The sequence below is a fragment of the Pleurodeles waltl genome, chromosome 11, assembly GCF_031143425.1.
Source record: "Pleurodeles waltl isolate 20211129_DDA chromosome 11, aPleWal1.hap1.20221129, whole genome shotgun sequence".
Lineage (NCBI taxonomy): Eukaryota > Metazoa > Chordata > Amphibia > Caudata > Salamandridae > Pleurodeles > Pleurodeles waltl.
The window spans coordinates 527,642,212-528,120,357 of record NC_090450.1 but is presented as its reverse complement, the minus strand read 5'-3'; the positions used below and the strand labels follow the sequence as shown (position 1 = coordinate 528,120,357).

Genomic DNA, 478,146 nt, shown 5'->3' with positions numbered 1-478,146 from the left:
TAAAACCATCCTCGCCCTCAGAATTGTCCATTTTACACTTTACCTCCTTATGAGGGAAGTGCCCTTTTTCCCCCGGAGCTGAGTTCTGACTGATGGCGATTTGACTGATGTCCTGAAGACGAAGACTGAACCTGTGTGCTGACCTAAACTTTGGAGGGTAATTATGACAATGCAATTGTGATTTGTCTGTTTGCTTTTCCTTTCTAGGTACCAACTGCTTACTTTTGATAGAGACCATAGTTAGATGTTTTCCAAATTGGTGTTCTAAATTGTTTTGCATGAAGCCCAACATGCTAATGCTAATCAGTGGTTAGGACAGGTGTTCACTAAACTGACGCAAATAGACAAACGACCGAATCTATGCTTTGTTGAACTGACGCGTTATTGACACTCTGCTAAATTGATCTATGTTCACGCCGTGTTATGTTCTGATGTTTGTGATTCTCGCTTTAATGAAATCTTACCAAAGTTGCCATATTGTAACTATGTTATTATGTTTCTTGGGGCCAGATGTAGCAAAGGTTTTTCCCCTTTCTGTGTCTATGGGAAAAAGTGTTCGTACATATGGCACTAAGTTTTGAGATTGGATCACCTGCTATTAGATTTGTAAGCAATAGGGAATAAAACTCATAAAATTCCACTAAACCAGTGTGGTTATTCATGGCTGAAAGGTCATGGTAGCGTTTTGAATTGATTAATGACTTTGAAATGCATTGTTGTGGTAAATATTAATGACATTATTGATGTATTGATTAACATATTGATTAGCTATCTCATCCTAAGGTGTCTCTCGACTGGGTCAAAAGATTCATTGGCCTAAAACGAGTCCTGATGTGTAATAAAGTATCATAGAGGGACGCGTTATCAGTTCGTATCTGTCCACTGCTCGCATTCGGGGAACTACCTTTTTAGGTCGAGAGCGCAAGCGCTCTGGCCTGTTGTAATCTATCTGTGGGCTTTTAACCACACCCATCGCACACCCATCACTATCACTCATTCATGGGACCGCCTGTCAAAAATCCTTCATCATTGGTAAATGCTTTTTGTTTGTCCCTCCTTGGTGCAGTTTTGTTACCGCCTTGGCCATTGACCCTGTTACATGGATAATATCATGCAAGCGAACTTCTTTTTCCTTTTGTATCTTCCCTTCGCACTCACGGCGACCATGTCGCTTTGAATGGGCTAGCTAATGTCACTGTTTTACTTTTCATTTTCAACTTATGTGGCAAGACAAGTCCAGTTAGGAATTAAAAAATTTCTAGCTATCGCATCAAGAATTTTAGATTCTATTAAGGACACGGAGGCGAGGATTATGCTTCTCTTCACTTTACTGACAAACACAGCAGCCAATAAAAGTATAACAAATTCAAAAACTACAAGTCCCATGTCCCTGCTGTGTTTGTCAGTAAAGTGAAGAGAAGCATAATTGAGATTTTCCTAGCCTTGGTGTCTGAAAGGCTAGATTTTATTAAAGACACGGAGGCGAGTATTATGCAGTCTTTTCTTGCTTTAATTCTCAATAGCAGCCAAGTAAAAGGACTACAGTACCCAGAAAAAACACAAACTACAACGATGACATCATAGTTGAACAGCCAATCAGATATCGTGCAGCAATACTAATATCTTAACTGCGAGCAACAAGTCCTCTTTTCTTGATGCAAAACTAAAGAGGAGAAGTAATAAACAAAACAGCATAGAAAATAGAAACCAAAGTTACAATGTCCATGCAACAATCTCGAAAATGGCGATAGCGGAGCGCAGTCTGGGAAGAATGGACGTTGAAGGGCGAAACTAAAGACGGTAGGAGTTGTTCGCTTGAATCATGACGAGCCAACGCTGGAAGAGGGAGTTGGCACTGAAAGAAAGATACAGGGCGGGTTAAACAGTGGTGGGATAATACTCGCCTCCTTGTCTTTAATAAAATCTAGCCTTTCAGACACCAAGGCTAGGAAAATCTCAATTTTATTACAAGACCGGAGGCTCATATTATGCATGTTTAAAGCATAGCAATGACAGAGTCTGAAACATGAGAAATCGGCTTACAATAAAAAGTTCTAAACGTACTTTCATTCGACCAATCTGCAGACTTGAGAATATCCTGTAAAGAGGATCCTGCCCAAAAGGTGCGAGAGGCCATAGCTCCTCTAGCCGAATGGGCACCGAAAGAACCTATATCAATGCCAGCTAGGGACATGACCCATTTAACCCAACGAGCTAGAGTAGGGGAAGAAACAGGGTTATGAGGTTTCTGAAAGAAAATAAGTAATTGGGAGGCAGAGGATGATCTCAAATCTGCAGTACGAGTCACATAACTTTTCAAACAATTTCCAACACATAGTTTGGGTTGGGAGGGAAAAAATGGATAATTAACACAAGCTAAATTAGTTTTAGTACGTCTCTTGACCTGGAAAGAAACACCAAGGGGGGAAAAGAAAAAGGAAGTAACATCTAATGCCTTAACATCTGAGACACGCTTGATAGAGACTAGACATAAAAGCATGGTTAACTTGGCCGACAACTGTTTGAGAGAGAGCAAATCATTATCGGGCCAAGAGGTGAGAAATCGCAATACCAGATTAACGTCCCACATGACATTATATTTAGGAGACGGTGGAAAAACGTATCTTACTCCCTTCAATAATTGGCAGACGAGAGGATGTTCGCCAATTGGCCTGCCATCGACTCTTTGATGTTCAGCAGAGATGGCAGATCTGTAAATGTTAATAGTGCGATAGGCCTTACCTTGAGAAGCTAAAGAAGCTAAGAAATTTATAACTAAGACTACATTAGCTGAAAAGGGATCTGAATTCCTGTCCAAACACCAGCTGCTCCAAAGGGCCCATGCGGACTTGTAGGCTCTGGAGGTCCCAGGGGCCCTGGCCTGTTGGATGAGTTTAGCAGCTTCTTCCGAAATTCCTGGGGTTCTCCAGGACGACCCGAAATCATCCAGGCTATGAGGGATAAGGAGCTGTTGAGAACTAACTGATGTTGTTGGCCTTGGGGATTCAAAAGGAGGTTGGGAAAGTGAGGAAGCCAGACGGGTCGATCGATTGCCAGCTCCAATAGAGTTGGATACCACAGCTGTGTCTGCCAGAAAGGAGTTACAAGTACCAGAGTGGATAACTGTCTGCGTGCTTGGCCAATCGCTGGAATCGTGAAGATGTCTGGAATACCAATCCGCTACCGTATTCAGCTTGCCCGGCAGAAACACTGCCTTGACCGAGATCCGACGAGGAAGACAATATTCCCAAAGGTGTTTCGCCAACGTGGAGAGAATCTTGGATTTGGTACCGCCTAGGTGGTTGATATACCTGACGGCGGACAAATTGTCCATCCTGAGGAGGATGGTGCAACTTACTCTGTTTTTTGCAAAAGTGCGGATGGCAAAGGAACCTGCAAGCATCTCTAAACTGTTGATGTGCAAGAAGGACTCCTTCAGAGACCATGCGCCCCCAGTCGAGAACTGACCACATCTTGCGCCCCAACCTGTCCGACTTGCATCGGATTCTAATACAAGATCTGGGGCGGCAGAGAAGATAGTTCTGCCGTTCCAGGCATCTAGGTGTGTCAGCCACCATAGAAGTTCTTCCTTGGATTCGGCGTCTAGGACCAAGGGATTCGAATAAGCGAGGCCTTTGTGAAGATGACGGATTTTGAGCCGCTGAAGGGCGCGATAATGTAAAGGACCTGGGAAGATGGCTTGAATAGAGGAAGCCAAAAGCCCCACTAGACGAGCCAGAGTCCTGAGGGAGATGTGAGGGAGGGATAGGGATTGACGAATCTCTTTCTTGATTAAGGATACTTTGTGTTGAGGAAGCTGAAGTACCGACAGAGTAGTGTCTATTAGAAAACCGAGAAACTCTAACTTTTGAGTCGGAATTAGGACCGACTTCTGAAAATTGACAAGAAAGCCTAGGCTGAGAAGAAGGTTCTGACAAAGTTGAAGATGGTCTAGAAGAAGACGTTTGTCTTGTGCCATCAACAAAAAATCGTCTAGATAAAGGATTAGACGAACCCCGTGAGAGCGGAGAAAGGCCGCGACGGGTTTGAGAATTTTGGTGAAACACCAAGGAGCAGAAGAAAGCCCGAAGGGAAGAACTCTGAATTGATAAAAGGAGTCTAGCCACTGGAATTGAAGGAATTTTCGATGTGAGTGATGAATTGGCACTGTGAGGTAGGCATCCTGAAGATCTAACCTGACCAGCCAATCGTGCTGAAGCAGAATGTCTCTGAGATGGAGAATAGTTTCCATCTTGAAGTGTCGATAAACGATGAAGTTGTTGAAAGCCTTTAGGTTCAACACCAAACGAAATATCTGATTTTTCTTTCGGACAAGGAAGATGGTGCTGAGGAAACCCGAAGGGTCGAAAGGGACGGGTTCTATCGCGCGTTTGTAAAGGAGAGAGTGGATTTCGAGGCGCAGAAGCTCGGTCTGATCCTGGGAAAAAACTAGAGGAAGAGGAACACGGGATTGAATTGGGGTTTGATAAAACTCTAACAGGTATCCTTGAATGGATTGAATTACCCAGGGATCTGAGGTGAGAGAAAACCATGAATTTAGAAACAGAGCCAATCTGCCTCCTACTGGAGGAAGGCCAGAACTGGAAACACTTACCGGAGGTTTGGTCTCCCCTGTTGGCGTAACCTCTGTTGCGGTAACCTCTTGATCGACGGGGATAGAATCTTGGTTTGTATCCCGTGTAGGTCTCAAGCTGGGATTGCTGACTGTAGGAGTCTCTGTTGGCGTATTGGCCTCTGATGGAGCGGCCGGCAAAGCGACTCCTACCTTTGCCGGCCCTGGCAAAAACCCGAGATGAAAAAATCTTTTTCATAGAAAGTTGGGCCTTGTCCAGGGAGGCGAAGGTGGACACATATTTCCCCAGATCTTTGATGAAAGAATCCCCAAATAATTGGCCTTGAGCCGACGGGCCTTCATCCTTGGAGGCCAAAGAGGCCAGCTTAGGATCAATCTTCAACAGGAGACTTTTCCTCCTTTCAATAGATAGCTGAGTATTGGCATTACCCAGCATGCAGATAGCGCGTTGCACCCAGTTCGAAAGAACTTCAGGATCTACAGGACTGTTGTCCATTTTAGCCTCTTCCGCCAAGTCGAAAATTCTGGTGAAAGGACCCACCAAATCTAGGAGCTTGTCCTGACAACCTGACCAAGCTCTATCAACACCCTTCTTGGGATCTTTGCCAAATTTGGTGAAAAACATCAGCATGTTGGGATCGATGACCGGGGTAGAAGTGATGTTATTCGGTAGCGAGGGGCGAGGACACTCAGACTTAAGCTTATTGCGAGTAGCTTTGTCGAGGGGATGGCGTAAAAAGAAAGAAACATAGTCAGCCACATGATCAGACGGGTACCACTACTTCGAATTCGGATGAACCATAAAGGAAGGGTCGAATAAGGGCTCGCCAGCATGGTCAACTAATATATGAGACACAGGGTGAACGTCACCACCGTCACTTGGAGAAATTTTACGCCTTTTCTCCAGAGGCCCACACAAAAATGGATCTGCAGATCCGTCCATATCATCGGTATGACTAGAATCATCATCGTCATCATCAGTGTCTCTCAAATGTGTAACATGAACTGGAGAAGGAGGGGGACCCGATTTATATACCTCTCGGGTGGAAGGACCAGACGAAACGCCTTTGGACGGCACCGGGAGGGTGGCCGCACGTTTCTTGCCTTTGTTAACAGGCACCTTGCAAGAAGTCATAATTTTGGAAAAGGAGGCTTCTAAATTTTTTGTTACCTCTGACATGGAAACAGCCACTGCCTGCTGCACAGAGTCCTTAATAAAGGATTTTAAATTTTCTTGAAAGACTTGAGAATCTTCCTCCTCAGTCATATTGACAGCAAAGTCAGAAAGGAATACTTAAAATAGGTATAAAAAATAATAAACCTGAAAACTAGAGGAAAACTGGAGAAACAGGGATTAAATGTGGAGAGAAAAGGAGGGAGTGGCTAAAGGGGCAGGAACCAGGAAATAGGGGCGGAGACTCCAATGAAGGCAAAGCCGGAGAGGAGACGGAAGCGTTCGAGCGTCCAAATTGCCGAAAACAGGGTGCTGAGACCGGCCGGGAGGCAAACGAGCGAAAATGCGCTCGAAATGCCGGTCGCAACGCGGGCCCTGTCAAGAAGGTATGGAGGAATGAAAGGAATGTCGCGCAAGTCTACAACGGGCGAAAAACGACCGTTGAAAGACGCGCTGCATGGAAAACAACAGACGCGCGTTTAAGCATAGGCACAAGACGCGCGTTTAAGCAGAGACATGTTGCCATTACAAATAGGTCAAAAACAGGCATTTGGTATAAGCGTAATATGAGGAAAAAATAATGGAGGTACTTATCTTGACTGCGAGCAGCAAGAAAAGAGGACTTGTTGCTCGCAGTTAAGATATTAGTATTGCTGCACGATATCTGATTGGCTATTCAACTATGATGTCATCGTTGTAGTTTGTGTTTTTTCTGGGTACTGTAGTCCTTTAACTTGGCTGCTATTGAGAATTAAAGCAAGAAAAGACTGCATAATATGAGCCTCCGGTCTTGTAATAAAATCTGAAGCCTTATGTGGCAAGACAAGTCCAGTTAGGAATTTACAACGCTAATAGCTCTAACTTGAGCAAACACGAGGCCCACTGCATTGCAAATACGTGTTTCTTTTTCTTTCATCACTTAATTGTGTATGTATTTGTTTTCGTACTCTATGGCTCGAGTACTGCTTTTCACCCCTCAAGTAATATCCCTCTGTCACCACTCAAACTGTGCTGCTCCCTTCTTCCGATTTGTCCGTTGCTTTCCCTGCCCCTACCGGTGCGTTTTTAAAAAACGAAAACTTTGAGAGGGTCCTGAAGCTGCTTGTTTATTGTTGCACCACTCCAGTTACACAATTAACTTTTGTGAACACTGGAATTAATTTGTTTGTAACAAGACTGGATGCAGCTATCTGTGCATGGCAAATAAAAAAAACGGTGGCGGCTTAATCATTTATGTACTCGTATACATCATTGTATCCGAACATATGCTCTAAAATGCACCACGGGACCTTATGTTTCTCACGCAGTCCCTTGCTCTGGGAATCGCAATTACTAATTTAGTATACCTGCTCATTAAGTAGCATTTGGATTGTTTACAGCCCGGTGCCTTTAACTAGTTGGTGTACTTTTCACACCATTCTTGTGCTTTTGCTCTCTTGTGCCACTCGATCTAACCTTCTACTTGGTTCCGAACTCTAAGGAAGAATATTTCTCTTCAAGGACTTCTAAACGGAGCCGTCAGACTGGTGATGAATGGAATTTGCATATGATGCACTGCATAACTACCAAACCCCGCCCTCTAAGTGGCGTCTACAGTAGCTATGCGGACGGTGTGCTTGATCGCATGTGGGAAAGTCTATTTACAAAATGAGCCAATCAGGAAGCAAAGAAAATTCCCTATCCGACCTGTACTATGTATCGACAGTATTACTGGTTGAGAAAAGTGCTCATCAAAGAGCTCCCTGCCCAGGTAACACAGGTGCGCTCTTCTGAGGTGAGAGCTCGCAGCACTGCAAGGGACCTTGACGAGGACACCGAGAGCACCAGCACCTCACGGCCAGACATTTATAGAAACAGCCCCGTGCGGCAAGTTGCACTATCCAGATTTCAATCCGCTCATAAGAAAACCTAGGAAGAGCTGAGCTCACGACCCGGAGAAACGTCATTGAGAGCTCGAAGTGTCGTACATGGACACCGACAGAGGACTGGAGCGCACTGACAAAGCCTTCTACATGCAAGTGAGTGTGGGCGCCATCTTGGAATGGTTCTGATTCCCGTTCATCTGAACTGGAACCACCTGGCATGTAAGCCACAGCCAATTGTTAATGTTGAAAAAATATTAGGCGTCGTCAGAGTTTGGCTAACCGTTGATGTACATTTCAGAATTGTTGCGATGGACTTCAGTTCTATGCCGAATCGGTTTTCATACGAAGTCGAAGAGCCCCCCCCCCCCACCCAGTTCCAGTGTATCCATCTGCTAATTTACTCAATACCTTCATATCTGCTAAGTTTTCAATTTTGTTATGAATTTCATTTTCATTTCTGCATTGTGATAATGTTTGACATTTCAATATCTTATGTGTGACACTTTATAATGTGTTTAGTAAAGCAGCTGTGTTTGTGGCGTCTTTCCTAACCCTGGAGTGTACACATAAACAAGGCCACACAGGAGCTATGTTCAAACGTTGCTTTTATTCCTCAGTATACACTAACTTTATGTGCATTGCATCATACATTCTGTTAACCACACCTTAACACCTCCCATCCATTTAGTATTTCCTGTTCAGAGTCTGCCCATGACACAGCTGACAAGATTTCCAGGCCCATGCTTGATGCATCTTCTCCTGGATAGGGTTTTTTCCTTTGAATTCTGTGACTTGTGTCATGTTTTTTTCTAATGGAATAAATAAAACTACTAGCCCCAGAATTCAAAGGAAAAACCTGGCCTGGAGCAGGACATCACAAATGGACCTGGGAAACTTGCCAGGGCTGCCCAAAAACACGAGGGCTCTAATGTGCATACCTTCAAGATGCTACATCACCTGCCTTTATTAAATGAAAAGTGGTAAACTTCACCAAAATCACATTTCCTTGATTAATCGGAGAGGTGCTCTCACTTGTCTGCCAGCTCGGGTGGTTTGAGGTGATTGTGGTTCATAGGCCCAGGCTCTTGATCCGGACTGGGTGGCAAGGTTGTTTCCCGTACAATTTCAGTACTCAACAAGTGTCTCAGTAGGTGTTTGAAATGTGAAGTCTCGCAAATGATGGATTTTCCAAGATGATGTGGTGTCACCATATGTTCTTTGTAAGACACAAGCTCTGAAGGATCAGCATCGAAAGGAGTGTCCATTTTCCATCTACATTTCTGCTTATCCAATACCCAGTCTCCTTTGTCAAAAACTGTCTCTTGGGAATGGCGATGCTGATCTGTATATGTTTTCATTTTTTTGCTTTCGAGCTGTCTTTCAAATCTTGTCAGTATTCACTGATTGAGGTAGTTTCATCCTGATAGCTCTCACAAATAGCAAGGTGTCTGGACTCTCACCATCTGTGGAGTGAGGAGTCGATCAATAGGCCTGGAGGGCCTGACACATGGCTTGGTTCAAATCAGTTTCCTCCATGGACACTCGTTGAATGACTTTCTTGAGAGTGCCCATGAATTGTTTGCCTACAACATTGGCTTGCGGCCAAAGAGGAATACTCTTTTAGTGTTTGACGTTGGGACGAACAAGGAATTCTTTAACCCGTTCTGTGCTAAAGGCAGAATGGTTCCATCCTCCAAGATGGTGGGCATGTGTGAGGACAGAAAAGTTCCCTCCTCTGCACACGACCTGGAAATCCCTCTGCTGTTAACAGCAGAGGGATTTCCTTTTTCTATTTTTTAGCCTCAGGAGCAGGGGAACAGCTTCCCCTGCCGCCCAAGGCATTTCTTTGTTTTCAATGTAATGGTAATAGGTGCGCTGACGTCATTACAGTGAACGTGAAATGAGTCAGTCGGCCATTTCACTTTCACTGCTTTGGTGCTCGCACGGCTGTCTCAATCCACGAGCACCAAATCACACGGGAGAGGTATAGTTGGAAAGGGGAGAACATCCTCTTTCCAATGGTATCTTTCCCAAGAGGATCCCTGCATGGGGATTGCAAGTGCTGCAGCGCAACACGGAATCCTAACTATTATTTATACTGAATCGTGGATTCTGTGCCTGAGGTCAGTGGATCTAAGCAACATAGGTTTGAGGGGATGTCATCATTGTGAAATGTAAGCATCAACAATAATCGTCATAATCAAAGATATTAAACCTCAAACAATAACCACACCAGTTTACTAAGAAGAAATATAAAATGTATTTCCCTAGATTAACAACGCTAATGTTACAAAAATAACTCTCAAACACAAATGGTAAGCATATAGAATTAATAGTAGTTGATTAGAACGTCTTATCTATCTAAGTTTAATCAAAACAACCAGACAAATAATCTCCAAAAGAATTACACTTATCAGAACTGGTAATAATGTCAAAGTATACATTAGTACAACACTCAAAAGATGTCAGTATAAATCATGAGCATTCCAAATTAACACCCCCACTAACCATGAATTAGCATTAACATGTTGGGCTTCGTGTAAAAAGAATTTAGAAACACAAATGTAGGAAAATCTCTTTAACTTGGGTTATTATAAAAAAAATATTATTAATATGCAGCAATCAAATTATTAGATGCAGCTGGTACCTGGAAAGCAAAAGAGACACATGTAACATGACAGTGACATACATTACCAAATTTATTGCAACAAGTAGTCTACTTCACCAAGGGGACACCATCAGATATGTCTTCAGAAGAATCGGGCCTAACAACAGATAAACCCACACTGCTAATATGACTCAAACTATCAACAGGAACACTGGAATCTAACAACTTCAATCTCTCCCGCTAAAATCTGCAATCTGCCTCAAGAAGAATCCTACTCAAGTTGGTATACTAATCTTTAAAAAGCGTATGATTGATCAGTTCATGGGGTGGTTACGTGTCAGCCAATAGAAGTTTTATTTGATAAGCTAAAATACGACAACATTACATTAACTAAAATATTTTCTCAACAGTAACTTTTCCTCTTCCGTCTCGTCTGTAGCTCCATTGTTCCATCTCATCTAAACTTCTCTTCTCGGGAAGAAAGTTTTTCACTTGTAACATTCACTTCTCTCCTTGAGGAACGATCTACTTTTTAGTAACATTCTCAAACAGTAGAACATTCAACTTATGCAGTACTCAGGTAAAACACGGTCTTGTAAGACATAATGCAGCAACCCACTAGGGGTAGCTGTGGACACATCTATCAAAGCATCGAATACACTTTTATGTAAGTACTAAATTATGGAAAATAACAGCAACATTTAGTTAGAATTTTGCTCAGTTAGGAACAGAAATGAACTGTGGCGGTCATTTTCAAAAGTCACCCATTTTACACGTTAATTAATTATACATTTAGTATACCAAAATCATTAATAAACATGTTAGAAAATTCACACTCTCACAATCCCTCCTCTAATGACTATTTATGTCTTCACATCAATCTATAATAAATGTATTTATTATCATACATTTTTCAAAATGTGGTCTCATTTATTTTCGCATTATTTCTCTTTCTCCTTTTATTTTCTCTATAGAATTTAGTAATTTGTACATCGAATCTCCTTCTATTCTTTTCCAGTTTTCTTCTTTTTAAACATTTTATCATTTTATATGTTCCCCAAATTCCAATTAGACAAAATACAATTACTGACACCCATTTTGCCATTGTCAAAATAATAACTCTTTCCACGTTACTAAACCAATTTCCCACAGCTTTAATTCCCTTGCAAGCTTTTTCCCAAACTGCAGTTTCTGTTAGTTCTTTTCAATCTTCTTTGTTAATTGTTACATGTTTAATCAATTCTTTAACTTTTCCTGAATTAATGGGGTGTAATGAACAACAATGATTTGAACCAAGTAGTATACAAACTCCGCCCTCTTTTGCTAAAAGAATGTCTAACGCAAGGCGGTCCTGAAGTGTCATAGTTCTTGTAGCAGCCAATTCTGTGTGTAGAAGAATAATAGCTCCAGAATATCTTGTCAACATGTTATCCACTATTGTAGACAACTTCTGTATTTTGATTGAATTCAAGACTACTTCCACTGAAGGAATTATAGCCCCTAAAATGTCTCCCACAATGCTAGAAATTGATTCTCGCTTGGGTCTCGTTTGAAATTTCATTGTTTCAGGAATCTTACTCAAGTTTTCCAACTGATAGATTTTCGGAAAGACTATTCCCAAGTAAAATGACCCGTACCATCCTCTAGGAAGACGGTAATATGCATTTCTCCCACAAACATAATAAATTCCAGGTACTGGTGGGTCCTGTCCATTCATCATAAAATCCCACTTGCTCCTGAACATAAAAACGTGCCTACACTCTCTCTTTCCTACAAACACTCTATCATTCTTACTCCAAGGTCTGTATATACGAAGCCTTCCCACATGTTCAGCATCTATTGTTAGCTTTCCTTGTTTAGTAATATTAGTATAAGCACAATCAACTCCAAGTTTTCTACTTATTATTCCCTTATCTATCTTTACCTTTATTTCTCTTCTTCTATCTTCTGTTTTATCTAAAAATTTATTTTCTACAGGAGTTAGTAAACATGTCAAATTATTCCGTTGAGCGAATGCAGTGCCAAAGGTTAAAGTAGGCTCAAATAAATCTCTCATAGTAACTATGTTATTATCTTTGGCTATTCTATTCAAATAATCTATGACAGGTACAAATGAAAATACCATGTTGTAATTTGAATAGAAATACTGGTCATAGTCTTGATTATAGAAACGTGTTCATAAAAGACTACAACTTATAGTATAAGTTACAGGCAAGCTATAGTAAGTAGTTCCTTCATCCACCTAAGTCGGAATCTGTGTACATACATAACAATCTTTCGCATCCATCACCTCAACATACTCATGCAATAAGCGATAGAAAGCTTTAGAAGAAAGCTCTTTCTCTTCATGTAACTATTTAACATATATTCTAAACTTATCTCTTGTTAGTGATGTATCAGTTATATCTAAAGAACTATCAATCTTTCAAAAATTCAATCACTCTGGACAGTCTCCTTGTAAATTTCAGTATTGCAGCTTGTCAAATCCAGTTATTCATTTGTCAATTCCAGTAAGTATTAATGTCTCTTAAGCACGACTTTCATATAATTTTCCAATATCTTTTCCCAAAGTCTTTTTCTCGCAATCTTCACGTGCCAAAGTAAAACCTTCAATGTCTCTGTCAAAACAATAGCTCAAAAATTCTTCTTGCCAGTCATTCGTATTTGAATATGCCCATTCTGGCCCTACATATCGCTTGCTTGCAACTGTTTTTCTTTTCGGTCTTCTGCTACTTTCACCTTCTTCTCCACTAGTATTTTCTCCTTCATGCAATTCCTTTTCCTCTTGAATTGATGGAACTACATTAATCCTTCCACTCATTGAGCTTTTCTCTGGCCAATTGTCTCCTTTCAATGTCTTCTTCATCTACACTTTTCTCAAGATTGAGTCTTCACTTGCCTTTGAACCTTTTTCTTCTGACATTCCCGCAACTGGTTCAGGAAGAGTATATTTTCACTTAGGCGGAACTACCCTCAATTCCTTTCCTAAAGGGGTCAGTCCTTTGTTCAGTTGGGTATGTGAAACCACTTGCTTCTGAGGACACCCTCTTCTCTGTCGATTCTTTTTGATCACTCTCATTTGAGGACACCCTCCTCAGGTCAGAATCAGTCTTTTCACTTTGTTCACGGACTGACTCTTCTACTCCTTTTACAGATTGTTCAACTTCTTCTGTATTTTGTTCTTTTTCGTCTGTTATAGGAGTAGGCACATTTCATTCATTTTCAATGATCAGTTCACTTTCTTTCCCTTTGCTCCAAATGTTGTCAACTGTTGGTAATCTCAACAGTTATTCTTCCCTTTCTGTTGGATCACGCACTTTTCTTGTGTGGCTTGCATGCACCCAGTTCGGTAAACCAGCACACTTTACAGCTGTCGTTGTAGTGAGCACTATTTGATAAGGACCCTTCCACCGTGGTTCCAGGCAAGACTTTCTCACATGCTTCAGTATGAGCACTCAGTCACCAGCTCTCAAGCTGTGGCCTTGACCTTGCATTTGTTGTACTGTTGTTGCTTTCACCTGATGAGAAAAAGACCAAACCACATCAGCTAGGCTTTTGCAAGAATCTAGCACCATATCATCTGTAATATTCACAAGTGCATTTGCAGCTATTGCTGGCACTCTCATTGCTCTCCCCATCAAAATCTTGTGTGGAGACAACCCAGTTTTCTTATCAGGAGTGCTTCTCATTGACATTAGCACTAGTGGCAAAGCATCTGGCCATTTTAAATTTGTCGACGCACAGACTTTTGCCAATCGTGATTTTAATGTTCCATTCTTTTGCTCTACGGGTCCTGAAGCTTCTGGGAGATAACTACAATGTAGTCTCTGCTGAATGTTTAATGCTCAAACAAACAATTTTATCACTTCATTATTGAAGTGGGCTACCCTATCTGTTTCTATAGAAACCGGGAAACCAAAACGTGGAATTAGTTCTTGCAAAAGTAACTTAGCCACTGTCAGACTGTAATTTCTCCTTGTTGGATATGTCTCAATCCAGTGACTGAAAATGCACACAATTACCAACACGTATTACAAACCAGCACACACAGGCATCTTAATAAAGTCCATTTGCATTCTACTGAATGGACCTCCTTCCATACCTATATGTCCCATGTTGACAATTTTTCCTTTGCCGACATTCATCTGCTGACAAATTACACACCTATGGCAAACCAGTTCAGCCACTTGCTTGAATTTTGGATTGTACCAAAATTCTTTAAAACTTCTGATCATCACATCTCTCCCTATGTGTGTCTGACCATGATAGTATCTAGCCATTTGTGTCAATAAACTGTTTGGTAAGACTACTTTTCCCTCTACTGTCATCCGAATTTCGTCTTCTCTTTGAATGCAACAATGTTTTATCCAATCCCTAATCTCTTCTTCTGGAACATTGTTCCTTATAGCCTTTAACTCCTCTAATGTCTCAACAATCTGCATTGTAAAATGTGCGCACACCTCATAATTTTCAGACATTAAGTCCCAATTTCATTTGAATGAAATTCCATTCAGAGCACAACATTTTGCAACCTGGTCTGCATAAGCATTTCCCAGTGTTACATAATCTTGTCCTCTCTGGTGTGCACTGCATTTAACAACGGCAATTTTCTCTGGTTTCTGTACAGCTTGTAACAAATCATATATTCTTTCTCCATTTCTCACAGGTGAACCTGATGAAGTTAGGAACCCCTTCCGTGACCAAATGTGCCCAAAATCGTGTACAATACCAAATCCATACTGACTATCAGTGTAGATTGTTAATATCATCTGGTCTGACAATAAGCATGCGCTAGTAAGAGCCACCAAGTCTGCAACTTGTGCAGAAATTACTCCTTTAAGCCACGAAACTTCTAGTATGCCAGTAACTGTACAAACTGCATATCCTGCTTTTAAGGCACCCTTGTTGTCTCTTAAGCAAGAACCACCGGCAAAGAGAATTTGATCATTGTCTTCCAAAGAAGTGTCTTTAATGTCATCTCTTGGTGTGGTACATAGTTCTGTCACCTCCAAACAATCATGTTCAATGTCATCTATTTTATTTGGTAACATTGTTGCCGGGTTAAGCACTGTGCACCTTTTGATCGTTACATTTGGTGCTCCAAGAATCACTGTCTCATATTGTGTAAATCTTGCATTTGTCAGGTATTGCGTTTTTGACCTGGTCAATAGAATTTCTATTGAATGAGGTACCATCACCCATTACAATGTTTTCACTTTGAGTTATACTCTGCTCAACTGCTTCAACTGCTCGTAAGCATCCTGGTAAGGCTGCTGCAACATTATCCAAAGTAGCTGAAAAATATGCTACCGGACGATTGACACCACCATGTGTTTGTGTCAAGACAGACAAAGAACATCCATCTCTCTCATGACAAAACAACAAGAAAGGTTTTGTGTAATCAGGCATACCCAAAGCTGAAGCTTGACACAAACTCTCTCTCAGTTCAGTAAATGCTCTCATGCATTCCTCATCCATCATTATGGAATCTGAAACATCCTTATGTGTCAATCTTTGCAGTGGTTTAGAAATAGCTGAAAGATTTGGAATCCACTGACGACAATATCCTACCATTCCCAGAAACATCCTCAACTCTTTCTGCAAACGCTGTATTTTAATTTTCATTATTGTCGCTACTCTTTCTCTGGAAATTCTCCTTGATCCTTTCTTGATCAAATATCCCAAATATTTCACCTCTTGCTGACAATACTGCAACTTAGTAGGAGATACTTTATGACCATTGTCTCCCAAAAAGTTCAACAATGCAATTGTATCCTCTGCAACCTTCGTCTTTTGATGCAATCAACAAATCATCAATTTACTGCACTAATGTTGATTGGTAAGGCATCACCAATGACTCAGGTTCTTTTTCAAAATCTGATTGAAAATTGATGATGATTCTGAAAACCCTTGAGGAATTCTACACCAGCAATATACTCTGGTCAAGAACTTGAAACAAAAGAGATATCTACTATCCTCATGTAGAGGTACTGAAAAGAAAGTTTGGCACAAATCAATTACTGTGAACCATTCTGCATCACATGGAATCTGAAACATTATCACTGCTGGATTTAGCACAACTGGACAACATTTCACCACAATGTCATTTTATTTTCCTCAAATCCTGGACAAGACAAATTTTCCCATTCGGCTTTTTCAAACCCACTATTGGTGAATTACATGGACTGCTCATCACTTATTTCAAAACTCCCTGTGCCAAAAAATCCCTTCAACTACCTCATTTGTCATTGGATATTGTGCAGTCTGTGTAAACACTACATTCTCTTTCACTGTTATTTTGACTCCTTCAACTCCTTTAATCAAACCAATGTCTTTTCCTGATAAGCCCCAAACTTTTGACTTAACTCTTTCCTGTAAATCGATCGGCAGATCTTCCTTTTCAAGAACTGGAAAGAAATTAATTAAGTCTACCGAATTGTTATCCTCATTTGCCTGCTCATTTTCATCTGTCTGGTCATTGAGATTTATCAAAGCAAATTCTCGTGACACCATCCTTCTTTCGACATCAACTGACAAATCTTCTTCCCCATCACTGTTTGTCTCAATTTAAATCCCTTTCGTTGAACACAAAATTGAACAATTAATTTTGCACAGCAAGTCTCTTCCTAATAATGACACTAGACTAGAATCACAAACAACAAAGCTATGGTAATCTCTAAAATGTCCAATTTTCACAAGAACTGGTTCCGTAAGAGTAATAACCAAATGTTTATTTGCACCTCCGACTATTTGCACTGTCTTTCCTGAAATCGGTATATCTGGAACTTCCACAGTTCTTACTGTCGAGCGTGTTGCTCCTGCATCAACCAGAAAATTAACCTCATGACCATGTACTTCACCTTTCACATAAGGACCTCTTTGATCCACTTCTAATGATGCAGCCATCATACACTCCTCCTCATCTGAACTATCCAACGGCCATTCAGCTTTTATTTCATCCTCACTGTGTAAAGGAAACTGTTCAGCTGTTCTTACATTTTTGTTCTGACTCTGATTTGTGACCACTTGCGAAAGCATTACCTATTGTTGATCCATAGGGCTATGTATCATTTGAACCTGTCTTGGCATGTGCATTTGCTGTACAGGCACCATCTGCACCTGTGGCTGCATTTGTTGCACTTGTACCTGATGTACCTGATGTTGTGCATTCTGTACCTGTTGTATTGGCTGTACAGGCTGAAAACCTTGCATATTATTCACATTGTTCTGGAAATTTTGGTTTTGCCCCCCCATCCTATGTCCTCTCATGCTCTGGTATGAATTGACACGATTTGCCTGCTGTATAATTCCTCCTTGATTTTACATCAGGCACTGCCTCTTCCAATGTCCAATTACTCTGCAAATATGACAAGGTAGCACCTTTCGCCTTTGCTGCTCATCCTGCATCACCACCAAACTCAAATTCACATTTTTATAAACCATCAGAAGCATCATTCCACCTCTACCTCGACCTTGACTCGGAAACAAACCATTTCCCTGTGGCAGCTGTTGAAAATTTCCCTGTAATCCTGTCTGTGCAGCCTTGATCTGCATCACCATCGCTTCCTCTTTCAGTTTTTTCTGCTTCATCTCAATTTCATCACTATAGTATTTGGCATATTGCAACACCTCATCAATCGGCTTAGCTTGCCAGCAAATTAAATGATTCTTAATCATCCGATTTATTTCTGGTTTTAATCCTTCATCAAACCTGAACACCAAATGATTCATGTTCTATTTCTCAATTGTTTCCACACCATTGAATTGTTTGAACGCTTTCAACAACCTTTCATAATATGCATGAACCAATTCCTTTCCTTCCTGTGATGTTCTATCTATGCGTTGCCAATCCACTTTTGTCTGCGAAACTCTCGTTTTCAGAAACTCAATGACCTTATAGTAATATTTCATTACTTCAGGAGATGGCACAACTGTTTTCAAATCTCTTTGCTGTTCGCTTGTTGGCCAATCAGCACTCCTTTTGCATTCAATCCACAAATCTGCTGGAACAATAATATCGAAAAGTGTATTCATAGACACTTTGCAAGTTTCAGAAACCTGTCTGTTTGCTGATACCACTCCATTGGCTTCTCTCTCAATCTCATGTAATCATTTGTAAAACTTAAAATATCACTCCTATTCCAGGGTACATGTCCAAAATTATCTCCTGGTGTTTTTCTCATTGACAGAATTTTCACTGACTCTACTGCCTGTATCATCTTTATTTGGTTTTTCTCTTTTCTTGACCCATCTGCCTTCCCATTTATCTAATGCTGTCCAAACTTGTACTTTCATAAGTAATTCTCTAAGATGTGTGCTCATCCCTGCTGTGAGAAAACAGGGCTGATTGCAGAGGCCCCCTAACTTTTTGCCCCCATTTTCCACTTTTTGCTGGTGTTTTCCTGACTCTGATGGTGCCCTGGGTACTGCTAACCAGTCCCAGGGCCTGTGCTCTGTGTAAAATCAATATGCAAATTAGGGTAATTATAATTGGCGAAGTTAACCTACCTATAAGTCCCTAGTATATGGAAGGCATGTAGGTTTAGGGACCACAGCATAGGTACACTGATGAGGTGGCCAGTGTCATTTTAAAGGCAGGCTTGCCTTGCTGGCTGCTTTTAAATTAAAGTTCTATGCAAATTCAACTTTGGAATTAAAAGTCGTTCCAAAGTCATAAACTACCTTATTTTTACATATACGTCACCCCTAAGGTGTGCCCTATGTGCCCCTAGGGCTGGGTGCCATGTAACTATAAGCAGGGACCTTATAACAGTAGTTTTATAAGCCCTGGTGAGGTAAAACCAGCCACATTTGTTTTTCCCTCATTGTAGTGAATGGCCTTCATAGGATAGAATGGGGAGACTTTATTTTAATTTTTAAATTCCCTTTAAGTAATGGATACCAAGAGTTTGGTATCAAATTCATTGTTATAATAAATCCCACAACTTCTAGTTGTGGGATTTAATATAACTTGTCCAGGTAAAGAGTTTTAAACTTTACCTGAAAAGTTGCCAATTTCAGCATTGCATTGTTTTTGCTGCTGTGCCCTGATTGGCCAGCCTCTGGCAGCCTGGCCAGGCTGCCTGATGAGGTGTGAAGTGGCCTGGCTTCACACAAAGAGATGTGCCTGTGGGAGGGAGTTTCCCCTCAGCAGATGGTGAGGCAGGAAGGGGGAGGGCTGCCAAACTGGTTGTCAAAGGCAGAGCAGGACATTTGGAGCACCCCAGCAACACCCCCACATTCTGCAACCCCAGACAACTAGGTGTTCCTTGATTAGATTAGGAGAGGGCAGTAGAGGGGTGTGTTTATGATTTTTAGTCACATCAGTGGGTGGGCTCAGCCAGATGTAACCTCCAAAAATCAGATTCAGCCATGATGGATTTTTGAAGAATGTTGCCTCCTGGGATTGATTTTTGCCACACTTCCCAGGAAATGGTCATCACAGGGGGAAGGACCCTGCACCTGATTGGAGAATCAGGACCCCCCTGTTTTTCACCCAGGAGCAAGGATAAAACTGGCAGACCTGCACCACACCTCAGTTCCCTACCAGCTCCCATTCAGATTCCAACAAGGAAGAACTACAGGAGAAGAAGGACTGCCCTGCTGGACCCCTGGCCTGCGCCTGGACACTGCACTCTTGAGGACTGCCAGCTGCACACTTGGGCTTCTCCACTAAAAGGACTTTACCTGTCTTCTACTGCTTCAAGGAGGGACTCCCTGTTTGCTACAGTTACAAATGAGCTGCCCAGAGTCCCCTGCATCAAGTCCTGCAAGCAGAGCCCAGCTGACCAGCATCCAGTGGCCATTTGAGGATTCTGACTAGGTGCATTCTGGGAATTGTAGTCCCAACTCCCAAGGAGCAACTCAGAGCTTCTGGAACCTTGGATCAAGTTGTGGACACTTCAAGGACACAAAAAGGACCTCTGGAAGAAGATCGAGAAGTTTGGAGCAACTCCATAAATTGAAGTGGTGCATTGTGGGAGTTGTAGTCCCAGACCCCAAGAGGCAACCCAGAGCCTCTGAACCCTTGGCTGGTGCTGTGGACCACTTTCCTGAATCAAACACTTCTGAAAGTAAGTGTGACAGTGTTACCTTGTGGGTGGCCTGAACTCTGGACTTTGTTCCTTCCAGTGTGACCTTTTTTAACCCTTTGAGTGCTAGTTGCTTCTATGCGCTAGAAAGCTTTGATTCTCTAAAAATTCATATCTCCGGTTCCCCTTATCTGATTTTATTGGTTTTGGTGTCATTTTAAAGATAAAAATATAATCTACTTTTATAAATTGATTTTGGCTTTTTAAACTGTTTCCTGTGTTTTATTTAATTACTGTTTTGTGATATTTGAATGCTTTACACTCTGTCTCCTAAGTTAAGCCTTGACGCTCGTTGCCAAGCTACCAAGGGTTGAGCTGGGTTTAATTTACTGAGACTTAACTGGACCTAAGTGGAGGTTAGTGGCCTATTGCTAAGTGTAGGTACCTACCTGCACCTTCCAATAACCCATTTTCCAGCACCTGCAGATCTCGTGTATAAAATCGTCCTCCTCCATGTTTAGTCTGTAACTTGTTTTCATTTTTGACAAATCAATGTCATTATCGTCTGCTACTTCTTTTAACTGTTGGTAAATTCTCTCTGCTCCTCTAGTAATTATTTTACATTGATATCTCAATTGAGCTTCAGTATAGGACTCATGTCTGTTCACACCCATGGTCCCTTCCAAGAGTTCATTCTCACTGTTTATTGTTTCTTCCTCTCCATCTTTTTTGTCTTGGGTTTTTGAATTATTTAAATCTTCCAACCATTTTGTTATTTCTTGTGCAGACAAACCTTTCAAAGCAACTCCATTAGCTTGTGCATCTAAATCTCGCTCTTGTCCTGAACTCACGCATTGTTGTGGAACCATTACACTCAGTCCTTGACTATTATAGAATATAGTCCCAGAATTCTCAACAGGAGACAAATCTATTAAAGAATTAGTCTAATTCAAGCTTCGTCCTTGTCTAGGAATTGATTGTTCCAAAACTCCATTCTGAATATTAATCAATGAACTCACTGCACTATTGTCTACACATGCATATAATGGAATTACCGGACCCATTGTAATAGGAACAGTAATTACATCTGGATTAGCTAAAGATCCAACCCTCTGCATCTGTCCTACACCCATGCTCTGCATTTGTGGAATCTGTATTTGAACAGGCTCTCTTATGTTCATTCCTTGCTGACCATGAGACAACACTAAATTAGTAGTCGTCCTTACAATCTGCGCCTCAGCTGTATTTTAGGAATGTTTATTTTGAACTGCTGTCTGTTCTTCAATGAATCATTGAACCTACTCTGCATCTGAACCCGTTTATTTTTCAGGATACCCCTTGGTATTTCTGATGTGGATGGGGCAGTAGGAATTCTATTACTAATTCCACTCCCATTTGATCCGTTATCACTTCTTTGATTCGCATTTGGTGGAGGATAAGTCTCTAAAATCTCAGAAACTATCTCATATTCGCCCATCTCATCGTCATCATTAAACAAGACTCACCTCAAGTCCTTAAATGTTTGTTCTTTAGTCTCTGATGAACCCTTTTTCTTCCATCTTTTGTTTAATCCTCTTCCTCCTTTGTTCTTGCAGGAAATAATCTAATTCCCTGTAATGTTCCTACTCTCCACCTTTTCTGCTCTTTATCCCATCTAGCTTCCGCCAACGTCTTTTCCACTCTTCTCATTTTCTTTTCAAATTTGAATGCCTGTTGCTGTCTTGTTATCAGCTCCCAAATCGCTAAAGCTTCGTATTTTGCTGGCCTCGTGGAGGTTTTAAACTGTACATTTTATACCTCAAATGATCCAAAATTCCTAAATTGAACATTCCATTTTCTGGAAAAGCCAAACAACCTTCTTTTCATGTAATTTTGACCCAATGTTTCAACAAAAGACATGCTCCTGCTCCCTTTTCGTCAGATACAGTATATGATGGAGTATTCTCTGGTGGACAGACCTCTCCTTCGAGTGCCGGAATATAATTAACATCTCTCTGTGCGCTTCTCATAGCCTTGAAAAACAACATTTTCGACTGAAATTTATTTAAACCTAATGTCCACAACAAAAATTATTTGCAAACTTAAATACAGTAAGCAAATACAAATATTAAATTGAATGAAAAAAAGAACAACCAATCAAGAAGTGACTACGATCCCACACTTCTTTTCGACCCTCTCACCTTCCAATCGTGTTACTCTATTGTCAGACTGATTGACGAATCTGCGCGCAACTCTTCTCACTAGTTAACCAATCCCAGCGCATGGCACCACTTACGTCACACTAACACATACACACCTCCTCAGCTCGCTCGCTGAGACACTGACAAAGCCTATCGTACCGATTCCTTTCACAACCCACACATAAATCAATGCAATATTAATTTGCAAGCTAACATAAACCAAAAGAAAAATAAGAAAACAAATTCGCTCATTTACTACAGGTAGGGTAATACAATCGCTTCAGAACCTTCCAAAGTAACCTTCAGCTTTCGCCTACTCTTTTTCACAGTTCCCACAATCGTGAGTAAAATTCGACCTGCGAACTTCACTTCTTAACTGATCCTTGGACTATCGTCCTAGTGCACTTAGTACTCACCAAGTCTTCAGTATAATTCCAATAACACCATTTATCTTGCAAACTTGACTTACCAATCACGCCGGATCGGTCTATTAAATGAACGAATTACAACATATACCAAGTGTCTCACTACACCTGTCAATATACTCCGGAGTCCCAGACCTCTCTCCTTAGGTCTGTCATCAACAACCATGTGGATAATGTTTCCTGCATTAAGTGCCAACCTCAAATGAAGAACGCCGCTTCCTTACTCTCATGCCTATAGAAGTACGCCCACGCCATCTAAAATCTACTTGAGTATTTCCACTCCTCTAAACTCATACTCACCTCCAATCAACTGCAAATTAGCTCAAGCTATGCAAGCGCAAATAACTTCTCTCAATTCAACCAAACACCGCTAGGAATATACCCTTAAACCTAGAGGGTCTCCAAGAACTTGGGAAAGTCACTTAAGGCAACTAGCAACTCATCTTGTTAAATCCCTATAACATTTTAGAAAAAGAAAATCCAACAAATTTTATTTTCACAAAGAGAACCTTACATTAACCACATTATGACATCATCAAACTATGACGTAACCGTAACCTGCTACCAAAAACTGCTGCAGCGCCACAGAATCCTAGCTATTATTTATACTTTATCTGCGCTGAGGTCACTGGATCGAAGCGACATTGGTTTGAGGGGATGTCATCAATGTGAAATGTAAGCATCAACAATAATTGGCACAATCAAAGATGTTAAACCTCAAACAATAACCACACCAGTTTATTAAGAAGAAATATAAAATTTATTTCCCTAGATTAACAACGCTAATGGTACAAAAATAACTCTCAAACACAAATGGTAAGCAAATAGAATTAATAGTAGTTGATTACATCATCTTATATATCTAAGTTTAATCAAAACAACCAGGCAAATAATCTCTAAAAGAATTACACGTATTAATAATACCAGAACTGGTAATATTGGCAAAGTATACATTAGTACAGCACTCAAAAGATGTCAGTATAAATCATGAGCATTCCAAGTTAATACCCTCACTAACCACAAATTAGCATTAACATATTGGGCTTCATGTAAAAAGAATTTAGAAACACAAATTTAGGAAAATCTCATTAACTCAGGTTATTATAAAAAAATATGAATATGCAGGAATCAAATTATTAGATGCAGCTGGTACCTGGAAAGCAAAAGAGACAAATGTAACATTACAATGACATACATTACCAAATTGAGAGCAACAAGCAGTCTACTTTAGCAAGTGGACTCCATCAGATATGTCTTCAGAAGAATCGGGCTTAACAACAGCTAAACCCACACTGCTAATATGACTCAAACTATCAACAGGAACACTGGAATCTAATGACTTCAATCTCTCCCGTTAAAATCTGCAATCTGCAATCTGCCTAAAGAAGAATCCTACTCATGTTGTTATACTAACCTTTAAAAAGCTTATGATTGGTCAGTTCATGGGATGGTTACGTGTCAGCCAATAGAAGTTTTAATTGATAAGCTAAAATAATACAACGACATTACATTAACTAAAATATTTTCTCAACAGTAACGTTTCCTCTTCCGTCTCGTCTGTAGCTCCATTGTTCCATCTCATCTAAACTTCTCTTCTCAGGAAGAAACGTTTTCACTTGTAACATTCACTTCCATCCTCAAGGAAGAAACCACGTATTAGTAACATTCTCAAACAATAGAACATTCAACTTATGCAATACTCAGTTAAAACATGGCCTTGTAAGACATAATGCAGCAACGAACTAGGGGTAGCTGTGGAGACATCTATTAAAGCATTGAATACACTTTGTTTTGTAAGTATTGAATTATGGAAAATAACCACAACATTTAGTTTGAATTTTGTTCAGTTAGGAACAAAAATGAACTGTGGCGATCATTTTCAAAAGTCAACCTTTTTACACTTTAATTCATTACACATTTAGTATACCAAAATCACTAATAAACATGTTAGAAAATTCACACTCTCACATAAGCAGGGATCCATCCTGGTAGCCTAAGACAAAAGCTGCGGTCCATAATAGGAAACACATTTTAGCCATTTACTGCTCATCAGGGGGCAAATTGGCCTTATTTTTTAGGTTAATCTGCCCCACTGGGTGGGGGGGGGGGGCAGAATGCCACTAGACACCAGAGACTTTCAAAAATATATGTTGGGGAGCGGCCCCTTAGGCGGGGGGGGGCAGATAACCACTAGACACCAGGGATTACACTTACTTTTTTTATTTGTAGGATTGGGGGCTAGCCAGAGTGGGCATGGCCATGCCCACCCCAAAAAAAGGGAGTCAGTCTTTCTGCTCCTCTGGTGGGGCAGATGGGGCAATTACCCCATCTACCTCCCCCCTGGGGGTGGCTGAAAGCCCACTAGACAAAGGGATTACACTTTCTTTTTTTATTTGTAAGGGTGAGGACTGCCCAGCATGGGCATGCCATGCCACCCGCCAAAAAAAGTGGAGCAGTCTTTCTGGGGTGATTTGCAAATCACCCCATCCTGGTTTCCTCTAGGTGTCTAGTTATCAAAAATGTACAGGTTTGCTAGGTTTCCCTAGGTGCTGGCTAAGCCAGGCCCAAACATCACAGCTACCCACTTTACAAAAAATGGATCAGTTTTGCCTGGAAAATTTTGATGTATCTATGTTGCGTTTTGGGCCTTTCCTGTCATGGATGCGAGGCCTACCCACACAAGTGAGGTACCATTTTTATCAGAAGATGTAGGAGAATGCTGGGTGGAAGGAAGTTTGTGACTCTCTGTAGATTCCAAAACTTTCCATCATAAAAAATGTGAGGATATGTATTTTGAAATCAAAGTTTGAGGTTTGCAAGGGATTCTGGGTAACACAACGTGGTGAGAGCCGTGCAAGTAACCCCATCCTGGATTCTACTAGGTGTCTAGTTTTCAAAAATGTACAAGTTTGCTAGTTTTCCATGTGTGCCAACTGATCTAGGGCCCAAAAACCACAGCTACCCACTTTGTAAAAAACAGGTCAGTTTTGCTTGGAAAAATATTATGTGTCCGTGTTGCGTTTTGGGCGGCTTCCTGTAGCGTTTACTACGTCTACCCACACAAGTGAGGTACCATTTTTAATGGGAGAGTTAAGAAAATGTTGAGGTGAAGGAAGTGTATAGCTCGGTGCAGATTCTAAAAGTATCCATCACAGAAATGTGAGAAAATGTTTGTTTTTTATTTTTAGTCAAAGTTTGAGGTTCGCATGGGATTCTCGGTAAAACAACCAGGTGGGATCCACGCAAGTCGTTCCAACCTGGATTCCCCTAGGAGTCTAGTTTTTAAAAATTTACAAGTTTGCTAGGTTTTCCTAGATGTTAGCTGAGTTAGGGCTAAAACCACAGCTACCCAGTTTGCAAAAAACATGTCAGTTTTCCGTGGAAAAATGTGATGTAGCCATATTGTATTTTGGTCTGTTTCCTGTTGCAGGCACTAGACCTGGCTACACAAGTGAGGTACCATTTGTATTGAGAGGCTAGAGGTAACACAGAATAGTACAACAGGTATTTTTTTTGGGAACAATCTTTATTGGTTTTATTGTTTTATAATCTTATATTTGTGAGACAGACGTATATCTCTTTTATAAAACCAACAGGTAGCATAGGCTTATCAAGTCAAATAATAAACATCCGGGCATATATTTACAATCCCTTGGCCCCCAGTGTTACACGATGATCAGTTAAACATTGCAGATGTGATACAGTTATTTAGAGTTTGTCTATCTCTGTTAGTCATATGTATCATAGTAAATTCCCCCCTCCTCATTAAGTAGACATCTTCCCTATATCACGCCTTCTCAGATGACTGCTAACTCATCCTGTAAATTTTTTAACTTTTGGAATTCAGCATCGTCGGCCAGGGGCCGGGTCTTTCTCCTCCAGGATTGTGTGCTAATCAGTTCTTTAATCATGTTCATGGCTTTGTCTGCATTGGTTGCAGTAGCGATTTCTTCCACCGATAGAGCCTGTGGTGTGCTGAAGTTCACAATAAAGTTGAGGCATGCCTCAGCTGTGTTGGATGTCAAACTGTGACTATGCAGCAGCACTTGTGAAAAATACTCTGCTGCCTTCCCTGGTTTGTGTACAATTTCGTAGTCATATTCTTGAAGTCCTAACCCCCATCTCTATGTGAAAGGGCATCTTAGCATTCGGGATCCCAAAAATTGCAGCAACGCCTGGTGATCCGTGATAAGGGTCAATTGTTTTCCATACAGGAGTTCATGAAAGTGTTTGCATACCCACAGCCAGACTCTCCTTCTCTGGCTGAGAGTAAGCATGTTCTGTGTCAGACAGGCTTCTACTTGCATAAGCCACAATGTGTCTTGGATCATTTGGATGACCACTGTGTTGAGCAACGATTGCCTCTAGCCCTACTGTGCTCGTATCAACCATTATTTCAGTATGTAACCTGGGGTCAAAATAGGCCATTTCCTTTGCATTATTAATTGCATGTTTACGGTCTTTGACACTCTGGATGCATTCTGGAGGCCACTGGAATAGTATATTTTGCTTTTTCGAGTCTCTCAATGGGGCACTCACTGTAGCAAAGTTGCGGATGTATCTTGAGCAATAACTGGCCATGCCTACACAGGATCCCTGCATGTTGGTATCTTGAGCGAGCAAGTGGACGATAGTGCTTGCATCTTGTCTGGATCTGGAGTCATTCCCCCATCAGAAAATATGTGCCCAAAAATGTGTTTGGTCTTGTGAAACTCACACTTTGCAGCATTCAGAGTGAGACATGCATCAGTGAGTGGCTGTCACACTTGGGTCAGAGCATTATCATGTTCTTTTTGTGTTCGCCCAAAAACCAGTATATCAACTCTGTAATTGAAAGCATGCGTAACAGGCTGAATTACTTGGCAAATAACATCCTGAAATATTTCAGCAGCCAAATATGACCCAAAACTCAGTCTCTTATACTTGAACAAACCAACATGCGGTGAAAAAGTAGTAATATACCTGCAGTTCTTCTCCAGCTCAAGTTGATAGTACCCTTTATTCAAGTCAAGGCGGGAAAACACTTTGGCCCCAGTTCAATTGCATGATCATGTCTACTACGTTCTTGAACAGGATGTCTCTCTCTTTTAATGGCTTTGTTTGCCTGGTGCATATCAATGCAAATGCGCACCGTTCTGCTACTGTCCTTGTTTGGTACTACTACTATGGGTGAAACCCATGGTGTGGGGCCTGTGGAGCGATCAATGATCTCATGTTTTACGAGGGCTCCAACTCTTTCTCTACAGACTTGTGTAGGAAAGCATCTCTGCGGTGTCGCTGAGCAACATGGCTAATGTCTTCGTTGATATGAAGCTGTACTTTCATTTTCTTCAGTTTTCCCATGCCATGGAACAACAACGGGAATTGGCTTGTAATTTTTGACTGGACACAGAGATTGTAGTTGAGGTATATCAGTCACATGCAAGGAGCCGTGGAAAAGCTGAGTAAACAAGCACTCAACGAAGTTCCTTGTAGAAAGCAAATGGTGGTTTGGCACCGGGGTCTTTTTATACTGCATTGTCACTAAGAACGACCCTTGGCTTTGTAGTGGTTCAGAAGCAGCCCAAGTATATTTGTGCCTGATGGAGTGACATAAGGCACAGGGGATGGGCTGTTAAACTTTTCTAGTGGCATGATGTTAATCAACGCACTATTGTCTATGATGAAGGTTATTGGATGATCATTCACCTTCAGCTTTATTTTGGGATAGTGCCCAAATGACGTTTGGCATTCTGTTTGGCATTCTGTTTGGTAAACTTTCTTTAAATGACGATTTGTTTACAGGTAGCTAACCCCACTTGTGCACGCCATCTTTTGGGGAATATCATCAGTGCACATTCATTCTTTTCACTGGTTCTTGATAGTGACATTGTAGAACCTTCGTACGATGAGCTCGATGACAATTGATCTTACCTGGTTTTTATTTGCATACTTGATGTTTCTTTTCATTTTTATGGGGCTGGTGGAAATGCTTCTTGAACTTTCTTGCAGCCATTTTCTCTTGCTATCGTGACACATTCGATTTTTCTTTGGCCCAGTACACAGTTATGAAGTTATTCTCTCTTCATCAACCTTTGCAAACCTGTCCCATGGCGGGATATTTACCTTCATGTGGAAATGAAACTCCAAATCGGAAGCATAGTTTTGTTTTCTTTGACAACGTCGATCTGCATGTGTCCTGCCTGTGCCTGCTTTTCACAGTCAACACCAATTCATGGTGTGCCGTTCCTGCTTCCATGTCAGCAACTTGTCGATCCACTTATTCTTCTGCTCTCTCAGACATCAGCATTTTTTCTAGACTGTGTGTTTCTCTTAGCATGCACAAGTCCAAAAGGCAGCCATCAATGATTCTGAGGCGCATGGCTTCTTCATCAGTAGAGTAGCAGAACTTGCAATGTTTAATAAGTGCATTGAGTCTTTCAACAAACTCATCCATTGTTTCACCAACCTTTTGACTAGCTTGGTTGAAGATATACCTTTCATAGTCAGTGTTCGGCATTGGATTGAACTTGGCCTCTAAGGCTTCTTTTACCTTTACCATAAGTCGGTGAGATTTTCTTGAGCACTTCTTTCACTCCATCACCTGCAAGGTTTTTTAAATACTTGTCATCTTTTTCCTCTAGTGCATCTATGATGTTGTCAATTGTTTCAGTACACATGGCCCACCTGGCACCAAAGTTTTGCTTCTTAGAAGTGTTGAAAGGCAGTGGTGGCTTCAGGAACACAGCCGCATTATATTTTGCGCTCCCTTCTGTCCCCATGAGAGCACTTGCTGTTCAGACAGCGTTCGCTGTGCAAAGCGGCACTGACAACTTTTGCAAGCAGAGATCGCTGGGTGCTTCAATTGCTCTTGATGGTGAGTACATTTTCTATCTTTTATACCTTGCTGATACAACTGTTATTTCTTGCTTCGTCTGAATAATTGTTCTGTATTTAATGCATGTCGCAACGTCTCTAGCAAATACTTCTTCAGCAGTTTTGGCTGGGTTTTTTAAATGTGCTCCTTTGCAGGACCTTTTATTCCTTCCATTACTATGTATGGACTGGAGCAGAGCTTTGACTCCACATGTGCCAGTCGCAGACCACTCTCTATATCAATTTTGAGCACATGTGGTACGCACGAGCAGTTTGCTGTACCGTTGCAAATTTTCAGGGAGAGCAGTCTTGCCTTCTGGGCGCCCGATTCCCTACTCGTTGCCAGTTGTAGCATCTTCCCTAGCCCTGCAGCATACACATGAATGCCACACAGGAGCTGGGTTCAAATGGTACTTTATTCCTCAGCATACACTAATGTACTGTTCATTACATCATACATTCTATTAACCACACCTTAACACCTTCTATCTTTTGCTCAGTTCCTGTTCAGAGTCTGCCTAGAACCATGAGGGCTCTAGTGTGCATACCTTCAAGATGCTACAGGGTTTATGTGATAAGGTTAATTTCAGGAAGGAGTCCTTTTTTCCAACATAACCTCCTAGAGAGGGCCTTAAAACAGCTGCAGCACTCACTCTCCCAACTTTGTTCTTCTAACATTATAGCCCCAAAACATGTGGTGTCATAAAAAAACATAGACATAATTTGTGAAAAGACCTCCAAGCACACCTGTCCTTACTTCTCCCATTTTACAGATTCCTCTTCGACACTGCCTTTGCACAGGGCTTGTGACACATGTCTATTCTGTTTTTCCAGAGACCTTGACACATTCATCATTATTGCTTTGCCAACACTTGACAAGCTTATTATGCCAATGACACATGGGCCCTCATTCTGACCCTGGCGGTCGGTGATAAAGCGGCGGCCAAACCGCCAACAGGCCGGCGGTCCAAAATATGCAATTCTGACCCTGGCGGGAACCGCCAACACAGCCCGCCGCATTAACACTCCGACCGCCACGGCGGAACAAACAAACAGCGCGGCGGTCCCCGCCAACAGCCAGGCGGCAGACAATGTACCGCCCACCCTATCACGACCCACCAATCCGCCACCTTTTCCGGGGCGGGAGCACCGCCGATAAAAACACGGCGGAAACAGAGTACGAACGGGAAAACGCTCATCTCCACATACTCCACGCGAGATTCCGGCAGTATGGAACCCGAGTTGCAGGTCATCCCCGCACTCCTATACCTGCTCCTGTACCAGGAGCACGCCCGGCGGCGCGGAAGACATCGGTGAGTACTGCACCTACGACACAGGGGAGGGAAAAGATTACCGGCACACACCCACCCATCCACACCCACTACAACACACACATCAATGCATTCCCACAGATCACTGTCACAACCCACAAACCCCCCCTCCTAAATAATGCAAAGACCAAAAGAAGAGATCTTAAACGGGCAGATATATTGAAAAATGGACAGCAGTAATCCCAATAAATAAATAAACTATGTACAAAATATATACATCTACTAAATGTAGTCCAACCACTGTCCGTGGACCACAGGGGTCCTGAGCAAAGGGGCAAGGCCCAGTCCCACGACAAGAACTCAACGGAGAGAACACTGCAGGGGCATCAGAAAGAAAAAAGGACAGGCACCTCAGGGGGAAGGGAAGGGGGGGCACCTCAGCCACTTGAGTACACGACGCCAGATCCTCGAGGGGACTCCATGACCACTGGCCCATCCTGGGGAGAGCAAAGCCACAGTCCAAACAGTCCATACAGTGGGTGGCCTGCCCACTGGGCCATCCTGGGGAGAGCAAAGCCACAGTCCATACAGTCCATACAGTGGGTGGCCTGCCCACTGGGCCATCCTGGGGAGAGCAAAGCCACAGTCCATACAGTCCATACAGTGGGTGGCCTGCCCACTGGGCCATCCTGGGGAGAGCAAAGCCACAGTCCATACAGTCCATACAGTGGGTGGCCTGCCCACTGGGCCATCCTGGGGAGAGCAAAGCCACAGTCCATACAGTCCATACAGTGGGTGGCCTGCCCACTGGGCCATCCTGGGGAGAGCAAAGCCACAGTCAAAACAGTCCATAACAGACTCCACTGCCACTGGAGGAGGCATGTTGGCCAGAGGACATCCTGCAGCCCTGCCCGAGACAGATCCTGTCCTGCCACGTCTGCCAAAGGGCCAGCGGTTCCTGCCTGGAAGGGACCAGTTCAGCGGTCCTTGCCTTGAAGGGCCCAGTTCAGCGGTTCTTGAGACGGCGGTCCCCAGCGGAGCGGTGCTGGAGACGGCGGGGCCCAGTTCAGCGGTTCTTGCCTTGAAGGGCCCAGTTCAGCGGTCCTTGCCTTGAAGGGCCCAGTTCAGCGGTCCTTGCCTTGAAGGGCCCAGTTCAGCGGTCCTTGCCTTGAAGGGCCCAGTTCAGCGGTTCTTGAGACGGCGGTCCCCAGCGGAGCGGTGCTGGAGACGGCGGGGCCCAGTTCAGCGGTTCTTGCCTTGAAGGGCCCAGTTCAGCGGTTCTTGCCTTGAAGGGCCCAGTTCAGCGGTCCTTGCCTTGAAGGGCCCAGTTCAGCGGTCCTTGCCTTGAAGGGCCCAGTTCAGCAGTCCTTGCCTTGAAGGGCCCAGTTCAGCGGTTCTTGAGACGGCGGTCCCCAGCGGAGCGGTGCTGGAGACGGCGGGGCCCAGTTCTTCGGGTCTTGCCTTGAAGGGCCCAGTTCAGCGGTTCTTGCCTTGAAGGGCCCAGTTCAGCGGTCCTTGCCTTGAAGGGCCCAGTTCAGCGGTTCTTGAGACGGCGGTCCCCAGCGGAGCGGTGCTGGAGACGGCGGGGCCCAGTTCAGCGGTCCTTGCCTTGAAGGGCCCAGTTCAGCGGTTCTTGAGACGGCGGTCCCCAGCGGAGCGGTGCTGGAGACGGCGGGGCCCAGTTCAGCGGTTCTTGCCTTGAAGGGCCCAGTTCAGCGGTCCTTGCCTTGAAGGGCCCAGTTCAGCGGTCCTTGCCTTGAAGGGCCCAGTTCAGCGGTCCTTGCCTTGAAGGGCCCAGTTCAGCGGTTCTTGAGACGGCGGTCCCCAGCAGAGCGGTGCTGGAGACGGCGGACATTCAATGGCCAACTGCTCATTGCCTGGTGGTGCCCTCCTGGGCAGCGGGGATGGTGCTCCTTCAGTGCCCACCTGGGCTGTGGGTGGTGGGGCCCTCCTGGCCAGCTGGGCTGGGTCCTCCCTGGGCAGCGGCTATGGGGGTGGTGGGCTATCCCGGGGCAGCTGTGCCGGTTTCTCCCGGGTCAGCGGCTATGGGGGTTGCGGGCTCCTCCTGGGCAGCTGTGACGGGTCCTCCATGGGCAGCAGGCCTGCTGCCTGACTTCTCCGCCTTGCTGCCCTTGCCCTCCTTAGTCGGGAGTCTGTGGCCCTTTCCTCCCTTTGGAGCTGTGGCTGTTGACGGTGGCTGGCTAGTGTCCTGGGGGGATATAGAATCCGGGCTCCGGCGGCGGCCCTTCCGCCTTCTGCTCCTCTTCCCAGGGGGTGGGCTGGCTGTCCCCTTGCTGCTGGGCGAAGATCCAGACCTGCGGGCTGGTGGGATCCAATACCCCTGCACCCTTGTCAAGGAGGCTGCAGGGCTGGTGGTGGCTGAGGTGCTCTTCTTACCCCGACGAGAAGGAGGGGGGGGCTCAGGGTCAGGAAAGAAGGTAGCAGTAGAGAGATAGATTTTCTTGGGACAATGGATAGTGGTAGGTACAGTGGGTATGGGAGTGGAGGGAGAGGATGTGGTTGTAGGCGAGACAAGTTTGCTGTCTTTGGGTGCAGGTGCAGGAGCGGGAGGCTGTCGTGAGGTGGATGGCTGATGGGTTGGGTGGGTGGCTGCGTTTGTGTGGTGTGGAAGAGGGGGTGACAGACACAGTGGGAGAGGACACAGGGGACGTGTAAATGGCAGTGGGGGTGGTGACTGCACGTGTGCGGACTGTACTGGAGGGTGTGCTGGTGATGGAAACACTGGCTGATGGTGAGGTGAATGAAGGTGTGAGTGTAGACGTCACAGGGAGGGAGGAGGGAGACGAGGAGGTGGGGGTCACAGAGGTGGTAGTGACTGTTGGCATGTCTGCATCGGAATGTTGCTTGTGTGAATGTCTGCGTGATCTGTGGTGCTTATGTTTGGATGAGCTGCTCTTGGGTGTTGAGGTGTGTGCAGGCTGGTCTGATGGTGTGGGTGGGACAGGCAGAGGAACAGGAGACTGGGAGGAGGGAGTTAGTAGAGGGAGGCAGGAGACCGGGACAATGGCTGCCGTCAGTGCTGAGGCCAGAGCCTGGAACGATCGCTGATGGGCAGCCTGACCCGAATGAATGCCCTCCAGGTACGCATTGCTGCGATGAATCTCCCTCTCCACCCCCTGGATGGCATTCAAAAGGGTAGTCTGCCCAACAATGAGCGTTCGGAGGAGGTCAATGACCTCCTCACTGAGGGCAGCGGGGGTAACAGGGGCAGGGCCTGAGGTGCCTGGGGCGAAGGAGATGCCCGGCTTCCTGGCAGAGCGGGCACGGGGCGAACGCTGAGGGGCCGCTGGGAGGGCGGAGATGGTACGCTGGGTGGCGGCTGTACCTGTAATGGCGGGGGGCACGGATGGTGCCACCCCCGCAAGGGAGCTCCCTTCCGAGGACGTGTCCGTGTCGCTGCAGGGTCCAGTCGTCCCCGTTGTGGAGCTCCCCTCGCCCTCCGTCTCACTGGTCCAGTCAGACTCTGTGGCATGGCCCTCCTGGGCCATGTGAGATGCAGCTCCCTCCTGCCCCGATGCCACTTCTCCTCCGCCTGATGATGCTGATGCACACAAGCACAGAAAGAGAAACAAAAAGGGGGGGGGGGAGAGAGAAATAAAGCGATTTTGAGTACATGGATCACCGGTACAGTTAGCGGACATGACAGACACAGATGCCCCCTGCACTAAGTTGCGCACTTGGGGTCCGCTACGCATTCCGTGGAACATGCCCTACACGCCTAGAGTTGACAACTGCACCCATGGATGACACGGCCCAGGGATGGCTGTACTGACACACTACTGAGGGTGGTGGCTGGGGACACAGGGGCTTACGGGGGTGCCCAGCCTACAGATATCGCCCTGGCCTAGGGGGACCCCCAGCCCTCCTCCCCCACCCAGACACCTCCACTGCGCGACAACAGAGTAGATAATGCTTGTACTCACCCCCTTGTGTCTGCTGTGCTGCCCTCACGCGCCCATCCAAATCAGGGTAGGCCACCGCCAGGATCCGGAACATCAGGGGGGTCAGTTGACGGCAGGCACCCCGCCTACGTTGGGAGGCCATCCCCAGCAGAGACTCGGCGGTCTTCTTGGTCCCGCGGCGGATGTCCTCCCACCTCTTGCCGCAGTGGGTGCCCCGTCGATGGTGGACCCCCAGGGTCCGGACTTCCTTGGCGATGGCACGCCAAATCCCGATCTTCTCATGGGCGCGGACCTATGTGACACGTACAGGGAGGGAGAAATACCACGTTCAAGTTTGTCTGCATTTTCGTTGCCAGTGGCCCAACGCCCCCCATCCCCGCCAGGCCCCCCGCCAGGCCCAACATGCCCCCCATCCCCGCCAGGCCCCCCGCCAGGCCCAACATGCCCCCCATCCCCGCCAGGCCCCCAAGCCAGCCAGTGGCCCCAAATCCATATTGAATTAAACTCACTTGTTGGTCTGGAGGACCGTAGAGTAGCGCATACTGGGGGAGGACCCCATCCACAAGTTTCTCCAACTCTTCTCCAGTGAAGGCAGGGGCCCTTTCCCCAGGCGCAGCAGCCATTGTCCCTTCCAGACCGAGGTCACAGCAACACTTGCAGTATAGGTCCTCTCCTGTGAAAGTTCAAGTCGCAAGTGAATAAGTAGATAGAAAATGGCGGTCACGTCCGCGGCGGTGCGTACCGCGGCGGTGCGTACCGCCACCGCCGGCGCCCTTCGCCATTGGCTCCTGAAACCCATAGGCTTCAATGTTAACCAATGCGGCTTCGCGCCGCGGTCTTCGACCGCGACCGCCGCAGTGTGCCACGCCAGCGCATTGACCTCACATCCCATTGTCACACTTCACAGGTCAGGCAGCCGCCATTTCGAGGGTCCACATGGCTCAATTTCAACTGCGTCACACAGGCCTAGGCCTTGCATAGCCACTCAGACACGCCATTCACTGCATAGAGAATCGTTTACTGTGCAAGCTGTGAGTACGTACCTGTGGGTTGCTTGACTGTGTGCTCCATGTTGTCCTTCCTAGGCACCGTCCGCTGGGTTTGGCGAGGAGACGGATGAATCCTCCCGTGTACAGGCCGCTGGTGGACCTGTCGACAATGGAAGCACGCCACATTATCCTGACCTACCGGCTTGACCGTGCCACTATACAAGAACTGTGTGCCCAGCTGGAGCCCGACCTGATGTCCCCCATCCGCCAACCCACAGGGATTCCCCCTCTGGTGCAGGTCCTGTCAGTACTCCATTTCTTGGCAAGTGGGTCATTTCAGACAACAGTGGGAATTGCTTCTGGGATGTCTCAGCCCATGTTTTCGAAGGTGTTATCCAGAGTGTTGTCTGCCCTGATGAAATACGTGAGGAGCTACATCATTTTCCCTGAGGTGGGCGAATTGGCTACAGTGAAGGGTGATTTCTACGCCCTTGGACATATTCCCAACGTCATTGGTGCCATTGATGGGACCCATGTGGCTTTGGTTCCCCCAAGAGACAGGGAGCAGGTGTACAGGAACAGAAAAAGTTACCATTCCATGAACATCCAGGTGGTGTGTTTGGCTGACCAGTACATCTTGCATGTAAATGCCAAATTCCCAGGGTCAGTGCATGACGCCTACATCCTAAGGAATAGCAGCATCCCTTACGTGATGGAACAGCTAGAGAGACACCGTGTATGGGTATTGGGGGACTCTGGGTACCCCAACCTGTCGTGGCTACTGACCCCAGTAAGGAATCCCCGGACCAGGGCAGAGGAACGGTACAATGAGGCCCATGGGCGTACTAGGAGGGTGATCGAACGCACCTTCGGCCTCCTAAAGGCCAGGTTTCGGTGCCTGCATATGACAGGTGGATCCCTAATGTACTCACCTAAGAAGGTGTGTCACATCATCGTGGCCTGCTGCATGCTTCACAACCTGGCTTTGCGCCGCCAGGTGCCTTTCCTGCAGGAGGATGGTCGAGACGGTGGTGTTGTGGCAGCTGTGGAACCTGTGGAGAGTGACGAGGAGGAAGACGACGGGGCTGAAACAGACAACAGGGACAGAATCATTGAACAGTACTTCCAATAGGACACAGGTAACAATTCAAACATAATTTAGTAAATGTGAACTACTCTCCTGCATCTCTGCTGCCTGTCTATTTGCCCCAGTGTATGATGACTGAGTTGTGGCTTTTCCCTCCCTATTTCAGATCTGGGGTCCCCACTACGAGTCCTGTGCTTCGTTTCCCCATGGACTACAGCTTTGTGGCAGCTGTTTGTTGACTTCACTATGTACAAGGACATATTTGCACTGTCATGTCAATTACATTATTTTGAAATCACAGCCAGACTCCAGATAGTTTTGTGCAAAATAGGTGTTTATTTCAGTGCTCAAAATGGGATGGGTGGTTTCAAGTGGGTGGGGGCTATGGTGAAGGAATGTCCATGGCAGAGTCCAGAGTAACAGTCACACAGGTGCATTGTCCATAGGCCTGTGGAGAGATGGAGCATGGGCAGTTCAAGGATGGACAGGGTGACAATGTGGGACAGTGGGATGACATCAGGTGGTATCCTTTGCTGGCGGGGGTCTTGACATCCTACTCTGTCTTCTTGCGAGATCTCAGGGCCCTCTTGCGGGGTGGTTCTTCTCCTGCAGGAGGTGGGGGTCTGGTGGGCTGCTGTTGTGCGGGGGCCTCCTGTCCACTAGCGCCGGCGGAGGTGGTTGGCTGTTCTTGGTCCAGGCTAGTGGCAGGGGCCCTTTGTTGTTGTTGAGTGTCCGTCCTGGTGTTGATGAGGTCCTGCAGCAGCCCTACCATGGTAACCAGGGTGGAGGTGAGGGCTCTGATGTCCTCCCTGTACCCCCGATAGTGTTCCTCCTGCAGTACCTGGATCTCCTGGAACCGGGCCAGTACCGTCGCCATCGTCTCCTGGGAGCGGTTGTATGCTCCCATGATGGTGGTGAGGGCCTCGTGGAGAGTGGGTTCCCTGGGCCCGTCCCCCCCCCTGTCGCACAGCTGCCCTCCGAGTTGCCCTGTTTCCCTGGGCCTCTGCCCCCTGGCCGGTGTGCCCACTACCACTGCCCCCAGGTTGTTGTTGGGGTGGTGGGTTATCCTGGGTGCCCTGTAGTGGTAGACACACCGCAGATTGACGCGCCCTGGAGACAGAGGCATGGGCCCGCTGGGTGGGAGCTGTGCTGGTGTTCCCAGAGGGGTTTGGGTCTGTAGTGGCCTGTGCCTGTGTGAGGGGAACCGACTGTCCAGAGGTCCCTGATGGTCCGGGCTGGTCATCAGTGTCCAGGTCGACAGAGCTGCTGTCATCGCTGACGGCCTCTTGGGTGGGGGGTGTGGAGAATTCTGGGCCCTCCGTGGCGGTGTGTTGACGGTCGGGTCCTGCAGGGGTATAGAGGTATGGTTATAGTTTCAATGTGTGGCATATGGGTGTATCTGTGGGTTCCCGTGTCCCCAAGTGCTGGCATTCGGGTGTGGGTGCTTTGGTGAGGGTGGCTTGTGGGGGGGATGTGTATATGCATTGGGCATGCTTTGGTGATGGGTGTCCATGCTTAGTGGACGCATGCAGGCCTAGGTTTTGGGATGTGTGGGTTGTGATGGTGAGACATTGGCAGGGAATAGGTGTGCTGGGGGTGGGGGTGAGGATGGTGGTGGGGGTGAGGATGGTGGTGGGGGTGAGGGTGGGGGTGAGGGTGGGGGTGGGGGTGAGGGTGGGGTTCGAGGATGGGGGTGAGGGTTGGGGTATGATTTGGCATGCAGGTGGGGGGGAAGCAGTATTGAAGCTTCAACTTACCAGAATCCATTCCTCCGGCGACTCCTGCGAGGCCGTCAGGATGCAGGATGTTCAAGACTTCCTCCTCCCATGTTGTAAATTGTGGGGGTTGAGGTGGGGGTCCTCCGCCAGTCTTCTGCACGGCGATGTTGTGCCTGGATACCATGGAACGCACCTTCCCCCGTAGGTCGTTCCATCGCTTCCTGATGTCTTCCCGATTTCTGGGGTGCTGTCCCACAGCGTTGACCCTGTCGACAATCCTCTGCCATAGCTCTGTCCTCCGGGCAATGCTGGTGTATTGGACCTGTGTGCCGAAGAGCTGGGGCTCTACCCGAACGATTTCCTCCACCATGACCCTGAGTTCTTCGTCTGAGAAGCGGGGGTGTCTTTGGGGTGCCATGGAGTGGTGTGTATGATGTGTGGGGTGGAGTATGTGTAGTTAAGTGTGTTGAGTGTGGTGGTGTGTGTTGTTTTGTGTGTGGATATTGTGTGGGTGATGGTGTAGTGTGTCTCTGTGTGATGGTATTCTGTGATCGCTGATGTGTCTCTCAGTGCTTCTTTCTGAATTTTTGGTCGTAGGGGTTTGTGGGTGATGTGGGTGTGTGTTTTATATTGTATTGTGTGTGTGGGAGTGGTGTGTGTATGTGTATCAGGTGTGTGGAATTCAAATCGTCCAATGTGGCTGAGTTTTGTTCGTTTGTGTGTATTCTGACCGCGGCGGTGTGTACCGCCAATGGAAAACCGCGTTTGAAAGACCGCCGCGTGGATTCGTGGGTCGTAATGGCATGGGCGTATTTCTGTTGGCGTGACGGTGGAGGTTTGGTCACCTCCACTTTTCCGCCGACCGCTGGTCTGGCGGTCTGTTGTGGCTGTCGGATTTTCGGAGGTTTGGCTGCTGCGGGTCAGAATGACTGTGGCGGGTTACCGCGACCGCGGCGGAATTATGGAGGATTTCTGACCGGCGGTAGGCGCCTTTTACCGCCGAGGTCAGAATGACCACCATGGTGTTTTGTACTGTAGACCATCCACACAGAGGTGTCTGTCACACTATCTAAGTATACCATTTTCAAAGACCCAAAACATACTTCTTCAGATAAACAAACTACCCACATACCTCTACCCATACGTATCCCATTCACACATATCTTCTGTCCTCCCTCTGTCCAACACACATTGCATGCCGTCCCTCCATTGGCTGACAAAATTTTATTATTCCTATTCTGTTCCATTTTTTCCATTAAGTGTACCGATCATGAAGTGTAGGAAAAATTGGAATTAGAGTGCTTGGTGATAACTTTCAAAGTACGAAGTGAGTCCTAATGGAGTAAATTGAAAATTCTTAGACTCTAATCATACCTGTGAAAGATTTACACACATGTACTGGTAATTATATCTGCAGCCACCGCCTATTTTATTAACTGAGGTACTTGCAAAATTCAGCATTGGCTGTGCAAGCCTACCCACTCTCACGACAGGTATGTACTTGTGAAAAACGCATGACAGGGCTGCCTTATAAGATTTGTATCTTGCATGATTCTGTGGCACAGCACTGTCTGGCAGGCTCCAGAGGAGAAGAGCCTCAGAGGAAAGGCAACTGAGCTCCAACATATATTAGAGGGACTGCAGTGTCCTATACACTTTGAAGACCTGCTGCCTCCAGCAGCCCTTTGTGGATTAACTCAATGATGGACTAAGCTTTCTTATGCTCAAAGACAATCTGTGCTTCAGATGCAGTGGCTTAACAACAGCTATGAAATAAAACTCTGGGTTTCTGAGTTAGAGAGTGCAAAATTGGAGTCAGTAAAGAATGCCTAAGTTTGTGTCCAGATGTCAAAAGGTAAATGTGGGCCAAGATTCTGGATATTAAATGTTTTGACTTTCTATGGCAGTGTGCAGTAGATAGATGGTTAAAGGATCTTCACATTCCTCAGACACACAAGTAGTGCAGCCTCCTTGCTTGTTTTCTTCCAGCACCATCAGAATTTGGATGTCGTGGCTGAGCCCCTGTGGCACAATCTCCAGTGAGGTTCTTGAGCTATCTGGTCACTTTGGCTTTGTCTGGTTCATCTGCTGCCTCAATTAAGTCCTCAAATGCTTCAATCCATTTGACCCACCGTGCCGCAGTGTTGTGTTATTTGGCTGTGTTGAATAGGGGTGGTCGCTTTAGGAAAGCAGCGGCGTCGATCTGGTCCTTCTGTGTATGGATATGGTTATTGGGGACACTTTGTATGTTTTGTGCCCTTCACAAAGATCAGAAGGATGTGAGAATGCACTGGGAATGATTTATTCACTCTATAAAGAGGGCCACTGCAGTCAGAAGGCTGTCCTAACATAGAAGAACTACTGGGAGGCCTTCCCAGTCCTGGGCTGACAGGCATCGTGGACGCATCCGGAGCTGCAGGCACAGTATCCTTGCCCTCGCGCGGCAGTGTGAGTGCAGTAAGGAGCTGCAGTACAGGTCTTGCAGAGGCGCATGCCAGTTACTGCGCAGTACCAGTTGGTAAGCTCTTGACCTGGTCCTTCTTCTTCTTGTCACCAGCTGTTGTGGTGGGGGAACTAAAGGAAGAGAAGACGCAGAGTGGGATGCAGCTGCTTTTATTTATCTCCGTAGGGTGGCATTTCCTTTAACTTCTCCGGTGGTTGTCCTAAAAAACCCTCCCCTTCTAGGTATCCTGGGGTCATCGTTTTGCCACCCTGTCCTAAAACCGACTCTGCACCTGCCGATATATTTACAAAAAAAACCAATATCACCTAAAGCTGGTATTTTTGGCCGTTATCGGTGCATACTTTGAACAGCAAACATAGATAGAAACCACTTATAAGCGTATTTAAAGTTAAGTTGCATAAATAACCCATGATTGATAATTAAAGTAAACAAAGACAGAAGAGTCATGTTGCAAATAAATACATACGATTATGTTTGCATTACTGTTTAATATCATGTACAGGCCTTTGTCGACTCCTAAAACAACAACAAATGGCCAGTATTTTTCTCTTGAAAAGGTGGCAACCCTACACACAAGGAGCATGGAACAGAAATCCATGATAACCTTACATTTCCTTGACCATGGCGACCATCTGCTCTTCCTAGGCACTGGGCAGCATATTTGGGATTGAATACAACAGAGTACGAACTCATCCTTCTCATCCTTGGTAACAATACACTGTCCTTCTCTGGGACTTGAGATTGTTGTGAGAGACACTGAGATGAGCTCTGAATTGCTTGATGTTGGAAAGTGGATTATTGGTAAAGACAGGTAAGTACCTACACTTAGCAATACGCCATTTATCCCCACTTGGTCCAGTTTGGTCTCAATAAATTAATCCCAGATCAACTATTGGTAGCTTGGCAACGAGCAGTTAGGTTTAACTTAGGAGACAGGCATGTAAAGCATTTAAAAATTACAAAACAGTACATAAGTAACACACAAAATACAATAAAAATCCCACACCAATTTATAAAAACAGATTATATTTGTTATCTTTAAAATGATACTAAAACAACAAACATCCAATAAAGGGAAGTGGATATATGAATTTTTAAAGATATAGGCCCTCATTACAACCCTGGCGGTTGGTGATAAAGCGGCAGTAATACCACCAAAAAGGCCGGCGGTAACAAAAATTGAATTATAACCACGGCAGAAACCGCTCCTACAGACAGCCACTTTAACACACTGACCACTATGGCGGAATCAACAAGCACCACAGCGGTAACCACCAACAGCCTGGCAGAAGACAATGTACCGCCCACTCTATTATGACCGGCCTATCTGCCACCTTTTCCGGGGCGCGGTACCAATGACATCAAAAGCATGGCGGAAACAGAACGCAGAAGTCAAAGAACTCGCTTGTGGAGACTCTGGGAACAACCACGACGCCATGTAGCCCGAGCTGCATATATTCCCCATGCTCGCCTACCTTCTGCTGCATTATTAACATCAACGCCGGCGAAGACAATGACGGTGAGTACTGCCGTCTAGCACACAAGGGAGGGGGGAGGAAAAAGAGAGGGACACACACACACACGGAACTCACAATTCCACCCCCAACTCCATACACACAACCAGATGAAATAACATTACATATTCACCCTGTACCTCTCAGGAATAATGCAGGGACAAAATGATTTGAAGAAAGTTAGTGTAATACGATAAAATACTATGAATAAGTGCATCAAAATACAAACATATATACATATTTACAAATGTAGGGACACTGTCCAGTCCTCAATGTCCATGGGCCAGAAAGCCACAACACACAGACCAAGGCCCCACCTCACTCCTGCAACAACACAGAGAAAACACTGCAGGGGCATCAGGTTGAAAATACACAGGCACCTCAGGGGGATGGGGAATGAGGGGGGCACCTCTGCCGGAAGATGGTACAACACCACTGGCCCTGGAGGGGGCAACATGCCCATTACTCTGTCATGTGGAGTGCAAGGCCACAGTCTCTCAAGTGGGTGGTTTGCCCACTGCTTGGTCCTGGGGAGTGCAAGGCCACAGTCTCTCAAGTGGGTGGTTTGCCCACTGCTTGGTCCTGGGGAGTGCAAGGCCACAGTCTCTCAAGTGGGTGGTTTGCCTACTGCTTTGTCGTGGTGAGTGTAAGGCCACAGTCTCTCAAGTGGGTGGTTGTATTGCTACATGCACTACGTGCATGTAGCAGCACTACATGCAAAGTAAACAGTGGTGCAGGGTGTGGACCATTGGCCTCTGCTTCCATTGGCCTTCGCTTCCATTTTGGTTCACGACTCCATTTTGTCGAGTCTGGTTCTGTGCGTAAGGCACTGTTCTGTGTTTTTCCACAAGCTTCGGCAAGCTACAGGGTGGGGTGTTTTTCTGCTCAACTTTGCTCCATCTGCCTGATACGAAGGGCGCTATTTACATTCCACGAGCTATCAGTTAGAACAACAGGGGGATGCGCCTGTACTCAAGGAGGAATGCAAACTTCACCTTGGAACCCTCTCCTGGGAACTTGGCCCGTTCTGAGGAGACGTCTCAAAGGGTGAACAAGGTACCGCCGATTGCACAATTTGTAAAGGAGGGGGTCTTTTTCTAGAAAAGACTCCTGGGCGTTAGTAAATACTATAAAGGTCAGGAGCCTAGGTGGGCTGGTTTAGGAACTCTCTTCTGGGTTGGACGCAACGCCAGGAGGACTGATTGTCCCGAAAAGAGGCTCCCTGTGCCAGCTGATTTGGGTTCCCCGGCTTTGTGTACGGCGGAGGGATGCAGACGCTCTTTTCGGTGAAGCTTTTCAATTTATTAAGTATATTGTGTGTGCGTGCGTAATATGCACTTATTCTTGCAGTCATTTTCATGCTATTGAGCATTGAAGTATATTGTGTATGCGTGTATTATATGCACTGACTCTTGCAGTTATTCACAGAGTGCTTATATTCTCACCATTATTCCCATGTTATTCTCTTGATATATATATGTATATATATATATTAGTGTGGTTAGCTTTGCCATATGAGAACTTGCCCCTTAAATAAACTTGATTATTTTACTCACTAAGGTGTCTGAGAGTGCTTGCTTTACATTGTGCCTTAAAATATCCTGAAGTGCATAGTTTTGATATTCTGAAGAGTAAACCAACACAAATTGGCGTAGTCGTTTGCAGGATTCAAAAAAAAAAAAGGGAAAATGCTTAATAAGATCAAAGCAAACTCAAAAGCAAGTTCTCATGTAGCAAATCCAGATATAGAAATACCGGGGTGGGAAATGGCCCTGTATAAACTTTTAGCTCAGGAATGGTCACGTTGTGCTGGTTTGTGTGAAAATTGGAATGCGTGTATGTTAAATGCAGAACCTGAAGATGTTCTTACATGTTTACAAAAAGTTTCAATTGACAAGGGAAGGGAGATTTGTGCGTTGGGCAGGCGAGGCTGGATCTTGCTTTCTGCGTACCGAAAGTTGTATGAAAAATGTTTACAGTTACAAAAAGACCACGGGCAGCTGGAGAAGGAGTTAGTAGAAGCCCGAAATTCCTCTACCATGCTAGCTTGTCAAAATAAATTATTAAGTGATAAGCTTGAAATGTACCAACTGGTTGCAGAGAGAACGGACGTTCGCGTCGCTAAATATAAACACAAGAAACGAAGAGGGAAAGTTAATAAAAAGAAGGTGCATTTAGCTATCTCTCAGGCAGGATTAGCCTTTGACCCTGAATTTTGGGATGGAAACATCTGGGATACATCTGATTTTTCAGATGAGTCCGGGGGTGATAACTGTCAAGATGTTAGTCAGGGAAAGACAGAGCGCAGGAATGTTGTCCGTGCGCAGCCCATATATCGGCGAAAGTTACAGCATAGCCCAGCTAATCCTGGAAGGCTGATGTTGGATGCCCTGGAGGATTATACACAGCAAGAACTAAGTGATGTGATAGACAGATTTCGACAGAGGTCTGGGGAAACATTGCTTACGTGGATGGTGCGTGTGCATGATATGGGAGGCCAGGGGGTCCAACTGGATCACGGCGACGCCCCGAGGCTTTGTATGTTAAGTACAGACCCGGTTATCCAAAATGAGTTTAGAACTTATCCAGGGAATGGTCCCATGACCAATTTGTTGCAGTTAGCTGCGCAAGGGTGTGCTCAGAAGTATCCGACAGAGTCAGACTGGCCGCCTAATGATAAACCATGGTATACTTTGAGAGATGCAGTACAGAGATTGAAGGAAGAAGGGATCAAAACAGCTATCTTTATGGGTAATGCCCATGATTTGATGAATGGAATTTTAAGTGTGTCTGTGCGAAACCGGTTGATTAGGGCCGCTCCTCCTGCATATAAGCATGTCATCATGACTTTGTTAATTAATCAGACGGGTAACCCATTGTCTCAGGTGGTAGAAGCGGTGCGTGAGTTAAGTGACTTAGGAGAATGGGCTAAGCCAGAGAGGAATTCACGGTCTGAGAATCGTACTGATAACAACAGGGTGACAAGGCGAGACATGTTTCAGGCCTTGCTGCGAGATGGGGTGACCAGGGATGAAATTGATGGGATAAGCACCAAGGACATGTGGGAAATGTACCGCAAACGCGGTTCGGATAAAAAGGAGGGGAGCAGGAAAGGGAACAAGAAGGATAACAAAGTGGTGAACCAGAGAAAGGCAGGAGGGGAGGAGCGTGAGGGTGAAAAGGGAGAGGGAGGGAGAGAGCCCCACGGTAGAGAGAGATCCCCAGATGATGGAGATTGGGAGGAAGAGCACCGAAGCTCAGAGGGAACCCGGAACAAGGAGAGAGACCGGGAACTGACAGGTTCTGGGAAAACTCGAGGAAGAGAGTGGGAGAGGGAGCTGGTAAGCTCAGAGAGGTTGCAAAACAGAGACAGGGAGGAGGAGTTCCCTGAGAATTACCGCAAACTGTATCCAGATCTGACTTGGGCAGACTCTGATGTGCGCAGAGTGAAAATAGATTAGGAAACAGGTCAAACTCCGGTGCAGGGATGGGCTCGCAAAGATAACAGACCTCATGTCAAAGTAGAAATTTATTGGAAACGTGGAAATGTTCAAAAAGTTCGAGCCCTCGTTGACACCGGCCTCTTTGATTCATGGCAACCCAAGAAAATTCAGGGGACAGTACTTCACCATTACGGGATTGGGCGGAAAAGAAACTCCGGCAGTGCAGATAGTGGTTCCCATGAAAATAGGGGCACTTCCAAAGAGAGAATACACTGTCTTGATTGTGCCCATTCCCGAGTACATTATTGGAATTGACATTTTGAAAGGGATGACCCTACATTTGGAAGATGGATGTTATCAATTTGTTTCCAGAAGATTTATATCAATAGCCGCCGCAAGGGTGGGGCTGTTGAAGATTCCTCCGGTAACACTTCCCCAAGCTACTAAGGTGATTCAAATGAAACAGTACAGAATACCGGGAGGACATGAGGAGATTAGCCAGACTATACATGATTTACTGGAGGCCGGGGTAATAGTTCCCATCACCACTGCGTGGAATAATGCCCTCTGGCCTGTTCGTAAAAGTGATAACAGTTGGAGGATTTGCATTGATTATCGCCAATTGAATAAACATACACCTCCTCTGACTGCAGCGGTCCCAGACACCATTACCTTGATTGAGAACATACAGAAACACAGTGGGACTTGGTATGCCACCATTGACATTGCCAATGCTTTCTTTACGATACCAATAGCTACTGAGAGCCAGCCTCAGCTGGCATTCCAGTGGGCGGGGCGTCAGTACACCTTCTGTAGATTGCCCATGGGGTATTTACATAGCCCCACTATCTGCCACCGGCTGGTGGCAGAGCATCTGGATGAAGTACCAGTGGTTCCTGGAGTGCAAATTTCTCACTATATAGATGACGTGATGATGCAGGGAGAGACACAAGAACAGGTGCAGATTCAGCTAGACAGGGTGGTGGAACATTTGCAGAATAAAGGGTGGGAGATTAACCCTGAGAAAGTGCAGGGACCGTCTCAGAGCGTGACATTTTTGGGCATTCAGTGGAATCAGGGACACAGAGAAGTGTTGCCAAAAGTGAAACAAAAGATTAAGGAATTTGCAGTGCCGCGAAATCGGAAGGAAGCCCAGAGTTTTATTGGACTATTCGGGTATTGGAGACCGCATATACCCCATTTGTCTCAGATTTTGGCCCCATTGTACAAAGTTGCACGAAAGAAGAATGCGTTTGAATGGGGAGAGCAGGAGCAGCGCGCGTTTGAATTCGCGAAAGACGCCATTCAGCATGCTTTGGATTTGTGGCCGATTCGAGAGGGAGACATTGAGTTGAATGTGACAGTCCAGGGGCAGTATGCTAATTGGAGTTTATGGCAAAAACAAGGAAGAAAGAGGGTGCCCCTGGGATTTTGGACCAAGAAGTTACCCGAGGCAGGAGAGCGATATACTCCCTTTGAGAAGCAGCTGCTGGCCTGCTATTGGGCCCTGGTTGATACTGAGCAAATTACACTGGGACACAATGTGATTTTAAGGCCTGAAATTCCCATCATGCAGTGGGTGATGAGTTCCCCTAAAACTCATAGAATTGGGCATGCGCAGGAAGCCAGCATTATAAAATGGAAATGGTATGTCCAGGACAGGGCACGAGCGGGTCCAAAAGGAACTGCCGTTTTGCATGAGCAGGTAGCGCAGGCTCCAGTGGAGAATTCCGAAATGTTGCATGATGTACCTTCAGTGTGTGAATCCCCAGTAGGGTGGGGCCAGCCGTTCGCAGACTTGTCTGCAGATGACAAAAAACATGTGTGGTTCACAGATGGCTCAGCTCAAATTGGAGAAAAGAGACAAAAACTTAACTGCTGCACAACGCACGTTGTGCCACTCACGGAATGACCTGACTTGTTTGAATGTAAATAATTCGATGTTTTGCCAGCATGTGGTGCCTGATGCCAGCCACATTCAAAATGTTAAGTTGCCTAAAGGTTGGCTCTTTTCTTGTGGTAACCTTTCTTTTACTTATATTCCAGCCAATCTAACTGGAGGGCCTTGTGCCTGGTCACGCTTAGGCTTTCTCATGTTTCCTATGGATACTGCTCTACACCCTCGCTATACTAGAGACACTATTCAATTACCTACGGACTGTGATTCTGACATTTCATTGCTTTCCAAAACAGAATATGTTAGTTTAGCTGGTTCTATCGTAGGGGTGCCAGGACTTGCAGTATATAATACCAGAGTTATTAATAAACTTGCATGTTTAGTAGTCAAGAATATTAACTATACATCAGCTGCCTTAGCTGAGCTGTTATTAGATGTACAGGGAATTAGAAGAGCTGCTTTGCAGAATCGCACTGCTATTGATTATTTACTGCTTAAACACAACCATGGCTGCAGTGATTTTGAAGGGTTGTGTTGCTTCAATTTATCCGACCACTCCATATCAATCAACTCCCATACAGAAGCCCTGCATAAGTTAGTGAAGGGGGTGCAGCAGGATGTTGACAAGGGATGGTGGGATTGGGCTTTTGGATGGCTGCCTAATTTAGGCCAACTGCGTTATATCTTTGGTGTAATCATTATCATAACAGTTATTTTAATTTCGTTATGTTGTTGTATTCAGTGTGTGCCTAACCTTCTATCTCAGTGTCGCCCAAGAGCATTGCCATTTCAGCTTATAGGATATACTTAGTTGTAAGTTGGCCAAATGGTCCAAGGGTGGAAATGTATACATGCACTACGTGCATGTAGCAGCACTATGTGCAAAGTAAACAGTGGTGCAGGGTGTGGACCATTGGCCTCTGCTTCCATTGGCCTTCGCTTCCATTTTGGTTCACGACTCCATTTTGTCGAGTCTGGTTCTGTGCGTAAGGCACTGTTCTGTGTTTTTCCACAAACTTCGGCAAGCTACAGGGTGGGGTGTTTTTCTGCTCAACTTTGCTCCATCTGCCTGATACGAAGGGCGCTATTTACATTCCACGAGCTATCAGTTAGAACAACAGGGGGATGCGCCTGTACTCAAGGAGGAATGCAAACTTCACCTTGGAGCCCTCTCCTGGGAACTTGGCCCGTTCTGAGGAGACGTCTCGAAGGGTGAACAAGGTACCGCCGATTGCACAATTTGTAAAGGAGGGGGTCTTTTTCTAGAAAAGACTCCTAGGCGTTAGTAAATACTATAAAGGTCAGGAGCCTAGGTGGGCTGGTTTAGGAACTCTCTTCTGGGTTGGACGCAACGCCAGGAGGACTGATTGTCCCGAAAAGAGGCTCCCTGTGCCAGCTGATTTGGGTTCCCCGGCTTTGTGTACGGCGGAGGGATGCAGACGCTCTTTTCGGTGAAGCTTTTCAATTTATTAAGTATATTGTGTGTGCGTGCGTAATATGCACTTATTCTTGCAGTCATTTTCATGCTATTGAGCATTGAAGTATATTGTGTGTGCGTGTATTATATGCACTGACTCTTGCAGTTATTCACAGAGTGCTTATATTCTCACCATTATTCTCATGTTATTCTCTTGATATATATATGTATATGTATATATATATATATTAGTGTGGTTAGCTTTGCCATATGAGAACTTGCCCCTTAAATAAACTTGATTATTTTACTCACTAAGGTGTCTGAGAGTGCTTGCTTTACATTGTGCCTTAAAATATCCTGAAGTGCATAGTTTTGATATTCTGAAGGGTAAAGCAACACAGTGGTTTGCCCCCTGCTTGGTCCTGGGGAGTGTAAGGCCACAGTCTCTCAAGTGGATGGCTTCTCCACTGGTTCTGGAGGGGGCATTGTGCCCAGTGTGCTTCATCCTGGGAAGGATAGGGTGAGTGGATGGCGTCTTCCACTGGTTCTGGAGGGGGCATTGTGCCCAGTGTGCCCCATCCTGGGAAGGATGGGGTGAGTGGATGGCTTCTTCCACTGGTTCTGGAGGGGGCATTGTGCCCAGTGTGCTCCATCCTTTGGAGGATGGGGTGAGTGGATGGCTTCTTCCACTGGTTCTGGAGGGGGCATTGTGCCCAGTAGGCTTCATCCTGTGATGCAGATCTTGGGGAGTGCAAGGTCACAGTCTCTCACCTGGGTGTCAGATCCACAGGATTTGCAGGGCTCAGGCCGCACAACAGCCCATGGATGCAGGACTACACACTGCCTGCCGGCAGTGACAGCTGCTCAGTGGTGGCAGTGGCGGTGCTGCCAGTGGTGGGGGAAGGCTGCAGCCCTTCTCCCGCAGCCTTGGACGGCTGCCCACTGGGGCTACTGCTGCTGGCAGTGGTGGTGGTGGCGGTGCAGGTGGCGGTGCTGGTGACGGTGCTGCCAGTGGTGGGGGGAGGCTCCAGCCCTTCCTTTGCAGCCTTGGACGGCTGAACCACCATGGTTGGTGGTGGGGGCTCCAAATGAGTCCCAGCACCATGCTTCCTGTCCTTCCTGCCTGCTGGTGCAGGCCCCTTGCCCTTCCTGTCAGCAGCCGGGGTTTGCCCTTTCCCCTTCCCTGTAGCATCTGGGGGTGCCTCCCTGCCTTTCACTGTAGCAGCTGAAGGTAACCTCCTTGCCCTTCCCCTTCCCCTTCGTAGCTGGGGGTGCCTCCTAGCCCTTCCCTGTAGCAGCTGGGGGTGCCTCCTTGCCCTTCTTAGATGCAGCTGGTGGTGCCTCCTTGCCCTTCCTTGAAGCATCTAGTGCAGGCACCCTTTCAGTGTGGCTGCCTGGTGTCCGGGGTCCTCTCCCACCTGCAGTAGCTGTCGACAGTACTGTGGCCGTGGACTGGGAGGATGAGGTGCATGCCTGGGTTCTGACCACCGTGGCCCGACGTGAAGGACGGGGGGGGGGGGGGGGAAGTGGTAGGGAAGAGGTCAACAGTGCAGAGGAAAAGCTTCTTTGGGACATTGGGGCGGGAAGAGGGTGAAAGTTTGGGAGTGGAGGAAGCGGAAGTGGCAGTAGGCGGTGTCAGTCTGCTGATTCTGGGTGCAGGTGCATTGCCTGGATGCTTTTGTGAGGTGGATGCCTGTTGGGTGTCTGAGTGCTTGCGTTTGGGTACTTTGGGAGGAGGGGGCACAGACACAGTGGGAGAGGACACAGGAGACGTGTGCATGGATGTGGGGACGGTGACTGCCAGTGAGGGGCGTGTAGTGATAGGCTTGATGTTGGTAGTGGATGAGGATGTAGTGCATGCAGGTTTGAGTGTAGACACTACTGGGAGGAAGGTAGAGGAGGAGGGGGACACAGTGGAAGCAGTGGATGTTGGTATGTCTGCATCTGGAATGTTGTTTGTGTGAGTGCCTGTGGGATGATGTGTGGTGCTTGTATTTGCCTGGACCACTCCTGTGTGTTGTCCTGTGTGCATGGTGGTCTGCCTGTGTGCTTGGGATAGGTTGGGGTTGAGGGGAATGGGATTGGGTGGAGGAAGTTGGAGGGGGGAGGCTAGAAACAGGGACAATGGCTGCCATTATGGAGGAGGCCAGAGCCTGGATTGATCTCTGTTGGGCCGCCATGCCAGAGTGAATGCCCTCCAGGAATGCAAATGGGCGTCCAGCCCCCGGATGGCATTCACAATGGTTGACTCCCAACAGAGATTGATCGCAGGAGGTCAATAGCCTCCTCACTCAGGGCAGCAGGGCTAACTGGGGCAGGGCTAACTGGGGCAGGGCCTGAGGTGCCTGAGACGAATCATTCTGTCGCAACTTGACTACGGCAATAGTCTATTTCTCGGCTCCCCCAAATATGTGATCAACAAATTGCAGGTGGCTCAAATGCAGCAGCGGGTCTTCTGCTTGGCATTCCAAGGCATAGTTCAGCCAACATGAGCACTGTCTGCACTCCACTGGCTTCCGGTGGAACAGCGGTTGCATTTCAAGACTCTTTGTATCATTCATAGAGCATTACATAACAGAGGACCCCATCTGTTGAAATCTATGGCAACGTTTTACAAACACGCCAGAGCTCTCAGATTGGCATTGACTGCCTTAGCCGTAATTCCCATCATCAAGAAAGTCAGAGGGGGGGGGTCTATGATGGAATATCGGGGAGCCAAACTATGGAATTCCCTCCCTCTAAATATTTGACTAATTAGTCATGAACTGAACTTTCGGAAAGCAATTAAAACATGGCTTTTAAAAGTCTAGTTTCCCTTCCCTGGTTCCTGTTGTTCTTTAGCGCTGCGAGGCCTCCGGGAGGTTTGGTGCTTTATAAGTTCATATAACATAACATAACACCCTCCTGGGTGAGCGGGCATGGGAAACACGCTGAGGGGCTGCTGGGAGGGTGATGCTGGTATGGGGGGGTGGGGCCTGTACCTTTAGTTGGAGTGGGCACTGAGGTGTCCACCACCAGGGAGCTTCCATTAGAGGAGGTATCACTGTCAGAACTGTCCCCTCCAGTCTCCGCAGTGGTGCTCTCCTCGCCCTCCGTCCCACTGGTGCCCTCAGGTGGATTCAGCCTCCTGGGCCCTGTGGGATGCAGCTCTCCCTGTCGCCGGTGCCTCTGCTCCTCTGCCAGATTATGCTAATGCACATAAGGACAGGGTGACAAAACAAAAAGGGGGGGAGAGACAAAGGATACACTTTGTCAATGGCAGCAACAACACCACCGTTGGTGTACACGACACACACACACACACACACACACACACACAGGGAACAGCCCTACGCACTAGGCAGTGCACTAACAGTTACAATGTTAGTCACCAGCCCATGGACAGAGATACCTAATGCCAATTGCAACATACCTGAGACCCACAGACCACTGCCCAGTGGTGGATGCCTACTAGCTTGGTTGGAGGAAGTTTACATCAGACCCTCCCCAACATGGGACCTACCCTGCAATGTCTGGCCTGGCCTAGGGGCACCCACAGACCCACATCCCCGACCCGGATGCCACCCACCACGGGCAAGTAGTATATTGGGGAACTGTACTCACCCCCTTTTGGCTGCTGTGATGTCCCCAAGCACCCATCCAGCTCCGGATAGGCCTCCGCCAGTATGCGGGCCATCAGGGGGTCAGGGTTCGACGGGCACCCCTTCCTCGTTGGGAGGCCATCCCCAGCTAAGACTCCGCTGTCTTCTGTGCCCAGTGTCTCAGGTCCTCCCACCGCTTGCAACAGTGGGTGCTCCGCTTGCCGTAGACCCCCAGGGTCCGCATGTCCTTGGCGATGGCATGCCATATACCTTTTTTCTGATGGGCACTGACCTGCAGAGAAATACACATAGGAAAAGGTATCCGTCAGACCGTCCTGCCTGTTACACTCATGGCCCACCATAGCCCTTGCATCCCCTTACGCACAGACATTGCCCACCATACATGCAGCACAGTGCCCAGGGCCCTTCCACCAACCTCCCCCCCCCCCTACATGAGGCCCTCACACACCACTCCATCAATTCATGCCTCATGCATCGTGGTCACAGTGTACTCACCTGTTGGTCTGGAGGCCCATACAGCATTCGGTACTGTGGTGGGACCCCATCCACCAGTCTCTCCAACTCCGCCACGGTGAAGGCAGGGGCCCTTTCCCCAGTGACACGAGCCATGGTCAGTTCCAGACACAGGTCACAGCAGCACTTGCAGTATAGGGCCTTTCCTGTTGAAGGTCAGGTAGCAAGTGAGTGAACAGATAGAAAATGGCGGTCGCGTCCGCGGCAGTGCGTACTGTCACCACCAACATACATCACCATTGGCCACTGTAACCCATAGGGCCCAGTGGTAACCAATGACTAATTGCAGGGCGGTTCTCGACCGCCTCCTGCAACGGCGCACAACGTCAGCGGAATTACCTCATTTCCACATGTCCCTCCTAAAAGGACAGGCGGACACCATTTCAGGGGGGGGCAGGCCGTGGCACCTAACTGCGTCACAGTATAATGTTGGATAGGCCCAAATGGTGCTTATGTGTACTGTTACAGTGACAACATGCAATGAAGTGTAGTGTTTGGAAATATGGTATCCTGACCAGCTGCTCACTGTTTTGCCCCCTAGATTGCAACCGCTGCGGATGAATAGGAGATGGAGACATCCCCTGTGTACAGGCCCCTGGTGGACTTGGCAACAATGGAGGACAGGCACATTACCCTCACCTATAGACTTTATAGTGCCACAATCACAGGGCTGTGTGCCCAATTGGAGCCAGACCTGATATCTGCTATCCGTCAGCCCACCGGGATCCCCCCTCTTGTGCTCCATTTCCTGCCAACTTGCTCCTTCCAAGAGACAGTGGGCTTGGCAGCAGGAATGTCACAGCCAAAGTTCGCAATAGTGCTGACCAGAGTGTTCTCTGCCCTGATTAAACACATGCGCAGCTACATCATTTTCCCACAGTGAAAGCTGATTTCTATGCAATGGGACATATCCCCAACATAATTGGGGCTATTGATGGTACACATATTGCATTTGTCCCCCCCTTCAGAAATGAACAGGTGTTGAGAAATCGAAAGACCTTTCACTCGATGAATATGCAGATAGTGTGCCTGGCGGATCAGTACATCTCCCATGTCAATGCAAAGTATCCTGGGTCTGTGAATGATGCCTTTATCCTGAGGAAGAGCAGCATCCCATATGTTATGGCTCAACTCCAGAGGCACCCCGTGTGGCTAATAGGTGAGCCCTGGTTCCCACCCAGTGGATGTTGGTGTATGGGTATGGTGTGGGCCCTAAGGGTTAGTGTGTGTCTAACAGTTGTCCCTCGATATTTGTAGGTGACTCTGGTTACCCCAACCTCTCATGGCTACTGACCCTTGTGTGGAATCCCAGGACTAGGGCAGAGGAACGTTACAATGAGGCACATGGACAAACAAGAAGAATCATAGAGAGGACCTTCGGCCTCCTGAAGGCCAGGTTTTGTTGCCTCCATCTAACAGGTGGATCCCTGTACTGCTCACCTAAGAAGGTGTGCCAGATCATCGTGGCATGCTGTATGTTGCACAACCTTGCCTTACGTTGCCAGGTGCCTTTTCTGCAGGAGGATGAGGCTGGAGATGTGTGTGTGGCAGCAGTGGACCCTGTGGCTAGTGAAGATGAGGAGGCAGAGGATAAGGATGAGGACAACAGAAGGGCAATAATTCAACAATACTTCCAATGACACAGGTAAGAGAGTGTAACGTAACTTTTAATTGACAGTTTTGTGTTTGACATTGTCACTGGCAGGCTGATTTTCCCACTTCTATGGCCACTCACTGTACCCTTTGGCATCTCTATTTGCAGATATTTGTGTGGAGGATCGTGGACAGGGTCAACGCCGTGGGACAGCACCCAAGAACCAGGGATGACATTAGGAAGAGGTGGAACAGCCTACGTGGAAGGTGCGTTCCGTGGTATCAAGACACCAGATTGCTGTATAGAGGACAGGCGGTGGACCCCACTTCCTCCCCCACAACTAACAACATGGGAGGAGCAAGTCTTTGCGATCATGCATCCTGAAGACCTGTTTTGCTTTCACTAATGACCAAGCTGACAAACATATCTGGAATGCACTTCTTAATTTAAAGAAGACATTTATTATTACTTCACCACGAGGTTCCTGAGAAAGGAGATTAGTAGGTTGGAGGCACATGTTTAAAAATAGTCACAGCAATGAAAGGAAAATATATCAAAGTGATTCTCAACTACAATGTACATGGCAAATATATGTGATTATTCTTTGCTTTGCAGTTATGGTATAATATAAAGTCAAAATTCATCACCGTAGGGTCTGTCACTGTTCTTTATCTTTCTCATGCCAGCAAGTTATTGACCCCTGTTCAACTGCGAGAAAGAGTTTTCCACCCTCCTGGGATGTCAGGCATTTGACGTCCAATCCTGACTGAAGTCTCGAAAAATTCCCCTCGCTGCTGCCCAGGGACACCTTTTATAGTTTCAATAATCGTCGGGAGAAGCCTTCTGAAATGCCCTTCCCTCTGATGTGAATTATTAAAAAATGCTGGCTTGTTTAGGTAAACCGTGACAGGAACGTGTCGAAAGCTGCCAATCGTTTCGAGACATGCCTTTCAAGGTCAATACTGTTTTCTGTACTAAAGAAAAACACAAAATATGCACTTCCTTATCATGCAATCGTGTTCGGTAAGAGAAAATATGAAAAACACAAGCTTAGTTTACCATGTTGAAAGACACAGCTCATCCGCAATGTCTCACCTGCAATGTCTAACGCCACAATAAAGCCAATAGGCAGCTGAACTGAATACAAAATGTAATCTGCAACTAGTGAACATTGAACAACTAATATGCACAGTGGTGAAACACAAAGTCACTGGTCAAACATACTTATTTTCACTACATCTCCACCATCTGACCAATGACTTTTGTTTACTTTTCTCTTATTTCAAAGAAAAGCAAATCAAGTTTGCATTGTATACAGCAACCTAATGGAAAGATAAAAGCAATCAATGTCAAGCAATGGAAGTGGATTAACGTATTGATCTTATAAACCTTCAAGTCAGACACACCTACAATGAAAAGACTGAAGCTTATATATATTCTAATTGGGATAATAACTGATTGAATGGTGTCTCTAAAATAGCAAGTTGATATAGAATTAGATGGAAACATCATGAGTTCTAATCATGTAAAGGTACACGGTCCACCTAAAAGGTTTGCTGGAATGTAAGTGAAAGTCCGGTTTCCACACGAAAAACAGCCAGCTAACTGGCAATTTTGCTTAATGAGACTGACAGCAGTCATAAAATAATAAGCCATGAGTTAATTCCAGTGGAAGAATGTAATCAAACAAGTTGACAGAAAATCCATGGTACTCTGTATTGATCCCATGCAAAACTTGAACCAGAGTCTCAATTTGCACAAAATGGATCCATAGGTTTTGTACTTTAAGAGCAGCAGGAACGTTACACAAAGGTTATCTATCAGATTCAGGTTGGGGGTGCGGTCCCTCCCCCGACCCCACACACAAACGCCAGAAGGGTGCCCAACCACAGCACACTCCTGGTCAGTGGCGAGTCGTAGTAGGATCTGCAAAAGAAACAAGTATGACTTTTTTCGTGCAATTAACATTTGTCATCAGAAATGTGCTCTCCTTTTTCCTTTCCTTGTTTTATAATCAGCAGGACGTTATTGGGGCCCTTTGCTATAATTCCTGCAGGTTCTGGAGGGCCATTAAGGGGTTCAACCCACACCTTAGCACTGAAGTTTTTATCTGCTGCACCACAGCTTCCCTTTCCTTTCACTGTCAGAAGGGCTGGGACAGACTCCTTCCTTACCAAACCTCCATTCACTGCACTTATGACAAGTCGGGCAATTCTGTCTCTAATCTGTATGAATAAGTCTACTTCTCCACTATTTATCAGAATAACTTTGATTTCTCCTTGGTAATCTGCATCAATCATTCCCACTAAAACCTGAATAACTTTAAGGGCCAACACAGATCTGGAAGCAATCAATTCAAAATGCTCTGTGGGAATCTGTATTCCAACACCTGTTTCACACAATGCTATGTCTAGGGGTTTCAGTCTGTAAACTTGTGAAGCATGTAAGTCCAGACCTGCAGATGCAGGTGTGGCTCTGTAAGGAGCTAACGCTCCAGGTTTTATTTCCCAGTATGTGATGGTATTGGTGGCCACATGTGGTTGTATTTGCAAAGCTGGGGTTAACATTCGCCTCAAAGGTGTTTCAGCATTTGTTAATGGTCTATTGTTCAGAATCTGGAGGGCTTCATTTAAATGCTCTCTCCAGTTTTTCAAATTTCAATAGATAATTTTCGCAATTGAGCTTTCAGTAAACCATTCATTCTGTCAGTCATTCCTGAGGCCGGTGGATAATAAGCAATATGATATACCCACTCAATATTGTGCTGAGAAAGTAGTCCTGTACCAAATTGCCTTTTAAGTGTGACCTATTGTCGCTTTGGATCTGGAGTGGTACTCCATAGTATAACATTAACAAGTCCAGAGGTCTGATAGTATTGTGCAGAGTAGCACATTTGCAAGGGACAGCAATCAAGTATCCAGAATAAGTGTCCACTAAGGTACAGGTGTATTGGCACCCGCTGCTAATCAGTAGTGGCCCAATGTGATCAATTTGCCATATCTGTCCTGGTAACTTTCCTCTTCCCAATTAACCTTTGACCGTTTGTGGGACAAATCTCTGTTGTGTGTGCTGAGAAATAGGACATTGCAAAATCACAGTTGTTATCAAATCTAGGGGAATATGCATCTCTTTAACCTCTGCCCACCTGTGAGTGGCTTTTTTCTCCCATGTGTCCACATTTCTAGTCCACTTAGTCATCCCCACCAAGTCAGAATTCTGGGTTGACACTTCTGCCTTTGCACTTTTGTCTTTAACATCGGCAAGGGAATTGAACCAGCGTTCTAATGAGTCAATGGGACAATGAGCATCTATGACTTTACTCTGTTCTAACATTTTCCAAATTTCCTGCCACAACTCTTTGCTCCTCACCCCCTTTGAATGAATGAACCAGTTATGTGCAAGCCATGTGTAAAGCCAACTGGCTAATCCATTGGCAGTAAACCAAGAATCAGTGTAAAAATGACACGTCTCAGGCAGCTCTTGCTTTAAAGTCTCACGCAGTGTACAACTCTGCATATTTGCTACTTTTTCCTTCTCCTGTGGTAGACAACAACTTTTGAGTAACTGTATTGTATAACACTGCTTTCCAATGTCTTTTAGTACCTGCGTATTTCAATGAATCATTAGTAAAACAAACCATGTTTTCTATCCTCAGGGGACAAGAATTCAAGTGGTGCACTCAATTTTACTGGTGAATGTTTTACCTGTGGTACCTCCTACACTCTCTCCTCATCCTGTGCAGGGGCTTGTGAACCCGTTCATGTAGGGCTGCAGTGCCTGTCGGTCCTACTCGAGCCCTGTTTTGTATGTACCAGATCCGATGTATTATACTAGCCTGTTGTGCATGTCCTATACTGTGAGATTTAGATGAACCCATCACCCAATGCATGATTGATATTTCAGGTTTCAGAATTACATTATAATCTAGTGTCATTTGCTCAGTATTCACTAGAGCCCAATAACAAGTCAAAAGCTGTTTTTCAAAAGGAGTATAGTGCTCCACAAAGTCAGATAGTTTTCTAATCCAAAGCCCCAGGGGTGCCATTGTCCTCCCCTGTTTCTTCCACATACTCCAGTTTGCATATTGCCCTTGAACATTTACATGTAACTCAGTGTTTCCCTCTTGCATTGCGCACAAATCTGAAGTCTGTTGAATTGTTTCATTTGCCAAATCAAAAGCACACAGCTGCTCCTCACTCCATTCAAAATCATGTTTTTTCCTAGTTACTTTGTACCAAAGCGTTAAGATTTTACTCAGATGAGGGCTCTACTGTTTCCAAAAATCAAACAATTTCATGAAACTCTGTGTCTCTTGCTTAGTGCAAATAGTAGCAAACTCCAAAATCTTTTGTTTTACTTGTAACAACATCTGTCTATGTTCTGGATTCCACTGAATTCTCAGAAACTGCACATTTTGTGACAGTACCTCTGTGTTGTCTGAATGAATTTTACACATCGTACTCTGCAAAAGTGGTCTGAATATACCGGTAACATTGTCAACTTCTTGCTCAGTGTAATCTTTTAAAGAATGCACTTCAACTCCAGCCAAAAACTGTGGGCTGCTCTGCGCACGGAGAGCCACGCTCTGCTCATTAGGCTCACACTGAAACCACCTTTTTTAACCTCCTCATTACTGGAATGTGAAAAGTCAGATTCTCCTGTAACAACTTTGTAAATTGCGGTTTTATCTTGCAATAATTTGTTCTGGCTAATTTGCTCATGTAAATTCTTATTTTCATGTTCTGTTTACATCTCTCATGTATTTTTCTGTAAACTGACAAAAGTATCTAAACCCTTCTGTCAAGAACACAACGGACATAATTTCTTTCAAAAAGCACCTTTTCTAAATATGAAAACACTTTTGTTTTATCCAAGCACTCATCCCAAAACTTAGAAAGCCCTGATAAACAAGAAAACAAGTTTGTCACAACACCATTATGCAGTTTAACTTCACATGCATTTTCAAACATGGTTTGCAGTGCTTCCTTTAATTCTCTAAACAACAAAAACAAAAATTTACACTTTTAAATCGTGCACTTCCCAATTCCCTCTCAGACTGCCAACTGCGTCAAAATGTGTTGCTTTCACTAATGACCAAGCTGACAAAAATCTCTGGAATGCAGTTCTTAGTTTAAAGAAGACATTTATTATTACTTCACCACAAGGTTCCTGAGAAAGGAGATTAGTAGGTTGGAGGCACACGTTTAAAAATAGTCACAGCAATGAAAGGAAAATATATCAAAGTGATTCTCAAATGAAATGTACCCGGCAAATATATGTGATTATATTATAGCATAACTGCAAAGCAAAGAATAAAGTCAAAAGTGATCACCGTAGGGCCTGTGACTGCTCTTCATCTTTCTCATGCCAGCAAGTTGATGACCCCTGTTCAACTGCGAGAAAGAGTTTTCCAACCTCACGGGATGTCGGGTATTTGACGTCCAATCCTGACTGAAGTCTCGGGAAATTCCCGTTGCTGCTGCCCAGGGACACCTTTTATAGGTTAAATAATCATGGGAAAAAGCCTTCTGAAAGGCACTTCCCTCTCATATGTGAATTATTCAAAAATGCTTGCTTGTTTAAGTAAACCTTGACAGGAATGTGTCGAAAGCTGGCCATTGTTTTGCAACACACCTTTCAAGGTCAAAACTGTTTTCTGCACTACAAAAAACACAAAATATGCGCTTCCTTATCATGATATCGTGTTCTGTAAGAAAAAATACGAAAAACACAAGCTTAGTTTACCATGTGGAAAAATACAGTTCATCCGCAATGTCTCAACTGCAGTGTCTAACGCCACAATAAAGACAATAGGCAGCTAAACTGAATACAAAATGTAATCTGCAACTGGTGAACATTGAACAACTAATATGTACAGTGGTGAAACAAACATACTTATTTTCACTACAGGGCCTCGCAGGAGTAGCAGGAGGACTGGACTCTGGCAAGGTAAATCTTTACTATTATATCCCCACCCCACCCTACCTGCATGCCATCACAAACTCCTACCCCTACCCTCACCCCCATCACTACACCAACTCACATATACCCTCATATCACAAACTACCCATCCCAATACCAAGCCCTGCATGCAACACCAATGCATGAACACCCATCACCACAGCATGGCCAGTAGAGAGACTCACACAGCCCACAAAATCACCACAAACGCAAGGGCAAGCCGACAGGGAAATCACAATCAGAGATGGAAACACACCCATTCACAATATGGTCCACGCAGATACATTAACAATGCATTTGCATCCCAACAGGACCCCTACTCAATGTCACCAGAGAGGAGGTGCCAGCTACATCCAGTCCCCCCCAAAGAGGCCCACGCTGACGACAGCAGCTCTGCACGCCTGGATCAGTACGACCAACCTGGCCCATCATGGGCCTCTGGACAGTCGGTTCTCCTGCCACAGTCCCAACCCACCACAGAGCCTCCCCCCTCAGGAAACACCAGCACAGCACCCATCCAGCGGGCCCATGCCACTATCCCCAGGAAACTTCAATCAGCAGTGTGTCCACCACTACACAGACCCCAGGCAACCCCACAAACACAGGACGATCAGGGACCAGGGGTCAGTGGCAGTGGGCACACGGTTCAGGGGACAGAGGCACAGGACAACAGGGAAGCTGGGAGGACTGCTGTGCGACAGGGGGAAGACAGGCCCAGGGAACCCACTCTCCACGAGGCACTCTCCAGCATCCTGGGAGCATACCACCATTCCCAGGAGACCATGGGCCAGATACTGGCCAAGTTGCAGGATACCCAGCGGCTGCAGGAGGGACAGTACCTGGGGATCAGGGATGACCTTACAAAAATCAACACCATCCTGGTCACTATTGCAGAGGTACTGGCTGACATGGGCAAGACTATGAGGGAGGCAGTGGCACAAAAAAGGGCGTCTGACACTAGCCAAACCGAGGAACAGCCTTCCACTTCTGCCGGCGCTAGTGGACAGGAGGCCCTGCCACAGGACCAACAGGCCACCAGCACAGCACCCCCTGCAGACGGAGAACCACCCCGCAAACGGTCCCTGTGATCCAGGCAAAAGACAGAGAACATTGTCAAGACCCCTCCCAGGAAATAAGACTCTCCTGAATGTCACCCTTGTGTCCCACTCTGTTACCCTATCCACCTTGAACTTCCATTGCTCCTCTTCCTATGCCCCCTTGGACAATGCACCTGTGATACCAACAGACTGGACTCTACCATGGACTTTCCTCCACCATCACCCCATCCCCTTGCACATGCCCCTATACTTATTAGCACCTAAATAAACACCCGTGAAGCAAATAACAATCTGGAGTCAGTCTAATGATTCACAAATGTATTAGTACAACATTATCAAAGTATTGCAACGTATATGTACAGTGAAATATACTACAGGATGACCTTTGGTGGGCAGCAGTACATAAAGCAGGAGCCAGAATAGGGCACAGTGATCTGAAAATAGAGAATCCAAAGGGAACAGTCAGTGGCCATAGACTTAGGGTAAGAGGCTGCTTTGTACAATGTCCAACAGATTACTGAAATGTTCAGTGGAGTTACAGTCTCTTACCTGTGTGTCACTAGAAATACTGCTGTATTATGTTTGTTCTGTTGTCCACATCTTCTTCCTCTGCCTCCTCTTCGTCACTGTCCACAGGCTCCACCGATGCCACAAAACCATCTCCAGGCACATCCTCCTGCAGAAAAGGCACCTGGCGTCTCAAAGCCAGGTTGTGCAACATACAGCATGCCACGATCATCTGGCACACCTTCTTGGGTGAGTAGTACAGGGATCCACCTGCCAGATGGAGGCACCGGAACCTGACCTTCAGGAGGCCGAAGGTCCTTTCTATAATCCTCCTTGTACGCCCATGTGCCTCATTGTAACGTTCCTCTGCACTTGTCCTGGGATTACTCACTGGAGTCAGTAGCCATGAGAGGTTGGGGTAACCTGAGTCACCTGCAAATATTCGAGGGATACCTTTTAGACACACAGTAACCCTTAGGGACAACCCCATACCCATACACCAACATATACTGGGTGGGGACCTTGTGCTCACCTATTAGCCACACCCGGTGCCTCTGGAGTTGGCCAATCACATATGGGATGCTGCTATTCCTGAATACCAAGGCATCATGCACAGAGCCAGGATATTTGGCATTCACATGGGAGATGTACTGGTCCACCAAACACACCATCTGCACATTCATCGAGTGATAGCTTTTTCTATTCCTGTAAACCTGTTCATTTCTCCAGGGGGGGAACAAATGCTACATGTGTACCATCAATGGCACCAATGATGTTGGGGATATGTCCCAGGGCATAAAAGTCAGCCTTCACTGTGGCCAAATCCTCCACCTGGGGGGAACACGATGTAGCTGCGCATGTGTTTCAGCAGAGCAGACAACACTCTGGTTAACACGTTTGAGAACATTGGTTGAGACATCCCTGATGCCATGGCACTGTTGTTTGGAAGGAACCACTTACCAGAAAATGGAGCACTGACAGGACCTGCACTAGAGGGGGGAGCTGACATCAGGTCTGGCTCCAATTGGGCACACAGTTCTTGGATTGTGGCATGATCAAGTCTGTGTGTGATGATTATGTGTCTGTCCTCCATTGTCGCAAGGTCCACCAGGGGTCTGTCCACCGGAGGTTGCCGCCATCTCATATGCTACCTCAGCGGTTGAAGCCTATGGAAGAGAACGGTGAGCAGAGGGTCATATTTCCACATCTATTGCACTAAATTTGATTTATTTACTTTCACAGAAGCAGTATGTGAACTCGAGAGTCAGTTGATGTGCCAATGTCTTATGTGACGCAGTTAGGTGCCATGGCCTGTGCCCCCCTGAAATGGCGACTGCCTGACCTGTGATGAGGGACAGGTGGAAATGAGGTAATTGCGCTGGCGTTGTGTGGTGTCGCGGTAGGCGGTCGATGACCGCATCGCAACTTCACATTGGTTAACATTAGGCCCTATGGGTTCCAGGAGCCAATGGCGATGTACGCCGGCAGTGACGGTACGCACCGCCATTTTATATCTATTCGCTCACTTGCTACTTGACCTTCAACAGGAGTGGACCTACACTGCAAGTGCTGCTGTGACCTGTGTCTGGAAGCGACAATGGCTCATGTGTCTGGGGAAAGGGCACCCACCTTCACTGCAAAGGAGTTGGAGAAACTGGTGGATGGGGTCCTACCCCAGTACACGTTACTCTACGGTCCTCCAGTCAAACAGGTGCGTACACTGTGAGCAAGATGCGTGGGCCATGAATGTTTGGAGTGCTGTGGATGTAAGCCACATGTTGGGGGGTGCTGAGGCGTCCTGGCCAGAGCGCAGCATGTAAGGTGGTCAGTGTATGTGCGTCAGGGCATGGATGGGAACTGGTGGGCAATGAGTATGAATGTCCGGACGGGTGAGTAATATCCTTTTCTGCTGTCTTTTACCTCCAGGTCAGCGCCCACCAGAATAAGGGTATTTGGCGTGCCATCGCCAAGGAGGTGCGGACCCTGGGGGTCTTTCGTAGCCGGAACACCCACTGCCGCAAGAGATGGGAGGACCTGTGCTGCTGGTCAAAGAAGATGGCGGAAGCCCAGCTGGGGCTGGCCTCCCAACGCGGAAGGGGTGCCTGTCGCACCATGACCCCCCTGATGTTCCGCATCCTGGCGGTGGCCTACCTGGAGTTGGACGGGCGCCTGAGTACAGATTTTGAAAGCTGACTTTGTGTGCGTTAGGGTGTACCTGGGTTGGGGATGTGGGCTGTGGGTGCCTCTAGGCCAGGGCGGTCATGGTAGGGTAGGTCCCTTGTTGGGCAGGCTCCCAAGCACTCCTACCCAAATGGTGTAAGTGTCCATCTACCACTGGGCAGGGTCCTGTGGGTATCTGGTGTGCAGATGCTGGTGTTAGGCATTGTACCCCGTGGGCTGGTGACTGTCTCAGTAAATGGTTGGCCATGGCCTAGTGCATAGGGCTGATCCCTGTGTGTAGTGTAGGCCAACGGTGGTGTTGTTGCTGGCATTGACCATGTGTATCCTCTGTCTCTTCCCCTTCCTTTTTGTTTTGTCATCCTGTCCTTGTGTGCATTAGCATCATCTAGCGGAGGAGCAGAGGCACCACCGAGGGTGAAGGCCCCAGTGGGACGGAGGGTGAGGGGAGCACCACAATGGGGGCAGGAGGGGAAACCACAGACAGCGACTCCTCCTCCGATGGAAGCTCCCTGGTGGTGGCGGACACCTCTGTGCCCACCCCAACAACAGGTACAGCCGCCACCCCCTACCAGCTCCACCCTCCCAGCAGACCCTCAGTGTGTTTCCCGTGCCCGCTCACCCAGGAGGGTGGGCATCTCCTTCGCCCCAGGCACCTCAGGCCCTGCCCCAGTCAGCCCTGCTGCCCTCAGTGAGGAGGCTATTGACCTCCTGAGATCCCTCACTGTTGGGCAGTCAACCATTCTGAATGCCATCCAGGGTGTTGAGAGGCATTTGCAACAAACAAATGCATACCTGGAGGGCATTCACTCTGGCGTGGCGGCCCAACAGAGAGCATTTCAGGCTCTGGCCTCAGCACTGATGGCAGCCCTTGTCCCTGTGTCCTGCCTCCCCCCTCCAACTTCCTCTACCCAGACACAATCCCCTCAACCTCAGCCTATCCCAAGCACACCTTCAGACCAGCATTCACCCAAATTAACACACAAAAGTGGCTCAGGCAAACATAAGCCCCACACTTCATCTCACAGGTACACAAGCACCATGCCCATACAAACACACCAACATCCACTGTCTCCACTGTGTCCCCCTCCTCCCTGTCTTCCACCTCCCTCCCAGTTGCGTCTCCACTCACACCTCCATGCACTACATCCTCATCCACTACCTCCATCACCAGCACGCCTATCACAACACACCCCTCACGAGCAGTCACCATCCCCACAACCATGCACACGTCCCCTGTGTCCTCTCCCAGTGTGTCTGTGACCCCTCCTCCCAAAGTACACAAACGCAAGCACCCACCCACCCAAAAGTCATCCACTTCACAACAGCATCCAGCCCATGCAACTTCACCCAAACTCAGCAGACAGACACCTCCTACAACCACTCCCTCTTCGTCCACTCACAAACGTTCTCCATCTTTCCATCCCAGTGTGTCTAAAACACTGTTCCTGGCTAACACTGACCTCTTCCCTACCCCTCCCCCTTCGTCCTTCCCCTCTGGCAAGGGTGTCCAGATCCCAGGCCAGCCCCTCAGCCACCAAGTCAGCGGACTCTGTGGTACCTGCAACTCCCAGAAAGTTCAAAGGGGGCACCCGTCAGGGCAGCCAGTGTGCCACCGACCCCGGCAAAGGACCAACCCACTCCTCCTCCAAAACCCCAGCTGCCACTGCCAAGGTCCCAGCAGCATCTGCCAAGGTGAGGAAGAGGCAGAAAAGCCAATGCAAGGCACTTCAGGCCTTGGAGGCTCCAGATGAGGGTCTGGTGCCCACCATCATAACCGACAGCCCCCCCACCTGTACCGCAGCAAGCACTGCCACTAGCACCGCCGCAAGCATCACCACCTGCCCCGCCGCTGTCACAACAACTGTCAGCAGCAGCAGCATCCCCAGTGGGCAGCCGTCCGAGGCTGCAGGAGACGGACTGGAGCCTCCCACCAACTCTGGAAGCACCCCCACCAGCACAGGCACTACCAGCAATTTGCAGCCTTAGTCGCTGCAGGATGGAGTTTGGCCCTGCCTCCATGGAGTATAAAGCAACCTGTTCCCTGCCAATCTCATTCCTCAGACACCCAGGTGGTGGGATGTGAACTGCATCACTGGGCACAAAGCCCCCTCCAGAACCAGTGGAGATATGCATCCACTCACTCAATCCTTGGCAGGATGAAGCACACTGGGCACAAAGCCCCCTCCAGAACCAGTGGAGATATGTATCTACACACCCAGTCCTTGGCAGGATGAAACAGACTGGGCACAAAGCCCCCTCCAGAACCAGTGGAGATATGCATTCACTCACCCAGTCCTTGGCAGGATGAAGCACAATGGGCACAAAGCCCCCTCCAGAACCAGTGGAGATATGCTTCCACTCACCCAATCCTTGGCAGGATGAAGCAGACTGAGCACAAAGCCCCCTCCAAAACCAGTGGAAGAAGGTGTCCACTTGAAAGACTGTGGCCTTTCACTCCCCAGGACCAAGCAGTGGTCAAACCACCCACTTTAGAGACTGTGGCCATGCACTCCCCAGGACCAAGTAGTGGGCAAACCACCCACTTGAGAGACTGTGGTTTTGCACTCCCCAGGACCAAGCAGTGGTCTAACCACCCACTTGAGAGACTGTGGCCTTGCACTCCCCAGGACCAAGCAGTGGGCAAACCACCCACTTGAGAGACTGTGGCTTTGCACTCCCCAGGACCAAGCAGTGGGCATGGAGCCCCCTCGAGGAGCAGTGGCGTTGTACCATCTTCCACCCAAGGTGCTCCCCCATCCCCCTGAGGTGCCTGTGAGTTTACGACCTGATGCCCCTGCAGTGTTCTCTCCGTATTGAGGCAGGAGTCAAGTGTGGGCTTGGCCCATGATTTTTGGCCCAGTGTGCCACGGACATTTGCAATGGACAGTGTATGGCCTTCTGTACATATTGTGAATATTTGTATATACTGCTTTTCTATATTCGTTTATTATATCTGCATATTTCAAAATATCACTGATTTCAGTGTTGTGGGTGAGGGTGGGGGTGTTGCGTGTTGCATGTGTGTGTCACTCTCTTTTTCCTCCCCCCCGTGTGCTAGGTGCAGTACTCACCGTGGTCGTCGCTGCCGCCTTTGATATTCATCGTGTATGAGGGGGGTGACCAGCATCGGCAGGACCTGCAGCTCGGGCTCCATGGCGTCCTGGTCCTTCATTGCTTGTCGAGAGGTGAGTGGTTTCCCTTCCCAAGACTGTTTCCGCTGTGCTTTTGATGTCGATGGTGCCGCCCCGGAAAAGCTGGCGGATTGGCGGGTTGTGATAGGGTGAGCGGTACATTGTCATCCGCCTGTCTGGTGGCGGTGACCGCTGTGGTGTTTGTTGCTACCGCCATGGCGGTTGGTGTGTTAAAGTGGCTGCATGTTTTGGCTGTTTCCGCCGTGGTCGTGATCCCTTTTTTTTCACTGCCGGCCTTTTGGCGGTATTACCGCCACTTTAACACCGACCGCCAGGGTTGTAATGAGGGCCTTAGTCTTTTTCTTGAATATTTTCTTCACTGGGACAAAGTCACAAGTTGGATCCGACCTCCCTGAAGCCCTCTTCAGATACGCGTTGCAGGAGACCTCAGTGAAGAATTCTACGTTCAGACTTAGCCAATTTTTTGGTGACGGAAATCTTCGTCTGGTACGAACTTGAAATTGAAGCCAAGGCCCAGGAGTCCTCTTCAGATATACTGCATGGGAATCCTCTGTCAACTTTTTACATCTCAACTTAGAAAGCTGGAGCTTTTTCTCTCCGATGTTGGACAACCCTCCACAGCAAGCCGATTTCAAGTCAACGTCACTGGATTGCCTTTCCACAAGCTCCTGGTGGATTCCTGAAGTCTGGGGCTCCAAAGCTTTTCGGCGGGACACATCTGCAAGTCAGGCCGGGTCGCAGTGGATTTAAGCCAGCTTGACTCACAGCATTGGGTCTGTCCACTTATGGCACTTTTTTCCAAAGTTTCATCAAACTTCTCCAAGCTTCTGGATCTTCTTCCAGAAGGTCTGTGACGGTCTTTGAAGGTCCATTAGTAGTTCACAACTCACCCCAAGGTTCCAGAAGCTCTGGGTTGCTTTTTGAGGGTTAGGACTCCAACGCCTAGAATGCAGCTGGTTCGAATCCAAAAGTGACCACTGGTCGCTGGCAGCTGGTCAGTTTCTTCAGGGCTTGATGCAGGGGACTCTGGTCAGGTATTGTCTACCTGTAGCAAGCAGGGAGTCCCTTCTTGAAGCAGTTGAAGACAGGCAAAGCCCTTTTAGTGGTGAAGCCCAAGTGTGCAGCTGGTGCAGTCCTTCAGAGTGCAGTGTCCAGGTGCAAGTCAGGGGTCCAGCAGGGCAATCCTTCTTCTTCTTTGTCTTGTTCCTTGTAGGGATCTGAAGTGGGATACAGCTCTGTTAGTTTTATCCTTGCCTTTGGGGGTGGGAAGCGAGGGAGGGGGTGCTCTGTCCAACCACGTGCAGGCCACCACCCTCTTGAGTGATAACTTCCTAGAAAGTGTTTCAAAAATCCACCCCAGGGAGCAACCTTCTCCAAAAATCCAGGATGGCAGAAATTCAGTCTCAGAGGTTAGGTATTGCTGAGCCTACCCACTGGCGTGGCTAGGTTTTCCATGGCAATCCCCTTTCTAGCCCTCTCCGAATCTAATCAGGGTGCACCTGGCTGTCTGAGTTTGCAGCAGATGGGGAAGGTCCACTTGCTGGCCCAAATGTCCTTCCCTCCTTTGAGGTACAGTTTGGCTGCTCTCCCCCAATCCTGTTTCACCATCTGCTGAGACAGTTCTCCTCCCCCTGGCACTTCCTTCGTTTTCAGCCCAGGCCACTTCACACCTCATCAAGGCAGCCTGGCCAGGCTGTCAGAGGCCGGCCAATGAGAGAAGGACACTACAGATCTGAAACTGGTAACTTTTAGAAAATGTTATAAAACTCTTTCTAGGCGCAAGTTATATTAGATTCAACAGTGGCAAATTGTTGGATTTATTATAACTTTTAATTTGGTACTAAACATGACATATCCTTTCTATGGAAAATAAGACTTTATTATTTTAAAACAAAGTCTCCCTATGTTATCCCATGGAGCCCATTCAGCACAATGGGGGAAAGCAAATGTAGCTATTTTCCCTCACCAGGGCTTATAAACCATTGTTTTAAAGTCCCTGCTTATAGTTGCACTGTACCCAATCCTGGGGGCACCTAGGGAACATCTTAGCGGTGACTTATGTGTACAAATAAGGTAGGTTGAGACTTTGGAAGTACTTTTAATTCCAAAGTTGAATTTGAGGTTAACTTAAACTTACAAGCAGCCAGCAAGGCAAGCCTGCCTTTGAAATGACACTGGCCACCTCAGAAGTGCAGCTATGGGTGCACTACCTATGCTGGGGTCCCTAAACCTACATGCCTTACCATATACTAGGGGCGGATAGGTAGGTTGATACAGCCAATTATAATAAGCCTAATTTGCATAATCTATTTTACACAGAGCACTGACCCCGGGACTGGTTTGCAGTACCCAGGGCACAGTCAAGAGTCAGTAACCACCAGTATCTGTCCAAAACGTTTGTGGGTGACCAGGGCAAAAAGGAGGACTTTCCTACACTTGACGTAACACTTATGTGCGGTAACTGGGGGACAAGTGTGGGAATGCATAACTCTAACCCACAATGAGTGTGATTTCTAGTACAGATGGGACAGAGATAGGCACATCCATAAAAGAATAAAACATTGTATAAATATTTAGTTTGCCTTTTACCTGAAGTTAACTGAATATAAAATATAATAACAAACACCTTAAATGAAACTTAAACACATGTTAAAGTAATCACTGAAAATGCTTTGTTCTGGTGTGAAAGCTCAGATGGTTAATGTCATTTATTTAGATGTATTTATATATATTCCTCCAGATACTCAAACAGACATATGGTTTGAATCCTAGTTGATGCCTTCAGGAATAGTGACATGTATTTATAGTGCTATGAGATTGCAGCCTGTGATTGAATTTTAAAAAGTTAAAATTTGTTTTCTGTCTATTTTTAAAAATATTGTGCCCAGTTTATGTTGTAGAATGTATACCTTTACAACAGTAACAAGGACATTCAAAAGGTATTGGGACAATGGACTAAACTGTCTGAACTGTCCCTCAGTTAGTAGTTATTTGATTACCTTGTGGTGGACTGAGATGCCTTGTGTACCTGAGCAAAATCTTTGAAGCCTCCCACCCCAACTGCACGCATGAATCCTGAATTTACTGGAACCTGCCCCGGAGAAACCACATATAAAAACAAGATGGAAAACTGCCTTTAATAAGCCTTTTTCTCACACAAAACTGTTCATGTCGGTGAAAGCTTAATATTGCAGAAATGTGGCTTTGATACTGCCTGACAAATATGGCATCCACCCTCCTCTTGCTAATTCAAATATAAGTCCATAAAAATGTCAGAATCCAAAGATTAAAAACTTTGACCGACATAATCCTCTACATTTATCTGGGTCTAGCTAATGTGTCTGTCCTATTTGAGGCCCCAGTTCTGCATACAGCTGCATGGTCGGTGCTGCACCATGAGCATTTTCTTGTTTAGTGGAATCCTGGGAAGGCAACATATACAGCTTCCAGTGGACGCCTTTCACACACAAGAATTGGTGACACCAATAGGTCTTGCCAGAGCAAAATGCAAGAGCTATTGGCTTTCCCCAATGTGTTTTAGCCACGTTGCACACCAGCATGGCTACAGTTCAGCATGGTTAAAAATTAGAGGAAAGTGGCATGGAGTGTCTTAGCGTCGAATGGCGAAGAGTGGAGTAGAGTGGATTGGCAGAGAGTGTTGTGACATAGTGTGGAGTTGCACAGAGTGGCATACACTGGAGTGGCATGGAGTAGAGTGGAATGGTGTAGAGTGCATTGGCGTAGAGTGTTGCAAAGTATAGTGGCCTGCAGTGCGGTGGCATAGAATATAGTGGCATTGAATTCAGCAGCGTTCAATGCAACGTTGTAGAATGCAGTGGCATCGATTAGAGTGGCGCATAGTGGAGTGACACAGAGTGGGGCAGAGTAGAATGCAGTGGTGTACAGGGCAGTTGCGTAGAATGCAATGGTGCAAAGTAGAGTGACGTAGAGTAGTGCAGAGGGCAGTGGCTCAGTGTTGAGTGATGCAGAGGGCAGTGACTCAGAGCAGAGTCAAGTGGCGTAGAGTGCAGTGGTGTACAGTACAAAGTAGAGTTGAGTGGCATAGAGGGCAGTGGCGTAGAGTGATGCAGAGTAGAGTAGAATAGAGTGGTGCAGAGTGTGCCATAGAGTGCAGTGGTATAGAGTGCAGGGGTGTAGAGTGGAGTAATGCAGAGTAGAGTGTGAAAGAGTTCAGTGGCAGAGAGTGCAGTGCTGCAGAGTAGAGTTCAGTGCTGCAGAGTGGAGTAGAATTGTGTAGAGAGTAGTGATGTAGAGTACAGTGGTGTACAGTGCAATGACATAGCGTGCAGTGATTAGGAGTAGAATGGCATACAGTGCAGTGTGGCCTAGACTGGAGTGGTGTAGCATGCAGTGGTGAGGAGTTCAGTGGTGTAGAGTGGGGAAGAGTGTATTAACATAGAGTACATGGTAGAATAGAGAGGTAAAGCGTAAAGTGGCATGGAGTGGTGTATAGTGGAGTGGTGCAGAGTAGAGTGCAAAGGCGTGGAGTGGTGTAGAGTGGAGTGGCGTAGAGTGGAGTATTCATGGAGTAGTAACACACTGCCATTACAGACAACTCATTTTCAATTGAAATGACCAATACATTTTCACAGACATACAGTTTTACAAATAAAACTATACAGTGCACAGACAAAAATGTGTGGAAATTGCATCACCTAGTGTAATGTTTTGATCATATTAAAGCATTTGTTTCAGGCTCACTTCAGAAATAACAAACAATGTGCTTCATTTGTGTTCCTAATTTTGATATATTCTAAAATACGTACACAGTTCATTTAAACAGTTGTTGTGCACTAGAAGAAAACTCTTTCTAACCCAAGTATTCAGAAAGATTTTCACATAAATCCTCTCACTTTGAAGTCTGAGAAAGAAAAGTAAACAATCACCCTTGGAAGACAGTGCCTGAAATAAGACCTCAGTCCTTGAACGCACAGCAAACGTGGCGAGATAAGAACAAGATTTAAGGCCTCTTTACAGAAGGGAAGCTCTGGGAAGGATACTGTAAGGAAGGTTTGAGCAAGGGAGGTACGAACTCAAGCATGGCATCCTAAAACAAATAAAGCCAGCAAATGGAAAGCAATAAAATATGAGTTAAAAACCGCAAAGCCAATAGCAAGCAACAGGCAGAATACATTCCTAGGTCTGCTTTCTGAATGTCCCCAAGATGTCTTTAGCAAACAAGGCAGCTGAGCTTTCTGGCAGACTGTGACCTAAAAACAGGCCCTTTTTATCACCGCTGTGCAGGTAGTGGTGGCATGTCAGTGGTCGATTGTCAGCCCAGCGACCTGCCAGCAGACATGATTAGACTTTTTCTCATCTTTTTTACACTGATTTGTGATTTTGAATTGTGATGCAAATAAAAATGCATTTTTTTCCTATATGATAATGTGTGCCTTGCGTTCCCTTTTGTGAAGTGGCAAAAATCATACTTCTTGAATGAATGGCCACAGCTTTGGAGCTGAAATTCTGGTCAGTAGTCAGGCACAGGTGGGCACTGGTCCTGAAATTCAGGCAGCCTCACAAGTCCTTAACTTAGTTTGTTGTGGACGTAACCCATAGAGGGTCAAATGCGGTTCCCCTGCTCTGCACCACCTCCTTTCCCGCAAATCATGGTGGATGTGGCAAATACAATGCTGATTACTGTAGCGCTGATGGAGGAAATAGCCGCCCGTCACAGAGAACATTTGAGTGCAGCGTGTTTCAGCTAGTGAAGTCTGTAGACTGTCGGCCGAGACTGGAAAGTGTAGCATAGCGCCATACTGAATAATGCTCCTTAGAACTCTTGGGAAGCTTTTAGGTGAAGCAGACTGGCTATTTGTGTAGAGAAAGCACCTGTAGATACACTTTCCCTTGATAATAACTGATTGCAGGTGTGTGTGTGCACATTTACTTAGTACCTGGAGTTTAAAATAAAGTAGCCTGTAGACATTGATTGCTGCAAGTCAAGGCCCCCTACAAACACAATTGACTCTAAGGTAGATGAAATATGCCTGCAAAATTGCTCAGAGGAGGGGCTAGTCCTAACAAAGCCATTTTTTGTGGAAACATCCGTGCCTTATGGAGGTAGCTCAAAGAACGTTTCAAAAGATAGGGTGGGAGCTGCCATAGTAATTTGAAAGCGGAAAAAATTGAAGTACCCCCTGAGTCCATTCCAGTGAAGGACGTAGAGCGAGTGGCTGGTTATCCCACCCACCAGCCTCAAAGAGTGCTTTCCCCTTAGGGGATAAGGGGGAACAATGGCTGGGTCGCCTAAGTTGATGGATAAGGCAGAAAACTGAAGGCCAGCGATCATGGTGACAACTAAGATTCATACGATGGCACAGCTCTTTCCCTTTTTCTTTAGCCAAGCGAACACGATCAGCAGTACAGGGAAAGCTGCAGACGCAGTATCCTCCCTAGCATATGATAGGTCTGAACATATCCTGTCTGAAGATCTCATGGTTCTGAAGGACAACAACTTTGAGGGCAGAAGCAATCCCACCAATCTCAGCAATGCAACCGCCCCCTCAATAACGCTTGTAGCTAGGCATTATCCAGAGAAGCATCAAAACTTAAGTACTGAAGATGGGACAACCAAGAGCGAGACCTCGCCGGCCTTACAACTGATCCTTCAGGAAATACTTTGGTGGATTAAAGAGATTCAGAAAACTCGGGAGGAAACCACTGATCATTTATTCAGCCTTGAGAAGAAGATATCTCAGGTGCTGGAGAGAATGGAGTAAATGAACAACGTATTTCGACCTCCGAGGACTTACTCGAACAGATGTCAGGGGTACTGGCACAAATGAAAAAGTAACTGATGATCCTCCAGACCTGGCTAGAAGACCTTGAAAACCACTCTCCTAGGTCTAACTTAAGGATCACAGGAATACCAGAAAATAAGGAGGACGCAACAAGGGCCATTAACTATGTGAATGAAATGATTCGTAAATTTGTCCTGCCAGATATTTCCCAGGACCTGACCATTGTGCGTGCGCGTCAAGTCCTGATTCAAAGTATCCCGGTACTTTATTAATGAACTTTGCTGACTTCTGTGTCAAAGAGAGCATTCTGAGTAAGGCTATTTGACAGAAACGTTTGATATTGACAAATACATTTTCAATCAAAATATTCTCAGACATGACAATAGATACAGCATGCAGACGTAAGGATTTTAAAACAATTATTCATTTTTTTTAGCAAATAGGTGCACAGGCAACTATTATACAACTGGCAAAGCTGAAAAAATACACAAGGGTCATTTCCATGTGTTCGCATAAGAAGCTAAGAGATTCTTCAAGGCGTCGTCACACGGCCAAGGAAACTGTGATTAGGTCATTTAATTGGAAGGAGCATTGAGGAGAAGGGGGTGTACAGGCAGGCCGGGGTGGTGGGGAGGCCCGGCACAATTCCATAGTGCCTAATAGTGGGATGACGGGGAAGCTCTTGGGGCACAGCAAGGGGTTGGGGGGGCTTCCAGCAGCTGGGCAGGAGGGAGAAGGGTTCTGGGAGGCTGGTGGAAGGTAATTGCAGAGATAAAAACAGGAGAGTTTACAATGGAAAAGCTTTGTATCAAAATACTCTGAATAGTATGGTACACACTGTTTGAGATATAGAGCCCCATTACGAGTTTGGTGGTCTTACGACCGCCAAACTCGTAGTTGCTGCTTTCCTGGCGGTCTGACCACAAGATTACAACCATGGCAGTTGGACCTCCAGGGGACCACCACCAGGATCACGAATCCCGACGGGGTGGCGGCGGTCAAAGTCGTAGTCAACCCTGGCGGTGCCCATGATAGCACCACTGTGAGTCTACTTTCCACCAGCCTTTCCATGGCATTTTAACTGCCATGGATAGGCTGGCGGAAAGCCAGTGCTCAGGACCACAGCCCCCCGCTAGCATCCTCGGAATGCGCGCTGTTTGCTCTGGAGACAGTGCGAATTCCAATGGGTGCTGTTGTGTGACGGCATTTGCCTCTGCTCCCTTAAGGGAGCAGAGGCCAATGCAGTGGCACTGTTTCCGCCAGGCTGGCCAGCAGAAACTTCGGAATGCAATGTGTAAGCTGATTAGCCCAATGGAAACGTTGTAATGCGACAGGGGTGAGGCCCCCAGTATGACGGCGGTCTCATCCTTGCGGCTTTGACGGTCCACGTGTTGGACCGCCAAAGTCGTAATGAGGCCCATAATTTGTTATGTATACAGACACTTTAGTAATATCACATTATGGCACATCACTTCAGGCTGTTGGTGCAAAGGTAATACTTAACAAAGATAACATATGCAGGGCATTATCAAGCATGTTAATCACTTTTGATACTTTGATCTTATTAATACTGTATGACTTATTAGCTTAAGCAATACTTATGCATTTAGATATTTTACTACTTTGACACCTAACACTTTAGGCCCTTTGGAAAACAAGATTGTTTTTGTATATTGGGCTCATCGATGTTTGGGGATTGAAAAACAAATTAGCATACATCAGTCATCGAACCAGTCCATCTGTATTATCAGGAAGCTCATCCTGGTCTTTGTAAGATTAAAATGTAAGCAGTGCTGGAAAGTAAAAACTGTGTAAATTAGACGAAGATGAAGGGGAGACGGGTCACAGAACTGAAGATCGTCTCATTTAATGCTAATGGGCTGGAAAATAAATGAAAAGCGAGAGCAATAGAAGATTGAATCAAAACTTACTCTCCTGACATTGTTTATGATACAAGAGACCCATTTTAAGGACGGTATGAATCAGCAGACTTGTATGTTTAAAACTGGGCTGGGTATGAATGCAGTTCGAAAGCCAAGTCTGCTCACCGGTAAGTACCAATATATATACCTAAGAATGTAAAGTGTGAAATTAGCACTTCCCACACTGATAAGGATGGTAGGTGGGCCTGGGTCAATGTTTAAATAAACAAGGCCAGTGTAACTCTGGCAACTATCTGTGCCCCCATAGCAGATGAACCGGCCCACTTATTTTTTAGTCGGTAATGACCATCCTAAGAAAGTTAATCCTCGGATGAGATTTTAATTTCTTACAGAATCCCAGGTTATATAATCCCCCCTTAGGTACCAGAAAAAAAAAATAAGCCCAGAACAGCTAAAGTGATATCTGAATATATGCGGGTATTGAATCTTATGGATCCATGGAAGTATGGCAGTCATGTTCAACATAGGTATATGTGTATTTTGGGAAAGGTGCAAGTCTGTCGCTAGATTAGATTATTTTTTAACTACATCAGATTTATCTATGAATAAATATTGTCATATTCCGAATGTTTTTTCAGACCACTCTTTAGTGAAATGATGGTGTTAGGTACTGGAAAAGATAGCTTCGCTCATAGATGGTCATTTAATTGATTAAAACTTGAGGATGAACTTTAGGTCCAAGAGATTAAGATAGCAATTGAGAGCTATTTTGAAGCAAATAATAGTAGTGCCAGTATAGAAATGGTGGGGGACACTTTTAAAGCTTCGATTTGTACAATAATAACCTTGAGAAATGTGGTAGAAAGGAGGGGGTTGATTAAAAAGAGAGCAAGCCTAGAAAAGAATCTGCAGCAGGCTGCCGAGGAGTTCATACAAAATAAGATGGGGGAATCTAGACATAAGTTAGGGAAAGCCAGACAGCGGATGCAAGAATACTATCACGAAATAGGTTATATTTCAAATAATGCCTATTTGCAGAAATCATATGAGGAAAGCGAGTATGCCGGCCCGTTCTTAGCCTGGGAAGCTCGGGATAGTCTAGCCCAAAACACTATTACCTCTTTATATGACAAAGCTACAGGAACACAAACTTTCGATCCCTCAGAGATACACGCCATGTTTAGGCGGCATTTTGACCGTATTTACAACTCGGAGCAAGGGGTAACTATAGAACATATCTGCTTCTTTATCGACGGGATCTCCATCCCCAAACTGAAGCGGAGCCAGGCCCTTGACCTGACTGCTTCGTCCATGTTAAGAGAGGTTGACGAGGTGATTAAATCTATGGCTAATGGTAAAACATGCAACAAAGAAATCATCCCAGTAAAGTTTTACAAAAAAGTTTGTTTTTAAGCCTGCCGATAAAACAACTTAGCACCAACATTCTAGAAGGCAGCAATATCCAACAATTGTTTTGAAATGCAATTGTTGTTAGTTTTCTCAAGAAGGATGAGAACATAGAAAACATTAATTCTTACAGACCCATCAGCCTCCTAAACTCCAAATATAAAATGATTATGAAATTATTTGTGAAGAGATTGAATCAGATAATCTTGGATTTGGTACATAGGGATCAATGCAGGTTTATTCTGGTAGGCAACTCTATCCCAACACAAATATTTTGATTGAGGCTCTGGATTTGTTTAATCAGCAGCGAATCCCTGCCCATGTCCTTCTTCTACATACCAAAAAGGCTTTTGATCTAGTTTGTTGGGAAAGCCTCTCCTGTGTTAGGTGGATTTAGTTTTCCAATAAAATGTATACAGGTAATTCAAAAAATGTTTCGGGGGATGTCTGCTCGCCTAATAATAAATTCCACCGACAGGTACATGCAAGGTAAAGAGGGGGACAAGATAGGGGTGTCCCCTTTCTCCAATTTTATTTGCTTTATTTATAGAACCCCTTGCCATTTTTATATAAGGTCAGACCATGGTAGAGAACCACCTGTTGGAGGGATGTCTAAAATAAAACTATATGCAGATGATATTGAGCTATTTTTTTAAATCGGCCATAGATATTCAGAAACGTATATTTGAGGTTTTTCATCAATTCCAACTGGTGGGTGGTTGTTTTATTTTATGGAGGATGCTGACAGACAGTGGCGGCTGGCAGCTCTAGGAGGGACGGGGGCGGGTGGGAAGCACACACACACTCATTCTTTCACACGCATCCACGCACGCACATCCATTAACAACACTCATAACATTCAAGCATGCGCGCACGCACGCACCAAACATTCATTTTAAAAGATCACACACACTCATTCTTTCTCACACACACGCACATCCATTAACAACACTCATAACATTCAAACATGCACGCACGCACCAGACATTCATTTTAAAAGATCACACACACACTCATTCTTTCACACACACGCACACACATCCAGTAACAACACTCATAACATTCAAACCTGCACGCACGCACCAAACATTCCTTTTAAAAGATCACACACACACGTACCGTCAGCCTCGGAGGTCTTAGGAGAGTTGGGACTGCTGCCTTCCCTCCTTGGCTGACCTTAAGTCAGCAAATGAAGGAAGGCAGCAGTCCCAGCCTCGTCACAGAGTGGGATGGGGTCAGTGAGACTGCTCACCCCACCCCAATCTGTGACGAAGTGTTACTGATTGACACTCTCCCTGGGTGCTTCAGGGTTTAAACCTGAAGCGCCCAGGTCAAAGTCCATGGGTGACGCTTTCCTCGTCACCCAGGGGAGGGCCTCGAGGCACCTTTGCTGAGCCGACGAGGTCACGCCCATAGGAGCTGTGACCTCCTCAGCCCAGCAAAGTTCAGCACAGGCAGCCAGGAGTCTGCGCAAATCGTGCATGTCTGCTCCTGGCTGCCTTAGCTAAGCATGAAGAGTGACTGTCAGGCTGACCTTTGTTCAGCCTGACAGACACTCTTCATGAGGGGAAAAAGGTGGGGGGACGTGGCCCCTCCGCCCTAAAGGACGGGCTGCGCCTGCTGACAGACTTTTTCCATTAAAATGAGCCCTTAATCAAGAAGATAAAAATACTGTTCTCTAAATGGACAGTTCTTCCTATTTCAATAATAAACAGAGTGGCGCTGACACGCAATCCGATTTTACCACTTTTTAATTTTGTATTCACTGTTTTATCTTGCACTTTACAAATGAAATTCTTCAGAGAAATAGAGGGGATGTTTTTAACTTTTATTTGGGCGAATAAAGTGCTAAGACTAGCTATAAACATTCTCTATAAGCCAGTTTTCGAGGGGGGCTTGAGACTACCAAATTTGAAGGAATACTATTTTGCCTGCTTCGCACATTTCTCATATCGATTTTATTTCATGGTGTTGAGAGGCATACAGATTTTTTTTCTTAGGGTTCATTTGTCAGGCTTGTAGGATCTTAGATTTCTTACATTTACCGAAATCTCCTAAAAAAATCGATATACAAATCTTTGCAATGGTGGTTGAGAAGAAAAGAGCAATTTTTCAAAATTTATGGCATTCCCATGGCCAATGGTGCAACCAAATGAGCCGATATATCAACAGGATTCCTTCCTCTTTTAGACAAAAAAATGGTCCGGAGATGGGAAGTTAATGTGTATTACGCTATTGGGGATTTTTTAAACATTGAGCAGTGAAGAAAGTAGGTTGATGTAGAAGCAGGCATAAGCTATGCGAAAATGCTGATACAATGGTCCTATATACAAATTGCACACTTTATAAAGCAATTAGACCTCACCTCTATTAGGTATGCCTGGGTCTAATATCGGATTTGAGTCAGATTTCAGGACCGAGGCCTGCGAAGTACTGGAAGGCCAAATTGGCAAATTACTTACAGTCTGAGGTTTTCAATAAAACACAACTGAGATGGCAGCCAAGGGGGAGTTTACATATAGAGAAAGAGTCATAGGACAGGATAAATACGTATAATTTTTCCGTGGTAAAATGGCAAATTTTCGTTGCATGCAATTTCATGCCAAGCGGCTGATTTATAAAACACCCGCCCTGTTACACAAAATGAACCCCCACATATCACCAAATTGTTTCAGGTGTCAGAAGGAGGCCATTGAGAGTTTGACCCACGTAATTTGGCTGTGCCATATGTTAACAACATTCTGGAACTCCATTCAGAAGTGTTGTAGGGTCACGCTGAAGATAGATTTTCCTAAAGATCCAATTCTGGCTCTAATTTGATTCTCTCCCAGTGTGAAGGCTGGATCGGATCATAGGAAAAAATTCCTTATGAACACGTTAGTAGTGAGACCCATCATCTTACTCGATTGGAAAACCAAGCTAATACCCACATTTGAACAGTGGTGTGCCAAAATGTTAAAAGTGAAGAGTTTTGAACGAATTTATGCACTGAGTTCCGGTTCATATAAGAAATTCTCGGTGCTGTGGAAAGGTATAGAGTAATCCATTGATTGGTTGGATGTCTTATGTATAGAAATTATTTGCTATGGGATTGTACCCTTATTATACATGTTTTAGTTCTTATTTTTACCTGTACACCAGAGGGAAATTAATGTCGATAACGTGGTATGATGCAATATCTAGCGGAATGCTTTGATGGAGGAATGTTTTTTAAAAATGTGCTAATACATCATGTGATACACTTTGTTCTATCCGTGGTCGTTGCTGTTTCTCTTTTTCCATGTTTTTGTGCACCATTGTAATAAACTCTTCCAATAAAAAACAAAGAGTCCTTAACTTAGATTTTTTTAACCCCTGGGTCCGCTCATGCACTGCAGCAGGACAATACACACTGCACATTGATTACTATGGTGGAGTTTACATATCACCAGTATTAAGGAAGAAGCATAAAAATGAAACAAGAGAAAAAAGAGTATATGAGGGACTGATGTGAAGAGAAGAAGGAACAGAACAAAAAAATTGACAGAGGAGCGAAGTAAAAACAATGCAATGACAAGCAATTACAGAAAAATGGGAAAGAGGTGGAAAAGGAACTGCAGGGACAGAACTCAGTGTTGTAATATTTTATTGTATACATTTCTAAACATAATTTGCAGTGTAAGTTATAACACCAAAGTTTAAATTATAAGACATGTTAAAACATCTATAAATGAGTTAATCCTCAATTGTTAGAATTAGTTGAAACAAGAGCATATAACTGTAAACCTTTATACTTAGGTGTAGAATTCCAAATGCGATGCTCCTTGTGAGTCACAAAGATAGCCAAAAAAATAATATATCGATATTATTTTGTATTTCTTAAGAGAATGTAAACCGCACTTGAACATTTCATAAAAAAGCCTATAGATTCATACGAAATATCCTGAAAACAGTATAGGATGGCTTCCTTCCCGATGTAATGTTTGTTTCTCTGAACAGAGGGTGCAGGTATCTCTTGCATAAATCAAGCGGATCAGTGCATAGACAATTTACGTTTTCGATCAATTCTTCAGACGTTTTCAGTAGACAGCAGCTTTTCTGCTTTTTTACCATGTTTTGCCAGGCACACTCGATTAGTAAAATATGAATATACTGTAGCCTCAATGTTAGATATTCTTGTTCAGTCCTAGCCTATATTCTGGACTCAGTAAGAACTGTTGAATAGAGGGGACATGTGAAGGGCCAAGAAGAGAAAGAAAATGACACATAACACCATGTTCGAGGGGTGAATAGAGACAGCGAATGCAGATAAGTCAGCTATGAAATCATGGAGTAAAAGGATAAAAATAAAAAGAAATAAGCAAAAAATAAAAAAACAAGGTGATAAGACATAAAGAGGAATTGCCTTCAAAATGGGAGAAGGGCAAAAAGAGATAAGGGGGAAAGGAAACCGAAAAACAGGCTATGCATGTTACAGGAAATAATAGCAGGGAGATATTACAGGGGACCGGTGTGCCACTTTATTTATGGGACTCCAATGTGTATTGTAATATGGTATCCTGGCACGTTTATTCGGTTGGTACTGTACTCTGGCCTTATGACCAGCTTGTCAGGAAACTGGACTGCTGCAGTAGACACAGATAAAATCTTAATTTTCTTTAGTTCTAAACATAAATGAATACTTCAGCTTAGGTAAAGTCTAACCAGAGACTATTTTGTAATTTTGGAATTTCTTCTTAACCCATTATGCCTTAGTTATGGTGATGCCTAACCGACCCAATAAATTGCTTGATATTTATTCTAAATGTAAATACGTAGCCCTGGTCGTGTTTAACTGGAGCCTATATGTTTGTAATTTGTTATTTCTTCGTATGGAAATAACTTCGGTCATGGTGATGTTTAACCAGGGCTCATTTGTTTATGGCTCCTTCCTTATTCTAAAGGAAAAAAATATCTTCCCTGGTGCTCTCTATCCCACAATTGATTAGTTGTATATTTATTTTAAATGTAAATTCATCACTTATGGTAACTTTTAAGGACAGGTTTGTTTGTTATTGGTTTTGTATTCTAAGTGCAAATATGCCGGTCTAGGTGGTGCCTGACTAGAATAGATGGGTTTCATATTGGTTATTTATTCTGAAGACAACAATTTTATTCCTGGGGATAGTGACTTATTGGGCTAGTTTATTTCAGGGTAGCGACTATTCACTCGGCCACTAGGTAAATAGTGAATTTACTCTTCTGTTCACTAGACTGCTAGCTAATTAGTAGAAATTATTTCCTATATGACTAGCGGCCTTGAAAATAGTAGATATTCTGCACTGTGTGACTGGCGGCTGTGGAAGTAACAGAAAAACTTCTCTATTTACCTGGCTGCTGTCTACGCAGCTGTCTAAACACCTTCAATTTAATTTTATTATACCTTATGCAAATTTTAACAGGTACTTACACCAGGTAGAACTGCAAGTAAGGAGTGAAAAACGTTTACATACATCTCCTTATGAAAGTTAGGATCCTGCTGTATTATTTCATTCACAAAAAGTGGTCGCAAATTCTGCACATATGTTTGGCCAATGGAGTAGTATTTTGCAAACCGACATATGTACCATTTGGTTGGTTGACAAAACACTGAAACACAGAGCGACCTGCCTAATTTAATATTCATTAGGCAGTGGCCAATTTGCGACCTACTGTGATTGGCTGCAATCACAGAGATGGTGGCCTGCAAGGGACAGCTCTCCATGATCTCTATGACTGCGTTCCAAAATGGAAAATACTTTTTTTCATAGCAGCTTGTGTTACTTAGAGGAACCAACTCTGGTTTAACTGGTTCTGTGCCGGGGACGTAACGGTTATGTCCTGGGGCACAGTGCTCCTATGCCAAGGACGTAATCATTACGTCCTCCCACAGGAGCATGGGGGGAGCGCTAGTGCTCCCCAGTGAGCCTCTCCCCCACCCTTCCCAGGGTAGGGATGGAAGGGGAATAGTTTCCCCTTCCACCCCCCCGATTTCCCCCTGTAACGTCTGATGGCGTCAGCCCGCGATCGTGTGCTGACCTCATCAGAGGTCATCTCCCATCTCGCTGAAAGAATGGCTTCCAGCGCGACTGAGGAGAAACATAGTTTCTCCTCTGTACCGGGGCAGGGGAGGTCAGGGAGGCATGAAAAGGGAAGCAAAGGCTTTTCCTTCCCCTTCTCATGCCACTAGACACCAGGGATTTCTTTTTTGGTTACTGCTATAAGCGGAGCGACCCCTTAGGCAAGGGTCGCTTCCCAGGAGGCAGTTTTTAAATTAGGCCTTTTCTGCACCCCCACCCCCCACAGGGGGGGCAGAAACCATTAGGCATCAGGGATTTTTTAATTTTTTTTATTTCTTTTATAAGGGGAGTGACCCCTTAGGCAAGGGTTTCTCCCCAGGGGGCAATTTTATTATTACAACCCTTCTGCCCTCCCGGGAGCAGATAGACCTATGTTAATTAGGCCGATCTGCCTCCAGGGGGGCAGAAGCAACTAGACACCAGGGATTTTTTTTTTTTTTTAATTGGCATAAGGGGATTTTTTTTAATTGGCAAGGGTGGCTTCCCAAGGTGTGGGGGCATTTTTTCTAAGGCCATTTCTGCCCTTCCAGGGGCAGATCGGCCTACATTAATTAGGGGGGCAGAAGCCATTAGACACCAGGGATTTTTTTTAATTACGTTTATAAGGGGAGCGACACCTCAGGCAAGGGTCGATCCCCAGGGGGCAGTTTTATTATTAGGCCTTTTCTACCCCCCCTCCAGGAGCAGATCGGGCCATAATAATTAGGCCAGAGACACTGTGGATTTTTGTTTTGCGCCAGTTTCACGCAAGGGGAGCGACCCCTTAGGCAAGGGTGGGTCCCTGAATGGCAAATTTATTTTAGGCCCTTTCTGCCCCCCTTGGGGGCAGATTGGCCTATTTTCGTGAGGTCTATCTGCCCCCCCCAAGAGGGGCAGAAAGCCCACCAGAGACTAGGGAAGATTTTATTTTAAAAACAGAGGGTGGGGGTATGGCCGTACCCTCACCCCAAATAAATGGGGACAAAGTTGTTCTGCCCACCAGCGGGCGATGGGGCAGCTACCTCCGAGACCGGGGGGGGGGGTCAGAAAGCCTAATAGATGCCACGGAAGAAAAAAAAGTAGTGGGTGGTGGCTACCAAGCAGTATGGGCGTAGTTATGCCCCCACCCCAGCTGAAGGGGGTAACGGTCTTTTATCTCCCCGACGTACACTAAAACATCTTATCCCACAGCAAGCAAGAGGATATTTGATTATTTGGGGGTTTGATTTTACATTTGAGCCATGAGAGCTTGTCTAACTCTCAAAATCGTCCCACTTGGAATGGTGAGGGCTGCACTTTTCGGACTTTGGGATGCTGCCATGTAGAAAAATCTACGGGACCTAGACACATCTGAAAACTAAACATCTGGGTGAGTCCTGGCTTCACATGCACCCGCAACATTTTCTTGCCCACAATGCCTTGCAAACCTCCAAGTTTGCTTGAAATCACACATTGTTCCTACATTTTTGTGATGGAGCCTTGTGGAATCTGCAGGAATCCACAAAATTCCTATCACCCAGCATTTTCTCAACTATACCGATAAAAAATTCTGCCCCACTTGTCAGCCTAAAATTGTTTTTTCCAAACTGCCCGTTTGGACCCGCTTTGGTTCCCCCTCATTTTCAACCCTTGTTTGGCTCTTCCCTGTCACAAGAACTTGGCCCACCTACACAAGTGAGGTATCATTTTTATCGGGAGACCGAGGGGAACGTTGGATGGTAGGAAATGTTTGCTGGTGTGGTGATCCCACACAGAAATGTGGGAAAAAGTGATTTTTGTAGCTAAATGTGGGTTTGCTGAGGATTCTAGGTAAGAAAACACTGGGGGATCCACACAAGTCCCACCTCCCTGGACTCCCTCAGGTGTCTAGTTTTCAGAAATGTCTTGGTTTGATAGGTTCCCCTAGATGGCTGCTGAGCCCAGGACCAAAAACTCAGGTGCCCCCGGCAAAAACAGGTAGATTTGTATTTTATAATTTTGATGTGTCCACGTAGTATTTTGGGGCATTTCCTGTCGTGGGCACTTGGCTTACCCACACAAGTGAGGTACCATTTTTATCGGGACACCTGCAGGAATGCTAGGTGGAAGAACATTTGCGGCTCCTCTCAGATTTCAGAACATTCCATCACCGAAATGTGAGGAAAAGTGTTTTGTTTTGGCAAATTTTGAGCTTTGCAAAGGATTCTGGGTAACAGAACCTGGTGAGAGCCCAACAAGTCACCCCATCCTGGATTCCCCTAGGTTTCCAGGTTTCAAAAGTGCCCAGGTTTGCTAGGTTTCACTGGGTGCCAGCTGAACTAGAGGCCAAAATCCATAGCTAGGCACTTTGCAAAAAACTGGTCTGTTTTCTGTGGGAAAATGTGATGTGCCCATGTTGTGTTTTGGGGCATTTCCTGTCGCGGGCACTAGGCCTACCCACACGAGTGAGGCACCATTTTTATCAAGATACTTAGGGGCATGCTGAGTGGAAGGAAATTTGTTGCTCCTCTCAGATTCCGGAACTTTCCATCACCAAAATATGAGGAAAAAGTGTTTTTTTGGCCAAATTGTGAGGTTTGCAAATGATTCTGGGTAGCAGAACCTGATGAGAGCCTCACATGTCACCCCATTCTGAATTCCCCTAGGTGTCTAGTTTTCATAAATGTATAGGTTTGCTAGGTTTGCCTAGGTGTCAGCTGAGCTAAAGGTCAAAATCCACAGCTAGGCACTTTCTAAAAAAAAAATCAGATTTAAATGTAGAAATGTGATGTGTCCATGTTGCGTTTCCTGTCGGGGGCACTAGGTCTACCCACGCAAGGGAGGTACCATTTTTATTGGGAGACTTGGGGGAACACAGAAGAGAAGAACAAGTGTTATTGCCCCTTGTCTTTCTCTAGATTTTTTTCCTTCCAAATGTAAGACAGTGTGTAAAAAAAGACGTCTATTTGAGAAATGCCCTGTAATTCACATGCTAGTATGGGGACCCCGTAATTCAGAGATGTGCAAATAAACAATGCTTCTCAACACCTTATCTTGTGCTCATTTTGGAAATACAAAGGTTTCCTTGATACCCATTTTAGACTCTTTATATTTTACCAAATGAATTGTTGTATACCGGATATACAAAGAAAATCCATTGCAAGGTGCTGCTCCTTTATTGGCTCTGGGTACCTAGAGTTCTTGATGAATCTACAAGCCCTATATATTCTCACAACCAGAAGAGTCCAGGAGATGTAGAGGTATATTGCTTTTGAAAATCCGACATTGCAGGAAAAAGTTACAGAGTAAAACGTGGAGAAACATGGCTACTTTTTTTCACCTCAGTTGTAATATTTTTTTATTTCAGCTGTTATTTTCTGTGGGAAAACCTTGTAGGATCTACACAAATGACCCCTTGCTGAATTTTGTCTACTTTCAGAAATGTTTAGCTGTCCGGGATCCAGCATTGGTTTCCAGTCACAGCTCGCACTTAACAGAAGGGGCGGGCGGCCCACGCACACAGGGGGTTGGGGGGATGGTTAAATAAAATAAAAAATAATAATAAAAAACAATACTTACCTCCTCCGCCGTGCGCCGCTCCATCCGCTCTGCTCTGTCTCCTCATGGCTGCAGGCACAGGCTCTCAGTCTGCCCTGCTGCCAATCCTGACGCTGTTCAAAGCAGTGTGAGGATTGGTTGGTAGTGCCCAGCCAGGGCTCTCCCAGGCAGACTGGGAGCCTGTGCAGGCTCTCTCCAGCCCCTTCTTAACTTCAGTGAGCGCTCAGACTTTCATGGGAATTGGGCCCTCTCCATTATCAGGGAGCTGTGATCTCCTTGTTCCCCGACTTCACCCTGGCGGTCCAGGAAGCCAGACATAAATTCTTGGACGTTGAGAACGTTGTTTGCAAGTTGGGTCTTCGCTACCATATACTCTATCCAGTCATGTTATGAGTGAATGTAAATAGCAGACCCCACTTCTTTGACAACCCAGCGGATGTCTTGGCATTCTGTAAAAAGCATAACAAGAATTCCACCCCGCTAGGAAGGTAACTACGTACGCACACCTCCAGACACTTCAGTTACTACCAGCATGGCCGTATTTCCCTTAGAGTGAGTCTGCTATCTGGGGTGCGCTGTGCCAGCTTATGGTCCTGCTCCCTTATGCTGCTTTGCTGACTTTACTGAAATTTGAGTCTCGCTCACTCACATTTTGCCTATGACATAGCCACTGTTGCTCATACTGTTTTTCAACCTGTTTCAACTGATTGATAGTGCTCTTAAAGGCCTTCATATATGGTATTATGCATGAGCTTTCTTGCTTGATGCTAGAACACTTAATGTTGCACTTGTCTTGATCTCAGCCATTGTGTATTGACAACCTGTATCACATTATTGCACTCTTTCCTCCCTCCAGATTGGGAGGACACAAACATTGTATGGAAGGAAGAACATCAATAAATAAAGTTTAAAAACAAAAAAAGAATTGGAAAGGGAATGGGTGAAACCCTTTAATGAACTCTCATGTTTGCAGTTCGGAAGAGATTGCAAAAGTGCTTTTACTAGTCAAAATGATTCTCAAACCCATAAATAGGGTTTCGTACACAGTGATAAGCACTTTTGTAGTAACAAACCCTGTGGTTTTGCGACACACATGCTTTAGAGCATGGGTACTCACAAACTTTTTCTCGGGGGCCAAAATTGCAGTATGGTTTGCGGCCAAGGGCCGCACTGAAGTGACAGCGGGGGGCGGGGCTTAGAGGGGCTAGATTTAGCAATTAGTGATATCTGGCGCGGATAGACTGCTTGCTCCTGTCACCCTGATGGACTGACGGCTCGAACATCGAAACCCCCTGCAGTTCCGCGCGCACCAAACTCATCCCTCCCTTTGGGAACATCAATTATTCCCCTCTGATCCTCCATGCTAAGCAAAATAAACGCTACAGCCAAGTGGGCGCTTTGCTCATTTCAAGACTCAGTGCGTTTGTTGTGCGTCTCGCGAGCTGCCAAGGTAGGTCCGTGGGGCCTCTGGCGGCCCGCGGGCCGTACTTTGAGTAACGTCGCTTTAGAGCAAAAACTGACTTAGATGCAGGCACTAGCTAATAAGTCTAAAGGTCAGAAATGGTTGAATATTTCAAAGTTATTTTGACAGACATGCCACAGAATGCCACTCTATTACACTATTAGTGAAGACATTGCAACATGGGAGGTACTATATGGAGCAGTCTCATGCTTCATAAATGTTCCTTCTCCTTACCTGCAGAAGTAAGTAATGATAAAGATAATTACAATCTTTGCAAGACTAGTTAAAGCTGTTTAATCTTCTAATGTTATGTGCTCACACCTACTCACAAAGCCATGGGAATGTACTAGGGCCAGATATAGGATTGCATAAAGGCTTTTTCTGTAGCAAATCAGTGCATTCTGTAATTATTAATCTTGGTTTAGTTCAGTTAAACAAATCAGACAAAAATGCTGAAAACAAGGATTCTTAAAAGCAAAAACCATAACTGGAAGTGATGTACTCTAGTGACATATCACCATCTAATATTTAGTGTGGTCTTCTCAAAATAGAAACAATTGCATAAGGTCCCTTATAAATTGACAAACACGGCATAATTGAGAGTCTTAATTCCAATCCCATTACAGAAGGAAGAAAAACTATAGGTGCTTAATTTGAGCAGGTGATTTCTAGTTTGGGCATCAGCACTTATTTTTTAGGGCTGACACTTATTTTTCTGCCTCAAGCATTTACTGTGAGCAAAAGAGACCTATGGGATAAAAGGAGGAAGAGAAAAGCGAAAAAGCGCACAAAAGGAGAAAGCTGCAAGAGTAAGATGAAGAGGCAGGGAGTGGCTGTAAATGGATTGAAAAGGCCTGAGATGATTTAGGATTATGCTGCCTCAATATTTTCTGTGCTTGCTTAATTGCAGCAGCCTCATGTTTCACAGAGGAGCTTTGGGGACTGGCACATTTTTATTTACAAATTAAGCACTGCCTGACTTAGAGTTTCGAGGCTGGACTTAACTCCTTCAGGATGGCAGAGGACAATACCTTCGTCATCCTGGGGAACTGCTGCCTGCCAAATTCAGATGTCTTTTGGCCCTGTGAACATTGCTCTACATTAACAGGAACTGCCGTCATGGCGGCTCCTATCTATGCATGAAACGTGTGAAGAACAGTACCGTCAGACATGATGGCCAGCCAGCAAACTTTTAAAAAATGTTATGTCTTACAAAAACAAACTCTCACATGGGAGTTTGTTTTTGAAGGACAGAAAGAACTAATGGTCCCACATGCTGGGAGTTTTCTCCCAGGGTGATCGGGTCATTATTTCTTTTCCTGTCCTTACAGCCAGGTTTTACTCTAAGGAGGGTAGACAGTACAAAGTCGTTCCTTCAGTGGCCTCAGGCCAGCAGGGGAAGAATTTTGTGAAGGAGCCACAAGAAAAGGAATGTGACTTTTATAAATTGAACTGAATGTCATTGGAATATGAATGCATTTTCCCAATAAATCAGAAAACATATAGGCATCAAAGACAGAGAAAAAAACAAACTCAGAGATTTTTATTTATTGACTTTATTAAAAACTATTGTAAGAAATAAGACACTGAATAAACAGAGGAATTGTGTTATTTCCATTGTTGTGACCTACAGATCGATCAGTTCAGAATTCCACTTTAAAACTCAATTTCTAGACGGGGGGTATGCACCCACTCAAGGTTTTAGAACTGATTTACAGTGATTCTCTTTCAGATATAATTGCCTGGCTGTAGTTCAGGCACCAACCTTGTGCTAGGTGATGACTCTCACAACAGTAACAATAGTTCTGGCTCCAAGAAGAAATATCCAAAATAAGGACACAGTGAAGCATGAGATCTCAGCACCCAGCTGTCGTCCGCCTTCCCGAAAAGTCATCGGGCACAATCAAAAGGGTATCCCTGCTTAGAAACTTTGACACCTTTAACAAGAGAAACCTATGACTTACCCCTTACTCCTGGCAATTATCCTATGTGGTCATTCAGTAAGAACTCATCCACAGCCCTTGCTAAAAAAGGCCTGACAGAATTTCTTTGGGTATCACTTTTCTCTAGTCTCCCTCACTTCAGTTCTGGGTCTCCACTTTCCATGTGCAATTATTATACATCCACTGTGTAGTAAAGCTATATCTAGTCTCCATCATGTCATGCAAAAGGCATCCCACTGGTCCACACAGTTAGACTCTCATCACACAAGGAATCGTTCTATTGCACAGTTGCGGCATACCCATCACACATACATGTCAATGGAATGTCAGCGCAAAGTTCTGGTGATGATGAAGGATCCCTTTTTGGACCGTCTGAGATCATCTATCTGGAGCCTCCCTTAGCCCCTACTTCTACTCATCAGAGCCTTCCTATGATCCTGAGCCCCCCTTTGCTGATTGCCATAGTCCTTTGACTCCTTTGTTAGCCATTAACCATGTTTCCTGCATTCAGCCATCTGAGTTTCTTAAAGCCTTTCTGTTGTCCTTCACAGACCACACTCATTTTCATCCATTCCTCATTAAACTTATCAAGTTTCAGTCCCTGTGCCCTCAGATCCATCAACAGACTACTGTGTGACCTACTGTGTGACCTTCAAACAGTGTCTTCTATGACCCAGAGTGTAACAGTTCTGGCTTATTATTCACTTTGCATGCTCTGATTTTTCTGCATATATTTACGAGTTGTAACGGTGGGTGGAGGAGGTGGTTGGCAGCATAATAATCATGAATAAGAACCATTTACAAAAGGACTGGCATAGACTGGCATTGACATACAAAGGTGTCCTCCTGATCCCAGTCTTCTTCATTTTCTTCCTGGCCCTTCTGTGCCTTTAGGTCCTCCTCATAATCCTGTTTCTTGGATGGTTTGGCCCTTCTGATTCTCACTAGTCCTGGTCTAACTAGTTCTGGTCACCCTGGTGCTAGTTTTCTGAATCTAGTGTTCCTGGTTGTAGTCCTCCCTGGCCTTGGTTTTCCTGCCTCATCTTTTTATTAGCCGTTCCTTGGCCTCCTGATCCTGGTAATCTGATCCTGCTGGTCTGCTGGGTCCCTATCCACCTAGCAGCATTGTCCTGGTTCTTCTAGGGCTGGCACGCCTAGTCTTGCTGGTTTGGGTCACCCTGATTCTCATTTCCCTGGTACTTGTGTTCCACCTAAAACTGTGTTCCCTGCTCCTCCTTATTAGGCTTTCTAAGGATGGGCATGGTGATTTTGGTCCTGGTCTGTTCCCATTGGCCCTTGTGGCTCTAGTTGTACTGGTTCCCTTAACCCTCACCGGCCTGGTCCTAATACCACAGTTGCTAGTACTCCTGCTCCAGTGGAACTTCAAGTCCTGGTACATTTTATTCTCATCTCTCTGGTCCTCCTTTTAGTACACCTAATACTATCCCATCTGGTCCCTGGCAGTAATGGACCTAGTCCATCTACTCCTCACCTGAGTAGTTCTCCAGGTCCTCCTCCAACATGTCATGATACTCTTGGCCCTGCTCCTCCCACTCATTGTCATCTTGGACTAACCTGACTCTATCCTAATCTTCCTTGTTCAAGTCACCCCGTTCTTAGCCGCCCTGCTTAGTTTCTACATCCAACACACACACACAACACGGTTGGCCTGAACTTGTGGCTTTGAGCCGGTCCTGTTCTATTTATTAGATTTTTGTTGTTTAATGTCATTTTAGTTATTAAAATTTACTCTATTTTTCCAAAATGGTTTGGGATTTATTTTTGTGTTTGAGTACTGCATATATGCTTTACACACTGCCTCTAAGTTAAGCCGAACTGTTTTTGTGCCAAGCTGCCATGCAGTTAAGCACACGTTTATTTAGTGCCTTTTGTGGTTAAGCCTGACTATGGCTAGACACTAGGCACTGTCTATTTTTTGAGTGAGACTCTCACAATACTCAACTAATGACCCAATTTCTACTGCAACGCATTTGGAAACATTTCAAATGCTTGCTGTTACAATGTACTCATTCCATATGAAACTCTTTTATCACATTCTGACTAATATCAAACTCTGCCTCAACATAGACCTGTAAATGTATGCAGCTAGGTACATCCCTAGCTAGTGGACTACAGGCTGGGTGGAAGATTATCTAAAATGAATATGAGAATGTCTTATGAATGACGTAAAGAAGCATGATCCAATGGAATTTTAGTTTACTTTTAAGTAATGGGTACATTTGAAATGTAATTGTCTTACAAGTAGGTCTCCACCTAGACAAACCTTATAAATAAAGCAACAGATACTTTAAATTTCATTTCATACACTCTGCTACAGGTACTTTTTACAGTTTAAAAAAATCTAAGTGGGAGTATGCTGATAACAGTAGATTAAAGGTTATTGACAAGTAGGAGTATTTTGATCGTTCAGAGTCATCTTGATCCTTTATAAGAAAATGCTAATGCAGCCTGAAATTTATTTTGACTTTTTCCTTTACCTACAACACGTATTTCCACTTTCCTGTCCTATCATGCTTTTTCCTTCACAAAAACATGGTGGAGTGTGGTTGGGCAAGTGATAGAGAAGCAGGAGTTGAAAAACACCACCTCTTGATGCTGCAGAGCACCCATGGGAAATACTTAGCACTGGTCTCCTGAGATGGATGCACACAATGTGTCACAGGACTTTCCGTTTGCAGTGAATAAACTGCAGTAGGAAGCACGCTTCTGCCCACGGCTGTGTAACATGGGAATTCATACTGATTTAAAGCCCTGGAACTGAGAAAACAAATGTGTCGGTGTGGCGCCATGGATGTTGATTCACCAGGGGTCATTAAAATAACTTTGCACATCCGTTGATTCCCGATGACATCATAAGGCTGAGCCTTTGTCCCAGCCTTATACCTTCATCAGCCTCCTTTTTTGGTTGCAGCCTGCTAAAGATATTTTGGCAACATTCAGAAAATTGACATAGGAAAACATTCTATCTGTTGCGTACCATTGGCTTTGTAGTTTTTTGGCGCACATGTTCTGGCTTTGTATTTGCTGACTTTATTTGCTTTAGGTTGTCCAGCTTGAATTTGTCTCTCCTGTTGCCTAAACCTTGTTCACTGTATTTTTCCACAAACTTGCTTTCTGTGAACAGGCCTTTAAATCTTGTTCTTATTTTTTCACATTTTCCGTGAATTCAGAGACAGAGGTCCAATGTCAAAATGTGTCTTCCGAGGGAGCTTGCTGTTTACTTTGCTTTGCTGACATTAAAGTGAGATCATTTATGGGAAAGAGGGTTGCAGATTACTCTCCATTAATCCCGCTTGTGCTTATCCTATGCTTTATTTATAAGGCTGTTTCATAACCCTTAAACAGCACAGATTTGTATTTGAACTAGATAGGTAAGTGGGTTACTGCTTTTAACACAGAGATCCTTTTGTTGCTTGCAGTTACTAAATTGTAATCCTTCTAATATAGCGGAGTACTCTATGAAGGACGTGTGACTCCTACACCTTGCAACCCCCACTGTTTTATGCAACAAACATCTTGTACATAGATTTACGTACTTAAATGAGTTATTGTCAATGTATAATATGTGTGTTATGTAAAGCACTCTGACACCCTGCACTGGGATGAGTAGAACTATAAAAGACATAAAATAGTGGTATTTACCTTGTTATTTGTACAGATCCTGGCACAGACCAACACATCTGGCATTCTTTATTTTAATGCAAACTTTATTGCATTTTGATATTAATAAATAAGTTCACATGTCGGAATGAGCAAACTATTGCATTGTACATACATATCATGACAAAATGAACTACCATTCTGTTGAGTATGTAACATACATGAACAAAGTGTTGGTGGAATACAATTCTGACATATTTGAGATTGTCAAGAAGATATCCATTCTAAATTCCAACCCCATTGAAACCATCCAATCCCTCCCCACCCCTCACCCTCCCAAAACTGGACAGGATCACTTAAAGACATTATATGCATATGTGAAATCGGTGGATATAGCTAGCTATGTAATAGTACAAATAAAGTGCGCTTTGAGCGCGTTGTGTCCCAGGGACTAGAATAGAGTACATCATGAGCAATGTCATATAAGGAGAATGTGTTGAGGAGGACACCAGGGCTGTGCAGGGAACAGCACTATGCTGGGTAGGGGGGGAATAGGAGCAGTAGACCAGTTGAGGGACCAGGCTCATTACACAGGACCCACGACAGAGAAACTCACTCGTCGGCCTCCCTCTGTGTATTAAATGATTCAACCAGTGCATCCCATTCCATTGCATTGCGTCTTTTTCGCAAGCCTCAGTACAGTTCCCTATGCAGGGCCCCATTCTCGGCTAGACTCCGTTGCACCACCTCTCTGCCACTGGACAACAAAGGGATCCTTTGGATATTTCCAGTGCCTTGTTAAGAGTTGCTTTGCCAGCAGTAGAGTTAAATTTGCAAATCCGCCCCTACTCTAGAACTCTTGGGTCTAGGGTATAACCCCAAGACACACTGTTCCATCGTTTGCCAGTGATCTGGTCGGGTCAGGTCTGATAGCACCATCCTAATACCTGACCAGTAAGCGGGTAGCGAGGGGCAAGCCCACATGTAAGAGGTCTACATCTGGGATGTGGCACCAAGGGCAGGCGGGAGAGACCGCAGGGAACATCGAGTGGAGTTTGTGTGGTGTGAGGGTAGCCCTATGTAAAATTGAAAACTGGATAAACTTGAAATACGAATTGTGAGAGATTTTTGGGGGGCATTCAAGGAGGAAAGCCCAGTCCTTATCCTGTAGTTCCTGTGCATGCCCCCCCCCCTCCCACGTAGCCCCCAGGGAAGCTAGGGAGACAGACAGATAAGTGCATAGTCCTCGGTACAGCCAGCGGTTTAAGTGCCTGCCATGTCCCATAGTGTGTATTGATTGTGTAGCTCAAGGGTATCTGGTTCGGTGCAATCTGGCACCCGGTGCTGGCAGATATGGGGAGACCATGCAAGGCACACTACCTCTCGGGGGGTATAAGGTATCCGAGAGGCAGTGTGGCGCAGGGCTGCCCTCCAATAAGTGACGGCCGGATGCAGTAAGAGAGAACCAGAAGCGGGTGAAACAGAACCCAGACAGATCAATTTGTGTAGTGGTCCCTGATCGATCATTGTAGTACATACTATTTCTATGAGGTTATGTCCAGGCAGCCAGTACGTAAGCCATTGCAGCTCTCCGGCCAGGCAGTAGGCCCTAAAGTCCGGGGAGCCCATGCCTCCATTATAAGGTGGGAATTGTATTTTAGCCAGGCAACCCTATGTCAACCATTACCCCAAGCCAGATGCATCAATAACGTATTTAACATTTTAAAGACCTGGGCCTATACGAGGATTGGTAGGTTCACAAAATAGTACAGCAATCGAGGCAGTATGAACATCTTTGCAAGGGCCAAATGACCTTCCACTGATAAGGGCAGCATGATCCAGAAATCAATTTGTGATTTGAAGGATACAATCGTTTTCATAAGATTTCCCTCCATTAAATCTTGTGTCTCCCAGTATACCTTAATGCCCAGGTAAAGGAACATCTGTGGTGCCACCGGTGTACCTGTATTCTGTATGGTAAGAAGGGCTCTTCGTCTGTGTTCTCAAGCGAGGAGGCACTCAATTTGTCGATATTGTTGCAGAGGCCAGATAAACCCCTGAAAGTGGACAATAGCTGGGAGGCTCCATCTAACCCCTTGAGGAGATCTTTAATGTATATGGTCATATTGTTAGCATACAATGATATTGAGTGTATCGTGCAGTCTGGAGAGTGGACATCCTTTTCTAGTGCTGCGCAGCACTGGATAGGGCGAAGAGATATATTATCCCGTTCTAGCCGTCACAGTGGGGGACGAATATAAGAGTTTTACCCAGCTTATATAACGCACATCTGACATTCGTACAGTGCATGCATTTCTCTCATAAACAGGGACTGAAAAAAGTCAAAAGCATGCCTCTCTTAAGCACCCATGAAGAGATAACAAGCAGTGAGCCTTTGTTTTCCCTCCTTTCCATTTGCATCTAAGTGTGAGCCTCCAGACCACTCACAGCCAGGATCATATTGGAACAAAAGGCCCTTAACCTCGACCATTATCTTTGGCCCAAATTGAGGTGAAAATACATTTTAAAAGCCCCCACTCCACCTGCATTTTGCTGCTTAGAATGAAAGCAGACAGCTGTGCAGGAGCTGCTAAAATTACACCAGGACAAGTTCAGCATATGCAAGAAGGCAAATTTGTTCTTCACAAACATCACCCATCACTGATCTTATAAGCACCTTAAACCTCCTCTTTCTTCCTTATCCTTTGAACATGCACTTCCAGGAGGTTTTTTTTGCAAATTCAAGTGCAGGGACACCAAGACAATAAGAAGTCATGGAAACATTAAATCTAGGCTAATGCTTCAGTTTACATTTTAATGAGACAAAAGTAATACAATTACTTTACTTGCACTAGGAGATGCAACACACAGCCTACACCAGAATATACATTTGGACCCTAGTTCTATGTTAAAATACTAAGTACGGCTACTGCTTACTAACACCACATCTTATTGCTCTGCTTTGGGGCACACACACCAACACTCCTCTCTTTATCGGTAATTTTTAAGTACACTTAAAAATTACCAGACCGGGTATTACACTTGAGCAGCAGGTACAATGTCACCATGCCCAACACAAACAAACGCAATAAACAAACCACAACTCAATTTAAACAATCTACATATTCCTTTTCTGCCCCTAGTCTCACCTCACCGATCCCCGCTCCCCGCTCCCCCATGCTTTTAAAAAGTCCTATCTTCCTTTCAGGCAGCAAGTCTGCTGGCTCCCGGACAGTAGTGTAACTCCTTTGTGCTTTTATGCACAAATGTGCAAGCTGTAACATTAACCTTCCTGTTTCTTGTAAACAAACATACACCACGATTAAAAATCAGTGCACTTACAGGCCCGTCTCACTTATTGAATCGCATAAGCAACACAAACAGGGCTCTTGCTTGATATTACTTTTCCACCCCTAGCCCATACAACATTACTTAGGGTGCCTTAATGCAAATACTTGTTGTACATACAATACCACCTTATGCCAAAATTAAGAACAATAATAATTTGTTGTTCCGCAGTCAAATACAGCTGCATTTTTAATTAAATCACTACAACTCAGGACACACTACCTTTTGCCACAGAGCACTTTTTCATTAAAATAGATTTGACCTACTTGCGTTATCACCTGTAACCTAATGTGTTCTTTCAAAACCACAACACATCCTCATCAGTACTATTTCATAATACTTCAGTTGTCATCTCTTTATCCCGTCCTTACCTTTTGCACACAACATATTGAAAACAAATTCTGGTTCTGTTGGAATTTTTTTCTTACAGGACATAATGATATAATTTCCTTTATATCCATGCCACTGTACCTTACGCCACTGCTCTCAATGCCTCTTTACTTTAAGCCACTGCACTTCTAGCTACTCTACTTTAAACCACTGCACTCTACAAAACTCTACTCTGCAAAACTGCAGTCTCTGCCATTTAACTCTGCCAGTCTACTCTGCTCCACTCTCCTCTGTTCCACTGCACTCTATACCACTCAACCACTCTACTCTGTGCCACTCAATGCCACTGCACTGTAGACCACTTTAATCTACTGTGCACCACTGTACTCTATGCCACTGTACTCTACAACTCTGTACTCTACTCTGCACCAAATGTACCCTATGCCAATACACTCTACTTTACTGTTCACCTCTGGACTCTACCCCACTCCAGTCTAGGCCACTCCACTCTGCACCACTCAATTCTATGACAGTGCACTCTACACTACTATTCTATGCCACTCCACTCTACCCTGCACCACTCCACTTTACTCTGCAGCACTCCATGCTACCCTGCAGCACTTCACTGTACTCCACTTTATTCTGATGTAAAACAATCTACACCACTGCACTCTACTCTACGCCAGCCTACTCTAAACCATTGCACTCTACACAGTGTACTCTACATTACTCAAAACCAATGCACTTCACGCCACTGCATTCTATGTCACTACACTCTATTCTGCAACAGTTTACGCCAGTGCATGCTATGCCACTGCATACATACCATTTTACACTATTGCACTCTGTCACTGCACTCTACAGCACTCTATTCTACTTTGTATCACTGTACTGTATCACACTGCTATCAATAACTCTCTACTCTGCAACACTCTATGCCACAATAGTCTACACCAGTGCACTCTGCGTCAATGTACTGTACACTACAGCACTCTAAGACACTCTACTCTGTAAGACTGCACTCGTTGCCATTGAACTCTATGCTACTCTGCAGCACTTCACTCTATGCCACTACACACTACTCTGCATCTCTGTCAATGCAGTCTACTCCATTACACTCTAATCCACTGTAATTTACTCTGCACCACTGAACTACATGCTACTGCACTCTACACGACTCTCCGCATTTGCACTCCACGCAACTCTACACCTCTGCACTCCATCGTGCACCACTCCACTTTATCCTGCACCACTTCACTCTACTCTGAAACAATTTACTGTATGCCACTGTACTCTGCGCCACTACACTATACACCACTCAACTCCATCCTGTGCCACTCCACCCTGCGCCACTCCATTCTATGCCATTCCACTCTTTGCCAATGCAATCTACTCTGCGCCACTCCGCTCTACATCACTACTCTATGCCACTTCACTCTATGCCAATGCACTCTGTTCAAATCTACTCTGCACCATTGTATCTTACTCCACTTTATTCTAGGCTACTTTACTCCACTCTACAACGCTCCACTCTGACTCTTTACTCCAATAAACTCTAATCAGGGGTGTGGAATTTAATAAAATATCTACTTATCCATGGGGCAGGTTGCTTCATAAATCTACTTGTCCTGTAAAACAATTTACTTGTCCCTTTGGTACCATATAGTGCGGCGACAAGTTATGGCACTAATCTCATTATATAAGAACTCTAATAAAAGCCTCTCTGATTATGCCAGGGCTAATACTGTAGAGGGGCTTAAATATAGCAATTTCCTTTCCCTGCTTTGTATTGTGGTGCTGTAAATTGGGTTGGGCCTACTTGTCCCAAGGACAAAATAACCATGAAAACATTTTGTCTTTGACCCCAAACAATATGCCCTGGGCATCGGGCTATAGGAATCCCACACCCCTGCTAGTACACTCTGTGATACTCCTCTCCACTCTAAGCCACTCCACTCTACTCCACTCTATGACACTACTCCACCCTACAACACTCTACTCCATACTACACCACTATGCCATTCCACTCTACTACACTACTCCACTCAGTGCCACTCCACTCTGACACTGTACACCACTCTACTCTACTCTGTGCAACATCCAACTCTCAACATTCAACTCTGCTCTATACCACTCAACAACATTCAATGCCACTCCACTCTGACACTCTACTCCACTCAACTATACACCACTCTACTTCACATCTTTGCCCTTCCACCCTAATCCCCCATGACAATCTACAACACTATGCCACTCCACTTCATGGTATGACACTCCACTCTACTCTACACCACTCCACGCCTCTCTACGCCACTTCATAACACCTTGCTGTACTCCATGACACTTTACTTTATGCCACTCCACTCTCCTTTGTGCCACTTTCAGCTATGTTGAACATCTGCCAAGCTGGTGTAAAATATGGCTAAATCATATTGGCAAAGCCAAAATAGCTTTTGCATAAGCAAGACATATTGGCTTTCCCGATGCTTGTTGCATCTAAGTATCTGAAGAAACTACAATGAGTGGAAGCTACAGAAAGTAAACTGACTCTGAGATCCTGGTTATTTATGTTTCTGCCACTGCCTTCATGAGTCTTGAGAGTGCGAGTTGAAAGGACAGTGGAAGAGGTAGTAGAGGGCAAACCAGGGATCACAGACGTTGCCACTAGTTAACAGTCATTGAAGGCCATGTCAGGAGTTTTCAGAGACATGTTTTACAGTTTAATTTGAATGAGTGTTCTAGTCTTACCGGTAAGCTTCATTACTTCAAGCCTAAGCCTTCCTTGGTCTTTTCCTTAACTAGGACTCTTCACCCCAGGGACAGGTAACTCCTTGCACCCTCTTCCTCAGGCCCTTGGTATGACAATTGCAAACATTTATCGTGCAAACTCTTTTCTCTTTTTTAACTTCAGCCAGAATGATTTAAACAGACATGATGTCCCTTCTACCTCCTATAGTATAAAGTGAAAGATTAAAGTGGGAGGACAAAGTAAGAATGGCATGGATTTTGCAGACAGTCAGTCTGTCACAAAAGGGACACAAGTCTGGGCTGGATATGTCTTCTTACAATTTATGGAACTTTTAATCTGCTCTGGGTGTTTACTTGTTGATGTTGATGTGGAGTTTCTCTCACTACATGTGCCACTAGTTTGGTAGCATAGTGTTCTCACCTGCTGAATGGAGCTGTATAAATCAATTGGTATGACAGTGTTACTCTAGATGAGTGCGGCATTTGTTCAACCACTGCTACCTTTCCTTTTTTGTGATAATTAATGTGTTTATTGTCTGCACCCTTTTCTTGATACTTTGTTTGAATATGGCTGTATTTCATTATGACAGAAACAAATGTTTGGAAGATTTACTTAGGGACCAAAGTATTACCTGTACTAAAACAGATCTAAGTGACAGGAGTGACGGTTTTAGCCAGAAATCTGTCAAACTTGAGAGACTTAAAAAACAGGAACTTTCACGTTGGTGGATGCCACCCTTCTCTACAAATACTTTGAAATAAAACAATACCCAGAGGGCTGAGAATTATTATCTTCCCCACCTTTGATGATCTTGGGGGAGATCTGTTACTAGAGTGGGAACAACCTTTGATACAATCATCTTGCAGTATGATGTCAATCTTAATCAGATATCTGGAAAATAGAATCTATCTTATTGGAGATTTCAAAACTTGAAGAAGAAATTGGCAATATGAACTTAGTTGCAGCAACTCAAAAAAACTATAAGATACTGGAGGGGGCGTTAACCAAACACCAACTGTAGTTTAAAAACAAGAAATCCTGTAAATTGACAAGAGACACAAATGATTAAAAAGTTTGGTAGAGTATTCACCTTTGCACACAGGTTTGACAATACACAGCTCAACCAGACCGTGCCCAAGCCCAACGTGAGCAATTGTTCCAGCTTGATCTCTAATAGCAGACTGACGTTTCTAACATAAGGAGTGATCAGTATGAGGGCCCCTGTATTAGCTCCCATACTCTGGAGACGCTCAATCTATCCACCTCCTCTAATTTTTTTAATGAGGTGGAATGATATTGAAAGGGCTCTTGGTCCAATTGCAACAAACTGTTCCCACAGGAAAACAAGATGGGTAAGGGGAGAAACAAGCCTTCCAAGAAAAGGAATGACCACCAGATCTGGAGCCAGATTCATGAGGAACTAATTGAACCCATTATGACCTTGTCCTGTGCTACCCAAACTCACATTAATAAAGACTTTTCCTCTACTGGCATTAATGTGGTTAATTTGCCAGATTACTGCTTGAGTCCTGCACAATACAGGTTTTTGTCTAAAGGACTTGGTTTCTGCCCCAGCTCAAAACCTAACTTCACGCAGATGCACATAGACTTGTTTAAGTTTAGACGCAAACTGAAACTTAAGAAATACTTTTCTACCAAACATCAGTATTACATATTTTACTCTGCAGTAGACACAGGTTCCTGTCATAAGACCATTAAGGACATCGAGGACCTTCAGATGTTGCCATCACTTGACACTACAGATTCTGCTTCTCCTTCTCTGACATTTTGTCTGACCTGGACATTTCCCCTAATCTGAGCTTGGACAGTGGTTTTAGGCCCAAATCATCCATCTTACCACCAGAACATGTTGACAACGTTATGGAGACTTTCTACAAACTGGTTACCGATGACTTGCATTCATGGAAGGATTCCACTAAGCCCTCACCAGATGATCACTTGATAACCTTACAGTGGAGGAAAGACTGCATTCAAACAGCTCTCTGAAGTACCTGACATTGTAATCAAGGAGTCAAACAAAGGGGACAATATAGTCATTATGAACAGATGGGAGTACATAGTGGAAATTGACAGAAACTTTCTGATACATCTCCTTAGTTGAAATTGGCTGGTAATCCCCTGAAAGACATTACATGCTTGCTAGAGGAGAATGTTAAGGGGTGGAGGGACTTGTGCCTCATCACAGACTTGGAGTTCAGATACACGTTCAATCTCTTACCTAGAGCCCCTTGTATATATGTTTTACCCAAAATCCACAAATTTCCCTAGGTAGACCTATAATCTTGGGCATTGACTCAGCTACAGAATGAATGTCTGAATACATCAACATCTTTCTACAACCTTATGTATGTAACCTTCCCTCCTATGTTTGGGACATTTCTGACATTCTCACCCAACTTATGGATTTTATATAGACGGATGACTGCCTTTTTGTAACATTAGATGTCGTTTCTTGATACACCTCCATTCCACAGATGATGGGTTTACAAGCAGTACATTACTTTCTTTCGTCCAGGATGCTACTTTATTGAAACACACTATTATGTTGAAGGATTTCTTTGGTTTTGAACAAAAATGTTTTCATGCACAATGGCAGCTGGTTCCGTCAATGCCAAGGTGTGGCTATGGGATCAAAATGTTCTCCCTCTGTTGCCACTTTAATGGGATGGAGAGAAAAAATGTTTGTTTTTGCCAGTTGTCCACCGGAACTCATTAGGCAAGTTGTTTCCTAAGGGCGATACATAGACGATATACTCATGATCTGGTCAGGCAGCACTGAATTTCTTTCTGACTTTATGCTCTTCCTTAACAACAACCCCTACAACATCTTTTTCACACATCACTCACTCAAGAGGGGTATTACATACTTAGATGTCACATTGTATTGTGAGGGTACTAATATTATGTCCACATTGTACAGAAAACCCACTGCTTGCAACCCTATTCTTCATGGCAGTAGTTCACATCCTGGGTCTTAGATACACTCCATTCCTTGTGGTGAAATTATTAGAGTGAGACGCAACTGTGGTGAGGAATCCACTTTTAACACAGAACTAGAACATTCGTAAAGTAGATTCTTACACAAGGCTACCAGTCATAGTAGGTGCCAAAACCAAATGCAGGATCAGGAATGTGAAACAACAGTCTTTACTCAAGAACAAGTCTAAACTACTAGAGGGGGCTCCCAGACTGGCACTTATTACACTTTATCACAGCCTGACCCATGTGTTCTGTAAGATCCTTTTTTGACACTTGTATGTCCTGAATCTAGACACATCTTTGAAAAACTATTCACGAACAAACCTTGTATTATGTTCAATAGGGGTAAGATGCAATGCAATTTCCTATGTCTGAGTTTCTTGACACCGTTAAAAAGACCGCAAACCTTGGGTTTTTTAAAGTGCGAGCATTGTAACATTTGTCCGTTTGCTTTGGCCAAACTGAAATGCTTTTAGTATAAAACTTCAACTAAACATAATATTAATGCCTTCATTAACTGTAACTCCAGGTTTGTGGTTTACTATATTTTTTGTATATGTAAACGGGTTTATGTAGGGAGTAAAATAAGAGTGTTGAGAGAAAGAATTCAGGAGCACATTTGTGCCATCAGGTACAGTAATGAAAATTATCTCCTGGCATCGCATTTCAGTGCTTAACATCAAACCTGTGACTTGCTTAAATTGAAATTCCACGCCATTGGCATGGCATCGGGGAATCCAAGAGGAGGTACCAGAATATGGGCACTCCACAGGCTCGAAACCTACAGGATCACTAGGCTGAGGGCTGTAGATCGAGGACTGAACATAGATCGCAAATTGCATATGTTTCTGTATAGCCCATAAACTTATTGTCAATGTTTTGGCATGACCTTCTCATTCTGTTTATGTATGCACTAACATTTATGACATTGCTTGTTTGTATTTTGCTTTGATGTGTCATTGTACACATTTCATGTTTTTAAATTGACGTTTCATTTTCACTATACACGACGTGCGCTGCATATATATATATATATATATATATTCTGAGCAGCTCTGGTGTACACATCTCTTGGTACTCTTAACCTTTAATTCTTGTCTTGATATACTATACCAACCACAAGTGGGGTTCTTCACTATTTTCTCTCTGATGATCATCTACCCTATTCCGCTCTCACACTCATAATGGGGTTGCCCGGTCGTAACAGGCACTAATGGGAGACTTTTGTTTTGTATTTTATGTTCACTTGTGGGGTACCGTTTTCATGTATGTTTGGTGTTTTACAAAAAACATGACTACATTAGTCCTCATGTTCGACATCACCAAATACTAGACTTCTCAACCAAACATTGCCACCAAGTCCGACATTTCAATAGCATTAGACCTCTGTATATGTTTTTTTTGTTTTTGATATTATGCCATGTTAGTGTCACCTTTCACTAGATACCGTCTTGTAGGACTAGTTCTACCACTACTGTTGTTGATATATTATATTGGAGCGGTTGATGAGTTCAAGATGGCACACTTTGTTGTTGACATCGATTAGTCCACCCTTTCATTTCCATGGTGCTAGTATTTAATGCCTACTGTTGCGGCATGTTGAACGGCGTTATTATTGGCATTCACCTAGGGGTGGCAGCAGGTAGAACATTTTATGGCTCCTGATGATTTTCTTCAGATATACTATGTGATTATACCCAATGTTTACTTGCTTTACATATGTTCTAACAGAAATTGTGGAAACTTATCATGGCTCTCCCCCCACGTGCTTCAGTTTGAATTCACTTTCCTGATACTGTCATGTATGATTCTATGATGGAAGCAAGAATGCCTAGAGCACGCATGCCAGAACAACGAAGTTTTAAGAACGACCACGTCATTACCACGGGTGCCTTTACCACACATGCCTTTACAATAAATTCTGTTGAAAAAGCATGTATGGCAAAGGAAGATGCAAGGTAAATTACACCCCTGCCCTTGGCCCTAACTCCCCAACCCTGACCTTAAAACTACCCCTCCCCACCCTGGGCCCTAAACCCCCCCCCAGCCTTGAACCCTAAAACGGATCCCACTCTGCCCCTGAAACTACCCCGACTCCCCTCCTAACGCCTTAGATCTTGCCCCCTACTTCCAACTACCCAGACCCCAGCCTTCCCCCACCCTGAGCCCTAAAACTGTCTACAGCCCTGCATAGTGTCCCTTCCCCCAGCCCTGAACCCTAAAACCCTTCCACAACCTTTACAACTACCCCAGCCCAGAGCCCTAAAACCCTGCCCCATCCCTCACAACTACCCCGATCCCTCTGCCCTGAGCCCTAAAACCCTCTCCCTACCCCTAATAACTAAACTACTCGGAGCCCCACCCACCCTGAGCCCTAAAAAAAAAGATCCCAAACCTCCTACCCCCTAAAAACCAAACTTCCCTGACCCCCCCACCGCCCTGACCCCTAAAACAACTACCCCACCACCCCGCCCCTATAAACTAAACTTCCCAATCACCCTCCACCCACCATGAGTCCTAAAACCTTCCCTCTAATAGGTAAACTACCCCAACCCCCCACCCACCCTAAGCCCATAAAAAAAATACTATCAGCACCCCACCCCTAAAAACTAAACTACCCCCAACCCGCCCTGAGCCCTAAAGAAAACTACCCTGACACCCCTACCCCTTAAAACTAAACCACCCTGACACCCCCTCACCTACCCTGAGCCCTAAAACCTCCCCCCAATTAGTAAACTACCCCGACCCCCACTCACCCTAAGCCCTAAATCCTCACCCACCACAAAAAAACTACCCACCAACCCTGTCCCAACCTCACTTACCTCACAGCGTCCTCTCCCGATCTTCCCTCCTCTTCTCCTCCCTTCTCCTTCCCTTCCTTAAACCTTCCACACCCCTAAAAAATAAACAACCCGCCCCCCACCCTAAGCCCTAAAAAAATACCCAAACCCTCACCCATAAAAATACATAAAATAGACCAACCCTCCCACCCACCCCAATCCCTTAATTCACCCCACCCCTAAAAACTACCCCCAAACCTGCCCATGCCCCACTTTACCTCACCCAGTCCTCTCCTGATCCACTCTGCCTTTTTCTGTGCCTTAAGCATGCATATGCGTAGTTCAGCACATGCATGGTTAAGGCACAGAAAAAGGCAGTCGTTGTTCCGGCAAGTGTGGTTATGCTTGCATGGGAAATGTCTGCGTTGTTCACACCGTGCTGTTTAGGACGTTTCCCCTCGTGTATAAATAACAGGTTCGCTATGCAACATTTTTTCTCACTGGGCTTTTGTCCCGCCCAAAGCACAATTATGAGCACAACAAAGTGAACAGTTTATACATGTTGTTTACCCTTGTCCTGTTCCTGACTGTCTCAATTTAGATTTGACTAGGTTGCAGAAGCCTGTACCTTGGCTTCTCTTTCCATTAAACAGGTACACTATGGGACACATTTTCTCACCGGTTTCTTGTCCCACCTAACTCAGTTTTGAGCACAACTTAGCGAGTAGTTTCAATATATTACTTACCCTCGTCCTGTTTTTGACTGTCTCTTTTTAGATGTGACATATTTGCAGAAGCATGTACCTTGGCCCTGCTCTTTCCATTAAATATATTACGGATCTGCCAAGTCTCCATATGTTTTTTTGATTGCAACTATATTGGATGCCTTCTGGCATCAGTTATTTCGGTATTCTTATGTTTAGTAATAATTCTTTGTTTCCTCCTATTCTCTTTATCACGTCGGGTGTTTTGATTGTTGAATGATTTGGTCTGACACATTTGCTTATTCTATTTTTCTATTATTGCATTTTGTATTGGGTTACATCTTCTGGGTCCCTTATATTACTCTTAGGGCCAGATGTAGCAAAGGGTTTTTCCCATTCTGTGTCAATGGCAAAATGTGTTCGTACATATGGCCCTCAGCACCGAGCACTTACTTCAACACATTGTTCTGAACATTTCAGGCAATTGCATACCACTGGCACGGTTTTTGTGCTTGGTTTAAGTATATACAGTAAAGTATCTGGAATACTTTTTGTGCCCTTACATGATATGTAATGTTGTATGTTTTCAGCCTTCACAAAAAGTCGTCAAAGACAAAACATGTCTCGGCTGCCTGCTCCTAAATGGAATAAGGATCACATTCTTGCTACCGCATTTTCATCTGCACTGGACTTCCTGAATGTCTTTTTACACTTTATGGAACTTGGATCGGCTCTGGGTGTTTACTTGTTGAAGGTTGCCAGTAGGTATCAGCACATTGCCCCCCCCCCCCCTCTATCTATCTTTTTAGAGTTCTCAGTACTAAGATTTATAAAATTCAGTGGCCCTCCGGTATTTACTTATAGCCGGTTGTTCCCACTGGTGTACTGTGCCTGCATTTTAGTAGCAATCATTTATGAACAAAAGTGCATGGAAGTGGGCTGACTTCTAGTCCATGTCTTAGTTGTACTCTAGGGTCATGACAAATTCCATGTGAATCCATTAACCCTCCAATCTAGTCTAGGACCCCCCAGAAACACACCTCATGCATCTCTCATTGAAGAACACTCACAAATTGGCTGTGTGTTATATTCAGAAAAGTTTATCTACAGTACCTGTTGGCAGCAGGGCAGAATCTAAGGAAGAGAGAAAGGAGGGAAGAAAAAGAACCTGCAAGAATGAAATCAAGATAAATGAAATGTAGGGTATTGGAGTAAAAACTAGTCAGCCTTGTTATGTGTTGGCGGTCTCCTAAGAAAACTTTGGGCCCCAGTGCTTTTTATTAGTATTATGTATGCATGCATGTACATTTGTGTGCGTATATGTATGTTTCTATGTATAAAAAAGTTGCTGCTGTCTACTTCGGACTGTGCTGCCCTACGGGGATGCCGGGTACCGTACCCCGCCTAAAAATCTCAGATTCCAATCTCTCTGATGAAGAGGAGAGGCACACGTACTCAGGAGAATCAAAATTTGTGTTTATTGTCAACAACGCCAACTTTTGCAACACGTTTCGCCCATTACGTTCTTGCTCAAACATACACATTATTCCAACACCACTTCCTTAAAACAAAGTGAATTAAATCAAAATAGGACAGGAAAAATGAATCACATCCAGGGCACCATCTTTAAAAGGTGAAAATATTTCAGAAATGTCTCAAAGATTTAAAAATTAAAGGAAACATGCAATGTCTCTAACTAAAGTACATAATGAAATTGTTACTAAGGTAAACCTGAATTAGCCGAGGGCCCCTGCATTTAGAGAGGCATCCCAAATTAGAACACTCTAAACTAAGTTAACATGAAAACCGCATAACTGAGTACTGTGCATTCCATTAACCAAAAAATAGCAGTCAGTAACTTGAAAGCTGACTAGGAAAAGTTACCTAATAATGAAAATATCTCAATGAACCGTCCAATCAGAGATGTATATTGCACAGGAAATACAGTACCCTTGATGGTATTAAACCCAAGTGGGTCAAAATTCCGAAAAACAATCGGACATGAAGGTTAATGCCTTGACACATCAACCCCAAGTGGGCAAACCCTACTTTGCCAAATATTTACTTTTGCTATAACTCATGGTGGAAAGTAACATTAGGCTACAAGTTATAGTTTCTTAACATGAGCATAATTGTAAGTATACCTATAACTGCAGAATTTCTACGGTTTTGTGTGGCAAAACCTGAACCTAACTATAACGTCCCTGTAACCTTTGTTTTTTTCAGTGATATATATATAAAACTAAGGTTAAATTTACTTTATAATTAGGTGTTGTAATTATATTAAATTATATTAATTATACTTACACTTTAAAACCAAAAAACACTGTAATTAACAGTGTTTGAGCTAACTATAACTTTTGCCCCCGTGCCCACCTTATGACCTCACATATTACATCACTCATGACATGTTAAATTATATAATTGATGACATCAAAGATTACATCTCAAATGACATAATCAATGCATCACTGATCACATAATTTGCAAACGGAAACAGTATAGTACTGGAGACAAGTCACTCAGTATGGCAGAAGTTGTAGGGTGCACATATTAGCTGCCAGTGAAGCTTGAAGTGCAAGCAGTCCTTCAGTAAAGCAAGATAAAGACTGAGTGTAACGAGCAGGAGTTGCAGTCATACATTTCCAATAGGTTCTGCCTTAACTCAAAGGCCTGTTACAAACAATATGTGAGAAAAACTAAAGCTTCTCCTTCAAAAACCTAATTCTCCTCTAGACATCTGTGTACACGCTGACATGAAAGAGGGGTCATGTAGCACTATAGTCAACTTTATGTAAATTTGAGATTTGTAAATTATTGGTAACTATTTCCAGATGTTAACTGAAAATATGAGACATACATTGTTGTATAATGTATGACCTACAGGCAGTTTACATTGCAATATGATTGCAGGCATTCTTAAAATAGTGTGCACGTATCTGCTCATTTCAGGAATACTTGTAAGATATTTTTACGCAATATGAAAAGTTGTCCGTAGAACTTGGTATTGGATGCCTTATAATTGGTTAATGTACAGAAGTGAATTTTTGCATTAAAATTCAGCCAGATGAGGTATTTGACAGACAAAGCCCATTAAGGTCAATAATAACCAAACTCTATTTTTGAGCGATAGTCAAGGTTTATTAGGTTGCTGATGTCATTCATGTCCACAAAGCAATTACATTTCTTACACATCTCAATACTAGTAAGTGGGTGGGAGATTTCTCAGATATGCCTCGTGGTCTGTTTTTTCTGCTAGTTGCAAAAAGATGCACCCAAACGTTCTACAGATGGTATGGAATCTTGGTCCTACATGCACCTTTCTGAATATTTTTTAGTCTGAAAAGCTTATAACAAACTGTTGTTTCTTGGCTTATGTCGTCAGTGATCTGATCCATGATACCATCAATGGTGTCATCTGAGATGGCATCTGTAATGTCATCAACTATGCAATCTAGGTTGATGAGTAATATAGTATGTGAGGTCATATATAGGGCACATCAGGGGGCAAACTATAACTCTAAGAATTTCAGTTTTAAAAAAAAGTTTAACATGGTATACTTTTTAACTGACATTTTCACCTAACTAAAATGTCACTTTAGCTTTTAGATTTTTCAGTAAATTTGTAGGATTTTTTAAACATGAGCTAAAATCGTATTACCTTAGCTAACTATACTGTCACTTTAATCTTAGTTTTTAAAAATGAAATTTTAGGGTTTTTTTAACTTAAAGTTAGATATTATTACCATACCTAACAAATTTAAACTTTGTTTTTTTAGTGAGTTCTATTTTTTAATGTTATTCAGCCAACTTACTCACAGAACAAACATTTTGAAAATGCAGCTGAGGCGGTTGGACACAAGACTCGTCTTGCGACTAAGCCTTACGTCCACCTCCCACAGGCAATCAACCCACTGCCACGCATGGCCAAAGCTGTGCGTGGTTCGCCGCAAGACCTGTTCTGTGTCCAGGACCTGTACCAGCCCCCAACCCCTCCTAACGCGGGGGCTGCGGGGCCTTTGTGTCGCCCCTGGAATTCAAATGTATACCCTTCGATTCATACTTGTGTTCGAAGCTAAGATGTAAAGGACCATGCGTAATTAAAAGAGTTTTCTCCTGTAACCGAATTGAGACTACTAATGAAAGGTGCTGCTCTATTCATGAAAGCAGCGATGCTGTAAATTATTAACTCTATAAAGCTCAATGCCTATACAATGCCAATTGCTTCTGTCACTAACCACGAAATGTCGATTATTAATTTCTGTGACGCCGCTGCCCTCTATTGGGAGAAAGCGGTATTTATATTTCTAAAAAGGACTTGCAGCACAACCCCTTCCAACGCGATGGCAAATATTGGTGCGGCATAACGTAGACGGAAACATTACTTTCGAGAAGACACCAGGCCCTATTCCAGGAATTTTCATCTGGATGGTCCCAGGATCAATTCAGGAGGGCCAAGGTGGGCCCAATTTTTGTACATTATGGAGGTGGCCTACAATCCCTAGATTTACATACGATGTTTGAATGTAGACAGTTATTTGACAGTAAAAACAGACGTCTATATCAGCCTCATCCCTTATCATTTCCATCAGGCCAGGCTTCAACACAAGCAGCTGTATTCCAAATAGATTGTCATAGTAGTTCAAGGTTAAGGTTACGCTACCCAAGCCTTGACATTTTACTCTAGGAAGATTGGACACCTACTTATTGCAATTTACCCAACACCTATTTCTGTGCAAGCTGTGAACTTCTGAAAAAAAGCAGGATTGCTAACAGCTAAGAGCAGTTTTCATCACGGACAAGTATAAACCGGTAATAGCAAAGAGGTAACCTTATGGGGCCATACTACACAGAGTGCCCTGGGTACATAATGGGCCGCAGATGCTTGTGCAGCTCCTTCTGTAATAATGATAGCTCTGGCACACATGCACAGAGCTATATTTAGAAGGCATTCTCTCATTTGCATGAAGCATGACCCCAAGCAAATAAGAGAATCACTTTTCCTCTGAGCCTGCCTTATACCGTAGATGCAGGCACAGAGGCAAACAGGCACTCAATATGGGAAACAAAAACAATCATCTAGACAAACAGAATACTCCAGCCATGGTTGGGTTTTTCACCAGTCTGAACTGAATGATCCATGAAGTGCATTTGCTTTTCTTGGATTATGTCTTGTCATGTCATGTTATATTGATGTGTAAAGTGCACTCCCACCCAGGAGGGTATCCTGGGATAGAGCAGGTCTGAGATTAGCCAAGCTTAGGTCCTAATGTGGTTACTCAAAAAAGCCAGGTCTTCAGCTTCTTGTGGAGTTTAAGAAGCGAGGAGGAGGCTAGAAAAGGCAGACCATTTCACACTTTAGGCACAATGTAGGAGAAGGATTAACAGCCAGATCTGGTTTTCCATATGTGTGGAATACGTGCAAATAGGAGTCTTACTCAGCTGAACTGCCTGGAAAGTTTGTGAAAACAGATGGTATTGTTGAGGTGTTCAGGGTCAGAGTGCCTTCAAAGTTTGGTTGAGGTGTTTGTAATGTGCTTATTTGTGTATGGGTAGCCCCTGGAGCTCCTTGAGGTGAGATGTTTAAGTGTTGTGGGAGGTTGAGAGTGATTTGTCTGCCGAGTTCTGGATGTTCTGCAGCCTCCTGATGAGATGCTTGTTGATCCCAGCATAGAGGGTGTTGTAGTGTAGATTGCTGGTGGCATCAATTGCAGGTATTGCCTGGGAGCCATTTGAAAATCTTCCTCTGCATCATCAGTATGTGGAAGCTTACGGCAATGATGGTGTTGACTTTGGCTGTGATGTCAATGGCAATCTGAAGGTTTTTGGCATGGGTTATTCATTTCTGCCGAAAGTCTAGAAAATTAGTGTTAATGCCAATGTGTGTATATCATGCCACACTGCATAACCCGTAGCAGCCCTTTATTGAACTGAATTTGGATCAGTCCCATTGTGAGTAAATGTGGTTATACAAGGAGTATCACTATATTCGGGGCCACTGAATTTATATGGTAGAGGAGGACCAAGTTATTGGCAGAGCTGACTAAAGTGTGTGTCAAGAAAAGGCAAATTGTGTGGTATAATGCAGCAACATTTTGTGATAGTATTACTTCATTATTTTGTCATTTTTGTACACTTCTTAATACTGTCTTGGCCTAGGTTGCATCACATTGGCACAAGTTTAATACACAAGTATAGCAATAAACAAATGAAAGGTGACCAGTCAACCTATGCAAACAGTCTTCAACGGCGCTGCAACATGCTGTGCAGCCTTTTTTAGTAACGTTTGACACCTTTGAACCAGAAACATTTTTCTAAAATCTGAAGATGAATCAGCTGGTGATAGATTATGGGGCAAATATGTCAAATCCATAATTCTGCAGAAAACCACACCACCATAGAATTGCATAATTCCAGTGGCCATGACTATCAACTGGGAATGTGCAGTGTACTGTAACAAAATATCACAAGATGAACTGCTCACATTTGTAACTCTGCCATACTAGTGAGAATAAATTCAGCCCAACACAATATCTTACATGCAATAACACGTTATTTACTTTACCACAGCATCTGGCCGAAAGCAGATGCTTAGCGCCTGCTTCACAAAGGTAAACCTGCACTTTTGTGTAAGTTTACTTTTTTTGTATTCATACACGACAAGTTTAAGTTTATTAATAGTAATTTTATGACTGCGAGGACTCTTCACTTATGGCGGAGACTCCACTTATAAAAAGATACGGCTGTCCTATCTTTTTATGCACAGAGCTCCCCACCTGACTGCAGCATCTCCAGAGTTGTAAAATGATGTTAGTAAAAATGAACTTGTAGTTTGTGAATACAAAAAAATAGTATACTAACTCAAAAGATTGTTTCCCTTTGTGAATCAGGACCTTACTCTGTTAGTTACTGTAATTGCACATTAATTTTAGCCATTTAGTGGCTGATTTGTACAGAGTGAAACTATAAATCCTGGATAAATTGCAGCTTGCCCGTTTAAATTGTTTGATTTTAGGCAAATGTTTGATTTCATCAAAACTAATTTTTCTTCATATTTGCACATGAAAGCACGTTCAAATACATTGAATCAGAAATCAAACTATACAAAAACTTATTGTGTTTGATTTAATAGACTAATGTTGCTCTATAGTATTCTAGGCCACATACAGGGTCCACGTGACAACTGTCTTGCCTCTTGATTCATTAATGACATTGTCACCAGTGTGAGGACTGGAGCAGGAATTGACTTTAAGTTCATATTTAAAAACTATCATTTTTAATAAGTACTTCTCAATGCAGCATTATAACGTGACATATTCATATCAAAGCTTCTGCATGTTAAAGAAATACATTATTTTGAATTTTGAAGAGGCTTTATCATATTTTATGGGATATTTTTTGTATGATTTATATAGCAAACATTTTCAGGGCTCAGGTAATGCATTGGCTTTAAGAGCCAAACCAGACCCTTGATTTAAGAACCACGCCAGACCCTTAGCTCAACTCTGGCTTGGCTCTCCCTGTTAATTTATTGGCTAGTCCACCTCTACACCCAGCACACACCGCCAAATTGTGGTTTTCCTCAGCCAGGAGCTAGGATTCCTACCCGAACATTTTTTTCGCGAACATGGCCAGTATTTTAATGTCTCAGTCAGTTTGAAAATAGGGAAAATCAACTAAAATCTTTATTTTCTCTCCTTATCAGTACATACTTAAAATACTAATGATACAAACAATGCACTTTAAAATAGATTCTTGAAGTTTCTCAATGGCCCCTGGCTGATAATAAAAGTGTTGACATGGAGAAAGCACTTAACAGGTGTCTTCTTCACGGCTTCTTCTGCACGGCTTCTTCTGTAGTGACCGGGTGGGCCTATGGTCATGTTTGGGTGGGCCATGCCCACCCAGCCCTCCTGCTAGAACCGGGACTGGAAGACTCAGATCTCAGAGTGTCGAAGCAGGGGCATAGGAAACACTGAATTTCTGGAAGGTGGGAGGACACTAACAGCCTTGAGAAAAGCTGAGACAGGTTCCTGGCTTGGCTCTAAGTGCCAAAGCACGAGCCAAGCCCTCTAAACATGTAAATCAGACAAATGTAATTAAAACATATTATAAAGACTTAAAAATGTAAAATAGATACTTTTCATGTACCGTTAAACATTGTTCAGTGTCTCAGTTAAGTGCACACAATTATGTCACTGAATTAAAAGACTTTTATTGAAAGTAATATTTTTAGTTCTGGGCTAGAGACCACTTTCACCAGCCTCCTGTAATAGAAACAATTTAAAAATACAAACATAAAATACCTGGAGGGGCTGTGGATGATCCTTCTTCAATCATTGGTCTGTTCATATGTCATTTAAATTTTGCCCCCGCCTACCACAGCATACATGGACAGCAGGGTCAACCCACTTCAACCATTGGTTTGCCTCACTGTGTGTGGCAGCATTTTGGCCTTTTACTGAGTGTCCTGTGTGTGTCAGTGCACCTGACAAGAGTCAGTGACGTCTCCCTACATCACCCTTTGTGAAGCTGTGAGGATGATGTGCTGCAGAATAGGCAGTTGGGCCAGAGTTGCGACACTGCCGTCGTTGCGCCTGGAAAATTCTGACAGCTAAGGAGCAATCTAGTTTTAGGGGTCCTGAAGCGCAATTAACCTTTGTGCGAAATCCCCTTACACGATTGTAAGCAAGTAGGCCGTATTGTAATAGTGAAATATATCTGTGCGCTGCATACCAATGCTGAAGCAGATGTCTTAAGTAGAAATTATGAATGAGTGTTTACCTATTTTTAATAATGACTTATGTGGAAAAATAAATAATGTAGAAAAATAATGTGCACGTTTTGAAATTGTGACCTCGATGAATGACCTACAGTGTTCACAAAATGTACTAGATAATTATTAATACTTATGAAATATTGAAAATGTATTAGATTAATGTAGTAATATGACATATCAAGTGTTATGAAGTATATTTTAGCTTATTAATTGTAGGCCTTAACTTAGCGAGTGTCTTGGCCTAGGTTTGCCAGGCCTCATGCAGAAGCTGTATTTTTTAGCATTTAGTGAAAAATGCTGACAGAGTGAACTAACTGTGAAATGCTTGTTAAAACGCTTAGCAGAAGCTTTCCATGAGAATCGACTAACAGAGACAGTGTCCTTAAGATATATCGTTATGTGTGTAATGCGTGCTAGAGGTTCTTTCCCAGGACGCGAACAATGAAGACACTGACTGGAGAGGAAGATGTAACAAATTCGATACCTCACAAGCCGGATGATGAGAACATCGTAAAGCAGACCAGTCAACGACGTGTGTAGTGTGACATATTAGAATTCATAGATTTGGTATAGAACTCTCACTGGACAGAGTAACAACATACGATTAATTGACCAATTGGAAATTAGGGGATAGTTTGGATGACTTTGATATAACAACGTGACAGTGATGCGATATTTGGGAGAAGAAGAGATTCGAAATTCTATCATTGGGCTCATACTCTCTGACTGAGAGCCTGATGTTTTGCTGATCGATTGATGACCTGAGGCCGAAGACTGATTCTGCTTGCTGACCCATACTGTGGATAGGTAGACATGACAATGTGAATGAACTGCATTTTTATGCCTTTTCTTTCTAGGTACCAACTGCGCTGTCTTAATGGTTTTCCTTAGCTAGATGTTATCTAAATTTGTGTTCTAAAATTGTTATTGAAAAGTTTATGAGACACTTGGTTATATGTTGTAATCTGTCTGGTTTAATAGGTTGACCGGACATGGTCAACGGGTCAGTGTGTGAGTAAAGTGGGCTAGAGGAAATTTCAACTGAGATTTGGCGAGTCCCATTTGCACCAGGGACAGACACATTGATCAGTTGAGAGTAAAATTTGCAGGTCGAATTTTACTTGTGAATCAGGGAGACCGAGAAAGAGGAATAGCTGCATGAGCGAAAGGGCCATCAGTGAAAATCCATACGGTTTCTGAAGCAATTGTGTTGCCTTTCCTGTAGCAAACCAGCAGGTTTGTTTTTGGTTATTGTTTTTTGATTAGTGCTTGCAATATTTTTTGCATTAGTATTGTGTGAATTGAAGCTTTGGAGGACGAGCTGCAAGACTTTGTCAGCCGCAGAACGTGTGAGTGTGACATCATTGGAGCCGCGCTGGGATAGATTGGTTAATAAGAAGGGTTGCGCACGGATTGACAGCCGTCTGACAGGAATCTTGGGAGTAAAAGTCATTTCCTGATTTGATTTTGAATAAACAAAAGTAGAAAAGATTACGTTTTTCAAGGCATTGAAAAGTGCTCTAAGGGGAGATACTTACATTAGAGCTAGTGTAGGAGAGCCTACCCTGTCGGAAAATACACCGGCTTACATTGTAATAGAGGAGAGAGGTGTTGCGTCATGCCTTTGGTTAAAACAGTGGTGCAAGTTGACAGAGAAAAATGGAAGCTTAGCGTTTCCTGCGAATGGGACGTTCAATTTGAGAATTTTGGAGCAATTGCGGATGGCGCTATATGAGTCGAAGCCCATTCTGAGGCCAGCACAGTTTGAGGTATTAGCAGTTTGGGAGCTGGTAGCTAGGCAGCAACAGCAAATGAAATTCGAGAGGAGAGTAAAAAAGGTAGAGAAGTCTTTAGTGGAAGCAAGATGGGATTGGGAACAGAAGAACTGGAGATCAGTGACATTGCAGGATGTTAAGTTGTTTCCAGCAATCATGCAGGAAGGTGAGACGGAAGGAAAAAAAAAGCAAGTAGAAGGACTAATAACAGTAAGGAAGCAAGAAAGTCTTCCATAGTAGAGGAGGAATCAGATGCTGAAGATCTTGTTACATAAATACTGAGAGATTGACCACCACTGTATACTGTGCATGAAAGTGGTCCGAGTACCGGTGCTGATCCAACAGCCCCAGCACAGGCAGTGTGTCAGTGTGTGACAGTGAATCCGGTACAGGTTAATACTAGCCGGATACAGGGTGTGGCCCAAGGTAGTCCGAATGTGTTGACTACTCCAGTAGTTCAAGCACAGATGCATCCGTCACCCATACAGATAATTTATCCTGATGTGCCTATTTCAGAGACAACTTCAAACTTATTGGTGCCCACGGACCAAGTGGTTCCAAGACCACTGTTGGTGGAAACTGAGCCGACTCCAATTTTGTTTCCCCAGGTAGAGCCGCAGGGGATGCCGAGATTTTCTCCAATGACAGGGACACAGTCAGACTTGATTCCGGTAATGAATCAGAGTATGGGAGTCACTCTCCCACAGTGTACAGGTGCCAGAGCAGCCCCAGATGCAATATCATTGCCAATTACTGTTGGTCCAGCGGTACCATTATTTGTGCAGTTGAAACCAATTATAAATGAACAAGGAACACTGCTTCAGAGTCTAATGAGGAGGGGGCCAGATGAACAAGTGCAGGTAGTCTCATCTGTGGGTCAGACCTTTGATGGGACGAGCTCTTTGTTAGATCTAAGTCCACTCATTGCACTTCCAGATGCTGTGAATGGACCTAGTGCAAGTCACAGCTTGAAGCTATTGACACCGCAGACACCGAATACAGGTACAGGTACCACTGATTCAAGCGAGCAGCATTACGTTAGAAGGACTGATGGCTCAGCAGTTTACTGAATGGTTAGATAAGCTGAATACCCCACAGAATACTTCCAAGGGAGAAGAGCAGATCAATTGTGTCAGATTGAGCATGGAAGCAGGTGAAATAGTTGAGGGAACAATGGGGATGAATTGATTAGAGTCCTACACAGAGGCAAAGTTGAGGTAATTATGCCCGAGAATCACAAGAGATGTGGGCAAGGCAAATCAGAGATTGGCAGAGAAGCATGGCATAGAAATCGAGAAAACAAAGCATTTGAAGAGAAGTTACAAATTAGATTTTGAGGCAAAGGATTTCAAACACATGTGGTCAGCCGGATGGAAGGCACACCTTAAAGAATTACTGCATAGTGCTCAGGTTTGGGGAGCATTAGAGAAGTGGGAAGGCAGATGAATGAAGAAAAGAGACAAAAGGATAAGAGATTCTCTAGAGGTGACCGAAACTGTACAACAGGACAAGGATCCAGAATTTTTTTTACCAATGAGAGAAATTCCAGTGGGAAATTTTGTTCACGTTCCCTGGAGTAGAAGTGACATTTTGTCTTTTACGAATGAGTACCCAAAACTGAGAGAGAAGCCAGTAGAGTGGTATCAGCAGACAGACAGATTTGTGAAGCTCGCAAAGTGTTTGTGGAAAGACTTGAACACCTTACAGGAGATAGTGGTTCCAGCTGACTTGTGGGTTGAGTGCAAGAGAGCTGTAGATTGGCCAACAAGTGAACCAGAGAGAGATAAAAGTACAGGTACACCATATCCTGAGGTAATGAAATATTACTATAAGGTGATCGAGTTTCTGAAGACGAGGATTTCTCCCAAGAATATTGATTGGCAAAGGATTGATAGGACAGTGCAGGAGATGAAGGAATCAATACATGCATACTATGAGAGATTGTTGAAGGCATTCAAGGAATACAGTGGTAAAGAAGTAATCGAGCCGAAAGACATGCTGTATTTTGTGTTCAGATTTGTGGAAGGATTGAGACCTGAGATAGGTCAGATGATTAAGAGCCATTTGATTTGCTGGCAAGTGAAGCAGATTGATGAGGTGTTGCAGAATGCGAAATACTGTAGTGACGAGATTGAATTGAAGCAGAAAAAGTTAAGAGAAGACGATGGTGATGCAGATCAAGGCAGCTCAAACAAGAGTGCAAGGAAATGTTGTGCAGCAGATGCCACAGCAGCAGGGAAATGTCATGTTTCAGCCTCAGATGAGAGGTAGGGGTTTTGGAGGCAATATGAATCGTGGTCCAGATTTGAATACTGTTGTGGTTCAGAATGATATACAGGGAATGAAGAAACTATTGCCGTGTCCCATTTGCGGAGCCATGGGACACTGGAAGCGGGAGTGTCCGATGATGGTACAAGAGGGTGTTGTTCAGCAAGGTAACAGCGTCAATACATTTCAAAATGTGAGAGGACCAAGATTAAGGGGTCCAAATCGAAATTTTCAGAATAATGTGAACCTTTTGCAAAATGTTCAGTCCAAATGCCCCCTCCACTAGTATCACAGTTGCAACCTATGCAGCAGAAGGTTCCCATGGTACCAAGACAGCAAATGCATTCACCTCAAGCCCCGATGAGCAGCAATAGATGATGCTTTCTCAACAGGTCAGAGACAAGACAGAAGTAGTAATGCAGTTCACCAGTTCCTGCTACACAGTGAGAATGAAATACATGGTGAATGGATGTTCCGCTGAAAAGCCATGGGTGCTTGCGACTTCTCTAGAGGTAGATCAGAGAGGACCTTATGTGAGGGGAAAGGTAATGGGTCACAGAGTCTCATTTCTGGTGGACACAGGAGCTACATGCTCTAAAGTGAGAAGAACACTAGCCCCCCTCAAAAAACACATCGCCACCCGCAACATCAAAAACGCCCCATGGTTCACCCCTGAACTCCAAGACCCCAAGCGCAAATGCCGCCAAGCTGAAAAAATATGGCGACTAGAACCTTCCACAACCAACTTCTCCACCCTCGCACCCATCACCAACTCATACGCACCGCCAAAAGAGATCACTACAAGACACGCCTTGACAACAACTCTCAAAACAGCAAGGAACTCTTCACCATCATCAATGAACTTGCCAAACCCAAAGCCAGCAACATAGACCCCACACACACACACAGCCCCTATGTGGCGCCCTTTCCAACCACTTCCTCCACAAAATCTTGGACATCCACAACAGCTTCATACCACACCCACCCACCACACATACACCTCAGTCACCCAACCCAACCCCCACTCTCCACCCTCCCCCCACACTCTCCACCCTCCCCCCACACTCTCCACATGGACCCCCACCACATACGAAGAAACCGAAAAAAGCATGAACTCCATCCACTCCGGTTCCTCCTCCGACCCCTGCCCACACCGCATCTACAACAAAGCTAGCCCAACCATCGCCCCCATACTCTACAACATAATCAACTCCTCTTTTGACTCTGCCACCTACCCAGACCCCTGGAAGCACGCAGAAATCACCGCTCTCCTAAAAAACAAAAAACAAGACGACCCGGAGATCCCCTCCAACTACCGCCCCATCTCCCTCCTCCCTTTCCCCACCAGGGTCGCAGAGAAATCAGTCAACGCCTGCCTATCCCACTTCCTCGAAGCAAACAACACTCTTGACCCCTCACAATCCGGGTTCCGCAAAAACCACAGCACGGAAACTGCCCTCATCGCATGTACTGACGACATCAGGACCAAAGTCGACAAAGGCGAGACCATCGCACTCATCCTCCTGGACCTCTCTGCAGCCTTTGACACCACACACGCCTCCACATCATAGGAATTCGCCACAAAGCCTTAGAATGGCTCACCTCCTTCCTCACCGACTGGACCCAGAGAGTCCGCCTTCCACCCTTCCACTCCAACACTACCAAGATCACCTGCGGAGTCCCCCAAGGGTCCTCCCTCAGCCCCACACTCTTCAACATCTACATGATCCCCCTAGCCATCATCCTCCGAGCACCTGGAATCGCTATCCCCTCCTGTGCAGATGACACCCAACTCATCCTCTCCCTCACCCGCAACCCCACCACCCCCAAAACCAACCTACACGCCGCTCTCCTCAACACCGCCAACTGGATGACCACTAACCACCTCAAGCTCACCTCAAACAAAACCGAGATCATCATCTTCGTCCCCAACAAAACCACATGGGACTACTCCTGGTGGCCCACCGCCCTATGCCCCGCACCCACAAACCACGCACGCAACCTCAGCATCATCCTTGACCCCTCCCTCTCCATGACACAGCAAATCAATGCTCTAACCTCCTCCTGCTTCCACACTCTCTGCACTCTAAAAAAATCTTTCAAATGGATTCCCCCAGAAACCAGGAAGACAGTCACCCACACACTCATCAGCAGCAGACTGGACTACGGTAACGCCCTCTATGCCGGCACCATACTCAAACTCAAACGCAAACTCCAGAGAATCCAGAACACAGCCGCACGCCTCGTCCTTGGCCTCCCCCGCCACGAACGAATCTCACCATACCTCAAATCCCTTCACTGGCCCCCCCATAGAAAAGAGAATCACATTCAAGATCCTCATCCACGCATACAAATCCCTCCACAGCACCGGCCCAACCTACCTCAACGAAAGAGTTAACTTCCACACGCAACTTCCGATCAGCCGACCTAGCCACAGTCCCCCGCATCCAACGCACCACCACAGGAGGTAGGTCTTTCTCCTACCTCGCCCCCAAAACCTGGAACTCTCTCCTCACCGACCTTCGCAAAATAAAAGACCTCCTGGTCTTCAGAAAGATCCTCAAGACATGGTTGTTCGATCAGTGACCCTGCCTGCCCTCCCCTCCATTTCCCCCCTTCCCAGCGCCTTGAGACCCTCACGGGTGAGTAATGCGCTCTACAATTTTTTTTTGATTGATTGATTGAAGTGCAGAAGTTGCGTATTTGCCCCTTTCAGGTCGAACAGTTCAGGTTGTGAGAGTTGCGAATACGTTTCTGACAAATCTGATCACAGACCCAGTGAAAGCTGAGATTGGCAATTTCCAAGCACTGCATACGTTTGTAGTCTGTGATTCAAGTCTAGTATCCCTACTGGGAAGGACAAGGTGTCTGATCACTTGTTCAAACGATGGAATTGAGATCTTGACGAATAGTGATGATGAGGAAGACCCAGCCCGAGAGACAGAGGGTGAAACTACAAATGAGGAATACCCTTTGATTGAGTTTTTCCCAATGTTCACAGTGAGAGAGCTTCATTCTGATTTGCAGGGAACAGTGCAAGAAAATGATTTGACCAGGAAAGAAGTGGGTTTGATCAAGGGAGTGGAGCCAACTAATGTTACCTAGAAGCAGAATGCAGTGTTTCTGCAGCTTCCACAGTATAACATGCCACAAGATGTCCTGATGAAATTCACAGATAATGGGATTGAAGAAGCCATGTGGGAAGGTTTGAATCGTTCAGGATTTGAGAAAAATAAATGACATTGTGGTCAAATGTTGTCTCGTAGTGCCCAACCCAGCTGTAATAATTTTCCAGATTCCATGCGATGCAGAGTGGTTCACAGTGGTCGATTAGTCACAGGCGTTCATTTCTGTGCCTCTTCATGAGGATAGTCAGTTTGTCTTCAGTTTCAAATTCCTGGATCAAGTCTACTGCTGCTGTAGACTTTCTCAAGGGTACACGGAATCACCTTCCTTGTTTAACCAGATCTTGTAAAAGAATTTGTAGTCATTAAAGTTACCTTTTGAATCGACTCTGGTGCAGTATATTGATGACTTATTGATTGCATCCAAGACAAGGGACGAGTGTAAGTATGACTCGATTGCCCTGCTGAATCATTTGGGAAAGTATGGTCATAAAGTGTCACCACTGAAATTGAGGTGCTGTCAGAAGGTAGTGAAGTATTTGGGTTACCAAATTGAGAAAGCGTTGAGAAAAATATCCAGATGAAGGATCACAATGATACTGCAGATAAGTCCCCCAACCTCGCAGAGAGACGTCAGGATGTTCCTGGGGATGGTGGGCTACTGTCGTCAATGGATTCCCAATTTTTCCAAAATTTCAAAGCCATTGCAGAAGTTGACCCATAAGGATGTCACAGATCCCATAGTGTTGGATCAGGATGAGATGAAAGCGTTCACTGAGTTGAGAGAGAGTGTGTGCAGAGCTCCAGCGTTGGGTATGCCTGACTACACAAAGCCTTTTGCATTGTTTTGTCATGAGCGTGATGCATGTTCATTGTCTGTCTTGACTCAGGTCCATGGAGGTGCTCATCGCCCAGTAGCATATTTTTCAGCTACTTTGGACACAGTTGCAGCAGCCTTACCAGGTTGTTTGCGTGCAGTTGCCACAGTTGGTCATAGTCTTTCACAGTGTGAAGGCGTGGTGATGGGATATCCCCTGATTGTAATGGTCCCTCACTCAAGTGAAATCTTACTGACCAGGACGAAAACTCAATACTTGACGGGTGCTAGACTGACTAGGTATGAGACGAGTATTTTGGGTGCCCCAAATGTGACACTGAAAAGATTTACAGTGCTGAACCCGGCAACTTTACTTCCAAGTGACCCTACTGAAATTGAGAAAGAGGAAGATGTTGAACATGATTGCCTCAAAGTAACTGAGTTGTGCAGAAAACCGAGATCTGACATTAGAGAAACCCGATTGGAAAAAAATGACCAAATTGTTTTCGTTGATGGTTCTTGTCTGAGAGACAGTACAGGAACATTGAGAGCAGGATGTGCTGTATGCACAGTTACAGGTACCTTAGAAGCTTCCTGGCTTCGGGGAGTGTATTCTGCCCAGGTAGCAGAGTTGGTCACTCTTACTAGGGCGTGCCATGTTTCTGCTCGATTGAGAGTCACCATCTACACAGATAGTCAACACGGATTCGGAAGAGTTCATGATTTTGGTAAATTGTGGTCGCAGAGAGGTTTTCTGACCTCTACTGGATCACCAGTGAGAAATGGTGAGAGAATAAAGGAGTTGTTATATGCAATTCAACTACCTGAAGAAATTGCCGTGGTGAATGCAGTGCACATCTAAAGTCACAGGACTACGTGTCCTTGGGAAATGGATATGCGGATCAAGTCACAAGGTTTTGTGCATTGAACTGTATATCGTTCAAGGACAAGTGGCAATTGTTACCTGAAGAAGACACAACATGTACAAACTTTGCATTAAAACTAGTTGACCCTTTAGAAGAGTTAAAATCGTTACAGAGTAATGTTGACAAGGAGGAGAAATGTTCATGGAGCTAAATGAAATGTGTTCAAAGACAGGATGAGTTGTGGGTTTCCGAAGAGGCTCAGTTGGTTTTACAAAATAGCCTGTTGTCTCAGATGGCGAGGTACTATCATGGTCAGGCCCACATTGGGAGGGATGCCATGGTTTGTCTGTTTAAAGTTGACTGGTTTAACCCCAAGTTTAGACAAGCAGCTGAAGCAGTTTGCCATTGGTGTGTCATTTGTCAGCAATGAAATGCTGGGAATGGGACAGTGGTTAATTTGAGCCACATTGGAAGAGCAGGAGGTCCATTCAGCAGAATGCAATTGGATTTCATTGAGATTCCTGTGTGTGGAAGTTGAGATACGTGTTGGTGATTGTGTGCATCTTTAGTCATTGGATTGAAGCGTACCCTACAAGGAGAAATGATAGCCTCACAGTAGCGAAACTTCTGCTTAGGGAACTGATACTGCGCTTCGGATTTCCGATCTCTGTAGAATCAGATAGGGGAACACACTTCAGTAATGAGGTGATTAAACTATTGTTTGCAGCATTGAACATCGAGCAAAAGTTGCATTGTAGTTACCGCCCTGAAGCATCAGGACTAGTGGAGCAGATGAATGGTACCTTGAAGTCAAGAATTGCAAAAGTGTGTGCAGCTACAAGTCTGAAATGGCCTTTGGTGTTGATGTCAATGAGAAACACACCTGACAGGAAGACAGGATTGTCACCCCATGAGATCCTCATGGGCAGAGCAATGAGGTTGCCAGCAGTTCCAGCAAATGCACTAGTGAACATTTCAGATGATGTGGTGTTGGAGTACTGCAAGGGTCTGGCTGATGTGGTCCGCTCTTTCTCTTAGCAGGTGGAGGCCACCACACTGCCACTGATCCATGATCCAGGGCACACCCTGAGAGCTGGTGACTGGGTTGTTGTCTGGAGGCATGTGTACAATACGTGTTTGGAGCCTCGTTGGAAGGGACCTTATCAAGTGATCCTAATGACTAAAACAGCTGTGAAGTGTGCTGGGATCCCTCACTGGATTCACGCGAGTCACACAAAGAAAGTGGCATATCCACTGGATCCTGAAGAAGCGTTGTTGAGGGTATCAACAACTGTGCAAAAAATTACAGCACCGGAACAGGAGCAAAGAAGAACAGAAACTGAACCTGAGCTTGTTGAGGACGGTTCCATCACTCCTGTGAGAGACGAGGGTGGAGATCTCTAGGAGGGTGCCGCAGAACCTATCTCAATTGAACCAGCAGGAGAGTCTAGTACCGAGGGGGTTCTCCCAGAAGCAGAGGATTCCGTGAGACAAACAGAGCAATTGCCAGATCCAGAAGGAGAGGGAATTGAGTTGGATCAAAGTCATGCGACTCCTCCTGAACCAGTTACAGGTCCGTCAAGAGAAAAAACCACAGAAAAAGATAAGGACTCAAGTTCAGTCCTGAAGAGAATATCGACAGAGGGTACACTATAAGGAGATAAGTGGCCAAATTTGCAAGTGGAGAAAAGGAAAGAGGTGATAGAAGAAGAAGTAGATGCTACGAGAAAGGAAAGTTGAATGGTGACCGAAAGTTGAAGAGAAAGAGAATAGCAAGTCAAAGATATGCAGGCCCTTAATGGGCGTATGCAACTACAAATGAATGGCAGCAAGAGTTTCTGTCTTTTTGTTTTGATAGGGAAGTTCCAAGTCAATATTTTGAGGTGACATGAAGAAGATCAATGAACGGAACTGTTGGAACAATCTGAGAAATATTTTTTAGAAAGAGACTGTTGAAAGTAACCGGAAAATACATTGATAACCTGATCTGACTGTTGAAACCTGATTTGACAAGCTGCTAACTGATTTTGACAAGGAAGTAGGGTTCCTGGAAGTGAAATTGAACTGCGGAAAGAATTGTCTTTAATTGATTTTTGCTGCTAGTTTCCTGAGTTACTTCTGCTTTCTGATTCTTTACAGATCATGGCTGACATAGATAAGCAAATTAGGGATGCTAGGTGCTGTAAATATATGAGCATTAGTTTGGCAATTATGTGTGGTATATTGTTTATAGTATTGATTGTGGGTATGCCTGTTCTTGATGCGAAAGGAGCCAACCATACTTCTGCTTTTGAGCCCAATACACAACCGCTTTAGAGAGATTAAGTTAGATGAGAAATATTAGCATGAATCTACTAATGATCAAGGAGAACTTTCTTATAACGTGTTCTATCACTTATTGAGTGAGTATGTTGAGACGATGGATGCAAAGGATTGTCTTGTGTGTACGCAGATTCCTTCATCAGTCGAGGAAGGAGTCACTGATCATAGTCTTCCATTAACATAGGGGATAAGTTGTAGTCTGTTACTAACAAGGTTCTATAACCAAGAGTATATTCAGTATTTCTACTCTAACCATGACCTTGTGTTTTTGTTTGTTCCTATTAGGTTTTTGAGTAGAGTAGCTAAGGATAATGACTTAGTATTAGTTAGAGGATTCTTTGAACCTACACTAATGTTTGGCACAGCATATGCGCATAGAAATAACCTCACATGCTTGCTTACACCTTTAGAAAAGAGCTTCTTAGATCATACTGATGACAGGAGAAAGATGCTGAAGGAGAAATTAGAAAAAGGCTTAGGGAAAAGGACTTACAAGAATGATTATGCTTACACTGCAATAAAAACGCAAGGGAAATTAGCTTTAGATGCATTACACGTAGGAAAGCTTTGTATATATAGGCCAAAATCGGGCACTGACACTTTATTTGTGGGTATGAGTTAATGTTGGCATGTGTTTTTGTTTCAGAGTAAATGGACAATTTATGTTGAATGGGCAGGACCCTGCAATTCCAGGGATACATTATATTTGCAGACTTAATGCTTATTATCGTCTTCCAAGAGGATCGTATGGGACATGTTATTTGGGGATAGTTCTCCCAAAGATTTACCAGAAGGAGGATTTGAAAACATTTCCGAAAATGATAGAATTACATCATAAGAGACATAGGAGGGAGTCCTCTTCTGCAATAGTGGGAGATATATTTGATGCAGTGATTCCTTCAGTGGGAGTTATCCTGATTTCGATCAAGATTCGAAAGTTGTCCACTATAGTGGATAACTTGCTGAATTTTTTTTTAGGGGCAATTCTCCTGATAGATACTGAATTGGCTGCGGATAGAGCTATGACTCTTCAAAATCATCTTGCTTTAGACAGTCTCTTAGCGAAGGATGGTGGAGTCTGTAAAATGATCAACTCTAGGCATTGCTGTTCTTACATACCTAACAATAGTAAAGAGATAAAAGACTTATGTATTAATCTGACTAACGCAAGTAGTGATTTGAAGGAGTTGAAGGAACCAGGTGTTTGGGAAAAGGTTGGTGAGGGGTTTGCTTCAATGGGAAAATGGCTTAGTAGCATTTGGAATGGGGTGCTATTGAAAATTATACAGGAAATATTAATTGTTATAGGTTGTCTATTAGGAATCTGGGGATTGTGCAAATTATGCAAAATAATTAAATTGAAGAGGTCTAAAAAAAATCAGTGGAGGGAAGAAAAGAAAAGGGAAATAATTTATAGGGAAAATTAGAGGAAAAGGCAAAATGTCGAAGAAATAGAATTGTAAACATTTGTTGGTGGTAAATTGGTGTGATGACATATTTAGTCATCAGAGGAGGGATTTCTGAAGCAGATGTCTTAAGTATAAATTATTAATGAATGTTTACGTATTATTAATAATGACTTATGTAGAAAAATGAATAATGTAGAAAAATTATGTGCACGTTTGAAATTGTGACCTCGAAGAATGGCCACCAGTGTTCACGAAATGTACTAGATAATTATTAATTCTTATGAAATATTGAAAATGTATTAGATTAATGTAGTAATATGACATATCAAGGGTTATGAAGTATGTTTTAGCTTATTAGGCCTTAACTTAGCGAGTGTCTTGGCCTAGTTTTGGCAGGCCTCATGCAGAAGCTATATTTTATAGCGTTTAATGAAAAAAGGGTGACCGAGTGAACTAACTGTGAAATGCTTATTGGCTTGTTAAATGCTAAAAAGCTTAGCAGATGCTTTCCATGAGAATTGACTAACAGGAGACAGTGTCCTTAGGATGTAACGTTATGTATGTAATGTGTACTAGAGGTTCTTTCCCAGGACGTGAACAATGAGACACTGAGACACTGACTGGAGAGGAAGATGCAACAAATTCAATACCTGATGAGCCGGATGATGGGAACATCATAAAGCAGACCAATCAACGATGTGTGAAGTGTGAAATATTAGAATTTATGTATTTGGTACAGAACTCTCACTGGACAGAGTAATAACGTGCGATTAATTAACCAATTGGAAATTATGGGATAGTTTGGGTGACTTTGGTATAACAACGTGACAGAGGAGACCAGACTCAGAGTAGACCTTATTCTGATTTGTGATGCGATATTTGGGAGAAGAAGAGATTTGAGATTCTGTCACTGGACTCATACTCTGTGAATGAGAGCCTGATGTTTTGCTGATCGATTGATGACCTGAGGATGAAGACTGATTCTGCTTCCTGACCCATACTGGGGATAGGTAGATATGACAATGTGACTGAACTGCACTTTTATGCCTTTTCTTTCTAAGTACCAACTGCACTGTCTTAATAGTTTTCCTTAGCTAGATGTTATCTAAATTTGTGTTCTAAATTTGTTTTTGCATGAAGCCCCACATGCTGATGCTAATTTGGGTTAGTTGAGGCTATTCACATGATGACTGACAATTTGCAGGGACAAATGGTTGACAAACTATTTTGCTGAACTCTATGGATCTTGCAGTATTATTGAAATTGGTTTTACTGATGATTTGTGCTGATGCTTTAGAATGCATTTTGATTCAAGCTTTGATTAGATCATGTATCTTGCATCTTTGTGGTTAACAAGTATTAATTCATTTTGTTGATTGATTATGAGATTAACCTACATGACTTTAACATTGTTAAAAATAGGGAAATAAACTTACTAAACTTTTACTAAAAGTGTGGTTATTCATGGCTGAAAAGTCATGGTGTGTGAAATTTACTGACTTCGTTGATTATTGATTTGACTAATGATTATTGATTATTGTGTATTGATTATTGTTTCTGTTCTGGAGCTATGGTAAGAACATCCTGAACGATTCAAAAGGTTCATCGACCTATACGCGTCCCCATGTAAGTTTACTTATTAAGGTCTGACGCGCCAACTCTAACAAAATGCTTGTAATATTCTTTATAGAGTTTTTAATAAAAGCCAGCACCTTAAGTGACCACTTTCTGCAACACGATTATAAAGTTGTTATCGTTCGCTACTTATGGCAATAGTTGACTAAAAACACTTTAGTGATATATAGCACTTAAGGCACTAGTTTTAAAAGAAACCCGTTAGTGGCATACCCTTGGTAACTAAAATACTGTCATTCTTACAGAAATGTTTGTAGACGTTAGCCGACTGTGTGGCACCCTATTACATTACAAGTAAATAGCACAGAGAAGACTACAGATGCACGCCGAACAGGCAATATGCCTGGGGTTGGACATCTGGTTGTTGGTTTACAGAATTTGACAGCTTTAATGGTGACTGAATATTTAAGTCCCAGTGTTGTGTTTTAGGTCGAGCACAGCAGCACGAAAGTGCTGCTTTTCCGACTTGTTGGTATCTATGTGGCTTTTAACCACACCCCCACCTCCCGCCATCACTTTCACTCATTCATGGACTTGACTTTCAAAAGTCCTTTGATGACATTGGTAAATGCTTTATTTTTGTCCTGCCTTCTATTATTGCCTTGGGGACCGACCCTCTTCCATGGATAATTGAATGTTTGCCAATATATTTGACTGCCAGCAAACTTCTTTTTCCTTTTGTGTCTCTCCTTCGTGCTTGTGGCAGCTGTGGCACTTTGAATTGACTTTCCTATATCAACTGTTTTATTTTTCATTTTCAATTTATGTGACAAGAAAGTCCAGTTAGGAATTTACAACGGTAATAGCTCTAAGTCGGGCAAACACTAGACCCATTGCATTGGAAATGCTTGTCTAAAATTGGGAAAATGTAAGTCTAGTACAGCAGGAGAATTCATGCTGCTTTCTGTTTACACTGCCTGTAGCTATGGCAGCACCACTTCCTATTGCACTTGAGCCCCTTTTCTCATTAATGAATGCACTTTGCATGTCCCCTACAAGCTCCTGTTGTTTTAAGCTCTTATTGGTCCAGGAGGAAAGGAACAGTAACTCTTCTCACAGAAGTGTTAAAAAAAGACTGCTCATTTAAACAACGTCTGGAGCCAGTGGAAGGGAGCTGATTTTTTGCAGAGCTTTTCTTGTAATTACCTGCTCTTCTGTCTTGGGTGAATAGCAGGGGCGGCTCCTCCATAAGAGTGGAGGAGCGTCGTCCCCCCACCAGCAGCGGCAAACCTTTTCCCAAAACACGATCATAAACTGTGTTTATGATCGTGTTTTGGGAAAAGAGGTGGGCCATGGGGGTGACGTGCACTGAGGGGGAGTGCACAGCACTCCTCCTCAGAGCGCTTGTGTGTTTGTTCGGCCGTCTCGGGCTGGGCAAACACACATGCGCACAGGGCTCTCCCCAGTCCAGCAACCGTGTTTCTGGACTGCAGAGAGCCTGCACAGGCTCCCAGACTGCCTGGGAGTGCCCTGTCTGGGCGCTCCCAGCCAATCCTGACGCTGCTTTGAGCAGTGTCAGGATTGGCCGCATGGCAGGCTGGGAGCCTGTGCCTGCAGCTATGAGGAGATGGAGCAGAGCAGATGGAGCGGGTCACGGCAGAGAAGGTAAGTGTTTTGTTTTTTTCTTCAGTTAAGTGCAAGCCGCAACTGGTGAATAGCTGACCCAACCATCAGAGTTAAAGCCTTTTGCACAGTGCTTAATTTGAGCCAGTGGTTTCTGGTGTGGGGCACCAGCATTTATTTTTGAGGGCTGGTATTTATTCTTCTGACTCAAGCATTTCCTGCGAGCTTTTGACACATATGGGAAAGACGGAGCGAAAGAAAAACAAAAAACCATCACAAGGGGAGAAAACAGAAAGCTGCAACAGTGAGCTTAAGGGGCAGGGAGTGGCTGTAAATGAATTAACGAGGCCCAACATGGCTTTGGGATTACGCTGCCTCAGTATTCCATGCTCGCACCTTTAATTGCAGCAGCCGCGAGTTTCAGTCAGGAGGGCTTTGGACCCTGGCGCGTTTCTATTTACAAATTAAGCACTGCCTTTGCATCATTAACTATTTTGTATTCACCTTATCCCACTGAGTTATCTTAGCTATTCATTAATATTAAGAAAAAAGATAATTTCCTGCCTTTTCTTATTCTATTGGCCCACACGGCTTGACAAAGAGAATGAGTTGGAGAGTCTCAATACCTCAATAACCACAATTAAATAATTAACAAACAAATAGGTCTTGCAGCTCCAACAGAGTTGCCTCCTCTAGTTAGAGCACTTCAAGGAGACATATGATGTGCAGCATTGCTTCAGAGAAATATGTTTGTTTACAACAGTTTACATTCAGTTGCCACTTAAATATCTGATTCCACCCCCTCCACCACTCCAAAGTTTGGTGGGAGGGGTGAATCTCTCCAGTCTCCCATATTTCCTACGCAACAGTGAAAGTGTGAAGAATTCATGAAGGCTTGAGCAGTGACCTGAAGGAAAAGAAATTAAACAGGGCTCTAAGCGCCCTGTTTCTTGTTTGCAGTTTATCCCGTTCCACTCACTCAGCTGCAAATAGGGTGGTGTTAGGGATAAGATAAAGACCTTGTAATAGTATGTGCATACTCTCTCTACTGCTACTCCCGGCACTTTGATGAATCAACATCAGTAGTAAAGGCACACTTTTTGAACTGACAAGGTTAGGATGGCCAGTTAGTTCTATGTCACAGGGACGTCAATTTTTCCATTCTTGGACTTTGTTTTTCAATATCCGTGGATTCTGGGAATTGTACTTTTGGTTAATTGTAATTGAGCCAATTGATCCTACTCACCTGATAGCAATGATATGTAAAGCAAAGTCCAGGAATGGCAAAGCGATATCCCTGTGACATGGAGCCATCTGGTTACCTTACACAGGGTGAGTGTATGAATATGCCACATTTATGGTATTGTTCTCAGACCAGGGTTGGTCGGCAAATGCTTTTTCTCTCTTGTAGAATAGAGCTATGTATCCAGGACAATGACCACAGCAGGCATGAGAATTGTTTGTGGTGTCACTTTGTGAAGGAAAGTGAGGTGGATGGCATGTGAAAGTTGTCTAATTACACAGTCTCATATGTGAGAAGCTTGGTTACGAAGGCCATCTATTAATAGAATGGTATTTGTTCTCTGGGTCAAGGTCCCTGAACCAGCTCCTCCCTTGCTGCCTGTTCTCCAGGTCTCCCGAATCTGGTGCTTGCATCCAGCTGCTGCCCACTGCTACTTCAGCCTGTAATTGTTAACTTATGTTATTCTGTATAGCCATTTAACTGCCAATTCTTAGTTATTTTGTTTAGCCCTGTTACTGTAAATTTTTCACCTGCTTTGTTAATTTCATTGTCTGTTGTCTGTTAATTTTGTCACTTGCTTTATTAAATTCATTGTCCTCATTGCACTCTGTTTGTTTTTGTTTCTACTGATCCTCATCTCTTTTGTTGATATTTGAGCCGTCCCACCTCACCACTCATTTGTTTTCCTGCCTGTTCCCACCACCCAGCACCCCTCCAAGGACCTACTTAACAGAAGCTGAAGCGCAGCCCCACAGCAGGTGTTCCACTGGCGCACCAAAGGCAAGCCCGTCTGTGCTCATCCACGACTGGACAGCGCCCAGCACCAGGAACCCCCGCCCTGCTGCCACATGCAGCTGCATCTCTGTCAAACTCTGGGACCTAAGCCCAAGAATCCCCAACAACAGCTCCTGCTGCTGCTGCACCTCCCCTCAGTCAGAAGTAGGACCTTTCACCTGCTGTCACTGTTTTTTCTCCTGCAACACAGGGACACTCGTCCACACAGCTACCATCACAACTGGCTCGGAACTGCTTCACTGCCTCCTGCTGAACGCACACTCACTCTGCAAGCATGCCTCTGGCAATTGGGACACCATCACCTCCCTCACGCCTGACATCATCTTCCTCGCTGAGACCTGGCTCGATAATGCTTCTGTTCCCGATATCACTGGTGCAACTCCAGATGGCTTCCAGATAGCACACCAGGACTGCACCAACAAACATGTAGGCAGAATCACCATCATCCACAAAGAAACCATCCACTCCACCACCACTGCAGACGACACCACCTTGATCATGGAACATCTTAACTTCCAACTCCAAACCGACAGCAAAACCACCATCAGAGGCACCCTTGCATACAGACTTCCAGGACCACGCCCCAGTTTCTGCAATGCCATCCCCAACTTCATTGCCCCACTCGCCTTTGACTCCGAACAATACGTCTTCCTCAGACACCTCAATTTTCACCTTAACGACCTCAACAACACCGACACAACCACCTCCTTGAAAACATGAACAACATCAGCCTTCACCCAACTAGTTCTCAACCCCACATACAATGCAAGACACGCTTGACCTCATCTTCACGGCCAGCAACAGAGTCAAGTACATTCAAGTCACCAAGCGCACCTGGACATACCACGCCATCATCTACTTCATCAGCACAAGCCCTTACACTGCAGCTAGAACAGAGTGTCAGAGAGCCAGTGGAACGATGCCTTCAACACCTCCCCCCTGACACCGCAACCAACTTAGAACAGATGGTCAAGAACTTCACCGCCTGGAACACTGAGTGTTCCGACAGGGGAAACAGTCATTACTACGCGTCTGTTTCCCAGCTGGCCTTTACCACGCATGTGTTACCACACATGCGTCATTACAACAAATAGCCTTTTCCACGCATACCAGTACAACAATGGTAAGTAAGCATGGTAAGGGCTACGCATTGTAATGATTGGGAAGGCTATCGGCGTTGTTAGAGGAAACTGAAAGATAATTTTGTTTCCTCCGAACGAGCTTTAGGAGTAAGATAAGGGGGGATTGGCTCCAGGTGTGGGGGGTACTGGTTTAGGGAGGGAGTGGTGGGTTAGGTTTTAGGGCAGGGGTAAGAGTAAGGTAAGGAGAATTGGGTCTGAGGGTGGGAGGTACTGTTTTAGGGAGGGGGTGGGGGTTAGGTTTTAGGGCAGGGTGTTTTTGGACTTGGGGGTATTGCGCCTGGGTGGAGTACTGATTTAGGGCAGGGCGGTTTTCAGGTTAAGTGCAGAGGGGGGTTGGGGGGGACTGTTTTATGAAGGGGGCAGGGGGTGGGGATTAGGTTTTAGGGCAGGGGTAGATTTTCGGGATTAGGGCTGTTTTAGGGAGGGTTGGTGGTTTTGGGGCTTGGGGGAGTATAGGGCCCGGGGGGGACCTTTACCACGCATATGCCTTTAAAACACATGCTTTTACAACATATTTTGTTGTAAAGGCACGCGTGGTAAGGCATATGCATAGTACTGGCATTCTCGTTGTAGTGCACTTGTCGTAATGACGTGTGTTGCAACGGAATATGTGGTTCTGACAAACAACACGCCGACAGAGTCACCAAACTCGAGATCCACCAAACAGGCCAGCTGGTACACCATGGAACTGAGAACCTCAAGATGCAACTGCAAGCAGTTAGAAAGGAAATGGCGCACCACCAAGGATCCCTCAGAATGAGCCACCTTCAGGGCAACCCTCAATCAGAACCACCAGCTCCTGAAAGAGATGAAAAATAGCGTCATCAACAGAAAATGTGAAAAAGCCATCAACCGCCAACACATGGAGCACCTGGATAACAACAACCTACTAGACGTCTACCAATTTGGATTCCACTTCAGCCACACTACCAAAACCGCTCTCATCGCTGCCACAGTTGACATCAGAGCCCTCCTTGACCAGGGAGAATCGACAGCCATAATGCTCCTCGACTTCTCATCAGTGTTTGACACCGTATCCCACCACACCATTATCAAGAGGCTTCATCACATTGGAATTAAAGGAGACGCCCTCAGATTGGTTCCTTCCTCACTGGAAGAACCGAAAAAATCTGCCTACCACTGTTCACCTCGGAACCCAAGAACGTCTCTCAAGGCTCATCCCTCAACCCCCCATTATTCAACACCTACATGACCCTCTTAGCGAACATCATCAGAACCCATGGACTAAACATGAAACCCTAAGCGCATGACACCTAGCTCATCCTCTTGCTATCAAAAGACCCCTTCACCACAAGGACCAACTTCTGAAAGTGTATGACGAACATTGCCTAATGGATGAAGAGCAACTGCCTAAAACTCAAAATAGGTAAAATGGACGCGCTAATCATCGAGAACAACACCTCCCCATGGAACAACTCCTTGTGGCCCTCCAAACTAAGACCCCCACCCACTCCAACAGACCATGCCTGCAACCTTGGCATCATCCTGGACAGTAGGCTCTCCATGAAAAGCCAGGTCAATGCAGTCTCTTCCGCCTGCTTCATCACTCTTTGCATGCTGCAGAAAATCTTCAAATGGCTCCCTGTAGACACCAAACAAACCGTCACTAAAGCCTTAGTCACTAGCCTACTGGATTACGGCAAGGCACTCTAGGTAGGAATCCCACTCATCTTCTGAAAAGACTGCAGACCATACAAAACTCGGCAGCCAGACCCATCCTCTACCTCCCCAAACAGACCCATATCCCTCCTCACCTTAAGAAGCTCCACTGACTACCCATTCAGAAAAGATGCCAAATCTGGCTGCTGGCCCACACCTTCAGAACCTTTCACAATCATGAACCGGCATACATCAACCACTAGATAAACCTCAACAAACCCTCCAGACACCTCCTCTCTGCCTCCCTCACACACACTTCCCGCATCTGCCGAAGCACCAGGATGCTCCTTCTCCTACCTCACGGCTAAGTCCTGGAACAATCTTTCCCCTTCACCTCTGGACCTCATCCTCACTCCTGGAATTTAGGAAGGGACTCAAAACCTGACTGTTCAACTGATTCCACCTGAAGCAGCAAGATCTTTTGCGCCGAGGGAGTCCTTGCCCTATAAATCCCTATTGATTGGTTGATTGAAGATGCATCCATTACATGTGAGCACAACCTTTTCAGTCCAATTATTTTTTAGTTGAACATTTTTGAAAGACCTTATGTAAAATTATTTTGAAAAGAGAAGAGACAGTATAAACATACCTGCAATATTACATTTGATTTGCTTTTCATATGGCCTTGTCACCAAATCAAGACACAGCAAAAACATAAAACATTCCCGAAATGCCTTACAACCATCAGTAGGTGCACAGGATTGTCTGAAAGATATTTTCTGTTCATTACTTCTTTTATGGCATAATGTATTAAGTGTGTCAGTGACATCCGGGCTTGCTAGACAACTAAAAATGTCTTTAGCCACACCAAAAATGAAATTAAAATTCCCTACTTCAATTTGAAGCTAATTCTTCCTTAAATAAATATAAACAAGCATTTGTATTGGGGGTGGGGATGCGGGACAGAGAGCGAGAGACTCAGACACTAACAATTTTACACCTACCAACATTTCCCTCCTCTACTAGCTTTATTCTAGGAAGGAAGGTATTGTTGTTTGGCAACCACTCCTGTTATTGTATAGTTAGAAATACTATGACTGCAATGAGGAATCCTAACACCGTGGAGGACTGCACGTGTGCTTAAGCCTCTATCTGATTGTGGCTGCCTTCTCATTGTCTGGGATGATTCTGGTAGCATTAATCATCTAATAAAAGTTGCTGGTGTTACCTACTGGATTGTTTCTCAAAAGGGCTGAACATTTTTAGCTCTTGGCAGGGAGGAGATCTCTGTGTTTGCTTAGCTTGATTGTTTTTTTTGGCAGTTACATACACAGTTATTTTCTAAAAAGGCTTTTATTAAAAAAATAAACAAAAAGTACCACACCCGACTTCCGATAAGTGTTTACCATTGCTGGTAAACTTCCCTAAACACCATAAAAATGTGCATGACTTTACTTAATTGAAACTTTTCCCCCTTAGTAATTGCCTCAGTGGTACTTTCAGATAGCAACTTAGCCTTACTAGACTACCTGTCGTGTAGCATAAGGTCTTGTTTCTCTGACCACATTTAGGGCCAGATGTACAAAGCATTTTTAAAGTCGCGAACAGCGAATCGGGCGGTTTGCGACTTGAAAAATGCTATTTGGGATGTACAGACCGATTTTTGCGATTCGGCAATCTATTTTCCGAATCGCGAAAAGGGTTTGCGAGTCAAAATTAGGAAAGGGGGTTTCTAGTTTCAAACTGGTGCTAACCCATTCGCAAACGGGAAGGGGTCCCCATGGGACCCCTTCCCCTTTGTGAATGGCAGCGAAAATATTTTTTCACAGCAGGCAGTGGTCCCACGGACACCTGTCTGCTCTGAAAAAGACAACTTTTCATTTTCTTCCTTTAAGGAAAACGGGCTGCGTTTCAAAACAAAATAAAAACTGCTTTACTTAAAAGCAGTCACAGACATGGTGATCGGCTGTCTCCAGTAGGCCACCATCCCTGTGAAGGCGGCCATTCCCAATGGGGTCGCAAATTGCAACCTACCACATGAATATTCATGAGGTAGGTCATTTGTGACCCCATTGGGAATCGCAAACAGTGTCATTGACACTGCTGTACATCAGGTTTTGCGACTCGCAATTTGTGAGTCGCAAAACCTGAGTTTTGTACATGTGGCCCTTAATCTTTTATCAAATAGTGGTTGATGTGATTAATTAAAAACAAAAAACATAGTAACGTTTTGCTAGACGCCCACAGCCTGATGCTGGGGTTGTAGAATACAAGGATTGCCTTATCTTGATTCCCCCTCATGCCTCTTTTTCCTACCACTAATGTTTAATTTGAGCCCATGGTTGCTGGTGGAGCTCACCAGCACTCATTTTTGGGGATCAGCACATAGTTTTCCTCTTCAAACTTTGACTGGGACGAAGAGAAAGAAACACAGGGAACGGAGGAAACGTCGCCACGGGAGAAAGCAGGAACCTGCAAAAGTGAGATAAATGGGCAAAGAGTGCCTGATAGTGGATGGAAGAGCAATTAGGCCAATTCAAGACTATGCAGCCTTGCTATTAGGTGCACCAACATTTAAAAGCACTGTGTGTCGATGGATTTAAGCCTTGATGCACAGTTTTTGTTATGGATCCGGGTGCAAACGACCTTTTATATGATCACATACTCAATATGACTTGGCGAATCATGATTTTGTATGCTTGGCCAAATTGTTTGAAGGGGCTTGAACTATATTAATTAGGCCTGAAGAAGTTCACTTGAATAAACTGTGGTGTCTGTATGAGTTTTGAACTGGAGCTAAATAAACAAGATTGGTTCACCATATCAAGACTTTGTTGTTCTGTAAATTAGATTTGATGAACTTAATGGATTTTGGACTTTGAATTGAGTGCTCCCCGATTGGTTTCTTTAGGAATACCAACCTGTGACGCACAGATGTGAGAAAGATCCTGGCAACCGTGAACTATCTCAATAACATTGCACTAAAGCAAAGTGGGCTCCTGTGTTGACAGTTCATTTGAGTGCACGAGGCAGGATTTGAACTTGAGATCGTGGATTTCCCCCAAATTCCGAATTGCGATATCAAAACACAACTCTGAATGTCCATCTTCACTGATTCTTCACAATGGAACCAGCTTCCGGAAGATGTCTACATGCAGCTTTTTGCTCAATCCTGTACTTTGTGCTATCTCTCAGAATCACGGCAGTCAACAAACCTAAGATAGCTTTTTACCAGATCTCTCTACTAGAGAAAGTGAAACCAATTCTTTGAAAAAGTGACTTCAGAACAGCAATTCAAGCCCTCATTCATTTGCATCTGCATCGCATCAGTTCTCTGTGGCGCACCCTCCCAGACTCCTCACTGGTCCTGTTTTAAGGCCATGCTACATGCAGCGGTATGCTTCAACAAGAGCCTGTAGAAATGTAACCACATCGCTCCCACTTCATAACTCTCTAGTCGCTGGCCATGTCAGCCCACATCATTTTCAAAAACAGCTGCATCATCTACAAAGCCATCAAATCCGGCACCCCCCTACCTCTCCAACAAACTTTTCTTCTCCATTGGCTCTGGCAGTGCTTACTTTGTAAATTAAAACGTGCCGGTGCCCAAAGCCCTCCTGTAAAACACGTGGCTGCTACATTTAAATGTGTGAGCACGAAATACTTAGGCAGCGCAATCCTGAACCTATCTCGGGCCTCTTCAATCCATTTACAGCCACACCCTGCCCCTTCAGCTCACTCTAGCAGCTATCTCCCTTTGTGACGCTTTTTCATTTTTCTCTTCCTCCGTCTTTCCCATATGTGTCTTTTGCTCTCAACAAATGCTTGAGACAGAAGACTAAGCGCCGACCCTCAAAAATAAGTGGCGGTGCTCAGCACCGGAAACAATCAGCACAAATTAAGCACTCGGCTCTGGACATGCCTCCAACTAGGACTGCATCAAAACAGAGACAAAGAAGTGCAGAACATTGAAAACTAGGTAACAGGGGATCAGGAACAGCACCCTGTATGCACCAGGGCTGCATCAACCCTGTTCCAATTTAGGATATAGACACTGGTCTGAAAAAAGACTACATCATGCATCATTGAGTCTACTTTCGCTCTTAGAAATCAGCTACTCCACCAATTACATGTTGTCTCTGTCTTTGCCTTGGGGCCTGTACAGAGCTCCATTGCCTTTTAAATAGGTTTTCGCTTTATAAATATAATGTATGTACAAATATACCCAGCTAAGAGTAAGTTATCAACACTCAATTGCAATATTGCATTTAAAGTAGGCATACTAAGAACTGTAAAACTAAATGTATTACTTTGTAAAACTTTAAACATTTTGAGTATTCTGATTTCAAAATTCAGAAGCCAGCCTTCACTGACCAGAGGCCCAGCATTGCCACCCATAGTAAAAAGGAGATTGTGTAGCTGAAAAATGTAACTCTATATCCATGCAATTAAATCACAAAACACAATACCAAAGTGCAATGTTTCGATGCATTTCTAACTAGCAATTGTGACGTGGATGATCCATATCCTTGTGGGTTTATTATGCTTATTTAACAATAGTTATCTTGAGGCACCTGGGATTAAAACGATCGAAGCAAGTACATTGCACAGTTGACTAAATCAAACCAGCAGTGCTCCGCCCACCTAATTTATTGACCCTATCTGCTCTAGAGATTGGAAGCCATTTTATATTGATGGCAGATAGACCTTATCTGAAATGTTGTCTACTGACATAGAAAATTGATACAACATGTACATGCTTTTTGATTCAAATTATCTCTAGGTTTTCTGTGTAAAGAATTTAATTAATTTATTTTGTGTTGGTAACTGGAAGAGATGTTTGAAATCGACTGCAGTAATGCACAACCCTGAAATGCTTTCTGCAACTAAATAATAAGCTATGTACATCCCGAAATATAACACATATTGTGCTTTTTCGGAAAAGGGTACTTTGGTGATCAAATCCTTATATTACCGGGTAATTATTTATTTTTTGTTCCTGTCAGGAAGAGTCTTTTATAATTTCGGCGACCTGGTTTCTTAAGTTATGCCTTCAGTGCCTACCCTATTATGGAGCCATTTTTTGGAATCAAAGAGTAAACATTTTCAAATATATATTATCAGGCAGACTAATGGAATTTCTCCAGGTCTAAGCTAAAGACGTAAGTTGAAATTCAAGCAACTGGTTATTCTTTGTTTAGAAGTGTTTACTACCATTGCACACCATTTCTAAACCATTCTTTAGCAAATGTCGTAGGTCTCCTCTACTATAACCCCTTCGCTGCCAGGCCTTTTCCCCCTCCTGTGCCCAGCCTTTTTTTGGCTATTTGGGGCAGTTCGCACTTAGGCCCTCATAACTTTTTGTTCACATAAGCTACCCACGCCAAATTTGCGTCCTTTTTTTCCAACATCCTAGAGATTCTAGAGGTACCCCGTCTTTGTAGGTTACCCAGAAGGCGGACAAGAAATTAGCCAAAATACAGTGAAAATTTCGTTTTTTTCAAAAAAATGGGAAAAAGGGGCTGCAGAAGAAGGCTTGTGTTTTTTTCCCTGAAAACGGCATTAACAAAGGGTTTGCGGTGCTAAAATCACCAGCTTCCTAGCTTTCAGGAACAGGCAGACTTGAATCAGAAAACCTAATTTTCAACACAATTTTGGCATTTTACTGGGACATATCCCATTTTTACAATTTCTTGTGCTTTCAGCCTCCTTCCAGTTAGTTACCACAATCGGTGAGAAACCAATGCTGGATCCCAGACAGCTAAACATTACTGAAAAGTAGACATAATTCAGAATTCAGCAAGGGGTCATTTGTGTACATCCTATAAGTGTTTCCTACAGAAAATAACAGCTGAAATAAAAAAATATTGAAATTGAGGTGAAAAAAACAGCCATTTTTCTCCACGTTTTACTCTGTAACTTTTTCCTGCGATGTCAGATTTTTTAAAGCAATATACCGTTATGTCAGCTGGACTCTTCTGGTTGTGGGGATATATAGGGCTTGTAGGTCATCAAGAACTCTAGGTACCCAGAGCCAATAAATGAGCTGCACCTTGCAATGGGTTTTTATTCTACACCGGGTATACAGCAATTCATTTGCTGAAATATAAAATGTGAAAAATAGGTATCAAGAAAACCTTTGTATTTCCAAAATGGCCACAAGATAAGGTGTTGAGAAGCAGTGGTTATTTGCACATCTCTGAATTCCGGGGTGCCCATGTTAGCATGTGAATTACAGGGCATTTCTCAAATAGACGTCTTTTTTACACACTGCCTTACATTTGGAAGGAAAACATGTAGAGAAAGACAAGGGGCAATAACACTTGGTTTGTTATTCTGTGTTCCCCCAAGTCTCCCGATAAAAATGGTACATCCCTTGTGTGGGTAGGCCTAGCGCCCACGAAAGGAAATGGCTCAAAACACAACGTGGACACCTCACATTTTTCACAGAAAACAGAGGTGTTTTTTGCAAAGTGCCTACCTGTGGATTTTGGCCTCTAGCTCAGCCGGCACCTAGGGAAACCTAGCAAACCAGCGCATTTTTTAAAACTAGACACCTAGGGGAATCCAAGATGGGGTGACTTGTGGGGCTCTGACCAGGTTCTGTTACCCAGAATCCTTTGCAAACCTCAAACTGTGGCTAAAAAACACGTTTTCCTCACATTTCGGTGACAGAAAGTTCTGGAATCTGAGAGGAGCCACAAATTTCCTTCCACCCAGCGTTCCCCCAAGTCTCCTGATAAAAATGATACCTCACTTGTGTGGTTAGGCCTAGCACCCGCGACAGGAAATGCCCCAAAACACATTGTGGACACATCCCATTTTTTGACAGAAAACAGAGGTGTTTTTTACAAAGTGCCTACCTGTGGATTTTGGCCTCTAGCTCAGCCGGCCCCAGGGGGGTCAGAAAAGGCCTAAAATAAACATGCCTAGTAGTTTCTGCCCGACCCAAAATACGCAGATCTGCCCCCAAGGGGGGTAGAAATGGTCTAAATACAATTTTCCCCCCAGGGGAGCGACCCTTGCCTAATGGGTCGCACCCCATCTCTAAAAAAACAAACAAGCTAAAAATAACACAAAACAAATTTGCCCTGGTGCCTAGAGGTTTCTGCCCCCCCTTGGGGCAGATCGGCTTAATAACAATAGGCTGATCTGCACCCACGGGGGCAGAAATGGCCTAAAATAAATTTGCCACCCCAGCTCCCCGGGGAGTGACCCTTGCCTACGGGGTCGCTCCTCTTGCGTGACGTTGGTGAAAAAAAAAAGATCCCCCGTGCCTAGTGGTTGGGGCAGATTGACCTAAAATCGGCCGATCTGCCCCCAAAGGGGGCAGAAATGGCCTAAATATAATTTTCCCCCTATGGGAGCGACTCTTGCCTAAGGGGTCGCTCCCCACCTCAAAAAAAAAAAAAAAAAAAAAAAAATTAAAAAAAAAAAGAAATGCTCCCTTGTGCCTAGAGGTTTCTGCCTAATTAGGGGGGGAGAAAAGGCCTTTAAAAAAAAAATCCCCCACCCCCCCCTCCCCGGGAACAACCCTTGCCCAAGGGGTCGCTCCCTCATGCCAATTTCATTTAAAAAAATAAAATCCCTGGTGTCTAGTGGGCGTTTGACAGACGGTTTGCTTGCATTCCGGCTGCCAAAACGCTGAGAGAGACTTCAAAGGGAAGGAAATAACTTTCCTTCCCTTTGAAGTCTCCCTGCCTCCTCCACGTGATCGGAAGAGAAATGCTTTTGAATTTCTCTTCCAATCGCTTGCCCTCTGTGACAATCAGCGCGCGATCACGTGCTGACATCACAGGGAGGGTGGGGGGGGGGGGGGGGCAGAAATGGCCTAAATATAATTTTCCCCCTATGGGAGCGACTCTTGCCTAAGGGGTCGCTCCCCACCTCAAAAGAAAAAAAAAAAAAAAAATGCTCCCTGGTGCCTAGAGGTTTCTGCCTAATTAGGGGGGGCAGAAAAGGCTTTTAAAAAAAAAATGCCCCCCGCCCGCCCGGGAACAACCCTTGCCCAAGGGGTCGCTCCCTCATGCCAATTTCATTAAAAAAAATAAAATCCCTGGTGTCTAGTGGGCGTTTGACAGACGGTTTGCTTGCATTCCGGCTGCCAAAACGCTGAGAGAGACTTCAAAGGGAAGGAAATAACTTTCCTTCCCTTTGAAGTCTCCCTGCCTCCTCCACGTGATCGGAAGAGAAATGCTTTTGAATTTCTCTTCCAATCGCTTGCCCTTTGTGACAATCAGCGCGCGATCACGCGCTGACATCACAGGGAGGGTGGGGGGGGGTCGGGGGTGGAAGGGGAAGGGCTTCCCCTTCCATCCCTGCCTTGGGGGGGTGGGGGGAACCCCTAGCGCTCCCTCTCGGCTCTGCCCAGGACGTAATGGTTAACCATTACGTCCGCGGCACAGAAAGGGTTAAGGAAGCCCCTCCGTGGAAGAGTGCTATTTCAGTGCAGCTTCATTCTTCCAAGTAACGCTGGCCCACACTCCACATTTGATGGCAAGTGGACTTGTAGTATTAAAATTACTTTTGTCTGTTACAAGGGCTTTGATATTGTTCTAAACCAAACACCATACTTGCGAGATATCCATTCCATTTTTACTGATAGTTCGACAGTGTTGCACTGCAAGTAAAGCACTAAAATCTGTACTTAGTACTGTACAATTGAAGTGATATCAAGTGATATTTCATCCGATATTAATCTAGTATTTGTACCAATTTAGTAAAAATAACTTTCTCTGTGTTCTGATAGCAATATATTTTGACAGTCATCTTGTATCTGCTATTTTTTAACTGTGTCGCCATCACTAGACTTTTCATATCCCACTTTCATCATTTTGTAGCTCCACGTCAGAGGCATTATACAACAGTGCTTTCTGGGCCCAACCGATGGATTAATTAATGGCTTCTATCACAGTATAGCACCAGATATGAATTTGATAGGACACTCTTTGCATAGCCAAGAAGTGAGCCCACTGTACTGACTTGTTATGGTGGAAGCTCAACACAATTCTCCCTTTTAACTCTTTGCTTCAACTGCCTATTAATATAAAACAAACTTAAATTGCATAACCAAATGTGCTCTGTGACATAATGGTCACAAAGTTGTACTGTTGCTATCCACTTTTTGTGTTCGTATGTGCTAAGGGGAAGGAGATTTTGAATGGGGTTTCCATGATAGATCTCAAACACTGGATCTATGGAAATTTCTACTGTAGCACGGTTTTCCTTTTCCAATCAGTTTAACATTGTCAACAACCAGCTCAAATAATTCCTTTTCCTTTATTAATTAAATAGTGGACTGCTTATGTTGATATGCAAGAAGGCCATCATGTAAATATTGGTGCATTGCTTATGAAATGTTCCTGCCTTTTAAACCATGATATGCTGGTAAACTTGTCTCCAATTTTTCATCATTGTTTGCTGTATGCCAAACAAACTGTACAAAATGGACGTTTCGAATTTCAGAGCTATGTAACCATTTAAGTCTACATCGATCTATTTCAAAATTAAATAAATAAATATCAAATGTCCAATATAATGCCAGTATTTGGATAATTTATTTGGGTGATGATGCATGACTGGAAGTAAGTTCATCAAATGTTGTTGGGATGTTATGTAATTTATCTGGATTATATATCCTGTCTGTCCTCCACACATTAGCTTCCTGAATCTGGTGCATTCATCAACAGACATGACGGTCTTTTTGGCAGACTGTTTTATGCTACATCATGTGAATTGCCATCATTCATTATTTTGACATAATGTATTCTCTTGCTTTCTCTCTCTGTCTGATGAATCCGCCAATTATCAGGACAATAAAAGCCTTCCCAATGAAGAAGCAGAAAGAAAATGTCTTTATTGCTGAGAGCATGTTCATGGAGTTCAAGTGTATAATTGGTAGAATTAGGGAGAAACCCAGGCAGATCAAAGAGTTTGTACACATAACATAGCCTTTTCTTTCTTTACCTGAAACAGTTTTGCTAATTATGGAAATTAATATAATTCTTGATTTTCAAACTTGTTTTTGTACCCTATGTGATTGTGCAGTATGCTGCTGTACTGATCTTAATTGCTGCTTGCTGATTAGATAGCCCTTTTGAAAGATGAGGTCAAGTTTGCTGATGAAATGACAGTTGGAGCAAGGCTGAGATGCTGAGAAGATAGAGATTCGGCCGTGGTTTGTCGAGAACCTCACACAGTGCTGAAGTGTGGGAACTCTCCTCTCCGCCCAAGGATCCCACCCCAGAAATATTTACTTTGAAGTTTTCTGGGCCCCTCGCTTGAAAACATGAGCAGGGACTACACCCACACCCCCCACTGGCAAAGCAGTGTTCGAGGTAGATTTTAACATAATTATGTGTGAATAACCTACAGAATCCCATTTAGGCAATGAAAGTACCGGAACACTGACCAGCTTTAAGACCAAGGTGAATTGGATAGGACAGTATGAAAGCCAAGAATGAATTTGCTTCTGACCTTAACCACATTCAATCAGTGTTTATTAAAAATTCTAAAGGAGGTGTGATTAGAATCAGAAATTGGCCCTGATCTTGGAATTTTATAGTCCGGGCATTGGATAATTTTGTTGTTCTAAATTTTAAAAATGATATGATGCCATTTCAAAAAAAGCAGGTCCAGTAAAGGAAATATTGACTGAATTGAAAAAAACTCCAGCTCTGTTGCATAGTTGTGGAATATTTGAACGCAAACTTCCTTCTAACGGACTGTGATTTTACTCACCAGACTGATTATTACATTATGAGCATGCCCGCCTACTGAGGGGTAGACATTGTTGGGAAAATCTTCTGTGTAGGGCATGGATGGAAAAACATTTAGTATTGATTATACATGGACATATTTAGAAGGAACAATTTGGAGCCTGATCAAAACAAAAACAGTCTGATGTATAACCTTAAATAAAGTTGTAAATTTGCCTGTTGCATAGGCTGTCATTATCCTTATGAGGCTACTGTGTTTGGGCAGCAGAATCACCTGAATTGTGGGGAACTGAGTCCAATCCCACACCATGTGACAAATGTCGGCCTAATTCGGTTTTCCGCCTAACTAGCAGCGCCTCATCTCTGCCTAAGAACAGGGATGATTGTGGCATCCGGGCGCATGACAAAAATGACTCCTCACGGAAATTGTGGTCTATCAGATCGCCTCCTTTTCTCTTAGTTACATTAGTCTCATACATGCAAAGACAAACAGTCAGAGAATGGTTCAATAAGGTTTATTGAATTAGCTGCATCTTGGATAAAATGGCATGAATTACAATAACTAGGATGATAAAACACGTTAGAAGCAAAATGGTGACGAGAAGAGTGAAATACAGGAAAAGTCCCACCATACTGTCACCAGGAGTAATATATGTGGTTCCCTCCTAAATTATGTTAGAGCAGAGCGTGATAAGACCTAATCTGCCCTTCAAGTTTCCCCCTTGGGAAGACATCACCCCCCATACCTGAGCAAGGAAGCCTGTTGTCTAGAAAGACACCATCCCCATGTAGGCCAGGGATCCGGTAATCTAAGCATGCAGCTGTAGCGAAGGCAATCAGTATGCGGTCGTGGTCATCTGGCTGGAATCTCCCTCTAACATCTATGGGACAGAGAAGTGTTTTTACAATAAAACAGCTGGTGTTCTGTGAAAGTGTCCCCTTGTAAGGACGTGCATGTTTCTCTGAATACTGGAGACACAGCCTACCACTTTGTCAGCAATTCTATCTGGCTGCAGCCTTGAGGAAAGCAAGAAGTGAAAAGAATGTTTTGCTAGAAACGCAATGGTTTCCTAGGCAAAAGAACAACTAGATAAAGAAAATAAAACAGCACCACAAATGTGGCCTATGCTAGAATAATAAAATTAAACTGAATAAAACTTAATTGGGCAAAAGTGCACAGGTGGCAAGCCTAGTTGCTAAAATAACATGTCTAAAAAACAATACTAAAAATAGCTATACAACATGCCAAATAACAAGTTTTCTATATTTTTTTATGTATTCATATTTAGTAAATAAATGCATGGAGTGCTTACACCTAGTTATGGTTGTTGGTTCAATGATATTTATTCAGACTTCATGCATAGGACGGAAGTCTTCCCACAGGGTTATCACCAAGGTATGGTAGAAGTATTACAGATAGAATTAGTAAATATATGGGTTATCTGTAATTTGCTTAATTCAGGTGTGGGTGAATGGACTATTTCACAGACTGCTTATCCTCTCTAATAATTAAAGAGCCATATTCCTATATACCCTCTTGTACACATTCCATTGGTAGTACGGGCTCGAAACTCGGCTTATCAATGGTATTTGAAATGTTGGCTTATATATGGTATTTGAAATGTAGCCAGGTATTGCCCGTCTTTCCTCTACTTCACACCGTAATTAAGACATTATAAATCTATCAAAGATTTCTCCTTCTTCTGGGGTGATGCCTCCTGCTCATTTTGACACACTTGAATCCAATATTTCCACCTTTGGTGCACCTTAAATTCATTCTGACAGTTCCTGTAAAATTTCACATTCAAACAGAAACTGATCGGACATTTGTTCCTTAAGAAATGCCAGGTCACCCTTTCCTTTTGCCTTAACATTTACATGTGATGTTTTTTGTTCCTCTGTTATTCAGCTATGTGCTGCCTGGGGGAGTCCTGAAACACCCCACTTTAATGGCTACTTGGGGTGGGTTCTTTATGGGCCTCTTCTTTTTGCAACTCTGAAGGCAAAAGCTCATAATTAACACTATAAAAAAGAAAGAAAAATGGGGTAATAGAAAAGGGAAAGAATGATGCAAGGATGAAAGCAAGGAAATTTGAAAGTAAGGAAGGTTGAAAGCAAGGTAGGATGGGTAATAGTAAGGATGGATGCATGAGTAGATGGATGGGTGAGTGAAAGGATGGGTGAATGGTTAGATGGATGGATGGATGGGTGAATGGTTAGATGGATGGATGGGTGGGTAAATGGAAAACTGAGTGGATGGATGGAAGCATGCATAAATAATGTATGTATGTATGGATAGATGGATGGGACGCAAATCGAAGGAAAAAAATTGAATGATGAATGAGAGAATCAGTGGATGACAGTATGTAAAGGTGAAATGGTGGATATCAGCAGGTGGATAGAAGGGTGAAAGCATGATTGGATAGATGCTTGGATGGAAAGACAAGAAATCTCCATCAGCTCTTTGGTTCAGAGTATTTTCATTTTCTGGATACTTTCTTGCTGCTACTTCTACTGTTTTCTCTGTCTTTTTTCAAGCTCTTTTTTATCTCGTAATGTTGCAACCAGCCCTTTCTTCGCTTTGAGTCCAAATGAACAAAAGCATTTGTACCATTTTGCCGTGAGAAGCTCTTCAATTCTACCATCAGGCTATTTTCAGCTGCATTATGTCTTGTTTACTCTTCTCTTCTTTCTGGTAACTTTATACTGCTTTCTCTCCTTCAACACTATGGATGTTACTTTCACATCCATTGTGCTCACAACCAGGCGCTACAGATGTGGAGGCCAAGTCCAGGTCCCAAGGGCAGGGAATCTCATTTCCCAGAACACCAATTTGGTTTAGTGGTATCTCTCCTTATGAATCCTGAAGTGGTCCTGGTTTGCCCCATGCAAATTGTTGGTTCAAATTTAAGTGGAAACTGCACTCGAGTGGATGGACCTTTGTCTCAAATTGAGGCTTAACATCAACAAATCAGCAATGCATCAATACCAGTGAAGCACAGTTTGTCCCACAGGGACAACAGAGAGAAATAGATTTGCAAAACAATGAAGGTTTATTAGCAGGACTCAAGTTGTTCAAATTAGACACAAATCAATAATCACCTAATAAAAGTGTTGTTGGATATGATCCAAAGTGAGTCAAAATAGCAACTACAAAGGCAATCTATTTAAAGATTGTCAAACTCAAGTCGAATAAGATTTGGTTTCCATTGAAGAAAAAATCCCTAATGCTACACTGAAGATTTAAATGAGGTTGGGAAAGTTAAACAGCAGGTGTTGGCAAGTAAACCCTTTAAAGGCAGAATCAAATGAAGATTCTATCAGGCAAAGAAAGAATACATTTGTTTGATACTAACTTTATGGACAGGGGTAAAGCAAGATATGTTATATCAAGAGGAGAAAGGGGCATCTGCTCTCAATCAAGCAAATCTGAAATATAACTAGCTCAACAGTGCACAATTGAAACATTATGTTTCTCAGCAAAATATAACACTCCACACAATTCCCATGAAACTGGGACCAAACAAGACTGCACGTTCTCCAATAAGGTATCTTCACCCATCTTCTCAGCTGTCACACGAAGGGAGCTTACAGCTGCAGGTTTTTCTGAGCTATCTGGCAAAGGATGATACATTGTGGTTAGCTTGTCCCCAGCACAGGTGTGCAGGATTCATTATTCAACTTTCAGTGAAATTCACAAGGGTAAACAAACATATGCAACAATTTACTTGATTTAATGTTCTGCGTCTCAGCTCCTGGAATGAGAGAAAGAGTGAGAGAATCACAACTAAAATGCACATTTTCAATCTTAGTGTGAGTTGTTAAAATGAGGCCTGCATTTACTATGGCTAACCTAACTAGAACACATTCTAACTACGATAAACTATAACGTGAAAATCACACTTTGAATATATTTATATAATGCGCAGATTAGTATTTACATCAGGCAACTTGAAAATAGTTACACAGCATCACCAATTCCTGCTTGGGGATCGCAAAGACAAAAGGGATTCATTTTGGGTGGGTGCCCTCCCTGGCAACGGGCTAGTGCTTTCTCCCTGAGCACAAGTCTTTCTGACCACTCCCCCTAATACCCACCCTTCCCCAGAGGGTGGGAGTTTTTTCCTAAAAGAAAGAAAGAAAAAGAAAGAGGAAAGTGTGGCTCACCTGGGTATTGGACCAAGCCCCTAACCCAAAAGTGGACAGTACATTGTTTCTTCCCTCACTGGGAGGCAGATTGGGGTGTTTCCCCACAGTCTGCTCCTCAGGGGAGGAAGGTAGAAAGCCCATTAGACACCAGGGAAAATATTTATTTTAAAAAAGTGGTATGGACAGCCCGCCCTGACACAGGGCCTTGTATCCAACCCAAAAGAGGACAATACATTATTCCTGCTTTGATACCCCAATCTGCCCGGGGGGGGGGAGGGAACTAGACAGACTACTAAACACTATACACAATGTGATTTTACATAGCGCCTTGCCCCATCCTAGAGGGGTAATAGTGTCTATTTGTCCCCATTCCCCCCACCTGCCTGCTGACTTTGGATTATTAGGCTTTAAAATGCCTCATCTAGGCAGGCATCCTAGAAAGACCGTTTGAATGTTACTGCGCTTATGTATAGTCCGACACCTATGAGAAGCCATTTGTTTATCAGAAGAGTGAAAATATTGCATGTTACAATTCAAATAAAGAACCATATATTATAGCCCTGAAGAAGCTGTATTAACACTGCTTCTGAAACATGTGTTACTTGTATCCTGTGAAAGATAGATATACTTTTGAAGTATAACAACCTTGGAGTGTAAAATCAAGGCTAAACAAGGTATTTCCAATTGCTGAATGAATAATATTGTGTCAATGTGAAATGTCTCGGTACATAAATTGTAGGAAAACAAAGGTGTACCGGTGCTTATCTGTATGATGATTGTTTTTATTATATTTGCAGATATTTTGTGTATTAAATGATATGATAACATGTACAAATATAACAGATATTTAATAGATACTTCTATATGTGCTAGTAGGTGCTCTCCACACCATTCTGTATACATATATAATAGATTTGTCCTAATTGGGGATGTTGCCCCTAATCTTCCCCTGGGTGAGGAAGGTAGGTGGTATAATGGCCATTAGACACTAGGGATTTTACATTTGGGCAAAAGAAGGTGGTGTGGATATCCCACCTTGGCTTTGGGCCATACCTTAATGCCAAAACAGGCAAACCAGTGTTTCTGTGCTTCCCCAGAGGGCAGAGAGGGTGGTTTCCCCACTTTTCCCCACAAGGGGTGCAAAAAGCCCACTTAATGCCATGATTTTTTTTATAAGATAATGGTGTGGGGTCTGCCCCTCCTGACATGAAGCCCCGCCTTCACCCCTAAAGCTTCAACAATCTTTCTGCTCACCTGTGGGCTTAAGTATTCCCATCCAAATGGCAAGTGAGAGGAAATTTCAGGACCGGCAGAGTGGGTCTAAATCCCAATATCTTCCTACTTACCATGCTGAATTACTGTACACTCTTTGTGCTTGGGTCAGCTGCCACCCGGAGGAACCTACCAAAGCCAGACATTTCAGAAAAGTAGACATTTTAGGAGAGTCCACAGTGGTACACTTCGCATAGAACCCACAATGTTTTCTTACCTACAATGCCTTGTAAACGTCAAGCATTGCCTACAGTCTCACATTACTTTGTACTTCTATGACATAAACTTCCATAATCTGCAAGGAACCACAGTATTTCTACCACCCAACATCCCTCCAACACAAAAGTCCCCAAAACACAATGTGGAGATATCAGCAATATGGGTAGGTAAGGCAATTGGTCCTGGGTTCCTCTGCCACTTAGGGAAACCTGCCAAACCCAGAAATTACTTGAAATTAGACACAAGGGAAAGTCCAGGGTGGTGTGCCTCTCTTAGATCCCATGACGTTTTCTAACCAAAATGCCCTGCAAACCTCAAACATTGGCTATATGCATTTTCCTTGCATTTTTGTGGTGTAAACTTCCATAATCTTTGCGATCCATACAATTCCTACCAACCACTGTTCCCCCACTTGTTCGATAAATACTTTACCCCACTTGTGTGATAGGGCTTAGTGCCCATGCCAGGAATAGATTAATCCTACCATTCAGCATTTCCTCATCTATTCTGATATAAACGCTACACCCCTTGTGTGGCAGGACCTCATTCCCACAAGAGGAATAGATCTAACCATGGTACCATTTTTACGTCACAGAAATGCAAGGAAAATGCATGACTTTTGGGACCGTTTGGGGTTTTCCGGGCATTGTGGGTTAGAAAATATTGTGGTATCCAAGTGAGACACACCACCATGGATTCCACCTGGTGTCTAGTTTTCAGAAATGTCTGATTTTGGTTTTCCTAGGTGGCTGCGGAGCCTGGGCCCAATTATTGCAGCTACCCCTATTACTAATGTCTCAAGATTGCGTTTTGGGGCCTTTTGTGTTGTGGGAGCTAGGCTCACCGATGCAAGTGGGTTACTGTTTTAATCAGGGAAAGTGTGGGAACACTTGATAGTAGGATAGTTGTGGATCCCTGCAGATTCTGGAACTTTCCGTCAGAAATGTGAGGAAAATAAGTGTTTTTTAGCCAAAGTTTATATTTAGCAAGGGCTTCTGCAAACAAAAGCCTTGTGATATCTACACAGGTCACACAACCCTGAACTCCCTCGTGCGTCTAGTTTTAAGGCATATCCATGTTTATTAGGCTTCCTTGGGGGCAGCTGAGTTAGGACCCAATGTCTATTACTGCCAAATTGAGGATCAGTTTTGAGTTGAAGAATTGGGCCCTGTAGGAAGATGGTCTGGTTTGAGATGAGCACCTATGGTGTTATCACCTTATACCAGGTCCAGTTATCTCCTATTACTAAAGTGTAGGCAATGTCTAGGAAGCCAGGGATCTCCAGAGGTAGCTGTGGATGAGCAGCCAAGACTTATCTAGGAGACGTGCAAAGCATATGCAATACCACTACAGTCACACAGCACTTACACACATGAAAGAACCACACAGTGTTACAAAAATAAAGGTACTTTATTATGGTAACACAAATACTAAAATACTGTATAGGCAATACTCTTCTAACAGGTGAGTAAACACACTAATATATACACATTAGCAATCAGGAAATAGTATAGAAAGAAATAGGCATTTCTAAAAGCAATAGCAAACAGTGGGGCTGGGGGGGGCAAACCATATACTAAAAAAGTGAAATGTGAAAGGCAGTCCCCCACCCAAGGAAGTTGAATCAGTAGAAGGGAGCTGGAGGAACTAGGAGCCCCAAGATGTGAGCACCAGGGTGCCCCCCAGTGACCGGGAGAAAAAATGTAAGTACCTGGTTTTCCCTAAACCAACAGGAGGGCTTTGGGAAAGGACTGTGCAAGACCCAGGCAAACTTGGAAGAAACCAAAGGTGGATCCTGACAGAAGAGGACCTGCAAAGAAAGGGGACCAAGTCCAGTCTCTGATGGAGTGTCCGTCTGTGGCAGGAACCACTAGGACCAGGTCGATGGTGGATGAAGTCAGCAGTGCCGCATAGGAGCAGAGGAGGAGTTCCAGAAGTGATTCAAGTGATGTCCCACGTCGGAGGTCGTGATGTAGTCAGTCAGTGGTGCTGGAAAACCACCAAGAAGCCTTGGCAAATGCAAGAGTCGGAAAAGGCAAGACTGAAGGGGACCAGCAAGGTCCAGGGTACTCGACCCAAGGAGGGGAGTCTGGGATGACCCTCAGCGGCAGGGAGAGTCACAAGAACAGGAGGCGGTACCCACAGGCAGCAGGCACAGGAGTCTCAGTGAGTCCCACACAGCACACCTGAAGAGGAGTCCCATGTAGCTGGAGCAGCAGGCAGGAGATTTCTCAGTTCCCTCCAGGGGAATTTACAAATCCTGGGTGCCTTTAGAATCCCCAGGATGTTGTAAAAAATGCATTGATACCTTTTATGGCTAAAAAGTTATGGAAGTTTAAATGCAAACTAACCCTAACATCCAAAAGAGCTTGGCATCGGGAGAGAAGCCCTAGCACTCAAGAGGTTAAATTGATTCAATAATTTGATTTGAATATGCACTGTGGTGTGATCTCTAGAATATGCCCACCATACCAGCTTCATATGTTATGTAAGGATAAAGTTATTTTGTAACGCATTCTTAACTCCAAAACATCAAGGCGCTGACAGGAGGTAAACCCTTATGTCATCACATATCGGACATTACCTATTGGGGATGAGACACATTTTTGCCCCTTTCTGAAATGGAAGTGTGTGAAGATCTAGCTGCAGATGTTACAGCAGAAAATGCTTTGGCTGCTGCAATTAGGGCGAGGCTCCTCCTCCAGCTCTCGAAGATTCCAGTAAACGAGCAACCATGAGACCCTTCTGTAGTGGACAGAGTGGGGGGAGGGGTGTATCTTTTGCCCGTGGCAGCCCAGGACCAGAAAGAGTGTATGTGCAGGGGAATCTTTCTTTACTGAAGAAACAAGATTTTGAAATAAAATGATTTTATTTTTAGGGAGCAGTGTAAGGTGATTAGTGTTTATTTTTAGGGTCGAGCCTGCAAGTACTTGTGCATGCGTCTCATATGCAAGACTCTTGTGTTTAGTACAGGGCTTGGAGCCCTCCTGTCACTCACTATTTGTTAGTTTGTGTGGCACTCTTCTTTAGAGCCTCGTAATTCGTCAAGGCACACCTGGCATCACTTCCCTTTCTCTGTGTGGAGCAGGGATCAAGCACTAATTGGTGCAACTTAATTAGTGCACGTCCGGTGCTCCCGATGTGATTGAGGTACGGTTTGTTGTTTTTAACTTAGAGTGCCCCACAAACAGAAGGCTTGTGACTGGCCAAAACGTGCTCAGCAGACACAAAATTGCAAAGTTTTATTTTTTAAAGCTAAATTTATTTTATTTTGCCAAGTCATCTTTCCTCAGTCTCTTCTCATGTTTTCTTTTGTTTTTGCTCCTGGGTGCTGTTGTCAAAAGATGACAATTAACTTGTTTCAACTGTTACCGCTTGATCATGGGTGACAGGAGAGCAGCGGAAGCATGCGTCTGTTCAAAGGTCATGTGTGCACCATCTGAGCTCTCGGTCTCTGAACATGCATTGTGTTAGGTGCTGGCGGAGAGATTTTATGGCCCAGAAAGCAGACGGTCCTGTCAGTGTTAAGAAATAGGCCAGGCCGGATGGGCTGTGCTAGGACCCGGAGCAGAGTCTGCTGCATGGCAGTTCAGTGGTGCTAGGACAAGTCACTATTTTATTAACGCTAACTCTGTGCATTGTATCTGCACTTTGAAGGTGTGTTGTGCATGTTTTTTGTGCCAGGAGGTTGTCTGCATCTTTAGTGGTAGTTATGCTATTTATAGATTGCGCCACTGTTGATGCTCTATTTTCGTACTGTTTGTATTGTGCTCAAGCATTCCAGAAAATCTGCCAACAATCATAGACACCAGGGACACTTTGAAGCTACATTGACAATATTATTTGCCCCACTGATTTACATCATCACATTTGCTATTTTGGGGAAAATAAAAATAAAAGTTAACTAACTTAAAGGCTTAGCTGAAAAAAGAGGATGGGGTTAAGAACACTAATGAGACTGTATATGTAAATCTTATACATTTGTTTTGGTGTCACAAACAACATGAGCACTGGTTTGTAATTATATCACATCTACTCTAATAATGTCACAATGTGGTACATAAATAAACCGACAGCAAGGAAGCAACTAATAGCTATTGGTTTTATGTGTTATGTGCGTGAAAGCTTCTTTGTTATCATAGTAACACAGTAACCCGCAACACCTTGAAATCTCCTGAGCACAGCCCTCTCGATACACACTAGTAGTTGATTTAATTGAAAATATTTTTTTCTGAGCTGCACTTTGACATAAATGCTTGAAGATTTAGGCCATCGAACAGTCCAACACCCATTATCTGAGCTATGTTTCCACTTTCAGCCCTGTCTCTGGGCTTGACGCTTAAACTGTGAGGATTATTGGCTATTCTCTGCTGGAAAAATGCCTTCAACATTATTAGCCGAGCTTCCAATTTGCACCAGGAAGAGGACGGTGCATGGTGTATGTGACGTTTCTACGGTCTCCCTGTCTTCCGAAAGACAGAAGATCTTACCGTTAGAGGTGGGTGAGCCCTTTAAATCACAAGCCTGGCTCAAGCCACATCTCGGGTTCCTCACAGACTCTCTAGCCCAACATGATCCCAACCCTGCCCTCCACCTGCGTCAGAAAACCCAAACACCGAGGCATTGTCTTTTGGCATCTTTTACCGATAGACAATGCATCAGTGTTGGTTTTTTCAAAGTTGTAACAGCTTGTTAGTTTTCAGAAGCAGCGAAAGTCAGCATTGTGTTACAACTTTAACAACCCCAACACAACTGCTGTGCCTTTTAGCTCCTCTGTGTAAAGGGTAGGGGACCAGTGTTAGTATTTTTAGGTTGAGCGTGCAAGTGCTGTCTGACCTGTTGTTATCTATCTGTGGGCTTTTAACTATGCCCATCACTTTCACTCGTTTGTAGGCTTGCCTTTCCAAAATCCTGTGATGTCATTAGTAAATGCTTTATGTTTGTCCCCCCTTGGGGTGGTAACAGCCATGGACCTCAAAGTGCTCACAGCACCAACAGCGCAAACCCCATCAGTGGTATTTAAGTGCTGGGCACATTGTTCACACTGTTACCTAATTAGAGTCATTTCTTTTGGTTTTCCCCTTTGCGCTCCATAACTTTCCCAAAAATACTTATAATTGATAAAAGCTTTACTAAAAACACAGAAATACGCAAAAGCGTCTCTCCCAGCAAAGCGAGAGAGCAGATACTACAATCTTCACTGCACTCAGGAAAAAACGACCCATAATGCTTTGCAAGCATTCTTTTTCACAACATTTGTGGCCATAACTTAGCCTGTGGTGGTCCTAGGAAAAAAGGGCCACCACCAAAAACACTCTTTCTGTTTAAGTCATCCCTGGGCCCCACACTAGGTTAGTGTGGAACCCCAAAATGTTAACCCCTCCCACCTTTCAGCCCTTTTTTTCCTAAGCTCTCTTAAAGCAGGAACTTTTGTTTTACAGCTAGAAGTATTTTGTGTTTTAAGGGGCTTAGTATTGCAGTAGATTTGCTAGACCTGAATGTAATGCTCTACATCCTCTAGGGGCTAAATATGTGGTTGTACTTCATTACTTTCTGTCATTCTGTTTTCATGTGGTCATGCTCTTGGGGGGGGGCTAACTATACTGTTACGTGACCATGTTTCTTACAAATTATATTTTTATTGTGGTGTTCTCTAGGGGCTGTTCTGAAAATTACAGTCAACATACTACAATAGTCATTGCACTTGGTTTTCCCATAATACTTTGCAGGGCATTCCTTTAGAAAACATTTTTGTGAATAACTCAGCTTGTAGTGGTTCTAGGACAATGGGGCGACCTTCAAAACGTTCACCACAACCTGCTCTTTCAGTCTAGATCATCCCTGGGTTCCCACACAAGGTTACACTGCATTATTTTTGGTCATTTGTTTCATGTAGTTATGACTTCCTGGTGATAACTATATGGTTACATGACCATGTTTCTTACAAATGCTATTTTTATTGTGGTTTCCTCTAGGGGTTGTTCTGAGCATTACAGTCTAATGCCAAAAGTATATTTCTAATAAAAGTTTTTATTTGGTTTATATGATAATTGTATATGTTCTATTAAACTCTCCTTATTGCAAGTATGTCCAATATTCAGGCCAATTTAATATCCTTATTACACTATGACTGTTTAAATATTCTTGATATATTTGGGTGACCCTTCTAGTTTATTTATCTTGTTACCCATCTGTGGCTGTCTTGTGTCTTTTTTGGGAATTGTGTAAGCCAGCCAGCAACTCTGGTGGGGTGGTGAAAGTGGTATTCAATTGGAATTCGCTTGGCAGATTTAAGTTAGGATGCTAAATGTCAACATTTTCATTTTTGGCTGCAGATAGAGGAAGAAGGTAAATGGAAGTGCTTTAGTTGTATGCAGGGCCGCTGGAATTATGTGGCAGGAAAAGACCACATTATGAGACAGGGTTGACCAATTTGTGTGGCAAGAAAAGTCCAGTTATTAATGTAATCTCTAATTTAAGCAAATGCAAGAACTTTGCATTATAAATGGTTGTTATATACTGGCATTGCTCACAGTGGTGTTGGTGATTGTCTTAGATTTTGTTGCTTCATTTATATTATACAAAAATCTAATTAGAATGTTTTTTAAAAGTGCGCATGTGTCCTTGAAAAAGAGAAAAAGAGAAAAGAGAGAATTTCTGGCTCTTTGTCCCGAGGCACTGCAGCCATTTAAAGTGAATGAAGCATGATTGTTGCACACAGAAATCCTTCACTGGGTTAGTGAAATGCGCTACAGCAGAGGTCTTCAAACTGGGGGGTGGGCGGTGGGAAGACTCCGGGTTCCACCACATGGTGATTACCTGCAGCCCGTGTTTAGTATCGGTTGGAGGTGGTCTGCCTGTGTATAAGAAAGGTCACTGGAATTATGCAGCAGAGTTTACTAAATTAAGCAGCAAGAAAATCAAATCACATGGTGTGAAGTAGCACATTGTGTGATAGATACTTTAATAGTTTGTTGTTTTTACACTTTAACATTATCTGAGCAAAGATTTCACTCTTATTGGTACCAGTAGAATATCAAAACACAGCAAGCAACTGAATTGCTACCACTCAACCTTTGGACAGGACTGTCACCTGTCCCTGTGATTTTAGTAACTTCTAATCTGTTGGAGCTAGAATTTTATTTTTGTTAAAATCTGCAAATTATGCAGCATATGATGCCATATGTGGCAAATCCATAATTACACGAAAAAACGGCTGAGTCGCAGAATCACATTATTCTAGTGACTCTGTGTATCACATTGATGGTCTGGCCGTTTGTGATTACTATTTGTGTGAGTGATCACAAGTTGTTCACACTAGTATCTCTAGATAGTCAGAGCCACTCGAATTATGAAACGAAATTTGAGCAAAGTTTGTGGCAGAGTTGATTAAATCATGTGGCACAAAAAAGAAATGTATGTGGTATAATGTGGTAGTATATTTTGTCACTTGAACAGACATTAATGTTGTCTGTGCAAAAGTTCCACTTCTACACTGACAATACAGCATTCAACAACTAAATGCTGAACAATTAACCTTTGTAAACGGAGACATAGGTATCAATAGTGCAGCAGGTGCAGTGGCACTGCGGCTCAGGCTCTGAAGAGACTAACAACAATTATAGCAGTATTTTACTACAGAACTGAAGATGGCCCTCTTTCCTTGCTTCGGGGCTTCCACTTCTCTGCACCACTTGGAGCATTTTGTTTTAGTGACTTTAAATCCCTTTCAGGTTGAATGAACTACGTTTTTCTTTCTTCAAATCTGCAAATTATGCATCAAATCGTGTAATATGTGGCGAATAGAGCAACTCTATAATTATGCAGAGAGCACCGCAGGCGCAGATCACATCCTTCCAGTGGCAGAGGGAATAGTAGTTGTACCTTAGAAGCTCTCTGTATCCATTCCAGGGTCCGGGTGACTGGGCTCGCAGGGCGTATAATGACAAAATAAAGCACCACGAAGGTGGCAGGTGAATGCTTAACGGAATGTGATGGTGTTTTACTTAATGGAGTGGTGGTAACCTTCCATGAGCCCACATGGTTCCCGGACAGGTTGGTTCATAGATTACAGAGATAGAGTAACACGAATAGCCGTTGTGGAGAAATATCTATGACAACCAAATAACCGTAACTCCAAGGGAAATTTGGATTTGCTGATTATTTCAATCGTAAAATAATATTTTGCGATAATTATTGAGTGCATGTAACCATGCCTACATGTGTTTATTTAAAAATAAAGGTTGTTCCCTGGCTAGTGACGCATCGAGACATGCTAAAGTGGCACTGACGCAGTGACGGCTGCAACTTTTTATTAAATTGTGCACCATCTCTTTTTTAGTAGACTGGTTCACCTCCCAAGTTTCACCTAAATATCGTAAAGTTGTAGTTACTATTGGTAATTTCTAGGTCTACCTTTTACTGCGACTGCTAATGGTGAAATAAAAGTCAGGCCGAAAAGCACCTGTGTACCGTCTCTTTTAGCCTAAGGTGTGGAACATGAACCCAAGTGACTGCCTCACCCATGAACATGGTTTACAGGGAGTTACAGAGTCTGTTATTCAGGAACGAAAATCAGAAAAGGGTGAATCGAGAAGGGACAGGCAACATGTCATTGTAGCTAGGCTTAATGCTAGCTTGGGGCAGCATTTCCGAACTGACCAGTTTATAACCGAATGCAGGGAGCAAAAAAGGGATTATTTGTACAGTATCACAGAATGATTGTATCAGAGATGACCCTAAACACATGACGTCGAGCCTGGCATATGTAGCTAGAGAGAACACTGGCCTTCTGTGACCCCTCCCCGCCCTCTGGCACCTCACTAGTAGGCCTGGTGTGGATCAACTGTTCCACAAGCCACATATGGCAGTCTGGAGCACTGATACCAGAAGGAAGGAACACTAAACTAAAACAATCCTGAAATTAACGATTTGAAAATTGTTTCTTGGTACATTGCTTTATCTCAGTGCTAGAAGTGGTCAAAGAACGCAGACAGCGGTTTTTGATGATGTGCGGTCCTCTGGTGACTACAGAAATTCTCAGATTAGAGTATTGAAATTGTAGGAATTTGAAGACAAAATGGAGCATAGGAGGAACACGCGTGAGAGTGTTGCAAATAATTAGCTTGGATAAGTTCTGAGAATAATAATGAGGGTTGAAAATCATTTGTTAATTCTCTTTGGTTAGAAAAGCAATAATTATTCCGCAGGTAGGAATGGAAAAGTGAAGTGTTTCGACAAAAGCTAACACCTGTTACCTGCTAAGCGCCACTTTGTGAAACGTTAACACAATAAAGAGAAATAAATTACCCAATAATGAATGTCACGATCACAGGCTTAGAATTTATGAGACTAGCTCAGTATTAAGCATTCGTTAAAAGGCATCACCTCACCAGAATACCTATCGGCCTTTTCAGTCGCTCTCGTGCATGCTTGTAATTTATCAGCTTCACAAATTTTCCTTCCTCTTCTTGTGTTTGTCCCTCCCCTGGTGAATAGGTGCATTACTGTGTCCATCCACTGCTCCCTATTTCAGGCACTATTTCTTTTTTTTTTTTTAAGCACTCTAGTGGAGTGCCTGTGTTTTTCAGATGTCTCCCTTGTGTACTTCCCCCCGTCCATGCTCCACTCCCATTCCCCTCCTGCCCACCCTCTGTTGTTTATGTGCTTCCTCAAGACTCTCCCACCTACTGTCCCTTGTCCATGTGCTTCTGTCCCCTCCTGTCCATCAGCCATTGCCCGTATGCTTGCACCAGACTCTTCCCAATCACCCTTTTTTATCTGTGTGTTTGCCCCACTCACCATCCGCTGTCCATTGTGTTGCCCCAGCCCTTCCTACTCACCCTTCATTGTCTATGTGCTTCCCATTCCCTGTCACTTATCCTTTACCCCCACGTCCTTGTCTCTCACCTCCCTCCCTCTGTGTTGCCTCGTTTTTGTTTGGGGAGTGGGTGAGGGGATAGGATACGGAGAAAGGTGACAGGCAAGAGGGGATGGGGGAGCACATGGCCAAAAATAATTGAAAGAAAAAAAGTATGACGAGGCAAGTGGGTCATGGCACTATTTTTATAAAATTATTTTTAGCTGTGCTGAACTACAACATGATTACAAATCATTGCCAAAGTCAGCAATGACCACTCTGTACACAGTGACAAAACAGTTTGGCAGAACCAATGGGTCTCAAAGGCAAGATTTACTGGCTTTGCCAATTTCTTTTTTTTTTTTTAAGTTACAGGGAGACAAAGTTATTTGACCAGAATCACAGGATGTTGAGCCGAGGCGAGAATTTCAACCTGGTTACCCAGTTCCAGGGTTGGCAACTCTAACCGCTAGGACATATGCTAAGCCGCTTGCTTGTTGGGAAGGGCTCACTTTGGCATGCAGGTCTTCTTTCGCCTGGTTCTCTCACCTTTCACTTCATGAGTTCAAAGTGTTCGAAGCCTGTTCTTCACTATCTTCCCTTCACATATTTCTGCCTGAAACAGGGACGCAGTGGCCTCTAGAGAAATCCATCAGTGCCTGAAGGGCTGGTCTGGCAGGTCCCTGTGTGGGCTGGTTTTTGGCTGTTTCAGCCTGTCTAATGGTGGGCCGGCTTTAAGCGTTTATTTCCTTGATATTACCAAAAACATTGCCTGCAGCAAGCACAAACGCACGCACTCTCCCCTAATTTGCAAAACAAATATACATCTTGTCTTTACAAGTTCAAAATTGCCAGATTTCCAAACGTGGGCCACTTTTTTTTTTAGCTATCTTATTCGCTAATGGGAGCCACTTTTAGTTTGGTGCCTGGGTCTATTTACTGTCATAGTCTGTCCCTGAGCTGAATCTAGCAGAGGTCTACCCCAGACCATCTCTTCTAGCCTCACACACTGCTAGGGTTATCATAGTGCACATTTTAGAGGTGACCACCAACTCTTCATAGTGGCTTAGGCCTCAACCTTGTTATTTGTACCCCCATCTAGAGGTGGGCAGGGCTATCAAGGAATTACAGAGCTGGAAGACAGTCCATCTCATGCCCTGCTCTCCTGAGCCTCAAGTGACTACTCCAATCTTGCCTCCCTTTTACGGTCCCTTTCTTATCATCTTCCCTTGACCCTAGAAGACTGTTAACTTCTATCTCCAGACTCCGCTCACATATCAGCCTGTACATCAGATTGTGTCTACTGCCAAACCTCGCCAAAGTCACCTTTCTGTAGTGTTTGCCATAAGGGGTGCTTTGTGAAGGGAGGATTCCCGTCTTTGCTTCCAGCAGATAGTCGTGAGTTGTCAGAAAGGCTTTGTAGAAATAACTGATAACTAACCACACTCTGCCAAGGGGGAGCGACCCCACATTTATGTAACTGCCATGGGGGAGCATGTCTCACATTTCTGTAATGCCCCTCTTCCTCATTAGTTTATGTTTCTTCTGCCTCATGTTATGGTCGATATTTGGCCATGTACGTTAAGTTAATTTATTTGTGTTAGTTGATTTCTTTAGCATGGACACGGCTTTTGCGTGTCTCAATTTACTTCACATTTCTTTAACTTGACGTAAAATGGTTGTGTTGCTGCACATGGATGTGATAGTTGAATGCACAGCTTTTTCAACATCTTTACTGTATTGTTCTTTTGTATAGTGCCTATAGGGCAGAGGACCTCGCATCATGGTTCTAAAGATGGATCCCCACCATGTAGCAAAATGCATGGACCTAGACCTTCAGGCATGCTAGAATGTGGAATCACCTCAAAGCGGGGAATGGTGCAGAGAAGGAAGTCTTAGAGGGGTAATGGAATAGTCACTGGCACCCATAATTCACCTTTGGAAAAGGTGCCAGCTTCGCGTGAGATGATGCAGCCACATGAGTGAATTACCTACCGTAAGGAAGGTGGTCAAAGACTGGGAAAAGGAAGACACTTGAAGCAGACAAGCACCCACCTTATGGGGACCTTAATACATAGATAAACTGCTCCTCTAGCGCCTTTGCTGTTATCAAAACATTTAGACCTCGATAATGAGGGCTGTGTTAAATTGCTGCGCTGGTACAACCCCTATTTGCATCCGTGCAAACCCCTATTTGTATTTTACAAGTGGCTCGTGGTTTTCCAAACCTTAAGCCAGTAAGTATCGGTAAGCCACCCATGTTTATATTTACCAGGGTAAAAAGCTCCGAAAATACTAGGGCAATTGGTTTTTGTGCAGTAAGCACCAAAATCTGTATGTTATTTCTCATTATTGTGAGAAACTTTGGATTTATTTCAAGCATCCAGTCAAAAATGATCCTTATGGTATTGTTATTGATGAGGTGCGATAAACAGTACCTCAATAATGGGCACATCTAATCAAGGCCTGAACGTGTTTGATATTAGCCATCATCCAGAGCACCCTTAGTTCAGACCACAGAGGCCACATCACACTGACAAGACCAAAATAGAACAAAAACACCCCTGTGATGGATTGTTGAATAATTTTCAGCACCATTGAGATGGGTCAGGGTAACGTTATTTCACAGCACTCTGACACTTTCAGTAGCCTGATATTTAAAGTGGAGTTTATTATTTGTAGTATGTGCCGAGAGAGGGTTTTCTTTGGTTCACAGAGATACCTGCAAAAATATGCTTCCTATAGATTTGGGTTGCCCAGAAAGTCAAAATACACACTACAGTTTCAGGATATCCATTTGAGATGCATTTAGATACAATGAATCTAAATGGTAATTATTTACATAGCCAGTGATTATCTTGAAAATGTGACCGGGATCTGGCTGTCAGGCACCACTGTTAGACAATCCTGTTATAGACTAACATTATTTTAAACACTCTCAGAGAGTCCACCATTTGAAAGAATGACCAAACTCGCAGCCTGTGCATGTGCCTCTGTACTGGGGTACAATCTGCGACAGTGTGGAATTGGGGAGTCTAGATGGAAATAGGAGAGGAATCTCTACAACTATTTAAAAAAAAAATGAAAAAAATTGGTAAAGCCAATAAGTCGGCCTGTCTGCCAACATATTAGATCTGACAAAGTTTGTTTTATTTTGTCATAGGTTTTGCAAACAGTTATTGTTAGGGGAGTTGCCAGGCCCTCACCAGGATAAAACAAAAAAATAGGCTAAAAGGAAAAGTATTTTTTCGTCTCTAAAAGCACACATTGCCAAAGAAGTCCATTACACTGAAGGGAACTACTTTGTGTGTGAATGTGCTCTTTGGAAAAAAAACAGAATGCCACCATTCACAGTGAAGTTATCCATTGACTGAGGTGGTATGACACACTGCCTAATGCGGCATGCTGCAGTCGGTGGAGCTAAAATAGGACGGACCCAACAACAGACCAGTGGATGAAACACGCTTACTTGCTGAAAGCCTACACAGGTATATTATTATATATATGCTTTTAGTCAAATCAAAAGGTATTGGCTAACGTCAGATCTAAGAAAAAGTAGAGACAAAACACATCTGAAATAGCAATGTTGGTAGATGGAGCTGCATGCAGATCCAATCTACTTGCACGTCAGATGGCTTTATCTGTTGTTCCTGTGCTGGTATTATGTGACGGCGCACCACGCCTGTGGCAGAGGTTGGCCAGCAGGGCAAAGTTCTTTCCTGGTGTGAATTAGTATGCACAGCTCTTTGTTCTGAGTCACTCCCGGTTTCTCTGCTCAGGCGCTGACTTCGGCGTGGATGCGATTAGGAAATTCAGTGCTAGATTTACACGAGAGCGCCACTTGTGCAGCCCACTTTATATGATCAACCTAGTCAGGTATGGCAAGTCTCCTACATTGTGTACTTTTACAGATTTTAAAAAGCCTTCTTTTGTCTTGTCAGTGGCTAGTTAGCACAAAGTTCACTGTTTTACTTTAAGTTTTAGCTGCTGGGTGGATAGGCAGAGACTCTTTGGGTGTATGCTTATTGGATTGAAGCTGGTAACCATGGTCAGACGCCTGAAAACAGCATGTGACAAGGAGTAGGGCTAGTAGTAGGGGAAAGGGGTAACTGAACATTTTTCATTTGTTCCCAGAATTGCATTATTTTCCTGTCCTACCCTCCCCCGGAATGGGTCTGTTTTTTATGCCAATCTCTACAATCTCTGCCCTGACAAGATGGAATTAAAAACATGATGGGTGAATGTTGAGAAATCAGCATTTGGTTCGAGTGATGAATATTGCTTGCAAAAGGTGACAGGTGTTTTCTCCCACGAAACGGCACTGGGGAGATTTGGCCACTGTTCGTGGTATCCTATACATTCACCAGTTTTTGCCAGTTGAGCCGGACATACATGACAAACTCTTGTCACATTTTGGGAATTTTCACCAAATAACTACGATCTCCAATGGTCCCATTCATTTCTGTTGCAGAAAACTGTATAAAAATGTAAGCCCCTGTGTGTACCTCAGAGAAGAGTTGTTAGGTAGCGACTCAGATTCAAGCCAGATTTGCAGGATTACTTCTGCCTATGTGTATACATTCCTTTTAGTTTCATTGTAGGTGAGTGTCCTGAAAATGTGGCATGGATCTGGCCCTCCTGAACCTACATTGTACACCCATGTATAGTGCTTTGCCCTAGGTGTAGCAGCTGTCTATCATTGGCTGGTGGTGCAGTGTTGTATGGGTACGCAAGAGTTGACATAACTATTGTGAAGCCATTCAGTAAATAAAAGTGGCACAATCAAGGCTCTCACCATGTGCTGCTGTGACAAGATGGTCTCAGCGTCAGCGTTCATTTTTCATTGACATGGTTTTATTTTTGTTCAGGTTTGTGTCCAGGCCACGTTAGCTATCTGCCAGATGTCATGTAAACACTCCATACCACATGACATACGGAGAGGGGCTTTGGTTCAGCGCCCCTGCAGCCACCTGCTTCTGTTTTGTGGGCTTGAGTTTTCCAGCCTCATTGAAGCCTGTCGTCCTTCTGAGGTAGATTCAGCATGCACCCATTTAATAGGGGTCGTTGAAATGTTGAGTATTTGATAAAACACAGTGCACTTTTAAAAATGAAGGAATGCTTCTCGTCAAAGCTGGTGCCCCATCCCAGGCATATCCTAAAAGTTTTGGTTGCTAGTCAATTTATGAGCAATGTTCTTATTCACACTTTACAAAAAAGGAGCAGTTGAACTGAGTCGGCCTTGCCAGTATTGTGCATTTTTGGTCTTTGCATACTTCAATAACCCTCACACACCTCATCAGCATGTCTCATGGTGACCAAACCACTAGCAGCAGTCTCTGTGCTCTGCCCTCCGAATGCCCCAGGAGCCTAATGCAAATTGGAGCACTCGACGACTTCGTGAGATGTTTGAAGCCCTATACATAATATAAACGTACCACCCAGGAAAGAGCTTTAGGCTTCACAAAGGGTACAGTACTATACTATACAATTGAGTTCCATGCCCATTCCTGATTTTCAGGATAGTCCCTGGCTTTGTAAATTAATCCTGGTTTAGATTGCTTTTATGCGCACGAATCCAGCGTTGATATTCTGAAAATCTGTCCTGGATCCGGCTCTAGTGGACGAAGGTTCGCCACCTCCTATTTTTATGCTAGAGGGCACACATCTTGATTTAAGTTTCCCTTCATCAGCATTCAAGTTACTATGTAACTGCTGCCTGCAAATGGGTCAGACCTTTAAACAGCCCTGATAGCATACACAGCCATTAAACCATGCTACCTAGAATAGAACTGGAAAATGCTGATCACTGGGTTAGAAGAGATAAATCCTTCGCTTTCAAAGTGCAGTGCAATGAATCGTGTGTGGTAGGTATAGAATTGTGAATTTCACCACCCTACGACAGGATTCGGGTGACTACACTGTGTATAAGTTAGAAATAATAATCTCAGAAAGTGCACCAACCCAATAATACCTTAATAGTTAGGTATTCATGACATTTTAGTAGACTGTTTCACAAGCAAGCCAAACATTTAAGCTTATGCTTTTCGGGATAACCTGGTATGTGTCTGTGGGGTTTTGTGAGGAAAATAATTTGTTAGCCGATCAAAAAAATCATTTTCATTTACTCCCCTATACTTATGATATCGCTGCCTATCCTCATATCCACATTTAATCTTGTTCTGCTTTATCCTTCATTTGCCCGTATTAATGCCCTTCTATGTATTTCTATTTCCATCTTTTATTGTTGTCATTGATAATGTACTTGCATCCTCTTGGAGTAGGAATGTTCTGTTTTGGCCTATGACGTCTGGATCCACGGTACACTTTCAGGAGAACGTCTGACAACATTCATAAACCTCGTTATATTCAGTTTATGTAAATGTATTGCGTGTGAATATGTACATATGTGTGTTTGTACAGCGCAAAAATATCTATAAAGCAGTAGGAAAGGGGATAATATGGTAAGGGTAAAGCAAGTTCAACTTCATGTATGGTCAGTGTGCCCTATGGCCGTTAACTTGCGGACTACATGTGCTTTAAAAAGATCAGCATTCAGTTCCTTCTGCAGATTGAGAAAGGAAGGAGCCTATCCGATCTTGTCAGGATTTAGATTCTGAATGCACAGCACAAGAAGGCTTCCCATCTAGTCTTCTTGCACTTGGCAGGCAAAGTGTGTCCCTTGAGTATTACATAGTTCACTATAGATCCCGATCACGCTCGCCACTTACTTTGGTGAGTTGAAGTTCTCTTTCTTGAAAGCGGCACATAGGATGCTTAAGGTGAAGCTGGTAGACAGAGAGAAAGAATTAAGTTTGTTGAGCATTAAGGTGTTCCAGCAGTATCTCAGTACCTTAATAAGTCATTCCCCTGTGTAGGAAACTTTCGTTTGGGGAGTCAGGACTTGGGTGAGGAGATTGTTGCCACCGTCCAGGTGAAAAGAACTAGCTAGTCTTCGGATGGGTGTTCTGAAGTTCGGTTCAGGGACACATGCCTTGAGTTGAGGGATAGCTGGGCCCTACTGTTTGTACATTTTTTGCAGTACCTGTCTTAATATTCAACATCTTGTTGATGTGGAAGCCAAGTGACTTAAATCTGCCTGATAGGTGAGTGGTGAAACCATTGAGGTTTAATGCTGAGAGCGGTTATTGAACATGTGCTTGTTACTGTCTGTACTCACTGCAAACCCTGCCATCAAAGGTGGTACTCCAAGTATGCCTTCAATTCCCCAGCTCCAGTGGTGGAAGGGCAGACCTCCTTTTGGTTTTTGCCCTCTACAGCGGAATCCTAAAGTGGACCTCGGTATTGTTATTGTATTGATGGAGGTTGATGTTCTTGTATGCAAGGATTGTTCCTAAGAGTTCAAGTTAGAGGTTGAAGATCACTGAAAATGAGACCTGGTTGCAGACCACGTGGACCAGCATTAAACAGGTCTGTCTCGGAGTTAGTTAATTAAATTTCTATCCCACTTCATTCATTTGACATTTTGTAGTTTTATTCTGTTCCCTCCTCCAGGTTCTTTTCATTGTCTCTTGTTTTAGGATTACTCTTGCTCTGCAACTCTTTCAAATAACTCATATCATATCGCTTTGTATCTCCTAAAAATAAACAGTAAATATTTAGAGATCACTGTCACACGTTTCTTTATTGTAGCATAGGAAAGGCAGGCAATATTTTGTTGGTCTGCTACAGGGTGGGTCGGTTTTGCTTCCATAGAGAGGTATTGCTGCAAGGTACTGAGGCAGATTGCGGTAGTAAACTGCAATGCTTGGTCCATCTATTCAAAATATGAGTGTGGGTGGAACCTTTTTATACTCGCTCACTCCATATCATGGTGCATTTAGTACTTGATTTTGAGGTCTGCTTTTGATATCCTGCCCAGCACTGCTAACTCATGGCTGATCTTGCGAGAAATATCATATACAGCCAAACAGATAGATTTGCTGTCTAAATTTTGGGCATGTTCTTTATGGAACATCTTTTAAAACATAAGCTAAATGGTCTAAATGTTTGCTGTCTTAGCATTTTCCTTGTAAGATATGTATAACCTTTTGGATACCTTTGTTTTTCGATGCATACTGATGTGAGATATTCGCAACCTGCATAGGGATAGCTCTATTGTCATAAACCAGAGTTTGTAGAATCTATGTAATCTAAGCGGTAGATTTGCTACTTGCTCCTGGAGCTTGTAGGAGCTTTGTAACCCGAAGGATAGTTCGGTTTTCATAGGCTCGATCGTACTGGATTAGTGCAACCAGAGGGATAGTTTTGCTCTGACAACTGACTGCAAGATTTATGAAACCTGGAGGATATTTCTGATGCCAAAGACCACAGCCTGTACAATTTTCATTGCTCTGAAATTACTGCTGTCCGATACGGAGTCTAAGAGATCTGTAACTAGAGTGATCAGTCTCTCAGGTTATTAACCCAAAGCCCCTGCAACAGTTACCCACAATGTACTCTTGACAGATCACATGTGATGGTAGTATTTGGGAGTGCCCCTGCAATGACTTGGCAGTATGGTTATCTTTAATTTGCACCCCGGTGCCCCTCTTTTTGCACTTCTTTCAGAGCAGTGACAGATGCTGATTTGTTACATTGAACTAATTACGCATTTCCAACAAGCACATATTGGCATGGTGATACGTCATGATGCCGGCCTGTCGTTGTTAAATATGTGTGAGAGTCGCCAGTCAATAGTTATTAAAATATACCAAAGCAACCTAGTGGGCAGTTCCCAACAAATTATCCCACATTTTACAGAGTCATCATTTTAGAGTCAAGAGAACTCCGTAGACAGGCTTCACTCACACACAGTACAGCACCAATGCCATATGGCGAAGCAAGACCTCAAGCCGCACAACACACTGATCACACGTACCCTCTCTCAGATACAACAGAGCATGCTAGACCGTGAACTACACATGAGCCCTTTTGTACCCAAGGCAGCATGGGAATCATATATTTGGAGTCAGGGTGTTTCCTAACAACAGAGCCTACACAACCAGTGGAGCAATCAGCTACCACTGAACAAATCAATAAATTAACTGAACGGATGAATAAATTATGATTTGTATATTGCACAAGTATTCAAAAAGGTGTTCTGCCACTGAAAGCTAACTATCCCCACTCATTAGAGGTTCGTTTGTAATACTAAACAGCCAAGTTTTACGCACCTTGCAGAAGGCAAGGTAATATTGCTGACATTGGAGATATTAACTTCTTGTATGTATGTATGTGTTATTTCTACAGCATGAACCTATCCAAAAGACAGCATAGCCAAATGACAGCACAGCAATGCACAGTGTCAGACTCTGTTCAGAAAAACCCCACAGCAGAGTGAGGCTAGTGGGCCACCGCTGTGGTGGTTGGGGTTGTTTGCTTCTGAGGTATGTCCTGCTGTGGCTCTGCAAACTGGTCCAAATAAACTCTTTCTGCACTTGACTCTGAGTTGAGTTCAAGGAGTCCCAGGTTCCCCGGGGAGGTACGCTTCCAGAAGAGGGGGGTCAAGAGCTCAAGAATCAAGCAACATACACTAAATATATTGTCCAGCTCAGTGCTTTTTAGTTAAAAAGAAACTGATTCAACCTCACAGCATAAGGAAACACCACACATTTAAATAAAGATTCATTTAGAGGGTTCTGATCTCCTCTATGATACCCAGTAACGATCTGTACCCTTCTGGTGCCCTCTCTAGGACCTCTAAAGTAGATGGTCCCCAGTGTGTTATTTGGCCATCTGCATTGATCAAGCACAGATGCAGATTGCTTTGTATTCTGGGCAACACAAAAGGATGATGGACAGAGGGCTGAAACTTAACACTCACCCCCCAGTCACAGATCTGGATTCATTCATCGTTCTTTTTCTCACCATGCCTCCCCAGTTTGGACCCAGCCATATGCAAATCAGGCTTGGCCCTGTCCCCCATGGGAACAATCCAGCCCGAACTGCCAGGCCAGGACCTCCCTGCTCTGAAAACAAGCATGCTGGGTCCGCTTTCAGGGTATCACCCTTCATCATCCAGGCTAGCTTGAATCCAGTGGGACACTGAGCACGGGACCCACGTCTGGGCATACCCTTTCCACTTGGGGCAATTGTAGCAACACAAAAGGATGATGGACGGAGTGCTGACATTTTTCAAACACTCACCCCCAGTCACAGATCTGGGTTTAATTCACTGTTCGTTTGCTCATCATGCCACACCAATGTGGACCCAGCCATATGCAAATCAGTCTTGACCCTGTTTCCCATGGGAACAGTCCAGTCCGAACTGCTAGGCTAGGTCCTCCCTGGACCGGAAACAAGCATCCTGGGACTGGTTTCAGGGTATCACCTTTCATCCACCAGGCTAGCTTGAATCCAGTGGCACAGTGGGCACCGTTAATGCATAGACAAGTTCAGTGGCTTTCACCGAGGAGTTCACAGGAGTGAAAAACCCTTAATAAGTTCTCTGCACTTTGTCTTTCATTATTTTTAAAGTTAGGTTCAGATTTGCCTGCTCAGTGGACCTGCATCTCTGGTGGCACACGTGGGTGCACTTGGCATAGCAGTTCCTGTAAGAGAAACTTCTGTGGTGCGAAGTTGGGGCAGTAAGCCTCACTCGGGTCACAGATCTTTGGTGGAGATCAGTGTAGCTGGCCTGCAGGTTGGTTCATGTCTTCAGCAGATGGAGCCGCATAGGTTGGTTTTAGACGGGCAGTCAGTCACGGCAATTGCAGCCTTTGAGCTTGGTCTTTATTAGGTCATCGTCTTGGTGTGTTGCAGCCTCATAGCCTTATTTGGGCTTCTGCATCTATGATTATGACTGTTCTTCTTGGGGCTGCTTCAACATCAGGAAGCAGCAGCACTAGTTCTTCAGACACACTGCTCCGGGAGACCAGGAGGTCTCATATAGCTCTGGTCACTAGTGGCTTCACTTACACAGGCACTCAGATTCCCTTGGGTGTTGCTCATGCCAGGTAAATGTTGGTAATCTCCTCCTGGGTAGTCTCTCCTTTTGCAAGGCCAGGCACCTACCTTCACTCTTTTAGCAGTCAGGCAGACTTCTAAGCACTTAGGCAGACCATCAGCTCCTCTAGCGTGAAATGGAGACTTCAAGTGATGGTATCTTACCTCTGGAAGGCTGACTGTCATGCAGACACCAGTCATGGTCACACAACTGCCCTTTGAGTGCTCTGTGGATCCCTCCCTTCCTTGATAAAAAATAACTTGGAACTGAAGCAAAGTGGGATGGTTTGGTGCTCACATTTATACTCATTTTCCAGAGGGGGGATGTGGAACCAGTGTCTAAGGCTTTGGAACCAGTTTGGATTGGTTCACTTTTTAAATGTAATTTTCTGGCTGTCTCTTAGACAGAGCCTTTGTGCAAAGTGATGTCTCTCATAGCAAGCAGGAATGATGCTGGATCTGAGCAGGAGTATCAAAATCAAGGCGAACAATGAAGTGTGTGATCTCTGCACATGGTTGTCATCCGACTTCACAAGGCAGTAATCAGCAACACAAAAGGGCAGGTCCTGCTTAGAACCTTCCTCTCCTTCAACAACAGAAACTGCAGTCCCACGCCGCACCACTACCATCTACCAAATGGCTGTGTTCAGGAAGAACTAATCTGCTGGCTGTAGCCAGTAAGGTTCGATTTGAATTTCTAAGGGTACCCTGTCTCCATCCTCCCTTACTTTTGTGTCTGGGAATCCATCCTCCATTCACAATATTCAGCCAGTACACCAGCACAATTTAAGGAAGTTGTATTCACATTCCATATTGTGCCTTGCTAAACCACAGATTTTCCAAAATGGATCACACTTCTCTCTGTACTTAGACGCTCACCACACTTGGAATCCTACTTTTACGTATGTTCTATACATACACTGCACATAAAAGCATACACACATGATCAGCGCAAAGGTCTCACGGTTGCACTTGAGCTAAATCTTAAACGAGTGGGGTCAGAACCTTTCTGACAAAAAAAGATCTAGTTGTAATTAATGATTCACAAAATGTGGTATGCTGCCACCAACGCTTGATGTGATTAACCCATGGCACAGATAGGAGTCCTGTGCCAGCTTTGAGGGCACTTTTAGCTCACCCCTCCAGGACATGGAACTTTTTCTCGGCCTCATATTACCATGGACAGGCCTAGACCTCTTTACATGCACTAGATTAGCATGGTAACAGAGCCAAACAAAGTCTGGATGCCAGTTTCACATACTATTGGACACTATTCACATATTATTGGACAAGCAGTACATGCCCATTTATCATACAGGGGAGATACCCATCCCAACATCCCATCCCAGCATCGCCTCCAGTCATGAAGGTGATTGGAGGAGACGCTGGTTTTTTAGCCTAGAGGTGAACTGTTATTTGGTCATGAGGTATTGTTCTTTAGAGGTCAGTCTTCATGTCTTTCCTAAATTGGAGCAGGATTGGGTCAGTTCTGATGCAAGAAGGTATGCATTTCCAGACCCTGGGTTCGTAAATGGTGGAAGGACTGTTGTTTTTTTCAATCCTTCATCTCCTGATGGTGGTTGGGTGCAGGTGTGCCCAGAGCCCCCCTCCGCACCAGAGTTGCTGAGCTTCTTAGTCAGATAGGTGGAGTGCCAGTAAATATGGCCTTGTAGTTGATGTAACTGTTTTTTGCAAGTGGAGCAGGCAAGCAAGTGGAGCCAGTAAAGTTCCATCATGGTGATAGTGATATGGTTATATTTCGTTCAGTAGTTAAGACATACATTGACATGCAGGATATCCTGAAAGGGGGCTCAATATGTAATCTGCAAGGCTGCAGAGCAGAGTGTTGTCATCATCCAGGTACAAAAGTATGTTTGGATGGCTCTTCTGAAGTCACTTTTTGAAAGGAAGGATTTCAATTTTATTAGAGAGAGCTGGTACCAAGACACCTTGGTTTTCTGATGATGTGCTTGTTGAAGGTGCATTTAATGTCCAGCGTAAAATGGGGTGACTTTCTATTGGTTGAAATATGGGATTAAAATTCATCCAGGTTCATGTTTTTAGGCCAGGGTTGAATTCATTGTTGCTTGTTGTTCTTGGTGAATAGGGGGAATGCTGTCCTGACGACATTGTCATTCAGGTACATGCTGGACATTCCTGTTTAGATAAGATGTTACAGGCACGAATGCCTGTAGCAGAGGAAACTTTCAAGGAGAGTTGTCTCTTCAGTGTATTGGAAGTGTTAGTGCTGTTACCAGTGATTGGAATCTCAAGGTGGTCCATTGAAGAGATTGAAGAAGGCAGAGAACCAGCTGGAACCCTGGTGGACTCTGCATGAGGTAGATAGCCCGTGGAATCTGGAGGTGCCCATGTGAAAAACCTGGTGACAGATGGACATGTAGGAGAACTGAAACGTGTGGGTCATTTGGTAGCCTCCTTACTAACCAGTAAAGTGTTTGTTGAATTGGCAAACGTCAGGAAACTGCGGGTCTTTGCAAAAAGTGGCATTGCATGATTTTGGATCCCACCTTCAAGCACAGTGTATGACTATTTTAAGAGTTCCTTCTTGATTTTAAAACTTACATTACCTGACACTGACCTTTATGTAATTCGGTGTAATATGAACTGTGTATGGTGTTCACTGTATGAAGGTCAAACAGCAGTTTGTAACCCTGTAGCCTGATGGAAAACACTGGTCTCCATGGCCCAGCTATTTGTTCACAGCGCCATTCATTGATAATAGAGCTCAGGAATTATGACGTTAGTTCTCAAATGTGTTATCTCTGCATACTTTTCAAGAAACTCTGAGTAAAGGATTTTTCATTCTTGTTGGATGAATTATTGAAAAACGATTTGCTACAGAAAGGCGGGAGCGCCCTCCTCTACAGATAAGATCTGTATTCTGAAGTTGTAAGATACCTTATCCAGTCCAATAATGTATAAGCTGACTCAAGCAGCGGCAGGATTTCTTTGAGATGAAACTGAATCACCTCTGACAGATACGGCATGGGCAGAGTTCACTTGCTAGAGTGTTTTACTACCTGGATACAGCAGTCTTCCATTAACTGTCTCCAAAGGAATATCCTTCATTTGCAGTAGACCATCGGTTCCAGCGGTAACCTTTTGACTTCTGGGGAAGTCAAATGCATTGTAGGAACCACTAGGGCAGCGATTCTAAACCTGGGTCAGCGGATCCATGGGGATCAGTGACAGCTGCTTTGATAACTTATGTATGTAGTTAATGTATACTTGTTTCTGTAGTGTTGGTATTTTTTGAGGTGGGGGTCCCTGGTGTCCAGTAGTTATTCACTGGGGACCCCAGAAGTGAAAAGTTTAAGAACCGCTGCTCCAGGGGTCCGGCCACAATTCTCAGGCATTTTAGCCCCACTTCAGAGTTATTTTCTCAGGACCACTCACAAGAGTACTGCTGCTTTACAATATAATTTCTTCTTTATTTTACACTGTTATGTTCTAGATAGATATAGACGGACAGGCTGTGAAAATGCTAGGGTCTCACACTTGTTGTAGATGAGATATCTTCTTTATTATTAGTAAAAGGTTCAAGTATCAAGACCTCATCCATTCTGAGGTCTGACTACTCCCACTTGGCAGCTCCAATACATTGTTATTCTGGAGTGGTCAGCCCACTGGCATTCCATACTATGCATTACAACATACCACACACCTCCCCCAGAATGCAAATCAAACAGGTTCAATCCTACCTATTTTGCACACCAAATATTACCATGCAATACATGCTAAAATACACATTACCAAGTGATACAAATACACACAAATAATATTTACACAAAGTAAAATTTACACAGTCATCGAAAAAGGCTGGTTTCTTACCCATACATAAGCTTTTCCTTTTGATGGTTTGCATTTTACCACTATCACCAAATTCCTCTGTGACCTTCTCTGACTCATTCCTGTTATTGATAACAAGCTCCTCGCATAAAGCTCTCTTCCAAACAGCAACCCTGTTCAAGTTCCAAATGTGATGGTCTTCTGTTTTTACTGCATTTTCAAATACCTTGATAGCCTTTATCGGTTGACTGAATTTATCCATCAAACCACCTCTCCTTGGATTTTTTATCTTCACCCAATCCCCAACCTCGACTTTTGTGTTTTTCACAGCCATCCGCTCATCAAAACATTCCTAGCTTTGAATCAGTACATTCTTATTCTGAAGTGGTCAGCACAATACCGTTTCATACTATCTATTACAACATACCACTCAGCCCCTTAAAGAATGGATGTGTGCATGCATTCTACTCTCTTGCTATGTTGGGAAAAGCCAGAGAATAAAGACTTAGGGGGTTATTCTAACTTTGGAGGAGGTGTTAATCCGTCCCAAAAGTGACGGTAAAGTGACGGATATACCACCAGCCGTATTATGAGTCCATTATATCCTATGGAACTCGTAATACGGCTGGTGGTATATCCGTCACTTTACCGTCACTTTTGGGACGGATTAACACTCCTCCAAAGTTAGAATAACCCCCTTAGTCATGTACGCCACTAGATGTCAGTTAGACGCAGCCAACAATGTCATCTTCTACTCAACATCTACATTCTAACTTATGTCCTGTTAGGTGTTCACTAGACTGTAGATCCTCAAAATTCTGCAACAAAGAAGCAGCTTTGATGAAATGACCAATGGTGGTATTACCTTCTTTACATCCATGAGTGACTGTATGCCAAAAAGAAGTCTTAGCTCTGCTCTTGGATGCCTTTATAAGATCTTTTCAAACAGCATCATCCCAATTTTGCTTACTTGCATCGATAGTGCACCTATAATGCGATCTAGCAGCTCTTATCAAAGATGGAATACACCATTTGAGTGCTAGGTTAAGGTAAAAACTTAGCTTTACATCAATTACTAGAATACCATGTTTTTTTTCTTTTTTGCATTTTTGCTTTGCATTGATGGTTCTTGGCTCGTATTTGAGTAATCCTTTAATATGGGCAAACAGAAAATGGTAACAATTGGGACTTCCCACCAATGATGATTGGTAAAAGGAGCCAGTGTTAAATAAAATGCATTATTTATTTGTGTTTGTGTTTCCTCACTAGTTAATATGCTTGGCCACCTAATGAACCTTTGGTTGGTCCCAGTTTGTGTTTCGGCAGAGATCGTGCTGCAGGAGAAGAAAAGAGACATTAAATTGCAATACATAAAAAGGAGCAATAGAGAGTGATCGCCATCAATTCTATGCATCACTGTGAAGTCGATCATTGTTTCCAACAGGAAATTGTAATTCCTGCTTTTATATTTCTGCCTAAAAAAAGCTAGACGATCTTGCAAGATCAGATTTTGATCGCCTATTGCAGCCACAACGACTATGATTAACTGGGCAAGTTGTACAACAACTGATGTTCTGAGAACACACAAGGCCTAATCTGGGCCTCTAACTTAGATTTCACCTTCTTTAACTATAAGCATAGAATATAGCAGTTCAAAGGTCACATTTAAGTCTCCACAAATCAAAAGAGGGTGCTTCACGTTCAGTGTAGACAAACGCAAGTCTAACACAGCAAAGATTAGTGACTCCTTATAATGTCTAATCACTCAATTATAAACTGGATCTTTATTAAACGCTATTCCATTTGCTCCTGTTAAACCTAATCCCAGAATAGATGGGGAGTCAATCGGCAAGGTTTTGATGAAACAATTGAATGTTATTTTTACCCACACAACTAATCTACTTGATCCTAATGAAGTAGGTTTTAAACTAAAGCCTATAGACTGCATCAGTTAACTAATTTTCTAGGAACTTTAAAACAGGAAAGGTGTCAACTAAATAAAACCTCTCCAGATCATCCAGCTTATGTCATGTCGCACCTGTTCAATATTTTCCAGACGTAAATGATAGGGGCTGCACATCATCCATGTCCTTGCAAAAACAGCTATGGTCCGGGTGGATTGGTCCAATTGTATAGCCACCCTTTCCCTGTGGGACGCCCAAGGCCTCCAGGCCCATCTCTGTCGACATCAGATAGGGTGCCATTTAGGCTCAGGAAGAGGGGTTGGCAATAAGGGTCAGGTAATATTAAAGTTAAAACAGAAGGGCTTAATCTTGATAAATTGGTTGATCTTCCATGGACTGAGCGTAGCTCTTGTACGTTAGAGGGCAACCACCCCGGTGAAGGAAACCTAGACAAAGGGACTGATTGTCTCTGGGCTGAGCATAGCTCCTTAAAATTATAGATGAGTCATCTTGGTAAAGGCAAGGGGGAAAATGACTCGACTTAACCTGGATCTTAAGGAATTTGTGGGGATGGTGCACGAGCCAAGGCACAGGAGTCCATCCTCAAAGTTTGATTTTCTACGGGTAAGCTTTATTATTATATAATATGTTACCCATTCCCTTGACAAACGTTGAACTCCTATTATATCTATACGAACAATTCAATTCAGTTCAATTCACTTGGTTTTATACCGCTCCTAGCTACCCAACCAGGCCTGTCAGCGCTAGCTGCAACAACAGCTTCAGAATACCCGCATAAACCTTTTGGCTAAAACCCATGCTTCAGAAAAGGTGGATTTTGAGAAGTTTTCTAAAGCACACTCCTAACTGCTGACTTCTGAGGGAGGCAGGAAGGGTGTTCCAAAGCTTGGAAATAAGATCATCAAAGGAGGGGCCACCAATTCTCACTCTTTTGATCTTGGGCACCGACAGGAGCGATTGGCTGCTTGATCGAAGAGGCCTCCCTAGGACAGCAGGCAAGTAGGTTACAGGTGATGAGTGGGCCTGTTCCATGGATGGCCCGTTGCACAGAGCCTTGAAATGAATTCTTTTTTTGAACCGGAAGCCAATGAAGGGCTATCATGGCTGGTTTGGCTGATTGGTGTGTAGGTATGTTGTCAAAGGCTCTGGCTGTGGCATTTAGACCACTTGGAGTATTTTTATCACTTAGTGTGGACTTGAAAGTAGAGGGAGTAACCATAGTCTAGAAGTGAGTTAATTAGACCCTGTACCACTATCCTCCAAGTGGATTATGGCAACATATATAAGAACCTTCTGAGGGATCTCAAGGTGCCAAAATCGGATCCTAAAGATTTTCTGGCCTGTATTTCCATCATACATTTGTCATCTCTCCAGAAACCCAGACTTATCATTGCTTGGGCAGGCTCAGGTAATTCTCTTAGTTTTTTCTGGGCATGGCAGTTCCAGTCATCAAGACCTGTTATTCCCAACACATGTTCCACCGTTTTGTCATCCTTGAGTTTCAGACTGCTTGCAGACACCCAGTCTGTGACAAGGGATAAGCAATTTTGTTGGCACCTAATCAAGTAGATTACTTTACTTTTCAGAGAATCATTGTCCTCCCTTGTATGAGGACTCAATTTTGGGACATTAACCATGTAAACTATCAACCCCCCTTCCATTATGATCTCTCGCCACAGAATCTCTGGTCATATCAGAAACAAGTAAAATCGCTGATTAGCCTCCCCTTGGGGCCCTGAGTCTGCTCTGTTTCCAGCTTGGGCTGCACACAGAAATACACACATGGGGCCCAGCACTACTGAGTTAGAAGAATGCAGCTGACAGTTGCCTAAACCAACGAAGGGATTAGAAGGGGGAAGATTAAAACTGCTCTAATTTGCAATCTTTTGACCAAGAATTGAAATGTATTTGATTTGATAACCATAAAAACTTCTTGGGGCCTCAAAGCCCAGTTCTTGCACTAGCTCTTTAATTCCTCTATATCCCACAGTAAAGCATCAGTTTAGGGCACAATGGGGAAGAAGGCTCCTCCATCTGCTGGGCAGGGTCTTGTGTTTTGAAGTTTATTCAGGCTTGTCTAAAGTTACTGTCAAAAGGGGGTGCAAACCAATTGGAACAAATAGCAGTAGGTTTTCTGTGTGTATGTGAAGGAGGTGCACTACAAGATACAACAGAGTTCCCCTCAAGTGTAGCAGCATTAGTTGCTGTTTTGTTTTTTAGGGTCGAGCCTGCAAGTGCATGTGCTTGCGCATGCATCTCCATGTGATACACTGTAGTGTTAAGTAAAGGGCTTGGAGCCCACCTGTCGCTCACCATTTGTTGGTTTGTGTGGCACTCTTCTTTACAGCCTCTTAACTCGTCAAGGCATTTCTGGCATCATTTTCGTACCTCGTTGTGGAGCAGGAATCAAGCACTAATTATTTTCAACTTACTTAGTGGCCGTCTGCTGCTCCCGACAAGGTACTATTGTGTTCTAACTTCCAGTACTCCGCGAACATTCGGCTTGTGACTGGCAAAAACGTGCCAAGCAGGACAACCAAAGTTGCAAAGTTTTATTTTTAAAATTTAACTTTATTTTATTTTGTTAAGTGATCTTTTCTCAGTTTCCACTCATGCTTTTTTGTTTTTGCTCGTTTTTTTTACTAGTGATCTGAGAGCCTTTTCCCATCCGAAGTGGATAATTTGTCATTGGAGGCTTATCAGGGTTCAAAGTATTGCTATCACTACTAAACAGAGTCTCTACCTCATGAACCAAGTCAACAATCTCGTTTACATTTTTTTTTGCATGCCCTTGGAGTGTTGGGTACTTGGTTCGCTCTCAGTAATGGCTCGAACACTTTACATTTAGCCTGTTATATAGCCATTTATTTATCAATCGTGAAAAACAGTGCCCAGGTCCCAGCGGTAAAACAAACATATGTGCAGCATGACTTTCCCTTTGTTACTCTTGCCATGACCCTTGCTATCCCTGATCAGTAGAAACAAAAAGTAAACGAGGCTCTATGACCTAGTCACCACCCCTTGCCTTCACTGAGCTCCTCAGAAGTAAGTAAACAGCTATGGAGGAACTAAGAGTAAGTAAAGGATTTAAGCTTCGAAAAGTATGTACAGTTTCTACCCCTGGCAATGGAAATATAAGATTTCACATTGCTTCACATACTTATGTTTTTAAATCATTACCCCTAAAAGTCTGGAAACAAGCCTGTCTTTCCTTACCCTCTATTTTGCTTACACTACCTTCTTCTGAGCTATGAAAGTTTCATTTGTTAGTAGCAATTCACCTGCTGCCTTTGAGCTCCATTTCGCCTACAACCTAGATAGGTCTTCTTTAAAGAGAGGGTGGTAAGGGAGAGCTGGCATTAGTGATATTCTACTCAGTGGTACTCTATTGTCCATAACTGAAGTACCCACAAAAACCCCTGAACGTTTCTGTGATTTAGGTGGAGTACTCAAGGGGAAGGATGTTGCACTATTGCAATTTCTCGAGGACTATATAATTAATCAGGATCATTGGAGGGTAGGTAAGCACGAAAGATGCAGGTTTTGAATAAGTTATAATGGTGGTAGTTGAGCTGACAAAAGTGGCGAGCATCATTTCACTGTTGAAATATGCCAAACACACATTGTATTGTATTGTAATCGTATTTAAATAGCGCTTACTATGCGCACTTAGGAGCACTCTCCCCTCCTCCCCACTCTCATTGCCCAGCCTCTCCCTGCACTGCTGGCTGGGCCAGAAACAGAAAATAAAACGATCTATTGTTTTATTTGTCTGTTTGTGGTACAGCCAGTGGGGTGACCCCGTCCCTGGTAGTATGCAGTTTACACAGAGAACTCAGCAGGCAAGCTGACCCTGAGAGCTGTCCAGCTGCAAATACAGTCTGTTACATGCAGGGTGCACACACATTTCTGCAGCAGGCACATTGATCTCCTTTTTTATGTTATATGACTTTGAGCATGTGACTTCCTGGCTACATATCTAGTACGGTAGAAAGTGAAACTGCAGGATAGGATCTTTGTACCAGGTTCATTAACCTTGTGCGCTATCTTAATATATCTGTTATCTGAGACGTTACATCATGAACTCTACAGAAGATGCAGCAATCGAGTGAGCTGTTCTAGAGATGCTGGAGCTCCTGACCTTCAAACTGTGTAAAGAGTTCTATGCATCTGATCTAGGATATTGGAACAAAACATAGCTATTTTATATAGTTTATTAAAATACACAAAACACTGCAACTTTCTGCACGGCTGGAAAGCGTCTTCATACCACTTTATTTTGCAGTTAGTCATATTCTTACTTGTTTACACAGGTGCAGGAGAAAAACTTTGCAGAGCAAATTTGTAGTGAATTACCTTGAATTAACGAACAGCTTTATTGTTACCCAGATCGTGTCTGCGATTTTGATTCATAAAGGGAACGACTGGATGGATCTGACTGAGAGTTCCAAAGGATGGGAGGCCGTGGGCAAATAAAGGAAAAGCCACATGGGAAACCCCATACAAGACAATATTCAAGGCCCAAATCATGAAGGTTTATTTAAATTTTTAGAACCATTACAGAAAGAAAAAAGATTAGTAAGTCAGGGAATTGAATAATTCATAATAGACAAATCGATGGCATAAGGTCAATTTCCAGAAATATTTAAAGTAAAGAGTGAAATTACAACCTGTCATGGAGACTTCTTAGTGAAAATACGTAACAAGCTCTGGCCTACATCCCAAAAACAGCACATTTTGAGAAACATGCCTTTGCATGGTGTGAAGTTGCAACATTGGCTTCATTCATAAAGATACATTGATTGGTCCCAATCAACATAGCAAAATAGGCCACCCAGAATTAAGAAACAGTCACCCTCTTTTACTTACTTACAAAAGGAAACGACATTACACTACTAAACAGTGAACTACTAAATACTGAATAAGAGCACAGTTGAAACAGCAGGCAGCATCAGCCTTGAACATTTGCAACATTACATGCAGGCTGCATTCGAAGCACGTTAGTTGATAGCGTTCAAATAATCAACACAGTGGAACAGATCCCATTTTTGTCTACTTTATTTATTATTAAATTAGCTTTAAGTTCGCCTTGTATTAACTGAAACATATAAAACATTCAACTTTATTTATAAATGTGCTCAGTCAATCTCTATGTTGACTTAAGAAGGATGAAAGGGTAATTTTAGCTATTCATAAGTCAAATGTGAGTTCCTGAAGGTTATGCTTTGGTCTGCATCAGGAACTTTGACAAATTGCGTTATCTGTCTAATGAAGGGAGCATGTACTATTTTAATTCATTTAGCTAATTTACTTTTAAGAGTTCTGTAAGGGGATCAGCGCTAGGATACCAGTACGCAATCTCAGGGTAAACATACTTTGGGAGAGCTCTGTGGAGGTTTCAATATGTGGATAATGTGCATGGCACCAGAACACTCCTTTAGATACCAGCTGCACTTTTCAAATCACATTCATTCTTCATTTATGGTCCTTATCGGAGAAGAGGTGGGTATCAGAGCTTGGTATATATCTCAGTACTTACATGTTGGTGCAGGCTAGCGGTGCACTCTGAAAGACCTGTAGAGTAATAGCAATGCATGGTGTATATCAGTGTAGAGAAGCATTGTGAGAGCTCTCTGCTTGTAGCATAACATAACATGTATTTGTAAAGCACACGCTCACCCAGAAGAATATCTTGGCACTGAATAACAGATGTTTATTGTTATGCAACTCAATAGAACTCATTGTTTTGACCTCAGAGGCATAAAAGGCAGAGTGGACTCCCGGGGTTTGAACCTGTGACCATGAGGTCAAGCACAGGCCCCTACAGTGGAATCATTAATCCACTAAGCCACCTGAGTATTAAGATATGTATGCATGCCACTGGGGTGGAGAGATGTACACTGTGAGAGTCCTGTAGGTTTTGTGATAGTGCATGGTCCAGTTCAGGAGAGAGGTGTATTGTGAGAGCTCTGTAAATGTCACAAAACGGAGAGATCCTTGCATACTACAGGGAAGAATAGAGATAAATTATGAAAGCTCCAAATATATTAGTTTGACAAAAGTAAATGGTGCTGATCAGGGTAGAGGTTCATTGAGAGATCTGTGGCTAAGCTAGAATAGCTCACAAATGGGGCAGGTCAGACAAGCTTAGAGAAGATCCCATTGTTGAGATAGCTTTGCTAGGGGCAGATCAGAACAGAAGTGCATTGTGGGATTTTGGTGCATGTCTCAGTACTAGGCTAGCTGGCATTAGGGCAAGTTGAATTATAATTTCATCATGCTATATGCATATCTCAGTACTAAGATAGCTTTTCATGGGGCAGGTCAAAATAGAAGTGCATTGTAAGCAGCTGGTGAATGTCTCAGGATACTTTTGCTATGGCAAGGTCTGGATATAAGTATAATATGAGGTGTATTTTGACTCTGACTCCCTAGCATTAAAAGAGCTGCATTGGCTACCTATTAAGTCGAGAATTCTTTTAATATAGCATGTTTGCCTCACAGGCCTGTTACAAGACGAGCCCAGCTATTCTTTTGGACACATTGAAAATCTCGACTTTTAAAAACTCTGAGAGTATATTTAGAGCAGAATGGTGGTGGATCCTTCTCATTTCTAGCCTGAATATTGTGGAATGAGCTTGAACACATGGTTATTTGTTTGGAAATATTAACTATTACATTAACCAGTTAGCAGCAGGACATCCTTATAGGATAGGAGCTGTGCTCCAGAAATATGTAGAGATACTGTCCGAGCTGCTGACTTTGGAACTGGGGAACGCGATTCGAGTCTTGGCATCAGCTCAAAAGCCTGTGATTCTGAGCAAATCACTTCATCTCCCTGTCCCTAAAAAATGAATATGACCTTGTGTAATATACCTGGTGCGCATGTGAAGCACTCCAGTAATTTTGGGTTGAGTTTGCGCTGTATAAAATTACAAAAAACTCCATCACCATAATCATCATATGAGAGTTCAGTAGACATCTTAGTGCTAGGAAATAGCTTTGCACTTGACGGGTCAGACACTTTCAAGGCTCACCCTATGTCGTTGCCATTTTTTTAAAGCCTGCTGTAGTTTCACATGCAGACTTCCACATCATGCCATATTCAGCAGTTTGTAAAAGCAATCTTATAACCCTTTCATCAAATTGTCTATCTGATGTCTCCCAGCTTTCCAATTCCTGTCTTCCACTTCAACTTTTAACCATCACACCTGCTTCTGGAGGCGATTCCATCCTGACACAAACACAAGATTCTGCGTTCCAAGTGACAAATAAATGGAAAGCATCTTTGTTTTAAATTAAATGAAAGTGAAAGCTGGGTCCCTGTAATGCACTTCCCTTGTACATGCTCATAGCAAACAAGTTTCCTATGTTAATGTGTTACTGGCTTCTGCAGTCTAGTTTTTTTAGGTCGAGCGTAAGCTTATGACCTCTTCTATTTTAGTATACTTCTGTGGGCTTAAGGCCATTTCATTTGTTTGTTTCAGTGTCATTTACAATCCTTTCTCATAAGTGGTCAGTTATGCCTCTTTGTCCCTCCTTTTTCTCTTTTGGAGCAGGGACTAACTACTGTATAATTACGCTTTGTCGTGTTTATCTGTTCTTTGAAGGGCTTTTATTTTTTTGCCTTTCTGCTTGTGTTCAGAGAAGCTTCCCTTTTCATTTGCAGAGCATTCTTGCTCTCAACTTATATTTGCTGCAACGCTGTTTCTATAAACAGGGCTGTATTTCAGGCTGTTATCTTGGTCACATTTGCTAAGCATTTAAAGACCAAGATCATACACCAAACGCCCTCATCACTGCTCGCCCCTCCTAAAATATGAAACTCATAATATATTTCCAAAAGTGGAAGTGCCAGAAGATGGTCCTTTCCTGGTGTTTTACCAAGTCCCATGCACTGTGTAGCCCGCATAATGTCCTCTACTTCTAATGAAGTATTATGTTCATCTCTTTATTCTGCCGCTACTATGGGCACTTGTGCTTCATCCAATAGCCACTCACTCCCGCCATCGATATGTGTTTGTTGTGCATATAGAATACTATAAAATGATGTGAACCTATTGTTTATCACTTCTTGAGCTGTGAACAGTTGCCCTGCCTTGACCCCTTGCTCATGTTGTTGATCAGTATATACTCTATGATAGTGTGCCCCTAGCCTTCCCATTGCATCCTCCAAGTCGTCTAGTTTTCACACTTTGGCATTCTGGTCTCCATCACTAAGTGCTGTTTGTGCAGTTCCATAACTTCCTTCTTCAACTTATTGACACTCTCCATTAGTGTTCCCCAAAGTAGGTCTCATGCATGCTTATTGTTGCCTTAAATGCTTCCCAGAGTACCCCTGCTAAAGATACTGCTTTTTATTTGTAGTAAAATACTGTAAATGATTCTCTTAAGCTCTCCTCTGCAGTGCTTGGCGAGCCTTGCATTATACTCACCATTGGGGAATTGCTATATTCGAAATACCACATAACCACTTAATGGGCTTTGAGGCATTGTCTGAAATAGCACGGTATAGATCAGCGATACTCAAAGTATAGAATGGGCCTGCCTACGGCCCTCCTGACCTTTACATGCAGCTCCTTGGGCTGCTGTTTATTTGACTTAGCAGCGACATTCAGAGAGTTGTTAAACTGGCAATTGTTTATTTACACATTAACTGAAGTAAAAGAAGCAAAGAAGGTGTCCTGCACCACTTCGCTTTAGCAACACCTTAATTTCAAAGATATTGTACAACAAACATAAACAAATATTATTAAGTCCCTTCCAAATTCAAAAAAGTGTATTTCATTAACTTGCGGAAGAGTTTCATTTTAGTGCAGCAGATTATATCACTCCATTGGAAGTTATGTTTTTTAAAGTGATAGTTCTAAAACAAGAACTTGGAAACATTCATGCCTTCACCACTCTGATAACAATGCCTTTAGTGAGCCAAAAGCCAAGTCAGTTTTCATGTGCATCCTCTATGTGGCCTATGTTATTATTATAAATGTAACACCATTACAGTTTAATAAATCAAACACAAGATGCTTTGTTCAAAAACTAGAGTAGATACAACATGGAGGGGAATAAAAAGAAAATCCTCTTGTGTCCCCATGTTGTGCTCTCCAAATCTCAATATGACTCAGATTATCCATTACAGTGCACTGTGATAGAGGATCAATCCTAGGATTCTATTAGTTGCCCTAGAGTTGCTCTGATATTGTTTAACAAACAATTAAAATCCAACATTCACACATTTCAGATTCTCCTAAAAAAAAGCTGGGGAAATATTTGTTAGAGGCATACATATTGGGTAAGTGTTGACTATAGAGGCTCCTCACCACCCCGCATATCTAACATTTACATTCTTAAATGTGTTCGCAACTTTGAAAGTAATGGAAAGGGGCACCATTATGCCTGTAAGTGAAGTGCGAAATTCTGCATGTCAAAGTGTTTCTCCCGGTCTGACCTGGAGTATTTCATGTTCCACTGCAGTCAAATGAGTTTCTTGCCGCATTACTATTTGGTTTCTATTTCTTTTCAGACAAGATCATATTCTCTTCTTTTTAATGAATCTGTTTATTCTTTAACATTCCATTTTACAACTACCCTCAAATTATGATATTGTGTTGATTGGCAGAGCTCTCTGATGTTTTACTATTTAGTCCCTCGGGTGCCGTGGACAAGCTGGTCCCGCCCTTGGCCACGGTTTTCGTGTGCTGAGGACGGGACCAGCTCGTCCTGCACCCGGCCAGGCCTACCACCCACCTCCCATGGGCAGGGAAGGAAGGGGAATCGCTGTCCCCCCCCACCCTCCTCCCCCACTGACCTCTGATAACATCAGTGTGCGATCAGGCGCTGACCTCATCAGAGGCGGCCCCCATTGCGCTGGAAGATCAACTTCCAGTGTGATCGGAAGAGAAATGCAAAGTAAATTTATTTTAGACCATTTCTGCCGCCCTTGGGGGCAAATCTGCCTATTTCTATTAGGCCGATCTGCCCCATGGGGGGCAGAAACCACTTAGGCACCAGGGGTTGGTGTGTGTTTGGGGGGCATCCCCTTGGGCAGGGGTCGCTTCCCATGGGGGCACATTAATGTTGTTAGTTTCTGTCCCCCTTGGGGGCAGATCGGCTTATTTTCGTAAGGCCCATCTGCCCCCAAGGCGGGCAGAAAGCCCAGCAGAGACGAGGGAAGATGTTTTTTCAAAAAAAGAAGGTGGCAGTATGGCCATACCACCACCCCAAATAAATGGGGGCAAAGTTGTTCTACCTACCAGTGGGCTGTTGGAGTAGTTACCCCCGATCCACTCCCTGGGGAGGCAGAAAGCCTACTAGATGCCAGGGAATTAAAAAAAAAAAAATAGTGGGGTGGTGGCTACCAACCAGCATGGGCATGATTATGCTCTGACCCCCACTAAAGGGGGTAACAGTCTTTCAGCACTCCCCTGTAGGAAAGTACCATCTTGCCTGGCATGTTACCCCCATTTTTCACTGTATATATGTTGTTTTAGTTGTATGTGTCAATGGGACCCTGGTATCCAGGGCCCCAGTGCTCATAAGTGTGCCTGAATGTGTTACCTGTGTAGTGACTAACTGTCTCACTGAGGCTCTGCTAATCAGAACCTCAGTGGTTATGCTCTCTCATTTCTTTCAAATTGTCACTAACAGGCTAGTAACCAATTTTACCAATTTACATTGGCTTACTGGAACACCCTTATAATTCCCTAGTATATGGTACTGAGGTACCCAGGGTATTGGGGTTCCAGGAGATCCCTATGGGCTGCAGCATTTCTTTTGCCACCCATAGGGAGCTCTGACAATTCTTACACAGGCCTGCCACTGCAGCCTGAGTAAAATAACGTCCACGTTATTTCACAGCCATTTTACACTGCACTTAAGTAACTTATAAGTCACCTATATGTCTAACCTTTACCTGGTAAAGGTTAGGTGCAAAGTTACTTAGTGTGAGGGCACCCTGGCACTAGCCAAGGTGCCCCCACATTGTTCAGGGCAAATTCCCCGGACTTTGTGAGTGCGGGGACACCATTACACGCGTGCACTACATATAGGTCACTACCTATATGTAGCTTCACAATGGTAACTCCGAATATGGCCATGTAACATGTCTATGATCATGGAATTGCACCCTCTATGCCATCCTGGCATAGTTGGCACAATCCCATGATCCCAGTGGTCTGTAGCACAGACCCTGGTACTGCCAAACTGCCTTTCCTGGGGTTTCACTGCAGCTGCTGCTGCTGCCAACCCCTCAGACAGGTTCCTGCCCTCCGGGGGTCAAGCCAGGCTTGTCCCAGGATGGCAGAACAAAGGACTTCCTCTGAGAGAGGGTGTTACACCCTCTCCCTTTGGAAAATGGTGTGAAGGCAGGGGAGGAGTAGCCTCCCCCAGCCTCTGGAAATGCTTTCATGGGCACATTTGGTGCCCATTTCTGCATAAGCCAGTCTACACCAGTTCAGGGACCCCTTAGCCCTGCTCTGGCGCGAAACTGGACAAAGGAAAGGGGAGTGACCACTCCCCTGACCTGCACCTCCCCTGGGAGGTGTCCAAAGCTCCTCCAGTGTGCTCCAGACCTCTGCCATCTTGGAAACAGAGGTGCTGCTGGCACACTGGACTGCTCTGAGTGGCCAGTGCCACCAGGTGACGTCAGAGACTCCTTCTGATAGGCTCCTTCTGGTGTTGCTAGCCTATCCTCTCTCCTAGGTAGCCAAACCCTCTTTTCTGGCTATTTAGGGTCTCTGTCTCTGGGGAAACTTTAGATAACGAATGCAAGAGCTCATCCGAGTTCCTCTGCATCTCTCTCTTCACCTTCTGCCAAGGAATCGACTGCTGACCGCGCTGGAAGCCTGCAAAACTGCAACATAGTAGCAAAGACGACTACTGCAACTCTGTAACGCTGATCCTGCCGCCTTCTCGACTGTTTTCCTGGTGGTGCATGCTGTGGGGGTAGTCTGCCTCCTCTCTGCACTAGAAGCTCCGAAGAAATCTCCCGTGGGTCGACGGAATCTTCCCCCTGCAACCGCAGGCACCAAAAAGCTACATTACCGGTCCCTTGGGTCTCCTCTCAGCACGACGAGCGAGGTCCCTCGAATCCAGCAACTGTGTCCAAGTGACCCCCACAGTCCAGTGACTCTTCAGTCCAAGTTTGGTGGAGGTAAGTCCTTGCCTCCCCACGCCAGACTGCATTGCTGGGAACCGCGACTTTTGCAGCTACTCCGGCTCCTGTGCACTTCCGGCGGAAATCCTTTGTGCACAGCCAAGCCTGGGTCCACGGCACTCTAGCCTGCATTGCACAACTTTCTAAGTTGGTCTCCGGCGACGTGGGACTCCTTTGTGCAACTTCGGGTGAGCACCGTTTCACGCATCCTCGTAGTGCCTGTTTCTGGCACTTCTCCGGGTGCTACCTGCTGCTGAGAGGGCTCTTTGTCTTGCTCGACGTCCCCTCTGTCTCCTGACGCAATTTGCGACATCCTGGTCCCTCCTGGGCCACAGCAGCATCCAAAAACACTAACCGCACGATTTGCAGCTAGCAAGGCTTGTTGGCGGTCTTTCGGCGGGAAAACACTTCTGCACAACTCTCCACGGCGTGAGGGATCCGTCCTCCAAAGGGGAAGTCTCTAGCCCTTGTCGTTCCTGCAGAAACCTAAGCTTCTTCTGTCCAGTAGAAGCTTCTTTGCACCCACAGCTGGCATTTCCTGGGCATCTGCCCATCTGCGACTTGCTTGTGACTTTTGGACTTGGTTCCCTTGTTCCACAGGTACCCTCGACTGGAAATCCATTGTTGTTGCATTGCTGGTTTGTGTCTTTCCTGCAGTATTCCCCTATCACGACTTCTTTGTCCTTTGGGGAACTTTAGTGCACTTTGCACTCACTTTTCAGGGTCTTGGGGTGGGCTATTTTTCTAACCCTCACTATTTTCTAATAGTCCCAGCGACCCTCTACAAGGTCACATAGGTTTGGGGTCCATTCGTGGTTCGCATTCCACTTTTGGAGTATATGGTTTGTGTTGCCCCTATCCTTATGTGTCCCCATTGCATCCTATTGTAACTATACATTGTTTGCACTGTTTTCTAAGACTATACTGCATATTTTTGGTATTGTGTACATATATCTTGTGTATATTTCCTATCCTCTCACTGAGGGTACACTCTGAGATACTTTGGCATATTGTCATAAAAATAAAGTACCTTTATTTTTAGTATAACTGTGTATTGTGTTTTCTTATGATATTGTGCAAGTGACACTAGTGGTACTGTAGGAGCTTCACTCGTCTCCTAGTTCAGCCTAAGCTGCTCTGCTAAGCTACCATTATCTATCAGCCTATGCTGCTAGACACCCTATACACTAATAAGGGATAACTGGGCCTGGTGCAAGGTGCAAGTACCCCTTGGTACTCACTACAAGCAAGTCCAGCCTCCTACATTGGTGGCAGCGGTGGGATAAGTGCTTTGAGACTACTTACCACTCTTGTCATTGTACTTTTCATAAGAGAAAAATATACAAAACAAGTTCAGTGTGTGTACACATAGCTAAAAATATGCAGTATAGTCTTAGAAAACAGTGCAAACAATGTATAGTTACAATAGGATGCAATGGGGACACATAGGGATAGGGGCAACACAAACCATATACTCCAAAAGTGGAATGCGAACCACGAATGGACCCCAAACCTATGTGACCTTGTAGAGGGTCTCTGGGACTATTAGAAAATAGTGAGGGTTAGAAAAATAGCCCACCCCAAGACCCTGAAAAGTGAGTGCAAAGTGCACTAAAGTTCCCCAAAGGACAAAGAAGTCGTGATAGGGGAATACTGCATCCCCCTGCACATTGAAAGATCTTATCCCAATGGCAAGCAAGAGGACATTTGATTATTTTGGGTGTTGGTTTTACATTTGGGCCATGAGAGATTGTCTAACTCTCAAAATCGCCCCACTTGGAATGGTGAGGGCTGCACTTTTTGGACTTTGGGATACAAAAGGGTAGAAAAATCTACCAGACCTAGAAACATCTGAAAACTAAACATCTGAGTGAGTCCAGGGTGGTGTGCTTCACATGCACCCTGCACCATTTTCCTATCCTCAATGCCCTGCAAATCTCCAGCTTTGCTTGAAATCACACATTTTCACCACATTTTTGTGATGGAACCTTCCGGTATCTGTAGGACTCCACAAAATTCCTACTACCCAGCATTGTCGCATCTATACGGATACAAATTCTGCCCCACTTGTCAGCCTAAAAATGTTTTTTTTCAAACTGCCCTTTTGGACCCGCTATGCTTCCCCCTCAATTTGACATGTTTTTGGGTCTTCCCTGTCACAGGAACTTGGCCCACCTACACATGTGAGGTATCATTTTTATCAGGAGATTGTGAGGAACGTTGGGTCATAAATTTTTTTTGCAGATGCGGTGATCCCACACAGAAATGTGGGAAAAATGTGATTGTTTAGCTAAATGTGAGGTTTGTTGAGGATTCTGGGTAAAAAAACACTGGGGGATCCACGCACGTCACACCTCCCTGGATTCCCTCAGGTGTCTGTTTTTTTAGAAATGTCTAGGTTTGGTAGGTTTCCCTAGATGGTTGCTGAGCCCAGGACCAAAAACGCAGGTGTCCCCCCACCTCCAAAAATGGGTAGTTTTGTATTTGGTAATTTTGATTTATATATGTAGTGTTTTGGGGCATTTCCCATCTCGCGCACTAAGCCTAACCACACAAGTGAGGTACATTTTTTATCGGGAGATGTGGGGGAATGCTTAGTAGATGGAAGTTTGTGGCCCCCACCCCTCAGATTCCAGAACTTTGCAGCACCGAAAAGTGAGGAAAAAGTGTGGATTTTGTTTTGCCAAATTTTAAGGTTTGCTAAGGATTCTGGGTAACAGAACCTGGTGAGAGCACCACAAGTTACCCCATCCAGGGTTTCCCTAGGTGTCTAGTTTTCAGAAATGTCCAGGTTTGCTAGGTTTTCTTAGGTGCTGGATGAGCTAGAGGCCAAAATCCACAGTTAGGCACTTTGCAAAAATCAGGTAAATTTTCTTTGGGAAAATGTGATGTCTCCATGTTGTGCCTTGGGGCATTTCCTGTCACAGACACTAGGCCTACCTAAGTGAGGTACCATTTTTATTGGGAGACTAGGGGAAATGCTGGGTGGAAGGAAATTTGTAGCTCGTCTCAGATTCCAGAGCTTGCTATCACTGAAATGTGAGGAAAAAGTGTTTTTTGTTTGTCAGATTTTGAGGTTTGCAAAGGATTCTAGGTAACAGAACCTGGTGAGAGCCCCACAAGCCCCCCATTCTGAATTCCCCTAGGTGTCTAGTTTAAAAAAATGCACAGGTTTAGTAGGTTTCCCTAGGTGCCGGCTGAGCTAGAGGCCAAAATCTAGGGCTAGGCACTTTCCAAAAAAAACGTCAGATTTCAATGTAAAAACTTTATGTGTCCATGTTGCGTTTGCTGTCGTGGGCATTAGGCCTACCCACACAAATGAGGTACCATTTTTATCAGGGGACTTGGGGGAACACAGAATAGAAGAACAAGTGTTATTCCCCCTTATCTTTCTCTACATTTTTTCCTTCCAAATGTAAGACAGTGTGTAAAAAAGACGTCTATTTGAGAAATGCCCTGTAATTCACATGCTAGTATAGGGACCGCAAAATGCAGAGATCTGAAAATAACCACTGCTTCTCAACACCTTATCTTGTGCCCATTTTTTAAATACAAAGATTTCCTTGATACCTATTTTTCACTCTTTATAGTTCACCAAATGAGTTGCTGTATACCCGGTATACAATGAAAACCCATTGCAAGGTGCAGCTCCTTTATTGGCTCTGGGTACCTAGGGTCCTTGATGAACCTACAAGCCCTATGTATCCCTGCAGCCAGAAGAGTCCAGCTGGCGTAACGGTATATTGCTTTCAAAAAAAGTTATAGAAGAAAACGTGGACAGAAATGGCTCTTTTTTCACCTCAATTTCAATATTTGTTTTTATTTTAGCTGTCACTTTCTGTAGGAAACCCTTGAAGGATCTAAAAAATTACCCCTTTCCAAATTTGGAATGTTGTCTACTTTTCAGCAATGATTAGATGTCAGGGATACAACATTGGTTTCACACCCATTTCTGTCACTAACTGAAAGGAGGCTGCAAGCCCAAATTTTTTGTAAAAATGGGGTATGTCCCAGTAAAATGCCATAATTGTGTTGAAAATTGTGTTTTTCTGATTCAAGTCTGAAAGCTGGGAAGATGGTGATTTTAGCACTGCAAACCATTTGTTGATGCCATTTTCAGGGAAAAAAACACAAGCTTTCTTCTGTAGCCCTTTTTCCATCTGGGTACTTCTAGAATCCCTAGGGTGTTAAAAAAAGACACAAATTTGGCATGAGTAGCTTATGTGGACAAAAGGTTATGAGGGTCTAAGAGAGAACTACCCCAAGTACCCAAAAACAGGCCTGGCACCTGAGAGGGGAAAGGCCTGGCAGCGAAGGGGTTAATATGTATGGCTTCCTGTTACATTCTATTGCCCAACAAACCCCTACCTCCTTTTAAGCCCACCACATCTTTGCCCTAACAAAAGGTACAAAGGGGTCCTGTTTCCTTCTCCATATTAATACATCTATTTTGTACTTCCCACAGGTTGATGATTTCCATCATTACTCAGCATGTCCCAGGTTCTCAAAGTAGATCATTACACTCTTCAGTTTTTAAAAAAAGTGTCTCTTCCTTCTAATGTCTCTACGAAGTCATGCAGGTGGTAGCAATGCATATGGTATATTCAGTTGTTGTGGTGTTTGCTTTGCTTATCAAATGTTTTCTTCTCTTTTGTGTGTCCATGCTAAAGATGGGATAAATCAATATCTGATAGCCGTTGTACTCAATGTCCTGTGGTTGCGCTGCTGAGGGAATACAGATTTTGTCTCATTACCTTTCCACTCACATTATCACAATCTTGGACAGCATTCTTCTGGTGTGGGTACACCCTGGTGTTCTGTGTGCTGTATCTACGTGTATCTTATCTATGCAGCTAAGATTCTGCAACAGCTCAAGTAGGAGTTTCTATAGGTACAGTTCAATGGAATGTGTTTCAAGGCAGACCCAGTTTTTGTACATTATTCCTTCCTGTCCTATCTTCTAGATCTGCTAGCACCTCTTTGTGGATTTTCACCACCGTTTTCAGCTCAGCAATCTGTGTGCCTACCTGCATCTTCTTGGAATGCAGATATTCTGGGTTCTGCTTCTGTGTTATGATCCCTACTTTTGTCTAAGCCCTGATGCAACAGTGTTACATTTATCGCCATGCTATCTGTTTTCTCTGTAATTGCCTTAATTGGCTCATGTATGTACTAGAAGATGAGGTATTGGTTTGTGTCTCTTCCTATACTGAATAGCATATGCTATTTGTCTGCACCAATTCTTGCCAGGCCATCTTCTATCAAATGCTTGCCAAATGTTGAGTGCCCTTTGCTTCTTAGCTGCATCAGGTATGCTTACTGTGATAGTGTTGATTCTGCCTCCATATCTTTACTGACTGGAGGCTCTCCTTTTGACAAGGTAACATCCATAAGCTCCCACCTCAATCCATCAGCTCGCCTAGTGTTCCTCAGTGTGTGTCCTCTACTGTTTTGGGGCCACAGAACTCTGCCACTTGTATTGTATTGTCTCTAATAATAATGCAGGCAGGAGACGAGATTAGCAGCACCTCTAATGACTCACCACTGTCTGTTTCTTACAACCTTGTGTCCACTGTCCTACCATTTGCCACCTTCTTCAAATGTCACTTTCTGTGATTTGTCTGTCTGATCAAGAGGTAGCCCCCTGCCCGACTCCGAGCCACTGAGGTTGAGAAAGCCTCCTCAGCTCCTCTGATTGTGTGCTACATAGCCATAATGTCTTAAATTTGATGTTTTTGCAATCGCCTTCGTGACAGCATCCCTCTTTCAAAAACTGTTGGTGTGCCGAGCTCTGAATTTGTGCCCTCCCACAAATACATTTAAATCACACAAAGACACCACTTCTTTTAGCTCCCACCAGGCCCCAACTGTCTCTCTGTGCACTGCCAGGAGAATGCGAGGTGGGAGAGGAAACAATCTGTTTGTCATCAGCGTTACTTTGCTTCTGGCGTTGGGCCTCTCTACCGCTATGCTGAATGTCTGTCTAAACCGCCCGGTAGATACTCCTTGATTGTCCTGCTGGCCTCCAGCAGTGGTTCCTGTCTCTGAAGACCACTCCCAGGTCTCCCTGCAAGCAATGGCACACCTGCCACATACCTCTCCAGCCTCCTCTACAAATGAGTTCCCCTGTAGTGCAGACCTCATAAGCCACCAAGCTCAGCTTCTTATGCCGGTGAATTTTTTGCTTCTTCTTTGTCTCTGACAGTTCTGTTCTAGGTACAAGGTTTCCGCATTGTTGGGAGGTTTCCGCATAGCTGAACCCTCCCAACAATGCCAGGTCACAATGGCTGCTTGCATAGTCATGTCACCTTTCCTATTTACTTGGATGTGTTGCATCCGTTTAGTGGAATTGCCATGTTCAAGTATGTTTAATCATGTAGGATATGGCCCTGTCTATTTGCTCTGCCAGCTGTGATGTTTGCTACTTCACATGACTATGTTTTGCAGTAGTTTGTATATTTTTAAAAATAGCTCCAAACAGTCTGCTTTTAGGACATGGGGAGCTGTTACTGAAAAGCACTTTCAAGGTTCTAGCCACGTGCTTAAGGCCATAGTGATCTGGGTTCATCAACTTGTTAATCCTGTTCCCCTGAACAAAACGGACTTGTAATAAAACTGCTTAATTATTGCTGTGCTTAAATGTGATTCAGCACTGCCCAATATGCACATATTCATGGCTCAATATAGATAATGCATAAATGGCCAGCCCCGTACCTAGTTTGCTATGGTAGCTATGGATCCAACTACGTATCAAATCAAAAGGACAACCCTTTTCTACCCTGTGATGAAGATCATGAACTGATTATAGATGTTTATGGCCATGCGATACAATTCTGATCTGATGTGCATTCATCAGCAAATTATGACGAGGTGGAGAAGGATGGTATATTGTTTAGAAAAAATATTCAATTGTGATTGAAACCTGTATTTTGTTTTAAGTACAAAATGGTCCTGCAAATTTCCCCTGGGTATTCATTATAAGCATAAAAATGTTGTAAATCTACCCATCAATGGGTCTTTCTTACCAAACGACCATCCTTTTAAATAAGAAAAATTCAGCTGTGGAGCTAACAAATTCAGTGACTGTTAAATAAGATTTCTGCCAAGTAGATGTCATGTGACCAATTGGAGTATAACCTCTGGCCTGAGAAGTAGAAGCAACTGCATCTTGATCACTCTTAATTTCACCATACTCCTAGGTTTAACTGCTGACCTGTTTCCAGCATGGCTGGATACACAACTTAACTAACGGAAATTCTCTTGAATGTATCAAACCCATCATTGGGTTAGTGTGTCGTTTCCTGTATTTGTTTGTAGGAAAGAGGATGGAGGTCTCCTGAAGTACCCAGGCTTGCCACAAAACAACTATACATCATGTATTATTTTGTGACTTGGCACCCCTTCTCCAACGTCTTTAGGAAAGCAGTTGCTTAACTTTTATACTGATGTGCAGAGACTGTTAATCTAGTAGATAAAGTGCAGTGAGACACTACACCATAGCATGATACCAACATGGCACACCTTTAGTGCTTAATTTGAGTCAGTGATAGCGGGAAGCTGCCTGCAATCATTTTTGGGGACTGGCACTCATTTTAGCTCACCAGAATCAAATATGAGAGTTAGAAGTATCAGGTTATCACTCAACTTCCCAACCAACAATCTTTTAATATCAACAGGAGTGTAACCTCTTGTCCCGGTATTCACCAAGGAGTCCCTCTAGTTTCTTTTGAGAGACCCTCACCAGCTATTTTCTACCAGAAGTATATGAATAGTTTGGTGTACTCATAACTAATAGCATCATCAGGTGGTGTACTTCTTCCAACCAAGGGAGGAGTTTCCACATAAGTCCAGGAGACTATTAAGGATCCATGAACAAAAGTGCATTGAAAGTGAGAAAGTGATCCAAATGTCTCTCAAGATTGTAGCTGAATGATCTGTGTAGGAAGTTGGCTCTGTATGTACTATTTCAAAGTAAGAAATAGCATGCACAGAGTCCAAAGGTTCCCCTTAGAGGTAAGATAGTGGCAAAAAGAGATAATTCTAATGCTCTATTTTGTGGTAGTGTGTTCGAGCAGTAGGCTTATCAGAGGGTAGTGTTAAGCATTTGTTGTACACACACAGGCAATAAATGAGGAACACACACTCAAAGACAATTCCAGGCCAATAGGTTTTTATATAGAAAATTATATTTTCTTAGTTTATTTTAAGAACCACAGGTTCAAGATTTACAATCAATACTTCAAATGAAAGGTACTTCACTTAGGTATCATAGGAACTTTGAATCCGCAAAATAGCATGTACAGTTTTGGCAAAAATGGCAATAAGCTATTTTAAAAGTAGACAGTGCAAATTTCAACAGTTCCTGGGGGAGGTAAGTATTTGTTAGTTTTGCAGGTAAGTAAACCACCTACAGGGTTCAAAGTTGGGTCCAAGGTAGCCCACCGTTGGGGGTTCAGGGCAACCCCAAAGTTACCACATCAGCAGCTCAGGGCCGGTCAGGTGCAGAGGTCAAAGTGGTGCCCAAAACGCATAGGCTTCTATGGAGAAGGGGGTGCCCTGGTTCCAGTCTGCCAGCAGGTAAGTACCCGTGACTTCGGAGGGCAGACCAGGGGGGTTTTGTAGGGCACCAGGGGGGACACAAGTCAGCACAGAAAGTACACCCTCAGCGGCACAGGGGCGGCCGGGTGCAGTGTGCAAACAGGTGTCGGGTTTGCAATAGGTTTCAATGGGAGTCCCAGGGGTCTCTTCAGCGAAGCAGGCAGGCAAGGGGGGGCTCCTCGGGGTAGCCATCACCTGGGCAAGGGAGAGGGCCACCTGGGGGTCGCATCTGCACTGGAGGTCGGATCCTTCAGGTCCTGGGGGCTGCGGGTGCAGTGTCTTTACTAGGCGTCGGGTTCTTGGAAGCAGGCAGTAGTGGTCAGGGGGAGCCTCTGGACTCCCACTGCAGGCGTCGCTGGGGGGGCTCAGGAGGGTCAACTCTGGCTACTCACAGGGTCGCAGTCGCCGGGGAGAGTAGTGTTGTTTCTCTGCAGGTCGAGCCGGGGGCGTCGGGGGCCGAGTGGAAAGTCTCACGCTTCCGGTGGGAAACGTGCAGTCCTTTAAAAGTTGTTTCTTTGTTGCAAAGTTGTATCTTCTTTGGAGCAGAGCCGCTGTCCTCAGGAGTTCTTGGTCTTTTTAGATGCAGGGTAGTCCTCTGAGGCTTCAGAGGTCACCGGACCCTGGGGTACGCGTCGCTGTTGCATTTGTTCGTGAAGTGGGGAGAGAGGCTGGTAGGGCTGGGGCCAAAACAGTTGGTGTCTCCATCTTCTCTGCAGGGCTTTCAGGTCAGCAGTCCTTCTTTGTCTTCAGGTTGCAGGAATCTATCTTGCTAGGTTCTGGGAGCCCCTAAATACTCAATTTAGGGGTGTGTTTAGGTCTGGGGGGTAAGTAGCCAATGGCTACTAGCCCTGAGGGTGGCTACACCCTCTTTGTGCCTCCTCCCTGAGGGGAGGGGGGCACATCCCTAATCCTATTGGGGGAATACTCCATCTGCAAGATGGAGGATTTCTAAAAGTCAGAGTCACCTCAGCTCAGGACACCTTAGGGGTTGTCCTGACTGGCCAGTGACTCCTCCTTGTTTTTCTCATTATCTCCTCTGGCCTTGCCACCAAAACTGGGGCCGTGGCCGGAGGGGGCAGGCATCTCCACTAGCTGGAGTGCCCTATGGCGCTGTAACAAAGGGGGGGAGCATTTGAGGCTCACCGCCAGGTGTTACAGTTCCTGCAGGGGGAGGTGAGAAGCACCTCGACCCAGTACAGGCTTTGTTACTAGCCACAGAGTGACAAAGGCACTCTCCCCATGTGGCCAGCAATATGTCTGGTGTGTGGCAGGCTGGAAAAACTAGTCAGCCCACACTGGAAGTCGGGTATGTTTTCAGGGGGCATCTCTAAGATGCCCTCTGGGGTGTATTTCACAATAAAATGTACACTGGCATCAGTGTGCATTTATTGTGCTGAGAAGTTTGATACCAAACTTCCCAGTTTTCAGTGTAGCCATTATGGTGCTGTGGAGTTCGTGTATGACAGACTCCCATACCATATACTCTTATGGCTACCCTGCACTTACAGTGTCTAAGGTTTTGCTTAGACACTGTAGGGGCATAGTGCTCATGCACCTATGCCCTCACCTGTGGTATAGTGCACCCTGCCTTAGGGCTGTAAGGCCTGCTAGAGGGGTGACTTATCTATGCCATAGGCAGTGTGAGGTTGGCATGGCACCCTGAGGAGAGTGCCATGTCGACTTGGTCATTTTCTCCCCACCAGCACACACAAGCTGGCAAGCAGTGTGTCTGTGCTGAGTGAGGGGTCCCCAGGATGGCATAAGACATGCTGCAGCCCTTAGAGACCTTCCCTGGCATCAGAACCCTTGGTACCAGGGGTACCAGTTACAAGGGACTTACCTGGATGCCAGGGTGTGCCAATTGTGGAAACAAAGGTACAGGTTTAGGGAAAGAACACTGGTGCTGGGGCCTGGTTAGCAGGCCTCAGCACACTTTCAAATCATAACTTGGCATCAGCAAAGGCAGAAAGTCTGGGGGTAACCATGCCAAGGAGGCATTTCCTTACAATCTGTTACTGAGCTACAATCCAACTTTACTATGGCTGGGATATCTAAAAACAAATATAATGTGTCTACCTTGTCATAGAAGCTGCTGCGCGAGTGAATTCACAGCCGCTAACACAATGATGTAAAATATCAAGCGATGTGACTCTGTAAAAAACAGAAGGAGTAGGTGATTCTCTTAATAAAGAGCAGTTGGGTACCACATGTATGGAGCTTGCAAAGTCATTGCACTAGATTGAGAAGTCCAGGAAGTTAAAACCCATATCTGGGCATTTGTTCCTGAAGAAAGCCAATGACCCTTTTGGGCAAGAGTGGGCAGAAACCTTGTCGACCTGACCTGATATGTCTAAAGGACACGTAATCTGTTCCTTTCACATTATATTTGTTTTTAAATAGTTGGCGAGGGTCTCCCCAAAAAACTAGGAGGACTCCTTGGTGAATACTGGGACAAGTGGTTACACTCATGTTGATTTAAAAAAACATATTTTTTCTCAACAGACTTTATTCCAAAGCAAGAGAGACAAAAACACAAAAAGTAGAAAGAAGGAGGAAAAGAAAGACAGAAAAGCTGTGCCAAAGGGAGAAAGCAGTGATGGAAAGAACATGCATGAGGGAAATAAAGAGGCCAGGTGTGTCTGGTAGTGGATTAAAGAGGCAGGAGGTGGAATCAAGACTACACAACCTTGGTATTCGGCACAATTTCCTTCAATAGCCCCTGCTGTCAAGCCAAACCTTAGACCCGGGGACTTACTCTTTTACAAAGAAAGCACTGCACTCATGGCTGAATTAGCTGTTGCCCAGTGTGTATAGCTAGGGAGACAAACTTGCCTCAGCCGCGCCCAATGCACTCTTTTATCAGTCTTTCACAATGTGGACTGTTCATTTTCACTTTTACTGGGAGTCGAGAAGTGAGATCTGAACAGCATTGCCCTTTTATTACAGAGATGATCTGGCTTCCTGGACCTTTTCATTTTGGTCAGCTGTCTTTGTGGTGTCTTTCTGATTATTATTGACCTCTTAAAGTTTTAAATGATTCATTTGTAGAGTTTCTTTAGTGCCACTTGCACACAATGACATCCACGAGTGCACAGAATAAAAGAAGATAACAGAATGATTATCATTAGTATTTGCAATATAACTTGTTTGAGTTTAATTAATGTATATACAGCATAGACGTCTGCCAAGTATGCTCCCCCAACACAACATGCTTGTTTTTTTGTCATGGGGAGAAATGCAATGGCCTGTGTTTGGCACGCCCCAACATCTGTAACATGATTACATGAGTTGAGAATTGCTATGACGCGTTCATGTAGAGTGTAGTTTTGAAACTCTAAACCTCCTGCCCTTTAAATTTGCTGAAAAAGAGGGTCTGGCGAATGACTTTAGAATTCGATTAGTGTTCTAAACCTGCTATTCCTTTTGTTGAAATCTGTTGTAGATTACAGACTGGATTGGGAGTGGGAATCAATGGTGTCCTTTGACACATGAAACAAAAATAAATGATATGCATAAAAGATGTCCCAAATCTTGCAATAAAATTGATAATGGTGGTTACCTTACTTTTTACATTAAAACTAATTAGCCAAATGAGTCCATATTTTGCATGGTTTGCCCCAAAATATATCAATGTCGTTACCTATTGTATATTTGTAATGCACTCACTACAGTAAAGAGAACAATTTTAGTGTGTAAGATTCGTGAAAGAGGACGAAAGGAGAGAAGAGAGAGGTGGGCAGACAGGCATGGCAATCTTTCCATTGAGTGAAATAGTGAGCAGAGTTTAGTTATCGGGGTGGATGGTGATAAACTACACTGCAACGATGAAGAAAACAATTGTTGGTACTTGTTGGGGATTTGACTCTGTTTTCTCAGGAGTAGCCACATAGAAAGTAGTAAAATATTAATGCAGTATAGAAAGTGAGATAATTTTCATTCTACCCACAGATGACAATTTTTGGGTACTCGAGCCTGATGATGTAGCCGAGGACTTCTATGTTACAGTAACATTTATTTAACTTTTACCAATTCAGTATGGATGTATGTCTGGAAGATATTGAAGTTGGTGAGATCTCACGACTCACTGGAATGTAGAGAGTACATACTTTATTCAGATAAGGGCAGAGTCATCACTGTATCTGCTGAAAGGGATTCCATTCAGGGGCTTGTGGTCTACAGTTCTCCATTATGTGCCCTTGGAACCAAAGCCACAACCTGAAAGTACTGTAATTGCCATTCAAACGAGGTGAACTTTCGTTTGAGTCCACTGGGGAAGAGATGTGCTATTTTTCACAAGTTCATTTGTCGGCCACATTGTGAAGGATCTTTTAGGTAATAATGACATCAGCTCCCCACCTACTGCCACTTCTGCTGACACCAATCCAGGGGTGTAATGCAGGCCCCTGCAACCTCTACCGTGCAGGTGGGGGCAACCGATTCGGGGCCCCAACTCTTTAAGAGGGGCCCCATTCAGCCCATGGCTAATGAATATCTGTGAGGTCTGGGAAGCTCTGGGGTCTGTCATCACAATCTGCGGTGGGGAGAGGGGGGGGCTGCTATCATTTTGCATTACACCACTGCACCAACCAGTTGCCCGGATCCGTGCCTGGACCAAGAGTTTATCTTCTTCCATAAATAAGAACATCTCCATATATTTTGAACATTTGTAATACTTAGTTTTCCACATTTTGTGAACGATATACAACGTTTTCGCTACAGAAGACTTTTGTCCTGCTTTGAATATATTGTTGAGAATTCTGTATATTTTTAATGCTGTGCTTCACAAAAGATGTTGTGTCGTGTGTTATTGCTGATTTATCTACAACTATTACTACCCTCCTACATGTTTAGTACCTGGGAAAAACTGATTTATACACTGTTATACTGAGTTTCCAGATTGCATATTGTGACCTCCCTATGACAATTATAATTGCTTTAGTCGTTTTTGTTTGGAATATGTTTCCATGTTTAAACACGTATTTTTAATGTTTAGATAAATTAATAGGATAATGTCTTCGCGTACCTTGTAAGTGATTTCTCCCTCCCTAGCACAGAAGTTTAAATGCCTAGGCCACTGTGTATGTTTTGTGTGCCCTATGTACTGGCTTGCACAGCCCAACTTGAATCCACTGGTGAGGTTTGGAGGGGGACTTTTTTTTATTTTTTTACTTTGTACCCATGCTCCTTCATAGCTTGTGCTTTGGAGACTTGCCGATGTACCACTGACACAGTATTCTGTCTTTTGGTACCATACTAAGGACCCGCTTATTTTAAATTTTGCTTCCTTTATTATTATTTTTTATTATTCGTTCTTCCACCATACCAATCCTGCATGTATGTGTTGTTTCAACATATTTTGACAGAGCACCTTTTGAACTACTTGAATGGCTGAGATTAATAAAAGATTGAATTTGTCTGGCATGATTTATCGTGCATCCACTCTTGGCTGATAGCATTTCTCTGGTGGAAACCTTGCTGCTTGAGCCATTCACCAAGGGTGAGCTGTGTATTGCCGACAGAAAATACTTTTCTCAATAAGAAACAGATGATTTTGGCCTAGTGTAAGTTGAAACACAGCTCACAAGGAGAGTCCAACCTTTCTTGCTCATAACACAACAATATAGTTTCCTACAATAAAAGCTACACAAGTAAACAACTTCTATTAAGGGGGGGATTGTTGGAATCAGTTGATTTCAGATACCATCAGACACCACGTTTCTTCCAAGTTAAACAAATATCTGTCAATCATTTATAATGCCCACTCCCAGAACCATTAGGTGTGGTGTCCAGGAAAACGGGAACAGGGTACAGAAGGGAGAAGTAATAGTGCTTAGCTAACTATTTACAATCTGGCACATCTGAAGCACTGTGCATTTTGTACTACACCATTCCATTAAAAAAAAAAAACACACACACACTGTTTTCATTTATTTTCTGTATACTACTGTTGGACTTGGTCCTTTTTGTAGGGTTATCCCCAAACCTTTTGCCTTCTCCCTCCTATTTTGTCTGACCTGTTGTTTTTGAATTTGGGACTCTGGGCAATTTACCACTGCTCACTAGTGCTAAAGTGCATATGCTCTCTGTCTAAAATGCATTGGTGACTGGTTTCTCCATGACTGGCATATTTGATTTGCTACCAAGTCCATAATGCAGTGTACAGTGTGTGCCCAGAGCCTGTAAATCATTTGTTACTAGTTGGCCAGCATCACTGATTGTGCCACCCAGATGAGTAACTCTGCAAACGTGTCTTAGGCCTGCCATTGCTGTGCCTCTGTGTGCAATTTTAAACTGCCATGTCGTCCTGGTAAGTGCACCCACTTGCCAGGCCCAAACTTTCCCTTTTATTACCTGTATGTTACCCCTAAGCTAGGCCCTAGGTAGCCCCATGGACAGGCTATGGGGTATTTAAAAGGTAGGACATGTGCTGATGTGTTTTACATGTCCTTATGGTGAAATACTGCTAATTTTGGTTTTCACTGTTTCAACGCCTATCTCCCTCCTATGGGTAACACAGGGATTACCTCGAGATATCTTTTAAGTATAATTTTCCATTGGGCGCAGACAGGGATAAGGACTTTTGGGTATCTGAACTCACAATTTAAAAATACATCTTTTGGTGAAGTTGATTTCTGAATTATAAGTTTGAAAATGCCACTTTTAGAAAATGGGCATTACCTTGCTTAACCATTCTGTGCCTCTGCATGTCTGCTGAATGCATGTCTGGGTCAGGATGACAGTTGAACAGTTTGTGCATTCACTCTAGACAGTCACACAGAGGGTGCTGAGGTGGGCTCTGTATATCCTGTGGCTCTTGGGTCTTCCTAAGCTAGAGTGGTGGGAGGAGCTGACACTTGCACTTGCATAGGGTTGTGTCTGTCTTTACACAAAGCAGTCTGCAATCCCCTGGAGTGTGTCTGGGGTCAGGGGATGGGAAAGGCAGGGTTTTGTGCAGTACAAAGACTTGTCTTAAGTGTTTGCCTACTTCAAAGACAGAAATGGGTATAAGTACTGGACCTCTGACACAACATATTTAGAACACTTCTGGACTGAAGACATCGTGCCAGGAAGAAGAGCTGAATACTGTAGGAGGGACTACAACTCTGCCTTTGCTTTGCTGTGCTAGCCTGCTGCTTGCTTATTCTGTCCTGTGAGTGAAAGACTGGATTTAGCTTTCTACATCCTGCTTTCCTAGGTTTCCTAAGGGCTTGAAGTGAGTTTGCCTCCTGTTAAGAAGTCTCAGGTCCATCAAAGGTGTCATCTGCCAACACCTGGGCTCTCTTGCTGAGAATCCTGACTTGCCACGTGGCGCCAAATCCAGTTCCTGGTCCCTTGGAAGTGAGCTCTAGTGCAACCAAGAAGGAACTAAGCACATCAACTCCAGAGCGACCTCCGAACCGTCGCTGATATCCGACTCTGTGTCGCAGCCTGCACTGGAGCCGTGATCCCCTCTGAGTTCAGTGACCGTGACCTGCAACACTGGCCCGATGCTGCAGCAGCTCTTGCAAAGTCCAGCCACAGCGTGAATCCCGATTGCTGTGTCACCGACATCCATATCAGCTGACTCCTACACCGCTGGAGCACCTGCTGGCCCGTGGTGTGATGACACTGCAAAGTTGAAACCTCTCATCTTGACCTCTTGGATTAATTGACCCTGCCTTGTTGTAAAGAACCGACACCTCTCTACTGATACTGGCTCATCCCCCCTGCAACAGTAGGGAACCAACACCTCACCTCCCCTGCATAGCAGTAAGGAACCAACGCCTCATCTCTCTGGTAGCAGTGAGGAACCGACGCCACACTGGCTCCAGCGACGCCTCACCTCCCCAACTCCATGCAACATCTTTGTTTTCTCATCATTTTCCAAGGTACTGTATTCGGGGTCCATGTGTCTCAGTGACCAGCCCGAACTCCCTCGTGAGGGGCGTCAGACTGTTGGAAACAACTCGGTCAAGATGCCATGATAGTCCCAGTTGGAGCTATTGTGATTCTAAGCACTATAGTAGGATTTAATCTTTGAAAACTTGTATCTTTACTTGTGTATGTTGGATTTTTGTTGTTTTGATCTTGTTTTACTCAGATAAATATTGGTTATTTTTCTAAACTGATGTGTAGTACTTTTGTGGTGTTTTCACTGTGTTACTGTGTATCTGTGTGTGTACACAAATACTTTACACATTGCCTCTTAGATAAGTCTGGCTGATCGTGCCAAGCTACCAGAGGGTGAGCAGGGGTTATCTTAACTGTGTGGCTCCCATACCATGACTACAGTGAGGATCCCTACTTGGACAGGGTGCAAACCACTGCCAACAAGAGGCCTCATTTCTAACAACTACTAACCAATTTGCGTGACCTTTTCAATTGTTCTACAGCTCTAAAATCATATGTCGAGGCTCACACAGACTGACAGGAGCGCTGGGACTTCAAGCGATCTGCAAAGGTTAAAGCGAGGATTATTTCTGTACTTTTACAAACCGAAGTCTATCACACAGTTTTCCTCCCTGTGCTTCAATAGAGAAACCGGAAAATGCCCCCGTCCTCTTATTTTTTGATTTGTGCAGCAGGGCATGAATAGAAATACTAAACAAATGATGGCAACTATTCTAACCACACTCTTAGGTCACTACATTTTGCTTGTAGAGATATATAGGCTCTGCTGCTTTTATTTATCATCCATAGCGGCAAAAGTCCAGTTCATAAAGAACTGTGCAAGACTTGCAAATTCAGATTCAGAAGTGGGTTCTTTAGGAACATTTGAAGATGCCACCCAGCAGTGCGCCTTCGCGGGTACTAACTGCGCATTTGGGTATCTGCACAAAAAGGGGCTGACCATGGTCAGTATCTACCCCAGTTGCACATCTTATTCATTACCTATCTGATGCCAATGCATAGCCCTCACAGCTCAGGTTTACATTTTTACTCTCCGGGTAGGTACCATTGTGACCACGTAGAGGTCACTCCTGACCCCGGATGCTGTGCAGCCCCATCTTAGAGCTGCACCTGTTTCTATCATGAAAGCTGTTTCACTCTGGCATATTACACAGCTATTGCCAGGGCCACTGCAATTATATGGCAATGAAGGACCAAATTGTGTGGCATGGTTGACTAAATTATTTGACGAGAGAATGCCAAATAATGTGGAGTAATGCAGCACGTTCTGTGGCTGTACTATTTAATTATTTGGCATTTTAACACACATCAGTACAGACTGGTCAAATGATCTACATCATCAGTACCCGTTTAACACCTGAATGTAGCAATCAGCCAGTGCTTAATTTGTAAATAAAAAGATGCCGGTGCCCAAAGCCCTCCTCTTTCACACACGGCTGCTGCAATTAAATGTGCGAACACAGAATACTGAGGCGGCGTAATCCTGAAGCCACCTCGGGCCTCCTCAATCCATTTAAAGCCACTCCCTGCCCCTTCAGCTCACTCTTGCAGCTTTCTACGTTCTCCCTTTGAGACGCTTTTTAGTTTTTTCCTTCTTCCGTCTTTCCCATATGTGTCTTTTGCTCGCAGTAAACGCTTGAGGCAGAAGAATAAGCCCCGGCCCTCATAAATAAGTGCTGGGGCTGAAGCACAAATTAAGCACTGCAATCAGCAAATGAACGATGATCAGTTAAACTTTGCAAATACAGTGCCTATTTGACACTTTCAGGTTAAATTTTGATCCATTTGCACACATGCATTATTGTAGAAATCTACAACTAATGCTCTAGATGATGGATTATGTGGTAAACTTGGTAAAATTCTCATGATTCATGTAGAATTTCAGTGTGTCAACTGCTATTTTTGGCCGGCTTTCCCCTAATGTGGAGTGCTGTGTTGGGTTTTGCAAACTTCCGAAAAGAAAAGCCTACATAGATAATGTAGTCTGCTTTCAGGGTCTCGGTACTCCTGTTTACGTCTAACTCCCATAGTGCATGTCTGCCTGTTTGTCCTCTTCCTCCCCGGCCGGTGTTATAGAAAGATCGCTTTATGCATCAAACATGGCATTGTCACTACAGGAAGGGGAGCACTCAAATAACAAACTGCAGTTTTGCTTAGGTCTGCCTGTGTTTGCCAATTGTATGACTTCAACTAGAGCAAAAGTAAATATTAACTTGAAATCCAGAAGACGGAAAACAAGTTAGGTGGAATAGGACTGTAATGCTAGACAGAATAAACAGGAAAGTAAATTAAACTTCCACAATCAATTGGTTCTTTTGATATGAGCTTAGAGAATTAAATTAGATGTGGGTACAAACTTTGCAATGTAAATAGTGTTTGTGATCCTATAATAAAGAGTAAAGGTGATCCTAAAGTTACGGTGCTGGACACCCTAGTTATTTCCTTTCTTTACCTTCAATTAGCCTGCAAAGTTTATTTAGCATCTTTGTAATGTTATTGCTGAGTGAGTAAACAGCAGCCCAGAGCCTCATGTACATGTCAGGAGAGCCGCAGTTTGAATATCCCAGGTCTAGTGCCTTACACGGCTTAAGCTACGCTTTTTCCTAACCTGTCACAATGACAGCAAATACATCCGCAATATGCCCTGACTTTATCTCTTTGCAACTAAATGTGATTTCATTGTGACACTCCTTCGTTCTATACTTATGAATTGTTTTAGTTCTTATTGTATTATATAGTACTCCGATGCCATGCAATTGATACTTGTTGCAACTATTGTATGCTTTTGTTGTACTTTATTCCTGCAAATGTTCTAGACCCGGATAACGCAGGCGTGGACCTTCCTCATTACCGGTGTGTGCTGCCACAGATAAGTGCGCACTCATTGACTTTGTAAAACTCCACCCTGATTGTACAGTCCTGTGAAACTTGCTTCGGATGGAGTTTGTGTTTTACAAGACAATACATAATTAAACAAGCATTGGTGAAGCCAATGGGTGTTGCTTCAGTTTCCAGACTTTAAGCTTTCACAATGGCTTGTTTTATTTTGTCATTGTTTTTGAAAAACCTCTGTTTGCTAGGAGAGGCAGCCAGGTTCTCACCAATATGAAAAAAGTAACTAAAAGCAAAAATATTTTTGGTCTCAAAAACACTCATTACCTTGAGTAGTCCCTGGCAATTAGGAGAACTAAGTTGTGTTTGGATTTGTTCTTTGTGTGACTAGCAAAGTGCTGTCACTTGCAGTGAAGTTAGTCAGTGGCGGAAGTGGGCTAAACCCACTGCCCTATGTTGTACGCTGTACCGGGTAGAATTAAATATGAATATGGATGACAGAACAGATCAATGGATGAAAAGGACTGGCTGAAAGCCCAATGAGTAAGCAAAATATGTATGTATCATTTAAGTAACATTAAAAGGATTAAGTTAATGCCAGACCTAGATATAAAAAGTAAAAATCAGTTAAGTGCTTTAGCTCATGTTCCCCACTGAGCAGTAGTACATTTAAACTGGTAAAGCTATTTGTAGTGTTGTTTTGTTCAGGCAAAGCCTGGCCAATACTTGATCACTTATGCTTGAAATTGGGAACCGTTTTTAACCTGCCCATGTTTTTTTAAAATTGCGTTCAGATGTAGGAGGTGGTAACTGGCAATATACCATCTAAAATTCGTCCAGGACAGTGGTGTACAAGTTATATATAGCAATCTGTATGAACCTCCCAAACTCGATTAACTAGATCAGGCCTCCGCCCTCTTCTCTTATGTTTCCTCAACATGACAGTGAGACATCCTTATGTGACTTGTGGCTGACATTATATGACTGTCAAAGGCATTGTGTTTTATTCACGTTTAATATTAGGATCTATCTTTATGCATAGAATTGAGGTACTTTGGCTGTATCTAATCATTTTTTTGCATATCCCTTAGCAGCCTAGTGGCCATATATAGGTGAAAGGACAGAGATTTAGTAGAGCGACTTTATTGAGTCCAACAAAGCTGAGGTGACTAGCAGTGGCACAAATATGTTCATTTGGAAGGAGTTCATTCCTTGCAATACCGGGTTCAATGGTGTCATTGACCACCACCAAATTCCCGGTCCATTCTCTGGAATACTGTAATGCTTTTGTGTTTTTTACATCCCCTACTTATTTACCGGTTCTTAATAATTTTTTGTGCTGTCCTTATTGCTTTTGACACCATTTTTGGCAAATCTAACATGACAATTAAACACCTGCTCAACTCACCTTGCTTTACGTGTCATGCTATGAATGCAATAGTTTCCTTCTCCCATTCCATCATTGGGTTCAATGTATTCCTTAGTAATGTTCTTCAACTCCAGTTGCTCATTTATTATTGATTCTAGTCCTATACATAGGCGCAGAGCCGAGGTCCTACCCTACAGAAAGTCATAGCCTGTTTTGCATTACTGCTGACTGAGTCAAAATACACACACTGAAAAGAGTAAAAAAGAATCTCTGGAATGCACTTCTTAGTCTAAAGACATTTATTAAATTACTCTGCAAGGCTCATGAAGGAAGGTCAGTACAACCGAAAGTGCACCTTTAAAATGTGCGCAACAATAAAGTGAGAACATGTACAAAGAATCTTCGATGTATAAACAGCAAATATATACATGCACAGATACAATACCCATATTTATATGTATAATCATACACAATGCAAAGCAAATAATTAGTAAAAATTCATCATCATAGGGCCCAGCTGCTTCTTTATCTTTCTCTCAGTAGCTTCAAGTCGTAGATTCCGAGATCGGCTGCGGAAAAGAAAGAGAGATCTGCCCTCATGGGGTGTCAGGCATTCGATGTCAAAATCCTGGCCGAAGTCCCTGAATCTCCCACTGTCTATCCTGGGTCTCCTATATACCTTAAACAAGCCAGAGAGGAGAGTTCTAGAAAACCTCCACCGCTCCCTGTTATTCAAAGCTACTTCAGGTCAGCCTTGAAAGAAACACATTGGAAATGGCCAGTTTCCCAAGGTGTCCCTTCCAAAACGAAACCGTTCCCTGCCGTACCATAAACATCATCCTAGTATATCCTTCTCTTGCTGACTGACTGACTCCTCCATGTTATGTCCTAGTCCTTGGTGAGAAAGAACATGCAGACACGCAGAATAAAAACATGAACGAGAAAACACGTTGCATGACATGTTTTGTACGGAACAATACTTGCACCTTTAACGTGGCGGTGAAGCTAAGGCCAAGCTGAATATAAAGCTAAATACAAAATGGAGTCTGTAACTTATGACCGCTCATGTGACAGTGGACAGCTAAGCTAAGTGCAAAGTGGTGCGACACGGAGTCAGTGGTCAAAACACAAATATCACTACATGGCCATGCAGCCGCGTCCTTTCTCTGCCCACTTTGGAATGACACACACTATCCTCAGCTGGCACACAGAGTGCTGCACCACGCACCCTCCTCTCACTTCCAGCCAGCCAATGAAGGTGAGTCCCGGTGTAGTGACGGTAGTGCCTCAGGAGATGCTGTGACATCAGCCCTCACCTAGCATAAGGAGGAATGCGCATTTTCTGAAGTCACTTTCTAACATCAGTTGTGCTCTGGCGTCACAAGCAAACTGGTGTTCGGTAAGTAATAGGATGTGCAACATTCAACCAGCTTTGTAATCTAGTCGGCTAGCAAACGTCTCCATCTAAGCCGCTCCCTTAACACCTGTCCGCCCCCCCCCCCCTTTGTAACAGCTGTTCAGTGTTGATGGATTACTGCAGCCACCTGCTCCTGTGCCACGCTTGTTCTGCTTTGTCTTTTTTTCCATCTTCTCCTCCCCCTCTTTTATCCTTTTGTGTTGTATTGCAGTTGAGCTGTGGTGCTTAAGTTATTGGCATTCCAGACAAGAGGAGTGCTGCATAACAATCTCAAACAAACACCCAATAAGGTGGCAAGTGTTTAGTGTAAACCTTATCCTCCTGTGTCTGCTTCTTAGTACAAGGGCATGACTTTCTTCTTTCATTGCACAGTTTCATAACAGTGAAAAGAGAGTCTAGGGCGTGTATACTCCTGATCTTTCTGCTTCGTCTCTCCCAGTACATTTTGTGTGATAAAAGCAGCTAAACAAGATGTACATAGTATACATATATAGGGTATAAAATATATAGTGTATGTATACAGTATTTCATAGGCTGAGGTATACTGTTTATAAACAATTTTGAGTGTGGGAAGAGGCCAGACTTCATGTGTATTTGTTAAAAAAAATATTTAACCAACACCCGGATGCAAGTGCAAGTTAAGTGAGTGGTGCAAGTAAAATCACATGGTATTAAGAAAGTTCTTTATGTCATTGTAACATGTTATTTGTGAGGCAGTAAACAGTGTTTTTCTCATGACAGATTTGCAGTACAAAAAAAACTTTTCAGTGTAGTAATGAATGTGCGAAATTGTGTTTGTTGGTATAACTGCTTGAAATCATGTGCTATAGACATGTTTTTGCCAAAGCGGTGAAAATAAATGTGCCCCAGTGACCCATGTTATTTGGAGCAACTGTACTAATAAATGCACATTCACACATTTATTACTACAATGCAAAGGCCAATTTTGAGTTTATTACTGCAATACTGTAAAATTGACATGAGAAAAAAGCTTTTTACTGCCTCACAGATTGCATGTAACAATTACTTTCCACACATAAACAGTTCTCCAATATCATTCTTATGTGGTTTTACCTTGCAGCGCAATTTTAACTCTTTGCATTCTGTTTTTTTAAAACAAATACACATGAAAAATGCATTGACATAAACCATATATGCAGATGTACTGATTTAATTATGTTTACGGGTTTTATGGTATTTATTTTTTAACATTTACGTCTGTATTTATCCATATTTATTTTTTGGCCATTTGATTGGTATTTATACATATTTGGCCATCTGATTGGTATTTATACATATTTATTTTGCCTTTCAAGAATAAATGGAGTCCTAAAATGGTATATTTCCACATTTAACTGATAAACATGCACTCATACTTTGCTGTGTGTCGTATTTTGCCAAATTAAGCAGCCAAATATAGCAAAAGACTACACCCCCAGGTAAACATCAACATTATAATACAAATATATGTTAACATATGCCTGTAGGTAAATCTCAACTTCCCGTGCTGTCTATCTGCTCAGTTGTTGTCATGGAAATCACGAAAGACAGCATAGAGAGTCACCCACAAGAAGCACCAAATAACAGCATTACTTAATCCTCAAGGCCTTAAAAAACACAAAGGGCCTTATTTAGAGTTTTCTGGCCGCCAGAGATCCACCAAATATTGTCTCATATCCCCTGAGCAGTATTTGGAATGCCATTGATATCAATGCACACCTTAAACAGTGGACAGGATGTCCACCTATTTTTGGGAGATGCCCCAGGTTTGCCTAACTCTAAACAAGGCCCAAAATGCCTTCTGGCCAATGAATGATGATGGCCTTGTAGTGAATCCTAGTTTGTTTTAACAGGATAACAGGAGTTAGCTTAGCCGTAGGCTTGTAAACTCGTGCCCCCGTCACCCAGTGACTTTTAACCTACTTAGCTTGCTCTGTCTTAGCCCATTTAATTATTTATTTCCTTTAAAATGGCGGCCATGTTTATAGTTAGGCCACTTGTTATGGGTTCTATTATTGGTGTCACTGCGCCAAGGCGTCAAGATCAAGCACGAAAGACAAACATACAGTAGGCATTCACACTTAGGGATTTTCCCTCTCTATACTTTCGAGGGATTGTTGATATTAATTGCCGTCCCAAGCATGCCTGTTATCTATTGTTATGAATAACACTTATGTCAGGGGACCTTGTAGATCTGTATAAATACAACACACTTTTAGACAGATAATCAGAGGGATTCCGACCAGAGGGCATCGCCACCATCGCTGATACCGATGCTGCAGTCATCTTGACGCTGACCCAGTCTTCGTGTCCCTGCGGAGTCTGAGATAGAGACCTCATTCCAAGGTAACGAGGGTTGGGGGCTCCTTTCATGGACACGGCTTTGGCAGATTAGGTTTAACGAACCCAGCTCTCCTTTTTTTAGGTAGGAGACTGTTTCTGCAGACCCCCCTGCAACCGTGAGTAGCCAATGAGGCAAAACCCAATGCCCTAGGACACCTCTGTTCTCCTCTTCTGGGTCAGGGCAGACGGGTGCAAAGGGTGTCCCCATGTGTCCCCACCTCGTAAGACCTGAGCCCAATTGTTGGTTGGGTCAGACTGGACCCCCAGTCCATGCCTGCAGAGTGTTTCTGTGGGCCCCCCTGTAGCAGCAAGGAACTCCAGTCCTAGACCCAACGTCTGATGACACCCCGCACCTGCAGCCTACAACCCGAGAAGAAGTGGACCGACGGTGTCTCCACATGCCTGAGGACCTCAAAAGTCGAGCCCTCCTGTGGGTTCCCCTGTACTGGCCTTCTGGTCCATCCCTGCAGCGACTTTGTAACTGGACTGATCCCCATAGCCTTGAATGGGACACCCGACACCGTAAAACACCTCCGCACCCGGATGCACCAGAGCTGCTTGCGGTGGCCTGTTTTTGTGGCCTCGGACCATGCCCCAAAACCCTCTTAAGTCCAGGACATTGGTCCCGTAAGTCAGACTTCACCTGGATTGCCAAATTTGTTTTCCTCCATTGGAATGCATTGCAGCTTCCTGAAAATGCACTGCGTCGACTTTTGAAAACTATAAAAATTCATAACTCAAAATGTACTCACCTGATTCCAAACATCTTGGTACCTAAATTTGTATAAAAGTACATGTTATTTTTGTAAATTGGTGTTGGATTTCTTTACTGAGTGTGTGTCTCGGTTACTGTGTGTGCCATACATGCTTAGCACTACTCTCTGATATGGACTACACTACCCAAAAAGAGAGCATTTGGGATGTCATTTTGACCTCTGAGATACCTCTGGGAATCGCTTTTACTGCGACCACTATATAAAGAGCCAGCTTCCTACAATCACTTTATGTGTATTGTATGTTCATCCTTGAAGGCTGCTGTAATTCTTTGCAATGAATCACATGATAGTGAGCAAATGGTTTAACACTCTTTCTGGTGAAATGACAGCATTGTATTTTTACTGTTAATGCTATAAAGTTCTGCATTGTGGCATGCCACTGAAATAAATCACATAAAACGCAACATTTAAGTCATTTTAGAGTTTTTTAAAGAACGAAACGGCCAAGATCGTCTTTACTTAAGCAAAAAAAACATTAAAATAATTATCCAACATGCAAGCCCCCACCAAAGAAAAGTATACAAGCAGGCAACCTTTCACAGATGTTCAAGATCAGACAGTTTTATTGATGATGCGGGCGTTGATTAGTCTTTTGTCTTTCCAGTGTTTCCTTTATGAGACCCAGTAGGTGTTTTACTGGAGGCAGCGTTTGTAATGTTCTGGAAAGCAGGTGAAAAGCAGTTGTGAGCAGGGTGTTTCTGTTTTGAAGGCTTAGTCACTGTTTCAACAGAGGGCAGAGCTCTGCTTTATCCACAATAGAATTATTTATAGCAAAATACTCACTCTGCATAAGTGCTCCAGAGTGGGTAGTTACTGAAACGCGTTTTTTGCTTCTCATGCCTCGATGCACTTTAGCTGTTTATTACGACCTCTTTGCACCACAGACGATTGACAGCCTGTTCTTTGATTGTCCGCAGATTTGAAGGCGTGGAAGACCTACCCTCCTGTGCGGCGTGAAGATGGAAAACAACACTACAACGATATCCCGGGAGGAGCTGGAGGAGCTGAGAGAAGCTTTTAACAAGATAGGTGAGTCCATAGGTGCCTGCAACAGCTGTCCCTGTGTCTTTAAGATGCCCCCTGTTCCTTTCACCTTATCTGGTTGTCTTGGACATCAGTTGGTGCAAACCAATGAGATGCAATTTCTCCTGAAAAGGAAGGAGTAAAGTAAAATTAACCTTCTGATCCTGATTCTTGAAGTTGTTGTCCTTGCCAGTACCCATTTCATGTGTGAGGCAACAGCTTATTTTGTTTTATCCGCTCATGAGTGGTACACATTCTCTCCCAGATTCAAAACACTAAAGACATTTGTGTATACTGCATCCTTTAAGCCATTATAAGGGCTGATTCTTTAAAAAGGAATGAGATAGTCTGCAAATTTAAACACACACTTCCGATTCTTCAAGGTATACCCATGTTTTGAGATTTTCAAAAAACACAGGCTGCAATCTAATATCTACAGAAATTGTTGCTCTCAAGACATTCTCTTGCTGCCCCACGCCTCCAGCCCCCAGTAGTACCTCTGCAGGTTGTTGATAGGCCATGTCCAAGGATAGGCAGATGTATGTTGTGCATTCTCTTTCTTCGTGCATCTCCAGAGCCCAGTTGAGTCTTCACGCTGAAAACATGTTTCTGTGTGGTAAAATCCTTTCCCTGTCACCCACTGGATATCTGTAGATGTTTGGTGAAATTTTCCTCCATGAATGGCCATTTACTACGAATTACTATAACAGTTTTACAAGGCTCTTTACTGTGACAAATCGTATTGTGAATCTTTGTTTATCACCACAACATTCTGACTTTGCAGCTGTTCCCAACATTTCCAGTCCCCCAGTGCAACTCATATTGTCCCATACCTTTCCTGAATGTACACTTACAGAAAATCCTGCCCACCTGAAATACACAGCACATTCATGCATTCCATCTGTGGCTGCAATTAGCCACAGACCCTGGTTCCATGAATTTGGGTCTGCCATTTGCACTTAGAAAATAGTTAGGTACACAAACACCAGGCCCCATATTCACAGTGCACGCCAAATATTCTCCCAGAAAATAACATAACCCAAACAAGACTTACAATCCCGTTCCTTTAGTTTGTAAACCCCCTACCAGTCGGTTAAGTATTGCCCAGAAGAGGTGCTCAATTTGCCGAACTTGACAGTTGTTGGAGTGTGTCTATCAAAACAATAGCAATATGAAAAACTTGCAATATATTGTGATGAAGCTGCATAGAAAATGTGTGAACAGAGAAAATAATACACACATTTGAAATGTGCCCACGGGGAGTGGCTAACAGTCTAAATTGGGGTGTGGGTGTGTGAACCTGGGACCCAGGTTATATAGGTCTATCCAGCAAGATAAACAGGCCATATTGTAATCTCAACAAGTCCTATATAGGTTAAATATTTACAGAACTCCTCACTATGTAATGAAGCGGTTTTTTGTGTGTGTCCAAGTTTCCATATGATGCTTAATATTGGGAGCTTGTCTGTATCTAAGTTATCCCCTTAGTTGTGATCTAGTGAAGTAAGGCACATCAAATGTAAGAGATTTCTGTTTGATCAAGTTGTTTCCTATAGTAGGGGCTCCAGGATTAGAACTCTTGTCTCCTGCTGACAGTAACATTTGAAGTTTGGTAATACAACTTCTTCTGTAACATGGAGATTATGGTATATATTGCACAAGAATAGAAATGTAATTGGTTAGTTCTGATTTAAATTTCACGCAAATCGGATTAATTCACTGGTGAAGTCGTTTCTTGGTTCTTCTAACATATGTTTGTCACTTAACGATAGTGCCCATTTTATTGACCTCAAAGTTGAGCAGACCCTCGAGGATTCAAACGTATGTCTGCAGAGTGAATTACATGCGCCTAAAGTGGATACTTTTGTCCACAGAGCCACCAGACAGGTAAAACTTGGAGGTAAGGTAGTGAGAATTCCATCTGGGTGGAGTGCAGAGTTGTAACCGGTCTCTCTGCAGGCACAGGGGAGCAGTTATAGAAGAATGCAAGTGGATACTAGGTAGAGGCTGGAGTTCAAAGTACAAACTATATTAAAATGTACGTCCAATCAGCTGTTCTTATCAGCTGTAAATTCTTTTTATCATTAGAATATAAGGTATGACGTTCAATTTTTACAACTCTACAGATCTCACAATAGATCGAACTTGACGACTTACAGTAGGTGCTGTATAGGGTGCCTGGGTGCTGTATAGTAGTGTAAGTTCATACAGAACCCTTCTGGCCCTTACTAATACTAATATATTATAACACTCTGCGATTGTGCAGCCAATTGTAGTGTAGTCAGGCCGCATAATACTTTCTCTCTACTGCTTAGTCCAGTTACACTTGTATAAGAGAGAACTGCTGCAGGTCATATCTATCAACCAGAACTGTAGCCTTCCATAGTAACAAACCACACACCATCAACTGAACAGGCACAGCAGTACTGAGCAGCTTTGCCATATACAGCTGTGTACTGGAATACTCTAATTTAGTCAGCCACTACAGGTCCAACTAACTACATACTCTGACAGCTTCTTGACACCTCACATTGACAGTCATCCATGGGATGATCTCCAGACCATTGCTTCTTCTTACCCATGCCTGCTAAGAATTATATACATAAATACGAATCTCAAAATGGATAAATATGAATGCTAACCTTTTAAGTTGATAGTGATGATAGGTGTGATGATTTGGGTGTACCATATGAAATGGCAAGGGGGCCTTTTCATGCAGTACACTTGCAAATACTGTCTTGGGGAAAGTCACGTACGTTTACTTAACTTTAAGCTCAACACTGGGTAGCTGTGGCTGCAAGCAATAAGGCTTAGCAAAGGAACAATGTGTAAAGCATTTATGAGATCCAAACAATGAAATAAGAAAGTAACAACACACAAAAGAAAGAAGACACCAATTTATAAAAATATAATGTAATTTTATGAATTTTTAGGTACTTTGATGAACAAAATCCAACGGACGAGTCTGGAGTTTCAGATTTATGAAGATATTATTGCTTCTAAATGCAATCACAAACAAGCATTGGTTAACAAAAACTTTGGAAAGTTTTGAAAAGTTTGAAATAGTTAATTTGATTACTCTGGCCCGGGTAGGGTGACCAGTTCCGTCAGGACAGAGGTCTAGGGGGCAGAGTGGACAGTTTGGACAGTTACCTGGCCGCCAGTTTTTTTGAAGCAAAGTTCAAACTTTATGGGACAACCACTGTAGACGACAATAGAGTGGTCCTGATGCTGAGGGATGCAGGCAAAAGATGCTCAAATGATGCTCTGATTGTGGTGCAGTCGACAGGAGTACCTTTGTGGGTGCTGCTTGGTCCACGGGTTAAGTGGGACAAACTTGGTCACAGAGATCGGGATGCCTTGAAGTCCTCTGTGTTGCAGTAGCAGGCCAGCTGATGCTGGACTTCTGGTCAGTCTGCACTGAGGTTGGGCCGAAAACCTTAGGTGGGGGCTAGTGTCTCCTAGGTGTGACAAATCCAGACTTGAATAGTACTCCCAAGTCAGGCAGACACAGGTGCAACATTTGGCTATCTCGGATGTGTCCTCTTTTGTGCATAGAGACTAGTAGTGGTGACTTGGTGGTTTGGGCAACTTCAGCTTTTATGTCAATGGAGTGGGTTCCAAGAGATCAGCCAGCTGATCCTTGGAGTCACTGCTGTTTTTGGGTGTCAGGAATCAACTTTTCCCCGAGCAGGAGCCATAGACACAGCCCAAACTTTGATAGCCCAAAGTGCAGCAGATACAGTCCTTGCAAGCGTGCTGCCTCTCTTTGTGTGGTTTCAAGGGCAGCTGGGAAGTTCTCCTTTGGTCCTCTCTCCGATTTCACTGTGATCTGAGGGTCAGAGTGCCAGGGTTGCCATATTTATCCCAGGAGGGGACCTTACGGTCACTAGCCAATAGACTAATGGATCTCCTCCTTCATAGTAATGAAGTTCCTGTAATGTGTGGTATCTGGCTATCCCAGAGTGCCACATTCTTGCCCCCTTTAAGATGGCACGACCCTTGCTTGGTCAAGAGGAGCTTGGTTGCCCACCCTAGAGTTGCGGCTACCAGAGGGCTACATTCTCACGGGAGAACTGGTTTGGGATTGAGTTTTCACTCCTTGAACCTGTCTCCAGTTTTTGTGCGGGAACAAAAGGCATCCTGATCCAGGGTGTTGGCTCCACTTCTCTCAAAAAGGCAGCTTCACCTTTGAAGCTCACTTTTTGGGCTAACACCATGAGCAGACTTCCTGGGGAGGAGGTGGCAACTTTCTCCATGGCAACATTCTTGGTTCCTGTGCTGAGGAATCATTCACACATCTCCCTAGGCAGTTACAATCCTCTCTGTGTGCCAGGGCCTTTGCTAGGTCGCTGGGCTAGCTTGAGCACAGAGTGGCAGCTTAATAGAAGTTGCTTATCTTTAATGGTGGTTTTTGATTCAACCTGGGCATCAGGTCATGTTAAATGCCATGATTAATTTGATACTTTACATTGTTGTGTAGCCATTTTAGTTATAGCTTCATACACGTTATTTTAACATACTAGGCTTGCCGCTGGGCACTTTAACCTAGATATATTTTATTCGGCTTCATTTTATTATTGTTACAGGAGCCACATTTATGGTCTTGTTTTATTTTCTCTCTATCTAGCTGTTTTTGCCTAGGCCAGCACTCTGTTCTCTAACAAGACATTCTTGCTCACTCTGTGCTTCTTCCAAGGCTGCAGTAAGATAGGTTGCTGGTGAATGTGGTATAAAGTTTTCTTTCTGACATTCATAGAAAACACACATCCTTACGTAGGGACATTTTCTCAGATCATCAGCTGTTTTATTATAAAAACACTTCCCTGTCCCTTATATGTTAGAGGGAAATTCCAGCCAGAGAACCAAAACTGTATGCTGATTGCTGAATGCTTCGCTACAACTGCCTATGCAGACATCACGCTTTTGCTCAGGTATGAGGGATGATGTCTTACCAGGGGAACCTGAAGGGCAAAATTAGTGCTTAAAACACTGTGCTCCAGAATTGCCTAGGTATGAGTTAGTCTATTGATTCTAGTGACAACATGATAGCGTTATTTCTATGCTTTACTTTCCTTGTCACCATTTTAATCTTGTCATGCTGTGTCATCCTGGTTATTGCAGCCCATGATTTGCTATCTAAGATGCAGTTGCTTCATTAAAGCATTATTGAAACATATACTGCCTCTGTTTGTCATTGTGTATGTGAGACTAATGTAACCGAGAGAAATGGATGAGACCTGAGTGACCACAGTTTCCCTGAGAAATCAATTATGTCATGCGCTCGGCTGCCTCATCATCCTGCCCTTGGGTGGAGATGAGGCACTGCTAGTTAGCCAGAGCAAAACCCAGATTGAAGCAACAGGTGTCACCTGTAGTGGGTCAGACTCAGTCTCCCACACCGCAGGCGATTATGCAGCTCGAAATCCAGTAGTCTCATTAGAATAATGAGAGCCTATGCGACAACATGACCCAGTTTGGTAGTCCCATTGATGAGTTAGCCGGGTTGGAATGGCAGCCGGTTATCCTGTGTTAGCCAATGGGGTTACTAACTTTATCTACAGCAAAACCACAATCTGGAAATGTTGCTGTTAAGACATAACACAAATATGTCTTACCTAACAAAATACAGCTCCCTGAGAGAGGGCTTTATACAGCTTCCTTTGGGAAGATTACATATAGTGTTAAGCCATAAGGTGGGTTTGCCATTGGAGTGAATGGCAAAGTTGAGTTGGCAGCGAAACCACTATCCTTTCAGTCTGCAGTGGCAGGCGGGGTGCCATTTTGTAACTTGTCACACACAGGGTGGCACAAACAGTACTGCAGCCCTGAGTGGACATTTTGCCTTACATGCCCTGGCTACACTGGGTACCATATGCTAGGGACATATAGGTAAGTCATTCCTTGTCAATGGGTGTATCCAATTCAACAGGCAATTTGTATAGGGTTAGAACACGTGCATTGAGTTCTGGGTAGCAGGTCTCAGTGCACTTTTAGCGTTAAAAAAAACCAAGTAGCATCAGTCCAAAAATATTGGGTAAACATGCAAAAAAGAGGCATTTCTTTACAATAAGCAGTATTCTAAAGGGAACAGCAGAGCCGCTCAGTGCTGCCAGTTTACCAAAAATAAAAAATGGCCATTTAAGCTCTGCCTCCAGTAACATGATAACTGCACCTCAGTCATCCTCACTTATGATCAGGAAACACTTCCAACATGGGATCAAATCAAAGATACCTACCTTCCAGTCACTCACCCTGGATGGTGTTGCATGACACCCATGTAAGCAGGAGCTTCAATGCCTCACATAGGGTTAATAAGAACTACGTAAGTGTTATTCTACAGTACAATACAAGCTAGGGAAAAGTTGACATTGTAAAGGCTTATGAACCTACCTGTGAGAAATCCTTTCAAAGATGAGACCTATTATGGATGACACAGTTCTCATGATACACTCTCAGCAATCTGTACACCACATACTAGCTGTTACAGGGGCCTACAAGTGACTTGATGCAAGATCACCCTTTTTCACAATGGATATTTTTCAGCTCAGGGTCTTTAACCGATAATGAGTATGATATGTAGGTAGATATTTTGGCAAAGCAAATAGATCCAATGTTCCTGTTTCACCTAAGTTGTTTCTTTAGTTGAAGTCTGTTATTCATGCACAAGTTAGTTAATACAGGACAGAAGTCTGGCATAAAACATTAGTTTGAAAGCACAAAATGATGTACCGCACTCATAGATTGGGGCCCAATCAAACGTCTGTTCCTTTGAGGCCAACTGCCTCTCACCAAAAAACTAAAAACGCCGTTAATCTGAAAGCTTCAATTGTGTCATGAGTTTTAGATTCTCACAAAAATGAATATCTTTTCTGTTTTTATTTATTTTTTTGATTTGTTAAGCAAAGATTGACTCCAGTTTCTTTCTACCTCCACTTACCCAAACATGTGGTCTGCTGGTAAGATGATCCAAGTCATGAAATGAGGCTTTTTTATCAGCTCTACCTCTGCACTGGATTCCAAAGTTCCTCAGTTGATTTGTGCTTCTTTGTGCTGTCTCATTTTCTCCCAGCAGAATAATACACTTTTTGTTTCCTATAACTGGACAGCGTTCTTACCGTAAAGAATCTGCTAACAATACCAAATAATTAATTTATTTTCAATTTACTTTCTTTTAATATGCTTTTATGCCATGCAAAATGGAAGCTAATTTGAAGCTTGACTAGGACTACTCATGTCAGCTGAACAACTTATTAATTCTAAATTCACCACCACATTGCCCAGTGTCGGTGGTACTTTTGAAAAGTATTTTGCTTTGTAAATTAGAACAGAAGTGTTCACAGAGGCTGGTAACCTTGGGTAAAGCCAGTTACTTTGACAGGGGGAGATTCTAGCCAGAGAACCACAAAAGTATGCTGATTGCTGAATGCTTCGCTACAACTGCCTATGCAGACATCAAACCTTTGCTCAGGTATGAGGGATGATGTCTCCCAGGGGAACCTGAAGGGCGAATTAGAGCTTAAAACACTTTGCTCTAGTATAGCCTAGATAGGAATTAGTCTATTGATCCTAGTGACAAGATGGTAGCGTTATTTCTATGCTTTACTCTCCTTGTCACCATTTTAATCTTGTCATGCTGTATTGTCCTGGTTATTGCAGCCCATGCTTTGCTATCTAAGATGCAGTTGCTTCATTAAAGCATTATTGAAACATATACTGCCTCTGTTTGTCATTGTGTATGTGAGACTAATGTGACCGAGAGAAACGGATGAGACCTGAGTGACCACGGTTTCCCTGAGAAATCAATTATGTCATGCGCTCTGCTGCCCAATCATCCTGCCCTTGCGTGGAGATGAAGCACTGCTAGTTAGCCGGAGCAAAACCCAGATTGGAGCAACGGGTGTCACCTGTAGTGGGTCAGGCTCAGTCTGCCACTCGAAATCCAGTAGTCTCATTAGAATAATGAGAGCCTAGGCGACATGGCGCCGCCAACGTTTGGCCAGGCTCTAATTTTTGGGTCCTCCTGAGTATCTCTGTCTCACTATATACAAAGAGACCTCAGTACTATATACGTAGACGTCCATGGTATTGAGGATTTCCTCCTCAGCTAAGTAGGAAACACCTATCTGATGCTGGAGGTTGTTTAAGCTTGAACTCTAAAAGGAAAATCCCCATTTGGCGTTCCTTCTCTGAACAAATTTAGCATCTACTATGGCAAATCCACTACAGGTAGCAATTACAGTCAGTATGCGACAACCCCTTACTGCACATTTATTGGCAAATGGCCTAATGGCCCAGGATGTTTTATTCACATTTGTGGTGGACGCACATGCAGCTTATAGAACAGAACTCTTTTACTCTTGGGTCACATTTCCAGCAGTTGAGCACAAACACATTTCATCACTATACACTTGCAAACGTACCTGGACAATACAGAGCATATGCATATTTAGAAATACCTTTATCTTATCAAGAACATAATAATTGGCTTGATGGCGCCCTACCCCCCACAATATTACCAGTTAGGTTAGGTCCTCTAAGTAATGATGGCCCTAGCTGGCCTTTATTGGCCACTTATACACCTCACCCTGCAGTAGAGAACGTAGCAGTAGCTGAAGTCCATCGCTTATATACTGAGTTGATGGCAATATATAGATGATTAGTACAGTTTGTAATGCAAACATTGAATACAAACCCAGCATGTGCTGCTCCAGCGCAACCACATGCAGTAACGCCAGGTATTAATTCTGCAACTGTACATTCGATTATGGGTAAAGTACACGCCAAACAAGAAGAAATTCCGTTTTGGTTAGCTCAAAAAATAAACGCGCTGGAAGCAGTATCTCCCCATACGGGACCTCAGGATAAACATAGAATTCTAACGATTTGCTTGCCATTTGGGATGGTGCCCACAGTAGACAACTGTAATACATGGGGCACGGTCTTTGGCGTGCTCTTCACTACCGCACATGTTACACTGACACTTGCAAGCTTACCGGAAGTGTTGAAACAAATTCGAGATGAATACAGGGCTGCCCCGGCCCTAGATTTGGGGATGCAATTAATGGGCAGTTTTGCCACAGTATCCTCAATTATATTAAGTAAACTTAAACGGGAAGTTGTCGCACTAGCGGTGCGCATGCAGCTCCGGGATGTTCCTCAAGAGGATCAAGAAAGTGAGCTACTGAAGATTATCCCTGAGACCTATTCTAGTATTGATTGAAGTAGTCTAGTGGCCAGACCAACTAAATCACAATTTCAGGGCAAATCTAATAAAGACTTTTCCAAGTAAGCTCCTGAGGGTAACAAGAAACGCTGGGATAAAAAACAACAAACACCTAAAAAAGAAAGGGGAGAATCTCCGCGTACGGAGAACCCACAGAATAGATATAATCTCCAAAATAGAGATAATCTAAAAATGCCTGATAGATATCAATATACTGATACACGCCAATCTCGTTCCTTTCAGGACTTATCGGAAAAACGCAGTGAGAGAGGTGGGCAATCAGAGCGAAGAAGAGTATGTGAAACCGAGACAGGAATCACAACGCTCAACAGAGGTTTCTGTTAAAAAGAAAGAGAAACCTCCTCAACAAAAACCCCAATTTCAAAAGAAAAAAGTGGCAGCAGTTGCAGTTCGACATGCGGCTCAAGAAGAGGGTCCTCTTGAAGAACAGGAAGTGGGCACTAGTGCTGCTAGACAGCGCAGCAGAGGTCACAATAGTTCGCCGGAGTCTTCTAGAGCATCTGGAGGTGAAACCAACTGATGACTTTCTACAAGTAGAAACTGCGGACATGCGTGTCTCCACACCTGATAGGGTGTATAAAGTAACGCTGCAGTTAGAAGGAGACATTGAACGCACAATCAACGCCATCTTTTGGGATCGTTTTGTAAATATATATGATGTTTTGTTAGCCGAACAAGATTGGCCACCTGAATTTGCCCGTACTTGCCCATATGGGGAAGATGTTATTAAACGTTCTTTCTCGCCCCTTGTTCCGGAGGAACTCGCTGAATCCTACGCTATTGATTGGGCATTGGCGCAGGCACTTGCGTTATACCGCAACCATGTAGGATGGGATAAAGAATCCCCCTACCATGTAATTCCTATAAAAAATCAACCCCAACCTCAGTATCCAATAAAACATCATGCTAAAGCACCCGTGAGAGAAATTCTCACACAACTAAACTATCAGGGCGTAATTGGACCCTGCATCTCCCCAATGAATGATCCTTTATTCCCAGTTGCTAAACCAGACCATTCATACAGAACAGTCTTAGACTACAGACACTTAAACAGTCATACATGCACATATGCTATACAAAACTCACATAACACAGCACTGATCAATAACATAGTGCACAAAAAACAACACTGGATATTTCCAATGGTTTCTTCTGCCAGAATATAGCGCCTGAGAGTAGAGACTTGTTAGAAATTTGGTCTTTTGTTGGCAGTCAGGTTACCCCCTGTCCAACCAAGGACCCTCACTCTAGTCAGGGTAAAAGAGAATCACCCTCAGCTAACCCCTGCTTACCCCCTTCGTAGCTTGGCACGTGCAGTAGGCTTAACTTCAGAGTGCTAGGTGTAAAGTATTTGTACCAACACACACAGTAACGTAATGAAAACACTACAAAATGACACAACACAGGTTTAGAAAAATAGAGAATATTTATCTAAACAAGACCAAAACAACAAAAATCCACAATACACAAGTCAAGTTATCACTAAAAATGCAAAAAGATTCTTCATTTATTTTAAACACACGCTAACGCTGTTAGCGTGAAAATGTATCTTGGGTGCGTCAAAAATAACCCTGCACGGGTGAGTGTGCGTCAAAAAGGGCTTGCGTCGCGTAGATTTCACTCATGAGCGAGACCTTGCGTCATTTCTCTTTTCGTCGGGGCGGCGTGCATTTTCTTCTCTCCACAGGAGAGCGATGCATCGATCCGATCAGCACTCTCAGGTCCAGGCAGGACTTGCGTTGTTTTCACACGCCCAGCCGTGTTTGCGTCGGAAATCCAGCCACACGGTGATCCGAAAACCATGCAGTGCGGGTTGAGATCTCACCAGCCTCCATCAGCGATGCTGTGCATTGCTTCTCCAGCCCTGGGCGTCGATCTTCGGGTCACGTTGCAGGCGAGCATCGTGTGCCGAGTTTCAGCTGCGAAGCTGCGAAGCTGGCGGCGCATCGATTTTTCAGCCGCAGATCGGAGTTGCGCCGATCTTTTCCCTGCATGGCGTTCTGTGCGTGGATTTTTCACTCTTGGGCTGCCAGCTTCTCCTTTCATGGTCCCAGGAACTGAATGGGCACCGCTTGGCAGAGTAGGAGTCTCTCCAGAGACTCCAGGTGCAGGCAGAGAGAAGTCTTTGCTGTCCCTGAGACTTCAAATAACAGGAGGCAAGCTCTAAATCAAGCCCTTGGAGAGCTTCACAAGAAGGAAGGCAACACAAAGTCCAGTCTTTGTCCTCTAGCACAGGCAGAAGCAGCAACTGCAGGATAGCTCCACAAAGCAGTCACAGGCAGGGCAGCTCTTCTTCCTCAGCTTTTCAGCTCTTCTCCCGGCAGAGGTTCCTCTTGGTTTCCAGAAGTGTTCTAAAGTCTGTGCTTTTGGGTGCCCTTCTTATACCCATTTTGCCCTTTGAAGTAGGCTTCCTTCAAAGGAAAGTCTCCCTTGATTGTGAAATCCTGCCTTGCCCAGGCCTCAGACACACACCAGGGGGTTGGAGACTGTATTGTGTGAGAGCCGGCACAGCCCTTTTAGGTGTGAGTGACCACTCCTCCCCTCCCTCCTAGCACAGATGGCTCATCAGGAAATGCAGACTACACCCCAGCTCCCTTTGCGTCACTGTCTAGTGAGAGGTGCAACCAGCCCACCTGTCAAACTGACACAGACAGGAAATCCACAAACAGGCAGAGTCACAGAAATGGTTTAAGCAAGACAATGCCTACTTTCTAAAAGTGGCATTTTCAAACACACAGTCCTAAAACCAACTTTACTAAAATATGTATTTTTAAATTATGAGCTCAGAGACCCCAAACTCCACGTCTATCTGCTCCCAAAGGAAATCTACACTTTAATCATATTTATAGGTAGCCCCCATGTTAACCTATGAGAGGGACAGGCCTTGCAACAGAGAAAAACGAATTTAGCAATATTTCACTGTCAGGACATATAAAACACATTACTATATGTCCTACCTTACCAAACACTGCACCCTGCCCTTGGAGCTTCCTAGGGCCTACTATAGGGGTGTCGTACATGTAAGAAAAGGGAATGGTTAGGCCTGGCAAGTGGGTACACTTGCCAAGTCGAATTTACAAGTAAAACTGCACACAGACACTTCAGTGGCAGGTCTGAGACATGATTACAGAGCTACTTATGTGGGTGGCACAACCAGTGCTGCAGGCCCACTAGTTGCATTTGATGTACAGGCCCTGGGTACCTCTAGTGCACTATACTAAGGATTTACTAGTAAATCCAATATGTCAATCATGGATAAGCCAATTACATATACATTTTGTATAGGAGCACTTGCAATTTAGCATTGGGTAGCAGTGGTAAAGTGCTCAGAGTAACAAAAACAGCAAAAACAGCGTCCAGCACACATCAACAACCTGGGAAACAGAGGCAAAAAGTTAAGGGAGACCACGCCAAGGATGAAAAGTCTAACAAGACTTAACAAGTTTCAGCACACTAGTCTCCCAGGAAACATTCTGTAGTTTACCCCAGGGGTACAAGAACAGTCCAGGACTGTTTGCAGCTCGTGTGACCGCAATTTTGCATGACATTGACCCTGAAGCATTGTCCTATGTAGATGATATCTATCTCACAGGTGATTAACTACTACAACATTTAAGACGGGAAGCCCGCATTGTTGTGGGATTTGCTGAATTTGGCTACAAATTCAACTTTAAAAAAAACAAAAATAGCCTTCCTCAGCATCCTCTTTCTGGGATATGAGCTACTGAGTGAAGGAAAGAGCCTAGTGCCACAATTCTTAGAAAAATGCGCACAATTACAACCTCCAAATACGATTTAAAAACTCCAGTCTCTATTGGGTTTCCTAAATTTTGGCAGAACTTACATTCTAGATTATGCGACACGCATAAAACCTTTATATGACTTAATACGTCCTAACTTTTCAAGTACATTTTGGACAGTCAAACACACACGGGACAACAAAACACACTTGGTCATCAGAGTAATTGCTGGTGCCATTGGTTTTACCTATGTAACTTTTAATAAGGGTGAAACTGTCCCAATTGCATACAAATCACATTTGTACTCAGCAGCAGAACAACGCTTTGCTCCCACTGAGAATATTCTTATTGCTGTTCAGATGGCTGTCATTAAAGAAAGACCTCTAGCCCAGGGCAAACGCATTATAGTCATTTCTCCAATCCCAGCTCTTAAGGCTGTCAGAAAAGGCAGTAGTGGCGGTCATTCTGACCTCGGCGGTAAAAGGCTCTTACCGCCGGTCAGAAGACCGCCATTATACTGCCGCGGCCGCGGTAAACCGCCACGGTCATTCTGACCCACAACTGCCAAACCGCCCCAAAAAAAAACGACATCCACGGAAGGCCGCCTCATCAGCGTCAGCGATAAACTGGAGATGACCAAACCTCCACCGTCACGCCAACACAAACACGCCCATGCCATTAATACCCACGAATCCACGCGGCGGTCTTTCAACCGCGGTATTCCATTGGCGGTACACACCGCCGCGCTCAAAATACACACACCCATACAAAACACAGCCACATTGGACAATTCCAAATACACACACCTGATACACATACACACAACACTCCCACACACCCATCACCATATAAAACACACACCCACATCACCCACAAACCCCCACAAATCGAAATTCAGAGACAAGGCGCAATACACACAGAGAGAGAGCACAGGGAACGCAAACCACAACACACACAGGAACCCAACATCATCACCCACACCACATCTACGCACACATCACCACACACCACCACTCACATCACCACAAACACCACCCCACACCTCATCCACACCACCCCATGGCACCCCAAAGACACCCCAGGTTCTCGGACCAAGAACTCAGGTAAATGGTGGAGGAAATAATTACGGTAGAGCCCCAGCTCTTCGGCACACAGGTGCAGCACACCACAATAGCCAGGAAGGCGGAGCTATGGCAAAGGATCGTCGACAGGGTCAACGCTGTGGGACAGCATCCCAAAAATCAGGAAGACATCCGAAAGCGCTGGAACGACCTACGGGGGAAGGTGCGGTCGATGGTGTCAAGACACAACATCGCTGTGCAGAAGACTGGCGGCGGACCCCCACCCACTCCACCCGAATTCACAGCATGGGAGCAAGAGGTCTTGAACATCCTGATGGCCTCGCTGGAGTAGCCGGAGGAATGGACTCTGGTAAGTCTAATCTCAACTACTTCACCCCCCCCCAACCACCAGCATGCCAACCCACACCCCCACCCTCACCCCCAACCCCCCAGCACACATCCATTCTGCCAATGTCTCACCAGCACAACCCACCCAACACCAATTCCTGAATGCCAACACAAACCATGGACACCCATCACCTAAGCATGACCACTGCACATACCCATCCCCCCCCCACAAACCACCCTCACAACTCCTCCCACAAGGGAATGCCAGCACTGGGGGACAAGGGCACCCACAAATCGCACGCCATGGCACACACAGAAGCAATAACCATACTCTTTTACCCCTGCAGGGCACGAACGCCAACACACCGGCCAGGAGGGTCCAGATTTGTCCATCCCACCCCCAGAACAGGCCTCCAGTGATGACAGCAGCTCTGTCGACCTAGAACCTGATGACCAGCCCGGACCATCGGGGACCTCTGGACAGTCGGTTCCCCACACACAGACACAGGCCACAGCAGACCCAACCCCCTCTGGGAATACCAGCACAGCTCCCACCCAGCGGGCCCATGCCTCTGTCTCCAGGACGCGTCAATCAGCGGTGTGTCCGCCACTACAGGGCACCCAGGCTGACCCACCACCCCAACAACAACAGGGACCTGGGGGCAGTGGTAGTGGGCACACCGTCCAGGGGACAGAGGCCCGGGGAAACAGGGGAACTGGGAGGGCTGCTGTGCGACAGGGGGGGGACAGGCCCAGGGAACCCACTCTCCAAGAGGCCCTCACCACCATCATGGGAGCATACCACCACTCCCAGGAGACGATGGCGACGGTACTGGCCAGGTTCCAGGAGATCCAGGCACAGCAGGAGGAACGGTACCTGGGGTTCAGAGACGAACTCAGGAACATCGGTTCCGCAATGGGGACCATCGTTCTGGCCCTCAACCAGATAGTTACCACGTTGCAGGACCATGTGGCTCCCCAAAGGGCCCCTGTCACTAGCCAGGACCACGAACAGCCTACCACCTCCGCCGGCGCTAGTGGACAGGAGGCCCCCACACAACGACAGGCCACCAGAACCCCACCTCCTGCTGAAGATCAACCACCCTGCAAGCGGAACCTGAGATCACACAAGAAGACAGAGTAGGATGCCAAGACCCCGCCAGCATAAGATACCCCCTGATGTCATCCCACTGTCCCACATTGTTACCCTGTCAAACCTTAAACAGCCCCTGCTCCATCCTTCCACAGGCATATGGACAATGCACCTGTGAGACTGAGAACTCGACTCTGCCATGGACATGACTCCACCCCCACCCATCACCATTTTACTATCATGGACCTATATGTAGCACTTAAAATAAATCACCAATTGCGCTTCAAAAATCAGGAGTCTGCTTGTATTCTTAACAAATGTATTCCACATAACAGTGCAATAATGTTCAGTTACATTGTGATGACAACATACCAATGTCAATAAGCATTAGTCCATGGGCAAACAAAGCAGAAGTCACGCAGTGGGTCATACAGCTCTGAAAAGGGAAGGGAAAGTCAAAAATCAGTTAAAAGTAACTGGGGGGAAACACAGAAAGTAGAGATGCAGGAGGCCAGAAGTAAATGTAAAATGGCGTGGGTGATTCTTACCTGCGTGCTACTGAAAATACTGTTGTATAACTGTGTCCCTGTTGTCCGTGTCGTCCCCGTCGTCTTCCTCCTCTTCACTCTCCACAGGCTCCACAGCTGCTACAACACCACCATCTGGACCATCCTCCTGCAGGAAAGGCACCAGGCGTCGCAATGCAAGATTGTGAAGCATACAGCAGGCCACGATGATATGACACACCTTCTTTGGTGAGTACATTAGGGATCCACCTGTCATATGCAGGCACCTAAACCTGGCCTTCAGGACCCCGAAGGTCCGTTCTATAATCCTCCTAGTTCGCCCATGGGCCTCATTTTACCGTTCCTCTGCCCTGGTCCGGGGATTCCTCACTGGGGTCAATAGCCAAGGCAGGTTGGGGTAACCAGAGTCACCTATTAGCCACACACGGTGTCTCTGTAGCTGTTCCATCACATAAGGGATGCTGCTATTTCGCATGACATACGCGTCATGCACTGACCCAGGGAACTTGGCATTTACATGGGAGATGTACTGGTCAGCCAAACAGACCACCTGGACATTCATCGAATGGTAATTTTTTCTATTTCTGTACACCTGCTCATTGTCTTTTGGGGGTACTAAAGCCACATGGGTCCCATCAATGGCACCAATGATGTTGGGGATATGTCCAAGGGCATAGAAATCACCCTTCACAGTGGCCAAATCACCATCCTCAGGGAAAACAATGTAGCTCCGCATGTATTTCATCAGGGCAGACAACACTCTGGACAAAACCTTAGAAAACATAGGCTGAGACATCCCTGATGACATGGACACTGTTGTCTGAAAAGACCCACTTGCCAAAAAATGGAGTACTGACAGAACCTGCACCAGAGGGGGAATTCCTGTGGGTTGGCGGATGGGGGACATCAGGTCTGGCTCCAGCTGGGCACACAGTTCATGTATAGTGGCTCGGTCAAGTCGGTATCGAAGAATAATATGTTGTTCTTCCATTGTCGACAGGTCCACCAGCGGTCGGTACACGGGAGGATTCATCCTTCTCCTTGCAAGTCCCAGCGGACGGTGCCTAGGAAGGACAACATGGAGTACAGAGTCAAGCAACCCACAGGTACGTTCACCCAGCTTGCACAGTACACGAATCGCTATGCATTGAAAGGCTTGTATGAGTGGCAATGCAAGGCCTAGGCCTGTGTGACGCAGTAGAAATTAAGCCATGTGGGCCCTTGTAATGGCGGCTGCCTGACCTGAGAAGTGTGACAGTGGGATGTGAGGTCAACGCGCTGGCGTGGCACAACGTGGCGGTAGGCGGTCGAAGACCGCAGTGCGAAGGCGCATTGGTTAACATTGAACCCTATGGGTTTCAGTAGCCAATGACGATGTGCGCCGGCGGTCGCAGTACGCACCGCCGCGGCACGCACCGCCGTGGGCGTGACCGCCATTTTCTATCTGCTTAATCATTCGAGACCTGATCATCCACAGGAGAGGACCTATACTGCAAGTGCTGCTGTGACCTCGGTCTGGAAGAGACAATGGCTGCTGCGACTGGGGAAAGGGCCCCTGCCTTCACTTCAGAAGAGTTGGAGAAACTTGTGGATGGGGTCCTGCCCCAGTATGCGCTACTCTACGGTCCTCCAGACCAACAGGTAAGTACACTGGGTGCACGTTGAATGGGCTATGCCTGGGTTGTGTATGGTGGATGTAAGATGGTGGGGTGGGGAGCGAATGAGGAGTGCAAGGCACGACAGATGAGAGCATGTGCCACATGGCAAGGTTGGGGAGGGGGGGGGCAATCACATCTAACATGCAGAAAAATGATGAAATTTCCTTTCCCACCCTGTACATGTCAAATAGGTCAGCGCCCATCAGAAAGTCGACATTTGGCGTGCCATCGCCAAGGAAGTCCGGGCCCTGGGGGTCCACAATAGACGGGGCACCCACTGCCGAAAGAGGTGGGAGGACATCCGCCGCGGGACCAGGAAGACCGCCGAGTCACTGCTGGGGATGGCCTCCCAACGTAGGAGGGGTGCCAGTCGTACCTTGACCCCCCTGATGTCCCGGATCCTGGCGGTGGCCTACCCCGATTTGGATGGGCGCGTGAGGACATCACAGCAGACACAAGGGGGTGAGTACCAGCACATTCTGCTATCTTTACGCGCAGTGGAGGTGTCTGGGTGGGGGAGGAGGGCTGTGGGTGACATTAGACCAGGGCGCTTTCTGTAGTGTAGTCCCCTCCTTTAGGCATGGCCCTGTGCCCCCGCCCCCCACCTCTGTAGGGTGCCAAGTACAGCAATCCATGGTCCAGCATCACCCATGTGTGCATTTGTTGTCCATAGACCTGTAGGCCTAGTCACAAGTACTGAGTAGTGTACCCCGATTGCGCGGCGTAGTGCTGGAGGCTCCTGTGTCTGTCCTCTCCGACAACGGTGTTGACAATGCATGCACTCAACCTGTCTTTATTTCTCCCCCCACCCTTTTTCTTTATCTTCTTGTGCATGTGTGCATTAGCATCATCAGGCGGAGGAGAATTGGCATCGGAGCACGAGGGAGCTGCAACTCACAAGGCCCCGGTGGGCCATGCTACAGACACCGAGGTCACCAGTGATACGGAGGGCGAGGGGAGCTCCACAACGGGGACCCGTGGTGACACCAGCGACACCTACACGTCCTCGGAAGGGAGCTCCCTAGCGGTGGCGGCAACATCCGTGCCCCCCGCCTCAACAGGTACAGCCGCCACCCAGCGCACCAGCTCCGCCCTCCCAGCAGCCCCTCAGCCTTCGCTCCGTGCCCGCTCGCCCAAGAAGGCGGGCATCTCCTTCGCCCCAGGCACCTCAGGCCCAGCCCCAGTTACCCCTGCTGCCCTCAGTGAGGAGGTCATTGACCTCCTACAGACCATCATTGTTGGGCAGTCTACCCTTTTGAATGCCATCCAGGGGATAGAGAGGGAGGTGCATCGGAGCAATGCATACCTGGAGGGCATTCATTCGCGTCAGGCTGCCCATCAACGATCGTTCAATGCTCTGGCCTCAGCACTGACGGCAGCCATTGTCCCTGTTTCCAGCCTCCCTCTTCTAACTGCCTCCACCGTCTCCCAGTCTCCTGTTCCTCAGCCTATCCCATCCACACCATCAGACCAGCCTGCACACACCTCAACACCCAAGGGCAGCTCATCCAGACATAAGCACCACAGATCCCACAAGCATTCACCCAAGCAACATCCAGATGCAGACATGGCAACAGTCACTACCACCTCTGTGTCCCCCTCCTCCTCGTCTCCCTCCTCCCTCCCTGTGACGTCTCCACTCACACCTGCATGCACACCACCATCAGCCAGTACTTCCATCACCACCACACCCTCCAGTACAGTCCGCACACGTGCACTCACCACCCCCACTGCCATTTACACGTCCCCTGTGTCCTCTCCCACTGTGTCTGTCACCCCCTCTTCCAAAACACACAAACGCAGGCAGCCACCCACACAACAGCCAACCACCTCATGACAGCCTACGTCACAAGCACCTGCACCCAAAGACAGCACACCTGACTCTCCTACAACCACATCCTCTTCCTCCACTCCCATACCCACTGCACCTACCCTTCCCATTGCTCCTAAAAAACTTTTCCTCTCCAAAGTTGACCTCATTGCACCACCTGACCCACCCCCTCCATCTGGTAAGAGTCCGAAGAGCACCTCAACCACCACCAGCCCTGCATCAAGTCTGACCATTGTGCACGGGTTTTGGAGTCCACCCTTTCCCAGCACAGATACATCAGCAAGCAGCAAGGGGACAGCCAGCCCCCCCCCTGGAAAGAGAACCCGTAAAACCAAGGGCCGCCGCGAGAAGGCTGACACGGCTGCCCCCAAGGAGCAAAGTCGTGGCCCGTCACCTGCCACAACATCAAGGGGAGGCAAGGGCCAGAGAGCCTCATCGAAGGAGGGCAAGGGCAGCAGGGCGGAGAAGTCAGCCAGCAGGGGCGCGGACCAGGAGGGCCCCACAAGCCCCATCCCGGGTGTGACGGAGGACACCCACGGGCCCAGGACTCTGTCACAGGAGGGTCCAGCAACTGCACGGTCGGAGGGCGACTAAGCAGGGAGTCCTGGCCAGGTCTGGCTCCCTTGATAGACAAGACAGGCACCGCTGAACAGGGCCCCGCCGTGAAGAACGGCACCGCTGAACAGGGCCCCGCCGTGAAGAAAGGCACCGCTGAACAGGGCCCTCCGTGAAGAAAGGCACCGCTGAACAGGGCCCCGCCGTGAAGAAAGGCACCGCTGAACAGGGCCCCGCCGTGAAGAAAGGCACCGCTGAACAGGGCCCCGCCGTCTCAGGCACCGCTCCGCTGGGCCCTTCCTGTCAAGCACCGCTCCGCTGGGCCCTTCCTGTCAAGCACCGCTCCGCTGGGCCCTTCCTGTCAAGCACCGCTCCGCTGGGCCCCGCCGTCTCAAGCACCGCTCCGCTGGGCCCCGCCGTCTCAAGCACCGCTCCGCTGGGCCCCGCCGTCTCAAGCACCGCTCCGCTGGGCCCTTCCTGTCAAGCACCGCTCCGCTGGGCCCCGCCGTCTCAAGCACCGCTCCGCTGGGCCCTTCCTGTCAAGCACCGCTCCGCTGGGCCCTTCCTGTCAAGCACCGCTCCGCTGGGCCCTTCCTGTCAAGCACCGCTCCGCTGGGCCCTGACGTCTCAAGCACTGCTCCGCTGGGCCCTTCCTGTCAAGCACCGCTCCGCTGGGCCCTTCCTGTCAAGCACCGCTCCGCTGGGCCCTTCCTCTCAAGCACCGCTCCGCTGGGCCCTTCCTGTCAAGCTCCGCTGGCCCATTGACAGGGCCGGTTCTGTGTCGAGCTAGTGTTCACGCTGCACTCTGGGCACCCTGCCTCCTCCATGACCAGTGGAGTCTGTAATCCACCTGATGGACTGTGGGTTTGCACTCCCCAGGATGGCACAGTGGGCAAACCACCCACTGTGGAGACTTGTGAGACTGTGGCTTTGCACTCCCCAGGATGGTACAGTGGGCAAACCACCCACTGTAGAGACTTGAGAGACTGTGGCTTTGCACTCCCCAGGATGGCACAGTGGGCAACCCACCCACTTTAGAGACTTGAGAGACTGTGGCTTTGCACTCCCCAGGATGGCACAGTGGGCAACCCACCCACTGTAGAGACTTGAGAGACTGTGGCTTTGCACTCCCCAGGATGGCACAGTGGGCATGGTGGCCCCTTCGTGGTTCTGGCGTCGTGGACTCATGTGGCTGAGGTGCCCCCCTTCCCTTCCCCCTGAGGTGCCTGTAGTTTTGTCATCTGATGCCCCAGCAGTGTTCTCTCCAACGGACTCAGGTCTCCTGTGTGGGCTTTGCCCATGTGTTTGGTAGACATTGGCCCACGGACTGTGGATATTTGACACACTGAGCAGGACGTATTGACTATGTACATAGCTTTCGCACTGTTCATTATTTTTGCTTTGATATTTCATATCGATAATTTTCCATGACTTCAATGAACCTAATTTATACATAAATTTAAATTAACATTTTTATTATGTCTTTGCATTTTTCAGGGGGGTTTGGGGGGTGTCACTCAGTTGTTGCTCTGCATTGGTATGTTGATAGTTGGGGGGGTGGGCGTATGTGTGTGCCCGTAACCTTTCGTCCTCCCCCCTCCCCTGTGTCGTAGGTGCAGTACTCACCGTTGTCTTCTGCGCCGGAGTTCGTACTCGTGGTAGATGAGCAGGTAGACAATAGCTGGTAGGATGTTTAATTTGGGTTCCATGCTGTCCTCCGTCCTCGTGGAGTGTGTATAGGTGAGCGTTTTCCCGTTCGTAGTCTGTTTCCGCCGTGTTTTTATCGGCGGGGCTCCCGCCCCGGAAAAGGTGGCGGATTGGTGAGTTGTGATACTGTGGGCGGTACATTGTCTGCCGCCTGCCTGTTGGCGGTTACCGCCGCGCTGTTTGTCTGTCCCGCCGTGGCGGTCGGAGTGTTAAAGTGGCGGGCTGTGTTGGCGGTTCCCGCCAGGGTCAGAATTCCATTTTTTTGACCGCCTGCCTGTTGGCGGGTTGGCCGCCGCTTTATCACCGACCGCCAGGGTTGGAATCACCCCCAGTGTTCCTAACGCTAAAGCATTACATCCACGTTGGATACAATTGGCCACATCTTTGTCAGCCTCTGAGGTAGACTACATTTTTGACCTAAAATTAAAAACTCAAGAATTTTTGCAATATGAACTAGAATACCCAGTTCCTGCAAATACACTGCCTATTGATCAATATCAAAGAGTCATGTACACCAACGGCTCTGCACAACCTGCAATTGGCACAAAGTATCAATATTCCACTGCTTGCGCAGTCGTAAATGACTATGTGGAGAGTAATACATTTTGTCCCCAACATACATACACGCAAACCGTTGGGGATTGCACAACTAGCAGAGCTAAAAGCTCTGGTGATGGCACTGGAACATACGGACCCTGCACAGCCAACGCTGATTGTTTGTGATTCATAATATTGTGTCCAGTCCTTCAATGAATACTTGCATTACTGGCACCAAAATGGGTTCAGAGATTCTAAAGGCAACACCATTAAACACAAACTTCTGTCGGGGAAAGTAGCGGATCTGAAGGAAATACTACCAAATGTCCATGTTGTACGTACACTTGGACACCAAAGCGTTGGAATACACATTGCTGGAAATACACTGGCAGATGAAGCAGCAAAGTTAGCAGTTGCTACGGACACTGTTGCTGCAGTAACCCACTCAGGAGCGAAACCAGAAGAAGATATATGGGCTGCAGTGAAAGTTACGGCTGATGGTACGCCCTATCCAAAAGCATTTCCTGCTACATATTCTATTGAATGAGAGGCTGACTAAACGCTGAAGTTAAGATACCAGGCGTAGAGGTTAGAGAAATTCCTAGTAAAGATATAAGACCAGAATTGATTAAAGCAGCGCATGAGGGGGCAGCATCTGCCCTTGCTGGTGTGGCGGCCACAATATCATTGTTACAAGCCCATTTTTGGTGGCCAGGCCTATACAAGGAAGCCAAGCAGTATGTCCTTTGTTGTGATATCTGCCAACAAATTAAAGTTTCCACTGCTAGATGCCCACTGCAGACACCCCTCCTAATTTCCAACAAACCTTTACAATGTGTGTACTTGGACCATTGCGGTCCCCTAACACCAGACAGTACATACAAATACATTTTAGTCGCTGTTGATTCCTGCTCCTTGATTCCTGTTCCATATTTCTATGGGTGTGGCCATAACGCTCGGCTGACGCTCAGACTGTTATTAAAGATTTGCGAGCCTTTATCGGTACATATGCAGTTGCGGCTTCTGCTCGGACCAGGGTCCTGCTTTCGCCTCAAGGGCATTCAGGGATGCCATGGCTTGGTTGGGGGTCCAACTCCAGTACTCGTCTCCATTTCATCCCGAGGGAAATAGTGTCATGGAGTGATTAAACCGTGATTTAAAGCAACCCTTAACAGCCAGAGTCTTAGGTACGGGTCACCTGTATGGAGTCCAGAAAGCACTTAACAATCTGTCTTGAAGGTCCCTGGTGGGTCGTACTTCTTATGAGTGCCTTTTCGGAACTCAAATGTATGTTCCAGATCTTGATGGTCCTGGCGTGGAGGCGGCAGAAGCACCTTTTGACATAAATGAACATGTCACTGTCTTACAGGAATTGCAACAGTTCCATGACGACAGCGCTTCTGCCAGTGCTGCCTGCACCGGAATTAAGGATGTACCTGTAACGCTTACAGGCTGGATTCCTAAAGTTGGGGATCTAGTAAGTGAAAAGGTTGGTGTGAAAAAGGAATTTGGTCTTTCTTATCGTGCATCAGTCCCAGTCTTGGGAATACACAGTACCAGAACTGTCATTCTACCACCGTTGGCAGGTGCCAAAGAAAATTGTTTTGTCTCCATCGACAATGTCAAACTACATGTGGCCGATCCTGCACAGCCGACCAAAAGGAACAGCCAGTAGTTCCCGAATCCCTCTCACTACTGGTCAAGAAGTTCCTGTACAAATTGTGAGCAGCAACACTGACACCTCTCCGAACTTGGGGAGGGTGGAAAATGATCTTGCATTAGTTCCACTGACATCAAATAATACAGAAATAATTGATCGATTTGATACAACTTCAACATAAACGGATGGTGCCATTTATTCAGTGCCACCGCTGGAAACACCAACTCCACGACAAATACGGCTCCAGTTTTTGCACGAACTGCTTCTGGATACTTTGCCTACATCAACAATGACGTTTCAGACTCATTCGCCTCTTCGACACCTGAACTGTCAAAAACATGTAAGCTGATAAATTGGCTTAAAGTAACTTACTTTGTTTTTCCATGGAACTATCTGTGGCTTTCTTTGACTGTACTAGCTTTCCTGCTTTGGATTGGATTTGTCATTGCCTTCTTTTTGTTAATATATGGTCATTTTCTTCCTGAAAAGTCAACAGTTGAACTGGTGGATGAGGTCCTAAAACCACATTTTTCTTCCCACAAGGCCCCCAGAGACTTGTCCTTTGTGAACATTTCAGTCATACCACTTCCTGATGAGATTGTTTGGGATAAAGTAACATTCGATATATACAGCCCTACAGAGGTCATTCAAATACCAGATGTGTTTAAACTTTCAATGAACGATACTGTATAATAGTACCAGGAGTTGTTTCTGATGATTGGGATGTGAAAACAGTTAATTCTATGATGACTGAATTGCAGTATTATACTGTATTTGAAAACGAAGATGTTTATCAATCTAAGGAGAATTATGGTGATATGTTTTGCTATAATTATTATGGGCATCATTTCATCCACAGAGCAAGTAGCCCAAAGACTGTTTTAATTACATGCAATGGGAACATTGTCCAACTCCCCCACAAGGGAGTTCTAAAACATATTCTGAAAAGTTTACATATTTTTCTGGACATGATGTTAAAAATGCTGAGTCATATTATTTTAAATTGCTACCTACAGAAAACATACACATATTATTGACATGCAAAATGTATTTATTTGGATTCCTTTGTTTCCCGGTTGACGATAGAAAGCTATGAATATTGGCTGAAGTCGATTGACTTAAAAAGTGTGTGGGGAACTAGACATTGGCAAATATGGGGAAAGGAAGCTTTATTTAGAGCATGCCTGATACCTGTTCAAATGATATGTTTAAATGAAACTGCACAACAAACAAGTTGTTTTGGCTTAGCAAAGATTAAGGAATTGAACACGCCCAGTATACCTGCCCCTGCTACATTTTATAAATGGCAAAAATATATTAATGCAACTGAAGACCAGCTCGATGATTGGGTCCAGAATGGCACATTTAATGTTTCACTGTCACGTTTTGGCGGGTGGTTATTGTGGCCAATAGATACCATTGGGTGTCATAAACGTTTTCTAAACTCCACTCGGGGTTTTAGAACTAGTAGGCTGGACCCTCGGTACTTATCGTCCAAACATGCGGGTATAATAACAACATATAGTGTAGGGAAACTATGCCATAAATGGTTAAAGAGTTCTTCACTAGACGGTGTTAGAGAACACTTCAGTCTCCTGTCTAATAACACCGACCTACATGACTTTCTGTTAGGCCCCAGAAAACAATGCAGAAAGCGCTTCTTATATGAAGTATATAATGAAATTTGGAAACTTTCCCAACAAGAAGCTGCTGCCCGGTTAAGGCAAATAGATCAAGAAAACTTACAGAAGGCATTAGCTGTTGTAGATAATGTGATTAATACCCTGTTAGACCGGATATACACCTAGAATAACATCGCCTCTTCTGCAATAGACATCATACAAACAGATATGTCTTCATTACACCATGGATAGAGTCAGCTAAGGTCCATTATGCAGTTGGGTTGAACACTTCAAACACTGAAGGCAGGTCGCGTTCCCTGGCAACACGTCAGCACAAGGGACATATTTTCTACATTTAATTTAACGCGACAACAACAACTAATGGCTAAGAAAGAAGCAACTTATGTCATGGTAAACATCGAAAAATTAGAAAAGTTGCCTTTTATTGTGGCTGAAATACCATCTGCTGAGTGGTTAATACACAGGGTCATTAATCTGCCTAATTCCACACTTCAATTCACCTCCTGTGTAAAACACATTCCGGTAGGCAGATATGAAAGGCTGGGAGATAGTTATATCCAGGAGGTGTGGGAGCTACCCTTCTCGTCCAAATGTCTCAGTGGCATGAAAGAAGTCTCTCTTAGCGGTAGTGATTGCAAGACTTCTGTCAGCCATTCGTTGGTTTGTAAACAGCTGTCCTTCCATGGGGCGTGTATCGCGTCTGCTGCAAAATTAGCCTGTTATTTGAAGGGAGTTCCAGTCCCCTTGATTAGACCTACATTCCAGGTGCTTTCTAACTGTAGCTATGTCCTCCTCAATGGGAAGACTGTTGTGGGATGCGAGCCGGAATAGTTTATGTTGTTTGGGTCTCTAAGATTGTTACATGCTGCGGGAACGTACTTTTTCCTCCCGCTAGAATAAAAGAGGTAGCGGACATTTGGCCTCATATTGCTACTTCTAATGTGAATTTTGACAAGTTGAGCGGACTCAAGGCTTTATTGTTTCACAAACATGTGGCTCTCACATCTGCATGCGAGACCTACGCACTTAAGGTGGCAAGGTCGTCAGCAGAGATACAGTCCCTTCTAAGTACAAACTTTCCGAGACACTTGGTGAACTCATGGGATGAATATTTAATGCGTCTAGTACTACTGGAATTGCAAATTTCTTCAAGGCTGTTGGTTCTGGTTTTATTCACACCTTCTCCTCCATATTCGGCTTAATACCATCAGCCATCCACTCAATTTTCTCCAGCATTGTTGGGGGTTTTACAATAACTTTGGCTATAATTGTTGGCGTTTTGCTGTTGATAATTTTTGATGCGCAATGGCTGTCCCGCCGCAACAAGGAGAAATGAAAGCACTCCCATCAGCGCAGCTGTGTCGTGAACGCATGATGCAGTATTTTGGAGCAACACTCTTGGAGCAATTGGAGTGTGACTGGTCTCTGTCATTCAGACCGGTTTTATATTGTATGCATCCTGTGTTTCGGTGCTGCTGGTGCCTTTTCGAACATGCACTGGAACTTTGTCTTTCTACGCAGCGCTTGCTTTCATTGGATGCTGATCTGCTGATGTTCTTGCTGAGGACTCATTACCAGACTTGCGCATTGAGGGCGCATTTGCTAAGGGAAGCTGCTTATGAGTTGCCCTTCCTGGAGGATGCGGCTCTTAACTCGTTATTGGGCACATTACGGAGTTCCGCTTTGGCTGATGCTCAGGCTATGGAACACAAATGCTCCTTGGCCCTTCTTGACGATGCCTTTCCAACTTCAACACCTGCCGAAGTGGAAGATTTCCTGTCCTCCATTGTCCTGGAACAGATTGGAAACTCTAAAAATAACTCTGAATTCCGTCCCCTTTTATGCCACATGTTAACATTTTAAATTGTCCTTTTTATATTCTCATGTGTCCTTTCAACTTGTCTTTATTGACCTTTGTTACATATACATCTTACGTTGAGTTTTAGTGGCTTTTTATATGTATTTAGCCTTTGAACCACCTTCAACCAACAAGGGGAGGGTTTCTGTAGCTATTTTAGTTATAGCTTCATACACATTATTTTAAAATACTAGGCTTGCCGCTGTGTACTTTAACCTAGATATATTTTATTTGGCTTCAATTTATTATTGTTACAGGAGCCACTTTTACGGTCTTGTTTTATTTTCTCTCTATCTAGCTATTTTTGCCTAGGCCAGCACTCTGTTCTCAAACAAGACATTCTTGCTCACTCTGTGCTTCTTCCAAGGCTGCAGTAAGATAGGTTGCTGATGAACGTGGTATAAAGTTTTGTCTCTGACATTCATAGAAAACACACATCCTTACATACGGACATTTTCTCAGAACATCAGCTGTTTTATTATAAAAACACTTCCCTGTCCCTTATATGTTAGAGGGAAATTCCAGCCAGAGAACCACAACTGTATGCTGATTGCTGAATGCTTCGCTACAACTGCCTATGCAGACATCACGCTTTTGCTCAGGTATGAGGGATGATGTCTTACCAGGGGAACCTGAAGGGCAAAATTAGTGCTTAAAACACTGTGCTCCAGAATTGCCTAGGTATGAGTTAGTCTATTGATTCTAGTGACAACATGATAGCGTTATTTCTATGCTTTACTTTCCTTGTCACCATTTTAATCTTGTCATGCTGTATCATCCTGGTTATTGCAGCCCATGATTTGCTATCTAAGATGCAGTTGCTTCATTAAAGCATTATTGAAACATATACTGCCTCTGTTTGTCATTGTGTATGTGAGACTAATGTAACCGAGAGAAATGGATGAGACCTGAGTGACCACAGTTTCCCTGAGAAATCAATTATGTCATGCGCTCGGCTGCCTCATCATCCTGCCCTTGGGTGGAGATGAGGCACTGCTAGTTAGCCAGAGCAAAACCCAGATTGAAGCAACAGGTGTCACCTGTAGTGGGTCAGACTCAGTCTCCCACACCGCAGGCGATTATGCAGCTCGAAATCCAGTAGTCTCATTAGAATAATGAGAGCCTACGCGACAACATGACCCAGTTTGGTAGTCCCATTGATGAGTTAGCCGGGTTGGAATGGCAGCCGGTTATCCTGTGTTAGCCAATGGGGTTACTAACTTTATCTACAGCAAAACCACAATCTGGAAATGTTGCTGTTAAGACATAACACAAATATGTCTTACCTAACAAAATACAGCTCCCTGAGAGAGGGCTTTATACAGCTTCCTTTGGGAAGATTACATATAGTGTTAAGCCATAAGGTGGGTTTGCCATTGGAGTGAATGGCAAAGTTGAGTTGGCAGCGAAACCACTATCCTTTCAGTCTGCAGTGGCAGGCGTGGGGCCATTTTGTAACTTGTCACACACAGGGTGGCACAAACAGTACTGCAGCCCTGAGTGGACATTTTGCCTTACATGCCCTGGCTACACTGGGTACCATATGCTAGGGACATATAGGTAAGTAATTCCTTGTCAATGGGTGTATCCAATTCAACATGCAATTTGTATAGGGTTAGAACACGTGCATTGAGTTCTGGGTAGCAGGTCTCAGTGCACTTTTAGCGTTAAAAAAAACCAAGTAGCATCAGTCCAAAAATATTGGGTAAACATGCAAAAAAGAGGCATTTCTTTACAATAAGCAGTATTCTAAAGGGAACAGCAGAGCTGCTCAGTGCTGCCAGTTTACCAAAAATAAAAAATGGCCATTTAAGCTCTGCCTCCAGTAACATGATAACTGCACCTCAGTCATCCTCACTTATGATCAGGAAACACTTCCAACATGGGATCAAATCAAAGATACCTACCTTCCAGTCACTCACCCTGGATGGTGTTGCATGACACCCATGTAAGCAGGAGCTTCAATGCCTCACATAGGGTTAATAAGAACTACGTAAGTGTTATTCTACAGTACAATACAAGCTAGGGAAAAGTTGACATTGTAAAGGCTTATGAACCTACCTGTGAAAAATCCTTTCAAAGATGAGACCTGTTATGGATGACACAGTTCTCATGATACACTCTCAGCAATCTGTACACCACATACTAGCTGTTACAGGGGCCTACAAGTGACTTGATGCAAGATCACCCTTTTTCACAATGGATATTTTTCAGCTTAGGGTCTTTAACCGATAATGAGTATGATATGTAGGTAGATATTTTGGCAAAGCAAATAGATCCAATGTTCCTGTTTCACCTAAGTGAATCTGTTGTTTCTTTAGTTGAAGTCTGTTATTCATGCACAAGTTAGTTAATACAGGACAGAAGTCTGGCATAAAACATTAGTTTGAAAGCACAAAATGATGTACCGCACTCATAGATTGGGGCCCAATCAAACGTCTGTTCCTTTGAGGCCAACTGCCTCTCACCAAAAAACTAAAAACGCAGTTAATCTGAAAGCTTCAATTGTGTCATGAGTTTTAGATTCTCACAAAAATGAATATCTTTTCTGTTTTTATTTATTTTTTTGATTTGTTAAGCAAAGATTGACTCCAGTTTCTTTCTACCTCCACTTACCCAAACATGTGGTTTGCTGGTAAGATGATCCAAGTCATGAAATGAGGCTTTTTTATCAGCTCTACCTCTGCACTGGATTCCAAAGTTCCTCAGTTGATTTGTGCTTCTTTGTGCTGTCTCATTTTCTCCCAGCAGAATAATACACTTTTTGTTTCCTATAACTGGACAGCGTTCTTACCGTAAAGAATCTGCTAACAATACCAAATAATTAATTTATTTTCAATTTACTTTCTTTTAATATGCTTTTATGCCATGCAAAATGGAAGCTAATTTGAAGCTTGACTAGGACTACTCATGTCAGCTGAACAACTTATTAATTCTAAATTCACCACCACATTGCCCAGTGTCGGTGGTACTTTTGAAAAGTATTTTGCTTTGTAAATTAGAATAGAAGTGTTCACAGAGGCTGGTAACCTTGGGTAAAGCCAGTTACTTTGACAGGGTCATGTAATTTGTTTGTGGAAATGTTGAAGGCTTTCTGTATGTGAATGTGCAATGTTCTGTGCCCAGATGACGTTGGGGAGGGTATTAAATTCTGGAGAGTGTTTGGACTTTGAATGTTTTCAGGCTAGTGATCAAATGACCAGCAACAGGCCCAATGCAGGTACAGTGTATACCCCAAAGGCTCTCAATTTGCCCGGCACACAGCAAGGTTCCTACTGGTCTTGGGGATTTGGAACTGTCCTTGGAGTAATCATCTTCTCTAAACTGCTTCCTACAAAAGGAGAAAAAACAGACAAGACTTCAGGCAATATTATTCTCCTCTCCCCAGGGATAAAGTTGTGGGGTTGGCTGTTCAATCCATGTTATGGATTTGCAGTTCAAGAGCGAGACTGAGCCCTTAGAGCAGGTTAATCTTCTCCTCTTAGGAATTATGTAAGTCTTCACGGTCCAAGTCTGCTGTGAGAACAAAAGGCTCAATGTATGCACTATACAAGTATAGTTTTCTAGACTTAAATAGAATAAAGGTAGACTGTTCCTGACTAGAGACACTTCAACCTACAGTAACAGCATGTGGGCTCCACTATATCTAGTGATATTTGCCTTTTGGTCAGTAGATTTAAGAGAAACATCTACAGATTCAACTTGGAGGCAAATCTAGAGCTTGTCGCAGAGCTCCTTGTCTGCTTTCACACCTTCTGATCATCAAAGGTGTTCTTGTGGGTAGTCCACTGATGGGGGGGTTGGTTCTGCCAGTTTTGGGGTGCTACTGATGCAACAAAGGATATTATCAACTGCTACTCAATGTAAATGCCTCTGTTGGAACACAGCTAATTTGTGAAAAGTTCCATTCTGCCTTTTCAGGTGTGACATCACAGGCAAGACCCAAGTCACATGGCTACATGCTGTAAAGGGCTTGTCAGCAGATTTTATAGTCCATACAAAAGAAAATATGCCAGAATGTTGGGTCAGGACATGTATAGCATGTTAATTCGTTTTTAGGCATATTACACAAACCTTGTAATTTTAGATTAAAAAAGCTGCTAACGAAAAAAGCTAGGAATTAAAAGCTTTAATTTCACCACAAAGTTTCTCATTTATTCTTCGATTTATGTGCATCCAAAGACGTTATGTCCACAGTTATGCACCTGCCTCATGTCACCAGTGTGCTGTGCCCAAGAAAAAGGGTTTTTTATTTTGCTCAGAAGCACAAGGGGCTGATCCTGTATACTGGACTCAGACTGTAGTGGAGTTGCACATCAGCACATGGAAAAGGCAGAAATGTTAGGGGATTACTGTTGCGCAACTGAGTTCTATCTAGTGTCAACATTGTGAGGATTGTGGTGTATTAACTGATAGGGTTGTGCAACCTTACCATGTAATACACTCAAAAAACTGTCTTGAGCCCAGTCAAGCTCATTTGTAAAACCTTTAGCTAAACTATGGGTAGCTGTGGCTTCAAGCAGCACTGCTTAAACAATGGAACTAGTTAAAAATCTTTAGAAGCACCAAACAAGGACCTAAGAAAGTCACAGAACAGGAAAGAAAGCTGATAACAATTTATAAAAGTAGACCATGTTTTCATTAATTTTTAGACATCAAGGTGACATACTCTACAGGAGAGTTCTGAAGATACAGGGAGAAGGTAAGGGGGGCCAAAAAGGAGCATTTGAACAGTTACCTGGTCACTAAAGCAGTCTGTGGTCCAGTTACACACTTTACATCAAAACCACCTTAGACTTCAATGAAGTGCCCCTTTTCTGGGAATGCAGGTTGCTGAGAATGCTGAAACATACGCTCGGTACAATGTGGTTGATGGGGGTGTCCTTGCATATATTCCTCAGTGGGGCGACTTTGGCCACAGGGGTCAGTGTCCCTGTAAATCCAGTGTGAGCCAGTAGAAAGCCAGTTGCGTCTGGGCTACTGAACACCGCACACATTGAGTCCAGCGGTATCCCTTGGTGAAGGCTTGTGTCTGTCTTTGGCAACCAATCTGGACTTAGACAACACTCCCCAGTTCAGCAGACACAAGTGCAACTTTTGACTGTCGAAATTCGGTCTCTTGTGTTGCCGATTGTCGCTCTATGGTGTTTCGAAGATTTTTCAAAACTGTGATAAACTCTATTGCAAAACGTACTTACCTGATCACATTGATGCGGGTGCCTAAATATATATAAAGATACCTGTTATTTTTATAAATTGGTGTGGATCCCCTTATTGAGTCGTGTGTATCATTTATTGACTGTGTACCTGTAGTAAATGTGTAACACTTCTCTCTGATATTCCTAAGGCTGCCCCCTAAAAGAGCACCTTGTAACTTCTAGAGCAAACCCTTGTTCACTAGTAATGGAACTCATGCACTGTTTGCAGGGTATACCTTTTTTAATATACTGTATAAAGAGCCAGCTTCCTACACTAGGTAGTGATTTAACAGTGCAATATGCCCTTGTAATCCCTAACCCAGAACAAACATCACACAGAACCTCCCATTCCATCTATTGTCCAGCTCACAAACTCCACCCGTAATCGCTCCCATAAACATGTTCTATTCCCTGGCCCATTGTGATGTCCCTCTTTTATATTCAGTTTTTCCCAGAACCCCTCATTTAACTGCAAAAGACCTGCCCTTTGGTTGCACATGTATAGCCCCAGTTGGTCAACTCTCAAAAGCCTGCCTTGTGCTGCTCAGAAATTGTCTTCAGGAACCTGTGTTTCTATCAATTCACAATATTCTAATAAGGAAATGGATAGAGGATGATCTTCTACAGGGACATTTAAGGTCTAGATTACTTCATGAAATGTCAGGATTGGCCAAGAAAGTACTGCTCTATCTACCATCGCTTTGTTGTTTTGCAGAAATCCTACTGTAGATTTAACAAAGAATCAAAACACACCTGTGATTTTACAATTTCAGACATCGACAACAGTGGATACGTCAGCGATTATGAACTGCAAGATCTGTTCAAAGAAGCAAACCTTCCATTACCTGGTTATAAAGTCAGAGAAATTGTGGAAAAAATTCTAGTGGTTGCAGATAGTAACAAAGATAACAAAATCAACTTTGAAGAATTTGTATCGGTAAGTAGTTTCAGAAGTATTTCTTTTTTCTGGGATGGCCATTTTCTTGACAAAATAAAAATCAGATTTCATAATAGTTAATTTTTATATTTTTCATGATGATAAGAATTGTTCTGTGTTAAGGGGTGCTTAGCTGAAATTCTCACATGCTCACTATTTTTGTGGTCCTTTTAAAAGTAATGCTGAGTGAAACAAATTTGTATTATTGTTTTAACTGAACCTCGCTGAAAATGATCTCACTAAGGCCTTAATTACGAGTAGCCCATATAATTTCCCAGATTTCCTTTACACCTGGTGTTACTTATACAGAGTTATTAATTGTTGAGTTATCAGTAACACTTGGGCTTTGGAAAATCTAGGTCAATATGAGTTGGACCTTGAAAGTCCCCTTAGAAGTTAAGAATTATCAGGGAATCTACAAGTCCGGATTTGAATCCCCCAGTGATATCTCATTTTAACAAAGGGATTTCTTCTGGTTTCAGTAGCTTAAATCTGTGAGTGAAAATAAAGAGATCTGCGGGAACACTGCATATCCCCTAATTCCGATAGGACTTGTAACTGTTGTTACCAGTCCCATTGGAGTTTAGGGACCACTAAGACTGAGTGCCTAAGTATGATAAAAAGACAAGGCTCCTCTTCCTGTGCAGCTTTTCAGGCACACATCAGGAAACACAGCAACAACATTTGTTGCCAGATTCTGTGCTTTATAAGTGATTTTTTGCTCAGTGTGTATGTGCTATCCTGGATTCTCAAAATACTGCCTTCAGAGGCAACACTGGCCACATATCTTTTCTGAAATATGTAGTGTAACTATCCTCACTAACATTCTTAATAAAATCTCTATAAATGGTGCCCAATGCTGATAAGTTGGTTGGCACACATTATTATTATCATTTGTTGCAACCTCTAGCCTTTGACCATCCCACCCGCTTAATAACATTTGTGACAGGCTTTGCTGGTGTCTAGCCATAGGGAGAAATAGGTCATATTTTTAGCTCACATTTGCCAAGTTGGTGGTGCCCAGTATTTTGAAGAGAGGACTGGACTGGCCTGAAAACCGAATAGCAGATAAAACGTTTTTTTTACAGACCCTCCTAGGGCACTGGTCATTAAATGGTGTTGCATTAACCTAGTGAATCTAATACAAAGACAAATCAGTGCAATTAATATTCTTAATAGGTAAGTTGAGGGAATAGAAATTGTATATTTATGGTTTTCTCCAATAATAAGTTATGCATTTGGACCTGATGGTCTATATATTGTTGTTTGTATAATAGATCTTGATCTTTGGGCTACAGTTCTACACCCATATTATGATTCAATTGCACATTCAGTACATATCCCTGAAAGCTTGAAGGATCCAAGAGCTTACAAAAGGAAACATAAATGACCTAATGGTCTATAGATTGATCATTTTAATAGATATTTAAATTAAAAAATTCTAAGCTTCTATTGGGGTGGTGGAGGATGTGGTGGTGGTCGGTCAGCTGATTCCTTAGCAACAGGCAGACATTTGTGTAGTTCAAACAAAGTTATAGCATATACTTGCTTTTAATTATATGTGTGTGTGTGACAAATCTGCCTTTTCTAAATGGCACCCCATACTCTGTCTTTTGCTGATCCTATATTTTTGCTGGCTTTAAAATTATGTGCACTTTAATCCTGCTAACCACTGGCAAAGTGCCTGTGCTCCCCTTCAAACATAGTTGAATTGGCATACTCTTAATTGGTGTATTTAACTTACCTTGATATGCCAAGTATATGGTACAAGGGGTATCAAGGGGTATCCAGAGCCTGGAAGGTAAATGTCACTATTGGACTGCAGCACCTGTTGTGCCACCAGCTACAGTGGTAGTGCAGACATGGCTTCATACCTAACCTGTGCAGTCTCACTGTAGCAGTGTAAAAACTGCAATTCGACCTATCAAAACAAAGCTTTTTGACAGGTCAACACCACCCTTTTAAATATTAATATCACCCCTTTGCAGGCCTTGTACTCCACAAGTCAGAGTGCATGGTATTTAAAAGTAGGACATATAGAAATGTAATGTTAACATGTCTTTACAGTGAATAACACCCTAAAGCAATGTTTTACTGGGGCAGGCCTAGCTGTCCCATGTAGAAAACCTAATACTGTATCTCAGGAACATGACTAGCCGGAAAAATAAGCAAACTACTATTTTTAATAGGTATTAAAATTCCAATTCAATCAAAGAAAGAAAAGTAACTCTTAAAAAGTTCCCTTCCCCCCTGCCTCAAGTTCTTGGAGGCTTATTTGCATTTGCTCTCAAACATCCTTCATCTAGGTTTTAGCATTTGAGTAAGTGTGAAAAGCCTACCAGGAGCAAACAGTAGGCTGGCCTAAATGGACAGAGATAACTCCTCTGAACCTCCTAGACTATGCAACGTGGTGGCTGTGAGCATGTTTTTGACATTATGGTATTAACCTCTACATGAATGCCAAAACCTGCTTGACAGATCTGCTGGGTTTACATGCAGCACTTTGGGAGGAACATGAAAGCAAGGGGAATAGGATACCAAAACAATTGTTGTATAACCACTGATTGCTGGAAAATCCTATTTTTGTTCTACTAGACTTTTGTCTTTGGGTTTTACATATAATGCTGGGGGCACACTTGAAAGGAAGGGAAGCAGGATGTCAAAATAATTCTTGTCTATCTAGTGTCTGGTTGTTGGCAAATCCTACCTTTATTCTACCAGACATCTGTCTCTGGGTTTATTGTGGTTACAGTAGCTTCCCCAAACTGGATTTTTGTGTTAGTTGTGGAAAGACACTAGGATAACCATATTACACTTCCACTTTGTGCTTCTTGGAACAATTTCTACTGAAACATTAAAAAAATTCATATTTCTGATTGTCTCTTTTGAATTTTAGTCATTTTGGTATTGTTTTGTTTATTAGTATTTACTCTGTTTTCTAATTCAGTTTGACATTTGTATTGTTTTTCTATATTACTGTTTTGGTGCTACATAAATACTTTGCACATTGCCCTAAATGTAACCTGTCTGCTTTGTGCCATATTACCACAGACTTGCACTCAGATTAGTGATTATTCCTTGAGGTTGGAAGACATACACACCAAATAATAATCCAATTTCTTATAGTATGTAAAATAATATCCACTTGCACTCAGTTTATTGTGGATACTAAATATGCCTTCAGTAAAGTAGACTGGAATTTGTTGTGGCCCAATTTGGCCAAAATGGGCACACTTACAGTGTTATCAATCCTTATTGCTCTGTGTTCTCAAGCTTATTCTTATTTGACCTTCTTGGATCATTGAAAGGTGCTAATGTCTATCTTCAAAAAAATAAAATGCCACAGTGCTGCATGCAGATGACATTGTAGCCTCGTATTGCACCCTGCTGGGGTTACATAGGAAGTTAGATGCATGAAGTATATACTGTAGGAAAAATAATGTAATTATTAATATTGTGAGAACAGGGGTGGTGCACCTCGAGAGAGTAAAATGCAATTTTAGTTTGTTTTGATAAAACACTACATTGCCAAATGTGGCTTCCCATAACTATGTAGATGGTCTTGTTCACTGAAAACCCATATTTTAAATACCGTCACTACTTTGTATTATAAAGGCTTTGATTGTGATTCTATGAGGCCAATGTTCAAAGCCTGTTGGGCCAAGATTGTTCAGATTGTTACTTTTGGTCTCTCCGCATTAAAAATAGAGAAACCCCTTAACATTGAATTTAAAAGGATGGAGGGGAGTTTGGCAGGATCTAACATGCTCCATTTATTGGTGTTGAGCCCCTATTTCTTGATACGGGCTTTGCTATAAAAAAAAAATCTAAATTATCAATTTTGGGTATCAAGTTTTTAGCCTTCCTTACTTGGAAGAATGCTAAATATGTGGCAGCTGGGTATTTAAAAGATGCATGTGTGAGAAAGAAGCAGTATTAAAAAAATGTGAGGTATAATTTTTGTACCCTATTTGAGAAATATGAACTTCCCATTGATTGTTGTGCAGTTGTTAGAGATTAAGGCCTCATTACAAGTGCGGCGGTCCAAGGACTGGCACACTTGCGTTGACGGTTGGACCGCTGCACTCTGGGTGGTCCGACCGCCCAATTATAACTTAGGCAGGCAAACCTCCATGAAAAGGCTGGCAGAAAGCCAGTGCTGGTGGCCACGGGGAAGCCCCTTAAGGGAGTCAAGACCAATATCCTAGCACTGTTCCTGCCGGTCAGCCCGGCGGTAACGCGTGTTACAACATTGAAATACGCACGGGGGACGTGGTGGTGTCCTACCCGGGGCTTTAGCACCTCATCTTTTGGTATTTTAGCTTGGGCTTTTGCTTGCGGTTGGGACCGCTGTACAAGGTTCCATTTTATTTTTATGTAACTGCTGGCATAGAGAGCTGAATAATCTACTGTGCTTATTGTTATATCCTGCTGCCTTACTTGAAAGGAATATAAACTTGAAGCCTCTGTTAAAAAAAAAAGGTTGACATCTAGAGGTTAGTAGGGGGTGTGATTATTTGATCTCTTTAAGTAGTGAATATGTTCCAATTGAAATTTTGTGGATGTTTGTACGACTTGATGAAACTAATAAATGCAATCTTCTGCTACTGTGAAAAACCAGTTTAATTTGTACATTATCGTCTTCTCCATTTTATTTTATTTTATAAATCTGTTTAATATACAACAACACAGTGCAATTTAAATTATTACAATACAAATTAGATATTTTTATAAAGATTTGAAGTTGATGTTATTGTTTTATTAAAATTATCCACAAATGAAAACAGCGCCTTTGTGACGAGAATGACTAAACCCTCACATTAAATTAGACATCATCTGGTCTTGCTTCAGAGACTGATTAATATACTGTTTATGTAGAGAAGCACAGTTTTTGATTTAATAAAGTATTTATTAAATATATCTAAAAAGGAACACAAGTTGTAAATCTTGATGAATTCCAAGATGACAGCTATGAACCTTAGCAGTGGACAGCAAGAGATCCATCTAGGCTATTCCCTGACCCCTCTAACAATCTGCGTGCCTGTGGTTGCATTAAGGACCACAGAACCTCTGAATACCTATATCGCAGTATACTGAAAAGAAAGATTCCACCCAAGAAGGACCCCAATTTAATGTATAGCAAGAGCTCACAGTAGTTTATAGAATGCACAAACTACTTTTTCATAATGTTCTGAACATATCTTTCATTTCAAATTTAATTGTTGTTTATTTACAAACCATTTAAACTGCCCTTCATCATTATGTATCTTAGTTATAATCAAAATGTAGAGAAATACCAAAACAGAACAAGAGATAAATGTTAATAAAATATGAAATAAAATGAAAACAAGCATGACTAAAATCTAGTAGGTAGAAACCACTTTAAAGTCAGTATAGATGACATCTCATGTTGACTGTAAATAACAAAAATACAGCAACCCCGTTATGAAACATCTCTCACCTTGCCGCTGAGTTTTAGACAGCAGTTGAGGAATAGAAAAACTGCTACAGGGTTGGCTGTGGACTAGAAATAACTCATGGCACATCTGCCTGACGTAAGGGCATTACAGCCAACCAAGTCTTAATGAGCCAGTCTGTTATGAGAGAGAAAAGAATGAACTGTAGGACCATCTCACCATTACAAGAGATCATGCGCTACCCTCCTAAGTGAACTTGAGGAATCCAGTGTGAATGCCCAGATGTGAGTTCTGTGCTCGCTATGCCACCGAATTCAGGCTAGCCTGGCTGATGAGAGGTGATTTCCCAAAACTGGTCTCAGGATGCTTATTTTCGGTCCAGGGAGGACCTGGCCTGGCAGTTCGGACTGGACTTTTCCCATGAGGAGCGGGGTCAAGACTGATTTTCATATGGCTGGGGTCCAAACTTTAATGGCGTGGTAAGCAAAAAAATAATGGATTTAGGCCCTGATCTGTGAATGGAGGTGAATGTTTGACATTGTTCAGCATTCAGTTCATCGTCTTTCCTTTTTGCAATTGATTGTAATATGGCATGTTTGAGCTGTGTTGGACATTGTGCTTGATGTTCTGCCTGGTGTCCACTTTTGGTATGTGACACAGATATTTTCTTAGGAAGTCATTACGACTTTGGTGCTCGGAATAAACAAACTATCAAAGCCATGGGTAGGAGGCTGCCATCATACCCACGGCCTCCCGCCAGTCATATTATGATGTTTCCACCGGGCTGACTGGAGGAAACATCGTATTACGACGTTTCCGTGGTCAGACCGGTGGAAATAGTGTCATGGCATAGGCCTCGGCTACCTTTAGGGAGCCTAGGCCAGTGCCGTGGCACAACAGAATCCTCGGAATGCATAGCAGACAGTGAGCATTCCGAGCGTGTTGGCAGAGGGGCCCCTGCACTGCCCATGCCATGGGCAGTGTAGGGGTCAGATGGTGGCCCCAGCACTGCCTTTCCGCCAGCCTTTTCATGGTGGGGACCCTTTCATGAAAAGGCTGGTGTAAAGAGGACTCATGATCAGCATGGCGGTGCTGAACTCAGCACCGCTGTGGCTGACAATGACTCCGACCGCCTCCACCCCGTTGAGATCCATGATCTTGGAGGTGGGGGCTGTCTGACCACCAGGGTCATAATCTGGTGGTCGGACTACCAGGAGTGCGGTGGTCCAACTGCTGCCGTGGGTTTGGCTCTCCTCAGACCGCCAAACTCATAATGAGGGCTTTAGTAATTAGTGCTGTTGATGAGCATGACTTATGTAGTTACAGGTGTTTCTTCTAATGTGCTTTACATTTTTGTTGTTGTCTCACAGTGGCTTATGGAGTAAGTAACTACTCAATACTCTACTTATTCCACTGCACCCACAACTTGTGATGCCGTCATGGTGCCCAGACTGCATCAATCTCAATTTCAGACCTTGGTATGGGGGATACCAAACTAACTGCTTGTTTTTCCCATTTCAATGTGTAGAAGATGAGAATGTTGTCTACTTACCCCGAGGATATAGGCCAAGATTTTCCTATTGCAAATCATATGGGCACAATTACTGCACTGGTCTCCATTGGGGTCCACTCGAATAAAGATTTGCACTTGACTTCGAATGAACCTCTCAAAGGCGTATCTGTACAGTGATGGATGTTTGAGGACTGCTCTGTTTAAGTTGTTATAAAGCTTTGTGTTATGCTATTTTGTGTTTCTCTGTGGCATATTTTGGTGGCTAAGGCTATTGGAAGTCAATAAGAAGCCAGAAATATGGTTTGTGTGTACTGTTGTGGTTGTTGTGGGATACCTGCATGATAATACATGTGTCACACATTGCAGATTGAATGATCTGTTGAAAATTAATTTCACTCCCAATAAACTATTGTATGACCTGAAGATCAGGCTTTGAAAGACATGTTCATCGAGGTGTTACATGCTCTTTCTTGACTAATGGCATTGAGGATTCTGGCTGTTCATCCTAAGCATTAGATCATCAAACATGATTGGTTGTGCTGAGTTTACCAATTTCCCTTCGTGCCCTTCTTCATTGCTCAAGTTCTGGATTATTCAAATTCCTAGGACCTACACCAGGTGCCACCATTCGGAGTCCATGATATACGAAAGAACAAAGGGCCTGATTTAGATCTTGGTGAACAGGTCACTCTGTTACAACAATGACGGATTTCCAGTCCACCAAAATATGAATCCCATTATATCCTATGGGATTTATATTTCCGTGGATGGGATATCCATCACCGTTGTGATGGAGTAACTCGTCCGCCAAGCTCTAAACCAGGCACATAGTAACTAAGTAGTGCTGGGTGAAATTACCAGGCAAATTCCAGTTAAGTGATATTTGCCTGTTTTTCACTAGCAAAGCAAAATTAGGGTTGCCCCATGTGTAAAGAAAAATAATTAAAACCAAATCCCAAAATAGTTACTTTTATAAGCGCTACTGGGGGTTGGGCAACATATTTACCTCACTGGTAATTTCATTAAGGAAATGACAATGTCTAGGCCCATGATAATACACTTAAAAGCAATTTTCCTGCCATGGCCTTGTGGTACTTTAGCAGTCAGGCACCACACACAGGCTGCCCTGCAAATATTATTAATGTTTACATTACATTTCCTAGTCCTGAGTAGTTTTGGACTGCACATTTATACCTTGTTCCTTGCATTCCTCACTACTAGGCATTTATCATGCACTCTGTCTTTTTTTTTAATCCAGGATATGTGGATGTAAAACTAGCAGAAATGGGAAAACTTGGCAGACGTTTGCATCCCCTTACTGTCGATTATGGATTAAAACAAAACAAATCCCTACTCCATTCCTAAATTATTCCAACATTGGGATCCTAACCTCTGAGTCTATGATGACCAATATTCCTGTCACACTTAGCATGGACAGGGTAGTGTTGTGGGCTTTTGCTTAACATAATACAATGAGGGAGTTAGACTCTTGGCTCACAGAAATTATTCTGAAAACCTAGATCATATATATAATATATATATAATTATTTTTTTTCACTGTAAAGACCAAAGGTTACAGGGATGTTCTAGTTGGATTCACGTTTTATCCACACAGAACAGAAATTCAGCAGTTATACTTATAGTTATACTTATGTTAAGAAACTATAACACACGGCCTAAAATTACTGAACGGCATCAGTTATAGTTTCTTCAAGTAAGTATAACTATAACTGCTGAATTTCTATGGTTCTGTGTGGGTAAAATGTGAGCCTAACTATAACGTCGCTGTAACCTTTGTTTTTTTTTTAGTGAATTTCTATTTATTTTTTTACGTACAGTAATATATAAATACAGTATGTTAATACGACCACTGCCTTTGGCCGTGTGCAGCAGAAGTTACGGCCAACTTCCCTGCATAAACATAACCCCACGCTGCGCACAGCCTTTGGCTGGGGGTATGGTGTGTGAGGCTTTTTGTTCATTTGGCTTTGGATTCTCAAGGACCCGCAGATCCGTGAAGGATCCGCATCCCTAAATATCAATATTTCTTTTCCCTTTAATAACTTCAAAACTATTGAACAAATGTTCACCAAATTACAAAAAGCACACTTTCTGGACCAAGATCTATTTTTCTGCCAAATTTGGTGTTATTCCTTTAGCAGTTTGTGCTGTAGTTGTGTCTAAAATCCCTATGGGAAATTGCATAGGGAAACTGGTTTTGGGTCCCCCCCTTTTATATCGGCCCCCACTTGACAAATCACCCCGAAACTTTCCACACAGTGGCTAAACAGAGTGACATACTAGTTTTGAAAGTTTTGTGAAGATTCATCAAACTGCACCAAAGTTATAAGCAAAACAAACAATTATTTTCTTAAGGAAACTAGGTCCTATCTCTACCTACTGGCTATTGTCAGTAGGTTTATATATATATATATATATATATATCCGAGGTACAGAATCTCTGGTCCCTGGTGAGGTGAGCAAGATGCATCTCTAGCTCCAAGGTTCACCCTGCATGAGCAGTGGAGAGGGTGGAACACAAAGCTTGGTTAATCACTTTAAAGCGTTGGAAGGGCCTACTCCTTAACAACCATAAACACCACTTGAACTGTCGTTGCAACGTGCACGCAAGAAAGGTTTGATAATCTGATTAGCAAAGAATGCATAGCATGGAATTTACACAGACCTTTGCTCTTGAAGTGTACTATTGAAGCAGTATTACTGTATTAAAAAAACTCTCCTCACGAAGTCCGCATTAGCATGCAGTAAAATTATCCTGAGAAGATACGAGCAGTAATATACTCATAAAAACACACAGGGAAAATAAGGCTGTACCTAGAAAGCTTGGTCCATGTATCGCAGAAGGATTGACTGAGTGGTTGCAGGATTTGATGAAGTAACTTGAAGCAGCATGACAAAAATACATTTAGAAAGGCTCTCCCCATTTTTTTTTTAATGATCACAGGTAAACCAATATTATCTATGGTTTATAAATGGTCATTCATAGTGTAACCTTTCTTTAGACTGCACTTTTGACTGTTAGAGGGAAGCTCCGATAAAAGATTGGATCAGGGACAACTTAAGGATTTTTGGAGCCCTAGGCCAAACATATTTTGGGGGCCCTGTTCAGAACAACTTTGAATTTATGATGCAATTTCAGCTCTTTCCTGCCCTCTTTGTCAAGGTCACTGACTGTGCACAGGGCGTCCAAATTTACATCTACTATTCAGGGATAGGAACATGGTCTTATAATATTGAAACCAGGTCCGGACTGGCAGTACTGTGCAATGGGCGTTTCCCCGGGCAGCCGGAAGGGTGGGGACTTGTTTCGTTACTGTAGGCTGATTGTGCAGCAGTGTTGAAAAATCGGACTCCAGTAACAAAATCAGTAGCCCTCCACAATTTCCAGTTTCCAGGGGGTGTTTCATCTTAGTGTGACATCAGTGACAGTGCCAGCTTTAATGCAGTGAGGGTCCGAGTCAGGCGCTGCAGTCTCTTTAATTTCCACGACATGGAAATAAGATAGAAAACAGCATTCTTGGGCTTACCTGACTAGGTGAGGTGATGTGCTGTGCCGTGCTCCTTTATGTGCCCATTTCAAACCGGCATTTAAATGTTTAAAACGAGATAATATTTATTCTAGAATTCACATGTTTGTCTTTAGCACCTCTGCTGTTGGGAGATCTCAGATCACAGCACTATAATGAAGGGGCCTGCGGAGAGAGAGACTCGCTCTAGTCTCTCCGTGGGTACGTTCGGGAGAGGGGGAAGTGACGACGCGGTGACAGGATTGGAGACAGGTAGGTGGGGGTGGGACTAGGGGTGGGAAGATAAAAGGGGTGCGGGGGGGAAGGACCAGCCTCTTTCCGTGCCGCATATCACGCGGTTCAGAGTTTGGCCACCCACCCACCCGGCAATAAGCAAAATGAGTAGGTGAAGAGCAACGAGGTATGGACATAACGAGGGAATGTTGGTAGGAGTTATGAGCGTCAGTTAGGGCAGGTTTGTGATGAAGGGTGAGGCAGTAGATGGGGGAGGGTGGAGAGTCAGATGCGGGCTTGGCCACCCTTCCAGGGGAAAAAACAAGCAGGTGAAGGATCAGAGTGTGGGGTACCCACGAAGCAAATAGGGCATGAAAGGAAAAGGGGAGTGTGTAGGGGACTGGAAGTGAAAAATGCGTGTTTGAGTGAAAGGATGAGCGAGGAAATGTTAAAGGGTGGTCTTTATTAACGTAAGGTTTTACGCTGAAAAGTTAAGGTTATGCTTTATTGTTAAAATCCTGTCCTAAATAAATTACCTTTTACACTGAATGGTTGTGTCACTGAATTATGTCCCGAAATCTATATCCACTGTGGATGACAGCCTTTGAAAACTAGTAGGTCTGAAATAACCCATCAGTGTACCCCAACCTCTACTTCCCTGTTTAATCATGTGAGTACAGATGATCTGGGAATTACATCGGCTTTAGGCGCGTTGAACCTACCGCTATATAAACAGAGCCGTTATCATATTGGAAACATTTTTCTATTGCAGAGGCATGCACAGTGGACCTGTTCACACACAATGTACTATTGCACAAAAACACAATACAATTATACTGCTATTTTTTAATCAGTCTACTTATTGCTATTTTTAATATTTCTGAGGCATAAGGCATTTCCTACAGCACAAAACTTATGACTAGACCTGAGGTGACCAGCAGCCAGGCCCTGACAAATAGTGATGGATCAGAGACTAAAAGACACCTGTGTCTTTAAAAGTGGCAGCTTACAATGTCCTGCAGACTTACTGAGTGCACAAGGAGCAATAAATGATACTGCCTTACCAGTCATCAGTACCTTTCTCAGTGCCATGACAGAAGCATATGGTGTAGCGGTCGACCCTTTGATGAAAACAAACATTTCAAGCCACCCTTTCAGTGGCCTGGCTCGATTGTTACACACCATATGCACCACTGGTCTGTCTTATTTTTTGAGCTCTCTGTTATCAAGTCTTGGTCGGTCTTTTTTGTGTTCTCTGCAAGAGTTTGTGTGGGTATGACTTGGTATCATGGTGCACTGTAAGGTCCTCATTTACTATGCTTTGAAAGTTAATGCATTTGAATATATAAAGAGAAATGTGTTTTCAAGTGCATCATTTTTGCCTTTGTTTTCCAAATTTTCTTGGGGTGGAGACCCCATTCCCTCACACTAAACCCATTTTGAAGTGGTCAGACTCACTCAGGGCTGCTTTGGGTTTCCAGTCTAGCCCTGACTGTACGCAGCAGTTAACTAATATTCTTGCTAATATTAATCTGTGACGCCCACCAGTTTTTCACATGTGAGGGCCTCGGTTTTAAACAAAAAATCTTTTTTATGGATGTTGCCTGACCTAAAAACATAACATTTCTCTGAAAAAGGCCCGTAATAAACTCTCCGACATCACCCGCATTAAAATTTAATTAAGTTCATCAGGGCAAGCTTCTCTGTAGAACAGAGCTTGCTCTGTGAAGAGGGCCCCTGAAAGGCCTTTGCCTAGAGCCCATTTTGCCCATGGCTTAAAACGTCTCTGGATTGGGGATGTCTAATTGCATCTGAACTGTAATTAGAATGTTGACTGACCTCGACTGTGCTGTTTATGAAGGAAACACAAATGAGAGCAAACATATTTTTTATGGCGACTGCAGCCATGAAAAAAAACAAAAGAAAAAAAACGATGGCATTCTGTCTATAATGTGTCTATACGATAACCATTTTAGTGTGCTATGATACAGTTTACTTTTGAAATGTAAAATGGCCCCTTATACAATGCAAGCACTCAGTCAGAGGTACACCATGGCTACAGCATGCAGTGTGAAAGAGAAATACTCCTGTTGTGCCGATCATTCTATGTATATGCTAAAGAATTAGTAACATTAGTTCTTCTAGATGGTTGTGTAATCGTGCAAGACATAAAAAGAAAGGAAAAACATATCATCTAAGCATTATACAGTATGGATGTAGTATAATTTTGAAAAAATACTTTTGCATGTCATTTAATTAGAGCAGTATGGGTGGTTCCTGTAGGAGGCTGGCCTGGTTTGTAGTGGGTACCAAGGGGTACTTACACTCTGCACCAGGTCCAGTTATCCCTTATTAGTGTAGAAGAGGTGTTCTAGCAGCTTAGGCTGATAGAAAAGGGTAGCTTAGCAGAGCAGCTTAGGCTGAACTAGGAGACATGCAAAGCTCCCACTATACCACTGGTGTCATATGCACAATGTCATAAGAAAACACAATACACAGATATACTAAAAAATAAAGGTAGTTTATTTTTATGACAATATGCCAAAAGTATCTCAGTGAGTACCCTCGGTATGAGGATAGCAAATATACACAAGATATATGTACACAATACCAAAAATATGCAGTAATAGCAAATGGAAGTAATGCAAGCAATGTACAGTCACAATAGATTGCAATGAGAGCACATAGGTATAGGGGCAACACAAACCATATACTCCAAAAGTGGAATGCGAACCACGAATGGACCCCAAACCTATGTGAGCTTGTAGAGGGTCGCTGGGACTGTAAAAAAAACAGTGAGGGTTAGAAAAATAGCCCACCCCAAGACCCTGAAAAGTAGGTGTAAGGTGCACCTATGTTCCCCAGAGAGCACAGAAGTCGTGATAGGGGAATTCTGCAAGGAAGACCAACACCAGCAATGCAACAACAATGGATTTCCGGACGAGAGTACCTGTGGAACAAGGGGACCAAGTCCAAGAGTCGCGACAAAGTCGAGATTGGGCAGATGCCCAGGAAATGCCAGCTGAGGGTGCAAAGAAGCTGCCACTGGATGGTAGAAGCTGTGGATTCTGCAAGAACAAAGAGGACTAGGAACTTCCCCTTTGGAGGGTGGATGGCCCACGTCGTGAAGAAGCTTGCAGAGGTGTTCCCACACAGAAAGACCGCAAACACGCCTTGCTAGCTGCAAGGGTCGCAGTTAGGGTTTTTGGATGCTGCTGTGGCCCAGGAGGGACCAGGATGTCGCCAATTGCGTGAGGAGACAGAGGGGGCGCCCAGCAAGATAGGGAGCCCTCACAAAAGCAGGCAGCACCCGCAGAAGTGCTGGAACAGGCACTACGAAGAAGAGTGAACTGGACCTCACCCGAAGTCACAAAAGGAGATCCCACGACGCCGGAGGACAACTCAGGAGGTTGTGCACTGCAGGTTAGAGTGTCGGGGACCCAGGCTTGGCTGTGCACAAAGGAAATCCTGGAAGAGTGCACAGGAGCCAGAGCAGCTGCAAATCACGCGGTACCCAGCAATGCAGTCTAGCGTGGGGAGGCAAGGACTTACCTCCACCAAACTTGGACTGAAGAGTCACTGGACTGTGGGAGTCACTTGGACAGAGTTGCTGAGTTCCAGGGACCACGCTCGTCGTGCCGAGAGGGGGCCCAGAGGACCGGTGATGCAATTCTTTTGGTGCCTGCGGTTGCAGGGGGAGGATTCCGCGTCCCACAGGAGATTTCTTCGGAGCTTCTAGTGCAGAGAGGAGGCAGGCTACCCCCACAGCATGCACCACCAGGAAAACAGTCGAGAAGGCGGCAGGATCAGCGATACAAGATTGCAGTAGTCGTCTTTGCTACTTTGTTGCGGTTTTGCAGGCTTCCTGAGCAGTCAGCGGTCGATTCTATGGCAGAAGGTGAAGAGAGAGATGCAGAGGAACTCTGATGAGCTCTTGCATTCGTTATCTAAAGAATTCCCCAAAGCAGAGACCCTAAATAGCCAGAAAAGGAGGTTTGGCTACCAAGGAAGGAGGATAGGCTAGCAACACAGGTAAGAGCCTATCAGAAGGAGTCTCTGACGTCACCTGCTGGCACTGGCCACTCAGAGCAGTCCAGTGTGTCAGCAGCACCTCTGTTTCCAAGATGGCAGAGGTCTGGAGCACACTGGAGGAGCTCTGGGCACCTCCACTGGGAGGTGCAGGTCAGGGGAGTGGTCACTCCCCTTTCCTTTGTCCAGTTTCGCGCCAGAGCAGGGCTGGGGGATCCCTGAACCGGTGTAGACTGGCTTATGCAGAGATGGGCACCATCTGTGCCCATCAAAGCATTTCCAGAGGCTGGGGGAGGCTACTCCTCCCCAGCCCTGACACCTTTTTCCAAAGGGAGAGGGTGTTACACCCTCTCTCTGAGGAAGTCCTTTGTTCTGCCTTCCTGGGCCAAGCCTGGCTGGACCCCAGGAGGGCAGAAACCTGTCTGAGGGGTTGGCAGCAGCTGCAGTGAAACCCCGGGAAAGGCAGGTTGGCAGTACCCGGGTCTGTGCTAGAGACTCGGGGGATCATAGAATTGTCTCCACAATGCCAGAATGGCATTGGGGTGACAATTCCATGATCTTAGACATGTTACATGGCCATGTTCGGAGTTACCATTGTGACGCTATACATAGGTAGTGACCTATGTATAGTGCACACGTGTAATGGTGTCCCCGCACTCACAAAGTCTGGGGAATTTGCCCTGAACAATGTGGGGGCACCTTGGCTAGTGCCTGGGTGCCCACACACTAAGTAACTTAGCACCCAACCTTTACCAGGTAAAGGTTAGACATATAGGTGACTTATAAGTTACTTAAGTGCAGTGGTAAATGGCTGTGAAATAACGTGGACGTTATTTCACTCAGGCTGCAGTGGCAGGCCTGTGTAAGAATTGTCAGAGCTCCCTAAGGGTGGCAAAAGAAATGCTGCAGCCCATAGGGATCTCCTGGAACCCCAATACCCTGGGTTCCTCAGTACCATATACTAGGGAATTATAAGGGTGTTCCAGTATGCCAATGTGAATTGGTGAAATTGGTCACTAGCCTGTTAGTGACAATTTGGAAAACAAAGAGAGAGCATAACCACTGAGGTTCTGGTTAGCAGAGCCTCAGTGAGACAGTTAGTCATCACGCAGGGAACACATACAGGGCACACTTATGAGCACTGGGGCCCTGGCTGGCAGTGTCCCAATGACACATACAACTAAAACAACATATATACAGTGAAATATGGGGGTAACATGCCAGGAAGATGGTACTTTCTTACAGTTCCTAACAGTCAGGTGTACTAGAAATAGGTATAGAAACCTTTAACTTTAAATACACACCCAGGCCTCGGAAAAGTATAAAAATGTTACTAGACCTGCAGGTTGAGTAATTTGACTAATCTACTTGACCTAACTGTAATGTACTTGAGCGGTCAACAGGTCTCAAATTGTGATCCTAGGCAATTGGTTTACAGAGTCACCTTTTTCTTCATTTTCATATACAAGTGCAACTTCAAATATGTGAGCTCTGTATTTTTGCTGCACAAAAAACGTTTTTGCTTGATTAAATCGACAAAATGTTTGCTCCATGTAGAGGAAGAATCTAGCCTACATATAGGGGACGAATGATCCATGACTTGCCTCTTAGTTTACTAATAGCATTTCCATCAAGGAAGGAGTGTGTCTCAGTTTATGTTTAAACACTCACTTTTAACAAATATATTACTAAAGTATGATGTGGTAGTATATTGTCTTTTACAGACAATACATTTCCAAGAAATGCCCAACAGCCTTCCCACTAACTTGTAGCTTTACTAATAAAACTATATAGAGTATTAACAATAATCTGTGCAAATAAGTAAGGAGTTCTGATTTGTTTTTGTCCTTTAAATATGTTTTTCAACACACATACGTACAAAAATGGGCTTTCACAACTATTTAAATATATTTTGAAATGTGTGTACAGTTGACCTAACAAACAACATTTAAATAACTCTTTTTACAGCAGGTCAGAGAAGTTCACCTTACAAAATCCTGGAACTCTGCAGTGAGACGGGAAATTAATTGCAATTTCGCCCTCTGTCTCCTAACACAGAGCAAATGTAACAACATAAAATTTAAAGGGGGCTTTTTTGCTCCTTTACTTTCTGACTGAACAGAAGACCTGTTCATTGTCATCTTGCAGGAAGAGGCGAGGAGGACCTATAATTAGCTGGACCTGATAAAAAATGATTCACCAAGGCCTGACATCACAGGAAAATGCGATTCTTCTTTCAGCAGAGGAAAGGTACTTTGGACATTTAATTACTGTAACCTGAAGAAACAGTTTAAACACACAAAGATGACAAATAAATATAAAAGAAAAATAATGAAAGAAACAAAGCATTGCCTTACCAGAATGTGTACTCAAATGCACCTTTTTAGCGTGGATGTGCACGTGCTCAGGCAAGCTGCCATCAGTCATTGCAGTACTACACGAGGCTGTGGGCTAAACCACTGCCCGATGCTGTATGCTGTGGTGGGCAGAATCAAAATATGTATGACAGTTAAACCAGTAAATGGAGAGCAGTGACTAAAATACATTGTATTTATTAACTTTATTTGATTAAATGTGACAGGTGAGGTAGCTAAAGTGCACTACCCGACCAAGACACCCTGAGACATTAGTTGACATTTTAACATATTGCCAACTGTTTTTCTTTTTACAGAACAGATGCTGGCTGTTGACCGGACTTTTCTGTCAATACTGCCCACCCTACCTGGGCAGGATGCAGGCTGGGACACTGAGACCCCCAAAATGCAGGGACTTGTGGAGGACATAGGTGGGCATGCTGGGTGTGAAAAATAGCTTGTGACACGTTCCTCCATGTGGCATTCTATTTAGGTGTGCACTCGTCTTATCCTGGTCTGTTTAAGTGGTTTATGTGGCAAATACAGTGAAGGGTTTCCCCATCTTGTGCACAAACTAAGTGGTAGAGCAGCACCAACCACACTTTACCCTCTCCCTGCTTGATGGGGAATGGGATGCTGTAGACCAGAGAGCCTTGGGGATGGCTCTCAGGAAAGAAAGGTCTCTGACATAAATGTATGAATGGTTTCACCAACTCTGCCTCAACTCAGTATAGCACACTCCAGACTTATGCACTAGGACATGTTGCAAGCACAGCACAGTAGTGGTTCAGTGGGTGGGGGAACTGTTGACTTAGATCTTAGAGAGTTTGTGATCCAACGACTAATAGGTTGGAAAAGGTTCCAGTCGCATTCTAGCAGTCCCTTATTTGTTATATTTTCCCACTTTCATGACCATGATGAGACTATGAACATCAATTATTAATGGTTCTCTCAGAGAGGTGAGGTATTCAAGACTAGACTATGGCAACTCCAAGTATTTAGTACTACCAAAATGCCCTAGTCAGATGTATGTTTCATCTAGAAAAATATTGACTCCATTTCTACCTACCTCTTCCAGTTACATTGGCTTACGGTTCAGAAACAAATCTTTTACACAATATGGTGAATTAATTTATCAATCAATCCAAGCTGACTTATTTTGCTAAAGCAATCAAGAAATGTGTCTACTAGAAATGTAAGATCGAGCAAAGAGCGAATTTCATAATCTCTTCCTCAAAATGCACCGAATGGGGTGTCCGTGTATTCAGAGTTCAAGAAGCTGCTCTCAGAAACAAGAACCCCCTTGACATACACAACATCCCACAGCTTCTAAAATTCAAGGACCTACAACCCTAGCTTCCTTACTAATTCTTCCCATCTGGGTCCAAGTGCTGACTTTGCACAGAGACTCATTCGGAATGATAGCTGCACTATACCAAAATCCATAAATAAATATGTTTTCTCCTCCATGTCATTTCTTCATTCTTACGTACATTCATTCTTATGTAGAAAATTGGCAATAGAAGCCTTTGAGACCAAGCATAGGTTATGACTCTGACTAAACTGAGCTGTTTTGTGTTTTCTTCTCCATTCCATTTTCCTTTCCCCGCCTTCTCAATATGTCCTCCTTCTATTCTATTTCCCTCTTTGACTTTTGCCTATTGTTTTTAGTCTTTTGAAGCATACACTTAATGTTTTCACAAAACATTTCATGTAAGGCTTATTTGCTATGTCTCTTTTGCATCACGTTTCATGAAAGATAATGAGGATCTGAATGTGTTGTTTTTATCTCTGTTCCTTCTTTTCCTTCTGTCTTTCATCTTGATTAGTTCATGTTAGATGTAACCCAAGCCGCTAACAATTGAAGGGAATTATACTTCCTCTGTGATTTTCTCGGATCACATTTCATGTGACACATGCAACTTTTCATATTACCTATGCATTGTCTGCATCTCCATGCTGTTGTACATGTTCAAGAGTTTTGATGCCCAAAGATGAGTGCCAGTGGGTCCCACCTAAAATGACGGCTCAAATTAAGCACTGAGGAAACCGTTAAGAGAGGCCTGGCTTTTTTTTTACACTTTCAGTTGGGAGGATTACAGTGAGTTGCAGAAACCTCACTCCCCATTGTGCCTCTGTTGCTCCAGATTGAAGACTGCCCTGCTGTGAGGAGCTTCACTCTACACAAAAGCTTTGTCTGGATAACAGTCCGGAATTGACACTTGAAAGGACACACTTTTAGAGAGAGCGCAACTGGGGGAGCCTGAACTACTCCTCCCAGTATCCTTAGCGCCTGGAGGTTCTTCCTGCACTGTCTGCCTCCCTGATGGCGCTTTTTAGCGCTATCAACTCCCACAGTGAGGGATGCAGTTTTGAAGAGAGTGGGACTGGGGGAGTCTGAACTACACCTCCTAGCATCCTCTGTGCCTGGAGGCTCTTCCTGCACTGTCTGCTCGCACTGCTGGCCCTTATAAGCGCGATCAGCTCCTGCAGCGAGGGACACACTTTTGGAGAGAGCGGGATCGGGTGAACCTGAACTACACCTCCCAGCATCCCTAGCGCCTGGAGGTTCTTCCTGCACTGTCTGGCCCTCTCTGATGGCGCTTTTTAGCACGATAAACTCCTGCAGCGCAGGACACACGCGGGCAAAAACCGAGCCAAGAGCGAGCCCATCTGCACGTCTGCGGCCGATCGGGCTGGGCTGTGCCTGCTCTCATGGTCCGGGTGTTAGTTCTGGGGTTTTTATTTTGTTTCTTATCCTTAGTAAGCGGCAAAGCATTCTTGGGTAAAAACTACAGTTGTGAATGTGGTAGCAGTTCAGACTGAGGGTCCTGATGGTGTTGGGGACCACTAACTCCGTTTTTTCTTTGGGTGTACAGCCCTCTGGGCATGCTTCTACTCAGCAGAGCGAAGTTTATCACCTTCAGCTCCCTCCACTATGGTTCACTCACCTGCTGCTAAGCCGAAGAGCAGGAGAGTGGCTGAAGTTTCATCTAGTCTGGGGTTGGTTAATACCAGCAACACTCCCTCTACTGATTCACCATGGGCCAAATGCCCTGAAAGATCTGACCGCTTCCTTGAAAGAGCTTCTTATGCCAATTTGGGATAAACTGGACAAGCAGGAGACTGAAATGAGGAAAATTCTTGCCTTTTGTCATACCCAGCAGGAAGCTGCTACTGTGGTACCTCCATGTTCTTCCTCTGAAACTTCCGTAATTACTTTGCCATATGGAACAATTTTGCCAGTCCCGTCAGCTCCTCAGCTAGCTAGGGATCTGAGTCCATCTAATACACCTATTTTTACTTTGTCTGTTACTCTAGCAAACAGGGAAGCAAGTCCTAGTGCACCAACCCTGACATCTAGTAGGATGTGTTTGAATAGGGCAACAGTACTCCATCTCCCCCCAGAGCCAACACCCCTCATTGTAGTTTTGAAATTTTTTCCCGTCCGAATGCAACGCCAGAAAGAGTCTTACGACCAATGAAGTAACAAGGTTGTTAATTGGCTTGCTAGGGATTCTGTTTTGTATACTTATGATTTCTACTCAAATGCTATTATAAATGTGCAGTGGGTTGGTCCGCAGCAAAAAAAGGAAGGGGGGACTGTAATGTTGTAATTTTTGCCCGAAGGTCAATCGCGGGTGCCCTTTTGAAACAATACGCTTGGGTCAATTTTCCTACATAAAGTGTAAAGGTGGTTTCCCTGAGGTATTTTCACAAATCTTTTGCCACTCAAGCCTCAAGATCTGCACATGGAGTTGTGCATGGTCGAAATGTGTCTAATGTTCTTACAGCCAATCATTTCTCTATATTGGAACTGGTTGACTGACTGACATCTATTAATCTGGTGCCTTTTTCTGTAGTTGGTCAGGGGTTTTCTACTGTGCCTATTGAGAATGTTCAAATGTCTCGCCCCTCTACTCTATCTCCCTCACATTGTAATAATGCATTTAACATGAATACCAATAGGGTGTCACCTACTGCAAAGCTACTAGTACCTAGTAGTGTTTCTCGACAGCCGGCCTCCCTGGAATGTTACGATTTCAAATGTCTATTTTGGAATGTGACTGGTGTTGCAGGCAAGGTCAAAAATCAGGATTGGCTCAACCTAGTTTTAGGGTATGATGTGTGTTTGCAAAAGACCTGGTCTAGAGCGGGAGTTTATGTTGACAGGTTTCTTTCAGTTCATACCCCAGCTAAAATCTCAAGAGGTGGTCATAACAAGGAGGGGCCTCCTCACTATATTATCTACTACCTTAATAAGGAGGATTCCTAACACCTATTTAGAGTCTTCCCCCATTTTCAAATTATAACCATCTCATTTGATGACAAGCTGGTTCTTGTTATAGTTAATTTTTACCACAATATCTTCCATCAGGTAAATGTGGACATTGCTGTTTCACTTGACAGTACTTTGAGCTCTGTTTTTAGACAAGCTGGCATCCTACTATTTTATTATCTGTAGTGATGATTTTAATTGCAAGCTTTGTTGCTTTGGAGATTCAAATGTTAATGGTATCCCTGATTAATACGTTGAAGATCCTGCCCATTTTGAACATTCTCCCTGTGGTGATCTTTTTAATCCAATGGATTTGAGAGAATATCCTATGGACTTTTATATTTTTTTCTTGGTTAGAGGGAACGAGAGCCTGATAGATTTTATTGTGGTCTCTCAGTCTTATAAGCCACATGAAATGAGGTTTGGAATCTTGCCAATTGGGCTGAGTGATCATTACCCACTGTTTTTGCATCTTGACGCTGGCAAGGCTTCAGCACCACCACTTACTATGGATATTGCTTTGCCAAGATACTCTAAAAACAAGGGTATTGCCTGTAAATGGGCCTCTTGTCCACATGGCATTATTGAAGGAGGCAGGGGGCCACATCTTAGATTGTTTAAATGATCCTCTCTCCCCTAGAGAGGTTTTAAGTGTCTTTCACATAGTCCGTAAATCACTTTCTGAACTCCTGCCCTCAAAGGAGAAACTAGCCGAATCCAAATTCCAGCTGTGGTTTGATACTAGCTCCTCAAGGGCTCATAGAAATCTGGTGGGTGCATTGAAGAATGATCCACTGAACAGGGGGATGATGGTGCATCTTCGATGCAAATACAAACAGGTCATAATTACGAGGAAAAATTATATTGTGCGAGATGCCACGGACAAACTTATTAGAACAAGTGTGAGCAGAGATGCCCTGTTGTTCTGGAAAACAGTAAATGGTCAGTTTTTAAACGATGCACGTAATTCCCCTATGGATATTAATATCCTTCCTCCAGGTTGGATTGAGCATTTTTCAATCGTCTATTCCAGCAGTAAGGAAGTGGGTGGTCCATTTGAGGGATATCTTTAAGGGTAATCCTGAAAAACTTATTTTATATCCTCCAACCTATGGAGAGGTGATTTTTACCCTGAGCAGGTCTAGGAGAAATAAGCCCCCTGGCCCAGACGGGGGTCACTATTGATATCTTTTTAGATAGTCAAAAGTTGTGGGCCCCATTAATAGTAAGTGTTTTGAGATCTGTGGCTAAAGCAGGTCCCTCGAAATTGTGGCATAGTGCAAATATAATGCCCATTATAATATTATAAATATTATAAATTATAAATATTATGCCCAGGGTAAGAGATCAGACCCCCATTGCTACCCCTTGATTTCATTGATCGACTCCACATGCAAACTTATGGGCCGAATTCTTCTGGAGAGACTAGAGACGTGAGTGGTGGAAAAGGGATGTTTCTCAGATGTCTAATATGGGTTCAGACAAGGACTGTTCATGGTAGAACAATGCTTTAATCTTCACATTTTGATATCAGAGTACACTGTGGGTAACAGTGGGAGCATCAACCTGGGTTTTATGGATCTCTCAGCAGCTTTTGATTGGGTAGATAGAGGGAAACTATGGTACATTATGCTCGACCTGGGTTTTGATCCAGCCCTGGTTTATATTTTTTGGCTCAGATGCACGATGGGGTAACGGTGCGGGGAAGGTACGGTTAAAATGGCGAGCTTACCGATCCGTTTAATATCAAACGTCCTGTTAGGTAAGGCTGCGTTCTTGCCTCATTCTTATTCTGCCTTTATATAAATGACTTAGAAAAGCATCTTCTTGTAGTCGAGGCAGGTCTGCCAAAAGTTGGTCTTAGGAAACTCCTTGCTTTGCTGTATGCGGATGATTGTGTATTAATTTCTAGAACAGGTGTGGGCTTACAAAAACTGTTAGATGGGTTCTTTCGGTTTATGAATGGTTTGGGTATAAAACAAATATTTCCAAATCACATGCAATGATTATTAGGTCTTCATCTAAAGTGCCTAAACATTGTTTTTTTGGATGGGGAAAAATGATCAAATGTAAGCACCTTCACATATTTAGATATCCCGTTTGATTGCAATATTTCTTAGTCACATCTGATCAGGTGCAGAAGGCTTAAAGCTGAGCAATCTATCAGAGCCCTTTTTAGGTTTGCTCAGAGATTGAGCAAAAAAACACTGGGTGTAATGTTGAACATTTATTGAGCAAAGTGTTTGTCACTGGCTACATTTGGTGCAGTGGTTTGGGGTTATTGTGACGTTAACAACTTGCAAGTGGCTGAAAATCATTTTTTAAGGAGTCTCTCTCAGTCCCAAATAGCTTCCCTATTACAATATGCCACTCTGAATTGGGCCTGGTTCTGCTTGTGAATCATGTTAAATTAGCGGCTCTGCTAATCTGATTAGGTGCAACTGACACGTCATGCTGACCTTGTTGTATCTGAAAACCCAAGAACACGTTTGTTTGAGCTGGTGCTCATGCCGGGTTACATTGTCTGAATTTGTTATTACTTCAGTTTACACCCATAATTGCAGTAGAAACATGTAAAAAGAAGTAGAAAAATGGAAATATCCATGCATGCAGTCAGTGTTTGTAGGATTACGTGTACCTCCTTTCCATATGTGGGGGCGCTTTTTAAAAATTAATTCACAAACAGCAATCACAGATATGAAATATGGAACTGCAATATGAAAGCTGTTTATTTGGTTAGTTAAGCTTTTATGTTTTTCATTTATTGTTTTATTTTCTTAGAAACATGTAAGTGTTTTAGATATTTGGAAACCTCCATATTTATCAAAAACATCAAGTTCCCATTCCCACCTGTATGTCACAGAGATTCTCATTTTTCTTTTTAATATCTTTGTGATTGCATCTTCTTGGAGGTATCCAGAAATATTACTCTTAGGTGGAATCTCTAATGTGTTGTCTCAAAGATCATCCCCAAAAGCTGGTCTTTCACTAACAAGCATTCCATTTATATTTATAATCCTCTTTCTTCCCTCATGGATTCATAGTTAGATCAGCGAGCCGCCATTCAGGATACACAGTCCCTAGAAGTTGAAAGCTTTTCATCATTTCTTTTTACTGCCGGAAAAGCATGGATTTCCATCTTCCAGAGTGTATACAATAACTGGTCTCCTTGTGGTTGATCAACACGTCCTTCATTTTCTTATTTATAGGACTCCTATACAACTCGGCCTATGTGTTAAGCTCTAACGCAGTAATGTTGTAAAAAGAGCTTTATTGAGAAACCACCAACCCGACAGCAGCGTAAGCTCCCATCCCTTCAACCGTCCAGTATCTCTCCTAGATTCTGAGCTTGAGTCCACTCACCAAGAATCTGTATGGCAGAGATTCTAGACTGTGCCCAACATTCTTAAGCAGCCACAACACATCCCCCATATTATACTAAAGAAGGAATACATAAGGAGAACAGGAGAAACGCCCCCCCCCCCCCCCAAAGAAAAGAGAAAATATATATATGTGTGTGGCTAAAAACAAATTAGCAAAAATATGACAATACACTACATGGCAGAAATTAACATGGTAATAACAGAAAATAATATTGCACAGAAGTATGCAGAAAATTAAGCGTCAGAATTCAAGAAACATAGTCCTTCCACCACAAAGGTTTAGAACGGAGTCTGAAAGGAGTTTTCTTGTATGGTGTTATCTTGGACTCATCCCTTGTGGTGTGATTTGCTCCACGGTTAATCAGATTATCGGAATCAATCCTGGGGTTGTTCCATTTTGCAATTCTAGACATACTCCACACATCACCATTATCCAGCACAACCACATTTTTCCTCACCTCTTTTATACAGAAAGGACCTTTGAAACTTGACTTCCCTTTAGTTTTGTAATTAGGGTCTTTCAGAAACACCAAGTCATCAACCTTCCATGCAACATCGGGCACACAAGATTGTGAATCATACTGCAGTTTGTACTTTTGTTGATAATTGCTCCTACGCATGGATGCTTTACCAAGTTTCTCCTGGTCAAGTTTCTCCCGCACCGAAACACATGATCCCAATTTATCTCTGAAACACGCTGGGAACATTTTGGTGCAGCCCAACGTTCCCCTCATGTACTCAAAAGGGGCGATCCGTGTCACACTATTGGGAGTACTACGACATGCCCACCATTGGTCTCTCAGGAGATTCTCAGGAGGAACCCGAGTCTCAACTGCTTCCTGGACACAGTACTTCACCATCCTGTTCATACGCTCTGCAACACCATTGGCCTGGGGTAAGTACAAGGCAGTTCTCAAATGCACAATAGCTAAAGATTCCAACCAGGACTTCACCTCCACAGATGTCAACTGCACCCCGTTATCTGTAACCAGATGGCTGGGTACACCCTCTCGTGAGAATTCTTCCATTAAAAACTCAATCACCGTCCTGGTATCTATGGAGTTAACACACTTGGTCACTACCCACTTTGAAGCATAGTCCACCATGAGTATGACGTACCGTTCACTAGCAGGGAGAAGATGGAAAGGGCCCATAAAATCTAGACCTAGCTTCACCCAGGGCCTCTCGGGCACAGCAACTGTGGAAAGTGGGGGTTTCAATACCACTTTACTCTTGTCATTACGTGCACATGTCACACAATCTTTAACCACCGCTTCGACTTCGCGATCCAACCCTGGCCACCAATATATCAATCTCAACCTTGATTTGGTCAGGTTCCTGCCCAAATGACCCTCATGAGCCAAATTGATGATCCTACTTCTCAAACCAACGGGAGGTATACATTTAGTACCCCTTAATACCTCACACCCACTTAAAGACGGTTCATCCCTAATATTCCAGTAACTCCTCAAAGATTCAGGAATGTCCTTATACTCCGGCCACCCTCTTACAATGAAACCAGCAAGCTCATTTCTGTTGGAATCTTGATCCGCAGCAGACTTCCACTCGTCTTCATTTATAGCCATCTCTTTCACCCAGCTAATGACACTCTCATCCTCGCTTTCGTCATAACTATCAAATGAACTCCTAGACAAGAAATCTGCTACTGTATTCTTCGGCCCGGGTACATACTCGACAGATAACCTATACTCCATTAATCCTTCAACCCATCTCCTTATTCTGGAGGTCAATCCTTCACTTTTCTTTGAAGAGAAAATTTGGACGAGGGGTCTGTGGTCAGTTCTCACAACAAAGGGTAATTGCCACTGATAGAACCTGAAATGCTTGACTGCCCATGAGCATGCAAAAGCCTCCCTCTCAATAACGGAATACTGTTGTTCAGACCCCTTAAGGGAACGGGAAGCAAAGGCAATGACTTCCTCCTCTTGACCCACTCTTTGGATTAACACCGCCCCCAGCCTTGTTACACTGGCATCAGTGTACAAAAAGGTTTTGGCGTGTGTGTCAAAATGGCCTAAGGTGGGCATCTTCCAAATGCAGTCCTTCACAAAAGTGAAAGCAGCTGCACAGTCACTAGTCCAGGCAAATTTGTTTCCCTTCTTTAACAGGGATCTCAAGGGTTGGGTCATGCTCGAAAAGTTGGCAACAAATTTAGAATAATACTCTGCCAGCCCTAAAAAGGATCTCACACCCTCTTTGTCTTTGGGTTCAGGCGCGTTGACAATAGAATCAACCAACTCAAACTTGGGTTTAATCCCTTCACTGGAACTAGTATGACCAAGATAAGTTACAGAAGAAACTCTAAACTTGCACTTTTCCTTCTTTACAGTGAGGCCAGAACCAGCCAATCTACACAATAAGGATTCTGTCATGCTCCTCTAAAGTTTTGCCATGAACCAAAATGTCGTCCTGAAAGAATAGGACTCCCAGGACCCCTTCCAAAACTTTCCTAATAATGCATTGGAAACAGACGGCAGCGGAGGCCAACCCGAAAGGCATTCTACGAAATTGATAGGCCCCTAGCGGTGTCACAAATGACGTGAGGTGTCTAGAATCTGGGTGTAAAACAACTTGGTGATATGCTGACGACAAATCTAGTACACTAAATACCTTTGAACCACCCAGCCCTGACAATTCCTCAGAAATATTGGGCAGGGGTTGGCGATCAACCCAAATATGCTTATTAACCTTTTCAATGCGGGCGTCGGCCACTGGCCGACGCCCGCACTACCTCCCTGGTGCGGGTCACGACCAGTGGCCGACACCAGGGAGGGGGTTAATAAATCCTCGGGTGCGTCGCAGGGGGACACGGAAGCTTCCGTGTCTCCCCCCTGACCCCCACCCACCCCTTTGTGACGTCAGCGCTCCGCGAGGCGCGCTGACATAACAAAGTTGATTTCCCCATCGGAGCAGGAAGCAGCCTTGTGGCCGCTTCCTGCTCCGTTGGGGAAAACGGCCTTCCCCACGTTCGGGAAGGCCTAGCTGCGATCGGGGGCCAGGAAACACTTTCAGGTTTCCTGGCACCCGATCGCAGCTGTGCTGCGGTCGGGGGCCAGGAAACAGTTTCAGGAAGGCCTTGTAAGAAAGGGGAGAGTCCAGAACTTTCTGTCACCGAAATATGAGGAAAACGTTTTTTTTAGCCACATTTTGAGTTTTGCAAAGGATTCTGGGTAACAGAACCTGGTCAGAGCCCCACAAGTCACCCCATCTTGGATTCCCCTAGGTCTCTAGTTTTCAAAAATGCACAGGTTTGGTAGGTTTCCCTAGGTGCCGGCTGAGCTAGAGGCCAAAATCTACAGGTAGGCACTTTGCAAAAAACAGCTCTGTTTTCTGTCAAAAAATGGGATGTGTCCATGTTGTGGTTTGGGGCATTTCCTGTCGCGGGCACTAGGCCTACCCACACAAGTGAGGTATCATTTTTATCGGGAGACTTGGGGGAACGCTGGGTGAACGCTGGGTGGAAGGAAATTTGTGGCTCCTCTCAGATTCCAGAACTTTCTATCACCGAAATGTAAGGAAAACGTGTTTTTTTAGCCACATTTTGAGGTTTGCAAAAGATTCTGGGTAACAGAACCTGGTCAGAGCCCCACAAGTCACCCCATCTTGGATTCCCCTAGGTCTCTAGTTTTCAAAAATGCATGGGTTTGGTAGGTTTCCTTATGTGCCGGCTGAGCTAGAGGCCAAAATCTACAGGTAGGCACTTTGCAAAAAACAGCTCTGTTTTCTGTCAAAAAATGGGATGTGTCCACGTTGTGTTTTGGGGCATTTCCTGTCGCGGGCGCTATGCCTACCCACACAAGTGAGGTATCATTTTTATCGGGAGACTTGGGGGAACGCTGGGTGGAAGGAAATGTGTAGCTCCTCTCAGATTCCAGAACTTTCTGTCACCGAAATATGAGGAAAACGTGTTTTTTTAGCCACATTTTGAGGTTTGCAAAGGATTCTGGGTAACAGAACCTGGTCAGAGCCCCACAAGTCACCTCATCTTGGATTCCCCTAGGTCTCTAGTTTTCAAAAATGCACAGATTCGGTAGGTTTCCCTAGGTGCCTGCTGAGCTAGAGGCCAAAATCTACAGGTAGGCACTTTGCAAAAAACAACTCTGTTTTCTGTCAAAAAATGGGATGTGTCCACGTTGTGTTTTGGGGCATTTCCTGTCGCGGGCGCTAGGCCTACCCACACAAGTGAGGTATCATTTTTATCGGGAGACTTGGGGGAACGCTGGGTGGAAGGAAATGTGTAGCTCCTCTCAGATTCCAGAACTTTCTGTCACCGAAATATGAGGAAAACGTGTTTTTTAAGCCACATTTTGAGGTTTGCAAAGGATTCTGGGTAACAGAACCTGGTCAGAGCCCCACAAGTCACCCCATCTTGGATACCCCTAGGTCTCTAGTTTTAAAAAATGCACAGGTTTGGTAGGTTTCCCTAGGTGCCGGCTGAGCTAGAGGCCAAAATCTACAGGTAGGCACTTTGCAAAAAACAGCTCTGTTTTCTGTCAAAAAATGGGATGTGTCCACGTTGTGTTTTGGGGCATTTCCTGTCGCGGGCGCTAGGCCTACCCACACAAGTGAGGTATCATTTTTTTTGGGAGACTTAGGGGAACGCTGGGTGGAAGGAAATTTGTGGCTTCTCTCAGATTCCAGAACTTTCTGTCACTGAAATATGAGGAAAACGTGTTTTTTTAGCCACGTTTTGAGGTTTGCAAAGGATTCTGGGTAACAGAACCTGGTAAGAGCCCCACAAGTCACCCCATCTTGGATTCCCCTAGGTCTCTAGTTTTCAAAAATGCACAGTTTTGGTAGGTTTCCCTAGGTGCCGGCTGAGCTAGAGGCCAAAATCTACAGGTAGGCACTTTGCAAAAAACAGCTCTGTTTTCTGTCAAAAAATGGGATGTGTCCACGTTGTGTTTTGGGGCATTTCCTGTCACGGGCGCTAGGCCTACCCACACAAGTGAGGTATCATTTTTATCGGGAGACTTGGGGGAACGCTGGGTGGAAGGAAATGTGTAGCTCCTCTCAGATTCCAGAACTTTCTGTCACCGAAATATGAGGAAAACGTGTTTTTTTAGCCACATTTTGAGGTTTGCAAAGGATTCTGGGTAACAGAACCTGGTCAGAGCCCCACAAGTCACCCCATCTTGGATTCCCCTAGGTCTCTAGTTTTCACAAATGCACAGATTCGGTAGGTTTCCCTATGTGCCGGCTGAGCTAGAGGCCAAAATCTACAGGTAGGCACTTTGCAAAAAACAACTCTGTTTTCTGTCAAAAAATGGGATGTGTCCACGTTGTGTTTTGGGGCATTTCCTGTCGCGGGAGCTAGGCCTACCCACACAAGTGAGGTATCATTTTTATCGGGAGACTTGGGGGAACGCTGGGTGGAAGGAAATGTGTAGCTCCTCTCAGATTCCAGAACTTTCTGTCACCGAAATATGAGGAAAACGTGTTTTTTTAGCCACATTTTGAGGTTTGCAAAGGATTCTGGGTAACAGAACCTGGTCAGAGCCCCACAAGTCACCCCATCTTGGATACCCCTAGGTCTCTAGTTTTCAAAAATGCACAGGTTTGGTAGGTTTCCCTAGGTGCCGGCTGAGCTAGAGGCCAAAATCTACAGGTAGGCACTTTGCAAAAAACAGCTCTGTTTTCTGTCAAAAAATGGGATGTGTCCACGTTGTGTTTTGGGGCATTTCCTGTCGCGGGCGCTAGGCCTACCCACACAAGTGAGGTATCATTTTTTTCGGGAGACTTAGGGGAACGCTGGGTGGAAGGAAATTTGTGGCTTCTCTCAGATTACAGAACTTTCTGTCACTGAAATATGAGGAAAACATGTTTTTTTAGCCACGTTTTAAGGTTTGCAAAGGATTCTGGGTAACAGAACCTGGTCAGAGCCCCACAAGTCACCCCATCTTGGATTCCCCTAGGTCTCTAGTTTTCAAAAATGCACAGATTCGGTAGGTTTCCCTATGTGCCTGCTGAGCTAGAGGCCAAAATCTACAGGTAGGCACTTTGCAAAAAACAACTCTGTTTTCTGTCAAAAAATGGGATGTGTCCACGTTGTGTTTTGGGGCATTTCCTGTCGCGGGCGCTAGGCCTACCCACACAAGTGAGGTATCATTTTTATCGGGAGACTTGGGGGAACGCTGGGTGGAAGGAAATGTGTAGCTCCTCTCAGATTCCAGAACTTTCTGTCACCGAAATATGAGGAAAACGTGTTTTTTAAGCCACATTTTGAGGTTTGCAAAGGATTCTGGGTAACAGAACCTGGTCAGAGCCCCACAAGTCACCCCATCTTGGATACCCCTAGGTCTCTAGTTTTAAAAAATGCACAGGTTTGGTAGGTTTCCCTAGGTGCCGGCTGAGCTAGAGGCCAAAATCTACAGGTAGGCACTTTGCAAAAAACAGCTCTGTTTTCTGTCAAAAAATGGGATGTGTCCACGTTGTGTTTTGGGGCATTTCCTGTTGCGGGCGCTAGGCCTACCCACACAAGTGAGGTATCATTTTTTTTGGGAGACTTAGGGGAACGCTGGGTGGAAGGAATTTTGTGGCTTCTCTCAGATTCCAGAACTTTCTGTCACTGAAATATGAGGAAAACGTGTTTTTTTAGCCACGTTTTGAGGTTTGCAAAGGATTCTGGGTAACAGAACCTGGTAAGAGCCCCACAAGTCACCCCATCTTGGATTCCCCTAGGTCTCTAGTTTTCAAAAATGCACAGTTTTGGTAGGTTTCCCTAGGTGCCGGCTGAGCTAGAGGCCAAAATCTACAGGTAGGCACTTTGCAAAAAACAGCTCTGTTTTCTGTCAAAAAATGGGATGTGTCCACGTTGTGTTTTGGGGCATTTCCTGTCACGGGCGCTAGGCCTACCCACACAAGTGAGGTATCATTTTTATCGGGAGACTTGGGGGAACGCTGGGTGGAAGGAAATGTGTAGCTCCTCTCAGATTCCAGAACTTTCTGTCACCGAAATATGAGTAAAACGTGTTTTTTTAGCCACATTTTGAGGTTTGCAAAGGATTCTGGGTAACAGAACCTGGTCAGAGCCCCACAAGTCACCCCATCTTGGATTCCCCTAGGTCTCTAGTTTTAAAAAATGCACAGGTTTGGTAGGTTTCCCTAGGTGCCGGCTGAGCTAGAGGCCAAAATCTACAGGTAGGCACTTTGCAAAAAACAGCTCTGTTTTCTGTCAAAAAATGGGATGTGTCCACGTTGTGTTTTGGGGCATTTCCTGTCGCGGGCGCTAGGCCTACCCACACAAGTGAGGTATCATTTTTTTCAGGAGACTTAGGGGAACCCTGGGTGGAAGGAAATTTGTGGCTTCTCTCAGATTCCAGAACTTTCTGTCACTGAAATATGAGGAAAACGTGTTTTTTTAGCCACGTTTTGAGGTTTGCAAAGGATTCTGGGTAACAGAACCTGGTCAGAGCCCCACAAGTCACCCCATCTTGGATTCCCCTAGGTCTCTAGTTTTCACAAATGCACAGATTCGGTAGGTTTCCCTATGTGCCGGCTGAGCTAGAGGCCAAAATCTACAGGTAGGCACTTTGCAAAAAACAACTCTGTTTTCTGTCAAAAAATGGGATGTGTCCACGTTGTGTTTTGGGGCATTTCCTGTCGCGGGCGCTAGGCCTACCCACACAAGTGAGGTATCATTTTTATCGGGAGACTTGGGGGAACGCTGGGTGGAAGGAAATGTGTAGCTCCTCTCAGATTCCAGAACTTTCTGTCACCGAAATATGAGGAAAACGTGTTTTTTAAGCCACATTTTGAGGTTTGCAAAGGATTCTGGGTAACAGAACCTGGTCAGAGCCCCACAAGTCACCCCATCTTGGATTCCCCCAGGTCTCTAGTTTTCAAAAATGCACAGGTTTGGTAGGTTTCCCTAGGTGCCGGCTGAGCTAGAGGCCAAAATCTACAGATAGGCACTTTGCAAAAAACAGCTCTGTTTTCTGTCAAAAAATGGGATGTGTCCACGTTGTGTTTTGGGGCATTTCCTGTCGCGGGCGCTAGGCCTACCCACACAAGTGAGGTATCATTTTTTTCGGGAGACTTAGGGGAACGCTGGGTGGAAGGAAATTTGTGGCTTCTCTCAGATTCCAGAACTTTCTGTCACTGAAATATGAGGAAAACGTGTTTTTTTAGCCTCGTTTTGAGGTTTGCAAAGGATTCTGGGTAACAGAACCTGGTCAGAGCCCCACAAGTCACCCCATCTTGGATTCCCCTAGGTCTCTAGTTTTCAAAAATGCACAGATTCTGTAGGTTTCCCTATGTGCCTGCTGAGCTAGAGGCCAAAATCTACAGGTAGGCACTTTGCAAGAAACAACTCTGTTTTCTGTCAAAAAATGGGATGTGTCCACGTTGTGTTTTGGGGCATTTCCTGTCACGGGCGCTAGGCCTACCCACACAAGTGAGGTATCATTTTTATCGGGAGACTTGGGGGAACGCTGGGTGGAAGGAAATGTGTAGCTCCTCTCAGATTCCAGAACTTTCTGTCACCGAAATATGAGGAAAACGTGTTTTTTAAGCCACATTTTGAGGTTTGCAAAGGATTCTGGGTAACAGAACCTGGTCAGAGCCCCACAAGTCACCCCATCTTGGATACCCCTACGTCTCTAGTTTTCAAAAATGCACAGGTTTGGTAGGTTTCCCTAGGTGCCGGCTGAGCTAGAGGCCAAAATCTACAGGTAGGCACTTTGCAAAAAACAGCTCTGTTTTCTGTCAAAAAATGGGATGTGTCCACGTTGTGTTTTGGGGCATTTCCTGTTGCGGGCGCTAGGCCTACCCACACAAATGAGGTATCATTTTTTTTGGGAGACTTAGGGGAACGCTGGGTGGAAGGAAATTTGTGGCTTCTCTCAGATTCCAGAACTTTCTGTCACTGAAATATGAGGAAAACGTGTTTTTTTAGCCACGTTTTGAGGTTTGCAAAGGATTCTGGGTAACAGAACCTGGTAAGAGCCCCACATGTCACCCCATCTTGGATTCCCCTAGGTCTCTAGTTTTCAAAAATGCACAGTTTTGGTAGGTTTCCATAGGTGCCGGCTGAGCTAGAGGCCAAAATCTACAGGTAGGCACTTTGCAAAAAACAGCTCTGTTTTCTGTCAAAAAATGGGATGTGTCCACGTTGTGTTTTGGGGCATTTCCTGTCACGGGCGCTAGGCCTACCCACACAAGTGAGGTATCATTTTTATCGGGAGATTTGGGGGAACGCTGGGTGGAAGGAAATGTGTAGCTCCTCTCAGATTCCAGAACTTTCTGTCACCGAAATATGAGGAAAACGTGTTTTTTTAGCCACATTTTGAGGTTTGCAAAGGATTCTGGGTAACAGAACCTGGTCAGAGCCCCACAAGTCACCCCATCTTGGATTCCCCTAGGTCTCTAGTTTTCAAAAATGCACAGGTTTGGTAGGTTTCCCTAGGTGCCGGCTGAGCTAGAGGCCAAAATCTACAGGTAGGCACTTTGCAAAAAACAGCTCTGTTTTCTGTCAAAAAATGGGATGTGTCCACGTTGTGTTTTGGGGCATTTCCTGTCGCGGGCGCTAGGCCTACCCACACAAGTGAGGTATCATTTTTTTCAGGAGACTTAGGGGAACCCTGGGTGGAAGGAAATTTGTGGCTTCTCTCAGATTCCAGAACTTTCTGTCACTGAAATATGAGGAAAACGTGTTTTTTTAGCCACATTTTGAGGTTTGCAAAGGATTCTGGGTAACAGAACCTGGTCAGAGCCCCACAAGTCACCCCATCTTGGATTCCCCTAGGTCTCTAGTTTTCAAAAATGCACAGGTTTGGTAGGTTTCCCTAGGTGCCGGCTGAGCTAGAGGCCAAAATCTATAGGTAGGCACTTTGCAAAAAACAGCTCTGTTTTCTGTCAAAAAATGGGATGTGTCCACGTTGTGTTTTGGGGCATTTCCTGTCGCGGGCGCTAGGCCTACCCCCACAAGTGAGGTATCATTTTTATCGGGAGACTTGGGGGAACGCTGGGTGGAAGGAAATGTGTAGCTCCTCTCAGATTCCAGAACTTTCTGTCACCGAAATATGAGGAAAACGTGTTTTTTAAGCCACATTTTGAGGTTTGCAAAGGATTCTGGGTAACAGAACCTGGTCAGAGCCCCACAAGTCACCCCATCTTGGATTCCCCTAGGTCTCTAGTTTTCAAAAATGCACAGTTTTGGTAGGTTTCCCTAGGTGCCGGCTGATCTAGAGGCCAAAATCTACAGGTAGGCACTTTGCAAAAAACAGCTCTGTTTTCTGTCAAAAAATGGGATGTGTCCACGTTGTGTTTTGGGGCATTTCCTGTCACGGGCGCTAGGCCTATCCACACAAGTGAGGTATCATTTTTATCGGGAGACTTGGGGGAACGCTGGGTGGAAGGAAATGTGTAGCTCCTCTCAGATTCCAGAACTTTCTGTCACCGAAATATGAGGAAAACGTGTTTTTTTAGCCACATTTTGAGGTTTGCAAAGGATTCTGGGTAACAGAACCTGGTCAGAGCCCCACAAGTCACCCCATCTTGGATTCCCCTAGGTCTCTAGTTTTCAAACATGCACAGGTTTGGTAGGTTTCCCTAGGTGCCGGCTGAGTTAGAGGCCAAAATCTACAGGTAGGCACTTTGCAAAAAACAGCTCTGTTTTCTGTCAAAAAATGGGATGTGTCCACGTTGTGTTTTGGGGCATTTCCTGTCGCGGGCGCTAGGCCTACCCACACAAGTGAGGTATCATTTTTTTCAGGAGACTTAGGGGAACCCTGGGTGGAAGGAAATCTGTGGCTTCTCTCAGATTCCAGAACTTTCTGTCACTGAAATATGAGGAAAACGTGTTTTTTTAGCCACGTTTTGAGGTTTGCAAAGGATTCTGGGTAACAGAACCTGGTCAGAGCCCCACAAGTCACCCCATCTTGGATTCCCCTAGGTCTCTAGTTTTCAAAAATGCACAGGTTTGGTAGGTTTCCCTAGGTGCCGGCTGAGCTAGAGGCCAAAATCTACAGGTAGGCACTTTGCAAAAAACAGCTCTGTTTTCTGTCAAAAAATGGGATGTGTCCACGTTGTGTTTTGGGGCATTTCCTGTCGCGGGCGCTAGGCCTACCCACACAAGTGAGGTATCATTTTTTTCAGGAGACTTAGGGGAACCCTGGGTGGAAGGAAATTTGTGGCTTCTCTCAGATTCCAGAACTTTCTGTCACTGAAATATGAGGAAAACGTGTTTTTTTAGCCACATTTTGAGGTTTGCAAAGGATTCTGGGTAACAGAACCTGGTCAGAGCCCCACAAGTCACCCCATCTTGGATTCCCCTAGGTCTCTAGTTTTCAAAAATGCACAGGTTTGGTAGGTTTCCCTAGGTGCCGGCTGAGCTAGAGGCCAAAATCTATAGGTAGGCACTTTGCAAAAAACAGCTCTGTTTTCTGTCAAAAAATGGGATGTGTCCACGTTGTGTTTTGGGGCATTTCCTGTCGCGGGCGCTAGGCCTACCCCCACAAGTGAGGTATCATTTTTATCGGGAGACTTGGGGGAACGCTGGGTGGAAGGAAATGTGTAGCTCCTCTCAGATTCCAGAACTTTCTGTCACCGAAATATGAGGAAAACGTGTTTTTTAAGCCACATTTTGAGGTTTGCAAAGGATTCTGGGTAACAGAACCTGGTCAGAGCCCCACAAGTCACCCCATCTTGGATTCCCCTAGGTCTCTAGTTTTCAAAAATGCACAGTTTTGGTAGGTTTCCCTAGGTGCCGGCTGATCTAGAGGCCAAAATCTACAGGTAGGCACTTTGCAAAAAACAGCTCTGTTTTCTGTCAAAAAATGGGATGTGTCCACGTTGTGTTTTGGGGCATTTCCTGTCACGGGCGCTAGGCCTATCCACACAAGTGAGGTATCATTTTTATCGGGAGACTTGGGGGAACGCTGGGTGGAAGGAAATGTGTAGCTCCTCTCAGATTCCAGAACTTTCTGTCACCGAAATATGAGGAAAACGTGTTTTTTTAGCCACATTTTGAGGTTTGCAAAGGATTCTGGGTAACAGAACCTGGTCAGAGCCCCACAAGTCACCCCATCTTGGATTCCCCTAGGTCTCTAGTTTTCAAACATGCACAGGTTTGGTAGGTTTCCCTAGGTGCCGGCTGAGTTAGAGGCCAAAATCTACAGGTAGGCACTTTGCAAAAAACAGCTCTGTTTTCTGTCAAAAAATGGGATGTGTCCACGTTGTGTTTTGGGGCATTTCCTGTCGCGGGCGCTAGGCCTACCCACACAAGTGAGGTATCATTTTTTTCAGGAGACTTAGGGGAACCCTGGGTGGAAGGAAATCTGTGGCTTCTCTCAGATTCCAGAACTTTCTGTCACTGAAATATGAGGAAAACGTGTTTTTTTAGCCACGTTTTGAGGTTTGCAAAGGATTCTGGGTAACAGAACCTGGTCAGAGCCCCACAAGTCACCCCATCTTGGATTCCCCTAGGTCTCTAGTTTTCACAAATGCACAGGTTCGGTAGGTTTCCCTATGTGCCGGCTGAGCTAGAGGCCAAAATCTACAGGTAGGCACTTTGCAAAAAACAACTCTGTTTTCTGTCAAAAAATGGGATGTGTCCACGTTGTGTTTTGGGGCATTTCCTGTCGCGGGCGCTAGGCCTACCCACACAAGTGAGGTATCATTTTTATCGGGAGACTTGAGGGAACGCTGGGTGGAAGGAAATGTGTAGCTCCTCTCAGATTCCAGAACTTTCTGTCACCGAAATATGAGGAAAACGTGTTTTTTTAGCCACATTTTGAGGTTTGCAAAGGATTCTGGGTAACAGAACCTGGTAAGAGCCCCACAAGTCACCCCATCTTGGATTCCCCTAGGTCTCTAGTTTTCAAAAATGCACAGTTTTGGTAGGTTTCCCTAGGTGCCGGCTGAGCTAGAGGCCAAAATCTACAGGTAGGCACTTTGCAAAAAACAGCTCTGTTTTCTGTCAAAAAATGGGATGTGTCCACGTTGTGTTTTGGGGCATTTCCTGTCACGGGCGCTAGGCCTACCCACACAAGTGAGGTATCATTTTTATCGGGAGACTTGGGGGAACGCTGGGTGGAAGGAAATGTGTAGCTCCTCTCAGATTCCAGAACTTTCTGTCACCGAAATATGAGGAAAACGTGTTTTTTTAGCCACATTTTGAGGTTTGCAAAGGATTCTGGGTAACAGAACCTGGTCAGAGCCCCACAAGTCACCCCATCTTGGATTCCCCTAGGTCTCTAGTTTTCAAAAATGCACAGGTTTGGTAGGTTTCCCTAGGTGCCGGCTGAGCTAGAGGCCAAAATCTACAGGTAGGCACTTTGCAAAAAACAGCTCTGTTTTCTGTCAAAAAATGGGATGTGTCCACGTTGTGTTTTGGGGCATTTCCTGTCGCGGACGCTAGGCCTACCCACACAAGTGAGGTATCATTTTTTTCAGGAGACTTAGGGGAACCCTGGGTGGAAGGAAATTTGTGGCTTCTCTCAGATTCCAGAACTTTCTGTCACTGAAATATGAGGAAAACGTGTTTTTTTTGCCACGTTTTGAGGTTTGCAAAGGATTCTGGGTAACAGAACCTGGTAAGAGCCCCACAAGTCACCCCATCTTGGATTCCCCTAGGTCTCTAGTTTTCAAAAATGCACAGTTTTGGTAGGTTTCCCTAGGTGCCGGCTGAGCTAGAGGCCAAAATCTACAGGTAGGCACTTTGCAAAAAACAGCTCTGTTTTCTGTCAAAAAATGGGATGTGTCCACGTTGTGTTTTGGGGCATTTCCTGTCACGGGCGCTAGGCCTACCCACACAAGTGAGGTATCATTTTTATCGGGAGACTTGGGGGAACGCTGGGTGGAAGGAAATGTGTAGCTCCTCTCAGATTCCAGAACTTTCTGTCACCGAAATATGAGGAAAACGTGTTTTTTTAGCCACATTTTGAGGTTTGCAAAGGATTCTGGGTAACAGAACCTGGTCAGAGCCCCACAAGTCACCCCATCTTGGATTCCCCTAGGTCTCTAGTTTTCAAAAATGCACAGGTTTGGTAGGTTTCCCTAGGTGCCGGCTGAGCTAGAGGCCAAAATCTACAGGTAGGCACTTTGCAAAAAACAGCTCTGTTTTCTGTCAAAAAATGGGATGTGTCCACGTTGTGTTTTGGGGCATTTCCTGTTGCGGGCGCTAGGCCTACCCACACAAGTGAGGTATCATTTTTTTCAGGAGACTTAGGGGAACCCTGGGTGGAAGGAAATTTGTGGCTTCTCTCAGATTCCAGAACTTTCTGTCACTGAAATATGAGGAAAACGTGTTTATTTAGCCACATTTTGAGGTTTGCAAAGGATTCTGGGTAACAGAACCTGGTCAGAGCCCCACAAGTCACCCCATCTTGGATTCCCCTAGGTCTCTAGTTTTCCCAAATGCACAGATTTGGTAGGTTTCCCTATGTGCCGGCTGAGCTAGAGGCCAAAATCTACAGGTAGGCACTTTGCAAAAAACAACTCTGTTTTCTGTCAAAAAATGGGATGTGTCCACGTTGTGTTTTGGGGCATTTCCTGTCGCGGGCGCTAGGCCTACCCACACAAGTGAGGTATCATTTTTATCGGGAATCTTGGGGGAACGCTGGGTGGAAGGAAATGTGTAGCTCCTCTCAGATTCCAGAACTTTCTGTCACCGAAATATGAGGAAAATGTGTTTTTTTAGCCACATTTTGAGGTTTGCAAAGGATTCTGGGTAACAGAACCTGGTCAGAGCCCCACAAGTCACCCCATCTTGGATTCCCCTAGGTCTCTAGTTTTCAAAAATGCACAGGTTTGGTAGGTTTCCCTAGGTGCCGGCTGAGCTAGAGGCCAAAATCTACAGGTAGGCACTTTGCAAAAAACAGCTCTGTTTTCTGTCAAAAAATGGGATGTGTCCACGTTGTGTTTTGGGACATTTCCTGTCGCGGGCGCTAGGCCTACCCACACAAGTGAGGTATCATTTTTTTCGGGAGACTTAGGGGAACGCTGGGTGGAAGGAAATGTGTGGCTTCTCTCAGATTCCAGAACTTTCTGTCACTGAAATATGAGGAAAACGTGTTTTTTTAGCCACGTTTTGAGGTTTGCAAAGGATTCTGGGTAACAGAACCTGGTAAGAGCCCCACAAGTCACCCCATCTTGGATTCCCCTAGGTCTCTAGTTTTCAAAAATGCACAGGTTTGGTAGGTTTCCCTAGGTGCCGGCTGAGCTAGAGGCCAAAATCTACAGGTAGGCACTTTGCAAAAAACAGCTCTGTTTTCTGTCAAAAAATGGGATGTGTCCACGTTGTGTTTTGGGGCATTTCCTGTCGCGGGCGCTAGGCCTACCCACACAAGTGAGGTATCATTTGTTTCGGGAGACTTGGGGGAACGCTGGGTGGAAGGAAATGTGTAGCTCCTCTCAGATTCCAGAACTTTCTGTCACCGAAATATGAGGAAAACTTGTTTTTTTAGCCACATTTTGAGGTTTGCAAAGGATTCTGGGTAACAGAACCTGGTCAGAGCCCCACAAGTCACCCCATCTTGGATTCCCCTAGGTCTCTAGTTTTCAAAAATGCACAGGTTTGGTAGGTTTCCCTAGGTGCCGGCTGAGCTAGAGGCCAAAATCTACAGGTAGGCACTTTGCAAAAAACAGCTCTGTTTTCTGTCAAAAAATGGGATGTGTCCACGTTGTGTTTTGGGGCATTTCCTGTCGCGGGCGCTAGGCCTACCCACACAAGTGAGGTATCATTCTTTTCAGGAGACTTAGGGGAACCCTGGGTGGAAGGAAATTTGTGGCTTCTCTCAGATTCCAGAACTTTCTGTCACTGAAATATGAGGAAAACGTGTTTATTTAGCCACGTTTTGAGGTTTGCAAAGGATTCTGGGTAACAGAACCTGGTCAGAGCCCCACAAGTCACCCCATCTTGGATTCCCCTAGGTCTCTAGTTTTCACAAATGCACAGATTCGGTAGGTTTCCCTATGTGCCGGCTGAGCTAGAGGCCAAAATCTACAGGTAGGCACTTTGCAAAAAACAACTCTGTTTTCTGTCAAAAAATGGGATGTGTCCACGTTGTGTTTTGGGGCATTTCCTGTCGCGGGCGCTAGGCCTACCCACACAAGTGAGGTATCATTTTTATCGGGAGACTTGGGGGAACGCTGGGTGGAAGGAAATGTGTAGCTCCTCTCAGATTCCAGAACTTTCTGTCACCGAAATATGAGGAAAACGTGTTTTTTTAGCCACATTTTGAGGTTTGCAAAGGATTCTGGGTAACAGAACCTGGTCAGAGCCCCTCAAGTCACCCCATCTTGGATTCCCCTAGGTCTCTAGTTTTCAAAAATGCACAGGTTTGGTAGGTTTCCCTAGGTGCCGGCTGAGCTAGAGGCCAAAATCTACAGGTAGGCACTTTGCAAAAAACAACTCTGTTTTCTGTCAAAAAATGGGATGTGTCCACGTTGTGTTTTTGGGCATTTCCTGTCGCGGGCGCTAGGCCTACCCATACAAGTGAGGTATCATTTTTATCGGGAGACTTAGGGGAACGCTGGGTGGAAGGAAATTTGTGGCTTCTCTCAGATTTCAGAACTTTCTGTCACTGAAATATGAGGAAAACGTGTTTTTTTAGCTACGTTTTGAGGTTTGCAAAGGATTCTGGGTAACAGAACCTGGTAAGAGCCCCACAAGTCACCCCATCTTGGATTCCCCTAGGTCTCTAGTTTTCAAAAATGCACAGGTTTGGTAGGTTTCCCTAGGTGCCGGCTGAGCTAGAGGCCAAAATCTACAGGTATGCACTTTGCAAAAAACAGCTCTGTTTTCTGTGAAAAAATGGGATGTGTCCACGTTGTGTTTTGGGGCATTTCCTGTCGCGGGCGCTAGGCCTACCCACACAAGTGAGGTATCATTTTTATCGGGAGACTTGGGGGAACGCTGGGTGGAAGGAAATTTGTGGCTTCTCTCAGATTTCAGAACTTTCTGTCACTGAAATATGAGGAAAACGTGTTTTTTTAGCCACGTTTTGAGGTTTGCAAAGGATTCTGGGTAACAGAACCTGGTAAGAGCCCCACAAGTCACCCCATCTTGGATTCCCCTAGGTCTCTAGTTTTCAAAAATGCACAGGTTTGGTAGGTTTCCCTAGGTGCCGGCTGATCTAGAGGCCAAAATCTACAGGTAGGCACTTTGCAAAAAACAGCTCTGTTTTCTGTCAAAAAATGGGATGTGTCCACGTTGTGTTTTGGGGCATTTCCTGTCGCGGGCGCTAGGCCTACCCACACAAGTGAGGTATCATTTTTATCGGGAGACTTGGGGGAACGCTGGGTGGAAGGAAATGTGTAGCTCCTCTCAGATTCCAGAACTTTCTGTCACCGAAATATGAGGAAAACGTGTTTTTTAAGCCACATTTTGAGGTTTGCAAAGGATTCTGGGTAACAGAACCTGGTCAGAGCCCCACAAGTCACCCCATCTTGGATACCCCTAGGTCTCTAGTTTTAAAAAATGCACAGGTTTGGTAGGTTTCCCTAGGTGCCGGCTGAGCTAGAGGCCAAAATCTACAGGTAGGCACTTTGCAAAAAACAGCTCTGTTTTCTGTCAAAAAATGGGATGTGTCCACGTTGTGTTTTGGGGCATTTCCTGTTGCGGGCGCTAGGCCTACCCACACAAGTGAGGTATCATTTTTTTTGGGAGACTTAGGGGAACGCTGGGTGGAAGGATTTTTGTGGCTTCTCTCAGATTCCAGAACTTTCTGTCACTGAAATATGAGGAAAACGTGTTTTTTTAGCCACGTTTTGAGGTTTGCAAAGGATTCTGGGTAACAGAACCTGGTAAGAGCCCCACAAGTCACCCCATCTTGGATTCCCCTAGGTCTCTAGTTTTCAAAAATGCACAGTTTTGGTAGGTTTCCCTAGGTGCCGGCTGAGCTAGAGGCCAAAATCTACAGGTAGGCACTTTGCAAAAAACAGCTCTGTTTTCTGTCAAAAAATGGGATGTGTCCACGTTGTGTTTTGGGGCATTTCCTGTCACGGGCGCTAGGCCTACCCACACAAGTGAGGTATCATTTTTATCGGGAGACTTGGGGGAACGCTGGGTGGAAGGAAATGTGTAGCTCCTCTCAGATTCCAGAACTTTCTGTCACCGAAATATGAGTAAAACGTGTTTTTTTAGCCACATTTTGAGGTTTGCAAAGGATTCTGGGTAACAGAACCTGGTCAGAGCCCCACAAGTCACCCCATCTTGGATTCCCCTAGGTCTCTAGTTTTAAAAAATGCACAGGTTTGGTAGGTTTCCCTAGGTGCCGGCTGAGCTAGAGGCCAAAATCTACAGGTAGGCACTTTGCAAAAAACAGCTCTGTTTTCTGTCAAAAAATGGGATGTGTCCACGTTGTGTTTTGGGGCATTTCCTGTCGCGGGCGCTAGGCCTACCCACACAAGTGAGGTATCATTTTTTTCAGGAGACTTAGGGGAACCCTGGGTGGAAGGAAATTTGTGGCTTCTCTCAGATTCCAGAACTTTCTGTCACTGAAATATGAGGAAAACGTGTTTTTTTAGCCACGTTTTGAGGTTTGCAAAGGATTCTGGGTAACAGAACCTGGTCAGAGCCCCACAAGTCACCCCATCTTGGATTCCCCTAGGTCTCTAGTTTTCACAAATGCACAGATTCGGTAGGTTTCCCTATGTGCCGGCTGAGCTAGAGGCCAAAATCTACAGGTAGGCACTTTGCAAAAAACAACTCTGTTTTCTGTCAAAAAATGGGATGTGTCCACGTTGTGTTTTGGGGCATTTCCTGTCGCGGGCGCTAGGCCTACCCACACAAGTGAGGTATCATTTTTATCGGGAGACTTGGGGGAACGCTGGGTGGAAGGAAATGTGTAGCTCCTCTCAGATTCCAGAACTTTCTGTCACCGAAATATGAGGAAAACGTGTTTTTTTAGCCACATTTTGAGGTTTGCAAAGGATTCTGGGTAACAGAACCTGGTCAGAGCCCCACAAGTCACCCCATCTTGGATTCCCCCAGGTCTCTAGTTTTCAAAAATGCACAGGTTTGGTAGGTTTCCCTAGGTGCCGGCTGAGCTAGAGGCCAAAATCTACAGATAGGCACTTTGCAAAAAACAGCTCTGTTTTCTGTCAAAAAATGGGATGTGTCCACGTTGTGTTTTGGGGCATTTCCTGTCGCGGGCGCTAGGCCTACCCACACAAGTGAGGTATCATTTTTTTCGGGAGACTTAGGGGAACGCTGGGTGGAAGGAAATTTGTGGCTTCTCTCAGATTCCAGAACTTTCTGTCACTGAAATATGAGGAAAACGTGTTTTTTTAGCCTCGTTTTGAGGTTTGCAAAGGATTCTGGGTAACAGAACCTGGTCAGAGCCCCACAAGTCACCCCATCTTGGATTCCCCTAGGTCTCTAGTTTTCAAAAATGCACAGATTCTGTAGGTTTCCCTATGTGCCTGCTGAGCTAGAGGCCAAAATCTACAGGTAGGCACTTTGCAAGAAACAACTCTGTTTTCTGTCAAAAAATGGGATGTGTCCACGTTGTGTTTTGGGGCATTTCCTGTCACGGGCGCTAGGCCTACCCACACAAGTGAGGTATCATTTTTATCGGGAGACTTGGGGGAACGCTGGGTGGAAGGAAATGTGTAGCTCCTCTCAGATTCCAGAACTTTCTGTCACCGAAATATGAGGAAAACGTGTTTTTTAAGCCACATTTTGAGGTTTGCAAAGGATTCTGGGTAACAGAACCTGGTCAGAGCCCCACAAGTCACCCCATCTTGGATACCCCTACGTCTCTAGTTTTCAAAAATGCACAGGTTTGGTAGGTTTCCCTAGGTGCCGGCTGAGCTAGAGGCCAAAATCTACAGGTAGGCACTTTGCAAAAAACAGCTCTGTTTTCTGTCAAAAAATGGGATGTGTCCACGTTGTGTTTTGGGGCATTTCCTGTTGCGGGCGCTAGGCCTACCCACACAAATGAGGTATCATTTTTTTTGGGAGACTTAGGGGAACGCTGGGTGGAAGGAAATTTGTGGCTTCTCTCAGATTCCAGAACTTTCTGTCACTGAAATATGAGGAAAACGTGTTTTTTTAGCCACGTTTTGAGGTTTGCAAAGGATTCTGGGTAACAGAACCTGGTAAGAGCCCCACATGTCACCCCATCTTGGATTCCCCTAGGTCTCTAGTTTTCAAAAATGCACAGTTTTGGTAGGTTTCCATAGGTGCCGGCTGAGCTAGAGGCCAAAATCTACAGGTAGGCACTTTGCAAAAAACAGCTCTGTTTTCTGTCAAAAAATGGGATGTGTCCACGTTGTGTTTTGGGGCATTTCCTGTCACGGGCGCTAGGCCTACCCACACAAGTGAGGTATCATTTTTATCGGGAGACTTGGGGGAACGCTGGGTGGAAGGAAATGTGTAGCTCCTCTCAGATTCCAGAACTTTCTGTCACCGAAATATGAGGAAAACGTGTTTTTTTAGCCACATTTTGAGGTTTGCAAAGGATTCTGGGTAACAGAACCTGGTCAGAGCCCCACAAGTCACCCCATCTTGGATTCCCCTAGGTCTCTAGTTTTCAAAAATGCACAGGTTTGGTAGGTTTCCCTAGGTGCCGGCTGAGCTAGAGGCCAAAATCTACAGGTAGGCACTTTGCAAAAAACAGCTCTGTTTTCTGTCAAAAAATGGGATGTGTCCACGTTGTGTTTTGGGGCATTTCCTGTCGCGGGCGCTAGGCCTACCCACACAAGTGAGGTATCATTTTTTTCAGGAGACTTAGGGGAACCCTGGGTGGAAGGAAATTTGTGGCTTCTCTCAGATTCCAGAACTTTCTGTCACTGAAATATGAGGAAAACGTGTTTTTTTAGCCACATTTTGAGGTTTGCAAAGGATTCTGGGTAACAGAACCTGGTCAGAGCCCCACAAGTCACCCCATCTTGGATTCCCCTAGGTCTCTAGTTTTCAAAAATGCACAGGTTTGGTAGGTTTCCCTAGGTGCCGGCTGAGCTAGAGGCCAAAATCTATAGGTAGGCACTTTGCAAAAAACAGCTCTGTTTTCTGTCAAAAAATGGGATGTGTCCACGTTGTGTTTTGGGGCATTTCCTGTCGCGGGCGCTAGGCCTACCCCCACAAGTGAGGTATCATTTTTATCGGGAGACTTGGGGGAACGCTGGGTGGAAGGAAATGTGTAGCTCCTCTCAGATTCCAGAACTTTCTGTCACCGAAATATGAGGAAAACGTGTTTTTTAAGCCACATTTTGAGGTTTGCAAAGGATTCTGGGTAACAGAACCTGGTCAGAGCCCCACAAGTCACCCCATCTTGGATTCCCCTAGGTCTCTAGTTTTCAAAAATGCACAGTTTTGGTAGGTTTCCCTAGGTGCCGGCTGATCTAGAGGCCAAAATCTACAGGTAGGCACTTTGCAAAAAACAGCTCTGTTTTCTGTCAAAAAATGGGATGTGTCCACGTTGTGTTTTGGGGCATTTCCTGTCACGGGCGCTAGGCCTATCCACACAAGTGAGGTATCATTTTTATCGGGAGACTTGGGGGAACGCTGGGTGGAAGGAAATGTGTAGCTCCTCTCAGATTCCAGAACTTTCTGTCACCGAAATATGAGGAAAACGTGTTTTTTTAGCCACATTTTGAGGTTTGCAAAGGATTCTGGGTAACAGAACCTGGTCAGAGCCCCACAAGTCACCCCATCTTGGATTCCCCTAGGTCTCTAGTTTTCAAACATGCACAGGTTTGGTAGGTTTCCCTAGGTGCCGGCTGAGTTAGAGGCCAAAATCTACAGGTAGGCACTTTGCAAAAAACAGCTCTGTTTTCTGTCAAAAAATGGGATGTGTCCACGTTGTGTTTTGGGGCATTTCCTGTCGCGGGCGCTAGGCCTACCCACACAAGTGAGGTATCATTTTTTTCAGGAGACTTAGGGGAACCCTGGGTGGAAGGAAATCTGTGGCTTCTCTCAGATTCCAGAACTTTCTGTCACTGAAATATGAGGAAAACGTGTTTTTTTAGCCACGTTTTGAGGTTTGCAAAGGATTCTGGGTAACAGAACCTGGTCAGAGCCCCACAAGTCACCCCATCTTGGATTCCCCTAGGTCTCTAGTTTTCAAAAATGCACAGGTTTGGTAGGTTTCCCTAGGTGCCGGCTGAGCTAGAGGCCAAAATCTATAGGTAGGCACTTTGCAAAAAACAGCTCTGTTTTCTGTCAAAAAATGGGATGTGTCCACGTTGTGTTTTGGGGCATTTCCTGTCGCGGGCGCTAGGCCTACCCCCACAAGTGAGGTATCATTTTTATCGGGAGACTTGGGGGAACGCTGGGTGGAAGGAAATGTTTAGCTCCTCTCAGATTCCAGAACTTTCTGTCACCGAAATATGAGGAAAACGTGTTTTTTAAGCCACATTTTGAGGTTTGCAAAGGATTCTGGGTAACAGAACCTGGTCAGAGCCCCACAAGTCACCCCATCTTGGATTCCCCTAGGTCTCTAGTTTTCAAAAATGCACAGTTTTGGTAGGTTTCCCTAGGTGCCGGCTGATCTAGAGGCCAAAATCTACAGGTAGGCACTTTGCAAAAAACAGCTCTGTTTTCTGTCAAAAAATGGGATGTGTCCACGTTGTGTTTTGGGGCATTTCCTGTCACGGGCGCTAGGCCTATCCACACAAGTGAGGTATCATTTTTATCGGGAGACTTGGGGGAACGCTGGGTGGAAGGAAATGTGTAGCTCCTCTCAGATTCCAGAACTTTCTGTCACCGAAATATGAGGAAAACGTGTTTTTTTAGCCACATTTTGAGGTTTGCAAAGGATTCTGGGTAACAGAACCTGGTCAGAGCCCCACAAGTCACCCCATCTTGGATTCCCCTAGGTCTCTAGTTTTCAAACATGCACAGGTTTGGTAGGTTTCCCTAGGTGCCGGCTGAGTTAGAGGCCAAAATCTACAGGTAGGCACTTTGCAAAAAACAGCTCTGTTTTCTGTCAAAAAATGGGATGTGTCCACGTTGTGTTTTGGGGCATTTCCTGTCGCGGGCGCTAGGCCTACCCACACAAGTGAGGTATCATTTTTTTCAGGAGACTTAGGGGAACCCTGGGTGGAAGGAAATCTGTGGCTTCTCTCAGATTCCAGAACTTTCTGTCACTGAAATATGAGGAAAACGTGTTTTTTTAGCCACGTTTTGAGGTTTGCAAAGGATTCTGGGTAACAGAACCTGGTCAGAGCCCCACAAGTCACCCCATCTTGGATTCCCCTAGGTCTCTAGTTTTCACAAATGCACAGGTTCGGTAGGTTTCCCTATGTGCCGGCTGAGCTAGAGGCCAAAATCTACAGGTAGGCACTTTGCAAAAAACAACTCTGTTTTCTGTCAAAAAATGGGATGTGTCCACGTTGTGTTTTGGGGCATTTCCTGTCGCGGGCGCTAGGCCTACCCACACAAGTGAGGTATCATTTTTATCGGGAGACTTGAGGGAACGCTGGGTGGAAGGAAATGTGTAGCTCCTCTCAGATTCCAGAACTTTCTGTCACCGAAATATGAGGAAAACGTGTTTTTTTAGCCACATTTTGAGGTTTGCAAAGGATTCTGGGTAACAGAACCTGGTAAGAGCCCCACAAGTCACCCCATCTTGGATTCCCCTAGGTCTCTAGTTTTCAAAAATGCACAGTTTTGGTAGGTTTCCCTAGGTGCCGGCTGAGCTAGAGGCCAAAATCTACAGGTAGGCACTTTGCAAAAAACAGCTCTGTTTTCTGTCAAAAAATGGGATGTGTCCACGTTGTGTTTTGGGGCATTTCCTGTCACGGGCGCTAGGCCTACCCACACAAGTGAGGTATCATTTTTATCGGGAGACTTGGGGGAACGCTGGGTGGAAGGAAATGTGTAGCTCCTCTCAGATTCCAGAACTTTCTGTCACCGAAATATGAGGAAAACGTGTTTTTTTAGCCACATTTTGAGGTTTGCAAAGGATTCTGGGTAACAGAACCTGGTCAGAGCCCCACAAGTCACCCCATCTTGGATTCCCCTAGGTCTCTAGTTTTCAAAAATGCACAGGTTTGGTAGGTTTCCCTAGGTGCCGGCTGAGCTAGAGGCCAAAATCTACAGGTAGGCACTTTGCAAAAAACAGCTCTGTTTTCTGTCAAAAAATGGGATGTGTCCACGTTGTGTTTTGGGGCATTTCCTGTCGCGGACGCTAGGCCTACCCACACAAGTGAGGTATCATTTTTTTCAGGAGACTTAGGGGAACCCTGGGTGGAAGGAAATTTGTGGCTTCTCTCAGATTCCAGAACTTTCTGTCACTGAAATATGAGGAAAACGTGTTTTTTTTGCCACGTTTTGAGGTTTGCAAAGGATTCTGGGTAACAGAACCTGGTAAGAGCCCCACAAGTCACCCCATCTTGGATTCCCCTAGGTCTCTAGTTTTCAAAAATGCACAGTTTTGGTAGGTTTCCCTAGGTGCCGGCTGAGCTAGAGGCCAAAATCTACAGGTAGGCACTTTGCAAAAAACAGCTCTGTTTTCTGTCAAAAAATGGGATGTGTCCACGTTGTGTTTTGGGGCATTTCCTGTCACGGGCGCTAGGCCTACCCACACAAGTGAGGTATCATTTTTATCGGGAGACTTGGGGGAACGCTGGGTGGAAGGAAATGTGTAGCTCCTCTCAGATTCCAGAACTTTCTGTCACCGAAATATGAGGAAAACGTGTTTTTTTAGCCACATTTTGAGGTTTGCAAAGGATTCTGGGTAACAGAACCTGGTCAGAGCCCCACAAGTCACCCCATCTTGGATTCCCCTAGGTCTCTAGTTTTCAAAAATGCACAGGTTTGGTAGGTTTCCCTAGGTGCCGGCTGAGCTAGAGGCCAAAATCTACAGGTAGGCACTTTGCAAAAAACAGCTCTGTTTTCTGTCAAAAAATGGGATGTGTCCACGTTGTGTTTTGGGGCATTTCCTGTCGCGGACGCTAGGCCTACCCACACAAGTGAGGTATCATTTTTTTCAGGAGACTTAGGGGAACCCTGGGTGGAAGGAAATTTGTGGCTTCTCTCAGATTCCAGAACTTTCTGTCACTGAAATATGAGGAAAACGTGTTTTTTTTGCCACGTTTTGAGGTTTGCAAAGGATTCTGGGTAACAGAACCTGGTAAGAGCCCCACAAGTCACCCCATCTTGGATTCCCCTAGGTCTCTAGTTTTCAAAAATGCACAGTTTTGGTAGGTTTCCCTAGGTGCCGGCTGAGCTAGAGGCCAAAATCTACAGGTAGGCACTTTGCAAAAAACAGCTCTGTTTTCTGTCAAAAAATGGGATGTGTCCACGTTGTGTTTTGGGGCATTTCCTGTCACGGGCGCTAGGCCTACCCACACAAGTGAGGTATCATTTTTATCGGGAGACTTGGGGGAACGCTGGGTGGAAGGAAATGTGTAGCTCCTCTCAGATTCCAGAACTTTCTGTCACCGAAATATGAGGAAAACGTGTTTTTTTAGCCACATTTTGAGGTTTGCAAAGGATTCTGGGTAACAGAACCTGGTCAGAGCCCCACAAGTCACCCCATCTTGGATTCCCCTAGGTCTCTAGTTTTCAAACATGCACAGGTTTGGTAGGTTTCCCTAGGTGCCGGCTGAGTTAGAGGCCAAAATCTACAGGTAGGCACTTTGCAAAAAACAGCTCTGTTTTCTGTCAAAAAATGGGATGTGTCCACGTTGTGTTTTGGGGCATTTCCTGTCGCGGGCGCTAGGCCTACCCACACAAGTGAGGTATCATTTTTTTCAGGAGACTTAGGGGAACCCTGGGTGGAAGGAAATCTGTGGCTTCTCTCAGATTCCAGAACTTTCTGTCACTGAAATATGAGGAAAACGTGTTTTTTTAGCCACGTTTTGAGGTTTGCAAAGGATTCTGGGTAACAGAACCTGGTCAGAGCCCCACAAGTCACCCCATCTTGGATTCCCCTAGGTCTCTAGTTTTCACAAATGCACAGGTTCGGTAGGTTTCCCTATGTGCCGGCTGAGCTAGAGGCCAAAATCTACAGGTAGGCACTTTGCAAAAAACAACTCTGTTTTCTGTCAAAAAATGGGATGTGTCCACGTTGTGTTTTGGGGCATTTCCTGTCGCGGGCGCTAGGCCTACCCACACAAGTGAGGTATCATTTTTATCGGGAGACTTGAGGGAACGCTGGGTGGAAGGAAATGTGTAGCTCCTCTCAGATTCCAGAACTTTCTGTCACCGAAATATGAGGAAAACGTGTTTTTTTAGCCACATTTTGAGGTTTGCAAAGGATTCTGGGTAACAGAACCTGGTAAGAGCCCCACAAGTCACCCCATCTTGGATTCCCCTAGGTCTCTAGTTTTCAAAAATGCACAGTTTTGGTAGGTTTCCCTAGGTGCCGGCTGAGCTAGAGGCCAAAATCTACAGGTAGGCACTTTGCAAAAAACAGCTCTGTTTTCTGTCAAAAAATGGGATGTGTCCACGTTGTGTTTTGGGGCATTTCCTGTCACGGGCGCTAGGCCTACCCACACAAGTGAGGTATCATTTTTATCGGGAGACTTGGGGGAACGCTGGGTGGAAGGAAATGTGTAGCTCCTCTCAGATTCCAGAACTTTCTGTCACCGAAATATGAGGAAAACGTGTTTTTTTAGCCACATTTTGAGGTTTGCAAAGGATTCTGGGTAACAGAACCTGGTCAAAGCCCCACAAGTCACCCCATCTTGGATTCCCCTAGGTCTCTAGTTTTCAAAAATGCACAGGTTTGGTAGGTTTCCCTAGGTGCCGGCTGAGCTAGAGGCCAAAATCTACAGGTAGGCACTTTGCAAAAAACAGCTCTGTTTTCTGTCAAAAAATGGGATGTGTCCACGTTGTGTTTTGGGGCATTTCCTGTCGCGGACGCTAGGCCTACCCACACAAGTGAGGTATCATTTTTTTCAGGAGACTTAGGGGAACCCTGGGTGGAAGGAAATTTGTGGCTTCTCTCAGATTCCAGAACTTTCTGTCACTGAAATATGAGGAAAACGTGTTTTTTTTGCCACGTTTTGAGGTTTGCAAAGGATTCTGGGTAACAGAACCTGGTAAGAGCCCCACAAGTCACCCCATCTTGGATTCCCCTAGGTCTCTAGTTTTCAAAAATGCACAGTTTTGGTAGGTTTCCCTAGGTGCCGGCTGAGCTAGAGGCCAAAATCTACAGGTAGGCACTTTGCAAAAAACAGCTCTGTTTTCTGTCAAAAAATGGGATGTGTCCACGTTGTGTTTTGGGGCATTTCCTGTCACGGGCGCTAGGCCTACCCACACAAGTGAGGTATCATTTTTATCGGGAGACTTGGGGGAACGCTGGGTGGAAGGAAATGTGTAGCTCCTCTCAGATTCCAGAACTTTCTGTCACCGAAATATGAGGAAAACGTGTTTTTTTAGCCACATTTTGAGGTTTGCAAAGGATTCTGGGTAACAGAACCTGGTCAGAGCCCCACAAGTCACCCCATCTTGGATTCCCCTAGGTCTCTAGTTTTCAAAAATGCACAGGTTTGGTAGGTTTCCCTAGGTGCCGGCTGAGCTAGAGGCCAAAATCTACAGGTAGGCACTTTGCAAAAAACAGCTCTGTTTTCTGTCAAAAAATGGGATGTGTCCACGTTGTGTTTTGGGGCATTTCCTGTTGCGGGCGCTAGGCCTACCCACACAAGTGAGGTATCATTTTTTTCAGGAGACTTAGGGGAACCCTGGGTGGAAGGAAATTTGTGGCTTCTCTCAGATTCCAGAACTTTCTGTCACTGAAATATGAGGAAAACGTGTTTATTTAGCCACATTTTGAGGTTTGCAAAGGATTCTGGGTAACAGAACCTGGTCAGAGCCCCACAAGTCACCCCATCTTGGATTCCCCTAGGTCTCTAGTTTTCACAAATGCACAGATTTGGTAGGTTTCCCTATGTGCCGGCTGAGCTAGAGGCCAAAATCTACAGGTAGGCACTTTGCAAAAAACAACTCTGTTTTCTGTCAAAAAATGGGATGTGTCCACGTTGTGTTTTGGGGCATTTCCTGTCGCGGGCGCTAGGCCTACCCACACAAGTGAGGTATCATTTTTATCGGGAATCTTGGGGGAACGCTGGGTGGAAGGAAATGTGTAGCTCCTCTCAGATTCCAGAACTTTCTGTCACCGAAATATGAGGAAAACGTGTTTTTTTAGCCACATTTTGAGGTTTGCAAAGGATTCTGGGTAACAGAACCTGGTCAGAGCCCCACAAGTCACCCCATCTTGGATTCCCCTAGGTCTCTAGTTTTCAAAAATGCACAGGTTTGGTAGGTTTCCCTAGGTGCCGGCTGAGCTAGAGGCCAAAATCTACAGGTAGGCACTTTGCAAAAAACAGCTCTGTTTTCTGTCAAAAAATGGGATGTGTCCACGTTGTGTTTTGGGACATTTCCTGTCGCGGGCGCTAGGCCTACCCACACAAGTGAGGTATCATTTTTTTCGGGAGACTTAGGGGAACGCTGGGTGGAAGGAAATGTGTGGCTTCTCTCAGATTCCAGAACTTTCTGTCACTGAAATATGAGGAAAACGTGTTTTTTTAGCCACGTTTTGAGGTTTGCAAAGGATTCTGGGTAACAGAACCTGGTAAGAGCCCCACAAGTCACCCCATCTTGGATTCCCCTAGGTCTCTAGTTTTCAAAAATGCACAGGTTTGGTAGGTTTCCCTAGGTGCCGGCTGAGCTAGAGGCCAAAATCTACAGGTAGGCACTTTGCAAAAAACAGCTCTGTTTTCTGTCAAAAAATGGGATGTGTCCACGTTGTGTTTTGGGGCATTTCCTGTCGCGGGCGCTAGGCCTACCCACACAAGTGAGGTATCATTTGTTTCGGGAGACTTGGGGGAACGCTGGGTGGAAGGAAATGTGTAGCTCCTCTCAGATTCCAGAACTTTCTGTCACCGAAATATGAGGAAAACTTGTTTTTTTAGCCACATTTTGAGGTTTGCAAAGGATTCTGGGTAACAGAACCTGGTCAGAGCCCCACAAGTCACCCCATCTTGGATTCCCCTAGGTCTCTAGTTTTCAAAAATGCACAGGTTTGGTAGGTTTCCCTAGGTGCCGGCTGAGCTAGAGGCCAAAATCTACAGGTAGGCACTTTGCAAAAAACAGCTCTGTTTTCTGTCAAAAAATGGGATGTGTCCACGTTGTGTTTTGGGGCATTTCCTGTCGCGGGCGCTAGGCCTACCCACACAAGTGAGGTATCATTCTTTTCAGGAGACTTAGGGGAACCCTGGGTGGAAGGAAATTTGTGGCTTCTCTCAGATTCCAGAACTTTCTGTCACTGAAATATGAGGAAAACGTGTTTATTTAGCCACGTTTTGAGGTTTGCAAAGGATTCTGGGTAACAGAACCTGGTCAGAGCCCCACAAGTCACCCCATCTTGGATTCCCCTAGGTCTCTAGTTTTCACAAATGCACAGATTCGGTAGGTTTCCCTATGTGCCGGCTGAGCTAGAGGCCAAAATCTACAGGTAGGCACTTTGCAAAAAACAACTCTGTTTTCTGTCAAAAAATGGGATGTGTCCACGTTGTGTTTTGGGGCATTTCCTGTCGCGGGCGCTAGGCCTACCCACACAAGTGAGGTATCATTTTTATCGGGAGACTTGGGGGAACGCTGGGTGGAAGGAAATGTGTAGCTCCTCTCAGATTCCAGAACTTTCTGTCACCGAAATATGAGGAAAACGTGTTTTTTTAGCCACATTTTGAGGTTTGCAAAGGATTCTGGGTAACAGAACCTGGTCAGAGCCCCACAAGTCACCCCATCTTGGATTCCCCTAGGTCTCTAGTTTTCAAAAATGCACAGGTTTGGTAGGTTTCCCTAGGTGCCGGCTGAGCTAGAGGCCAAAATCTACAGGTAGGCACTTTGCAAAAAACAACTCTGTTTTCTGTCAAAAAATGGGATGTGTCCACGTTGTGTTTTTGGGCATTTCCTGTCGCGGGCGCTAGGCCTACCCATACAAGTGAGGTATCATTTTTATCGGGAGACTTAGGGGAACGCTGGGTGGAAGGAAATTTGTGGCTTCTCTCAGATTTCAGAACTTTCTGTCACTGAAATATGAGGAAAACGTGTTTTTTTAGCTACGTTTTGAGGTTTGCAAAGGATTCTGGGTAACAGAACCTGGTAAGAGCCCCACAAGTCACCCCATCTTGGATTCCCCTAGGTCTCTAGTTTTCAAAAATGCACAGGTTTGGTAGGTTTCCCTAGGTGCCGGCTGAGCTAGAGGCCAAAATCTACAGGTATGCACTTTGCAAAAAACAGCTCTGTTTTCTGTGAAAAAATGGGATGTGTCCACGTTGTGTTTTGGGGCATTTCCTGTCGCGGGCGCTAGGCCTACCCACACAAGTGAGGTATCATTTTTATCGGGAGACTTGGGGGAACGCTGGGTGGAAGGAAATTTGTGGCTTCTCTCAGATTTCAGAACTTTCTGTCACTGAAATATGAGGAAAACGTGTTTTTTTAGCCACGTTTTGAGGTTTGCAAAGGATTCTGGGTAACAGAACCTGGTAAGAGCCCCACAAGTCACCCCATCTTGGATTCCCCTAGGTCTCTAGTTTTCAAAAATGCACAGGTTTGGTAGGTTTCCCTAGGTGCCGGCTGATCTAGAGGCCAAAATCTACAGGTAGGCACTTTGCAAAAAACAGCTCTGTTTTCTGTCAAAAAATGGGATGTGTCCACGTTGTGTTTTGGGGCATTTCCTGTCGCGGGCGCTAGGCCTACCCACACAAGTGAGGTATCATTTGTTTCGGGAGACTTAGGGAAACGCTGGGTGGAAGGAAATTTGTGGCTTCTCTCAGATTCCTGAACTTTCTGTCACTGAAATATGAGGAAAACGTGTTTTTTTAGCCACGTTTTGAGGTTTGCAAAGGATTCTGGGTAACAGAACCTGGTCAGAGCCCCACAAGTCACCCCATCTTGGATTCCCCTAGGTCTCTAGTTTTCAAAAATGCACAGATTCGGTAGGTTTCCCTATGTGCCGGCTGAGCTAGAGGCCAAAATCTACAGGTAGACACTTTGCAAAAAACAACTCTGTTTTCTGTCAAAAAATGGGATGTGTCCACATTGTGTTTTGGGGCATTTCCTGTCGCGGGCGCTAGGCCTACCCACACAAGTGAGGTATCATTTGTTTCGGGAGACTTGGGGGAACGCTGGGTGGAAGGAAATGTGTAGCTCCTCTCAGATTCCAGAACTTTCTGTCACCGAAATATGAGGAATTTAGCCACATTTTGAGGTTTGCAAAGGATTCTGGGTAACAGAACCTGGTCAGAGCCCCACAAGTCACCCCATCTTGGATTCCCCTAGGTCTCTAGTTTTCAAAAATGCACAGGTTTGGTAGGTTTCCCTGGTTGCCGGCTGAGTTAGAGGCCAAAATCTACAGGTAGGCACTTTGCAAAAAACAGCTCTGTTTTCTGTCAAAAAATGGGATGTGTCCACGTTGTGTTTTGGGGCATTTCCTGTCGCGGGCGCTAGGCCTACCCACACAAGTGAGGTATCATTTTTTTCGGGAGACTTAGGGGAACGCTGGGTGGAAGGAAATTTGTGGCTTCTCTCAGATTCCAGAACTTTCTGTCACTGAAATATGTGGCTTCTCTCAGATTCCAGAACTTTCTGTCACTGAAATATGAGGAAAACGTGTTTTTTTAGCCACGTTTTGAGGTTTGCAAAGGATTCTGGGTAACAGAACCTGGTCAGAGCCCCACAAGTCACCCCATCTTGGATTCCCCTAGGTCTCTAGTTTTCTAAAATGCACAGGTTTGGTAGGTTTCCCTATGTGCCGGCTGAGCTAGAGGCCAAAATCTACAGGTAGGCACTTTGCAAAAAACAACTCTGTTTTCTGTCAAAAAATGGGATGTGTCCACGTTGTGTTTTTGGGCATTTCCTGTCGCGGGCGCTAGGCCTACCCACACAAGTGAGGTATCATTTTTATCGGGAGACTTGGGGGAACATAGACGAGCAAAACAAGTGTTATTGCCCCTTATCTTGCTCTAAATTTTTTCCTTCCAAATATAAGAGGGTGTGTAAAAAAGACGTCTATTTGAGAAATGCCCTGCAGTTCACATGCTAGTATGGGCACCCCGGAATTTAGAGATGTGCAAATAACCACTGCTCCTCAAAACCTTATCTTGAGCCCATTTTGCAAATGCAAAGGTTTTCTTGATACCTATTTTTCACTCTTCATATTTCAGCAAATGAATTGCTGTATACCCAGTATAGAATGAAAACCAACTGCAGGGTGCAGCTCATTTATTAGCTCTGGGTACCTAGGGTTCTTGATGAACCTACAAGCCCTTTATATCCTCGCAACCAGAAGAGTCCAGCAGACATAACAGTATATTGCTTTAAAAAATCTGATATCGCAGGAAAAAGTTACAGAGTAAGACATAAAGAAAAATGGCTGTTGTTTTCAGCTCAATTTCAATATTTTTTTTATTTCAGCTGTTATTTTCTGTAGGAAAACCTTGTAGGATCTACACAAATGACCCCTTGCTGAATTCAGAACTTTGTCTAGTTTTCATAAATGTTTAGCTTTCCGGGATCCAGCATTGGTTTCACACCCATTCCTATCACTAACTGGAAGGAGGCTGAAAGCACCAAAAATAGTAAAAATGGGGTATGTCCCAGTAAAATGCCAAATTTTTTGTTGAAAAATGTGGTTTTCTGATTCAAGTCTGCCCGTTCCTGAAAGGTGGGAAGATGGTGATATCAGCACCAGAAACCCTTTGTTGATGGCATTTTCAGGGAAAAAACCACAAGCCTTCTTCGGCAGCCCTTTTTTCAAATTTTTTGGGAAAAAACGAAATTTTCACTGTATTTTGGCTAATTTCTTGGTCTCCTCCAGGGGAAACCACAAACTCTGGGTACCATTAGAATCCCTAGGATGTTGGAAAAAAAGGACGCAAATTTGGCGCGGATAGCTTATGTGGACAAAAAGTTATGAAGGCCTAAACGCGAATTACCCCAAATAGCCAAAAAAGGGCTCAGCACTGGGGGGGGGGAACGGCCCAGCAGCGAAGGGGTTAAGGTCTCTGAGGTCCACACACATGCAAATTCGTCTCCCATTGTCCTTTGGCGCTAGAACAATGGGAGCCAACCATTCAGAGGACTCTTTATCTCCTCAATCACACCAGCATCCAAAAGCTTGTTAAGCTCCACCTTGAGGGGTTCTAACATTAATTTTGGAACTCTCCTCACTTTATGCACAGAAGGAATCGCATTCTTCTTTAGAATAATCCTGTGTTCAAAATTGGACAGACAACCTAGTTCTTCTCTGAACACAGTAGGGAACTCCTTCAGAACTTTGAGATCCATGTTACTATCATTCACTACCATAACCTGACTCTTGGCATTAGGGTCCAATTTAATCCCCATATCACGTTGGTGACGCCAACCTAGTAGATTGTTCCCTCGTTTTGCTACATAAACCTTTCCTACAGTGGCCTTACTTTGGCATTGAATGCGCATGATCTTATACCCAATCACTTCTATTTTGGATCCACCATAACTGACAGGGTTGATATCAGGTTCTGTTAACGAATGGAAATCCTCCCCAAAAATTGCCCTGTAATTCTTGTCACCCACCATGGTATAAGGAGAACCTGAGTCAGCCAACACTGTCACAATTTTTCCATTAAGCTTAATAGCACACTCAGGCATGGCTACAGGTCCCACATCTACCATTCTAGCATCATTCACAATGGTATTGGTATCTGAATCAATGCATAGGATCAACTTATTAACATTCTCAGTGACAGCATCTATATTGCTCTTGTCACTATTGCAGACTCTAGCATAGTGCCCTTTTTTCCCACACTTCCTGCACTGAGAATTTCGTGAGAAACAATTAGGACTGTTCGCAGTGTGCCCCGCATTGCCACAGCGAAAACAACGTTTAAGTCTAGGCTCCTTCTTCTCTTGGGTAATTCCTGGGATTTTACTGTCACTGCTAACCCTCAAGACTTCCTCCCGAAGATGCGGTGCTTGAACCATGCACAAATTGTTCTCTTCATGGCCATTCATCTCCTTAATCCAACTGTTGGTGCTCTCCATCCCTTCAACAATTGCCTCTCTTAAGTCAGGGTTTTTCGTCAGTAATTTTTCCTGAACTCTCTTGTTGTTAGTACAACGGACGAGTTGGTCGCGGATCAGGGAGTCTGTGATGTCACCAAAATCACAAGTGTGTGCTAACGTGTGCAAAACAGCAACGTAATTACCCACACTTTCAAACTTCCCTTGTGAACGTGCAAAAAACTTGTGTCTCTCGAGATCAACATTGAGTTTGGATTTGAAGTGCGCTCCTAAAATGGCCACAGACATTTCATAGCAGTCTCTGGGGTCACCTTCTGCCCCTCCAATAGACAAGGTCTCAAGACTATCATAGATATTCCTACCTTCAATTCCTAAATTGTGCAACAAGACTGTTTGTATTCTGGCAGGAGAGAACTTTTCTCCCCCTATCGCTATTAGATAGGAATCAAAAAGATTCTTCCAACGTTTCTACAGAAGAATCGGGTCACCTTTATCCGATAGAAAGGGAGGAGGAGGCTGAGACATCGTAGGAGTAGCCATAACGTGTATACAATAAAGTAATGAAGATTTGTTGAAGAACTAGAATAGTAAAACTTGTAATTGTAAGTCTTGTTATACTTCAATGTAGAAGGAAGTCTCGTTAGAAAAGGATATCACTGTGCAATGTACAGAGTCCGCAATTATTGACCAATTAAATTGGTACTCAACGATATCTGGCTTGGACGATTGAAGAAACGCGAGCGCGTTGCTAGGCAGCGTTGCTATGGCTGCGCACGCAACGCAGGCTCGCATTATTGGAGCCACGTTATTAGGCCTCTTGTATGCTTTAGTGCTTCTCCATTGCCAGGGCCGCGTTGCTAGGCTCCTGTAGCGACGCCACATCAAACGCGCGTGCACCCTTCAGCGCGCAGGATCCGTTGGGGAAAGGAAATGGTTCCTGAACTGCGTGCTCGGGGACATCAAATACCTCACATCCACTCAGTTGGAGGCCTGTTGTAATCTGTCTCGAGGATCCTTCGTGATGCAGGCCTCAAGACAACAGAATAGAATGTTAAATAAGTATGTGCTTTGCGGCGTTCTCTCCCGAGGCAGTTATTTGCTGACCTTGGGAGAGAGAGCACCTCGTCGGAGTTGTACTACAATAAAGCTCCGTATAACCACGAAAACTGAAAGGAAGCTTTATTGTAGTAGAACTCCGACGCGGTGCTCTCTCTCCCAAGGTCAGCAAATAACTGCCTCGGGAGAGAACGCCGCAAAGCACATACTTATTTAACATTCTATTCTGTTGTCTGGTGCGAACGTATGGCAAAGTGTTAGACGAACTTTCAGAGGTGAATGGTAAAATGGTTCTACTTGGGGATAAGATAGTTCCACCCATGGGTGTCAGAAAAAAATTGTTTGATATAGCTCATGAAGGGCATCTAGGGTAGAAATTTACAAAAAAAGACTCAGGATGGAGTTTTGGTGGCCAGGCATGGACCGTGATGTGGTAAGCTGGGTAGAAAGGTGCAGCGAGTGTATTCAGAGTGAAAAACGCCTTAAAGTTGGGGCACAGTCGCAGGGTGGTAGTATAAGTGATCCAGGAAGGCCATGGCACAGTGTGTGTTTGGACTTTATCGGACCTTTGTCAGGGGTTGGTAGGAGCAAAAGTTTTGCGCTGGTGTTGGTTGATGTTTATTCGTAATGGTTGATTGTCAAATTCATGGCTGAAGTTACCACCTTAGCTACCATTAGTGTATTGCGTGACATTTTTACAGAGGAAGGTTTTCCGGAGGTGTTAATCACAGACAATGGTACTCAATTGACTTCCAGAGAAATGAGAAAATACTTGGAATCATGTGGGATCAGGCATGCACGCACTTCTTTGTACAATCCTCGTGCTAATGGTATTGTGGAGCGTGCTAATCGTATGATTAAAGGAGGGTTACAATTAGCAAAAGCTAACAATTTGGATGGATTTGGGCGTATCGCACCACTGACTATGTGAGTACTGGAAGGATTCCCTTTGAGGTCATGAGGGGAAGGAAACCGGTGGGTAGGATTAAGCCATCGTGGATGCAAGAGTTTATTTTGAGGTGTCAATGTCATCACGGCAAGCTTATTAACACGTTTGATTGTAAAGACAATTCTGAGCGAGTTGATGTCAGAACCAAACCAGGTGATTGGGTAAAGGTTAAGTCAGGAAGAGTAAGGGGCGGTATGTCCAAATTTATAGGGTCATTCAAAGTTCTTGAAGTGCATAAATGGCATGTTGTTCTCTCTAATGGCCAACAATGGAATAAGAGGAGGGTGGCTAAGTTTGCATCAAACTGGGGCGATGGAGAGAATGGAGAAAGTTGTACTGGTTACATGTTGATGGGGGATGGTGATGTGGTGAAAGATCAGTTTGAAGATCAAGTGTTGGATGCTGGTGGTGGTGGTGGTTTTTCTGTGCCGGATAGTGGCGTTACAAACGAGGATACTAGGAATGCACACTCCAGGGGTGTCAGTCTTAGGTCTACTCGGTCAAGGAGACCACCTGTTTTCCTTAATGATTTTGTGCCTTGAGTATCTTTTTCTTTTGTTCATTACAATTATAACTGTAGTTGGTTTATTGGTTTCAGTTTTTAATGCTTATGTTTTTACATGTTTTATTCCTCTTTGTAATATTAACGGGAAGAGATGTGTTGTCATCTGTCTCGGGGATCCTTCGTGATGCAGGCCTCGAGACAACAGAATAGAATGTTAAATAAGTATGTGCTTTATGGTGTTCTCTCCTGAGGCAGTTATTTGCTGACCTTGGGAGAGAGAGCACCGCGTCGGAGTTGTACTACAATAAAGCTTCCTTTCCGTTTTCGTGGTTATACAGAGCTTTTGAGGATCCTTCGTGATACAGTCCTCGAGACAACAGAATAGAATGTTAAATAAGTATGTGCTTTGCGGCGTTCTCTCCCGAGGCAGTTATTTGCTGACCTTGGGAGAGAGAGCACTGCGTCGGAGTTGTACTACAATAAAACTTCCTTTCCGTTTTCGTGGTTATACGGAGCTTTATTGTAGTACAACTCCGACGCGGTGCTCTCTCTCCCAAGGTCAGCAAATAACTGCCTCGGGAGAGAACGCCGCAAAGCACATACTTATTTGACATTCTATTCTGTTGTCTCGAGGCCTGCATCACGAAGAATCCTCGAAACATATTACAACAAGGCCGCCGAAGACACCCATGCTGCCGTCGACGCGTAGAAGTCTACACCTGTAACCAGGATAGCAGGTACCATCACTTGAGCAGGTAGGAAAAGCGCAGCAACTTCCACAGGAGATGGTGAAATAAAGGGAGAGCAGAGTAAGAAAGTCCGGGGGTTCTGGCTTGGTGGTCACCTCGTCGCCAGTGTTAAGCTCTAACGCAGTAATGTTATAAAAAGAGCTTTATTGGGAAACCGCCAAGTCAACAGCAGCGTAAGCTCCCATCCCTTCAACCGTCCAGTATCTCTCCTACATTCTGAGCGCGAGTCCACTCACCAAGGATCTGTATGGCAGAGATTCTAGACTGTGCCCAACAGTCTTAAGCAGCCACAACACTATGACCTTGGATCTCCTTGTTCAGTGTGTTTAGGACTCCTGTGATTTCATTGACATGCTTGTCCGAAGGGAAAATTGCTTCTGGAGGGAGGAACATGGCGGCCGAGTGAGCAGGGCGGTCGCGGGCTACCAGGGACTGCTTGGCAGTAATGTGTAACCTGCCTTCGCATGCCGCATGCAGACGCACTGTTTTCCCCTACCTGGATTGGGCTTATGGGGGCTGCAGTGGGGGGGGTCGACCCTGAGTTTTCCGGCTAGACCCTCAGGGCAAAGTTTGGGCTCCCGTGGCTTCGGGTTGTGGTCGGAAGCAGCCGGGGGCGACGCTTCACTGCAATTCACTTCCGTGGGAAAGGAGGTAGCTTCGTCAGCTCCTTCCCCCGGTTTCTTTCTGGAAGCAGGGTTCTGCAGTTTGGGCTGTAGATGGAGCTGGTCCAGGGAGTCCCAGTTGCACTAGAGGAATGACGCCAAGTCGGATGCGAGGACCGAAAGCGACTGAAGGGGTCCTCCAGAATGTAAAACGTTATCCCCAGAAGCGGTGCAAATGTAAGGAGGGAGGCAGCAATAAAACTCAAATAACCTCAGGGGGCCTGTAAGAAGTCACAGAGACACTGTAAAACCTTGATTAGCCAGAAGGGGGCAGGCCCAACCAAGGATAAATTGAAGCAGTTAATCCACAGGGGTAGCCAAGAGCACTTGGAAGGGAACATTGCTGCAAGGACTTCCCCTATAGCATAGCCCTTATTTTTGCTCTTCAAAGCAGAGCCTAGAGGGCCAGGCGACATGAAAGGTACCACTGTTTGTTCTTTAGAGGCCAAGTAGGGGACCATTGGAAACTGTGAGTGGGGAAGCACAGAAGAAGGACCTGGCTTGCCAGGAAATCATTGTATAGACATGTCTCGTCCTCCCGAAAAGAACAGGGGTTCTGCTCGGACCCCTATGTCATGTTTGCATCAGAGTCTACAGTTTTTCCCACTAATGCGCAGTCTATAGGCAGTGACGTTCGAAATATTTCTGATCTCCTTACCTCTTTAACTGAGGAGATCAGAGGAAAGTTTTTTATCTCTGAGCAGAACCAAGCAAGAATCAGAGCATCATGTGAGATCATGGAAGCCAAAATAAATACATTAAAAGAAAATATGACACTTTTAGAAAATGCGGTTGAAAAGTTGGATAAACAGATGCTCTCTAATAAACAAGATATTCAGCAACTAAAGTCAGGGGAGAAATCTCTACAAGATAGGCTAGAGAGCTTAGAAAACAACATGAGATGGAACAATATTCGATTACTGAACATTACTGAGGAGGTCGAAGGGAAAGATATTAAGGGGGTTATTACAACTTTGGAGGAGGTGTTAATCCGTCCCAAAAGTGATGGTAAAGTGACGGATATACCACCAGCCGTATTACGAGTTCCATAGGATATAATGGACTCGTAATACGGCTGGTGGTATATCCGTCACTTTACCGTCACTTTTGGGACGGATTAACACCTCCTCCAAAGTTGTAATAACCCCCTAAAACTTTTGTGATATCATTAATCAGAGAATTGTTTCCCTGCCTACAACATATGAATTTGGAGGATGATATTCGGCAAGATACTTATTAGAAGAATCCAGGCAGAAAAAAAAAACCAGGAACATTTTGGTTAATTTTAGATCTTACTCTATAAAGGAAACAATTTTGACGGATGCTCTGAAAGTAAACAAGTTTATCAAGGAAGATTGGTTTTTTCGTATCAGGTCGGACATGTCTAGGGCAACGCAAGACAGGCAATAGGAGCTGGGAAAATATATGCAAGCTCTTAGAGCATGGGGACAACTGTTCAGATGCAATTTCCATTATATCTCAGAATTATGTGGAACAACAAGATGTATAACATAAGAGAACCCGACGAGGTGCATTCTTTTTTCGAGCGGATGAAGCTAGCAGTGTGAACTTTTATAATGTGTTGCTGAGGTTCCTGGAAGCGGAAATAGGAGTTCATAACTCCAGTGAAAATAGGGAGGAGGGAGGGGGGTCTGGGAGAGTCACAATTTTAGAGTAAGTAGTGTAGCACTGGGTGTGGGAGCATTTGAGGGGAAAAAAATGGTCCTCACGGAATCTAAGATATCAAAGCAGGTTACCTTCTGGCTAGTTCCTATTAGTGTAGATTTCCACCTTCACTCTAAGGTTTAGTACTGGTGTAGGCCTTTTGAGGGTCTTGTCATGGAATGTTAACGTCCTTAGAGTAGGAGGACGAAGGTGGAAAATCTTTGAGTTGCTGGGGAGGGTAGATGAAGAAGTGATCATTTTACAAGAGACTCATTTATTGCGAGGCGATTGGAGAGAAATACTCAAAGAGTTTAGATGGATAGACCACTTTGTGGTTACAAAGCAGATGGAAGTGGTAAGAGGCGTAGCTATCCTAACCAAAAAATCCATAAAGACAACTTTAGGGACGGTGGTCATGGGTCCTAAGGGGTGATAGTTGACAACAGAGATTAAAGTTGGTGGAACTTAGTTTGTGTTTGCAGGCTAATATGGCCCTAATTTGGACAACCCAGTACCTTTTCAATCTCTTTATAATCAACTGCTATTTTAGGAGGTGACTTTAACATTCTGTTGGACCCAGTTCTGGACAAATCCACCTCCAGAGGCATGGTAAATCCCCCAAGAACCAGGCAATAGGTAAAGCAGGCAATGGAAGACCTGGGTTTGGTAGATATTTGGCAAAGGCAAGCTAGTGGGGGTCCTAGATTTACCTTTCATAATAAACAATATGGGCACAGTTCTAGGGTTGACTTTATCTTGGTCCATAATAGCCTCTGTGGGAGGGTGAAATATGCGGCCCATGCACCAGAACACTTATCAGACCATTCGGCGGTTAAAGTGCATATTAGCTATGATACATTGAGTAACTCCCCTAGGTGGACCCTAAATCTGGATTTTGCTCACTGATGATAGAATTATTGAAGGATTATAGCAATTGATTTATAGCAAAAAAGTATTTAGGGTCTTGTTTTAATCCTTCAATAATTCCAAAGCAAGAATAACTATGGAGGAGTTGCGGGAAGCGATAAAGCTCTTGAAAAAGGGGAAATCTTCCGGCCTTGATGATCTACCTAATAAATTATATAAGCTAGTCATAAATGAGGTGACCCCGTATTATGCTAGAATTAATTAATTAAGTATTTTTGGGAATTTCTCCAATGCCAAGATCATGAAATGAGGCCACGATTCCGTTGACCATGAAACCGAACAAAGACCCCACACAATGTGAATCTTATATACCCATTTCTTTGCTTAAATCAGATTATAAGATCTACACTCATATTTTAATGAAAAGACTAGCTGGGGGAATTGACACACTGATAAACTGGGATCAGAAGAGCTTTATTAGAGGTAGGCAGCAGTTCAAATTAACCCATGAATTGTTTAGTGCAATAGATGCAATAGATCTCGCTCAATTGAACGGTTATCCTCTTGCGATTCTTACCATAGATGCTGCTAAAGTTTTTGATCGGGTCAGTTGGCCCTTTTTATCGAGAGTCATGGAGAAAAATAGTTTAGGAGACACTTTCATTAAGGCAATCGAGGCATTATATTATCACCCAGTAGCTAGGATACTGGTAAACGGTAACCTAACGACACAGGTTAAAATTGAGAGAGGTACCCAACAGGGATTTCCTCTCTCTCCTCTCCTATTCCATCTATATGTAGAACCGTTGGCGATTATGATCAGGTCTCACTCAAACATAACACTTGTTTGTTTTGTTTTAGCGGGTGGGAGAAAAAAGTGGCATTGTATGCCGATGATCTCATGTTCACTCCCAAATATTTGGTGTGTTAGAGATTAGATATCGGGGGGTTTAGATCACAGCAGACTTAGAGGAGGCGTTTTGGGTGAATTTTAACAAAGTATGGTTACCAACAAAGAAGTTAATAAGAATTTGGGCTGCTCTCCCTTTTTCCTTGATAGGCAGATCTAACATATTAAAAATGCTTATTCTACCGTAATTCACCTTCTTATTCAACACCCCCGTTAGAATTTAAAGCAATATGGTTTAGAATGTTGCAGGGGGATTTGACTTTCTTTGTTTGGGCATCCAAGGGAGTGCGAATTGCCTGAAGGAAGTTGTCCAGGAAGAAGAATCAAGGAGGAATAGTCACCCCGGACCTGTATAAGTATTACATTTAAGTTGAAAAATGCAAGGAGGTTATTGAATGATCAACTTGGTTATACCCCAAATCATAAAGTTATGATTGATGGCATCTTGGAGGCAGGTGATCACTTTTTATATAAGTATGGCCACCCAAAGTACCTTAAGAAAGTCAGGTAAAAGTGCCTTAGTGCAGCATGTAAGATATGGTTGCAGACACGACGAGAGCTAGGCATCCCGTATTATAGTGCCTTGGTGCCGGTATGGAATTCACCGGGCACCCCCGAATGCCTTCAGGGCAAATTACCCCTTCCACAACAAGGAAAAGGGGTGGTTAAATGGGGGTACATTTTAGTAGAACATGAGTTGATACCATAGGGCATGTTCACAGATATTATCAGTTGTCAAGCTGGGCAAGTGCCCTCCCAGAGTAGAGCAAAAAGATGATACTTGGGAAGAGAAACTGCAATAACCAGGCTTATCGTAAGGAAATCAACTTTGGTACTGGATGTTAATGGAGGCAAGAGAAGACTCCTGCTTATTGCCAGCTAAGAAATGGAGTAAAGAGATAACTTCGCAACCTCCTTTTTTGAACGGATGTAGGGGAGGTGCTCAGAGGACTGGTGAGTCCGGAAGTAAAGGTACCCCTTCCATTAATAATATTTGGAACTAACTTGGGGCGTGATTGGTCAGTAATTTGGTGAAAAAACAGAGGTACATGCTATTTGTGCTGATTCTTTTAGCACTGCGATAGATATGTTTAAAATGGACTCCCCCAGATTCCGGTTTTGCATGATTGGATCACATTGGTCAATAAACTGTGTGATTTAGAAAAAAGTGGCCATCATAGCAGGAGAAATAAGTTCTGGGCACTAGGGCAGGGTCCAATGATTACGTGCTTCGTCAAGGGCACCTGGTCATAACAACTTGGTGGTTAAGGGTTGAGCTTGTCTCTTCGGAGCAGTGTCTCCAGGTAGAGTGGGGCTCTAACCGACTGGCAGATTGATGGTTGGACGGGGCTCGAGGAAATGTCTCCTTTTCAGTGATCGTCTCCCTGCTCGGTGCTCTAATGCGGCTGTTTTGTTTGGTAGTCCTGCTGGACTTGTTATGAGGACTTAAAAAACAGAAAAAAACAAATGCTTCTCTGAAGAGCCGGAGGTTTGATGTGACGGGGAATATCTTGATACTTATTATTTCACACTTGTGAGGTAAAACATTTTATTGTTTCTTAATGTGTTATTTGCTCAATCAGGGAGCCTTTTGATAAGGAACAGTCGTGTAGAATAAATTTTATTATGTCAGCCTAATGAACTGTACAATGATAATATGTGTACCGTATTTTTAAAGCTTGTGTTGCTTTATTAGCATAAGATCAAACATATTAATAAAAAAATATAGTGAAATACCAAAGAGAATCGATTACATGGTCTCTGCCTTAGATGTACCAGGGCAAGTAAGATCTCTTCAGTTTCAGTGCAAAATGCAAGATAGCTCAAGCATGTTATGTAATCTGGGTAATAATGCTGAATCCACTTAAAAGCAGTCTGATATTTGGCCATTACTATGGCAAGGTGTTAAATTTTAACCTGCACTACACTGAGGCCAGCAGCATTCCCCATGAGTCAGACCCTACAGTATTTTGCCATTTAGTCATTTGCTAAAATAATTAAAAAATCACAAAATTGTGACTTTTGTATAACTTCTGTGATTGTTACAAAGGCCCCCACAAAATCTTTTTTTTTTTTTAACTTGGAGCTTATTTGACCCCTTCGTATTAATCCTGCTCTACCACACACAGTTACTAATAAGAAGGTGGGCAGGCGAGAGGTGTTTTTATTCTCTCCTGCTCTGTGATGCCACCATGAGTTTCCTGGAGACCGAGTCTGTCTCCAAGAACCTAAAACCAAGCTCTGTGATGCCACCATGAGTTTCCTGGAGACCGAGCCTGTCTCCAAGAACCTTAAACCAAACAGAGGGCTAGATGTATGAAGCAAATGAATACAGATTCGTAATTTGCAATTTACGAATCGGTATTTGGTATGTACGAATGTGAGTGACTAGCCATTACCTAATGGGTACGAGTTGCATTCACTAGCGATTCAGTAATAGCGAATCGAGTTGCAAATACCACATTTTCACCTGGCAGTGAGTGATGACATCACAAATAGGAATTAAAGTAGCAGCAGGCCTATAAGAACACCGGAGAGCCTTGAGACAGGTGATAGCCGATCCAGTCAAATTGTGGTCAACAGCAAAAACAGCCCGAGAAGGAGAAGAACCTTATAGGGAAGAAGCGGAAGCTCAAATGTTCTGAGAAAGGTTTGGAAATACAGAAGAGTGTGTTGCAAAACATGATTCTTTGTTTGGGAAAACATCCCTCTCTGTGCCAGCCACCACCAACCCCTCTTGAGGAAATGATTGGGTCTACCCTGAAGCCAGAAACTGTGTCTGGACTCCGCAACATTGACACTTCAGGGGCTACTGTTACTTCAAAAGGTAAGAGTGATACATGCACTTACAGTGTCACCATAACGTGTGCAGCAATTAGTGAGCCAAACCACGTTAGGCTGGGAAATGTTCAGCTACTATAGATTGCAAGCAAAACACCATTACAAGTGTTAGGCCTACCCTAGAAGTGCATTTTGGGATGTCTAGTACTCCATTACGAACACCTACAGCACAAACCAAATCTATCATACTGTAAATTATACAAACAAAAGTGTACATAACAACATTTACTTACAAGTATTTACACTTTCATCTCTATACGGATTTTCCAGCACAAACAGAGCATGAGTCTGGAGAGGTTCAAGGAGTTACACGGATGTGCAAAAAAGGCCCATTATTCCTCATCCATCACCCCAGAGGTGAAGTAGAGCAGTCCTGAACATGGCAGCCACACACTGCCCATTGATGAAGTGGATGATGCAAGGAGTCCAAATGTCACGAAGGAAGCTGCAGTGAGGCGCAAACAATTGCACAGGGGTACTTGTGTCCAAAATCACAGTGTTGTCAGGCAGCCTAATCTAAGATTAGGGTCCACACAAAATATGGGCAACACCACACAGGTGTCTTGAAGCCTCTATGTTGAAGATACAGCACCTACCACACAAGCAAATGCATATTGTAACCAAAAAAGTATCTGGAATAGAAAGAAACATCACAACAGGCTTCTAACATGTTGCAACCACCATTGAAGAGTCTCACAAGTCTCTTGAGGCAAAAGTGGACTTTATGACAGGCTGTGAACAATCTCTGTGGCCAAATGCAACAGGGCAATTTAACCCACAGACGTACTTAACATAATGTATTCCCCTTTATCGATATGTTCCGTCGTTCCACAAATCACCTTACTCAGGCTACAGGGACACTCTTGCACTGTTCTGTAGGGCTGCAGGTTGAAATTGGTCACTATAGTGGCAATGTCACAGGGGTCCTTGTGCAAGTAGCCACTGCAGTAGAGAGCTTACAAACCACTCAAATAGCACAAAGTGGAGCAGCTGGGCTTGCCAAAAGTGAGGACCTACCAGTATTAGCAGTGTTTCTGTGAATGAGGCAATGAAAGTGTGCTGCAGTAGATCACAATATGGTGTTGCTACTGAAGGCTCCACTACGCCTGTGCAACAAAGTTCAGTTCGTAGTTGACACAAACAGTAATAAGTCTTATATTTGCTCCACATATTCTTTTGTGATTTTTGCTATTTCAGTAAGGTGTACTGATGTTTTACTTTCATTTGAACATTCTGGGGAGTGAAAATGATTTTACAACTCCCAGTACGACCTGAAAAATAGAGGCTAATTCGTTTAATACTGCACTTCGTGTGTTGAGCTTTGTTCAAAATGTAACACACTGCATCATTTACATACCTTAAAAGTAATTGTTTGCAATGGCGGTACTTCTGCCTCTTTCTTTTGCTGCCAATATACCTGCCTGTGTTGCCTGTGCTGTGGGTTTTGGAGTTCATCAACATCAGATTCTGATATGATTTCTGGCAATCCTTTCCACATTTCGGAATTGTGTGGAATTGCTCAAGTAGCGATTATGCTACAACTTGTTTCTCTGGAATATTGTAGGGCACCTCAATTGTTTTTATGTAGCCAGTGAAATCTACTCTTCAGTAGACGAGATGTCCTCTCAATGACATTCTGAGTCTGTGTGTGTGCTGTCCAGTGGCGTACCTCACTTTGGTTGGATGGATGTAAATATGGGGTCAATATCCATGATCTCAGGGCCTATATACTGTCACCTACAAAACCTTTTGGAAATGCAGTTACCATATATGCAATTTATACATTTAGGACATTCATGCCATATACATAGGCCATATTTACCAAGTAGATAGCCATCTTCAAACTCTTCTCTGAAAAGACGTGAGTAAATGCCGCTATGCCTGAACATAAGTGTTGTGTACTGCTGGGGAGCTTAGCCATGAGATCTGTTGATATATTTTGCATCAAACACCACTTGTACATTAAGTGAATGGCTGTGTTTTTTCTGATTCTAAATATGTACTCATTGTAAGACGAAGGACATATGGGGAAAAGAGTGCCATCAATGCATCCAGGTACACACAGAAATTGGGCAATGCGGTAAAACTTCAGTTTGGTAACTGGCAACTCCTGTGCTTGGGAAAGTTATATGAGGAAGTATTCTCTGTACCATCACATCCAGGAAAGCCTTCAAAAACCTAGAAAGAGAACTCTGTGATACCCCGCGCAGCAGCAATGACACCTTGGTAACTCCCAGAAGCTAAAAGATGGAGTGGGCATATTACCTGCACATGAATTCGGCGTGGCATTGCTTCTGGGAGTATTTCTTTCAAGCTGGGGCCTTATTTCTGCAATTAGGCTTACCATAGGGTTGACATATGTATTAAAAAGGAAGGTTTAGGCCTGGAAGAAGGTTTATTTTGCCAGGGTGATCTGACATTTTACACCTGCACTACAAGCTGCTGTGGCAGGCCTGAAACATGTCCCAGAAGGCTCATTGAATGGTGGCACACTGAGTGCTGCATGCCCACTAGTAGAATTTAATGTATAGGCTCTGTGTATATGTAGTTCCACTTTACTAGGGACTTACACGTAAATTAAATGAAACAGTTGTGTGTAAGCCTATTTTACTGTGTTTTAAGGAGAGAGCATGAGCACTTTAGCACCTTTTAGCAGTTGTAAAGTTCACAGAGTCCTAATGCCATTAAATACTAATAAAGAAAACAGGAGGGATGAAGGCAAAATGTTTGGGTGGGGGAAGGTTAAGTTCAACAGTAAGTATATTAATTAAATAATTTGCTCATGCATATTTGATAATGTGTCTAATTACAACTATATTCATGTTCTACTTTTTTCATTAAAAAGACCTGGTTGCAGACAGTATTCAATGACATTGTTGAATCCCTTAACCAGCCCAATATGGTGGAAACATTTGAAGTTAAAAAAACACATCCTGGGTTGGCAAAGACTGTGTCATTGCTCTCATACAGGTTATAATTGGATGCTGAAAGTTTCTGCACCGCTTGTTAGTGCATGTTTAGCAAAGGCTAAAAATCTCAAAACGGCCTTCACGAAGGCCTCCAGGACGGGCTCAGCATTCTGTGAAGATGAGTTTTACACTCAGAATGTGGTGGAAAAAAATGCCTCATTGATGCTTTTATGTGGCAACGCTGTGCAGAAGAGTTTTAAAAAAACATTTTTCTTCAAATGGTCTACCTGATTTTCACCAGCGCTTCTTTTTCTTTGGCTCACCAATAGCTTTTTTTGCGTTACATATCAATGATGCTGATCCTCAATGTTGTTGTTGACTGCGGTGCCAGAGTAAAAAATTGAAATGAATAAGTTGTCTACAACCACGGATGAATGGTGCCGACCTGGCCTGTGCCTCCATTTCCAGTTCAGCACATGAAGGTGGTATCTGAGGCTTCATGGAACACGCAGAAAGGATTTCCTTGGGGAAGACCACAGGTTTTGCTGCTGAAATTACCCCTCTCTCATGACTTGAGATAGTGGATGCAAACACAGATAAGTGATGGTTCTTAGTATAATCTGTCCTATGTCATAACCAATACCCAGAGAGCCTGCAAGAAGATGTTCATATCTATGTAGGACTAGTTGGGCCAGATCTAACTTATTCCGAAAAAGGCCTTTGAAAACTCTTGTTTCTTGGGGGTAAAGTTGCCCTAGGATAACCTAATGTGTGTGCTGCACCAGAGGCCCTAGCTAAAATCTCCCTAACATGGATATACCCAATTCTAGGAAAGAGTAGGATAAACGTATTAATTGAAAAGTTCATCTCACAAATCTGAGGTTTTGTTTTGCTCATTTCCTGGTTATGAAATCGGTTGTTGTGCAAGGCACCCTGGGTATTGCAGTTCATTGTATCCACACCCACTTAGTTGAAGACTAAATAAATCGCGCCTACTTGTAAAATATTTACTCTTCTGTTAAGGTCAGGGATCTGGTCCCAAGATACACAAAGTCGTGTTTAGAGTACTGCTCAGTTGAATAATGTGAGTTTAGGAAGATTAGAAAACTCTAGTCTCTTGGCAGAATGACAATCTGGACTCTCCCTGCTATGTTATTCTTCGCGTATCTGGTCTTCAGAGAATTTGAAGCAGAGTAGTAGGCTAGAAACATATGCTACTTGGGCTAAAGCTGAACAAAAGAACTGCCTTCTACACGAGCATTTTATTTTCTAAAAACAAATCTTAAATGTAGTTAAAGTTAAGATCAAGCTTTTGCTTTTCTGTTGGTCGACATTTCTGTTCTCAGCCATTCCTAAACCCCTTAGGCTATTACTAAAACTGTATTTGTCAATGTAAAAAATAATTCTTCCCAGACAAAGAATAAAACGGAATTCTCGGAAGAAGTGGCTAGGGCAGTAAGGATCTTCCTGGCTCCCCTTGCCGCACGCCTTGTACACGAAGAGACCCTCTCTGACGCTCCCCGCCCCACTCCTTTCTATAGCGCATTGTTGTTTATTCGCAGCCAGGTTTTCACGAGGAACTTATCTTACTTGTAGTTGCCTCACACCATGTACCCCAGCACAGTGTGCTGTAATCCGTGACATGGTATTCTTCTCTTCACCTGTGATCTACTCTTTCAACTATATTTCATTCTTGGTTCGGACCAAAACTACTTCATTTTCACATGTATGTACTCATAAGCTGCACTGCTAAGCGACGCTAATGTTGTAAACTTACAGAACTGTACAGTTCGGTATCCCCACATCTCATTGTGATTGTCAGACCACTAATCAGTACGATGACTTATTTGATTTATATTTCACACAGGACAACGTTTCAACTTTCAATTTTCTTATAAAATAGCATCGTAATTTTTTTAAGTGGAAAACATTTAAAAAACATAACAGAAACTTCGTTCCTTTGATTTAATTTTGACACACCTTCCAGCAGGAGAAGGGTAAAATTATGCCCACCATGGAAGTCAGGCAGGCAAAACAGACAATTTAAGATGTATAAGCATAAAGGTGGCAATTGGGTATCTATCTATCTCCACTGTTGACATGCCCCTTAAATGTCCTTAATTGCATAAGTCGATACGAGTGCTTTGATATTTTGTAAAACGGAAACTAATTGCTTCAGTATTTCCACGAATAATATTTATGTAGAGGTAATGTGCCTAATATAGTACCATGAAATGTGTTAGTTACAATACTGCTTCCTACCAATGAAACTGATACGTCTGTACTTACTACAGTGGCGTAGCGTGGGGGTGCAGGGGGGGCCGGCCGCACCGGGCGCAACATCTTGGAAGAGACTCGAGTGCTAAAATCCACGGGTTAGGGGGCGCAAATTACTTGCCTTGCCCCGGGTGCCCACGGGTTAGGGGGCGCAAATTACTTGCCTTTCCCCGGGTGCTGACAACCCACGCTACGCGACTGACTTACTAAACTCCTGGTGCCTTTAAGAATAGCTCTTTTATCACAGTCTCAGTCCGCAGCAGTACCGTTTGTTTCTGTAAGCTTGATCTGCACAGCAAGGAACTAGGAAGAGAAGAACTTGAGTGTGAAATAAAAAAGAGAAAACTATCGACTACTCGTATACAAACCCTGGCAAAGCCAATAGGTCACAATTTAAAGTGTTAATACATGCATTGTATGCAGATTCCAGCCATACAAGAAACAAAAGGCAGACTGTATTGAAGGTGCCCTTGCTTTCGCAGCAGTCCTGTTTTTGTTTCTATTTCTGATAAAGGTCAAATGGCCAGGGTGCCTTCATTATAGTTCTTTTATGCCTGACCTCGAAAGAGTGGGAGCACTAAATGAAGGTTCACAGGCCATCCAATCTTCTTTTGACCTGGGACGAAAAAAAGTTTTGAGGGCACGGAGTCTTCATTAAAGCCTGCTGTTCAATTTTCTGTAACAAAAACCAGTGGTCCTTGCAGCCCTCATGACAGGTCGCTGAGAGGTAAGGGTCGTGGGGGAGAGAACAAGTAGCACACGGGTGGGAGAAATGAAGAGTTGACGATTGAGGCAGGGCAGTGATATTGGATGGTGAGAGTCAGCGGGAGAAGATCGCGGAGAGGAGGGAGATAAGGGATCGTGTTGGGCCAGGAAATCAAGGAGCACACAGGGTAAAGAGGTAGGGATGGAAGGGGATGGATGGGAGAAACAGAAGAGAAACATAGTGAGGTACATGGAATGGAACTAGGAGGAGTGAACAGGGAGAAGTATAGTTGTAAATGAGTCCAGCATGTTGTGCAATGCAAGCAGTCGAGTAGACACAGCAACATACACCCGAACAGCCAGTAGCATTAGTTGAGAGATGAATACTTTGCTGGGCTGAGGCAAGATGTGAATGATTAATGCTCAATCCAGTGGATGAAAGGAGCTGGTTGAAGGAAGAAAATGTGCAGAAGGGGCTGACCCAATACCTACTCCATGGATATATAAGTAGCAGTATGCCCCTTTGACAACTGTGCTGCCAAAATCAAAATCTAAAAACTGAGCTCTTTTATGAGTTTCCAATGTTTGCCGCTTTTTAGCATAGTCATCTGGTTTGTACTCACCCTAAAAAATGTAAACCTCCCTCGATGTCATAGAAGGAATTAAGTAATAAGGCACTGCATGCAAAAAGCAAGATAACACTAAAGGAAACAGTCCACCCTTGAGAAACATTTGATGGTGGAGCTCATAAAATAGGTAAAGGCTCAACCTTCAGTTGTCAGAAACACACTTAACCATCAAAGGCTGAACCATTAACTATCAAAAACGCTTTTCATAATTTAAGATGGTAGCCTTCCAACAAAAAGGCATTCATAACTGTAAGTAATGATCAATGCAGCTAGCGGAAAGACCTTAGAAACGGTAGTGATTGCTACTGCTCGGGAGACAGAAGTTGTGGCATGAATGTTTGCTGCAGAGGCAGCCCTGGAGCAGGGCCAGTCTGCCCTGTAAGGCAATCTGACAGTACCAAAAGGGATCGACTGACTGGTCAATGCATAGGCCCTTTTTTTGGATGTTTGTGGGATACTATATAACATGCAACATATATATATATATATATGTATATATATATATATATATATCTCGATATTGAGATAGATAGATATACACCACGTGACAAATATATTGCATCTCAATATCATTTATCACTATATTGATAGATAATTGTATGCCAAATTGTGGCTGCAATATTTTTGTATGTCAGTATTGGTGACCTCGACATACTGGCTACATCCCAAATCGATAAGCTATAATCAATTCAGCAATCTACAATCAATCTTCACCCAGTGTCTCATGCCTGATGGACGGACTTTTAAATATTGCCTCTTACTGCTTTGACCTCAAAATCTCTTCAAGGCATGATCGGTACTTGGGTAAGAATTTGAAAGCTGACAATGATCAGTGTTGGACTCGATGCAAATCTTCTACATGTTACTCGCTGCTAAATCTTATTGAAACGAGTAGAGAAACAGCTATACAGTTTAGCATTGATTTCTTCAATCTTCAATTCCTACAAAGTCGAACTATCAGCTGAGATTGTTCTATTTAAGAATCTCATTTAAATTTTATTTCAGAACAAGTGTAGTAGATGTTGGATAGAAGCTTCTGCTCTGCCCCAAATGTTGTCTCTAAGACCAAACCTGATATTGACTCCAGTACAAGATCGGTTTGGGGCAGAAAAAAAGCCTAGGCACAAAAACAAAAGTGTCCCCCATTAGCGAAACAGGTAGCTATCAAGTGGCCTACAATTCCAAATCGGGGCAGTTTTCAACTTGTAAAGACAACCCTTAAAGGTGCTTTGCAAGGTATGGGGGAGCTGCATGCATTTGTGCTTGCTTCAGGCAATGTGTGTGGTATCAGGTAAATAAACAATAAATACCGGCCTAGAAACAGCCAAAAACACAGCCCACAAACAGCTAAAACCCAGCCCATACACTGACTGCTCAGTCTAGCTCTTCTGGAACTATCAGGTTGCCCCAGTTCAGCACTGCCAGCACATTGTTTGTATCATTAGATGTCTTTGATCATTGTTATCCGATATGTTGTATGTATTTGTATAGTTCATTGTCTCCCACAAGGGTATCCTGGTGGTGAGTAAGTGTGTGTACCTATCCTTGCCTAAGATAAGGTGGTTATTTGATTAGTCAGAATGCAAAAAGAGAGGAGGGGACTCTGATGTGAAGTGGGAGGTCGGTCCATGCTTAAAGGTTCCATTTGGATTCCACTGTCAGGAATGTGTGGGTTATGTATGAATATTGGCAGGAAGTGATAGCAACCACTGAGAAGTAGAGATTAGCTACTGTTTCTTTGGTGATAACTTTCTGTTTGGCTGCAGGCTTTTACTGTGCCAATCTCTTTTGTTGCTGCTGGCACAGTGCTCAATATAGTTGTGTTTCACAATTATGTGGGGGTATTTGGCTATCTGCAATCCAAGTCTTGTTCGTCTACCAGGCTTTTGAGACTCGAGACTCAGTTTAGCACCCAAAATTTCTGTGCATGTTGGTGTTCACTGTATAGTTTACAAATTCTGTCTTTCGTAATCCTATTTAAGTATTGGTTGCACATGGTCATACAAGAACTACTAAGGAACTGTTTTGTTCTACATAACGACCCGTCAAATTTGCAGAAAGCACACTACGAACAAGAGTCACCAGCTGTTTACAAACCACACTGTTTGCCTTCACACAGGATCCATAACACAGGGCATTGCTAAGGTCCTAACCTTAGTATCTGAGGTTCAAAGACACAATGACCACTGTTACCCATAAAAGGACTAGAGAAATCTAATGTGTCACACCACGTTTGATCCCTTGCAAGACAGTTGCTATTCCAAACCTAATTTGTTTTCTCTCCAAAATCAGAGAAACAAAAGTAATAGAAATTATATTAAAATACAAGAAATGCTTGTTATCAGTGTGAGGTTGAAAACCGCGAAACGCCCCAAAATGCTATTGAATGTGATAGCGCGTCCCTTTATGTCAATTTTATACACATTAGGACTCGTTTTAGGCCAATGAATCTTTTGACCCAGTGGTGAGACACCGTAGGACGAGATAACTGATCAATATGTAAAGCAATATATCAATAAGGTCATCAATATTTATCACCACAATACACTTTACTTTGGATAAAGACATTAATCAAATTGTCGACGCAACCATGACCTTTCAGCCATGAATAACCGCACCTTCTGATAGAATTTTATGAATTTTATTCCCTATTAATTACAATCTACTAGCAGAAGTGTCAATCTCAAAACCAAGAAGCATAAGAGCATAGTCACAATATGCCAACTGTGATAAGATGTCATTAATGCAAAGATCACAAACATAAGGGCATAACATGGAGTAAACATGGATCAGAATACATAGAACATCATGTAAGTCTCAGTTCAACATATGACAATGTCAGTCTCGTCTATTTGTGTCAGTCAGGGTGATCACCTAGCCTATCCACTAATTAGCATCAGTATGTTGGCCTTCATGCAAAATAATTTAGAACACCAATTTAGAAAACATCTAAACTATGGTCTCTATTAAAAAATACAGCAGTTGGTACCTAGAAAGGAAAAGCAAATAGACAAATTATAGTAGCATTGTCATAATTACCCTCCAAGGATTGAGTCAGCACACAGGGTCAGTCTTCGTCTTCAGGACATCAGTCGCATGGCCATCAGTCTAACTTAGTCTAGTGGAGAGGGGATACTTCCCTCATATGGAGGGGAAGCATAAAGGCAGTCTACGGGTGATGACAGTTTATTAAGTCTCAAATCACCAAACAGAGTGACAGAGTTTCTTGATAAAATCGATAGCATTCCCTACCTCATTCCCTGGACCCTCCTGTGACATGGGTTTTTAGCCTTTTTTCGCAATACCTTCCCCCAACATTCTATTGGATAATCGCTATACCCCACTATCTTTAACCTATCAAATTATACATTAGGTAATCCAAATTGTCACCCCACGATAATTTATAACACTTTGATTGGTCTTCATAATTGACGTCTTCGTAGGTGGCACATCCGGGGGGTTTCATCATCATCTTGGCACATTTCTCGGGTCATGAGCTTTTTTGTCCTTGGTTAAATGTCCTAGTACATTCCTTTGTATACTTTTGTTTCAAAATCTGTATAAAACTTATACTAAGGCAACTAGCATGCAGATGAGAACAGGCTGAATTTTGCTACATGAGACGAAGGAAATGAACAAATGCAGGGTCATGGACCTTTACGAGTCAGCACACTGAAAAACAGAAAATATGCTTTAATATGAAAGTTACAAGGCTAAAATCCTCAACTCACGCTAACTTAAGGCCTATGGGTTTTAATACAAATGCAATATTCGTAAGCGTTAATATATTCAATTAATCATGGTGCACGCAATTATTTCTTATAATCGACATTAGTTTATGTGCACAATAGTAACTTCACGTTTTATAATCATAATTCAAATACACATTAAGCAACTACTATTTATTGTAGTTTTTTATATGCAGCATTGTTAGGTATTTATGTAAGCATTTCATGTTTAACATATGTAATATTTAGATTACGCTCTCTCAAATGCCTTGTGCTGGCAACTGAGTCATTTACACAGTGGCCACAGTGAACACAGGCCAAGCGTACATTATATTGAGCTTGTTCATCCACTTGCCATTGGAAAAAAAACTGAATCCTTTGGTTGCCTTGGAAAGGAAGCAAGGCTTGAATGACACAGCAGTGTGCACCATGCTGGGGCTTCCTCCTTGGTGCACAGTTGAGGTAGCACATGGCGGACAGAGTAGCATACAAAGCAGTGGTCCAAGTGTTAATGACCACAGGCTGGAAACGTAGTCAGGAATGAAGCCAATGTGCTACAACCACAAGCCAGATGATCTATAAATCCACTGAAATACTTTGTTTGCCTCACCAGCAGAACACAGTCCACTATTAATCCAAATGAGCCATGCTTGGCTGAGGTTACTCTGGTAAATAGAACTCCAGTTGCCACTAAATTGGTCTTCCATATAAACAAAGCTGAACATGTCACGTGAAAGTACATAAGTACCACCACATCAGGAGGAGCTGGAATGAAGCTCGTATTCCAACTAGGCAGTCTCTATCTGATTCTTGTCCACTGAACCCCTCTTCGCTGTTGTTACTCCATGACACACACAATACACTAAGAAGGACATTAATCTAACATCCAGCCGAAGACATTTGATGAGAGGAGATAGGTAGTCAGCTACCAAGGCACCCAAACACCTCTCCCTATCTGTCAAGCAGGACGTGAAGGTGGGAATGTTCCGAACAAACAGTGACCCAAGAAATTAATCCAAGGGGGAGGAAACTTAAATAATTATTATTTAAATTTCTATGAATACTACATTTTGCCTTTTTTTAAAAAAAACATGGGGCACCTTGTATCTTGTAACACACCAAGATATATAGGAAATGAAGCTAAGAGGTCTGTCAAGCTTAGGAGTCTTTTCCACCAGTTACTGTTAATGACCCTCAGGGGGTCATTCCGACCCTGGCGGTCAAAGACCGCCAGGGCCGCGAATGACGGAAGCACCGCCAACAGGCTGGCGGTGCTTCCTTGCCCATTCTGACCGCGGCGGTAAAGCTGCGGTCAGAAAACCGGGTCCGTCGGTTTCCCGCCGGATTTCCCCCGGCTGGGTGAATCCGCCAGGGCAGCGCTGCAAGCAGCGCTGCCCAGGGGATTCTGACCCCCTTCCCGCCAGCCTGTTTCTGGCGGTTTTCACCGCCAGGAAGAGGCTGGCGGGAACGGGTGTCCTGGGGCCCCCTAACAGGGCCCCAGCCTGCTTTTCACTGTCTGCCTAGCAGACAGTGAAAAGCGCGCCGGGTGCAACTGCACCCGTCGCACACCTGCAACACCGCCGGCTCCATTCGGAGCCGGCTTCAGTGTTGCAGGCCCCCTTCCCACTGGGCCGGCGGGCGCTAACATTGTTAGTGCCCGCTGGCCCAGCGGGAAGGTCGGAATGCCGCCAGTGGTCTTTTGACTGCGGAGCCGCCAAATGGCGGTTCCCGCCAGACGGGCGACAACCGCCACCCGCCGGGGTCAGAATGACCCCCTCAATGTTTTCTTGGGGTTGTGAAGGTACTGATGCTCTTCAAGAGCTGCTTCCTGCAATAGAGCAAGCAACCTACTGCCTTGTACCACAGGACCATCCAAGTGACTCAAATCACATGCAAAAACCCAAATGATAAAACATGAACGTTTGAGGTTGCTGTTTTCAGTCTAACACGCAGTGGAACTGGATGTGGTTGATCAGCGTCCGCTAGCCAGTTAAGTCCTTGAGCTGATCCTAAATAATACATCTCCGAATATTGGTAGTAAATTGAAACTTCACCAGTCACAGGAACAGAACCAAAGGAGATGCTGAGCAATATCCCACAACACACGGCGCCAGCTGAGCAGGTAGATGTTTCTTGCTTAAAAGTAAAGGCCGGTCTGACCCTATTCCCTTCTATGTGACTTAGATGAAAAGCAGACGTGGCCTCTTTCTATGCGCACGTGCCGATCACTGTCCATGGCACCGAGCAGCCTCCCAAATGGGATACAGTCCCTCTGCACAATCTCCCACGAGGTACATATTCTCCATCTTGTTTCTGTGACTGCTGAGGATTCCTCGACCAATGAAGATGAAAACGTGTAGCTGAATATTGTGTTGAAATAACAGAGATGTGTAGACAAGATACGTCAAGAGGTTTATAATTCACTGCTTTCTCAGGCAGCTGCTGGCAGTGCAGCCATTGAGCAGAATCCAGTCTAGTTATGGCTGAAAATAGTGAAATGACCGACCTCTTTAAAAATGTAAATATCATATATGAAGAATTCTGCGTTGCAACAATGTAGCATTTAGTGTCACGAGTACAAAGGCAAATAAAAACCAACCAGTAGTGTTGTTCAATAGCATATGTTCATGCTTTCAAAACCCTGACTGGCCTTTTTTTGCACCTGGCCTTGACAGCTGTAGCTCACGTGATCAATACTGGGTCCGACATTTGGTGGACGTTTCCACTGTTTCATTGATTTCACAGTGGCTTTGGTGATCCGCCAGGCAGTGCTATACTACACACACAGCCAGTGCACACCTGTCAGCAGCAGAACACCGTCTGCAGTCCTGGCCTCAGATGTTCAGAGCACCCCTAGCTGCCCCCTCCCAACCCCCTCCCCTGAAGGCAGCTCTTCCTGGGTAACTGTAGTGATCTTGACGGTGCAAGACAGATGATCTGCGGGTCTTGCTAATGCTGCTCATTATTTTGCCAAGCACGTTTAGGTTGACCCAGTAACCCTAAGAACCAGGGTAATAATCTTGATCATATAACTGTGGTTCCCGTGGGATGGCATCAACCATCAAGAGTGATGCTATATAATTAGATTAAAATACAGATATGTACAGCCAGTAAGCTCACTAAACAAAATTGAAAGATAACAAAATAATCAACTGGCCCTATCAAAATCTACACTAAAGAAAATGGCTTATCAATTATCCAGTAGATATACACAAATAAATATAACTCAAAAAACGTTTTGAATTTAATAGAAAATACAAATTAGAGCAAGACAAAAATACTGCTATAAACAGTACAGTGCAATAGGCTGCTATTGGTTCACTGCATAGCAAGCAGTCATTTGATACTTGGCAACAGATCAGGGTGAATTACACAATCAAAGAGCTATCTAACACTCCTTAATGAATTCTAACTGTTTGAACTCTCACAGGCTCACGTCTGGTGAATACCGTTTCCCAGGTTCTAAAGTCATTCGACAGTGGAAGTTTACTACAAAGCACTTTTTTCCTGCTTTGCTGTGACGTATTTTGGCTCTCGGTGGCTCAGAGAACCTATTAATCCCTTCAAAAACAAGCCAGGATGCTATCGTACATGTGAGGCAAATAAACCAGGTTTAAAGAAATGGGCAGATCCAGGTCAGTTGTGTCGCACTGCCCCGAGTACTGTGCATGATGCTTCTAGTCAGTACAAGCGTCCTTTCTTGCATCTGTCTCGACCCATGGTATTTAAATATTTATCATGAATATCAAATATTGAAGATTAGGAATGTCTTTGTTCTGTTACTAGGTGATGCAGGAGCTGAAAAGCAGGGACATCAGCAGGTCGTTCAGGAAATCCATCAACAGGAAAGAAGGCATAACCGCCCTTGGAGGAACATCGCAAATTTCAAGTGAAGGCACGCAGCATTCATACTCGGGTAAATACTCCAGTATTAGTGTTTTTTAACAAGCAATATTGCATTCATTGTACCCTGCTGTGCATTTTCTTTTTGCTGATCTGCCGCTGTCATTTGAACAATTTCAACAGTACTTTTTGTACATCGACAGAAATAGTATTGTACTGTGTGGGTTTTTACATATGGCGCTTCATCACTGTGTTCTTCTTGTATGGGCCTTTTTTAAAATTTGTAATAAATAATTGCGTACTTTAGTACATGTGGATTTAAGCCAATGACTGTTCTTTGTCAAAGGCAGTTTTCAAATAAACGTATTCTACATTTCAAAAAATATGATGTGCGTTAAGTAACATGACTTTCTAAAGAACATGTTACCTAATAAAATCTGGACTGTTTGCATGTTTCAATCACGTATGAAATGGCGTGTATGCTTCAAAGCACGCGTGCAGTTGTTTCCGTTTTCAAATACATGAAATGATTTGAATAGTTGAATCATAACTCGAATGGTTCGAATGTTTCGAATCACAAAAACAGTAGTTTGTCTGTTTCAAACCACTTAAAATTAATTTTTATATTTCAAATCACAGATGGAATTCTGCATGTTTCAAATGCCTTTTGGCAATACAAATATTATCCTTACACGTTTCACTATTTTAAAAGCATAAGTTATCTTGGTGCCTGTCTCTTCCCCATTGCAGTTTTAATGACCATGTGTGAGGCGAGATTTTCCTCGTTAACACTATTCTTGAACTAACACGGAATACTAGACCGGAGGTCGGCTTGGCAAAGGGAGATTGTTGTTATGAGAATGCTTCCTGCATGGAATACAGATGTGCACCCCATCTGCTTGACCTCATATGTAGCTGGTATCCTTACTTTTATTTTGACACTTGGGACAGACTAATTTAAGCGTGAGTGTAGCTGCCAAGGCTTGTCCACCAGGTGAGTGCATCAAGCGAGCCCCCATAGTCAACAGAGAACTAGTGTCCCTGTCCTAAGTGGTTTCCATACCGAGCTGACTAGATCTTTTTATCTATAAAATGGGAGTGTGACCTTTGACCCCTCTTGTGTAAAGTTGTGGTGTTCTGTGCCACCCAGAGCCTTGCACTGATATCCTGCATGTATGCAGTGTGCGCGTGGGTGTATAGTATGGATGTAGTACATGTGGTATTAGAACTTTACATGTGTATGAGTCTGAGTATTGAAGCCAGAGGGATTCATTTGGATTCCCCCGGTTTAGCCTGACACAAAATAGAGTGTGAGGAGAGTTACCTAAGACAGCAAAAGTTCCTGTAACTGGAGGGTCGACATCCAGGCAATGAATACCTTTTTAGCAAGGGTTGCTGATTAAAACTTCCTAAGCACTGTATTTTAGTAAGGGTGAGAAAAGGGACTGCAGTTTCTGTTGTTCAAAGCAAGTATGTTTCTAGTTCATTTCTGACATTTTGTCTATCTATCCTTCATTACTACTTCAGAGAGGCTGATGACAACCAGGTGCAGAAACCTCGTACTCCATTGTGCCCATACTGTGGGTGCTCCAGCTTGAAGACAGCCCTGTGCTACTTGTTGTGAGAAGCATCACATTTTGTGTCTGGAGAGCAGCCTGAGAAGGATGTTTGAAAGCAAATCACCAAAAGCTAGTTCTGAAGTTTGAGACAGTGGTTCAACATCCCCTTTCTGGGAAATGTGTATAAAAGTGAAAGCTACACAACACAGCTTGGTTCCACTTCCTCCTCCTTCGTGACCAAGGAAGGGAATGCTCCCCAGAGTACTTGAAGAACTGCTGTCTAATCAGGATTTGTATCTGCTTCACAGCCAGGCTGACAAAGGTGAGAGGACATCACCTGAAGTCCTCACTTTCTGCTGGAAGAGCTGAGGGTCTGCTTGATGGTCTGGGAACCACTCTACCTGCCTGTTGAGAGAGGAAAGGAATCTGCATGGCCCTGCAGTAGGGATACTGTTTAGGAGGAGAATCCCAGCTTGTTCCTGCCTGAAGAACACCCATAGAAAGCGGGCTGCTGAGAGAGTAAACCCGAGTGACCCATGATGCAGGGGTTCTCCAAAATTCTCAATGCAGTTCCATGGAAGATCTGCACAAGAATATGGACAGCTGTACATAGATATGAGGTGGGCTGCAGCTGCCTGGCCATGTGCATTACGTCAGGTTGGGCTGCAACTGCCTTGCTGTGATTTTTGGCCTGGTTGGGTTGCAGCTGTCTTTCTGTCTTTTTGTATCTGCTCAGAATTGGGCTGCAATTGCTATGGATGCCTGCACCCAGGGCTTGCTGAGCAGCATCTTCTTGATCAAGATGTCTGAGTCAAGCTGAAGAAGCGAGCAGGGCCAAACCTCCCCTGCAGACGCTGCTCAGGGCTGCATGCAAGTACTGTGAATCCTCACCTGCAGTCAGGTCAAGTTGCCTGCAACATGCTAGAGTAAGCACAAGGGCTTAAGATTGCTTTTGGCCCAACATGTCAATGAGAAAATGAACAGATCATACATTTAAATTTATGAGGAAGTGTAATCTGAGCTGGAGCCTAATTCATGCTTCAAACAAATCTTGCTGGAGGACTAACCTAAACAAGGTTGCCTATGTGGAAGAAATCATGGAAAGGAGAGAAGGAGGGTGTAGTGCCCACAGGGAATTGTGGTAGAGGGTACCACCCTATATTTACAATTAAACTGTGTAGTATTTAGTCTTGCAATGTGATTAAAAGTGCCTTTTTCTAAAAGACAAGCAGTGCTTGGGACATCAAATTATTATTTCTTTTGGTTAATTGTTGAATTTTGATGTTCTGCCCAACACAATGTGTCCCTGAGAAGCCTGTGACTGCTCGTCCTCGGAACCCTGAAACTGCAGAAGGTTGTACTTGGCTCAGTTTACAGGGCGATAGTAGAATGAAAACCAGGGTACAAGTGGCAAACAACCTTAACTACCATGGTTGGGGGCCCAGTAGCCCCTGTCTGCCCATTTCCCTCCCCAGATGAGGTCTGATATAAATGATCTGGTTTTATGTAAGACACCAATTCTGCAAAGGAACAGAAATAATGTTTTACAGAGTTTGCGTGTTACAGCATGGCTACTCAAGACATATATTTTCCACATAGCAAAGCATCTGCCTGTAAAATGTTCCTTATAATAGAAAGTTGGGCATAGCAAGGTTAAGTAAGGACTTGTAAGTCATGCTCATAGTGGATGGAGTTGAGAGAGTGGCTGATGCTACGAGGGGGAGATGCACAGGGCACCAACTGCCTGCAGTTGACACACGCACATACGGTTAAAGCCACCCTTAAACCACACTTTTAAATTTAACTTGTAGGGCCAAAGTTGTCTTTGGAGTGGGTTGAGATGCTACTTCATATAAAAAGCAATCACCAAATACCATGAAGGCAAAGCTAAAGGATATGTTCTTGCTTACAGTATGTGCAATAACGGAATTCTGCAATTCTTGTATGAAAAAAACTTTGAGTTGTAATGTTTCTTGTCGCATCTAATAAGAAAATAGTTCAGCAACAGAACTGTAATCACTTACTAAAGTGGAGTTGTGACATTACCTGTACCTGCTGCCAAAGCCAGCCGTCAAGGTGCAGTTGAAACAAAGAAAACTAGAACTGGTTTTCCATTCTTTTGATCGATCTGTTTTTCTGAAATCAACAGTGATCAACTGAAAAGAGTTATTTATGGCAACTTATCTTTTTTTGCACCCTATAGGTCTTTAGAAGTAAGGTATAATTTATATTTGTTTTTCTGCACATTCTGAGCTAAAACATGATTTAATCTGGCTTATACTAAATTGATTTTATTATCTTTTTTGCAAACATTTACTAATAGGTATGGCTTTTTTAATTTAACACTGCAGATTGGATTTTTAGTCTTTGTGTCTGCAACCTCACTAGATCTTTTCATATGAAGGAGCAAGATTTTAAGCAATTTCTGAGAAGGGTGATGTTGTGGCCATGTGTTATAGGAAACAAAATGTAATGTGCTGTAGTTAAAAAGCTATAAATCAACCCAGCCTTCAGCCTTGTTCCTCTAAATGGTCAGGAAATACTTATAATTAACAACATGGGTTACTTTACCCTATATATTCAATTGGTGTCCTAAGCAGAAACAATTCTGACCTTCTGAAACAGTCTGACTGTAGCACCTAAGAAATGTCAATAAATAGATGTGGTCTCTGGCTACCAGTATCAGATTTGAGTGTTATTTTGAGAGGGAATGTGCATTTTGAATCCTGAGAATAGTGAACCAGAGAAAAGTCTCCCTTGATCACAACTGGAGGTGATGTTAAAACCACAGTTGAAATTAACAGAGTCACCATCCTTCTTCTACTGGACCACTCCTCTGGCTTTGACACCACATGCTTCCTCACTTTACTACAGTGACTGAGTGATCTTGAAATTTTGTGTATTGCCTGTATTGGCTCTCATCCTACCTCACTGAAAAATCTAAAATAATCACACTTCCACCTAACCCATCCTCCCTGGCACCCCACAGCGTTCCACCGTTATATGTGTCCTCTACAGCGCATACCTCAGTTCTCTGCTGGACATCATGACATCCATCAGCTTCACCTGCTACGACCACATCAGTGCTATTCTAATCAACCTGAGCTGGAAGACTGGGCTTCTTTGCCTTAATCCTTTCAACCAGTGGATCACTAAAAATTGCAACCCCCTCAAGCTTTCCCTTCAGAATTCAAGATCCTCATACCAAGTATTGTTCTACCATCCTTCATCCACAGGCATTTGGAAAGACAGCCATCCCTTTTGCATAAGTAAGGAACCTGGGAGAGATTACTGACACCTACCTCTCTCATGTTCTACTGGTGTATCAGGTGATCAAATCCTCCTACACTGTGCAAACCCTACCCCACATTTATTTTTTCATGCAGATGACCAGTGATTGGGTCCTCTCACACAGGCTATGCCAACCAATTGCACATCAAGGTGCCTTTTGTCCTTATCTGTAGATCCAGGACGGAGCCATGCTTTGGTATCTACACCTCAGCATCTATGATCTCACCATTTCCAGCCCTCTAGACTCACCTGGCTTCTGAACATCACTTTTCAAATACCCTTGGAGATCCAGAGTGCCCATCGTATCAGAATCATGAACCAAAACTGGGCAATGTATTCCAACTGGTAACTGTTTGATTTGTTTTCTGCATCACAATGCGAGGACAATACTAAAAACAGCCCTTTCTGCTTTAATGCCTTCTTGATCCATGTCTTGGTAGACTACTCAGTTTACACTAATGTAAGGAGAAAATGCTTCTTGATGTTACACCAACATTTAAAATTCAGGGACATCAAATACAGCCTACTTAATCCTGCAACCATGACTATTACAATTGATGGCTGAACCAGTGAATATTGAACCCAGAGGACCATGAGAGTTTCCTGATGACTTTGACACTCTACCTGCTTTATCTTGTCCATTACAGATGTGTGGCAAATGCACAACCCCAAGGGTCAGGATGACCATCACCACCACCGGAACTGGAATGCGCCTTATCTAAACAGACTTGTCTTCCATCTGGCAGAAAGAGCTTACACAAGATTGTAGACACACCAACACAAGACTTAGACAAGCCCCGGTCATCTCTGAAGACTGTTGCAGTTTGAACCCATAGCCAAAGACGGGTAATGGTGCATATCTTAGTGATGAACCATGGCAAACTGCTGAACCACCCCTTTGGGAACAGCCTCAATATTACACAAACAGAATGAACTTTGAGAGGACCCGGAACTTGAATGTGGCTCTATGTATATTAGTAATGCTCTGCACACTGTAGATGCTCAGCCTATGTAGATTTATGTTGATTGTGCTAAACTTAATTTATTTTACTGAGTTGGCATGTTTTCTGTTTATAGATCATTATACATTGAAATTTTCATCATACTACATGCATGCCAGGCTCTGGAACATGTTTGGCAGTGATGGGCATCGGGCTTCTTCCCATCTCAGTCCCTTCCTCTAAATTACCCATGCTTGCAATTGGACACTATAGCATTGCACGCCCACTGGCTTTTGCAAAATATCTGTGCTTACACTTCTCTGCCACCTGGGCCTCTCCACACCAACCTAATTGGGCACTGCGGGATAGGGTAGCTGTGAAAGCGTCTCCTGGCACCCCTTCTTGAACTGTTCTTTAAGGCCTGGACCTGCCCAGACCAAAGAATTTGCAACAACTCACAGGGCACAGTAGGAGATGATCCCCACATGTTGGTATGGATTGCCCTTCGAATTTCCAAGCCCCACTACCTGTTCTACTGTGCTTCCCTCTTCTGCTGCTCACACCCATCACAAACCCAGCTTAATACATGATAAGAACATATCCATTTTAGTTTTAGGTTCTTCTTTAATATCTGTCCTTAAGTATTAACAATGTATCATCATAAACATTTATAGTGTTCTGATTTTAAACTGCCTCTATGACAGCATGTTTTGTGAAAGCATCTATTAAATTTGTCACTCCATCAGGGCAAGGAATATTATTGTCACCCTTTTATATATAAAGGTATACCAAAATTGTCTAATAGAATGCTTGAATTAATCTCAGCTACTGAAAATTACTCAGGCCACATCCCAAACCATTGTTATTTTGCACACCATGCCACCTCTGTTTACATACAGCTATCTGCAAATCAGTCCTTCCTGAACCAGAAAACAATCAATCCAGGACCAGCTGATAAGCCCATAATAAGGGCAAAACTGATCCTGGATTGCTTGTTTTCCGGTTAAGAGAAACCGGTCCTAGTTCAGGCTGGATTGTTCCCACTGGATAGGGACAAAGGCGGATTTCCTTATGGCTTTGTCTAACCTGAGATGGCATGGTGTGTGAAAAATGATGGATTGGCTCAGTTCTGAGAGATGTCCAGTGGCTGAGATTGATTCAAACATTCATCCATCACTTGGCTTTTGGATGCCATAAGTGTGATGAATATGTTCAGACGTGACCTGGGTCCCATGGTCACTGCACCACTGAAATCAAGCTATACTTGGCTGATGATCCCATAATAATAGTGAAAATGGTCCTGGATTGTTTGTTTTCTGGTTCAAGGAGGACAAGGCCTGGCATTTTGGGCTGGACTGTTCCCACTGTCAAGGCTGATTTGTGTAAGGCTGGGTCCAGTCTGAGGTGGTATTGTGGGTGATAAATGATGAATTGGGATGCAGCCACGAGTGATTGTCAATAGCTAAGATTAAATTAAGCATTCCGACCATCAGTTTGTTTTTTATAACCTTTTATATATGCTCAAGCCAATTATAGAAACAATGAAATAGTACAAACATTAGCAACATTTGTTCGCCAAGGGAAATAGATTTCTAGGTCAAAAACACAATGTATTATTTCATACCATTTGTAAGTTTAAAATTCCAATTACAGCAAAGATCAATCAGTACTTCTACTTAACTTTCCAAGGTACCCCTTCTTTGATTAATAGCCAGTTTGGGACCGTAGTCAAAGTCCCTGGTTTTATTTAATGAATACAATATTTTTGGTCAATTTTGTGCAAATATTGCATTTAAAAATGATCTTCATGTACATTCTCACTGTGCAGTTGGGGAGGTATGTTTAATGTTATCCATCACCTGCATGGTTCTTCTCCTGTTTCGGTCAAAATTGGAGCCCTCTTAAAGTGTTACATGGTGAGAGGCATATTTGTTAACTGGCCACTTGATGGTCACATCCCTCTCAATGGTTGTCTATATGCTGTATGTTTAGACACTGGCAGTGCTTAATTTGTAAATAGAAAAGTGGCGGTGCTCAGAGCTCTCCTCTGAAACACGCGGCTGCTGCTGTTAAATGTGTGAACACGGAATACTGAGGCAGGGTAATACTGAAGCCATCTCGGGCCTCTTTAATCCATTTAAAGCCACTCCCAGCGCTTCAGCTCACCCTTGCAGTGTTCTGCTTTCTCCCATTGTGACGCTTTTTGGTTTTTCTCTTCCTCCGTCTTTCCCATGTGGGTCTTTTGCTCGCAGCAAATGCTTGGGGCAGAAGACTAAGCCCCGGCCCTAAAAAATAAGTGCCGGTGCTCAGCACCGGAAACAATAAGCACAAATTAAGCACTGGACACTGGTATCATGGGTACAGTAGTCCATTAAAGTAAAATAGGTATTTTATTATTTCATTGGGCTTTTTTCATATCAAATGTTTTTTAATTCATGTTGCAAAAACGCGGCCTCAGTGTCTTTGGCAAAAGTACTATGGGACACTTGCAAGGTGACATGGAGGAGAGGTAGGATGGGTGACTCCACTGGGGCCAGACAACGCGCTAGTGTGAAACATGACTGATGATTTTGGTCAGAGACCTCACCAGACATATATAATGCACAACAGTCGTCTGTACTGCTGCAAAAACTAGTTGCAGAAAAATTTGTCCTCTATTCAATTATACATTTTCCAGGCATATCGTGTGGTGGTCTGGCTGACAGAGAGAGAGATACTATGAGTATGGAGAAAAGGCTGGGACACTGCAAGCCTTTCAGACTCTGTGACAGCGGCTATGCGTTAAAAAACAGACAACTTGTTTACAAATGCTGTTGAGATCCCAGATGCATTTGCTCCAATATGAATCATTTTGCAGTCTTGAAGTGCAGGTCTCAAACCCTGACAAAAATTACTTCTTCAGACATTTAAAGCCTCCTTCTCTGACCCCAAAGAATAAACTCCACCAAGAAGGTGAAATTACCCTGGAAGAGGTCTAGGAAGCCATAATTGGTTTAACCATATTCAAGTCCCTTTGTGAAGTTTTCCAAGATGCAGAACTTGCAGGGCTCTCTAAGACACCTATCCAATAAGGCTATTATCACACTCATTCCGAAGGACCCTTTGGAATACAGATGCTGTGACCCATCTCACAAATAGACGTAGGTTCAAGATACTGGCCCAAATCTTGACCACCAGGCTATTTAAGGTCGCCCCGCCCGCCTAATAAAAGAGTCACAAGCTGCCTTTAGGCTAAGCTGTTCTTCCCTATTAAGAGTTCTAGTACACCTCATGTGGCAGACACTCGACTGTCCAGGTGAAGCACTGGCAATGTCCCTGAATGTGGAGAAAGTCTAGGACTGTGTGGAGTAGGGCTTCCTTTTCATAACTTTAGAAAAGGCAGGCTTAGGTCAGATTTCATATCAAAATTTAGATGGTTATATCTGAATCCAACAACACAGGTGAACTGTGGGGAATCCTTGTTCTGCCCATTCTCAGTTAACAGGGGGAACGCTTGAAGGATGCCCGCTGTCACCATTAGTTTCTCTTCTGGTGCTTGAGCTGATTGTAGTGGCGATCAGATGTCAGTTTATGTTGTGGGGGTACCCACGTGGTGCAGTGGAGCAAAATCATTCCTTTATGAATAGGGAATTTTGTTGACCCTCCTTGATCCAGAACTTCTGTGAACCCCTAAAGTTTATATTCACATCCTTCTCTACCTACAAAATTAACTGCTTCTCATTGGGACCTTCTGGCTCCACCCCAGTCAGTAACTGTCTGGCTCTTCCTAGTATTGGATTGGCCTATAGAGCAATCAAGCGGGGCCGGATGGGATAGTCTGAGAAATTAGTGTGTGGGTCGTTTTTAGGGTCAAGCGCATAAGAAATCCGTCCCTGTTGTAATCTCTCTTTGGGCTTTTAACCATGCCCATGTCACACCTGTCACTTGAATTGGTTTGTGAGCTTGCCTTTTAAAATCCGCTTGATTTCATTAGTGAAAGGCATGCATACATCATACCTTTTCCAGTGTTTAGCCCTCCTCGAGCGCACCGGCCAGCTACTGAAAACATACGAGACACCATGTTTTCAGCCTGGTTTCTGCACTACTTTATCTTTTTATTTTCCACTCAGTGCAATCGTGCTGGGTTTTACATATCGTGCTCAGTTTTTTGGTTTTCAATTTCAGCGCAATCACAATGGGTTTTACATAGCACAATCACGCTTATTTTTTTTCTTTCAATTTATGGCAAGAAAAGTCTTGTTAGGAGTTTACAACGATAATAGCTCTAACTCGAGCAAATGCGAGTTTAGAAGTTGTGCACCAATATTTTGGCTAGGTTGGTTGGTTGTTACTGTTGATTTCCCTGAAATTGCCTTTTTGGCTGTCTGTTTCGCTGATGGGGGACACTTTTATTTTGGTGCCTGGGCCCATTTTTGTCCCAGTCCGACCCTGGCTGTTCCCTCTGTATAATATTGCTTAAATCTTAAGTCCACAACTAACTAACTTGACAGTGGGTACGGTGTGATATTAGTGCCATGTATAACGTCTGCACTACAGTAAGAGTTTGCTATCCTGAAGTGAATAGCATTGCCCCTGTGTTCACTGAACAGCTACGTCTACACAGACGTCCACACCCAGCTGAAATGCTTATCACTTGACATGTAGAATGTGAGGCTTGCGGTAGCAAGTGTTTGTTCGCAGCCCAGAACTGCCTGTGCCTTCGACTTATCTAACCGGTAACAAATATTGGCCCTCAAGCACCTTTTAAGAATGAGAGTCACTGTGCAAAGGTCAACTTCTCAATTGTTATAATTAAAGAATTGTACAAAAGAGTACAAATGTGCAGGATAATTTTACAGTGAAAATATATTTGTGCACCTTTTAGTGCGAACGAATACATTTAAAGAACAATAATTCTAATTAAAAACAAGGCAGTAAAACGCTCTGATATGCGTGTGAAGCACATCTTGGAAAATTAAATTGAGCAGTGTATGTAAATAAGCAATTACAGCTATTAAAAGGCTTTGCTGCAGAGATTTCTGGAAAATGAGCAGCAGAAATACACCCGCTGTTGTCAACGATGCATTCTTTCCCGGAACACAGGGCACAGAGTACTGGTTACATCCTCACGCTCATGTCCTTGCGTAGAAGAAATTAAGTAACATGAAAGTGAAGTGAAAAAAGCGGGAAAATCTAAGGCGCATTTTGTAACCATGATGACAGAAGAGTAAACATAAATTTCTCCCCAATGAGAGTCGAGAGAAGGCCTGAATGATAAAACGACACCCTGTTTAATCGAAGTATCGTAGTTAGGAAATCAGAATTTACTGACTTCGTGGGCAAAAAGAAGCCTCTTGCTGTGTTATAGGAGATGCTTTAAATCGTTGCAATTAAGGGGTTACATACCAGCTTTACTGATTTGATTTGCAGTGAAGAATGAATATTAAATATAATCTTAACCAGTTCCATCGAGTCTTTGAAAGGAATATTGACTAGATAATGCTAGGGTTTAATGCCATAGTTAATAGCTGATACCTACATGTTGGTACGTGTGCTCTAGCTGTACATTTGGTCCAATAAGACCCAGAGGATCCAGTAGCGTCTCGCTTCGGTCACAAGGAGTGGGGCGGGTGCAGTGCGCAGGGGTGTGGAGGGGGGGTATAAAATGTATTTTAAAATAAAAATTACCTGTCCCGCTCCTGCAACGTGCCGCTCCTCCTGCTCCTGGTGCTGCATGCATGCACAGGCTCCCAGCCTGCCCTGCTGCCAATCCTGACGCTGCTCAGAGCAGTGACAGGAATGTCTGGGAGCGCCCAGCGAGGGCTCTCCCACGCAGACTGGGAGCCTGTGCAGGTTCTCTCCAGCCAGGAAACTGTGCCCCCTGTGAAAGGACGGAAAGGTTAAGATCCTGAAGCATTAGTACATTTGTGGATGATCAAAAGTTATCCTCCTTCAATGAGGTCATATGTGAGTCAAGACCTTGGAAGTGAGCAAATGTATACCTGGAAACAATGTGAATAAACAGTAAGCAGGGATTAGCAGGGGCTTCAGGGACTGACAGTGAGGGCACAGCCATGTAGACCTTAGGGTAAGCTTGGGCTTTGGAAAATTAAATTGAACAGAGCCTTTGCTGGGAACCTAAGAGCGAGAAGTAGCCTGTGGGTCATAGGGACCAGCACAAGCTTTACAGATCTGGTGATGAGTGGGACTCTCAGGGCCCTAGCCTGTGCTTAGCACCAGGGGTGCTGACAGTAAACAGAAGCCTCAGGGAATCTCATGGTGAAGATATACTTCACCTTCCTGAGTGTGAGCAGGACTCTGAGTAATAATAAGCAAGAGATACAGAACCTAATGGTGTACTGGGATATAAAGTCACCAGAAGTTGAGCAGGTTTGAACAGGATGAGAAGTAAACAGTAGCCTGTGGCGATCTTAGTGTAAACAGGAGATGTATAGGTTTAAATAGGAGCCAGTGGACCTGAATGTGGAAATGAGCTTAATAGTCCTGAGACAGAGTGGGTAGTTTGGGACTCACTGATGACGAGCAAAAGCCTAGCTATCTTAGGATAAGCAGCGCAACCAGTTCCTAGAGAGTAAAAAGAAGCGAAACCTACAGTTAAACATGCTCCTCTGAGTACCTGTTGGCTAATGGCCAGTGACAATCCCCATGAATGAGCAGAAGCTTTTGGGCCTACTGGAAGGGAGAGAACACGAGGATCTGGGGGTGAGCAAGGTTTAAGGAGATTCATAGCCCTGAAGACAAACAGCAACAGAACTATGACTGCGCTGCAGCAGAATAATGGTGTTTCCAGGCTTGACCAATGTTACTCACCTTATAAACTGTAAATTGATTCATGTACCACAAATTCCCCAAAAATTAGCTCCATTTCTAATCAAACAATGCTTCATGAAAGGTTGAGATCCATATATGTGGGCCTCAATTTTTGTGTGCCCGGCCAATTTTTGATCCCAATCTGATGCTGATTATTTACCTTGTAGGATGAGGAGTAGAATTACTGTTGCACAATAAAAATAACTCATAATGGACTTTATCCTTTCTGCAGGGTCATCCTCAAACTTTTTGCCTTAACCCTCCTGTTTTCTGAACCTGTTTTCTGTTGGCTTATCGGACTCTGAACTTTACCACTGCTAACTAGTGCTAAAATGCTTATGCTCTCTTCTCTAAACATGGTAAAATTGACTTGTACCTAATAGGCACATTTAGTTTACTTGTAAGCCCATAGTGAAATGGTACTACATGTATCCGAGGCCTGTACATTAATTGATACTAATGGACCTGCAGCATTGACTGTGCCACCCACTTAAGTAGCCCTATAAACATGTCTCAGGCCTACCACTGCAGCCTATGTGTGCAGATTTAAATTGCCATATAAAACTATTGCCATGATAAAACCTGCCTTTTTAATACATGTAAGTCACCCATAGGGTAGGCTGCAAACAGCCCAGAGGCAGAGTGCAGTGTACTTAAAAAGTTAGGCATGTACTTTTAAGTTTTAAATGTACTGCTAGTGAAAACGTCTTAAATGCGTTTTCCACTATTGCAAGCCCTGCTTCTCTCTTAGAATAACATTTGGATTAGCTTATTATATTCAATAAGCTGTAACCTCCAAATGGGAACCGGTAAACAGTTCATGTTTAGTGTCTTTGGAACTGTAATGAAAAATCCTCTTTTATGGTGAAGTCAGATTTTTGATTGTCATTTTAGATATGCCATTGTTAGAAAGGTGCAAAAAGAACAAGTGATGGACGGAATGCTGAACAATGTCAAACATTCACCCTCAGTACAGAGATCTGGGCTTAAATCCATCGTTTTTTTGCGGCCCATGCCATTCCAGTGCTCACTGTGCCACTGGATTCAAGCTAGCCTGGCTGATGAAGAGTGAAACCCTGAAACCTGTCCCAGGATGCTTGTTTCTGGTCCAGGGAGGACCTGGCTTGGCAGTTCGGGCTGGACTGTTCCCATGAGGAACAGGGTCAAAACTGATTTGCATGTGGCTGGGTCCAAACTGGGGTGGCATGGTGAGCAAAAGAACATGGATTAAACCCAGATCTGTGACTGGGGGTGAGTGTTTGCATGTTCAGCATTCCGTCAATCATCCTTTTGTGTTGCTATTGTTAGAAAGGTGGCATTTTCTTTATTTATCCATTTAGTGGCTGTAGCCTGTCTCTGAGTCACATGACTGGGTGTAGTTGTCAGTTGGACATTGTGTATACCTCCTAGACAGCCCCACACAATGGAGAGCTTAGGTGTGCCTATATGGGCCATCACTGGTAGGATGGGAGGGCACAGTTAGACACAGCTCCAATTACACTTGAATAGGCAGTGTCCTGCCTCCATACCAAGGGCAGGTCAAGGGAGACAAGAAACCTGTGTACTTCAGATAGAAACCTCTAGAAATGTCTCCTTCTTCAAATGTGGTACCAGGTATAACTATTGGACCTCAGACACCAACTCTTCAGTACACTTCTGGAAATGTGGAAGACTCTGAACAGAACTGATGCATCGCTTCAATGCGAGGGTTCTTCCTGCAGAAAGACTCTGCATCGCCTTTACAGCTCTCAGGCGCTTCAGACCCACCACTGCACGGCATATCCCAAATGTAGGCACTCACATCACAAACCTTTTGTTGACGGTAGCCTCAATGACACAGAATCTTCCATCGCACCCTTGCAGCTCCTATAACCGACACATCACCTTGGTTGTGCGGCGCATCCTCAACACCGGACTTCGCATTGCAAGCCCTCATCGAGGGGATCCTCGACGACCATGTAGGACCTTGCATTGCCGCCAAGCATCTGCTCAGAACCGATGCATCACCTCGACTGCATGACGCATCCTCAACGGAGGACCTCACAATGCTCCACAACCAGGATTTAAGGTACTCGTGCTCAGTGGGCCTAACTGGGTCCCTGTAGCTGTTCGGCACTTAATCACAGTCGGCCTAAACTTGGGACTTTGTCCTGGTCAGGTGCAAACAGATATCCACAGTTGGCACTTTGTACTCTTTGGTGCTATTTTCACGTAAAGCTTTAAAATTGCTTATCTCTGGTTCTACTGATTAGATTTTCATCATTTTGGTCTTGTTTTATATATTAGCATTTACTTTATCTTTCTAATCTGGCGTGGGAACCTTTTGTGGTGTGTTTTCAATGTGTTGTTGTTTGAAGTGCTGCTCAAATACTTTACGCGTTGCCTCTGAATTAAGCCTGACTTCTCTGTTCCAAGCTACCCAAGGGCTGAGGACAGGTTAATAGGGGGTTTGCCTGTAACTTCACCCTGACAAGGATTGTGGTTTCTGCATGAGTAGCATTTCACCCTCCTCAGCCAGTTACCCAGTTTCTTACAATATCTGAGTAGTATTACACACCTTTTTATCTTTGGAATACAAGGTCTCATTACAAGTGCTGCAATAATCTTGATGAGATAATTAACAGTATTCCTGGGAGGATGCACTGAATGTAGTAAATTAAAGAGCGTATTTACCAAGGGCTTGCATTGCCCTTGAATGACGGAAGTCATTGCAAGACAACACAACTCCTTACATGGCATTTTCTAAGCCACACAAAGACACCTGGGTTACTAAATCCAAAGTAACATGAGGCAGAACATATTGCTTTCTTTCGTTACCTTGCAGCAGGGAGGCATTCCGTTTGTGGAGGGTGGGCATTCCCACGCAGCCACCCATGGTTTTTGACACAAACCCAGTGTTAGATCTGACAGCTTTAGGGTGGTCACCCCTAACATTTTGCCTGCCTCCCTCCACTTTGTGGACACTGTTCTTGCTGGCTTTTAGACTCTGCGCACTTTACCACTGCTAACCAGTGCTAAAGTGCATATGCTCTCTCCCTTTAAACATGGTAACCTTGGATCATACCCAATTGGACTATTTAATCTACTTATAAGTCCCTAGTAATGTGCACTATAGGTGCCTAAGGCCTGTAGATTAAATGCTACTAGTGGGCCTGCAGCACTGGTTGTGCCACCCACTTAAGTAGCCCCTTTACCTTGTCTCAGGCCTGCCATTGCAAGGCCTGTGCGTGCAGTTTCACTGTCACCTTGACTTGGCATTTAAAAGTACTTGCCAAGCCTAAACCTCCCCTTTCTCTACATATAAGTCACCTCTAATGGGTGCCCTAGGTAACCCCTAGGGCGGGGTGCTTGGTGGGTGAAAGGCAGGTCATGTACCTATGTAGTTTACATGTCCTGGTAGTGTAAAACTCATAAATTAGTTTTTACACTACTGTAAGGCCTGCTCCCTTCATAGGCTAACATTGGGGCTGCCCTCATACATTATTGAAGTGGTAGCTGCTGATCTGAAAGGAGTAGGAAGGTCATATTTAGTATGGCCAGAATGGTAATACAAACTCCTGTTGACTGGTGAAGTTGGATTTAATATTACTATTCTAGAAATGCCACTTTTAGAAAGTGAGCATTTTTTTGCACTTAAATCTTTCTGTGCCTTACAATCCACATCTGGCTGGGTTTAGTTGACAGCTCCTTGTGCGTGCATTCACTCAGACACACCCCAAACACAGGGTACTCAGCCTCACTTACATACATCTGCATTTTGAATGGGTCTTCCTGAGCTGGGAGGGTGGAGGGCCTGCTCTCACACAAAGGACTGCCACACCCTGTACTTGGACCCTGGCAGACAGGATTGAACTGAAAGGGGACCTGGTGCACTTCTAAGCCACTCTTTGAAGTCTCCCCCACTTCAAAGGCACATTTGGGTATAAAACAGGGCCTCTGCCCTACCACCTCAGACACTTGCTGGAGAAGAAACCTGAACCAGAACCTGCACCCTGCCAAGAAGAACTGCCTGGCTGCCCAAAGGACTCACCTGACTGCTTTCTACAAAGGACTTCTGCCTTGCTGTTGGCCTGATGCCTTGCTGAACTCTTGCCTTGCTGCAGAAGTGCTCTCCAAGGGCTTGGATAGAGATTGCCTCCTGTTCCCTGAAGTCTCAGGACCAAAAAGACTTCTATCTTTCAACAGGACTCCTTTTGGGCTGAAAAATTCAAAGCACAGCTTGCTCCACGGTGAGAAATTTGCTGCACGCCAACCCGGAACGATGGCGCTCGACCCCGCGAGGAAAAGATCGACGTGACGCCTGCGGTGCGACCGGAACTTTGACGCACGGCCCGCCTGGACAACACCACCCGACTTCCGGAGAGGAAATCGACGAGCGCCTGCCGTGAGGAAGAAAATTCCACTCACAGCCCACTGGAACGACGCGCAGCCGGACAACAAGCCCAGGATTCCAGGCACAGACCCCGGGCGTCTGAAAACCCTGCGACCCACATAGGAGACAGTCCGCACGCCGGAAGTTGACGCACGTCTTCCCCGCATGAAAAATAACGACGCAAGTCTGTGTGTGAAGGGGCGAAACCGACGCACACACTATTTTTCCACGCATCTCCTCCTCTGCGGCTCTTTGCGGAGATTGTCCACTCCAAACCAGGTACTTTGTGCTTGAAAGAGACTTTGTTTGCTTTTTAAAGACTTAAGACACTTTATATCGCTTTTCAGTGATATCTCCACAATTTCATATTGCATCTTTTGTCGTTTTGACCTGCAAATATCCAGATAAATATTATATATTTTTCTAAACACTGTGTGGTGTATTTTTTTTGGTGCTATATTGGGTTATTGTATGATTTATTGCACAAATACTTTACACATTGCCTTCTAAGTTAAGCCTAACTGCTCAGTGCCAAGCTACCAGAGGGTGGGCACAGAATAATTTGGATTGTGTGTGACTTACCCTGACTAGAGTGAGGGTCCTTGCTTGGACAGGGAGTAACCTGACTGCCAACCAAAGACCCCATTTCTAACACCCAGATTTCCTAAAGTCAGTAAACCTAGAACCGTGCCAAAATGCTCCACCTCCCTGACTGAGGTGTAGCAAGAAGAAATATGTTTTCTCCTCATTGCTTCCTTTTTCCAAGTGTGCTGCATTCTGGAAAAAAAATTGAATTAGTAAAATGCCTTAAAGGATTGTTTTTGTGCAGGAAGGTTTGTCTTCCTGCACAAAAACAATCCTGCTTATAACACACAGTGCTTAATTTGTGCTTGTTTTTTCCGGTGCTGAGCACCTGCACTTTTTTTTGAGGGCAGGGGCTTATTCTTCTCTCTAAAGCATTTGCTGCGACCAAAAGACACATATGGGAAAGACAGAGGACGGGAAAAATGAAAAAGCATCACAAAGGGAGAAAGCTGCTAGAGTGAGCTGAAGGGGCAGGGAGTGGCTTTATATGGATTGAAGAGGCCCGAGACGGCTTCAGGATTACGCTGCCTCAGTATTCCACCTACCCACATTTAATTGCAGCAGCTGTGTGTTTAAGAGGAGGGCTTGGGGCACCGGCATGTTTTTATTTACAAATTAAGCACTGATGACAAAAGCACCCTTGCAGCATGGCTCCAAGATGCCTGCATTGGCACTATGCTGCCACAAGTGTGTCAGTGCTAGGAGACAGAAGAATTACTCCATATCTTAGTATTTATGGCGTATTTCTGCTGTCTCCCTTTCACACAAGTTGTCTTGCCATGTTGCATTGCTTGAATTATTAATAAATATACTCTCGAATTCCTATCCTTTCTCAGGTGCATGACAGTTTAAAAAAAGAAACAGTCTAGCACTGTGCAGCTATAGTAATATAGCCAGGTTAAAAATGTACCGAAAGACAGATGAAATCCTGCTAGCCGAAGAGTATAATTCGAAATCAGGGAACTGAAAGGGGCCCTTTAGTACACAACTTCAGAATTGTTGCACTGTGTCTCGCCAAAGCTTCATGCTGCAAAAGCTGTTTGAGGTTTATCGATGTTAATGTCAGCTCAGACTTGATTTTATTTTAGGTGGTAAATTTCACCCCTTTTGGCCAATACCTTTTGTGGAATGGATATTTCTGGCAGCAATGCAAATATAACCAGTATTATTTTAACACCTAGTCGCAAAGGCCCAAATAAGATTTACGTACTTGGCGGTTTGTCTTCGTTTTGTAATCGGTGGTATTTACTGCTGACAGTAATTACCAATTTTTTAAAAATACATTTCGAGCTTCAAGCCTTTCCATTGATATCTAACATAAAACTGTTCTATTCAAATTATCATTCTGACAGACACAATGTTTATCCAAGAGCAGTAAACGTTATTCCTTTGCATTTTCACGATTATTCAGTTCCAATGCAAATTCATCACCATTCAGCAAATGCGTTTAAACCCTTTTACATTAGGACTTTTTCAGGGACAGTAAAATCAAGCAATTACATGATTGCGTATTGCTTTATTCTTCACTTTTGTAAAAGTGCATTGGAAAAGAGGGCAGCCTGAAATTTGTAAAGTTGATTTGTCTTTCAGTCTTTTTGTAGAAATACTGAATGTGGTGGACTGTTAAATGCATTCTGGAATGTTATTGGTGTGCGAGGCATTTATGCCACAAGTTGCCAATGTGTAATTGGTCATTGAGCAATTACTGATTATGCAGACAGAATTCCTACCACCTTTTGTGTAACAAGGCCCTGTGTATTTTTAGAGGTGATGGTTTTGGTGTCGTAATTGCGTTATCTGCTAAAGCCATTGGCAGGTTGGACTAATACCTAGCCGTTGATTTCCAACTTGATGCTTCCCTTCCGATGGCATGCGAGTGTGGATTTACTGGCGTGCAATAGTCATCCAGAGGTGTTCTTTTTAGGAGTACTCTAATGCAGGTCTTTGGCACTGCTCGGTTCAACTTTAATCCCACCTTTACCTCTCACGTGAATTCAGCTAACAAAAGCTTAGCCTCTGCAGGTGGGAGGGTGTTGAGGGCTTAAGCGTAAACATGTGCCCAACCTTTGATATCTTGCTCAATTTTAATATCCGCGCCCACTCTTATTTCGGTAAATTGATGTTGATGCCTGAAGGGCATCTCAGTCGAGGATGTTGGGATTCAGTCCTATTTGCTTTTAGGAAGTGTGATTACACATTTAAATCGCTGCTCATGTTAAATGATTATTTAATTTTATTTTACCAATTAAACATGTATTAAGAGAAAGATTTAAACTCATGAGCTATGGCCATGCAGCTATACTGATCGGATGCCTGGCCTTACCGCAATTCTTTGTGTTTCAGCGGAAGAGAAGGTTGCCTTTGTGAACTGGATAAACAAAGCTCTTCAAGATGACCCTGACTGTCAGCATCTTATCCCCATGGACCCTTCCGAAAATAGTCTCTTTAGGTCCCTACGGGATGGCATCCTTCTATGGTAAGTCTTAAAAAACATCATAGGTGCTGTGATTTATCTGTGTTTTTTTGCCATGCATTGTTTACATTCCTACTCTTTTTTTTGTTCATACAAAGGTATCTCCTTCCATTTGCCCTTCTACTGATTACAGGAAGACAAAGCCTCCCTCATTAGGACCAAAAGTGAGCTCCCAAAGATTCATGCAGTATATTGGGTTGCAGCCGCATTCACGGCCTAGTTCACAAAGCCATTTTCAGCCATACAAAAGAAAACGGCAGGATTTGTGACATGGCAGCCATTAATGCATATATGTCTGCATAATAATTACCACACAACACCCTAATATTATGCAAGGATAAATGCCATGCAAAGGTGGCAAAAGGGACTTTCAGCGTAGTACATATTGAAAGTTTGTGAACGCATACAGATACAACAGTTTGTGAGCATTCTCAAATTTCTTCCGACCATTTCCTACCTTGGAAATTGTCCAAGATTTGCTCCTGTCGAGAAATGCAAATACATTCCAATTAAGAGTCAAAAGGGAAGCAGAACACTCACAATCCTTGGGGGTAAGGAAGAAACGTTTTTGCCATTGAAAGAAAAAAAAAATGAGGCACTGACTCTTCCCAATGCAAATTTGTACAGTGCATAAAGTTCACATTGTGGAACTAACAATTTAAATAGGCCACATGACTGTCACAAGAGTGGGTCTGGAAAGCTGTGGCTGGTGCAGTTTTCCACTTAATATTTATGAATGGTCTAAGGTCCTGAATCTACACTGTTGTGTTGTAGAATATGTAAAGATGTAGATTTAGAACTTGACATTTGACTCCCATTAAATACTGTATATTAAACTATCAGATTTTGAGCAATTAAAGCACGTGTTCAAATGTTGCTTCAGAAAGTGCCAAGTGTGGAGAGTTATAAATAATGAACATTAAATTGGTAAAGTTTCAAAAACTGAATCAGCTAATCAGATGTTTGTAATTGTCTTTGATTGTTTTAGGTTCCTCAAATATTCTTTAATGGATGACCGGATATATTCATTAATGGATTGAATTGGACTTATAGCTATTCACATATGTGTGCCTCACTGTTTTTTTCTTTCCTGGTTTAACTCACTGGTCTTTTATAGGACCAGTGTACACACTTTGGCAGCAGGTGTGATATAGTTTGTAGAGCACCATATGTAACAACATTGTAATCCGACAATTGGGTAGCGATGTGCAACTGAGATAGTCATTTGTTGCCTTTTTTTCTCTCTTAATGGTCGTTTGTCTAGTGAGTGGGTTTGCTGTCATCTCTGAAAAGAAGAAACTTTGATCTTGTTCCTTTGGGTGTGCAGCATGTTTGCAGATCCTGTAAGGATTAGGTTGCTTCTTGTACTGTTCATTCTCGTCGAGTGATTCATTTGGTCTGGAATAGCACAAATGTTGAAAAAAAAATCTTCAGATCTGCATACTTTCCTTCCCCAACAGCAAGATTCATGGAAAATGGGCCTCTCTCTTGAGAACTTTTGGCAGGCCAGTGTATCCTGCCAGGTGAGGCATGTTCTTACTGCGCCCTTCCTGAGGAGGGGTGTTCTTTTTCCTAATCGATTTCCAGTGAAGCAGATATTATTTTGACCGTACCCTACTCTTAAACATTTCCTATTACCCCTGTCTGTTAAGAGGTTACAGAGTCTTTGCAACAATCATGCCTTCAGCATTCAGGGGAGAAAGGTCGCACAGAGTCTCAGGAGGAGATGTCTACGTAGGGTTAGAACATTTCTTTTAAAATTGAACATTGTTGTTGCATGGCATTCTGTTTCACGTGTATTCAATGGCACCTTCCCTATTATTTGACCTTCGAGTAAGGTGAAGACCTTCGCTACACAATGTCAAGGTTATCACCCGTTACTGTAGAAACAGGTCCCACACCTTTCCCAAAGAGCTCAGTCTGCGCCTCCTCCTTAAGAAAAGGATCCTTGTCTCCTCTTGCATTACCTGATAGCAGCATATTATCACAAGCGATAAACACTAGAGAGCCTAAAAACACTTGGCTATGCGCCAAACTTTAAAACACATAAAAGCAATCATTGTTAGCATTCGAGTAACGCTTGACCCCAACAGGATGATAGCTAAGTGCAGTTGTAAGTGTCCATCTGAGATAAATGTATAAGTATCTATAGGTGTGTGCCTGTATGGCTCTACTAAATATATATATTCCAGAGGCACAATTTATTCTCTATAGTATGAAATGTGAGCGTCATACGAAAGGCCCGTTTTGCCCCACTTACATCAAATTTTCCAGAGCAAAAAAGCTACACACTCATTTGGATTTCGCCAACCCAACTTTGATGCAAAACAGTCCACCACAGGAAACTATCTCCATAAGAAGAGAAAATAGCTAGATGAAGGAGCTCCAACTTTAGTTATATGGTGTGGATAGCCTAATTTGATGGCTTTTCCCGGTTTGATGCATTTTTATAGCGCTGTGGGGAGGAAAACCATTGCTTGGAATAGTTGGAACATTTCACAAATATGAAAAATATCCTTTGGCTGAATTTTATAGGTGTCCACGGATTGTGAGGTTTCATTCAACCGTCCCCTGGCAGAAGTTCTCTTCGGTGATATGGCTTGGAGGATGAAGGTTTCTTCCAATATGGAGTTCCTTACCTGGAGTGTGTCTCCAGCCACACCTGTGTGTGTCTACATATATCATGGGTTGCCTTTGCAGCATGTGGTGCTTTGATGGTTCAGGTATTACAGCTCTAGAAGTAACCCAGTAGTGATGTGGTTGTGTTGGATAGCCTTGTTTTGAAACCTGACAAACTTCTCAAAGACAAACAGTCTTTGTAACCTTTTATTCAAACTTAAGCGAGTGCACCTTAGAGTAATTGTTGTGTGGTGTTTGATGCTGAGCTGCTCTTGTTTCTGTCATTTGATGCCAGGACTAGGATCGGATTGTTGAGTCTTTTTTTTATAATCTTTTTTGTCTCATTGCACTTGGCACTCAAATGTCCTCATCCCTCTTGTTTTTTCTGAGCTCTCATACATGCCTTCTTTTTCCTGTGTAATGTATTTGCATGCTTACTTTCATTGAGAAGAATGGTTCTCTTTTCCTGAGTTCCTCTCATTAGTCAATCTGTCCTGGTGGTTTATCATTTCCCACTGGACATTACCCTTAATTGTAATTTATCCCGAGCCTCATGTATTGTAACATTGTGGTTCCTAAAGGTGTACCGTCAGGTTATCTGCGATCAACTACTGCCAAGCGGGAGTTGATTTAGGCTGAATGGTGGGTTGTGCCTTTGTTTTGCTGAAGGCAAAGGCTGTCTTTGGCTCGGATTCGTAATTTATTTTTCACGTGGTGTTTTTATACAGTACTTGTGTTCGTGAACGCTGTGTGTGTTCTGTTTGAACCTCAGACTGCCAGCCAGAAACGGCAGTGGGCCTGCGATGACAATACAGAGTGTAGAGGTTGATCTGACTGAAAGCTGTTCTTGGTGACAGCAGTCTAAGGGATGCTGACATTCCTCTAAGTTTCCTGAGAAGCCTTAGTGCAGGAGGTGCAGCTGTATTATTTTAGCATTACAGACCCACTTGGCACCCCTCTCAGATTAAATTATGAAAGGGCTCCGAGACACCTAAAATGTGAATTTAGTGGATACAAAATCACTGCCCAGTGTAGGCCATTAGCAAAATAATTCTATTCTAAAATGTATAGAATATTTAGGAATTCTGTGAGCTTTGGAATCGTATCCTGTCACTGACGATCTATACAATATAGTGGTTTTTGTTTCTCTTAACTGCAGGGTAAACACAGATGTACGTAAAATCCCCTAAAACTCCTTTTGTATTTGAATCTGAATTTCTTGGAATCAACACTTAAATGAATGTCCACCGCCCAGGTAAGCGGCAGAACTGGTTACCCAGGGAATTACCAGTGGGTCACTAGGTCTAACTTTCAACATTAGAGTTGGGTATGGTGTCTACGTCTTTCACAGAATAGCTAGTAGGTAGGGTTGAATGACTGTGGGGCCATCATTCCTTTATTGCCTTAAACTGCTTTGAATTATTAGGTTCTCAGCTCTGTAAGTACAGTCTTCAATCCGGATTCTATTTCTGTAGGTACTGACATGATTCAACTGTTAGTTTTATAGTCTTAGGTAAGTCACAGATGCATCCAACGGTAAGAGATTCTTTAGTGGAGGCTCCTTTGACACCAGCCTGGATAAGGAGCATCGTAGGCCAGAGAGAAAGCTTTATGTAAATAGTTTGATTTCAACAAAAACACTGTGTTGCACACACATACCAATGGAGTGCATAGCCTTTTTTGAACTGTCTATGTGAATGGCACAAATGCATATGATTTGGATTGGGTAATTCAGAGAAGGCAAAGTGTTCCTTCCGATGACCTTCTTTGATTAAACAATATCTTTTTCTGGCAGCTGAATCCTCAACTTGACATAATGATGTGTATTGTATGGTGCAAAAGCCTCCTTATAGAGATCTGGAGTAAAAGTGATGTCTGCCTTTGTACTATTGGTTGTGGGTTTAAAAAAAGTAATAATAAAATAGTGTGTTTTAAAAAAAAATTGTAGGTTGCTCCTCTGCCACCTGTCAAGTGGATACAGTGGAGGCACTTGATGTGTGGTGCAGTGGCTACTGGTATCTATACACATGTATGCGGTGACAAGTTCAAAGTCTGGTGTTACTGCAACATCTGTCTTATTGACATCATTACATTAATTTCTGTAACAAGTCGTTAGGGTGACTGAGCCTGAGATGACTGGGACCGTGACATGAAAAGTGCAGTGTCAGATTTGATTATGGCAGAGGGAAAGATGTAGCCAATTATCTCAACGGGTTCTCTGCAAAACTTAAACTCAGTTGCAAAGTAAGACCAAACATAGTTCTAAAGGCACCCATTACACAGCTGGCGGCTTTTAGAGGGGGTCTAGCTCTACCAGAATATACCTAGAGAGCCGTGGGGGGGTGGGGGGGAGCTCAGCCATCCAACTGCACCAGTCCATGTCTCTTGAAACACCTTTTCCTTCTGCTCCTTGCTACTGTCTCTTTTAAATGAAAACTATGGTCTTCTTGTCTCAGAACCCACTGACTTCATGAAAACTAACAGCCACAGATGACGGATGAGAAGTAGGGATGATGGAAGAGAAACAGGGATGGTGGATGAAAAGTAAGGATGATGTATGATGGATGAGAAGTAGTGATGATGGATGAAAAGTAGGGATGATGTAAGATGGATGAGAAGAAGGGATGATGGATGAGATGTAGGGATGATGGAGGAGAAGTAGGGCAGATGGAAGAGAAGCAGGGATGATGGATGATAAGTATAGATGATGTATGAAGGATGAGAAGTAGAGATGATGGCTGAGAAGCAGGGATGAGGAGGGAAGAATGAGGTTGTCCTAAAATGGATGCTGTATATGTGGCACATCAGGTTTGTCATCTTGGCAGTACATCAGGTTTGTCATTAGGGTGGAAGACATAGGTCTCTGCCTCTGCTGAACTACATCATCCATATTTCTCATCCATCATCCCTACTTCTTATCCATCATACATCATCCCTACTTCTCATCCATCATCACTACTTCTCATCCATCATGCATCATCCCTACTTCTCATACATCATCCCTACTTCTCATCCCTAATCCCCACTTCTCATCCCTACTATTCATCAATCATCCCTACTTCTCATCCATCACCCCTACTGTTCATCCTTACTTCTCATCCATCATCCCTACTTCTCATCCATAATACATCACCTCACTTCTCATCCATCATCCCTACTTCTCATCCATCATCCCTAGTTCTCATACCTCATCCCTGCTTCTCATCCACACTTCTTTTCCATTATCCCTACTTCTCTTCCATCATTCCTACTTCTCATCATTCCTCCCTGCTTCTCACCCATACTTCTCATCCATCTTTTATCATTCCTACTTCTAATACCTCATCCATCATTCCTACTCCTCATCCATTGTCCCTACTCCTCATTCCTCATACCTTACACATTTTCAGATTTGTGAAACACGCCATGACACTGATTGGTTGGCAACAGCCATTCAGAGTTATGTGAGAGGCCTGCATTCTATTGCACTGAAAATCAGCCTTCCCAATGCATGTGCTGGGTGATGACGGAGGAGAGGAAATGCAACTGTGTGTTTGTTTCCAATTAATTCAAGGCCGTACAACATTTCATTTTATTTAACTAAGTGTTTTCCTATTTACAAAGGCCTCTGCAGAAAGCTCTGCTGGTTTGGGAAACACAAGGAGCCCGAAGTTTGGGCCACAAATCAACTATTGGCGAAATGGTTATACAGTTCATCTACAGTTTAAGGAAAACCTTTCGTCACCCAGCACATGTAATGAGAACACTATTTTTCAGTGAAATAGAATGCAGGCCTCTCTTATAGCCCTGATTGGCTGTTACCATTCAGTCAGTGTGAAGGTGTGTTTCACAAAACTGAAAATGTGTTGGTAGGACTGAGGGATGATGGAGGAGGAGTAGAAATGATGGATAAATTATGAGAAGTAGGAATGATGGAAGATGGATGAGAAGTATGGATGAGAAGCAGGGATGAGGGATGAAAAGCAGGGATGAGAAGTAGGGGTGATGGACGAGAAGCAGGGATGATGGATGAGAAATAGGGATGATGGATGAGAAGTAGGGATGATGGAAGAGAAGCAGGGATGATGGAAGAGAAGCAGGGATGATGTATGATGGATGAGAAGTAGGGATGAATGATGAGAAGTAGGAATGATAGAAGAGAAGCTGGGATGATGGATGAGAACTAGGGATGATGGAAGAGAAGCGGGGATGATGGATGAGAAGTAGGGATGATGAATGATGCATGAGAAGTAGGGATGATGTATGATGGATGAGAAATAGGGATGATTGATGAGAAGTAGGGATGAGGTATGATGGATGAAAAGTAGGGATGATGGATGAGAAGTAAGGATGATGGATGAGAAGCAGCGATGAGAAGTAGGGATGAGGAGTGAGGAATGAGGATGTCCTAAAATGGATGCTGTACACATAACCCCAGTGGATCCTCTTTCATGGGCGTAATGCATGCCCTGATTGTCATTGTTCTAGTCCATCCTTTGTGTGTTTGTTCATTTACTTGCATTTGATTTGCATAGAACCAACCTAATTATATACCGGTGGACCACTGTACAAGACAGAGAGTTATACAGTCAGGTCAGTATGAAAGGGGGATGTGGAAGTTTAGCCTACAAATCAGGAAAACATTTGGAAACAGCTTAAAGGAGGGAGTACTGAAGGGGTCAGTGCAGTCTGGATAGGAATGAAGCGGGAGATCCTTTAGGGGATGGGAACAAGAAGTGTGGATTCGGGGAACATGAGCAAAGGTTATTAAAGGTGGATGAGAAGCAGATGCTGAAACTGAGAAGTAGATAGAAAATAAAAAACATGCAAAAAGCGGAGTCTAATGGAGGCTTCAGTCCCTTGGAGCAAAGTAGAAAAATGCTTGGTGTTAAGCAGTGCCAGAAATTAAACCGAAAGCAGCCTTGTCAAAAATGTTCAGACAAACTTACCTATCTTCCTTTCTTCACTCCCTTCTCCTTCCTCTCTTTTTCCCTTCCTTGCTTCCCTGTTCTGGTTTTCAGTCCCACAATGTTGCTGGTGCACATCAAGCATGTTCCACTCAAAATCGTGATCTTGTAGATCTGTACAGGTACAGTAGGGTGTTTAAATTGACTGCCTTCTAGATTTATTTTGAGGTTTTAAATGTCATGTAGTGGGCAGCTGGATCCAGTGGAGCTCTCTGTAGTTTGGTGGCCTGCTATCATACTATTTTGTACGATCTTTTTATTGCAAATTGTACAAACAAAGAGACAAAAACAGGAAACAGAAAAAAACACTGTAGCATCCAGACCCAGCCATTTGATTGCAGCTTCCCATCATTATAAAAAATCCCCCCTCCCACCCGTCCCCCTGCAGATCAACAGGATCCATTATATTGTTAAGTGTCCCCTGTGTCGGGCATTGCGACCCGTGCTCTCCATTGGGGCACAGAGCTGCTGTCATACTTTTGAAACGTTTGAAATCGGTGGCTGCTTAGAAGACGGTCTTCTATGGAGTCAAGTTGGGCCTTGTGAGTGACAGCCAACATAATATTATTTCCATTAGGGTGGGATGGTCATCTCTGTCTAGTTCACAATTTGTGCCCTAAAGCTTATCTTAGTGTCTGGGTGAAGCCCACAGACTTGCAGCAAGTTATGAAGTGAAGATGTCCAGGTTCATCCGCAAGAGTCGTTCTTATAATTGTTGTTGTCTGATGCTGGTGATGAATACAAATTCTATTTTCATGGGGTTCATCTTGAGGTAGGCTTTGGACAGTGCTTCTTGAATGGTAATGAAGCAGTACTTTAAATCGTCATTATTATGGTAAGAGGAAACCTTCTGGAAGAGTTGTGTAAAGTCCTAATATTGGTGAGTACTAATTCCCCTTGGTGTTCTCAAGGACTTCATATATGAGATGAAGATCTCTGGGCCATTTCACTTTTTTATTAGAAAAAATATTGTATGAACGATGTACCTTGTTCACAGTTGCATACTTAAGTCAGCCCATCAAATTAAGCCTATTTCACCTCCAGCAAACTTAGCCAGTAAACGCTGGCTTGTACCATACGCAACAGCTACAGTTTGCAGTCAGAGCATCTCCATTCCTATAGATACACCCCTGCAGTTAGAAAAGTAAAGTGGCAGAAGCATGGCCTTTCATTAACGGCAGGTGAGCCTCGCACTATCCACTCTTGTGCTTGCCCCATCCTCCCTCTCTTGGTGTCTGTGCAACTCATGCCATAGTGTCTTTTCATAAGGCAAGCCCTCAATCACTTCTTCGTCATAACTACTAAAGTAACTTAACTGTGTTCCCCATTCTGCCACTCACAGCAACTGTCCAACTTTAGTTAAAGCATTACTGTTACACATTCCTCAGCATCGCCACAGTTGAGACCCTAAGAAATACTTTACTCCCTTCAGCATGTAGTCATTAAGTCTGTAAGTCCTTTTTCACTCCTTAGTTTGCTTTGCTGTTGTCTGCATTGTTGATTTGGATGAGCACTTTTTGCATTATCAGGCTGGATAACTGCTGTTATTAATTTACTCTGCTATTCTGCGCTTTATTGAGCCCTATTACATCTGCCCGCATCATTCTGCAAAGATTTCTACCATATAAATTATTAACTAAATTTACCACAAATTGCCATCATTTAGTCTGACACTGCCTGTTACAGTCTACATTATCGGTCTACATTATTAATCTGGTTCATTATAGTATGCATTATTGATTACTGTTGTAGTCTGCAGTCTTCTTTAGCCTTGAATTTGAAACCTGTGGCCAATTTTGCTATCTTGGCTTGCAGCTGTTGACCTTACTGATTAAACTAAATGCTAGCTACATTGTTAGCTTGGATTTCATTCTCATCATTAGTTGGGTGTAATGCTGAGCATTGTCATTAGTAAAGTTAACCCTCTACTGCTTACACTCTTCTTTTTAAATTACAGCTTTCTGCTTTGTAGGACTGTCTCATGTTGGATGATCAATATAGACTGCTGATAACTACATCCCTGATTTAGAGTCACACTGTTTATACCTTCAGTAAAGGTGGACTGCTTGTGATATTCATTTTGACTACTTTAGATTACTACCTTTTACAACTGATAGCCCAACTATATAAAAAATCCCCAAAATAGAAATCTGCTTGTGAAAAATTCACAATACTTCCCTCCCTCAAATGGATCACTGACACAGTATAGGAATCAACAATAATGTACAACAAAAATACTGTGACAAAAATAATCGTTTACAAAAACATTTGCGCCCCTATCCTTATAAGAGTAAGTACAAAAATATAAAAACAATTAGCGTTTCACATTAATATGGTTAAAAAAAAACATACAAAAATATTGTTTCTTAATACGCGTTTAGTTTAAAGTAGTAAATCTTAAATATTTTAATATATACATTAATATATGTTAAATAAATCTCATTATTATTTGATACTTTATATATGTACATACACAGACATATATATGTATGTTTACACATATATATATATATACACATTTATATAGTTAAATATATATATGTATATAGTGTAACACATTTATTAAAAATATATATTTTACATTATATTCATTTTTTGTTTCATTCTTTATATTTAGTGCTATAAAAAGCACAATATATAAATATATTTAAATGAAACAAAAAATAACAATTCAATTCCAACATCAAATAAATTACCAAAATAAAAAATAAAAAAACCAAAAACACATTTACAATAATATTATAAAAAATTATAAACAAATACAAATATCAACACATACTATAGTATTACAATTATAAACAACAGTAATAATAAATTAAACTAATATTAGGAATTTAATTGGAGTCTAGGAATAACAGATCTCCTAGTCCCACTCCAGTGTATGAAATAGTACACAAAGTGTAGCATTTCAGAGGGTTTAATTACATTATTAGAACTCCAAACAGCGCAACAGTAGGGAAAGCCTTAGACTTCGGAGGGGTTAAATTTACTATTTGCACTTCAGTGTGTCAATAGTAGGGAAACTGCTGGACTTTGTAGGGGTTACACTTACTATTCCCACTCTAGTCTAAGCAACAGTAAGGAAAATGTTGGACTTCATATGGGTTATATTTACTATTCCCACTCTCCTCTAAGCAACAGTTGGGAAAGCGTTGAACTTCATAGGGGTAAGTTTCCTAATCCCACTCCTGTCGGTGCAACAGTAGAGAAAGCGTTCAGTTCGGGAGGGGTTAAATTGACTGTTCCCACTCCAGTCTAAGCAACAGTAGGTAAACTACTTCACTTCAAACACATTACATTTTTGAATAACTGCATTAATTCAGAAAAATATAAAACTTTTAATATAAACATTATTATTTAAAATAATATGTGTATAAAACAATAAACCAATTTATACATTTCATAAACATTTAATAAATTTTCAATTAAAAAATAATGGCTACTGAATTTTTATTTAAATAACTTGCCACCCTATACTGCTACAATCTAGCAACCCATACCTAAAATATAACTAAAATAAATAAGCACACCACAATATACATAATTGATAATTAATTATATAACTAATTAATAATCCATTGTTAATTACTTAACTTCCCACCCAAAAACCCTACAAACCCAGCAGCCCACACCTAAAATATAACCAAAATATATAATTATTGCACAATTTACATAATTGTTAATCAATGAAATGTTTAATTATACAATAATAATAATTATTTTTTAATTATTCCGTAACTTCCCACATTGTACCCCTACAAACCTAGTAACTAAAATATAACTAAGATAAATCATTATTTCATAACGAACACAATTAATAATCAATTCAGTATTTGATAATAAAGTAATAATTCACAGTTAATTAATTGTTACTTAACTTCCCACCATGTACCCCTAAAAACCCAGCAGTCGACACCTAAAATGTAATTAAAATGTATAATTATGACACAATTTACCTAACTGATCAATTCAATAATTATTAGTAAACTGAAAATTAATTGTTAATTAGTACCTAATTACTTTCCCAACTCATATCTCTACAAACATAGCAACCCACACCTGAAGTATAAGTAAATGATAGCAGTACTATATAATATGCATAATTAATACCAATCACACACTTTAAATTAATAATAAATTATTACATACCTCACTTCCTACCCTATTCCCCTACAAACCTAGCAACTTATAACACTATAAATTGATATTAGCAATTAAATAAAAAAATTGAAATCACTTAAAATTGCAAGCTTTATTCAACAAATTAATAACAATTATGCAAACAATAGTAACATTAAATTTATGTAGGAACTAAAACGCATTAAAATAATTAAAAACAATATTCTTTACAGCTACGTGATTGAAAACGATATTATCAAAAATATTCTTAACAACTAAATTACTTATCTGAAAAAACAATATTTTTGACAAATATATTTCTGCATCACAGTATTTTTGTATCAAAATATTTTTTTAAAATTTCTGTCTCCCGATACTTACAACTCCATATCTAGTCCAAATACCCACTCAGACACTGGATTAGACCCTGCCAATGTTGTTATCGTCTCCATTTCAGACTCATCAAATTCATGCAGAGTTACAACAAACACATTTGTCTCCTTTTGAGCAGTAGCCCCCACAATTGGCTTGCGCCTGCATTAGTGACACCACATGTTTCTGCGTACACCTTGTGATGGCCCAGTTGTCCATTCTTGTCACAACTTACACACCAGTGGTTCTGCTGCTATGGTGAAGAGAAGGGGGAACAAAGGGCAACCCTGTCTGGTTCCCCTCTGTAGTTCCCAATCTGCTGACATATAGTCATCAGTCCTGATTCTGGCCAGGGGTTATGTGTACAAACTGTGGCCCGAAGATCATAGTGGTAACTGTGGCAAGCAGGTATTGCCAGAGCAAATTGTGTTGAAGGCATTCTCAGTGTTCAACAACAGCAAGGTTCCATCCCCACCATCCGCTACTGCACACATCACATGTGTCAGTCGCCTGTTGTTCAATGCTGTGTGCCTATTCAGGATGAACCCATTCGGGTCCGGTGAACTAAAACAACTATAACCCGTCTCAGTCATCGCACTAACAATGTACCAACGAAAGTCACAATTCAACATTGGGAGTGGCCTATATATGCTTGACCGGCCATGGGATCCTTACCTTGCTTGTGTAATATTATATTAGTTGCCTCTCTCATGGTTTTGGGGAGCACCCCTCTCACCAGCGCCTCCTGGTACACCGCTAGAAGTTTTTCCGACAGTATCTCCACAAACATCTGATACCACTCTACTGGAAGGCCCTCTGGCCCCACGGTCTTGAATGTATTTAAATCTCATATTGCCTCCTTAATCTCAACTTATATGATTGGTGCCTCAAGTAATTCCCACTGTGCCTGCGTGAGACTATGGATCAATCATTAGTGCTTGCAATACCGGAAAGTGCCTTATAGTATGAGTAGAATGTATTTTTAATTTGCCCTTTCCCTCTGTTTGTTTCATACAGCTGTGATTGTGGCTGATGTCTGTTCAACTCAAGAGCCACAATAGCAGTGTCCAGGGCCTCTCCTACTCCCGGTGAAGCAATTGTTTGTACCACATATATGTAGCAACTCTTTAGCTGCCATTTTACGTAGGATTTCCCCCCACAATACCTTCTTTTGCCTATTCATCACAGTTCATGGGATCAGGCTCATTTGCAGTGCTTCAAGCCTCCAGTCAAGAGTATTAATATCCCTATTCAGTGCGCTTCTGGTAGAGGTAACCAGGGATCTCACCATGCTTCTCATATACACCTTCATTGCTGCCCATTTAGTGCTCCTATCTGTGGCAGTGTTATCATTTTGTCATGTAGCATGGAGGCATGTACTGCGTCCCGCAGGATTCATACTGGCAATCGCCATGTGGGGATCTGGGCCTGGTACTGGTGACAATAATATGTGATGGTCAGTGGGGAATGATCTGAAAGGGACCCCGTTAGTGTAGAAAATATTTTCAATTTTGTGTGAGTCCTCTCTAGTTATTAAAATGTAATTCAGTCGGAAGTATGTGTGTGTTTCCCCTGTGTAATGTGAGTATACCTAGTCCAAGGGGTTCTAAGCACGCCACACTTCTACCAACTCTAACGTTGCAAGGAGATGGTGCAGGGAGTCCCTCGTTTTTACTTTGTGTCACAGATTGTGGAATGCGATCCAGCGAGGACACAATTGAAGTCTTTCAGCCAAATCATCTGGGTTCCCAAATATTTACCTACTTTAAGGCCAATGCATAGTACAAAATCAGCATCATTGACATTGGGAGCACAGAGACCCACCAGCACAGTGTCCCGACCATTGAGATTACCATGCAGTACAACATATCTCTCTTCTGTGTCACTTTCCATGGAAATTACCTCAAATGGTGTCCGGGGTGATAGTGTCTGGGGTGCATGCCAGATTCCAACTCTCCTGGCATGAGCACTGTAGTGAGCATGGTAGAAGATACTCTTCCATTTACGTGTCACTTTTTTCACCTGCTCCACCAGTGAATATGTCTCCTGGAGGCAGGCCACCTGCATCCTCGCTCAAAGCAAATAAGCTCCCGCTCTGGCTCATTTCATATAGTTACTTAGACCTCGGACAATCTAGGTGGTCATTTTAAGCTGCTGCCCGATATCTGATGCCCAAGTCTGGTCCCCTTCCCGCCAGTAATACAACAACAATTTCAGCCCCCCTTTGTCATGATGCGGTTTATTTGTTGCATGCATACTAAAACATTGAAAAAACATATGGGGCCGGATCGGCAGTGGTTCATGTGCACACGGATAGGCAGACCCCCTTCAAAAGGCATGCACCCAATGTCATCTGAATTACTGTAATCTCAGTTTAGTAAGAACTATCAAAACAGCTAACCAGTCAAAGCCCCCCTTTTTTCAACAACAGTGACTTACAATACCAGTGGTGTGCGTAGGCTGCTCCAGCCCCTAGTTTACACCCCACTCGTGGAACTCACTCTAGGGTGGATCCACAACAGGTATCCATTGTGGTCCTCAGGACAGGCCAGTCAGTCAAGAGCCAATCAGAGGGCACTATAACATCAGTAGGCTGCATTCGGGCACCCAGTGAATTGTCCGTAGCATGAGCTTCTGGAGATCTTAGCAAGCTGTCAGCCGACTTTTGATGCCCTCTTGTCCATTGTGTCTGACTAGTCCCAAGCTTGTGCCGGATCTGTGAAAAAGTAGGAGTTGTTATCATACACAGTCTGTAACCTGGCCGGGAAGAACATAATTTACTTCAGCAACATTGCTTCACTGCCTCAAAAGATCTCCTGATCTTTTGGACCTGGCGAGTGTAATTGGGGAACAACATTATATCTGCATGTCTATGCATAGAGCCCCTCAGCAAGGTACCTTCTGCAGGATTACATCTCTATAGTTTAAAAGTCTAAAGATGACAGTTCTTGGGGGGGCCGTTGGGGTGGAGGACAAGAGGGAACATGGTGCATGCACTCAATGAAGAAATAGTTTGACAATTCAATTGGCTTCAATACTGTTGTGACCCATTCTTTCAGGTAGAGATCCAGATATTCCCTCCCCGTGCTCTGTGGGAGACCCATCAACCGAACCTTATTGCAGCAGGATCTACCTTCTGTATGTTCCACCCTGGACTCCACAAAATGTTTGCACTGATTCAGAATACTTATGACTTGTCTCAGAGCTGTCACTGTCTTGTGCGTCTCCTCTGCTTTGGACTCCACCAGCGAGACCCTATCTGCTAAATTACGGACATCCGTCCGCACTAATCCCAGGTCCACCGCATCCACCCTGGCCTGAAGCACTTCTGTCAACAGGTGGCGGTGTCTGGGCCCGCTTTCCAACAGGCGAATCCGCACTCAGAGGTGCAAATGACCTGGTGTATTTGTTTATGCTTGCCTAGGTGGTTGTGGAGCGTTGTTGCCTGTCCTTTTCCATGTTACTTTCCCTCAATAGTAGTGCACAGGCCAGTGCAGCAGAGGGCCGTCTTTTCTGACCGTGGGGGCACCCGGGTTGAATCTGCCCGACTGGTGTCCTCAAAAGTCAGCAACACCTACAGCTCCGTCGCTATGCTGAATTCCCACAATGGCATCCCACAGGTACAACATTGCGGAGCCCCCTCCCCCCACATTAGCCGGCAACACTCACAGCTCCAATTATAGTTCTTGGGGAGCCTCAGTACCCCTCTGTGCACATCCAGCAATGTCTCTGGTCGGAGGCAGCACCACGTTTAGGATGCAGTTATCATCGGCATGTGCTGAATTTATTAAACTCCCCTGGGGACTTCCATAGTCTACCAGTGCCTCACACAGGGCTGTAGTCACATTTCCCTAGAGTCGCGGTTTCCCAGGCAGCTCCAATACACAACCCTTACGTCATTGTCAGGACCTTGCTCATGCTCACGAAAGATGTCGTCCCGGGACCCTCTCTGCGACGTTTACCTCTTGTCCGGACCGCCGCTTCCCACACCGTCCCTTCTCATCAGGTGGCCCTGCTGCATGCTCCATCAGCTGCTCCTGTGCGGCTCTCACCCCCACCAAGCAACGCCTAGGATCTGCAGGGATTTTGGCTTCAGGTGTCCAGTGCGGCCATTTTGTCAGCAGGCTTCTGGTCTCCAGGCTGCAGACACAGATGACCGCCCAATCTCGGTTCACACATCCGAACGGGTCAAAACTGTGAATTGCCAACAGTCTTAGATACTCCCCAAGACGAAAGCCTGATGTGCTTGCTTGCCGGATAGTTGAAATGGATTATTAGGGCCTCAGGCCAGGAGGTCACACAGACACATCTTTAACGCATTGCACCTGGTCACTGCTCCCTCCCCCCCAGGCTACTTGTAAGTTGTGGAAAGAATAATAAATCTATACTTATTTACATATAGTTACATTCACAATATTATGGGAGACTGTATTTTGGTCATAATATTTGGGTATTTGATATTGTGATGAATACTTTCTAGAACAAAGAACAGAACTAACAAGCTGTTGGAATCCGGAAGGGGAGTGAAGTCTTCCACTTACATCTACTCAGATTTTATGCGGCCGTACGTCTAAAAACTCTCATATCAGGATGAGTTGGGTGTCACCCGACTGCCCAAAAATCAACCTATTTCTGATTCTCCATGTGGCATCTTTTCATTGGGGGGAGGTATATAAAGTGTTATGCAAGGAGCAGAGAAACAGCAGATTTAAACAAAGATTTCTGATGGTAACGTATTGGTAGGAGAATGTATTTTGAATACATGTGTCACTGTCCTAGCCAACACAGATCCACGTATATTGGACTCTTTTTTTGTGTGAAGAAACTGTTCATGCAGAAAGAATGACTTATACATCATTAAATTTAATCACACTTGTCTGTACCAATAGGAATGCAGATGGTCCCGCCACAGTAAACTGTGACTCGGTTGATGGAAAGAATCTTAAAAAATATAAAAAATGAAGGCCTCTTAACCACGCCCTTCATGATCAATTTCTCTTGTGATTTTACATGTGATGTCATGGATAGTCTGAACCATGGAATTAAATTTGCGTGGGAATCTGAGATTTAGCTAGCCTTAGATAAGCAATGAATATTGATGTTATTGCAGGAAGTGCTTTAAACACAGAAACACACGGTGCGATATACAGTGATATGTTCAAATACCTGAAAAGGGGGAGGGGTGTGGATTAACTGCCAAAGATAACAGATCTCTTCACTACACACCATTGAAATCCATTGCTTCACTACACACCATTGAAATCCATCGCTATCTTGCAGGCTGGCGCCCTCCCCCCCACCACTCAGGTGGCAGTGCACCCTCTGACAAAATTGGGAGCCATCTGATCACCTGAGGAGTGAACCCCTGAGAGGTGGGCATTGGTGGTGGGAGCAACCGGTGCCCTGATCCTTACTCCTGGAGGGAGAGCATGGCTGAGAGAACGATGTGATACCGCAGAGCACCCTGACAGAGGGGTTGGCCCCTGAACTTGGGGTGACTACCTGGGGCTGTTGAGCAGCCAGCTCTACGGCCCCCGATGGTGGACAAGCTGAATAGCTGCGGACGGAGCAGCCTGAAGATCAGGCCTGGCAGAGGATACTGAGATAGGCACGCCTGGGTGAGTGAAGTATGAAGCCCATGATTTCAGTGGCCAGATCTGGTTGCAAGAAGCTAAAGGGTCCAACCGAGGGGAAGCAAATTGCAGTGACTGGTGGGGGACTGGTAAAGAGTCCAGAACACCTGGTGTAGCCTAGGGGCTTGACCCGAAGGAGAGGGTGAAAGTAGGTGGGCCTGCAAAAGAGAAGCACAGGGCCTGTGAGTTCAGCGACCAAACAAGGCCACGGAGAGGCTCCAGGGAATGGCTCTGGTACGTCAAACCCTGTGGTGGCCTAGCGGGGCAGTCCCCCATCTCCCCACAAGAGACTTTAAATTGGCTTACCGGGCGGGAGTGACAACCCCTGGACAGATTACATAGGATTAGCTGAGAGCTCCCACACGATCCACAGAAGAGACTCTTCCCATGCCTGGGAGCAAATACTCCAGAGACCAAGACGCCAGTGGCCCTGTGTCTAGCTGTGTCCCGTCCAAGGTGGTTTGGGTGTCACTGGTCCTCCGCCCCTCGTCCCAGGTGGGGAAAGCGTTGAGACTTCTGAAGCTTGGAAGCTTTCTTACTAAACAACACCACAGTTATTGGCCATCCACCTCAGGCATAAACCCCAGGGATAAACCCCAGGCAATTGACAGATTCACCAAACCAACAACAACCATAGACACTCAACCCGCCGGACCAGCGTACAAGTTGCTGACTCCACCGCGGCACACACATCATTGATCCTATAAGCCATACAGGACATAGGGCCTGATTCTAACTTTGGAGGACGGTGTTAAACCGTCCCAAAAGTGGCGGATATACCACCTACCGTATTACGAGTTCCATAGGATATAATGGACTCGTAATACGGTAGGTGGTATATCCGCCACTTTTGGGACGGTTTAACACCGTCCTCCAAAGTTAGAATCAGGCCCATAGTGTTCCCTGGAAGGGAAGACCAGGATACTTAACATTTACCTCTCCCTGCTCCGCCAAAACCTGCGGAATACCAGAGACAGAGTCAAAGTGTCCAAAAGCTGGATCTCAGAAAACAAAGATTTGTTTGCACCTGCCAAAACAATCTCGAAGTGCTCCAGACGGCAGTCCGTCAACTAGAAGCTCGACAACAACAGCACCACTCCTTCCTCATTGTAAAACAGAAAGTGAGAGACATGCAGATCAAATTCATGTTGCTCTTCCCAGCCCACCTCATGGTCTTCTTTGGGGACAAGACTCTTTTCTTTAACTTTCCAGAGAGCTCATGGCACTAGGCCGAGATCCCACCTGGGATGAATGTCAGGATCGGCTACACGTGGACGATGACCTTATTTTTCTAGAGATTCCATCTAAATTCAGTCTCTGGGCACTCCAGATTTTGAGAGGGAGAGCTACACTGAGCACCAGGTAAACCTATCTAAATCATCAATATACCTCATCTGAGAAAGTTCCCTTCACATGCGGTGGGCCATGAGGCTATGTGTTATCACATTAAAGCAAAAAAAGTACACTGTTCCACAAAGAAAAACCTAGTAGAATACCAGGGGCGATCCAAATTCTTCAGGAGCAAGAACCCTCATGCATCACACTGGATGACTGGCTTCATCATTGGGAAAGCTCCTCGCCAGGCTGGTACTGCAATGCCTGACGGGCTCCCCTAAAAGGGGTGCTCTTAACCAAAATGCTCAGACAGTAGCAAAACGAAAAAGATAGATAAATGGTTATCAAGTAGGTACCCAATCCTTAGTACCCAAGCAATAATGGAGAGAGAAAAACAATTAAAATTGGTTCACCATCATAAAATATAGGTCATAGTTTTAATCAGCAATTGATATGATGGGGACCAAGGTTAAAAAACACAGAGAGGAGTAAAGGGTGAAAATAATGTTCACCTACTCACACTACAAAATGGAGGGTACAACCAACTATGGTCCCTCACCCTAACATGTCTACATGTTTCGCGTCTAAGTGGTCCAGCCAGATCCAATGACGCTTCATCAGGACAAAAAAACTTCTCCAAAAACTGAACTCAAGTAGTCAATAATGATTGAAAAAATTTGGTCACTTACTTAGTTCAACTCGTGAAATAAGGTTGCCCATCCCCAATTTCAGAATAGGGCTCAATAAGGATCGCTTGTCAGAGCAAGGACCTAAAATGTTTCAGTTTCCTCGTGTAGGCAGATTCACCTACCCGTACCGACGCGCGTCCTCAAAAAAATATGTGTTATCACAGACATGTAACATAGGGTATACATAAAATTGCTGATTGCTGGAGAGCATGGGTCCTAACCCTGCAACCGCAACTTGATAGCTTGACTAGAACCTTTCGGTTCTAGGTATCCCACCCTCTTTTCTTCATGGGCAGATCAGCCAACTTGAGGATGTTGACTTTTGGTAGCTACTCTACCAACTCTAAAACTATCCATACTCTGTCCCGGAACTCTTCTTTACCCGCCTCAGTGCACAGTTCTGGAACTTTATCTGGAGCCAGCGGGCCTGAATTAGTGGTGGTTCGGGTGATTCGGCGACATGGCCTATGCTTCAGAGGGCTGGGCTATTCATGGCACACCACTTTCCCACTTCCTACATGGAGGACATATCCTGAGGAGTCTACCCCAGGCTATGCTTGCCGTGCTTGAGACATGGGAAGACATTCTAAAAGCCATTGGTTGGTCCCAATGCTTCACACGAGAGACCCTCCTATGGGTGGGTACCTAATTCCACAGGTCATAGACCTGCAGAGTTTTAAGCTCTGGGATCTCCTAGGCATCTCCAACCTAGGAGATGTCAGCCAAACAACCAGTTTGTAGGTCCTTTTCCGACCTCCAGACAGAACACAACCTACACCTCAGCCAGTTTTACCAACATTTAGAGATCAGACACATGCTTACCCCTACATAACCCCTACATAACTATCCAAGATAGCTTACTAGAATACAGCCCCGTGGAGGCACAAGTATTGCTGTTAAATCAAGTAGACCACAAATATCGGCCATTTACAAGTCACTAGTAGCCCACAAGCTGGACACATGTACTACTCCATGAAAGGACTAGGTGAGGAATCTGGGGGAGTTCGTGGAGGATGGTTGACAAGAGGCACTGGTAGTCCCCTAGAAAGGTTGCCATTGCCTCTCAATTTCGGGCCATTCAATTGAACTATCTGCATCACACATACCTTAGAGGTGCTAAACTTATGAGAATAGGGGTGATTCACTCATCATTATGCTTAAGGTGCAAGACACAGGAAATAACCTTTCTGGAAAAAAGGTAAGGACTGATGACTCAGCTTTGAAAGACCGGTATAAATGGCTCGAGGATGTCCCCAGATGAAAATATGGAAAGAATGGACTTCTACTGGGGCATTCAGCTGGAGCCTGGGGGTAGATGGTCCTGGCGGTCAAACCGGAACTGATCATTGTTGAGATGGCTGGGTGAGATGAGGTGGAGGGTAAGAAGTGGGGCATACCTGGGGGAGGAGAGATGTACCAATAGTAATTTTTTTGACTGGTTGCAAGCTCATGTGAACTGCCTGATGTCTGCTGGATTTTGTTCTATGATAAACTTAATAAAAAGTGTTATTAAACAAAATCACCTGAAACACGCATTACAGCACAGCAGTTTGATGTGCACTGTCCTGTGGCTCATGAGTGGCTCGCTACTGAATTCTCGCACTTTATTTGTTGGTGAGCTGGTCCAGGGATCCCACAAAAAAATCTCCTAAAACCGGGCTGAATTTCCTTAACTTTGTCTTTGGTTCACAACAAAAGTGCATTTTCAAGGTAATTTAGCTCAGATGCCTATATGACTATTTTACTCTTACTTATATTGGTGTTAAATGTTTTTATTCCTAGGAAATCTGTGCAACTTTTCTCTGTTGCCATGTCACTAGGTTAAGTCTCAGTCAGTCATGGTGTTTTAGCTAACAGCATAAAGGTACCCTGGAACTTGAAAACCAAACGTTATATTGGGAAATTTAAACTTTAAGTGACAGTGTGTTTGTGAGTATTGACAAAGAAACAAGGATTGTTTGAAAGCCACCTTGTGATGTGGGGCAAGTAGACGGCTAAGAATCAGAAGAAGAGGATGGACAATTTAAATGCCGAACTTTTCTTTAACAGAGCCGCGTTAGAGCTGCATCCCAAAGTAGAAAAATGTGCAGCACGTTTTTCTGGAGTATTTATAGAGTGTCAACCTTGTAATTGTTACATCATTGGCCTTGTTGTGGCTTTAAAAGTTTCCTTTCTGCCTTTATATAGAAACAATAGCTTTCGTTTTCCTTCACCTAAAGTTGTGTATGATACTTTTGAAACTTTAAAATATGATGTAATGTGCTTTATTTTCAGCAAAATGATCAACCTGTCGCAGCCAGACACAATAGATGAAAGAGCGATTAACAAGAAGAAGCTGACGCCCTTTACAATGTCTGTGAGTACTGAGTTGGATTTCAGTTCTGAGATTGTCTACAATTTATGTGCTTGTACATTTTTAGTTATATGATAATAGTTATAAACATTTTGATAGTAAGGTCTGTATGCGGAACCTGTAAATGCCTGATATTGTTCATGATTTATATAAAAAAAAAACTTAACGTGGTGTACTGTAACTTGAAACTGGGGGCCTCATTCGTATTTGGGCAATAATAGTCAGCAGTACTACCTTTAGGATTTTGGGTACACTGGGCAATACGTACTTTGGGATATGCTTATTAGAACACTTTTAATTGTATTACCCATTACAGGGTATTTTGGCATTTTTAGGTTTGCATGATGCAAAACAATACTGAATATATGTTAACATATGAGAAGCAGGATCACACAAAAACAGTTGAAATCTGTCCTGTTCAGTGCCCCAGAAATGCTTAAGATGAAAGATAACACTGAGTAGAGCGAGACCAGAGTCAAGGGCAAATGAAGCAGAAAGGAGAGAGCTTGTGATAGAGAAACAGAAGTCTAATAAAGAGAAAGTTTAGCTTCTGGAGGGGGCGTTACCTGGGCAATTGCCCACTTCCCTCATGCCTTAAACCCACTCTGAATTCGGCAGATGTCTCATTATCAAATCCAAAATCAGCAGATGTCTTATCTCATCGGTTACACCACATCATTTGGAAGTGAAGAAACCATAGTGTTTCTGGAGATGAAGCCTCAGCCACCCCACCGTTGAACATGGCATCTAAGGGGGCCACTGTATTTAGGACAGCCTTTCCAATGCCATTCCCATCACCATTGTTTCGGGTCCCGGACGACCATAAGCACCATAGATGTCTGGGCTTAAAAGATGCTCTCATGTCATTCACGTGCTTGGACACAAATCTCAGTAAGTCATGAACATTGATTTTAATGTTTTCAAAGACGAAACCCAGTTTTGGTGTTTCTATGCTGAAAACAAAAAATGATGACAGATCCATAATACTGATGGCCGCAGGGAAGGCTGTTTGTAAAACCTTTCTTCCTGCAAGTGCCCCAGCTAAGTCAGGTTGGCAGAATTAACTTTAAATGTCTTTAAATTACAAAACATCCATATTATGATGAGGAAAACGAAATTTAATAACAGAGGAAGGAAAAGAGAGTACAAAAATAAGGTTACTTCCCCTTGTCCATCATAAAGGGTAAGAATATGAAAATAAAAGAATCACAATTATTGTAAGAAGGAGCCCCATATACTATCAAATTGTTTTAGATTATCATTCAGTTCATATATTATTCTTTCAAATTGTGCAATTTCAAACATATCCTTCAACCAGGATTGGACTGTTGGTAAAACATTGGATTTCCAAAACATAATATATTAACTTTAGCTATACTAATTGCCGTAGCTAACCATCTGAACAACTGTGGAGAAATTTTTCCCATTCCATGGATGTCATGTAACAAAAATAATCGGGGTGATTGAGACGAGATATTGGGAACAATTTTTCCTAAACGATTTGATATCTGTGTCCAGAAATGTAGAATTGTAGGACATTCCCATAAAATATGTACAATATCACAATTGGGTTGGTGGCATCTCCAGCAATCTGAATTTGGACTGAGTTTGGCAGAATGAAGTTTGGGAGGTGACCAATGCCAACGATGTAGAATTTTGAAATAATTAAATTTTTACCTCACATCACGAAGGCCAGAACCATATACCATTCTTTATCTGAGTAAGTAATGTTAAGTTGTGTAGACCACCATATTTTTTAAGTTTCAGATGTATCGTCTGAAAATGATTTATCGAGTAATAGAGAATAAAAACCGGATACTGTGACTTTGACATTTTTCCATATGAAGATATAACAAGCAATGCATGAATGTATTATAGGTTCTATATTCAAATTTGTTATGGGGTTTAGAGTGGACAATAATAGAACATATTTATTAAATTGTGAATTTGGAAGATTATGCGTCTCTTGTAGTGAGAATTATTTTAGGGAATTATTTCGTGTATATAAATCAGATAAAGTATTAATTTTATGATTTCTCCAAACAAACCAATTAAGTTCCTTACCTTTATATATAATTGCAGAATTATTCCATATGGGAGCATTTAAATGGATGTAGATATTACATTTTATAATTTTATGTGCTTTTTGCCAGGCAATTTGAGAGGAATAAATGATTGGGTTTGAGGATTGTGAAACTTTTGGACATTTGGTATAATAAATAGCCATTGGAGTAGTAGTTTTCAATAAAACGTGTTCCAATTTCACCTTTAGGGGTGTATTATCATTTATGGATATCACATATGATGAGTGCATTAGTTGTTGTGCTATCCAGTAATTTTCTAAATGTGGGAGACTTAGACCTCCTTTTGAAGAAGATGAATGCAATTTCGAGCCACTTATACAAGGATGTTTTCCTCCCCAAATAAAGAGGGTAATCAAAGAAGTAGTACTTTTGAAAAAATTAGAAGTAATTGGGAGTGATAGCATATTGAACACATAATTAAACTTTGGAATTGTATTCATTTTAATAATCTGTACTCTACCCCACAGGGACAAATTTAATTGAGACAATCTTGTAGAGTCTCTTTTAAGTTTATCTATGATAGGATTCAAATTGTCTATCATAATATTCTTCAACACAGTGTTAAGTAGAATCTCAAGATATTTAAGATGTGATGATTTCTATGTAAAAGAGAAATCACTTAGTGAGGTTGGTGTAGTATTATTGTTCATTGGTAGAGCTTCACATTTAGACCAATTAATCTTATATCTGGAAAATGTTGAGAATTGATTTAATAGATTAAATAAAATGTTAACCAAAGATTTCGGGTTAGATAATGTTAGTAAGATATTGTCTGCATAATAAAAGGCTTTTACTTCTCCCGATGAGGTAGCAATACCTTGTATATTAATATTTTGTCTAATTCCAATAGCGAGAGGTTCCAAAGCAATAAGAAATAGTAATGGAGAAAGTGGGCAACCTTGTCGGGTACCACGGAGAATTTTGAAAGAAGGGGATATGAAACCATTACAAGTAATAGCCGCAGTCGGGGATTGATACATTCCCTTAGTTAAAGTGATAAAAATCAGTACCAATCCCCATTCTATTCATGGTTCAAAATAGGTATCCCCATTCTACTCTATCAAATGCTTTTTCTGCATCCAAGGACAGCATGATACTTTTTTCAGATTTATTACGTTGTTGCCAAAGTAAATGTAAAATCATTCAAAGATGATTTGAGGAGGATCGAGATGGAACAAAACCTACTTTAGAAGAGTGGATAAGTGATGTAATGACTGAGTTTAATCGTATCGTGAGTATTTTTGCCAAGATTTTAATGTCAGAATTTATTAAAGAAATAGGTCTATAGCTAGCTCATTCTAATGGACCTTTGTCAGGTTTAAGAATTACAGTTATGCATGCTTGTAAAAATTCTGGGGAAAAATGACCCTTTTGTAAAGCTTCATTAAAGAAGCATTGTAACAATGGGATAATTTGAGCTTTAGTGATTTTATAAAATTCAATGGGGAAACCGTCTTCTCTGGGGGCTTTATTTGTAGCTAAATGGTCAATGGCTTTTGCAATCTCTTCCTTTGTTATGTGTCCCTCTAATCTTAATTTCTGTTCTTGGGTTAATTTTGGGATCTTTAAATTAGTGAAAAAATCATCTTCCTTTTTAATGTCTTCACAGTTCAGTGATGTATAAAGTTTTTCATAATAGCTCTGAAATTGAGCCATGATATCTGTTGGTAATGTGAGTAAATTATTTGAAGAGTTTTTAATAACAGGTATCGTTCTAGATGATTCCTGTTGGCGTAGTTGATATGCTAAAAGACGTCCAGCTTTCTCTCCTCTTTCATAGTTACGTTGACGAATTAAAAATAGACATTTTTCGGCATGAGAAGATTACAAGTTATTAAGTCTAAATTTGGCTGAAAGTATATTTTTTTAAATCTCTGGAGATTCAGATTTATTGTAGTCTTTCGAGAGTAATGCCACCTCTTTTTCCAGTATTATCCTTTCACTGTTCAGTTGTTTTTTAAGAATATATGTGTCTCCTATAATCATTCCTCCAGTAACTGCTTTACCAGCACCCCATAATATACCACCATCTGTGACTGAGTCCTTATTCTCTTCAAGGAATTGATCAACATGCTGCAAATTCAATTTGGCTTGAGGTGTCTTTTATAAAGAAATATTGAATCTCCAACTAGGTTTAGGAGTTTGTGTTAGTCCAATATTAATAGGTATATCTATTAAATCATGATCTGAGAGGCTACAAGAAACAAGTCCTGCATGTGTTATCGATTGTAACATTGCGGATGTAGTAAAAAAATAACCGATTCTAAAGCGCATTAAATGTGGGCAAGATGTAAACGTATAATCTCTATCATCTGGATGTAACAAACGCCATGGCTCCTGTAATGCAAAATCTTCTATAAGATATTTTAAAATATGTCTGTCACTTGCATGATAAATATCTGGCGTGCCCGATCTGTCAATGAGTGGGTCTATAGTAACATTCCAATCTTCCCCAATTATTACTATTGTACATGCAAAGGAAGACAGTAATCCACTAATCTTGGAGATAAATATTGTTTTGGAATCATTAGGTGCATATATAGTGCCTATGATCATAAAATAGTTTGTAACACGGATCTTAACAAATGCATATCTGCCTTCATGGTCTAACCATGTTTGAATTATTTTATATGGTAAATTGTTATGAAACAGAATAGCTACTCCACATTTCCGAATAGGTGTATCATCAGTATTAGAATTATTTTGGTTTATGCTAGCATGTATAACTTGACCAATCCAATCTCTTTTAAATTTTTCACTTTCTGATTCATTAAGATGTGTTTCTTGTAATAAAGCGATATCTGTTTTTTGTTGTCAAAGAAAATTAACTATCTTCTTTCTCTTAATAAAATGTGCAAACCGTTAATATTCAAAGATACCACATTCAAAGGTTTCAATTTATAAGCTGACATATTTAAATTAATAAGACAATATCGATCCAATTTCTGTTAATAAAGAAGAAGAATATAAATTAAAATTAAAAGAAGAAAGGGATAAGGAGGGATAATAATAAAAAATGAAAGATTATAAAATTTCAATCATGTCAGTATATGATAATTTTAAGAGTGAATTGTCAGATCAATAAACTTCTATAATAAATTAAAATATGATTATCCTCAAAATTATCAAATACAAAATATTGTCCAACACTAGTGATAGGACAATTATGTACACTTAATTAAAACTTTTATCTGGGGGTCTCAAACAAAGCGTTGAGGAGAGGTGAACAGAGAGGAGGATAAATATGCCTTTTCAAATATAAAATAAAAATATCCGATATCAGAAGCTGATATGACCCTGTATAGAGATATATATTAAAAGGGAAATAAATAAAAAATCATAAACTATGAATAATAATTCAACTTTGTTCAGGATTTCAAAGGAGATATAGAGTTATCTGTTGGTTGATATTTTTTCCATGCTTTAAATTTACTACCATGTGTCCAATGACGTTGAACAGTCTCCCATTCACCTTGATTTACATCCTCTAGAGTGTTAGAAGGAGAAAATTATTTTGTTGGTGAAGAAGAAGAAGTCTTATGCTCCATCTCTGAGTCTTTTTCATAAGTCATTTAAAAAATATTCCAAATCATGAGGATCTAAATATTCTTTGGTTTTCCCTTGAAAAGTCACAATCATAGTGGCTGGTTACAGGAGGCCATTTTTTATATCTCTTTTCTTTAATCTAGTATGTAGATTTAAAAATTGTTTCCTTTTGATATTAGTAGGTGCTGAAAAGTCTGCTGGGATAATTACTTGAGATTTTTCATATTCATATGCCCCATGTTTTTTAGCTGCCATGATGATTTCACGGGTTTGTTGGTGTTGTAAACAGCAGGCTATTATATGCCTAGGTCTGTTCCACATGATCGAACATGATGAGCTCTCTGAAATTCTAAAGGCATTGTAAAAGTAATGTTTGTCAAGGTTGGGATTAAAGTGGTCCAAAAATCTAGAATATTATCTTTCTCTACTTGTTCTGGGAGACCTATAATTCTAAAATTATTCCTCCTACTCCAGTCCTCTAAATCGATAATTTTTTGCTGTAGGTACCAAATATCTTGGCCAGTATCAGGTGTCTTGTCGAGGCAGGATTCAATGTCTGTATTTCCATTGTCCATTGACTGTATGCGGGATTGGAACCTAGTAATATAATTCCTTAAGCCTTGAACCTCCATAGTGTTAGTAGAAACTGTATTGTCTAGACACGCAATGTAACATTTTATGTCTAGTAATTCTTTCAAGATAGTATCCATAGCTGTTGAAGGTGGTTCAATAGAGTCAGCCATTTTATACTTGGAGCCAATGATATCAGGTTTGGATATTAAGGCTGCACTATATGACAGTTGTCTTACAGCTTTAGGATCTGACATAGGAAGTATCAGTTATCTTCCAGAATTCTGTTTATAGTGGTTACTTGATTTAATTCACTATTACAATACCTACACTACAGTGTATGTTCTAACTCCATTTCAATACACTTTCCATCACAAGAAGTTTGTCATATAGGTATAGAATGACATTAAAATGTGGAGCGAAAGATAAAATATTTCGAATTCCGTCTTCCTGTATGGTTGTGACCCCCAATATATGCAATTTATAGTCAATTTTTGTCAAAACGATGTTGATTTTGTTAGATCATGTTCGTGTTAACCTTGCAAATTCCAGGTTTTATTACGTAATGATAGAATCATTTAGATCGATCGATATTCGATGATTCGTAAATTAGGTTCTGTGTTATTCAGCACATTGAGATAGAGAATAAATGTGTTTCCCTGTCTTTTCTCCGGGGTAAGCGTTTACTTTCTTGACTTCATGATCAACTTGTTATATCAGAATATAATCGCTTAACCAGTTAAAGCAGTTAAATGTAGCACATGGTGATGTTAATATTTAAGTTATTTGGAGGAGGTGCGTAGAAGTTAAACATTCGTTATTAGGTCTCGATTACAGACTTATGTCATATTCCAGGTTGCACTACATTGCGTAGTTGATTAAACAAGTTAGAAGACCCTAATTCCCAGGTTGCGTGATGAGTCAAAATACGAAGGCCACTCAATTTTAGGTTTTGAAATGTCAATAAAAACGTTCTCTATTGGTCAAAGTTCGAATTAAGTACACACCGCTTTTATAGTCTCCGTATGATAAAGTCAGTATTCGATATATTAAGTCGAGGTGTGTACATAATTATCTTTCATCACTAGGCCACATACCTGGTCTTTGGACGAGTTCCGCATCCCGTTGTGTTGCATTAATGATCGGGTACGTTGAGAATTGTTCAAACGCTTCATATGTCTTTTCCAGATTGTGCTGTGTAACCATCTGAGAAGCATGCTCGTTTTAAGTCGAGATGTATAAGAATTCGTTCCGTAACTGTCGTGGTGTGGGATAAAGTGTGCGCCGCCATTTTGACTTCGTCGATCGATTAAGTTTACATAATTTTACTGGATTGCAGAGCGAGTGGATCACAAGACTTCATTCCTACATCATTCTGTAGATTTCCGATAGGTGCTCCCTTGTTTTCTTGAAGTATTGATGTCGGAAAAATGTCTTTTGGCTCGTTCCCCCTTCTGTTCAGCTCTAAAGAAGAGCCGCCATCTTCCACAGTGCTTGGCTCCGCCCCCCACAAGGATCTTTTCAGCAGGTTCTTTAAAATCACAAGTTTTGTAAGTCATTGCTAAACACAGCACCCTCCCTCCCCCCCGAGGTCAGCACCCTTCAAGCCAGGTCAGCACCAGGTGCGTCCGCAGCGCTCGCACCGCCCAAAAGCCGGCCCTGGGTGTGTCTGTTCTGGCCCACTTGGGCCATTCTGCTATTTGCCACAATCACAATTTTTGCAGTCCCTCCAGATAATTCTAAAACACGCTGGCCCTGTACTGAAATATTGACCCTTCTCAATTTTCTCACTTGGTCCAACCGCAAGGACTCAGGAAGTGGGTGACATTCATGAAAATATGCGAAAGAAACTTCTCTTGATCTAGAAAGTCCAGCTAGTTGTGGCTATTTTCTATTTTACTGGTAATTTCCAAGGTCCTTGAGCTGATTGTTTTGCCACAACTCTATACTAAAAGGCTGCGAATCTAACCTTTCTTTTAGTCAGAATAAGATGAGCTCGGAAAGGAGGTAAGGTCACTACAGTGAACCTGTTGAACTTACCAGCAGCTCTTGCAACCGCTGCTGACCATCTCACCACGTGGTATCTGAGTGAGACGTGTACTGGTGGCAGTAACGGCTGGTGTAGGGGCAAAGTGGCGGCACAGGGGGCTACAAAACAAAAACACATCAAACAAAAAAACTTGCCCGCCACATCGCTGCTCTTCAGGCTCCAGTGCAGGCACAGGCACCCAGATTGTTCTGCAGCCAATCCTAATGCTCCTCTCATGCTGCTGGCAGCATGAGTGCTGCATCAGGATTGGCCTGAGTGCCCTCGATTTGTGCTCCCAGACAGACTGGGAGCCTGTGCTTGCTGTCTCCAACCCGGTAACACAGTTTGAGTTGGAGACAGCTCAGTGCATGTCGGTTTGGCCTTCCTGAGACGGCCAACGATACCTACATGCATACTGACAACATTGCACACCACTCACTGTTGTGCCAGTCATCCCCCTGGCCCACCCCTAGACAAATAAAACAATAATAAGCATGGTTTATTATCGTTTTATTTTTCAGATTTTGCAGCTGCTGCTGCTGGCAGGTGGGGGGGGGGGGGTGACGCTCTTCCGCCACAGTGGCAGAGCTAATGCTGACTGGTGGCAGGGCCACAGATTGCCTCCAGTCTAACTCATAGACCTTGTTGAGTAGCTTTCCTGCACTCTCATTGTCATTTCAAAGAAGCGATTAACACTGGGGTCACTACAGTATCAAGGGCTCATTTGTCTTCTGCGTTACAGGTATGTATGTCTGCTAAAGACACCCATATGTACTTCAGGATTAGGGGAGAACCATGACACTCCTGTGTGTGCTAGCGCTTTAAAAATACCAGTTAGGATTTTAAATCTTTTTCTTAAGCTTTCAGTTGAAAACCTTCTCATTTAAATGCAATGTAATATTTCATCTTGAGAACGTTCTTCATGAATATGGATCCTGTTGATAGGGTGTAGAATGTGTTTTTCACTTCATAGCTATTTAATGATCTCTTTAGTTGTAGAACTATGTACAGAGCGCAGTGCCTGTACTAGGTGGCGAAGAGAATTATAATACCATGTGTTGTCTGCAGAGTGCACGCCTTGTGCACATTGCTGTATAAATAATATCACACAATTGGGTCCCTACCCTCAAGAGCTAACATTCAGTAGTTATTCATTAACCTAAACTGTGTTAAAGCTCTGCAGTTAAGATCAGCACCAAGTGGCATTAAATTGCATCACACACCCTTTTGTCCCATGTGCACTAAAGTCAGGTAAAATAAAAGGGGTTTATTTATAAAAGGTATTTTGGATTACGTACAGTAGTACTTCTGTGGTACTCTTTTACATACTTACATACCTTTGTGACTTGCTACCAAAACATCTAAAATGGGGATAAAAATGGAATAATCAAGAAATATTCACATACTGTTAGTTAAGTGTTTTGGAGCAGATTTGCAACAGCGTGTCAGATTATGTGAAAGCAAACTCCTTTAGTTCTACTTTTCGTACTCTTAAATTCTTTTGTGAAACAGACCCAAAGTATTTATTTGTTTTCACTTACGAGATCACAGAACACACATGTATAGTCGAATAGAAGCACAAAGTGTTGTTGCTCTTTTTTAGGTTTCTGGCAGTACAGGGCAAGGGTTAAAGTTTGTGAAGAAAAAGAATGGAACTGATACACAAAGGTAAACTTAAACCAAATGTCTAACTTTAGATCAAAAGTCTAACTTTACTAGGATTAAATTTAGACATTTGGTCTAAGTTTAGACTTTTGATCTAAGTTTAGGCCAAAAGTCTAAACTTAGACCAAAACTCTAACTTTACTTGTAGTAAAGTTAGAATTTTGGTCTAAGTTTAGACCAGAAGTCTAACTTTACTATAGGTAAAGTTAGACTTTCGGTCTAGACTTAGACTTTAGGTCTAAACTTGGACTTTTGATCGGGCCCAATGTGTTTGGAGAGAGGGGCCATACAGCATTTCTTTACTTTCTGATCCAAGTGAAAGCGTTAGATCAGAGTACTTTTCATTCTGCTAATGCATGTAGTAGGAAAGCACCCCGTTGACATGGTTAGCCTCCACTATTTGCCTGGTTTCTGATGTGGCTCTGACTGTCAGGGGACTGGATCCCTGCTAATCAGGTTCCCAGTGCCAGATCTCTTTCCCCAAAAGTGCACAGTTATTTAGCACAACTGGGAAACTCTTTAGCTACCACTGTAAGTCCCTAGTGAATGGTACCCCTGGTATCTAGGGCCTGGGTACTAAGGAAGGTATTTGAGGTCTGCAGCACTCTTTCTGCCACCCTCTGGACCCTTCCCCAAACTCACACAAGTCATTGTAGAATTTGTGTGTTGGTGCAGGCTACATTGAAAACGCGACCTGTCACACACCCCTGTGTGCCAGGTGCCATGCCACTGCATGTGCCAGGTGTAAGTCACCCCTAAGGCAGAGTGCATCCAGGCACATGTGAGGGCATATATGCATGAGCAGATACGCCCCTGCTATGTCTCTGCTGATTCTGAGACATGGTAAGTGCACAGGGAAGCCCTTTTAAATGCATGTGCTGGTCACTGATCATTAAGAGTTCCCCAGCTACATGATGGCTTCTCTGAATCCTGGGATGTTTGGTATCAAACATCTTAGAATAATAAACCCCCACACACTCCAGTGATAGATTTATTATCAAATACGCACAGAGGGCACCTTAGAGGTACCCCCTGATAACCTACCGACTACTACTGTGTTGACTGACTGGTCCTAACCAGTTCAGCCATCACAGACGTGTTTCTGCCGCCCCCCCACCCCTACCCCCAAGGTGAGAGCCAGTGCTCTTGAGGGACGCGGGACCCCAGCAGCCCAGAGTCCAGTGTGGTCTCATCCATCTTGGACTCCCTCAAGATGCCTGCATCCTCTGCACGCAGGCCCCCTCTCCCACACTCTTGTGGTGAGAGAAAATCCAACCTCTCCAGCAACCACTGCACCCGTGACCCCTGACCCCAACTGAGGTGGGTCATCGGTGCCAACAATGTCTCCCAAGTCCCAAGAGCTCGAGTCCATCCTAGTCTACCCCTGCTGGACTTCCCAATGATGCCTGCAGCCTCAACACGCAGGACCCGTGAGTGCTCCCAGAGGTGAAAAGCCAATGCCTAAAGACACCTCTGCATCCATTGCCCCTGGGCACAGGAGAAGAGGACCAAAGGTGCACCTACGTTCCCAAGCACCCCAAGTCTACTAACTACCTGCTTATTGTCCCTATCTGGCTTCCTAACCAGAGCCTGCAGCCTGTTTGTCAAGAGGTCCAACTCCCATAGAGAACTATTGGGCACCCAATGCCTTACTGCTCCTCTGCACCCTTCTGCCCCAGTTCTGCCCTGTGTGACCTTTTGGTGTTGTTCTGATCAGTAACCAGTACTTACCTTTGCTCTGTAAAGTCGACCTCGTAAGTCGTTAGCCCTGTGTTTGCTGAACATTGTTTTCCTCCATAGGATAACATTGAAAGAACTCGGAAAATTTAACTGTGTTGATTTCTGAATCTGCAAAGTACTTATGCTTAAAATGCTACTTATCTGATTATGAAGTTCTTGGGTTTGAAACATATATAGAAAGAAATTTTATTTTTCTAAATTGGTCTCAGATTTATTATTTGAGTGTGTGTCTGATTTATTACCTCTGTGAGTACAACAAATGCTTAGCGCTACCCTCTAATAAGCCTAACTGCCTGCCCACATTACCACAAATAGAGCATTTTTTATCTACTTTTGCCTCTGTAATACCAATTGGGGATCCACTGGAATCTTTGCACAGAGTGCTTCATTTTAGTGCACTATATAGAGAGCCAGCTTCCTACACATGTCCAGTGTGTGGCCTGTAGAAACAGTTCTTTTGCACACGTAGTCTGGAGGCCAATAAAGTGCTTGCAGAGCTTTGAGTGAATGGAGACGGGTGGTGTCCCTCCTGCTACCTTCACACCAGGTCCCTGAATCCACTCATATGACCTAATGTTATTCTTTTTTTTTTAAATCTGAAATCTTCACCTTCAGGTTAACTACCTTGCATGGATGTAGGTTTCCAAATGTCAGTAGTTACCAAAGGTTTCCAAAAGCACGCCTGGAAAACGTTTGAGAATTCCTAACTGCATGCATGTGAATGGCTTTCCACATTAAATTTTGTACTTCGATTCAGTAAAGCAAGTTAGATGTCTTTGAATTTGGACAGTTATACTTTTGGAGGTAATCCCAGACCATGCACACCTTGAAAACTAATTTACTTGTGCCCTGGAAGGAGTAATCTATGATCATGTCCAGAGTGAGATTGAATCTGACTGAAAAAGCACGTGGATGCCCACAAAGAAACTCAGTTTTGGGTAGGCACAAATGTTTTAGAACTTTCTCGTCCATCAACATCTCCTCCCTACCACGTGAGTATATTTTCTCAAATGAAAATTACCTGTGAGTCATTTTTTATGAGTGTTGTATTTTTTAAAAGCTGTTTGCATGTGTAACCAAACTTACACGTGCAAATCAATTTGTTAATCTGACCCTTAGAATAAGAGGTACATATGTAGAAAGTGAAATTACAAGAACCATTTAAAAGGGCTTGGAAACCTATTGTGCAGGCATGATGGTTTCCTACACAAAATGAAGCTGCCAGGTGTTGAGCCAGTCAGAGCCTGAGGTAAATCAGGGAAGGCGGATCTGATGGATCAGTGGACTATTGATTGTACTGCAGGGATATGTGTTTGACCCCCATGGTAACAAATTCGAACCCTGATTGAGTCCACCCAGCCTTTCATCTTCCAGAGTTTGATAAAAATGAATATTGTTGAGATTGGTACCAATACACATCAGCACCAAGATACACACGGGTTAATGTGTGCTTTACAAGGGCAGATAGTGCAGGTTGTAGATGACATTGTGCTGTCTAAGCTAGCCACGCACTGAAGCAGCCGGTGCAAAGGTGCTTCCTCATCTCTCAGCCTCTGTACCGCTGCACCAATGGTAGCTCTGCCTGGTGGTGCAGCACTGTGCTTCTTTGTTGGTGAGTCTGTTTTCTTGCCTCCCTCTCCCTACTTACATGTAGTGAGTAACATACAAATTGGGAACATTAGTTTAAGAATTAAAATTGGTTCCATTCATGTATGTCTCCTACTGTACCACTAAATATCAATAAAATGTTTGAGATTAATCATCTGATATGCAAGCTAGCCCTCTTTGATAACCATTTTAACTTTAAACTTTCCTCGGTTTGAGACAAGGAGACGATTCTCTTCTCCAACTCTCCACTGTACCTCTCCCTAATGCACATTTCCATGTCTTTCCAACTTTCTCTCTGTTCAGGTGTGAACCACTGCCTATTGTATCTTGTTAGATCTGTTTCAGTACTCATATTGGTGTGTGTTGATTCATGATTCGTGCATGCAGTCTGTTGCTCTTGCTCCATATTGTTTTTCACAATTGGGTTGTCCTTCATTAAGGTAGATCTAATATCTTGTCACCACATTCTTCTGCTATAGTGTCATTTGACATTTCATTTCATGTGTGTAAAACTGCTCTTCTTCTAGCACATGTTGTTTCAGGTCTTCTTGAGACTTTCATTATGAAGACCTTACTAAGCTCAAACCAGATGGTATTGTTTATGTGGGCCAGGAAGCTTTTCATTATGCACTTTTTGGATTTGTCCATCAGGAAAACCTGAATCTTGCACTGAATTCGGCATCCGCCATTGGCTGCACAGTGGTGAACATTGGCTCACAAGACCTGCAGGAGGGGAAGCCACACTTGGTTCTGGGTCTGCTCTGGCAGATCATCAAAGCAGGACTCTTTGCAGACATCGAAATCTCCAGAAATGAAGGTAAGCAACAAAATAAAAGCAATAGTGAAATGTTAACCTGATTATTCAAAGCAAGGAGACAAATTGTACGTTTTGAAGAAAGAATGCTGTCCAAAAGAACCAGGACATTAAGCAGCATAGTTACCGTAGGAAAATCTTTTTTTGGGGATGACCACCCCCATTTTTATGGACTGATGGTTCTGGTTTTTTTTTTTTACTCCCTGCACAGGGACTGTACTAACCATGGCCCAGTGAAAGTGCTCTGACCCCTAAAACAAGTAGAATTGGCAAAATCCCTGATTGGCACACTTAATGTACCTATAAGTCCCAAGGATATGGTACCCCACTGCCACAGTGTACAGCAGAAGGTACTGTGCCACCACCAAAGTGACAACATCAGATGTCGCCAGGCCAGTCACTACAACTTGGTGGTGCAGTTTTAAAATTTCCAATTTGACCTGTCATAATAAACCAATTGACAAGCCTAAACCTTTTTTTTTTTAAACTTATAAGTCATCCCTAAGGTTAGTCTTATTTATCCGTGGTGCAGGGTGCATAATATTTAAACGTTGAACATGCATGTTAAATGTTTATGATTCCCTGGCAGTGACAAACCGCCAAAGTAATTTTTCACTATGGTGAGGCTGGCTCTCATAGGGCAGCACTGGTTTACACTATTACATTTAATAAGTGCTGAATGTAGTTTATGAATAGCTAGAAAAATGGTTCAAGGACTCATTTTAATAGATTTGTAATCCTAATTTAATGGTACGGTCAGATATTATATTATTATGAAGGAAAAGGCACTTTAAAAAAGTTATCTGTTTTCTACCCAAAACCAAAAGGCTTTCCTGCCAGTATCCAGTTGACCCCTCATGGTGGCCAAAGGGCTTTGGTTGTGGGATGGTGTTTTTCTCCCTTGAGTAGGAGAGCCTGGGGCTGTGCCCAGCATCTTCTCGAGCTTCAGAGCATGCCTACCCTGTCACTGGCATATGCAGCTCACACCTGGGCCTTCCCTGCCTTTTGTCCTACCAGTCTGGCTGGTTCCAATTCAAGTGGGAAAGGGAGAGCTGCACCAGAAATGTTTTAGGGGTGGACAAACAATTGCACTCCATGTTCAGGCTGGCACTGGGCATAACGGTGACACCCCTGGATACCAGAACAGTGCTGGACCTGTGGAAGACATGAGAAGATGTTGATGTTGTGAAAGCAGATGATGCTGGCTAGAGGTATCATGTATGGGTTGAAGAGGGTTGGGCTCAGGAAGGATCCTTGCTGAACTCCACAGATGAGGTTGTGGGCATTGTTTGGCAGCAAGACTGCTGTGTAGCATTCGTTACATTCCTATAGAATTTGCTTTGTTTAAGGAATAATCTCCAATTTCGATATTGAGAGGTGAAGATAATGAGTCATGCCCGAGGCAAAGAGGGAGCTAGAATAAAGTTAGAGATGGTGGCACAATCCATCGAGAATCACAATGAAAAACTATGATATGAAAATTGACCAGAGAAACAGCAGTATCAGCAACGTCCTCTCCCTCCAATCCTTTGCCAGGATCTCAGAAAATTGATAGATGAACAAAGGGCCTGTCATAGCTTTTCTCCTACCACAAAGGAATCAGTTGGTTGTAGGAAGCCCATCCCTTCAGTAGCTGTCATTTGCCACCGATCTCCCAATGGCTGGGTTACTATTCCAATACACCCCTGGATTCCACTTATTGTCTGAGTTTTGAATATCGAGGGATAGGGTGGTCGAGCAGTAAAGGCTATCTTTTAGCAGGGAGGAGTGTTTGGAGCCTAGATTTAGTGCAACAATCATTAAGCACCACTGTACAGTCAGAGCTACAGCTTTTAATGTACAGGTCATTCTTTAAATCACCATTTACAGATCTAAGCAAAGATAGATGATGATAATATAGGGTTCCAATGGCAATGCTAGTTAATAGAAAGGGATCACAAGAACTCAGATTTCTCTGAACCTTGCCAGGTCTACTATACTAGAGTTCCCGCAGTCTCAGTGAATACAGTATGGTTGTCTGAATATTTCAGGGCCAGCATCAATCTCTCTGTTTTCTAGTTTCTTCTCTACTGAGTTGAAGTAAGATAGCTCAGTGGGTCGAAGCAATGTTGTGGTCATTATCCCAAATCTACAAACTGATGTTTCAAGTATTTCAGGTATCCTTGCCCCAAGGTTCAAAGGAGTACTGTTGTGATACTTGTCTAGGACTAGAGTCTAGGAGCCCTTTACATATCATGTTCATAATACTGGCAATTAATGTCTTAATTTGAGGGCACATCTGGTTTTGGAATCAAAAGTACCAGCTTTAGCCAGCAGAACACCAACTGGTTTCTAGAGTAGGCTTAGGAAAGAGTAATACATGGGTTCATTAGGACAGTGAGTGGTTCAGGCTCACTATCTGTAACATTCCTCTGATCGTCTTCTGATAGACCCCAGACATCGTCATCACCTGGGACTGAGATGAAGTTAACATTTAATTTAGGTACAGCTAACTGGGGTGCTGATCCTTATGGCTTTTGGGCAGGCTCAGTATCTTAAGTTATCTTGCATACAGGCCTGAGTCAGATGAACCTTTTATTTGCCATCTAAACCAGGGCAGCTTGAGGAGGAACAGGGACTTTGTATGCCCATAGCATTAGACCTAGACTTGAAATAAATAGGAACACAACATTCTGGTCAGAATTATTTTTTGAGTTGGTCTGCGGAGCTTCTTCCTAAAACGAATGAACTGTCAAGAGGGCCATTATTTTTGGCAAACTTGCTGCACTGTAGGGGTGGTTGCCAAGAGGTCCAGTCTTGGAGTATGCCAAGTTCAAAATCCATATTTCTAGTCATTCAGTTCATAGGATATCTTTCTAAGCATGCATATACTGGTGGGACGTGGCATCATAAAATGACGAGCAGCATGTGTCTGAGAGAGACAATACAGAGATCTTGAGCAGAGTCTCACCTATTGCTGCTTAACTTGTAGCATAATATAAAGATGGAGGCATTGGGTAGCCATGAGAAGGTGTATTTAAGAAGGCATAGAGCAGACATCCCAAGCTAGTGTATTGTATGACTAGATCGATTTGGGGACAGGATTGACTAAGCGGCTAAACCACTTTGGGAAAGATTTCTGATAGGAATGCTAATTGCAGCCCAGAAGCCAAACAAGTGAAGCACTGTAGTGGTCCCTAAGGCATATAGTACGGAATATTGAGGCCTGAAATATAATGTCATAAATGTTTACAAAAATATCTCCCCAACAGAGTTAATACAAGAAAGTCTACACTTGATGGAGTGATATTTTTGCAAACGATGTGTAGGCCAGACAATGTTTTTGTTATCTATGTGGGGTCCAGGCACTAGATACTGCTCCAAGGATATGGACGTGAGAATGACTCTTGCATGGAACCACGATCTTGTCTTCCCTTCCTTTTAGAGAACACCATTCACAGGCAATCTCTATACACCATTTGCAACCCCACTACACCAAGTACTTTCCAGGGAAAGCGAGGGAAGTCATTTTTGTGACACTGTACAACCTTACCAAGAATGTTGATAGACATCTCTCCTAGAAGTACAGGTAAATAAGCCTCTCCCTCTTCTTACGTACCAGTTGGCTACGAGGTACTTTTACTGTAGCCTGACTATGGAAAAGTAGTCAGCCTTCACGCTGAGTCAAGATACATGTATTAGGTATAGCCCATTGAAACGTATTTGCCTGTTGGGGTTAACAACATTATTGTGGCTCACAAACGGTGGACTCACTGAAATCAGGAGCGCTGTGGTAAAACATACAAGGTCGTCAAGAATACAATACACAAAGGCAGGATGTTGCTGAGGACAGTACATGAGGTATATAGTCTTTCCTACTCAAAAATACTGCCAAAGGATGCCCTTGAGCATATATGAGGGTCTGAGCATTCTATTTTATCACAAGCAGATCCACTAGGGGTAGCTGACTTATTAAAAAGCCTAAGATCAAAGGTGGATTCTGGACAGGAAGGAAATCCTGGCATGCTCAGTCTACAAGGAGGCGCTTTCCCCCAGATACCTTGCTGTAAAGTACCACCCAGCTGAACATCTTCATTGTCAGATCTTCTAAAGAGCCAGACCTTGCACCTCTCTGAGATTTCCTGCAGATCTTGGTGACCACCAGCTCCATTAAGGGATTTTCTTTGTAGGACAACTGCGCGAAGACACATACACTTGCCCTACATTTCCTAAACATTCCCCTGTTAAAGAAGCCAGTCTTATTGGATTTGCCAATGCTAGTTTAATACTTACAAATGCTGCAAGGGACGTGGCATACGAAATGCATCTGGTACACTGCACAGAGACGTCGGTCATTTGACGACCACAGGCATGGTGATGTATAGTATTAGTAGAAACCATTGTTTTGGATCCTCCATGATATAGACAAGGTTTGGGTTTTTCTGTTTTTACTCATTTCCAGGTGACCATAAGCTTGACTCCGTTTTTATCTGCTTTTGTATTTAAATTGTAGCCCTGATTGCCTTGCTAAGTGAAGGGGAAGAACTAGACCACTTGATGACGCTGTCCCCAGAAGATCTGCTGCTGCGCTGGGTCAACTACCACCTGGAGAATGCAGAATGGCAAAAAATCAACAATTTCAATCATGACATAAAGGTAGGTTTGAGTGCATGTCTAAAGAGGTTGCCAATCTGGCAAATTATAATACTCTATCCGGGTGTAAATAGACATAAAAAGGCAAATAGGGTACGATGGAAGCACATTAGCTTACCATTTTCATAAACTATATTTTTGGACAGCATTTTCCCAACATTAAGGAATGTGTAATGTGCTGTTCCCTGGAGATATGCCCAATTTGTGTCCGGAAGTGTCCACGCCATGTAGGTCATAGTTCCCACCCCTGAGCCTTGCCTGGCTGATGCTTCCATTTGCTTCAAGTACCTTCTGGATTGACAATGAGGTCTCTAACAATCCTCCCTCTTCTCTGTGTGTCTTCCAGAAAGATCGCCATCCAGGCCATAGTTTCTTTTTGTGCTGTCTACAGAAACACATTTATTTAGGCTGCAACCTATACAAAGCACAGCAGTGAGATTACTTATAGGGCTTCCTCGAAGGGAACACACTCCTTTCATCTTACAAACCACCAGTGGCTCTCTGCTTGTAAAAGGATGTTATTGAGAAACTTGTACATCGGTCTCAAGGCAGCTCACGAGAATGGGCCTCTCTTTGCCATAGAGTTCATCACTGTGGCCAATCGAGGATATTTGGATCATCCTTTGCTTAAATATTGATCCTTCCTCGTGTCCAATTCCACTGCATTGGCAGGAGCCCCTCTTCTTACACATCTGCCAAGTTATGAACCTCCCTTAAACTCTCTATTATCAGATCCGACAACCATGTGGCTTTTCAGAAAGCTCCTAAAATCTGGTCATTACTTCTTTCTCGCTCTGCTGTGTCACTTCCTGGTGGAAGTTAAGTTTATTGGACCAGCATGCCTTTTATGGTCACTGCATGAGTTGATTAATACATTCATTCAAACCCATGAAGCAGTCTGTGTAATAAGCATATATAAAATGCATATGTAAACCTGCATAACACTGCATTTACTGAATGCTTTTCTCTGAGATTTTAGGGCCATGCCACTGTATTTACTGAATGCCTACACATGATGTTCAAGGGCCAAAAACAACATTAAATGGAATGTAGTTTTTTAGCCTCATATGGGATCAAATGAGAGCACCTTGAGAACAAGTAACTGTCAGGCAAATGTTGATGTTATTCTAGTCTAGTGTAGGATTGCATTGTTGGATTGGCGCTTGTACTGAAATGAGAAAACTTCCTTATGAAAAAACATTAGTCTATGGGCCTGATCTAGAGTTTGGTGGATGGGTACCTCATCACAGATGTAACGGCTATCCTACCCACCTTACTACAAGTTAATAAGGATATAGTGCACTTGTAATAGGACCAAAGAGATAGTTGTCACATTTGTGACAGAATTCCCATCTGCCAAACTCAAATTCAAGCCCTATGTCTCTTCAGCCTAAACCTAGATTTAAAAAATACATGAGCAAATATTATTTGAAGCTCCCTCAATTTAGATGACAAATGATCCATCGCTTTTATTGGAGTATGTCACGTATATCACTTTTTTGCAGTATGTTGTCAGGAAACCATAAATGCAGTTATAAGCCAGACAGAACGATCATTTAGTTAATAAGTTGCGTCTTCTGCGAGTAAGTTCCAGGTCTATCCATTCGAACCTTTAATAAATGTGAGCAGAGGCTAGATTTTGTTGGTTGGATGATATTCAATTCACCTTTCAGTGAAATAATCAAGTAAAATAATTTACTTCTATCGGAAACAAGAGGGATCATTAATACTCAAGTTAATTGTCTGGACAGCTTTAACAACATTTTTCAGGAAAGATTGCCTAAAAATAATTTTGAGGAAGTGGAATTGATCTTCGTTCATAAAGTCTGGATACATTTTTCTCTTGTAGTTGCATCGCAGCCTGCAATGTGGTATTTGTTTTATTTGTGGAGTTGATTTGCTTTTCTAGTATATATTTGATTCTCTTTTAGGGAGACACTTATGTGAATATTAAACATTTCTATAATGCCATTGCTTATTTTCTGCCAGTGGCTGCCTGTGGTCAAAACCCACGATCAATTTTATGGACCAGGACTTATTTTTCATCATCAAAATTTGACACAGCAAGAGAGAAGCATAGGGGGGGAAGACAGGAAAACATTGTCAAGAGGAAAAATGGATAAAAAGAACGTGTGAGATGAAGACACATGGAGTGTAGGGTGGTAGACGAACGAGGCCTGAGGTGGAATCAAGATTAAGCAACTTAGTAGTCAACAACCCCTGCATTTGGCAGCTGAGAGCGCCCATGAAAAACATTGTTTGCTGCACTTATTTGTGTATTTATTTACAAATTAAGCACTAGTTACAGTCTGTTAACACATCACCAGTAGTTTGTTTTGAGCTCTCTAGATTTAAATATCCATTACATGAATAGTCTGTTTTGACTTCCATTTTAAGAATAAGAAATCACTTATTTTGAGAATATAGAATGGACAATGTCAATCTCTCTGCAGTTGTTAGATCAGCCAGAAATAAGTACCCTCCTCCCATACACACACTTGAAACAATATCTTGAATAGATATGGGCAAGACAGTGAGCCTTATTCTTCTTAACGAGGCTTGTGGAAGTTAGCTTCCCCTCGAGAATTGTTTCTAAGCGGGGGGGGCAAAGGATGCATTTTACAGCAACATTTTAATACAGTTGGGGCAAAGAACAATGGCATTTCTTGAGGAGTACTCATATAATAATCCAAAACGTAAAGGTCTTTCTCACTGATGATTACCTTCCCCAGAGGTTTCAGGTGTTGCAATCGAAGTCAAAAAACAGGTGGCAAACAATGTTTCTACAAAAAAAGTTCCCTGATAAATTTGCTAAAATTGCACATTGGTTTGCAATTTGATTTAGACATATTTCCTCTCTGTTTAAATGATCTTCCCTCACTTGTATGGTGCGCTTTCTCTCACCATTTACAAATAGGCCCAGTAAAAAGGGAAGTGCCATAACCAGGGCACAGCACTTCTATCAGAGGTCGGTATTAAGGTCCTCTACTTTCATTATATTTTCTTCAAGAGGCCGTCCACTGAACTGGATTTTTTTATTTTTTTTTACCCAGTCATGCTTCTCTAACCAGCACCAAAAATAGTAATTTTAAAATGGCGCTTTGTTTGGCGTCCACTTTGGTTCTGAGAAGTACTGTGTCATCATTCCAAAGATGGCCTTTTTAATTCAAGCTGAGCAGCTCGTTCTAGTAGCTTGCGGCCAAGGTTAATACATTGCTTGGTATAGTCTGGAGAGAGGAGCTAAGGTGTAAGTTAAACAGGATAAAATGATAACGCTGACTCCCTTCCATTTCGCAAGTGACAGAGCACATAATATGGTTCCTTACTGTACATGTCTAACTGTGAAACCATATGACCATAGTGCTGCTGACACCTCTTGCACACTATAGATAGCATGAGATTAGGGGACTATGCATAGTCCCTCACAGACCCCAGAAAAATAGTCACTTCCACAGCCGACCCCATAAATGGCCGGGCCTCTGCTTACACCATGATTGGTTGTAGCCAAGAGTAACTAGAGAAGGGGTGAGTGAATGAAAAAAAGAGAATGATAAAGACAGCAGGGGGGCAGAAAGCTAAGGGCAGAGAAAAAGAACAGGATGGAGCAGAAAAAGAAAGGGGAGTGCATGCAGGAGAGAGTGACAGAGAGAGAGAGGGCTCAGGTTTCCCTGTGCCATGTACAGTTTCAACTTCAAGTCCAGGTAATTGCTTTGGATTCTGGGATTTTTAGTCCTGATCCTCCCGTTATGAATCCAGAACTTTTACGTACCAGAATCTAAAGATAAAATATGTACTGGATAAGGTGCTCACACATGAACTTGGAAACATGAGAGCTCTCGAGATAGTCACAGAGAGTAGACAACGGAAGGGGTTAGAGAAAGAGAGGTGAAGTGAAAGATGGATAACATTCTCTAACAAGTGCAAATACTTGCACTTATATGGGCACTAAAATGAATTGTGTAGATAGCGTGTTTCCCTAGAACTAAGAAAGAGCCGTTGTATATAGTTGCCTCAAACAGCTTCACCATCTGCCACGGAGCAACCTCCTGAAGGATTAAAACTGGAATCAATGGATTCCACCGTGATCACTTTTAGTGATCCAAATACAAAGGTAGAACTAAGAATTGCCCACAAGGGATCAGACTAAACATTGATTCACTTCTTACCCAGTGGTGCTAGATTCTGATAACAAGTAAATACTGTTCTGTTATTCCTAGTTAAGAGAAAAGCATGGAAGAAAAGAGGAGATGTTGCCTAATGGGCAGAGGTGCCGACTTTGGAACTGGGGAACAAGGTTCGAGTCCCAGTGCCTCCCTGTACCTATGTTAGCACGTCAGACCTTAATAAGTAAGCTTACAAGGGGACGTGAATAGGTCGATGAACCTTTTGACTACTGTTAAGAAGTTCTTACCATAGCTCCAGTACATAAATCAATAATCAATACACAATAATCAACAATCATTAGTAATCACTAAATCAATAATCAATGGAGTCAGTAAATGTCACGCACCATGACCTTTCAGCCATGAATAACCACACCTTTAGTAAAAGTTTAGTAAGTTTATTTCCCTTATATTAACAATACTAAAGTCATGTAGATCAATCTCAAAATCAAACTAAACACATATATGAACTATGCTGGTTGTGCAAAGTGGCGGAAGAAACGCAATCTAATCACAGCTTGAACCACTACACATTCTAAAGTGACAGTACAAATCAATTAATAGAGTCAGCTGTGACAAGATTATAACATACATGGAATTCAGCAAAATATCTCATCAATCAGTAGTCCCTATAATTTTTCAGTCATTTGTGAGTGCCCTTAACTAATGTCAGATTAGCATCAGCATGTTGGGCTTTATGCAAAACAATTTAGAACACAAATGTAGAAAAACATCTAGCTACGGATCTGTCAAAACAGCGCAGTTGATACCTAGAAAGAAAAAAAGCATAAAATGAATAACAGTCATGTATCATCATATCTACCTATCCTCGGTATGGGTCAGCAAAGCAGAATTAGTCTTCGTTCTTAGGTCATCAGTCGATCAGCAAAACATCAGGCTCTCAGTCAGAGAGTATGAGCCCAATGACAGAATGAATATTGAATCTCTCCTCTATAGTCTCTGCATCTCAAAACTCTAGTCAGTGGATAATTCTCCTCTGTTATATTGTTATATCAAAGTCACTTAAACTATCCCCTAATTCCCTATTGGTCAGTTAATCGTACATTTATACTTTATCCAATAATATTTCTACACTAAATCTATGAATTCTAATAGATTTCTGTTCACATGAAGTTGATTGGTTCACTTTATGATGTCCTCATCATCCGGCTCGTCAGGTAACAATATTGTTGCATCTTCAGCTCCAGTCAGTGTCGTCATTGTTCTCATCCTTGGAAAGTACATCTTGCACACATTACACATAAGTTGTTACTCTAGCAGGAACATCATCTCCTTGCAGTCGGTTCTCACGAAAAGCTTCTGTTAAGCACTTTTAACAAGACAATGGACATTTCACAGTTTAAGTCACTTGGTCAGCATTTTTTTATTAACCGCTAAGAAATTCAGCTTCTGCATGAGGCCTGGCAAAACTAGGCCAAGACACTCGCAAAGTTAAGGCCTACAATTAATAAAGATAGAGCATACTTCATAATCCTTAATATGACATATTACTACATTAATCTAGTACATATTCAATATTTCATAAGTATTAATCATTGATTAGTACATTTCCTGAACACTGGTTGCCATTCTTCGAGGTCACATTTTCAAATACTTGCATTATTTTTCTACGTTATTCATTTTCTACGAAACTCATTATTCAAAATACATAACACTCATTAATAAATGTCTAATTAAAACACCTGCACTAGCACCTAAAAGAAGAAAACATTAAACCCAACCTTGTTTAACCTAAGCCCATGTAAAGTGGTCCAAAGCCATCAGGTCAGAGTTGGCAGTTATATGAAAGTAGGAAACAAACAGAGACATTGTGACAAATAGTTGAAACTGGTGAATCTCTAGTGCACTGACTGTCTGAGGCTGCAGCAAACGTATCTCCTGTGTCACTGCGCCCAGCCTCATGTGCTCTTCAAAATGCCCTCTGGGAGTTGTAGTACGAAAGAGGCCAATCTCCAGCAAGAGGAACAGGTCTGTGGACTGCAATCCCCATGATGCAACAGTGCACCAGGTTACTTACTTATGCGCTGTCTGTCAGTGTCAACTCTGAAAAGATAGGTAGCAGTGGGTTTGCTACTCACTGTTCTTGATCCAAAGGGACTGGATAACACCATGGCTTTAAATGGGAAGGTGCTGTCTGGTACTGAGTGCTATTTACATTTACAGATATGGGCATGGCTGGTCTCAGCTCATCTATTCCAAACTCAATTATATTTGGACATTCATTCTAAACTCAATTATATTTTGACAAATCCAGCTAGAGGAAAGGACGTGGTAGAAGCAGTCATACAGCTTAAACTATAGAATAACACACATCACACAGGTTTAGGTAAGTGAAATATTAAGTGGTACCACACAACCAGGGCCGGACTGAGGAACTTAAAGCAGCCATGCCAAAAATGCTCAAACCTGCCCGCTCCCTTAATCTCCTTGTACAATCTCTCTCTTTTTATCCATCCATTCTCTGTTTCCTCCTTTCTCGCTCTCTTCTCCCTATCTTATCGCTTTCTCTCTGTCCTCCCACTCCCTCCCTATTTCTCTTGCAGGCCTCCCCGTGCCTGCCGCAACTACTCTCGGGGACCTTGGGACAGTGTCTGAGGTACCAGGAGCGTCTCCTCCCCTATGAACTGACCTCCAAAGGCTTCAGCCAGTGCCCAATATGAAAAGAAGGCCTCTGCGGCCCTGCACACATATTGGAGAATATATCCGGAACTGTAGTAGATACTTTTGAGGAATAGTGCATACATAATTTTATGTTGCCGTAAAAGTTTGAATAGTTATTTATTTTAATTATGTGTGCTATATTATAATGGAAACTGAAAAAACATATCAATCTTTGTATTACCCATTAATTCATTCTAGGTTTTTTGCAGCGCTAAACAAATTGAAAATAGTTATATTTTGTTTGCTGTTATATGTCCTTTGGGCTGGAATTATAAAATAATAAACTAAGCTAACTTTTGGCTAGTACTCAACAGTAAGGGGTCACCGCACGACCCGCGTGTACCAGTCGATCTAATTTTCCATGGTTTCAGGAATCCCAGTGCAGTGATGTTTCAAAGGTGGACATGGTGGTGTGAACATGCCTTTATCTTACTCTCTGACTGTATTGTTGTTTCAGGACTCCAGAGCATATTTTCAACTTCTGAAGCAGATTGCACCCAAAGGAGGCAAGGATGATGGCATCCCAGTTGAAATCGACTTTTCAGGATTTAACGTAAGTATCTTCATCCTCTAAGTTGTGAATTGGTGGTCAGTAGATTCTATAGGACTCTACCCATATCCGACTTTAGGTGATCTTCGACTGTGAGATTCCTTTGACATTGGCACATGTCTGAGAAATTATTACTGTTTGTACATCCACATGCTTGAGTTGTGATTCTGGATGAGATTATAAAATAAGAACTCCACTGATGGTCCTGAAGGAGGATTTACCCACAAAAATACATATCAGGTATATTAAGTGCTGCAACGCTTGAACTGTAGTCATGGATCCCCTCAACTGAAAGCACATTTTGGGGGAGAGACACTCCTTGCAAAGCAGTACCACTGAATATTTTTAATCCTTCCTGGAGGTCTCTCGTAGGACTGAAAGATCTTTATATGGTTTAAGCAGCCATTGCAGAATTGTGTTAGTAAATGTAAGCTCCATGTTTCAACCCTGGCAGAGCTGATTTTATTCTTAATGGATCAGAGGCTGATAAAAGGAGTTCACTGAGTTGGCACTTAACATGTATTATTTAAGTGCTAAGGCGCAGCCTGCTTTGTAGTGTGTGCTAATGTATATTATAGTTATTAATGTGTTATTATTCTCATAATGTTCAGTGTCATAACTCCACCCCAGTAGGTAGCCTTCGAGGACAAGGAACCTGTGTGTGCACTTTGAGCATTTAATAAAGACAATGTACACTTTCCGCTTTACACTAGTTCACAAATATATATCAAGGCGACTAAGCGAAAACAGTAGGGATGGTAAAATGAACACTATAGGCCTAACACCGGAGGGTGGGAGGGGGGACACCGCTCGGGGCAAATACATCCGGCCCAGGTTGCCCAGGTCTAGAATTATCGGGTCCACAAGCTTCAGACCTGATCATTCCAGGCCCAGATGCATTGCGCCCAACTTCTCTGAGGAGCTGCGGGCAGCTGCTGTGCCTGGCTCCCCCCAACCTACATCCTTCCATCGGGGCCGGTGGGTCAGAAGCTCCCCCAGCTGAAGTAAAAAAGGAATCTGCCCTCCTGTGGTACCCTGCCACTTTCGCCCCTCCCCCTTTGGGCAAATGAAAAGATCCAAGCAGGTGGTAAATGTTTGCAGATTTGGACCCGTTATTACCCCTGGAAAGGGGGAAACATGCAGTATTACTGGGTCTGCATGTTATTCCTCATTCTGGGGAAAATAACTTGGAATCCCCATTATCTCACGGGGAGATACTGCTGGGTATTGTTATTTCTGACCTGGTATCTCCCCACGAACATAACGGGGAGCTTGCAAGGGGTCCCTTTGTGTTAAATGTTTTCCCTCCAATGCAAAGACCTTGTATAGTCAAAATATCTCAACACTATCTGTGGCTTTATTTTGGCCTCCATAATCTACAAGAGTGACACATAACTGTAAACATCACGTATTAAAAGTTAATCTTAAATATGTGAATTGCTGTTTGTCTTGTTAGGAACAAAATGATCTGAGAAGGGCAGAGCTGATGCTTCAACAAGCAGACAGGATGTGCTGCCGACAGTTTGTTACACCGGCTGATGTGGTTGCTGGGAATACTAAACTCAACACAGCCTTTGTGGCGAACTTGTTTAACATGTACCCGGCCCTAAACAAGCCCAACAGTTCCGACTATGCCAATTTACTGGAAGGTGAGTTGCATGAAAGAGCATGGATCTTGTATATCACCATTAACTAATAAGGAAAATGTTGAACAGTGTCTGGTTTAGTAGTAGCTTATATAATACCTAACCCATTGCAAGTTAAACATTTACAAAAATCCTTTAAAAAACGTAACACCAATTGACTTTCGTTTTCTTGATATTTGATTGTCTGCGAGTTTCTTGCGTTTACATTGGATTCGCTTTGCTTCTTGATGAAGAGTGTCAGATCATGCTGAAGTACATCAGAAATGGAGTTAATATTGGAAATAGACATAGGGATTTGGAATGTTAAACTTTGGGGACGAGAGGCTGCAGACTTGAGAACTGTAACTAAGTTTCCACAAGATCCAAAAATGTAACCTACAAAGGCAAACTAGATCCTGTGAGGAATCTATGGCTTAACTTTGAATGCCTGGCTCAAGCAGCAATGCCTTCTGCAGAGAAAATGCCTATAGTGCAAGAGCAGCAACTAACAAACGACAGTACTGTTTAGAGAGAAAATTTTAAAAGTCCTAACTAAGTTAGCTACACATTAAAACAAATGGGAAAACTGTCACAGAATGAAGGAATTCTTGTGACTTAAAAATAATAAAGAAAGGAGCTGGGCATAACTTGATGATGAGCAATAGGATTAAATTCTGGCGAGGGCAAACAATTTTGTGTTTTTTGCTAATGGTTGAGAAAAATGATTCAAAATATTATGTTGACAGCCCTACACACCATATACACAACCAGAGCTGGAGAATGCTGGACGGGATGTAGTATACATGGGGCACAGACTCATTTACTGTGGTCATGTTCCAGAATTCAACAGTTTTTGGACAGAAACTCTTACAACAATTGAGTAAATCACAGGATCAGCAATAAGGAGAGGCTCAGAGGTAACACCTTATTGATTAAGTGACAGAAAAAGTGTACCCGCTATACTCTGACAAAGACAAACCCGTATACATTTTCTCCCCATGGCAAAACAAAGTCTCCTTGCAAAAGAGGTCCCACAAGTTGATTCCGTATCACAAAAGAATGTCTAGTTTCAACTGGTGCATCAGAATGCTTTCTGGCAATCAACCACCTCCTATGCCCTAGAACTCTTTCTACACACCCTGCCTAAGGAAGGATCCTCAACAGTGGCAACCAGGTGTGTATAGTAGATCCTCCACCTTTTTACCCTTGTGAAGTAAGAGACTAACAAAACTAGCCCTGGAGCAAAATGCTGGAGCAGATATTTAAAAAACGTTGGAGACAACATGGACTAATACGTAGGTAATCACTCAGCCAAGGTTACTTGAGTGCCTAAGGAATGGAAGGTTGTTTTCCCTCTCTATGTAAGGCAGATTCCGTGACTGAAATGCGAAAGAGTAATTCACAGTCTAAATCAGTTAGTTACTGTGATGAGGCCTAGCTAAATCCTATTAAAATTTCCAGTTTTCTCACTTCCAGTTTTGCAGAACATTTATTCAGTTCCTGTCCCATTCTTAACCTTTGTGGCAAAAAAGCCATCTCAGGGTTTCATGCGCCCAGAATACAAAATGGTGCCATCAGACCTCGGCAGAGTAGAGCCAGCCTCTCAAATTCATCCCTGGATATCCATGGGATATCAGTGGCAATATACTTCATAAGTCTCCTAGTTCCTTTTTCTGAATTTTGAGTTGCTTGTGGAAATTATTGAAACTCAGATGTTCCCCTCTACAGTTCCCAGTAGTTCCCTCATTCTGCAATTGTGATCAGTTGTTTCGAATTGCATATATCGGGCAGATCCTGCAGATGTGTGATTCAGGAGTGATCACATAGTAAAATGAGCATGTCATTTGAAATGCACTTCGTTGAGCTCATATTTCATACTCTGATACCAATCTACAAATATGTTCCTATTAAAAAGTATAGGTTTAACCTTTCATGACATTTTGGGGGTCATTCTGACCCTGTCGGTCTTGGACCGCCAGGGCAAGAATGACGGAAGCACCGCCAACAAGCTGGAGGTGCTTCATTCCCTATTCCGACCGCGGCGGTAAAGCCGCGGTCGCACCGCCGGGGCCGGCGGTGTCTCGCCGATTTTCCCACGGCGGTGATAATCCGCCAGGGCAGCGCTGCAAGCAGCGCTGCCCTGGGGATTATGACCCCCTTACCGCCAGCCTGTTTCTGGCGGTTTACACCTCCAGGAAGAGGCTGGCGGTAAGGGGTGTCCTGGGGCCCCTGGGGGGCCCTGCACTGCCCATGCCACTGGCATGGGCAGTGCAGGGGCCCCCTAACAGGGCCCCGGCCTGCTTTTCACTGTCTGCATGGCAGACAGTGAAAAGCGCGACGGTGCAACTGCACCCGTCGCACGGCCGCAACACCGCCGGCTCCATTAGGAGCCGGCTCCTGTGTTGCGGCCTCATTCCCGCCGGCCCAGTGGGAATGTTGGATTGGGGGCCGCGTTATTGCGGCCGCATGGCGGCCGCTTGGCGGGCGGCAGTAGCCGCCCGCCAAGGTTAGAATCACCCCCTTTATGTATATGGAACAAGTCCCTCAAAAGGGGGGGCTTGGATAAGTATATAATCTAAAATCAAAGGCCATGGTATAGAAATCGATAGGAAAAATATATACTTCATTCTTGCTTTCCACAGCTGTAAAAAATTAACATCCACTTTACTATGTGCAACTGTGCAAGGGTCCTGCTCAGAGACAGCTGCCTTACTGGAGTGACAGATATAGCAATTGGAAAATGTAGATATCCTTTTATACCTAACACATAGTGGCTCGGCTTAGTTATCAGGCTGCTGCAGAAGCCACGAAATCTGATTTCTAAAGTAAAGCAAGGGAGTAACATAGCAAAATATAATGTTTACATAGATTTTCAAAATTATATTTACACCTGGCATTAAGCCATGTAGACAGTGTCATCTATACCATTGCAGTGTGGAGAACCTGTATGGCATTGTAGTCTTTCACATTCATTGAAGAGCGAATGGGTCCAGTATCACTTTGAAGGGATTGGTTTTCTTGATCACATGGTCAAGAAAACCAGTGCTTGCTGAGCGGATGCAGCATCAAGACCCAACACGTCCACCCTTTTATGTTTGGTGGGCTATTACGAGCGTGGTCAGTAACTTTTGATACTTTTGTGCATGTGATCCTTTTACGAAAGGCTTGCTCAGGAGGGGGGGCCTGGATTTTTGGAAGTAACTGGAGGGCATTTGTTCCAAATATTGCTAGATCTGGTATACTTAGTGTCTTGGATCTCATCCCTTTTCTCAAAAACATGTATTTTGTCCACTCTTATCTTTGATCTGTGGTCATTTCACTGAAGAGCAAACACAGACACACTCTCATCGCCGGTATTTGCCCAGCAGTGATTGCCATTTCGTTTTTTAGTTTTTTATGGGGAGTCCCGCCTCCCCAGTACCTTTGCTCCCCTTCCCCCCCTGCTCAGAGGCATTTCACCATCTCCAACTACAGAGCTGCTTAATTAGGTGCTGCAGAGCGGGCAGGACAATGTCAGTCGTCAATAAAAAACGCCACACATAGTCTGTATACCCTTACCTACCCTATATTTTAGTTTTCACAGTGGCAGAAGGACTGTCAATAGTTCATGCATTATATGGCTTTGCATTTACTTCTTTCTTTTAATAATGTAAGGTAAACCTATACAGAATATACATAAGTTCAGTGCATAATAACCTGGTTCAGTTCTCGTCTTGCCCCATGCTCACAACAAAATGTGTGTGCTAATGATTATTATAGTTGAAATGTACAAGGATTTATACAACAAGCCCTTTACTCTTTAAATGTCAGTGTGTGGCTCAAAGTGCTTCGCTCCCATCTTCACCTTGCTTCTCAGTTCTCCGTTTTTATTGACAGGTTTGAAGTGGATATTGACAACATGTCAGCATAAGCGCCCCACGACCTGTTATTTGTTCTGACTTTTTAAGAACAAAATCATGTAGTTCAACAGTGTTGTGCCAGCATGCTTGACCACGTCTTTTACTGCAGATTTGCCTGCTGGTTATGTAAACGTAAGCAGGTAAAACACATGGCAGTATTGATCCTCTTGAGATGATTTTAAGGTCATGACCCATTTATCATGTGCACAGATAGGGCTGCAATAGTAAGGTTGCAATTAACTTCATATCTTGAAAAGATGGATCCCTGCTAGCTACAGATACATGAAAATGTGTATGTTGCTAGTAAAACAGTTGCTGCTCATCGTCAATCCTATTTAATAGGTTTGGCATAATTATCAAGTAAGTGAGTTTGATGTATTGAGTGCTCTGCGAATAGTGCATGGACACTTTAGGATTGCCACTGATTTGGCGAGCTGTGGTCAGAGTGCCTCAAACTAATGATGAGCATTAGAGCTGCGTGTACCACTTGTTGTAAACCTTGGATATAAATCTTGTACAAGCACACAAGCAACACTATAGTAGTTGAGCCATCACAGCAGTAAATATTCTACACTTAACTAAAGTCATATACCTACATTATGTGAAGTGTAGGAAACTTAAAATACCATAAATTAATTTCTTATTTAGTCACCAGAAACACTGACAAATCATTTCTAGAGTAGTCCTGTGACTCTGCAGATACAGGAATATGGAGATTAGTTCTGTGATTAGTCTTTTAGGCCAGGCACAATTCAAATCAATCTCTTCAAAAGAAGACATCATGGCTTCCCTTTCAGTAGTAAACATCTGTTTGGTACCATTCCCTATACTGATGAAGTGCTCACCCAGTACAAAGACAAATCAAGAGGTGTTGCCACCAACTCTGTGTTGAATGTTTTCACAACTGTTACAAATATTTGACACTTGAACTTTTTCATGCCAAAGGCCAGAAAGTCTACCAAACCAAACCTTACAGAACACCAAATCAGATCTTATGAAAAATAAATATTTTTATTTCCAACCACCACTTCTCTTTGCATATAGTGTACAAGCTTGAAAACATCATCCTGGCTTGGTTGGGTTCATGATGTCGGATTGCTGCCATCATAACAGACTAGGCCCACATCCCTTCCTCGAACTGCTACATTTGTGGTCGCAAGCCCCCTGATATGCATTTACATATGAATTTGTGAATTGCTTTATTTGGGCATGTTGGCAAAATCAGGTCATGTTTGTGCACTTCCTTTTGTGAATCAGCACCATTGCATGTTGGACCCAACTTACATACTGTGTTAAAATAAACATATGAGGTCACACTAAGTGCATTGGTCATGAAATTGATGTTGGTGTGCTTTCCTCTTTTGCCTTATCTGACACAGATTTGACCCCTCCTAGATTAGGTATAGTATTCAAGTGTGCAATGGAATTTGCTGTGAATGCTGCACAGTTTGTTTTGATTATACACTGTTCACAAAGGATGATCCTTGTCGCGTGCACCATAATAATTACCTGCAACAGCATCTACGCTGAAAACCTGCATCTCTGATCAATCTGGTGCTGCAGAGTGTGGTGTGTTTTTGCTAAATCTGACAGACCAAACAGTGGGAGGGATCAGTTATGAATCTAATTTAAAATGGTACTTCCAAATGCGGCATAAAGATCATCTGCTGTGGCATTGTATAGGATTGTGTTTTTATACTGGATTGTGTTTGACATTTTTTGACCCATATCACTTTTTTGTACTTTTCTGTTTCTTCTCGTGTGAATGATTCAATTACCATTTTTGGGAGTTAATACGCATATTATGAAGACTGAATGCATAACACCTCTATCAGTATGCAGGAACACAAACTCAATCCACAACAAAAATTCAACAATGCTTTCCTAATCTGCTGATGGCCTAAAACCCTGGGACAGTTCACAATGCCATTTAGAAGTGTAAATTGAACATACATGTGTAACTCACCTTTTTTTACAAGTCTACCACCAGGTTCGTGATCCATAGCACCGAGTTGGGCAAGAAGATGGAGAATGGTTAAGTGCTGATGCCCTTTATTGTCTTGTTGCAAAACAATACAATCGTTTAGAATGTTTAAGTGCCTGAGACCCTCACACCTTTCCTGAAATTTTATATCATATTATCAGAGGGTAGGGAATGTCCTTGAGAGTCTGGAAACATCGATGAACATACTAGTTTGTGGGTATTAACAAACTTTTCTAGGACCCATTCCCACTGTGGAAACTGTCTGTGATTTACTGCTATCAAGAATAGGAGTAATTATTCGTTGATTTAGATTGTTCCAGTGAAAGGTATTGTCCCCTCCATGGAAGATATGGTCTAGTGGAATAAATCATTTGTGCCAAATACCGTATATTTCATGTTGCACCAATGGTGTTGTTTCAAAGATAATTCCTTATGTTCTGTTACATGACCTCACCTTTTCTGTAGCCTTCTGCATGTCGGTTACATTTATAGCAGGAGCTGGTTACTGTGTCTGCATTTTATAGAACATCTCTAGTACCTCCAAAGATCTTTTTTTTTGCCTGCTAAAGCAACGTTTGAATACATTCCCCTTTAACGTTTAGTTTCAGAAGAACCTGGCCTTAGGTATTTTCCTTGCAGTTTATCATTTCTTGAGGCATTTGCGTGCCTTTAATCATGGTTCAGCACCCACAAACATAAAGATAATGTTCCATTTTGTCACATCTCAGGTAAAGCCGTACTAGTATGTGGATGCTTTTCACTTAAAACCGTGAAACTACATATAATCGTTTTATTTTTGCTGACGGTTATTTTGATAGGCGTATGTGATCTCTGGCCCCCTCCTGCACTGTACAGAAAGGGGGTTTAGCTTTCTACCTCAATGATGACCTTTATTTTCCAGTATTCTTTCCAAAACGTTTAGATTACATCAGTGCCCTTCATCTGTTTCACTAAAGATATCAAGGAAGGGATGTCAGTGTAAGTTTTGGTACTTTCACGGGTTAGTCACCTGATTCGTAGTTCTTTGTTTACCTAATATTAGTTGCACTCCTTTCTGTGTGATAGGAGTTCAGAGTCGTGCTCGTTGTTTTCAGGGTTGCTAGCAGTCACAGATATGTGAACCAAGACAGGCGTCTGGTATGTGGAGCTGCAATTGGACTGGCCCTTTTATTCCAAGTTAGCCTCTCGCCCCCCCCCCACTTCAAACCCCACATCTATAGGACGCTTTGTTACATTGTGGCCAGACGCATGCTTTATAAATTCCATTTAACTTCCACATATGTAAAACGTTTTTAAATACTAGTCTAGATACCCATAAAACGTCGTAACATGTTCACTTTCTGCCAAAAACCCCAAAATGTCTGAAATTGCTACTGATTTTTTCATTTCAAAATGGGAGCTTGCCATGTTTAAGCCCTTAGCCTGCACCGTTAGCTGAAGATGGTAGGTCTATGTTCAAATAATTCATAAAAGTACAATAATGGCTTCAATATCCAGGAACTAAAGTGATCATTATGTTTATGATTTTAGCAACAAAATAGATGTGGTGTGTTATTAAATTTTCTGGTCTTTCTTCATACCTTTTTGTCTGAAGTGCTTTGTACTGTGCATACAGCTCCTTATGAAGGTTTTTTTTTACATTTTCCAACAGTTCCTTAAATTTCACTGTGATCAAAAATGTGGAGTAGGTCCATTATGAGGCTTTCCGCTAACAGAAATTAATAGATTTATAAGAAAAAGAAATCCGAGCTCTTTGCGCCAGTGCCATTAGCATGTACAAGATGGCCACATAGGCTTCTTCTAGAGTTGCCTTCCCCCAGCACTGCCCTGTGATTACACAGATTCTGGAAACTACAAGAAAGTTAAATTCGAATGCAAAGAGTGGATTTAGTCAACTATAAACTGCTCAGTAGTGAAGGGGGTTGTATCCTGGCACTGCGGATACATTATTACACTCATATTAGTCTCCCATTAAAAACCTGTAACAGATACATTTGTGGAAAGGAGTGACACTTAGCTATTTCTCCTAGACTATCTGGCATTGTAATAGGAACCAACAGACTCTGGTCCAGATTTACTAAAATATCACGCAACGTGGCAACTTGCTGCACTGCATGACAGGGAGAGAGCAGAAATGTGCCTTATTTATTAACATATGACGCGTTCCTGCTCTGTCCTTGCACTGGTGCACTGAGTGCTGCCTTGCACCAATGCAGATATCCCTGCACCATGGTGCAATGGTGCCTGCTTTACAGGCAGAATTGTTTCAAACACAATCCTCAGAGGCCCTTTTCTCTTTCCATGTGTGCTACATAATGCAGCACACATAGAAAGAGGAAATAATGAGGAGAAATAAACATATTTTTCCTTGTTACGCCTCTATTGGGAAGGCGTACCATTTTGACACATTCCCACATTTACTATTCTGAGTAAATCTGGCAATGCGCCAAATCCTTGGATAGATGTGCGGGAACGCCCACACCCTGTACATGGAATGCCTTCCCAATGCAGAGGAGTACAAGGTAGTGACTTGAGCTGCCTTGCGTTACCCTAGATTTACTACGCCACACAGTGCCACGCAAGGTGTTTTTGTGTGGGTTAGTAAATATGATTTAAGGGCTTGTGTTGCCTATAGTCATCTTGCAAGGGCAACAGAAGCCTTTAGCAAATATGGGCCACGGTGTTTATGTCAGTAACCCACTATCTATCCTCTTATGTTATTAAAAGAATAATCAGGGATAATAGAAAGCATAATGTTTGAAAATCCAGGAGAGTTATTGGAAAGTCAATGTAGCATTAAGATCAGATTGTGGTTCAGAGGAGGTGGAGCATACTGCAGTTCCTGGCCATCAAATCCCCTGTGTGTGTTTTTAAGATTCTTTGCAGACCAACAATGTCCATCAGCTGTTGTGCTTGTGATAGTACCCTGCCATGTTTGTGTGCATCCACCTTCATTCAAACAGTGTGGTACTTAGGAAAGGATAATGTAAGCAGAGGTGGAATATAGTAATTCCCAGGCATGGTAGATTTTGTGGTAGGTCAAAACATCAATAAATAAGTGGTTTCCCTATATTTGGATTATTTTTTGTTTGAAGAAAACAACATTCACCTAATTTTTCTTGCCATACCAGTAGATGGGTTGGACGCTCAAAGACCCTCAAACATCATGCACAACGTATCCTTTGATACCGGATGGTGTTCTCAACGAGACTGCCATCAGACCCATGGGTCCTCTAATTGGTTATTCACAAATTGTGCACCAATGCTGCTTTCAATCTTAAGTAAAAACACATATTCTTATGCTTTCCATCCTTTATAAGATATATTTTTTTCAAAATCCTGTTTTCTCCTAATCTTAAATTGATGTTATTTATATTAATTCTTATTGCAACACTTTCAATATTATATTTATATCAATTCATATTGCAACACTTTCAATATGAACAATGCATTTCTGACCCGGTGAATACTTTGTCATGGGATGCTGTACAGCATGGCTGAAAATCATTGGCAAAACCAACAGTTCCCAAAGGCGCGACCTGCAGGTTTTAGCTAATACTCCTTTAAAATTGTTTTTATAAAGTGTTTAAGTGACATTGTGACACTGTAGCTACCTGCAATTCTGTGTACTTGCATGGGTAGGGATTTATTCTCTTCTCCTTTACAAATAATGATAAAATGCGTGGTGTATCTGAAATGCTTGCCATTAATAAAAATTTGCAGTGTAAGCATATGGTGGCTATGTTTAGGTGGCTGCAATTTTTTAAACTGTGTGGAAAAGGAAAAATAGCCATTATGCAGTCTCGATTTTAACAATGGTTTTTTTTCTTACTATGACTGAAAACGGTAAAGGTGTGAAGACTGGTTAGATAACTTCACATGACATGCACTACATATGTAAGCAGATCAGTGACTATGAGCCACAGAATATTGCCTTTTACACTGATGCTGTGTTGTTTAACAGCAGACATGCTTTGCTTATAAGGTAATGGATTGTCCATTGCGCAACACACTTAACGATAAGGGCTTAGCAAGTCTGGATAATGCTGAACTTATTTTAACCGGAAATGTTGGTAACTCTGTAGGAACATGCAGCAGGAAACGAGCACAGCATCATCATGATCATAAAGCATTAATATGTCCCAAATCTTGTCAATGCAGGAGAAAGCAAAGAAGAAAGGACGTTCCGGAACTGGATGAATTCCCTGGGAGTAAGTCCATATGTGAACCATTTGTACAGGTAAATACTAAGCTGTCTCTTCTTAGTTACTTTATGTGACATTGTTATTTTTCGGTAATCTTTATTAGAAATGCCTTTACCAGCATAGGTTAAAAGCTACACAAATCACCACTAATGTCGGATGGACAAACACACAGCACAGAACATTCATCAGCAAGTAAATATAGCGCTTCCACATTAAGAGCTGTACATGTAAAGCAGCAGCTTCTTCCAAAAGGGTGAAATAGTTCATAACTATCAATCATGTAGACGCCATGCAACACGTGATGACTTCCTGAAACATAGAAACCAATAGTCCAAACCTTTACATGTTCCACTGCACCTGTGTATCCATATTCTCACAATCACCCAATAATATTGAGACTGTGCCCCCGTCCAAACTTTCCAAGGTTTCTATAGCCTGAGGTGGGAGATGCTTGGAGTGTGAGCAAGAGGCAGTGTGTGTGGCCGATGCATGCTGCACCTTTCTTCCAACAATATTGCTGCTACTTCTCAACAACAATGTAGCATCGCAGTGGCATCACAGGGGTGGGGTATTCTACAATCTAAGGAACAAAATGTCTCTACAACCTCAAACACTAGTCTTTAAAGGCATTCATATGACTTCTGCAGGTTACCTGTCTGATACTCTTATCTCGATATACTCCCTCCCACAACTTAATATCAGCTATTTAGCAACACCTTAACTGCACCCAAACCACCCTGATTCCAGTCCTTCTACCGTCTTGGAGCACTCTTCCGCTGACAGTTAAGGCTTCCCCAATACTACATGTAAAACACCGATAGAACACATCTCTTGGAACATGAAGGTGATGGACATCAACTATTCCTGCTGAAATACCTATAAGGGAAATGTGTCAATTTTTGTATGTATGGCTGAAGCAAGGAATGTTTTCCCTGGTCTGTTGTAAACACTTGTGCACATATTAAGATGTCTGTCTGGCCTTCCTGTTCTGCTCTCACCTCCCCCAACATTTGTTTCTCTAAATCCACCCAATCCCATTGATGTCTTATGTAATGAATCTATACAGGTCGTAACACAGAGCATTTGTTTAAAGAATCTGTTTTTATTAGCAGTTGAACCAGACGATCCTGCCGCTTACAGTACATATATCAACAACTTAACAAACTAGATCATTGCTACAGGCAATCATTTAACAAAGACAATGCTATTATCCATGTCATTAAACCACACATATCATTTCCAATATCATACATATACTTCTACAGTCACTGCTTTAGTCCCGAATAACGTGCCTTGCCATTCTCCTAATTCTCCTCCTCTGTAATGTCACTCAAAGTTTGGCTATCTCCTTCTTCAAAATCATTTACCAATGTGCCCCAGGTTTGTATGTCTTCGTTTGCTTTATCATCTGTTCTTAATCGTTTAAGGCGTACCTTTTCTGCCACCGTCCATTCCAATACATCCCTCCACCATTGGTCCACGCTTGGCCCCACGAGGGCTCAGCCAAGTAATAGCTACCCTTCGTTTGGCTAAGAGAAGTGTCAACTGGATAAAGTTATACTCCATCTTTTTCGTTTTTTGAAATGTTATATCTCCTAGGAGTCCAACGCTAGGGTTACATTCTCTGTGGAAAGTATCTGTGGTATAAAGGTCTCCTAATCTTTTGGATCCTCCCTCCCTTCACGCCGTTGTATCACCGGCGTTTGTCAGGATAGGGAAAGCAGGTAAATCCCAGAAGGGTAGTTCTGTAGCAAGTGGCGCTCTCCTGAACATCACTTTCGCTGTACGTTCCCACAGGGCTGCCGTATGCATATTGAGATAGGGGACCCCATCCATGTCCTTGCTGCCAGAGTGTAACAACTGTGGTAATGTATTTATCCTGCTCCCATCAGCCAGGAGTGACCTCTCCCAATTCTCCTCCTCCGTATACTAGTGTGCAGCATGTTGGAGTTGAGATACTAGGTAGTACCTCTCCAAGTTCAGTAGGGACAGACCACCGTCCCATGTAGGCAGATGTAAGTATTCCCTTGCCACCCTCCATCTACCGCCCTTCCAAAATAAGTGTGGTAATCAATGAATGTAATCACCGGAATATCGCCCTAGAGAGAGTATCAAACAAATGTTGTAGCGTGTATAAGCAGCGGGGCTGAAAGACCATTTTTGCCACCACAATTCGACCAATTATTGATAGTGGGAGTGTGTTCCAGAATTGTATCAAGGCTCTAAGGGCCATACGTACGAAGACTTTTTCCCTTAGACACAGAAGGGGTAAAAACCTGTGATACATCTGGCCATAAGTTCCTCTACCACTCTGTCTATGTTGTGTTGTGCTCGTTTCTGTTGTGTGCCTGCTATCATCACCCCTAAGTTCCTGAATCTATTCGTCTCCCAGCGCAGTTGTATGTGCTCCATACTCGCCAACCCACCCAATGGGAAGACCAGTGACTTATCCACATGAGTTGAAAGCCAGAGATTTCCCCAAAGACATCTAAGTATTGCAACAATAAGATTAGCGATTCTCTAGGGGATTTAAGGTAAAATAGCATGTCATCTGCATATAGTTACACCAAATGCGCTGTGTCGCCCAGCCTAATCCCCCATCTCATTAATGCCTGTCTAATTTGGATCACAAGCGGCTCCCGGGCCAGTGCAGAAATTAGGGGTGACAGTGGACACCCCTGCCATGTCCCCCTACCCACAATCCAAGGAGTTGAGCACAATTGTTCCACTCTCACTTTAGCAATCGGTTCTGTATACAGTAACTGTACCTAGGCCAAACCACATTGCCTCCAACACGCTCATAAGGTACTGCCAATCTACAGCATCAAAGGCTTTAGCAATATCCACAGATACCACTACCATCTCCTTCTGAGAGTCTGCCGTCTCATGCATCACATGCATTAGGTGGCGCAGATTCATGGTGGTGCTCCTGCCCGGTATGAATCCACATTGGTCAACATGTACCAACAAGTAACCACCATCCGTAGACGAAGTGCTAGCAATTTGCAAAGTATCTTCAAATCTGTATTAATCATTGTGAGAGGTCGATAAGAAGAGGGATCCAGAGGGTCTGAGCCTTACTTTTAATATCATGGTGATACACCCTTCTCTCATTGTGGGGGGTAGAATCCCTGTTGATTTTTCCTCTAAATAGACCTCTAGCAGCCATTGGCTGACGTCAGCTGTATAAGTACGATAGAACTCGGCTGGGAAGCCATCACTCCCCAGCGCTTTACCTCCCAGGCAGTAGTAAGTGCATGCACAACTTCCTCACGCATGATATCAGCATCCAAGTCCTGCGCTGCCTGTTCTCCAACTTGCAGTAGTGCATGAGACTCCCAAAACTCCGACACACGTTCAGGGTTCCTCTCATTGGGTGTAGAATATACGTGTTTCAAGTGGGTTTGAAATAAGCCTATTATAGCAGTTTGAGTGTAGGCGTCAGTCCCAGTAGGGGTCTTAAGATGCACAATGGGGGGGCATGGTGTCTCTCGGCACAGTATCCAAGCCAATAGGAGTCCTGAGCTATCTCCCTGTCTGTGCAACAATTAGCGGTAGGATTTCAAAGTATACTGCTCAAGTCTCTCCCTCACCATCAGCGCCTTTCACTGTAAAGCCGTTTCCACCTCCCTTCCCTTCTTATCTTCCTGTGGTGACCGGTGACAGGCCGCCAGTTCCCCCTTCTAACGAAGGAGTTCAGTCTGTAGACCCTTTTGCACCCCACACACCAATCCCACACACCGACCCCTAAGGACCACCTTCATTGCTTCCCAGTCCGTGGTGCGACTTTGTGTACCCAACCAGTTATCCGCAAAGTAATGTTGCAGTGTTGCAGACAATGTTTCCTTCTCATGTGTGTCTTGTAGTATGTCAGTTGGGGACCTCCACATGTTTGAGAACCTATCCCTAACACCCCAGTCAAATGTGCATACCACTGGAGCATGGTCAGACAAATAGCGAGAAAGATGTGTCACAGTCAGTGCACTTGGAACCATATAATCCAATATCAATATACGATCTGCTCTACTATATGTGCTGTATGTCTGTGATTGGCATGTGAATTACTGCAGCTTGGGGTATACTTCTCTCCATATGTCTCTCAGTCCCAGCTGTACCATCACATCTCTCAGTTGTGTTGTCATTCTAGGTTTAGTATTTTGCTGAGGAGAATGGCGATCCAGGTCTTCATCCATTACACAATTAAAGTCTCCCATCCGGAACACTTTGACATCTATTGCTGGTGTGGCTACTGCCCTAACTGCAATTAAAGAACCAACATCCATATTCGGCCTGTATGAGTTTACAAAGGCCACGTCTAATCCACCTAGTCTACCCTGCAGAAACAAGTATCGACCCTCGACGTCCGCTTCCATGTACCTCAGTGCAAATGGCACCCCAAGGGCAAACCATATTAAAATTCCACAGGAATAAGAATAGTAGTTTGTGTAATATACTTGTCCCCTCCATTTTTTTAGCACGTTTTTTAACTTCTTGGTCAGTAAAATGTGTCTCCTGCAAACATGCTATGCCTAAACCCTGCCGCTTAAGCATTGAAAGCACTCTATACCGCTTCTGGTGGGATCCCATTCCCCGTACATTCCAGGTGAGGAGTTTCCACTTATTCAAGATATCCATAATCTGTATAGTGTATGCCCGTGAGGTCCACATATACAAATGTTATCATATCAGTGTAGCAGCAATCCCAAAACATTAACTCTAAAAACATTCGAACAAAACATTGCCCCCATCCCACCCTCTCTGGACAAGAAAGTGTTGACCAGTTTCACATTCTTGCCCACATGTCTAGATGAGCCAGGACGTGCACCATCTCCCCTCCTCCCCAGTAACCTACAAGTAAAGGCTCCGCACCTCTAACCCCACTATTGACAGTATTTCTATAGTTGTACTCAGCATCATTACATCCCAATGCACCGCACCAAGGACCATGGTATTAGCAAGGGCACATCGGGTGTGCTCACCACAGATAGTTCTCAGGTATCTTGTCAGGAAATTGTCAGACCTCAATATTAGCCCCTTGCCAAGTACCTACCGATGTTGCTGACTCATGCAATCCTTCTCCATCAGGCATTCTTCCCCTCTCCTGTGCTATTTGTTGCCAATCTTGCTTGCATGTGCCTCGAACCCAGCACAGTGCTCATTTCATCAGGTTACAAAAGTGCTGCACTCCGGCAAGATCCCCTTTTTTCTGGAATAACCCTGCCTGACTCTGAGACGACATATAGTTTCCATATCCTTATTCCCGATCACAATGAGTATCTCTGGCAACATCCGCTGTCCCAGAAGTCAGGATAGCCCGGTTCGAGTGCCTAGGAGCAGTCTCTATCTCGTCGCCAGAGGGCTCCCCTGCCAATTTTAGGGCCTCGCGTCGATCCTCTGGTGTGGTAGCAACTGCACCGTCCTTTCGAATCACCACTCGGCCACAGCCCCCTCAGCTTATCGCATCCACTGTGCCGGACCCCGCGAGCTCCCCACTCCTGCCAGTCTATTCCTGGTGTGCCAGTGGAAGCCCTCGCTCTGGAGCAGTCATATCAAACTACAGCCATACCTCATCAAGCTGTTTAAAGTAGTGCGTCTTCCCTGCATACGTTATTTTCAGTTTGGCTGGGTAAAGCAGCATGTAGCGTACATTCATGGTCTAAAGTTGTTTCTTTACCTCTAGGAAGGTTTTGTGGCGTTCTTCGACATTACAAGTATAATCCGGGTAAATTGCAATATTATGCCGTTCGTATTGTGGAGTACGATTGTCTCTCCCCACTCTGAGGATGGCATCTCTGTCTCTGTAATTTAGGAGTTGGGCTATGAAGGGCCGCAGAGGGACCTCTGGTGTAGGCCTGGCAGCCAGCACCCTATGCGCTCTCTTTATCAAGAATTGTGCTGAGAGCACCGCTGGTTTCAGTTCCGCTTTCACCCAGGCCTCAAGGAACTGTTCAGTTGCTTGCCCTTCCGCCCACTCAGGATATCCCAGGAGGCAGATGTTCCCCTGGAGCAGCCTTCTGCATCCTCCGCTCTATTTTCCCACTCTGCCATTACTTTAGTCATTTGTGTCATCTGCTGCTTCAATTGCTTTACATCCGTTGCGAAGGAAGTTATATTCATCTCCGCTTGTGACAACGTATCAGTTAGTTTTTGCAGGTCCGCTCTGAGTAGATTAACTTCTGTGGAGACACTGGCTATCTCCCCTTTCCAGTGCCACGCAAGATTCCTGTATAGCCTCCATTAGAGATGCCCTCGAGGGATCCTCCTGCTCTTCCAAGGATGGATTTGTAGAGTCCACCGCCTGCCTCGTGAGTCACTGCATGACCTGTTGTGGCATTGCATATTGAGTAATAGTGTTGCCCCGTGGCTGCTGTTGTGCTTGGTTTTTCCCCATACTTCACTTAGTTCCTGCCGCAGTGGGCAGTCAAGGTTAGTTAGCATTGCAGCAAGAGGCCTCCAAGCTATTTGCTGTCGCAATTCAAGCCGGCCTAGGCCACACCATTCTCCGATGCACCCTCAGTGGTACATGTGACAAATGTGCCCCTCCGATGCAGTTGCAGTGTCCTCGTGCTGCAGGCTCTTACAAGCACTCAGGGTTTCTAGCTGACCCGGCGTCCCCCCTGGATTATGAGCCCAAGGCAACTACTTGGTCAGGGAATCCTCCCTTCCTACTCCAGGATAGCACCTGGCAGTCGATGGTTGGCTGGTGCAAAATACCACATCACCCGCCTACCTCACTGCCCACTAGGCCTTCTTCTTCACCGGTCCAGTGGTCATTGCAGCCATCCTGTACAAAGTCAAGGAGGTTCCCAGGCTCAGCAGGTGCTCAACGGGGGCCTTCCGACCGAGTGAGGAGACTAGCTCTCCCGCAAGGGATACCGGCAGCCCTCAATCAGAGTGCCCCCTTTCTTCAAGTGGCCCACAATGGCTTCTCCTTGGAGCAGCTACCAGGCCCAGTAGCCTCCTCCACTGGCTTGTGCCTCCCACAGCTCCACACCACTCCCCCTCACTTGTCAGGGCACATCAGGGCCGCCGGTTGTCCAGTTCCGGCCAGGGCGCTCCCCCCACAGGCCCTCTGTCTCCAGGCCACCGGAGGGCCCCGCATTCCACCAGGTCCCATGCATGAGCCGCAAATGTCCAGCCAGGTTGCGACTGCCCAGGAAGGCTCCTGCTGCCCTCAACAGCATCCGGCAGGAACCAGTAACCGCCTGATCACAAGTCAGCCCCTCCCGTGGCAAGATCTGCACCTTTCTCTGTCTCTGGCCCATGGGCCTGCCACTCCTGCTGCCCGGCTCAGTTGCCTCCTCTGCTGACTTTCGGCCTCCCTAGACCCTTCTCGCTGCTCCTGCTCTCTTCCCAGGGTAGATCTTCTACCCTCTCAGGGCCTCCAACTCCGTCTCCAGATAAAATCGATTTTAGAGGTAAAAGTTGGGTTATTTTGAATAGGTTGCAGAGTTCATGGTGTCTCCACCACTACTTTTGAAACTATTTTGAATTCTAACAATGTATATGGAAACAAGTGTATTCACAACAACAAACATCTGTATAATTTAGGGGTGTAAAAGGTGCTCCAGTTTTGAAGTAATAAATGTACATTAGCATCTACTGTTGACACATACAAATGACAATATTAATGTTAGGTGTCTGTTTAGGAGTATTGAGTAAAGACTTCAGATGGAACATTGCATGGTTGATTGCTATTAAAAAAGCCTAATAGCCGACCACAGTGGGCAAAACTGGCCATCAAAGTCCTGTTTCAACATCGGTGAGGCCACATAACAAGGGAGCGGGCCTTTAATGGACTGATTAGCCTACTGGGGCAGGCTATAAAAACCTTAGAACATTCCAACGAGGGTGAATGTCCTGCTTGAAAAAAAAAACAGCCTTTTGTGAGGCATAGCATGTTTACAACCCCTTGTACTTCCAAAGCTTTAGTTCTCTTGACAGCTTTTGCTATCATGTACAAATACACAGCAGTGGCCCCTTGTCCTCTTTAGGGTCTGTAGGACAGTTTGGCAGAGCTGAGAGAGACAGAAGTTGAGCTGATGATAGCCTTTCTCCCTCATTACGGGCCTCCAGTTACACAGGAGGAGGCAGAGCGGTGGATGCTCCCTGTGTACCCTTGTCCACAGCATCTCCCTTTCTCATTCCCTTGTTCAATCCACTGGAGAGGCAGTGGAGAGGGATAGTCTAAGGGTGTGGATCAGGACATAAGCAAATTGATGGCAGTGGACCTATACCAGTCTTTAAAGCCCACTGCTGCACCATTGTCTTTAGTGGAGCTCCCAGCATTCCAATGCTCTAATATGTAATATGTATTAGCACCTTGGCCTTGGATGAAATGCTTGGAACACTCTTATCTGTTCACTGTACTTGAGCGGTAATATGCTTTATACACTGTTGCTAATCTTATAATTCTCATCAATCTCTAAAGTAATTTTTCTAGTAACATTTCATGCCTTATAGAGTTATTTCATACAGTTGTCCTCTTATTCATATCCTCTCCTCTTTGGGGTTCCTCGTTTTTCACATTTCTTTTATCATTGGCTAGCAGTGTTTATTCTCTCTCCCCTTTTGCACACTGTCCTTGCATAGTTGTATACCCCTCTATCTCTTCTCTCCAGCTCCGGATATCTTCTTCCCTCCCTGTGCATACTGCCTCTTTGCTCCCTTGCATAAAGTTTCCCTGCTCCCTTGAATACTGCTTCCCTGCTTCCATGAATACTCCTTCTGTGCTGCCATGAATACTGCTTCCGTGCTCCATTGAACACTGTTTTCCTACTTCCTTGAATCTACCCTGCTCAGTTGAACACTACTCCCCAGCTCCGCTGAATACTGCTTCCTTGTTCTCTTGAATTCTCCTTCCCTGCTCCCTTACATGGTTCTTCCCTGCTCTATTTAATATGGCTTCCCTTGAACACTGTTTTTTCTGCATCCTTGAATCCTGTTTCCCTGCTCCGTTGCATACTACTCACCTTTCCCATTGAACGCTGCTTCCTTGCTCCCTTGAATATTGCTTCCCTGCTCTGTGGAACAGTGCTTCTCTGCTGGCTTGGACACTGTTTTCCTGTTTCCTTGAATTCTGCTTCCCTGCTCCATTGCATTCTACTCCCCAGCTCTGTTGATTGCTACTTCCTTGCTTCTTTGAATGCAGCTTCTGTGCTTGCTTGAGCCCGGTTTCTCTGAACACTGCTTCCATGCTCCTTTAAACACGCTTTCCTGCTCCAGTACACAATGCTTCCCGGAACAGTCACTCTGCTTCCTTGCTCTTGTGAAACCTGGCCCCCTGCTTCATTGAACACAGCTTCCCTGCTCTACTGAAAACTGCTTCCTTGACCACTACTACCCTGTTCCCTTGATCATTGTTTTCATGAACTTTGCTTCCCTAAACACTGCTTACTTGTTCCCTTGAACATTGCTCCATTGACCACTAATCCAATTCCTTTGAACAATGCTTTCATGAACACTTCTCCCGTTTCTCAGAACACTGCTTCCTTACCCCATTGAAACTGCTTCATTGCTCCCTTGAATACTTTTCCCTGCTTCTCACCTTTCTGCCCCTCGTGTTCTGTGCCTTGTTTTCTTTCCTCTTCCTTCAATGCACCAGGTGCTTTGTCTCGAATTTTGGTTTAATCTTTGACCCACCCTTCAATATTTCTACTCAGTCTCTACCATCCACATAACATTTTCACTTTGCAGCGCCTATGACGTATTCTCCATTATTACCCTGAACACCTCACTTTCTCCCACCTTGACTGTTGCTCTTTTCTGTTGAACCATTTACATTTTGTATGCTTGGTGGTCTATCCCAAACACTTCTATCTATCATCTGTCTGTTGTTGCTTTGACCCTGTCCGTAGCGCCTTGCTTTGGACGCACCTTCTTCCCCTGAAGACCCTGGATCTGGTAAATCGAACATGGCCTGCAGCATTTCTAACAGCTCGGGTTTCCCACTTCTGTAACCATGAGCCCTCACAGTGGGCCTGTGGTTATCCAGCTTGTGAGCTGGAACATAGCAAACATGAAATCAAACCTGACGGATGTGGGTTGGGGACGATTTTGGAGGGATGTCATATCATTATTTTCCAAGAAACGTGGACAGTTGATAAGCTTTCATAAGTAAAGCTATTCCACATACAGTATTGATGCCCTCCCCTCTAAAGCAGGCAGTTTGCTCATATGGGTTAACACTTCCTTATTTTGCTCGATTAAGGTGATCGACATTGATTCCTCTGACATCCTTGCAATTAAACTGTCCCCGAAGCAGGGCATTCCCTACCTCATGGTGAATGTGTGAAATAGGTCATCTTCTTTCAACAGGTTGTCACAAACTATGAAAATCCTTCACACTGTACTGGAAGACTATAGGTCAGGTATCTACAAGGTTATTGCAGGCGATCCTAACTGCTACATTGAGGCCTACCAACTTTTTAAAGATTTGTTTCGGTTAGAGGATGAATGCTGGGGAGTTCCCACCTATTTTTCAGCCAAAAGGTGCCCCAAGTTGAAGCAGCCGCTATCCAGGGTACAGATATTACAGCCACCCATGACCTAAGAGCTTGTAATGAGTGTACCACGTCCGATCTTACTGCCAAGCCAGCTTTTAAGAGGGGAGACTACTTCATTAACAATGGTTACATATTACCTGACCTTACTATCTGGCATGACGTGGTAGACATAGAGATTATCGATCGCCTGAAGAGCGATCACCTTCCTCTTGCCCTTACATTAAAAGGGGCTTATATCAAGGATAAAGCTTATTTGGGAACTCCATCCCGTAACACTGTGGGCCAGAGCAACAATAGGCGCAAAGTAAAGCGGGTGGATATTGCAAGCAATGAGGCTTCATTGAAAGCCATGTATGGTGCTGTCTATATGTATAGAGCAGGCTTGCACTCCCCTTCACATATTGGCCACGCACAAATCATTCTTTAGGAAGTTGAAACCTTTCATAGAGAGAATAATCCTACCTTGCAAAGTGACCCCTAGATCACACAAATGGTTTGATAAAATGCAGAGTTGCTAAATCAGCTCTGATGGAAACCTTAAAAAGCAATATGAGGCCAGCTATTTAAATCCTAGATGGAACTATGCCCAAGAGATTAAATCCAGCAAGTCTCAGTGGGAAGTTATGAATTGGGAGGAGCTGTTAGAAGCAGCTAAGGGGAGGGGCACTAGGTTGTTTTGGCATTTGGTTACACACACACAATGGCCACAAAGATTATGTTTTCCCCGAATGCCACATTTCTGAGGCAGTCTGGCTGGAGCACTTCACGACTCTCTATGCAGAGCTACCCTCCAAAACACCACCAACTAAACTTGATACCCAATCCTCTAATAGGGCCGGAATGGAGGTGTTAGTGTATTTTGCCATCAAAGAATCCCTCAATGCATTGAAGGAGCAGAAAGTTCTTTCTGCTTCCTGGCATTGATGAGATCCCTTTGGATTTGTTCTGTGCTGAACCTCTGATATAAGTCCCCTATATTAGCATCCTGACCAATGCAATCGCGCCAGGTGCCCCTATCCCTAACTCATGGAAAGGGGCCAAAATAATATCTGTTACCAAAAGGGTTCAAGGAACCTCGTAGTTAATGCCCCATATCTTTGATTGATAACATTCAAATCATACAGTAAACAACGTCTGTAAGACTTTGGGATTAGATTATATCCAATAAGGCCCTATTTCACCTTCAAGCTGGCTTAATTCCCAAAACAAGCACTGTGGACCAGATCTTTCGTTTATTTTCCTTAAAATGGAAAGTGGTCAACCCGGAACGGGAATCTCTTTGTCGCCTTTGTTAATCTTCGCAAAACCTTGAGGGATCCTCACAAAACTTTTGGTTCCCTCAGGGCTATTGATATTGATCTGGAATCTGTACACTGATCATTTTGCTGGAGTTAGATGGGGCCCAGAGGGGGAAACCGCAGGGAACTTTCAAATATTGCATGGTGTTGAGCAAGGGAGAATCCTTCCTGCCACCCTATTTTTATAATTCATAAATGAAAGCATACCCTGTTTATGAATTGTGGAAATGATGCTCCCAAAATTGCCGGTTCCAAAATACATTTTCTGCTATTTGCAGAGTTTACACTTCTTTTATCTAAAATTACTGTGGGTCTTAATGTCCTTTTGGGAAGTTCAACAAATGTTGTAAAGATTACGGCCTTGAAATAAAAAAGTCTCAAACAAAATACATGATATACACATATAACAAGAAGGTTAAAGGGAATGTGGCTCTAGATGGAGCCACATTGGATATGGTGACTGAATTTGACTATCTATGGGTGAGGTTGTCAGGCTCCAGTAATTGTTCAGTGCAGATAGAAAAAAGCTCTTTGTCCCTTAAACTTAAAGCTGGGTCTATTGTTAGATGCACAAATAAAGCCTCCTCCTATCCTATCTACTGGCACTAAAATGTATAGGGCCCAAGTGTGTAGTGAGGCTCATTATGGTTCAAAGTTGTGGGGATATTGCAATCTTGATGTGTTAGATAAAGGTGAAAATTCCTTCTTAAGGTCCTTATTGAAGTTACCAAAAGGTACTCCACTACTTCCCTTAAGGTTTGGCTTAAATGTCAGGCAGATTTCAGACACAGCCCATCTTAAACTTATTTTATTTTGGGCAAGGATATGGGCATCTGAGCAACTTGCGCCATATAGAGAGTGCCTTACGGAAATCCTAGCTCACCACCAGGCCCTTAGGATCCCGTAGATAGCCCATGTTAAATCATAGCTGGTTAAGCGAGGATTGCCCGAATTTGGGCTTCAGCCAACATCAATGACCAGCAGTTCCTGTGGTCTCATTAAAGGCCATTCCTGGGTTGTTGTCCTTAGCTCTATAATTTCTGCTGTTGTCTCGGGCAGTCTAACAGAGCTGCACTTGTCTGTTAAATGTGGTTATTATTTTGAAGACTCCATGGACTATGTGAATATGCCATTGTCTAGGTCTCTTTATAATGAATTTAGACTGGAGATTGTATCAACTGCTTCTTTTACCTCTTCTTGGAGGAGTAATGTTAACTCCAGCAATCTTTGTCCTATGAGTTGTCGGTCAGTGAAGAACGATGAGCGCCTATTGTTCTTCTTTGGTGCATACACCAGGCAGAATGCCCGCTGGATTATCCCTCTGTGCCACCTCCATGGGCTTGACGATAGGCATTATGCCTTGAGATAATGCAGGGCAGATACTAGGAGCTGTGTTGTTTATTTCTTTTGCCAGCTTCTTAAATTCTGTATGGCATCTCAGAAAAAGAGGTAACAATGCCCTAACGCACCATTCACTTTAAGTTTATTTGGGTTTATGGCTACTTTTAAGTGGTTTTAGGTAACTTATGTTTTGTACATGAACAACTGCTAGATAATAGGGTCTTGAAGAAAGGCCCTATTAAGTTTTCTGGTTCTTTGCAAATAGGCCTTTCTTCTAATGCTGTTTGCTGAATTGAAATGTTTATACTCCATTATGTTTTTATACTTTTGTTCCTATATGTACTCTTAAGGTTTTTATAACCGAAATAAAGAAATGATGATGATGATGACTAACCAGTTCATTTTGTTTAAAAATCGACTTTCTGTGCCTTTTGTTTACATTTCTCCATGCACTCACTCCCACTTATCCTTGCTCCCTAATCTCTCCCTGCTCTTCACTTCATACACTTGCATTATCCTCTCAAATCCTCTTCAGTCTACTGTGCTCCTTCCTGATTCTGCTCTGTTATTTTACTCACCTGAACTATAACAGGCTCAGGTGAGAGTGAGTTCTCACTCAAAGATTAGCCAATTCAGCCTTAAAATCTTTAACTTTAACATATACCGAGGCTTTTTACCCAAACCTCACCAGTAATGGCATTTCCGTAATTCACAACTACACCCGTGCCCTGTTACATTGTACAGCTCTTCATCAAAGCACCATAATGTGAAATGAATGAATGAATGTATAAAGTTCAAGATCTGGGGCTCATCTTTTGAATGCGACCAATATGTTGTCTTGAGGCCTGCGATCAGTATGTGATTGATTTTGTATCATTAACATTTTCTCAGTTGAAGGATGGTCTGTTACACAAGATCAGGGGGATTAAAGTGTGTGTTTTTTCACAGAATAAAATAAGCCTGTACTGGCAGTTAATATATGTTTTCTGATTTAGAGGTGTCTTTAGAAACCTTTGAAAAGAAACCTTCCCTGCTATCATGTGTGAATAGAAGTGTTTACCTCCGCAGGAAAAGATGCCACCCTTAGATGTAATTTCAGTGCTTTACCTTGCTGTGATTATGGCAGTCTGGAAGGAGTGCATTTATTTGTGCTTTTATGAAAATTAATGTTAATTATGTTTTAGTTTAACTATTTTAATGTATATTGGCGTTTTGTTTGTTTTTGATAATAATAAAATGTATTGTCATTGTTTTAGTGACACATGTCTATTACACTTTAGTTGAAGAAGTGCAATAACTGTTTTTCTTACCTCCCGCTGTCTAGTGATCTCAATAACGCCATAGTGATTTTCCAGTTGTATGAGATGATCCGCGTGCATGTAGACTGGAACTGCGTCAACAGACCTCCATACCCTGCCCTTGGAGGCAACATGAAGAAGGTCAGCTTTGTAAATATTTCATGCTGCTAGAATTTGTTGTGTGGTGAACCCTAGCAGTAAACTGGAGAACTTCTCCACTGGGAACTATGGGGCAACAGATCTAAAATTCCATTAAACATAGATTCCTTCCACATTATTGCTCCTGTTATAAACTGTAATGCATGCTAACGTGGTTTTTGTTTTAGTAACACATAAAAATTCAGTTATAGAGTAGCAGTGTCTTCTAGTGCTTCTCTAGATTATTTAGAGAATCAGATGAACTTCTCTAAATACTCACGTAATCCTTAGCATGTTTATGATACTAAAAGTCTTCAAAAGAAAAAGCCAGTCCCAGACCCTAAGAGACAACAGATTTATGTTTCTATAGGTTGATTCCTTGCTTTAAGTGGCTGTACTCTCCCTTCGTATGGACAATTCAGGCCTCACTTCGAAAAGCAAGTACCCCCAAAGTAAAATCTATTGTAATGTCTTCTCAGTCCTCCGTCCTAGAGAGACTCCTTCAGTTTATTCAAAGTTTAGCATGTTTCATGCCATAGTCAGTTAATACCAGTTGAGTAATATGTGTGGCACTGATTTTCAAATCAATCTTTCAAAGGTACAGATGTATTATTTAGCAGTTTCCAGATGAGTGAATTAAGCCACGAACTCCACCCATATTGCTTATTAGGAATTGCATACTAGGAATATTGCAGGCAACTGTGAACTCCACAAGGGATCTTCCATCCCATTACTATAAAAAGATATACCAAGAGTGAAGTAACTTGTTATTTCATTTAAAAAAGTGTATCGTTTTCGCATCATTTTAACAATAACCATACTTTTTAGAACTCAGTGTTAAAAAATAAAAAATACAATTTACACTATATACATTCTAATATGCATACATTCAAAAGGTAGTTATAGAGCAGATTGGCAGTCCTACATTATCTTTAACTGTTATAAAAATAATAAAACGGAATACTGGACAAGAATATAACAACCACAATACCGGCCCTGATTACAAATTGCATGATACTGGGGTAATGTTAAAATTGCATGCAATTTTACAGTTACAGTGTAGCAATTTTTCACCAATACCTCTTAATTATGAGTAAAAGCACATGGAATGAGGAAATATTGTCCGGGACTGATTTTTCCAATCATAAAACCACAGGAAATCCCCTACACCATATGGTTTTTCCACATAGCAAGTGGTAAATGAATGTGCAGGCAAGTAGGGTGGTGCGTTGGTGGGGGTGGGGGTGGGGAAGTAGGGGAGGGAAGATAAAGGTTTTTTTCTAGCAGGGTGGGCATCGTATTCGCTGACCTACTGCAAAAACAATATAGAATGAGGTTTGCCTGCTGCAGCAGTCAAAGCCTTATGCCGCTTTTCTGTCCGGAATTACCTGAAGGAAAATTGTGTTTGGTTCTCTCACACTCGATAAAACTGGGTGTGGAAAAACTGAGCGTCTAGGAATCAGGCAGAGTGAAGTTCCATAACTATAGCCTAACTCATAATCAGTCCCTATGTCTAGTCTGCAAGACGAACTAATTTATAATAATACTAATAATTTAGTATACATAACTTACTCAAGAAATTAGATCGGTACGTTAAACATTAAAGTGTTATAAGTACATTTTAAAGAACTGAAAAATTAGCTTTCATATAGTATTCATTAATGTTGTGCACACAACAAGTTTGAGTAATAAAACGGATAAAATATTCTGCTGTATTTCGTTTTACAGTTAAAGCATAAATATGTGTTTTTAACTGGTTATCGTCACAGAACCAGATTTAGTATTGTGTGTATGTGCTCAAATTTATGCCGAAATACTCTCATAAACAACCATTTCAGTTTGGACTTTAAAGACAAGCCTTTCCAAAAGGTTCATCTCCATCTTTTCCATTAATCAGTTGCAGGAGCAGCTCGCAGCAAGCAGAAGGGGCGCGGCGGCGCGCGGATAGGGGAATTAAAATAAAATTTAAAATAATAAAAATAAAAACACTTACCTAAATGCTGCGCGCGCCTCTGCTTCTCCCTGCAGGAACGGGCTCCTAGACTGCCCGGCGGCAAATCCTGACGCTGCTCAGAGTAGCGTCAGGATTGGCTGGGAGGGCCTAGCGAGGGCTCTTCCAGGCAGACTGGGAGCCTGTGCAGCCTCTCTTTAGCCCGTCAGGTGTGTTGCTGGGCTGGAGAGAGCCTACTGCGCATGTGTGTTTGGGCGGCCCGAGACTGCCGGCCAGATATACCTGTGCAGTGAGGCAGAGTGCTGTGCACTCCCCCTCTCTCCTTGTCACCCTCATGGCCCCACCCCTTCAAAAGAAATCAATAAAGTTTATTATCATTTTCTTTTAAAGGTTTTGCAGCTGCCACTGCAGGCTGGGGGGTAGGGGCAACGCTACTCCGCCCCAATGGGGGAGCCGCCCCTGATCATTTGGCACATTCAAAGGCCTCTATTTCTGAAGAATACTAGGAGAGATTTTTATAATGGGTGCCCTCTGGATCCTAGAATCTTATGAATATAGCAGCGTTTCTTGCTACTTAAGTACTTTCTCAGTCCAAAGCTCCATAGCTGGGATTAAATTTTATCTTCTCATTTGTTTTGGATTCCAGTAGATCTGTTCATATTTTTACTACGACATGAATGATATCCATGTGAAGTGCCCTTTTTCTTACTGTATTGCTCCCAACAGTTAATCTTTGTACATAACAGGAGGTTCCGGGTACACGAACGAGTAAGATCATTCACCTAATCTTCAGTGTGCATCTTCATTACCTTAAGGAGAGCAACACAGTTTGAGGACTGCTTTCCATCTAATGTAGCAACGACTATGGACTTACTAAGAACTAGTTAGAGCATGAGTATGGCTCCTAATTTACAAGTTAGTACTACACGTGAAGAGATTTTCACTAATGTTTTGGTGTTTATATTAAAGAGAGCTACTTCCTTCCACATGGACAGTGTTGGGTAAGGTCTCGCTCCGTATTCTTTTTAGGTTTGCATTATGCAGTCAGTAGCAGAACATACTCCTGAACTTCAAGATGTACCACTAAGCTCTATTCCCTTTCTGCTACAGTCTTCTTAGTCATTATGTTAGAATCACCATCACGGTTTTGGAGGCCTTCAGTTCATGTAAATTAGGTACCAATTAACAATATCCTAAGCCAACATGTATGTATGTAATTATTAGACCTTAAGATGAAACCTGTGTTTTTCTAATTTGCTAAAGTTGTTGCTGCTGCATTTCTTGTTCATCCTTTCTCTTGCTCTCTTGGCCTTCCTTGAACTCTTTCCCTCATACATTGGATGCTTCTCTTGTGTGCGCCCCCTCTCTCTCACACACACACTGTCTTGTCTCCTCTTTCTTCCAGAGTAATTTCTCTTTCTAGTTCCTTTGCCTGTTCTGCCTGTCAATATTTGCTGTTTCTGAATCCTCCCTTTCTGTCTTAACCCCCTTTTTTTTCTCTGTGACTGTCTTTCTCTCATAGGTTACTTAGAGATAAAAGGTGTCATAGTATTATGACACGTAATATATGGACAAATTAGTGACCCACCCCCATACATGCTGTTATCTGCTGGGCTGCAGCAACTTTCCAGTCCACTGGCGAGTGGAGATACAAAAAATGATGCTACGGACGACGGTATTATAGACAGGATGGAGAGCTATTCTCAAAAATTCTCCTTTTTTTGTCATAAATCAGTGGTGTCCATATGGCTGCTCTTTACGTTCGCTTTGAAAATTCTCACAAACACTCCTCAGTCCATGGCCATTTGTGTGTGGCGAGTCTTTAATATAAGTTCTTTGTATGTGAATGTTGCACCCATGAAATTGGTCACAATGTTGTTAGGCATGCCTTAATGTGTCATGTCACAAGTCTGTGTCAACGTCATTGGGATAAGTCATCAGTAAAGTGTTTTTTTCAGTACAAATACGTCTTAGTAAAATTGTGTTTCACATTCATTTCTTCTTAGATTGAGAACTGTAACTATGCAGTGGAACTTGGGAAAACAAAGGCCAAATTTTCCCTAGTTGGGATTGCTGGACAGGACATCAATGAAGGCAATCCAACGCTTACCTTGGCATTGGTTTGGCAGCTAATGAGAAGGTAAGATTTGATTTTATGATTTACACGTACGTCTCACTATTATAATTGAAAAATCTCGTATCATATATTCATCTCCTGGCCATTTAAACCCTATAAAGACAGCGGTAGCAAAGTAAACATGTTTGCAGGACACATAAATACAAATATTGGTTAGAGCTTCCATCCAGAGTAGAATAAAGCCATACAGAGCAATCACCTTTCTTTTTACTGTCTGCATGCTCCTTTTTCTGTCCTAGTGTAAGTGTGGAGGTCCAATTCCAATTGCCTGCTCTTAATTCTGCAGTTTATATATGCAAAACATAACAACTTTGGGGTTAACCATAAGCTTGAGCCATTGGCTATTTCATTCCTTGATTATATTCAAGAATGGGTATACAAATAATAGTAAAACATTTCAATGAAAGCTGAGGCTACATGTTTACATAAAAAATATAAACATCCAAAAAGTGATAGGAGGAATAATAGAAATAAGTCTAGTCACTGGTTATTTCGGCCCACATCCCAATCCATCATTATTGTGTGACCATGCTATCTCAGTTTGGACCTACCCATAGGAAGATCAGTTTTGATGCTGCTTCAGTAGGGACAGCTTATCCTGAACTACAAGGCCAGGTCCTTCCTGAAATGAACACAAGCAACCCAAAACCGGTCTTCACCTGAAAGGGGCTCTTTACTCTGGTGTAGGTTACTTCCAGTGAGCATGGGATCTATGTCTGGGCATAACCATGTCTGGGCATCGCACTAAAGCATACATGCCAATAGACCCGATTCAAAGGTAGACTCCCGATTTTTTAATCCAAACCTAGCTTTATTTTGGCTGTTTCCTGCCTGAAATTGTCTTTGCCTCAATAGACGTCAATGGGGGAGATACACTCTCCCAATTCTATTTTTTATTTTTTTACAATTCTACGTTCCTCTTCTAATATGTTGGCATGTATGCTGAAGTATACAAAAAAGTGATGGGTGGAATGCTTCCTTTAATCTCAGCTACTGTGTTTATGCTGCCTGGTCAAACACACAATACCATTCAGGGATGGAGCCATCAGCCTCAAGTCACCCAGCCAGGGCCATCAGAAAAGATGCTTCTGCATCAGAAGAAGCACTAATTGAAGTATTAAGACAGGCAGTGTTTTTCCTTCTGTGGTAATTGTTGTTTGACCTAGGCATCTGGTAAGGAATGGCCCAAGCAAACCAGGGAATTGGATAAAGGCCTGTGCTTCTCAAGGGAACAGAAGAAAGGTCTAATGTGTGCTCAAGTATGCTCAGAGCCCATCGTCACAGCAGAGACTGCTCTTTCTTTGGTAGGCCCTATTTCGAGCATCCTTCACCTGAGAGCAGGAGGGAGGCTGCACAAAAGTTAAGAGGCCTGAACCAGCGAGGACTGTCCCAGTGTTCTTGCTGCACAGTTAGATAGTTGGTGCCAGGATTTGAAGAAGCCCCTCCTGCAACTCTGAAAGTGCTCTAGTGGCACTTGAGGACTAGCACACAAGAGCAGCTCCTGCTACTGCTGTACTGTCAGAAGCAGGAGCTGGGTGGCCTGGTGCAGCCCGAGCCAGCTGCTCAGCAGCAGTGACTCACTGCATGCTTTTTTTAAATCAAGTGATTGGTTTTAAAGTTGCTTGGTCGCCACCTGTCACTGGTGCATCTGGCGCTACTGGCAGGCAACCCCACCCAGCACCTAGACAAGGATTGAGCTGCCCCTAATTAGGAATCTGCCTGGCACTAACACCATCCCAACCCTTCCAGCCTCCTGAGAAAATGCCTGGTGCCCGCTCAGGCCAGTCCAAACTTGCTGGCACAAGTCATCCAGTGCTTGTGGTGCAGACCTGGAACATTGAGAACAACAGCAAATGATCAGCTTCACTATTCAATGAGTTGTTAAAAAATGTGTCTATTTTTGTACATCACAACAGGCACAACAAATACACGATGAGAGCAGTCTTGAAGCCCCTATGTTTTGGATATAATGTAATTTTGTGATAAACATTAGTGAACATCTTGAGCTAGGTGGCGAGCGATGCATGCACACTCAGCTCCTGCTCCAGGGACATTTTTTGCAGCTTGCTGATCACTAATTATGTCAGAGTTATAGAAAACAGAAGCGCTCTTTCTGCAACTTCTTCTGACCTCCTGTTTTTGGATCCTGTTCTGAATTTCGTTTTTGCTGGCGTTAGGATTCTGGGCACTTTAACCCTGCTGACCAGTGCTAAAGTGCAAGTGCTCTCTGTCTAAATTGTATTGGTGATTGCTGTATCCATGATTGGCTTATTTGACTCACTATTAAGTCCCTGGTATAGTGTACCATGTGGACCTCTGAATCAAATACTGCTAGTCAGCCCGCAGTACTGATTGTGTCACCACATCAGTAGTCCTGTAAACATGCCTCAGATCTGCCAGTGCAGTGTCTCTGTGGGCAGTTATAAAGCTGCAATGTAGACCTGGAAAGTGCACCCACCTGCAAGGCCTACACATCCCCTTTTACTACATGTTAGACACCCCTAAGACAGCCCCATGGGCAGAGTGCAGTTAATTTAAGAGTTAGGACATATACTGGTGTGTTTTACATGTACTGATAGTGGAATATTGTACTGCAGATTCGGTTTTTCACTATTGCAAGGCCTGTATTTCCCATAGGATAACCTGGGGATTGCCTTTAAATATCTTTAAAGTATAATTTCCCACTGGGAGCATATATAGAGAATGGAGTTTGGGGTTTCTGAAAAGTTGGCTTTTGAATTTTAGGTTTGAAAACACCACTTTTAGAAAGTGGGCATTTTCTTGCTTAAACATTCTGTGCCTCTGTTTGTCTGTGGAATGCACATCTGGTTCAGGATGACAGTTTGTGAATTCACTCTAGACAGTCACACAAAGGGAGCTTAAATGTGCCCGGCATGCTGATGAGTCATCCTGAGCTAGAGTGGTGGGAGGAGCTAACACTTTCACCTGAATAGGGCTGTGCCTTTCCTTACACAAAGCAGACTCCAACCCCCTGGAGTGTGTCTGAGACCAGGGCAGGGAACGGCAGGGTCTTGTGCACTACAAAGACTTTTCTTTGAAGTTTGCCTACGGCAGGGTCTTGTGCACTACAAAGACTTTTCTTTGAAGTTTGCCTACTTCAAAGACAGAAAGGGGTATAAGTACTGGACCTCTGACACAACAAAGTTAGAACACTTGTGGACTGAGGACATTCTGCCAGGAAGAAGAGCTGGATGCTGTAGGAGCAACTGCCACTCTGCCTGTTGCTCTGTTGTGCTGGGCTGCTGCTTCTGTCCTGGCAGTGAAAGGAATGGCTTAGCGTTCTATATCCTGCTTTTCAAGGTTCACCAAGGGCTTCAACTGAGCTTGCCTTCTGTTAAGAAGTCTCAGGGACATCAAAGACTTCATCACCCAGTGCCTGGGCTCTTCTGCTGAGAGTCTTGACTTGACAAGTAGTGCCAACTCCAGTCCCTCTGGCCTTAGAAGTATAAGCTTCAGACTTGAAGGAGAAGATCCATGCACTGATGCGCCACAGCAGGAAAAAAATAATAATAATATTGATGCAGCGCCTGTCCCACGGCTTGAAAATAGATGCAGCACCTGTTTCATTGCAGCTGCATCAAAACAGTGTGTCTGGATTTTCCAGGCATCATCCCTGGGCGTCAAATTCTCATCGACCCTGCACCACAGTAAGGAACCAAGGCTGAGTGTCTGTAATCAACGCACCGCCTTTCCTGCAAGGAAAGAATTGACCCATTACCTACCTGCCAGTAACTAACTGATGTAACGCCCCTCCAGCGTCAAAAGAATCAATGCACCACCATTCTAGGGCAGTAAGGAACCGATGCATCGCTTTGCTTGTCGGCTCCTCACCTCCCCTTTGGCTCTCTTCATCTTTGTTTTTGATGCACCCCAGGTACTTTGTGCTAAAAAGATACAATCATTGATTCCTATGGCTAATGACTCATTTCAACCTTTATAAAGTGATATCTTTACTTGTGTGTGTTGGATTTTCATTGTTTTGGTCTTGTTTTATTCAGATAAATATTGGCTATTTGTCTAAACTGATGTGGTTTCCTTTTGTAGTGTTTTCACTGTGTTACTGTTTGTGTACAAATACTTTTTGCCCAAGTGCCTCTGAGATATGACTGACTGCTGATGCCAAGCTACCAAGGGGGTGAGCAGGGGTTCTCTTAGCTGTGTGCCTCTCTTACCCTGATTACAGTGAGGGTCCCTACTTGGACAGGGTGCAAACCACCGCCAACTAGTGACCCCATTCCTTACATATAACTGCTGAATTTCTATGGTTCTATGTGGGTAGAGCGTGAACCTAACTATAACCTTCCAGTATCCTTTGTTTATTTCATTGAAATTCTATGGTGTTTTTAATGTAAAATACAGCTACCACAAGGTAGTGCACAGCGGTGGTTGGCTGCATGGCAAGGCCCTGCAACCAATCCCCCGCATGCACCCAACCCCACGCTGCAAACTGCCTTTGGCTGTACGTGGCTGGGGTTTGGTTGCAGAGCCAACCCCCACCCCCCCCACAAGAACCCCTCACAGAGCGCATAGTCTTCCGCCATATGCAGTGGGGGTTTGGGTGTGTGAGTGGTTGTTTTTTTGTTCATTGTTTACTGGATCCTTCGCATTTTTACACTGGGGGTCACACTGAGTGCTACAATGGCTCAGTGGATTACCCCAAAAACATTATTTGGGGCAATTTTTTTACTATGAACGGTCCCTCAGGGAACCCTCCAAGTGTCCTATAGGGTCAGGATACATGTATGTGTTTTTACACATTATTTTTCCCTCCTTCGGGCCAAGCAACAAAGAAAACAGCGGCCACTATTTTCCTGTCAGGTTGTGGCCAGCCAGTCAGGGCCTTGCATTTCGAACAGATCCCCTGCGTCCCTAAGTGTCTATATTGTTTTCCTTTACTAACTCCAAAACTACTGAATAGATCTACACAAAATAACAAAAATAGATCTTTCTGGACTATGATCTATCTTTCTGCCAAATCTGATGTTCAAATCTGATGTACATCTGTTGAGCGGTTCTGGCTATAGTCATGTTCAAAAACTGCAAAATCCACTTAGACATTGCTTGGGGGGAAAAGAAATTGGGATCCTCTGCCCCCTTTCTTTCAGCCCCCGCTCGACAAATCACCCTGAAACTTTCCACGCTGCAGCTAAGGTGAGTGGTAAACTAGTTTTGAAAATTTTGTGAAGATTAGTCAATCGGCGCCAAATTTATTAGCAAAACAAAAACGCTTTGTCTATGGGAAAAAGTTGGTCCTAACTATATCTACTTACTGGCTATATATTTTTTTCTTTTCTTGCAGGGATTTTTTCCCTGCAGGAACTGCAAGGTGTGCAGAAATTGTATGATAGTAAAGGAATACAGGTCTCATATCAAAAAACAAAAATAGAAATGAGAGCTTAAATTACTTGCAAGACAAAAAATACTGTGTATGTGTTTGAATGCCTTTCCAAATTAAAATGTATGGGGAGCACGGCCTTAACAGTCAAAGATAAAATACTCCAGAACAAGAGAGCTATCAAAATTAAGAGATTTTACATATGCTATATCAAGACTTTTTCCCCTGCAGCACTCTAGTGACTCGGATTTGATGGCATATTATGGTATTGATACAGTAGTAATAAAAGACAGGGGTGGAGATTAAACTAGCCTCTTGAAACAAATGGAATTTAAGTATACTACCCCGCTAGTGACGCAGTCTCCTGTAGACCTGAACATTGGGGAAAAACGAAGTAGTCACCTGAAGGAATGGGTGTAAAATCCATCCTAAAATTAACTCTTGGTTCAAATATCAATAATTTTAGATTGTTTATAGTTTTGCAACATAAATGCTAACACCAGGATATGACTGTGTCGAGTAATCAGATTGATGACTGTATATATGTGAATTGACACCGTCATTTATGGGATTTTGTAGGAAGCTGGCCTGGTGTGTGGTGGATACCTAAGGTACTTATACCGTACACCAGGTCCACGTATCCCCTATTAGCATAGTGTAGGCAGTGTCTAGAGGCCAGGCTCTCTAGAGTTAGCTGTGGATGAGCAGCTGAGGCTTATCTAGAAGACATGCAAAGCTCACGTAGTACCACTGTAGTCACACAGTACTTACACACATGAAAGGAAACACTCAGTGTTGCAAAAATAAAGGTACTAGAGAGGCAACCCTCCAACAGGAGGTAAGTGTTACCCCCCTCTCCCAAAGGAAATCCTCTGTTCTGCCTGTCTGGGCTTGAGCTGTTCAAGCAGCAGGAGAGCAGATTGGTGGCAGCAGCTGTGGCTGCCCGGAAAACCTCAGAAGGCTGGTAGGAGCAATGCTGGGAGTCCTCTAAGGAGCCCCCAGAGTGCATGGAATTTTACTTCCAATACTGGCAAAAGTATTGGGGTATGACTCCGACATGTTTGATACCAAACATGCCTAGGTTCGGAGTTACCATTATGTAGCTGAGCATAGGTAGTGACAAATGTCCAGTACATGCGTAAAATAGTATCCCCGCAATCACGAAGTCCATGAAAATGGAGCTGGAGTTTGTGTGGGTACCTTTGCTTATGCAGGGGTGCCCACACACACACACAGGTACTTGCACCCTGCCCTCTGGGCTAGGAGGGCCTACCATAGGAGTGACTTACAGTGACCTGTAGTGAAAAGGGTGCATGCACCCTTTCCCGCAGGCTGCAATGGCAGGCCTGCAGATACACTTTGCATGGGCTCCCCACGGGTGGGATAATACATGCTGCAGCTCATGGGGTTCCCCTGGTACCACAATGCTCTTAGTACCTGGGTACCATATACTAGGGACTTAGATGGGGGCACCAGTATGCCAAATGTAGGGTGTATGTGGTTCAAGTAACCAAGTTTAAAGGGAGAGTGCATAATCAATAGGGGCCTGGATAGCAGGATCTCAGTGAACACAGTCAAACACACTGACAACAGGCAGAAAATAGCGGTAACCATGCCAAGAAAGAGGGTACTTTCCTACAGATTTAATAATGGACTATACAATTCCTAAAGTTGAAAATAAGTAGAAAATGAAGTTTGGAATAATAACTGATCCCTGGTCTTTCCTTTGTCTATGCAACTTTGTTTACTTTAATGATCCTGGACTTTTTGTCCACATGGGCACAGTTCCACTGTAGGGGAGAATGCATTGTTTTGAATGGTACACACAACTTCTCTAATAGATTGAAATGAGCGGTTTGACATTTAATTTGTAAATGTAATTTAATTAGAAAAAATATTTTTTAAATGCTTACAAAAAAAGGGAAACAAAAGCATGTTTTTAAGCAGTGTGTAAAGAGAAGTGGGGAATAATCACGGATTCAATTGATGAGATGTGATACTGGTTTGAATAACTTAGTTAGTTCAAAAATAGGTAATGAATTAATTTGGAAGAGTAACCGACCGGTAGTTTTTCCACTATGTTCATGATACTGTTTATTTCTGTGACACTGAATTTTATCACTGTCGGTCAGAAGAAGGTCAGATAGACTGACATGCGTCACTCAGGGCAGGTGTTTGTGTTTTTGACATTTCATGCAATAAAACATTGACATACCATTGCTTCCAGAGAGCTGGCAGCATATATAGCCATACAACACAGTGACAGTCGCCACTGCGTAGTCATAGTTAGGACCAGGTTTCTATAGGAGACGGATTTTTTGGTTTGCTAATAACTTTGGCTCTATTTGACAAATCTTCATGAAACTTTACAAAAAAATTGAGTTCATCCACCTCAGCTCCTTTCTGAAAAGTTTCAGGGTGATCCCTCAAGCGGGAACTGAGAGGGAGGGGTAAGTCCCAAACACATTATCTCTATTTAATTTCCCATTGGACGTTTAGACAAAGCTACAGCCAAAACGGCTGAATGTAATTATACCAAATGTGGCAGAAAGCTACATTTTTACTGAGAGATCAGGCTTTGTGTGAATTGGAGTAAACCTATTTGGTAGTTTTTGAGAAATTGAAGTTCTGGCAGATCAAATGATGCTGTCTCACATCAATAAATATGTTTGGCAGCTATTTTAGGACTGCCCTGCTTTTCTGAAGATTTTTTTTTTTTAAAGCAAAGGAGGGTAGGGATACCCTGATTCCTTAGGCCTTGTGGGGGGGGGGGGGGGGGTGAGACCAGTGTTGTTGCCCTCCCCGAGGGCCGAAATGTAGAAAAATAATTGTTACTGCAGATTTTTTTTTTTCATTAAATCCCCCTTGTGTGGATCAGTGCCCAAGGTGGTCTGCACATTCTTTATTTTTTCCATGTTAGAGGAAGGTGCCTTGCATGTGCCCCCCTCATACAGTCACATATTGGAGCTTAGGACCCCATCCCTGGATGTCAGGAGCGGGGGGTGGTGCTGTGCCCTCACACACCTCCAGTGACTGTATGGACCCCCAGCTCCCTGTGCCAGTGTCCGGGGGAAGCGGATCACAGTAGATAAATCCTGCCTGTGAGCAAACAGCAGTGCTGGCTAAGCAGCACGGAATCGTCTCTCAGATTTGCCTCGGTGTAAACAAGGCCTCTGGTTGCCCCGGATACGACCAGGGTACACTCAATTAAAAAGTAATAATAAAAAACAAGCAGCACTAAGCCGTATTCACTTAGAGCAGTGGGAGATGCCCGCTGCTCTAATATTCACTGCTCTGGCGAGGGAGTGCCCCATAATGCTCTGCCAGGGCGTCTTGGGCCATTTCCCACTCCTTGTGATGCCCCAAAGAGAGGCAGGGGCACCACCAAGGTACTGCTGATGTGTTGGGGCTGCAGAAGGAACAGCTGAACCCTAGATATTAAACAAAAACACCCCTATGTCTTCTGAGTCATTGAATTCATGACCCCAGGAGAGTGTTTCTATTATTTTCAAAACACTCCAGAACTTGTGATTTTGCTCTGCAGCATAGGAAGACTTAAAAGACTTAAGCATGTTTATGGTTGTTCTAAATAAAAAACCTTTATTTTAAATAGTGTCATGACAATTATTATTATTACGTATTGTAGTGTGTGTACTGATAAGAGATATATTGGACTATTGTAGTGACTTTTTGACGAAGCCAGTAGGTCTGCTTTACATAGTTTGATGTGCCAAACCCCTTATGAGGCCAATATGCTTGTCTTCTGTATTTTGGTTTTCTGATCTTATGACAAAGCCAATACAATGACAACCCTTTATATTGTTACATTACAGTAAAAAATTATTCAGAAATTAACTGAAATTGTTTTAGTGATAATATAGTTAGGGATAGGAATAAGATCTTACTTTTTTTTTAAAACACACACACAGAAATTTCCTGAAAAAAAAACAAGGTTACAGTGACGTTATTGCGGGGTATGGTTATAATAGCTTACATTACATTCAAAAATACCAGAGAAGTTAACTGAAAAAAATGAAGGTTAAAGTGATGTCGTAGTTAGGTGTTAAGTGTCAGTTAAAACACTGCATTTTAAACTCAGAAGAACGCTGAAATTCACCAGTGATAGTCAGCTGAAGAAACTATAGGTTATGCCCTTGCTATGCACTGCTTATTACCTTTCATATTACATCATTTTTTACATGTTCCATGACATTATTGACAATATAGGTGCGACATCTGAAATTACATCATTGATGACAACACTGTGCAAGCCAAAGGTGCGAGTTAAAGTTACTTGAGTGAAATATAACTGGGTAAATTCGTGGTTTTTGAGTATAAAATGTAACCCTTGAACTGTCAATTTCTTATGCACTTTTGGGATTAGGTTAAAACAAAAAGCAATTTTTGGGTGGTCATTTCTCAAGTACAGATATTCATCTTGGTTCCTTAAACTGGCAATATGCCATTCCAACAAATGCATGTTATACTTTATCCTGCCATCGCTTTGTTTGGGATCCTAACATAAGTGTCTTCTTTACTCTTCCTTAAACATATCCAAGAGCAATGGGACAAAATGTTCTCCTTTGTCAAGTTTCTTATTACACAGTTGGATCTACTTTTTAGTATGCGTATAACATCATTTTACTGTTTTTGTGTTTTTGGGAATCTCTTCTTTTTGTTCCCTGTACCGATATTATTATTATTTATTTATGGATTTGTAAAGCGCAAACTTTCATTTGACAGGTGTCTTGGTGGAGTACACAGCAGCCGGTACCACCCCCTCCCAGATTGCTAATTTCTTCTGTTACTAGATCCGAGTAAATATCTATGGCACCCCTTTGTATAGCTGGTCAGACGTTTGAGGTCGGTTTCAAATTAGGGGTGGCTACTTCATATACATTCAGTTTAATTGTTTTGATTAGTTCAACTTCTGTTACTTCTTCTGGGATGCCTAAAATTTCATTTTTCATTTCCTGTAATCCATATGATTGAAGCCAGACACTTTTAAAGTGCTCCTTATAATCATTACCTTATTTGTTTTAGCTGGTTAAATTCTAAACTGTAGAATTTCTTTAACGTCAATTTTCATATAAACTTAAAGATTTGAACTCTGTCTGGCTCTAATTGAACGATTTCTCAAGACAGTATAACAATCCAAGAGACAATACTTGTTCCTTCTCAGGTGTTAGTATAGTGTCTGAAAGATTTATGATATTAATTGGATTTATTTTTACTTCTTTTGTCTCCAGTTTAGTTTTATAGTTGTATGTTCTCATTTTACTGAACATTCTCCTCCGATTCCTCCTCCTTTTGGGTTCACTTGTATCTCCGCTCATGGTCTCAAGTTTAAACATCCATCCAATCTTAAAAAATATAGTTAATCATTCACAGATGATTCAGAGGGTGTAGACATTCAATCTACACACACACACACACACACACACACACACAAGTTTAATCATCCATCCAATCTTAAAAAATATAGTTAATCATTCACAGATGATTCAGAGGGTGTAGACATTCAATCTACACACACACACACACACACACACACACACACACAGACACACACACACCCCCACACCCCCACACCCCCCCCCCCCCCTTTGCTCATCATTCTTATCTGAGTTGATGCCTAATCTAGTGCACATTACATTTTCAGTCAAAGGTGTCCATGACTCAGTGTAGGTTAGTGATTTGCCAGATACATAAGTTAAGCTTTATTTTAAAATCAATGATAAAGCAAGCAAATAAATGTCTGCACTGGTCACACTGCAGTCCACATATAGCGCTTTCATTTGTACCAGGAATTAAAAACATTTAGGACAGCCAGGCTACATTTTAATACAATACACTTGTTTTCAGTATATTGAATTGTTTAGCCCTTTAAAGTAACATCAATCTTGTTTTTTCCCAAACACAAACATTTGAGTTTAAAGCCACCACTACAAGAGTATTGAAACTATATCCTAATCCGCTTCATCAGGTGGAAAAACGTGTAATTAAAATGCCGTTATTGAGTGAAGAAATATCTGATTTATTGATGTAATGCAATATCTTTATACCTTAAGCAAGGGCCTAACAATGAACGATAAGCACTATGAAATATTCATTGAAATAGGACAGAGAGCTATTTAAAGTAATGCCAGTAGGTCTGTGTTGATGACTGGTTTGATGCCTTAACCCAACAAAACAAATAGACCACATAAAAGGTATGCATAGGAGACCTGAGTAGCTGCAAGGATATTCAATAAGCGGTGTTATTACCACACATGATGGCACTCAGTTATCAAACTTAGAAGTGTGACATGCTGAGTCTGCCCTGAGGGGAATTAAAACGTGCTGCCCTGATGTTGCTGACCCAACAAGTTATTTTATGGACCTCAGTAAGTAATGTGAATATGTGCAAAATGTAAAGATCAAAAATTATAGGACAATGATATAACAGCACAGCCAAATGGCTCAATTGGTTAAATCTTCTGCTTACATCAGTTGTGGTCTGGGGTCGCGAATTCTGCCAAAATGGTCAATATGGATACTTTTGGATCTGGGGTCATACTTACTGCTGCTTAAAAAATTTTTTTTAGGGTACTCTCTCTAGCATTTAATGATTTCAAGAGTAATGCCTTCAGAATTGTCTTTCAAACCCATAACTTGTAGCCATTTTATTAGGACAATGTGGTGTCAGATACATTGTCCACTATTGTTCAAAAATTTTATGGGCAGGGTTTGGGAGAAGCTCCAATCCCCCTTTGGAAGAGTTGGGCTTGCATACTTTGCTTGTCCACTTTCTGAAAGCCAGATAAGCTGTTTACTCCTCACCTCTTCAAATATGCCTGCATCCAGTGGCTGCTTCTGCCTGCTAACACTGTTGTACTAATGTTGCCCCAAAGAATGATGTACAGATCGTTATGTACTGTCTTTTTCAGAGAAGCTTTCTTGAAATTTGTGTGCATGGGTTAGGGGCTGTTGTCATGAATTGTTTCCCACTTCATTTGTGAATACGGACACCCAAAGTAAGGGAACACTACTTTAGGGCTACCCAAGAAAGAAACAACCACTCGGCCAGAAGTTTTGTCCCACACCCTCCACTTTTGAAATCCTACAACTGCACATTGCAAGGAACCCCATGCCTAACAGACTTCTTAGAAAGTGTCTAGATAATCTGGGCGCATGCACGCATACTTCATACTCGGCCATTTACACAAAGAACTAGCCTGCCCTATTTCAAACAAACCATCTTGCTAACTTTTCTGAAACAACCCATCCAAATCACTGGCAACTGCAGACCCATCACTAAACGCTAACAAAAATCCTAGAGAAATCCATAACTGTCCGGTTACAAATGCACCTTAATAGCAAGGCTCTCCTTGACCCAGAACAGTCTGACCATTAGGCTGTCCCTGGAGGATTTGTAACACTTGAAATGGCACCCTCATGGTAGTTGATAGAGATGCTTGTCTCAATCTGTGTACAGCAGCTCTTCCCCCGTTAGAAGTAGCTGGAGGGCCAGACACCTCTTTTTTCGGTTCTCTTATTCTTTGGCCAACTACTCACATCTGCTCTGACCGGGACCCTTTCTTTGTGGCTTCTGACAAGTCTCGTAAAGACTCCCAAGGATATCTGTTGTTTTCTACTTTCTGCAGCATCTTGCGTCGTGCAGTGTTTACAATCCGCATTAACCATGATTTTTTTTTTAGAAAAACAAACATAATAGTCCTCAATTAAAGTTTTAGCGCTCATTGACATGCAAGGCTGCATACCATCCTCAAACCAATATGCTGTGTTCTCAGAGCCCAAATAACATAATTGTTCTCTGCATCCCTTTCTCTGATGCTTAATTTCCTTCATGTCCCACGTTGATAAACTGGTGGTAGGGGGATCCACATAAAACCCTTGACTTTTCTACACAAATTCTGGTCCTTGGCCTGCGAAAACACCTATCTTTGTCCCAAGTATTTTAAGTACACTACAGTCAGACTTGAACCTGGGAAGGAGCCTGTGGGCCAATCACTCCACCCTAAGAGTAGTTTATTACCTTGCCATGAACACTGATATTGCTTTCAAGACCCTGTGCCTTACCCTCAAATAGTTCCTTGAAAAAGATCCCATATATAGCATAGGGCTAGCAGTTGTGGTTAAAGCATCTCTTTGAGGTTACATGGGCACCTTTAGGTAACCTCTTATTGTAGCATTCCTTCCTTCTCTGTAGTGCTAGGAGGCATATATGGCCTTTGCCCTGTACTTCCTCAAAGACTGACTTTTCCTCAGTGGAACTAAAGTCAAAAATCCAACTGTCGGTTCCAGAGCTAAAACATTCATGAGACCGCCGATTGTATGTGAATTTGTTCTTAAACAGTGGAGCAGTTGGAAAAATTGTTTTATTTTTGTATTTATGAAACTGGTGAGGCGTAAAATGAATTGGCAGAAAAAACACTCATTTTGACTAACTTCAATAAAATTATCCTCTTTCTTGCTACGGTTGGATCATGATTTAATGACGCTCCACTTAGCTGGAGCTAAATTCACCATCCAGCTCCCTTCAGCAGTTGAAACATCAAGGAACCTTAGGGCCTCATTAGGAGTTTGGCGGTCCCACCGGGGTCCGCCAAACTCATGGGGAGGACGCCACCGCCATGGTAGCCCCCAGCACAACCTTACCGCCAGCCTTTCCAATGCAGGGTTCCCGCCATGGAAAGGCTGGCATTAAGGGGAATTGTAATCAGCCAGGTGCTGCTGAGTTTAGCGCCCCCTCCCCCCCCCCCCCGGCTGATTACAACTCCAATCGCCGTCACCAAATCAGGAACTGTGTTCCCGGGGGGGACCGTGGTCCCCTGGTTGGTCCACCTGCCAGGGTCATAATGTGGCTGTTAGACCGCCACAGTTGTGGTGGTCCGACTGTCACAGCGAGTGTGGCGGCCCTTGGACCGCCACACTTGTAATGAGGCCCTTAGTATTTAGCAGCCACTAACAAAACAATTCAACCTGCCCAGTTGAAAAAACCTTTGCATGAGGAGGCAGCTGTCTGCAATTTAGGGTCCTTGAAATAATCCATGGAAATTACTGGTGGGTACAGACCCAATACTTAAGACAAAATGAATCCAGTGTACCACAAACCTCTGTACTTGAGATCACAATCCGTGCGACCTGATCACTCACACAGCCAAAAATTCACACATGGAGGCCCTTGCCTTAAAAGATGAGATATCCAAAACGACCCTAAAGAGGTGAGAAAATAAATTAATCTGCCCTTGTCTAAAGGGCTTGTCCCTAACTATGTCGCCAACTTTTCTATCTTGGTTCAAAGATGATGGAAAGGCACATGTGCTAGAAGACTATAGAGGCATTTGGGTGACAAGTTCCTCCTTTCCAAATAAACCAGCTCTGGTTAACCACGCTGATTTTGTGTAACATGGAAAAGGATGTTTTGGGAGGAGGTGGGTTTTAAGTTGTGAAGAGCTTATTGCCTCTCGCCATGATCAGTCTTTTTGATGGCACTGTGTACATACCTCCAAATCTGGCATGCAAAGCGCAGCCCTGAAACATCAACAATGTGCTCACTTGAATCCATTCATGTAGTCCATGGAGCTTTTGTAGCTATAAAAAGTAACCAATCTGAAGTTACTACTACCCGTCAGGTCTAGAGTTAACGTTTTTATGGCTGTTTGCAGCCTCTTTTATTTTCTATATAGAATGAGAAGGCAACTAGAAGAGCACACTCTTAGGGTCTTTTACATTACTGTGAAAATTTAGAAATATAGGAAAACAATTGATGCTCAGCATTAAAAGTAATCCCTGGATGATTTAAAGCAATCCTTCCCTATGAATGGGGGTTTGAATAAATACAACTTTTGAAATGCTCTTCATGTCACTCCCTTTTAGTACCCATCAGATGAGGATACATTTGTGTATCATTTGGCAGTAAGTTAACCAATAATTTTTACGATTTGAGCTCACAAGCAGTTCTTTCTTGCAACGTGTGGATAAGGGCACATGGACGCTGCATTTTATTTTATTGTAATTTAATGCACTGTGTGCAATATCTAATAGGCTTTAGAATACCAACTGTTCTGTTCATGTTACAGGTATACTCTGAACGTATTGTCAGATCTTGGGGAAGGTGAAAAGGTTAATGATGAAGTTATTATAAAGTGGGTCAACCAGACTCTCGCAAACGCAAAGAAGTCCACCTCCATCTCTAGCTTTAAGGTAAGTGGGACCCATAGGGTTTGTTTTTAGTCATCACTGAGGTGGGTCTAACTTACTTTGACAAAAGACACGGTTGAAGAGCATAATCCTCATAAGTATAATGTGAATGGTGTTGATTTGGATATATGGTTTGATGATTACCCAAATTACCAATTATAAAAAACAATGGATGGACTACTAAATGATTTCCCATAGCCCTGTCACTGGATCCTGTATTCAAAGAGTAAAAAGAAGTAAAATGTGTGTACAATTGCGGAAACATCCCAAATTATAAAATTACTGGTGGGGAAGGGATTTGGTTTGAATAAATGGCTGTCTCACATCTGTATCTACTGAGACCCATTTAGGAAGATGAAAGGAGGTCCCAATAGTAGTAGAAAGAATACAGAGCAAACTAGGTAACCAGTAGACAAAAAAGTGGTCATTTGAAGGAAAAGCTTCTCAAAGAATACAAAAATGAGCACCAGAAGTAGAAAAGTGCCACAAAAGTTGAAAATAAAAATACTGGAGGAGCCAAGAAGGTGACACCTCCAGTCCTCACCATAAGACAAGTGGATTGTTGGGAGGAAGGAGGAAGGAGGAAAAAGAGAAACAGAACACCATTTCCAATAGAAAATCAGGTCAGGTTCGCCAAATCCACTATAAGTGGGAAAACGATAAGCTGACATTCATCAGTACAACAGAAAATTGAGCCAAGATGGTCTGAGCATTACCTATGGAGTAGAAAGCTGGAATAAACAAGTTTAGAGGTGTAGCGCTGAGTGAGATCACACTCATAAATACCAGTAATGTGTGTCTCTGTTGACATTTGATGTCTTTTGTGATTCATGCCATACTTTTCTCTAATGATAGACATCCGAGGTCTGAAACAGAAGCCATGTACTGCTCTAGTCCAAACTGCTGGCCAGTTCACCACCATTGCCACACCAAACAAAATAAGAGGCAGAAGCGTGCTTCAGCTTCCAAGTTTGGTCAGTATGAAGACTTGGCAGTAGTGCTGCCATAATATGTGTAGCCAGACTAGGTAAAAGGATCATTCTGAATTCTCTATAGTTTCATCAGCCTGATGCTTTTATAGCAGGAGGAAAACTTAAGCCCTTATTTAAAGTTTCGAGGGAACTGAAAATCCTCAATTTTCTTGAGGAAACTAAGGTCCATATTTATCATAGGTCTGTATTGCCCTTGCGCCAAGGGCTACACCAAACATAGAATGATATTTACCGAGCCACTCAAGGCCACCCTGAATGGCTAGGTAAAGGTGGAGTAATACAAGGCAGCACAAGTCCCTGCCTTGAGTTATGGTGCCCCAGGGAGGCATTACATGAGTGGAGTGTGGGTGTTTCTACTCATCCACCCAGGTATTTTGGCACATGCCAACATTTATCATTATTGGTAGACCTGGGAATGCATCGAAATTCTACATGTAACAGGAGAAAACGTTATTTCTCTTTGTTTTTCCTCTTTCTACATGTGCCTCATTCTGCAGCACACACAGAAAAAGGGAAGTGACCCTGAGGATTGTTTTGTGCAGGAAGGTATCCTTTCCAGCCCCAAAACAGTCCTGCCTACAACACAGGCACCCTTGCACCATAGAGTAAGGGTGCCTGTGTTCGTGCTATGCAGCACATTGTGCGCCATTGCCGGCACAGAGCAGGAATGCACCATATAACGTTAAATATGTTGCATTCCTGTCCTCTCCCTATCACGGAAGGCAGAAGGTGGTGTGCTGCACTGTTGCACTGAATATTTGATAAATACGTCCCTAAATACAGAGGTCAATACACCAGCTGAATTTCCTCCATAGTACTATCTCCATGGTTGAGAAGATATAGCTGGTGGATTGTACTCAGTTTTTGGAGTTTTCTACAGAAATTGGCAGATTTTCTGTTCACTTAAAATTCCAAATAAGGTACTTTGTCATATAGAAGCCCAGGAGATATTTAGGTGTAGCCAAAGTAGGAGTTAATGCCTCAGTGTTACTACTTGATACCTATGGAGCTTAGCAACACTGGTAATTTAACCTATATCACTGTTAATGTTTTTAACATAGTCATGTATTTATCATGCCTTGCTTTTAATGTTTTTAAAGCAAATGTGCATTTACCTTCTTGCTAGCTTGGAGTCTGCTTCTAAAAAGGCCTGACTTATGCCCGAAGCCAATGTTGTGCAGCATCACCTGTGGTGTTAAAGGGAGGGCCAATAGGATGTGTGATATCTTCATTTCCCCCTGTAATTTTGTTCATTGGTTGAAATTCTTATGTTGTGTTGAACTATAAAATGCAGCTGATGCTGTTGAAAAGAAGGGTATATAAATTTGGTGGCAAAGGAAATGCCATAAATGCATAAAGTAAGGTAAAGAAATCTGAATTAGTGTGTACTTATTGGATTTACAAGGCACGAGTCTCGCTCCAAAGAATTGGAGCTCAGTTCAGGAGATTTTTACAATACAAGTGGGTGCAGGAGGATATGAGGGGTATGAAAGGGGAGATAGGGGTATTTCCTACGTCCAGATGGGGATTAGCTGGCAGGTATGATGAAGGGTTTATTGTTCCCACCCTTTGTTACATTTGATAGCACTGAGATACACAATTTTTCTCAAAATATTAAACAGGTTAGTCCGCATTTGTCAGTGAGTAAAAATTCAATACTTACTGATTTATTCATTTATTTTATAAAAGAAAATGAAGGAGATTTGGGCTAGATTACTTCTTGCACACAACAGTGTCAGTCTATAGCTTATGCCACTCTTCCAGAATCGTATGGTTTGTAGTTCTCAAGTAAATTATCCATTTGGAAAGTCATTAAGCACCAAACTATGCTCATTTAGGGTAAATATAGACCAGTGGCCAACATACTGTAGACACAGAAACTGAAAGCAATAGCCATTTGTTATGTTACATGTATACAAACTTGGGCTCTCATTTCGAGTTTGGCGGGTGGAAAAGGCCACCTGCCAAACTCCTGTGGTCAGTTCACCACCAGTGCAGTGACCTTCCCGCAGCCCCTATAACGAGTTTCCCGCTAGGTCAGCGGGAAACAGCCCACAACATTGACGCCAGCTCGTAATCAAGCCGGCAGCAATGTTGCGGTGCATTGGGTGCAATAGCACCTGCCGTAGTTTTCACTGTCTGCCAAGCAGACAGTGTAAACTGTGACCGGGCTGTCAATCGGGGCCCCTGCACTGACCATGCCAAGTGCATGGGCAGTGCAAATGCCCCCATGGTGCTCCGGGCACCCCGTCTCCGCCAGCTTTTACATGGTGATGCAACCGCCATGTAAAAGCCAGCAGAGAGGGGACTCATAATCCCCAGGGCAGTACTGTCCTGGAGGATTGAGACCGCTGGCACAGCCAGGCCGTCGGCTGGCAAAAAAGTGGTGGTGTCAACGGTCCTACCATGGCGCTTTTGCCACGGTCATAATGTGGAGGCCGGATCGCCGCATGGGAGGGGTCCAACCGCCACCACGTGTCTGGCGGTCCGAGGACCACCAGACTCGTAATGAGGGCCTTGGTGACACCATGCCACTACAGTGGCCTCTACAACAACAAGGTTATGGATGGAATGCTTGAATTATTCTCAGCCAGTGGCAGTTGATTGTGGCTGGATGCCAGTCCATCATTTTTCACTCACCATGCCACCTCAGTTTGCCAGTGGTTCAGCAAATTGCAAATCAGTCTTGACCCTGCTCCAAAGAGAACACTCTAAACTGAACTGCCAGCCCAGTTCCTCCCTGAACTGGAACACAAGCAACCAAGGACCGGTTTGCGCTGATTAGGGCTCATCAGCCAGACATACCTTGGGTCCAGTGGCACAGTGAGCAAGGGACTCTCGTCTGGGCATACCTGTTGCAACAACAACAAGGTGATGGAGGGAATGCTTGAATTAATCTCAGCCACTAACAATCTAATGGGGCTCTGCCACTGATGACCAAAAAATTGCTTTAAGCTACTGTGTCAGCATTACAGTCCTTTGGCATCTCCTTAATTGACAGTTGTGTTCAATTTGTTGTAGTGATGGCAGAAGGAAGTTTTAGAAGGGAAGGACCCAATGCAGATCAAGAACAGCCAACTCTGCTTAAGCGTAATTGAGAAAACTTGTTCTGAGTGTGAAAGCTATGGATACATACAAGACAACAACATGATTTTAACGCTCCTGTGTAACTGAAAAGCTATTTAAAGTGTAATGTTTCTCTGACAATGGATTCTCAAACGTTTTTCTCAAAGTCCAGTTATGTGGACATAGAGAGAAAAGGCTCAAGTATACAGCATGTACTGTGGCTTCAAACAGGGCCTTACAGGAGTGATGTGTCCCTTTACTAGTGTAGTTAGTTTGATGTAGAGTTTTAAATACATGGACTCTTTGTAGCATCTACGAAACACTGGTTGGTGATGGCAGAGGCCGCCCCCGAAGGGGGCATCAGGGGCCAACGCTTTGACAGCCGCCGGGGTCCCAGAAATTGCCGGTTCAAGCCGCCTCAGCGGCTAACCAACAAAGGGCATCCTTCATCCCCCTCAGGGGATATGATTGATATAATTTTATCCAAAAATTATTTTTTACATAATAACAAATGGTTTCAACAGACACAAGGAACCGCGATGGGTTCCAAATTTGCCCCTTCGTATGCCTGTCTTTTTATGGGCTGGTTTGAAAAAATACATGCCTGGGGCAGACATGCCTCCCCCTGGACTGAATTTATTGTCTTTTGGGGGAGGTATATTGATGATATTATCTTGATTTGGAATGGATCTATCGAGCAACTTACTCTGTATCATGCTTTTCTTAATGATAATCCTTTTAATGTTAGACTCAGTCTTCACTACAGTAAGGATAGTATTGAATTCTTGGACATAAGATTCTTTATTCACAATAATTCCATACAGAGTGTTCTGTACAGGAAATCTACGTCTTGTAACAGTTTGTTACATGCTACGAGTGCACATCCGCCTTCTACCATTAACAATATTCCTTTTGGTGAGATGATACGTATGCGTAGAAATTGCAGTACTGATGATCTATTCTCTGAACAAGTTGGACTGGTTAAACAAAGATTCATAAATAGAGGTTATAATAACCAGATTCTCTGCACTGCAGAACGACGTATTATGAACACATCAAGAAAGGACACGTTGGTGTCACAATCTAAAGGCAAAAAGAATCTCGACAATGAACGCTTGTCTTTTGTAACTAGATACACGGTCCTTAGTCAGGGCATTTATAGAATACTCAAACGCCACTGGTACTTACTTACTGGTATACAAGGACTTAAAGGGTATCTTTCTGATGTTCCTCGAATAACCTATCGAAGAGGCAAGACTCTGAGAAATTTTCTTTGTCCTAGTTATGTGTCAATACCAAATGTATCCACTTGGTTGTCCACTAAACCTTCAGGTTTCTATACATGCCATGAATGTAATGTTTGTAATTTTGGTTTGGACAAAATTAGCACTTTTTGTTACAACAACACAGGGGTTTTTACTATTAAGAACTTCATCAATTGTAATACCAAATTTGTAATTTACATTTTAAAATGTACATGTAACAAAATCTATGTGGGTAGCACTAAAAGATTGCTTAAACACCGAATACAGGAACATATACGTGCCATCAAAAATAATGATACTAGATATCCATTATCATTACATATGTCATCTGTACATCAACATGATAACGTTATTTCATTTCATGGGATTGACTATATTCCACCGAACCCTAGGGGGGGGCAACAGAGAATTACAGTTACGTAAAAAAGAAGCGGCATGGATCTGTCGTCTGCGTACAGTTGAATTGGGACACAATACTGATCATGAATTTCATCATTATTTATAAAGTTTTCTGTTGTACAATATATTCATTTGTAGTTAATATATCAAAAAAATTCTTCACAATTTTTTGTGAAATTTTTTGTGGGATTGTATTAATATGTTGTACTTATATTTTGCTGTTTTCATTTGTAACATATTTTCTGTTTTCATATATTCATTGTATTTCTATTGACTTGAATCGATGTAAAATGTTGATTACATTTCTAATATTTATGTAGTATTTGGTTTATCATATCATTAGTACTATTTGACCAGATTCACATATTTGGGGCTTCTTGGTATATTTCTTCTATATCTACTTTTAATTTAATTTAACTTAATTTAATTTGATTATTATTTTTATTGATGTTTATTTTTTGATTTTATTTTTATCTTTATTTTTTAATATTGAGTGGGTTCATTATTTCAATTTTCCTTTTGTTGCACTTTTTTCTGCACACTCTTCTTTTCACTCTTCACTTCTCCCTTTTCTTCTTCACACTTCTCTCTCTTTCTAATGGTTCACGTTCATTTCAATATGGCCGCCGTATAATCTCTCTAATTTATTCACTTTTTGTAGTAGTCCTTCTTTCTTGTCCATACTTCCTGCCTCACACAGCGTTTGTTAAATGCTCGGCGTTTCTTGCCGGCTTCGCTTGTTGATTCGGACACGCCACCTTCTTTTTGATGGCCGGCTACGCTACCGGGCCCGTCTTTTTGCCGTCTTCGATAAATCCGGCCAGTTACACTCTGTAGCGCATGGATACGCGCATATCCCAGGTCAGACGCGTTTTGTGCTCCGTTCTGGTATATATTTGGCTATTTTTACATCTTTTATTTTAATTCACTTCTATTGACGTTTGCCCACTCTGTTCTCTCACTATTTTGAAATATGTATTATTCCCCTCCCTTCTTCAATTTCAGCATACTGAAAACCCATTTATGGTTATATTCTGCACATAATTGATTATTGATTCTCCTTCGGAATTTTTTCGGTATGTGCTCCCACATTACTATTACTTTTTCGTCTTTCTTCTCGTTTTTTGTGCATCTTCTCGTTTATTCACATCTCTTTTTTATTGAGTACAATCTATATCACATTTTTATCACTTTTTTTCACTTTTCATCACCTGTTATTGGTTTAGGGATTTTCTAATAGTTTCAACACCCCCTTTTTTCTACATCACTTACAGTATTTTGTTATTGAGCACTTGTCTTGCCTTTGTTCTTTCCATATTATTCTTTTTCCCTTGCCGGTCTCACTCGCCGTTTTCGTTTTAGTGGTTGACTTATTATCAACACTACGGTTTAATTGCAGAAAATCTTTATCATGTTCAAGTCTGTTTCATTTGCACACGTAATTGGTGGTCTCTGATTTACACTTTGTACAAAAAAAAAATTGATAGTGTTGTACATACTTGTTTTGTGAAATATTAGGAACACTGATGTGTTGTTATCATTTTCTTTATGGTCATATGTTATTTTTACAGCCCTGAAGAAGCCCAATTGTATTGGGCGAAACGCGTTGGCTGTTGGAACATTGATTTACATAAATTTATTCTGGCCTCAAGCATTTTGGACCAAATAAACCTGTTGGAAGAAATCTGTGAAAATTTGCGTTATTATATGCTTTATAATATGGAACCATGTGTAATCAATTATTTGTGACTCTGTCATTGATTATTGAATTGTGGTGCACAACCCCCTTTTGGTATTGGTGTTTCACCTTGTTGGTTCTTTGTGCAGTAGGAACTCTGTTGGAAGTGCACACTTGATTTTTCTTTATATATTTTTGTTCATGGACATTGCGACTAATTGGTAATTTTTAGGGATTGATGCGTCTTCTCTCTGGGCTTACTGCACTTTGTTTTGATTAAGGTAAAGTGTAATGTTTCTCTAACAATGGATTCTCAAACGTTTTTCTCAAAGTCCAGTTATGTGGACATAGAGAGAAAAGGCTCAAGTATACAGCATGTACTGTGGCTTCAAACAGGGCCTTACAGGAGTGATGTGTCCCTTTACTAGTGTAGTTAGTTTGATGTAGAGTTTTAAATACATGGACTCTTTGTAGCATCTACGAAACACTGGTTGGTGATGGCAGAGGCCGCCCCCGAAGGGGGCATCAGGGGCCAACGCATTGACAGCCGCCGGGGTCCCAGAAATTGCCGGTTCAAGCCGCCTCAGCGGCTAACCAACAAAGGGCATCCTTCATCCCCCTCAGGGGGGTAGAGGGGGAAGCGCGCCAAGGTTGGCGCAAGGACATCAGGACATTGAGGGCCCAACAAGAACAAAGGAATCTTTAAAATCCCCCTGTGAGGGGTGGGGGCGGAAACACTGCCGCACCCTCAGCTTGGAAGGCAGATTAAAAGGTTTCTGCTGCCCATGCCCGGTAGCATAACCAAGGGCAGCCCAGCCCACTAACAGTTGTAAGCTTGGGCAGGGGAAAATTGTCCCAAATAAAACTAATTGCAACAGCCTCTAATGAGGCCGGGATAACGTAGCCCAGCCCCAAGGAACCGGGAGGCCTAAGTTAACCGGAGCTGAATAGTTGGTGTACGATATCACAGAAGAAGGCAAAGGTTAGGAGACCTCCGCCATGGTGGCAAAGACAGCACATTCAGGCTGCTTCTTTAAAGATTAAAGGTGGCTGGTAGGCTGTCGGAAAGGAAGGTGTCGCAAAATCAGTGATCCTTGGGGGGCCTGATGGCCGCAACACTGAGGTGCTCTGGTGAGAACCTGAAAGATAACCGAGGGAGGCACCAAAAAGCTGAGAAGGACAAACCCCAAGGAACAAAACGGGGGAGCCACCTGGGGACTTAAGCCCCGCAGGCAGCGTGGCGGTAAAAGGGGCATGTTGGTTGGTAAAGGAGGCACACCGGTGGGCCGTAGAAAGGCTACATACCTTGGAATGCTTTACGGCAGGGTAAGTAAGCAGATGGGGGGGGTAAGTTGTGCACAGCACTCGCGGCCCAGACCCACATGTTGGCAGGGCACAAAACGGACAGACAAGGTAGCGAGTTGAGCCTAACAGCACTAAGAGGCTACCCCTCACGATCAGAGAAAGAACCAACAAAACTGGATGACCCCAAAAGCAGCATGGAGGATGGCCTCAACAACAATAGGTGTCAAGAATTATGACAAGCAAATGACAAGGACTTGAATGATTTATAGCAGAGATGATGTCATGCAGCAAAGTTATGATCCTGGCAAAATGATTTATGTATGACCTATCAACTGTGATTTATGATCTGTCTCCGAATTACGATCATGACGAAAGCAATGTGTAGCACTCAGAATGATTTTTGACATTGTATTAATTTTTTATGGCCCTGTCATCTTGATTTATGACTGAACACCATGTGTTATGAGATCAAAGGTTGTGTCGCCCACAGCAAAATGCAAACACACACGGCTGTTGTGAGTTTTTCATAAACGTATATCAGGAATTACATTAATTGAAGTGGGCCAAGAGCAGGGGTTAATGGCTGTGAAGGGTCGACTGAAGATAGCCTCCTGCTGGAATGATTTTGATGCACGCGCTGTACGGGACATGCTTTCTTTAGTTCTATTGCAATACATTTCAGTGCCAACACACTAATGATTTGGCACTCCTACATAGTATTTAATGCCTATACCCCTGAGCTTTTATTGATAAAATGTTTTTCCAGGGCTCTACCCGCAACGCCTGTTGGTTCATGTTTTATTTATTTTTTCATTTTTTTATGTATTCTTTTTATCTGGTGCAAATATATGCGGTTGGCTTTTTGATCACTGACTGGGGAGAACGTTACTCGCATACTTGTCTTCAATGTGCAAACAACCGAGCCTGTAGGTCATTGTCGAACACCAAACAGCTACTTTAGTGCTGCAGTGATTCCAGGACAATATTCTAAAAGGTGGCTCCCTGTGCTGCAAGGGCCTAGCAGCCTCCCATGGCTTTTTGAACTTGTACTCCTTCAGACGGACCCTGGGGGGCGAACGTGCTCATGGTACGTATGGTTCAAAACGTGGTTTTAGCTTAAAAGGTAACATTTGTAATGAAGTCCAAATATTGATAAGCTTGAAACAGAAATAAATCTAATTTGCTAGGCGCAGAATGAAAAAATTAGAATGTAGCCATCTTATTTTACTTTAGAGAAGAGTTTTTTAATTAACGTTTGGTAGTAACAATAATGAAAATGGTGCTCTTTTTTGTTTTAGGACAAGTCCATAAGCACCAGTTTACCGGTGCTGGATTTAATAGATGCCATTGCCCCAAAAGCAATTCACCAAGAAATGGTCAAAAGAGAAAACCTGTCTGATCTGGACAAGCTGAACAATGCTAAGTAAGTATGTAAAAAGATGGGCTGGTTGGTATTTATAACCCGCGTCTGTAGAACAGTAGTAGCTGATTGGAAGGCTGCATTAAAGCTCATAGTATATTTGCTGGACATGAGGCAGTTTGGTCCTGATGTATTATATAAAAACAAACATTTTAAAAAGCAACCTTTTTTAACCTATATTTACATTTTTGGCCATCCAACATGAGAACATTAATATGCTCATATACATACAATTAAATCATTTTCAGCTCTGTTGACAGCAATACAGAAATGTACAGAGAAGTTGTTCTTATGTGGGAAGTAGCACCATGCCTCATTCCTGTACATACAGTGCTCCAGTCTTCGCCTTCTCATAGTGCAGTTGTTGGTGGCCTGCACTTCCCCTGCCCTCTCGCAATATTTTTTTGCAGTAGGTGCTTAATCAAACCAGCAGCCAATTCTAAAATATATCATATCTCAAGAGAAGCTTGCCATTACCACAAAACCCATATTTCAACTGTAGACGTTAGAGACATTTCCGTTAAATTAGCAAGTGGTGTGTGGTGTTACCGACATACCACTTGGTAAATTGTAGACATTTTTAGAAGGCATCCCACACGTGCAGCCATGCCCAGTGGAACGCTGACACTGGCTGGGGGGAGTGGGAGTATATTCTTCACCGAACGCAAGGACTAGAGGCGAGCGGCCTTCCCCTCTGTGAATGTGAGTCTACATGACCAAGACTCCACCTCTGGTGAACCCCGTTTCCAGGTGCAACAATAGTAAAGCAAGTATGCTGCCCTAATAGACCGAGAAACACCACCCAGCACGTTAGGGAGGCTAGATACGCAGGCACTAACAATGTACACCTATCTCAGAAGTTTATTTGCAGTGCTCATATATGCTGGTAAAAAGTCTGCCACGGCAAGCGGGCACTGGTGGATTTTCCACTAGAGTTTGGTCCTAAAGGGGCTTCTTCTAAAGTAAATATAAATCATTTGGTGGAAAAAATTGTAGTGCACATTTTCACTGATTGTATGAAGGAAGTAAATCACTGCCACATTGGTGAAATTAAAAATCTAAATGAGGCCTTGCATATTTGGATATGAAAGCTGGATCCATGCTGTGGGAGAGTGCTTTATATTCGGCTTAAGAGGCTTGTGGTTATTTGGATTCAGACAGGCAGCCAACATTTCCCACAGTTAAGATTATATGCCCCCATGTATAATCATCAGAATGCATGGCCACGGGACTCTGAAGTCACCACGTCAAGGCCCCAGTTACAAGTGCCTTATTACATTCTGATATTTGCGGTTTAAGAAAATGGATTATTATTTTGGTGGGCAGTCGTCGACGTCAAGGAATAACAACTCTAACCCACCTCAAATAATATCCCACTTTCTTACATGTGGTAGCTAATGTAACAACACATATTGGAATCATGTGTATTGTGGTCACTGCCAGATCTGTGCTGTTTTCCTCAGGTAGATTTTGACAGGTCAAACCTGCCAATATTTAATGCAGGGAAATACCTGGTAAATTTCAAAATATGCTGAATTTGGTGCGAAAAGCATCAACTCCCTATGTAATTTTCTTTTTTTGTGGGGAAATTCGGAATAGAATGCATTTACTGCACCCAATAAATACCTCAACCTGGGTAATGTTGCCTAGTGGAGAAGTGTGGCTCAATGGTTAGAGCGGCAGACCCTGAAGCAGAGATCTGGCTCAAGACCAGGGTTCAAGTCCCGCTTCGGCAGGTCTTGGGCCCAATTCCCCTTGACCAGATAATTCTTGCCTCGGTGCCTAATCTAATTCATGGGTCCCACTCTCCAACTCTGGGCAATAGCTTGCTTAATCTCCACAACGGCCCCAACAGCGCTTGGATGCCTGGCTTCACTCTGGGGGTGCTCAGGAGTGGGCGCCTCACAGGGAAAAGCCAGGAGGGGTTCCATAGCAGTATGAGTACAGCACCTTGAGACCCTAACGGGTGAGTAGTGCGCTATACAAGTGCTAATTTACATTTACAATTTACATTTTATTGGTCTTCATTAAATACCTAAGTCTGTTGTGGGCACTTGTAGTAAGACCATATCTATACTTTACAGAGGAATGAAATGGCCCTTTAACCCTGATTTAGTAGGAACAATGCGGAACCTTGTCCACAAAGTAAAAAGACTGAGCAGAATGTACACGTTCTGACATACTTTAGATACCAAATGATTTGCAAGAAATTTGATTCAAAATAAAAGCTTCTGAATGGTCTTAAGTGATCTTGTTGTTACCGCCACTTAATCATATGCACTTGTAAAGCAAAATCTTAGTTGGCGGTAGACTCTCCTGAAGCAAAACCAGCCACGGCTCATATAGGCAGATATGGGTTTTGCACTTGTAGTTTTTCTACTGATCTCGGCACGGCTGGTTGGAGCTTCAAACGTAAAGTGAAGGTGAAGGAAAGGTAAATGTTACCAAGAGAAACCCTGTGTTTTTGTAAGGATATCACGTTTCTTCCCTGTTCCCTTTCATTTGCTCTGCCTCAGAATTCAAAATGATTTACTTATTTAGAAGTTTTCTATAGCTCTGTGTTGCCCTGCAGTTACTTTAAAGCACTTTGAATTTAAAAATGTCCAGGATAATGATGTAGCAGGCTACTGATATCCCTGACTCGCTAACAACACTTTAGTGGTCTACTCAAAGGCTGGGCTGAAAATCTCAATTTTTAAGAGTTTAAGTGTAGATAGATGGGTTTTGTCCACAAGGTCAGTTTCAAAGCTTAGGGCCTTGGACTCCTAGGGATCTGCCTGTGTTTAGGCTTTTGAAGGTTTGTTGCAAGATCAGGTGTAATGTAGCTTACCAGAGATTCCGAGTTGCCCATTATTGAGAACAAACATTGAAAGACTTTGAAACAGAAGAGGACCTTATAGGCAAGGTAGTTTGCCCTTTCCCTACCTGTGTTAAAATTACAATTGTAACCTGGTCTCTAGCTCCACAAGACAGTGATAAAAAGTAACTCTTCTCTGTACAACCGACATTTCAATCTGGAATTCTCCAAAAGGGAGCTGACGCACTTGTCTACAGCACAAAACAATATGGCCGGCATTCAAGATGTCCGCCACTACGAAACTTGCTATCTGTACTGTGTACATGGGCATCGTCTCCAGGGCATGAAATGTTAACTAAATAAATGCAATTGCATACTTTCACAATTCGATGAGGTGGGGCCAGGAGAATGGGAAGCAAAAAGCATCAGACTGTTTTTGTGGAAAACTTCACAGTATTGTTTGATAAATGCTCAAGTCGCCTTTATTTATTTGTTCTCTTTCTTAGATACGCCATTTCGATTGCTCGCAAGATCGGGGCACGGATATACGCCCTGCCTGATGACCTGGTGGAAGTAAAGCCCAAGATGGTGATGACCGTGTTTGCCTGTCTGATGGGAAAAGGACTGAACAAAATAAAATAACGAAGCTGCTGTAAAGCATCGCTCTCCTGCCGTGGTGAACAGGCAGAGCGCATCACTGTTTACAGAAATCTGAACTATACTAGCTAAACCAAGGAGAAAACCCTTTTGCACGCTCAAATTGCTCTGTAATTCTTAATTCGACTGAAACGTGTTCTTCTTTAGTGCTCAGGTTTGGTTCAAACTGTGTGTGCTGATGTTGGTGGCTTTGCTCTCAGTTTTGGGACTCCTGGCTAAAACTCGGATTGTACATTGCTGATCCTGTACTGCGCTTTTAGACACCTGAAAGCAGATACACGTTGGTTTCTCGAACACCTCGAAATCATTTCTGTTTGAACTCCTCCAGAACCTATACAGAAGCCTTATTTCTACGCTCTGTGCGAACCAGGCCACAGAAACAACTGTTATTTCCAGCACGTCATCGTTTATATGGTTATTTCTTGTAAACGCTATAAACTCTTTTGTTGTTGATATTTCAGCCAGCTAGGTTTTACAAAATGCACCCATGGTGAATGGAGTGCCACGGGGCACTCTTCGGGACACCGTGCGTCTGCACATCAGTGTGAATCTGCTTAAAACTATTAAAGCACAACGTGAACATCAAAACTGAATGTTTTTTTTGTCCTAGCATTAGCATATCCTGTGTGGGACCGGATCTTTGTCTGATCACGTGAGGCTGCAGGATACGTGCCTGTCCAGTGTCCTAGCAATGACGCCCTTTACTCTTTCAAGGACCCTCATAGTCCTGGCCCCACGTGCCTTTGCACCTGCTGCATTATTGATAGCTAAAGCCGCACCTGTCCATCTCCTACATACAGTTACAATGATATCAACGGCTAATTTACCACAGCTTATGCTACATTAGCTTGCAGTCTGTATTTACTCTGTTGCCACTCAGTTCCATAACAACGTAGATGCTTAGGAAAAACAACATTGATATTATTCTTAAACTTTCATTAGGGTTAGTTTAGAGATGCAGGTAGTGCCATATTTGTAAAAGAATAAGGGCCGGGGCCAAAAATGTTGCTCAGAAGCCCGTTGCAGGCACCACTCATAGCCAGCATGCGGAATACAAAGGCTGCGTAATTTTTTTTTAAATAATATATCTTAATTAGCAGTTTGCACATCCACAACTGACATAGCAAGCAACGCAGTTACATCAGGTATCATTACCAATATTTATTGACAGATTGCCGGGCAGCTGAACGGAGTGAAATTCCTAATAGGAAACGTGAGACATTTACCATAAGCGCGTAGCCTAAGGCCTCAGTAAGAAGTCTGCCACCCCCTTCTAGTACGGAACAAGCCCGGGGCACACCCAAACCATGTGTACAAAGGCAGCGTCTTCATGTAAGCAGCGAGAGCAGGAGCCAGAGTTCCTGGGAACATATGGGACGCTCTTGCGAGTGTAAGGTATGTATGGTGTTAATAAATTGAGTGTATTTGAGGCGGTCATTTATGGTGATGATTTTTGGCATTGTCAGACACTGCACTCATTGTTTGTCAGTAAGGCTCATATTTATACTTTTTTAGCGCCGCATTTGCGCTGCGTTTTGACGCAAAAACGGCGCAAACTTACAAAATACAATTGTATTTTGCAAGTTTGCGCCGCTTTGCGTCAAAAAATGATACAAATGCGGTGCTAAAAAAGTATAAATATTGGCCTAAGTGCTATGACAAGTGCTTTGTCCCAGTAAGTACGTAATGAAAGGAGTGGTGTACTCCTGTCCTCGCGCAATGATGTGTATATAACCATGTAATGCATGGCAGCTAGCCCCATGAGTCCGTATCACTTGTAGGGTCTTCGAAGTGTGTGGCTAGTCATGCGTTCTGTGCGTGCCAAATTCTATACAGGTGTCTCGTCAATGAGGCATAAATTAAGGAGCCCCGGGGTGTACCATAATCTCCCTCCAAGCTGTCAAACGTGCAGAGTATTTTATCATTGAAGAGGTCGCCCCACTTACTTAGTCCTGCTTCCGTCCAACTATGGGCGTCCAACCTACTGCCAATTTCTACGCACTCCAGTATCACCCATAAGGGCAACTTGGGAATGCAGGGGGGTTGAGTGCAAGGTTTGAGCATATATGTGTTCCAGCACACCTTGGCTGTGTGCATTAGAATCTTTTTGGTTGCTTTTGCGGTCCCCATGTCTGATCCCCATAACCACTTCAGTACCTGGTTCAAGTGCGAGTCCCCAAATTATACACTTAATTCAGCCAAATTGTGGTTTGCAATACGACGAGTAGGCGACTGGAGTTGTGCGTTTGCGTAGTAGGTTTCATAATTAGGGGCACCCAGCCCACCCTCATCTAACAGTGCATATACTTTAGTGAGCACCACCCGTCTTCTTCCCTTGCCTCATATCAAGGAGGTTAGGCGTGAGCGTAGGTCTTGGAATAACCGTTGTGGTATTAGAATAGTAAGCGCTGATAACAAATATATAATAATCTGGGGAAGAGTAGCATTTTAGAGATAGCAACAGGTATATAAGGGAAAGTCGCAAGGCCAACCAGGACATGGAGACCCTGCCCAGATTGCCCGCCACCAGATCCCTGTGTGTATGAAACACTCACACCCCCAAGTAATTAATTGAGGCTGTGTAATCTTGACTCTGCTTCATTCCTCTTTCACCCATCACCATGCCCTCCACATCCCTCTCTCACTTTTGCAGCTTCCTGCTTTCTTCCTTTCTCACGTTTTTTCCGACTTTCTCTTTCCCCATCTTTGTCCACTGTGTATTTTTCTCTCTCTTGCTCTGGGTCAAAGTCTAATAAGGTAAAATAGGTGCCAATAGGTCCCACCTGCAACCACCAACTCAATTTAAGCACGGGATGTGGGAATTCTTTGGAGCTGTATTTCAAAGGTAAGAGGAAGTGATGCAGTTTGTATCTGGAAAGATGGGATTGTTTAGGACTGCGTTGCGACAGCAGGGTTAGAAGCATGGAGTTAGTCAAGAGAATTATGGGCCATATGTGTGACTATCTTATTGCAATTGTAGTAACTGACTATGTACTGATACATTGGTTCTTAAATTTCTAACAGTAGTTGGTCAAAATCTGACCTACCTGGTGAATATTAATGAGGTAAGTCGCAAATTGTGACTCACTACGATTGCAGGCCCCACACAGGGATGGTGGTCTGCAGATCACCATATCTGTGATGACCTTAAAATAAAACAAATATTTTTTTAAGCAGCTCATTAAAGGGCGGCTAGCGGCCTGCTCTCAAACAAACTTTTACCATTCACGAAGGGGAAGGGGTCACCAAGGGGCTTCTTTATTCTTGCAATTGGGTTACCACCCTGTAAGAAATTGGTTTATTAGTTGAGAGTGGTAAATACCCACCTCAAGTAATAATCACAATCGTTGTAAGAGTGAACCACTAAAGTCACTAAATAAATCTGAGCTCAACCCCTCTGGTAGCTATGGCATAAAAGCAGACAGGCTTAACTTAGAGGCAATGTGTTAATTATTTCTGCAATAATAAAGTCGAAACGAAGAATACTTCCAAAACTAATTAGAAAAACTGAATAAAAATTAAAAAACAAAATGATAAACATCCAATAAGGGAATCAGGAGATATGATACTTTAAAATTTTAAGCAGAAACTGGGTAACAAAGCAAAAAGTGGCAATGATAACCAATGTACCAGTAGAGCAGGACTTAGGCTCAATTTGACGCTAGAGCACGGGTCAGGCCTACTAACCAGATTTGTCCAGGTCAAAGACTAACTTCTGACTTTAGACCATTAGGTCTCAATCCACCAAACAATTACACTTCTAAAGGCCTTCATGGGAGCGACTTAGAGACTCAGAGGATGTTAGGTAGGGTCCACAGCAGGGTCCAGTCCAGGTTCAGTTGCCACTGGTCACTTGCAAGAAAAGTTCTCTTGCTGCGTTTTGTGTCTCCGTAGATTTCACAGGCGGTCAGCCTTATGACCCTTGGAGTCCACTGCTTTGTCCTGGGTAGAAGAGTGAGAGCAGGTCCAGTCTTCTAGGCTTTTCTTGGGTTTCAGACAGAAGGTTCAGTCACCTTCTGATCTTTCACAGGTCTAGGAGTGTTCTTAAGTGGGTGCTTTGAGGTGTCCACATTGATGCCTGGCACAAGCTATTGGATCAAAATAAGCCCTGGGGACCCCTAACTAATGGCTTAAAAGTTCCCAAGGCTAAACCCACCTACTTTGGGAATTTTCAAGATGGCTGAAATCTTCAGCCACAACAAACATGAGCTATGAAGTCAGGGTGTGCGTTGGGAATTCAAGATGGCTGATATCTTCAGCCAGAACAAACCCGTGTTCTGAAGTCAGGGTGTGTGTAGGGAATGCACTATTAAAGTCCTTTCTCCTCCAACATCTAACATTAGAATCCAGTTTTAGGCGGTCCCTGTACCCCCAACAAGCTCAGAGAAAGAAGTCTGGTAAAATCAAAACTGAGCTGTCAGCAACCAGACAGTGAACGCACACAAAGGGCCATATTTTGACCCGGTGTATATCACTCTTGCACCATGCAACGTGGTGCAAGAGCAACATAAACCTTATGTCAGAGTGTGGAAGTCACACAAAGCCACTCTTTGTGGCTTTGAATGGCTTACAAAATATGAAAAAATGGTATGCAGCATAAGTCATTGTGTTGAATTACTCTGCACCAGAGAGGCATTGTGTGGGTGTTCCCATGCAACTTCAATGGTTCTTGACGCATTTCTAGATCTTCCAAACCCAGGAGAGGCACAACAAGGAGAAAATGTTATTTCTCCTCGTTAATTTGTCTTTCTTTGTATGCTGTATTCCCAGTATTGTTTTTGTCCAGTAAAGTGTCCCTACCTGCACAAAACAATCCTGTCTACAACACAAGCCCTCGTGCACCATGGTGCAAGGGTGCCTGCATTGGCAGTAGGCTTCAAAAATGGTGCTAGCGCAAGGGAAAAGGACAGAAATGCACCATATTGGATGAACAGAGCACATTACTGCTCTTTCCCTGTGACTCAGGCAGCACAGCAAGATGGCTTGCTACACTGCCCTGCACCACAGATGTCATAAATATGCCTTAAAGTGTTCTGGCTTTCTGTTTCCCTTCTTTAAAATGTGCCCAAAATCTTGAATGTAAACCCTGCAAATGAGTCAAATAGGCTGTGCCACTGTAATGTTAAAGAAAGTCTCTCTGTGATTTGGGGCCTAACTGGTTGCCAGGACAAAAGAAGGGCCCTGCTCAAGTGTCAGCTGACAAATGCCAATAACAGGAAAACCTCTTTGTAGTGCATCCCAAGTGCCATATGAAAAACCCAGTAATATCTGTCAAGCAGTACTTGACACTTTAATGTAAAAGAGGATTCTCCGAATCTCGTCTGCATATTCTATCAGGTTCAAATGGGTCATCTTTGCCAATTCAGGTCAGCCTATTGTTTTCTCTTGGGAGCAGTTCACACCTTACCGCAGGGTAGCTATCAGCGCCAAGTGAATACTGGAAGGCCTTAGACGCTTTAGGCAGGTAAAAGGTAACTTTTCTAAAGTACCTTTTCTGTAATGGACAAAATTTGACCATTATATTGGATTTTCTTTAAATGTTAAAACTAGACTTTGAAATACTTCTCTCGTGGTTTCCTAGGCAGCGAAAACCTTTATTAAACGTACTATTATATCCTAATGCTTTCCTATGACACAGCTAACCCGGTTAGACTGAAAATACCCTTATTGAAGTAAGGCCATGTTTAACACTTAGGCCCATATTTATACTTTTTTAGCTCCACATTTGCGCCGCTTTTTGATGCAAAAATGGCGCAAACTTTCAAAATACAATTGTATTTTGCAAGTTTGCGCCGTTTTTGCGCCAAAAAATGACGTAACTGCGGCGCTACTAAAGTATAAATAGGGGCCTTAGGGCCTTAGTTACACTTTTTGGTGCAAAACTGCACTAACGCAATTTTGCACGAAAAGGTTTTGCATCGGCTTGCACCATTTTTTAGCAGCAGCTGGGCACCATATTTATGGAATGGTGCAAGCTGGTGCAAGGGGTAGGCTAGCGTAAAAAAAAAATGACGTTAGGCAGGTTAGAGTCAAAATAAATGACTAACCAGATTAGCGTCATTTTTTGACGCTAAGGGGCATATTTTTACTGTTTGCACTGAATTAGCGTCATTTTTTACTCTAATTCGGTGCAAAACTAACTCCATATTTATATTTTGGTGCTAGACCCATCTAGCGCCAAATTTATGGAGTTAAAGTCATTTTTTGGAAGTGGAAACCTACCTTGCCTTAATAAGATGCAAGGTAGGCGTTTCCGTGCAAAAAATGACTATGGCCTTAACGCCATACTTATACTCCCATGCAAAAATGGTGCAAGGGAGGGAGGAGGGGTCAAAAAAATGGGGCAAAGCTTGCTTTGCCCCATTTTTTAAAGCCTGGGTCAGGGCAGGAATTAGGGGACCTGTGGGCGTATTTCCATGGTGGAACACCATGGAATAAGCCCACAGGTGCCCTCCCCAGGCCCCAGGGGCACCCCCACCCAGACCAGAGCGACTGCGGAGGATGGGGGACCCCATCCCAGGTAAGTACAGGAAAGATTGCATTTTATTTTTGAAAGTGCCATAGAGGGCCCTAAAATGGGCCCCCATACATGGCACAGGGTGCAATGGCCATGCCCAGGGGACCCTTGTCCTCTGTGCTGGCATTGGGGTGGTGGGCGTGACTCCTGCCCTCTCTAAAGCAGGAGTCATGTGGCATGGTAGGTTTAGCACCATAAAATGACGTAATCTGTTTAGAGTCATTTTGTTTTTTACTCTAACCTGCCTAAAGTCATTTTTTGGTGCTAAACCCTCTTCTTCTATACAGCCAGCCCCACCAACTAAAGTCTTTTTTTTTGTTGTTTTTACTCTAGCCTACCTTTTGCACCAGCTTGCACCATTCCATAAATATGGTGCCCGGCTGGTGCACAGAAATGGTGCAAGCCGGTGCTAAACTTTTTGGTGCAAAACGGAGTTAGTGCAGTTTTGCAGCAAAAAGTATAAATAAGGGCCAATATTTTGTACGTTTGTGCCAGTTTTGCGTCAAAAAATGAAGTTAATAAGGCGCAATTTTTTTTTAAATCAGGACCTTGGTGCTAGACGGGTCTAGCACCAAAGTATAAATATGGAGTTAGTTTTGCACCGAATTAGAGTAAAAAAAAATGAAGCTAATTTGGTGCACACAGAGTATAAATATGCCCCTAAATATGGCGTTAAGGCCATAGAGTCATTTTGTGCACGGGAACGCCTACCTTGCAGCTCATTAAGGCAAGGTAGGTCTCCATTCCCAAAAAATGACTTTAACTCCATAAATTTGGCACTAGACGGGTCTAGCAACAAAGTATAAATATGGAGTTAGTTTTGCGCTGAATTAGAGTAAAAAAAAAAATGACGCTAATTTGGTGCAAACAGAGTATAAATATGCCCCTTAACCTTTACATGTCCCACTCTTAAACACCATGTACCCTGCCTTATTGGGCATTAAAGTCTACTTAGGAGCAACTTATTAATATTTAAAAGGATGGTTTAGGCCTGTCAAAAGTGGTTATTTTGATAGGTTGAATTTGCAGTTTAAGCCTGCACAGCCAGGCCTGCAGTCATGTTTCCATTGCCACTGCAGTGGGTGGTACAATGAGTGCTGCTTCTCACTAGTGACATTTAAATTACAGGCCCTGGGTAACCTGTGGAAACCATATACTAGGACAGTGGTTCCCAACCTTCTGTGGACCCCCCCTTTATCATTACTGGAATCCGGGGCCACCCCCACTGAGTCATTACTGAAAGCCGGGGACCCCAGCCTCGACATTGTCGATTTGAAATGCAAAACAATATACAAAAATTGATATAGGTGTTTTTCAAACACATACACAAATGATAACACATTTTATTTAATTTGCAAATATATATATATATATATTTTTTAAATGTAATCTTAATAGGAATGTTGGAGCTTTTCTAAATACTATATTCTGTTTGAAGCACTTACACTGCACCCATGAATCAATCTGAGGATACTAATTTCAATTTTTAGCCTCCATTTTCAAATTCCTTAACATTTACAGTACATTTTAGAAATTTCAAGTGTACATTTAGCAACTCTATTTATCAGTTAACATTATTTAATTTTATTTAATTTGCCAAGTAATCTGGGACCCCTAGAGGAGGCTTCGCGAACCCCCAGGTGTCCCCAGACCACAGGTTGGGAGCCACTGTGCTAGGGACTTATAAATAAGTAAAATATACCAATCAGGGGAGTTCCAGTTTCATCTTGCTGAAAGGAGGAGCACTTTACCACTGGTTATGAAGCATAAAGGCCACACAGTTCTATAGCCAGCAACAACAGGGTTCATCAAAGAGGCCCAGAAAACATCCCAGGTAACCCTGCACAAAGGGCAAATCTCCAAAACACCCCAACTTCGGCGTCATTACCTTTTCAATGTTTTATGACAGCTATTTCGGTCTTAAACAAGTGGCGGATAAGGATAGGAGTTGCTATTTCAAAGGAACGTCTACAACATGATTTCTCATTCATGTTTAAACCCATTTTAGAAGTCAGTAAAAAAATTACCAATTCTTCAAATGTGTTTAACCCCTTCGCTGCCAGGCCTTTTCCCCACTCAGGTGCCAGGCCTCTTTTTGGCTATTTGTGTCAGTTCACGCTTAGGCCCTCATACCTTTTTGTCCACAGAAGCTACCCATGCAAAATTTGCATCCTTTTTTCCAACACTCTAGGGATTCTAGAGGTACCCAGAGTTTGTTGGTTCCCCTGTAGGAGGCCAAGAAATTAGCCAAAATATAGCAACATTGTTTTTTTTTTTTTAAAACAAATGGGAAAAAGTGCTGCAGAAGAAGGCTTTTGTTTTTTTCCCTGAAAATGGCATCAACAAAGCATTTGTGGTGCTAAAATCACCATCTTCCCAGCTTTCGGGAACAGGCACTCTTAAATCAGAAAGCCACATTTTTCAACACAATTTTGGCATTTTACTGGGACATACTCATTTTTACTATTTTTTGTGCTTTTAGCCTCCTTCTAGTTAGTGACAGAAATTGGTGTGAAACCAGTGCTGGATCGCGGAAAGCTAAACATTTCTGAAAAGAAGAAAAACTTCTGAATTCACCAAGGGATCATTTGTGTAGATCCCACAAGGTTTTCCTACAGAAAATAACAGCTGAAATAAAAACAATATTGAAATTGAGATGAAACAAAAGCCAATTTTCTCCACATTTTACTCTAACTTTCTCCTGCGGTGTCAGATTTTCAAAAGTAATATACCGTTACATCTGCTTGACTCTTCTGGTTGCGTGGATATATTGGGCTTGTAGGTTCAGCAAGAACTCTAGGTTCCCAGAGCCAGTAAATGGGCAGCACCGTGCAATGGGTTTTCCTTGTATACCTGGTATACAGCAATTCATTTGGTGAAATATAAAGAGTGAAAAATAGGTATCAAGAAAACCTTTGTATTTCCAGAATGGATACAAGATAAGGTGTTGAGAAGCAGTGGTTATTTGCACATCTCTGAATTCCTGGGTCTCCATACTAGCATGTGAACTACAGGGCATTTCTCAAATAGACGTCTTATTTACACACTGTTTTACATGTGGAAGGAAAAAATGTAGAGAAAGACAAGGGGCAATAATACTTGTCTGCTATTCTATGTTCCCCAAGTCTCCCGATAAAAATGGTACCTCACTTGCATGGGTAGGCCTCATGCCCACGACAAGAAACGCAAAATGAACACATCATATTTTTACATTGAAAACAGATGTGTTTTTGGCAAAGTGTCTAGCTGTGGATGTTGATCTCTAGCTCAGCCGGCAACTAGGGAAACCTACCAAACCTGGGCCTTTTTTTAAACTAGACACCTAGGGGAATCCAAGATGGGGTGACCTGTGGGGCTTGCACCAGGTTTTGTTACCCAGAATCCTTTGCAAACCTCAAGATCTGGCCAAAAAACAATTTTTCCTCACATTTTGGTGACAGAAAGTTCTGGAATCTGATAGGAGCCACAAATGTCCTTCCACCCAGTGTTCCCTCAAGTCTCCTGATACAAATGGTACCTCACTTGTGTGGGTAGGCCTAGTGCCACAAAACACAATGGGGACACATCACATTTACCCAAAGAAAACAGAGCTGTTTTTTGCAAAGTGCCAAGCTGTGGATTTTGGCCTCTAGCTCATCTGGCACCTAGGAAAACCTACCAAACCTGTGTATTTTTTAAAAACTAGACACCTAGGGGAATCCAAGTTGGGGGTGACATGTGGGGCTCTCACCAGGTTCTGTTACCCAGAATCCTTTGCAAACCTCACAATTTGGAGAAAAAAAAAATCTTTTTCCACACATTTCGGCGACAAATTTCTGGATTCTGAGAGGAGCCACAAATTTCTTTTCACCCAGCGTTTCCCCAAGTCTCCCAATAAAAATGGTATCTCACTTGTGTGGATAGGCCTAGTGCCCGCGAAAGGAAATGCCCCAAAAGACTATGTGGACACATCAACATTATCAAATACAAAAATACCTGTTTTTGGGGAGGGGAGGGGCACCTGCGTTTTTTAGTCCTGGCCTCAGCAGCCAGATAGGGAAACTTGCCAAACCCAAACATTTCTGAAAACGAGACACACAAGAGAGTACTGGGAAGTGTGACTTGAGTGGATCCCCCAGTGTTTTCTTACCCAGAATCTTCCGCAAACCTCAAATTTAGCTAAAAAAAGAAAATCACATTTTCCCACATTCATGTGTGATCACTGCTCCTGGACAAAGTTCCTACCACCCAACGTTCCCCCCAGTCTCCTGGTAAAAAGGATACCTCACTTGTGTAGGTGGGCCAAGTACCTGTGACAGGGAAGAACCAAAAATATGTCAAAATTGAGGGGGAGCCAAAGTGGGTCCAAAAGAGCAGTTTGGAAAAAAAAACATTTTTAGGCTGACAAGTGGGGCAGAATTGTTATCGGTATAGATGCGACAATGCTGGGTGGTAGGAATTTTGTGGATTCCTGCAGATTCAGGAAAGTTCCATCACAAAAAAATTGGGAAAAATGTGTGATTTCCAGCAAAGTTGGAGCTTTGCAGGGCATTGTGGGTAAGAAAATGGTGCGGGTGCATGTGAACACCCTGGACTCACCCGGATGTTTAGTTTTCAGATTCGTCTAGGTCTTGTGGATTTTTTTACATGGCAGTTTCCCAAAGTCCAAAAACTACAGCCCTCACCATTCCAAGTAGGACGATTTTGAGAGTTAGACAAGCTCTCATGGCCCAAATATAAAACCAAAACCCAGAATAATCAAATGTCCTCTTGCGTGCCGTGGGATAACATGTCTTGAAGTGCAGGCAGGAGCTGAAAGACTGTTACCCCCTTCAGTTGGGGGTGGGGGCATAACCATGCCCATACTGGTTGGTAGCCAGCACCCCACATTTTTTTATTTTATTTCCTGGCATCTAGTAGGCTTTCTGTCCCTCCCCCCGGGGTGTGGATCAGGGTAATTGCCCCATCTGCCTACCGGTGGGCAGAACAACTTTGGTCCCATTTATTTGGGGTGAGGGTGAGGGTATGGCCATACTCCTACCCTCTTATTTTGAAGAAAAAAATCTTCCCTGGTCTCTGGTGGGCTTTCTGCCCAAGGGGGGGGCAGAAATAGCCTAAAATAAGCTTGCCCCTGCCTTGGGGAGCAAACTTTGCCTAGGGGGTCACTCCCATTGCGTGAAATTGGTGCAAAAAAAAAATCCCTGGTGCCTAGTGGTTTCTGCCCCCCCCTTGGGGGCAGATCGGCCTAATAAAAATAGGCCGTTCTGCCCCCAAGGGGGGCAGAAATGGCCTAAAAAAAATGTGTCCCCCAGGGGAACAACCCTTGCCTAAGGGGTCGCTCCCCTTGGTAGAATTGATGCAAAAAAATAAAAATACCTAGTGTCTAGTGGTTTCTGCCCCCTTGGGGGCAGATCGGCCTATTTTTATTAGTACGATCTGCCCACAAGGGGAGTGACCCTTGCCTAAGGGGTCACTCCCCATGTCTACAAAAAATTTAACAAATAAATGTATCCCTGGTACAATAGGCCGATCTGCCCCCCAGGGGCCAGAAATGGCCTAAAACAACCCCCCCCCACCAGTTTCTGCCCTCCAATCTTATCTAAAATAAAATTGACCCCCCCCCCCCCCCGGGGGAGTGACCTTTGCCTAAGAGGGTCGCTCCCCATCAGTAAAAAAAAAAAAAAAATCTCAGGTGCCTAGTGGTTTCTGTTCCTCCCCCCCCCCCCGGGGGCATATAGGTCTAATAACAAGCCTTAAAAAAATTGCTCCCCTGGGGAGCGACCCTTGCCCAATGGGCCGCTCCCCTTATTGAAATATATCCATAAAAAGAAAATCCCTGGTGTCTATTGGGCATTTCTGCTGCCCGATTGCTTTGTAATCGGGCAGAAGAAATGCTGAGAGAGACATCAAAGGAAAGGAAAGGCCTTTCCTTTCCTTTGATGCCTCTTCCGCCTCACCTCCCAGTCGGAAGAGAAATGCTTTTGCATTTCTCTTCCAGAGGTGACCTGTCATGAGGTGAGCGCGTGATTTGTGCGCGGACATCATCAGACGTCATTGGGCGGTGGAAGGGTAAGCAATTCCCCTTCCATCTCTGCCCTTGGATCATTGGGGGGGGAACGCTAGCACCCTCCCCCCCCGTGGGCCAGGTACACAACGAGCTGGTCTCGTTCTCGGCACACAGGAACGGTAGGGGTTAATACAATGCTAAATGCAGTTTCAGTCACAAACTCTGAGTTGGAGTGTTTGCAACCTAAAAAAACTATTTTAACATCTGGTCCAAGAATATGGGCATCAGAAAAACCTTTCTCCAGGACTACATATTTGTAGAATCACCACTCTGATTCTTTATTTAGCCACCCAACACCTAAAAATGCCAGTCTCTCCACTTAGGTTCTCTTTCCTGATGATATGAAATGACTGAAACATGGGCCCTATTTCTATTTTTTGACTGTCAATCTTTGAGCAATATCCTCTTACCCTTGGGCTGTTGGTTATATATACCAAATAGTTTTTTTTCACTTGCTCACAGTGATTTTTTTTTGGGGTAGTTTTTTTTTTTTGTTAGGTTTTCGTCTCCTCGGTCCATGGTTTCCAGTATGGCAAGGGCAAGTATTACAGAAGGCTGCTCTTTGTGGCGAGTTCAACCCTTCAGCCAATAAAATCTCCCATGTTTGCTGTACGAGCTCATTTGTTTGTACAGCTAGCTATGTCGTTTTGGTTCTCTCAATGGATTTCTGATAGCTTTTCCCATGTCCTCTGGCAAACCTTCCGGCCCCCTTCTACCAGTTTTTTTTTCATCAGCATTTGAAATTAGAGTTGGTCCACTTTAACTCAACTGGTTAATCGTTAAATCTAGCCAACATAAGTTTTCTGTTTCCTAGTTTTGAGAGTTGGCAGCGAGTCCACTGTGAATGAAATGTTACCTTAAAAATAATTCTACCAAAGCATTCAGTTCAAAGGCCATCTTAGTTGAGCGTAGATTTCTTTAAACTTCCCCAGACTCATGCTTTGAAGTACTTGGCTGTGATTGGTTGTGTAGTCTGGCTATTTCTAAGAATGTTACAACACAACATGTATTATCTTTTAAAAGAACGAAGCCAGTAGACTAACCACAAGTGCAGATGCAGAGTCATGTTATCAGTTTCTGTGTTATGTGTAATAAATCAGATCAATGTATGACCAGCTGATTGCGTTGGGCTTAACGCTGCCAAAGTGAGGTCTGAGGCTGCATGTTTTAAAGTAAGGCTGGAGTTGGTTTGGATTCTGGTCTTTTGGCCCACAAGATGAAATAATCAATGATCAGAATTGTCTTAATCTTGGCCGGTGAACAGCGAGTCAACTGAATGAGCTTTAAGTGATTACCTGGACAGCAGAGGAGTAAATCGCTACACCAATAAACACGCTGTTGATTTAACTGCACAATGGACTATACACTCAAAGGAACGGAAATTGATGTCTGTGAGATTGATATAGCTAAGAACACAGTTGTAAAGTAGAGCTGCATTACCTCTCTCGCTTTGACTTTCTAATCCTGTGACTCCGGACCAAGAGGGAGGTCGTCTTCAAGGAAAGTGAATTACTCTAGTAGAAACAAGTTTTGTTAAAGCCACCCATTGTCAGTGGGCTTCAATCTGTTTGTCATGAGTCATCATGATATGCCCTTGTGCCAAAAGAATGTTGATAGGTCTCACTTTTAAGTAAGAGATGGATTGCACAAAGGATTTGTGCTTGGGTACTAAGCTATGGATTGGAGCAGCTGATTTAATAGTACAAATGTAGTGGTGCTCCTCAGATTCTGAGAAGTACTCGATTACAGGAGGACCTGACAAAAAACAGCCCTTTATCTCTCTCATCCAGTCACTTGCATTATCACCCTAGGCACACGATCAGAACTAGAAGTTCCCTCCTTCTACCTCTCCTGGCTGAAAACGGATCAACCTTTGGAGAAAAATTACATGACAAAGCTAAATATCAGCCGCAGTGGTGCATCCAGAATTCTGACAAGAGGTTCTGCTGAGGAGGACCCGACAAAAAAAACACCTAAAGGCTAAACTTGGCCAGATGCCCTGATAATATGAATTCCAATGTCACCCATTATCAAAAGAGCAGCTGCAGATCTGTGAACCTCGCGTCACACATTAACAAGAGGCCTAAACCATCAGTGCCTTAAAAAACAGAACATTGCAGAGTTCACCTCCTCAGTCCCAGCAGCAGGGCACCCATGCTCCTGATAACAGACCATCCATGAAGGACCTCACAAGAAAACAAAAAAAAAGACCCCTCTTGTCCAGGTGCCCGATCACGCCTTAGAAAATCATTTTCTGTCATGCGATCAGTACAACGGAAAGGAAACCCTGCCTCCGAATCCCAGGAATCTTAAGCCCTGACCGCCCACCAGTGCATAAATTTAAAAAAAAAAAAAAAAAAAAAAAAAAAAAAAAAGCTCACCCCCTTCCCAGACTGTGCAATTCAACTCATAATGAGTAGTCCATCTTCAGAGGACCTCAAAAGAAAACTTCCAAGGCACCCCTCCCACACACACACTTTGTCAGATGCCCTAATCACGTGACCACCATCCTTACCCAACACATGAGCAAGCCAAGGTTTCCCCAACTTTCTCATCCAACGGCTAAAAAATACACTTTTATTTTTGGTACTGGCACTACAACTCTCCATCTGTCCAATCAGAAAATCAACAACCAAATGCATCCTGTCCACATAATAACATTATTGGGGTTACCTACTGATATTCTCCATGGGTGCTCCAATGGAGCTAAGCATTTCATCAATTTAATTGCCTTTCTAAAAGCCTACATATGCACTGCACAATGCTATGTGAGCGCAATTGCACATACTTTAATAAATAAGCCATTATATTTCATCAGCCTAGTTTACAAGGCAACATAAATAACAATACACCATATTCCGGAAACCCATGAAACCTCATTAACATCCCATACAACAAATAGGCCAACCATGGCTGTCCACTTATGTTCTTCAATGCACACACAGCTGTCTAGTTGACATCTTTATTGTCTGGCTCACCTCAACCTCTAACCACATCCTTGATGTCACTGTCTCACAGGACTACAATACTGAAAATATTGTCTAGAAAGAGGAGGCATCATAGTCATTCATCGAAAATC

At 43.5% G+C, this 478,146-nt stretch overlaps 1 protein-coding gene across 3 annotated transcripts; it reads left to right on the top strand.

Moving 5' to 3' along the window:
* The first annotated feature begins 7,503 nt into the window (after positions 1–7,503).
* PLS1 (plastin 1) lies at positions 7,504–463,088 on the top strand. Of its 3 annotated transcripts, none has more exons than XM_069213917.1 (16): positions 7,504–7,786; positions 218,138–218,249; positions 251,680–251,843; positions 334,746–334,875; positions 354,704–354,836; positions 376,821–376,902; positions 390,793–390,958; positions 395,448–395,590; positions 402,890–402,985; positions 404,439–404,631; positions 414,652–414,730; positions 429,164–429,278; positions 433,233–433,366; positions 448,805–448,928; positions 458,929–459,053; positions 462,354–463,088. In XM_069213917.1, the coding sequence occupies exons 2-16, from the start codon at positions 218,180–218,182 to the stop codon at positions 462,487–462,489; spliced, it is 1,890 nt and encodes a 629-aa protein (XP_069070018.1). In that variant the 5' UTR covers positions 7,504–7,786; positions 218,138–218,179; the 3' UTR covers positions 462,490–463,088. The 3 variants fall into 3 exon arrangements, with proteins under 3 accessions (XP_069070018.1, XP_069070020.1, XP_069070017.1); XM_069213919.1 differs by lacking the exon at positions 7,504–7,786 and adding an exon at positions 166,566–166,650 and having other exon boundaries at positions 462,354–462,622; XM_069213916.1 differs by lacking the exon at positions 7,504–7,786 and adding an exon at positions 166,919–167,038 and having other exon boundaries at positions 462,354–462,622.
* The last annotated feature ends 15,058 nt before the right edge of the window (positions 463,089–478,146 follow it).

Excerpts from the sequence above, each read along its gene's own strand:
- PLS1 (XM_069213917.1), top strand. The coding sequence starts at position 218,180 with ATGGAAAACAACACTACAACGATATCCCGGGAGGAGCTGGAGGAGCTG. Across the intron at positions 218,250-251,679 it reads AGAAGCTTTTAACAAGATAG|ACATCGACAACAGTGGATAC; the intron begins GTGAGTCCATAG and ends TTACAATTTCAG. Across the intron at positions 429,279-433,232 it reads TTGGAGGCAACATGAAGAAG|ATTGAGAACTGTAACTATGC; the intron begins GTCAGCTTTGTA and ends ATTTCTTCTTAG.